At 51.0% G+C, this 536,703-nt stretch overlaps 6 protein-coding genes, 8 long non-coding RNA genes and 1 pseudogene across 30 annotated transcripts; 4 read left to right on the top strand and 11 right to left on the bottom strand.

Annotated features, from left to right (window-relative positions):
- The first annotated feature begins 140,320 nt into the window (after positions 1 to 140,320).
- LOC138107484 (uncharacterized) lies at positions 140,321 to 145,788 on the top strand. The gene is made up of 3 exons (XR_011149544.1): positions 140,321 to 140,892; positions 141,100 to 144,313; positions 144,908 to 145,788. It is a non-coding gene; the product is annotated as an uncharacterized lncRNA (long non-coding RNA).
- Positions 145,789 to 148,561: 2,773 nt separating this feature from the next.
- On the bottom strand, positions 148,562 to 155,614 carry LOC138108846 (uncharacterized). The gene is made up of 4 exons (XM_069012033.1): positions 155,541 to 155,614; positions 153,994 to 154,366; positions 151,468 to 151,590; positions 148,562 to 149,498 (listed from the first exon to the last, which is right to left on the bottom strand). The coding sequence occupies exons 1-4, from the start codon at positions 155,612 to 155,614 to the stop codon at positions 149,040 to 149,042; spliced, it is 1,029 nt and encodes a 342-aa protein (XP_068868134.1). The 3' UTR covers positions 148,562 to 149,039.
- A 453-nt stretch (positions 155,615 to 156,067) lies between these two features.
- Positions 156,068 to 192,699, bottom strand: LOC138107482 (semaphorin-3D-like). Of its 6 annotated transcripts, none has more exons than XR_011149540.1 (7): positions 192,185 to 192,694; positions 187,417 to 187,607; positions 173,060 to 173,220; positions 164,542 to 164,604; positions 162,776 to 162,895; positions 161,204 to 161,312; positions 156,068 to 158,397 (listed from the first exon to the last, which is right to left on the bottom strand). XR_011149540.1 is itself a non-coding variant. In XM_069008719.1 (7 exons), exons 2-7 carry the CDS (start codon positions 187,529 to 187,531, stop codon positions 156,795 to 156,797), a joined length of 558 nt encoding a protein of 185 aa, XP_068864820.1. In that variant the 5' UTR covers positions 187,532 to 187,607; positions 192,185 to 192,693; the 3' UTR covers positions 156,068 to 156,794. The 6 variants fall into 6 exon arrangements, 3 of the variants coding, with proteins under 3 accessions (XP_068864820.1, XP_068864818.1, XP_068864819.1); XM_069008719.1 differs by lacking the exon at positions 161,204 to 161,312 and having other exon boundaries at positions 156,068 to 156,800; positions 158,305 to 158,397; positions 192,185 to 192,693; XR_011149541.1 differs by lacking the exons at positions 187,417 to 187,607; positions 192,185 to 192,694 and adding an exon at positions 173,629 to 175,068.
- LOC138107087 (uncharacterized) lies at positions 177,417 to 180,722 on the bottom strand. Its single transcript, XM_069008415.1, has one exon. It carries the CDS (start codon positions 180,466 to 180,468, stop codon positions 178,123 to 178,125), a length of 2,346 nt encoding a protein of 781 aa, XP_068864516.1. The 5' UTR covers positions 180,469 to 180,722; the 3' UTR covers positions 177,417 to 178,122.
- A 2,485-nt stretch (positions 192,700 to 195,184) lies between the features above and the next one.
- LOC138107483 (uncharacterized) lies at positions 195,185 to 199,064 on the bottom strand. Its single transcript, XR_011149543.1, has 2 exons — positions 198,874 to 199,064; positions 195,185 to 197,950 (listed from the first exon to the last, which is right to left on the bottom strand). It is a non-coding gene; the product is annotated as an uncharacterized lncRNA (long non-coding RNA).
- Positions 199,065 to 199,422: 358 nt separating this feature from the next.
- On the bottom strand, positions 199,423 to 203,488 carry LOC138107086 (zinc finger CCHC domain-containing protein 10-like). Its single transcript, XM_069008413.1, has 2 exons — positions 203,231 to 203,488; positions 199,423 to 201,703 (listed from the first exon to the last, which is right to left on the bottom strand). Exons 1-2 carry the CDS (start codon positions 203,320 to 203,322, stop codon positions 201,478 to 201,480), a joined length of 318 nt encoding a protein of 105 aa, XP_068864514.1. The 5' UTR covers positions 203,323 to 203,488; the 3' UTR covers positions 199,423 to 201,477.
- A 12,515-nt stretch (positions 203,489 to 216,003) lies between these two features.
- Positions 216,004 to 356,762, top strand: LOC138108845 (thyroid hormone receptor alpha-like; annotated as a pseudogene).
- A 1,733-nt stretch (positions 356,763 to 358,495) lies between these two features.
- Positions 358,496 to 365,174, top strand: LOC138107481 (uncharacterized). Its single transcript, XR_011149539.1, has 2 exons — positions 358,496 to 358,913; positions 359,774 to 365,174. It is a non-coding gene; the product is annotated as an uncharacterized lncRNA (long non-coding RNA).
- Positions 365,175 to 375,477: 10,303 nt separating this feature from the next.
- Positions 375,478 to 382,266, bottom strand: LOC138107480 (uncharacterized). Of its 2 annotated transcripts, none has more exons than XR_011149537.1 (4): positions 382,183 to 382,266; positions 380,611 to 380,719; positions 377,717 to 377,809; positions 375,478 to 376,210 (listed from the first exon to the last, which is right to left on the bottom strand). It is a non-coding gene; the product is annotated as an uncharacterized lncRNA (long non-coding RNA). The 2 variants fall into 2 exon arrangements; XR_011149538.1 differs by lacking the exon at positions 382,183 to 382,266 and adding an exon at positions 381,876 to 382,174.
- A 1-nt stretch (position 382,267) lies between these two features.
- On the bottom strand, positions 382,268 to 390,675 carry LOC138107479 (uncharacterized). The gene is made up of 3 exons (XR_011149536.1): positions 390,608 to 390,675; positions 383,949 to 384,011; positions 382,268 to 382,302 (listed from the first exon to the last, which is right to left on the bottom strand). It is a non-coding gene; the product is annotated as an uncharacterized lncRNA (long non-coding RNA).
- Positions 390,676 to 397,374: 6,699 nt separating this feature from the next.
- LOC138108844 (uncharacterized) lies at positions 397,375 to 407,287 on the bottom strand. Its single transcript, XM_069012032.1, has 2 exons — positions 406,798 to 407,287; positions 397,375 to 399,863 (listed from the first exon to the last, which is right to left on the bottom strand). The coding sequence occupies exon 2, from the start codon at positions 399,858 to 399,860 to the stop codon at positions 397,527 to 397,529; it is 2,334 nt and encodes a 777-aa protein (XP_068868133.1). The 5' UTR covers positions 399,861 to 399,863; positions 406,798 to 407,287; the 3' UTR covers positions 397,375 to 397,526.
- Positions 407,288 to 414,557: 7,270 nt separating this feature from the next.
- Positions 414,558 to 422,662, bottom strand: LOC138107478 (uncharacterized). The gene is made up of 2 exons (XR_011149535.1): positions 420,940 to 422,662; positions 414,558 to 417,909 (listed from the first exon to the last, which is right to left on the bottom strand). It is a non-coding gene; the product is annotated as an uncharacterized lncRNA (long non-coding RNA).
- Positions 422,663 to 423,304: 642 nt separating this feature from the next.
- Positions 423,305 to 424,632, bottom strand: LOC138107085 (uncharacterized). Its single transcript, XR_011149217.1, has 3 exons — positions 424,564 to 424,632; positions 423,450 to 424,483; positions 423,305 to 423,349 (listed from the first exon to the last, which is right to left on the bottom strand). It is a non-coding gene; the product is annotated as an uncharacterized lncRNA (long non-coding RNA).
- Positions 424,633 to 424,670: 38 nt separating this feature from the next.
- LOC138107084 (uncharacterized) lies at positions 424,671 to 425,288 on the bottom strand. Its single transcript, XR_011149216.1, has 3 exons — positions 425,171 to 425,288; positions 425,006 to 425,047; positions 424,671 to 424,905 (listed from the first exon to the last, which is right to left on the bottom strand). It is a non-coding gene; the product is annotated as an uncharacterized lncRNA (long non-coding RNA).
- A 3,539-nt stretch (positions 425,289 to 428,827) lies between these two features.
- Positions 428,828 to 443,793, top strand: LOC138107477 (thyroid hormone receptor alpha-like). Of its 11 annotated transcripts, none has more exons than XM_069008710.1 (7): positions 428,828 to 429,371; positions 430,714 to 430,775; positions 432,485 to 432,784; positions 433,165 to 433,341; positions 434,957 to 435,084; positions 436,566 to 436,668; positions 437,548 to 443,793. In XM_069008710.1, the coding sequence occupies exons 1-7, from the start codon at positions 429,319 to 429,321 to the stop codon at positions 437,556 to 437,558; spliced, it is 834 nt and encodes a 277-aa protein (XP_068864811.1). In that variant the 5' UTR covers positions 428,828 to 429,318; the 3' UTR covers positions 437,559 to 443,793. The 11 variants fall into 11 exon arrangements, with proteins under 11 accessions (XP_068864811.1, XP_068864806.1, XP_068864807.1 ...); XM_069008705.1 differs by lacking the exons at positions 436,566 to 436,668; positions 437,548 to 443,793 and adding an exon at positions 435,345 to 436,386 and having other exon boundaries at positions 428,828 to 429,005; positions 429,192 to 429,371; XM_069008706.1 differs by lacking the exons at positions 436,566 to 436,668; positions 437,548 to 443,793 and adding an exon at positions 435,345 to 436,386 and having other exon boundaries at positions 432,485 to 432,585; positions 432,655 to 432,784.
- The last annotated feature ends 92,910 nt before the right edge of the window (positions 443,794 to 536,703 follow it).

The raw sequence follows: 536,703 nt of genomic DNA, 5'->3' as shown, positions 1-536,703 counted from the left end.
GCTATGTCTTTGATCACAGGCAAAATTACCATGCTTTTGTAATCAGTAGACTCCACAAGTAGTTTCAAGATACATGGGAGTATATGGGAGTAAAAAGACATAGACTGACACTTCTCACAGTGTTGAAGTTTACATGGTGTGGTGTGTTCTCTCCCCATGCAGCATTGCCCTCCTGTACAGAGCCCTTTTATTCATGTTTTAAATAATTACCACTGTTGTGGCAATGGCATAGAAGTTGTTTCAGTGCAATTTGTGGCGAGCACCAAATATTGTGCAACAGAATGTCTGTTACCTGTGACAACAGCTACCTTTCATAACTACCTTTGATTTCAGGTTTGCAAGACTGGACTAAGCTGAATGTAGGTGGTGCTGACAGGATGCAAAAAGGCTTTCTGTAAGCAGAGTGGGCTGTGCTTTTCTCGCTAGTCCACCTCTGGCCAAGGACGTACTTTGTAGTGTGTGGGTGCAATGGTAAGGACACTGCAAATACTTTTGCTCCTGTGGTAAGGCTAGGAGCTTGGTGTTGTACGTGGAAAAAAAGCCTTCACAAGTCTGAAGCTTCTGCTGTGAGCATCACTGCTTCATCTTGTTATTCTGGCCCTAAAGGAAACCCTCCTGAAGGAATGCTGTAGCCAGCCCCTCTGTTTCTGTGAACAGGAGGTAGCGGTGGCTTCCCAGGGGGGATAAACCAGTCTTTGGTGCTTGCCTGTCTCACTTCTCTGCCTTGTGGGAAAGCGTTATGAATCCCTCTGTTTGGGTGATTGCTCACGCTTCTGCACCCTCAGACTTCATCTGTAAACTTTTAGCAGAAATTATGCACTGATGCTGGGATGGTTCTTGCCAGCTAGGAACTGTTTTCCAGTGTCACTCACTTGTAGTTGGCATGGGGAACTGCTGTGGCATTTTCTCGATGTTTAATGTGACCTAATTGTGTACTTCCACTGTCTGGGAGGATCAGCTCTTCTGGTGTGACAGCTGCCATAAAATCAGCGGTGCGTCTCCGGCATTTGCAGCTGGTTGCAAGGCACAAGTTCCTTGATTTTGCTGCATCAGCCCGGTGAAACCTTGCGGGGCTGTGTGTGCAGCCAACTGCCTTTTGTTACGCCTGGTAACAGCTTGGCAATATTAAAAAAATGTAACCTCCAGCTGTTTAATTGGCTCTAGGGAAATAAAAAGGCTTCCTAATAATCTTCATATTTACTTGGCACGTTTGGTTTGAAAGCAGATGGGTTGATTTACGAGATAAATGACAAAGCAAGAGGAGAAAAAGTGTGTCAGTGGCTTTACCATTAGAGAGGAAGGCATTTCTGATATGTGGTTAATCACGATTAACCTTTCTAGGTTTTGGTTTTTTTTACAAATCAGCTTCTTGGACCTTCTGCCCGCCAGCTTGCTCAGCCAACTGATTCCCTCAGTGCCCATTGTCACCTCTCCCTATGACCTACAGGTAGGGGAAGGTGCAGAGCTGTAATGAAGGAGAGGGGCTGAGGTGGCCATTCCTTCTCAGTTGTGCCTTCTTTGCCCACTCCAGACTTGTGCAAGAGCCTCCCCCTTGCAGCACTCACCCCCTCCCCGTGGCCAGACCAGTAAATCCCTATGTCCTTTTGGATGGGCTGGGAATGCTCCTTCCTGAGGCACTGCTGCTTGAGGCACTGGCACTGAGCAGAGGAGGTTCTCCAAGCAGGCTGGTGCTGAGGCTGTGCCCTCCCTGCCAGAACCATGCACCCCTCTGCCCTGGCAGGCAGCTGGCAAGTTGTGAAATATGGTTCAGCACTTTTTTTTTAATATTAACTTGTGCAGCTGTCTTGGAAAGGATTAGAAATCAGTTCTGGAAAAGACTATGGTAGATTTTAGTGAAGAATTCTGCTGTGTCTTTAATTATTTATAAGCATCAGGATATAAGGACACCGTGTTAACCCTTCAGCAGTGAGAAAGATTACAAATAATCTAATCAATGACATACGCAAATTTACAGATTGAGTAGGTTTAGTTGCAAGTTCTGAGACTTAGAAGTGAGGAAATACCAGAAATAAGGTTTCTGCTTATTATTTTGTATGTCAGCGTGTTTGGTGAGGCAACTGGATTAGATGAACACTGTATGACCCTTTCGACTGAAAGACACCATTCTACATTTCTGATGGCACAGGCCTCTCCTAAGGGCTCACAGATTTGCTTACCACTCCTGCTGGTTGCTCTCACCACCTTTCACTAGTGGGTTTTGCTCAGGGGATGCATCAAGGGCAGGTTCATGCCCACAAGGCTCCTGCTCTATGGCCCCAGGGCCAGGCAAGGCTGCAGCAGCACTGTGGAGGGGTTACTGGTTTTGGCAGCTGAATGGTGGCAGGAAAAGCAGCTTCCCTCCCTGCCACGTGTTTCTAAAAGGCTGCTGAATAAGTCAGGGAAGCCAAAGTAAGGCTCCTTTTTGGGCTCAGAAACCTCTGTGCTAGAAGAACCTGTCCCTGCCAGCTAGGGCCCCCCTTGTCCTGCCCATGGTGTGGGTAAGTCACAGGCTCCTCTTCTCTGTGTTGGGATGAACTGCCTAGGGAATGCTGTTTCCAGCAGCCTGGTGTGCTGGAAAAAGGGAGAAGGGAAGAGGGAATGTGGTGCCAGAGCTGCGTGCCATGGGGTTGTGTTTCCCTCTGCGGACAGAGAGTCTCTGGGCCGAGGTGAGATTGCTGGGAGTGCTTGGATGAGCTGTGCAGGAGACAGGGAGTTGGGGCTTGCAGCTGCTGCTGGAACCATTGCCTTAGGTCTGTGTCTGTGTGAAGTGGGATTTGCGCTGGAGAGGTGCTGTCGGGAACAAAGAGCGGAGTAAATCCTCTCCGGGGATGCGCAGGGAGGGAGTGAGTTGCAGGGAAGGAGAGTATTTCTAAGCCGTGTCAATATTTCCCTGAAAGCGGGGCTGGAGCAGTGAGGGGGGTGCTTGGGTTTGGCCTGGGCCTGTCAGGAAGAGCCATAAACGAGCCAGCCCAGGCCCTGACGCCTGCATGGATGTTTGACACACTTCTACAGAAAGCCAAGGCAGTCATGAATGCAGAGGACAAATTGTAGGTGACTGCTTACGATCTGTGGGGAATTTCCTTTGGAATTACCAGTCAGAGAGTGCATGCAAGCAGAGCACATCTTTTGGCTTTTTCTGGTTTGTCGTCTCCTGTCTGGCTATAGAGAGTTTTGTGCGCTGCTGTTCAGGAAGCGGCGTGTTTTCAGCTGGAAATTTGGGGTGGGTTTGTTTCCTCAGGGTCTGGGGTCTTTCCTGAGAGAGTCACCCTCCCATAAATCTCCCGGGTTGTTCTACACAGCTGCTTTGGCCCTGGGTCAGAGAGAGAGAAGGGAAATGACTTTTTAGGGCGTTGAAATTTCTCCAGGCAGGAGTGGGACGTGGTCTTGCCCCTCCCCAAAGCCGTGCAGGCGCATGGGAGTAGCTCAGTGCCGGCGCAGCTCTCTGAGCAATAACAACGCTTTGGAGGTTCGAGTGTTGATAACACCTCTCCTGTCTCCTGGGGCCCAAGGTTCGGTCTCACGGCCCCGGACCGGTGAGGGAGAAAAGGAACTTGGGCTATTCCTGGGAAAGCTTCTGTTATTCCTTGTGCAGCCTTTTAATTCCGTGTTCTGATGGACTGTCCGCTGTCTTTCCAACAGGACTTGTCAGAGATTGAGATTTGGGAATTGAATTTGGGTCCGTTCACTACAGAATCTTGCCAAGCCTGAAGGCCTGGGGCGATGACTGCTCTCAGCGAGGGCTCTTTATGAATCCTCTGTCAGATTTCCCTCAGTGCTGGGCAGGGCTTGGAGGTGGGAAAAGAAGATGGGGAGAGGAGTGGGGGCTGCTCCTCGTTGTCGGGGCGCCGCGGGCGCTGCGCAGCCTTCCTTCCCCTTTAACTTCCCAATTGCTCCTTTTGTGCCTCCTTTTCCCCTGGGGATGCGCCCGGGCCGCCGTGTAGCGGCCGCCGTGGGAGCGGTGCCTGCGGGCGGCGGGGTTTCCCGCGTGATTGACGGGGCCAGCGGCCAATAGGAAGGCGGGGCGGGCCGAGGGCTGGCCAATGGGGAGGCGTGGCGCGGCCGCGCGCGGCCAGTTTGAGTGGGCAGGCGCGGTCGGCGGGGGACAGGCGGGCATGGACGGGCCCGGGCGGTGAGCGAGGAGCGGGGGAACGGGATGGGGAGCGGGGGAACGGCATAACGGGACGGGGAGCGGCATCGGGGCGGGCCCCGTCCCCCGGAGCTGTGCGGATGCCGCGGCCGTGGGGGTGGCAGAGCCTCCGCCCACCCCGGGCGCTTCCCACCCTCTGCGATCCCGGCCTGAGCCGGCCTCTTCCCTGCAGGGATTACGAGGCTCAGATCCGGAATTACCGAGGGCCCGAGCCGCTGGAGCCGTGGGACGGGGTGTTGCCCCGTCCCTGGCTCGGAGCTGACTCCGGAATGGTTTGCAGGTCCCTGCCGTGGGCAGGGGAATGCCTCCTGCTCCAAGAGAAGCAGAGCCGCTGGCCCGGGCTCCTGGAGGAGTGGGTGAAGGTGTTCGTGGGTGACAAGAGGTACAATGAATTGCTGCCAGGCAGTCCAGGATTGTTCCCAAACGTCATCCCCTGGCTCTGTAAGTTGGTAAGGTCTTGTTCTCCCCAAGCCCATATCCAGAGCCTCGCTCTGGGAATAAAGTAATTCCTGGCTTTCCAATACTAAAAACGCAGCACCAGAGCAGGGTTCTGTTAACCTGATCATTTGGGGGATAGTTGGCAAAAATTTATGGTGGGCCAGGTTGGACTTAAGCTTTGAACACTCCCTGGATTCACGGGATAGGGGATTCCAGCATGCACCACACAGGTTTTTTTCAGGGAAATCCCTTGATCCCCTAATCCGTATGAGTTCAAAGCAAAAACCCCAGGGAGTTGAAGGCAACAGGATGTTTCTTGGGAATGTTGAAGTCTTCAGTGTGTCCTAATTGTTAGGTTTGAATTAATGCAGATGGTCCAGGATTGTGTGTTCAGACTTGCTGGTTTAGGCATGGCCAGGTCTGGATTTGCATTTGTGGGCACCGAGTGTTCCTTGTGTCAGCTTTAGGTCTGGATTGGTGGGAATTGTCGGAGAAAAGCGAAGGGAATTGAAATGCAGAGCTCTGTTCTTGGTGAAAGGATCAGGATGGGAGAAAAGAGGGTGTGGAACTGCTGGGAGCTCCTGGAGTGAGGGAAAGGATGCAAGAGTTGGAGACAAGAGCTGTGGAACAAAGCCTGATAAGGGGGCAGGGCAGGGTGGTCACTGCGGGGGGGGGGGGGGGGGGGGAAGAGGGAAAGGATCCCTGCTCCAGGAATCCAGCAGGGGCCAGGAGAGGATCATTTTGCATCCACCGTTCTCAGTGGAATTCTAATAAGGAAGGTCCAAGGGAATGATTTGTTTGTACTTAGGTTTGGAATGCAAGGTGCTCTTCCAGAGGGGAATATTCACCTGTTAAAATTCTGTTGGATCCAGGAAAAGAGGGAGGCAGCAGCTGGGGAATGAATGGGTGGATTTTTGGCGGATACAGGCAAAGGCATGGGCAGGGGCACTTAGGTAAAATACACTTGATGGGCAGCACCAGGAAAAGCCTCAACTGCCCTTTTTTTCCAAGCTCTGACATTCCAGAGGAGTAAGCAGCGGTCAGCACATGGCTCTCTAGAATTCCTTGGATGGCCAGTGCTTTGTTGGGAAGAGGTGACATTTGGAAAGGAACAAATCCGGGGATATAATTCCTGATAGTGAGGCCCAGGTTTTGATATCCTTCCAGCACCCGAACGCAACAGAGGGAATCCTGGAGGAGGAGGTGGAAAACGCTGTCGCTCCGTTGGTGGAATTCCTGGGAAATGGAAAGCAGCAGAAGCAGCAAGAACAGAGTTGGAAGCAGGCTCCAGCCGGGTAAGGCAGACACCAAATCCTTTGGAATTAGAACTGGGCAGGGGTGGGAAGAATTAATTCTTCAGTTTGTAGCCCATGGATTCCTGAGCAGGATCCTGGCAGGGAAGACTGCAGGGATCGGCCTGGGGACTGTTCCCAGCTGGGGGCAGCGAGGCTTGGAATTGGCTGGAGGGAAGAAAGAGGGATCCTTTGAGCACAAGGATCAGCTGTGAAATGTGGAGATGGCATCAGACAATTCCTCGGGAGGGTTCAGTTCCTGGGCCAAATGGATCTCCTGCCTTGTGAAGGAGCTCAGAGATCTGGGAAGAGCCCAACCAGCACAGGGAATGCACTGGCAGATAAAACTGCTGGGGAACGGTGGGGAAAAGCATCCGAACAGGGGGCCTCGTTTTGTACAGGAATGGTACAAAAAATTGTCCGAAAGAGCAGGAATCCAATGGGATTTACATATTCCTTGGAGACCACATTCCAGTGGGAAGTCTGAGAGACGGTAACAAAACCTAAAAACGCAATTGAGCCCAATCTGCCCAAAGCCTCCAATGGCCACATTCCCTGGGATTGCTGAGGAATTCAGCCGAGCTCCAAGCAGAAGGTGAGCCCCTATGGAATCCTTTCTGGGAGACCCTATCCAGCTGGGACTCTTCCTGGAGAAGGCCATGGGATATGGGTTATCCCAGGTCCAGAGAATATGTCATTTCCTTGTGAAAAACACTTGGATCACTGCATCACTTATTGTTTTAGGCTCACCAGTCACCCGGGCTATCCAAGTCCGTCCTCCCCAGCAGGGAGAGCGGGAGCGCGTCCGGACATGGAGAATTTCTGGGAGAGCCCGGGAGAAGGAAGAAGGCTCCAGCTTCACAGATCTGTGTCATAACCCATCCTGTCGGCCGCTCCTGTTTAAACCTGGTGGATTGGGCCTCTTGGATTGAGCAGCGCTAATTGCTGGGAATGAAGCAGCCTTTGGTACTTCTTTTCCACGAAACCTCTCCATCCTGCCCTTCAATCCTGTTGCAAACAGGGGAAAAACCTAAAACTCTGTTTTTCCCCCCCTCTCCCCTTCACTTTGCCTCCTCTTTTCTTGCAGGCTTTGGGCTATCCAGGCTTGGATGTGGATTAGGCAGAGCACCCTGTAAGCTCAGCTCCAGGTGGGATTGCAGCGGTGTTGGAAGCACCAGGGATTCTCCCAAGGTTTGGTGTGAGGAGCTGCATCTTGGGAGGGGCTGGGATTTTGTGCACTTTTGGGGTTTTTTTTTCCTGTTTGCCTTTTGGGCCGGCTCCGAGAAAAAGCTGAAAACCGAAGAAGCTGAGGGGGGTTCCCAAATTCCTTTCCAGCCCTTCAGAGGAGGCACAAAGCCACGTGCAGCTGAGGAAAGGGATGTGAGGAGAATGGCAATAATGGAGCCTCGGGACTCTGCACTTCCTTCTTTTCACGTGTTTGGAGGTGCAGGAAATGCCAAACCCCACAGGAATTCTGTGTCTGTAACATTGGGTGCAACCTCTTGAAACCCAAGTGCTCAGAGTGGGGTTTTCCCAAGGGTAAATCCCGATGTGACATGGCAAAGCTTCAGTGAGGATTTCCAGGCTTGACTGCACAGCTTTTGGGAAAGCTCAGGAGCCAAACAATATCAGATTTCTATGGGATTTGGATCAAACGTGGCGTTTAAATGTGGGACAGCTCAGCTCCCCGGGTGAGAAAGTGCTTGGAGTAGCCAGGCGGAGCCATTTTTGAGAATTCCAAGCATTGTGTCCTTACGCTCCTTAATACAGCATTTAAATAATTGATACAGAATGGGGACAGTATCAGGGGGATTTGTTAGCCTGGCAGGGATGGAATGTTCACCTGGCAGTGTGTTGGAATAGTCAAGACTCCTTATGTCAGAATTAATTGGTCTTCCTTCTTTTCCTTTCTTTCCTTTCTAGATTGTGGCTGAGTGGGAAGAATGTTTGGGGTAAAGAAACGAAATGCCCGAGGGAAGCTTCGTGTTCCCGTGGGGCTGCTTTAGGTACGTGCAGGTTCTGAGCTGCACCGCGACTTGAGGCTCCCACAGAAGCCTTCCGAAGCTGGAAGGGCTGGGAAAGAGAATTCCAGGAGAGGTGTGGGAAGCGCTTTCTGCCAGGTCTGGGCAGCGTTTAGCCAGCTTTAGTTAAGTTCCTTTTGCACAGGTTTCGTGTTGCTTTGATGGTGAAGTCACCAAACCCTGAAGTTTGCTAAATTACCCCTGAAAAGCTTTAATGAACCAATGCTGAGGGAACTGGGGATTGGATATCTGGGATCTTATGGCCCTTTGAGGCCATGTTGGGTTTACCCCCTGATTTTGGTGCCAAGGGAAACTCCCAAGTTAAGAATAATCCAAATATGAAGCACTTCTCACAAAACTCAGCTTTGCAAACCTTTATTTGGGCTAAAAAATAAGAGATGGGAATGCCCCTGGCAGAAAAGCAGCTGTGAGGCCCAGCAGGCTTCAAATGCCTGTCAGCAGGAGCTCCAGGAGAAATGGCTGCTGGCTCCGGGCATCCTGGGCTTCCCAGGCAGGTTTTGTACTGGATTGCAAGGCAGTTTTCCTGCCTCTGGGGGGTGGCACCTGCATCCCACTGGAAAGGGAAAAATGTGGAGAGAGCGCCAAGCGGGAAGGCGGTTGCTGATGTGTGTCCTTGGATTGCAGTTCCTCCCGGTGGGTCTGTGCTGCTGGAAGTACAAAGGAGATCAGTCCTGGAGTACGTGTGGGTTCGCCGGTGGGGCTTGGGAGAGACGCTGGACGTGAAATTCCAGGGATGTTCCCCTTGCTGGAGTGAGAAGCAGTGGAAGCAGTTTGCTGTCTGCTTCTTCATCCCCTTCACCTCGGTCCCCTGGGGCTCCAGGTAATCCCCTCTCACCTTTGCTTTTCCAAGGGTCTCTAAATGAGGGCTTGAGCTTTGGTGTTGCTCCCTTTTACAGGGAAGATCTGTTCCAGGAAAGGTCTCCTGGTCTGGACTGATGGCGTTGCAGGAAGAGCAGGAAACCCCACAGCTCCTGTGGCTCCCTCATCTGATTTTGCTGCAGGCCGCAAGGCTCATTCCCAAGTGTCATCCCCTGGCTCCGTGACTCGGTGAGGTTGTGTTCCCCCAAAGGCCAGGGGCCGCTTTGTGTTGCAGTTCACGAAAGTCCAGCTCGGTGGTGCTGGGTTTGGTTTTTGTGTGCCATGAAGGCACTAAAACTTCCCCTCCTTCACTGGCACAGCCCTGGAGTGGGAGCAGATTCCCCTTATCCCGGAGTTATCCCGCTCCTGCCCTGGATCCCTGTGGTGCCGTGTGTTCTCCAAGCTCACAGCACTGCTGGCTCTAAACAAGAAAAACAATCCCTGTTCCTTCTCTTCTCCGTCCTTGATGTTCCCAGACCCTGCATCTCCCTGGCTATTCCCTGTGTGAGTCTTCATCTGCATCCCACCTTATCCTGATCAAATAAGGGCCTGAGATGTGTTTAGCAGCAAATGCATTCTTGTAAAGAAAGCCAAGTGCAAAGAGCATCCAGATGCAGGGAGGTCTTTAGAAAAGCACTCCGGACGTGCAAATGAGGGATGTGTCTTCCTGCATCTCCCGTTGTTTTTCTCTGTCAGGTTTTGGAGGGGTTTCTCTCTGTGATTTCCTGCGATCCAGGTGCGTCCCTTCCTTTGTCCAAATCCAGTGCCAGAGGATTGAACAGCTGACGAGGGGGGTCTGGGATGAAGATGGTTCTGCTAAAATGAGGGAAACAATGCTGGAAGAGAAATGAGCATCTTTTTAATGCTTGGAATAAAAGTGCTGGAGAAGGGCACTTTTTATTTGATATGGTGTCATTCTCCTTTTTTTTCCATGGATAATACTCTGCGGTGAGCAATCAGAGCAGAAATATGAAATGCAGGAGTCTTGCATTCCACAGTGGGATTAACTTCGCTTTTCTGCTCTCTTTCAGGACAGGAGCAACCACTGAACTCGTCCTATCTTTGGCACCAAGAGCTTTGGATGTTGGAGCAGCCAAAGCCAGCTTGGGCCCCCCTTGTCCTGCCCGTGGTGTGGATGAGTGACAGGCTCCTCTTCTCCTCTGTGCTGGGATGAACTGCCTAGGGAATGCTATTTCTGACAGCCCGGTCCTAGCCATGGCTGCTGGAAAAAGGCACAGGTGAAGAGGCAACCTGCCGGAGTTCCTTGGGGATGATGGAGTTGTGGTGTTTGGCTGTGCCCGGAGGGGCAGGTTGGGCATTATTTGTGTGTCTGAGGACTGGTTTGGGTGTTGGGGAGCCCAGGGAGCTGAGCTCTCAGTGCATTCCCAGCTCTCCCAGGGGTGGGAGCTGGTGCAGGGCTGGGTGACAGCCTCTGGTTGGGCTCGGGGCAGGCACTGGCCCCGGCACAGACACGGGGTGGTTTGGGGACGCTTGGGGAGCAACGGGAGGAAAATGAGGGATGGTGCTGGGCAGAGCGATCAGCCTGTGCTCGTGTCAGTGCAGCTGTGCAGGGCACTGGGATCTGGGTAAAACTCCAGCTCTCCTGGTGTTCAGGGATGCAAGGTCTGAGGGACTGGATTTACCTGGGGCTTTCCAGGCCAGCAGGAACAAGAGGAAATGTGGTGCCAGAGCTGCGTCTGTGTGTGTTCTCTGCCTGCGAGAAGAGTGTGTGTGTGGAATGCTTCTAACCTTGTGGGTGTGAGTTTTGCCTTTCAGGCTTTTCAGCTACTTTTTAAACTTAGGGTAAAAACCACCCAGCTCTGCTGTCTGGGGTTTTTTTCCCTCCCAGCTGGGTTTTTTTATCTGGGCCCCGGCCGCTCTGTGAGGTGACGTTCATCGCCAGGGGTTGGGTGCTGACCGTGCCGGGGCTGGGCATTTGTCAGGCGCGATGATTTTGGGGCTCCCGGGAACCGCCTTCCCATGGGGTGCTCTCGAGACGAGAGCGAGGGTGGGTTTGTGTGGAAGCTGAAGGAGGCGGGTGGTGGATGAGTGTTTTGTTCTCTGTCTGCTGCTGTTGTTTTGGGTTTCCTGGACCAATAAGATGTCATACATTTTCCAGAAATAGAACAATTGTTAGGTTGTACTGCGATGGGGTTGGCTTGTGTTGCTCTGGATTCGTGTTTGCCGCTGCACTTGCACGTATTGCTCTGGATGTCACTTGGACTTTGACCAGTGTGCAGATGGATTGGATTTGTACTTGTGCTTGTGCACATTGTTGTTTCCACTTGCTTTGCTGAAGTGTAACTAAAAAACCCTCATTCCATAAAGTTGAAGAAACCCTAATAAAGATACCCCCCCTCCCCCCTTTGGTTGCTCTCTTCCTTTGGTGTGCTTTAGTAAGTTTTTTGCCGTATTTCTTGCTTTGCTGCTCTGCTTTGCTTTACTTTTTAGTCTATTCCTCACTTGACTTTTTCGAACTCTTTCTCTTTTTCTCACTGTTTAACTCTTTCTGGATGTCTCTGTCACTCTAGTTCTCAGTTGCTCTTTTTCTCTTCAACACTACTTCTCTTTTAAACTCCATTTCTTTTTCTCTCAAACCCGATTCTTCTCTTTCTCTATTCCTTTTTCTCTCTATTTTTCTTTCTTTCTTTCTTTCTCTCTGACTTGCTTTCTGCCTTGCTTTCTTTCTGCCTTTCCCTTTCTCTGACTTTCTCGCTTTCTCTGACTTTCTCTCTTTCTCTTTCTCTCTTTCTCTGACTTTGACTTTCGAACTACCTTTCTCACCTTCCCTCCTTTGTTCATTTTTACCTTTCTACCTTAGTTTGTTTCTGTAGCAGCTTGGAAAAAAAACAGAGACCATTCTTTCTTCAGGCACAATCTGCCCCAGGCTTTGTGTTGCTATTTTGGGCAAGTTTGAAGAGAGTTTTGGGAATGGGCACAGGGCAAGACCAAACAGATCCATGCCCACACACTTGTCAGGGCAGCCTTTCTGCCCCTTTTAGGCCACTGACTCAAACATGAAAGCTCCCAGCTTTCTGGGAGCTGAAGGAAAAGCATTCCCACCTGCTGCTTCTACCTGGAGTCATGGCCTGGTCTGCATCTTTCCCAAGAGAGCAGAAGGCCCTTCTCGAAGTGAAGATCAATGGAACAAGTTGCTCTTCTCCACAGGGCTCTCCTTAAGGCTGGAATGGCTGCTGCCAGCCTCTGCACTTTCTGCCTCTCCAACTTTCTACCTTTGTTCGTTTCTACCTTTTTGACTTTCTACCTTTGTTTGTTTCTAACTTGCTAGATTTGTCCCTTTCTGCCTCTGTTTGCTTCTAACTTTGAAACTTTCTACCTTTGTTTTTCTCCCCATTTTTACCTTTCTGCCTTTGTTGGTTTCTAACACTCTACATTTCTAACTTTGTGCCTTTCTAAATGTATTTTTTGCTTTCTAACTTTTACCTTTCTAACCTTGTTTCTAACCTTCTTAGAGTGGAGGCTCCTCTGGCCTCAGGCCCAGAGGGAAGCCAAAGCCTTAGGTTTGAATTGAAACCTTTGGACAAGCTGGCATCCATGAAGCCACAGCAAAGTGCAATAGAAATACAGATTTTTAACTTTTAGTAGAAATAGATGCCAAGTGCCTTAATCATGAAAAAGCTGTAGCAGAGATCTTCAGCACGGCTCTTGCTGCAGCAGTGTTACCTTTTCACAGAATTCTTTACTTTAGACAAAATCTAGATTGAATGGCACTGTTGCCATTTTTTAGATGGAGTGTTCACATAAACACTAAGAGCTGATAGAAACTGTAGATGCAAATCTGTGTAACACAGATGTAACACTTGTGTGAGGCTTACGACTGTTAGAATTAGACCAGGGTGGGTTAAGAAAAAGAAAACTAGAATCGTGTGTGAATCTTACTGGTCAATTAACAAATATAATCCACACTTCTGTAAGCAAAAAATATAGTGTATGGAGCATATAGAAGCAGCTGGTTTTGCCTGCTGCTGCTGCTTGGCTTTATCATGTAACCCCATTCAAACTCTGCCTTCAAGACAGCTGTGAGACTGAAATCAAGAACTTAGCAGAACAGCAGCCTCCTCTGCTCTTTCACCCTGGTCTGAGAAGGAAGGGTACCCTGTCAAAAGCTCAACACTCGCCTTTCTGACTTTGTCTCTAAATGTCTACCTAACTTTGTTTCTAATTTTTTTTTGTTTCTACCTTTGTTTTTAACTTTCAACCTTTCTACCTTTAGAAATTTGTTCGTTTCTTGTATTGTACCTCTTTGTTTGTTTCTAAATTTCTGCCATTGTAACTTTTTTTCTAACTTTTTACTGTTTAAATTTCATTTGTTTTTAACTTTTTACCATTCCTCCCAGGGAGGGATGTGTGCAGAATACCAAAACCTGCTAAGGTCTTCATTTTGACATCTATAGACAAAGGCGATGGATTTAGATGTAGATTCATTTTGAAATAAGCCAGCCCTCTCTCTCTACTCTGTTGCATATAGGAATATAAGAAGCTGGGACTAGAGATGAGCAAGTTTTGAGCATAACGAGGCGGCGTTTTTCTGTAGGAAGGGAAGAAGCGAGTGCCTGGCGCCAGGAGCCGAGAGGCTCGGGCTGCAGGAGCTGCAGAGCGCCCTGAGCCGGCTTTTGCCTCTGCTCTGTCCGTGCCCCGCAGCGCGGCCCGGCCCCGGGCTGAGCTGGGCGGCGCTGCTGCCGCCTGGTGGCGAGAGCGCGGCACTGCCGGCCCCGGCACGGCGCCCCGGCGCTGCTGCCGCCCGGGGCCGGGGGAGCCGAGAGGGCGGCGGCCTCGGTGGCTGCCGAGCGTGGCAAGGGCAAGGAGCGAGCGGGGCCGCGTCTGGCAGCGGAGGGGAGGGGCGAAGGACGGTTCGGAGCGCCAAGGGACACGGGCGTGCATGAGCGGGGCCAGAGCGCTGCAAAGGAGCGGGCGCCGTGCGGGGCGGTGACCGCGACGAATGAGAGCGCGGGGGGCGGCCCGGCGGGGCCGGTTTTGCCGGGCAGCAGAGGCGCGGTCGCAGCGCGAGCCGGGGCGGGGAGCACCGGGCGAGCACGGTCGGAATAGAGCCGGCCGCGTGCCGCTCTCAAGGGGGCGGCTCGGAAAGGAAGGCGCAGTTCGGCGCTTTCGGGACGGCGTAAGTGGCGTTTTTATTCGAACCTGCCAGGACCTTGCAGAGGGTGGATGACACTTCCGCCACACTCAAGATGGCGGACGCAATAGGCCCCTAAGAGAGGTGTCCCTGCCGATGCCTGCCGCCGGTCGCGGGACCGTCGCCCGCCTCCGGCGCCGGTGACCCCACCACCCGTGTCCTCGCACCGGGGACCACCGCGGAAAATCGCGCGGAAAGCGCGGGGCCGGCGTCGGAGTCCGGGCCGGATTCAGGCAGCTGAATAGACAGAAGCCCTTGTGAGGGGCGGGGGGCCTTGTGCGTACCACACTAAAGATGGCGGCTCGACCGGAAGTGGCTTCTGCCAGCACCCAAGATGGCGGCGAAACCGGAAACTAGATCATCGCCACACTAAAGATGGCGGTCGTTTACGCTGTTTTCTGACCTTCTCAAGATGGCGGCAGGGAAGGCCCCCTCTAGCTGCGTCTATTCGGCTGCCTGAACGCGACGCCGACACCGACGCCAGCCCAACGCTTGCACGCAATTTTCTGAGGCGTTTCCCGCTATGCGGACACCGACTGTGGGGTCAGTGGCGCCTGGGGTAGGCGGGAGCATTCAGGCAGCCGAATAGACGGAGCGGGGTCCTCCACCGCCGCCATCTTGAGAAGGTCGCATCGCCACATTGGTGTGGTCCCGGTAATTTCCGCCCTTCTTCGCCCGACGCGGCAATGGCGGGGAGTCCGGGGAGCAGCGCTGCCGGGCCGGGGGCACCGGGGCGGGTGCTGCGGGCTCGGAGGTGAGCGGGGAACGGGGACAGTCCCGAGCGGACGGTGGGGGCCGCGGGGGATCGGTATTCCGGCCCAGGGATGGGTGTCCCGGGACAGGGGTGGGGGTCCCGGGACAGGGGTGGGGGTCCCGGCCCGGGGATGGGTTGCTGGACTATCTAATAAGATTATATAACGATCGTACAAGGAGAACTATGTAAAAAATCCTCCCTTGTTACCCTTCTCCCAGCCCCGCTGTGTTTTCAGGATCCTAGGGGCAGAGTTTGTGTCTGGACAAGGCTCTCGGGCACAGGGTGGGATTCTTGGGGTGCAGGACCAGGATTTGGACTCGATGCTCCCTGCGGGTCCCTTCCAGCCCAGGGAATGCTGCGATCCTGTGCCCATGGAGGTGAAATAAAGGGGATCGGTGGGGTTTTTGCCCGCTGTGTTCACGGCCCCGCCGGCTCCGGGCGGGTTAAAGGCGCAGCTGCCCCGAGACAGCGGGACCGGCCGGGGCTGCTCGCTCCCGGTGCTGCCGCCTTGTGGGGAGAGCCCGGCACTGCAGCCCGGAACGGCGCTGGACACGGGATCGGCGTGGAACAGCAGCCCAGGGAATGCTGAGGCACCCCAGGGAATGCTGAGGTATCCCAGGGAATGATGAAGCGTCCCAGGGAAGGCTGAGGCGTCCCCTGCCCGGGGCACTCGGCAGCAAATCCCTGATGTTGAGCGGAAAAAGGAAAGTTCTGGGTTAGTGGGAGGAGGTTTCTGGAATGGAGTTGGGACAGGTGCTGATCCACACAAGGAATCACGGGGTGGTTTGGCTTGGAAGAGCCACCAAGATCATTTACGCTCTGTTTGTTGTCCGATTCCACAGCAAAGAACATCCAGAACTGCCACATCACCCTCACAGACAGCAGGAATGTCTTCCATAGTTGTTGTTTTGGAATGGAAATGGCTGTTGGGAGCTCTGGCAGGAGCAGGTAAGAACAGAAATGGGATCATTCCGGCTGCTGCTGGAGGTGGTTTTCTGCTTTCAGGCTGTTCTTCTGACTGATCCTTTCACAGCACTGTTCTAGGGCACATTTGAGGGTCATTCCAGGAATTTCAAACCAGATGAAAACTGGTGGGGAAAAAATGTGAACCTGATCCATTTCTGGTAATTCCAAGCTTCTCCCACAACACCGTTCCAGGGGAAAGCTGAGGAAAGGGTGAAGATGCAGAGGAGCAAGTGCTGTAAACCCCCCTGGCACTCTGACAGAGCAAACCTTCCAGAAATGCTAGCAGATCTCTTGGAGAAAGTGTGGGATGGCAAGGTTTTCCAGGAAAGCAAAAGGAGGGCAGAGATGAGGGAATAGGCTTCCAGTTATTCCTTTAGCTGAAAGCCTGGGGGAATTGAGAGGGGCCACAAGAACTGTTTGTGTAGGAAAATGGGAGTTTGGGGGCTGAATCGGAGTTTCTCTCTGGGGCATTTTTGAGGGAAAAGCTGAGGTGCTGTTGAAGGGAGGGAATGCACATTTTTGGGGTGGAAAAGGTTTAATCAATATTGTAGAGGAAGTAAAATGTTGGGGGTAAAAGTGGATGCAATCTGGAGGGGACAGAATGAATATTTTGAAGGCAAAATGGGGAACTCGGTAGTGGACAGAGGGGGAACATTTTGGAGGCAACACTTGACAAACTCTCTGGGGTGGAGAACGAAGACATTGAGGGAAAAATGAGGTGGTGAGCAGTGGGCACGTAGGGAAGGTTGTGGGGGTAAATCTTGAGAAAAGCCCCGTGGTATTCAAGAAATTCTTGGAATCAGGACGGAGGAATTCAGCGGTGGAAAACCAGGGGAATTTTGCGGGGGTAAAACTTTAAAAGATTTTTAAAAAAACTTTAAAAGTTGAGAGTGAGTGTTTTTAGGTGAAAAGGATGTCTTGTTGAAGTTGGGCATCTGGATTGTGGCATTTATGGATCAGAGGGTGTGTTTCCAGAAAGTAGAAGATAAAGAAGACTCCCAAAGCCTCGGTAGCTGTGTTAAGAAATCCCTGCCAGGGAAGAAAGGTACCTAAACCTCCTAGAAGTAGGGACTAATTAGCATGGGAAGGGAAAAACCCAGCCCAGTGGGAGAGAGCCGGCCGGGTAAGGGAAGAGAAGGATGCCCTTAAGAAGAAGCAGGGAAGGGGAATTTCTCGGTTTGCTCAAATGTATCAAAAAGTTTGGAATCTGGGTCTGTGTGGAGGCCGGGATTTTCTCGGCCACATCCAGAGCCCAGCACTAGGAATAAAGTAATTCCAGGCTTTACAACGCCAAAAATGCAGTACCAGAGAGTTCTGTTGTCCCGAGGACTTGGGGGATATTTGGCAAAAATTTCTGGGGGCCCAGGCTGGACCGAGCTTTGCACACTCCCCGGATTCACGGGATCGGGGATTCCAGCGTGCCCTGCACGGGTTTTTCAGGGAAGTCCCAAATCCGTGTGAGCACGAAGCAGAATCCCCTGGGAGCTGAAGGCAACGGGATATTTCTTGGGAATTTTGAAGGATTAGGTGAGTCCTCAGTGATAGGTTGGAATGAACGCAAATTGTCCGGGAGTTGCTGGTTTAGGGATGGCCAGGTCTGGATTTGGATTTGTGGGCACCGAGCGTTCCTTGTGTCAGCTTTAGGTCTGGGTTGGTGGGAATTGTCGGAGAAAAGAGAAGGGAATTGCAATGCAGAGCTCCATTCCTGGAGAAAGGATCAGGATGGGAGAGGAAAGGCTGTGGAGCTGCTGGGAGCTCCTGGAGACCAAAAGGATCTGAGGTCCGGAGGCAAAAGCTGTGGAACAAAGCCTGAAAAGGGTGCGGGGTGGGGCGGGAGGGGGAGGAGGGCACCGCGGGGGGTGGGGGGAAAGAGGGAAAGGATCCCTGCTCCGGGAATCCAGCAGGGGCCAGGAGAGGATCATTTTCCATCCACTGCTCTCAGTGGAATCCTAATAAGGAAGGTCGAAGGAAAGTGATTCATTTGTTTGTTCTTAGGTTTGGAATGAAAGGTGCTCTTCCAGAGGGGAATATTCACCTGTTAAAATTCTGTTGGATCCAGGAAAAGAGGGAGGCAGCAGCTGGGGAATGAACGGGTGGATTTTTGGCAGATACAGGCAAAGGCATGGGCAGGGGCACTTAGGTAAAATACACTTCATGGGCAGCACCAGGAAAAGCCTCAACTGCCCTTTTTTTCCAAGCTCTGACATTCCAGAGGAGTAAGCAGCGGTCAGCACATCGCTCTCTAGAATTCCTTGGATGGCCAGTGCTTTGTTGGGAAGAGGTGACATTTGGAAAGGAACAAATCCGGGGATATAATTCCTGATAGTGAGGCCCTGGTTTTGATATCCTTCCAGCACCCGAACGCAACAGAGGGAATCCTGGAGGAGGAGGTGGAAAACGCTGTCGCTCCGTTGGTGGAATTCCTGGGAAATGGAAAGCAGCAGAAGCAGCAAGAACAGAGTTGGAAGCAGGCTCCAGCCGGGTAAGGCAGACACCAAATCCTTTGGAATTAGAACTGGGCAGGGGTGGGAAGAATTAATTCTTCAATTTGTAGCCCATGGATTCCTGAGCAGGATCCTGGCAGGGAAGACTGCAGGGATCGGCCTGGGGACTGTTCCCGGCTGGGGGCAGCGAGGCTTGGAATTGGCTGGAGGGAAGAAAGGGGGATCCTTTGAGCAGAAGGATCAGCTGTGAAATGTGGAGATGGCATCAGACAATTCCTCGGGAGGGTTCGGTTCCTGGGCCAAATGGATCTCCTGCCTTGTGAAGGAGCTCAGAGATCTGGGAATCTCCCTGGCTATTCCCTGTGTGAGTCTTCATCTCCATCCCGCCTTATCCTGATCAAATAAGGGCCTGAGATGTGTTTAGCAGCAAATGCATTCCTGTAAAGAAAGCCAAGAGCAAAGAGCATCCAGATGCAGAGAAGTCTTTAGAAAAGCATTCCAGACGTGCAAATGAGGGATGTGTCTTCCTGCATCTCCCGTTGTTTTTCTCTGTCAGGTTTTGGAGGGGTTTCTCTCCGTGATTTCCCGCAGTCCAGGTGCGTCCCTTCTTTTGTCCAAATCCAGTGCCAGAGGATTGAACAGCTGACGAGGGGGGTCTGGGATGAAAAGGGTTCTCCTAAAATGAGGGAAACAATGCTGGAAGAGAAATGAGCATCCTTTTAATGCCTGGAATAAAAATGCTGGAATGCTGAGGCGTCCCAGGGAAGGCTGAGGCGTCCCCTGCCCGGGGCACTCGGCAGCAAATCCCTGATGTTGAGCGGAAAAAGGAAAGTTCTGGGTTAGTGGGAGGAGGTTTCTGGAATGGAGTTGGGACAGGTGCTGATCCACGCAAGGAATCACGGGGTGGTTTGGCTTGGAAGAGCCACCAAGATCATGTACGCTCTGTTTGTTGTCTGATTCCGCAGCAAAGAACATCCAGAACTGCCACCTCACCCTCACGGACAGCAGGAATGTCTTGCATAGCTCTTGGAATGGGAAGGGCCGTTGGGAGCTCTGGCAGGAGCAGGTAAGAACAGAAATGGGATCATTCCGGCTGCTGCTGGAGGTGGTTTTCTGCTTTCAGGCTGTTCTTCTGACTGATCCTTTCACAGCACTGTTCTAGGGCACATTTGAGGGTCATTCCAGGAATTTCAAACCAGATGAAAACTGGTGGGGAAAAAATGTGAACCTGATCCATTTCTGGTAATTCCAAGCTTCTCCCACAACACCGTTCCAGGGGAAAGCTGAGGAAAGGGTGAAGATGCAGAGGAGCAAGTGCTGTAAACCCCCCTGGCACTCTGACAGAGCAGACCTTGCCGTACTCCCAGCAGATCTCTTGGAGAAAGTGTGGGATGGCAAGGTTTTCCAGGAAAGCAAAAGGAGGGCAGAGATGAGGGAATAGGCTTCCAGTTATTCCTTTAGCTGAAAGCCTGGGGGAATTGAGAGGGGCCACAAGAACTGTTTGTGTAGGAAAATGGGAGTTTGGGGGCTGAATCGGAGTTTCTCTCTGGGGCATTTTTGAGGGAAAAGCTGAGGTGCTGTTTAAGGGAGGGAATGCACATTTTTGGGGTGGAAAAGGTTTAATCAATATTGTAGAGGAAGTAAAATGTTGGGGGTAAAAGTAGATGCAATCTGGAGGGGACAGAATGAATATTTTGAAGGCAAAATGGGGAACTCGGTAGTGGACAGAGGGGGAACATTTTGGAGGCAACACTTGACAAACTCTCTGGGGTGGAGAACGAAGACATTGAGGGAAAAATGAGGTGGTGAGCAGTGAGCATGTAGGGAAGGTTGTGGGGGTAAATCTTGAGAAAAGCCCCGTGGTATTCAAGAAATTCTTGGAATCAGGACGGAGGAATTCAGCGGTGGAAAAGCAGGGGAATTTTGCGGGGGTAAAACTTTAAAAGATCTAAGAGTTGAGAGTGAGTGTTTTTAGGTGAAAAGGATGTCTTGTTGAAGTTGGGCATCTGGATTGTGGCATTTATGGATCAGAGGGTGTGTTTCCAGAAAGTAGAAGATAAAGAAGACTCCCAAAGCCTCGGTAGCTGTGTTAAGAAATCCCTGCCAGGGAAGAAAGGTACCTAAACCTCCTAGAAGTAGGGACTAATTAGCATGGGAAGGGAAAAACCCAGCCCAGTGGGAGAGAGCAGGCCGGGTAAGGGAAGAGAAGGATGCCCTTAAGAAGAAGCAGGGAAGGGGAATTTCTCGGTTTGCTCAAATGTATCAAAAAGTTTGGAATCTGGGTCTGTGTGGAGGCCGGGATTTTCTCGGCCACATCCAGAGCCCAGCACTAGGAATAAAGTAATTCCAGGCTTTACAACGCCAAAAATGCAGTACCAGAGAGTTCTGTTGTCCCGAGGACTTGGGGGATATTTGGCAAAAATTTCTGGGGGCCCAGGCTGGACCGAGCTTTTCACACTCCCCGGATTCACGGGATCGGGGATTCCAGCGTGCCCTGCACGGGTGTTTCAGGGAAGTCCCAAATCCGTGTGAGCACGAAGCAGAATCCCCTGGGAGCTGAAGGCAACGGGATATTTCTTGGGAATTTTGAAGGATTAGGTGAGTCCTCAGTGTTAGGTTGGAATGAACGCAAATTGTCCGGGAGTTGCTGGTTTAGGGATGGCCAGGTCTGGATTTGGATTTGTGGGCACCGAGCGTTCCTTGTGTCAGCTTTAGGTCTGGGTTGGTGGGAATTGTCGGAGAAAAGAGAAGGGAATTGCAATGCAGAGCTCCATTCCTGGAGAAAGGATCAGGATGGGAGAGGAAAGGCTGTGGAGCTGCTGGGAGCTCCTGGAGACCAAAAGGATCTGAGGTCCGGAGGCAAAAGCTGTGGAACAAAGCCTGAAAAGGGTGCGGGGTGGGGCGGGAGGGGGAGGAGGGCACCACGGGGGGTGGGGGGAAAGAGGGAAAGGATCCCTGCTCCGGGAATCCAGCAGGGGCCAGGAGAGGATCATTTTCCATCCACTGCTCTCAGTGGAATCCTAATAAGGAAGGTCGAAGGAAAGTGATTCATTTGTTTGTTCTTAGGTTTGGAATGAAAGGTGCTCTTCCAGAGGGGAATATTCACCTGTTAAAATTCTGTTGGATCCAGGAAAAGAGGGAGGCAGCAGCTGGGGAATGAACGGGTGGATTTTTGGCGGATACAGGCAAAGGCATGGGCAGGGGCACTTAGGTAAAATACACTTCATGGGCAGCACCAGGAAAAGCCTCAACTGCCCTTTTTTTCCAAGCTCTGACATTCCAGAGGAGTAAGCAGCGGTCAGCACATGGCTCTCTAGAATTCCTTGGATGGCCAGTGCTTTGTTGGGAAGAGGTGACATTTGGAAAGGAACAAATCCGGGGATATAATTCCTGATAGTGAGGCCCTGGTTTTGATATCCTTCCAGCACCCGAACGCAACAGAGGGAATCCTGGAGGAGGAGGTGGAAAACGCTGTCGCTCCGTTGGTGGAATTCCTGGGAAATGGAAAGCAGCAGAAGCAGCAAGAACAGAGTTGGAAGCAGGCTCCAGCCGGGTAAGGCAGACACCAAATCCTTTGGAATTAGAACTGGGCAGGGGTGGGAAGAATTAATTCTTCAATTTGTAGCCCATGGATTCCTGAGCAGGATCCTGGCAGGGAAGACTGCAGGGATCGGCCTGGGGACTGTTCCCGGCTGGGGGCAGCGAGGCTTGGAATTGGCTGGAGGGAAGAAAGGGGGATCCTTTGAGCAGAAGGATCAGCTGTGAAATGTGGAGATGGCATCAGACAATTCCTCGGGAGGGTTCGGTTCCTGGGCCAAATGGATCTCCTGCCTTGTGAAGGAGCTCAGAGATCTGGGAATCTCCCTGGCTATTCCCTGTGTGAGTCTTCATCTCCATCCCGCCTTATCCTGATCAAATAAGGGCCTGAGATGTGTTTAGCAGCAAATGCATTCCTGTAAAGAAAGCCAAGAGCAAAGAGCATCCAGATGCAGAGAAGTCTTTAGAAAAGCATTCCAGACGTGCAAATGAGGGATATGTCTTCCTGCATCTCCCGTTGTTTTTCTCTGTCAGGTTTTGGAGGGGTTTCTCTCCGTGATTTCCCGCAGTCCAGGTGCGTCCCTTCTTTTGTCCAAATCCAGTGCCAGAGGATTGAACAGCTGACGAGGGGGGTCTGGGATGAAAAGGGTTCTCCTAAAATGAGGGAAACAATGCTGGAAGAGAAATGAGCATCCTTTTAATGCCTGGAATAAAAATGCTGGAATGCTGAGGCGTCCCAGGGAAGGCTGAGGCGTCCCCTGCCCGGGGCACTCGGCAGCAAATCCCTGATGTTGAGCGGAAAAAGGAAAGTTCTGGGTTAGTGGGAGGAGGTTTCTGGAATGGAGTTGGGACAGGTGCTGATCCACGCAAGGAATCACGGGGTGGTTTGGCTTGGAAGAGCCACCAAGATCATGTACGCTCTGTTTGTTGTCTGATTCCGCAGCAAAGAACATCCAGAACTGCCACCTCACCCTCACGGACAGCAGGAATGTCTTGCATAGCTCTTGGAATGGGAAGGGCCGTTGGGAGCTCTGGCAGGAGCAGGTAAGAACAGAAATGGGATCATTCCGGCTGCTGCTGGAGGTGGTTTTCTGCTTTCAGGCTGTTCTTCTGACTGATCCTTTCACAGCACTGTTCTAGGGCACATTTGAGGGTCATTCCAGGAATTTCAAACCAGATGAAAACTGGTGGGGAAAAAATGTGAACCTGATCCATTTCTGGTAATTCCAAGCTTCTCCCACAACACCGTTCCAGGGGAAAGCTGAGGAAAGGGTGAAGATGCAGAGGAGCAAGTGCTGTAAACCCCCCTGGCACTCTGACAGAGCAGACCTTGCCGTACTCCCAGCAGATCTCTTGGAGAAAGTGTGGGATGGCAAGGTTTTCCAGGAAAGCAAAAGGAGGGCAGAGATGAGGGAATAGGCTTCCAGTTATTCCTTTAGCTGAAAGCCTGGGGGAATTGAGAGGGGCCACAAGAACTGTTTGTGTAGGAAAATGGGAGTTTGGGGGCTGAATCGGAGTTTCTCTCTGGGGCATTTTTGAGGGAAAAGCTGAGGTGCTGTTTAAGGGAGGGAATGCACATTTTTGGGGTGGAAAAGGTTTAATCAATATTGTAGAGGAAGTAAAATGTTGGGGGTAAAAGTGGATGCAATCTGGAGGGGACAGAATGAATATTTTGAAGGCAAAATGGGGAACTCGGTAGTGGACAGAGGGGGAACATTTTGGAGGCAACACTTGACAAACTCTCTGGGGTGGAGAACGAAGACATTGAGGGAAAAATGAGGTGGTGAGCAGTGAGCACGTAGGGAAGGTTGTGGGGGTAAATCTTGAGAAAAGCCCCGTGGTATTCAAGAAATTCTTGGAATCAGGACGGAGGAATTCAGCGGTGGAAAAGCAGGGGAATTTTGCGGGGGTAAAACTTTAAAAGATCTAAGAGTTGAGAGTGAGTGTTTTTAGGTGAAAAGGATGTCTTGTTGAAGTTGGGCATCTGGATTGTGGCATTTATGGATCAGAGGGTGTGTTTCCAGAAAGTAGAAGATAAAGAAGACTCCCAAAGCCTCGGTAGCTGTGTTAAGAAATCCCTGCCAGGGAAGAAAGGTACCTAAACCTCCTAGAAGTAGGGACTAATTAGCATGGGAAGGGAAAAACCCAGCCCAGTGGGAGAGAGCAGGCCGGGTAAGGGAAGAGAAGGATGCCCTTAAGAAGAAGCAGGGAAGGGGAATTTCTCGGTTTGCTCAAATGTATCAAAAAGTTTGGAATCTGGGTCTGTGTGGAGGCCGGGATTTTCTCGGCCACATCCAGAGCCCAGCACTAGGAATAAAGTAATTCCAGGCTTTACAACGCCAAAAATGCAGTACCAGAGAGTTCTGTTGTCCCGAGGACTTGGGGGATATTTGGCAAAAATTTCTGGGGGCCCAGGCTGGACCGAGCTTTTCACACTCCCCGGATTCACGGGATCGGGGATTCCAGCGTGCCCTGCACGGGTGTTTCAGGGAAGTCCCAAATCCGTGTGAGCACGAAGCAGAATCCCCTGGGAGCTGAAGGCAACGGGATATTTCTTGGGAATTTTGAAGGATTAGGTGAGTCCTCAGTGTTAGGTTGGAATGAACGCAAATTGTCCGGGAGTTGCTGGTTTAGGGATGGCCAGGTCTGGATTTGGATTTGTGGGCACCGAGCGTTCCTTGTGTCAGCTTTAGGTCTGGGTTGGTGGGAATTGTCGGAGAAAAGAGAAGGGAATTGCAATGCAGAGCTCCATTCCTGGAGAAAGGATCAGGATGGGAGAGGAAAGGCTGTGGAGCTGCTGGGAGCTCCTGGAGACCAAAAGGATCTGAGGTCCGGAGGCAAAAGCTGTGGAACAAAGCCTGAAAAGGGTGCGGGGTGGGGCGGGAGGGGGAGGAGGGCACCGCGGGGGGTGGGGGGAAAGAGGGAAAGGATCCCTGCTCCGGGAATCCAGCAGGGGCCAGGAGAGGATCATTTTCCATCCACTGCTCTCAGTGGAATCCTAATAAGGAAGGTCGAAGGAAAGTGATTCATTTGTTTGTTCTTAGGTTTGGAATGAAAGGTGCTCTTCCAGAGGGGAATATTCACCTGTTAAAATTCTGTTGGATCCAGGAAAAGAGGGAGGCAGCAGCTGGGGAATGAACGGGTGGATTTTTGGCGGATACAGGCAAAGGCATGGGCAGGGGCACTTAGGTAAAATACACTTCATGGGCAGCACCAGGAAAAGCCTCAACTGCCCTTTTTTTCCAAGCTCTGACATTCCAGAGGAGTAAGCAGCGGTCAGCACATGGCTCTCTAGAATTCCTTGGATGGCCAGTGCTTTGTTGGGAAGAGGTGACATTTGGAAAGGAACAAATCCGGGGATATAATTCCTGATAGTGAGGCCCTGGTTTTGATATCCTTCCAGCACCCGAACGCAACAGAGGGAATCCTGGAGGAGGAGGTGGAAAACGCTGTCGCTCCGTTGGTGGAATTCCTGGGAAATGGAAAGCAGCAGAAGCAGCAAGAACAGAGTTGGAAGCAGGCTCCAGCCGGGTAAGGCAGACACCAAATCCTTTGGAATTAGAACTGGGCAGGGGTGGGAAGAATTAATTCTTCAATTTGTAGCCCATGGATTCCTGAGCAGGATCCTGGCAGGGAAGACTGCAGGGATCGGCCTGGGGACTGTTCCCGGCTGGGGGCAGCGAGGCTTGGAATTGGCTGGAGGGAAGAAAGGGGGATCCTTTGAGCAGAAGGATCAGCTGTGAAATGTGGAGATGGCATCAGACAATTCCTCGGGAGGGTTCGGTTCCTGGGCCAAATGGATCTCCTGCCTTGTGAAGGAGCTCAGAGATCTGGGAATCTCCCTGGCTATTCCCTGTGTGAGTCTTCATCTCCATCCCGCCTTATCCTGATCAAATAAGGGCCTGAGATGTGTTTAGCAGCAAATGCATTCCTGTAAAGAAAGCCAAGAGCAAAGAGCATCCAGATGCAGAGAAGTCTTTAGAAAAGCATTCCAGACGTGCAAATGAGGGATATGTCTTCCTGCATCTCCCGTTGTTTTTCTCTGTCAGGTTTTGGAGGGGTTTCTCTCCGTGATTTCCCGCAGTCCAGGTGCGTCCCTTCTTTTGTCCAAATCCAGTGCCAGAGGATTGAACAGCTGACGAGGGGGGTCTGGGATGAAAAGGGTTCTCCTAAAATGAGGGAAACAATGCTGGAAGAGAAATGAGCATCCTTTTAATGCCTGGAATAAAAATGCTGGAATGCTGAGGCGTCCCAGGGAAGGCTGAGGCGTCCCCTGCCCGGGGCACTCGGCAGCAAATCCCTGATGTTGAGCGGAAAAAGGAAAGTTCTGGGTTAGTGGGAGGAGGTTTCTGGAATGGAGTTGGGACAGGTGCTGATCCACGCAAGGAATCACGGGGTGGTTTGGCTTGGAAGAGCCACCAAGATCATTTACGCTCTGTTTGTTGTCCGATTCCGCAGCAAAGAACATCCAGAACTGGCACCTCACCCTCACGGACAGCAGGAATGTCTTGCATAGCTCTTGTTTTGGAATGGGAAGGGCCGTTGGGAGCTCTGGCAGGAGCAGGTAAGAACAGAAATGGGATCATTCCGGCTGCTGCTGGAGGTGGTTTTCTGCTTTCAGGCTGTTCTTCTGACTGATCCTTTCACAGCACTGTTCTAGGGCACATTTGAGGGTCATTCCAGGAATTTCAAACCAGATGAAAACTGGTGGGGAAAAAATGTGAACCTGATCCATTTCTGGTAATTCCAAGCTTCTCCCACAACACCGTTCCAGGGGAAAGCTGATGAAAGGGTGAAGATGCAGAGGAGCAAGTGCTGTAAACCCCCCTGGCACTCTGACAGAGCAGACCTTGCCGTACTCCCAGCAGATCTCTTGGAGAAAGTGTGGGATGGCAAGGTTTTCCAGGAAAGCAAAAGGAGGGCAGAGATGAGGGAATAGGCTTCCAGTTATTCCTTTAGCTGAAAGCCTGGGGGAATTGAGAGGGGCCACAAGAACTGTTTGTGTAGGAAAATGGGAGTTTGGGGGCTGAATCGGAGTTTCTCTCTGGGGCATTTTTGAGGGAAAAGCTGAGGTGCTGTTTAAGGGAGGGAATGCACATTTTTGGGGTGGAAAAGGTTTAATCAATATTGTAGAGGAAGTAAAATGTTGGGGGTAAAAGTGGATGCAATCTGGAGGGGACAGAATGAATATTTTGAAGGCAAAATGGGGAACTCGGTAGTGGACAGAGGGGGAACATTTTGGAGGCAACACTTGACAAACTCTCTGGGGTGGAGAACGAAGACATTGAGGGAAAAATGAGGTGGTGAGCAGTGAGCACGTAGGGAAGGTTGTGGGGGTAAATCTTGAGAAAAGCCCCGTGGAATCAGGACGGAGGAATTCAGCGGTGGAAAAGCAGGGGAATTTTGCGGGGGTAAAACTTTAAAAGATCTAAGAGTTGAGAGTGAGTGTTTTTAGGTGAAAAGGATGTCTTGTTGAAGTTGGGCATCTGGATTGTGGCATTTATGGATCAGAGGGTGTGTTTCCAGAAAGTAGAAGATAAAGAAGACTCCCAAAGCCTCGGTAGCTGTGTTAAGAAATCCCTGCCAGGGAAGAAAGGTACCTAAACCTCCTAGAAGTAGGGACTAATTAGCATGGGAAGGGAAAAACCCAGCCCAGTGGGAGAGAGCAGGCCGGGTAAGGGAAGAGAAGGATGCCCTTAAGAAGAAGCAGGGAAGGGGAATTTCTCGGTTTGCTCAAATGTATCAAAAAGTTTGGAATCTGGGTCTGTGTGGAGGCCGGGATTTTCTCGGCCACATCCAGAGCCCAGCACTAGGAATAAAGTAATTCCAGGCTTTACAACGCCAAAAATGCAGTACCAGAGAGTTCTGTTGTCCCGAGGACTTGGGGGATATTTGGCAAAAATTTCTGGGGGCCCAGGCTGGACCGAGCTTTTCACACTCCCCGGATTCACGGGATCGGGGATTCCAGCGTGCCCTGCACGGGTGTTTCAGGGAAGTCCCAAATCCGTGTGAGCACGAAGCAGAATCCCCTGGGAGCTGAAGGCAACGGGATATTTCTTGGGAATTTTGAAGGATTAGGTGAGTCCTCAGTGTTAGGTTGGAATGAACGCAAATTGTCCGGGAGTTGCTGGTTTAGGGATGGCCAGGTCTGGATTTGGATTTGTGGGCACCGAGCGTTCCTTGTGTCAGCTTTAGGTCTGGGTTGGTGGGAATTGTCGGAGAAAAGAGAAGGGAATTGCAATGCAGAGCTCCATTCCTGGAGAAAGGATCAGGATGGGAGAGGAAAGGCTGTGGAGCTGCTGGGAGCTCCTGGAGACCAAAAGGATCTGAGGTCCGGAGGCAAAAGCTGTGGAACAAAGCCTGAAAAGGGTGCGGGGTGGGGCGGGAGGGGGAGGAGGGCACCACGGGGGGTGGGGGGAAAGAGGGAAAGGATCCCTGCTCCGGGAATCCAGCAGGGGCCAGGAGAGGATCATTTTCCATCCACTGCTCTCAGTGGAATCCTAATAAGGAAGGTCGAAGGAAAGTGATTCATTTGTTTGTTCTTAGGTTTGGAATGAAAGGTGCTCTTCCAGAGGGGAATATTCACCTGTTAAAATTCTGTTGGATCCAGGAAAAGAGGGAGGCAGCAGCTGGGGAATGAACGGGTGGATTTTTGGCGGATACAGGCAAAGGCATGGGCAGGGGCACTTAGGTAAAATACACTTCATGGGCAGCACCAGGAAAAGCCTCAACTGCCCTTTTTTTCCAAGCTCTGACATTCCAGAGGAGTAAGCAGCGGTCAGCACATCGCTCTCTAGAATTCCTTGGATGGCCAGTGCTTTGTTGGGAAGAGGTGACATTTGGAAAGGAACAAATCCGGGGATATAATTCCTGATAGTGAGGCCCTGGTTTTGATATCCTTCCAGCACCCGAACGCAACAGAGGGAATCCTGGAGGAGGAGGTGGAAAACGCTGTCGCTCCGTTGGTGGAATTCCTGGGAAATGGAAAGCAGCAGAAGCAGCAAGAACAGAGTTGGAAGCAGGCTCCAGCCGGGTAAGGCAGACACCAAATCCTTTGGAATTAGAACTGGGCAGGGGTGGGAAGAATTAATTCTTCAATTTGTAGCCCATGGATTCCTGAGCAGGATCCTGGCAGGGAAGACTGCAGGGATCGGCCTGGGGACTGTTCCCGGCTGGGGGCAGCGAGGCTTGGAATTGGCTGGAGGGAAGAAAGGGGGATCCTTTGAGCAGAAGGATCAGCTGTGAAATGTGGAGATGGCATCAGACAATTCCTCGGGAGGGTTCGGTTCCTGGGCCAAATGGATCTCCTGCCTTGTGAAGGAGCTCAGAGATCTGGGAATCTCCCTGGCTATTCCCTGTGTGAGTCTTCATCTCCATCCCGCCTTATCCTGATCAAATAAGGGCCTGAGATGTGTTTAGCAGCAAATGCATTCCTGTAAAGAAAGCCAAGAGCAAAGAGCATCCAGATGCAGAGAAGTCTTTAGAAAAGCATTCCAGACGTGCAAATGAGGGATATGTCTTCCTGCATCTCCCGTTGTTTTTCTCTGTCAGGTTTTGGAGGGGTTTCTCTCCGTGATTTCCCGCAGTCCAGGTGCGTCCCTTCTTTTGTCCAAATCCAGTGCCAGAGGATTGAACAGCTGACGAGGGGGGTCTGGGATGAAAAGGGTTCTCCTAAAATGAGGGAAACAATGCTGGAAGAGAAATGAGCATCCTTTTAATGCCTGGAATAAAAATGCTGGAATGCTGAGGCGTCCCAGGGAAGGCTGAGGCGTCCCCTGCCCGGGGCACTCGGCAGCAAATCCCTGATGTTGAGCGGAAAAAGGAAAGTTCTGGGTTAGTGGGAGGAGGTTTCTGGAATGGAGTTGGGACAGGTGCTGATCCACGCAAGGAATCACGGGGTGGTTTGGCTTGGAAGAGCCACCAAGATCATTTATGCTCTGTTTGTTGTCCGATTCCGCAGCAAAGAACATCCAGAACTGGCACCTCACCCTCACGGACAGCAGGAATGTCTTGCATAGCTCTTGTTTTGGAATGGGAAGGGCCGTTGGGAGCTCTGGCAGGAGCAGGTAAGAACAGAAATGGGATCATTCCGGCTGCTGCTGGAGGTGGTTTTCTGCTTTCAGGCTGTTCTTCTGACTGATCCTTTCACAGCACTGTTCTAGGGCACATTTGAGGGTCATTCCAGGAATTTCAAACCAGATGAAAACTGGTGGGGAAAAAATGTGAACCTGATCCATTTCTGGTAATTCCAAGCTTCTCCCACAACACCGTTCCAGGGGAAAGCTGATGAAAGGGTGAAGATGCAGAGGAGCAAGTGCTGTAAACCCCCCTGGCACTCTGACAGAGCAGACCTTGCCGTACTCCCAGCAGATCTCTTGGAGAAAGTGTGGGATGGCAAGGTTTTCCAGGAAAGCAAAAGGAGGGCAGAGATGAGGGAATAGGCTTCCAGTTATTCCTTTAGCTGAAAGCCTGGGGGAATTGAGAGGGGCCACAAGAACTGTTTGTGTAGGAAAATGGGAGTTTGGGGGCTGAATCGGAGTTTCTCTCTGGGGCATTTTTGAGGGAAAAGCTGAGGTGCTGTTGAAGGGAGGGAATGCACATTTTTGGGGTGGAAAAGGTTTAATCAATATTGTAGAGGAAGTAAAATGTTGGGGGTAAAAGTGGATGCAATCTGGAGGGGACAGAATGAATATTTTGAAGGCAAAATGGGGAACTCGGTAGTGGACAGAGGGGGAACATTTTGGAGGCAACACTTGACAAACTCTCTGGGGTGGAGAACGAAGACATTGAGGGAAAAATGAGGTGGTGAGCAGTGAGCACGTAGGGAAGGTTGTGGGGGTAAATCTTGAGAAAAGCCCCGTGGAATCAGGACGGAGGAATTCAGCGGTGGAAAAGCAGGGGAATTTTGCGGGGGTAAAACTTTAAAAGATCTAAGAGTTGAGAGTGAGTGTTTTTAGGTGAAAAGGATGTCTTGTTGAAGTTGGGCATCTGGATTGTGGCATTTATGGATCAGAGGGTGTGTTTCCAGAAAGTAGAAGATAAAGAAGACTCCCAAAGCCTCGGTAGCTGTGTTAAGAAATCCCTGCCAGGGAAGAAAGGTACCTAAACCTCCTAGAAGTAGGGACTAATTAGCATGGGAAGGGAAAAACCCAGCCCAGTGGGAGAGAGCAGGCCGGGTAAGGGAAGAGAAGGATGCCCTTAAGAAGAAGCAGGGAAGGGGAATTTCTCGGTTTGCTCAAATGTATCAAAAAGTTTGGAATCTGGGTCTGTGTGGAGGCCGGGATTTTCTCGGCCACATCCAGAGCCCAGCACTAGGAATAAAGTAATTCCAGGCTTTACAACGCCAAAAATGCAGTACCAGAGAGTTCTGTTGTCCCGAGGACTTGGGGGATATTTGGCAAAAATTTCTGGGGGCCCAGGCTGGACCGAGCTTTTCACACTCCCCGGATTCACGGGATCGGGGATTCCAGCGTGCCCTGCACGGGTGTTTCAGGGAAGTCCCAAATCCGTGTGAGCACGAAGCAGAATCCCCTGGGAGCTGAAGGCAACGGGATATTTCTTGGGAATTTTGAAGGATTAGGTGAGTCCTCAGTGTTAGGTTGGAATGAACGCAAATTGTCCGGGAGTTGCTGGTTTAGGGATGGCCAGGTCTGGATTTGGATTTGTGGGCACCGAGCGTTCCTTGTGTCAGCTTTAGGTCTGGGTTGGTGGGAATTGTCGGAGAAAAGAGAAGGGAATTGCAATGCAGAGCTCCATTCCTGGAGAAAGGATCAGGATGGGAGAGGAAAGGCTGTGGAGCTGCTGGGAGCTCCTGGAGACCAAAAGGATCTGAGGTCCGGAGGCAAAAGCTGTGGAACAAAGCCTGAAAAGGGTGCGGGGTGGGGCGGGAGGGGGAGGAGGGCACCACGGGGGGTGGGGGGAAAGAGGGAAAGGATCCCTGCTCCGGGAATCCAGCAGGGGCCAGGAGAGGATCATTTTCCATCCACTGCTCTCAGTGGAATCCTAATAAGGAAGGTCGAAGGAAAGTGATTCATTTGTTTGTTCTTAGGTTTGGAATGAAAGGTGCTCTTCCAGAGGGGAATATTCACCTGTTAAAATTCTGTTGGATCCAGGAAAAGAGGGAGGCAGCAGCTGGGGAATGAACGGGTGGATTTTTGGCGGATACAGGCAAAGGCATGGGCAGGGGCACTTAGGTAAAATACACTTCATGGGCAGCACCAGGAAAAGCCTCAACTGCCCTTTTTTTCCAAGCTCTGACATTCCAGAGGAGTAAGCAGCGGTCAGCACATCGCTCTCTAGAATTCCTTGGATGGCCAGTGCTTTGTTGGGAAGAGGTGACATTTGGAAAGGAACAAATCCGGGGATATAATTCCTGATAGTGAGGCCCTGGTTTTGATATCCTTCCAGCACCCGAACGCAACAGAGGGAATCCTGGAGGAGGAGGTGGAAAACGCTGTCGCTCCGTTGGTGGAATTCCTGGGAAATGGAAAGCAGCAGAAGCAGCAAGAACAGAGTTGGAAGCAGGCTCCAGCCGGGTAAGGCAGACACCAAATCCTTTGGAATTAGAACTGGGCAGGGGTGGGAAGAATTAATTCTTCAATTTGTAGCCCATGGATTCCTGAGCAGGATCCTGGCAGGGAAGACTGCAGGGATCGGCCTGGGGACTGTTCCCGGCTGGGGGCAGCGAGGCTTGGAATTGGCTGGAGGGAAGAAAGGGGGATCCTTTGAGCAGAAGGATCAGCTGTGAAATGTGGAGATGGCATCAGACAATTCCTCGGGAGGGTTCGGTTCCTGGGCCAAATGGATCTCCTGCCTTGTGAAGGAGCTCAGAGATCTGGGAATCTCCCTGGCTATTCCCTGTGTGAGTCTTCATCTCCATCCCGCCTTATCCTGATCAAATAAGGGCCTGAGATGTGTTTAGCAGCAAATGCATTCCTGTAAAGAAAGCCAAGAGCAAAGAGCATCCAGATGCAGAGAAGTCTTTAGAAAAGCATTCCAGACGTGCAAATGAGGGATATGTCTTCCTGCATCTCCCGTTGTTTTTCTCTGTCAGGTTTTGGAGGGGTTTCTCTCCGTGATTTCCCGCAGTCCAGGTGCGTCCCTTCTTTTGTCCAAATCCAGTGCCAGAGGATTGAACAGCTGACGAGGGGGGTCTGGGATGAAAAGGGTTCTCCTAAAATGAGGGAAACAATGCTGGAAGAGAAATGAGCATCCTTTTAATGCCTGGAATAAAAATGCTGGAATGCTGAGGCGTCCCAGGGAAGGCTGAGGCGTCCCCTGCCCGGGGCACTCGGCAGCAAATCCCTGATGTTGAGCGGAAAAAGGAAAGTTCTGGGTTAGTGGGAGGAGGTTTCTGGAATGGAGTTGGGACAGGTGCTGATCCACGCAAGGAATCACGGGGTGGTTTGGCTTGGAAGAGCCACCAAGATCATTTATGCTCTGTTTGTTGTCCGATTCCGCAGCAAAGAACATCCAGAACTGGCACCTCACCCTCACGGACAGCAGGAATGTCTTGCATAGCTCTTGTTTTGGAATGGGAAGGGCCGTTGGGAGCTCTGGCAGGAGCAGGTAAGAACAGAAATGGGATCATTCCGGCTGCTGCTGGAGGTGGTTTTCTGCTTTCAGGCTGTTCTTCTGACTGATCCTTTCACAGCACTGTTCTAGGGCACATTTGAGGGTCATTCCAGGAATTTCAAACCAGATGAAAACTGGTGGGGAAAAAATGTGAACCTGATCCATTTCTGGTAATTCCAAGCTTCTCCCACAACACCGTTCCAGGGGAAAGCTGATGAAAGGGTGAAGATGCAGAGGAGCAAGTGCTGTAAACCCCCCTGGCACTCTGACAGAGCAGACCTTGCCGTACTCCCAGCAGATCTCTTGGAGAAAGTGTGGGATGGCAAGGTTTTCCAGGAAAGCAAAAGGAGGGCAGAGATGAGGGAATAGGCTTCCAGTTATTCCTTTAGCTGAAAGCCTGGGGGAATTGAGAGGGGCCACAAGAACTGTTTGTGTAGGAAAATGGGAGTTTGGGGGCTGAATCGGAGTTTCTCTCTGGGGCATTTTTGAGGGAAAAGCTGAGGTGCTGTTGAAGGGAGGGAATGCACATTTTTGGGGTGGAAAAGGTTTAATCAATATTGTAGAGGAAGTAAAATGTTGGGGGTAAAAGTGGATGCAATCTGGAGGGGACAGAATGAATATTTTGAAGGCAAAATGGGGAACTCGGTAGTGGACAGAGGGGGAACATTTTGGAGGCAACACTTGACAAACTCTCTGGGGTGGAGAACGAAGACATTGAGGGAAAAATGAGGTGGTGAGCAGTGAGCACGTAGGGAAGGTTGTGGGGGTAAATCTTGAGAAAAGCCCCGTGGAATCAGGACGGAGGAATTCAGCGGTGGAAAAGCAGGGGAATTTTGCGGGGGTAAAACTTTAAAAGATCTAAGAGTTGAGAGTGAGTGTTTTTAGGTGAAAAGGATGTCTTGTTGAAGTTGGGCATCTGGATTGTGGCATTTATGGATCAGAGGGTGTGTTTCCAGAAAGTAGAAGATAAAGAAGACTCCCAAAGCCTCGGTAGCTGTGTTAAGAAATCCCTGCCAGGGAAGAAAGGTACCTAAACCTCCTAGAAGTAGGGACTAATTAGCATGGGAAGGGAAAAACCCAGCCCAGTGGGAGAGAGCAGGCCGGGTAAGGGAAGAGAAGGATGCCCTTAAGAAGAAGCAGGGAAGGGGAATTTCTCGGTTTGCTCAAATGTATCAAAAAGTTTGGAATCTGGGTCTGTGTGGAGGCCGGGATTTTCTCGGCCACATCCAGAGCCCAGCACTAGGAATAAAGTAATTCCAGGCTTTACAACGCCAAAAATGCAGTACCAGAGAGTTCTGTTGTCCCGAGGACTTGGGGGATATTTGGCAAAAATTTCTGGGGGCCCAGGCTGGACCGAGCTTTTCACACTCCCCGGATTCACGGGATCGGGGATTCCAGCGTGCCCTGCACGGGTGTTTCAGGGAAGTCCCAAATCCGTGTGAGCACGAAGCAGAATCCCCTGGGAGCTGAAGGCAACGGGATATTTCTTGGGAATTTTGAAGGATTAGGTGAGTCCTCAGTGTTAGGTTGGAATGAACGCAAATTGTCCGGGAGTTGCTGGTTTAGGGATGGCCAGGTCTGGATTTGGATTTGTGGGCACCGAGCGTTCCTTGTGTCAGCTTTAGGTCTGGGTTGGTGGGAATTGTCGGAGAAAAGAGAAGGGAATTGCAATGCAGAGCTCCATTCCTGGAGAAAGGATCAGGATGGGAGAGGAAAGGCTGTGGAGCTGCTGGGAGCTCCTGGAGACCAAAAGGATCTGAGGTCCGGAGGCAAAAGCTGTGGAACAAAGCCTGAAAAGGGTGCGGGGTGGGGCGGGAGGGGGAGGAGGGCACCACGGGGGGTGGGGGGAAAGAGGGAAAGGATCCCTGCTCCGGGAATCCAGCAGGGGCCAGGAGAGGATCATTTTCCATCCACTGCTCTCAGTGGAATCCTAATAAGGAAGGTCGAAGGAAAGTGATTCATTTGTTTGTTCTTAGGTTTGGAATGAAAGGTGCTCTTCCAGAGGGGAATATTCACCTGTTAAAATTCTGTTGGATCCAGGAAAAGAGGGAGGCAGCAGCTGGGGAATGAACGGGTGGATTTTTGGCGGATACAGGCAAAGGCATGGGCAGGGGCACTTAGGTAAAATACACTTCATGGGCAGCACCAGGAAAAGCCTCAACTGCCCTTTTTTTCCAAGCTCTGACATTCCAGAGGAGTAAGCAGCGGTCAGCACATCGCTCTCTAGAATTCCTTGGATGGCCAGTGCTTTGTTGGGAAGAGGTGACATTTGGAAAGGAACAAATCCGGGGATATAATTCCTGATAGTGAGGCCCTGGTTTTGATATCCTTCCAGCACCCGAACGCAACAGAGGGAATCCTGGAGGAGGAGGTGGAAAACGCTGTCGCTCCGTTGGTGGAATTCCTGGGAAATGGAAAGCAGCAGAAGCAGCAAGAACAGAGTTGGAAGCAGGCTCCAGCCGGGTAAGGCAGACACCAAATCCTTTGGAATTAGAACTGGGCAGGGGTGGGAAGAATTAATTCTTCAATTTGTAGCCCATGGATTCCTGAGCAGGATCCTGGCAGGGAAGACTGCAGGGATCGGCCTGGGGACTGTTCCCGGCTGGGGGCAGCGAGGCTTGGAATTGGCTGGAGGGAAGAAAGGGGGATCCTTTGAGCAGAAGGATCAGCTGTGAAATGTGGAGATGGCATCAGACAATTCCTCGGGAGGGTTCGGTTCCTGGGCCAAATGGATCTCCTGCCTTGTGAAGGAGCTCAGAGATCTGGGAATCTCCCTGGCTATTCCCTGTGTGAGTCTTCATCTCCATCCCGCCTTATCCTGATCAAATAAGGGCCTGAGATGTGTTTAGCAGCAAATGCATTCCTGTAAAGAAAGCCAAGAGCAAAGAGCATCCAGATGCAGAGAAGTCTTTAGAAAAGCATTCCAGACGTGCAAATGAGGGATATGTCTTCCTGCATCTCCCGTTGTTTTTCTCTGTCAGGTTTTGGAGGGGTTTCTCTCCGTGATTTCCCGCAGTCCAGGTGCGTCCCTTCTTTTGTCCAAATCCAGTGCCAGAGGATTGAACAGCTGACGAGGGGGGTCTGGGATGAAAAGGGTTCTCCTAAAATGAGGGAAACAATGCTGGAAGAGAAATGAGCATCCTTTTAATGCCTGGAATAAAAATGCTGGAATGCTGAGGCGTCCCAGGGAAGGCTGAGGCGTCCCCTGCCCGGGGCACTCGGCAGCAAATCCCTGATGTTGAGCGGAAAAAGGAAAGTTCTGGGTTAGTGGGAGGAGGTTTCTGGAATGGAGTTGGGACAGGTGCTGATCCACGCAAGGAATCACGGGGTGGTTTGGCTTGGAAGAGCCACCAAGATCATGTACGCTCTGTTTGTTGTCTGATTCCGCAGCAAAGAACATCCAGAACTGGCACCTCACCCTCACGGACAGCAGGAATGTCTTGCATAGCTCTTGGAATGGGAAGGGCCGTTGGGAGCTCTGGCAGGAGCAGGTAAGAACAGAAATGGGATCATTCCGGCTGCTGCTGGAGGTGGTTTTCTGCTTTCAGGCTGTTCTTCTGACTGATCCTTTCACAGCACTGTTCTAGGGCACATTTGAGGGTCATTCCAGGAATTTCAAACCAGATGAAAACTGGTGGGGAAAAAATGTGAACCTGATCCATTTCTGGTAATTCCAAGCTTCTCCCACAACACCGTTCCAGGGGAAAGCTGAGGAAAGGGTGAAGATGCAGAGGAGCAAGTGCTGTAAACCCCCCTGGCACTCTGACAGAGCAGACCTTGCCGTACTCCCAGCAGATCTCTTGGAGAAAGTGTGGGATGGCAAGGTTTTCCAGGAAAGCAAAAGGAGGGCAGAGATGAGGGAATAGGCTTCCAGTTATTCCTTTAGCTGAAAGCCTGGGGGAATTGAGAGGGGCCACAAGAACTGTTTGTGTAGGAAAATGGGAGTTTGGGGGCTGAATCGGAGTTTCTCTCTGGGGCATTTTTGAGGGAAAAGCTGAGGTGCTGTTTAAGGGAGGGAATGCACATTTTTGGGGTGGAAAAGGTTTAATCAATATTGTAGAGGAAGTAAAATGTTGGGGGTAAAAGTGGATGCAATCTGGAGGGGACAGAATGAATATTTTGAAGGCAAAATGGGGAACTCGGTAGTGGACAGAGGGGGAACATTTTGGAGGCAACACTTGACAAACTCTCTGGGGTGGAGAACGAAGACATTGAGGGAAAAATGAGGTGGTGAGCAGTGAGCACGTAGGGAAGGTTGTGGGGGTAAATCTTGAGAAAAGCCCCGTGGTATTCAAGAAATTCTTGGAATCAGGACGGAGGAATTCAGCGGTGGAAAAGCAGGGGAATTTTGCGGGGGTAAAACTTTAAAAGATCTAAGAGTTGAGAGTGAGTGTTTTTAGGTGAAAAGGATGTCTTGTTGAAGTTGGGCATCTGGATTGTGGCATTTATGGATCAGAGGGTGTGTTTCCAGAAAGTAGAAGATAAAGAAGACTCCCAAAGCCTCGGTAGCTGTGTTAAGAAATCCCTGCCAGGGAAGAAAGGTACCTAAACCTCCTAGAAGTAGGGACTAATTAGCATGGGAAGGGAAAAACCCAGCCCAGTGGGAGAGAGCAGGCCGGGTAAGGGAAGAGAAGGATGCCCTTAAGAAGAAGCAGGGAAGGGGAATTTCTCGGTTTGCTCAAATGTATCAAAAAGTTTGGAATCTGGGTCTGTGTGGAGGCCGGGATTTTCTCGGCCACATCCAGAGCCCAGCACTAGGAATAAAGTAATTCCAGGCTTTACAACGCCAAAAATGCAGTACCAGAGAGTTCTGTTGTCCCGAGGACTTGGGGGATATTTGGCAAAAATTTCTGGGGGCCCAGGCTGGACCGAGCTTTGCACACTCCCCGGATTCACGGGATCGGGGATTCCAGCGTGCCCTGCACGGGTGTTTCAGGGAAGTCCCAAATCCGTGTGAGCACGAAGCAGAATCCCCTGGGAGCTGAAGGCAACGGGATATTTCTTGGGAATTTTGAAGGATTAGGTGAGTCCTCAGTGTTAGGTTGGAATGAACGCAAATTGTCCGGGAGTTGCTGGTTTAGGGATGGCCAGGTCTGGATTTGGATTTGTGGGCACCGAGCGTTCCTTGTGTCAGCTTTAGGTCTGGGTTGGTGGGAATTGTCGGAGAAAAGAGAAGGGAATTGCAATGCAGAGCTCCATTCCTGGAGAAAGGATCAGGATGGGAGAGGAAAGGCTGTGGAGCTGCTGGGAGCTCCTGGAGACCAAAAGGATCTGAGGTCCGGAGGCAAAAGCTGTGGAACAAAGCCTGAAAAGGGTGCGGGGTGGGGCGGGAGGGGGAGGAGGGCACCACGGGGGGTGGGGGGAAAGAGGGAAAGGATCCCTGCTCCGGGAATCCAGCAGGGGCCAGGAGAGGATCATTTTCCATCCACTGCTCTCAGTGGAATCCTAATAAGGAAGGTCGAAGGAAAGTGATTCATTTGTTTGTTCTTAGGTTTGGAATGAAAGGTGCTCTTCCAGAGGGGAATATTCACCTGTTAAAATTCTGTTGGATCCAGGAAAAGAGGGAGGCAGCAGCTGGGGAATGAACGGGTGGATTTTTGGCGGATACAGGCAAAGGCATGGGCAGGGGCACTTAGGTAAAATACACTTCATGGGCAGCACCAGGAAAAGCCTCAACTGCCCTTTTTTTCCAAGCTCTGACATTCCAGAGGAGTAAGCAGCGGTCAGCACATCGCTCTCTAGAATTCCTTGGATGGCCAGTGCTTTGTTGGGAAGAGGTGACATTTGGAAAGGAACAAATCCGGGGATATAATTCCTGATAGTGAGGCCCTGGTTTTGATATCCTTCCAGCACCCGAACGCAACAGAGGGAATCCTGGAGGAGGAGGTGGAAAACGCTGTCGCTCCGTTGGTGGAATTCCTGGGAAATGGAAAGCAGCAGAAGCAGCAAGAACAGAGTTGGAAGCAGGCTCCAGCCGGGTAAGGCAGACACCAAATCCTTTGGAATTAGAACTGGGCAGGGGTGGGAAGAATTAATTCTTCAATTTGTAGCCCATGGATTCCTGAGCAGGATCCTGGCAGGGAAGACTGCAGGGATCGGCCTGGGGACTGTTCCCGGCTGGGGGCAGCGAGGCTTGGAATTGGCTGGAGGGAAGAAAGGGGGATCCTTTGAGCAGAAGGATCAGCTGTGAAATGTGGAGATGGCATCAGACAATTCCTCGGGAGGGTTCGGTTCCTGGGCCAAATGGATCTCCTGCCTTGTGAAGGAGCTCAGAGATCTGGGAATCTCCCTGGCTATTCCCTGTGTGAGTCTTCATCTCCATCCCGCCTTATCCTGATCAAATAAGGGCCTGAGATGTGTTTAGCAGCAAATGCATTCCTGTAAAGAAAGCCAAGAGCAAAGAGCATCCAGATGCAGAGAAGTCTTTAGAAAAGCATTCCAGACGTGCAAATGAGGGATATGTCTTCCTGCATCTCCCGTTGTTTTTCTCTGTCAGGTTTTGGAGGGGTTTCTCTCCGTGATTTCCCGCAGTCCAGGTGCGTCCCTTCTTTTGTCCAAATCCAGTGCCAGAGGATTGAACAGCTGACGAGGGGGGTCTGGGATGAAAAGGGTTCTCCTAAAATGAGGGAAACAATGCTGGAAGAGAAATGAGCATCCTTTTAATGCCTGGAATAAAAATGCTGGAATGCTGAGGCGTCCCAGGGAAGGCTGAGGCGTCCCCTGCCCGGGGCACTCGGCAGCAAATCCCTGATGTTGAGCGGAAAAAGGAAAGTTCTGGGTTAGTGGGAGGAGGTTTCTGGAATGGAGTTGGGACAGGTGCTGATCCACGCAAGGAATCACGGGGTGGTTTGGCTTGGAAGAGCCACCAAGATCATTTACGCTCTGTTTGTTGTCCGATTCCGCAGCAAAGAACATCCAGAACTGGCACCTCACCCTCACGGACAGCAGGAATGTCTTGCATAGCTCTTGTTTTGGAATGGGAAGGGCCGTTGGGAGCTCTGGCAGGAGCAGGTAAGAACAGAAATGGGATCATTCCGGCTGCTGCTGGAGGTGGTTTTCTGCTTTCAGGCTGTTCTTCTGACTGATCCTTTCACAGCACTGTTCTAGGGCACATTTGAGGGTCATTCCAGGAATTTCAAACCAGATGAAAACTGGTGGGGAAAAAATGTGAACCTGATCCATTTCTGGTAATTCCAAGCTTCTCCCACAACACCGTTCCAGGGGAAAGCTGATGAAAGGGTGAAGATGCAGAGGAGCAAGTGCTGTAAACCCCCCTGGCACTCTGACAGAGCAGACCTTGCCGTACTCCCAGCAGATCTCTTGGAGAAAGTGTGGGATGGCAAGGTTTTCCAGGAAAGCAAAAGGAGGGCAGAGATGAGGGAATAGGCTTCCAGTTATTCCTTTAGCTGAAAGCCTGGGGGAATTGAGAGGGGCCACAAGAACTGTTTGTGTAGGAAAATGGGAGTTTGGGGGCTGAATCGGAGTTTCTCTCTGGGGCATTTTTGAGGGAAAAGCTGAGGTGCTGTTTAAGGGAGGGAATGCACATTTTTGGGGTGGAAAAGGTTTAATCAATATTGTAGAGGAAGTAAAATGTTGGGGGTAAAAGTGGATGCAATCTGGAGGGGACAGAATGAATATTTTGAAGGCAAAATGGGGAACTCGGTAGTGGACAGAGGGGGAACATTTTGGAGGCAACACTTGACAAACTCTCTGGGGTGGAGAACGAAGACATTGAGGGAAAAATGAGGTGGTGAGCAGTGAGCACGTAGGGAAGGTTGTGGGGGTAAATCTTGAGAAAAGCCCCGTGGAATCAGGACGGAGGAATTCAGCGGTGGAAAAGCAGGGGAATTTTGCGGGGGTAAAACTTTAAAAGATCTAAGAGTTGAGAGTGAGTGTTTTTAGGTGAAAAGGATGTCTTGTTGAAGTTGGGCATCTGGATTGTGGCATTTATGGATCAGAGGGTGTGTTTCCAGAAAGTAGAAGATAAAGAAGACTCCCAAAGCCTCGGTAGCTGTGTTAAGAAATCCCTGCCAGGGAAGAAAGGTACCTAAACCTCCTAGAAGTAGGGACTAATTAGCATGGGAAGGGAAAAACCCAGCCCAGTGGGAGAGAGCAGGCCGGGTAAGGGAAGAGAAGGATGCCCTTAAGAAGAAGCAGGGAAGGGGAATTTCTCGGTTTGCTCAAATGTATCAAAAAGTTTGGAATCTGGGTCTGTGTGGAGGCCGGGATTTTCTCGGCCACATCCAGAGCCCAGCACTAGGAATAAAGTAATTCCAGGCTTTACAACGCCAAAAATGCAGTACCAGAGAGTTCTGTTGTCCCGAGGACTTGGGGGATATTTGGCAAAAATTTCTGGGGGCCCAGGCTGGACCGAGCTTTGCACACTCCCCGGATTCACGGGATCGGGGATTCCAGCGTGCCCTGCACGGGTGTTTCAGGGAAGTCCCAAATCCGTGTGAGCACGAAGCAGAATCCCCTGGGAGCTGAAGGCAACGGGATATTTCTTGGGAATTTTGAAGGATTAGGTGAGTCCTCAGTGTTAGGTTGGAATGAACGCAAATTGTCCGGGAGTTGCTGGTTTAGGGATGGCCAGGTCTGGATTTGGATTTGTGGGCACCGAGCGTTCCTTGTGTCAGCTTTAGGTCTGGGTTGGTGGGAATTGTCGGAGAAAAGAGAAGGGAATTGCAATGCAGAGCTCCATTCCTGGAGAAAGGATCAGGATGGGAGAGGAAAGGCTGTGGAGCTGCTGGGAGCTCCTGGAGACCAAAAGGATCTGAGGTCCGGAGGCAAAAGCTGTGGAACAAAGCCTGAAAAGGGTGCGGGGTGGGGCGGGAGGGGGAGGAGGGCACCACGGGGGGTGGGGGGAAAGAGGGAAAGGATCCCTGCTCCGGGAATCCAGCAGGGGCCAGGAGAGGATCATTTTCCATCCACTGCTCTCAGTGGAATCCTAATAAGGAAGGTCGAAGGAAAGTGATTCATTTGTTTGTTCTTAGGTTTGGAATGAAAGGTGCTCTTCCAGAGGGGAATATTCACCTGTTAAAATTCTGTTGGATCCAGGAAAAGAGGGAGGCAGCAGCTGGGGAATGAACGGGTGGATTTTTGGCGGATACAGGCAAAGGCATGGGCAGGGGCACTTAGGTAAAATACACTTCATGGGCAGCACCAGGAAAAGCCTCAACTGCCCTTTTTTTCCAAGCTCTGACATTCCAGAGGAGTAAGCAGCGGTCAGCACATCGCTCTCTAGAATTCCTTGGATGGCCAGTGCTTTGTTGGGAAGAGGTGACATTTGGAAAGGAACAAATCCGGGGATATAATTCCTGATAGTGAGGCCCTGGTTTTGATATCCTTCCAGCACCCGAACGCAACAGAGGGAATGCTGGAGGAGGAGGTGGAAAACGCTGTCGCTCCGTTGGTGGAATTCCTGGGAAATGGAAAGCAGCAGAAGCAGCAAGAACAGAGTTGGAAGCAGGCTCCAGCCGGGTAAGGCAGACACCAAATCCTTTGGAATTAGAACTGGGCAGGGGTGGGAAGAATTAATTCTTCAATTTGTAGCCCATGGATTCCTGAGCAGGATCCTGGCAGGGAAGACTGCAGGGATCGGCCTGGGGACTGTTCCCGGCTGGGGGCAGCGAGGCTTGGAATTGGCTGGAGGGAAGAAAGGGGGATCCTTTGAGCACAAGGATCAGCTGTGAAATGTGGAGATGGCATCAGACAATTCCTCGGGAGGGTTCAGTTCCTGGGCCAAATGGATCTCCTGCCTGTGAAGGAGCTCAGAGATCTGGGAAGAGCCCAACCAGCGCAGGGAAAGGACTGGCAGATAAAACTGCTGGGGAACGGTGGGGAAAAGCATCCGAACAGGGGGCCTCATTTTGTACAGGAATGGTACAAAAAATTTTCCGAAAGAGCAGGAATCCCATGGGATTTACATATTCCTTGGAGACCACATTCCAGTGGGAAGTCTGAGAGACGGTAACAAAACCTAAAAACGCAATTGAGCCCAATCTGCCCAAAGCCTCCAATGGCCACATTCCCTGGCATTGCTGAGGAATTCAGCCGAGCTCCAAGCAGAAGGTGAGCCCCTATGGAATCCTTTCTGGGAGACCCTATCCAGCTGGGACTCTTCCTGGAGAAGGCCATGGGATATGGGTTATCCCAGGTCCAGAGAATATGTAATTTCCTGGGGAAAAACACTTGGATCACTGCATCACTTATTGTTTTAGGCTCACCAGTCACCCGGGCTATCCAAGTCCGTCCTCCCCAGCGGGGAGAGCGGGAGTATGTCCGGACATGGAGAATTTCTGGGAGAGCCCGGGAGAAGGAAGAAGGCTCCAGCTTCACAGATCTGTGTCATAACCCATCCTGTCGGCCGCTCCTGTTTAAACCTGGTGGATTGGGCCTCTTGGATTCAACCTGAGCAGCGCTAATTGCTGGGAATGAAGCAGCCTTTGGTACTTCTTTTCCACGAAACCTCTCCATCCTGCCCTTCAATCCTGTTGCAAACAGCGGAAAAACCTAAAACTCCGTTTTTCCCCCCCTCTCCCCTTCACTTTGTCTCCTCTTTTCTTGCAGGCTTTGGGCTATCCAGGCTTGGATGTGGATTAGGCAGAGCACCCTGTAAGCTCAGCTCCAGGTGGGATTGCAGCGGTGTTGGAAGCACCAGGGATTCTCCCAAGGTTTGGTGTGAGGAGCTGCATCTTGGGAGGGGCTGGGATTTTGTGCACTTTTGGGGTTTTTTTTCCTGTTTGCCTTTTGGGCCGGCTCCGAGAAAAAGCTGAAAACCGAAGAAGCTGAGGGGGGTTCCCAAATTCCTTTCCAGCCCTTCAGAGGAGGCACAAAGCCACGTGCAGCTGAGGAAAGGGATGTGAGGAGAATGGCAATAATGGAGCCTCGGGACTCTGCACTTCATTCTTTTCACGTGTTTGGAGGTGCAGGAAATGCCAAACCCCACAGGAATTCTGTGTCTGTAACATTGGGTGCAACCTCTTGAAACCCAAGTGCTGAGAGTGGGGTTTTCCCAAGGGTAAATCCCGATGTGACATGGCAAAGCTTCAGTGAGGATTTCCAGGCTTGACTGCACAGCTTTTGGGAAAGCTCAGGAGCCAAACAATATCAGATTTCTATGGGATTTGGATCAAACGTGGCGTTTAAATGTGGGACAGCTCAGCTCCCCGGGTGAGAAAGTGCTTGGAGTAGCCAAGCTGAGCCATTTTTGAGAATTCCAAGGATTGTGTCCTTACGCTCCTTAATACAGCGTTTAAATAATTGATACAGAATGGAGACAGTATCAGGGGGATTTGTTAGCCTGGCAGGGATGTTTTTTCACCTGGCAGTGTGTTGGAATAGTCAAGACTCCTTATGTCAGAATTAATTGGTCTTCCTTCTTTTCCTTTCTTTCCCTTCTAGATTGTGGCTGAGTGGGAAGAATGTTTGGGGTAAAGAAACGAAATGCCCGAGGGAAGCTTCGTGTTCCCGTGGGGCTGCTTTAGGTACGTGCAGGTTCTGAGCTGCACCGCGACTTGAGGCTCCCACAGAAGCCTTCCGAAGCTGGAAGGGCTGGGAAAGAGAATTCCAGGAGAGGTGTGGGAAGCGCTTTCTGCCAGGTCTGGGCAGCGTTTAGCCAGCTTTAGTTAAGTTCCTTTTGCACAGGTTTCGTGTTGCTTTGATGGTGAAGTCACCAAACCCTGAAGTTTGCTAAATTACCCCTGAAAAGCTTTAATGAACCAATGCTGAGGGAACTGGGGATTGGATATCTGGGATCTTATGGCCCTTTGAGGCCATGTTGGGTTTACCCCCTGATTTTGGTGCCAAGGGAAACTCCCAAGTTAAGAATAATCCAAATATGAAGCACTTCTCACAAAACTCAGCTTTGCAAACCTTTATTTGGGCTAAAAAATAAGAGATGGGAATGCCCCTGGCAGAAAAGCAGCTGTGAGGCCCAGCAGGCTTCAAATGCCTGTCAGCAGGAGCTCCAGGAGAAATGGCTGCTGGCTCCGGGCATCCTGGGCTTCCCAGGCAGATTTTGTACTGGATTGCAAGGCAGTTTTCCTGCCTCTGGGGGGTGGCACCTGCATCCCACTGGAAAGGGAAAAATGTGGAGAGAGCGCCAAGCGGGAAGGCGGTTGCTGATGTGTGTCCTTGGATTGCAGTTCCTCCCGGTGGGTCTGTGCTGCTGGAAGTACAAAGGAGATCAGTCCTGGAGTACATGTGGGTTCGCCGGTGGGGCTTGGGAGAGACGCTGGACGTGAAATTCCAGGGAAGTTCCCCTTGCTGGAGTGAGAAGCAGTGGAAGCAGTTTGCTGTCTGCTTCTTCATCCCCTTCACCTCGGTCCCCTGGGGCTCCAGGTAATCCCCTCTCACCTTTGCTTTTCCAAGGGTCTCTAAATGAGGGCTTGAGCTTTGGTGTTGCTCCCTTTTACAGGGAAGATCTGTTCCAGGAAAGGTCTCCTGGTCTGGACTGATGGCGTTGCAGGAAGAGCAGGAAACCCCACAGCTCCTGTGGCTCCCTCATCTGATTTTGCTGCAGGCCGCAAGGCTCATTCCCAAGTGTCATCCCCTGGCTCCGTGACTCGGTGAGGTTGTGTTCCCCCAAAGGCCAGGGGCCGCTTTGTGTTGCAGTTCACGAAAGTCCAGCTCGGTGGTGCTGGGTTTGGTTTTTGTGTGCCATGAAGGCACTAAAACTTCCCCTCCTTCACTGGCACAGCCCTGGAGTGGGAGCAGATTCCCCTTATCCCGGAGTTATCCCGCTCCTGCCCTGGATCCCTGTGGTGCCGTGTGTTCTCCAAGCTCACAGCACTGCTGGCTCTAAACAAGAAAAACAATCCCTGTTCCTTCTCTTCTCCGTCCTTGATGTTCCCAGACCCTGCATCTCCCTGGCTATTCCCTGTGTGAGTCTTCATCTGCATCCCACCTTATCCTGATCAAATAAGGGCCTGAGATGTGTTTAGCAGCAAATGCATTCTTGTAAAGAAAGCCAAGTGCAAAGAGCATCCAGATGCAGGGAGGTCTTTAGAAAAGCACTCCGGACGTGCAAATGAGGGATGTGTCTTCCTGCATCTCCCGTTGTTTTTCTCTGTCAGGTTTTGGAGGGGTTTCTCTCTGTGATTTCCTGCGATCCAGGTGCGTCCCTTCCTTTGTCCAAATCCAGTGCCAGAGGATTGAACAGCTGACGAGGGGGGTCTGGGATGAAGATGGTTCTGCTAAAATGAGGGAAACAATGCTGGAAGAGAAATGAGCATCTTTTTAATGCTTGGAATAAAAGTGCTGGAGAAGGGCACTTTTTATTTGATATGGTGTCATTCTCCTTTTTTTTCCATGGATAATACTCTGCGGTGAGCAATCAGAGCAGAAATATGAAATGCAGGAGTCTTGCATTCCACAGTGGGATTAACTTCGCTTTTCTGCTCTCTTTCAGGACAGGAGCAACCACTGAACTCGTCCTATCTTTGGCACCAAGAGCTTTGGATGTTGGAGCAGCCAAAGCCAGCTTGGGCCCCCCTTGTCCTGCCCGTGGTGTGGATGAGTGACAGGCTCCTCTTCTCCTCTGTGCTGGGATGAACTGCCTAGGGAATGCTATTTCTGACAGCCCGGTCCTAGCCATGGCTGCTGGAAAAAGGCACAGGTGAAGAGGCAACCTGCCGGAGTTCCTTGGGGATGATGGAGTTGTGGTGTTTGGCTGTGCCCGGAGGGGCAGGTTGGGCATTATTTGTGTGTCTGAGGACTGGTTTGGGTGTTGGGGAGCCCAGGGAGCTGAGCTCTCAGTGCATTCCCAGCTCTCCCAGGGGTGGGAGCTGGTGCAGGGCTGGGTGACAGCCTCTGGTTGGGCTCGGGGCAGGCACTGGCCCCGGCACAGACACGGGGTGGTTTGGGGACGCTTGGGGAGCAACGGGAGGAAAATGAGGGATGGTGCTGGGCAGAGCGATCAGCCTGTGCTCGTGTCAGTGCAGCTGTGCAGGGCACTGGGATCTGGGTAAAACTCCAGCTCTCCTGGTGTTCAGGGATGCAAGGTCTGAGGGACTGGATTTACCTGGGGCTTTCCAGGCCAGCAGGAACAAGAGGAAATGTGGTGCCAGAGCTGCGTCTGTGTGTGTTCTCTGCCTGCGAGAAGAGTGTGTGTGTGGAATGCTTCTAACCTTGTGGGTGTGAGTTTTGCCTTTCAGGCTTTTCAGCTACTTTTTAAACTTAGGGTAAAAACCACCCAGCTCTGCTGTCTGGGGTTTTTTTCCCTCCCAGCTGGGTTTTTTTATCTGGGCCCCGGCCGCTCTGTGAGGTGACGTTCATCGCCAGGGGTTGGGTGCTGACCGTGCCGGGGCTGGGCATTTGTCAGGCGCGATGATTTTGGGGCTCCCGGGAACCGCCTTCCCATGGGGTGCTCTCGAGACGAGAGCGAGGGTGGGTTTGTGTGGAAGCTGAAGGAGGCGGGTGGTGGATGAGTGTTTTGTTCTCTGTCTGCTGCTGTTGTTTTGGGTTTCCTGGACCAATAAGATGTCATACATTTTCCAGAAAGAGAACAATTGTTAGGTTGTACTGCGATGGGGTTGGCTTGTGTTGCTCTGGATTCGTGTTTGCCGCTGCACTTGCACGTATTGCTCTGGATGTCACTTGGACTTTGACCAGTGTGCAGATGGATTGGATTTGTACTTGTGCTTGTGCACATTGTTGTTTCCACTTGCTTTGCTGAAGTGTAACTAAAAAACCCTCATTCCATAAAGTTGAAGAAACCCTAATAAAGATACCCCCCCTCCCCCCTTTGGTTGCTCTCTTCCTTTGGTGTGCTTTAGTAAGTTTTTTGCCGTATTTCTTGCTTTGCTGCTCTGCTTTGCTTTACTTTTTAGTCTATTCCTCACTTGACTTTTTCGAACTCTTTCTCTTTTTCTCACTGTTTAACTCTTTCTGGATGTCTCTGTCACTCTAGTTCTCAGTTGCTCTTTTTCTCTTCAACACTACTTCTCTTTTAAACTCCATTTCTTTTTCTCTCAAACCCGATTCTTCTCTTTCTCTATTCCTTTTTCTCTCTATTTTTCTTTCTTTCTTTCTTTCTCTCTGACTTGCTTTCTGCCTTGCTTTCTTTCTGCCTTTCCCTTTCTCTGACTTTCTCGCTTTCTCTGACTTTCTCTCTTTCTCTTTCTCTCTTTCTCTGACTTTGACTTTCGAACTACCTTTCTCACCTTCCCTCCTTTGTTCATTTTTACCTTTCTACCTTAGTTTGTTTCTGTAGCAGCTTGGAAAAAAAACAGAGACCATTCTTTCTTCAGGCACAATCTGCCCCAGGCTTTGTGTTGCTATTTTGGGCAAGTTTGAAGAGAGTTTTGGGAATGGGCACAGGGCAAGACCAAACAGATCCATGCCCACACACTTGTCAGGGCAGCCTTTCTGCCCCTTTTAGGCCACTGACTCAAACATGAAAGCTCCCAGCTTTCTGGGAGCTGAAGGAAAAGCATTCCCACCTGCTGCTTCTACCTGGAGTCATGGCCTGGTCTGCATCTTTCCCAAGAGAGCAGAAGGCCCTTCTCGAAGTGAAGATCAATGGAACAAGTTGCTCTTCTCCACAGGGCTCTCCTTAAGGCTGGAATGGCTGCTGCCAGCCTCTGCACTTTCTGCCTCTCCAACTTTCTACCTTTGTTCGTTTCTACCTTTTTGACTTTCTACCTTTGTTTGTTTCTAACTTGCTAGATTTGTCCCTTTCTGCCTCTGTTTGCTTCTAACTTTGAAACTTTCTACCTTTGTTTTTCTCCCCATTTTTACCTTTCTGCCTTTGTTGGTTTCTAACACTCTACATTTCTAACTTTGTGCCTTTCTAAATGTATTTTTTGCTTTCTAACTTTTACCTTTCTAACCTTGTTTCTAACCTTCTTAGAGTGGAGGCTCCTCTGGCCTCAGGCCCAGAGGGAAGCCAAAGCCTTAGGTTTGAATTGAAACCTTTGGACAAGCTGGCATCCATGAAGCCACAGCAAAGTGCAATAGAAATACAGATTTTTAACTTTTAGTAGAAATAGATGCCAAGTGCCTTAATCATGAAAAAGCTGTAGCAGAGATCTTCAGCACGGCTCTTGCTGCAGCAGTGTTACCTTTTCACAGAATTCTTTACTTTAGACAAAATCTAGATTGAATGGCACTGTTGCCATTTTTTAGATGGAGTGTTCACATAAACACTAAGAGCTGATAGAAACTGTAGATGCAAATCTGTGTAACACAGATGTAACACTTGTGTGAGGCTTACGACTGTTAGAATTAGACCAGGGTGGGTTAAGAAAAAGAAAACTAGAATCGTGTGTGAATCTTACTGGTCAATTAACAAATATAATCCACACTTCTGTAAGCAAAAAATATAGTGTATGGAGCATATAGAAGCAGCTGGTTTTGCCTGCTGCTGCTGCTTGGCTTTATCATGTAACCCCATTCAAACTCTGCCTTCAAGACAGCTGTGAGACTGAAATCAAGAACTTAGCAGAACAGCAGCCTCCTCTGCTCTTTCACCCTGGTCTGAGAAGGAAGGGTACCCTGTCAAAAGCTCAACACTCGCCTTTCTGACTTTGTCTCTAAATGTCTACCTAACTTTGTTTCTAATTTTTTTTTGTTTCTACCTTTGTTTTTAACTTTCAACCTTTCTACCTTTAGAAATTTGTTCGTTTCTTGTATTGTACCTCTTTGTTTGTTTCTAAATTTCTGCCATTGTAACTTTTTTTCTAACTTTTTACTGTTTAAATTTCATTTGTTTTTAACTTTTTACCATTCCTCCCAGGGAGGGATGTGTGCAGAATACCAAAACCTGCTAAGGTCTTCATTTTGACATCTATAGACAAAGGCGATGGATTTAGATGTAGATTCATTTTGAAATAAGCCAGCCCTCTCTCTCTACTCTGTTGCATATAGGAATATAAGAAGCTGGGACTAGAGATGAGCAAGTTTTGAGAATAACGAGGCGGCGTTTTTCTGTAGGAAGGGAAGAAGCGAGTGCCTGGCGCCAGGAGCCGAGAGGCTCGGGCTGCAGGAGCTGCAGAGCGCCCTGAGCCGGCTTTTGCCTCTGCTCTGTCCGTGCCCCGCAGCGCGGCCCGGCCCCGGGCTGAGCTGGGCGGCGCTGCTGCCGCCTGGTGGCGAGAGCGCGGCACTGCCGGCCCCGGCACGGCGCCCCGGCGCTGCTGCCGCCCGGGGCCGGGGGAGCCGAGAGGGCGGCGGCCTCGGTGGCTGCCGAGCGTGGCAAGGGCAAGGAGCGAGCGGGGCCGCGTCTGGCAGCGGAGGGGAGGGGCGAAGGACGGTTCGGAGCGCCAAGGGACACGGGCGTGCATGAGCGGGGCCAGAGCGCTGCAAAGGAGCGGGCGCCGTGCGGGGCGGTGACCGCGACGAATGAGAGCGCGGGGGGCGGCCCGGCGGGGCCGGTTTTGCCGGGCAGCAGAGGCGCGGTCGCAGCGCGACACGGGGCGAGGGGCACAGGGCGAGCACGGTCGGAATAGAGCCGGCCGCGTGCCGCTCTCAAGGGGGCGGCTCGGAAAGGAAGGCGCAGTTCGGCGCTTTCGGGACGGCGTAAGTGGCGTTTTTATTCGAACCTGCCAGGACCTTGCAGAGGGTGGATGACACTTCCGCCACACTCAAGATGGCGGACGCAATAGGCCCCTAAGAGAGGTGTCCCTGCCGATGCCTGCCGCCGGTCGCGGGACCGTCGCCCGCCTCCGGCGCCGGTGACCCCACCACCCGTGTCCTCGCACCGGGGACCACCGCGGAAAATCGCGCGGAAAGCGCGGGGCCGGCGTCGGAGTCCGGGCCGGATTCAGGCAGCTGAATAGACAGAAGCCCTTGTGAGGGGCGGGGGCCTTGTGCGTACCACACTAAAGATGGCGGCTCGACCGGAAGTGGCTTCTGCCAGCACCCAAGATGGCGGCGAAACCGGAAACTAGATCATCGCCACACTAAAGATGGCGGTCGTTTACGCTGTTTTCTGACCTTCTCAAGATGGCGGCAGGGAAGGCCCCCTCTAGCTGCGTCTATTCGGCTGCCTGAACGCGACGCCGACACCGACGCCAGCCCAACGCTTGCACGCAATTTTCTGAGGCGTTTCCCGCTATGCGGACACCGACTGTGGGGTCAGTGGCGCCTGGGGTAGGCGGGAGCATTCAGGCAGCCGAATAGACGGAGCGGGGTCCTCCACCGCCGCCATCTTGAGAAGGTCGCATCGCCACATTGGTGTGGTCCCGGTAATTTCCGCCCTTCTTCGCCCGACGCGGCAATGGCGGGGAGTCCGGGGAGCAGCGCTGCCGGGCCGGGGGCACCGGGGCGGGTGCTGCGGGCTCGGAGGTGAGCGGGGAACGGGGACAGTCCCGAGCGGACGGTGGGGGCCGCGGGGGATCGGTATTCCGGCCCAGGGATGGGTGTCCCGGGACAGGGGTGGGGGTCCCGGGACAGGGGTGGGGGTCCCGGCCCGGGGATGGGTTGCTGGACTATCTAATAAGATTATATAACGATCGTACAAGGAGAACTATGTAAAAAATCCTCCCTTGTTACCCTTCTCCCAGCCCCGCTGTGTTTTCAGGATCCTAGGGGCAGAGTTTGTGTCTGGACAAGGCTCTCGGGCACAGGGTGGGATTCTTGGGGTGCAGGACCAGGATTTGGACTCGATGCTCCCTGCGGGTCCCTTCCAGCCCAGGGAATGCTGCGATCCTGTGCCTCTGGGGGTGAAATAAAGGGGATCGGTGGGGTTTTTGCCCGCTGTGTTCACGGCCCCGCCGGCTCCGGGCGGGTTAAAGGCGCAGCTGCCCCGAGACAGCGGGACCGGCCGGGGCTGCTCGCTCCCGGTGCTGCCGCCTTGTGGGGAGAGCCCGGCACTGCAGCCCGGAACGGCGCTGGACACGGGATCGGCGTGGAACAGCAGCCCAGGGAATGCTGAGGCACCCCAGGGAATGCTGAGGTATCCCAGGGAATGATGAAGCGTCCCAGGGAAGGCTGAGGCGTCCCCTGCCCGGGGCACTCGGCAGCAAATCCCTGATGTTGAGCGGAAAAAGGAAAGTTCTGGGTTAGTGGGAGGAGGTTTCTGGAATGGAGTTGGGACAGGTGCTGATCCACACAAGGAATCACGGGGTGGTTTGGCTTGGAAGAGCCACCAAGATCATTTACGCTCTGTTTGTTGTCCGATTCCACAGCAAAGAACATCCAGAACTGCCACATCACCCTCACAGACAGCAGGAATGTCTTCCATAGTTGTTGTTTTGGAATGGAAATGGCTGTTGGGAGCTCTGGCAGGAGCAGGTAAGAACAGAAATGGGATCATTCCGGCTGCTGCTGGAGGTGGTTTTCTGCTTTCAGGCTGTTCTTCTGACTGATCCTTTCACAGCACTGTTCTAGGGCACATTTGAGGGTCATTCCAGGAATTTCAAACCAGATGAAAACTGGTGGGGAAAAAATGTGAACCTGATCCATTTCTGGTAATTCCAAGCTTCTCCCACAACACCGTTCCAGGGGAAAGCTGAGGAAAGGGTGAAGATGCAGAGGAGCAAGTGCTGTAAACCCCCCTGGCACTCTGACAGAGCAAACCTTCCAGAAATGCTAGCAGATCTCTTGGAGAAAGTGTGGGATGGCAAGGTTTTCCAGGAAAGCAAAAGGAGGGCAGAGATGAGGGAATAGGCTTCCAGTTATTCCTTTAGCTGAAAGCCTGGGGGAATTGAGAGGGGCCACAAGAACTGTTTGTGTAGGAAAATGGGAGTTTGGGGGCTGAATCGGAGTTTCTCTCTGGGGCATTTTTGAGGGAAAAGCTGAGGTGCTGTTGAAGGGAGGGAATGCACATTTTTGGGGTGGAAAAGGTTTAATCAATATTGTAGAGGAAGTAAAATGTTGGGGGTAAAAGTGGATGCAATCTGGAGGGGACAGAAGGAATATTTTGAAGGCAAAATGGGGAACTCGGTAGTGGACAGAGGGGGAACATTTTGGAGGCAACACTTGACAAACTCTCTGGGGTGGAGAACGAAGACATTGAGGGAAAAATGAGGTGGTGAGCAGTGGGCACGTAGGGAAGGTTGTGGGGGTAAATCTTGAGAAAAGCCCCGTGGTATTCAAGAAATTCTTGGAATCAGGACGGAGGAATTCAGCGGTGGAAAAGCAGGGGAATTTTGCGGGGGTAAAACTTTAAAAGATTTTTAAAAAAACTTTAAAAGTTGAGAGTGAGTGTTTTTAGGTGAAAAGGATGTCTTGTTGAAGTTGGGCATCTGGATTGTGGCATTTATGGATCAGAGGGTGTGTTTCCAGAAAGTAGAAGATAAAGAAGACTCCCAAAGCCTCGGTAGCTGTGTTAAGAAATCCCTGCCAGGGAAGAAAGGTACCTAAACCTCCTAGAAGTAGGGACTAATTAGCATGGGAAGGGAAAAACCCAGCCCAGTGGGAGAGAGCCGGCCGGGTAAGGGAAGAGAAGGATGCCCTTAAGAAGAAGCAGGGAAGGGGAATTTCTCGGTTTGCTCAAATGTATCAAAAAGTTTGGAATCTGGGTCTGTGTGGAGGCCGGGATTTTCTCGGCCACATCCAGAGCCCAGCACTAGGAATAAAGTAATTCCAGGCTTTACAACGCCAAAAATGCAGTACCAGAGAGTTCTGTTGTCCCGAGGACTTGGGGGATATTTGGCAAAAATTTCTGGGGGCCCAGGCTGGACCGAGCTTTTCACACTCCCCGGATTCACGGGATCGGGGATTCCAGCGTGCCCTGCACGGGTGTTTCAGGGAAGTCCCAAATCCGTGTGAGCACGAAGCAGAATCCCCTGGGAGCTGAAGGCAACGGGATATTTCTTGGGAATTTTGAAGGATTAGGTGAGTCCTCAGTGATAGGTTGGAATGAACGCAAATTGTCCGGGAGTTGCTGGTTTAGGGATGGCCAGGTCTGGATTTGGATTTGTGGGCACCGAGCGTTCCTTGTGTCAGCTTTAGGTCTGGGTTGGTGGGAATTGTCGGAGAAAAGAGAAGGGAATTGCAATGCAGAGCTCCATTCCTGGAGAAAGGATCAGGATGGGAGAGGAAAGGCTGTGGAGCTGCTGGGAGCTCCTGGAGACCAAAAGGATCTGAGGTCCGGAGGCAAAAGCTGTGGAACAAAGCCTGAAAAGGGTGCGGGGTGGGGCGGGAGGGGGAGGAGGGCACCACGGGGGGTGGGGGGAAAGAGGGAAAGGATCCCTGCTCCGGGAATCCAGCAGGGGCCAGGAGAGGATCATTTTCCATCCACTGCTCTCAGTGGAATCCTAATAAGGAAGGTCGAAGGAAAGTGATTCATTTGTTTGTTCTTAGGTTTGGAATGAAAGGTGCTCTTCCAGAGGGGAATATTCACCTGTTAAAATTCTGTTGGATCCAGGAAAAGAGGGAGGCAGCAGCTGGGGAATGAACGGGTGGATTTTTGGCGGATACAGGCAAAGGCATGGGCAGGGGCACTTAGGTAAAATACACTTCATGGGCAGCACCAGGAAAAGCCTCAACTGCCCTTTTTTTCCAAGCTCTGACATTCCAGAGGAGTAAGCAGCGGTCAGCACATCGCTCTCTAGAATTCCTTGGATGGCCAGTGCTTTGTTGGGAAGAGGTGACATTTGGAAAGGAACAAATCCGGGGATATAATTCCTGATAGTGAGGCCCTGGTTTTGATATCCTTCCAGCACCCGAACGCAACAGAGGGAATCCTGGAGGAGGAGGTGGAAAACGCTGTCGCTCCGTTGGTGGAATTCCTGGGAAATGGAAAGCAGCAGAAGCAGCAAGAACAGAGTTGGAAGCAGGCTCCAGCCGGGTAAGGCAGACACCAAATCCTTTGGAATTAGAACTGGGCAGGGGTGGGAAGAATTAATTCTTCAATTTGTAGCCCATGGATTCCTGAGCAGGATCCTGGCAGGGAAGACTGCAGGGATCGGCCTGGGGACTGTTCCCGGCTGGGGGCAGCGAGGCTTGGAATTGGCTGGAGGGAAGAAAGGGGAATCCTTTGAGCAGAAGGATCAGCTGTGAAATGTGGAGATGGCATCAGACAATTCCTCGGGAGGGTTCGGTTCCTGGGCCAAATGGATCTCCTGCCTTGTGAAGGAGCTCAGAGATCTGGGAATCTCCCTGGCTATTCCCTGTGTGAGTCTTCATCTCCATCCCGCCTTATCCTGATCAAATAAGGGCCTGAGATGTGTTTAGCAGCAAATGCATTCCTGTAAAGAAAGCCAAGAGCAAAGAGCATCCAGATGCAGAGAAGTCTTTAGAAAAGCATTCCAGACGTGCAAATGAGGGATATGTCTTCCTGCATCTCCCGTTGTTTTTCTCTGTCAGGTTTTGGAGGGGTTTCTCTCCGTGATTTCCCGCAGTCCAGGTGCGTCCCTTCTTTTGTCCAAATCCAGTGCCAGAGGATTGAACAGCTGACGAGGGGGGTCTGGGATGAAAAGGGTTCTCCTAAAATGAGGGAAACAATGCTGGAAGAGAAATGAGCATCCTTTTAATGCCTGGAATAAAAATGCTGGAATGCTGAGGCGTCCCAGGGAAGGCTGAGGCGTCCCCTGCCCGGGGCACTCGGCAGCAAATCCCTGATGTTGAGCGGAAAAAGGAAAGTTCTGGGTTAGTGGGAGGAGGTTTCTGGAATGGAGTTGGGACAGGTGCTGATCCACGCAAGGAATCACGGGGTGGTTTGGCTTGGAAGAGCCACCAAGATCATTTATGCTCTGTTTGTTGTCCGATTCCGCAGCAAAGAACATCCAGAACTGGCACCTCACCCTCACGGACAGCAGGAATGTCTTGCATAGCTCTTGGAATGGGAAGGGCCGTTGGGAGCTCTGGCAGGAGCAGGTAAGAACAGAAATGGGATCATTCCGGCTGCTGCTGGAGGTGGTTTTCTGCTTTCAGGCTGTTCTTCTGACTGATCCTTTCACAGCACTGTTCTAGGGCACATTTGAGGGTCATTCCAGGAATTTCAAACCAGATGAAAACTGGTGGGGAAAAAATGTGAACCTGATCCATTTCTGGTAATTCCAAGCTTCTCCCACAACACCGTTCCAGGGGAAAGCTGAGGAAAGGGTGAAGATGCAGAGGAGCAAGTGCTGTAAACCCCCCTGGCACTCTGACAGAGCAGACCTTGCCGTACTCCCAGCAGATCTCTTGGAGAAAGTGTGGGATGGCAAGGTTTTCCAGGAAAGCAAAAGGAGGGCAGAGATGAGGGAATAGGCTTCCAGTTATTCCTTTAGCTGAAAGCCTGGGGGAATTGAGAGGGGCCACAAGAACTGTTTGTGTAGGAAAATGGGAGTTTGGGGGCTGAATCGGAGTTTCTCTCTGGGGCATTTTTGAGGGAAAAGCTGAGGTGCTGTTTAAGGGAGGGAATGCACATTTTTGGGGTGGAAAAGGTTTAATCAATATTGTAGAGGAAGTAAAATGTTGGGGGTAAAAGTGGATGCAATCTGGAGGGGACAGAATGAATATTTTGAAGGCAAAATGGGGAACTCGGTAGTGGACAGAGGGGGAACATTTTGGAGGCAACACTTGACAAACTCTCTGGGGTGGAGAACGAAGACATTGAGGGAAAAATGAGGTGGTGAGCAGTGGGCACGTAGGGAAGGTTGTGGGGGTAAATCTTGAGAAAAGCCCCGTGGTATTCAAGAAATTCTTGGAATCAGGACGGAGGAATTCAGCGGTGGAAAAGCAGGGGAATTTTGCGGGGGTAAAACTTTAAAAGATCTAAGAGTTGAGAGTGAGTGTTTTTAGGTGAAAAGGATGTCTTGTTGAAGTTGGGCATCTGGATTGTGGCATTTATGGATCAGAGGGTGTGTTTCCAGAAAGTAGAAGATAAAGAAGACTCCCAAAGCCTCGGTAGCTGTGTTAAGAAATCCCTGCCAGGGAAGAAAGGTACCTAAACCTCCTAGAAGTAGGGACTAATTAGCATGGGAAGGGAAAAACCCAGCCCAGTGGGAGAGAGCAGGCCGGGTAAGGGAAGAGAAGGATGCCCTTAAGAAGAAGCAGGGAAGGGGAATTTCTCGGTTTGCTCAAATGTATCAAAAAGTTTGGAATCTGGGTCTGTGTGGAGGCCGGGATTTTCTCGGCCACATCCAGAGCCCAGCACTAGGAATAAAGTAATTCCAGGCTTTACAACGCCAAAAATGCAGTACCAGAGAGTTCTGTTGTCCCGAGGACTTGGGGGATATTTGGCAAAAATTTCTGGGGGCCCAGGCTGGACCGAGCTTTTCACACTCCCCGGATTCACGGGATCGGGGATTCCAGCGTGCCCTGCACGGGTGTTTCAGGGAAGTCCCAAATCCGTGTGAGCACGAAGCAGAATCCCCTGGGAGCTGAAGGCAACGGGATATTTCTTGGGAATTTTGAAGGATTAGGTGAGTCCTCAGTGTTAGGTTGGAATGAACGCAAATTGTCCGGGAGTTGCTGGTTTAGGGATGGCCAGGTCTGGATTTGGATTTGTGGGCACCGAGCGTTCCTTGTGTCAGCTTTAGGTCTGGGTTGGTGGGAATTGTCGGAGAAAAGAGAAGGGAATTGCAATGCAGAGCTCCATTCCTGGAGAAAGGATCAGGATGGGAGAGGAAAGGCTGTGGAGCTGCTGGGAGCTCCTGGAGACCAAAAGGATCTGAGGTCCGGAGGCAAAAGCTGTGGAACAAAGCCTGAAAAGGGTGCGGGGTGGGGCGGGAGGGGGAGGAGGGCACCACGGGGGGTGGGGGGAAAGAGGGAAAGGATCCCTGCTCCGGGAATCCAGCAGGGGCCAGGAGAGGATCATTTTCCATCCACTGCTCTCAGTGGAATCCTAATAAGGAAGGTCGAAGGAAAGTGATTCATTTGTTTGTTCTTAGGTTTGGAATGAAAGGTGCTCTTCCAGAGGGGAATATTCACCTGTTAAAATTCTGTTGGATCCAGGAAAAGAGGGAGGCAGCAGCTGGGGAATGAACGGGTGGATTTTTGGCGGATACAGGCAAAGGCATGGGCAGGGGCACTTAGGTAAAATACACTTCATGGGCAGCACCAGGAAAAGCCTCAACTGCCCTTTTTTTCCAAGCTCTGACATTCCAGAGGAGTAAGCAGCGGTCAGCACATCGCTCTCTAGAATTCCTTGGATGGCCAGTGCTTTGTTGGGAAGAGGTGACATTTGGAAAGGAACAAATCCGGGGATATAATTCCTGATAGTGAGGCCCTGGTTTTGATATCCTTCCAGCACCCGAACGCAACAGAGGGAATCCTGGAGGAGGAGGTGGAAAACGCTGTCGCTCCGTTGGTGGAATTCCTGGGAAATGGAAAGCAGCAGAAGCAGCAAGAACAGAGTTGGAAGCAGGCTCCAGCCGGGTAAGGCAGACACCAAATCCTTTGGAATTAGAACTGGGCAGGGGTGGGAAGAATTAATTCTTCAATTTGTAGCCCATGGATTCCTGAGCAGGATCCTGGCAGGGAAGACTGCAGGGATCGGCCTGGGGACTGTTCCCGGCTGGGGGCAGCGAGGCTTGGAATTGGCTGGAGGGAAGAAAGGGGGATCCTTTGAGCAGAAGGATCAGCTGTGAAATGTGGAGATGGCATCAGACAATTCCTCGGGAGGGTTCGGTTCCTGGGCCAAATGGATCTCCTGCCTTGTGAAGGAGCTCAGAGATCTGGGAATCTCCCTGGCTATTCCCTGTGTGAGTCTTCATCTCCATCCCGCCTTATCCTGATCAAATAAGGGCCTGAGATGTGTTTAGCAGCAAATGCATTCCTGTAAAGAAAGCCAAGAGCAAAGAGCATCCAGATGCAGAGAAGTCTTTAGAAAAGCATTCCAGACGTGCAAATGAGGGATATGTCTTCCTGCATCTCCCGTTGTTTTTCTCTGTCAGGTTTTGGAGGGGTTTCTCTCCGTGATTTCCCGCAGTCCAGGTGCGTCCCTTCTTTTGTCCAAATCCAGTGCCAGAGGATTGAACAGCTGACGAGGGGGGTCTGGGATGAAAAGGGTTCTCCTAAAATGAGGGAAACAATGCTGGAAGAGAAATGAGCATCCTTTTAATGCCTGGAATAAAAATGCTGGAATGCTGAGGCGTCCCAGGGAAGGCTGAGGCGTCCCCTGCCCGGGGCACTCGGCAGCAAATCCCTGATGTTGAGCGGAAAAAGGAAAGTTCTGGGTTAGTGGGAGGAGGTTTCTGGAATGGAGTTGGGACAGGTGCTGATCCACGCAAGGAATCACGGGGTGGTTTGGCTTGGAAGAGCCACCAAGATCATTTATGCTCTGTTTGTTGTCCGATTCCGCAGCAAAGAACATCCAGAACTGGCACCTCACCCTCACGGACAGCAGGAATGTCTTGCATAGCTCTTGTTTTGGAATGGGAAGGGCCGTTGGGAGCTCTGGCAGGAGCAGGTAAGAACAGAAATGGGATCATTCCGGCTGCTGCTGGAGGTGGTTTTCTGCTTTCAGGCTGTTCTTCTGACTGATCCTTTCACAGCACTGTTCTAGGGCACATTTGAGGGTCATTCCAGGAATTTCAAACCAGATGAAAACTGGTGGGGAAAAAATGTGAACCTGATCCATTTCTGGTAATTCCAAGCTTCTCCCACAACACCGTTCCAGGGGAAAGCTGAGGAAAGGGTGAAGATGCAGAGGAGCAAGTGCTGTAAACCCCCCTGGCACTCTGACAGAGCAGACCTTGCCGTACTCCCAGCAGATCTCTTGGAGAAAGTGTGGGATGGCAAGGTTTTCCAGGAAAGCAAAAGGAGGGCAGAGATGAGGGAATAGGCTTCCAGTTATTCCTTTAGCTGAAAGCCTGGGGGAATTGAGAGGGGCCACAAGAACTGTTTGTGTAGGAAAATGGGAGTTTGGGGGCTGAATCGGAGTTTCTCTCTGGGGCATTTTTGAGGGAAAAGCTGAGGTGCTGTTTAAGGGAGGGAATGCACATTTTTGGGGTGGAAAAGGTTTAATCAATATTGTAGAGGAAGTAAAATGTTGGGGGTAAAAGTGGATGCAATCTGGAGGGGACAGAATGAATATTTTGAAGGCAAAATGGGGAACTCGGTAGTGGACAGAGGGGGAACATTTTGGAGGCAACACTTGACAAACTCTCTGGGGTGGAGAACGAAGACATTGAGGGAAAAATGAGGTGGTGAGCAGTGAGCACGTAGGGAAGGTTGTGGGGGTAAATCTTGAGAAAAGCCCCGTGGAATCAGGACGGAGGAATTCAGCGGTGGAAAAGCAGGGGAATTTTGCGGGGGTAAAACTTTAAAAGATCTAAGAGTTGAGAGTGAGTGTTTTTAGGTGAAAAGGATGTCTTGTTGAAGTTGGGCATCTGGATTGTGGCATTTATGGATCAGAGGGTGTGTTTCCAGAAAGTAGAAGATAAAGAAGACTCCCAAAGCCTCGGTAGCTGTGTTAAGAAATCCCTGCCAGGGAAGAAAGGTACCTAAACCTCCTAGAAGTAGGGACTAATTAGCATGGGAAGGGAAAAACCCAGCCCAGTGGGAGAGAGCAGGCCGGGTAAGGGAAGAGAAGGATGCCCTTAAGAAGAAGCAGGGAAGGGGAATTTCTCGGTTTGCTCAAATGTATCAAAAAGTTTGGAATCTGGGTCTGTGTGGAGGCCGGGATTTTCTCGGCCACATCCAGAGCCCAGCACTAGGAATAAAGTAATTCCAGGCTTTACAACGCCAAAAATGCAGTACCAGAGAGTTCTGTTGTCCCGAGGACTTGGGGGATATTTGGCAAAAATTTCTGGGGGCCCAGGCTGGACCGAGCTTTGCACACTCCCCGGATTCACGGGATCGGGGATTCCAGCGTGCCCTGCACGGGTGTTTCAGGGAAGTCCCAAATCCGTGTGAGCACGAAGCAGAATCCCCTGGGAGCTGAAGGCAACGGGATATTTCTTGGGAATTTTGAAGGATTAGGTGAGTCCTCAGTGTTAGGTTGGAATGAACGCAAATTGTCCGGGAGTTGCTGGTTTAGGGATGGCCAGGTCTGGATTTGGATTTGTGGGCACCGAGCGTTCCTTGTGTCAGCTTTAGGTCTGGGTTGGTGGGAATTGTCGGAGAAAAGAGAAGGGAATTGCAATGCAGAGCTCCATTCCTGGAGAAAGGATCAGGATGGGAGAGGAAAGGCTGTGGAGCTGCTGGGAGCTCCTGGAGACCAAAAGGATCTGAGGTCCGGAGGCAAAAGCTGTGGAACAAAGCCTGAAAAGGGTGCGGGGTGGGGCGGGAGGGGGAGGAGGGCACCACGGGGGGTGGGGGGAAAGAGGGAAAGGATCCCTGCTCCGGGAATCCAGCAGGGGCCAGGAGAGGATCATTTTCCATCCACTGCTCTCAGTGGAATCCTAATAAGGAAGGTCGAAGGAAAGTGATTCATTTGTTTGTTCTTAGGTTTGGAATGAAAGGTGCTCTTCCAGAGGGGAATATTCACCTGTTAAAATTCTGTTGGATCCAGGAAAAGAGAGAGGCAGCAGCTGGGGAATGAACGGGTGGATTTTTGGCGGATACAGGCAAAGGCATGGGCAGGGGCACTTAGGTAAAATACACTTCATGGGCAGCACCAGGAAAAGCCTCAACTGCCCTTTTTTTCCAAGCTCTGACATTCCAGAGGAGTAAGCAGCGGTCAGCACATCGCTCTCTAGAATTCCTTGGATGGCCAGTGCTTTGTTGGGAAGAGGTGACATTTGGAAAGGAACAAATCCGGGGATATAATTCCTGATAGTGAGGCCCTGGTTTTGATATCCTTCCAGCACCCGAACGCAACAGAGGGAATCCTGGAGGAGGAGGTGGAAAACGCTGTCGCTCCGTTGGTGGAATTCCTGGGAAATGGAAAGCAGCAGAAGCAGCAAGAACAGAGTTGGAAGCAGGCTCCAGCCGGGTAAGGCAGACACCAAATCCTTTGGAATTAGAACTGGGCAGGGGTGGGAAGAATTAATTCTTCAATTTGTAGCCCATGGATTCCTGAGCAGGATCCTGGCAGGGAAGACTGCAGGGATCGGCCTGGGGACTGTTCCCGGCTGGGGGCAGCGAGGCTTGGAATTGGCTGGAGGGAAGAAAGGGGGATCCTTTGAGCAGAAGGATCAGCTGTGAAATGTGGAGATGGCATCAGACAATTCCTCGGGAGGGTTCGGTTCCTGGGCCAAATGGATCTCCTGCCTTGTGAAGGAGCTCAGAGATCTGGGAATCTCCCTGGCTATTCCCTGTGTGAGTCTTCATCTCCATCCCGCCTTATCCTGATCAAATAAGGGCCTGAGATGTGTTTAGCAGCAAATGCATTCCTGTAAAGAAAGCCAAGAGCAAAGAGCATCCAGATGCAGAGAAGTCTTTAGAAAAGCATTCCAGACGTGCAAATGAGGGATATGTCTTCCTGCATCTCCCGTTGTTTTTCTCTGTCAGGTTTTGGAGGGGTTTCTCTCCGTGATTTCCCGCAGTCCAGGTGCGTCCCTTCTTTTGTCCAAATCCAGTGCCAGAGGATTGAACAGCTGACGAGGGGGGTCTGGGATGAAAAGGGTTCTCCTAAAATGAGGGAAACAATGCTGGAAGAGAAATGAGCATCCTTTTAATGCCTGGAATAAAAATGCTGGAATGCTGAGGCGTCCCAGGGAAGGCTGAGGCGTCCCCTGCCCGGGGCACTCGGCAGCAAATCCCTGATGTTGAGCGGAAAAAGGAAAGTTCTGGGTTAGTGGGAGGAGGTTTCTGGAATGGAGTTGGGACAGGTGCTGATCCACGCAAGGAATCACGGGGTGGTTTGGCTTGGAAGAGCCACCAAGATCATGTACGCTCTGTTTGTTGTCCGATTCCGCAGCAAAGAACATCCAGAACTGGCACCTCACCCTCACGGACAGCAGGAATGTCTTGCATAGCTCTTGTTTTGGAATGGGAAGGGCCGTTGGGAGCTCTGGCAGGAGCAGGTAAGAACAGAAATGGGATCATTCCGGCTGCTGCTGGAGGTGGTTTTCTGCTTTCAGGCTGTTCTTCTGACTGATCCTTTCACAGCACTGTTCTAGGGCACATTTGAGGGTCATTCCAGGAATTTCAAACCAGATGAAAACTGGTGGGGAAAAAATGTGAACCTGATCCATTTCTGGTAATTCCAAGCTTCTCCCACAACACCGTTCCAGGGGAAAGCTGATGAAAGGGTGAAGATGCAGAGGAGCAAGTGCTGTAAACCCCCCTGGCACTCTGACAGAGCAGACCTTGCCGTACTCCCAGCAGATCTCTTGGAGAAAGTGTGGGATGGCAAGGTTTTCCAGGAAAGCAAAAGGAGGGCAGAGATGAGGGAATAGGCTTCCAGTTATTCCTTTAGCTGAAAGCCTGGGGGAATTGAGAGGGGCCACAAGAACTGTTTGTGTAGGAAAATGGGAGTTTGGGGGCTGAATCGGAGTTTCTCTCTGGGGCATTTTTGAGGGAAAAGCTGAGGTGCTGTTTAAGGGAGGGAATGCACATTTTTGGGGTGGAAAAGGTTTAATCAATATTGTAGAGGAAGTAAAATGTTGGGGGTAAAAGTGGATGCAATCTGGAGGGGACAGAATGAATATTTTGAAGGCAAAATGGGGAACTCGGTAGTGGACAGAGGGGGAACATTTTGGAGGCAACACTTGACAAACTCTCTGGGGTGGAGAACGAAGACATTGAGGGAAAAATGAGGTGGTGAGCAGTGAGCACGTAGGGAAGGTTGTGGGGGTAAATCTTGAGAAAAGCCCCGTGGAATCAGGACGGAGGAATTCAGCGGTGGAAAAGCAGGGGAATTTTGCGGGGGTAAAACTTTAAAAGATCTAAGAGTTGAGAGTGAGTGTTTTTAGGTGAAAAGGATGTCTTGTTGAAGTTGGGCATCTGGATTGTGGCATTTATGGATCAGAGGGTGTGTTTCCAGAAAGTAGAAGATAAAGAAGACTCCCAAAGCCTCGGTAGCTGTGTTAAGAAATCCCTGCCAGGGAAGAAAGGTACCTAAACCTCCTAGAAGTAGGGACTAATTAGCATGGGAAGGGAAAAACCCAGCCCAGTGGGAGAGAGCAGGCCGGGTAAGGGAAGAGAAGGATGCCCTTAAGAAGAAGCAGGGAAGGGGAATTTCTTGGTTTGCTCAAATGTATCAAAAAGTTTGGAATCTGGGTCTGTGTGGAGGCCGGGATTTTCTCGGCCACATCCAGAGCCCAGCACTAGGAATAAAGTAATTCCAGGCTTTACAACGCCAAAAATGCAGTACCAGAGAGTTCTGTTGTCCCGAGGACTTGGGGGATATTTGGCAAAAATTTCTGGGGGCCCAGGCTGGACCGAGCTTTTCACACTCCCCGGATTCACGGGATCGGGGATTCCAGCGTGCCCTGCACGGGTGTTTCAGGGAAGTCCCAAATCCGTGTGAGCACGAAGCAGAATCCCCTGGGAGCTGAAGGCAACGGGATATTTCTTGGGAATTTTGAAGGATTAGGTGAGTCCTCAGTGTTAGGTTGGAATGAACGCAAATTGTCCGGGAGTTGCTGGTTTAGGGATGGCCAGGTCTGGATTTGGATTTGTGGGCACCGAGCGTTCCTTGTGTCAGCTTTAGGTCTGGGTTGGTGGGAATTGTCGGAGAAAAGAGAAGGGAATTGCAATGCAGAGCTCCATTCCTGGAGAAAGGATCAGGATGGGAGAGGAAAGGCTGTGGAGCTGCTGGGAGCTCCTGGAGACCAAAAGGATCTGAGGTCCGGAGGCAAAAGCTGTGGAACAAAGCCTGAAAAGGGTGCGGGGTGGGGCGGGAGGGGGAGGAGGGCACCACGGGGGGTGGGGGGAAAGAGGGAAAGGATCCCTGCTCCGGGAATCCAGCAGGGGCCAGGAGAGGATCATTTTCCATCCACTGCTCTCAGTGGAATCCTAATAAGGAAGGTCGAAGGAAAGTGATTCATTTGTTTGTTCTTAGGTTTGGAATGAAAGGTGCTCTTCCAGAGGGGAATATTCACCTGTTAAAATTCTGTTGGATCCAGGAAAAGAGGGAGGCAGCAGCTGGGGAATGAACGGGTGGATTTTTGGCGGATACAGGCAAAGGCATGGGCAGGGGCACTTAGGTAAAATACACTTCATGGGCAGCACCAGGAAAAGCCTCAACTGCCCTTTTTTTCCAAGCTCTGACATTCCAGAGGAGTAAGCAGCGGTCAGCACATCGCTCTCTAGAATTCCTTGGATGGCCAGTGCTTTGTTGGGAAGAGGTGACATTTGGAAAGGAACAAATCCGGGGATATAATTCCTGATAGTGAGGCCCTGGTTTTGATATCCTTCCAGCACCCGAACGCAACAGAGGGAATCCTGGAGGAGGAGGTGGAAAACGCTGTCGCTCCGTTGGTGGAATTCCTGGGAAATGGAAAGCAGCAGAAGCAGCAAGAACAGAGTTGGAAGCAGGCTCCAGCCGGGTAAGGCAGACACCAAATCCTTTGGAATTAGAACTGGGCAGGGGTGGGAAGAATTAATTCTTCAATTTGTAGCCCATGGATTCCTGAGCAGGATCCTGGCAGGGAAGACTGCAGGGATCGGCCTGGGGACTGTTCCCGGCTGGGGGCAGCGAGGCTTGGAATTGGCTGGAGGGAAGAAAGGGGGATCCTTTGAGCACAAGGATCAGCTGTGAAATGTGGAGATGGCATCAGACAATTCCTCGGGAGGGTTCAGTTCCTGGGCCAAATGGATCTCCTGCCTGTGAAGGAGCTCAGAGATCTGGGAAGAGCCCAACCAGCGCAGGGAAAGGACTGGCAGATAAAACTGCTGGGGAACGGTGGGGAAAAGCATCCGAACAGGGGGCCTCATTTTGTACAGGAATGGTACAAAAAATTTTCCGAAAGAGCAGGAATCCCATGGGATTTACATATTCCTTGGAGACCACATTCCAGTGGGAAGTCTGAGAGACGGTAACAAAACCTAAAAACGCAATTGAGCCCAATCTGCCCAAAGCCTCCAATGGCCACATTCCCTGGCATTGCTGAGGAATTCAGCCGAGCTCCAAGCAGAAGGTGAGCCCCTATGGAATCCTTTCTGGGAGACCCTATCCAGCTGGGACTCTTCCTGGAGAAGGCCATGGGATATGGGTTATCCCAGGTCCAGAGAATATGTAATTTCCTGGGGAAAAACACTTGGATCACTGCATCACTTATTGTTTTAGGCTCACCAGTCACCCGGGCTATCCAAGTCCGTCCTCCCCAGCGGGGAGAGCGGGAGTATGTCCGGACATGGAGAATTTCTGGGAGAGCCCGGGAGAAGGAAGAAGGCTCCAGCTTCACAGATCTGTGTCATAACCCATCCTGTCGGCCGCTCCTGTTTAAACCTGGTGGATTGGGCCTCTTGGATTCAACCTGAGCAGCGCTAATTGCTGGGAATGAAGCAGCCTTTGGTACTTCTTTTCCACGAAACCTCTCCATCCTGCCCTTCAATCCTGTTGCAAACAGCGGAAAAACCTAAAACTCCGTTTTTCCCCCCCTCTCCCCTTCACTTTGTCTCCTCTTTTCTTGCAGGCTTTGGGCTATCCAGGCTTGGATGTGGATTAGGCAGAGCACCCTGTAAGCTCAGCTCCAGGTGGGATTGCAGCGGTGTTGGAAGCACCAGGGATTCTCCCAAGGTTTGGTGTGAGGAGCTGCATCTTGGGAGGGGCTGGGATTTTGTGCACTTTTGGGGTTTTTTTTCCTGTTTGCCTTTTGGGCCGGCTCCGAGAAAAAGCTGAAAACCGAAGAAGCTGAGGGGGGTTCCCAAATTCCTTTCCAGCCCTTCAGAGGAGGCACAAAGCCACGTGCAGCTGAGGAAAGGGATGTGAGGAGAATGGCAATAATGGAGCCTCGGGACTCTGCACTTCATTCTTTTCACGTGTTTGGAGGTGCAGGAAATGCCAAACCCCACAGGAATTCTGTGTCTGTAACATTGGGTGCAACCTCTTGAAACCCAAGTGCTCAGAGTGGGGTTTTCCCAAGGGTAAATCCCGATGTGACATGGCAAAGCTTCAGTGAGGATTTCCAGGCTTGACTGCACAGCTTTTGGGAAAGCTCAGGAGCCAAACAATATCAGATTTCTATGGGATTTGGATCAAACGTGGCGTTTAAATGTGGGACAGCTCAGCTCCCCGGGTGAGAAAGTGCTTGGAGTAGCCAAGCTGAGCCATTTTTGAGAATTCCAAGGATTGTGTCCTTACGCTCCTTAATACAGCGTTTAAATAATTGATACAGAATGGAGACAGTATCAGGGGGATTTGTTAGCCTGGCAGGGATGTTTTTTCACCTGGCAGTGTGTTGGAATAGTCAAGACTCCTTATGTCAGAATTAATTGGTCTTCCTTCTTTTCCTTTCTTTCCTTTCTAGATTGTGGCTGAGTGGGAAGAATGTTTGGGGTAAAGAAACGAAATGCCCGAGGGAAGCTTCGTGTTCCCGTGGGGCTGCTTTAGGTACGTGCAGGTTCTGAGCTGCACCGCGACTTGAGGCTCCCACAGAAGCCTTCCGAAGCTGGAAGGGCTGGGAAAGAGAATTCCAGGAGAGGTGTGGGAAGCGCTTTCTGCCAGGTCTGGGCAGCGTTTAGCCAGCTTTAGTTAAGTTCCTTTTGCACAGGTTTCGTGTTGCTTTGATGGTGAAGTCACCAAACCCTGAAGTTTGCTAAATTACCCCTGAAAAGCTTTAATGAACCAATGCTGAGGGAACTGGGGATTGGATATCTGGGATCTTATGGCCCTTTGAGGCCATGTTGGGTTTACCCCCTGATTTTGGTGCCAAGGGAAACTCCCAAGTTAAGAATAATCCAAATATGAAGCACTTCTCACAAAACTCAGCTTTGCAAACCTTTATTTGGGCTAAAAAATAAGAGATGGGAATGCCCTTGGCAGAAAAGCAGCTGTGAGGCCCAGCAGGCTTCAAATGCCTGTCAGCAGGAGCTCCAGGAGAAATGGCTGCTGGCTCCGGGCATCCTGGGCTTCCCAGGCAGATTTTGTACTGGATTGCAAGGCAGTTTTCCTGCCTCTGGGGGGTGGCACCTGCATCCCACTGGAAAGGGAAAAATGTGGAGAGAGCGCCAAGCGGGAAGGCGGTTGCTGATGTGTGTCCTTGGATTGCAGTTCCTCCCGGTGGGTCTGTGCTGCTGGAAGTACAAAGGAGATCAGTCCTGGAGTACGTGTGGGTTCGCCGGTGGGGCTTGGGAGAGACGCTGGACGTGAAATTCCAGGGAAGTTCCCCTTGCTGGAGTGAGAAGCAGTGGAAGCAGTTTGCTGTCTGCTTCTTCATCCCCTTCACCTCGGTCCCCTGGGGCTCCAGGTAATCCCCTCTCACCTTTGCTTTTCCAAGGGTCTCTAAATGAGGGCTTGAGCTTTGGTGTTGCTCCCTTTTACAGGGAAGATCTGTTCCAGGAAAGGTCTCCTGGTCTGGACTGATGGCGTTGCAGGAAGAGCAGGAAACCCCACAGCTCCTGTGGCTCCCTCATCTGATTTTGCTGCAGGCCGCAAGGCTCATTCCCAAGTGTCATCCCCTGGCTCCGTGACTCGGTGAGGTTGTGTTCCCCCAAAGGCCAGGGGCCGCTTTGTGTTGCAGTTCACGAAAGTCCAGCTCGGTGGTGCTGGGTTTGGTTTTTGTGTGCCATGAAGGCACTAAAACTTCCCCTCCTTCACTGGCACAGCCCTGGAGTGGGAGCAGATTCCCCTTATCCCGGAGTTATCCCGCTCCTGCCCTGGATCCCTGTGGTGCCGTGTGTTCTCCAAGCTCACAGCACTGCTGGCTCTAAACAAGAAAAACAATCCCTGTTCCTTCTCTTCTCCGTCCTTGATGTTCCCAGACCCTGCATCTCCCTGGCTATTCCCTGTGTGAGTCTTCATCTGCATCCCACCTTATCCTGATCAAATAAGGGCCTGAGATGTGTTTAGCAGCAAATGCATTCTTGTAAAGAAAGCCAAGTGCAAAGAGCATCCAGATGCAGGGAAGTCTTTAGAAAAGCACTCCGGACGTGCAAATGAGGGATGTGTCTTCCTGCATCTCCCGTTGTTTTTCTCTGTCAGGTTTTGGAGGGGTTTCTCTCCGTGATTTCCTGCGATCCAGGTGCGTCCCTTCCTTTGTCCAAATCCAGTGCCAGAGGATTGAACAGCTGACGAGGGGGGTCTGGGATGAAGACGGTTCTGCTAAAATGAGGGAAACAATGCTGGAAGAGAAATGAGCATCTTTTTAATGCTTGGAATAAAAGTGCTGGAGAAGGGCACTTTTTATTTGATATGGTGTCATTCTCCTTTTTTTTCCATGGATAATACTCTGCGGTGAGCAATCAGAGCAGAAATATGAAATGCAGGAGTCTTGCATTCCACAGTGGGATTAACTTCGCTTTTCTGCTCTCTTTCAGGACAGGAGCAACCACTGAACTCGTCCTATCTTTGGCACCAAGAGCTTTGGATGTTGGAGCAGCCAAAGCCAGCTTGGGCCCCCCTTGTCCTGCCCGTGGTGTGGATGAGTGACAGGCTCCTCTTCTCCTCTGTGCTGGGATGAACTGCCTAGGGAATGCTATTTCTGACAGCCCGGTCCTAGCCATGGCTGCTGGAAAAAGGCACAGGTGAAGAGGCAACCTGCCGGAGTTCCTTGGGGATGATGGAGTTGTGGTGTTTGGCTGTGCCCGGAGGGGCAGGTTGGGCATTATTTGTGTGTCTGAGGACTGGTTTGGGTGTTGGGGAGCCCAGGGAGCTGAGCTCTCAGTGCATTCCCAGCTCTCCCAGGGGTGGGAGCTGGTGCAGGGCTGGGTGACAGCCTCTGGTTGGGCTCGGGGCAGGCACTGGCCCCGGCACAGACACGGGGTGGTTTGGGGACGCTTGGGGAGCAACGGGAGGAAAATGAGGGATGGTGCTGGGCAGAGCAATCAGCCTGTGCTCGTGTCAGTGCAGCTGTGCAGGGCACTGGGATCTGGGTAAAACTCCAGCTCTCCTGGTGTTCAGGGATGCAAGGTCTGAGGGACTGGATTTACCTGGGGCTTTCCAGGCCAGCAGGAACAAGAGGAAATGTGGTGCCAGAGCTGCGTCTGTGTGTGTTCTCTGCCTGCGAGAAGAGTGTGTGTGTGGAATGCTTCTAACCTTGTGGGTGTGAGTTTTGCCTTTCAGGCTTTTCAGCTACTTTTTAAACTTAGGGTAAAAACCACCCAGCTCTGCTGTCTGGGGTTTTTTTCCCTCCCAGCTGGGTTTTTTTATCTGGGCCCCGGCCGCTCTGTGAGGTGACGTTCATCGCCAGGGGTTGGGTGCTGACCGTGCCGGGGCTGGGCATTTGTCAGGCGCGATGATTTTGGGGCTCCCGGGAACCGCCTTCCCATGGGGTGCTCTCGAGACGAGAGCGAGGGTGGGTTTGTGTGGAAGCTGAAGGAGGCGGGTGGTGGATGAGTGTTTTGTTCTCTGTCTGCTGCTGTTGTTTTGGGTTTCCTGGACCAATAAGATGTCATACATTTTCCAGAAATAGAACAATTGTTAGGTTGTACTGCGATGGGGTTGGCTTGTGTTGCTCTGGATTCGTGTTTGCCGCTGCACTTGCACGTATTGCTCTGGATGTCACTTGGACTTTGACCAGTGTGCAGATGGATTGGATTTGTACTTGTGCTTGTGCACATTGTTGTTTCCACTTGCTTTGCTGAAGTGTAACTAAAAAACCCTCATTCCATAAAGTTGAAGAAACCCTAATAAAGATACCCCCCCTCCCCCCTTTGGTTGCTCTCTTCCTTTGGTGTGCTTTAGTAAGTTTTTTGCCGTATTTCTTGCTTTGCTGCTCTGCTTTGCTTTACTTTTTAGTCTATTCCTCACTTGACTTTTTCGAACTCTTTCTCTTTTTCTCACTGTTTAACTCTTTCTGGATGTCTCTGTCACTCTAGTTCTCAGTTGCTCTTTTTCTCTTCAACACTACTTCTCTTTTAAACTCCATTTCTTTTTCTCTCAAACCCGATTCTTCTCTTTCTCTATTCCTTTTTCTCTCTATTTTTCTTTCTTTCTTTCTTTCTCTCTGACTTGCTTTCTGCCTTGCTTTCTTTCTGCCTTTCCCTTTCTCTGACTTTCTCGCTTTCTCTGACTTTCTCTCTTTCTCTTTCTCTCTTTCTCTGACTTTGACTTTCGAACTACCTTTCTCACCTTCCCTCCTTTGTTCATTTTTACCTTTCTACCTTAGTTTGTTTCTGTAGCAGCTTGGAAAAAAAACAGAGACCATTCTTTCTTCAGGCACAATCTGCCCCAGGCTTTGTGTTGCTATTTTGGGCAAGTTTGAAGAGAGTTTTGGGAATGGGCACAGGGCAAGACCAAACAGATCCATGCCCACACACTTGTCAGGGCAGCCTTTCTGCCCCTTTTAGGCCACTGACTCAAACATGAAAGCTCCCAGCTTTCTGGGAGCTGAAGGAAAAGCATTCCCACCTGCTGCTTCTACCTGGAGTCATGGCCTGGTCTGCATCTTTCCCAAGAGAGCAGAAGGCCCTTCTCGAAGTGAAGATCAATGGAACAAGTTGCTCTTCTCCACAGGGCTCTCCTTAAGGCTGGAATGGCTGCTGCCAGCCTCTGCACTTTCTGCCTCTCCAACTTTCTACCTTTGTTCGTTTCTACCTTTTTGACTTTCTACCTTTGTTTGTTTCTAACTTGCTAGATTTGTCCCTTTCTGCCTCTGTTTGCTTCTAACTTTGAAACTTTCTACCTTTGTTTTTCTCCCCATTTTTACCTTTCTGCCTTTGTTGGTTTCTAACACTCTACATTTCTAACTTTGTGCCTTTCTAAATGTATTTTTTGCTTTCTAACTTTTACCTTTCTAACCTTGTTTCTAACCTTCTTAGAGTGGAGGCTCCTCTGGCCTCAGGCCCAGAGGGAAGCCAAAGCCTTAGGTTTGAATTGAAACCTTTGGACAAGCTGGCATCCATGAAGCCACAGCAAAGTGCAATAGAAATACAGATTTTTAACTTTTAGTAGAAATAGATGCCAAGTGCCTTAATCATGAAAAAGCTGTAGCAGAGATCTTCAGCACGGCTCTTGCTGCAGCAGTGTTACCTTTTCACAGAATTCTTTACTTTAGACAAAATCTAGATTGAATGGCACTGTTGCCATTTTTTAGATGGAGTGTTCACATAAACACTAAGAGCTGATAGAAACTGTAGATGCAAATCTGTGTAACACAGATGTAACACTTGTGTGAGGCTTACGACTGTTAGAATTAGACCAGGGTGGGTTAAGAAAAAGAAAACTAGAATCGTGTGTGAATCTTACTGGTCAATTAACAAATATAATCCACACTTCTGTAAGCAAAAAATATAGTGTATGGAGCATATAGAAGCAGCTGGTTTTGCCTGCTGCTGCTGCTTGGCTTTATCATGTAACCCCATTCAAACTCTGCCTTCAAGACAGCTGTGAGACTGAAATCAAGAACTTAGCAGAACAGCAGCCTCCTCTGCTCTTTCACCCTGGTCTGAGAAGGAAGGGTACCCTGTCAAAAGCTCAACACTCGCCTTTCTGACTTTGTCTCTAAATGTCTACCTAACTTTGTTTCTAATTTTTTTTTGTTTCTACCTTTGTTTTTAACTTTCAACCTTTCTACCTTTAGAAATTTGTTCGTTTCTTGTATTGTACCTCTTTGTTTGTTTCTAAATTTCTGCCATTGTAACTTTTTTTCTAACTTTTTACTGTTTAAATTTCATTTGTTTTTAACTTTTTACCATTCCTCCCAGGGAGGGATGTGTGCAGAATACCAAAACCTGCTAAGGTCTTCATTTTGACATCTATAGACAAAGGCGATGGATTTAGATGTAGATTCATTTTGAAATAAGCCAGCCCTCTCTCTCTACTCTGTTGCATATAGGAATATAAGAAGCTGGGACTAGAGATGAGCAAGTTTTGAGAATAACGAGGCGGCGTTTTTCTGTAGGAAGGGAAGAAGCGAGTGCCTGGCGCCAGGAGCCGAGAGGCTCGGGCTGCAGGAGCTGCAGAGCGCCCTGAGCCGGCTTTTGCCTCTGCTCTGTCCGTGCCCCGCAGCGCGGCCCGGCCCCGGGCTGAGCTGGGCGGCGCTGCTGCCGCCTGGTGGCGAGAGCGCGGCACTGCCGGCCCCGGCACGGCGCCCCGGCGCTGCTGCCGCCCGGGGCCGGGGGAGCCGAGAGGGCGGCGGCCTCGGTGGCTGCCGAGCGTGGCAAGGGCAAGGAGCGAGCGGGGCCGCGTCTGGCAGCGGAGGGGAGGGGCGAAGGACGGTTCGGAGCGCCAAGGGACACGGGCGTGCATGAGCGGGGCCAGAGCGCTGCAAAGGAGCGGGCGCCGTGCGGGGCGGTGACCGCGACGAATGAGAGCGCGGGGGGCGGCCCGGCGGGGCCGGTTTTGCCGGGCAGCAGAGGCGCGGTCGCAGCGCGACACGGGGCGAGGGGCACAGGGCGAGCACGGTCGGAATAGAGCCGGCCGCGTGCCGCTCTCAAGGGGGCGGCTCGGAAAGGAAGGCGCAGTTCGGCGCTTTCGGGACGGCGTAAGTGGCGTTTTTATTCGAACCTGCCAGGACCTTGCAGAGGGTGGATGACACTTCCGCCACACTCAAGATGGCGGACGCAATAGGCCCCTAAGAGAGGTGTCCCTGCCGATGCCTGCCGCCGGTCGCGGGACCGTCGCCCGCCTCCGGCGCCGGTGACCCCACCACCCGTGTCCTCGCACCGGGGACCACCGCGGAAAATCGCGCGGAAAGCGCGGGGCCGGCGTCGGAGTCCGGGCCGGATTCAGGCAGCTGAATAGACAGAAGCCCTTGTGAGGGGCGGGGGCCTTGTGCGTACCACACTAAAGATGGCGGCTCGACCGGAAGTGGCTTCTGCCAGCACCCAAGATGGCGGCGAAACCGGAAACTAGATCATCGCCACACTAAAGATGGCGGTCGTTTACGCTGTTTTCTGACCTTCTCAAGATGGCGGCAGGGAAGGCCCCCTCTAGCTGCGTCTATTCGGCTGCCTGAACGCGACGCCGACACCGACGCCAGCCCAACGCTTGCACGCAATTTTCTGAGGCGTTTCCCGCTATGCGGACACCGACTGTGGGGTCAGTGGCGCCTGGGGTAGGCGGGAGCATTCAGGCAGCCGAATAGACGGAGCGGGGTCCTCCACCGCCGCCATCTTGAGAAGGTCGCATCGCCACATTGGTGTGGTCCCGGTAATTTCCGCCCTTCTTCGCCCGACGCGGCAATGGCGGGGAGTCCGGGGAGCAGCGCTGCCGGGCCGGGGGCACCGGAGCGGGTGCTGCGGGCTCGGAGGTGAGCGGGGAACGGGGACAGTCCCGAGCGGACGGTGGGGGCCGCGGGGGATCGGTATTCCGGCCCAGGGATGGGTGTCCCGGGACAGGGGTGGGGGTCCCGGGACAGGGGTGGGGGTCCCGGCCCGGGGATGGGTTGCTGGACTATCTAATAAGATTATATAACGATCGTACAAGGAGAACTATGTAAAAAATCCTCCCTTGTTACCCTTCTCCCAGCCCCGCTGTGTTTTCAGGATCCTAGGGGCAGAGTTTGTGTCTGGACAAGGCTCTCGGGCACAGGGTGGGATTCTTGGGGTGCAGGACCAGGATTTGGACTCGATGCTCCCTGCGGGTCCCTTCCAGCCCAGGGAATGCTGCGATCCTGTGCCTCTGGGGGTGAAATAAAGGGGATCGCTGGGGTTTTTGCCCGCTGTGTTCACGGCCCCGCCGGCTCCGGGCGGGTTAAAGGCGCAGCTGCCCCGAGACAGCGGGACCGGCCGGGGCTGCTCGCTCCCGGTGCTGCCGCCTTGTGGGGAGAGCCCGGCACTGCAGCCCGGAACGGCGCTGGACACGGGATCGGCGTGGAACAGCAGCCCAGGGAATGCTGAGGCACCCCAGGGAATGCTGAGGTATCCCAGGGAATGATGAAGCGTCCCAGGGAAGGCTGAGGCGTCCCCTGCCCGGGGCACTCGGCAGCAAATCCCTGATGTTGAGCGGAAAAAGGAAAGTTCTGGGTTAGTGGGAGGAGGTTTCTGGAATGGAGTTGGGACAGGTGCTGATCCACACAAGGAATCACGGGGTGGTTTGGCTTGGAAGAGCCACCAAGATCATTTACGCTCTGTTTGTTGTCCGATTCCACAGCAAAGAACATCCAGAACTGCCACATCACCCTCACAGACAGCAGGAATGTCTTCCATAGTTGTTGTTTTGGAATGGAAATGGCTGTTGGGAGCTCTGGCAGGAGCAGGTAAGAACAGAAATGGGATCATTCCGGCTGCTGCTGGAGGTGGTTTTCTGCTTTCAGGCTGTTCTTCTGACTGATCCTTTCACAGCACTGTTCTAGGGCACATTTGAGGGTCATTCCAGGAATTTCAAACCAGATGAAAACTGGTGGGGAAAAAATGTGAACCTGATCCATTTCTGGTAATTCCAAGCTTCTCCCACAACACCGTTCCAGGGGAAAGCTGAGGAAAGGGTGAAGATGCAGAGGAGCAAGTGCTGTAAACCCCCCTGGCACTCTGACAGAGCAAACCTTCCAGAAATGCTAGCAGATCTCTTGGAGAAAGTGTGGGATGGCAAGGTTTTCCAGGAAAGCAAAAGGAGGGCAGAGATGAGGGAATAGGCTTCCAGTTATTCCTTTAGCTGAAAGCCTGGGGGAATTGAGAGGGGCCACAAGAACTGTTTGTGTAGGAAAATGGGAGTTTTGGGGCTGAATCGGAGTTTCTCTCTGGGGCATTTTTGAGGGAAAAGCTGAGGTGCTGTTGAAGGGAGGGAATGCACATTTTTGGGGTGGAAAAGGTTTAATCAATATTGTAGAGGAAGTAAAATGTTGGGGGTAAAAGTGGATGCAATCTGGAGGGGACAGAATGAATATTTTGAAGGCAAAATGGGGAACTCGGTAGTGGACAGAGGGGGAACATTTTGGAGGCAACACTTGACAAACTCTCTGGGGTGGAGAACGAAGACATTGAGGGAAAAATGAGGTGGTGAGCAGTGGGCACGTAGGGAAGGTTGTGGGGGTAAATCTTGAGAAAAGCCCCGTGGTATTCAAGAAATTCTTGGAATCAGGACGGAGGAATTCAGCGGTGGAAAAGCAGGGGAATTTTGCGGGGGTAAAACTTTAAAAGATTTTTAAAAAAACTTTAAAAGTTGAGAGTGAGTGTTTTTAGGTGAAAAGGATGTCTTGTTGAAGTTGGGCATCTGGATTGTGGCATTTATGGATCAGAGGGTGTGTTTCCAGAAAGTAGAAGATAAAGAAGACTCCCAAAGCCTCGATAGCTGTGTTAAGAAATCCCTGCCAGGGAAGAAAGGTACCTAAACCTCCTAGAAGTAGGGACTAATTAGCATGGGAAGGGAAAAACCCAGCCCAGTGGGAGAGAGCCGGCCGGGTAAGGGAAGAGAAGGATGCCCTTAAGAAGAAGCAGGGAAGGGGAATTTCTCGGTTTGCTCAAATGTATCAAAAAGTTTGGAATCTGGGTCTGTGTGGAGGCCGGGATTTTCTCGGCCACATCCAGAGCCCAGCACTAGGAATAAAGTAATTCCAGGCTTTACAACGCCAAAAATGCAGTACCAGAGAGTTCTGTTGTCCCGAGGACTTGGGGGATATTTGGCAAAAATTTCTGGGGGCCCAGGCTGGACCGAGCTTTGCACACTCCCCGGATTCACGGGATCGGGGATTCCAGCGTGCCCTGCACGGGTTTTTCAGGGAAGTCCCAAATCCGTGTGAGCACGAAGCAGAATCCCCTGGGAGCTGAAGGCAACGGGATATTTCTTGGGAATTTTGAAGGATTAGGTGAGTCCTCAGTGATAGGTTGGAATGAACGCAAATTGTCCGGGAGTTGCTGGTTTAGGGATGGCCAGGTCTGGATTTGGATTTGTGGGCACCGAGCGTTCCTTGTGTCAGCTTTAGGTCTGGGTTGGTGGGAATTGTCGGAGAAAAGAGAAGGGAATTGCAATGCAGAGCTCCATTCCTGGAGAAAGGATCAGGATGGGAGAGGAAAGGCTGTGGAGCTGCTGGGAGCTCCTGGAGACCAAAAGGATCTGAGGTCCGGAGGCAAAAGCTGTGGAACAAAGGCTGAAAAGGGTGCGGGGTGGGGCGGGAGGGGGAGGAGGGCACCGCGGGGGGTGGGGGGAAAGAGGGAAAGGATCCCTGCTCCGGGAATCCAGCAGGGGCCAGGAGAGGATCATTTTCCATCCACTGCTCTCAGTGGAATCCTAATAAGGAAGGTCGAAGGAAAGTGATTCGTTTGTTTGTTCTTAGGTTTGGAATGAAAGGTGCTCTTCCAGAGGGGAATATTCACCTGTTAAAATTCTGTTGGATCCAGGAAAAGAGGGAGGCAGCAGCTGGGGAATGAACGGGTGGATTTTTGGCGGATACAGGCAAAGGCATGGGCAGGGGCACTTAGGTAAAATACACTTCATGGGCAGCACCAGGAAAAGCCTCAACTGCCCTTTTTTTCCAAGCTCTGACATTCCAGAGGAGTAAGCAGCGGTCAGCACATCGCTCTCTAGAATTCCTTGGATGGCCAGTGCTTTGTTGGGAAGAGGTGACATTTGGAAAGGAACAAATCCGGGGATATAATTCCTGATAGTGAGGCCCAGGTTTTGATATCCTTCCAGCACCCGAACGCAACAGAGGGAATGCTGGAGGAGGAGGTGGAAAACGCTGTCGCTCCGTTGGTGGAATTCCTGGGAAATGGAAAGCAGCAGAAGCAGCAAGAACAGAGTTGGAAGCAGGCTCCAGCCGGGTAAGGCAGACACCAAATCCTTTGGAATTAGAACTGGGCAGGGGTGGGAAGAATTAATTCTTCAATTTGTAGCCCATGGATTCCTGAGCAGGATCCTGGCAGGGAAGACTGCAGGGATCGGCCTGGGGACTGTTCCCGGCTGGGGGCAGCGAGGCTTGGAATTGGCTGGAGGGAAGAAAGGGGGATCCTTTGAGCAGAAGGATCAGCTGTGAAATGTGGAGATGGCATCAGACAATTCCTCGGGAGGGTTCGGTTCCTGGGCCAAATGGATCTCCTGCCTTGTGAAGGAGCTCAGAGATCTGGGAATCTCCCTGGCTATTCCCTGTGTGAGTCTTCATCTCCATCCCGCCTTATCCTGATGAAATAAGGGCCTGAGATGTGTTTAGCAGCAAATGCATTCCTGTAAAGAAAGCCAAGAGCAAAGAGCATCCAGATGCAGAGAAGTCTTTAGAAAAGCATTCCAGACGTGCAAATGAGGGATATGTCTTCCTGCATCTCCCGTTGTTTTTCTCTGTCAGGTTTTGGAGGGGTTTCTCTCCGTGATTTCCTGCAGTCCAGGTGCGTCCCTTCTTTTGTCCAAATCCAGTGCCAGAGGATTGAACAGCTGACGAGGGGGGTCTGGGATGAAAAGGGTTCTCCTAAAATGAGGGAAACAATGCTGGAAGAGAAATGAGCATCCTTTTAATGCCTGGAATAAAAATGCTGGAATGCTGAGGCGTCCCAGGGAAGGCTGAGGCGTCCCCTGCCCGGGGCACTCGGCAGCAAATCCCTGATGTTGAGCGGAAAAAGGAAAGTTCTGGGTTAGTGGGAGGAGGTTTCTGGAATGGAGTTGGGACAGGTGCTGATCCACGCAAGGAATCACGGGGTGGTTTGGCTTGGAAGAGCCACCAAGATCATTTACGCTCTGTTTGTTGTCCGATTCCGCAGCAAAGAACATCCAGAACTGGCACCTCACCCTCACGGACAGCAGGAATGTCTTGCATAGCTCTTGGAATGGGAAGGGCCGTTGGGAGCTCTGGCAGGACCAGGTAAGAACAGAAATGGGATCATTCTGGCTGCTGCTGGAGGTGGTTTTCTGCTTTCAGGCTGTTCTTCTGACTGATCCTTTCACAGCACTGTTCTAGGGCACATTTGAGGGTCATTCCAGGAATTTCAAACCAGATGAAAACTGGTGGGGAAAAAATGTGAACCTGATCCATTTCTGGTAATTCCAAGCTTCTCCCACAACACCGTTCCAGGGGAAAGCTGATGAAAGGGTGAAGATGCAGAGGAGCAAGTGCTGTAAACCCCCCTGGCACTCTGACAGAGCAGACCTTGCCGTACTCCCAGCAGATCTCTTGGAGAAAGTGTGGGATGGCAAGGTTTTCCGGGAAAGCAAAAGGAGGGCAGAGATGAGGGAATAGGCTTCCAGTTATTCCTTTAGCTGAAAGCCTGGGGGAATTGAGAGGGGCCACAAGAACTGTTTGTGTAGGAAAATGGGAGTTTGGGGGCTGAATCGGAGTTTCTCTCTGGGGCATTTTTGAGGGAAAAGCTGAGGTGCTGTTTAAGGGAGGGAATGCACATTTTTGGGGTGGAAAAGGTTTAATCAATATTGTAGAGGAAGTAAAATGTTGGGGGTAAAAGTGGATGCAATCTGGAGGGGACAGAATGAATATTTTGAAGGCAAAATGGGGAACTCAGTAGTGGACAGAGGGGGAACATTTTGGAGGCAACACTTGACAAACTCTCTGGGGTGGAGAACGAAGACATTGAGGGAAAAATGAGGTGGTGAGCAGTGGGCACGTAGGGAAGGTTGTGGGGGTAAATCTTGAGAAAAGCCCCGTGGTCTTCAAGAAGTTCTTGGAATCAGGACGGAGGAATTCAGCGGTGGAAAAGCAGGGGAATTTTGCGGGGGTAAAACTTTAAAAGATCTAAGAGTTGAGAGTGAGTGTTTTTAGGTGAAAAGGATGTCTTGTTGAAGTTGGGCATCTGGATTGTGGCATTTATGGATCAGAGGGTGTGTTTCCAGAAAGTAGAAGATAAAGAAGACTCCCAAAGCCTCGGTAGCTGTGTTAAGAAATCCCTGCCAGGGAAGAAAGGTACCTAAACCTCCTAGAAGTAGGGACTAATTAGCATGGGAAGGGAAAAACCCAGCCCAGTGGGAGAGAGCAGGCCGGGTAAGGGAAGAGAAGGATGCCCTTAAGAAGAAGCAGGGAAGGGGAATTTCTCGGTTTGCTCAAATGTATCAAAAAGTTTGGAATCTGGGTCTGTGTGGAGGCCGGGATTTTCTCGGCCACATCCAGAGCCCAGCACTAGGAATAAAGTAATTCCAGGCTTTACAACGCCAAAAATGCAGTACCAGAGAGTTCTGTTGTCCCGAGGACTTGGGGGATATTTGGCAAAAATTTCTGGGGGCCCAGGCTGGACCGAGCTTTTCACACTCCCCGGATTCACGGGATCGGGGATTCCAGCGTGCCCTGCACGGGTGTTTCAGGGAAGTCCCAAATCCGTGTGAGCACGAAGCAGAATCCCCTGGGAGCTGAAGGCAACGGGATATTTCTTGGGAATTTTGAAGGATTAGGTGAGTCCTCAGTGATAGGTTGGAATGAACGCAAATTGTCCGGGAGTTGCTGGTTTAGGGATGGCCAGGTCTGGATTTGGATTTGTGGGCACCGAGCGTTCCTTGTGTCAGCTTTAGGTCTGGGTTGGTGGGAATTGTCGGAGAAAAGAGAAGGGAATTGCAATGCAGAGCTCCATTCCTGGAGAAAGGATCAGGATGGGAGAGGAAAGGCTGTGGAGCTGCTGGGAGCTCCTGGAGACCAAAAGGATCTGAGGTCCGGAGGCAAAAGCTGTGGAACAAAGGCTGAAAAGGGTGCGGGGTGGGGCGGGAGGGGGAGGAGGGCACCGCGGGGGGTGGGGGGAAAGAGGGAAAGGATCCCTGCTCCGGGAATCCAGCAGGGGCCAGGAGAGGATCATTTTCCATCCACTGCTCTCAGTGGAATCCTAATAAGGAAGGTCGAAGGAAAGTGATTCGTTTGTTTGTTCTTAGGTTTGGAATGAAAGGTGCTCTTCCAGAGGGGAATATTCACCTGTTAAAATTCTGTTGGATCCAGGAAAAGAGGGAGGCAGCAGCTGGGGAATGAACGGGTGGATTTTTGGCGGATACAGGCAAAGGCATGGGCAGGGGCACTTAGGTAAAATACACTTCATGGGCAGCACCAGGAAAAGCCTCAACTGCCCTTTTTTTCCAAGCTCTGACATTCCAGAGGAGTAAGCAGCGGTCAGCACATCGCTCTCTAGAATTCCTTGGATGGCCAGTGCTTTGTTGGGAAGAGGTGACATTTGGAAAGGAACAAATCCGGGGATATAATTCCTGATAGTGAGGCCCAGGTTTTGATATCCTTCCAGCACCCGAACGCAACAGAGGGAATCCTGGAGGAGGAGGTGGAAAACGCTGTCGCTCCGTTGGTGGAATTCCTGGGAAATGGAAAGCAGCAGAAGCAGCAAGAACAGAGTTGGAAGCAGGCTCCAGCCGGGTAAGACAGACACCAAATCCTTTGGAATTAGAACTGGGCAGGGGTGGGAAGGATTAATTCTTCAATTTGTAGCCCATGGATTCCTGAGCAGGATCCTGGCAGGGAAGACTGCAGGGATCGGCCTGGGGACTGTTCCCGGCTGGGGGCAGCGAGGCTTGGAATTGGCTGGAGGGAAGAAAGGGGGATCCTTTGAGCACAAGGATCAGCTGTGAAATGTGGAGATGGCATCAGACAATTCCTCGGGAGGGTTCGGTTCCTGGGCCAAATGGATCTCCTGCCTTGTGAAGGAGCTCAGAGATCTGGGAAGAGCCCAACCAGCACAGGGAATGCACTGGCAGATAAAACTGCTGGGGAACGGTGGGGAAAAGCATCCGAACAGGGGGCCTCGTTTTGTACAGGAATGGTACAAAAAATTGTCCGAAAGAGCAGGAATCCAATGGGATTTACATATTCCTTGGAGACCACATTCCAGTGGGAAGTCTGAGAGATGGTAACAAAACCTAAAAACGCAATTGAGCCCAATCTGCCCAAAGCCTCCAATGGCCACATTCCCTGGCATTGCTGACGAATTCAGCCGAGCTCCGAGCAGAAGGTGAGCCCCTATGGAATCCTTTCTGGGAGACCCTATCCAGCTGGGACTCTTCCTGGAGAAGGCCATGGGATATGGGTTATCCCAGGTCCAGAGAATATGTAATTTCCTGGGGAAAAACACTTGGATCACTGCATCACTTATTGTTTTAGGCTCACCAGTCACCCGGGCTATCCAAGTCCATCCTCCCCAGCAGGGAGAGCGGGAGCGCGTCCGGACATGGAGAATTTCTGGGAGAGCCCGGGAGAAGAAAGAAGGCTCCAGCTTCACAGATCTGTGTCATAACCCATCCTGTCGGCCGCTCCTGTTTAAACCTGGTGGATTGGGCCTCTTGGATTGAGCAGCGCTAATTGCTGGGAATGAAGCAGCCTTTGGTACTTCTTTTCCACGAAACCTCTCCACCCTGCCCTTCAATCCTGTTGCAAACAGGGGAAAAACCTAAAACTCCGTTTTTCCCCCCCTCTCCCCTTCACTTTGCCTCCTCTTTTCTTGCAGGCTTTGGGCTATCCAGGCTTGGATGTGGATTAGGCAGAGCACCCTGTAAGCTCAGCTCCAGGTGGGATTGCAGCAGTGTTGGAAGCACCAGGGATTCTCCCAAGGTTTGGTGTGAGGAGCTGCATCTTGGGAGGGGCTGGGATTTTGTGCACTTTTGGGGTTTTTTTTTCCTGTTTGCCTTTTGGGCCGGCTCCGAGAAAAAGCTGAAAACCGAAGAAGCTGAGGGGGGTTCCCAAATTCCTTTCCAGCCCTTCAGAGGAGGCACAAAGCCACGTGCAGCTGAGGAAAGGGATGTGAGGAGAATGGCAATAATGGAGCCTCGGGACTCTGCACTTCCTTCTTTTCACGTGTTTGGAGGTGCAGGAAATGCCAAACCCCACAGGAATTCTGTGTCTGTAACATTGGGTGCAACCTCTTGAAACCCAAGTGCTCAGAGTGGGGTTTTCCCAAGGGTAAATCCCGATGTGACATGGCAAAGCTTCAGTGAGGATTTCCAGGCTTGACTGCACAGCTTTTGGGAAAGCTCAGGAGCCAAACAATATCAGATTTCTATGGGATTTGGATCAAACGTGGCGTTTAAATGTGGGACAGCTCAGCTCCCCGGGTGAGAAAGTGCTTGGAGTAGCCAGGCGGAGCCATTTTTGAGAATTCCAAGCATTGTGTCCTTACGCTCCTTAATACAGCGTTTAAATAATTGATACAGAATGGAGACAGTATCAGGGGGATTTGTTAGCCTGGCAGGGATGGAATGTTCACCTGGCAGTGTGTTGGAATAGTCAAGACTCCTTATGTCAGAATTAATTGGTCTTCCTTCTTTTCCTTTCTTTTCTTTCTAGATTGTGGCTGAGTGGGAAGAATGTTTGGGGTAAAGAAACGAAATGCCCGAGGGAAGCTTCGTGTTCCTGTGGGGCTGCTTTAGGTACGTGCAGGTTCTGAGCTGCACCGCGACTTGAGGCTCCCACAGAAGCCTTCCGAAGCTGGAAGGGCTGGGAAAGAGAATTCCAGGAGAGGTGTGGGAAGCGGTTTCTGCCAGGTCTGGGCAGCGTTTAGCCAGCTTTAGTTAAGTTCCTTTTGCACAGGTTTCGTGTTGCTTTGATGGTGAAGTCACCAAACCCTGAAGTTTGCTAAATTACCCCTGAAAAGCTTTAATGAACCAATGCTGAGGGAACTGGGGATTGGATATCTGGGATCTTATGGCCCTTTGAGGCCATGTTGGGTTTACCCCCTGATTTTGGTGCCAAGGGAAACTCCCAAGTTAAGAATAATCCAAATATGAAGCACTTCTCACAAAACTCAGCTTTGCAAACCTTTATTTGGGCTAAAAAATAAGAGATGGGAATGCCCCTGGCAGAAAAGCAGCTGTGAGGCCCAGCAGGCTTCAAATGCCTGTCAGCAGGAGCTCCAGGAGAAATGGCTGCTGGCTCCGGGCATCCTGGGCTTCCCAGGCAGGTTTTGTACTGGATTGCAAGGCAGTTTTCCTGCCTCTGGGGGGTGGCACCTGCATCCCACTGGAAAGGGAAAAATGTGGAGAGAGCGCCAAGCGGGAAGGCGGTTGCTGATGTGTGTCCTTGGATTGCAGTTCCTCCCGGTGGGTCTGTGCTGCTGGAAGTACAAAGGAGATCAGTCCTGGAGTACGTGTGGGTTCGCCGGTGGGGCTTGGGAGAGACGCTGGACGTGAAATTCCAGGGATGTTCCCCTTGCTGGAGTGAGAAGCAGTGGAAGCAGTTTGCTGTCTGCTTCTTCATCCCCTTCACCTCGGTCCCCTGGGGCTCCAGGTAATCCCCTCTCACCTTTGCTTTTCCAAGGGTCTCTAAATGAGGGCTTGAGCTTTGGTGTTGCTCCCTTTTACAGGGAAGATCTGTTCCAGGAAAGGTCTCCTGGTCTGGACTGATGGCGTTGCAGGAAGAGCAGGAAACCCCACAGCTCCTGTGGCTCCCTCATCTGATTTGGCTGCAGGCCGCAAGGCTCATTCCCAAGTGTCATCCCCTGGCTCCGTGACTCGGTGAGGTTGTGTTCCCCCAAAGGCCAGGGGCCGCTTTGTGTTGCAGTTCACGAAAGTCCAGCTCGGTGGTGCTGGGTTTGGTTTTTGTGTGCCATGAAGGCACTAAAACTTCCCCTCCTTCACTGGCACAGCCCTGGAGTGGGAGCAGATTCCCCTTATCCCGGAGTTATCCCGCTCCTGCCCTGGATCCCTGTGGTGCCGTGTGTTCTCCAAGCTCACAGCACTGCTGGCTCTAAACAAGAAAAACAATCCCTGTTCCTTCTCTTCTCCGTCCTTGATGTTCCCAGGCCCTGCATCTCCCTGGCTATTCCCTGTGTGAGTCTTCATCTCCATCCGACCTTATCCTGATCAAATAAGGGCCTGAGACGTGTTTAGCAGCAAATGCATTCTTGTAAAGAAAGCCAAGTGCAAAGAGCATCCAGATGCAGAGAAGTCTTTAGAAAAGCATTCCAGACGTGCAAATGAGGGATGTGTCTTCCTGCATCTCCCGTTGTTTTTCTCTGTCAGGTTTTGGAGGGGTTTCTCTCTGTGATTTCCTGCGATCCAGGTGCGTCCCTTCCTTTGTCCAAATCCAGTGCCAGAGGATTGAACAGCTGACGAGGGGGGTCTGGGATGAAGACGGTTCTGCTAAAATGAGGGAAACAATGCTGGAAGAGAAATGAGCATCTTTTTAATGCTTGGAATAAAAGTGCTGGAGAAGGGCACTTTTTATTTGATATGGTGTCATTCTCCTTTTTTTTCCATGGATAATACTCTGCGGTGAGCAATCAGAGCAGAAATATGAAATGCAGGAGTCTTGCATTCCACAGTGGGATTAACTTCGCTTTTCTGCTCTCTTTCAGGACAGGAGCAACCACTGAACTCATCCTATCTTTGGCACCAAGAGCTTTGGATGTTGGAGCAGCCAAAGCCAGCTTGGGCCCCCCTTGTCCTGCCCGTGGTGTGGATGAGTGACAGGCTCCTCCTCTGTGCTGGGATGAACTGCCTAGGGAATGCTATTTCTGACAGCCCGGTCCTAGCCATGGCTGCTGGAAAAAGGCACAGGTGAAGAGGCAACCTGCCGGAGTTCCTTGGGGATGATAGAATTGTGGTGTTTGGCTGTGCCCGGAGGGGCAGGTTGGGCATTATTTGTGTGTCTGAGGACTGGTTTGGGTGTTGGGGAGCCCAGGGAGCTGAGCTCTCAGTGCATTCCCAGCTCTCCCAGGGGTGGGAGCTGGTGCAGGGCTGGGTGACAGCCTCTGGTTGGGCTCGGGGCAGGCACTGGCCCCGGCACAGACACGGGGTGGTTTGGGGACGCTTGGGGAGCAATGGGAGGAAAATGAGGGATGGTGCTGGGCAGAGCGATCAGCCTGTGCTCGTGTCAGTGCAGCTGTGCAGGGCACTGGGATCTGGGTAAAACTCCAGCTCTCCTGGTGTTCAGGGATGCAAGGTCTGAGGGACTGGATTTACCTGGGGCTTTCCAGGCCAGCAGGAACAAGAGGAAATGTGGTGCCAGAGCTGCGTCTGTGTGTGTCTGTCTGCCTGCGAGAAGAGTGTGTGTGTGGAATGCTTCTAACCTTGTGGGTGTGAGTTTTGCCTTTCAGGCTTTTCAGCTACTTTTTAAACTTAGAGTAAAAACCACCCAGCTCTGCTGTCTGGGGTTTTTTTCCCTCCCAGCTGGGTTTTTTTATCTGGGCCCCGGCCGCTCTGTGAGGTGACGTTCATCGCCAGGGGTTGGGTGCTGACCGTGCCGGGGCTGGGCATTTGTCAGGCGCGATGATTTTGGGGCTCCCGGGAACCGCCTTCCCATGGGGTGCTCTCGAGACGAGAGCGAGGGTGGGTTTGTGTGGAAGCTGAAGGAGGCGGGTGGTGGATGAGTGTTTTGTTCTCTGTCTGCTGCTGTTGTTTTGGGTTTCCTGGACCAATAAGATGTCATACATTTTCCAGAAATAGAACAATTGTTAGGTTGTACTGCGATGGGGTTGGCTTGTGTTGCTCTGGATTCGTGTTTGCCGCTGCACTTGCACGTATTGCTCTGGATGTCACTTGGACTTTGACCAGTGTGCAGATGGATTGGATTTGTACTTGTGCTTGTGCACATTGTTGTTTCCACTTGCTTTGCTGAAGTGTAACTAAAAAACCCTCATTCCATAAAGTTGAAGAAACCCTAATAAAGATACCCCCCTTCCCCCCTTTGGTTGCTCTCTTCCTTTGGTGTGCTTTAGTAAGTTTTTTGCCGTATTTCTTGCTTTGCTGCTCTGCTTTGCTTTACTTTTTAGTCTATTCCTCACTTGACTTTTTCGAACTCTTTCTCTTTTTCTCACTGTTTAACTCTTTCTGGATGTCTCTGTCACTCTAGTTCTCAGTTGCTCTTTTTCTCTTCAACACTACTTCTCTTTTAAACTCCATTTCTTTTTCTCTCAAACCCAATTCTTCTCTTCCTCTATTCCTTTTTCTCTCTATTTTTCTTTCTTTCTTTCTGACTTGCTTTCTGCCTTGCTTTCTTTCTGCCTTTCCCTTTCTCTGACTTTCTCTCTTTCTCTGACTTTGACTTTCGAACTACCTTTCTCACCTTCCCTCCTTTGTTCATTTTTACCTTTCTACCTTAGTTTGTTTCTGTAGCAGCTTGGAAAAAAAACAGAGACCATTCTTTCTTCAGGCACAATCTGCCCCAGGCTTTGTGTTGCTATTTTGGGCAAGTTTGAAGAGAGTTTTGGGAATGGGCACAGGGCAAGACCAAACAGATCCATGCCCACACACTTGTCAGGGCAGCCTTTCTGCCCCTTTTAGGCCACTGACTCAAACATGAAAGCTCCCAGCTTTCTGGGAGGTGAAGGAAAAGCATTCCCACCTGCTGCTTCTAGCTGGAGTCATGGCCTGGTCTGCATCTTTCCCAAGAGAGCAGAAGGCCCTTCTCGAAGTGAAGATCAATGGAACAAGTTGCTCTTCTCCACAGGGCTCTCCTTAAGGCTGGAATGGCTGCTGCCAGCCTCTGCACTTTCTGCCTCTCCAACTTTCTACCTTTGTTCATTTCTACCTTTTTGACTTTCTACCTTTGTTTGTTTCTAACTTTCTAGATTTGTCCCTTTCTGCCTCTGTTTGCTTCTAACTTTGAAACTTTCTACCTTTGTTTTTCTCCCCATTTTTACCTTTCTGCCTTTGTTGGTTTCTAACACTCTACATTTCTAACTTTGTGCCTTTCTAAATGTATTTTTTGCTTTCTAACTTTTACCTTTCTAACCTTGTTTCTAACCTTCTTAGAGTGGAGGCTCCTCTGGCCTCAGGCCCAGAGGGAAGCCAAAGCCTTAGGTTTGAATTGAAACCTTTGGACAAGCTGGCATCCATGAAGCCACAGCAAAGTGCAATAGAACTACGGATTTTTAACTTTTAGTAGAAATAGATGCCAAGTGCCTTCGTCATGAAAAAGCTGTAGCAGAGATCTTCAGCACAGCTCTTGCTGCAGCAGTGTTACCTTTTCACAGAATTCTTTACTTTAGACAAAATCTAGATTGAATGGCACTGTTGCCATTTTTTAGATGGAGTGTTCACATAAACACTAAGAGCTGATAGAAACTGTAGATGCAAATCTGTGTAACACAGATGTAACACTTGTGTGAGGCTTACGACTGTTAGAATTAGACCAGGGTGGGTTAAGAAAAAGAAAACTAGAATCGTGTGTGAATCTTACTGGTCAATTAACAAATATAATCCACACTTCTGTAAGCAAAAAATATAGTGTATGGAGCATATAGAAGCAGCTGGTTTTGCCTGCTGCTGCTGCTTGGCTTTATCATGTAACCCCATTCAAAGTCTGCCTTCAAGACAGCTGTGAGACTGTGAAATCAAGAACTTAGCAGAACAGCAGCCTCCTCTGCTCTTTCACCCTGGTCTGAGAAGGAAGGGTACCCTGTCAAAAGCTCAACACTCGCCTTTCTGACTTTGTCTCTAAATGTCTACCTAACTTTGTTTCTAATTTTTTTTGTTTCTACCTTTGTTTTTAACTTTCAACCTTTCTACCTTTAGAAATTTGTTCGTTTCTTGTATGGTACCTCTTTGTTTGTTTCTAAATTTCTGCCGTTGTAACTTTTTTTCTAACTTTTTACTGTTTAAATTTCATTTGTTTTTAACTTTTTACCATTCCTCCCAGGGAGGGATGTGTGCAGAATACCAAAACCTGCTAAGGTCTTCATTTTGACATCTATAGACAAAGGCGATGGATTTAGATGTAGATTCATTTTGAAATAAGCCAGCCCTCTCTGTCTACTCTGTTGCATATAGGAATATAAGAAGCTGGGACTAGAGATGAGCAAGTTTTGAGCATAACGAGCCGGCGTTTTTCTGTAGGAAGGGAAGAAGCGAGTGCCTGGCGCCAGGAGCCGAGAGGCTCGGGCTGCAGGAGCTGCAGAGCGCCCTGAGCCGGCTTTTGCCTCTGCTCTGTCCGTGCCCCGCAGCGCGGCCCGGCCCCGGGCTGAGCTGGGCGGCGCTGCTGCCGCCTGGTGGCGAGAGCGCGGCACTGCCGGCCCCGGCACGGCGCCCCGGCGCTGCTGCCGCCCGGGGCCGGGGGAGCCGAGAGGGCGGCGGCCTCGGTGGCTGCCGAGCGTGGCAAGGGCAAGGAGCGAGCGGGGCCGCGTCTGGCAGCGGAGGGGAGGGGCGAAGGACGGTTCGGAGCGCCAAGGGACACGGGCGTGCATGAGCGGGGCCAGAGCGCTGCAAAGGAGCGGGCGCCGTGCGGGGCGGTGACCGCGACGAATGACAGCGCGGGGGGCGGCCCGGCGGGGCCGGTTTTGCCGGGCAGCAGAGGCGCGGTCGCAGCGCGAGCCGGGGCGGGGAGCACCGGGCGAGCACGGTGGGAATAGAGCCGCCCGCGTGCCGCTCTCAAGGGGGCGGCTCGGAAAGGAAGGCGCAGTTCGGCGCTTTCGGGACGGCGTAAGTGGCGTTTTTATTCGAACCTGCCAGGACCTTGCAGAGGGTGGATGACACTTCCGCCACACTCAAGATGGCGGACGCAATAGGCCCCTAAGAGAGGTGTCCCTGCCGATGCCTGCCGCCGGTCGCGGGACCGTCGCCCGCCTCCGGCGCCGGTGACCCCACCACCCGTGTCCTCGCACCGGGGACCACCGCGGAAAATCGCGCGGAAAGCGCGGGGCCGGCGTCGGAGTCCGGGCTGGATTCAGGCAGCTGAATAGACAGAAGCCCTTGTGAGGGGCGGGGGCCTTGTGAGTACCACACTAAAGATGGCGGCTCGACCGGAAGTGGCCTCTGCCCGCAACCAAGATGGCGGCGAAACCGGAAGTTAGATCATCGCCACACTAAAGATGGCGGTCGATTACGCTGTTTTCTGACCTTCTCAAGATGGCGGCAGGGAAGGCCCCCTCTAGCTGCGTCTATTCGGCTGCCTGAACGCGACGCCGACACCGACGCCAGCCCAGCGCTTGCACACAATTTTCTGAGGCGTTTCCCGCTATGCGGACACCGACTGTGGGGTCAGTGGCGCCTGGGGTAGGCGGGAGCATTCAGGCAGCCGAATAGACGGAGCGGGGTCCTCCACCGCCGCCATCTTGAGAAGGTCGCATCGCCACATTGGTGTGGTCCCGGTAATTTCCGCCCTTCTTCGCCCGACGCGGCAATGGCGGGGAGTCCGGGGAGCAGCGCTGCCGGGCCGGGGGCACCGGGGCGGGTGCTGCGGGCTCGGAGGTGAGCGGGGAACGGGGACAGTCCCGAGCGGACGGTGGGGGCCGCGGGGGATCGGTATTCCGGCCCAGGGATGGGTGTCCCGGGACAGGGGTGGGGGTCCCGGCCCAGGGATGGGTTGCTGGACTATCTAATAAGATTATATAACAATCCTACAAGGAGAACTATGTAAAAAATCCTCCCTTGTTACCCTTCTCCCAGCCCCGCTGTGTTTTCAGGATCCTGGGGGCAGAGTTTGGGTCTGGACAAGGCTCTCGGGCACAGGGTGGGATTCTTGGGGTGCAGGACCAGGATTTGGACTCGATGCTCCCTGCGGGTCCCTTCCAGCCCAGGGAATGCTGCGATCCTGTGCCTCTGGGGGTGAAATAAAGGGGATCGGTGGGGTTTTTGCCCGCTGTGTTCACGGCCCCGCCGGCTCCGGGCGGGTTAAAGGCGCAGCTGCCCCGAGACAGCGGGACCGGCCGGGGCTGCTCGCTCCCGGTGCTGCCGCCTTGTGGGGAGAGCCCGGCACTGCAGCCCGGAACGGCGCTGGACACGGGATCGGCGTGGAACAGCAGCCCAGGGAATGCTGAGGCACCCCAGGGAATGCAGAGGTGTCCCAGGGAAGGCTGAGGCGTCCCCTGCCCGGGGCACTCGGCAGCAAATCCCTGATGTTGAGCGGAAAAAGGAAAGTTCTGGGTTAGTGGGAGGAGGTTTCTGGAATGGAGTTGGGACAGGTGCTGATCCACGCATGGAATCACGGGGTGGTTTGGCTTGGAAGAGCCACCAAGATCATTTACGCTCTGTTTGTTGTCCGATTCCACAGCAAAGTACATCCAGAACTGGCACCTCACCCTCACGGACAGCAGGAATGTCTTGCATAGCTCTTGGAATGGGAAGGGCCGTTGGGAGCTCTGGCAGGAGTAGGTAAGAACAGAAATGGGATCATTCCGGCTGCTGCTGGAGGTGGTTTTCTGCTTTCAGGCTGTTCTTCTGACTGATCCTTTCACAGCACTGTTCTAGGGCACATTTGAGGGTAATTCCAGGAATTTCAAACCAGATAAAAACTGGTGGGGAAAAAATGTGAACCTGATCCATTTCTGGTAATTCCAAGCTTCTCCCACAACACCGTTCCAGGGGAAAGCTGATGAAAGGGTGAAGATGCAGAGGAGCAAGTGCTGTAAACCCCCCTGGCACTCTGACAGAGCAGACCTTGCAGTACTCGCAGCAGATCTCTTGGAGAAAGTGTGGGATGGCAAGGTTTTCCAGGAAAGCAAAAGGAGGGCAGAGATGAGGGAATAGGCTTCCAGTTATTCCTTTAGCTGAAAGCCTGGGGGAATTGAGAGGGGCCACAAGAACTGTTTGTGTAGGAAAATGGGAGTTTGGGGGCTGAATCGGAGTTTCTCTCTGGGGCATTTTTGAGGGAAAAGCTGAGGTGCTGTTTAAGGGAGGGAATGCACATTTTTGGGGTGGAAAAGGTTTAATCAATATTGTAGAGGAAGTAAAATGTTGGGGGTAAAAGTGGATGCAATCTGGAGGGGACAGAAGGAATATTTTGAAGGCAAAATGGGGAACTCAGTAGTGGACAGAGGGGGAACATCTTGGAGGCAACACTTGACAAACTCTCTGGGGTGGAGAACGAAGACATTGAGGGAAAAATGAGGTGGTGAGCAGTGGGCACGTAGGGAAGGTTGTGGGGGTAAATCTTGAGAAAAGCCCCGTGGTATTCAAGAAATTCTTGGAATCAGGACGGAGGAATTCAGCGGTGGAAAAGCAGGGGAATTTTGCGGGGGTAAAACTTTAAAAGATCTAAGAGTTGAGAGTGAGTGTTTTTAGGTGAAAAGGATGTCTTGTTGAAGTTGGGCATCTGGATTGTGGCATTTATGGATCAGAGGGTGTGTTTCCAGAAAGTAGAAGATAAAGAAGACTCCCAAAGCCTCGGTAGCTGTGTTAAGAAATCCCTGCCAGGGAAGAAAGGTACCTAAACCTCCTAGAAGTAGGGACTAATTAGCATGGGAAGGGAAAAACCCAGCCCAGTGGGAGAGAGCAGGCCGGGTAAGGGAAGAGAAGGATGCCCTTAAGAAGAAGCAGGGAAGGGGAATTTCTCGGTTTGCTCAAATGTATCAAAAAGTTTGGAATCTGGGTCTGTGCGGAGGCCGGGATTTTCTCGGCCACATCCAGAGCCCAGCACTAGGGGTAAAGTAATTCCAGGCTTTACAACGCCAAAAATGCAGTAGCAGAGAGTTCTGTTGTCCCGAGGACTTGGGGGATATTTGGCAAAAATTTCTGGGGGCCCAGGCTGGACCGAGCTTTGCACACTCCCCGGATTCACGGGATCGGGGATTCCAGCGTGCCCTGCACGGGTTTTTCAGGGAAGTCCCAAATCCGTGTGAGCACGAAGCAGAATCCCCTGGGAGCTGAAGGCAACGGGATATTTCTTGGGAATTTTGAAGGATTAGGTGAGTCCTCAGTGTTAGGTTGGAATGAACGCAAATTGTCCGGGAGTTGCTGGTTTAGGGATGGCCGGGTCTGGATTTGGATTTGTGGGCACCGAGCGTTCCTTGTGTCAGCTTTAGGTCTGGGTTGGTGGGAATTGTCGGAGAAAAGAGAAGGGAATTGCAATGCAGAGCTCCATTCCTGGAGAAAGGATCAGGATGGGAGAGGAAAGGCTGTGGAGCTGCTGGGAGCTCCTGGAGACCAAAAGGATCTGAGGTCCGGAGGCAAAAGCTGTGGAACAAAGGCTGAAAAGGGTGCGGGGTGGGGCGGGAGGGGGAGGAGGGCACCGCGGGGGGTGGGGGGAAAGAGGGAAAGGATCCCTGCTCCGGGAATCCAGCAGGGACCAGGAGAGGATCATTTTGCATCCACTGCTCTCAGTGGAATCCTAATAAGGAAGGTCGAAGGAAAGTGATTCATTTGTTTGTTCTTAGGTTTGGAATGAAAGGTGCTCTTCCAGAGGGGAATATTCACCTGTTAAAATTCTGTTGGATCCAGGAAAAGAGGGAGGCAGCAGCTGGGGAATGAACGGGTGGATTTTTGGCGGATACAGGCAAAGGCATGGGCAGGGGCACTTAGGTAAAATACACTTCATGGGCAGCACCAGGAAAAGCCTCAACTGCCCTTTTTTTCCAAGCTCTGACATTCCAGAGGAGTAAGCAGCGGTCAGCACATCGCTCTCTAGAATTCCTTGGATGGCCAGTGCTTTGTTGGGAAGAGGTGACATTTGGAAAGGAACAAATCCGGGGATATAATTCCTGATAGTGAGGCCCTGGTTTTGATATCCTTCCAGCACCCGAACGCAACAGAGGGAATCCTGGAGGAGGAGGTGGAAAACGCTGTCGCTCCGTTGGTGGAATTCCTGGGAAATGGAAAGCAGCAGAAGCAGCAAGAACAGAGTTGGAAGCAGGCTCCAGCCGGGTAAGGCAGACACCAAATCCTTTGGAATTAGAACTGGGCAGGGGTGGGAAGAATTAATTCTTCAATTTGTAGCCCATGGATTCCTGAGCAGGATCCTGGCAGGGAAGACTGCAGGGATCGGCCTGGGGACTGTTCCCGGCTGGGGGCAGCGAGGCTTGGAATTGGCTGGAGGGAAGAAAGGGGGATCCTTTGAGCACAAGGATCAGCTGTGAAATGTGGAGATGGCATCAGACAATTCCTCGGGAGGGTTCGGTTCCTGGGCCAAATGGATCTCCTGCCTTGTGAAGGAGCTCAGAGATCTGGGAATCTCCCTGGCTATTCCCTGTGTGAGTCTTCATCTCCATCCCGCCTTATCCTGATCAAATAAGGGCCTGAGATGTGTTTAGCAGCAAATGCATTCCTGTAAAGAAAGCCAAGAGCAAAGAGCATCCAGATGCAGAGAAGTCTTTAGAAAAGCATTCCAGACGTGCAAATGAGGGATATGTCTTCCTGCATCTCCCGTTGTTTTTCTCTGTCAGGTTTTGGAGGGGTTTCTCTCCGTGATTTCCCGCAGTCCAGGTGCGTCCCTTCTTTTGTCCAAATCCAGTGCCAGAGGATTGAACAGCTGACGAGGGGGGTCTGGGATGAAAAGGGTTCTCCTAAAATGAGGGAAACAATGCTGGAAGAGAAATGAGCATCCTTTTAATGCCTGGAATAAAAATGCTGGAATGCTGAGGCGTCCCAGGGAAGGCTGAGGCGTCCCCTGCCCGGGGCACTCGGCAGCAAATCCCTGATGTTGAGCAGAAAAAGGAAAGTTCTGGGTTAGTGGGAGGAGGTTTCTGGAATGGAGTTGGGACAGGTGCTGATCCACGCAAGGAATCACGGGGTGGTTTGGCTTGGAAGAGGCACCAAGATCATTTACGCTCTGTTTGTTGTCCGATTCCGCAGCAAAGAACATCCAGAACTGGCACCTCACCCTCACGGACAGCAGGAATGTCTTGCATAGCTGTTGTTTTGGAATGGGAAGGGCCGTTGGGAGCTCTGGCAGGAGCAGGTAAGAACAGAAATGGGATCATTGCGGCTGCTGCTGGAGGTGGTTTTCTGCTTTCAGGCTGTTCTTCTGACTGATCCTTTCACAGCACTGTTCTAGGGCACATTTGAGGGTAATTCCAGGAATTTCAAACCAGATGAAAACTGGTGGGGAAAAAATGTGAACCTGATCCATTTCTGGTAATTCCAAGCTTCTCCCACAACACCGTTCCAGGGGAAAGCTGATGAAAGGGTGAAGATGCAGAGGAGCAAGTGCTGTAAACCCCCCTGGCACTCTGACAGAGCAGACCTTGCAGTACTGGCAGCAGATCTCTTGGAGAAAGTGTGGGACGGCAAGGTTTTCCAGGAAAGCAAAAGGAGGGCAGAGATGAGGGAATAGGCTTCCAGTTATTCCTTTAGCTGAAAGCGTGGGGGAATTGAGAGGGGCCACAAGAACTGTTTGTGTAGGAAAATGGGAGTTTGGGGGCTGAATCGGAGTTTCTCTCTGGGGCATTTTTGAGGGAAAAGCTGAGGTGCTGTTTAAGGGAGGGAATGCACATTTTTGGGGTGGAAAAGGTTTAATCAATATTGTAGAGGAAGTAAAATGTTGGGGGTAAAAGTGGATGCAATCTGGAGGGGACAGAAGGAATATTTTGAAGGCAAAATGGGGAACTCCGTAGTGGACAGAGGGGGAACATTTTGGAGGCAACACTTGACAAACTCTCTGGGGTGGAGAACGAAGACATTGAGGGAAAAATGAGGTGGTGAGCAGTGGGCACGTAGGGAAGGTTGTGGGGGTAAATCTTGAGAAAAGCCCCGTGGTATTCAAGAAATTCTTGGAATCAGGACGGAGGAATTCAGCGGTGGAAAACCAGGGGAATTTTGCGGGGGTAAAACTTTAAAAGATCTAAGAGTTGAGAGTGAGTGTTTTTAGGTGAAAAGGATGTCTTGTTGAAGTTGGGCATCTGGATTGCGGCATTTATGGATCAGAGGGTGTGTTTCCAGAAAGTAGAAGATAAAGAAGACTCCCAAAGCCTCGGTAGCTGTGTTAAGAAATCCCTGCCAGGGAAGAAAGGTACCTAAACCTCCTAGAAGTAGGGACTAATTAGCATGGGAAGGGAAAAACCCAGCCCAGTGGGAGAGAGCAGGCCGGGTAAGGGAAGAGAAGGATGCCCTTAAGAAGAAGCAGGGAAGGGGAATTTCTCGGTTTGCTCAAATGTATCAAAAAGTTTGGAATCTGGGTCTGTGTGGAGGCCGGGATTTTCTCGGCCACATCCAGAGCCCAGCACTAGGAATAAAGTAATTCCAGGCTTTACAACGCCAAAAATGCAGTACCAGAGAGTTCTGTTGTCCCGAGGACTTGGGGGATATTTGGCAAAAATTTCTGGGGGCCCAGGCTGGACCGAGCTTTTCACACTCCCCGGATTCACGGGATCGGGGATTCCAGCGTGCCCTGCACGGGTTTTTCAGGGAAGTCCCAAATCCGTGTGAGCACGAAGCAGAATCCCCTGGGAGCTGAAGGCAACGGGATATTTCTTGGGAATTTTGAAGGATTAGGTGAGTCCTCAGTGTTAGGTTGGAATGAACGCAAATTGTCCGGGAGTTGCTGGTTTAGGGATGGCCGGGTCTGGATTTGGATTTGTGGGCACCGAGCGTTCCTTGTGTCAGCTTTAGGTCTGGGTTGGTGGGAATTGTCGGAGAAAAGAGAAGGGAATTGCAATGCAGAGCTCCATTCCTGGAGAAAGGATCAGGATGGGAGAGGAAAGGCTGTGGAGCTGCTGGGAGCTCCTGGAGACCAAAAGGATCTGAGGTCCGGAGGCAAAAGCTGTGGAACAAAGCCTGAAAAGGGTGCGGGGTGGGGCGGGAGGGGGAGGAGGGCACCGCGGGGGGTGGGGGGAAAGAGGGAAAGGATCCCTGCTCCGGGAATCCAGCAGGGACCAGGAGAGGATCATTTTGCATCCACTGCTCTCAGTGGAATCCTAATAAGGAAGGTCGAAGGAAAGTGATTCGTTTGTTTGTTCTTAGGTTTGGAATGAAAGGTGCTCTTCCAGAGGGGAATATTCACCTGTTAAAATTCTGTTGGATCCAGGAAAAGAGGGAGGCAGCAGCTGGGGAATGAACGGGTGGATTTTTGGTGGATACAGACAAAGGCATGGGCAGGGGCACTTAGGTAAAATACACTTCATGGGCAGCACCAGGAAAAGCCTCAACTGCCCTTTTTTTCCAAGCTCTGACATTCCAGAGGAGTAAGCAGCGGTCAGCACATCGCTCTCTAGAATTCCTTGGATGGCCAGTGCTTTGTTGGGAAGAGGTGACATTTGGAAAGGAACAAATCCGGGGATATAATTCCTGATAGTGAGGCCCTGGTTTTGATATCCTTCCAGCACCCGAACGCAACAGAGGGAATCCTGGAGGAGGAGGTGGAAAACGCTGTCGCTCCGTTGGTGGAATTCCTGGGAAATGGAAAGCAGCAGAAGCAGCAAGAACAGAGTTGGAAGCAGGCTCCAGCCGGGTAAGGCAGACACCAAATCCTTTGGAATTAGAACTGGGCAGGGGTGGGAAGAATTAATTCTTCAATTTGTAGCCCATGGATTCCTGAGCAGGATCCTGGCAGGGAAGACTGCAGGGATCGGCCTGGGGACTGTTCCCGGCTGGGGGCAGCGAGGCTTGGAATTGGCTGGAGGGAAGAAAGGGGGATCCTTTGAGCACAAGGATCAGCTGTGAAATGTGGAGATGGCATCAGACAATTCCTTGGGAGGGTTCGGTTCCTGGGCCAAATGGATCTCCTGCCTGTGAAAGAGCTCAGAGATCTGGGAAGAGCCCAACCAGCGCAGGGAATGCACTGGCAGATAAAACTGCTGGGGAACGGTGGGGAAAAGCATCCGAACAGGGGGCCTCGTTTTGTACAGGAATGGTACAAAAAATTGTCCGAAAGAGCAGGAATCCCATGGGATTTACATATTCCTTGGAGACCACATTCCAGTGGGAAGTCTGAGAGACGGTAACAAAACCTAAAAACGCAATTGAGCCCAATCTGCCCAAAGCCTCCAATGGCCACATTCCCTGGGATTGCTGAGGAATTCAGCCGAGCTCCAAGCAAAAGGTGAGCCCCTATGGAATCCTTTCTGGGAGACCCTATCCAGCTGGGACTCTTCCTGGAGAAGGCCATGGGATAAGGGTTATCCCAGGTCCAGAGAATATGTCATTTCCTGGGGAAAAACACTTGGATCACTGCATCACTTATTGTTTTAGGCTCACCAGTCACCCGGGCTATCCAAGTCCATCCTCCCCAGCGGGGAGAGCGGGAGCGCGTCCGGACATGGAGAATTTCTGGGAGAGCCCGGGAGAAGGAAGAAGGCTCCAGCTTCACAGATCTGTGTCATAACCCATCCTGTCGGCCGCTCCTGTTTAAACCTGGTGGATTGGGCCTCTTGGATTCAACCTGAGCAGCGCTAATTGCTGGGAATGAAGCAGCCTTTGGTACTTCTTTTCCACGAAACCTCTCCACCCTGCCCTTCAATCCTGTTGCAAACAGGGGAAAAACCTAAAACTCCGTTTTTCCCCCCCTCTCCCCTTCACTTTGCCTCCTCTTTTCTTGCAGGCTTTGGGCTATCCAGGCTTGGATGTGGATTAGGCAGAGCACCCTGTAAGCTCAGCTCCAGGTGGGATTGCAGCGGTGTTGGAAGCACCAGGGATTCTCCCAAGGTTTGGTGTGAGGAGCTGCATCTTGGGAGGGGCTGGGATTTTGTGCACTTTTGGGGTTTTTTTTTCCTGTTTGCCTTTTGGGCCGGCTCCGAGAAAAAGCTGAAAACCGAAGAAGCTGAGGGGGGTTCCCAAATTCCTTTCCAGCCCTTCAGAGGAGGCACAAAGCCACGTGCAGCTGAGGAAAGGGATGTGAGGAGAATGGCAATAATGGAGCCTCGGGACTCTGCACTTCATTCTTTTCACGTGTTTGGAGGTGCAGGAAATGCCAAACCCCACAGGAATTCTGTGTCTGTAACATTGGGTGCAACCTCTTGAAACCCAAGTGCTGAGAGTGGCGTTTTCCCAAGGGTAAATCCCGATGTGACATGGCAAAGCTTCAGTGAGGATTTCCAGGCTTGACTGCACAGCTTTTGGGAAAGCTCAGGAGCCAAACAATATCAGATTTCTATGGGATTTGGATCAAACGTGGCGTTTAAATGTGGGACAGCTCAATTCCCCGGGTGAGAAAGTGCTTGGAGTAGCCAGGCGGAGCCATTTTTGAGAATTCCAAGCATTGTGTCCTTACGCTCCTTAATACAGCGTTTAAATAATTGATACAGAATGGAGACAGTATCAGGGGGATTTGTTAGCCTGGCAGGGATGTTTTTTCACCTGGCAGTGTGTTGGAATAGTCAAGACTCCTTATGTCAGAATTAATTGGTCTTCCTTCTTTTCCTTTCTTTCCTTTCTAGATTGTGGCTGAGTGGGAAGAATGTTTGGGGTAAAGAAACGAAATGCCCGAGGGAAGCTTCGTGTTCCCGTGGGGCTGCTTTAGGTACGTGCAGGTTCTGAGCTGCACCGCGACTTGAGGCTCCCACAGAAGCCTTCCGAAGCTGGAAGGGCTGGGAAAGAGAATTCCAGGAGAGGTGTGGGAAGCGCTTTCTGCCAGGTCTGGGCAGCGTTTAGCCAGCTTTAGTTAAGTTCCTTTTGCACAGGTTTCGTGTTGCTTTGATGGTGAAGTCACCCAACCCTGAAGTTTGCTAAATTACCCCTGAAAAGCTTTAATGAACCAATGCTGAGGGAACTGGGGATTGGATATCTGGGATCTTATGGCCCTTTGAGGCCATGTTGGGTTTACGCCCTGATTTTGGTGCCAAGGGAAACTCCCAAGTTAAGAATAATCCAAATATGAAGCACTTCTCACAAAACTCAGCTTTGCAAACCTTTATTTGGGCTAAAAAATAAGAGATGGGAATGCCCTTGGCAGAAAAGCAGCTGTGAGGCCCAGCAGGCTTCAAATGCCTGTCAGCAGGAGCTCCAGGAGAAATGGCTGCTGGCTCCGGGCATCCTGGGCTTCCCAGGCAGGTTTTGTACTGGATTGCAAGGCAGTTTTCCTGCCTCTGGGGGGTGGCACCTGCATCCCACTGGAAAGGGAAAAATGTGGAGAGAGCGCCAAGCGGGAAGGCGGTTGCTGATGTGTGTCCTTGGATTGCAGTTCCTCCCGGTGGGTCTGTGCTGCTGGAAGTACAAAGGAGATCAGTCCTGGAGTACGTGTGGGTTCGCCGGTGGGGCTTGGGAGAGACGCTGGACGTGAAATTCCAGGGAAGTTCCCCTTGCTGGAGTGAGAAGCAGTGGAAGCAGTTTGCTGTCTGCTTCTTCATCCCCTTCACCTCGGTCCCCTGGGGCTCCAGGTAATCCCCTCTCACCTTTGCTTTTCCAAGGGTCTCTAAATGAGGGCTTGAGCTTTGGTGTAGCTCCCTTTTACAGGGAAGATCTGTTCCAGGAAAGGTCTCCTGGTCTGGACTGATGGCGTTGCAGGAAGAGCAGGAAACCCCACAGCTCCTGTGGCTCCCTCATCTGATTTGGCTGCAGGCCGCAAGGCTCATTCCCAAGTGTCATCCCCTGGCTCCGTGACTCGGTGAGGTTGTGTTCCCCCAAAGGCCAGGGGCCGCTTTGTGTTGCAGTTCACGAAAGTCCAGCTCGGTGGTGCTGGGTTTGGTTTTTGTGTGCCATGAAGGCACTAAAACTTCCCCTCCTTCACTGGCACAGCCCTGGAGTGGGAGCAGATTCCCCTTATCCCGGAGTTATCCCGCTCCTGCCCTGGATCCCTGTGGTGCCGTGTGTTCTCCAAGCTCACAGCACTGCTGGCTCTAAACAAGAAAAACAATCCCTGTTCCTTCTCTTCTCCGTCCTTGATGTTCCCAGGCCCTGCATCTCCCTGGCTATTCCCTGTGTGAGTCTTCATCTGCATCCGACCTTATCCTGATCAAATAAGGGCCTGAGACGTGTTTAGCAGCAAATGCATTCCTGTAAAGAAAGCCAAGAGCAAAGAGCATCCAGATGCAGGGAAGTCTTTAGAAAAGCACTCCGGACGTGCAAATGAGGGATGTGTCTTCCTGCATCTCCCGTTGTTTTTCTCTGTCAGGTTTTGGAGGGGTTTCTCTCTGTGATTTCCTGCGATCCAGGTGCGTCCCTTCCTTTGTCCAAATCCAGTGCCAGAGGATTGAACAGCTGACGAGGGGGGTCTGGGATGAAGACGGTTCTGCTAAAATGAGGGAAACAATGCTGGAAGATAAATGAGCATCTTTTTAATGCTTGGAATAAAAGTGCTGGAGAAGGGCACTTTTTATTTGATATGGTGTCATTCTCCTTTTTTTTCCACGGATAATGCTCTGCGGTGAGCAATCAGAGCAGAAATATGAAATGCAGGAGTCTTGCATTCCACAGTGGGATTAACTTCGCTTTTCTGCTCTCTTTCAGGACAGGAGCAACCACTGAACTCGTCCTATCTTTGGCACCAAGAGCTTTGGATGTTGGAGCAGCCAAAGCCAGCTTGGGCCCCCCTTGTCCTGCCCGTGGTGTGGATGAGTGACAGGCTCCTCTTCTCCTCTGTGCTGGGATGAACTGCCTAGGGAATGCTATTTCTGACAGCCCGGTCCTAGCCATGGCTGCTGGAAAAAGGCACAGGTGAAGAGGCAACCTGCCGGAGTTCCTTGGGGATGATAGAATTGTGGTGTTTGGCTGTGCCCGGAGGGGCAGGTTGGGCATTATTTGTGTGTCTGAGGACTGGTTTGGGTGTTGGGGAGCCCAGGGAGCTGAGCTCTCAGTGCATTCCCAGCTCTCCCAGGGGTGGGAGCTGGTGCAGGGCTGGGTGACAGCCTCTGGTTGGGCTCGGGGCAGGCACTGGCCCCGGCACAGACACGGGGTGGTTTGGGGACGCTTGGGGAGCAACGGGAGGAAAATGAGGGATGGTGCTGGGCAGAGCGATCAGCCTGTGCTCGTGTCAGTGCAGCTGTGCAGGGCACTGGGATCTGGGTAAAACTCCAGCTCTCCTGGTGTTCAGGGATGCAAGGTCTGAGGGACTGGATTTACCTGGGGCTTTCCAGGCCAGCAGGAACAAGAGGAAATGTGGTGCCAGAGCTGCGTCTGTGTGTGTCTGTCTGCCTGCGAGAAGAGTGTGTGTGTGGAATGCTTCTAACCTTGTGGGTGTGAGTTTTGCCTTTCAGGCTTTTCAGCTACTTTTTAAACTTAGAGTAAAAACCACCCAGCTCTGCTGTCTGGGGTTTTTTTCCCTCCCAGCTGGTTTTTTTATCTGGGCCCCGGCCGCTCTGTGAGGTGACGTTCATCGCCAGGGGTTGGGTGCTGACCGTGCCGGGGCTGGGCATTTGTCAGGCGCGATGATTTTGGGGCTCCCGGGAACCGCCTTCCCATGGGGTGCTCTCGAGACGAGAGCAAGGGTGGGTTTGTGTGGAAGCTGAAGGAGGCGGGTGGTGGATGAGTGTTTTGTTCTCTGTCTGCTGCTGTTGTTTTGGGTTTCCTGGACCAATAAGATGTCATACATTTTCCAGAAAGAGAACAATTGTTAGGTTGTACTGCGATGGGGTTGGCTTGTGTTGCTCTGGATTCGTGTTTGCCGCTGCACTTGCACGTATTGCTCTGGATGTCACTTGGACTTTGACCAGTGTGCAGATGGATTGGATTTGTACTTGTGCTTGTGCACATTGTTGTTTCCACTTGCTTTGCTGAAGTGTAACTAAAAAACCCTCATTCGATAAAGTTGAAGAAACCCTAATAAAGATACCCCCCCTCCCCCCTTTGGTTGCTCTCTTCCTTTGGTGTGCTTTAGTAAGTTTTTTGCCGTATTTCTTGCTTTGCTGCTCTGCTTTGCTTTACTTTTTAGTCTATTCCTCACTTGACTTTTTCGAACTCTTTCTCTTTTTCTCACTGTTTAACTCTTTCTGGATGTCTCTGTCACTCTAGTTCTCAGTTGCTCTTTTTCTCTTCAACACTACTTCTCTTTTAAACTCCATTTCTTTTTCTCTCAAACCAGATTCTTCTCTTTCTCTATTCCTTTTTCTCTCTATTTTTCTTTCTTTCTTTCTTTCTCTCTGACTTGCTTTCTGCCTTGCTTTCTTTCTGCCTTTCCCTTTCTCTGACTTTCTCGCTTTCTCTGACTTTCTCTCTTTCTCTTTCTCTCTTTCTCTGACTTTGGCTTTCGAACTACCTTTCTCACCTTCCCTCCTTTGTTCATTTTTACCTTTCTACCTTAGTTTGTTTCTGTAGCAGCTTGGAAAAAAACTGAGACCATTCTTTCTTCAGGCACAATCTGCCCCAGGCTTTGTGTTGCTCTTTTGGGCAAGTTTGAAGAGAGTTTTGGGAATGGGCACAGGGCAAGACCAAACAGATCCATGCCCACACACTTGTCAGGGCAGACTTTCTGCCCCTTTTAGGCCACTGCCTCAAACATGAAAGCTCCCAGCTTTCTGGGAGGTGAAGGAAAAGCATTCCCACCTGCTGCTTCTAGCTGGAGTCATGGCCTGGTCTGCATCTTTCCCAAGAGAGCAGAAGGCCCTTCTCGAAGTGAAGATCAATGGAACAAGTTGCTCTTCTCCACAGGGCTCTCCTTAAGGCTGGAATGGCTGCTGCCAGCCTCTGCACTTTCTGCCTCTCCAACTTTCTACCTTTGTTCATTTCTACCTTTTTGACTTTCTACCTTTGTTTGTTTCTAACTTGCTAGATTTGTCCCTTTCTGCCTCTGTTTGCTTCTAACTTTGAAACTTTCTACCTTTGTTTTTCTCCCCATTTTTACCTTTCTGCCTTTGTTGGTTTCTAACACTCTACATTTCTAACTTTGTGCCTTTCTAAATGTATTTTTTGCTTTCTAACTTTTACCTTTCTAACCTTGTTTCTAACCTTCTTAGAGTGGAGGCTCCTCTGGCCTCAGGCCCAGAGGGAAGCCAAAGCCTTAGGTTTGAATTGAAACCTTTGGACAAGCTGGCATCCATGAAGCCACAGCAAAGTGCAATAGAAATACAGATTTTTAACTTTTAGTAGAAATAGATGCCAAGTGCCTTAATCATGAAAAAGCTGTAGCAGAGATCTTCAGCACGGCTCTTGCTGCAGCAGTGTTACCTTTTCACAGAATTCTTTACTTTAGACAAAATCTAGATTGAGTGGCACTGTTGCCATTTTTTAGATGGAGTGTTCACATAAACACTAAGAGCTGATAGAAACTGTAGATGCAAATCTGTGTAACACAGATGTAACACTTGTGTGAGGCTTACGACTGTTAGAATTAGACCAGGGTGGGTTAAGAAAAAGAAAACTAGAATCGTGTGTGAATCTTACTGGTCAATTAACAAATATAATCCACACTTCTGTAAGCAAAAAATATAGTGTACGGAGCATATAGAAGCAGCTGGTTTTGCCTGCTGCTGCTGCTTGGCTTTATCATGTAACCCCATTCAAACTCTGCCTTCAAGACAGCTGTGAGACTGAAATCAAGAACTTAGCAGAACAGCAGCCTCCTCTGCTCTTTCACCCTGGTCTGAGAAGGAAGGGTACCCTGTCAAAAGCTCAACACTCGCCTTTCTGACTTTGTCTCTAAATGTCTACCTAACTTTGTTTCTAATTTTTTTTTTGTTTCTAACTTTGTTTTTAACTTTCAACCTTTCTACCTTTAGAAATTTGTTCGTTTCTTGTATTGTACCTCTTTGTTTGTTTCTAAATTTCTGCCGTTGTAACTTCTACTGTTTAAATTTCATTTGTTTTTAACTTTTTACCATTCCTCCCAGGGAGGGATGTGTGCAGAATACCAAAACCTGCTAAGGTCTTCATTTTGACATCTATAGACAAAGGCGATGGATTTAGATGTAGATTCATTTTGAAATAAGCCAGCCCTCTCTGTCTACTCTGTTGCATATAGGAATATAAGAAGCTGGGACTAGAGATGAGCAAGTTTTGAGCATAACGAGGCGGCGTTTTTCTGTAGGAAGGGAAGAAGCGAGTGCCTGGCGCCAGGAGCCGAGAGGCTGGGGCTGCAGGAGCTGCAGAGCGCCCTGAGCCGGCTTTTGCCTCTGCTCTGTCCGTGCCCCGCAGCGCGGCCCGGCCCCGGGCTGAGCTGGGCGGCGCTGCTGCCGCCTGGTGGCGAGAGCGCGGCACTGCCGGCCCCGGCACGGCGCCCCGGCGCTGCTGCCGCCCGGGGCCGGGGGAGCCGAGAGGGCGGCGGCCTCGGTGGCTGCCGAGCGTGGCAAGGGCAAGGAGCGAGCGGGGCCGCGTCTGGCAGCGGAGGGGAGGGGCGAAGGACGGTTCGGAGCGCCAAGGGACACGGGCGTGCATGAGCGGGGCCAGAGCGCTGCAAAGGAGCGGGCGCCGTGCGGGGCGGTGACCGCGACGAATGACAGCGCGGGGGGCGGCCCGGCGGGGCCGGTTTTGCCGGGCAGCAGAGGCGCGGTCACAGCGCGACACGGGGCGAGGGGCACAGGGCGAGCACGGTGGGAATAGAGCCGCCCGCGTGCCGCTCTCAAGGGGGCGGCTCGGAAAGGAAGGCGCAGTTCGGCGCTTTCGGGACAGCGTAAGTGGCGTTTTTATTCGAACCTGCCAGGACCTTGCAGAGGGTGGATGACACTTCCGCCACACTCAAGATGGCGGATGCAATAGGCCCCTAAGAGAGGTGTCCCTGCCGATGCCTGCCGCCGGTCGCGGGGCCGTCGCCCGCCTCCGGCGCCGGTGACCCCACCACCCGTGTCCTCGCACCGGGGACCACCGCGGAAAATCGCGCGGAAAGCGCGGGGCCGGCGTCGGAATCCGGGCCGGATTCAGGCAGCTGAATAGACAGAAGCCCTTGTGAGGGGCGGGGGCCTTGTGAGTACCACACTAAAGATGGCGGCTCGACCGGAAGTGGCTTCTGCCAGCACCCAAGATGGCGGCGAAACCGGAAGTTAGATCATTGCCACACTAAAGATGGCGGTCGTTTACGCTGTTTTCTGACCTTCTCAAGATGGCGGCAGGGAAGGCCCCCTCTAGCTGCGTCTATTCGGCTGCCTGAACGCGACGCCGACACCGACGCCAGCCCAGCGCTTGCACACAATTTTCTGAGGCGTTTCCCGCTATGCGGACACCGACTGTGGGGTCAGTGGCGCCTGGGGTAGGCGGGAGCATTCAGGCAGCCGAATAGACGGAGCGGGGTCCTCCACCGCCGCCATCTTGAGAAGGTCGCATCGCCACATTGGTGTGGTCCCGGTAATTTCCGCCCTTCTTCGCCCGACGCGGCAATGGCGGGGAGTCCGGGGAGCAGCGCTGCCGGGCCGGGGGCACCGGGGCGGGTGCTGCGGGCTCGGAGGTGAGCGGGGAACGGGGACAGTCCCGAGCGGACGGTGGGGGCCGCGGGGGATCGGTATTCCGGCCCAGGGATGGGTGTCCCGGGACAGGGGTGGGGGTCCCGGCCCAGGGATGGGTTGCTGGACTATCTAATAAGATTATATAACAATCCTACAAGGAGAACTATGTAAAAAATCCTCCCTTGTTACCCTTCTCCCAGCCCCGCTGTGTTTTCAGGATCCTGGGGGCAGAGTTTGGGTCTGGACAAGGCTCTCGGGCACAGGGTGGGATTCTTGGGGTGCAGGACCAGGATTTGGACTCGATGCTCCCTGCGGGTCCCTTCCAGCCCAGGGAATGCTGCGATCCTGTGCCTCTGGGGGTGAAATAAAGGGGATCGCTGGGGTTTTTGCCCGCTGTGTTCACGGCCCCGCCGGCTCCGGGCGGGTTAAAGGCGCAGCTGCCCCGAGACAGCGGGACCGGCCGGGGCTGCTCGCTCCCGGTGCTGCCGCCTTGTGGGGAGAGCCCGGCACTGCAGCCCGGAACGGCGCTGGACACGGGATCGGCGTGGAACAGCAGCCCAGGGAATGCTGAGGCACCCCAGGGAATGCAGAGGTGTCCCAGGGAAGGCTGAGGCGTCCCCTGCCCGGGGCACTCGGCAGCAAATCCCTGATGTTGAGCGGAAAAAGGAAAGTTCTGGGTTAGTGGGAGGAGGTTTCTGGAATGGAGTTGGGACAGGTGCTGATCCACGCATGGAATCACGGGGTGGTTTGGCTTGGAAGAGGCACCAAGATCATTTACGCTCTGTTTGTTGTCCGATTCCGCAGCAAAGAACATCCAGAACTGGCACCTCACCCTCACGGACAGCAGGAATGTCTTGCATAGCTCTTGGAATGGGAAGGGCCGTTGGGAGCTCTGGCAGGAGCAGGTAAGAACAGAAATGGGATCATTCCGGCTGCTGCTGGAGGTGGTTTTCTGCTTTCAGGCTGTTCTTCTGACTGATCCTTTCACAGCACTGTTCTAGGGCACATTTGAGGGTAATTCCAGGAATTTCAAACCAGATAAAAACTGGTGGGGAAAAAATGTGAACCTGATCCATTTCTGGTAATTCCAAGCTTCTCCCACAACACCGTTCCAGGGGAAAGCTGATGAAAGGGTGAAGATGCAGAGGAGCAAGTGCTGTAAACCCCCCTGGCACTCTGACAGAGCAGACCTTGCAGTACTCGCAGCAGATCTCTTGGAGAAAGTGTGGGATGGCAAGGTTTTCCAGGAAAGCAAAAGGAGGGCAGAGATGAGGGAATAGGCTTCCAGTTATTCCTTTAGCTGAAAGCCTGGGGGAATTGAGAGGGGCCACAAGAACTGTTTGTGTAGGAAAATGGGAGTTTGGGGGCTGAATCGGAGTTTCTCTCTGGGGCATTTTTGAGGGAAAAGCTGAGGTGCTGTTTAAGGGAGGGAATGCACATTTTTGGGGTGGAAAAGGTTTAATCAATATTGTAGAGGAAGTAAAATGTTGGGGGTAAAAGTGGATGCAATCTGGAGGGGACAGAATGAATATTTTGAAGGCAAAATGGGGAACTCAGTAGTGGACAGAGGGGGAACATCTTGGAGGCAACACTTGACAAACTCTCTGGGGTGGAGAACGAAGACATTGAGGGAAAAATGAGGTGGTGAGCAGTGGGCACGTAGGGAAGGTTGTGGGGGTAAATCTTGAGAAAAGCCCCGTGGTATTCAAGAAATTCTTGGAATCAGGACGGAGGAATTCAGCGGTGGAAAAGCAGGGGAATTTTGCGGGGGTAAAACTTTAAAAGATCTAAGAGTTGAGAGTGAGTGTTTTTAGGTGAAAAGGATGTCTTGTTGAAGTTGGGCATCTGGATTGTGGCATTTATGGATCAGAGGGTGTGTTTCCAGAAAGTAGAAGATAAAGAAGACTCCCAAAGCCTCGGTAGCTGTGTTAAGAAATCCCTGCCAGGGAAGAAAGGTACCTAAACCTCCTAGAAGTAGGGACTAATTAGCATGGGAAGCAGGGGAAAACCCAGCCCAGTGGGAGAGAGCAGGCCGGGTAAGGGAAGAGAAGGATGCCCTTAAGAAGAAGCAGGGAAGGGGAATTTCTCGGTTTGCTCAAATGTATCAAAAAGTTTGGAATCTGGGTCTGTGCGGAGGCCGGGATTTTCTCGGCCACATCCAGAGCCCAGCACTAGGAATAAAGTAATTCCAGGCTTTACAACGCCAAAAATGCAGTACCAGAGAGTTCTGTTGTCCCGAGGACTTGGGGGATATTTGGCAAAAATTTCTGGGGGCCCAGGCTGGACCGAGCTTTTCACACTCCCCGGATTCACGGGATCGGGGATTCCAGCGTGCCCTGCACGGGTTTTTCAGGGAAGTCCCAAATCCGTGTGAGCACGAAGCAGAATCCCCGGGGAGCTGAAGGCAACGGGATATTTCTTGGGAATTTTGAAGGATTAGGTGAGTCCTCAGTGTTAGGTTGGAATGAACGCAAATTGTCCGGGAGTTGCTGGTTTAGGGATGGCCAGGTCTGGATTTGGATTTGTGGGCACCGAGCGTTCCTTGTGTCAGCTTTAGGTCTGGGTTGGTGGGAATTGTCGGAGAAAAGAGAAGGGAATTGCAATGCAGAGCTCCATTCCTGGAGAAAGGATCAGGATGGGAGAGGAAAGGCTGTGGAGCTGCTGGGAGCTCCTGGAGACCAAAAGGATCTGAGGTCCGGAGGCAAAAGCTGTGGAAGAAAGGCTGAAAAGGGTGCGGGGTGGGGCGGGAGGGGGAGGAGGGCACCGCGGGGGGTGGGGGGAAAGAGGGAAAGGATCCCTGCTCCGGGAATCCAGCAGGGACCAGGAGAGGATCATTTTGCATCCACTGCTCTCAGTGGAATCCTAATAAGGAAGGTCGAAGGAAAGTGATTCGTTTGTTTGTTCTTAGGTTTGGAATGAAAGGTGCTCTTCCAGAGGGGAATATTCACCTGTTAAAATTCTGTTGGATCCAGGAAAAGAGGGAGGCAGCAGCTGGGGAATGAACGGGTGGATTTTTGGCGGATACAGGCAAAGGCATGGGCAGGGGCACTTAGGTAAAATACACTTCATGGGCAGCACCAGGAAAAGCCTCAACTGCCCTTTTTTTCCAAGCTCTGACATTCCAGAGGAGTAAGCAGCGGTCAGCACATCGCTCTCTAGAATTCCTTGGATGGCCAGTGCTTTGTTGGGAAGAGGTGACATTTGGAAAGGAACAAATCCGGGGATATAATTCCTGATAGTGAGGCCCAGGTTTTGATATCCTTCCAGCACCCGAACGCAACAGAGGGAATCCTGGAGGAGGAGGTGGAAAACGCTGTCGCTCCGTTGGTGGAATTCCTGGGAAATGGAAAGCAGCAGAAGCAGCAAGAACAGAGTTGGAAGCAGGCTCCAGCCAGGTAAGGCAGCCACCAAATCCTTTGGAATTAGAACTGGGCAGGGGTGGGAAGAATTAATTGTTACATTCGTAGCCCATGGATTCCTGAGCAGGATCCTGGCAGGGAAGACTGCAGGGATCGGCCTGGGGACTGTTCCCGGCTGGGGGCAGCGAGGCTTGGAATTGGCTGGAGGGAAGAAAGGGGGATCCTTTGAGCACAAGGATCAGCTGTGAAATGTGGAGATGGCATCAGACAATTCCTCGGGAGGGTTCGGTTCCTGGGCCAAATGGATCTCCTGCCTTGTGAAGGAGCTCAGAGATCTGGGAATCTCCCTGGCTATTCCCTGTGTGAGTCTTCATCTCCATCCCGCCTTATCCTGATCAAACAAGGGCCTGAGATGTGTTTAGCAGCAAATGCATTCCTGTAAAGAAAGCCAAGAGCAAAGAGCATCCAGATGCAGAGAAGTCTTTAGAAAAGCATTCCAGACGTGCAAATGAGGGATATGTCTTCCTGCATCTCCCGTTGTTTTTCTCTGTCAGGTTTTGGAGGGGTTTCTCTCCGTGATTTCCCGCAGTCCAGGTGCGTCCCTTCTTTTGTCCAAATCCAGTGCCAGAGGATTGAACAGCTGACGAGGGGGGTCTGGGATGAAAAGGGTTCTCCTAAAATGAGGGAAACAATGCTGGAAGAGAAATGAGCATCCTTTTAATGCCTGGAATAAAAATGCTGGAATGCTGAGGCGTCCCAGGGAAGGCTGAGGCGTCCCCTGCCCGGGGCACTCGGCAGCAAATCCCTGATGTTGAGCGGAAAAAGGAAAGTTCTGGGTTAGTGGGAGGAGGTTTCTGGAATGGAGTTGGGACAGGTGCTGATCCACGCAAGGAATCACGGGGTGGTTTGGCTTGGAAGAGCCACCAAGATCATTTACGCTCTGTTTGTTGTCCGATTCCGCAGCAAAGAACATCCAGAACTGGCACCTCACCCTCACGGACAGCAGGAATGTCTTGCATAGCTCTTGGAATGGGAAGGGCCGTTGGGAGCTCTGGCAGGAGCAGGTAAGAACAGAAATGGGATCATTCCGGCTGCTGCTGGAGGTGGTTTTCTGCTTTCAGGCTGTTCTTCTGACTGATCCTTTCACAGCACTGTTCTAGGGCACATTTGAGGGTAATTCCAGGAATTTCAAACCAGATGAAAACTGGTGGGGAAAAAATGTGAACCTGATCCATTTCTGGTAATTCCAAGCTTCTCCCACAACACCGTTCCAGGGGAAAGCTGATGAAAGGGTGAAGATGCAGAGGAGCAAGTGCTGTAAACCCCCCTGGCACTCTGACAGAGCAGACCTTGCCGTACTCCCAGCAGATCTCTTGGAGAAAGTGTGGGATGGCAAGGTTTTCCGGGAAAGCAAAAGGAGGGCAGAGATGAGGGAATAGGCTTCCAGTTATTCCTTTAGCTGAAAGCCTGGGGGAATTGAGAGGGGCCACAAGAACTGTTTGTGTAGGAAAATGGGAGTTTGGGGGCTGAATCGGAGTTTCTCTCTGGGGCATTTTTGAGGGAAAAGCTGAGGTGCTGTTTAAGGGAGGGAATGCACATTTTTGGGGTGGAAAAGGTTTAATCAATATTGTAGAGGAAGTAAAATGTTGGGGGTAAAAGTGGATGCAATCTGGAGGGGACAGAAGGAATATTTTGAAGGCAAAATGGGGAACTCAGTAGTGGACAGAGGGGGAACATCTTGGAGGCAACACTTGACAAACTCTCTGGGGTGGAGAACGAAGACATTGAGGGAAAAATGAGGTGGTGAGCAGTGGGCACGTAGGGAAGGTTGTGGGGGTAAATCTTGAGAAAAGCCCCGTGGTATTCAAGAAATTCTTGGAATCAGGACGGAGGAATTCAGCGGTGGAAAAGCAGGGGAATTTTGCGGGGGTAAAACTTTAAAAGATCTAAGAGTTGAGAGTGAGTGTTTTTAGGTGAAAAGGATGTCTTGTTGAAGTTGGGCATCTGGATTGTGGCATTTATGGATCAGAGGGTGTGTTTCCAGAAAGTAGAAGATAAAGAAGACTCCCAAAGCCTCGGTAGCTGTGTTAAGAAATCCCTGCCAGGGAAGAAAGGTACCTAAACCTCCTAGAAGTAGGGACTAATTAGCATGGGAAGCAGGGGAAAACCCAGCCCAGTGGGAGAGAGCAGGCCGGGTAAGGGAAGAGAAGGATGCCCTTAAGAAGAAGCAGGGAAGGGGAATTTCTCGGTTTGCTCAAATGTATCAAAAAGTTTGGAATCTGGGTCTGTGCGGAGGCCGGGATTTTCTCGGCCACATCCAGAGCCCAGCACTAGGAATAAAGTAATTCCAGGCTTTACAACGCCAAAAATGCAGTACCAGAGAGTTCTGTTGTCCCGAGGACTTGGGGGATATTTGGCAAAAATTTCTGGGGGCCCAGGCTGGACCGAGCTTTTCACACTCCCCGGATTCACGGGATCGGGGATTCCAGCGTGCCCTGCACGGGTTTTTCAGGGAAGTCCCAAATCCGTGTGAGCACGAAGCAGAATCCCCGGGGAGCTGAAGGCAACGGGATATTTCTTGGGAATTTTGAAGGATTAGGTGAGTCCTCAGTGTTAGGTTGGAATGAACGCAAATTGTCCGGGAGTTGCTGGTTTAGGGATGGCCAGGTCTGGATTTGGATTTGTGGGCACCGAGCGTTCCTTGTGTCAGCTTTAGGTCTGGGTTGGTGGGAATTGTCGGAGAAAAGAGAAGGGAATTGCAATGCAGAGCTCCATTCCTGGAGAAAGGATCAGGATGGGAGAGGAAAGGCTGTGGAGCTGCTGGGAGCTCCTGGAGACCAAAAGGATCTGAGGTCCGGAGGCAAAAGCTGTGGAAGAAAGGCTGAAAAGGGTGCGGGGTGGGGCGGGAGGGGGAGGAGGGCACCGCGGGGGGTGGGGGGAAAGAGGGAAAGGATCCCTGCTCCGGGAATCCAGCAGGGACCAGGAGAGGATCATTTTGCATCCACTGCTCTCAGTGGAATCCTAATAAGGAAGGTCGAAGGAAAGTGATTCGTTTGTTTGTTCTTAGGTTTGGAATGAAAGGTGCTCTTCCAGAGGGGAATATTCACCTGTTAAAATTCTGTTGGATCCAGGAAAAGAGGGAGGCAGCAGCTGGGGAATGAACGGGTGGATTTTTGGCGGATACAGGCAAAGGCATGGGCAGGGGCACTTAGGTAAAATACACTTCATGGGCAGCACCAGGAAAAGCCTCAACTGCCCTTTTTTTCCAAGCTCTGACATTCCAGAGGAGTAAGCAGCGGTCAGCACATCGCTCTCTAGAATTCCTTGGATGGCCAGTGCTTTGTTGGGAAGAGGTGACATTTGGAAAGGAACAAATCCGGGGATATAATTCCTGATAGTGAGGCCCAGGTTTTGATATCCTTCCAGCACCCGAACGCGACAGAGGGAATCCTGGAGGAGGAGGTGGAAAACGCTGTCGCTCCGTTGGTGGAATTCCTGGGAAATGGAAAGCAGCAGAAGCAGCAAGAACAGAGTTGGAAGCAGGCTCCAGCCAGGTAAGGCAGCCACCAAATCCTTTGGAATTAGAACTGGGCAGGGGTGGGAAGAATTAATTGTTACATTCGTAGCCCATGGATTCCTGAGCAGGATCCTGGCAGGGAAGACTGCAGGGATCGGCCTGGGGACTGTTCCCGGCTGGGGGCAGCGAGGCTTGGAATTGGCTGGAGGGAAGAAAGGGGGATCCTTTGAGCACAAGGATCAGCTGTGAAATGTGGAGATGGCATCAGACAATTCCTCGGGAGGGTTCGGTTCCTGGGCCAAATGGATCTCCTGCCTTGTGAAGGAGCTCAGAGATCTGGGAATCTCCCTGGCTATTCCCTGTGTGAGTCTTCATCTCCATCCCGCCTTATCCTGATCAAACAAGGGCCTGAGATGTGTTTAGCAGCAAATGCATTCCTGTAAAGAAAGCCAAGAGCAAAGAGCATCCAGATGCAGAGAAGTCTTTAGAAAAGCATTCCAGACGTGCAAATGAGGGATATGTCTTCCTGCATCTCCCGTTGTTTTTCTCTGTCAGGTTTTGGAGGGGTTTCTCTCCGTGATTTCCCGCAGTCCAGGTGCGTCCCTTCTTTTGTCCAAATCCAGTGCCAGAGGATTGAACAGCTGACGAGGGGGGTCTGGGATGAAAAGGGTTCTCCTAAAATGAGGGAAACAATGCTGGAAGAGAAATGAGCATCCTTTTAATGCCTGGAATAAAAATGCTGGAATGCTGAGGCGTCCCAGGGAAGGCTGAGGCGTCCCCTGCCCGGGGCACTCGGCAGCAAATCCCTGATGTTGAGCGGAAAAAGGAAAGTTCTGGGTTAGTGGGAGGAGGTTTCTGGAATGGAGTTGGGACAGGTGCTGATCCACGCAAGGAATCACGGGGTGGTTTGGCTTGGAAGAGCCACCAAGATCATTTACGCTCTGTTTGTTGTCCGATTCCGCAGCAAAGAACATCCAGAACTGGCACCTCACCCTCACGGACAGCAGGAATGTCTTGCATAGCTCTTGGAATGGGAAGGGCCGTTGGGAGCTCTGGCAGGAGCAGGTAAGAAGAGAAATGGGATCATTGCGGCTGCTGCTGGAGGTGGTTTTCTGCTTTCAGGCTGTTCTTCTGACTGATCCTTTCACAGCACTGTTCTAGGGCACATTTGAGGGTAATTCCAGGAATTTCAAACCAGATGAAAACTGGTGGGGAAAAAATGTGAACCTGATCCATTTCTGGTAATTCCAAGCTTCTCCCACAACACCGTTCCAGGGGAAAGCTGATGAAAGGGTGAAGATGCAGAGGAGCAAGTGCTGTAAACCCCCCTGGCACTCTGACAGAGCAGACCTTGCCGTACTCCCAGCAGATCTCTTGGAGAAAGTGTGGGATGGCAAGGTTTTCCGGGAAAGCAAAAGGAGGGCAGAGATGAGGGAATAGGCTTCCAGTTATTCCTTTAGCTGAAAGCCTGGGGGAATTGAGAGGGGCCACAAGAACTGTTTGTGTAGGAAAATGGGAGTTTGGGGGCTGAATCGGAGTTTCTCTCTGGGGCATTTTTGAGGGAAAAGCTGAGGTGCTGTTTAAGGGAGGGAATGCACATTTTTGGGGTGGAAAAGGTTTAATCAATATTGTAGAGGAAGTAAAATGTTGGGGGTAAAAGTGGATGCAATCTGGAGGGGACAGAATGAATATTTTGAAGGCAAAATGGGGAACTCAGTAGTGGACAGAGGGGGAACATTTTGGAGGCAACACTTGACAGACTCTCTGGGGTGGAGAACGAAGACATTGAGGGAAAAATGAGGTGGTGAGCAGTGGGCACGTAGGGAAGGTTGTGGGGGTAAATCTTGAGAAAAGCCCCGTGGTATTCAAGAAATTCTTGGAATCAGGACGGAGGAATTCAGCGGTGGAAAAGCAGGGGAATTTTGCGGGGGTAAAACTTTAAAAGATCTAAGAGTTGAGAGTGAGTGTTTTTAGGTGAAAAGGATGTCTTGTTGAAGTTGGGCATCTGGATTGTGGCATTTATGGATCAGAGGGTGTGTTTCCAGAAAGTAGAAGATAAAGAAGACTCCCAAAGCCTCGATAGCTGTGTTAAGAAATCCCTGCCAGGGAAGAAAGGTACCTAAACCTCCTAGAAGTAGGGACTAATTAGCATGGGAAGGGAAAAACCCAGCCCAGTGGGAGAGAGCAGGCCGGGTAAGGGAAGAGAAGGATGCCCTTAAGAAGAAGCAGGGAAGGGGAATTTCTCGGTTTGCTCAAATGTATCAAAAAGTTTGGAATCTGGGTCTGTGTGGAGGCCGGGATTTTCTCGGCCACATCCAGAGCCCAGCACTAGGAATAAAGTAATTCCAGGCTTTACAACGCCAAAAATGCAGTACCAGAGAGTTCTGTTGTCCCGAGGACTTGGGGGATATTTGGCAAAAATTTCTGGGGGCCCAGGCTGGACCGAGCTTTTCACACTCCCCGGATTCACGGGATCGGGGATTCCAGCGTGCCCTGCACGGGTTTTTCAGGGAAGTCCCAAATCCGTGTGAGCACGAAGCAGAATCCCCGGGGAGCTGAAGGCAACGGGATATTTCTTGGGAATTTTGAAGGATTAGGTGAGTCCTCAGTGTTAGGTTGGAATGAACGCAAATTGTCCGGGAGTTGCTGGTTTAGGGATGGCCAGGTCTGGATTTGGATTTGTGGGCACCGAGCGTTCCTTGTGTCAGCTTTAGGTCTGGGTTGGTGGGAATTGTCGGAGAAAAGAGAAGGGAATTGCAATGCAGAGCTCCATTCCTGGAGAAAGGATCAGGATGGGAGAGGAAAGGCTGTGGAGCTGCTGGGAGCTCCTGGAGACCAAAAGGATCTGAGGTCCGGAGGCAAAAGCTGTGGAAGAAAGGCTGAAAAGGGTGCGGGGTGGGGCGGGAGGGGGAGGAGGGCACCGCGGGGGGTGGGGGGAAAGAGGGAAAGGCTCCCTGCTCCGGGAATCCAGCAGGGGCCAGGAGAGGATCATTTTCCATCCACTGCTCTCAGTGGAATCCTAATAAGGAAGGTCGAAGGAAAGTGATTCGTTTGTTTGTTCTTAGGTTTGGAATGAAAGGTGCTCTTCCAGAGGGGAATATTCACCTGTTAAAATTCTGTTGGATCCAGGAAAAGAGGGAGGCAGCAGCTGGGGAATGAACGGGTGGATTTTTGGCGGATACAGGCAAAGGCATGGGCAGGGGCACTTAGGTAAAATACACTTCATGGGCAGCACCAGGAAAAGCCTCAACTGCCCTTTTTTTCCAAGCTCTGACATTCCAGAGGAGTAAGCAGCGGTCAGCACATCGCTCTCTAGAATTCCTTGGATGGCCAGTGCTTTGTTGGGAAGAGGTGACATTTGGAAAGGAACAAATCCGGGGATATAATTCCTGATAGTGAGGCCCTGGTTTTGATATCCTTCCAGCACCCGAACGCAACAGAGGGAATCCTGGAGGAGGAGGAGGTGGAAAACGCTGTCGCTCCGTTGGTGGAATTCCTGGGAAATGGAAAGCAGCAGAAGCAGCAAGAACAGAGTTGGAAGCAGGCTCCAGCCGGGTAAGGCAGACACCAAATCCTTTGGAATTAGAAGTGGGCAGGGGTGGGAAGAATTAATTCTTCAATTTGTAGCCCATGGATTCCTGAGCAGGATCCTGGCAGGGAAGACTGCAGGGATCGGCCTGGGGACTGTTCCCGGCTGGGGGCAGCGAGGCTTGGAATTGGCTGGAGGGAAGAAAGGGGGATCCTTTGAGCACAAGGATCAGCTGTGAAATGTGGAGATGGCATCAGACAATTCCTCGGGAGGGTTCGGTTCCTGGGCCAAATGGATCTCCTGCCTTGTGAAGGAGCTCAGAGATCTGGGAATCTCCCTGGCTATTCCCTGTGTGAGTCTTCATCTCCATCCCGCCTTATCCTGATCAAATAAGGGCCTGAGATGTGTTTAGCAGCAAATGCATTCCTGTAAAGAAAGCCAAGTGCAAAGTGCATCCAGATGCGGAGAAGTCTTTAGAAAAGCATTCCAGACGTGCAAATGAGGGATATGTCTTCCTGCATCTCCCGTTGTTTTTCTCTGTCAGGTTTTGGAGGGGTTTCTCTCCGTGATTTCCCGCAGTCCAGGTGCGTCCCTTCTTTTGTCCAAATGCAGTGCCAGAGGATTGAACAGCTGACGAGGGGGGTCTGGGATGAAAAGGGTTCTCCTAAAATGAGGGAAACAATGCTGGAAGAGAAATGAGCATCCTTTTAATGCCTGGAATAAAAATGCTGGAATGCTGAGGCGTCCCAGGGAAGGCTGAGGCGTCCCCTGCCCGGGGCACTCGGCAGCAAATCCCTGATGTTGAGCGGAAAAAGGAAAGTTCTGGGTTAGTGGGAGGAGGTTTCTGGAATGGAGTTGGGACAGGTGCTGATCCACGCAAGGAATCACGGGGTGGTTTGGCTTGGAAGAGGCACCAAGATCATTTACGCTCTGTTTGTTGTCCGATTCCGCAGCAAAGAACATCCAGAACTGGCACCTCACCCTCACGGACAGCAGGAATGTCTTGCATAGCTCTTGGAATGGGAAGGGCCGTTGGGAGCTCTGGCAGGAGCAGGTAAGAAGAGAAATGGGATCATTGCGGCTGCTGCTGGAGGTGGTTTTCTGCTTTCAGGCTGTTCTTCTGACTGATCCTTTCACAGCACTGTTCTAGGGCACATTTGAGGGTAATTCCAGGAATTTCAAACCAGATGAAAACTGGTGGGGAAAAAATGTGAACCTGATCCATTTCTGGTAATTCCAAGCTTCTCCCACAACACCGTTCCAGGGGAAAGCTGATGAAAGGGTGAAGATGCAGAGGAGCAAGTGCTGTAAACCCCCCTGGCACTCTGACAGAGCAGACCTTGCCGTACTCCCAGCAGATCTCTTGGAGAAAGTGTGGGATGGCAAGGTTTTCCAGGAAAGCAAAAGGAGGGCAGAGATGAGGGAATAGGCTTCCAGTTATTCCTTTAGCTGAAAGCGTGGGGGAATTGAGAGGGGCCACAAGAACTGTTTGTGTAGGAAAATGGGAGTTTGGGGGCTGAATCGGAGTTTCTCTCTGGGGCATTTTTGAGGGAAAAGCTGAGGTGCTGTTTAAGGGAGGGAATGCACATTTTTGGGGTGGAAAAGGTTTAATCAATATTGTAGAGGAAGTAAAATGTTGGGGGTAAAAGTGGATGCAATCTGGAGGGGACAGAAGGAATATTTTGAAGGCAAAATGGGGAACTCCGTAGTGGACAGAGGGGGAACATTTTGGAGGCAACACTTGACAAACTCTCTGGGGTGGAGAACGAAGACATTGAGGGAAAAATGAGGTGGTGAGCAGTGGGCACGTAGGGAAGGTTGTGGGGGTAAATCTTGAGAAAAGCCCCGTGGTATTCAAGAAATTCTTGGAATCAGGACGGAGGAATTCAGCGGTGGAAAAGCAGGGGAATTTTGCGGGGGTAAAACTTTAAAAGATCTAAGAGTTGAGAGTGAGTGTTTTTAGGTGAAAAGGATGTCTTGTTGAAGTTGGGCATCTGGATTGTGGCATTTATGGATCAGAGGGTGTGTTTCCAGAAAGTAGAAGATAAAGAAGACTCCCAAAGCCTCGGTAGCTGTGTTAAGAAATCCCTGCCAGGGAAGAAAGGTACCTAAAGCTCCTAGAAGTAGGGACTAATTAGCATGGGAAGGGAAAAACCCAGCCCAGTGGGAGAGAGCAGGCCGGGTAAGGGAAGAGAAGGATGCCCTTAAGAAGAAGCAGGGAAGGGGAATTTCTCGGTTTGCTCAAATGTATCAAAAAGTTTGGAATCTGGGTCTGTGTGGAGGCCGGGATTTTCTCGGCCACATCCAGAGCCCAGCACTAGGAATAAAGTAATTCCAGGCTTTACAACGCCAAAAATGCAGTACCAGAGAGTTCTGTTGTCCCGAGGACTTGGGGGATATTTGGCAAAAATTTCTGGGGGCCCAGGCTGGACCGAGCTTTTCACACTCCCCGGATTCACGGGATCGGGGATTCCAGCGTGCCCTGCACGGGTTTTTCAGGGAAGTCCCAAATCCGTGTGAGCACGAAGCAGAATCCCCTGGGAGCTGAAGGCAACGGGATATTTCTTGGGAATTTTGAAGGATTAGGTGAGTCCTCAGTGTTAGGTTGGAATGAACGCAAATTGTCCGGGAGTTGCTGGTTTAGGGATGGCCAGGTCTGGATTTGGATTTGTGGGCACCGAGCGTTCCTTGTGTCAGCTTTAGGTCTGGGTTGGTGGGAATTGTCGGAGAAAAGAGAAGGGAATTGCAATGCAGAGCTCCATTCCTGGAGAAAGGATCAGGATGGGAGAGGAAAGGCTGTGGAGCTGCTGGGAGCTCCTGGAGACCAAAAGGATCTGAGGTCCGGAGGCAAAAGCTGTGGAACAAAGCCTGAAAAGGGTGCGGGGTGGGGCGGGAGGGGGAGGAGGGCACCGCGGGGGGTGGGGGGAAAGAGGGAAAGGATCCCTGCTCCGGGAATCCAGCAGGGACCAGGAGAGGATCATTTTCCATCCACTGCTCTCAGTGGAATCCTAATAAGGAAGGTCGAAGGAAAGTGATTCGTTTGTTTGTTCTTAGGTTTGGAATGAAAGGTGCTCTTCCAGAGGGGAATATTCACCTGTTAAAATTCTGTTGGATCCAGGAAAAGAGGGAGGCAGCAGCTGGGGAATGAACGGGTGGATTTTTGGGGGATACAGACAAAGGCATGGGCAGGGGCACTTAGGTAAAATACACTTCATGGGCAGCACCAGGAAAAGCCTCAACTGCCCTTTTTTTCCAAGCTCTGACATTCCAGAGGAGTAAGCAGCGGTCAGCACATCGCTCTCTAGAATTCCTTGGATGGCCAGTGCTTTGTTGGGAAGAGGTGACATTTGGAAAGGAACAAATCCGGGGATATAATTCCTGATAGTGAGGCCCTGGTTTTGATATCCTTCCAGCACCCGAACGCAACAGAGGGAATCCTGGAGGAGGAGGTGGAAAACGCTGTCGCTCCGTTGGTGGAATTCCTGGGAAATGGAAAGCAGCAGAAGCAGCAAGAACAGAGTTGGAAGCAGGCTCCAGCCGGGTAAGGCAGACACCAAATCCTTTGGAATTAGAACTGGGCAGGGGTGGGAAGAATTAATTCTTCAATTTGTAGCCCATGGATTCCTGAGCAGGATCCTGGCAGGGAAGACTGCAGGGATCGGCCTGGGGACTGTTCCCGGCTGGGGGCAGCGAGGCTTGGAATTGGCTGGAGGGAAGAAAGGGGGATCCTTTGAGCACAAGGATCAGCTGTGAAATGTGGAGATGGCATCAGACAATTCCTTGGGAGGGTTCGGTTCCTGGGCCAAATGGATCTCCTGCCTGTGAAAGAGCTCAGAGATCTGGGAAGAGCCCAACCAGCGCAGGGAATGCACTGGCAGATAAAACTGCTGGGGAACGGTGGGGAAAAGCATCCGAACAGGGGGCCTCGTTTTGTACAGGAATGGTACAAAAAATTGTCCGAAAGAGCAGGAATCCCATGGGATTTACATATTCCTTGGAGACCACATTCCAGTGGGAAGTCTGAGAGACGGTAACAAAACCTAAAAACGCAATTGAGCCCAATCTGCCCAAAGCCTCCAATGGCCACATTCCCTGGGATTGCTGAGGAATTCAGCCGAGCTCCAAGCAAAAGGTGAGCCCCTATGGAATCCTTTCTGGGAGACCCTATCCAGCTGGGACTCTTCCTGGAGAAGGCCATGGGATAAGGGTTATCCCAGGTCCAGAGAATATGTAATTTCCTGGGGAAAAACACTTGGATCACTGCATCACTTATTGTTTTAGGCTCACCAGTCACCCGGGCTATCCAAGTCCATCCTCCCCAGCGGGGAGAGCGGGAGCGCGTCCGGACATGGAGAATTTCTGGGAGAGCCCGGGAGAAGGAAGAAGGCTCCAGCTTCACAGATCTGTGTCATAACCCATCCTGTCGGCCGCTCCTGTTTAAACCTGGTGGATTGGGCCTCTTGGATTCAACCTGAGCAGCGCTAATTGCTGGGAATGAAGCAGCCTTTGGTACTTCTTTTCCACGAAACCTCTCCACCCTGCCCTTCAATCCTGTTGCAAACAGGGGAAAAACCTAAAACTCCGTTTTTCCCCCCCTCTCCCCTTCACTTTGCCTCCTCTTTTCTTGCAGGCTTTGGGCTATCCAGGCTTGGATGTGGATTAGGCAGAGCACCCTGTAAGCTCAGCTCCAGGTGGGATTGCAGCGGTGTTGGAAGCACCAGGGATTCTCCCAAGGTTTGGTGTGAGGAGCTGCATCTTGGGAGGGGCTGGGATTTTGTGCACTTTTGGGGTTTTTTTTTCCTGTTTGCCTTTTGGGCCGGCTCCGAGAAAAAGCTGAAAACCGAAGAAGCTGAGGGGGGTTCCCAAATTCCTTTCCAGCCCTTCAGAGGAGGCACAAAGCCACGTGCAGCTGAGGAAAGGGATGTGAGGAGAATGGCAATAATGGAGCCTCGGGACTCTGCACTTCATTCTTTTCACGTGTTTGGAGGTGCAGGAAATGCCAAACCCCACAGGAATTCTGTGTCTGTAACATTGGGTGCAACCTCTTGAAACCCAAGTGCTGAGAGTGGGGTTTTCCCAAGGGTAAATCCCGATGTGACATGGCAAAGCTTCAGTGAGGATTTCCAGGCTTGACTGCACAGCTTTTGGGAAAGCTCAGGAGCCAAACAATATCAGATTTCTATGGGATTTGGATCAAACGTGGCGTTTAAATGTGGGACAGCTCAATTCCCCGGGTGAGAAAGTGCTTGGAGTAGCCAGGCGGAGCCATTTTTGAGAATTCCAAGCATTGTGTCCTTACGCTCCTTAATACAGCGTTTAAATAATTGATACAGAATGGAGACAGTATCAGGGGGATTTGTTAGCCTGGCAGGGATGTTTTTTCACCTGGCAGTGTGTTGGAATAGTCAAGACTCCTTATGTCAGAATTAATTGGTCTTCCTTCTTTTCCTTTCTTTCCTTTCTAGATTGTGGCTGAGTGGGAAGAATGTTTGGGGTAAAGAAACGAAATGCCCGAGGGAAGCTTCGTGTTCCCGTGGGGCTGCTTTAGGTACGTGCAGGTTCTGAGCTGCACCGCGACTTGAGGCTCCCACAGAAGCCTTCCGAAGCTGGAAGGGCTGGGAAAGAGAATTCCAGGAGAGGTGTGGGAAGCGCTTTCTGCCAGGTCTGGGCAGCGTTTAGCCAGCTTTAGTTAAGTTCCTTTTGCACAGGTTTCGTGTTGCTTTGATGGTGAAGTCACCCAACCCTGAAGTTTGCTAAATTACCCCTGAAAAGCTTTAATGAACCAATGCTGAGGGAACTGGGGATTGGATATCTGGGATCTTATGGCCCTTTGAGGCCATGTTGGGTTTACGCCCTGATTTTGGTGCCAAGGGAAACTCCCAAGTTAAGAATAATCCAAATATGAAGCACTTCTCACAAAACTCAGCTTTGCAAACCTTTATTTGGGCTAAAAAATAAGAGATGGGAATGCCCCTGGCAGAAAAGCAGCTGTGAGGCCCAGCAGGCTTCAAATGCCTGTCAGCAGGAGCTCCAGGAGAAATGGCTGCTGGCTCCGGGCATCCTGGGCTTCCCAGGCAGGTTTTGTACTGGATTGCAAGGCAGTTTTCCTGCCTCTGGGGGGTGGCACCTGCATCCCACTGGAAAGGGAAAAATGTGGAGAGAGCGCCAAGCGGGAAGGCGGTTGCTGATGTGTGTCCTTGGATTGCAGTTCCTCCCGGTGGGTCTGTGCTGCTGGAAGTACAAAGGAGATCAGTCCTGGAGTACGTGTGGGTTCGCCGGTGGGGCTTGGGAGAGACGCTGGACGTGAAATTCCAGGGAAGTTCCCCTTGCTGGAGTGAGAAGCAGTGGAAGCAGTTTGCTGTCTGCTTCTTCATCCCCTTCACCTCGGTCCCCTGGGGCTCCAGGTAATCCCCTCTCACCTTTGCTTTTCCAAGGGTCTCTAAATGAGGGCTTGAGCTTTGGTGTAGCTCCCTTTTACAGGGAAGATCTGTTCCAGGAAAGGTCTCCTGGTCTGGACTGATGGCGTTGCAGGAAGAGCAGGAAACCCCACAGCTCCTGTGGCTCCCTCATCTGATTTGGCTGCAGGCCGCAAGGCTCATTCCCAAGTGTCATCCCCTGGCTCCGTGACTCGGTGAGGTTGTGTTCCCCCAAAGGCCAGGGGCCGCTTTGTGTTGCAGTTCACGAAAGTCCAGCTCGGTGGTGCTGGGTTTGGTTTTTGTGTGCCATGAAGGCACTAAAACTTCCCCTCCTTCACTGGCACAGCCCTGGAGTGGGAGCAGATTCCCCTTATCCCGGAGTTATCCCGCTCCTGCCCTGGATCCCTGTGGTGCCGTGTGTTCTCCAAGCTCACAGCACTGCTGGCTCTAAACAAGAAAAACAATCCCTGTTCCTTCTCTTCTCCGTCCTTGATGTTCCCAGGCCCTGCATCTCCCTGGCTATTCCCTGTGTGAGTCTTCATCTGCATCCGACCTTATCCTGATCAAATAAGGGCCTGAGACGTGTTTAGCAGCAAATGCATTCCTGTAAAGAAAGCCAAGAGCAAAGAGCATCCAGATGCAGGGAAGTCTTTAGAAAAGCACTCCGGACGTGCAAATGAGGGATGTGTCTTCCTGCATCTCCCGTTGTTTTTCTCTGTCAGGTTTTGGAGGGGTTTCTCTCTGTGATTTCCTGCGATCCAGGTGCGTCCCTTCCTTTGTCCAAATCCAGTGCCAGAGGATTGAACAGCTGACGAGGGGGGTCTGGGATGAAGACGGTTCTGCTAAAATGAGGGAAACAATGCTGGAAGATAAATGAGCATCTTTTTAATGCTTGGAATAAAAGTGCTGGAGAAGGGCACTTTTTATTTGATATGGTGTCATTCTCCTTTTTTTTCCACGGATAATGCTCTGCGGTGAGCAATCAGAGCAGAAATATGAAATGCAGGAGTCTTGCATTCCACAGTGGGATTAACTTCGCTTTTCTGCTCTCTTTCAGGACAGGAGCAACCACTGAACTCGTCCTATCTTTGGCACCAAGAGCTTTGGATGTTGGAGCAGCCAAAGCCAGCTTGGGCCCCCCTTGTCCTGCCCGTGGTGTGGATGAGTGACAGGCTCCTCTTCTCCTCTGTGCTGGGATGAACTGCCTAGGGAATGCTATTTCTGACAGCCCGGTCCTAGCCATGGCTGCTGGAAAAAGGCACAGGTGAAGAGGCAACCTGCCGGAGTTCCTTGGGGATGATAGAATTGTGGTGTTTGGCTGTGCCCGGAGGGGCAGGTTGGGCATTATTTGTGTGTCTGAGGACTGGTTTGGGTGTTGGGGAGCCCAGGGAGCTGAGCTCTCAGTGCATTCCCAGCTCTCCCAGGGGTGGGAGCTGGTGCAGGGCTGGGTGACAGCCTCTGGTTGGGCTCGGGGCAGGCACTGGCCCCGGCACAGACACGGGGTGGTTTGGGGACGCTTGGGGAGCAACGGGAGGAAAATGAGGGATGGTGCTGGGCAGAGCGATCAGCCTGTGCTCGTGTCAGTGCAGCTGTGCAGGGCACTGGGATCTGGGTAAAACTCCAGCTCTCCTGGTGTTCAGGGATGCAAGGTCTGAGGGACTGGATTTACCTGGGGCTTTCCAGGCCAGCAGGAACAAGAGGAAATGTGGTGCCAGAGCTGCGTCTGTGTGTGTCTGTCTGCCTGCGAGAAGAGTGTGTGTGTGGAATGCTTCTAACCTTGTGGGTGTGAGTTTTGCCTTTCAGGCTTTTCAGCTACTTTTTAAACTTAGAGTAAAAACCACCCAGCTCTGCTGTCTGGGGTTTTTTTCCCTCCCAGCTGGGTTTTTTTATCTGGGCCCCGGCCGCTCTGTGAGGTGACGTTCATCGCCAGGGGTTGGGTGCTGACCGTGCCGGGGCTGGGCATTTGTCAGGCGCGATGATTTTGGGGCTCCCGGGAACCGCCTTCCCATGGGGTGCTCTCGAGACGAGAGCAAGGGTGGGTTTGTGTGGAAGCTGAAGGAGGCGGGTGGTGGATGAGTGTTTTGTTCTCTGTCTGCTGCTGTTGTTTTGGGTTTCCTGGACCAATAAGATGTCATACATTTTCCAGAAAGAGAACAATTGTTAGGTTGTACTGCGATGGGGTTGGCTTGTGTTGCTCTGGATTCGTGTTTGCCGCTGCACTTGCACGTATTGCTCTGGATGTCACTTGGACTTTGACCAGTGTGCAGATGGATTGGATTTGTACTTGTGCTTGTGCACATTGTTGTTTCCACTTGCTTTGCTGAAGTGTAACTAAAAAACCCTCATTCGATAAAGTTGAAGAAACCCTAATAAAGATACCCCCCCTCCCCCCTTTGGTTGCTCTCTTCCTTTGGTGTGCTTTAGTAAGTTTTTTGCCGTATTTCTTGCTTTGCTGCTCTGCTTTGCTTTACTTTTTAGTCTATTCCTCACTTGACTTTTTCGAACTCTTTCTCTTTTTCTCACTGTTTAACTCTTTCTGGATGTCTCTGTCACTCTAGTTCTCAGTTGCTCTTTTTCTCTTCAACACTACTTCTCTTTTAAACTCCATTTCTTTTTCTCTCAAACCAGATTCTTCTCTTTCTCTATTCCTTTTTCTCTCTATTTTTCTTTCTTTCTTTCTTTCTCTCTGACTTGCTTTCTGCCTTGCTTTCTTTCTGCCTTTCCCTTTCTCTGACTTTCTCGCTTTCTCTGACTTTCTCTCTTTCTCTTTCTCTCTTTCTCTGACTTTGGCTTTCGAACTACCTTTCTCACCTTCCCTCCTTTGTTCATTTTTACCTTTCTACCTTAGTTTGTTTCTGTAGCAGCTTGGAAAAAAACTGAGACCATTCTTTCTTCAGGCACAATCTGCCCCAGGCTTTGTGTTGCTCTTTTGGGCAAGTTTGAAGAGAGTTTTGGGAATGGGCACAGGGCAAGACCAAACAGATCCATGCCCACACACTTGTCAGGGCAGACTTTCTGCCCCTTTTAGGCCACTGACTCAAACATGAAAGCTCCCAGCTTTCTGGGAGGTGAAGGAAAAGCATTCCCACCTGCTGCTTCTAGCTGGAGTCATGGCCTGGTCTGCATCTTTCCCAAGAGAGCAGAAGGCCCTTCTCGAAGTGAAGATCAATGGAACAAGTTGCTCTTCTCCACAGGGCTCTCCTTAAGGCTGGAATGGCTGCTGCCAGCCTCTGCACTTTCTGCCTCTCCAACTTTCTACCTTTGTTCATTTCTACCTTTTTGACTTTCTACCTTTGTTTGTTTCTAACTTGCTAGATTTGTCCCTTTCTGCCTCTGTTTGCTTCTAACTTTGAAACTTCCTACCTTTGTTTTTCTCCCCATTTTTACCTTTCTGCCTTTGTTGGTTTCTAACACTCTACATTTCTAACTTTGTGCCTTTCTAAATGTATTTTTTGCTTTCTAACTTTTACCTTTCTAACCTTGTTTCTAACCTTCTTAGAGTGGAGGCTCCTCTGGCCTCAGGCCCAGAGGGAAGCCAAAGCCTTAGGTTTGAATTGAAACCTTTGGACAAGCTGGCATCCATGAAGCCACAGCAAAGTGCAATAGAAATACAGATTTTTAACTTTTAGTAGAAATAGATGCCAAGTGCCTTAATCATGAAAAAGCTGTAGCAGAGATCTTCAGCACGGCTCTTGCTGCAGCAGTGTTACCTTTTCACAGAATTCTTTACTTTAGACAAAATCTAGATTGAGTGGCACTGTTGCCATTTTTTAGATGGAGTGTTCACATAAACACTAAGAGCTGATAGAAACTGTAGATGCAAATCTGTGTAACACAGATGTAACACTTGTGTGAGGCTTACGACTGTTAGAATTAGACCAGGGTGGGTTAAGAAAAAGAAAACTAGAATCGTGTGTGAATCTTACTGGTCAATTAACAAATATAATCCACACTTCTGTAAGCAAAAAATATAGTGTACGGAGCATATAGAAGCAGCTGGTTTTGCCTGCTGCTGCTGCTTGGCTTTATCATGTAACCCCATTCAAACTCTGCCTTCAAGACAGCTGTGAGACTGAAATCAAGAACTTAGCAGAACAGCAGCCTCCTCTGCTCTTTCACCCTGGTCTGAGAAGGAAGGGTACCCTGTCAAAAGCTCAACACTCGCCTTTCTGACTTTGTCTCTAAATGTCTACCTAACTTTGTTTCTAATTTTTTTTTTGTTTCTAACTTTGTTTTTAACTTTTAACCTTTCTACCTTTAGAAATTTGTTCGTTTCTTGTATTGTACCTCTTTGTTTGTTTCTAAATTTCTGCCGTTGTAACTTCTACTGTTTAAATTTCATTTGTTTTTAACTTTTTACCATTCCTCCCAGGGAGGGATGTGTGCAGAATACCAAAACCTGCTAAGGTCTTCATTTTGACATCTATAGACAAAGGCGATGGATTTAGATGTAGATTCATTTTGAAATAAGCCAGCCCTCTCTGTCTACTCTGTTGCATATAGGAATATAAGAAGCTGGGACTAGAGATGAGCAAGTTTTGAGCATAACGAGGCGGCGTTTTTCTGTAGGAAGGGAAGAAGCGAGTGCCTGGCGCCAGGAGCCGAGAGGCTGGGGCTGCAGGAGCTGCAGAGCGCCCTGAGCCGGCTTTTGCCTCTGCTCTGTCCGTGCCCCGCAGCGCGGCCCGGCCCCGGGCTGAGCTGGGCGGCGCTGCTGCCGCCTGGTGGCGAGAGCGCGGCACTGCCGGCCCCGGCACGGCGCCCCGGCGCTGCTGCCGCCCGGGGCCGGGGGAGCCGAGAGGGCGGCGGCCTCGGTGGCTGCCGAGCGTGGCAAGGGCAAGGAGCGAGCGGGGCCGCGTCTGGCAGCGGAGGGGAGGGGCGAAGGACGGTTCGGAGCGCCAAGGGACACGGGCGTGCATGAGCGGGGCCAGAGCGCTGCAAAGGAGCGGGCGCCGTGCGGGGCGGTGACCGCGACGAATGACAGCGCGGGGGGCGGCCCGGCGGGGCCGGTTTTGCCGGGCAGCAGAGGCGCGGTCACAGCGCGACACGGGGCGAGGGGCACAGGGCGAGCACGGTGGGAATAGAGCCGCCCGCGTGCCGCTCTCAAGGGGGCGGCTCGGAAAGGAAGGCGCAGTTCGGCGCTTTCGGGACAGCGTAAGTGGCGTTTTTATTCGAACCTGCCAGGACCTTGCAGAGGGTGGATGACACTTCCGCCACACTCAAGATGGCGGACGCAATAGGCCCCTAAGAGAGGTGTCCCTGCCGATGCCTGCCGCCGGTCGCGGGGCCGTCGCCCGCCTCCGGCGCCGGTGACCCCACCACCCGTGTCCTCGCACCGGGGACCACCGCGGAAAATCGCGCGGAAAGCGCGGGGCCGGCGTCGGAATCCGGGCCGGATTCAGGCAGCTGAATAGACAGAAGCCCTTGTGAGGGGCGGGGGCCTTGTGAGTACAACACTAAAGATGGCGGCTCGACCGGAAGTGGCTTCTGCCAGCACCCAAGATGGCGGCGAAACCGGAAGTTAGATCATTGCCACACTAAAGATGGCGGTCGTTTACGCTGTTTTCTGACCTTCTCAAGATGGCGGCAGGGAAGGCCCCCTCTAGCTGCGTCTATTCGGCTGCCTGAACGCGACGCCGACACCGACGCCAGCCCAGCGCTTGCACACAATTTTCTGAGGCGTTTCCCGCTATGCGGACACCGACTGTGGGGTCAGTGGCGCCTGGGGTAGGCGGGAGCATTCAGGCAGCCGAATAGACGGAGCGGGGTCCTCCACCGCCGCCATCTTGAGAAGGTCGCATCGCCACATTGGTGTGGTCCCGGTAATTTCCGCCCTTCTTCGCCCGACGCGGCAATGGCGGGGAGTCCGGGGAGCAGCGCTGCCGGGCCGGGGGCACCGGGGCGGGTGCTGCGGGCTCGGAGGTGAGCGGGGAACGGGGACAGTCCCGAGCGGACGGTGGGGGCCGCGGGGGATCGGTATGCCGGCCCAGGGATGAGTGTCCCGGGACAGGGATGGGTGTCCCGGGACAGGGGTGGGGGTCCCGGCCCAGGGATGGGTTGCTGGACTATCTAATAAGATTATATAACAATCCTACAAGGAGAACTATGTAAAAAATCCTCCCTTGTTACCCTTCTCCCAGCCCCGCTGTGTTTTCAGGATCCTGGGGGCAGAGTTTGGGTCTGGACTAAGGCTCTCGGGCACAGGGTGGGATTCTTGGGGTGCAGGACCAGGATTTGGACTCGATGCTCCCTGCGGGTCCCTTCCAGCCCAGGGAATGCTGCGATCCTGTGCCTCTGGGGGTGAAATAAAGGGGATCGCTGGGGTTTTTGCCCGCTGTGTTCACGGCCCCGCCGGCTCCGGGCGGGTTAAAGGCGCAGCTGCCCCGAGACAGCGGGACCGGCCGGGGCTGCTCGCTCCCGGTGCTGCCGCCTTGTGGGGAGAGCCCGGCACTGCAGCCCGGAACGGCGCTGGACACGGGATCGGCGTGGAACAGCAGCCCAGGGAATGCTGAGGCAGCCCAGGGAATGCTGAGGCACCCCAGGGAATGCAGAGGTGTCCCAGGGAAGGCTGAGGCGTCCCCTGCCCGGGGCACTCGGCAGCAAATCCCTGATGTTGAGCGGAAAAAGGAAAGTTCTGGGTTAGTGGGAGGAGGTTTCTGGAATGGAGTTGGGACAGGTGCTGATCCACGCATGGAATCACGGGGTGGTTTGGCTTGGAAGAGGCACCAAGATCATTTACGCTCTGTTTGTTGTCCGATTCCACAGCAAAGTACATCCAGAACTGGCACCTCACCCTCACGGACAGCAGGAATGTCTTGCATAGCTCTTGGAATGGGAAGGGCCGTTGGGAGCTCTGGCAGGAGCAGGTAAGAACAGAAATGGGATCATTCCGGCTGCTGCTGGAGGTGGTTTTCTGCTTTCAGGCTGTTCTTCTGACTGATCCTTTCACAGCACTGTTCTAGGGCACATTTGAGGGTAATTCCAGGAATTTCAAACCAGATGAAAACTGGTGGGGAAAAAATGTGAACCTGATCCATTTCTGGTAATTCCAAGCTTCTCCCACAACACCGTTCCAGGGGAAAGCTGATGAAAGGGTGAAGATGCAGAGGAGCAAGTGCTGTAAACCCCCCTGGCACTCTGACAGAGCAGACCTTGCAGTACTCGCAGCAGATCTCTTGGAGAAAGTGTGGGATGGCAAGGTTTTCCAGGAAAGCAAAAGGAGGGCAGAGATGAGGGAATAGGCTTCCAGTTATTCCTTTAGCTGAAAGCCTGGGGGAATTGAGAGGGGCCACAAGAACTGTTTGTGTAGGAAAATGGGAGTTTGGGGGCTGAATCGGAGTTTCTCTCTGGGGCATTTTTGAGGGAAAAGCTGAGGTGCTGTTTAAGGGAGGGAATGCACATTTTTGGGGTGGAAAAGGTTTAATCAATATTGTAGAGGAAGTAAAATGTTGGGGGTAAAAGTGGATGCAATCTGGAGGGGACAGAAGGAATATTTTGAAGGCAAAATGGGGAACTCCGTAGTGGACAGAGGGGGAACATTTTGGAGGCAACACTTGACAAACTCTCTGGGGTGGAGAACGAAGACATTGAGGGAAAAATGAGGTGGTGAGCAGTGGGCACGTAGGGAAGGTTGTGGGGGTAAATCTTGAGAAAAGCCCCGTGGTATTCAAGAAATTCTTGGAATCAGGACGGAGGAATTCAGCGGTGGAAAAGCAGGGGAATTTTGCGGGGGTAAAACTTTAAAAGATCTAAGAGTTGAGAGTGAGTGTTTTTAGGTGAAAAGGATGTCTTGTTGAAGTTGGGCATCTGGATTGTGGCATTTATGGATCAGAGGGTGTGTTTCCAGAAAGTAGAAGATAAAGAAGACTCCCAAAGCCTCGGTAGCTGTGTTAAGAAATCCCTGCCAGGGAAGAAAGGTACCTAAAGCTCCTAGAAGTAGGGACTAATTAGCATGGGAAGGGAAAAACCCAGCCCAGTGGGAGAGAGCAGGCCGGGTAAGGGAAGAGAAGGATGCCCTTAAGAAGAAGCAGGGAAGGGGAATTTCTCGGTTTGCTCAAATGTATCAAAAAGTTTGGAATCTGGGTCTGTGTGGAGGCCGGGATTTTCTCGGCCACATCCAGAGCCCAGCACTAGGAATAAAGTAATTCCAGGCTTTACAACGCCAAAAATGCAGTACCAGAGAGTTCTGTTGTCCCGAGGACTTGGGGGATATTTGGCAAAAATTTCTGGGGGCCCAGGCTGGACCGAGCTTTTCACACTCCCCCGATTCACGGGATCGGGGATTCCAGCGTGCCCTGCACGGGTTTTTCAGGGAAGTCCCAAATCCGTGTGAGCACGAAGCAGAATCCCCTGGGAGCTGAAGGCAACGGGATATTTCTTGGGAATTTTGAAGGATTAGGTGAGTCCTCAGTGATAGGTTGGAATGAACGCAAATTGTCCAGGAGTTGCTGGTTTAGGGATGGCCAGGTCTGGATTTGGATTTGTGGGCACCGAGCGTTCCTTGTGTCAGCTTTAGGTCTGGGTTGGTGGGAATTGTCGGAGAAAAGAGAAGGGAATTGCAATGCAGAGCTCCATTCCTGGAGAAAGGATCAGGATGGGAGAGGAAAGGCTGTGGAGCTGCTGGGAGCTCCTGGAGACCAAAAGGATCTGAGGTCCGGAGGCAAAAGCTGTGGAAGAAAGGCTGAAAAGGGTGCGGGGTGGGGCGGGAGGGGGAGGAGGGCACCGCGGGGGGTGGGGGGAAAGAGGGAAAGGATCCCTGCTCCGGGAATCCAGCAGGGACCAGGAGAGGATCATTTTCCATCCACTGCTCTCAGTGGAATCCTAATAAGGAAGGTCGAAGGAAAGTGATTCGTTTGTTTGTTCTTAGGTTTGGAATGAAAGGTGCTCTTCCAGAGGGGAATATTCACCTGTTAAAATTCTGTTGGATCCAGGAAAAGAGGGAGGACCAGCTGGGGAATGAACAGGTGGATTTTTGGTGGATACAGACAAAGGCATGGGCAGGGGCTCTTAGGTAAAATACACTTCATGGGGCACCCCCAGGAAAAGCTCCAGCTGCCCACTTTTCCAAGCTCTGACATTCCAGAGGAGTAAGCAGTGGTCAGCACATCGCTCTCTATATTCCTTGGATGGCCAGTGCTTTGTTGGGAAGAGGTGACATTTGGAAAGGAACAAATCCGGGGATATAATTCCTGATAGTGAGGCCCTGGTTTTGATATCCTTCCAGCACCCGAACGCAACAGAGGGAATCCTGGAGGAGGAGGTGGAAAACGCTGTCGCTCCGTTGGTGGAATTCCTGGGAAATGGAAAGCAGCAGAAGCAGCAAGAACAGAGTTGGAAGCAGGCTCCAGCTGGGTAAGGCAGACACCAAATCCTTTGGAATTAGAACTGGGCAGGGGTGGGAAGAATTAATTCTTCAATTTGTAGCCCATGGATTCCTGAGCAGGATCCCGTCAGGGAAGACTGCAGGGATCAGCCTGGAGACTGTTCCCAGCTGGGGGCAGCGAGGCTTGGAATTGGCTGGAGGGAAGAAAGGGGGATCCTTTGAGCACAAGGATCAGCTGTGAAATGTGGAGATGGCATCAGACAATTCCTCGGGAGGGTTCGGTTCCTGGGCCAAATGGATCTCCTGCCTTGTGAAGGAGTTCAGAGATCTGGGAAGAGCCCAACCAGCGCAGGGAATGGACTGGCAGATAAAACTGCTGGGGAACGGTGGGGAAAAGCATCCGAACAGGGGGCCTCGTTTTGTACAGGAATGGTACAAAAAATTGTCTGAAAGAGCAGGAATCCAATGGGATTTACATGTTCCTTGGAGACCACATTCCAGTGGGAAGTCTGAGAGACGGTAACAAAACCTAAAAAGGCAAATGAGCCTAATCTGCCCAAAGCCTCCAATGGCCACATTCCCTGGCATTGCTGAGGAATTCAGCTGAGCTCCAAGCAAAAGGTGAGCCCCTATGGAATCCTTTCTGGGAGACCCTATCCAGCTGGGACTCTTCCTGGAGAAGGCCATGGGATAAGGGTTATCCCAGGTCCAGAGAATATGTCATTTCCTTGTGAAAAACACTTGGATCACTGCATCACTTATTGTTTTAGGCTCACCAGTCACCCGGGCTATCCAAGTCCGTCCTCCCCAGCGGGGAGAGCGGGAGCGCGTCCGGACATGGAGAATTTCTGGGAGAGCCCGGGAGAAGGAAGAAGGCTCCAGCTTCACAGATCTGTGTCATAACCCATCCTGTCGGCCGCTCCTGTTTAAACCTGGTGGATTGGGCCTCTTGGATTCAACCTGAGCAGCGCTAATTGCTGGGAATGAAGCAGCCTTTGGTACTTCTTTTCCACAAAACCTCTCCATCCTGCCCTTCAATCCTGTTGCAAACACAGGAAAAACCTAAAACTCTGGTTTTTTCCCCCTCACTCCTTTTCACTTTGCCTCCTCTTTTCTTGCAGGCTTTGGGCTATCCAGGCTTGGATGTGGATTAGGCAGAGCACCCTGTAAGCTCAGCTCCAGGTGGGATTGCAGCGGTGTTGGAAGCACCAGGGATTCTCCCAAGGTTTGGTGTGAGGGGCTGCATCTTGGGAGGGGCTGGGATTTTGTGCACTTCTGGCTGTCCAGGTACAGGGATGGGTTCCTGGGCGATCTAATGATATTATATAACGATCGTACAAGGAGATCTATATAAAAAATCTTCCATTGTCATCCTTCTCCCAGCCCCGCTGTGTTTTCAGGATCCTGGGGGCAGAGTTTGGGTCTGGACTAAGGCTCTCGGGCACAGGGTGGGATTCTTGGGGTGCAGGACCAGGATTTGGACTCGATGCTCCCTGCGGGTCCCTTCCAGCCCAGGGAATGCTGCGATCCTGTGCCTCTGGGGGTGAAAGAAAGGGGATCGGTGGGGTTTTTGCCCGCTGTGTTCACGGCCCCGCCGGCTCCGGGCGGGTTAAAGGCGCAGCTGCCCCGAGACAGCGGGACCGGCCGGGGCTGCTCGCTCCCGGTGCTGCCGCCTTGTGGGGAGAGCCCGGCACTGCAGCCCGGAACGGCGCTGGACACGGGATCGGCGTGGAACAGCAGCCCAGGGAATGCTGAGGCGTCCCAGGGAAGGCTGAGGCGTCCCCTGCGGGGGCACTCGGCAGCAAATCCCTGATGTTGAGCGGAAAAAGGAAAGTTCTGGGTTAGTGGGAGGAGGTTTCTGGAATGGAGTTGGGTCAGGTGCTGATCCACGCATGGAATCACGGGGTGGTTTGGCTTGGAAGAGACCACCAAGATTATTTATGCTGTTTGTTGTCTGATTCCACAGCAAAGAACGTCCAGAACTGCCACCTCACCCTCACAGACAGCAGGAATGTCTTCCATAGCTCTTGTTTTGGAATGGGAAGGGCCGTTGGGAGCTCTGGCAGGAGCAGGTAAGAACAGAAATGGGATCATTCCGGCTGCTGCTGGAGGTGGTTTTCTGCTTTCAGGCTGTTCTTCTGACTGATCCTTTCACAGCACTGTTCCAGGGCACAATTGAGGGTCATTCCAGGAATTTCAAACCAGATGAAAACTGGTGGGGAAAAAATGTGAACCTGATCCATTTCTGGTAATTCCAAGCTTCTCCCACAACACCGTTCCAGGGGAAAGCTGATGAAAGGGTGAAGATGCAGAGGAACAAGTGCTGTAAACCCCCCAGGCTCTCTGACAGAGCAGACCTTGCCGTACTCCCAGCAGATCTCTTGGAGAAACTGTGGGATCACAGGGTTTTCCAGGAAAGCAAAAGGAGGGCAGAGATGAGGGAATAGGCTTCCAGTTAAGAATGGTTTGGTGGGTGTAGGAATGATTCTTGTATGTGTGATGCTTCCCTTTTTATTCCTGAATAATTAAAAAATTCTTGCTTTAATAAACCATTTAAATTTAGGAATTTAAATTTGAGAGGGAACAGTGCAAAAATAATACCGGGGGAGGTCATGGAATGATGGAATGGTTTGGGTTGAAAGCCCCATCTCTGAGCCTGTTCTGGGCAAGCTCGTGCCCATCGGCCACTCGGTGCAGGTGGACATGGAAGTCATGGAGGCGTTCAGGGAACGCTGATTGTTTTTCCCTGCCTCTGGCAGTCAGGTCATTACAAAGACTAATTGACCTCTTCCAGTGGGGAGACATTTGAACAAGAGGTGCCAAAAAGAATTGGAGCTTCTGCACGATGAAATCTGCAAGAATCCAACTTAAAATCCCCCCTGGATGGTCACCGGTGCGATTCCCACGGACTGGTCACCTTGGCCAGGAGTGTCCAATCCTGCTGTCAATGCACTGGACCAGGATGTCATTTTCATTTCATGTAAAGACCCTCTGGGTGCCCCCCAGTCACTGGAAGGACCGGACTGGGCTCCCAGGGCAGTAATTCCAGGTGTTCTCTTCATGGGAATAGCACAGGGGCCTTCCCCTTGCCCAGAGGAGCAGCCAGTGCCTCCCTCAGTCCACAAATCCCCAGGACAGAACACAGAGAAAGTAACAGGAATATGGAAATCCCCCACAGTGGGAGATTCTGGTGCTCTGGATTAAATTTTGGATTTATAATGTTAAAGGGAGGGGGGTGTGGAGGGGTTTTTCTCCCTCTCCTGTTCATTATTGTTACCACTGCTCTTGTTGCTCTCACTGTTATTATGTGTTGTCATTAATCTCAAATGATTGTATTTGTCTTGGTTTCCATTCTTAAACTGTTCTGAGCTGGAATTTTGTCTCTGGTCTCTTCCCCATCCCACGGGGGGTGAGGGAGCAGCTGCTGGTGCCCAGCTGGGGTCCAGCTGTGGCCCCGGGCACTTCTGGGGGCTCCGAACCCGAGGGACAGGAGCGGTTTTGGGCTCACAAAAAGAGACCCAGTGCTGCGTTTCGGGGGCTCAAAAGCAGGCGCAGAGCTTAAAAGCAGAGACTAAATCCTGCATTGTGGAGTCCTATTACCGCAGGCCGAGGCCCTAGGGTATATCACTGTGTCCCGCAGCCGCAGGGAGGAGGAGGAGGAGAGAAGATCCAGCAGGCAGGAATTGTGCAGCAAGATTCATTTCTTTAATTATTTTACAAACTCTATTATAGACTTTTTTCTTCATAGTCTAATTGGACAAACGATCAGCCTCCCCTTGGGGGTGATTGGCTAAAATCCTAAAACATCCACTCTCAAAATATTTTTCTACTGTACCATTATCAAGACTTTTCAAGGTTGCAGGTGGTGGTTTGGTTGTTTACATTCCCTGCCACCTCTTCTGTGAGAGAGAGAAGTCTCTCACAGACTTAGAAAATAGCAAGAGAACCCTTGCTAACAGCATTTCTCTATCTAAAGAGTCCTGAGAGCAGGCTGGTATGGCCAGAGCTGGGACTCCGAAACAGTGACTAAATCCTGTTTTCAGGGCTTGAGGAAGAGAATGAGTCCTGTGTGTTTGGGCTCACAAAGAGAAACTGAAGTGCTGCGTTTTGCTGGACCTGAATTAAAGCCTAAATGCCGTGTTTTGATGCTCAAAGCGGGCTCTTCGGGCTAGGGCGAGTCTGTGTCTCTGAGCTCCGAGTCCTGCCTTAGGCACAGCCCGAAGCCGGGCTCCCCGGCCTCACGCAGAGCTCGGGAGCAGCGACTCAGCGCCGCGTCCGGGGCTGGCGGCAGAGCCCGGGGCCGCGTCGTGGGGCCCAAGGCGGGCTCCGGGAGGGGCTCAGGGCTGAGCGGAGCCCGGCCCGGCGCGTCGGGCCCGGCTCGGGATCCCGGGGCTGCCCGGGCGCTGGCACAGCCCCGGCTCCCCGCGGAGAGCCGGCCGGAGCAGGAGCGGCAGCGCCGGGCTCGGCCCCAGCGCCCGTCCCGGAGCGGCTCCTCCCGGTCCCGATGCCAGCCCCAATCCCGCCGGGGAAGAGGCGGCGCCGCCCGGGACCCGCAGCGGCCGCCGGCAGGACCCGGAGCCCCGGTCCCAGGAGCGGCCCCGGTGCGCGGGGCGGGCCCGGCCCGGGAGAGAGGGGCGGGGCCCCGAGCGATGGAGCCGCCCCCGTGCCGGGCAGGGCGGGCCCCGGGGCCGGGCGGGGCCGGGGCTCTGGGGCGGTCCCGGGCGGGGCCGGGGGCGCGGCTTCAGGGGCGGCCCCTAATCCGGCTCAGGTGCGCGGGGCGGGGTCCGCACAGGTGCGCGGGGCCCCAGCGCGGCTGCGCGGGGCGGGGCCGAGGGGATTTAAGGCCCGGAAATCGCCCCCGCCGCCATTTGCGCGCTCAGAAGTCGGTGAGGCTGCCGCCGGGCCGGGCTCCCCCTCTTTCCTCCCCCTCTTTCTCCTGCCCCTATCCTCCTCCTTCTTCCCCCGCTTATCACCTCTTTCCTACCCCCCCAGTTCTTTCTCTCCCCCACACCCTCCCTTTCCCTCCCAGCCCCCCTCCTGCCCTCTCCCCAGCGCCCCCCCACCCTCTCTCCCTGCTCCCCTGCGCATCCCCGACCCCCCCAGCCCTCCTTTGTCCCCCAGCCCTCCTTTCTCCCCTCTCCGTACCCCGCTCCCCAACCCGACTCCCCTCTCTTCCCCTTCTCCCCCTCCTCTGACCATCATCCCTCGCCCTCACCCGGCCTTTCCCTTCCCCCCTCGTTCTCCCCAACGCACCCCGACTCCTCTCCCTACCCTATCTCATTCCTTCCACCTCCCCGTGTTCCTCTTCCCGCTTTCCCCCTCTGCACCTTGACCCCCCCCCCCCACCTGTGCTCCGTCCTCGTCCTCCCCCCCTCCTTTCCTGTCCCCCCACCCCGCCTCTCCCTGCACACCCCGAACCCCCCACCTGCCCTCCTTCTTTGACCCCCTCTGCTCCCTTATTCCCGTCCTCTGTCCCGTCTTTCTCCCGCAGCCGCGGGGCTCGGGGCGCCGGAGAATAAAGCCCAGAGGGCCGGAGCCCGGCGCCCCTGCCCTCGCTGGAGCCCCACACGGGGCCGGACCCGCTCGGCGGGTCCCCTGTGCAAACAAGAACACCGCCGGGGCTCCGGCTTTCCACACACACACTGGGGATCCCCTCCTCAGGAGGGGGTCCCGGGAGGGGGGGGTGGGTTTCAGGGAGGGTGGTGGGTTGGGGTGGGCCCCCTCCGGAGGAGGGGGTCCCGGGGGGGGGTGGGTGGGTTTCGGGGAGGGTGGTGGGTTGGGGTGGGCCCCCTCCGGAGGAGGGGGTCCCGAGGGGGGGGGTGGGGGGGGTGGGCCCCCTCCGGAGGAGGGGGTCCCGGGAGGGGGTCAGGGTGGGCCCCCTCCGGAGGAGGGGGTCCGGGGGAGGGGGGTGGGGCGGAGGGGGGACTTTCCCCCCCTCCAGTCCCCGCCCCCTCTCCCGGACCCCCTCCTCCGGACGGGGCTCCCCCAGGCCCCCTCCCCGGGGCCCCCTCCTCCGGACGGGGCCCCGGGGGGGGAGGGAGGGGGGCGGGTGGGGTGGGGGGGAAGCAGAGGGGGTCACGTCACTCTGCAGCATGAACAGACATAGCGACCACAGGCCAAACCAACAGCCCCTCCCGTCGAGCCCCCCCACCCCACCCGCCCCCCCCCTCCCTCCCCCCCGGGGCCCCGGTCCGGAGGAGGGGGTCCCGGGGAGGGGGCCGGGGGGGAGCCCCGTCCGGAGGAGGGGGTCCGGGAGAGGGGGCGGGGACTGGAGGGGGGGAAAGTCCCCCCTCCGCCCCACCCCCCCTCCCCCGGACCCCCTCCTCCGGAGGGGGCCCACCCTGACCCCCTCCCGGGACCCCCTCCTCCGGAGGGGGCCCACCCCCCCCCACCCCCCCCCTCGGGACCCCCTCCTCCGGAGGGGGCCCACCCCAACCCACCACCCTCCCCGAAACCCACCCACCCCTCCCGGGACCCCCTCCTCTGGAGGGGGCCCACCCCAACCCACCACCCTCCCTGAAACCCACCCACCCCCCCCCCCCGGGACCCCCCTCCTCCGGTGGAGGGGGCCCACCCTACCCCAACACACCCCCCCTCCCTGAAACCCACCCCCCGCCCCGGGACCCCCTCCTGAAGAGGGGATCCCCAGTGTGTGTGTGGAAAGCCGGAGCCCCGGCGGTGTTCTTGTTTGCACAGGGGACCCGCCGAGCGGGTCCGGCCCCGTGTGGGGCTCCAGCGAGGGCAGGGGCGCCGGGCTCCGGCCCTCTGGGCTTTATTCTCCGGCGCCCCGAGCCCCGCGGCTGCGGGGGAAAGACGGGACAGAGGACGGGAATAAGGGAGCAGAGGGGGTCAAAGAAGGAGGGCAGGTGGGGGGTTCAGGGTGTGCAGGGAGAGGCGGGGTGGGGGGACAGGAAAGGAGGGGGGGGAGGACGAGGACGGAGCACAGGTGGGGGGGGGGGTCAAGGTGCAGAGGGGGAAAGCGGGAAGAGGAACACGGGGAGGTGGAAGGAAAGGTGGGAGACAGAGGGGGAGGATTGAGGGCAGGTGGGGGAAATTGGGAGGGGAAGGGGAGCAGGGTGAGGGGGCAGGGGGGACGCGGGATGGGGGGGGGGAGGAACGGTGGAGGAGGGGGGGGGGATGGAGGGGTAGGGCAGGGTTGAGGCGTGTAGGGGGAAAGGGAGGGGGGATGGGGGGGACCGGGCCGGGGGGGAGGGAGGGGAGGGCTAGGGGGGAGAGGGGGGGGGGGTTGGGGGGGGGGGGGTGTAGGGGGTGGGGGAGGGGAGGCAGAGGGGGAAGAACAGAGAGGGTTAGAAGAAGAGAAGCAAACACAAATATAAAGAAAAAGAAATACAGAGACACAGAGATATATAGAGATACAGAACCCGGTCCGGCCGCAACCTCTCCCACCGAGCACCGAGCGCGCAAATGGCGGCGGGGCCGATTCCCGAGGCTTAAATCCTCTCGGCCCCGCCCCGCGCAGCCGCTCTGGGGCCCCGCGCACCTGTGCGGACCCCGCCCTTCACACCTGTGCCGGCCCCGCCCCGCCCCGCCCGCGCCTGTAAATGCCGGCGGATCCGCGCCCGCTCCGCTTTGTGCGCTGGATGCTCATTCTGCTCGTCCCGGGCTGCGGCGGGACCGTCGTTCGGAGCGCTGTGCGGATCCCGGCCCCGGGGGCTGCTCCCGGCGCTGCGCCGAGCCCGAGGCGCTGAGGTGGGACCGGGAACGGGGTCCGGGGATTCGGGTCCGAGTCCTGTCGGTGTCTGCTGGGGGTCCCGGGCCGAGCCGCTTGTCCCTCGGCGGGCGGGGTGTGGCTCCCGGGCTCGGAGAACTGAGGTGGGATTGGGGATGGCATTAGGGATCGGGATCGCCGCGGCTGGTTAAAAGCCGCTCCGGGATTGGCGCTGGGGCCGAGCCCGGCGCTGCCGCTCCGGCTGCGGCCAGCGCGGGGCTGCGGTCCCGCCGGAGCTCCGGCTACGGTCCCGCCGCGGCCGCGGGGAGCCGGGGCCGTGCCGGGCGGGCGGCGCTTCCCCGGAGCAGGCGCTGGATCGCGCCTGGAAGCGGGCGGGGCACGGGGACCGCCCGTGCTGGCCCCGGCACCCCCAGAGGCCGCCGCTCCCGCAGCGCCGCCCGCCCCGTGGGGCGGAACCGGAGCGGCGGCGCTCCCGGCCCGGGTCCGCCCGCAGCCCCCGCGGGGACGCGCAGCTCCCCCAGCCCCGGCGCTGCCGAGGCCGCCGCACCCCCTGCGCAGAGCAGCGCCCGCCTCCCCCCGCCCCGGGGCCGCTCCCCCGGGGGCCTCCCGCCCGCCGCGCCCCCGCCCAGCGAGCGCGGCTGCAGCGCCGCGGCCGGGAGGAGCCGCTCCCCCGGGCCGGGCGCTGGCGCCGAGTCCGCTGCTGCCGCTCCTGCTCTGACTGCGCCCGCTCTGGGGCCGGGGCTCGGGCCGCTCAGCCGGTACCTGATGCTCTCCTTCCCCCCCCCCCCCACTTTCTCTGCGCCTTGCACTCTCCAGTGCAAAAACCTCTGGCTTTGAAAGTCCAGTGGAAACTGTTTCTTCTTTATTTCCAGAGCACAGCATCTCCTGAGTGGGAATGGATACACAAGGAGCACCAAGTCGAACCCTTATGTGAATGCCTCATCTGGGCCTTGAACCCACACCTGGCCATTCTCAGCACCCTGCTCCAACCAAGCCAATCTCAGCTCCTGCCAATGTCCTGCCTGGCATGGCAATGCCAAGTGCCAGCAAGGTAATTCCTTTGCAAATACAGCTCCTTCTTTTATGCTAATGCTGCTTTACACCCCAGCCCCTGCCATGGCTACAGGGCAGAGCTCCATGGCCAGCACCTGATCATGGAACACCACAGGTGATCGCTTGGGGGACAGCACAAAACTCTTCCCATAGCCCTGATTTCCTGCCCTTTCCAGGATTTCCCCAACAGCTGTCAAGGTGCTCATTCCACGTCCCTTTCCAGGGAGAAAGAAGCAAGGCAAGTCCTGAGGGTTCACTTGCTCCATGGCCAAAGTTCTGGAGAGTGTCAGAGCTGCTCCTGCCTGCAGAGGGGCATTTCCCGCAGGTGAGTGTTCACAGGCCAAAATCACAGTGGCGGCTGAGGCAGCTTTTGTGGCCCAGAGCTGCACAGAGCTCTCAGTGACTCCTGCTCATTGCCAGGAGTGTTCCTTGGTGCTCCTTCTGTGTGTCCCAGCTGGCAGGGAACGGGGGGAGGGAGAAGGCCAGCAGCCCCAGGAAGGGAACCAGCAGCTCTTGTGCTTTGGATTTGCAGAGAGGAGCTGTGCCTGCAGTGTCCTGCCTGTGGCACACAGCATGCCAAACACACATCCCGGGAACGGGCACCGGGCTGCCTGGGCAGCGCTGGGATGGACATGGATAAAGGGCGGCCCCTCGGCCAGGGGCTGCTCTGAACAGGCACCCGGAGATGCTTCGGCCCCGACAGACCCCACTGACGCCCCAAAAATACCCCAAGGAACAGCTGGCACCGGGGAATGTTGGCACGGGCTGTTTGCAGAGGGGCTCAGACAGCAATTCCCGCTGCCGACCTCCCACACACCTGCCAGCTATGTCCCAGCCACCCAAAATGCCTTCCCTTCCAGCCTGAGGACATCATCCCTCAGCAGCGTTAAAGCCAAGGCAAGCTTCCCCCACAGCAATGAAATGCCAAGCAATGCCCTCAGAGATGCCTTCAAATGAAAGGTCAGAGGCAGAGAAATCTCTTTGGATTGAGTTGGCAGTTTTTGGGGAACCAGCTGGAACTGCACAACTGATGGAAAGCTTTCACAGGTGGCTCACACTGCAGGTGCCCTGAAGGCAGGGATGTGCATCCCTTTCCTGAGGGAAAAGAACTTCCAGAGGCTCTGCAATGAAATTGCTCCTGCAGGGAGAGAAGTCCTCCCGGGGGCACAGGGGCTGCCTCAGCACGGGCTGGGAGCGTGTCCGGCCAGCGCCTTCTCCTGCTTCCAAATATCACCCGAGCCCGAGCTCGGGGGGTGCAGGCAGCTGAATTCCAGGGAACTCTGTCAGGTGCCCCAGGGACATGGTGGGGGGGGCTGGGGGATGAGGGTTACAAACAGCAAATTCTATGGAACATGAAGTTGTCCTTGCCCTGACCCTGCTGAGCTTCCCTGGAAGCTCTGCTGCTTCCTGACACCTGCTGTTAAATAGGCAGCTCTGCATGGGAATATCCATGCTCCAGGAGGCACTAGGAGGCTATTCCAGTGGCAATTCAGGGCTTTGGGTAGAATTCATGTGAACTAGCAAAGCCTAACCCCAAATCTGGGCACCACACAGGGAACAATCTTTGTGCTGCCCTGGCAGCCAAAGCCCCTGGGCTGGGAAATGTCAGCAGGCAAATGGATAGAATGATTTAAATCCCAGCATCCCCCAAAGGGACAATCCACTCACCTCCCTTTGCTCCCAAAGTGTCCACTCTGTTCCCCACAGGTGCCCTGGGGATGCCAGGGAGGTCCCTTTGCCCACAGTGCCTTTCTCCTGCCCCTCTCCAGCCTGAGGCCTCTTCTCCCTTCCCTGCCAGCTGCTGCCAAGGAAGGAGGACACAGTGAGTCCTGAGTTCACCTCCAAATAGTCCTTCCCTCACCTTGAGATGACCTGAGACTTTACCCCCAAAATGTCCCCATCTGTCTCCTTCTGAGTTCCTCATTTTTTACAAGGAAGCATTCTTTCTCTGCTCTGGAGATTACCACAAGATTTGCCCCCAAAACTTTCCCCACCTGTCCACTACCTCTTTCCTCATTTCCACCTCAATATTCTCATTCTTTACCCTACAGACACTTTCAATTTTTACCCCTCAGAACTTCCCTACCTGGCCATAAAACCTCAGTTTACCCCATCAAGTGCATTCTCTCTGCTACAGATCACCTCAGATTCTACCCCCGACATTTTCTGTACCTCTCCACCACGGAGTACTTCATTTTTACTTCAAAATACTCCTTTTCTACCATGGAGATTCCCTCAAGTTTTACCCCCCAGATTTACCCACCTGTCCACAGCAATTCCCTCAGTTTACCTCAGGATGCTCCTGCTCTCTCCTAGAGATGACCTCACATTTTACCCCCTCAATTTTCCCTACCTGCCCAATTCTGATCACCTCCTTTTTACCTCAAAATAGGAGTTCTTTCTTCTACAGATTAACTAGGATTTTATGACCAAAATGTCTCTTTTGTCCCCTGTATACTGACCAGATTGTAAAACCAAAACCACGCAAGTTCTGTCTGTCTTATCCCCAAAATGTTCATTCTGTCCCCTACAAATTAGGTCCGATTTTTTCTCAAAAACACTTACTGTTCCTCCATAATTACCTCAGGGTTTGCCCCCCAAATTCTACCTCCTCTTGACTACTGGTCACCTCATTGCTTCCTCAATATGTTCATTCTCTGCCCTACAGATCTTCCCACGTTTTACACCCCAAATTTCCTTGCCTAGCCCCAGTGACTGCCTCAGTTTATGTCAGTGTGTCATACTCTCCCTAGAGATTACCTCAAGTTTGACCCCCAAAATTTTCCTTAACTGTCCACAACTTATTACCTCATTTTTACCTCAAAATATTCATTCTCAACCTCTAGATTATTTCAAGTTTTACCCCCCCAAAATTCCCCTACCTGTCCACTACTGATTCCCTCTTCTTCCTTCAATATTTATTTACTTTCTACCACATAGCTTCTATCAAGATTTACCACCAAAGTTTTCCATCTGTCTACTACTGATGACCTCATTTTTACCTCAACATGTTCTTTCTACAGCTTATTTAATGTTCTTTTTACACAAGTTTCCCTACTTGCCCACAACTGATTCCCTCATGTTACCTCAGTGTGTTCATGCTCTCCCCTAGAGATTAGCTCAGATTTTCCCCACATGCTCAGTACTCATCACCTCATTTTTCCCTCCAAGTGATCATTCTCTGCTCTTGAGATTTTGTCACGCTTTGCCTCCAAAATTTTCCTTATTTGTCTACTCCTCTATGCCTATGCCAAAATATTCATTCTGTCCCCTACAGGTTACATCAAGTTTTACCCCCCAAATTTTCCTTCCTCTACAATATTAACTCTTTTCTGCCCCAAAAATGTGCATTCTCTCTCCTAAACATCACCTCAGCTTTTCCCTCAAAAATGCCACCTCGCTCCCCTCGACATCCCCTCCCATTTTCCTACACAAACAATTCTTGTGTCCCCTCTCAGTCACCCCAGGTTTTCCCAGTGAGGAGCTGCAAGGAATTCAGGCAGGGCCAATGACACCAGGGAACAGCTGTAAATTCAGAGGCAGAGAGAGAAGATCTACCAGGAAAGGGGAAAGGTTCAGAAGACATTTCTGCAATTAATTAATTAATAATTATTTCCAGTTCCCCACTGAGAAGAACACAACCTCACAGCTGTTAAGGCCTGACGGTTCCCTGCAGGGAGAGCTCAGCACACGTGCCCAGAGGCAATCCCAGCATCTGAAAGAAAGAAAGAAAGAAGCAGCAAAAGGTGATTGCTTCTCTTTCCAAGTTATTTCAAGTGCTCACACCCAAACCAACCTTTGCTCTTGATTCTGGCCGGGTGCATGGTGAGCGGTGGGCACAGGTCATGTCATCCATGCTGATGTGAGTGATGCTTTCTGGGGGAAATCAGCTGATTTCCAAAGTTCCCTTCCTGCCCCGTGCCTGATGTGCACAGGAGAAAACCCCTTCCCTGAAGGGACTTGTGCTCCCTCTAATCCCATTTGCCCAGTCTGTTCCATGGGGATATTGCCAGCCTGGGGCAGCAGAGGCACCCGCAGCTCTCAGCACTCTCTGCTCCAAGCACAGCTCTGGGCTCCTTTGCAGACTGCCTCTGCCGTGGGGTTTTCTCCAGGAGAAGCCAAGGAATTGCTCATGGAAGGGTGGAGATTAAGTTAGCCCAAAGGGAAGCAAAGAATAAGTACTCCAGGAAGAGCCCTTGGGAGCTGCTGGGCTGAGGTGGGAAGGGGACATTCCTTGCCTGCAGGGCCAATACACAACAACCTCCAACCCAAAGCACAGACTGGCAGGTGGGGTCTGACAGCACCACTCTGACAAACCTCCTTGTCATTCTTCCCTGCAGTGACTTTTGCAATCAAACTCTGAAGCTGACAAGCCCAGCAGCTCTGTCCATCCACTCTGGAAGGAAAGGATACTCCAGGGATGAGGCCCATTCCCAGCAAACGCTCCCAACACAGCCCGGAGGCACCGCTGGAGCTCGGGTGTGGAGCTGGGAAGGGCTGCCAGGAGCACGCAGCCCCCAGGTGGGGTGGCAGCGGCAGCAGCAAATTCCCACAGGCTGATGGCACAACAGAGAGACAAAGGCCAGCAGTGTCCACGGGAGGTGCAGGGTTAATTCTGCTCCCTGCCCTGCCCCATCCCTGCAGGAAAGCTCCAGGGGGGAGAGAAACTCTCAGGGTGCCCAAAATGCAGCATCTGTCACCCTGATCCCGCTTCAACTCAGCGTGTGGGGCCAAGCTCCCCCCACAGGTAAACACTGAGCTGACCTGCTCAGGCTCAAACACAGCCCCAGTTCTCACCTCCAGCCTGCTCCTGGGGCTGCTGCCACATTCCTGACAAGGTGCCAAAGGCCCCTTTGGACAGGGCTCTCTCTGTCTCAGGTGCTGGGCACTGCAGGGACCAGGGCAGCCCCCTCTGGGGACAACTGGGGATTCATCCCACACCACGGGCAGGACCAGGGGCCCTCCAGTACAGGCTGGTGGGGCCAGAGCTCCTTGGGTTTGGCTGCTCAAACACCAAAGCTTTTGGCAAAGATGGGACAAGTTAAGTGGGTTTTCCTGTCCTGAGAGAGAGAGGAAATTGTTAAAATTAAGCATGGAAATTAAGTTCACTGTGGAAGTCAAAGGCTCCTGGCTTTCCCACTCCTGTTCTGATTGCTCACTAGAGGGTTTTATCCATAAAAAAATGAGAGGTGGCACCAAATAAAAGAACTCTTTTTCAACATTTTTCCCCTACTTTCTTTCACACATAAAAAGGATGTCCATTTTTACTTAGTGCATTCTTTGCCTAATTTTAACAGAACTGTTTTCCTTCCAGGCCCCACTTGTGGGTTCTTCACTCCTTTGCCATCGGACTTTGGACAAAGGAAGAGAAGGATCGGCTCCACACGGGTGTCATCCAACGGGGAACACCCCCTGTACCAGCCCCAGCCTTCTCCAAGCACGCTGCCTCACTTTCCCCATTCTGGATGCTGGCTCCAATCCAGTCTGAGTTCTCCCCTGTTTTCCATGTCTAAGGACAGGAACTTGTCCTGGTCAGGGTGTAAGGCCTTAAACTGCACATTGATCTGGGGGGCTGTGACTGGGATTCCAGCAGGGAATTCACTGTTTTACAAATAAAAATTATTCCAGGGAGCTGCTGCTTCACCACACAGTGTCAGCAAAAGAGAGAAAACACTAAAGGTGTATCCAAAAACAAGGATGAAATGATTCCTCCTGCTTTTAGTGGGATCAGGGCTTATGCTGCCCTGGAATGACAAAGAACTTCTCCCTCAGCCCCCCAGAGAGCCCTTGAAAAGCCAAAGTGCAGCAGGGAAGGAAGGAAGGAAAGGCACCTGCTGGGGCAGCACAGGTCCAGCTGCTCATGGGGACTGGGAATGAGTGTGGAGCCAAAAGCACCTTCCCAGGCTGGAGGGGCTTGCCTAAAGCACCACCTCTGGGAAGCAAAGGGCTATGGAAGAAATGGAGTGGGAATTTACAATAATAATCATCATGTATCGGGAAAGAGCAACAACAGAAGCAACAATCATTCCAAGGGAGCAGGAGGGATGCTGAGCTTGAAACGAGGTTTGAGTGAGGCAGCAGCTCCTGGGAGTTCTAACCCACAGCTCCAGCTCTGCGATTCCAGGAGCACTGCAAGCTCCTACTGCCCCGTCCCCGGCTTTGCCTCCTGCCAGTACTCGGCCCCTCGGGCACGGCTGGGTGCGAGTGCTCCAGTGCTGCTGCCCCGAGGGAGTGGGAAAATGGCCATTAAGCCTCTTCCCACTGGACTGGCTCCGAGCTCTGGCTGGGGAAAACATTTGGCACCCCTGGCATTTCAATGAAATCAGTTTCCATCACTTTGAAGAGGCACTGAATAAACCCAGGGCACATAAGTAAACCTCTCCCCATAAGGACAGCCCCAGGGAATACACAATTATTCCTATGCCTGGCCAAACAAACCAGCAGCCAGGTTTTGGGAAGAGACTCCAGACTCTTATCTCCTTCCCTGGCTGTAAAACACTTGCAGAGGCTTTGGAGTTCATACAAGCTTGTCAGGATTTGGATACTTCATGTAAATTCCATTCAGATACTGGAATGGAAGTGTCCTAAAGGCACCTCCACTCAGACTTTAATTTTAAGCCCTCTACCACCAAAGAATTTAGATGTTCTTTTCTTAGGAACACCCCACCTCTGCTTCTTTAGGTGTCTCCACGTGGGACATAAATTAAATGTGGACAAATTTTAGAATGCAACCTTGGGCTGTTTTAAACACAGCCTGGCCCTTCATGGCTGAGGCTCTGAGCTACACAACTTGTGAGTGGGCAAGTAGCAGCAGCTGAGGTCTCATCCCAGCTGTACACAAAAACAGGGAGTGGGGGCTGCACTTGGATACGTGCAGGCAGGGTTGGGCCCCTTCTGAAAGCTTCAATCCCTGTTTTCCAGAGATTCAATCAGGGATAATGACATTTTCACAAAGCTCTCTTAAGGCACGTGAAAACCCGAGTAAGAAAATGGAATCAAACCCTTTGTTCCACTGGCCTCACGCCCCAAATTCCAACGGGACAGACAAGTCCCTCTCCTCGGAAGGCAACGTCTCCTACCTGGATCTGTGCCTTCCGCAGCCTTTGGTGGCCGCTGTCTCCATCCTCCCACACCTCCTCATCTTCCTCCTCAGCAGGCCTGGCTTCCTCATCCTGCAGAGCAAGCACAGGGACAGTCACCAACCTGCTCATCCCAAACCTGGCCAGCAGGGATGGACTGCTGGGACCCCCTGGACGGTCACCCCTCTGCTGGGCACCATCCCTGCTCTGCAGTCCATTCCCGTTCCTGGCCTGGCATCTCCTTTGAACGGGATGTTAAACCACAACCACTTGCTCGGCTGGGTTTTGGGACATCAGAGACTCCCCCAAGGCAGTGGACAAAGCTCCTGTTCCCACACCCTCTGCCTCCCAAAGCCCTGCTAGGGCCAGGCAGAGCAAAGGAAACCCCTCACTTCCTGCTGGAAATTTCCTCTTGTGCTCGGAAACCCAGGGAAATCGTGGCTGCCCCATCCCTGGAAGTGTTTGAGGCCAGGCTGGCCGGGGCTTGGAGCACCCTGTGGATGGAATGAGGTGATCCTTAAGGTCCCTTCCCACCCAAACTATTCTGCCATTCCAGGATGATTCTGTGATCTCTCCCTGCATTTATTTTGCATCGCTTCCTCTCTAATTTGAATTCCCAAATCAAAATGAGTTTTTAAAGAAATCATTTAAAATTATCCCAGGAATAAAAAGGGGTGCATCAAACATACAAGAATCATTCCTACCTCCATCAAATCATTATTAATTGGAAGCCTCTTTCCTCATCTCTGTCCTTAGTTTTCCTTTCCTAGGAAACCTTGTGATCCCACAGTTTCTCCAAGAGATTTACTGGGATTGCAGAAAGCTTTGCTCTGTCAGGGAGGCAGGGGGGTTGACAACACTTGTTCCTCTGCATCTTTATCCTTTAACCAGCTTTCCCCCAGAATGGTGCTGCAAGAGAAGTTCAGAATTACTAGAAATGGATCAGGTTCACCTTTTGTCCTCACTCTTTTCCAACTACTTCCAAATTCTTGGAATTATCCTCAAATGAGGCCTAGCAAGCTACTGTGAAAACATCGATCAGAGGAACATCCTGAAAAGAGAAAACCACATCCAGCAGCAGCCAAAACAATCCCATTGCTATTCTTACCTGGTCTCCAGGTGCTCCTGCCAGAGCTCCCAACACCCATTGCCATTCCATGAGGGTGAGGAGGCAGTTTTGGACGTGTTCTTTGCCATGGGATGGGAAAACAGAGCCCAGAGGGTCTTTGTGTCCCTTCCAAGCCACCCCATGATTCCATGATACCATCAGCACCTATACCAATTCCATTCTGGAAAGCCCAATTCCATTCCTCCCATCAACTCAGAATTTCTCCCTTCCTCTCTCTGCTCCACATCAGGCATGTGTTGCCACGTGCCACAGGCATGGGATGCCTCAGCATTGCCTGGGAATGCCACTCAAGGCTGCCCTTGTGGCCTCAGCGCTCCAAAATGCCCAGCTGGCTCCCGTTCCAGCTGGGAATGTCCCAAACAGCAGCGTGGGCTGTGCCCTCTGCCATCCCACCATTGGGGCAGCTCCCATAGAATGTGACTGACTTACTGGGTTTGCAATTCCTGGCTTAAAAGTCAGGTGGTTGAATATCCTCTCCTGGGAATATCCAGAAGACCAGAAGGCTCCCTGGAAGCCACAGGTCAAGGACAGAGTCAGATGAACGATCCTGAACTGGTTTTCAGGGGATGCATCCCCAGCCTGTGGCTGCAAAAACTCCAGAGCTGTTCCTTCCCCTTGGGACAGCCAGGGAAAACATCCCCAGCATGGATTTCTGACAGGAAAAACCTCACTGCTCCAGGCTACTTGGCTCCTCCCAAATCCAGGCCAGCACTCCAACAGGCTCTAAGGACAAAACAACAGGAAAGACCATCTCAGGGCACACGCCACAAGCTGGGCATCACATTCCTCACTGGAACTGGGCTGTTCCCACATCCCTGTGACAGTTGGGAGCATCTCCCGTTCCTCGCTCTTCCATTCAGGACAAAGAGACAACAGAGCTGTCAAACAGCCAGTGTGTAACCCCAACAATCCAGGGAAAACCACCTTGCTCTGGGGAGAAACATCATGCCCAGTTATGGAAAAAACCAAAGAGCGGTACTGGGAACACTCCCAGGCATGGAGGCTCCCAGCTCCAGAAATGCAGCTCACAGGCTTCTTCCCATGGGAACCCCAGTATTGCCCGGGATTGGGCTCAGGGAAAAAGTCCTGCCCATTCCACCACTCTGGCACAGACACCCCAGGAAGGTGTCCCTGACCATGGCAAGGGGCTGAACAGGATGGTCTGTAAGGTTCTTCCCAGCACAGACCACTCCAGGAGTTTAAGGTGGATTCGAGCAGCTCCTGAGGACATGAACACCACCCACACCTCCCACCTGGCTCAGCCCAGAGTCCATCCAGCACTCACAGAGAGCTGCTGGGAGCTGAAATTCTCCCTGCTCCCCCTGCCTGGGAAACCCTGCCTCCAGCTCCTGGGAAAGAGGAGCTGCATCCTGCTGGGTGCTCCCGGCTCTGGGCAGCTGCCGCCTTCAGGCGGGGGGATGGCTCGGGCAGCTCCGGTGACTGTTCCACCTCGATGATTTTGTGTTTTCCTGCATTTCCCTGGGCTGGAGGGGAGCAGGGAGTGCGGGAAGGCAGCGGCAGGGAGGGCAAGGAGTGCGGCCGGGCACCGCACGGCGCAGGGGGGCTTCTGCTGGGAGTGGAGGGGCGCGACCCGGACGGAGACGTCCCCGCCGCTGCCGGCCACTGCCCATGGGGCTCCTGCCCGCCCCCGGCGCCACTGACCCCACACCCCGTGTCCCCACACTGGGAGCCACCATGGAAAATCATGCTGAAACCTCTAATCCTGAGCCTGAGCCTTGACCTTTTACCCCCCCTGACCTTTGACCCCTCGACCCATTCCTTGACAACCTGACCTTTGATCCCTGACCCCTGACCATCCACCTTTACACCTTGAGCCCTGCCCTTTGACCCCCCCCAACCTGAGCCCTTTGACCCTTGCCTTTTGACCCATGACACCTGACCCCAGGACCTTTGACCCCCCTGAGCCCTGTGACCTTTGCCCCAACCTTCTACATGTGACCTCTGTGCTTTGACATTGACCACCTTGACCTTCGACCCCTGGACTTTCACCTTTGATTCCCTGACCCCCCAACCTATGCCCTGACTTTTGTCCCTTTATCCCTTAACCTTTAACCCCCTCTACTTTATACCCCTCACTGCTATTGCTGCCTGGAACCCCTCACTCCTGCTCTACACGCCCCAGCCCTCAACCCGTACCTGTCACTCTCCAGCCTGCAGCTGTCATCCCTAACTTTTTGGTGTGGGGCTTGTCCTCCTCTGAGGGTTCCAGGGTTATCCCAGCACCAGGGTTACTGAGCTCTGCTGCAGTGAGGGTTCCAGGGTTGCTGCACTGTGCTGCTGGTGGGGGGAAAATGGTGCTGTCAGGGGTGGTATGAGGGCTGGTGCACCTTTTCCCTGTATTCCTAACCTCCACTGGGTACTCTCCACCCTGTTAGGGAGGCTGTTTGTTTGGCTGCACCCAAACCTTGGCGATGAACATCACCTCGCAGACAGGACGGGACCAAGGAAAAACAAAACCCAGATGGGGGAAAAAAAACCTCACAGCTGGCTGTTTTCTTATTATAAAGTTAAAAATCAGTTGAAAAAACTGGAAGGCAAAAATCCCACACACAAGGTTAGAACCAGTCACACACGCTCTCACAGACTGACACACGCAGACACAGACAGACACACACTCTCACAGACAGACACCCTTCTTCAGCTTACACACTGACTTGCAGCCCTTACTCACAACACTCCACCGATGAAGACGCTTCAACACATCTTCCAACTGCTGCTCCCTGACGTGGAAGGGTAGATTCTGGGAAAAGCGGTAGCATCGGTGACTGCAGGGATCAGAATCGGCCTCGGGGACCTGCAAGACAACATGAGACAGTCTACAAGTAGCTGACAGCTCGGAGTTATCCCCATACACCAGGCCCATAAGTTTTCTACACAAAACCCCACAGCCAAGAGATGAACCACAAAGTTTTACAACTGTTCGACCCAGCCATGACTCTAAGTGCCAGGGCAGGGCAGCTCCAAGTGTAAGCACACCAAATAGAAGCAAAGATGACACGAGGACTTGAGATAACTCTCCAGAAGATAAATTCTAGACCCGATATGCTTTGAGGCAATGGAACCTATGGAACTACCACAGTGAGGAGGGTCTAATACACTTCATAGAGAAGTCCATGGCCCATGAAAGAAAAGATACTACCAAAAGTGAGAAGGAAGATGGAGGAGAACATCTTGTGTACTTCTCCTGGTCTCCAAAAGCAAAACTGTAAAGATGCCGGAATGAGCCCGATCTGGGAAAGCACGCGAGCAGAGACCCCCGCTGCCGCTACGGCCCAGAGCGAGGCCCATAAAGCACCGAGATGTAACAAAGGCCTGTGACACAGGAGAGGATGGACACAAACTACAGAACACAGACACCCATGACATAGCACAGACACGAGCTGAAACTGCCCAGCAACGGGCACAAGATTGCTAGTGATGCCATGAGGATTTTTGCCTTTTCTTTTATACCCCTGTTGTACCTTTTTACAAATTCTGTATTCCTAGTGCTTTTTGCCTACATTCTTGGACTTGTTTGTCAAGCTGAGAGACTCAACATTTTAGAAGCTTCGTAGCTAGGGATCAGTGTGCCCCAGACCCCACGGTCCTCTCCAGAACACATTCTGTAAACCAAGATAGAACCATCCAGGGGAAGGTTCCTTGGGGAGGGGGGCTCACTTGAGCCTCTCATTGGGGAATCTTTGATAGATATGCTAATTAGTAACACCTATAATGTTACACCTAATGTTGGGGGAGAGGGGGGGACACAGAGACTCGGCGGGGTGCATCTCGATGCATATGACCTGGACGTGTGCACCTAAGGATCCTTAAAATAAATACCAAGGTAAAATCCCTTTTCCCCTTCGAACCGTGTATGACTCTTGATTTTAAGGCCAGGAAAAGGCATCATTTAATCACGTTTCCCTCATTAGAGGAGACAATTAAATGACCACTCAGGTGCACAACCACTCCTGCAGAGCACTTCACTAGACCCCGTTTTGCAATAACTCCCCCAGGCTGCAAAGCCCCGTTTGCCAGGGACCTGAGAGAAGAATTCGGTAGTTTTAAAGGAATGTCAGCAACTAGGAATACACCTGAGAGGAGTTCAGTAGCTGGGAGGGAGCCCAGGTGACAAATAAACACACAGGCCCCAGCAGAACCAGCTCATTCCAAAGAGTGGCACTGAGGAAGGGCCTGGGCAGTCCCACAGGGGCAGGTGGGTGCCTGGCTGCCAGCACTGGGAACGTGGGAATGCTTCAAAGCACCGGCACTCCTGAGAAAATGACCAAACAAGGCCGTCATAAGGCAAGAGATGAGCCGGGGGGACAGTGGGTCCCACACCTGCCCCTTTTCCCTTTCCACTGTACAGCATCTGCCCAGGCTGTGAGCGAGCTTTGGGCAGAAGCACTCAGTTCTCCCCCAGAATCCAGTGAACCACTTGCTCATCTCCAGAAGAGAATCACAGGCACAGCACTGAATGCACCGATACCCGGCTTACACCTCTCAACACTTTCTCGCTTTGGTTTGTTCATTGAAAAATGGCAAAAAAGGAAAAAAGTCAGCCCAGAGCCCAGGAACGTTAAGCGACTGCTCTTTTACAAAGTCCAACACAACCCCCCCCAAGGATGAGGCTTTACGTAAGAGCCACCTACTCCGTCCGGACGGGATTGTGTCCGGACCCGCGACTCTTCCCTCGCTGACCTTCGGCAGCAGCCGGCGGAAGCCAATTCCCCGAGCACGGCAGCCCCGCGGAGCCGCCCAGAGCCGCCGGCCGCCCCCAGAGCCCCGCAGCCCGTGCCGGTGCTGGCCCGCTCCATCCCGGAGCGGCTCCGGCCGCAAACCGGGAGAGCAAAGGGGAAGGAACAAAGCCCTGACAAAGCCAATGAGCGGAACACCATTCAACCCATCAGCGGGGAGGGCAGCGCAGCGGCCCCGCCGGCCCCGAGCCCGCCCCGAGTCCCCGTTCCAGGGAATGCCCCGGGTTGCGCTGCCCGGGGAGGGACCCCCGCCCTCCCGGGGTGTCCCCCACAGCGGGGCGCGAGCGCGGGGAAAGCCGCGGGTCCCGGCGGGAGCTGCGCCTGGAGCGGCCGATGCCGCCCTCGGGCCCGCCGGTGCCGCCCAGGGGGTGCCGGGATGTGCCGGGAGTGCCCGGGGCGGGGACGGCGCGGCCCCGGCGCTGCCCCGGTGCCGGCGGGAGGCCAGGCCCGGCCGCGCTCACCTGCGCTGGTCGCTCCGCTGGGCCCGCACCATCTCTTGGCTGCCGCCACCGGCGAACGACGGAGGAGCCGCGGAGCCGCCGGCGAGTCACGGAGCGCCGGGGGGGGCGCGGGGCGGGCCCGGCGGAGGGAGGGGGGGGCGGCTGCCAAGCGGGCGGCCGATCCGGAAAGGTCCCGGCGGTCCATGGCGGGCTGGCGGCTCGCAGGGCTCGGGCAGGGCCGCGGCTGCGCTGGGCCCGATCCCGGCCCGGTCCCGCCTGGCGCTTCCCGGCGGCTCCCGCGCCGCCGCCGCCGCCCCGATCACGTGACGCGCGGGGAACCACGTGACCCCGGCGGAGCGCGCGCGCAGGGGGCGTGGCGCGGGTCAGGCCCCCCCTCCCCGCGGGGCGGTGGGAGAGTCACGTGGCGCAGCGCGCGCGGAGCGACACGGGGAACAGCGGGACAGACCGGGAAACACCGGGACAGACCGGGAAACACCGGGACACCCCGGGACAGACCGGGACGCACCGGGACACACAGGGACACACCGGACACCCCGGGACAGGCCGGCAGAGGAGCAGCTTCGGGGTGACCCAGCGGGGGCCGCCCAGTGCCTGAAGGGGCCGCAGGAAAAGATAGAGAAAGGATTTCCAAGGGACGGAGGGACAGGACACAGGGAATGGCTTCCCAGTGCCAGAGGGCAGCGATGGATGGGAGATTGGGAATTGGGAATTCCTGGCTGGGAGGTGGGGGAGACCCCGGCAGAGTTCGCCCAGAGCAGCTGTGGCTGCCCCTGGATCCCTGGCAGTGCTCAGGGCCAGGCTGGACATTGGGGCTGGAGCAGCCTGGGACAGTGGGAAGTGTCCCTGCCCGTGGCAGCGGTGGCACTGGATGAGCTTTAAGGTCCTTCCAAGCCCAAATCGTTCTGTGAGTCTTAGAGCCCTGAAATTCTCATGACAGAGGTGGAACTGCAAGAGCTTAAGGTCGCTTCCCAAAAAACCCCCATTGCACGAGTCTGCAGCTTCTGGAGCCCTCGGTCCATTGAAATGCAGTTTCAGAGGAGCTCCGAGGAAATGGTGCTTTGGGGAGAGCAGAGCGGCTGGAACAGAGGAACAGGAACAGTCTCCTGGAGCGAGCCCTTGTGTCTCAGAGAGCGGGATCGGCTCGTTCCTAACGCACCTGGTGACTCCCAGAGCGGAGGATGGAAACGCAGCCCTGGTCCGAAAGAAACCCTGCCCGGGAGCGCGGGCTGGGATTGGGAGCCGGCAGAGGGAGCTCGGTGTTAAAGAGGCTCTTTTGGCTGTAAAGGTGCGCCTTTGTCTCTCTGCGAAGCACCCGGCCGTAGCGGCGTTTTTGCTGCTGTCTCCTGATTTTATTAAACTTTCATTAAACTGTCCCTTTTCTTCAACTTTCCTTCAAATTCTACAAAGAGTGAAGCTCGTTTTTCACGGCCGCGCGGTTGGAGCGGCACCAGCGCTGATCCCTCCGCGGGCAGGATCGCATCACAAATAGTCCCTCCTGGCGGATCACTCCGCGTGGGGGCGGATCACTCCGCGTGGGGCCGCATCACCGGTGATCCCTCCGCGGGCAGGACCGCATCACAAATAGTCCCTCCTGGCGGATCACTCCGCGGGCGGGCGCCATCACCGCTAATACGAGTATTTATAAATTCAAAAGAACTCGTTAACGCAGAAGAAAGCAAGTACGCTTCATGCTGGGTGGGAAACATAGGGTCTAAGGGATAAGAATTTTAAAGCTGTCAGAGACCCAAGGAAAGGCGCAAAGGGGAAACAAGAAAGAGAAGGGCTGGGACCCCTGGAAGCATCGCCCCCTCCATTGCCGCCTGCCCCCCCCAAGCCCAGGCTCCTGTGGCGCCGCTCGCAGCTGCAGCGCCGCTCCTGAGCCCGAGGTCCCGCCTGTCCCGGCCCTCAGGCACCGCCCGCGGCTCCACCGCTTGTCCCAGCGGGGCGGCTCCGCCGGTAGCCCCGGTGTTCCCGCCGCCCCCTCCAGCCCCTGCGGGCCCAGCGGTAGCCCAGCCCCCCCTTACGTTGTCCCTGTGCCCGTCCCTAGCCCAGGGTTTTAAAAATCCTCAGGATATTAACTGTGAATTTACGTTTTGTATTAAGAAGACTAAACATCATGGAAACAGCTGAATTTAGGACAAACAATAGGCCAATAAATACAATACTAGTGCTTTAAAATAATTAAATAACCATTTGTTCTTGCATCTATGTTGCTTCCAAATACTGGCAGAATTCCTTCAAATAAACAAACTGCTAGTTTTTTTGTTTTGTTTTGAATTTTTAAAGATTGCATTTTGGCAGTCATTCGGGCAAATCTGGACATTTGTTCCATTCGTCTGAAGTGAAAAAAAGCGATACATCTATCACATGGCACTTTCTCTCTTAGGAAGCCAAAACTAGGGCCCTCCAGGGAACAAGAAGTTTAATTACAAACTATCACTGTACAACAAGACAGATTATTGGGCAACAGTGCGTTCTGAAAGGTATTTGTCATAATGAGGAATGGGCAGGGTAATTGGTGTTTGCCAACTGACAGGCACTCGGTGATCGATGCATCTGAAGGGCCAACAGAAATTCTCCATCCTTGCTTAGGCTCTGCTGACAAGGCACTTTCAGCACTTCTCTCAGTGTTTGGTATCTCTCATTCCAAGTTCCTGCTACGTCCTGAACAGTTTTGGTGAGTGGTAATTTGTAATAGAGGATGGATGATCAGCAGGTGATTCTTCAGTCAAAAGGACTAGTTTTTCCAATTTATCTGTGGGATTTACTTGAAGTGATATGTCATGTAGTACTCAGATGACCTATTTCTACAAAGAATGAAAATTACTCAGCTGCATTAACTTACATATATGAGTGAAAATACAGTTAGATATTACTTAGCTCATAAATGTATAACTGAATAAAAAGTGTTCTCTGAAGGATACAAGTAATCTTTACTGCCATTTGGCGGTAGACAGAGAGAAGTGACACACCAAGGTTACTCTGCTCATCAGTGGCAGAGATGGGAAATGATCTCACCTGAGCTCCAGGGCAGCATCTTATGCATGAACTGTACTGCTCTCCTCGTTCATTTGGGAATAAGGTTAGCATCCAAAGATAGAGCAGAAACACATTCTCTGGTCAGGCCTGTAACTCTTTACAGTGCTCCTTGTACATTATTGTGAAGCACTTGACACCAGGCACAATCAAAAAAGGGATACTAGAATACCCTGACCCTTAATTTTATCTAGAGCAAAAAATTGTTACGTAGCAAAGTTCATGTCTTAGGTAGCTAAAGGAGAGCAGCTTCTTCATTTCACAAGATTTAATAGAACAGTCAAAGCACTAGAATGCTACTGAAATTAGGAAATGCTGCAATAAATCACAGAGTTCTACTGCTTGCATTAAAAAAAAAAAAAAGTTAAAGTTTCTGGATTCCCATTTTAAAAATAGACTTCACAGTCATTAAAGAGTACTAGGGGTCTCTGAGAAGAATAAGCACAGGCTTTAATCTATTGTTTTTAATAAAGGAAGTCCTGCCCCATCTGTAGGGTCAGAATCACAAATCATCTATCTTATTATCTGAGAATAAAGACTGAACATTAGTCATATTCTTTTTATAACACAGAGTGACCGATACTTCAAAGCATTGTCATCACTGCTCTCTGGCTGTAAATGAAAACGTCATGGTGCTTCACTCTCATCTTGTATTCATATGCTTGACAGACAAGTTAAATGAGAATTGTCCAAAGCTATGAACCAAACCATGACAAAAGTAGCTCTTAGAGTGGTTTTAAATCACTCAAGCTGACATTCCTCGGCCCCAAATGTCAGACCACACAGTGCTGCGATGCACGCAGCAGGCAGAGCGCACTGTCCTGTTCCTCGGCTCCCAGCTTCAGAAGTGGCTACTCGAGTAAATAGAAACCTCAGAAACGTAGTTATGGAAATAGTGCATGTCAGCAGACTTCAAAGGGCAGAACATATTGATAATTGCAGAAAGAGGCCCAAAAGGGCTTCAATCACTCCCTGTCCCTGCAGGTTTTTTTGTTGTCCTCTTAAAGGAGCAATGACTGGGTGAGGATGAAACTGCCTTCCTGTCCAGCTGACAGAGGCTTTACAGGCATTCTAATGCTTCTGTTTGCACGGCTGCCCTTCCAGCTCTGTGCTGTCTGCAGCCTGAAGGCTTCCCCAGCTCTGAGAGCACAGACCAGCACTGGAAACACGACCAGCGCCAGAGGAGCTCCAGCGGTGACATCTGCTGAGCCCCCGGGCTCGCATCCTGAGCCATCGCAGGTCCGAGGGAAGCACCCGGCTCTGGTGGCTCCTTACCTGCCAGCACTGAAGCAAACGGCTGCTGGGGATCGAACGGCATTTCAACCTGCCAGACTCCAGGTTCTGGGTATCCAAACGGAATACCATTTCCTGAGAATAAACACAAATTCATTATCCTGGTGTGGCTACAGAGAAAAACTCACTTAGACAGCCTGTTCTGCTAATGTACAAAGTAAAGATGTGTTAGATCGTGCAGCTGTCATCGCAGCATTGATGTTTACAGTCTGTGTCTGTTTTACATCTGTATATTTTCATTCAGTGTTTTACTGTATCCTGGTCACTCTATAGGGAAACACAAATCTTAAAAAAATACAATTATTTTCAAAAAAAAGGAGATGCATTGTTCATTTCTACTCCAGTGAAAAGCTGGATTGTACTTAAAAGGCATTGGCTTCTATTTGGGAAAGTGCTGATAGACTGTGTTGCAACAGGAGACCCTGAAGGGATTCTGGCTGACTCAGAAATTTCTCCAGGGACTGCTGAATAATGTTCACAGCAGACACAGTTCAGACTCTTTTAAAATGAAAGAGCATATGCTCTCTCTTATTATTTTTAACAAGGCTAACGATACAAGAGATATCAGAATAGATTTTTCCTTGTCGTTTCCAAATACCGTGTGATTAATTCCTGGGCCACAGAACAAGGGCATAGAGGAAGATAAAGAAAATAAATTATTTAAAAATTATTCCCTATGTTTTCAGTGGGTAATCAACAAGTCGATTCCTGTAAGCATCCATTTGAAGCTTTCTTATAGTTCAGAATTGCCAACAAGGGCTCTTTTACTTGCCCCTTTCAGTGGTTTCCTGAAAGCACACTTAAGCTGAAATCCACTGTGAGTCCTGCTGAAGGCAAATTGATAGCTCAGAGGAGTAAAGTGAACTCTCTGCAGGTATAGAGACTTGATCTTCAGAATTGTCCTGCCATTAAGAGAAGGGAGATTGCCTAGAGAATGGCTTTTAACATATTTTCATTCACCATGCTTTCCTATCTACTGTGATACTTAAAATCCCTCTAGTACTCAAAAACCCATTCAATGTGGATTTAATGTCTATTGTAGAGAAAAAACTTTAGAAGCTAGTTTAAAAAAAAAATCAAAACACCTCCATGGTTTAAACGATTAAAAATAGGTGAAGTGATTTTAATTATTTGTTTCCATACCTCTGACTTGCAAGACGCCTGGAGAGTACAAATGACAAGCAAGTATGTCCAAAGATGGCCACATAGGATTAGACTTCACAACACATTAATTCAATTCATCCTTAATGGACATCAGATTATAAATGACCAAACCTTTCTATGTTATTGAGGTGCCTCCTAAACTCTCTAGGCTCAGAAGACAAAAGCCCAGGATATTGAATAATTAAGCTCCTTAAGAGAAAAGAAAAATCAATTCCAATCCGTGAACATAAATTCAATTTCCTCCAGCCGTCCTAGCTCATACAAAGCAGAATTCAACCAGCAAAAAACTCGTTACCTTCCCAAACCTGTGGAATATCCAGCAAACCAAATTCTCAGGCTCCTACAGTGAGCAGAGCAAGGACAGAACTAAACTGATTTTTTTTTTTTTTTCTTACAATGCTACGCTGGTGTCCAATTGTCCTTAGTTCTAGGATGTGCAACCCTGAGCTGCTCAGGGAACCCTTGCCTTATCACATGCGAAGAGGCTGTCTGCAAGTCCAGCAATACTCAGGGGACCAAGGGAGTTACAGATCAACATCAAGTATTTCAGGCTTCACCCCGACAAACTAATGGACACTACCAAGCATTCACACAGAATTAACCTCCTGCTTTCACTTCGGGCAAAGCTTTCAAAGAAAAGAGCATCCCTTGGAGAGCTGTGGCTAACAGCACCAACCGGGCCAAGCCTCTTCTTCACCAGCCAAGAGAAGTTTTGGCAGCGACTCGAGCAATAACAAGACAAGGACTTTAATCCCCTTTAATTGTGTGATTCTGTTGGGGATTTGTGCTGCTTCAAAAGCAGTGTCTGCTGTGGTTTTGAGTCACCTGATCCACACTGTTTTCCTCTCTGTTTTCACAGCTCTGGCATTGGCCAGGAGAGCACTGTGCAGATCCACGAGCAGCTTTCAAAGGTCAGCAGAGCACTGCCTGGTTTCACAGCCTCCGTGAGGCTATCTCAGGGCCTGGCTCTCCCAAGCATCCCACAGCTTCCTGGAGAGGTTGCTAATTACCAGACATTCATTATCTGTTCTTATAACCCAGAGATTTAAATTGAAAAAAAAAAACCAAATTAAAAAGGGGAGGGACGGAAGAATGAAAAAATACTAAGAGAATGGATCTGCACTAAAAGTGCTTTGACTTATCCTGTAGGACTCCTGGCTTCAGTTCCTACAAGGAGACATTTTCAACTGCCTGTCAAATTCACATCACTGGGCCTATCCTCAGCACCCTCCAGCCTTGTCACATTTATATGGAGAGGTGGTGGAAGGATGGTGGCTGAAGGGTGTTTGGGGCTCCAAGAAGGAAAGGGAAAATATGCCTGATGCCATTCAAGGCTGATAACTCAGTAGGAGGCTGTAGAAGAGCTTCTCTGTCAGAAGAGGCAGGAGCAGTGCTGAACACTGCCCAACCTACCACTGCAGCTGAGCAAGCAGGAGGAATGTGGGAGAGGCAGGACTGGGAGACAGTGAGGGGATTAGGAAACACGATGCCAGGATTCTTCTTCCATTTCCTTTCTAAGGTAATTGGTCCTGTCTAACTGAGACAGACCCCTTGTCTAGACTGGCTGCCGGACTGAACAGTCAGACCAAATCCATAATTTCATAAGGTCTGGTGAAAACAACCTTCACAAATGAAGTAGTTGAAATGAAGTAGGGCAATGGTAGAGTGAATAAGGAATCTTGCTAATGAGCCAGAGGTAAACCAGAGCCTTACTTACACTCTTGCTGAGAGCTGTTCTGTTCCATTCAGCTGTGTATTTGATCATTCAGCTAAGAAACCAGCATGATACAAGGGATCTAAAATTTCAGTTGCTTCAACCGGAATATCTAAAGTAGAAAAGCAAAGAAGCCAACAAATTATTTCATTGTAAGCCAAATTATACAGGATATACCAGACAATACCAGGAGCATTAATGGTTTATTAGGGAAAGAACACCACCAAGTAGATCTCTCATAGCTTCAGTTTTCTGTTGCATAGGCAGCCCCTCTGGGTTGGTCATCCAACACACAGATTGGGGGGTACATAATTATGGGTCTCAGTCTGGGCAAGCTTAATCACTTTTTTTTCCATGAGGACCTTCCCTCGATTCCATGTGTCAGTGATAGAACAAGGGGGACTGGCTTTTAATGAACTATGGTAGGTTTAGATAAGATAGCAGGAAGAAAATTGTTTCCTTTGAAGGTGGTGAGGCCCCGGCACAGATTGCCCAAAGAAGCTGTGGATGCCCCATCCCTGGAAGTGTTCAAGGCCAGGCTAGATGGGGCTTTGAGTAACCTGGTCTAGTGGAAGGCATCCCTGTCCATGGTAGGGAGGTTGAAACGAGATAATTTTTAAGGGCCCTTTCAACCCAAACCATTCTATAATTCTATTATTCTGTTTCAGGTTATTGCATTTATTAACTTTAAACCTCATTTCCTATATTCCTATAGAATTTCACCAAGCCCTGAAGAAAAGAGAAAGCTATTTCTATAGCAGCATAGGAAGCCTGCACCACAGGCAAGCAGAGGGACAGGTCACACACATCTCAACACTGTCTGAGAACAGTATCAGTGGGATAAATACAGCCAAAGTGTGATACATATAGGAGTTCAAAAGAGACTTGTGTACTAAGTGGCTGCTTGACACAACACTAAAATTCTTCTGTTGTGGGGGTTAGGTCTCAAACATTTACCACTTAGGATAGTGATTTCTTTGTCACCAGTAAATGAAGACCAGTCAGCTGCTAACTTCAGCTCAGGAATATGCCACTAGTGATGGAGGACATCCAAGACCTGCTTGGTGACCAGACTGCAACACACTGCAAAGTCCTGAGATGCTGTCTCTGGACTCAGGCTTAGAGAACCTTTTCAAAGTGTTTATTACTCTCACGCACAAGGCACAGGAAACCCTCTGCGGTATATGTACATTAAAGACAGAACCACAAGTTTCATCTTGAACTCTGAATGTGTGTGCGCAAGGAAAGTATGTGCAGAAATGACTTACTAGAAAGGAAGACATCTGGGTCAGATGTTCTCTTCACTTAGTTAATCACATGGAAGTGTCATTCTGAAGAACTTTGTGTATTAAGCCTGAGGAAAAGTGCTTTGTTCAAAAGCGATATGCACATAGCAAATGTGAGAACAAGAGTTCCCGTCTGACCCACAGAATCCACCACTTACCCTGTTATTTATGCAAGCTGCTGTCAGGTCATTTTTTACACACTCACATAGTATTTTCCAATCTATGATGAATGCTACACAAGATGAGGGCTATTCCTTGACATGTCAGACTAGTGAGAAAGTTAAATTACCTCTTTGTGAGTTCCAAGCTCAATGTATCCACAGAGAGGGTGAAACGCTCCTGTGCCACAGACATAAACATGGGTCCAGTTGTACGGCTGAAGAACTCGGATAAAATTGGCACACTCTGTCTGTTGGGAAAAGAAAGATAAAGGTTACTTTTCATGTTTATTCTTCTCTTTCACATTATACATAGAATATAAGTTACAGCCATATAAGCTTATATAAGTTACAGCCATAGCATTGGTGTATTTAAACTCAGAACTACTGTAGCAGAAACTGTTTACAAGTAGTTCAAACCTGTTAGGACTATAACTTGACAGTGGCTATCTACCAGGCAGTTCATCAATCAGACTTGCAAACCTAATTCTGCTGTATGCTTACAGCCACGAGAAACTGTCTGCTCACACCACGGTTTGGAGGGAATCTGTTCAGCCAGTGTTGTAGCAAACACCACCCGTCAACAATTGGGCAGAGGTCGCAGAGCCACTGGGTTTGTCTGGCTACCAGTCTTCCTGCCTTTGCTCCCAGCTCAGGGTACTGCACATGCTTTAATACCAAAGATCACATGATTAAAGCGACTGCGGTGGGCTGAAAGGCTTCAACACACTTCCAAGGGCATGCTTTGTCTCTGCACCAACCACATCTTACTGGTGACTTTTATTTGGTCATTTCTGAGTCCAGTGGGACATCCTGGCTCTAGCTGGGCTTGCTCCATGTTGTTGTTGTTGGTAAGTAGCACAGGCATGCTTGCAAGGATGATACATGGGGCTGGGGGAAAAGCCTTGATTTAGCCTTGCCCAGAACGAAATGAACACAAAAACACATAACAGATACTTCAGAGGGAACACACAGGATTTGTTCATATGTTCAAGCCATCACCCTGCATCTAAGTGAGAGTCCGAAACAACTATTTCCCTCTCAGGACCTTCTCCTTTTTCTCTTAGTGTAGAAATAGACCAGCACAAATCTTCCACATGCACCAGTATCAGAATATTTCCAATGCTCAGCATTGTTTAGGTTCTGACTGCTGTAAAGGTAAGGGTAGTAACAAGTTAGAATAAAAAGCTAAACTCTTCAGGCAGAGAGCTGAGAGCATTTTGAGCTGGAAGATACCTTGGTAACCGACATGCTGGAGATTTTTTTTGGAGAGAAAAGGAAGAAATTTTATTTTACAGCCAGGAAATGTTTACATTTAGAGTGGGCTCTAGACACATGACGTAATCTGTGCTGCACAAAACATATAAAAGTTGTATTGTGTACACGTATGTACCTTAAATATACTTCCTAAAGAAGATTTGTGGTTTCTGGCAAAAGCCATTGAGTCTGAGATTTTTTTTTAAACCCCAACTGCAGCTGTCTGCAAATTAAGTTGATTTGTACACTGCTCTACTACTGTTTCTTTAATGAATTATAATGAAGTTACATTCAGGATACACCCAAGAAAAAAAGAAGCATTTTAATGTGAGAAAAGAGGATTCCAGGGAAATACTGCCTGGTATACATTTTTGAGGAAACGCCATTCATCTCTCAGCTGCATTTATTACACAAAAGAACAACATATCATGATTGATGCCTGCAAGATTGAATTTTTTTAAGTATTAATATCTAAAAACCAACAGAAATGTAACTTTGTTTTTCAATTAAGAAAAAACACTTAGGACATTAGTTCAGAAGAAGTGTAACAAGAGCTTACTAAAGCATTTTTTGCATTTAATAAAAAATACATAGATATGCATAATCCTCAGCCATAATAAAAAACATACATCATACTTACATGGGCATCTTTCCCAGCTAATTTGCATAATTCTACCTTTTCTTTTGCTGCAGGCCAGTAAATCTGTAATAGAGTTAAAACAAGACAAAGATGATGAAGATTATACACTGTCCTGTGACTGTAGATTATTCCAGGAATAAACAGTTAAAACAGATTTATGCATGTTGAAGGACCTTGCATGTAAATTGAAATGAACATGACTTCAAGTACAAGATCCCATTACAAAAAGTTAAGAGGCTTTAAATCAACCCCCCTGATTCTTGTTTATTTCTTCATTGGCTACATGTACTTTTAAAAAGCATTCAGTTAATCTGGCCGGGGCACCTTGTCACCATTATGTGTTTCTCTCAAAGTTATGATGAGCCAAATCATCTGGAAACTAAACTGATTGCAAAGCCAGGCAAATTACATTTGTAAGAATTTGGTCCAGTGGACTTGGCAGAACTGTTATAAAAAAAACACTTAGCTCTTTCTGCCAATTTTCAAATGAAAATAATTAGGTTCAAAAAACTAAGGACAGCTGAAGGGAAATTTGTAGAACAAAAAGTACATTTGGCAGGAATCAACAGTGCATGGTTTAAAAACATCAACATTAACTGAGTTTACTGAGAAAATGATACAGAAGTTTAGAGAAGAACTGTGGACCTTAGATAATTGCCAGTATATATTGATACTGTTTCTCTTTCTTTTTTAATCTGCCCTGCAGAATTCTACAAAATAGGTTTTGATGTAGATAAATCCAGATGACAACATACTATCAGTTACTGTAATCCAAATTGTGTTGGTGAAGAAATGTCAGTGAACAACAGTGCAGGTTCTGCCTCACTGATTTCAATTAAGCAGTCAAAACTGGATATGATTGAGTACATCTGATTCTATTAAATTTAAAATAGAAGCTAAATACAGATTCTTCTCGAATCACTGTGTTAAATATGGATATTTTGTACTTCTAATTTTGACAAGAAAAAGCAATTGTTATTTCTCATGACTAGTAATAAAAACACCACAAATCACACTACTTTTTAAGCAAATATTGATTAGTAAATTGCCTGAAGTCCCAGGCACCAGTCAGCAGGTCATTAGTAGTCACAAATGCTTTATAGTAGTCTCCAGTCATGCTTTACAAAATCTTAAATAGCAAATGTATAGGAATGAAGAATTATTATAATATGCACTAGAAATAAAAACAACATCAAGGAAGGACGCACAACTCAGTGGCATGCAAGAGGAGTTGACTGCTGTCATATTCCCCTTCACCCAGCTGTTGGCACCTTACTGGAAGTGGCTTGACATACCCAGGCTCAGTCCCACATAGGTAAGGAAAGCAAAAAGCAAGTGGCCTCCCTCAAGTACCTTTATCACTTTCCAAAACCTACAGTCACTGTTTCTCTCAATCTGGAAACAGTCTGGATTTTACTTCTTTCTCTTTCCTTCCCAGTGAAAATGGATGTATTGGATTTCTGCAAGGAAATTAATTTCCTCTCAAGTGAACTCCGTTACCTTCCTGATAAAAAAACCTCTTAGCAGAGACAATGTAGTTTAAGTTACTTAAACCTTAACCCTCTGCAACAATATTTACATGGAGTCAGAGATAAGACAGTGTAACAGCATTGCAGCACTGGAGCACAAATTTGCTTTCCCAGAGCATTTTCTCGGAAAGATCTGGTCAAAGCACCCAGGTATGGAAATGCAATCAGCCATCCCAGGGATGTGTGGATGGCACAGAGCACAGTGCCAGGAAGCACAGAGGAAAGTACTGGAAACATCATGAAGGGCTGAAGGTAGGTCCAGTCTGGTCTCCACTGCAACACAGAGAAGTTTAAGAAGAAAAGCTGATGAAAAGCGACCCGTGAAGAAAAGCTGATGAAAAGGAACAGATAGAGGAATGTAAGATCATGGATCTCCAAATACATTTGGCCACGGAGATTTGTCTGAGATCTGATCCTCAGTTTTCTTGTACATAAACTTTATGCCCAAGATCCCTGAATCACTTACAGGAAAGCCTCGAGGTCTTCAAGGGGTTTGGGAGATTTTTGGCCAAAGTTTAGTTATCCAATGAGGTAGACAAGATGTCCCTTTGTAGGCTTTTGAAAATGCCCACCTGTCCTTGCCAACTACACAGAAGAACTGGAGGAGTTAAAAACAGAGACATCTGCTTCAAGGCTTCAGAAGTGTTAATGGACTTGAGTTACCCTCAAATCTTCTACAGATTCGTTCATGGGAATCAGTGTTTGTCCTACAAGGCTGAAATACACACATCCCCCCTTCTATGATAATTGACCACAGACAATTATTATTTAAAAAATCAATTGTTTTACTCTCTAGTTACTCAACAGCCTCAGTATTTAGCATTATATAAGGCCACATTAGACAATGAAAAGTGAAGCTAAGTGATTTAACTTGAAAATCAATTTGCAATTATATATGGGGGAGTAAAAGTGATATTTATTAGCTTACCATATGAGAAATGAGAGATTCCCAGAAACTGTCAGTTCTAAATCGTAATAGATCAAGAAAATTGCATCATTTGATGAGTTGCATCATAAAAATTGCATAAAATAATGAGCTGATGTGCTGAGCAAAAAAGCATGAACTTCATTTTTTATTACAGGACATGCTGTGTAACAGTGCCACAAGCCTGGTTCCCTCAAACACTGGCACAAGCAACATTATACATGTGTACTGACTTTTCTGTAGGGGGTGAAATTAAATTGTACCATTATATTTTATTCCAATGTGTTACTTAGTTTCGCAATATGCCAAAAAAGTAAGACTGGAGGCTCCTGTAGTTTCTTTCAGATTTAAAATCATTTAGCTTGTAAATGGTTTGAAGCTTTGAAGTTGGTCTTTTTTTTTTTTTTTTTTTTTTCTATTTATATGCTTTATTCACAATGGTAACATCTTATTAACAAATTCTCTTTTATTCCCAAATTTCTCAATAAGTAAAAACCTCAAGGAATGGAAAAAAACCCCCAGATAGCCAGGCCTTATATATTAAAGGTGACAACAACATTGACTTGTAAAGTTACAATAATTTTGTGTTACAATCAGTACAAATTATATACTTAATATACTTTATAGTTGTATGTATCTGAAATGTCTGGAGAAATCTTAGAATAGCTAAGTGGAGTTACTGAATTTAAGGCAAGAATGCAACTAGTTGGAATATGTGAACTGTATACTTAAACAGGATTCTTTTCTTTTCTTAATCTTCGGTTTATTTTCCTTTTAAAATAACCATATCAAAATTCCAAAGGTCAGCTACTGTCATGATTTCTAGATTTTCTCTTCTATTGCCCAATTAAAAGAAAAAAAACAACCTCACCATTAATTTTAAATCATTCTTCAAATATTTTCTTAAATTTAGGAATGGGAAAGAAATTAAATTCTCCTAATAAATGGAAGTTAATAAACTCTTTTCTATCAGAGAGAAAGAAAACCTCCCAGGAGTACAAAATTAAGCAGTACATAAGTGTAGGACAGATAAGGTATCACTTTAAAGGGTAGCTGGAAATTGATTTCTGATTAAAACAAAACATTTAAAACCACAGAGGTCTTTTCCAGATCAGGAGCAGTGAATTTCTAAAAGTAACATTTTCCCTTCCTCCAAATATGCATTTTACTATAAGAAAGGAATGAAAAAGGAAGTAATTTTTTTTAATACATTATTTATATATAAATAAATTGGTATGTGAATGCTATATATATATATATATATATATATATATATATATATGTATGTATGTATGTATATATAAAAATAATATCTGGATCCACCACTAAGAGCCAAATTTCAGCTGCCATCTGTCATGAATTAATAATACTGGTATTTTACTCATTTTCATGTATGCATCTTTCTCTATCAGATTTTGTTCCTAGCCTAACACTTAAGATTATAAATCTTCAGGAGAAGGGGTGCTCAAAGATAAAACAGTGAAATCTGATTACAAAAAAATGTGTGAAAGTACAGCTTTTTCAAGAATCACTTCTAATTAGGCTACTAAATCTAGGATGGTGCAGAACTTTACAAAATGAGTGGAAAATGCTATCTATTGTCACAATACAAAAGAGGAAGATCACAAGCTATCTAAACAATTTAGAAGCCCACTGGGTCTTTTTTCATCTGTTTTTAAGGTTTCAGAACAAGTTTTTAGTTAGGGAAGAAATAATACAAGTTTCCAATGAAAACGGAGTGTGGCAGAGAAGACAACAGAACTTGGTAAACAGCCACTATCCCACTCTAATATTGTACTTTTCTTAAATAACCTAGCTGAATTACATTAAGGTGGTAGAGCTGCTCTTCATCAGGGCTCCATTTAAGTATTCACTACATTGTCACACGGAAACTGATTAGCTCAGCTGCCAAAAACAGGCATTAGTACAAGAAAAAAAAATGGTCTGATAAGTAAAGAACTTGAGGTACAAAGTTACTCGTGCAGTTCCCCAAGAAACAGTGTCAGAGCTCATCCTATTTCATGCACCCTTCAGTAGCTTTGGTAAAAACCCAGAACTCTCCAACAACCCCTGCAGATGACACAAGGTTGGGAAGCATCACTAAAACAAAAGAAGTTAAATTATGCAGGAATAATCAAAGGGCTCTGAAGACCAGAATTATCAACAGCCAGAGGAAATGGGTATAAACTGCTAATAAATAAATATAAATAATAGATTGTAGATTTGAACAAAAATCAAATCTGAAACATCGGCGTAACAAGGATCTGTTCCACAGCAACAACATTCCTAAAGAAGTTGCATGAAGTATCCCAAAGGGCCGCTTACAACAGATGATGATTTGGGACCCTGAGCCAGTGCACGCTGGGACAGATGAAAACAACTTGTTCCAAAGCTGCTGCTGGGGATCTGACATGTTTATCTATTTGGCCCACATGGGGCTGTGTCTTCTAGCACCCACAGCTCCTGCAGGTTGGCAGCTTTTCAAAAGCTTGTCAGGCCTTGACAGCATTCCTATTCCTGCGGAGCTGGGCGGGTCGCGCTGCAGATCACACCGTGATGATCGCGCTGACGTGTAACCCCGCGGGCACTGTTAGCACAGCCACAGAAAGGGGCACCATTGCTTTGCAGCTATTTACCCACTGTTTACCCAGCTGACAACATTTTGTATTTCGTATTTATTTAGCGCAAGGAGTAAAATAGAAAAGGCTTTTGCAAACTCACAAGAAACTTCGATGTACTGACGTCATGTTTCCAGCAGGATCCCAGAGGTTGGTGCTCCTATAGAATTTCTTTGCCAGCTTTCCAGCCTCTCATGCTATTAAGCATCTCTCCGTTTTACACTGCACTTCTGGTGGTAATGGCACAGAGGCCTTCAGTAGGACTACTTTCCTTTGCTGACCATCTTTATTTTACTCACAGGAAGAAATCACAATTTTTCCAGTTTGCAAATAGCTTGCAGAATTTGTCAGGGACACTTCATAATGCCATTCCTGCAACAGGAGCTAATGGCTTCTGTACAGGAAAACTTCAGAGAAAATACATCCCTGTTACAGAAAGAAGATTATCCATTGCTATATTTTATATATTTATTGACTATAATCACTTTCGCTTTCTGCATTCATCTGTCATTCTGGAGGACTTGCTCATTACACTGTGGTACTTGCTGTTGTTTTATAATGAGGTTTACAAGCACTGGAAACCAGACAGATTTTTTTTCAAGCTGCCAGCTAAGGAAATTTTCAACCTATTACACAATACATTTCATAAAAACTACAATGATTTAAGAAATTCTGACTCCAGCAGAACTACTGATTTATTTCATCAGGAAAAATACACCAGGAAATAAAGCTATAACTTAATATATGGAAGTCAAATTAACTAATTTAGGTAAATTAATAGGTTTTAAAAAGGAAGTTATTAAATTATATATATGTATACATTAGAGAAGGGAGCAGGATACAATGCTTTGGATCCTTCTTTGCCAGAAATGTCTTAATAGAGAGCATTAGACTCTAAAATATAATCTTGCCAAGTAATTATATCTACACATGAGAATAAATTGTTGGGGATCCTGACTTAGCTTTTGGAGGTATCAGTAGCTCCTAACAAAACAAATATCTGAAATTGAGAGCTTTATCAAAGTAAGAAGTTCATGTTCAGCTTTGTTTTAAAGAACGGAAACCCCAAACTATGCACAATCTTGCACTGCAGTCTCAAAGCTGTTATGCCTCTCTCGCCCCATCAGCGTGCTTTTAACACTCCTTCCACAAAGTCCACAAATGAACACATCATTTATCGGCAGAAACTTAATATTCTAATCAATTTCTACTCGTTTTAGTAGCTGTATGTAAGCAGATCATTTTTTCCAGATGACTCGTACTCCAGAGGAGTACAAAGGACACACTTCAGACCCTTGTAGTCCCAACATGTGTGGTTTCCCCACACTGGGAAGGCCTGGAAGTGAGCCGCCTGGCCCAGTGCCAACCCAGACCACGCTCAGTCTAAACACAGCACCGGCAAGTGCTACTTTCTGACACTTCACTGCTACTGTAGAGTATCCTTTAGCTTCCTCCTCAGGGGCTGAGATTTTATACACAGCTCCTCACGCAACTTCCTTCATCTCATCCCTTCCCTCCACTGCAAGATTCAACCAGCCAAGCACAGTGGAATTAAAGAGAAACACTCATGTGACATTGCCTTGTGTTACCTGGGCATTTAAGCAAGAAGATATATTTATAAAGTTGTTGAATGCCCATGGAGACCTGGGAAATCAGCACACCAGGACGTTCTGCAAGGCTTCTCAGTCAGTTCTACCCATTTAAATATATTTTGCCTCAGTGCTTTTTTGTGAAAAGTTAAATATTATCTGAATAGTTAAACTATTATTTTACTACTAAAAGAAGTATTTGAACCTGCACACATATTTAGTCCAGATACGCAAGTGGTTAGGAATTTTATTCCCTCCTTTCTGGTTACCACAGATACGTAAGCATGCATTCTCTATTCATCTTAGGAAATCCAAATTTTCTTTCCAATACAAAGTGAGTCTTTTCTCTACCACATCTATACCAAATGGCACTGTCTGACTGCACATTAGTGCTCCTGGCTCCATCTGTGTTCTGCTCTTCTTGGAAAGCACAAGGTCCGTAATGAACAGCGCTGGTTTGGCCAAAGGGAAAATGTCACCAGCTTGGACTGAGGGGTGGCTCACACAGAGTGCTGCCACCTCCAGAAAGGTCTGGGCTCAGAAAGCCCCACTGAACATAATGGGAGGTGACAGCACTCAGCATCTCTCAGGAGGCAAGCAGAAGCCCACAGAAACAGAAGTCTGCTTTTCACACAAACAAAATCTGTCTTCTACAGAAAGCCTACACCAAAAATCAATTTGTGGTCTGAAAATTTGCAGTTGTGAGTAGTGCTGTTATTAATGCAATATCCTGGGAGGGGTAGTGGATTTTGAATCAATTACTGAGATGACAGAAGCAAGGTAAGTGCTTGATAAAGCATGCCAGGAAGAAATTTCCTGAAATACCCAGAATCTGAGTTTTACAGAAACTGCCATGTGCAGCATTGCTGAAGTCCAGATAAGGAACAAGATATTCAGACTGGTACTGTATCTCTTCTATACAATGACAGCAAGCGTTGCTCTCAAACGTGAGGGCAAAATAGTCTCTTCTTCCACCTGTTCAGCTCCTGCCTGCAATCACATTAATTCAGGGTCAGTTACCTCTTCAGAGCTGGCAGCAGTACGTAGTAATTTAAAACCACCCTCTGGTGCCTAAAGAAAATACCAAACACAGCTGAGAATTCAGATTTTCTTCCTATCTGGGACAAGCAGGAAACCAGCTTTCATGTGTTCCTGTTGCAAGCATCTGGTTTCCACTCATAGCAGTCAACTGTGCTTACAAAAGCTCCAGTTCACCATGTCTGCTAGAAATATCGAAGGCTAAATTGTCATCTTATTATCTCAAGTTAACACACTGTCACCGGGCACAGGCAAGGGACTACAGGAGATCCCAGTGGAAGCTTTTCCTAAAACTAGTCATTCTAGATATTAACCAAAATGTTAAAATTGCCACTTTTATTTTACTATGATTTAAACCATCCAAATTGCCTCTGCTCTGTTCAGTATTAGAGTAAAGTAATCCCAGGGATGCCAGGAAGCAATGAAAGAGCTGTCTTCAGTTATTTCCTTCCAAATGCTTTGAAATGAGGAGGGTAACCATGACCAGAGGAATTGAGAAGTGAACACTCTGAGCTGCATTTTTCCTGTCTGCTGATATTTTGATGCTATTTTCATGCACTGCAGGGCTCTTCCACACAGCTGATCTCTTGCAGGTCATCAGTCACAAAGGACATCAATCAGCACAAGAAACTCAATTGATTAAAGATAATCTGTATAACTACGGCAGGTGAGATGATCAAATCTTGGTAAATTTCATTGCACAACGAATCTGCAGTTACCCAGAGAAGAAAGAAAGAAAGAAAAACACAAAACCAACCAAACAAAAAGAATTTAACAAAATTTAACTTAGGAGATAAACTCCGTGGAAAAGGCACTGACCTTTTTTACATTTTTGTTTACATCAACCAAGTTGAGCAGGAAGATGTGGTCCTTTGCCCCGACTAGTAGCCGGCCCCTCTCCTCATCCGGCAGCAAGGTTCGAAAATCAAGCCCCTCTGTTGAGCCCAGGAATGGGATGCAGCTGTTTGAAAGCAGCAAGTCTGTGGGAAAACGAAGAAAATCTTTATAATCAAAATGTTTATATATGACTCATCAGTGTCTTTTATAAATACATGCAACCAGCATGGAGTGTACCAGGGAAATGAGTGCAGTCTTGGAGCATGTCTTTCCAGAGTCATAATACAATTCCTGTTAACTTCGGGTTCTCTGGGGTTTTTCTTACTTCCAAATTGGGCAATATTTACTTGCACAAAATATTTTTCTACATAAAATTTTCTTAACAAATTATCTGTAAGGCATAAAGGAATGAGAAATTCAACAGAAATTAGAAACCAAGAAAGACATATCTTTGCAAGATGTGTGCTATATCTTTCCTTCATCCCAAGAAAACGAATTCTGTTTATATCACCATACTCATGGATACACATGATCAAGGATCAATACCTCACCGTATTTGGTGCTCCAGATATAAAGCAGCGAAGAAGGTCAATGCCAGCCAAGAATAATTAGGAGCAGGAAACAGTGGGTAGGAACATTTGAAGATCATCCAGTTCAACTCCCTCACTATGAGGAGGAACATCTTTCACTGGACCAGCTCGCTCAAAGTCCCACCTAACACAGCCTTGAACGCTTCCAGGGATGGGGCATCTGCAACTTCTCCGGGCAACCTGTACCAGTTTCTCACCATTCTCATCATAAAAAATGTCTTTCTTCTATCCAGTTTCTATCCACTCTCTTTTAGTTCAAAACTATTGCCCCTTGTCCTGTCCCTAAAGGCTTTGGTTAAAAAGTCCTTTTTTCCTTTTTTACATCTTTTTCACAAGCCCCTTTTATATATTGAAAAGTTGCAATAAGGTCTCCTCAGAGCTTTCTTTTCTCCAGGCTGAACAACCCCAAACCTCTCAGCCTGTCTTCATACGGAAGGTGTTACAGCCCTCTGATCATTTTCAGGGCTCTTCCTTCCAAGGTCCATGTCTTTCTTGAACTGGGTGCCCCAGAACTGCATGTAGGACTGTAGGTAATTAAGAAAAAAAAAAAAAAGCTCTATGAAACTAATGAAAGAACCTATACTGTTGCAAAAAAGCTAAAAAAGCTGTAAAATAAAAATTCTGTAGCATTTTGCCTAATGAATACTCTGTGGACGTAATTCTGGACGAGGACACAAACAACATATAGAAAAGAGCACAAGAATATTTAAGTCTTGTTGGGTAGTCATTACTTTGGGGAAAAGAAAATAAACATGTGAATCAGTTCTTCCACAAGCCAACTCTCCAAGCTAAACTATTTGGAAATCTTCAGACAGAAAGGCAAATCCTGTATTTAATGGGAAGATAAAATTAAGGGTATTTCCACCTTCCTGGCACTGGATGGACAATGTAGCATTCCTGCTAGAAAACCCAGACTTACCGCACAAGTTATTGGCATATCCTGATCATGATGAAAATTCGGGCCAGTGTTTTGGAGAAAAAAGTCCTGAATTAAATAAAGGGAAAAAAACCCCACCCAAACATTTTTCTCCAAGGTCTTACACAAACCAAGTGACAGGCAAGAAAAGATTAAGTTCTAGTCCTGGCTAATGAACAGAACCATGGGAGAAAAATATTTTATCATTATTAATCTGACTACCTGGTATATAATTATGACAATTATTTTTTGGCTCAGTCACTTCTACTTAAGTTTGTGTACTTTTGTCTGGCTCAGTGCAGGATGTTGTTATGGTACAATCTGAAAACAAATTGTCATGCATTGCAGCTCCTATTCCCCTAGGTGAGATTTATTTGGCAGTACTTTGGGAAAAAATCTTGCTTCACACTGAAAAATTTTATCTGATGCTGAGCATTACATTACTATACACCAGCACTGTCCTTTCCCACATACCTTTCGTGAAGGCAAAGATGTCAGGATTTGTTTTCTAAACCAGTAACACTTTAAAAGATGTTTATTAATTGCCAGCAAGACCACTTTGGAAGCAGCTTATGGTTAACATGGTACTATAAAAACCTCAGTCCTCACCTGCAGAACACAAGTAACTAGCATACAGAATATGAGGAAAAATTCCTTCTCCTCTGCAGTCACAGGAATTTGATCTAAGGATAAATTACATGCTTGTGCAAATGCTCTAAAGCACTTTCAGCACTTAAAGCCATGCAAAGCATGGGCCTCTGCAAGAGTGTCAATTGCAAAAATATGTGGATTTGATTCTTCTCCACATACATGAAGGACGATGACTGAGACTGCTGTCTACTTCCAGTTTCCTTATTTGAAAGGAATGATCTCTGAAGAGACCATCCCAAATGGACATTTGTCATCTGTTGTTTAACAGTTCTAGAATTTCTCAGTAAAAAAAAACCCACCTAGAACAGCTACAACAGTGAGGGAAAATGCTGCCTCATGACTGAAATGCCCAAGTGGGAATGAACCCTGCCTGATGCCTTGTACAATCATTTATTTCACTGCATCGTAAGGAAAACATCTGTAGAATATTCCAGATTGAAATGACAACACTGCACACTCCTTTCTTACTGGTGCAAATGACAACACAAGCTGCAAAGTGGTGAAGAATCATGTTTGGTACCTACTATTGAAAACAGCTTGGAAATAAGACTCTGAGCATGGCCACTGATAAGATTATAACTGTAATATGATCTAATAAAACTTTACCAGTAAATATTAACAGAGGGTTGATTAAATTTCAGCTAGATTAATAATTGTTCTCAGTCTATAAAACAACGCATTTTATTCTTACGCATTGAAATTTCCCTTCACAGCGAGACATATTTACTATCACCAAGGATATTGCACTGGAAAAATTTACTGTGAAAAGCACATTTCCCAATGATTCTCAAGCTTAGAGCAAGCTGTTGATTTGAATCACTGCATCTCTGCAGCCTGGCTAACACAGAACCAGCATTCTCACAAGGTACAGTAACAAAGTTACAGGGATGGTCTTTCATGAGTACGCGTTCAGCACTCAGTTTATGGTCTCTAGTTGCTGTTTTCCTCAAAATTAAATACTTTTTTCCAGCCCAGTGATTAACTAAGTATCCAGCTAACTCCCCTTCTGGGTTAATATTTCACTGCTGACTGATAGAAGCTGGAATAGTGACTGGGTTTTATTCATTTCACACAGTATCTCGGTGGACTTGGCTCAAAACAGCATGATCATTGCTTACTTATAAAATCTCCAGCAGCAGAGCCACAGCAAAGAGACTTCAAAAGTAAAAATCTCATTCTGTTCTGATCATATGTATTTGCATTTATAAAACATATTTACACTTGTTAGCATCAAGTCACATGTGTGGTGACCATGTTGCCATTCCTCAACTCCAGCATGCTGTCACAATGCAGCAATGTAGAACCACTTGGTTCAGAATCAGAATGCCCTTTGTGACTAGGTACAGATTTTTTTTAGTGACAAGCCATGCCTAAATTAGCAGAAAGGGAACATCTCAGCCACTTTCAAAACAGTTACAGACAACTTTGAAGGACTCTGAAACTAAAGGCTGTATAACTTTCATATACAGGAAAGAACAAAGGTTGCATCACTTGCCTTTAGGGAGGAGCAAGTCCTTTCTCATGTTGGAGAATACACGTGAAGGTTTACATGGGCATTGTAGAAACTCAAGCAAATTTCTGGGATAAAGAAAAGTATTTCTAGCATGACTGCAGCAATTTATCCAATTCCTAAGGTATGCTGAGTTTAAAGTTGACCAGTTGACCCCAGATGTATTGGTATGAAGGCAAAGAGAATAAATACTTCCGGACTACTACCAATCTCTACAATGTAGTGCAAGAAGTAAATTACATTTTGTTTAGCTGCATGTCACCATGGACAAAGCCGTGCATGTGAAGTGGCTCTCATTGATATACAATACTATTAGGCCTGGTGAAAAACGTAATATTCATAGAACAGCAGGGCCTCTCCAAAAGGATACAGACAACTGGGAATAGAGAAAACATGACTTTCTGTGTTCACAGTTTTGTGTTAAAACCTTGGTTATGAGAAGCCCAGAAAAGAGCTGTGTACTAAACCACATGTTTTGCAGTTAGGGACTTCTCTGTTCATCTTTCAGGACGGAATTGTTCCCCAGGAGGGTATTACAGTTATAAAAGTGACTGTGAAAAGAACACTTTTCCAAAGATTCCTAAAAAATTCAGGAGTACTCTGCTGTAGAATTTCAGGCATTTCAGGGCATTTTCACATCAACCTTCAAGCATCTCTATGGGTTTGCTCAAGAGAGAGCACACGCAACATATCCAACATCTCTGTTTGCAAAATGGCATTATTTCAGGCAGGTATATAGGAACGACGTTCTCTAAGATACAGAGGCTTAAATATAAAGAATGTCACGTTTCAGGCAATTTGAGACACTTCTCTCCTTTTATTAATTTTCCAAACATAGCTATCCAGATATTACTGAAAAGGAGACAATCTACTATAGTAGGGTAGCTCAATTTCCTAAACTAAGACCAACTTTGCAAAATAGTTGTACACTGATAATAATAAAGGACCTCTGGAAGCAATGCTAATAAAGAATTCCTATTAGAAAAATTTGGACTACCTATTCTCCTATGGTAAAGTGAGCTACAGGTCACTGAACAACTACATCAAGTCCCTAACAGGCCAGTTTCATGTCTTTGAGGTGTGCCAAGCAACCTCTCTCAGTTCGTAGTCTTCTGTAAGGATGTGCAGGTGGAGCCAGTTTCTGCCTCGTAGACGTAGGAACATCACAACAGCACCGTGGTAAACTGGAAGGTGAAGGGCAGGGCAATGCAGAGATGTGTGTCTGCACAGTGAATCCGTGTGCCGCAGCATCTTCCATCCACGGGAGCAGGAAAGCAGCTTCAGGATTGCCAGTGAAAAAAGGAAGAATTATGCAGTGCTCACGTGGCTGCCATCGGGTGTGAGCCCCCCCAGCACAGCTCTGTGCAGGGAATTCCTCTCAGTGGCCGGAGAGCAGCATCCAGAGGCGAAATCGCAGCTGACCGTAAGCTCGCATCGCCTCTGCGTGGGCGGCCGGATCTTGGGCCAGGTGCTCAAAGAGGTTGAGCGGCTCGACCGCTCGCATTGCCGGCGGCAAGCTGATCTCTGCAGGAAGCCTCTGGTTGCCTAGGACAAAGTGCTCCAGGCGTTTCAACTGCAGGCAGCGGCGCAGGTATGCCATGATGTCCCACAGCCGCCGTGCAAATTCCCTCCTGCGCCACTGGGACAGCGGTACGGTGGTCAGCACGTGCATGACCACAGTCTTCCAGGTCGAGCTGGAAAAACCTGTGCCCCTCAGGATGCAGGTGAAGAGCTGCAGGCATTTCAGGTGCAAGCTCTCACATGGCACCTGCCTGGCGACGTGCTGGAAGAATTTTGCCTCTGCCACAGCGTATGTCTCAGGCCACGCTGTGCTTGCGATGGAGTCGGCCTCGGCGGGATGGCTGCTCACAAAGATGCTGGAGCTGCCTGTCTGGGCCTCTGTGGGCTGGCTGACCGCAAAGATGTCGGAGTCCCCGTGGCGCACCCCAAACAACATCTTCACCACCAGGCTCTTCTTGCCTTTGCTCAGCCGGAATTGGCAGGACCGGCTGCAGGGCTGAAACACCAAGTGCCATGAGTACGACTGAGGCAAATGCAGCCACGAGCATCTCACCAGCTGGTAGAACCAGTGGGAGGTTTTCTCCACGTCCAGGTAGGAGCCGGTGCAGAGTGTCTCTAGGAGGCTGGGCTTCTGCTTCCGCCGCAGCTCCTCCTGCGAGTGGTGCAGGAAGCACAACAGCTTCTCGCCCAGCTGCTCCCTCTCGCACGTGCACACCAGCTCCACACGGACGCAGAAGGTCCTTGCTGCCATCTGCCCTGCACTGTTCAGCTCCAGGTGGAAGGCGTGTCCCGGTGGGGGATTCAGTGGGACCAGCACGCAGTACACCCCATCCTGCTCACGGGGACTCCAACCCTCAAAGGCACTGCCCACCCCGATGGCTTCTTGAGGCACCGGGTAGAAACTATTGCTCACGCTGTCAATAAAGACACGCGTGAAGCTCTCCATCAGCTCAGCTGCCACTGAGCGACCTTTCTCCACGTCCTCGACGGGACACTGTATGCGATCCACTAAAAGGATCCCTCGCTTATTCCCAGTGTCACAGGCGTCTTCTTCCTCTTCAATTCCACCACGGCTGCCTTTGCCCTTGCCAGCACTGCCTTCTTTTTCACTGGCAGCCACATTACCTTGTTCTCCTTCTTTTGCATCTTCATTCTTCTCTCCATTCGCATTTGCATCACCCTGCTTCTCATCTCTGTTTGCAGCACTGGTCTCTTCATTTCCAAGGTGAGTGGTTTTTTCTTCAGTTGCAGCAAACCCACTGTGGTCTATTGCCTTCCCACCATCACTGTTGTCTTCCTGCCCAATCCAATCACTGCTTTGTTGTTCACTGGCATCACTGCTTCCCTGCACCTTCATATCTGCTTTTTCTTCCTTTCCATCTACCTCGTATACTCCTTTATTTACATCATCACTGTTGCCTGCCTTCATATACGCATCATCGGTTTTTTCTTCATTTCCATCTCCGTCTTCCTTTCCAGCATCCTTGTCTGGCTCCACCTTCACATCCTTGTTTTCTCCTTCATTTACTTCATCTAGGTCTTCCACACCTCCAGTAACATTGCCAGGTTCTTCTTCATTTCCTTCGGCAGTATTGTCTCCTGGCATATTCCCATCACTCCAGCCTTCATCTTTCTTTGCATCATGGCCATCATCACTTTTAACATCACTGTCTTTCTTCAACTTCACATCTTCATCTCGTTCATTGGCATCATCATCGTCTCCTTCGTTTGCAGCCACAGGACTGCCTTCTCCTTCATTTCCGCTGCCGCTGTCATCTGCCTCCACAGTCACATCTATGGTTTCTCCATCTCCCTTGGAATCCAAACTGTCTTCTTCCTTTTCTTTTTCCTTCTCCTCTCCCAAGATCTTGCAGGAGCTCTGGTCCTTGCCGCTGCTGTTGGTTTCGCTGGCTTCAGGACTCCTCCTGCAGCTAAACCACAGGCCCAAGAGGAGCAGGAGTCCAGCAAGAGCCCAGAATGGCCACTGCTGCAGGGCACCAAAGAGCAGGGCTCCCCAGCCCTCGTCCTGCTGCTCCAGGGGCCCTTGCTCCAGCTCCTGCAGCAGCCGAGCCATCTCGCGGTCAAGCAGCTCCTCACGCTCCTGCATTCGCCGGTGCGTGGCCTCATCCAGCCCATCCCCAGCTGGCTGGGGGTACTGGATCAGGCTTTGCACGAGCACGAAGAGCAATGACAACAAAGCCATGGTCTGCAAGAGGACACACAGAAGGGGTTCAGTAGGGCCAGCATGGAGGCAGCCAGTGGGGGGCAGGAGCCACAGGGACGTGGCAGCAGGAAGGAGAGGGCCCCTGGCAGCTGGCAGGAGGCAAGGCCTGCACCGCTGCCCCAGCAAGCACCGAGCCTGAGCAAGGCACTCCCACCAGGGGCTGGGCCCTGGATGCAGGGACAGAACACACGCCCCCGGTGCCGGCGCTTCTGCCCCAGCCCTCCCCCAGCCCTGCCTCCCCACCGCCTGTGTGCACTCACCGCTTGCCCAGGCTCTACTGGGGCAGCGGCAACCCATGGGGCCTTTAATAGCTGCCCCCATTGTGACACGGCCCCTGTGCTGTCACAGGCCCCAGAGCGCATCACAGGCCAGCCCCACCCACCATCCCCAGCCCGGGAACTCATCATGGCCCTGGGCACCCAAAGCCTCAAGAGACACAAAGTGCAGACCCATCAGTCGTGAACCTGGGAACCCCAGAGCTTCCCTGTACAAAGCAGGCACAAGCGCCCTCCCACACAAACCCTTGTCAAATATAAATATGGGTGACATGATCCATGGATGCTCTTGGTATACGGGTGCAAGCTTTATTTAATCTTGGAGGGGGACATTTTTTATTAATAATATTTATATTGATTACTTTTGGGGCAGTATGTCATATAAGCTAATGTTTTGTTACAGATTTAGTGAGAAATCTTTCTGAAAGAAATCCAGGTTGCTTGAATGATGCACAGGAAGATCTAACACCCTCCTTTAAGAGGCCCAGTAAGTTAATTACAAAATTTTGGTGTCTTCAGCAACCTCTCAGCTCTTAAAACTCTATGGTTCAACACAGTGCAAAATTCTGGGATAGCCAGGATTTTGTTCAGAAAGTAGAATGTCTCCTTTTTCAAATTTGTAGCAAAGATGTACATCTGTCACTCCCACCATCTTCAAAATTGTCTGCCTTAAACAGAGTTAACCAATCTCTCTGACTTGTTTGATGTTGCGCTGGTTAAATAAAGGAAATTCTGACTCTTTCTGCTATCTCTGTGTATTTATCTCCAAAGGACTGTGAGTACGGAAGAGTCATCCCCTATATTCCTCAGCTCTTCTTTGGGGAACTCACCTAGAAATGGAACTGCAGAAATGGGGAGGGAGGAAAAAGAAACAGGATGTGAATCAAGCACCTGCATAGTGACCACAGATGTCCACTGCTAGACAGACACTGACGTCAGGCAGATCGTGCCCTCCAAATAGTGCTCAGAAAGAGAACAAGTTTGGGATTTCTGAAACTGCTCTGAATTGGATTTGCTTAAACACATGTCATTAGTAAAAGTAATCAAAGAAAGAGTTTTGATCCCTCTTCCAAGCTGATGCCACTTATCATGTCTCTTCCCCCTGCATTCTTCTAGGGAAGCTGTTTTTGATGTTGTCCCGTCCTTCTTTTTATAAGAGAGCAAAAATCCTTTGTTAAGTATTACTCTTTCAGTTTTGTTTCCTCTCATCTTCTGAGATATAGTAAAGTGAACATTCAGCAGAATAGTTTTGTATTTTTTGAATACAATTCTTCTTTTATCCAATTGAGGCCCTTCTGTGATCACGAAAAAACAGCCTCCAGTCAGTGACATCAACAGTTTACACTCATAAGAGCTTGACATGGGTCAGTTCTCCAAGGTTATTCTTAGTTCAACTGCTATGTAAGCTGTTGATGTCACTGACTGGAGGCTGCTCTTCAGGACATGATATATATGATAATTATATGACAGAAAATGCAACATAGAGTTGAATCTGACCTTCAAGTTCACTAGCTTAAAAAAGGAAAAAAAATGTCTGCAAGAAATTTGCTGCTTTTCCCATTACTAAGATGTAATAAATGCCTTCAAGTTTATACTCAGTCGACGGCATATACACATGGACAGCAGCACCCATCCATCTTCAAGCTAGGGTACATTTTAAGTCTCAATGATCACTGCCTCCAGAAAGCATTTTTGAGACAAAACAGGCAAAGTCTTTTGCATATCTAGACAATCATCCAATACTAGGATCTTCACTCTCACATAAACACTTCATGTTTTTCCATAGAGGAATCTGAGATAGATTTTTCTGACAAATAACAGACCACCAAAAATTAATTAAACGACAAACAAGGGAAAAGCACCACTTCCTCACTCAGCACATTTTCCTTGATTTTCATTAAGCATTCAGATTTACAGACGCTGATATTGCCACAAGAGCAGTTTTTTTCTGGTTTTACTTCCTCTTCTAGTAGAGCAAGCACAGCTGCAAAATGCAAGCTCATTTCTAGGCTCTCTTACACATCACCAGTTTACCACATTCCAACCAGTCATAGCTGTGCAACACCCCGTCAGGGTACTGGGATTACTGCAGTGTCACAGACAGCTTAAGTGAGGCTCATGGAGCTGTACAGTTTTAACTACGTTTTAGATGTATAATTAAATGATGCATGACATGGAAATAAGCCAGCTGTACTGAAACTGAACAAACTAACTGCTGTGATGCAACAGTTAAGCATCTCATCAGTTATAAAATGAAACAGGTTTAAAGCAAAAGCAATATAGAGAACAGAATGCTTGACACTGTTAAATAGCATGTTCAAAGGATAATTTTTGAACATTAAGGAAATGTACTCACCCAGTCAAATTTTCAAAAGAATTCATGGCACCAAAATGTTCTCTGTTTGCTTTTTCACCATGTTTTAAGAATGGATCACTCTTAGGGGGAAGAAAATCCGGTGTGCAAAACACTGCGGGAAACTAAACAATCCTTAAACATGGCTAATTGCCACGTGGAGCTGATGGTTTAGCACGGTCATCCTTCAGCAGAGGAGAAAGAACTGCCTGTCTTTAGTTTACTTAGGTAAGATGAAAAAAGTGAGGAGTGTGAATTTGATCTCGCTTCAATTTACTTCAGTGGAAAAACTCTTGCCATGACTTCAGTGAGAGTGAGACTGCACCTTAATTCATTCTATATGGAGAAAAACAAACCAGCTGAGAATAATGCTTTTGTTTATTAGATTTAAATTACTACCATAGTCGTTTTGAACAGTGCTAAGTAAATCCTGCTTTAAAAGCCAAACCTTGCCTTCAGTCGTGCTTATTCCTCTGTACTGTGTCACAGTGCAGGATTCCTGGTCCTCTGACCAAGTCACGGCTGTCACAGTAAGCATGGTTTGCTCTGGGGAATGGCCACATTCCCACACGGGAATGATACATGTTTGTGGATATCACTGGTGACAATGCCCAAATCTGGCCTGGTGCATGCCCCCCAGCCAAGAAACTAGGGTGCACACTTTGGTAATATAAATGCATTCACTGAGAACACAGACTACACTTACTGAAATGTCCATGAAAAGCAGCCAAGTAAATCAAATCAATAGGGTTAAATTTGCAATTTCTCTCTTTCTGCAGGAAAATTTTAGGATAGCCACAAATTGAGAAAAATTTGATTTTTTTTCTTCTTTTTCTCAGAAGGCAATCAACCTTCTGGGTCTGGCTATTCTTTACTTCTCCCTATGAAGTAAAATCTAAAAAGACACACACGATATTTATGGAAGGACCTCCCAATGAATTAGGAAAAATTATTACTCAGAAGATAAAACAGAAACAAGACTGTCTACACCGTATGAATTAAACATACAAGAATTAGGACACAGAGCCTTCCATCCTTTAGTAACAGAACTGATGCTGTCCTGAAAATGACATGAATGAATTAGACTGGTGTATGAAAACCTTCTGCATCTGCTCTAGAGGTTGGAATAAGGATGTCAAATGAGGCAGCAGACAACAAGGATGTGCTGCTTAGGGAAGCTGTGGTTGTGGAGTTCTGCAGTTTGGATGAAGGTCACAGGTTATCTCCATCTACATGAAAATGAGTGATAAATATACACTGTCGGTCTTAAGACTGAAAGAGTACTAGGCAAAGAGGGTTAAAATATGGAATATTACTCAAAATCATCCCCTGGTTTTCTAAAGATCCTAATCTTCTATTAGAAGACAGTTTGTTACCTTCTCCTAATATTAAAACTACAGTAATAAAAGCACCTCAATCTTGTAGAAGTATCTAAGATACACAGATTAAGTAAGGTATATGCACTGAGAGCACCCTAAAAACATCACAAGAGGAGTGACAATTTCTGGGATAGTAATGACATGAACAAGTATCTAACTTAAGTCTGAGTGAATAAGAGAATTTTTCAACTAATGGATATGGGAAAATGTGAAAAGATGAGATACATGATTAAAGATCATAGTGGATTTGATTAACACAGGTGGAGAATATATGACTTTGATTCTGTACTACAACGTATTTTAATTGATTTGTGTGTAGTTTTAGTTTTATACATGCACAATTTTTTTAGAACACATCTTTAGACTGGGACAAACAATAAAGGAAATCCATTGTACGACTTTACATTGATCCCGACATCATTCACTGGAATATCTTAACATTTCCTGCACAGATTCCCATTCGTTAAGATGACGACCTTGAGAAGAAGGAAACCTATAGCTGCCATTCAGAGAAGGTCTAAAATTTTAATTGCTGTTTGAACACAAAGGAGCTTTGACATGCTGTGGTTTATTGAAGCACTCCTGCAGTTATAGACACATCTTTAACCACCCTACCCTCTCCCTCTTCCTCCATCCACCACTGATTGATGCAACTGGAAAACTCAGTAACTGCAAAGTCCTGCTTACTTCCAGCTCTCCTGCCCCAGCAAATGCTCAGCTCTTCTGGGAAGATGGAGCTATGCCATAAACACATTGCACATGAAAGGAGACGAAACCTTCCCTTCAAAGACACGTGTGACCAGGTTTTTGGAACTGCCTGATGTGGCCAGTTCTCATCTGTTTTCCATAAAGAAGGAGAAGAGCCCTGTATTCTCCTCTTCATGATAGTTCAAGTATTAATTCCAAAGAACAGAGATGCCAGGACTTGTCAGTGACATGACTAACAATTTTATGACAACTGGCAAAACAGTTCATTTCTCCTACATCTTATTCTCAGAAACCTTGGAATTGTTTTGTCTGAAAGATTTGGGGGGAGGAAGGTAGACTTAATTCTCACAACTATATTAAATACTCAGTATATGTGATATCCTGTTGTCAACACACAAAATATAGTTTGATTATGATAAGCCATACTGGAATCATTTACAGTACATAAGTGTGAAAAAACAGCATTAAATTGTTTCTTGTTCCATGTGGAAAAATATACACCTTCCAACCCCCCAAGAAAGTAAGACAAAGCACAATAAATTCTGGTAATTCTCTTTCTTCCGACTTTTCAGTTCCATCACAGCTCTCAAAATTAAGATTTATGTGCTATTTTGCATCTGCATCTGTTGTTGATTTTCCCCCCCTACGGGGATATAGGTGAATAAGTTTGGACAGGAAACGGTATCCCTCAAGCCAAACTGAAAGGTTTATAAAGTTGCTAATAAAAGTTTGGATCAGGGCCTAAATATCAATCATCTGCTCATTGTCTTTTTAAACGAGCTCAGGCATTTCCCCAACTGTTCCCAGCAGGTCTCTGCCACTATTTTAAACTAAGATTTCAGCCTTTTTTTTTTCCCTGTGTTGACCTCAATAATTTTTCTTTCTCCCCCTCTTTACCTGCCAAAGGCATCCATCAGGATTTTGCCAAAGGCTATCTGCTTTTGAAGTTGAGAGGAATTCACTAATCGTGAGTGTCAAATCCACAATAAATGCCGTCGCCATGTGGTACATGCTGCTTTTGGGAATTATCTCAAAAGGCCTGGCTGTGAGAAGGCCGGCTGTATGTTAGGAGGGTTTTACTGCTAACTTTCGTAACTCACGTCAGGTCTTTCAGTTTCTCTATTCATTGGCTTCAGTGAGTGCAACTGTTTCCCAAAGTAATAAAAATGTTGTCAAGATCCCTTGATCTTGCTTCCTCTGTCTCTCTCACACAAACACATCCAAACACATTTATATACACAGTGGAATAGCATGCGCAGTGGCACGCAAATCTAGCAAAAGAGAAGCTTGTAAATAAATAGCAAGTCATTCTGCTTACTCAATAAATTTCTCTGGGTGTTAAACTCATGATAAAACATATCATAAGCCCCAATGAAGGCTTTACAGCCTGTCCCATCACACCATCCTGAGTGTAACTCTGCAATGCATAGGAAGACATAAGTTTGAAAAACAGAGCAGAAATAGCTCCCATAAGGGCAAGGTGCTGACACAGCTGAAACATAACTAATGGGAGAGCACTTGTTTTCACTAAAGAAGAAAGTATCAGTGACACACCTCTGTGCCTGTGCAGGTGTGCTGTACATTCAAAGCAAAAAGAAATCTACCTTCTTTAAAAACTTGTCCATTAATACATAAATATGTCTGTGTTGAAATCCCTCGGTACCATTCTTAACAAGAACTACACACAAGACTAAGAAATTCTGCAGAGAAACACGCTTTTGTGATCCAAAGAGGCAAGGAGAAAGAAAACCACCTATGAAGAGTTTAACATACCCACTTAGTGATAGAAAAAGAATTATTACAAAAATAAATGTCAGTCCCCTTGAAACACTTGAGTCAGCTCTCTCAACTTCCTCTGATGCTGTAGGAAGGTGTGAACGTCCTCCATGTCTCACATCATCCCTACCAGCCACATAGGAATGTCTCCAATGCACCTCAGAGTGTTTCAAGTACCACTCCCCTCTAATTTATGTAGAGTCTGTTAACATCCTCTTGGAGCAAACAGAAATAATACTTTTAAAAGACAGTTATACTTCAGAAACATGTGCCCCGACACAACAAAAAGCCCAGATTTTAATACTGCCCCGAGGCAGAATTCATCCATCTTTAAGGCTTCTATTGTGTATTTCCTGGTTAGTAATACAAAAGAACTGCTGGCACTATCACATCAAAACGGAAGTGGCAGAATCAGAAAAACTTCTGAAAAGTTTACCTTTATAGGAAAGCTTCAGTCTTGGGATATTTTGTTTTGACATTCCAGTGACTGGAAGGAACAGCATCACTAAAGACAGCGGGCTGCAGGCACGTGGCACTTGCAAAGCTCTCATTCTGCTCTCCTCTTCTGTATCTTCTTTTGTACTATGGTGAAGTATCTCCCCACTTTTCAAACAATCCAAGTTTTATCTGGAAGAAAAAAAGAAAACATCTGCAGATCTGCTTTACTGCATAAGTAACAATTCTGTAAGCAAGCCAGACCTATCTTTAAGGAGCACCTCAGTTAATTTCTTTGCTACAAAAGTATTTTTCCTCTAGTACAAGTAAATATGTTTTGTTTCCTTAATACTAAATTTACACATTTTGACATTGGAAAAATATGTAAACTTTTCAGACACCAGTGTCTAGCCTAGCTAAAGTTTAAGCACAAATTAAATTAATGCAGTATCCATAAAAAGAACATATGACATTCAAAAGTGACCATGCAACTTGATAGTTAATACTAGTCCATTGGATATCTTATATGTTTTATAGCTCTTTTTGTCTCAGTACAACAGCTATTGTGTGTTTATGCTATGACTAGAATGAACTGTAATGTCTCAGATGCCATGGGGGTACAAGCTGAGTTAACAGTGAGTACATATCCATATCCATCAAAAACTTTTCATAAATAAACTAAGAAAACTGGACAGAGCAAGCAGTTGTGTTTCGTTTTAATAGAGAAAAAAGTCAAAGCGGATGATGGATTTAAAAGTGTTTTCAGTATGATATTTCCAGCAGAATAACTGCCTCAACTCATCCACCAAAATGTCCTATAAACTTTAATGAGTGTTTCAGGCTGGAGTCAATAGGCTGATATGGGATTTTGTTAGCACAGTGTGTAACTAAGCCAGCTTTGCAACACTTTTCACTTAGTAAGAATCATTCGTAGTCCATAAATCTTAAAGTGTTTTACAAACGAAAGCAATTATCACTGCCCTTATTTTCCCTATGCAAAAACGGAACCATAAAGCTGCAATGAACCTATTTCCTCAAGGTCACACAGCCAGCACAGGAGTTGAAAAGAAAACAGCAACAGCAGTCCTGCTGTCCTTTGTACCCAGCTATCAAGGATCCCTTTTGCCCAATAACTCGACTTTTGCACGTGAAATTATTTGAAACGGCATCTTGAGTTCTGAAGGCAAAACTTCACGGTTAATAAATCACAGAGATCAGAGTATGAAAATATTTGTGAGACCAGATCCTTCCCCCTGCAAGTGCCTGATGCTAGAGGTCAAGGGAGATGGCTGGTGAAATGACAAATGTCAGTGTTTGAGTAATGCTGGAAAACCAAGGAGTAAGGAAATGTTATGGTTAGTCGAGAGATTAATGGCTCATGATGTGCCATGAAAATTCTTTTCTGAAAGGAACTGGAGCTGCCTGATTAAAAGAGCAATCCTAGTGCCCACATCAGCCAGCACTTGCACAGACACCAAAGGATAGGTTCCTCACAAGTCCATGAGAGATGCAGCACAGCTTGTGGCCCCTGAGCCTTTCCACTGGTCTGTTATTTGAACTCCTGCAGCACTAGGTCTTGCAATTCTGTGAGCTACAGCAGCACCCAGAACCAATTCAGCACGTCCTGATACAGGCAGTTCATCCTTCCTGGCATGAAAGGATGGAAACAGAATCCCTTCAGTTCTCTCTGACACAGGAAATCTTGCTCAGATGAAACTTGGGCTTTCTGAGCCTCCAGACTTTCGCTCAGTAGCAAAAGACAAGGAAGTGTGCAAGAAAAGCATGATGGTGAAAAAGAGGGAAACAATCCGTAAAATCCCCAAAGCATAATTCCTATTGCAGAACACTAAGCTTCTTTCTTCTCAGTCCCCTCTTCAACACTCATATTCAGTGTCTGAATGCACTACTCTTGGCCAAGCGTGAGTACACGTTCATGAAATGACATGGAGAGAAAACAGACAAACATGAAATGCCTGTTTCATCTTTCTCTTCCCTTTATTACAGTATCAGATCCTAAGAGAACACCCTTAATTTCTTCTGTGCCAACACATCTATTTGAGGGTGGACCACGAAGGACTGAAGTGGATTAGACCATCCCAGGGTTAAATCGCCTTTAAGAAATTTATTTAGAGGTGAAAAAGGGGAAAAGAAGGAGAGGGGAGGAGGGGGAAGAATATGTGAAAATGAGACACCAGCCCTGTTCATCTTCAGCAGGATGATAGTGACAAACCATACTTCAAAAAGAAGCAATTAAGAGGGAGCCAGTCTCACTGCAAGTATGTTGAGAAGTCATGGCCTGAAGGTCTGGGCCTCAGCCAACAGGGAACTCACCAAAGGATATGGGGCTCATTTTCTTGAGGCAAATTACTGTGAAGAATCAGGACTAAATTTGACTAAAAAACCAGTTGTGTCAATGCACTGTCATTTGCTGAATTGATTGAGAATCAGCACCAAACTCGGGCCTTCGGCCATAGCTCACAACCTCACTTTTTCATGTAGGCTTTTTTTGCTAATGGGAACCTTCCTTTGTTTTGGTTGGTTTTTTTTTTCCTTTTCCCCTTTTATTTGAATAAAGTCTGTGAAAAACCATTTGCTTTCACAAGGCAGTTAGTTTACACTCGAGGCAGCTGCTCTGTGAGCTCGAGCCAACCCTGTCCTGTCTTTAGATTCATTGCAATCTGGCCAGATTGTCACATATATTTTTAGTTTATGATGATCCTCTAATACAATTCCACACAGAGTCCTTCCAACAGTCTAGCTCAGGTTAATGAACTTCAGGCCAACTAACTTGCCATTAATCATCAGGAAATGCCCTTCCTCTCTGTAACACATGCAATGTCAATCAGTGTCCTGTGCTGAAAAGACCCACGGTCACGCAGCTCAGTAGCAAACAGTTCCACGGGCAGAAATAAAACATAAAACCTAAACGCAAATTTGACTCCCCCATTCCTTCCTCCCCTCAAAAGTAAGAAGAATTTGGTCAGAGAAGGAAAAATTACTGGTTTGTTCAGTTCTTCGATACTTCAGCTAAGGACCAACACATTGTAAAACCTCCTCACCATGAACAGATCCAAAATAACTGAGGAAAAAGAGTCTGAAATGAAAAATGCTGAGGCTAAAGCTGGTTTCCCACCTTGGCTTCAGCTAGGAAATAGCACCGCACTGTGTTCATTATCACCTGCAAGACCGACCAGGGAAGGAAGCCAGGCATACACCTCGCTGAAACAGGGGCATTTCCAATGGAATAAAGAAGCTTTTATTTGCCCCATGTAGGGGTGGGAGGCACAAGGCTGAGGAGGGGCTGAGCAGCCTGGCTCCATCCTGCTAGGACCTCCCTGCGGGGCCCATAAATTGGGAACAGGCCGTAGGTTAAATGCCAAAAGACAGAAAGCTGAACTGCTGGTGCCCGGCCATCCTGACAGAGAGAGGGGCTGGACCTGACTGGCACATGTGGGATGCCACGTCTCTGAAATGAGGTGTCACCTCCCTGCAATTGGTCAGATTTAGTGGAGCCTATAAAACAGATTGCTCTGAAGCTACTGTCTGAAACAAGAAAACCTGGGGCCAATTTACTAAACATAATTTATTCCAGGCCCTTTGTGGCAATAAACAGAGCTCTTCAGCCTTCTCAAACACACAGACAGTAAGGAGTTCTGTGCTTATGGGAGCTTTTTCAGATCGTTCAGCTCAAACCTATCTAAATGCAAAGTCTTGCATTCACAAATACTGTGTAGTTTCCGACTTCTCCTGGCATCATGAAGTCCAGAGCTGAAAGGACTGTGACCCATCTGCAAACACACGCTTTATAAACTGTATTCGTGTAACTCTTGGTTAGTTCTGTAAAATAAAAACCTTTATGGAATTGGAGGATAATTTAAAACCTGTTTCCAACACTAGGTTTCCGAGGTCATTTTGAAATTCAGAATTTTACATTCAAATAAAGAGTTACGGCTCAGTTTTAGTGAACCTAACAGCAATGCTGCAAATTGTGACAGCTGAAAATCTAGAGCAACCCAGTCATCATAAGCTTATAAATTCATTATAAACTTAATGAGTAAGTTGCCTAGGCCACGTAGCCTCAATATCTAATTTACTATCACTGATGCTAGAGTTTTTCTTTCTTTTCCTCATCTATCCTTGTTTGAGATGATCTCGAGGTTTTATTTTGTCTATGGAGTCAGAAGCCAGCAAAAGATGTCCCTTCTAGACATCAATAAAATAGCATGAGTGGCCTGTCAGACAAACATACTGCTTTAAAAGATTTAAAACTAATCACCTACAAGAAGAAACAAAAATTACCCCGCCTACAATTCAAATTGATTGAAAGGTACCTTATCTCTTTATGATCTCTTCCTTAAGTATATGTACTTTATATACATGCACACAAATTTAAAGCATGTTACTTTAACTGCAAATATACAAATACGTGTCCAATGCATTATGTAGATGTCTCACCTTGAAATTATCACACATATTCCAAAAGAAAAATTACTATTGAGTGGTTCAAAACTATACTATAATCATGAACTGGATATTGAATTGTCTTTGTTAATAAGAGAGAAAACGATAAGCATACATGACTCAGATTAGTAACTTATAAAATCAAATAGACTAAAAATAAAATTGCATCATTAGACTTAATATTCTTAACTTAGTTCTGCAATAACAAAGATGACATTCATCCAGAGCACAATGAAACTATGTTCTTGTGCCACTTAGATAGATGGTCTGTTGATATATTATTTGGCAGAAGATGCTTTTCACTTTACCGTGTTCTATTTTATTTCATTGGCACCTCGCGCGTTGCGCCGGGCGGCTCATTCGGGGACATGCGCCGGCTCCCACAGCGCCCCGCCCGCCGCCGCTCCCCGCTGCTCTCGGGAGATCGCACACCGCAGGCGGCCCAAGCCCCGTCTCGCCGACGGCCCTCGCCACCCGCCGCCCGCCGCCGCGTTCTCCCGCTCCCTACCGGCACGAAGCGGCGCCGGAATCCCTCCTGTCCTGGAAAAGGTGCGCTAAAGAAAAAAAAAATGAACTCCGAACTTTCCACAAACGTCCCAAAAAACGAAGCCGCTGTGAGGGGCTTCGAGCTGGGCCTGGTCCCTCAGGGAACGGCGCTTTCCATTGGCTGCCGGAGTAGCCAGGGCTCCTATTGGCTGCCGCACGCTGCGGCGCTTCCGATTGGCTGCTGCCCGACCCGCCGCCCCCGGGCCGCTGCTGCTGGGGGTCTCGCCAGGCGGGCTGCAGCCAGAGCAGGACACAGCGCAGCGCCAGCAGGCGTCCGGCGGTGCTCCGTGTCTGTCGGCGTCTGCACTTCAGACAGCCAAATTGCATCCAAATTGCCGGCGATTTCCACCACCTGCTATTTCTCCTCTCTTTTCCTGGATGGATTTGACAGCGCTTTCTTTCCCCCCACAGAGTGGGAAAGCAAAATGCTCAGCTGCCCCTTGGCCATCTCCGCTTCCTTCCACAGCTCCAGCCTTGTCCCTCTTTCTCTCCCCTTTCCTTTGCACTAGGTTCTCCCTCCTCCTTTCCCAGGCAGCTCGCAGCAGAGACATTTCACCCACCGGCAGCACCTGCTTCCTCTCACTCCGTCCCAATTTGCCCACTTTGAACTACTGGAGCCGCCTGCCCGCGGAGCCGGACCCGCCGCGCGCCTGGGTAATGGTGGCGTGAATGATCGCAGGGATTATTGGGGTGGGCTGGGCCTGGCCAGGTGCCTGGTGCCAGCAAAACCGCTCTGTCCCTCTCCTCCTCACCCTGGGCAGGGAACAGAACACATCAGGAAAGGCCCGAGGATCGGGAGAAGGGCACAGAGAGATCACTCACCGGTCACTGGAATAAGAGACACGACTGGGGGGAATAAATTGAATTTATTGTCAAACAAATCAGAGCAAGAGAATGAGAGGTAAACCTGCAGGGCTTTAAGCCTAGGAACGAGGACTTTTTCCTCGGCAGCTCGCAGCTGTACGAGGGGGATAAAGGATCCCCCGAGCAGCGGCTCTGCCCCCCCTCAATGGGGATGTGTCCAGACCCGCCGGTCCATGCCGGGCTTCTTTTTCAATTTCTTAATGAATTAAGGGAAAACTCCCTTTAGTCACCATTTCAAAGCCTTGAAACAAGGGGAAAACGGAGCTTCCCTCTCAATTTAGACCCGTAATTGATGCATAAGGAGGGTCTCCCCTAAATATAAACCCAAAGAAAAAGTGAATCAAGGGGGACTTTTGCTCAAATTAGCCTCCTAAAATGAGGGAAAATGCAGCGTCCTCTTCACTTTCCCTCAAGAAACACCATTTTGGGGGCTTTTGGACACGTTTTTCCTCTATGAAGGTCCCTTCAAATGAGGGTCCCCCTCGATGGAACTCTCATAATGGCACATAAAGGGCTTCCCTTTAAAACCAGGGACGGTGGTGTTTTGCCCTCAGTTTTAACCTTAAGATTATGAAAATGGGGCGGTTTCCCTCAATTCAAATCCATCAAACAGCACCATAAAGGCTTTCTTCTTCCAATTAGACAGGAAAATAATGCAAAACAGTGATTCCCAGCCAACTGAGATACAAAATCATGAAAACGTTGTGTCAATTGAGACCCTCCAAACAGTAGATGAAGTGGGATCCTCCTAAGTTCAAGCACAATTAAAGAAATGGAGTGTTTTCCCCTCAATTAAAATCCTTTTTCTTCTTGTAACTCCCCCCGCCCCCCTTTTTCTGGGGGGGGGGGGGGGGCGAGGCACTGGGAGCACTTCCTCCTCCTCACTGGTCGCACTTGGGGCTGCTGCACGTTGGAGAGTGGTGGGAAGTTTCCTCCCAGTTCCCTCCCAGCGTTCCCAGTATCTCTTCCAGTGCTCCCACTGGCAAAACACTGGGGGACACTGCATGGTCTGATGATGGAGGGGTGCATTGTCGAGGATCACAGAGGGGCCCGGGGGGTCCCAGGCGTCCCTGGGGGGGTTCCAGATTCAGCAGTAGGATTTTTCAGACTATGAGTGAGCTATGTGGCCTTTGGAGGTGTCCCTTCCTCTCCTGCTCACAAGAGAGCAGCTCAGAGGTGATTTGGCTCCTGAGCGTTTCAATTTAGGCCCCCAAAGAGAGGAGGAGCTGCTGCCCACATTACACCTTACAGCTCTGCCAAGAGGCCTTTAACCCCATGTGTGCTCAGAAGGTGGGGATGCAAACCCCAAATCCCATCTCCGCCTCCCTCTGCAGTCCTTTAAGGGGTTCCTCTAGTCTGGAAAACCAGTTCCATAGCTATAGTAAACCCAGAGTCTCCTGAGTGAGAAACCACGTACTTGTAATTCCTCTGCAATAGCCTCATCCCACCTCCAGCAGCCCCTGGGAAGTTGCAGGCAAGAACACCTAACCTGGTAAGCAACTCCAATTCTTGGCAGATTTCCAGGACAATGCAAAAACATTTCAAAGTATTTTTTCAAAACATCTGCTTATTGTCCTTTAATGCAAAATAGTGATTCCATACCAGTCCTAAGAAGAGCAGGCCCAGAGAAGACCTTGCTCTCTACAACTCCCTGACAGGAGGGTGTAGCCAGGTGAGGACTGGCTGCTTCTCCCAGGCAACCAGTAACAGGACAAGAGGAAAGGGCCTCAAGCCGCACCAGGGTTGGGCATCAAGAGGACTTTCTTCCTGGAAAGGGTGGTCAGGCCTTGGCAGGGGCTGCCCAGGGAGGTTTGGAGTCCCCCCGTTCCTGGAGGTGTCCGAGGAACACCTGGACATGGCACTCAGTGCTCTGGGCTGGGTGACAAGGTAGGGATTGGGCACACGTTGGACTCGATGACCTTAGAGGGCTTTTCCAACCTCAGTGGTTCTGTGATTCTCATGATTCCAAATTCATTTGCAAAAGTTCTCACACCTCTAGTCACACCTTAGCAGGTGTGTAGGCCCAAGCTCATACATTTGAGAGATTTACTGCCTCCAGTGGGATCTACACCGCAATTTCAGGAAGAGGCAGGACTTGAGCCGTTACGAGAGAAAACTTTGCAAAAGCATTCCCTGGAGAGACATCCTGAAGGAAGGTGTCTCCCCCTCTTCTGACCATAGAGGGAGCTGAGTCTCCAGCGTTAATTCTAAAACTTTCGAGCTCCAAGTCTGACTCCCAGAAATTTTATTGGCCCCGCTTCCCAGCACAATACTCAGGCCTCACATGTCGAGGAAAAAAGCAGTGCAGATTAAATAATTAATGCTTCTGGGTACTGTTCTCCCTCTAAACTACACACAATCCCAAAGGAACAAAACCCTTAAAGAAGATGGATTGCTCTCACTAGCACAAGAAGGAGAAATCTGACAGGGATCTACTTCATCATTCTGCCAAGGCTTTGTCAAACACCTCAGCTCCTGCACTTCAGGGAATAAGAAGTGGCTTATAAGAAGTGACTTTTATGTCAGTGAGCATGTTATTATGGATTAATCTCGCACTGGAGAACAGTCTTCATACCCTACTGCATCACCCAAAGAGTCTGGAGGCTGCTGCCTAGTGAGCTCCTGAGTTGTATCTTCCTTGTCAATCTTATCAGCCCCTTGTTTGATTGTAAAAACGTAAACAAAATGCAGCAAGCATTGGCCCAACGGCTCAGGACTTGCATATCTCTTCCAAAGAGAGGGAGAAAAAAGAGTGTTTCTCCCAAATCACAGAGTTTAAAAGTTCATGTTATCTACATATATTTTTAAAAGAAAAAGAGGAACAGTAAAATATCAGGTAATATGCCAGTGGTGCTCCACTCTATTTCTGTTCTCTTCTTCCACTTGTAGCATCTCTAAGAATACTTTAAAACCAGCCAACCAACCAAAACAACAAAAAAACGACGTTGAAATGAAGCTGAACAAGAAGCAACCGGGCTGCTGGCTTGTGGGCACTCCACTGCCTGAGTTCCAGTAAGGGAGTTTATCCTCTCCGCAGTTTTGAGCCAGATCCCAAAGTACTGAGCATCAGCTTCTAGCTTTTTTAAGAATTTAACTGTAAGAAAAGCTGCTGGGGAGGGCCATGCTCCAGGCATATTCATGGGATTTCACCCGTGCAGCTCTCTAAGCTGAACTTGTGTCTGTCTTTTCCTCTACCTTGCTGGGCTTGGCTCATGCGTTTCTTGAGGGGAAGGCCCTGCACTGATCAAAGCATGGACTGACCTCAGATAAACAGCTTCTGTCAGTGTAGATCTATCCTAAATGGACCATTTCCCAAAGTAATTCAAGTACCTGAATTTCACTTACTCAAAACTGCTTTTAAAGAAACCTGGTTTAACACATTCCGTTTCTAAGCAACTACTGGGCAGCGCTCCTTCACTCCCTGTCAGTGTTATTCTCTGACCCTTGGAGAAAGGCTTTAAAGCAACAAAGGGCTTCTTAAGCACCAATAACTTGCTCAGTCAAGAATTCAAATCAATAGCAAGGGCAGAGCCTGACTTCAAAACCTATTTTAAAACAGAAGTTAAAAGCAGTTGCATTGCCAATTGACAAGATTAGAAAGGTTTCCTTAGCAGTTGTGATTACAAAGGAATGAACTGTGCAGGGAGAGGACCGAGCATGGAGCAAGTGGGGAGCAGGGGGGAAGAAGGGGGAAACCTTCATTTGCACTGTGGGTTTTTAACCATCATGATCATATCTCAACCAGTCTAATCTCAAAAAAGGAAAAGCTTCCTGGACATTTTTCATTTCAGCAAGAGCCTAAGGAAGCCCTCAGCAGCAGGAGATTGGAATAACTGCAATCCCTTGAGCAAAGGGAGCAGGGCGTGCTCCTCAAAGCCAGACCTTCATCCACAGCACCCAGAAGGTAGCAAAACAAGGCTACAACAAAGCCTTAAGTGGGGAATGGGTTATCAAGGGTTTTATAAGGAAAAGTCTGAAAAACAGGACCTGGAGGGTGAGAGAGGAAAGAAATAGTGAGATAGCTGAGGCCTCTTGGAAAAAAAAAAAGGGGGAAAAGGTCGGGATTAAATTCTAACTCAGCTGGAGCTGATCTTAAATGTAATAGGGGGAAATTGCAGCAAGAGGAGACTTCTTTATAGCAGCCAAGTACTGGGATAAATTCACTATAGAAACAGAGAAATCTACATCAGCAGCAGCTCTCTGCAAAGAGGTCAGGCATCCATTCCTCATGGCAAAGCAGGGCACAGGGAACTGTGCCAGACAACCTCCTCCCCAGGTTGATCCCAGCCCTAATTTCAAAAAATTGCACAAAAATGTAATTATGCATTAACACAGCAAAGTCTTCTTTCCAGCTTATCAGGCTTTGAGATGCCTTAGATTGAGATGCAAACCCAGCTCCTACCACTGTGCTGTGCTCGGACTCTTCCCCCCTTTCCCCGACCCCATCTCCTGAGCAACCAACAGCTCGCAAGGAGCCGGCACTCCTGGAATTTCACACTCGGCATCTCTTCCAAGCTCAACAGGTGAACAAACAGGTACTCCAACACCTCCTTCCTTTGTACTTCGGGCAGCACAGACCCACTGGGAGAAACTGGAATCCAAGGGCAGATGTAAACATGGGACTCCTGCTTGCCACTGTCTCCACCCGTTCTCCGGCTCCTGGGCTAGGAAACAAAAGACAACAAACATTTAAAAACCATCCTTGAGGTGTCTTGAGGATGCCCGGGCCTGGAAGAAAGACCTTCCCATCGCTCTCTTGGCCTTTTCCCACTCTGAGGAACTGTGCAAATGCACAGCCACACCCAAGCTGGACAGCCTGGGATGTTTTCTGCACACCAAACACCACAGTCCCAAGCACCAGGAGCCTGAAGATGCCCTGGATTGCAATTCACAGCATCAGTGAACCCTGCACAGGACAGCCAAGTCCTCTGTGTGCAGAAGAAATAAAAGTTGCTATTTTTAGTGGTTAAAATACTCGTGGGAGTTATTGGCTGCTTACACCCGTGGGCTTGGTAGGGCCTCCCATACTTACGGATTTATCAGAAGAAGCAGTTTCAAGTTCCTTCCTTTTGGAGCCCAACTCCAAATGGGAAACTTCTCACGAGTGCTCGTGAGAGAGGCAAGTGGAACTTCAGGAGCTCAGGAAAGCGACTCCCTCCCCTGAGTCCTGTCTCACCTGCCCGAGCACCCAGTGCTTTTATACCACCTCTCTCCCTGCTTTCCACGTTCATTTAAGTGTAAGAAACCTGCAAGTTCTCGCTCCAGCACCAGCCGCCTCTTCCCTGCGCCCCTAAACTGCCGCACTGCTCAGGCGCTGCTCCCCTCGGTTGCGCTGCCCCTTTGCCACGGGGCCGAGCTGGGACAAACTCCCGCTTTTGTTTCCCAGGAAAGGCTCTGCAGGGAGGTCCCGCCGTGCCGCCCGCAAGTCCCGGCCCCAGCCCCGCAGCTCCTCCCCGGCTCCGTGCCCGCGCCGGGACCGCCTTCACCCCGCGCAGCCCCCGCCGCCCGCTCCCGCCCGGCTCTGCTCCGGGGCCGCCCCCCGTCGGGTCTTTTCCCGGCACACGCCGCGTCGCCGTTCTCCGCTCACTTTCCACCTCGCTGCAGCCACAGCAACAGCCGCCCTCCTCCATTATCACCACAACCCTCGCCCGCCGCTGCCGCAGCCGGGAACCGAACCTGGCGCTTCCAAGCCGCTCCCGGGCACCGCCGGACGGTACCCACGGAGCAGCAGGAGCGGGAGGGTAAAGCCAGTGCGCATGCGCAGCGCTGCCCGGCTCCGCCCCGCCCTTCAACACCACATGACGTAACCAGGTACAGCGCTGCTCGTGCGCTTCCCTTCCCACAACACCGCGCATGCTCAGCACTGTTTCCATGGCTCCCTTAATGACCACACGACAAAGGGCTTCCCCGCTGATCAGTGCGCATGCGCACCGCGGAGGGATCCGCCGGAGGGACTACTTGTGATGCGGTCCTGCCCGCGGAGGAAGCACCGGTGATGCGTCCCCCAACCGCGGAGTGATCCGCCCGAGGGACTATTTGTGATGCGGCCCCAACCGCGGAGTGATCCGCCCGAGGGACTATTTGTGATGCGGCCCCAACCGCGGAGGGATCACCGCTGACGCCGCCCCGCCCGCCCCGCTGCTCTCGCTCCCTTTGCCCGCTCTCCCCTCTGCTCCCAGCGCTTCTCCTGCAAAGGGCGCAGCTTCTCCTCGGCTCTTTTCCTCCCGGGCTGCAGCGAGCGCTCCCCTCAAGGAGCAGGGGCAGCTTTGCTCGCAGCGGCAGCGATTAAACAGAGCAGGCCCGCAACAATTCCTGCTGAGCCGGGCTTTGATCACATTCCTGAGCCAGCACGGGAGCAGCGCCTGAGGCAGCAGCACGTGAAGGCGGCTGCGGCTCTGGCCGGGCTGGGGAGGGGATCCTCTGTAAAATAAGAACATGGAGAGACAAAGGAACCAGAAAGGGCAGGAAAAAAAAAGAAAAAGCCAAGACAAACTAAACTTTTTAAAAAAAATAATCCGGAGACCCAGGGACTTCCGCCTGGAGAACTTCCTGGGGCGCAATCCTGCCCCGCTGGGAGGCAATGCCAGGGCAACTCCAGCTGCAACCTGCACACACCACCACAAAGATTTCGGATATTTGCAGGAAGCATCCACTTAGCAACTGCTGGTTAATAATTTATTCACTTTCCCATTAAATGCTACATTCAGTCCACAAGACTTAAACACCTTTCTGGTAGTTTTATTTACACTCTGCAGTGTGTTCTGTAAAACACAGGAGTGCTCACAGACACACACACACACAGAACATAGGGATTTCCAAACATTTAAGTAAGTTTAAGTTTATTCCAAAGGAAGTCTACGCACTACTTTTTCCATAAAAATTATAAAAAAAATACTTTACTTGCTGTATTTTACCTAAACTAAGATACTTGAGAATTCTTCCACAAGTGATGCCTCCTCCCCACAAAGGGCACTCCGACAAGAAGAAATTCAGGAGACTGCATCACCAAATAAAATCCTAATGGCAACTGCTTCAATGCACCAGAAGAACAAAGAATTCCCACTCTGCATCCAGCAATCCCTGCGCTGGAGCCTGTCTGCATCTGCGTTTGTAGGGCTTGTGGGGCTTTTGCACTCACTTCCTTCTCCAGGGCAGTTCCCACAAAGAAAGAATGACTGAATTTCTGCAGACTGCCACTCGGAAATCCTGCATTTCACACAGCCAAAGGGAAACACTTTGCTTTGAGCCCTTTATTTCAAGGAGTCTCTTTTTTACTGAGCATCCAGTGAGAGCAGTGCCCAGTTGTGGCTGTTATTATTTCTCTGCTTTTGCTGCGTGGCAATATTGTGCTGGAGCTCTGCAGAACACCCACGGCAGCCCTTGGCTCACTGGGGCACACCGAACTGACAAAAAAAAAGGCACAAAGATGAAACTCCTAAAGCAGCAGCAGCCCCAAGTCACTGAGCTGCTGCTTCCCAACACCAACACTCTGTGTCTCAGCAGACACTTGCAATACACGAGCCAAGGCCACAGGGCAGTGAAAAGCCCAGAGCCTGCGGGCAGGACAAGCACTCCGTTGATCAGGAACAAACCAACACAGCTCAACTGCATGGTGCACTTAGGACTGGACCTGGAAGCATCAGGAAAAGCCATTGGAACACAAGCTCAGCAGCACAGAATCCATTTGCCACCAGCTAATGAGATGGGAGGCTCTGTGTGGGACACGTTGTGCATTCAGCTTCAACAATGCCACAGCTCCACAGCAGCGCTGAAAAACTTCTGCTTTTACCAGTTGGAGAGGATTTTCTCAATGGAGGTGAAGGTGTCATTAACAGAGGAACAGCACACGATGCGCAGCATAACCGGCAATAAAAAGCTTTTGCTTTCCAGCATGCAAACATCCAGGTTACTGGACTTCAGCTCATAGAAACGAATCTGATGATAGATTTTTTTAGAATTTTTCTTGGAACTAAAAAAGTAAAATCTTCCATAAAAGGATACAGCACAAAAATACTCTCTCAGTAAGTCTCAGGAAGCCATTTAATACCTTCCATGTCCTAGGAACAACTAGGCAAAACACTTGGAAAGTGTGAGCAGTAGAAATGTTGACCATTGAATGTTTGGCAGCCGTGTGCTCCAGCCCCTGGGAGGGGCTTCTCCCCCACTCCACACCAGTCCTGCAGCTCCCCAGCTATTTCTTCTTCTTTGGGGGCTCATCCTCAGAGCTGCTGTCGCTGCTGCTGCTGCTGGAGGAGCTCGGATGCGAGTCGAAGTCGGAGGAAGAGCTGCTGGAGGAGGGGGAGGAGCTGTCCTCACTGTCACTGTCCTCGGAGGAGGTAGAGGAGTCCTGGCTGCCAGAGGAGGAGTCGCTGGCTGAGCTGTCGCTGCTGCTGCTGGAACTGGTCACACTTTTGGACCTGGGAGAGAACAAAGAGCTGAGCACAGCCCTGCCAGAGCCCATGGCACCGTGTTCTCTGCTCTGCTGGAATAATCCAAAGATCAATTAGTTGCCTTGAAACTTTCCAGGCCTCACCACCTAAGCTGAATTCCTGTGCCCTCCCTCCCTTTTCCCCTCCTGGATGAGTGGATTTTGGCCATTTGAGCAATGGCAGAGTGGCCCCAGGGCATGACATAGCCCAGCAGGACTGCAGAGAGGGGAAAGCTGGCCAGGATCTCGTTCCCAGCCCTGAGCAGGGGCTTTACTGGCCTGACTGTCCTAAACTACCCGAGCTCTGGGGACAATGAACCAGGCTCAGTCCCTGCCTCACCTCTGCCACCATGAAATTCTGGCACTGCAAGAGTCAGGGGAGGTTTCAGAAGTGATTTCAGCAAGGTCAGAGCTGTTCCCAGCAAAAGCTGTTCTTGGACTACTCCTGGCAGAAGAACCCAGAGTACCTGCCACTGCAGGATGCTTGTGACTTCCAGGTGGAGGAGAAGGGTGGAAACAATCCAAGATTAAGACAGAATGATGAACACAGCAAAGAGGTTTTTTCACGTTCGGCCCTTCCTGGGCTGTTCTCTGCTTGTTGTTCTCAAGATCAACATCTCCGAGTAAGGGGGGGTGATGTGAATTCCAAGGAAGTACAATTCAATTCTCCCCTAGATCTTTCCCTAAAGTACACGATACTGATTCACCTCCCTTCCCACCAGAGTCAATCAAAGAGTATCCCAAAACGTAAATTATGATCATGCGGAATCTGGTCTCCATTAGAAAAATTAATGTAGTATTTTTTATCAGAGCTTTGGTTAAATGTAACAACTCAGGAAGTGCCTGTGCTCAGGTTATTGAAGAGTACGAGGTTTTCTCATCGTATCAGCCCTGCCAGCTGACAAATGTGGGTGTGCACTAAGGCACAAAGCACCAACGTTTGCACACTACGGCTGTGATCTGCTATCTCTGTGTGCAGACACAACCACTGCTCATTACAGATAAACCCACAAGGCTGCTCCAACACTGACTTACCTGGGGAAAAACCAGCACTAAGAGGAGAAAATAAAAAGCATGGGAGTAGTAGTTTCACCCTGACCAGCTCCATGAGATGGGCAGGAATCAGAGGATCCGCTGAGTAACTCTGAACTTGCTTTTCCTGATCACCTTTCACAGAATCCATAGCAGCAACCCATGCACAGCCCGTGTGTAGGTTTATTCCAAAACCCACTCCCAGAAACATCAGGATATTGCACCTAAAGCTGCCTCTGCCAGAGGGAAGCAAGAGCTGGAGCTGCACTTGGATACGTGCAGGCAGGGTTGGGCCCCTTCTGAAAGCTTCAATCCCTGTTTTTCAGAGATTCAATCAGGGATAATGACATTTTCACAAAGCTCTCTTAAGGCACGTGAAAACCCAAGTAAGAAAATGGAATCAAACCCTTTGTTCCACTGGCCTCATGCCCCAAATTCCAATGGGACAGACAAGTCCCTCTCCTCGGGAGGCAACGTCTCCTACCTGGATCTGTGCCTTCCGCAGCCTTTGGTGGCCGCTGTCTCCATCCTCCCACACCTCCTCATCTTCCTCCTCAGCAGGCCTGGCTTCCTCATCCTGCAGAGCAAGCACAGGGACAGTCACCAACCTGCTCATCCCAAACCTGGCCAGCAGGGATGGACTGCTGGGACCCCCTGGACGGTCACCCCTCTGCTGGGCACCATCCCTGCTCTGCAGTCCATTCCCGTTCCTGGCCTGGCATCTCCTTTGAACGGGATGTTAAACCACAACCACGTGCTCGGCTGGGTTTTGGGACATCAGAGACTCCCCCAAGGCAGTGGACAAAGCTCCTGTTCCCACACCCTCTGCCTCCCAAAGCCCTGCTAGGGCCAGGCAGAGCAAAGGAAACCCCTCACTTCCTGCTGGAAATTTCCTCTTGTGCTCGGAAACCCAGGGAAATCGTGGCTGCCCCATCCCTGGAAGTGTTTGAGGCCAGGCTGGCTGGGGCTTGGAGCACCCTGTGGATGGAATGAGGTGATCCTTAAGGTCCCTTCCCACCCAAACTATTCTGCCATTCCAGGATGATTCTGTGATCTCTCCCTGCATTTATTTTGCATCGCTTCCTCTCTAATTTGAATTCCCAAATCAAAATGAGTTTTTAAAGAAATCATTTAAAATTATCCCAGGAATAAAAAGGGGTGCATCAAACATACAAGAATCATTCCTACCTCCATCAAATCATTATTAATTGGAAGCCTCTTTCCTCATCTCTGTCCTTAGTTTTCCTTTCCTAGGAAACCTTGTGATCCCACAGTTTCTCCAAGAGATTTACTGGGATTGCAGAAAGCTTTGCTCTGTCAGGGAGGCAGGGGGGTTGACAACACTTGTTCCTCTGCATCTTTATCCTTTAACCAGCTTTCCCCCAGAATGGTGCTGCAAGAGAAGTTCAGAATTACTAGAAATGGATCAGGTTCACCTTTTGTCCTCACTCTTTTCCAACTACTTCCAAATTCTTGGAATTATCCTCAAATGAGGCCTAGCAAGCTACTGTGAAAACATCGATCAGAGGAACATCCTGAAAAGAGAAAACCACATCCAGCAGCAGCCAAAACAATCCCACTGCTATTCTTACCTGGTCTCCAGGTGCTCCTGCCAGAGCTCCCAACACCCATTGCCATTCCATGAGGGTGAGGAGGCAGTTTTGGATGTGTTCTTTGCCATGGGATGGGAAAACAGAGCCCAGAGGGTCTTTGTGTCCCTTCCAAGCCACCCCATGATTCCATGATACCATCAGCACCTATACCAATTCCATTCTGGAAAGCCCAATTCCATTCCTCCCATCAACTCAGAATTTCTCCCTTCCTCTCTCTGCTCCACATCAGGCATGTGTTGCCACGTGCCACAGGCATGGGATGCCTCAGCATTGCCTGGGAATGCCACTCAAGGCTGCCCTTGTGGCCTCAGCGCTCCAAAATGCCCAGCTGGCTCCCGTTCCAGCTGGGAATGTCCCAAACAGCAGCGTGGGCTGTGCCCTCTGCCATCCCACCATTGGGGCAGCTCCCATAGAATGTGACTGACTTACTGGGTTTGCAATTCCTGGCTTAAAAGTCAGGTGGTGGAATATCCTCTCCTGGGAATATCCAGAAGACCAGAAGGCTCCCTGGAAGCCACAGGTCAGGGACAGAGTCAGATGAACGATCCTGAACTGGTTTTCAGGGGATGCATCCCCAGCCTGTGGCTGCAAAAACTCCAGAGCTGTTCCTTCCCCTTGGGACAGCCAGGGAAAACATCCCCAGCATGGATTTCTGACAGGAAAAACCTCACTGCTCCAGGCTACTTGGCTCCTCCCAAATCCAGGCCAGCACTCCAACAGGCTCTAAGAACAAAACAAGAAAGAAGGGAAATGATGCTTTTTACTGGTTTCAGTTGAGCTGCACATTTATCTTTTCCCATTTTGCATTTCAACGATGCAAAAAGTGAGAAGGAACTTGAGGAGATGTGCTCGGTCCGAGAGAAATAATTTTGGAAAAACTCACCTCACTGGATACTGCAGAGACAGTAAAATTCCAAATGGATTTCATGATCCTGACAATGCCAAGTGCACTTCAGGGATAAGCCACAAGATCTTACAGAAAAACAGACCCAGCAGTACACATCCAGGAAAACATCTTGGAATTAAGGGGATAAAATCATGGTTTATTTTCCTGCATCTGTTTGATTTTAGGATCCCTAAAAATGTTACATTCCTAGAATCAGGTGTGGGGGGGTAAATTAGAGGTAGTTTGTGATAAAAAAATTGTGGTTATAGATAGGGCAGATATTTATGACTTACATAACTCCGTAATGTAAATATGTCATATATTAGGGCACATAGATATCTATTTATATATAACATTTTTTATGTGTGCACAGATATAGTTTATATCAGACACTGTGCCTGTCTGAGGGCCTTGCTGCTTAGCTCCCAACTCATTCCTGATGAAAACATCAGGCAAAAGTTGTTTGGTTTAACTGTTTCCTCTTTTCCTTAATAATTATTTTACTCACTTGGAATAACCGAGAACAGCTGTTATAGATGTGCAGCTCCCAGTGGGACCAAGGCGCTTTTCTGCACAATGCAGAGTGGCTTTTAAGAGATTCATTAGTCAAAGAAGTGAGGATTAGGATTTCAAATGCTCTTGGGCAATCAGGCTGGCCAGAGCTCCCTCCTAACTGTGGGACAGCAAAACCCCACAGCCAAGGGTAACCAGGGATTGTGGGGATGGAGAATTTAATGGCATCAGGTGGCAGCTGTGCCAGTTCAACTGATAAAAAAGTAAATCCAAGATTCCTCTAGAGGAGTATTGTTCCTGGATGTGTGTAAATACAGGGACACCTCTTTACTCTCAAGTGAGGGAGGGTTGTGGTTGTGCTGCCAGTTTACCCTTGAGATTTCCAGGCTTTATTTCAGCTCCCCTGGCCGGGCCTGATGGGCAGGGCCGGAGCCGTCGGGTGGCTTTGGGTGCGCCGATGCCGTCACGGCCCAGTGGGGGTGGGAGCTTAGGCTGTGGTGGCAGCCTAGGAAAGGGATCAGATGTCTCCTAGAACGGCCCAGAGTCTAGGAATGGAGGGGGAACTGAACTGCCCCCCCAGAATGCTGCCGGGCTACAGTTCTGGGCCAGGCCCGTCAGAAAAGTGGCATCGTCAGTGGCACCTCAGTGGTTATTGTCCTTGGAATGATCAGGATCAGGATGAAATCATGTTCATGCACTACTGGGAAAGCAAGGAGCAGGATCAGTGCTGTAACTCTCTACACTCTCTCCAGGAGTGCCTCAGGTCATGGCAATTTAATGTGTGGAATAGTTTCCTGTGCCTACCTGGGCAGCTGCAGTTATTGCACAGGCATTCAGGGCTGACAGTTCCCTGCGGGGAGAGCTCAGCACATGTCCACAGAGGCAATCCCAGCATCTGAAAGAAAGAAAGAAAGAAGCAGCAAAAGGTGATTGCTTCTCTTTCCAAGTTATTTCAAGTGCTCACACCCAAACCAACCTTTGCTCTTGATGCGAGTGATGCTTTCTGGGGGAAAGCAGCCGATTTCCAAAGTTCCCTTCCTGCCCCGTGCCTGATGTGCACAGGAGAAAACCCCTTCCCTGAAGGGACTGTGCTCCCTCTAATCCTATTTGCCCAGTCTGTTCCATGGGGATATTGCCAGCCTGGGGCAGCAGAGGCACCCGCAGCTCTCAGCACTCTCTGCTCCAAGCACAGCTCTGGGCTCCTTTGCAGACTGCCTCTGCCATGGGGTTTTCTCCAGGAGAAGCCAAGGAATTGCTCATGGAAGGGTGGAGATTAAGTTAGCCCAAAGGAAGTAAAGAATAAATATCTCATTTTTCCATCAAAATGCTCATGCTCTGCCCTACAGATTATTTCAAGTTTTTCCCACAAGCTTTGCCCTACCCATCACCTCATTTTTACCCCAAAAAGTAATTTTCTATATCCTCAAGAATGTCTCAGTGTCTATCCCCAGAATTTTCACTGTGTCTCTGCAAATGACTGCCTCAGTTTACCTCATGATGTTCATTCTCTTCCCTGGGGATTGCTTCAGATTTTCCTTCCGAGCTGTCCCTGTCTGTCCACTTCTGATTTCTTCTTTTTTACAAGAAAGTATTCATTCACTACCTCTGGAGATTATCTCCAGTTTTACCCCCCAAACTTTCCCTAACATTCACTCTTCATTGCCTGATTTTTACCTCAGTATGTTCATTCTCTCCCCTAGAGATAACCTCCGATTTTACCCCCAGTATTTTCCCTACCTGCCCGCTAACTATTTACTCTTTTTGACCTATAAATATTCTCTTTCTGCCCTGGAGATTTCATCAAGTTTTACTATGAAATATTTCACTATCTTTCCAGTACTGTCTCACTTTACCTCACGATGGACGCTCTCCCTGCCACACATCCCCCCAGATTTCACCTCCAAAATTATTGCTACTTGTCCACTACTTATTACCTGATTTTCACCTCCGTATGTCCATTCTCTGCCCAACAGGTCATTTTAATTTCTACGCCCAAAACTTTTCCAACCTGTCACCTAGTGACTGCCTCAGTTTAGCTCAAAAATGTTGTCTCCCCTAGACATTACCTCAGACTTTACCCCCAAATTTTTTCCCTGTCTACAAGTTACTACCTCCCTTTAACTTCAGTATGTTCATTCTCTGCACTACAGACTCAAATTTACTCTCAAAATCTCCCTGCCTCTCCAACATTGATGACTTCCTTTTTACCTCAAAACATTTATTTATTTTCTACCATGGAGGTTACATCAAGTTTCAGCCCCAGAATTTACTAATACTTCCACAACTGATTCACTCAGTTTACCTCAAAAAGTGTTCATTCCCTCACCTAGAGATGACCTTGTATTTTACCCCCAGAAGTTTCCCTACCTGTGCACAACTGATTGCTATAGTTTACTTCAAAATCTTCATGCTCTCCACTACAGGTCACCTCAAGTTTACTTCAAACATTTTCCATACCTATCCATTACTGATTATCTCAATTTTTACCTCAAATAAGTCATTCTCTACCTACAGACACTGGATAGTAAATCATACAAAGATCTAAAAGTCTGCACAAGAAACAGCAGAAGGTTTTCCATGAATAACACAAGTTCCTTTTTTCCTCTCCTCCACCTAGGACTGCTACCAAGAGACAAGAGAGTTGTTATCAACACTCGAACCTCCCAAGCGTTGTTATTGCTCAGAGAGCTGCGCCGGCACTGAGCTACTCCCATGCGCCTGCAGGGCTTTGGGGAGGGGCAAGACCGTCCCACTCCTGCCGGGAGAAATTTCAACGCCCTAAAAAGTCATTTCCCTTCTCTCTCTCTGACCCAGGGCCAAAGCAGCTGTGTAGAACAACATGGACTATTCATGGAAAGGATGAGTCAGTTGTGGGAAAAACACTAGAGAAAGACTATCACCCCAAATTTCAGGGTGAAAACACACTGCTTGTTAACAGGAGCACACAAACTCATTTAAACCAGAGAGGAAACTGCACACCAGGAAAAGAGCTGAAAGATATGCTCTGCCTTGGTTGATAATTCCAAAGGAAATTCCCCACCGATCATAGGCAATTATCTATAATTTTACCTCCATTATCACTGGATTTCTGACTTGGGTTTCTGTGGAAGTGTTTCACAGATGCCTTGAGGGGTCAGGGGCTTGGTTGGATTCTTTGTGGTTAGTCCTGACAGGCCCAAGCCAAACCCACCCACCTACATCAACGCTCCACCCCAAATTTGCATGAAATACTGATAACAATTTATAAATACTCCCCTTCCCTGTCCTTCCTTACACATCCATAGAGCAAATGTACTCTATCCATTGTTCCCAAGAGCACCTCTCCAGCCCAAATCCCAGTTTTCACAAACACAAACCAAAGAGACCTAAGACAATTATTCCATCAGTGCCTGCAATTCTGAGCTCCCTGTTCCCTGCCACTCACACAGCAATCTCACCTCAGCCCAGAGACTCCCTGTCCCCAAAGGGAAACACAACCTGATGGGGCACAGCTCTGGCACCACATTTCCCCTTGTTCCTGGAAAGCCCCAGGTAAATCCAGTCCCTCAGACCTTGCATCCCTGAACACCAGGAGAGCTGGAGTTTTACCCAGATCCCAGTGCCCTGCACAGCTGCACTGACACGAGCACAGGCTGATCGCTCTGCCCAGCACCATCCCTCATTTTCCTCCCATTGCTCCCCAAGCGTCCCCAAACCACCCCGTGTCTGTGCCGGGGCCAGTGCCTGCCCCGAGCCCAACCAGAGGCTGTCACCCAGCCCTGCACCAGCTCCCACCCCTGGGAGAGCTGGGAATGCACTGAGAGCTCAGCTCCCTGGGCTCCCCAACACCCAAACCAGTCCTCAGACACACAAATAATGCCCAACCTGCCCCTCCGGGCACAGCCAAACACCACAACTCCATCATCCCCAAGGAACTCTGGCAGTTGCCTCTTCACCTCTGCCCTTTTCCAAAAGACACAAGTAGGACTGGGCTGTCAGAAATGGTATTCCCTAGGCAGTTCATCCCAGCAGAGAGGAGAAGAGGAACCCTGTGTCCCTCTGACTAACCCCACAGCATGGGCAGGACCAGCTGGGCTTTTTGTATTCAAAATTTTAAAATGAACTGAAGAACCTGAAAGGCAAAAAACACCACACACATAAGGTTAGAGCCAGTCAACACACACAGACAGACACACTCTCAGACACCCCTTCTTCAGCTTACACTCTGACTGCAGCCCTTACTAGAAACACCCCCCCCTAAAGAAGATGTTAAAGCATCTTCCATCTGCTGCTCCTTGATGTGGAACAGTAGATCCTGGGAAAATTGGTAGCATCAGTGACCATAGGGATCAAAATCTGCCTCGGGGACCTGCAAGACAGCATGAGGCAGTCTACAAGTAGCTGACAGCTAGGAGTTATCCCCACACCAGGCCCATAAGCTTTCTACCCAAAAGCCCACAGACAAGAGAGGGAGAGTTTTAAAACTGTTCAAACGAGCCATGACTGAATGTGCCAGGGCAGGGCAGCTCCAAGCATAAGTGGCACATGGACACACAGTGCATCAAATATAAGCAAAGATGACACGAAGACTTGAGAGAACGCTTCAGAAGATAAATTCTTGAGACCAGGATGCTTTGAGGTGACGGAAGCTATGGAACTACTGCAGTGAGGAGGGTCTAGTACACTGCATATAGAAGTCCAAGGGAATGGCACATGAAAAAAGATACTACCAAAACTGAGAAGGAAGATGGATAGGAACATCTTGTGTACTTCTGGTCTCAAAAAGCAAAACCATAAAGATGCCAGAATAAGCCCAATCCAGGAAAGTATGCAAGTACTCCCGCTGCCGATATGGCCCAGAACGATGCCTGTAAAGAACTGAGACATCACAAAGCCCTGTGACACTGAAGACAACGGACACAAACCACATCACAGACACAAATTGAAACTGCCCAGCAGTTTCACCTGATGGACCCAAGATTCCTAGTGCAAGATGAGCCAGAGGCCCACGATGCCGAAGGAAAGAAGGCTCTACGGCAGTAGTATGTGACAGTGAAATGTAAACTCCCTATGAGAAGTTAGTGCCAAAGCTGGTAAGAGGATGCTCAAGAAGTGCAGCAGGCCTAGAGAAGGAGGCAACGACTGCCAGGTGATACAAAGGGTTCCCTAGAGAAGGATTCTGCCGCCAAAGGCTGAAGTGACATCACAAAGCATGACCGACCGACAAATGGCCAAGATGCAAGATGCCCGCGTGTTATGCTCAAGAGTGTGGCTACACTGAAGAGTAGGCAAAATTTAGACCATGGCAATCATGCCAGACCCGAAGGCAGGCTCCTCGGGTGAAAAGACGGACAATGACATCAAGACTCAAAATCCAGTGATGCGAAGCTCACGAGAACATGGAGATGGGTTGGAACTGCCCGGCCCGGCAAAGGCTCGAGTGATGCTGAAGAAAAACTCCCTTAACCTCCAAGGGGCCCGGCCCAATACAGCCCTCTCCTCTCAGCTAACTTCAAATTGCCTCCTGTGATTCCAAAGGTGTTTGCCTTCTCCCAACCAACAGTCCCCACACTTAGCTCTCTGAAGACCAGCAGACGAAATCCATCCTCGACAGAAAACAATGCTTCAGCACCGTGGACGTCAATACATGGCCCACAGTCCACTTCGGCGGCTGCAAAAGACAGAACAATGACAAAATTCAGACTGTGATGACACGTCCCAGAAGTGACCCCTTGCACAACGCCCCTCTCCCTCATAACTGCCGAGGCTCATCGCTTACCGGCCGTTTCCAAACTTAGGCTCTGCACCTACTTGTGGTACCTAAGACAACAAAACAAACTGTGACTATCGCCCTCCAGAAGAATAACACGCGGGCTCCCTCTGCACCGCTGGCCCAGGCTCACCTCAAATCTCAATCCGACTCCGGAGGTGGCCCGGACGATGCCTGCAAAGCAAAAAAGGGACACGCTTCGCATGCTGCCACATACCTCTCACCTATCAGTCGCCCCACCTAAATACCAACTCACCTGCTCGCCTCTGTCCCTTGGCATGCCTAGGGCAGCAGCAGCACCTGCAGAGAAGCAAAGCAGAAAAACATGCTGAGAGACTGAAACCACAGCCTCCCTGCTCCAACTGAAGTACACCACACCCATACCTTAAGCTTACACGCACCTGGCCTCCAGCATCCCCAGGGCCAGGACACCTTCCCAGTGGACCACCTAAAATGCACAAACAAAAACGGATGCTTAGAGCTGCACCAGAAACTGATACCCAAGCAGTAACAACTCATTCTGTCCACCAGTCACCGCTCACCTCGCTCCATCGACCTTGACCACTGCTATTCAGCATTACTTCCTACAAATAAAGATGAAGAACAAAGCTGTAACACGGTCACCATTTACACTTGCCCTGCAAAGACAAACGGTGACTGACCTTCCTGTGGGAACCACCTCACCTGGTATGGGGCACTCTGTCACAGGTTCAATCCATCTGCAGCTGAAAGAAAGTTATGACAAAAGTCAAAGTACTGCATGAGAACTTACCAGCTCCAGACATCTTGTGTCAATCTAGAAATACTATCTTGAGTCCAACTAATCCCTACATTACAAATGTCAAGTCCCTAGGACTTATCCTATTACACCTACACCCAGACCATGTAGCAGGGCAAAGCAGCCCCGGCCCAAACACACAGACACCTGTGACACAGGAGATGACAAACAAGGGGATGCAACAAGGAGAGGAAACTCTCATCAAGAAGAATTACCAATGAGATGACCTAGATGAGGCCGATGAGGCTCAAAGAACTCCGGCAGAAAAAGACCCTAACAGAAGGACTTATGCCAAGAACCGCAAAGATGGATGCCCGAGAACCATACGGTTGGAATCCTCCACCTATCCTCGCATTCTCACAAGTCCTAATCTGTTATAATGGATCGTTGTGGTGCACAGCTGTCAATACAGCTCAGAACAAGACTGTAAAAGGTGTCTGACTCGATATTGCTAAAGAGAGATGCGATTCCGATGCATGTCCAAGCTTGCAAGTCAAAGGTTCAAGGGTACCAGCGTCAGGCCAAGGAACGCAAAGGAGACGCTAAGGATGATGCCCAGCATTTCTGATAAGCCCCTCAAAGGGGTAAGGCAGAAGACATGTGACACAAGATGCCCAAAAGACACAGAACACACAATAGACAAGTGACACAACACATACCGGGACTGCTCTGCCCTGTACACCTCAGCATTGTGATCAAAAGTGAGACTTTCCCTTTACACGGCCTAAGGGGCCCTCTCGTGGACATCCCCCTCTCCAAAGCTAATTCAAAAATCCCTCCCACCAAGTCCTGACCCAGCACACCACTCTCATCCCCCTCCCTGAGGCGTAGCCCTCGACTTAGCTCTCGGATATCCAGGGATGCAAATCCTCATCAGGTGCAAAAGAAGGCCGCCTCGTCCTCTGGGGAGTTCCTGCCCTCAGTGAGCTGTTCTCTCAGTCTACTACAAGAAAGAAAACCAAATATCAGTGCCTGAACTCAGCAGCACATCAGCCAAAACCCAACAATCCCACTACTCACCGTCTCCTGAGAACGCCCCGGTCCTCGGCTCATACACCGTGGCCGCACTCCAAGGCTGCCGGCGCAGGGTATACCTGGGTTAAAAGGAGACAAGGTGATGGGGCATTGCTGAAACTTGAGTGGACCCTTGCTCCTCCCTCCCTCCCCGAGTCGCTGCAACTCCTCAACCATTGCCAAAGGCTGCCCAGATGGCACCTTCAAACAGAAAAGGTACAGGCTTCATCGCAGAGTCCTGTAATAGTTCTGGAAGGCTCACAGGGGCAGCTCAAGGGTGATAAACTGGCTCCATCAGCTGGTCCATGAGGGGGTTCAGCCCCTGTAGGCATAATACGAGTGGGCCACCTAAAACACACAAATGGATGCTTAGACAATGCATGCTTTGAGCTGCCCCAGAATTTGGCACCCAAGCAATAACTGGTTGTGTCCACTGGTCACTGCTTACCTCACTCATTTGACCTTGACTGCTGATATCCAGGTTTACTTCCTAAAAATAAGGACAAAGAACAGCCCTGCAACATAACCACCATGAAACACCACCCCTGAAAAGCTGAATGATGACCAACCTTCCCAAGGGAGAAGGGGCAAAACAAAATGGAAAGGCACATACCGATGTAGTGTCCAAAAGTGCTGCATTGCCGAGGCAGGTTCCACCTGAAAGTGCTCGACTGTGACCTCTGTCTGGAAGGGTGTCTCTCATGTTGGAGTAGCAATTTGAATGCTGCAGACCACCTGTAAAACACAAAAAATCAAAGGCTACTTATAGTTTCATCACTAATACAACAACTCCAGTAACATCCAGTTCTGTGCTGGAATCAATACTCATCCAGCTCATGGTCCCCCCAGTGCCAATACCCTGCTGCTTCAAGCACTTCACATCTTCAAAATGAAAGTCCCAACAGTGAGGTAAACGTAGAGCCCAAAGTCAGGCCATAGCTTGGACTTCAGGCACCGACCCACCTCGTTGCTGTGCTCCTCTGGCCTCCTCTGTTCATACCAGGTTTACATCCTAGCCATCTGCAAAAGAATTATTTGTCAAAGTTACCCAGACAGGGAAAGCTTAGCCTTTCCCAAGTTCTCATTCCTCAAAGCAAACTGCCTAGGATCCCACAACAGTGGGCCTTAGGACAAACTACTATAAAACTGCAAGACACCACTGCACCACTCCCACATCTGCACTGAACACCACACAGACTAGCCACAGTCACTCTGTGCGAGGCGTGGCTCGAGTGGCTAAGCAAAGCAAAAGGTTCCCTCTAAAGTCTCCTTTCTTCTCCACCTACCCCTCCTCAGGACTACTCTACAGGGCAGAGCAATTCCAGGTGAGACACAAACTCAACACATTATACTACAAACAGTAGGACACAAGGATGATAAAAAAAGCTCTCGGCAAGAAGAACGATGGCAAGAAGAAGAGACGACGCCAAAAGAGACAACCGAGGGTGTGGCAATGGTGGATGAAGGAGGCTCTAAGGAGCAGAAGAAAAGACTGTAACAGTGACCTGTTCTAAGAACTGTCAGTCACAATGATCAAGATGGCTGTGAGAGACAATGCCACATTTAGAATGCTCCCATCTCCTGACAATCTTGCAAGCCCCAGGACATTACAGCTCACGGCTGGAAAGGATGGATGGCAGTACAGCCAGGAACAAGGCCTCAAAAGACATCTGACTCAATGCTTCCAAGATGCGATTCCAAGATGCGGCCAAGCCCACTGGTAAAAGAACAAGTGACATTGGCATCCTACCAAGAAGTACGAAAGTTCAAGAAGCTAGAGATGATGGCCAATGCTTATGATAAGCCCCTTAAGGATAAAAGGCACAGAGATCTGATCCGAGGGATGCCAGAGACACAAAACACACACGGGACGAGACAACACACACTGGAACTGCTCTGCGCTGCACACCCTACAGTTGCAATCAAAAGTAGGGCTACTCCCTTTAGCTTACCTAACAAGCCCCTTGGAGAGCATCCCTTTCCCCTACACTAATTTTTACATCTCTCCCAGGAATTTCCAACCCACTACCCTGCTATCATCCCATCTCTAGGTCCTGGCCCCCAACTTAGCTTTTAGGTGACCAACAATGTGAATCCACACTGGATGCAAAAGGAGTCCACCTCAGCCCTCTCCAAAGGCACTGTGATCACCAGGTTGGCATCTTAGTCAGCTATGACAAAGAAAACCAAAATCAATGCACCCGTGGAGTGGCATACAAGCCAAATCCCAACAAGTCGGCTACTAACTGGGACCCTGCTCCCACTCCCACTCATACTTACAGTCCTTAGCTTACCTATCAGAAGCCTCCATCTCCAATGTCATCTTGGACCCAGGGTAGCTTCCTCTTGCAGCAAAATGAATCTGCTGAAAAAACTGAAGTATCGTACCTGACACAATCTGGAATTTCAGGAAGTTGCCATGAACCATGCACTTAATGCTATCTTCTTCACAGAGTCTTCAAAGCCTCTATTACTTCAGATACCAAAAGTACCTGCTGAAAAAAAGCTGAGAAAACCCAAAAGACCCCCTTCACAGAAATAAGAAGACACCCTTACCCCAACTAACCCCACAGAGGAAATGGGCCTCTTTTACCCAGGACTGGGGTTAATATACCCCTGGCCAGGCCCGCCTCTCGTTCCCACAATGCCCGGGAAAAGGGAGGAGGCAATTTTACCATCAGGGATAAAAGCACTGGGAGGAGTTGTAGCTGTTTGGCTGCTCTGACTTAAATTCCAGGGGAGTAAGGGGCTCTGTAGGTGCCTTCTTTTTTTACTACAGCCACACCTGCCAAAAGAGTAGATAACAGGTAAGAGAAGAAGCTTCTTGTCTCAGCAGCATAGGCAGGTGAGTTGGGTAATTCCTTGTTAACATGTGTAATTGTTCATTAGTCATTCCTGGGTAGTATGCTGTAGGCAACTAAGTAGGCAAGAGAAGAATAGTAGTAGTATAAATGGTGTAGCTCCCGCTGGGGCTTCTAGTTAGGGCCATAAGTGTCATGAATAAGAACAAGAAAAGTAATGGACTCTTGGGCAGCATTAGGTTATATATGTACTGGGCTCGCTCCCTTGTGAGAGATTTGATGCCAGGGCATGGGTAGAAGTGTGGATTTAAACCCTTAAAATGCTGAAAAAGGGGAGTTTGCTTCAACTGAACCCCTTAAAATGAGGGAATAGGAGATGTTTGCCTTTACTAATGCTATTGTAACTAATGGGTTCTCCCTTTGGAATCACCTGAAATACTGCAGCCTTTGGTACTTCTTTACCTCTCTATCCTGCCCTTCAATCCTGTTGCAAACGCGGGGAAAACCCAAAACTCTGGGTTTTTTCCCCCCCTTTCCTTTTCATTTTGCCTCCTCTTTTCCTGCAGGTTTTGGACTATCCAGGCTTGCATGTGGATTAGACACCTTGGAAGCTCAGCTCCAGGTGGGGTTGCAGCGGTGTTGGAAGCACCAGGGATTCCCCCGAGGTTTGGTGTGAGGAGCTGCAGCTTGGGAGGGGCTGGGATTTTGTGCAGTCTCTCACAGACTTAGAAAATAGCAAGAAAATCCTTCCTAGCAGCATTTCTCTATCTACAGAGTCCTGAGAGCAGGTTGGTACGGCCAGTGCTGGGACTCCGAAACAGTGACTAAATCCTGTTTTCAGGGCTTGAGGAAGAGAGCCAGTCCTGTGTGTTTGGGCTCACAAAGAGAAACTGAAGTGCTGCGTTTTGCTGGACCTGAATTAAAGCCTAAATGCCGTGTTTTGATGCTCAAAGCGGGCTCTTCGGGCCAGGGCGAGTCTGTGTCTCTGAGCTCCGAGTCCTGCCTTAGGCACAGCCCGAAGCCGGGCTCCCCGGCCTCACGCAGAGCTCGGGAGCAGCGACTCAGCGCCGCGTCCGGGGCTGGCGGCAGAGCCCGGGGCCGCGTCGTGGGGCCCAAGGCGGGCTCCGGGAGGGGCTCAGGGCTGAGCGGAGCCCGGCCCGGCGCGTCGGGCCCGGCTCGGGATCCCGGGGCTGCCCGGGCGCTGGCACAGCCCCGGCTCCCCGCGGAGAGCCGGCCGGAGCAGGAGCGGCAGCGCCGGGCTCGGCCCCAGCGCCCGTCCCGGAGCGGCTCCTCCCGGTCCCGATGCCAGCCCCAATCCCGCCGGGGAAGAGGCGGCGCCGCCCGGGACCCGCAGCGGCCGCCGGCAGGACCCGGAGCCCCGGTCCCGGGAGCGGCCCCGGTGCGCGGGGCGGGTCCGGCCCGGGAGAGAGGGGCGGGGCCCCGAGCGATGGAGCCGCCCCCGTGCCGGGCAGGGCGGGCCCCGGGGCCGGGCGGGGCCGGGGCTCTGGGGCGGTCCCGGGCCCGGCTCAGGTGCGTGGGGCCGAGGTGTTTGAAGCCCCGGAATTCGCCCCCTGCCGCCATTTGCTCCCTTAGAGCCTGGGGAGGTTGCGGCCGGGCTGGCCTCCCCGGGCGTGGCCCAGGTGAGGCCCCCGCTCCCCCTCTTTCTCCTGCCCTTATACTCCTCCTTCCCTCCCTTCTTGCATGCTCACACCCAGTCCTCCCCGGTGGCCACAGCTCCTGGGGGTCCCTTATGGCTTCACACCCTTCCCTGGGTGTCCCCTCTGTGTCCCCCACGGCTGGTCTGGGCTGACCCCCCTGTCCCGCAGGATCCAGCCCGGGATGCTGCGCGGTGCTGAGCACTGAGGGGCACCATGGGGTGCGCGGCGTGGCCCCCCAGCTGTGGCCCCCCGCGTGGCGCCGGAGCCCCCTCGGTCGGTGCTGAGCGCTCCTTGATGGAATTGCAGTGAATGGAACAGAAGCCCAGCACCCTGGACCCGCTGTTGGAGCCAGAGGACACCCGGTGAGCTCCCACCCCAGCACGGGGACATGCGGCGGACACGTGTGGCACCACGCCTGGCGTGTCCCAGCACATCCCTGTGTGGCCCATACCTGGCTGTGCCCTCTGTGTCCGAATGCCGTGTGTGTCCCCAAGTGTCTCCATGTCCCAGTGCCCACTGTGTCTCTTGCGTCGTCGTGCCCAGTGTGCCTTCATGCATCCCTGCGTGGTCACGTATGTGTCCGTGCCCTGGGTACCCCCTGTGTCCCCATGTGTCCCTGTGTGGTTGTGTATATGTCCATGCCTCGTGTGTCCCTGTGTCCTGGGTGCCCTTTTTGTCCCTGTGCCCATATCCCCGTCCACCCCATGTGTCCCCACTCCTGTTCCGAACCTGGGTGTCCCCATGTCCTGTACATCCCCGTACCCCAGGTGTCCCCCAGCCCCGCTGTACCCCACATGTCCGCAAGTGTCCCTATGTCACGTTCTGGGTATCCCCACACGTGCCCATGTCCTGCGTGTCCCCCTGCCCCCCACATGTCACCGGCTAGGTCCATCCCCTGGTGTCCCTGTGTCCCCACGCCCACATGCCCCCACTCGTGCCCCGCCATGGTGTCCCCCCACTCGTGCCTCTCCCAGCCGCCCCCTCCCCTCACCCTCCACCCCCCCCGGGACTATTTCGGGCCCCCGGTGGGGGGTGGCGGCCCGGGGTCCCCTTGGGCTGGAGCGGCCCCGGGGGATGCGGGGTCCCCGGGGCTCCCCCCCCGCAGGTGCCGATCCCCGCGGCCCCGGGCCCCCCCCGCGGGGACGGGCGCGCGCGGACCCCCGCCGCCCGCCATTGGCTGAGCCCCGATGACGTCACTTCTCCGCTCAGCCAAAAGGACATTTTGTCTTTGACTGGGAAGGAGCCCCTCCCCCACCCTTTTCCTTCCCCTCCCCCACCCTTTTCCTTCCCTTCCCTTCCCTTCCCTTCCCTTCCCCCGCTCGGTCCCAGCCCCCCCAGGGCGGTGTCGTGTCCCGGAGGGGGGGGTCCCGACAGGGGTGTTCTGGGTGGGGGGGGTCCCCAGGGCCCTCTCCTACCCCCCCCATCCCGCACCCCCGGGCTGGACCCCACCTGTGACATCGCTGCACTGGGACCCCTGGGTGGGGGCTGCCCATTTCCCAGCAGAGAAGGGGGTTCGAGGGGGGTTTTGGGGGGCTGTTGGAAGTTTGGGGGGGTGCAGCGGGAATCCGTGGGCACCCTCTCAGCCTGTCACCCCCCTCCCGTAGGTGGCTGGATGGGAAGCGCAAAAGAAAGAGCAGCCAATGTTTGGTGAAGAGCAGCATGTCAGGTACGGGGACCCACGGCACCCCCCGAACCCCCCCGGGCACCCCATGGCCCTGCTGGGCACCCCCGGGTCCCCCGAGTACCTCATGTGCTCGCCGGGTTCTGCAGGCACTCCGTGTGAGCACTGCAGGGGCCTCGAGTCCTTACCAGGGACCCCTGGATACCCTTCGTGTTCCTTGTGGACATCTTGGGGTCCCCAAGTCTCTTCAGGCAAGTCAGGGTGCCACGGACACCCCATGTCCCTGGCAGGCACCCTGGGGGCCCCAAGTCCTTGCCAGGGTCCCCTGGCCACCCCATGTATGACCTGGGTCCCCCAAAGTCAATGGACATCCCTTGTCCCCCATGGTCACCCCAAGATTCCTGTGTCCATGCAGGTACCCCAGGGTCCCACGGATGCCTCATGTCTCGACCGGGTCCCCTGGAGTTCCACGGACACCCCTTATCCCCTGTGAGCACCCCAGGAACGCCAGGGTCCCATGGACACCCCATGTCCCTGGCAGACACCCCAAGGTCCCCATGTCCCCCAGGCACCCCAGAGTCCCATGGATACCCCACTCCCATGTCCCCCCCTGCACCCCACATCCCTGCAGGGTCTGCTGGGGTCCCAGTCCCCCACATCCCCCTCGGCGCCTCGTGGGTCGGGGTGCCGCCATTGGGGCGGCAGCGCCCTGGGGTGGGCGATAAGGGGGGCCCTGTGGGCACTGCCCCCCGCCCTGCCCCATTCCCGGCGGGGAGCAGCCGGCGCCGGCGGGACCCGATGGGGGGCCAGGGGGGAACCCAAGCGTCCGGCTCCCGCCCATCCCCTGCACCCGCCCCGCTCCCGGAGGGAGGGAGCACCCAGGGACCCCCGCATCCGGCACCTGCAGAGCGCCAGAGTGGGCTCGAGGGGTGCCCACGCCTGGGTTTGTGGGATCCCGGGTGGGTGCGGCAGTCCTGGGGTGCTGGGGACACTCCCCTGAGTTACAGGTGCTCCATGCAGGGGGGACCCAGGCATCCGGTCCCTTTCCCATCCCTCTCACCCTTCGGGGATCCCCAATTCCAGCCCCCCCAAAACACAAGGGTGGGCTCCCGGGAGGGACATGAGGGGCCCAGGGTGCTGGGGACCGCCCCATGCATCATGGGCAATCTGTGCCTCAGTTTCCCTGAGCAGTCGGTGGTGGGGAGGCTGGGGGGACTCTGGTGGGGGGCTGGTTCCTGGCCTGCCAGGCGGGGGGACCACGGACAATGACAGGGACAGTGGGTCTCTGTGTGCCAGGGGGACAGGGACCCCCCCCGCTGCCGGTTCCCGGCCAGATAATGGGGGCTTTATTGGCGCGGGGGGCTCAGGCACCCCCCCACACACCCCCAGTGTTAACCCTTCCCGTGCCAGGGCAGGGGTAGTGGTGGGGCAGACAGTGGGTGCAGACAGAGGGGAAACTGAGGCACAGGGAGGGGAGGGCTTACTGGGGGTCCCTGGCATGGGGTGTGTGGGGTGTCCCTGATGCTGCATGTGCCAAGGGTCCCTGATGTGAGGCATGCAAGGGGGTCCCTGACTCAGGATTCCTGGAGGATCCCTGATGTGGGGTGTGTGGGAAGGTCCCTGCTACAGGGTGTTCCAGGGGTCCTTGACTTGGGGTGCCCTGAGGGTCCCTGTCATGGGAATCCCTGTCATGGAGCACCCCATGAGTCCCCGCTGCGGGGGTCCCTGCTCTGGGGTGCCCTGGGGGTCCCTGACCTGGGGGTCCCCGCAGGGTACATCCCTAGTTACCTGGACAAAGATGAACAGTGCGTGGTGTGCGGGGACAAGGCCGCCAGCTACCACTACCGCTGCATCGCCTGTGAGGGCTGCAAGGTGACTTGGGGCAGGGGGCTAGGGGGGCTCAGCAGTGCTCACTGGGTCACTCCCCCATGCCCTCCCCAGGGATTTTTCCGTCGGACCATCCAGAAGAACCTGCACCCCACCTACTCCTGTGTCATCGACAAGATCACCCGCAACTAGTGCCAGCTCTGCTGCTTCAAGAAGTGCATCTCCGTGGGCATGGCCATGGACCGTGAGTTGGGGGGCGTGGGGGGGCTCGGCTGGGGGGCAGGTTGGGGTCCCGACACCCTGGGGCACATTGGGGTACCCGGAGCAGCTGCAGGACCGGGCTGGTATGTGATGCAGCAGTGGGGTAGAATGCATGAATGGGGGGTCCTAGCTGACTGGGGGGCATCCCAGATGATAGTGGGGGGCTTTTGGGAGGTGGGTTGGGGTCCTGGTGCTATGGGGCAATTTGGGATGCCCAGAGCAGCCACAGGAGGAGGCTGGGGGGGGTCACCATGGGGTGCTATGCTGCAGCTGTGGGATGCATGGATGGGGGGTCCTGGCTGATGCTGGGGGTCCGGCAGTGGTGCTGGATGACTCGAAGCGGGTAGCCAAGCGGAAGCTGATCGAGGAGAACCGGGAGTGGCAGCAGAAGGAGGAGATGATCAAGTCCCTGCAGCATCGCCCCAGCGCCGAGGAGTGGGAGCTGATCCACCTTGTGACAGAAGCCCACCGCAGCACCAATGCCCAGGGCAGCCACTGGAAGCAGAAGCGGAAATTCCTGGTGAGGGGATGCAGTGGAGGGACTCTGTCACCATCTCGGTCCCCCACCCTGGCCCCCAGCCCTAGCCAGGATCTGCTGAGCACTCACACACTCAGCACACACATGGTGGCAGTGCCAGGGTTTGGGATGTCACCGGTGTCCTTGGGCAGTCGAGGGGGGTTGGGACATTGCCCAGCGTCCTTGAGCTGGTCACCCCTAAAGGGTTCAGGGGTGAGCAGTGACCGAAGGGGACAGCTGTGCCCGCGGGTGGCCCCGGCCCTGCCATTGGCCCTGTCACTGGCCCTGTCACGCAGCTTCCTCTTCTGGCTGCTGCACTGGCCCTGCCACGAGTGTTCCCCGGTGACATGGAGGCCCCAGAGGGGGGGCAGGGTCACATCACACCCCCCGGGGTGTCTCAGGGAGGGGGGACAGGGTCACACTGCACCCCCTGCCACTGTCCACCGTGGGGGTCCCAGAGTGGGACGCGGTCACACTGCACCCCCAAACCCCACTGTCCATTACGGGGGACACAGTCACACCACACCCCCCCAATGACCCATCTGCTGTGGGGGTCCCAGGGGTGACACGGCCACACCACGTTCCCCAATGCCACCATGGCAAGTCCCTCTCTGCCTTCAACCTGGATGACACCGAGGTGGCCCTGCTCCAGGCTGTGCTGCTCATGTCCTCAGGTGTGCGTGCACACCAGTAGTGGGGGAATGGGGTGGGTAGCCCATGCCAGAGGAATCAGGGTTGGGTGTTGGGTGGGCACCCCAATGCCCAGAGTTCTCACTGTCCTGGGGAGGTGTTGGGTGGGCGCCCTGATGCCAGAGATCCCCAGCAGCTTCAGGGGGAATTGGGAGGGCACCCCATGCCCAGAGGCTGTGCACGGGGATTGTTGTGTTGGCACCCCCTTGCCCACAACCCCCAGCACGTGGAAGTGCACTGGGTGTGCACCCTAATGCCCAGAGTCCTGACTGTCTTGGGGGTGTGTTGGGTGGGCACCCTGATGCCAGAGCCTCACAACATCTTCAGGGTGTGTTGGGTGGGAAACCGTGCCCCCCCTGGATTTTGGGGGGGTTTGGAGTGGGCACCCCAATTCCCAGAGCTTCAGGCAGCTGTGCCAGGCTGGGAGGGGTCCCAGGAGCATGAGGTGGGCACCCCAATCCCTGGTACCCAGGAGCACAGGTCCCCTTGGTGCCCTGGGGCCCCCTGCCAGGCTGACGTGGGTCTGTGGGGTGGGCACCCCAACACCCAGGGGGTGCATGGGACACTCAGCCCTGTGGGAGGGAGAATCCCTGCAGGTATGGGATTGGGAGAGGGACTCTTCCATGGGCAATGAGTGCCAGGACAAGGAGAGGTTTAAACTGAAAAGGGGAGATTGTGATGGGGTATTGGGAAGAAATTCCTCCCTGTGGGGGTGCTGAGGCCCTGGCACAGGCTGCCCAGAGAAGCTGTGGCTGCTCCATCCCTGGAAGTGTCCAAGGCCAGGTTGGACAGGGCTTGGAGCACCCTGGAATAGTGGAAGGTGTCCCCGCCATGGCAGGGGGGTGGAACTGAGTGAGCTTTAAGGTCCCTTCCCACCCAAACCATTCCATGATTCCACAATCCCCTGATGATTCCCTGATTCCCGCAGACCTGACGGGGCTGATCTGTGTCGAGAAGATTGAGAAGTGCCAGGAGATGTATCTGCTGGCCTTTGAGCACTATATCAACTACCGCAAACACAACATTCCCCGCTTCTGGCCCAAGCTGCTGATGAAGGTGATGGATCTGCGGGGGGGTAGGAAAGCAGAGACCCCCCCAGTTTCTTTCTCTCTCCCCCACACTCTCCCTTTCTCTCCCAGCCTCCCTCCTACCCTCTCCCCAGTGCCTCCCACCCTCTCTCCCAGCTCCCCTGTGCATCCCCGATCCCCCCAGCCCTCCTTTCTCCCTGCTCCCCAACCCGACTCCCCTCTCTTCCCCCTCTCCCCCTCATCTGTCCATCATCCTTTCCCCCCCTCGTTCTCCCCTGTTATCCATAGGAAGGAAAGCCCGGTGCCCCAGTGTGTCAGGTGCAGAGGATGAGCTGTCCAGGTGCCGGGGGCGGGCGGGGCTCTCCCGGCGCGGGGCCGCCCCCGGGCACCGAGTGCCGCCGGTGCCGTGGGTCGCGTGGCTTCTCCGGTCCCCTCGCACCGTGGAACGGCGCCAGCCCGGAGCGAGTCCCGGTAATGGGCGCTGGGGAACACGTGTGGCTTGAATGGAAAAAAACCCAACCCCGACCTCCCAGGCTTTTTGCCTCGGGGCTTTGTTGCTATTGCCTGAGCCACGCCTTTAAATACCGACGAGGGCGCCTGCTGGAAGCGGTGTTCCGTGGTTTTTGTACTCTCTATTTGTGGTGTTCATTTTTATCTGGATGCACAGTTGGGCTTTTTGGGCAGAAGGTGCCCCTCAAACCACAAGGCTCGTTTCAACCTTGTATTCTATTGTTTGGACGATCCAGGGTGGGTGAGGACTTTGTCTTGTTACCGTACTAGGGAATGGAATGCAGGAGGTTCTTACAATTTTGGTATTGAAGTTGGAGTGTTGAAGGATATCGGTCTGATGGTAGTCTTAACCTATGAGCTACAGGCATTTGTAAAAAAACTTCAGCCTTTCCTTCCAGCAGCCCTATACATCTAAAAGCACGTGCATTTCTTAACAAGTCTCTGTGTCATAGTGACTTTAAAAATTAAAACACGTGTGTTCTGCCTTACCTAGGACTGGGGCTTTTTTCTACAAGTTCAGTTTGAGCAGATGTTCTTGTCTGTGCTTTTAACGTGAATGGCCTTGATTTTGCAGCAAAGTCAGTGAGATGGCACCTGAATGCAAGGGTTTGGGTTTGTGAAGCTTTGCAGAATGATGGCCTATATTTATATTTCTTTCAGAAACTCTCCGTATGCTGCACACAAACCTAATTTAGAGAGTTTTACTGAGACAGCAGATTCAAGCCCTCATTGTTAGGGGACGTCTGTAATGCCATTGTCTGCTTGACATTAATTCTTCCAGCTGTGCATCTATGTATTGTAATTGCCCTGACTTTTTTGGTCACAGTTTGTTTTCTGCAGTGCCCTCGTGCCTGCGCAGCACTCGCGATGCTGCCGTTGAACCTGGGCTGTGTGACAGATGGGGCTGTCCTGTATCAGAAAGTTACGGGAATGTATGTAGACGTCAGATGGAATGCTGGTCTCTCTGCTCACCCTTGGCTCTGTAATTTCGTCATCCAGCCATGGAGGACCTGTGCAGCCATAACTGGCCAAGGTAGTGGGGGAGCACAAGCTGCAGCTCTGCAGGAGATAAGGGACCTCTTGCCCACAGCAGAAACAGCAAGTAAGTGCAATTCTCAGAACTCTTTACTGCGCCCTTAACTGCAGTATTTCCCTGCTCTATAATCTGGCCAAAGTTAGGTAGGTTTTAATAGGGATAGACACATTTCTACCACAAAGGTCACCTCTCTGCCAGATTTCAAAATTTCCCTTCTGAAGCTAGAGATCCTCATGTAAAAGGTTGCCTGAATTTATGTAACATGTGCCAAGCAGTCTATTTTTCCTTTAATAATATTCCTGGAAATAGTGGAACTGTTTTGGCTAAAGCAGATGCTGAACTGTTCAGAATGAAATTCTCAGAGCTAAAATCTGGCCAAGTAGAGTAACGTGCCATTTTGTTAACACTGGGGAAGGCTGAGCTCCATGGCAGCAGGGAGGGGAGGTGGCACTGCTGGTCGGCAAACCAAGGAAAGCAACAAGCACTGCTTTTAGGAAACTGCCAGCTTGAAGCCAGTGAGGAACATCCTTGGGCTCCTGCACTCTGTGTTTTTATGTTCACCTTAAATAACGAACAGAGAAACCCAGAGGCACCAGCGCTACTTCCAGTTACCTTGAACTGCTTAAACACGTAGTTTAAATCACCCAGGCTCCGTTCTCCCCACCTGTATTGCTTCTGGGCTTAAGGCTGGATGTATCTATGGAATCTATAGTTATGTATTGGAGTTTGGCCTGAAGTAATTTGTGTTGCCGACTTGGTACTCTTTCCCCGCCCTGGAAGTCCATCTGCAGAACCCCTCTGTGCCAGACAAGAGAGTCCCCCATAGATGTTTCACTATACAGTTATATCTTTTGGTCAAAGCCTTACAGGGCTATGATGTGAATGAGGACAAAGCTCTGTTTTTCTTCTTTGCTCTCTGCCCTGTCTTCTTTCTCTGTATTTTAGGACCCAAGTAACAGGGCCATAAAGCTCCTGTTCTGCTTCCTGGTTGTGTCACCGAAACTGCAGGAAAAACAAAAAAGCCTCCAGCAACATTTTTAATGTTAGAGAGTCAAGGCACTACTTTATTCTCTGGCCAGGATGTAGCACAGAAATCATCTCATCCACACATAGCCCGGGTGTGCCGAGAGAATCATTCCATGACACATGACCTTTACTAGAATTTTCAGATCTTTTTTACAGTCAAAACTCATAGAAACGAATTGGATCAGTGTTCATTGGTCTCAAGTTGTGTAGTTCCTAGTATCTGGTCTCCTATTAGATCTGTGTTTCTTCGCTTCTGATGTTAATTAGATCTTCAGGGGTAGATGTTCTTAGATGGCCGCTGACATCTGTTCTGGTGATGTTCCCTCAATGGCTTTATCTTATTGGGGCTACTCCTAGTCTTTTGAAATGCTAAACCCATCAGGCCTCACCTAGAGAAACAATGCCCTGGAAAGAAGCTTCAGTTCCCTTTCCCTGAGGCAAAGATGAGCAAACCTGGCCAAAGTCATATATAAAAAATTTTTAAACTGGTATGTTTTCCAACAGTTGTATATAATGCTTTATTACATAAATGGGCTGGGAAAAGCTCTGGTACCCCTTACCAAGTTGGCTTTGTCTCAGACAATGCTGTTATTTTGGGGCTAGACATGAAGCTCCTGTCTCTGGAATTGAAAATGAATATAGGAATGACTGAACAAACAAACCTGGTACACTCTTAAAAAATTGTGTGCCCATTGACCTCAGCACCCCAAGCTGGATTCCCATGCTCTTTCCAAATTCTTGCCGTTCAAGTCCTTTCCATGCGCTCACTTGCTACTCAAACTTTTTTTTTGTTTTGTTTTAAATGATACTGGTACCAGAGCACGGGCACAGCACTTCTATGAGCTGCACAGCACTTCTATGAGCACTTCTATGAGCTGTGAATATCTCTTTTTATGGATACAGTGTGTGCATGCTGTGGCTTTGGGCACAGGGTATGTCAGTGCTAGTGCAAGGCTAATAACAGCCTCTAAAGATAATTTGAGAAGTTGCTTACCTTTCCCCAGGGAACAGGACATGTCTTTGTATTTCCACCTTCAGATACACAACTCACTTGTGGGCTTGACTGCATAGCAAATAGAGTGTGAGAGTCATCCTTGTTTATATGGATTTTTTTTTCCCCCTCTCTCCTTTATGTTTTGCTTTGCCCTCTCGTTTGCTTTCTGCCTGTTTTCTCTGAGGCTAGTGATTTCTTGGCAAGTTATTGTTCATAATCAAAGAAAGGTAGTGGGCAAGCAGCAACTGCTGTCTTAGGTAGCCCAAGCTGATCCTGCCGCTGCTTCGGCAGGAGAAAGCAGCTGTTTGAGAAGAGCACAGCTGTCCTGGGCTTTGTGCACACACGGGCTGCTCAGAGCAGCCCCTTGACCCCATGCTGGCTCTGTGACCTCTGCCACTCTGACTGGTAACAGTGATGGCAGTTTGTGTTGAGGCTTTGTTCTCTGCTCCACAGAGAGAAACATTAAAGTGCAGAGTAACTAAGTGGCTTTTCAAAGGCTACAGAATGAATCAGTGAATGAATAACAACCCCCAGCGGCTCCAGGCCCCCTTCTCTCTGCAGAACAATGCCTTTCTCCCTGTGTGAAGATGTGCACGTAGGATAGGTTGCATACAGAATTATGTATTTCAAAAGAAATTTGAATATTAATATTTATATTGTAGTGATGCCACTGTCCTCTAGGCTCTGTAAATAGCAGCACCACAACAATGTGAATTATTCCTTTTATGCAAAACCCTGGCCAGTGAAATAGCTTGCCAATACAAAATAAAATTGCTGCACAAAAGTTTGACAGCTACATTCATTATATATGTCAATCAAAGGATCCTAAAAGCTTTATTGTCCCTGTACAGAGTCTGAACAATCTGCTAGCCCAATATGCCGCAAAGCTATTTTCTCTCTACTCCTTTCATTTAAAAAATAGCCACCAATAACTTTTGACAAACAGTCTGAGAAAACTGCATGAGCAGCAAGGAAATCTTAGATTTTCTTGGCTATCTGTGGGCTGGAGCCTTCCACTCACTGGGCTCTTTCAGATGTCACAGTAGATGAGATCTGGTCAGAAACACGGAGCCCTAAAATTACTCTACAAAACCCAGGCTGGCTGGGGTCGTGGGGAGGGCATGGGGAGGTAGGGAGGAGAACTTAATGCTGAATATAAATGAATTAAATAATTTTTGGTTAAGGCTTTTTGTTGCTTTCCCAGGTATGGGACATTCAAGCTCCTCTGTCCCAGGTCTCCCCCAGGTTAGGCTGGACCTGTCTTGATGAGCTCTTGCTCTCATCAGACCACCCTACAGCTTGGGAGTGTGAGGCCATGTGTATTTCAGCTGGATTCCCTTTTTCCATCGCGCTCGGTCCTGCGAAGCCCAGCTGTCACTTATGGCTCTAGGTGTTGTAAGCGGGGCAGGGGTCGGGCGGGAGCGGGGCTGTGTCCCGGGAGGCGGGTCTGGCGGCCGGTGCTCCCGCACGGGCGGTGGGGCCCAGGCCGGGCCCTGCCGGGAGCGAGGGCCCGGCAGCCGCAGCGCTGCGAGCCCAGCGCGGCCCCGCGAGGGAGCAGCCGGCGCGCCCCGCTCCTGCCCGGCCCTCACGCAGGCCGCCAGAGCCTCCCCGGGAGGGACGGACCCCACACCTTCGCTCGGCCCTGGGGAGGCCACATCTGGAGTGCTGTGTGCAGTTCTGGGCTCCTCAGGACAGGCGAGACATGGAGCCTCTGGAGAGGGTCCAGCTTAGAGTAACAAAGATGATTAAGGTGAATCTCATGTATGAGGAAAGGCTGAGGGTGCTGTCCCTGGTCAGCCTCAAGAAGAGACGCCAGAGAGGGGAACCTCATCAAAGTCTATCAGTATCTGAAGGGAGAGTGCCAAGAGGATGGAGCCAGGCTCTGGTTGGGTTTTGCCCAACAATAGTACAAAAGGCAGCGGGCAGAAACTGATGTACATGAGCAAGAACTTTACTGTGTGGATGACCAAGCACTGGAACAGATTGCCTAGAGAAGTTGTGGAGTCTCCCTCTTTGGAGGTTTTCAGAAGGTATCTGGACACAATCCTCAACAACCTGCTTTGGGGGACCCTTGCATGTCTGGGAGCTAGGTGACCTCCAGTGGTCCCTTTCCAATCTTTAACCATTCTGTGAAAGTGTGACATTGTAATCTTGTGCCATGACAGACCAGACTAAATCTGATTTAGGAGGGTGTCATAACTTTGATGTCTTTGTTCTGGGCTGTAGCTTAAATTGTTTCACAATTCAAAATATCTTGGAGGTTGGTTGTTTCCTGTAAGCCCTCAGCTTGCTTCTTAGCATGTGCTGGTGCATGGCTTTGCTCTCAGACCCTGGTCATGGGCAGTGCAGCAGCAGTACCTCAGGAGGTTACTTCCTGCATGCATATCTGCCTCTGCCTTTCTGACAGCTGCTTTTGGGAGGAGATGCTGCTCCTGGCCGGTGCTAAAGGGCTGACCTAAAAGTGTAAAGAATAGCCTTGCTCTTGTGTTTGGGAGCGAAGCATGGGGGTGCTCTGTGAGGATGCGTGCAGAGGAGATACTGCAGCAGGACTGCTGATCGTGACAACTAGTGCTTCTACTGAAAAAGCCTGGTGAAGAAACTGGTAAAATGGAAACTTTTAAAGAATTGAGGTGTTAATTCATGTGCTGAGAAAGCTGTGCTGCCCACTTACCATCCCAAAAACTGTGTAACATTTCCCTGAGGTGCACTGCTTGCTGCTGCATCATTGCTATGTCTTTGATCACAGGCAAAATTACCATGCTTTTGTAATCAGTAGACTCCACAAGTAGTTTCAAGATACATGGGAGTATATGGGAGTAAAAAGACATAGACTGACACTTCTCACAGTGTTGAAGTTTACATGGTGTGGTGTGTTCTCTCCCCATGCAGCATTGCCCTCCTGTACAGAGCCCTTTTATTCATGTTTTAAATAATTACCACTGTTGTGGCAATGGCATAGAAGTTGTTTCAGTGCAATTTGTGGCGAGCACCAAATATTGTGCAACAGAATGTCTGTTACCTGTGACAACAGCTACCTTTCATAACTACCTTTGATTTCAGGTTTGCAAGACTGGACTAAGCTGAATGTAGGTGGTGCTGACAGGATGCAAAAAGGCTTTCTGTAAGCAGAGTGGGCTGTGCTTTTCTCGCTAGTCCACCTCTGGCCAAGGACGTACTTTGTAGTGTGTGGGTGCAATGGTAAGGACACTGCAAATACTTTTGCTCCTGTGGTAAGGCTAGGAGCTTGGTGTTGTACGTGGAAAAAAAGCCTTCACAAGTCTGAAGCTTCTGCTGTGAGCATCACTGCTTCATCTTGTTATTCTGGCCCTAAAGGAAACCCTCCTGAAGGAATGCTGTAGCCAGCCCCTCTGTTTCTGTGAACAGGAGGTAGCGGTGGCTTCCCAGGGGGGATAAACCAGTCTTTGGTGCTTGCCTGTCTCACTTCTCTGCCTTGTGGGAAAGCGTTATGAATCCCTCTGTTTGGGTGATTGCTCACGCTTCTGCACCCTCAGACTTCATCTGTAAACTTTTAGCAGAAATTATGCACTGATGCTGGGATGGTTCTTGCCAGCTAGGAACTGTTTTCCAGTGTCACTCACTTGTAGTTGGCATGGGGAACTGCTGTGGCATTTTCTCGATGTTTAATGTGACCTAATTGTGTACTTCCACTGTCTGGGAGGATCAGCTCTTCTGGTGTGACAGCTGCCATAAAATCAGCGGTGCGTCTCCGGCATTTGCAGCTGGTTGCAAGGCACAAGTTCCTTGATTTTGCTGCATCAGCCCGGTGAAACCTTGCGGGGCTGTGTGTGCAGCCAACTGCCTTTTGTTACGCCTGGTAACAGCTTGGCAATATTAAAAAAATGTAACCTCCAGCTGTTTAATTGGCTCTAGGGAAATAAAAAGGCTTCCTAATAATCTTCATATTTACTTGGCACGTTTGGTTTGAAAGCAGATGGGTTGATTTACGAGATAAATGACAAAGCAAGAGGAGAAAAAGTGTGTCAGTGGCTTTACCATTAGAGAGGAAGGCATTTCTGATATGTGGTTAATCACGATTAACCTTTCTAGGTTTTGGTTTTTTTTACAAGTCAGCTTCTTGGACCTTCTGCCCGCCAGCTTGCTCAGCCAACTGATTCCCTCAGTGCCCATTGTCACCTCTCCCTATGACCTACAGGTAGGGGAAGGTGCAGAGCTGTAATGAAGGAGAGGGGCTGAGGTGGCCATTCCTTCTCAGTTGTGCCTTCTTTGCCCACTCCAGACTTGTGCAAGAGCCTCCCCCTTGCAGCACTCACCCCCTCCCCGTGGCCAGACCAGTAAATCCCTATGTCCTTTTGGATGGGCTGGGAATGCTCCTTCCTGAGGCACTGCTGCTTGAGGCACTGGCACTGAGCAGAGGAGGTTCTCCAAGCAGGCTGGTGCTGAGGCTGTGCCCTCCCTGCCAGAACCATGCACCCCTCTGCCCTGGCAGGCAGCTGGCAAGTTGTGAAATATGGTTCAGCACTTTTTTTTTAATATTAACTTGTGCAGCTGTCTTGGAAAGGATTAGAAATCAGTTCTGGAAAAGACTATGGTAGATTTTAGTGAAGAATTCTGCTGTGTCTTTAATTATTTATAAGCATCAGGATATAAGGACACCGTGTTAACCCTTCAGCAGTGAGAAAGATTACAAATAATCTAATCAATGGCATACGCAAATTTACAGATTGAGTAGGTTTAGTTGCAAGTTCTGAGACTTAGAAGTGAGGAAATACCAGAAATAAGGTTTCTGCTTATTATTTTGTATGTCAGCGTGTTTGGTGAGGCAACTGGATTAGATGAACACTGTATGACCCTTTCGACTGAAAGACACCATTCTACATTTCTGATGGCACAGGCCTCTCCTAAGGGCTCACAGATTTGCTTACCACCCCTGCTGGTTGCTCTCACCACCTTTCACTAGTGGGTTTTGCTCAGGGGATGCATCAAGGGCAGGTTCATGCCCACAAGGCTCCTGCTCTATGGCCCCAGGGCCAGGCAAGGCTGCAGCAGCACTGTGGAGGGGTTACTGGTTTTGGCAGCTGAATGGTGGCAGGAAAAGCAGCTTCCCTCCCTGCCACGTGTTTCTAAAAGGCTGCTGAATAAGTCAGGGAAGCCAAAGTAAGGCTCCTTTTTGGGCTCAGAAACCTCTGTGCTAGAAGAACCTGTCCCTGCCAGCTAGGGCCCCCCTTGTCCTGCCCATGGTGTGGGTAAGTCACAGGCTCCTCTTCTCTGTGTTGGGATGAACTGCCTAGGGAATGCTGTTTCCAGCAGCCTGGTGTGCTGGAAAAAGGGAGAAGGGAAGAGGGAATGTGGTGCCAGAGCTGCGTGCCATCGGGTTGTGTTTCCCTCTGCGGACAGAGAGTCTCTGGGCCGAGGTGAGATTGCTGGGAGTGCTTGGATGAGCTGTGCAGGAGACAGGGAGTTGGGGCTTGCAGCTGCTGCTGGAACCATTGCCTTAGGTCTGTGTCTGTGTGAAGTGGGATTTGCGCTGGAGAGGTGCTGTCGGGAACAAAGAGCAGAGTAAATCCTCTCCGGGGATGCGCAGGGAGGGAGTGAGTTGCAGGGAAGGAGAGTATTTCTAAGCCGTGTCAATATTTCCCTGAAAGCGGGGCTGGAGCAGTGAGGGGGGTGCTTGGGTTTGGCCTGGGCCTGTCAGGAAGAGCCATAAACGAGCCAGCCCAGGCCCTGACGCCTGCATGGATGTTTGACACACTTCTACAGAAAGCCAAGGCAGTCATGAATGCAGAGGACAAATTGTAGGTGACTGCTTACGATCTGTGGGGAATTTCCTTTGGAATTACCAGTCAGAGAGTGCATGCAAGCAGAGCACATCTTTTGGCTTTTTCTGGTTTGTCGTCTCCTGTCTGGCTATAGAGAGTTTTGTGCGCTGCTGTTCAGGAAGCAGCGTGTTTTCAGCTGGAAATTTGGGGTGGGTTTGTTTCCTCAGGGTCTGGGGTCTTTCCTGAGAGAGTCACCCTCCCATAAATCCCCCGGGTTGTTCTACACAGCTGCTTTGGCCCTGGGTCAGAGAGAGAGAAGGGAAATGACTTTTTAGGGCGTTGAAATTTCTCCAGGCAGGAGTGGGACGTGGTCTTGCCCCTCCCCAAAGCCGTGCAGGCGCATGGGAGTAGCTCAGTGCCGGCGCAGCTCTCTGAGCAATAACAACGCTTTGGAGGTTCGAGTGTTGATAACACCTCTCCTGTCTCCTGGGGCCCAAGGTTCGGTCTCACGGCCCCGGACCGGTGAGGGAGAAAAGGAACTTGGGCTATTCCTGGGAAAGCTTCTGTTATTCCTTGTGCAGCCTTTTAATTCCGTGTTCTGATGGACTGTCCGCTGTCTTTCCAACAGGACTTGTCAGAGATTGAGATTTGGGAATTGAATTTGGGTCCGTTCACTACAGAATCTTGCCAAGCCTGAAGGCCTGGGGCGATGACTGCTCTCAGCGAGGGCTCTTTATGAATCCTCTGTCAGATTTCCCTCAGTGCTGGGCAGGGCTTGGAGGTGGGAAAAGAAGATGGGGAGAGGAGTGGGGGCTGCTCCTCGTTGTCGGGGCGCCGCGGGCGCTGCGCAGCCTTCCTTCCCCTTTAACTTCCCAATTGCTCCTTTTGTGCCTCCTTTTCCCCTGGGGATGCGCCCGGGCCGCCGTGTAGCGGCCGCCGTGGGAGCGGTGCCTGCGGGCGGCGGGGTTTCCCGCGTGATTGACGGGGCCAGCGGCCAATAGGAAGGCGGGGCGGGCCGAGGGCTGGCCAATGGGGAGGCGTGGCGCGGCCGCGCGCGGCCAGTTTGAGTGGGCAGGCGCGGTCGGCGGGGGACAGGCGGGCATGGACGGGCCCGGGCGGTGAGCGAGGAGCGGGGGAACGGGATGGGGAGCGGGGGAACGGCATAACGGGACGGGGAGCGGCATCGGGGCGGGCCCCGTCCCCCGGAGCTGTGCGGATGCCGCGGCCGTGGGGGTGGCAGAGCCTCCGCCCACCCCGGGCGCTTCCCACCCTCTGCGATCCCGGCCTGAGCCGGCCTCTTCCCTGCAGGGATTACGAGGCTCAGATCCGGAATTACCGAGGGCCCGAGCCGCTGGAGCCGTGGGACGGGGTGTTGCCCCGTCCCTGGCTCGGAGCTGACTCCGGAATGGTTTGCAGGTCCCTGCCGTGGGCAGGGGAATGCCTCCTGCTCCAAGAGAAGCAGAGCCGCTGGCCCGGGCTCCTGGAGGAGTGGGTGAAGGTGTTCGTGGGTGACAAGAGGTACAATGAATTGCTGCCAGGCAGTCCAGGATTGTTCCCAAACGTCATCCCCTGGCTCTGTAAGTTGGTAAGGTCTTGTTCTCCCCAAGCCCATATCCAGAGCCTCGCTCTGGGAATAAAGTAATTCCTGGCTTTCCAATACTAAAAACGCAGCACCAGAGCAGGGTTCTGTTAACCTGATCATTTGGGGGATAGTTGGCAAAAATTTATGGTGGGCCAGGTTGGACTTAAGCTTTGAACACTCCCTGGATTCACGGGATAGGGGATTCCAGCATGCACCACACAGGTTTTTTTCAGGGAAATCCCTTGATCCCCTAATCCGTATGAGTTCAAAGCAAAAACCCCAGGGAGTTGAAGGCAACAGGATGTTTCTTGGGAATGTTGAAGTCTTCAGTGTGTCCTAATTGTTAGGTTTGAATTAATGCAGATGGTCCAGGATTGTGTGTTCAGACTTGCTGGTTTAGGCATGGCCAGGTCTGGATTTGCATTTGTGGGCACCGAGTGTTCCTTGTGTCAGCTTTAGGTCTGGATTGGTGGGAATTGTCGGAGAAAAGCGAAGGGAATTGAAATGCAGAGCTCTGTTCTTGGTGAAAGGATCAGGATGGGAGAAAAGAGGGTGTGGAACTGCTGGGAGCTCCTGGAGTGAGGGAAAGGATGCAAGAGTTGGAGACAAGAGCTGTGGAACAAAGCCTGATAAGGGGGCAGGGCAGGGTGGTCACTGCGGGGGGGGGGGGGGGGGGGGGGGAAGAGGGAAAGGATCCCTGCTCCAGGAATCCAGCAGGGGCCAGGAGAGGATCATTTTGCATCCACCGTTCTCAGTGGAATTCTAATAAGGAAGGTCCAAGGGAATGATTTGTTTGTACTTAGGTTTGGAATGCAAGGTGCTCTTCCAGAGGGGAATATTCACCTGTTAAAATTCTGTTGGATCCAGGAAAAGAGGGAGGCAGCAGCTGGGGAATGAATGGGTGGATTTTTGGCGGATACAGGCAAAGGCATGGGCAGGGGCACTTAGGTAAAATACACTTCATGGGCAGCACCAGGAAAAGCCTCAACTGCCCTTTTTTTCCAAGCTCTGACATTCCAGAGGAGTAAGCAGCGGTCAGCACATCGCTCTCTAGAATTCCTTGGATGGCCAGTGCTTTGTTGGGAAGAGGTGACATTTGGAAAGGAACAAATCCGGGGATATAATTCCTGATAGTGAGGCCCAGGTTTTGATATCCTTCCAGCACCCGAACGCAACAGAGGGAATCCTGGAGGAGGAGGTGGAAAACGCTGTCGCTCCGTTGGTGGAATTCCTGGGAAATGGAAAGCAGCAGAAGCAGCAAGAACAGAGTTGGAAGCAGGCTCCAGCCGGGTAAGGCAGACACCAAATCCTTTGGAATTAGAACTGGGCAGGGGTGGGAAGAATTAATTCTTCAGTTTGTAGCCCATGGATTCCTGAGCAGGATCCTGGCAGGGAAGACTGCAGGGATCGGCCTGGGGACTGTTCCCAGCTGGGGGCAGCGAGGCTTGGAATTGGCTGGAGGGAAGAAAGAGGGATCCTTTGAGCACAAGGATCAGCTGTGAAATGTGGAGATGGCATCAGACAATTCCTCGGGAGGGTTCAGTTCCTGGGCCAAATGGATCTCCTGCCTTGTGAAGGAGCTCAGAGATCTGGGAAGAGCCCAACCAGCACAGGGAATGCACTGGCAGATAAAACTGCTGGGGAACGGTGGGGAAAAGCATCCGAACAGGGGGCCTCGTTTTGTACAGGAATGGTACAAAAAATTGTCCGAAAGAGCAGGAATCCAATGGGATTTACATATTCCTTGGAGACCACATTCCAGTGGGAAGTCTGAGAGACGGTAACAAAACCTAAAAACGCAATTGAGCCCAATCTGCCCAAAGCCTCCAATGGCCACATTCCCTGGGATTGCTGAGGAATTCAGCCGAGCTCCAAGCAGAAGGTGAGCCCCTATGGAATCCTTTCTGGGAGACCCTATCCAGCTGGGACTCTTCCTGGAGAAGGCCATGGGATATGGGTTATCCCAGGTCCAGAGAATATGTCATTTCCTTGTGAAAAACACTTGGATCACTGCATCACTTATTGTTTTAGGCTCACCAGTCACCCGGGCTATCCAAGTCCGTCCTCCCCAGCAGGGAGAGCGGGAGCGCGTCCGGACATGGAGAATTTCTGGGAGAGCCCGGGAGAAGGAAGAAGGCTCCAGCTTCACAGCTCTGTGTCATAACCCATCCTGTCGGCCGCTCCTGTTTAAACCTGGTGGATTGGGCCTCTTGGATTGAGCAGCGCTAATTGCTGGGAATGAAGCAGCCTTTGGTACTTCTTTTCCACGAAACCTCTCCATCCTGCCCTTCAATCCTGTTGGAAACAGGGGAAAAACCTAAAACTCCGTTTTTCCCCCTCACTCCTTTTCACTTTGCCTCCTCTTTTCTTGCAGGCTTTGGGCTATCCAGGCTTGGATGTGGATTAGGCAGAGCACCCTGTAAGCTCAGCTCCAGGTGGGATTGCAGCGGTGTTGGAAGCACCAGGGATTCTCCCAAGGTTTGGTGTGAGGAGCTGCATCTTGGGAGGGGCTGGGATTTTGTGCACTTTTGGGGTTTTTTTTTCCTGTTTGCCTTTTGGGCCGGCTCAGAGAAAAAGCTGAAAACCGAAGAAGCTGAGGGGGGTTCCCAAATTCCTTTCCAGCCCTTCAGAGGAGGCACAAAGCCACGTGCAGCTGAGGAAAGGGATGTGAGGAGAATGGCAATAATGGAGCCTCGGGACTCTGCACTTCCTTCTTTTCACGTGTTTGGAGGTGCAGGAAATGCCAAACCCCGCAGGAATTCTGTGTCTGTAACATTGGGTGCAACCTCTTGAAACCCAAGTGCTCAGAGTGGGGTTTTCCCAAGGGTAAATCCCGATGTGACATGGCAAAGCTTCAGTGAGGATTTCCAGGCTTGACTGCACAGCTTTTGGGAAAGCTCAGGAGCCAAACAATATCAGATTTCTATGGGATTTGGATCAAACGTGGCGTTTAAATGTGGGACAGCTCAGCTCCCCGGGTGAGAAAGTGCTTGGAGTAGCCAGGCGGAGCCATTTTTGAGAATTCCAAGCATTGTGTCCTTACGCTCCTTAATACAGCATTTAAATAATTGATACAGAATGGGGACAGTATCAGGGGGATTTGTTAGCCTGGCAGGGATGTTTTTTCACCTGGCAGTGTGTTGGAATAGTCAAGACTCCTTATGTCAGAATTAATTGGTCTTCCTTCTTTTCCTTTCTTTCCTTTCTAGATTGTGGCTGAGTGGGAAGAATGTTTGGGGTAAAGAAACGAAATGCCCGAGGGAAGCTTCGTGTTGCCGTGGGGCTGCTTTAGGTACGTGCAGGTTCTGAGCTGCACCGCGACTTGAGGCTCCCACAGAAGCCTTCCGAAGCTGGAAGGGCTGGGAAAGAGAATTCCAGGAGAGGTGTGGGAAGCGCTTTCTGCCAGGTCTGGGCAGCGTTTAGCCAGCTTTAGTTAAGTTCCTTTTGCACAGGTTTCGTGTTGCTTTGATGGTGAAGTCACCAAACCCTGAAGTTTGCTAAATTACCCCTGAAAAGCTTTAATGAACCAATGCTGAGGGAACTGGGGATTGGATATCTGGGATCTTATGGCCCTTTGAGGCCATGTTGGGTTTACCCCCTGATTTTGGTGCCAAGGGAAACTCCCAAGTTAAGAATAATCCAAATATGAAGCACTTCTCACAAAACTCAGCTTTGCAAACCTTTATTTGGGCTAAAAAATAAGAGATGGGAATGCCCCTGGCAGAAAAGCAGCTGTGAGGCCCAGCAGGCTTCAAATGCCTGTCAGCAGGAGCTCCAGGAGAAATGGCTGCTGGCTCCGGGCATCCTGGGCTTCCCAGGCAGGTTTTGTACTGGATTGCAAGGCAGTTTTCCTGCCTCTGGGGGGTGGCACCTGCATCCCACTGGAAAGGGAAAAATGTGGAGAGAGCGCCAAGCGGGAAGGCGGTTGCTGATGTGTGTCCTTGGATTGCAGTTCCTCCCGGTGGGTCTGTGCTGCTGGAAGTACAAAGGAGATCAGTCCTGGAGTACGTGTGGGTTCGCCGGTGGGGCTTGGGAGAGACGCTGGACGTGAAATTCCAGGGATGTTCCCCTTGCTGGAGTGAGAAGCAGTGGAAGCAGTTTGCTGTCTGCTTCTTCATCCCCTTCACCTCGGTCCCCTGGGGCTCCAGGTAATCCCCTCTCACCTTTGCTTTTCCAAGGGTCTCTAAATGAGGGCTTGAGCTTTGGTGTTGCTCCCTTTTACAGGGAAGATCTGTTCCAGGAAAGGTCTCCTGGTCTGGACTGATGGCGTTGCAGGAAGAGCAGGAAACCCCACAGCTCCTGTGGCTCCCTCATCTGATTTGGCTGCAGGCCGCAAGGCTCATTCCCAAGTGTCATCCCCTGGCTCCGTGACTCGGTGAGGTTGTGTTCCCCCAAAGGCCAGGGGCCGCTTTGTGTTGCAGTTCACGAAAGTCCAGCTCGGTGGTGCTGGGTTTGGTTTTTGTGTGCCATGAAGGCACTAAAACTTCCCCTCCTTCACTGGCACAGCCCTGGAGTGGGAGCAGATTCCCCTTATCCCGGAGTTATCCCGCTCCTGCCCTGGATCCCTGTGGTGCCGTGTGTTCTCCAAGCTCACAGCACTGCTGGCTCTAAACAAGAAAAACAATCCCTGTTCCTTCTCTTCTCCATCCTTGATGTTCCCAGGCCCTGCTATTAGCTATATAGCTTCTCCCTGGCTATTCCCTGTGTGAGTCTTCATCTGCATCCGACCTTATCCTGATCAAATAAGGGCCTGAGACGTGTTTAGCAGCAAATGCATTCTTGTAAAGAAAGCCAAGTGCAAAGAGCATCCAGATGCAGGGAGGTCTTTAGAAAAGCACTCCGGACGTGCAAATGAGGGATGTGTCTTCCTGCATCTCCTGTTGTTTTTCTCTGTCAGGTTTTGGAGGGGTTTCTCTCTGTGATTTCCTGCGATCCAGGTGCGTCCCTTCCTTTGTCCAAATCCAGTGCCAGAGGATTGAACAGCTGACGAGGGGGGTCTGGGATGAAGACGGTTCTGCTAAAATGAGGGAAACAATGCTGGAAGAGAAATGAGCATCCTTTTAATGCTTGGAATAAAAGTGCTGGAGAAGGGCACTTTTTATTTGATATGGTGTCATTCTCCTTTTTTTTCCATGGATAATACTCTGCGGTGAGCAATCAGAGCAGAAATATGAAATGCAGGAGTCTTGCATTCCACAGTGGGATTAACTTTGCTTTTCTGCTCTCTTTCAGGACAGGAGCAACCACTGAACTCGTCCTATCTTTGGCACCAAGAGCTTTGGATGTTGGAGCAGCCAAAGCCAGCTTGGGCCCCCCTTGTCCTGCCCGTGGTGTGGATGAGTGACAGGCTCCTCTTCTCCTCTGTGCTGGGATGAACTGCCTAGGGAATGCTATTTCTGACAGCCCGGTCCTAGCCATGGCTGCTGGAAAAAGGCACAGGTGAAGAGGCAACCTGCCGGAGTTCCTTGGGGATGATGGAGTTGTGGTGTTTGGCTGTGCCCGGAGGGGCAGGTTGGGCATTATTTGTGTGTCTGAGGACTGGTTTGGGTGTTGGGGAGCCCAGGGAGCTGAGCTCTCAGTGCATTCCCAGCTCTCCCAGGGGTGGGAGCTGGTGCAGGGCTGGGTGACAGCCTCTGGTTGGGCTCGGGGCAGGCACTGGCCCCGGCACAGACACGGGGTGGTTTGGGGACGCTTGGGGAGCAACGGGAGGAAAATGAGGGATGGTGCTGGGCAGAGCGATCAGCCTGTGCTCGTGTCAGTGCAGCTGTGCAGGGCACTGGGATCTGGGTAAAACTCCAGCTCTCCTGGTGTTCAGGGATGCAAGGTCTGAGGGACTGGATTTACCTGGGGCTTTCCAGGCCAGCAGGAACAAGAGGAAATGTGGTGCCAGAGCTGCGTCTGTGTGTGTCTGTCTGCCTGCGAGAAGAGTGTGTGTGTGGAATGCTTCTAACCTTGTGGGTGTGAGTTTTGCCTTTCAGGCTTTTCAGCTACTTTTTAAACTTAGGGTAAAAACCACCCAGCTCTGCTGTCTGGGGTTTTTTTCCCTCCCAGCTGGGTTTTTTTATCTGGGCCCCGGCCGCTCTGTGAGGTGACGTTCATCGCCAGGGGTTGGGTGCTGACCGTGCCGGGGCTGGGCATTTGTCAGGCGCGATGATTTTGGGGCTCCCGGGAACCGCCTTCCCATGGGGTGCTCTCGAGACGAGAGCGAGGGTGGGTTTGTGTGGAAGCTGAAGGAGGCGGGTGGTGGATGAGTGTTTTGTTCTCTGTCTGCTGCTGTTGTTTTGGGTTTCCTGGACCAATAAGATGTCATACATTTTCCAGAAATAGAACAATTGTTAGGTTGTACTGCGATGGGGTTGGCTTGTGTTGCTCTGGATTCGTGTTTGCCGCTGCACTTGCACGTATTGCTCTGGATGTCACTTGGACTTTGACCAGTGTGCAGATGGATTGGATTTGTACTTGTGCTTGTGCACATTGTTGTTTCCACTTGCTTTGCTGAAGTGTAACTAAAAAACCCTCATTCCATAAAGTTGAAGAAACCCTAATAAAGATACCCCCCCCCCCCCCTTTAGTTGCTCTCTTCCTTTGGTGTGCTTTAGTAAGTTTTTTGCCGTATTTCTTGCTTTGCTGCTCTGCTTTGCTTTACTTTTTAGTCTATTCCTCACTTGACTTTTTCGAACTCTTTCTCTTTTTCTCACTGTTTAACTCTTTCTGGATGTCTCTGTCACTCTAGTTCTCAGTTGCTCTTTTTCTCTTCAACACTACTTCTCTTTTAAACTCCATTTCTTTTTCTCTCAAACCCGATTCTTCTCTTTCTCTATTCCTTTTTCTCTCTATTTTTCTTTCTTTCTTTCTTTCTCTCTGACTTGCTTTCTGCCTTGCTTTCTTTCTGCCTTTCCCTTTCTCTGACTTTCTCGCTTTCTCTGACTTTCTCTCTTTCTCTTTCTCTCTTTCTCTGACTTTGACTTTCGAACTACCTTTCTCACCTTCCCTCCTTTGTTCATTTTTACCTTTCTACCTTAGTTTGTTTCTGTAGCAGCTTGGAAAAAAAACAGAGACCATTCTTTCTTCAGGCACAATCTGCCCCAGGCTTTGTGTTGCTATTTTGGGCAAGTTTGAAGAGAGTTTTGGGAATGGGCACAGGGCCAGACCAAACAGATCCATGCCCACACACTTGTCAGGGCAGCCTTTCTGCCCCTTTTAGGCCACTGACTCAAACATGAAAGCTCCCAGCTTTCTGGGAGGTGAAGGAAAAGCATTCCCACCTGCTGCTTCTAGCTGGAGTCATGGCCTGGTCTGCATCTTTCCCAAGAGAGCAGAAGGCCCTTCTCGAAGTGAAGATCAATGGAACAAGTTGCTCTTCTCCACAGGGCTCTCCTTAAGGCTGGAATGGCTGCTGCCAGCCTCTGCACTTTCTGCCTCTCCAACTTTCTACCTTTGTTCGTTTCTACCTTTTTGACTTTCTACCTTTGTTTCTAACTTGCTAGATTTGTCCCTTTCTGCCTCTGTTTGCTTCTAACTTTGAAACTTTCTACCTTTGTTTTTCTCCCCATTTTTACCTTTCTGCCTTTGTTGGTTTCTAACACTCTACATTTCTAACTTTGTGCCTTTCTAAATGTATTTTTTGCTTTCTAACTTTTACCTTTCTAACCTTGTTTCTAACCTTCTTAGAGTGGAGGCTCCTCTGGCCTCAGGCCCAGAGGGAAGCCAAAGCCTTAGGTTTGAATTGAAACCTTTGGACAAGCTGGCATCCATGAAGCCACAGCAAAGTGCAATAGAAATACAGATTTTTAACTTTTAGTAGAAATAGATGCCAAGTGCCTTAATCATGAAAAAGCTGTAGCAGAGATCTTCAGCACGGCTCTTGCTGCAGCAGTGTTACCTTTTCACAGAATTCTTTACTTTAGACAAAATCTAGATTGAATGGCACTGTTGCCATTTTTTAGATGGAGTGTTCACATAAACACTAAGAGCTGATAGAAACTGTAGATGCAAATCTGTGTAACACAGATGTAACACTTGTGTGAGGCTTACGACTGTTAGAATTAGACCAGGGTGGGTTAAGAAAAAGAAAACTAGAATCGTGTGTGAATCTTACTGGTCAATTAACAAATATAATCCACACTTCTGTAAGCAAAAAATATAGTGTATGGAGCATATAGAAGCAGCTGGTTTTGCCTGCTGCTGCTGCTTGGCTTTATCATGTAACCCCATTCAAACTCTGCCTTCAAGACAGCTGTGAGACTGAAATCAAGAACTTAGCAGAACAGCAGCCTCCTCTGCTCTTTCACCCTGGTCTGAGAAGGAAGGGTACCCTGTCAAAAGCTCAACACTCGCCTTTCTGACTTTGTCTCTAAATGTCTACCTAACTTTGTTTCTAATTTTTTTTTGTTTCTACCTTTGTTTTTAACTTTCAACCTTTCTACCTTTAGAAATTTGTTCGTTTCTTGTATTGTACCTCTTTGTTTGTTTCTAAATTTCTGCCATTGTAACTTTTTTTCTAACTTTTTACTGTTTAAATTTCATTTGTTTTTAACTTTTTACCATTCCTCCCAGGGAGGGATGTGTGCAGAATACCAAAACCTGCTAAGGTCTTCATTTTGACATCTATAGACAAAGGCGATGGATTTAGATGTAGATTCATTTTGAAATAAGCCAGCCCTCTCTCTCTACTCTGTTGCATATAGGAATATAAGAAGCTGGGACTAGAGATGAGCAAGTTTTGAGAATAACGAGGCGGCGTTTTTCTGTAGGAAGGGAAGAAGCGAGTGCCTGGCGCCAGGAGCCGAGAGGCTCGGGCTGCAGGAGCTGCAGAGCGCCCTGAGCCGGCTTTTGCCTCTGCTCTGTCCGTGCCCCGCAGCGCGGCCCGGCCCCGGGCTGAGCTGGGCGGCGCTGCTGCCGCCTGGTGGCGAGAGCGCGGCACTGCCGGCCCCGGCACGGCGCCCCGGCGCTGCTGCCGCCCGGGGCCGGGGGAGCCGAGAGGGCGGCGGCCTCGGTGGCTGCCGAGCGTGGCAAGGGCAAGGAGCGAGCGGGGTCGCGTCTGGCAGCGGAGGGGAGGGGCGAAGGACGGTTCGGAGCGCCAAGGGACACGGGCGTGCATGAGCGGGGCCAGAGCGCTGCAAGGGAGCGGGCGCCGTGCGGGGCGGTGACCGCGACGAATGAGAGCGCGGGGGGCGGCCCGGCGGGGCCGGTTTTGCCGGGCAGCAGAGGCGCGGTCGCAGCGCGAGCCGGGGCGGGGAGCACCGGGCGAGCACGGTCGGAATAGAGCCGGCCGCGTGCCGCTCTCAAGGGGGCGGCTCGGAAAGGAAGGCGCAGTTCGGCGCTTTCGGGACGGCGTAAGTGGCGTTTTTATTCGAACCTGCCAGGACCTTGCAGAGGGTGGATGACACTTCCGCCACACTCAAGATGGCGGACGCAATAGGCCCCTAAGAGAGGTGTCCCTGCCGATGCCTGCCGCCGGTCGCGGGACCGTCGCCCGCCTCCGGCGCCGGTGACCCCACCACCCGTGTCCTCGCACCGGGGACCACCGCGGAAAATCGCGCGGAAAGCGCGGGGCCGGCGTCGGAGTCCGGGCTGGATTCAGGCAGCTGAATAGACAGAAGCCCTTGTGAGGGGCGGGGGCCTTGTGAGTACCACACTAAAGATGGCGGCTCGACCGGAAGTGGCTTCTGCCAGCACCCAAGATGGCGGCGAAACCGGAAGTTAGATCATCGCCACACTAAAGATGGCGGTCGTTTACGCTGTTTTCTGACCTTCTCAAGATGGTGGCAGGGAAGGCCCCCTCTAGCTGCGTCTATTCGGCTGCCTGAACGCGACGCCGACACCAACGCCAGCCCAGCGCTTGCACGCAATTTTCTGAGGCTTTTCCCGCTATGCGGACACCGACTGTGGGGTCAGCGGCGCCTGGGGTAGGCGGGAGCATTCAGGCAGCCGAATAGACGGAGCGGGGTCCTCCACCGCCGCCATCTTGAGAAGGTCGCATCGCCACATTGGTGTGGTCCCGGTAATTTCCGCCCTTCTTCGCCCGACGCGGCAATGGCGGGGAGTCCGGGGAGCAGCGCTGCCGGGCCGGGGGCACCGGGGCGGGTGCTGCGGGCTCGGAGGTGAGCGGGGAACGGGGACAGTCCCGAGCGGACGGTGGGGGCCGCGGGGGATCGGTATTCCGGCCCAGGGATGGGTGTCCCGGGACAGGGGTGGGGGTCCCGGCCCAGGGATGGGTTGCTGGACTATCTAATAAGATTATATAACGATCATACAAGGAGAACTATGTAAAAAATCCTCCCTTGTTACCCTTCTCCCAGCCCCGCTGTGTTTTCAGGATCCTGGGGGCAGAGTTTGTGTCTGGACAAGGCTCTCGGGCACAGGGTGGGATTCTTGGGGTGCAGGACCAGGATGTGGACTCGATGCTCCCTGCGGGTCCCTTCCAGCCCAGGGAATGCTGCGATCCTGTGCCTCTGGGGGTGAAATAAAGGGGATCGGTGGGGTTTTTGCCCGCTGTGTTCACGGCCCCGCCGGCTCCGGGCGGGTTAAAGGCGCAGCTGCCCCGAGACAGCGGGACCGGCCGGGGCTGCTCGCTCCCGGTGCTGCCGCCTTGTGGGGAGAGCCCGGCACTGCAGCCCGGAACGGCGCTGGACACGGGATCGGCGTGGAACAGCAGCCCAGGGAATGCTGAGGTATCCCAGGGAATGCTGAGGCACCCCAGGGAATGCTGGGGCGTCCCAGGGAATGCTGAGGTGTCCCAGAGAGGGCTGAGGCGTCCCCTGCCCGGGGCACTCGGCAGCAAATCCCTGATGTTGAGCGGAAAAAGGAAGGTTCTGGGTTAGTGGGAGGAGGTTTCTGGAATGGAGTTGGGACAGGTGCTGATCCACGCAAGGAATCACGGGGTGGTTTGGCTTGGAAGAGCCACCAAGATCATTTATGCTCTGTTTGTTGTCCGATTCCACAGCAAAGAACATCCAGAACTGGCACCTCACCCTCACGGACAGCAGGAATGTCTTCGATAGTTCTTGTTTTGGAATGGGAAGGGCCATTGGGAGCTCTGGCAGGACCAGGTAAGAACAGAAATGGGATCATTCTGGCTGCTGCTGGAGGTGGTTTTCTGCTTTCAGGCTGTTCTTCTGATTGATCCTTTCACAGCACTGTTCTAGGGCACGTTTGAGGGTAATTCCAGGAATTTCAAACCAGATGAAAACTGGTGGGGAAAAAGTGTGAACCCGATCCATTTCTGGTAATTCCAAGCTTCTCCCACAACACCGTTCCAGGGGAAAGCTGATGAAAGGGTGAAGATGCAGAGGAGCAAGTGCTGTAAACCCCCCTGGCACTCTGACAGAGCAGACCTTGCAGTACTCGCAGCAGATCTCTTGGAGAAAGTGTGGGATGGCAAGGTTTTCCAGGAAAGCAAAAGGAGGGCAGAGATGAGGGAATAGGCTTCCAGTTATTCCTTTAGCTGAAAGCCTGGGGGAATTGAGAGGGGCCACAAGAACTGTTTGTGTAGGAAAATGGGAGTTTGGGGGCTGAATCGGAGTTTCTCTCTGGGGCATTTTTGAGGGAAAAGCTGAGGTGCTGTTTAAGGGAGGGAATGCACATTTTTGGGGTGGAAAAGGTTTAATCAATATTGTAGAGGAAGTAAAATGTTGGGGGTAAAAGTGGATGCAGTCTGGAGGGGACAGAAGGAATATTTTGAAGGCAAAATGGGGAACTCAGTAGTGGAGAGAGGGGGAACATTTTGGAGGCAACACTTGACAAACTCTCTGGGGTGGAGAACGAAGACATTGAGGGAAAAATGAGGTGGTGAGCAGTGGGCACGTAGGGAAGGTTGTGGGGGTAAATCTTGAGAAAAGCCCCGTGGTATTCAAGAAATTCTTGGAATCAGGACGGAGGAATTCAGCGGTGGAAAAGCAGGGGAATTTTGCGGGGGTAAAACTTTAAAAGATCTAAGAGTTGAGAGTGAGTGTTTTTAGGTGAAAAGGATGTCTTGTTGAAGTTGGGCATCTGGATTGTGGCATTTATGGATCAGAGGGTGTGTTTCCAGAAAGTAGAAGATAAAGAAGACTCCCAAAGCCTCGGTAGCTGTGTTAAGAAATCCCTGCCAGGGAAGAAAGGTACCTAAACCTCCTAGGAGTAGGGACTAATTAGCATGGGAAGGGAAAAACCCAGCCCAGTGGGAGAGAGCAGGCCGGGTAAGGGAAGAGAAGGATGCCCTTAGGAAGAAGCAGGGAAGGGGAATTTCTCGGTTTGCTCAAATGTATCAAAAAGTTTGGAATCTGGGTCTGTGCGGAGGCCGGGATTTTCTCGGCCACATCCAGAGCCCAGCACTAGGAGTAAAGTAATTCCAGGCTTTACAACGCCAAAAATGCAGTACCAGAGAGTTCTGTTGTCCCGAGGACTTGGGGGATATTTGGCAAAAATTTCTGGGGGCCCAGGCTGGACCGAGCTTTGCACACTCCCCGGATTCACGGGATCGGGGATTCCAGCGTGCCCTGCACGGGTTTTTCAGGGAAGTCCCAAATCCGTGTGAGCACGAAGCAGAATCCCCTGGGAGCTGAAGGCAACGGGATATTTCTTGGGAATTTTGAAGGATTAGGTGAGTCCTCAGTGTTAGGTTGGAATGAACGCAAATTGTCCGGGAGTTGCTGGTTTAGGGATGGCCAGGTCTGGATTTGGATTTGTGGGCACCGAGCGTTCCTTGTGTCAGCTTTAGGTTTGGGTTGGTGGGAATTGTCGGAGAAAAGAGAAGGGAATTGCAATGCACAGCTCCATTCCTGGAGAAAGGATCAGGATGGGAGAGGAAAGGCTGTGGAGCTGCTGGGAGCTCCTGGAGACCAAAAGGATCTGAGGTCCAGAGGCAAAAGCTGTGGAACAAAGGCTGAAAAGGGTGCGGGGTGGGGCGGGAGGGGGAGGAGGGCACCGCGGGGGGTGGGGGGAAAGAGGGAAAGGATCCCTGCTCCGGGAATCCAGCAGGAACCAGGAGAGGATCATTTTCCATCCACTGCTCTCAGTGGAATCCTAATAAGGAAGGTCGAAGGAAAGTGATTCATTTGTTTGTTCTTAGGTTTGGAATGAAAGGTGCTCTTCCAGAGGGGAATATTTACCTGTTAAAATTCTGTTGGATCCCGGAAAAGAGGGAGGCAGCAGCTGGGGAATGAACGGGTGGATTTTTGGTGGATACAGGCAAAGGCATGGGCAGGGGCACTTAGGTAAAATACACTTGATGGGCAGCACCAGGAAAAGCCTCAACTGCCCTTTTTTTCCAAGCTCTGACATTCCAGAGGAGTAAGCAGCGGTCAGCACATGGCTCTCTAGAATTCCTTGGATGGCCAGTGCTTTGTTGGGAAGAGGTGACATTTGGAAAGGAACAAATCCGGGGATATAATTCCTGATAGTGAGGCCCTGGTTTTGATATCCTTCCAGCACCCGAACGCAACAGAGGGAATCCTGGAGGAGGAGGTGGAAAACGCTGTCGCTCCGTTGGTGGAATTCCTGGGAAATGGAAAGCAGCAGAAGCAGCAAGAGCAGAGTTGGAAGCAGGCTCCAGCCGGGTAAGGCAGACACCAAATCCTTTGGAATTAGAACTGGGCAGGGGTGGGAAGAATTAATTCTTACATTCCCATGGATTCCTGAGCAGGATCCTGGCAGGGAAGACTGCAGGGATCGGCCTGGGGACTGTTCCCAGCTGGGGGCAGCGAGGCTTGGAATTGGCTGAAGGGAAGAAAGGGGGATCCTTTGAGCACAAGGATCAGCTGTGAAATGTGGAGATGGCATCAGACAATTCCTCGGGAGGGTTCGGTTCCTGGGTCAAATGGATCTCCTGCCTTGTGAAGGAGCTCAGAGATCTGGGAAGAGCCCAACCAACACAGGGAATGCACTGGCAGATAAAACTGCTGGGGAACGGTGGGGAAAAGCATCCGAACAGGGGGCCTCGTTTTGTACAGGAATGGTACAAAAATATCCAAAGAGCAGGAATCCAATGGGATTTACATGTTCCTTGGAGACCACAATCCAGTGGGAAGTCTGAGAGATGGTAACAAAACCTAAAAAGGCAAATGAGCCTAATCTGCCCAAAGCCTCCAATGGCCACATTCCCTGGCATTGCTGAGGAATTCAGCCGAGCTCCAAGCAAAAGGTGAGCCCCTATGGAATCCTTTCTGGGAGACCATATCCAGCTGGGACTCTTCCTGGAGAAGGCCATGGGATATGGGTTATCCCAGGTCCAGAGAATATGTCATTTCCTGGGGAAAAACACTTGGATCGCTTATTGTTTTAGGCTCACCAGTCACCCGGGCTATCCAAGTCCATCCTCCCCAGCAGGGAGAGCGGGAGCGCGTCCGGACATGGAGAATTTCTGGGAGAGCCCGGGAGAAGGAAGAAGGCTCCAGCTTCACAGATCTGTGTCATAACCCATCCTGTCGGCCGCTCCTGTTTAAACCTGGTGGATTGGGCCTCTTGGATTGAGCAGCGCTAATTGCTGGGAATGAAGCAGCCTTTGGTACTTCTTTTCCACGAAACCTCTCCATCCTGCCCTTCAATCCTGTTGCAAACAGGGGAAAAACCTAAAACTCTGTTTTTCCCCCCCTCTCCCCTTCACTTTGCCTCCTCTTTTCTTGCAGGCTTTGGGCTATCCAGGCTTGGATGTGGATTAGGCAGAGCACCCTGTAAGCTCAGCTCCAGGTGGGATTGCAGCGGTGTTGGAAGCACCAGGGATTCTCCCAAGGTTTGGTGTGAGGAGCTGCATCTTGGGAGGGGCTGGGATTTTGTGCACTTTTGGGGTTTTTTTTTCCTGTTTGCCTTTTGGGCCGGCTCAGAGAAAAAGCTGAAAACCGAAGAAGCTGAGGGGGGTTCCCAAATTCCTTTCCAGCCCTTCAGAGGAGGCACAAAGCCACGTGCAGCTGAGGAAAGGGATGTGAGGAGAATGGCAATAATGGAGCCTCGGGACTCTGCACTTCCTTCTTTTCACGTGTTTGGAGGTGCAGGAAATGCCAAACCCCACAGGAATTCTGTGTCTGTAACATTGGGTGCAACCTCTTGAAACCCAAGTGCTCAGAGTGGGGTTTTCCCAAGGGTAAATCCCGATGTGACATGGCAAAGCTTCAGTGAGGATTTCCAGGCTTGACTGCACAGCTTTTGGGAAAGCTCAGGAGCCAAACAATATCAGATTTCTATGGGATTTGGATCAAACGTGGCGTTTAAATGTGGGACAGCTCAGCTCCCCGGGTGAGAAAGTGCTTGGAGTAGCCAGGCGGAGCCATTTTTGAGAATTCCAAGCATTGTGTCCTTACGCTCCTTAATACAGCGTTTAAATAATTGATACAGAATGGGGACAGTATCAGGGGGATTTGTTAGCCTGGCAGGGATGTTTTTTCACCTGGCAGTGTGTTGGAATAGTCAAGACTCCTTATGTCAGAATTAATTGGTCTTCCTTCTTTTCCTTTCTTTCCTTTCTAGATTGTGGCTGAGTGGGAAGAATGTTTGGGGTAAAGAAACGAAATGCCCGAGGGAAGCTTCGTGTTCCCGTGGGGCTGCTTTAGGTACGTGCAGGTTCTGAGCTGCACCGCGACTTGAGGCTCCCACAGAAGCCTTCCGAAGCTGGAAGGGCTGGGAAAGAGAATTCCAGGAGAGGTGTGGGAAGCGCTTTCTGCCAGGTCTGGGCAGCGTTTAGCCAGCTTTAGTTAAGTTCCTTTTGCACAGGTTTCGTGTTGCTTTGATGGTGAAGTCACCAAACCCTGAAGTTTGCTAAATTACCCCTGAAAAGCTTTAATGAACCAATGCTGAGGGAACTGGGGATTGGATATCTGGGATCTTATGGCCCTTTGAGGCCATGTTGGGTTTACCCCCTGATTTTGGTGCCAAGGGAAACTCCCAAGTTAAGAATAATCCAAATATGAAGCACTTCTCACAAAACTCAGCTTTGCAAACCTTTATTTGGGCTAAAAAATAAGAGATGGGAATGCCCCTGGCAGAAAAGCAGCTGTGAGGCCCAGCAGGCTTCAAATGCCTGTCAGCAGGAGCTCCAGGAGAAATGGCTGCTGGCTCCGGGCATCCTGGGCTTCCCAGGCAGGTTTTGTACTGGATTGCAAGGCAGTTTTCCTGCCTCTGGGGGGTGGCACCTGCATCCCACTGGAAAGGGAAAAATGTGGAGAGAGCGCCAAGCGGGAAGGCGGTTGCTGATGTGTGTCCTTGGATTGCAGTTCCTCCCGGTGGGTCTGTGCTGCTGGAAGTACAAAGGAGATCAGTCCTGGAGTACGTGTGGGTTCGCCGGTGGGGCTTGGGAGAGACGCTGGACGTGAAATTCCAGGGATGTTCCCCTTGCTGGAGTGAGAAGCAGTGGAAGCAGTTTGCTGTCTGCTTCTTCATCCCCTTCACCTCGGTCCCCTGGGGCTCCAGGTAATCCCCTCTCACCTTTGCTTTTCCAAGGGTCTCTAAATGAGGGCTTGAGCTTTGGTGTTGCTCCCTTTTACAGGGAAGATCTGTTCCAGGAAAGGTCTCCTGGTCTGGACTGATGGCGTTGCAGGAAGAGCAGGAAACCCCACAGCTCCTGTGGCTCCCTCATCTGATTTGGCTGCAGGCCGCAAGGCTCATTCCCAAGTGTCATCCCCTGGCTCCGTGACTCGGTGAGGTTGTGTTCCCCCAAAGGCCAGGGGCCGCTTTGTGTTGCAGTTCACGAAAGTCCAGCTCGGTGGTGCTGGGTTTGGTTTTTGTGTGCCATGAAGGCACTAAAACTTCCCCTCCTTCACTGGCACAGCCCTGGAGTGGGAGCAGATTCCCCTTATCCCGGAGTTATCCCGCTCCTGCCCTGGATCCCTGTGGTGCCGTGTGTTCTCCAAGCTCACAGCACTGCTGGCTCTAAACAAGAAAAACAATCCCTGTTCCTTCTCTTCTCCATCCTTGATGTTCCCAGGCCCTGCTATTAGCTATATAGCTTCTCCCTGGCTATTCCCTGTGTGAGTCTTCATCTGCATCCGACCTTATCCTGATCAAATAAGGGCCTGAGACGTGTTTAGCAGCAAATGCATTCTTGTAAAGAAAGCCAAGTGCAAAGAGCATCCAGATGCAGGGAGGTCTTTAGAAAAGCACTCCGGACGTGCAAATGAGGGATGTGTCTTCCTGCATCTCCTGTTGTTTTTCTCTGTCAGGTTTTGGAGGGGTTTCTCTCTGTGATTTCCTGCGATCCAGGTGCGTCCCTTCCTTTGTCCAAATCCAGTGCCAGAGGATTGAACAGCTGACGAGGGGGGTCTGGGATGAAGACGGTTCTGCTAAAATGAGGGAAACAATGCTGGAAGAGAAATGAGCATCCTTTTAATGCTTGGAATAAAAGTGCTGGAGAAGGGCACTTTTTATTTGATATGGTGTCATTCTCCTTTTTTTTCCATGGATAATACTCTGCGGTGAGCAATCAGAGCAGAAATATGAAATGCAGGAGTCTTGCATTCCACAGTGGGATTAACTTCGCTTTTCTGCTCTCTTTCAGGACAGGAGCAACCACTGAACTCGTCCTATCTTTGGCACCAAGAGCTTTGGATGTTGGAGCAGCCAAAGCCAGCTTGGGCCCCCCTTGTCCTGCCCGTGGTGTGGATGAGTGACAGGCTCCTCTTCTCCTCTGTGCTGGGATGAACTGCCTAGGGAATGCTATTTCTGACAGCCCGGTCCTAGCCATGGCTGCTGGAAAAAGGCACAGGTGAAGAGGCAACCTGCCGGAGTTCCTTGGGGATGATGGAGTTGTGGTGTTTGGCTGTGCCCGGAGGGGCAGGTTGGGCATTATTTGTGTGTCTGAGGACTGGTTTGGGTGTTGGGGAGCCCAGGGAGCTGAGCTCTCAGTGCATTCCCAGCTCTCCCAGGGGTGGGAGCTGGTGCAGGGCTGGGTGACAGCCTCTGGTTGGGCTCGGGGCAGGCACTGGCCCCGGCACAGACACGGGGTGGTTTGGGGACGCTTGGGGAGCAACGGGAGGAAAATGAGGGATGGTGCTGGGCAGAGCGATCAGCCTGTGCTCGTGTCAGTGCAGCTGTGCAGGGCACTGGGATCTGGGTAAAACTCCAGCTCTCCTGGTGTTCAGGGATGCAAGGTCTGAGGGACTGGATTTACCTGGGGCTTTCCAGGCCAGCAGGAACAAGAGGAAATGTGGTGCCAGAGCTGCGTCTGTGTGTGTTCTCTGCCTGCGAGAAGAGTGCGTGTGTGGAATGCTTCTAACCTTGTGGGTGTGAGTTTTGCCTTTCAGGCTTTTCAGCTACTTTTTAAACTTAGAGTAAAAACCACCCAGCTCTGCTGTCTGGGGTTTTTTTCCCTCCCAGCTGGGTTTTTTTATCTGGGCCCCGGCCGCTCTGTGAGGTGACGTTCATCGCCAGGGGTTGGGTGCTGACCGTGCCGGGGCTGGGCATTTGTCAGGCGCGATGATTTTGGGGCTCCCGGGAACCGCCTTCCCATGGGGTGCTCTCGAGACGAGAGCGAGGGTGGGTTTGTGTGGAAGCTGAAGGAGGCGGGTGGTGGATGAGTGTTTTGTTCTCTGTCTGCTGCTGTTGTTTTGGGTTTCCTGGACCAATAAGATGTCATACATTTTCCAGAAATAGAACAATTGTTAGGTTGTACTGCGATGGGGTTGGCTTGTGTTGCTCTGGATTCGTGTTTGCCGCTGCACTTGCACGTATTGCTCTGGATGTCACTTGGACTTTGACCAGTGTGCAGATGGATTGGATTTGTACTTGTGCTTGTGCACATTGTTGTTTCCACTTGCTTTGCTGAAGTGTAACTAAAAAACCCTCATTCCATAAAGTTGAAGAAACCCTAATAAAGATACCCCCCCTCCCCCCTTTGGTTGCTCTCTTCCTTTGGTGTGCTTTAGTAAGTTTTTTGCCGTATTTCTTGCTTTGCTGCTCTGCTTTGCTTTACTTTTTAGTCTATTCCTCACTTGACTTTTTCGAACTCTTTCTCTTTTTCTCACTGTTTAACTCTTTCTGGATGTCTCTGTCACTCTAGTTCTCAGTTGCTCTTTTTCTCTTCAACACTACTTCTCTTTTAAACTCCATTTCTTTTTCTCTCAAACCCGATTCTTCTCTTTCTCTATTCCTTTTTCTCTCTATTTTTCTTTCTTTCTTTCTTTCTCTCTGACTTGCTTTCTGCCTTGCTTTCTTTCTGCCTTTCCCTTTCTCTGACTTTCTCGCTTTCTCTGACTTTCTCTCTTTCTCTTTCTCTCTTTCTCTGACTTTGACTTTCGAACTACCTTTCTCACCTTCCCTCCTTTGTTCATTTTTACCTTTCTACCTTAGTTTGTTTCTGTAGCAGCTTGGAAAAAAAACAGAGACCATTCTTTCTTCAGGCACAATCTGCCCCAGGCTTTGTGTTGCTATTTTGGGCAAGTTTGAAGAGAGTTTTGGGAATGGGCACAGGGCCAGACCAAACAGATCCATGCCCACACACTTGTCAGGGCAGCCTTTCTGCCCCTTTTAGGCCACTGACTCAAACATGAAAGCTCCCAGCTTTCTGGGAGGTGAAGGAAAAGCATTCCCACCTGCTGCTTCTACCTGGAGTCATGGCCTGGTCTGCATCTTTCCCAAGAGAGCAGAAGGCCCTTCTCGAAGTGAAGATCAATGGAACAAGTTGCTCTTCTCCACAGGGCTCTCCTTAAGGCTGGAATGGCTGCTGCCAGCCTCTGCACTTTCTGCCTCTCCAACTTTCTACCTTTGTTCGTTTCTACCTTTTTGACTTTCTACCTTTGTTTCTAACTTGCTAGATTTGTCCCTTTCTGCCTCTGTTTGCTTCTAACTTTGAAACTTTCTACCTTTGTTTTTCTCCCCATTTTTACCTTTCTGCCTTTGTTGGTTTCTAACACTCTACATTTCTAACTTTGTGCCTTTCTAAATGTATTTTTTGCTTTCTAACTTTTACCTTTCTAACCTTGTTTCTAACCTTCTTAGAGTGGAGGCTCCTCTGGCCTCAGGCCCAGAGGGAAGCCAAAGCCTTAGGTTTGAATTGAAACCTTTGGACAAGCTGGCATCCATGAAGCCACAGCAAAGTGCAATAGAAATACAGATTTTTAACTTTTAGTAGAAATAGATGCCAAGTGCCTTAATCATGAAAAAGCTGTAGCAGAGATCTTCAGCACGGCTCTTGCTGCAGCAGTGTTACCTTTTCACAGAATTCTTTACTTTAGACAAAATCTAGATTGAATGGCACTGTTGCCATTTTTTAGATGGAGTGTTCACATAAACACTAAGAGCTGATAGAAACTGTAGATGCAAATCTGTGTAACACAGATGTAACACTTGTGTGAGGCTTACGACTGTTAGAATTAGACCAGGGTGGGTTAAGAAAAAGAAAACTAGAATCGTGTGTGAATCTTACTGGTCAATTAACAAATATAATCCACACTTCTGTAAGCAAAAAATATAGTGTATGGAGCATATAGAAGCAGCTGGTTTTGCCTGCTGCTGCTGCTTGGCTTTATCATGTAACCCCATTCAAACTCTGCCTTCAAGACAGCTGTGAGACTGAAATCAAGAACTTAGCAGAACAGCAGCCTCCTCTGCTCTTTCACCCTGGTCTGAGAAGGAAGGGTACCCTGTCAAAAGCTCAACACTCGCCTTTCTGACTTTGTCTCTAAATGTCTACCTAACTTTGTTTCTAATTTTTTTTTGTTTCTACCTTTGTTTTTAACTTTCAACCTTTCTACCTTTAGAAATTTGTTCGTTTCTTGTATTGTACCTCTTTGTTTGTTTCTAAATTTCTGCCATTGTAACTTTTTTTCTAACTTTTTACTGTTTAAATTTCATTTGTTTTTAACTTTTTACCATTCCTCCCAGGGAGGGATGTGTGCAGAATACCAAAACCTGCTAAGGTCTTCATTTTGACATCTATAGACAAAGGCGATGGATTTAGATGTAGATTCATTTTGAAATAAGCCAGCCCTCTCTCTCTACTCTGTTGCATATAGGAATATAAGAAGCTGGGACTAGAGATGAGCAAGTTTTGAGCATAACGAGGCGGCGTTTTTCTGTAGGAAGGGAAGAAGCGAGTGCCTGGCGCCAGGAGCCGAGAGGCTCGGGCTGCAGGAGCTGCAGAGCGCCCTGAGCCGGCTTTTGCCTCTGCTCTGTCCGTGCCCCGCAGCGCGGCCCGGCCCCGGGCTGAGCTGGGCGGCGCTGCTGCCGCCTGGTGGCGAGAGCGCGGCACTGCCGGCCCCGGCACGGCGCCCCGGCGCTGCTGCCGCCCGGGGCCGGGGGAGCCGAGAGGGCGGCGGCCTCGGTGGCTGCCGAGCGTGGCAAGGGCAAGGAGCGAGCGGGGCCGCGTCTGGCAGCGGAGGGGAGGGGCGAAGGACGGTTCGGAGCGCCAAGGGACACGGGCGTGCATGAGCAGGGCCAGAACGCTGCAAAGGAGCGGGCGCCGTGCGGGGCGGTGACCGCGACGAATGAGAGCGCGGGGGGCGGCCCGGCGGGGCCGGTTTTGCCGGGCAGCAGAGGCGCGGTCGCAGCGCGACACGGGGCGAGGGGCACAGGGCGAGCACGGTCGGAATAGAGCCGGCCGCGTGCCGCTCTCAAGGGGGCGGCTCGGAAAGGAAGGCGCAGTTCGGCGCTTTCGGGACGGCGTAAGTGGCGTTTTTATTCGAACCTGCCAGGACCTTGCAGAGGGTGGATGACACTTCCGCCACACTCAAGATGGCGGACGCAATAGGCCCCTAAGAGAGGTGTCCCTGCCGATGCCTGCCGCCGGTCGCGGGACCGTCGCCCGCCTCCGGCGCCGGTGACCCCACCACCCGTGTCCTCGCACCGGGGACCACCGCGGAAAATCGCGCGGAAAGCGCGGGGCCGGCGTCGGAGTCCGGGCTGGATTCAGGCAGCTGAATAGACAGAAGCCCTTGTGAGGGGCGGGGGCCTTGTGAGTACCACACTAAAGATGGCGGCTCGACCGGAAGTGGCTTCTGCCAGCACCCAAGATGGCGGCGAAACCGGAAGTTAGATCATCGCCACACTAAAGATGGCGGTCGTTTACGCTGTTTTCTGACCTTCTCAAGATGGTGGCAGGGAAGGCCCCCTCTAGCTGCGTCTATTCGGCTGCCTGAACGCGACGCCGACACCAACGCCAGCCCAGCGCTTGCACGCAATTTTCTGAGGCTTTTCCCGCTATGCGGACACCGACTGTGGGGTCAGCGGCGCCTGGGGTAGGCGGGAGCATTCAGGCAGCCGAATAGACGGAGCGGGGTCCTCCACCGCCGCCATCTTGAGAAGGTCGCATCGCCACATTGGTGTGGTCCCGGTAATTTCCGCCCTTCTTCGCCCGACGCGGCAATGGCGGGGAGTCCGGGGAGCAGCGCTGCCGGGCCGGGGGCACCGGGGCGGGTGCTGCGGGCTCGGAGGTGAGCGGGGAACGGGGACAGTCCCGAGCGGACGGTGGGGGCCGCGGGGGATCGGTATTCCGGCCCAGGGATGGGTGTCCCGGGACAGGGGTGGGGGTCCCGGCCCAGGGATGGGTTGCTGGACTATCTAATAAGATTATATAACGATCATACAAGGAGAACTATGTAAAAAATCCTCCCTTGTTACCCTTCTCCCAGCCCCGCTGTGTTTTCAGGATCCTGGGGGCAGAGTTTGTGTCTGGACAAGGCTCTCGGGCACAGGGTGGGATTCTTGGGGTGCAGGACCAGGATGTGGACTCGATGCTCCCTGCGGGTCCCTTCCAGCCCAGGGAATGCTGCGATCCTGTGCCTCTGGGGGTGAAATAAAGGGGATCGGTGGGGTTTTTGCCCGCTGTGTTCACGGCCCCGCCGGCTCCGGGCGGGTTAAAGGCGCAGCTGCCCCGAGACAGCGGGACCGGCCGGGGCTGCTCGCTCCCGGTGCTGCCGCCTTGTGGGGAGAGCCCGGCACTGCAGCCCGGAACGGCGCTGGACACGGGATCGGCGTGGAACAGCAGCCCAGGGAATGCTGAGGTATCCCAGGGAATGCTGAGGCACCCCAGGGAATGCTGGGGCGTCCCAGGGAATGCTGAGGTGTCCCAGAGAGGGCTGAGGCGTCCCCTGCCCGGGGCACTTGGCAGCAAATCCCTGATGTTGAGCGGAAAAAGGAAGGTTCTGGGTTAGTGGGAGGAGGTTTCTGGAATGGAGTTGGGACAGGTGCTGATCCACGCAAGGAATCACGGGGTGGTTTGGCTTGGAAGAGCCACCAAGATCATTTATGCTCTGTTTGTTGTCCGATTCCACAGCAAAGAACATCCAGAACTGGCACCTCACCCTCACGGACAGCAGGAATGTCTTCGATAGTTCTTGTTTTGGAATGGGAAGGGCCATTGGGAGCTCTGGCAGGACCAGGTAAGAACAGAAATGGGATCATTCTGGCTGCTGCTGGAGGTGGTTTTCTGCTTTCAGGCTGTTCTTCTGATTGATCCTTTCACAGCACTGTTCTAGGGCACGTTTGAGGGTAATTCCAGGAATTTCAAACCAGATGAAAACTGGTGGGGAAAAAGTGTGAACCCGATCCATTTCTGGTAATTCCAAGCTTCTCCCACAACACCGTTCCAGGGGAAAGCTGATGAAAGGGTGAAGATGCAGAGGAGCAAGTGCTGTAAACCCCCCTGGCACTCTGACAGAGCAGACCTTGCAGTACTCGCAGCAGATCTCTTGGAGAAAGTGTGGGATGGCAAGGTTTTCCAGGAAAGCAAAAGGAGGGCAGAGATGAGGGAATAGGCTTCCAGTTATTCCTTTAGCTGAAAGCCTGGGGGAATTGAGAGGGGCCACAAGAACTGTTTGTGTAGGAAAATGGGAGTTTGGGGGCTGAATCGGAGTTTCTCTCTGGGGCATTTTTGAGGGAAAAGCTGAGGTGCTGTTTAAGGGAGGGAATGCACATTTTTGGGGTGGAAAAGGTTTAATCAATATTGTAGAGGAAGTAAAATGTTGGGGGTAAAAGTGGATGCAGTCTGGAGGGGACAGAAGGAATATTTTGAAGGCAAAATGGGGAACTCAGTAGTGGAGAGAGGGGGAACATTTTGGAGGCAACACTTGACAAACTCTCTGGGGTGGAGAACGAAGACATTGAGGGAAAAATGAGGTGGTGAGCAGTGGGCACGTAGGGAAGGTTGTGGGGGTAAATCTTGAGAAAAGCCCCGTGGTATTCAAGAAATTCTTGGAATCAGGACGGAGGAATTCAGCGGTGGAAAAGCAGGGGAATTTTGCGGGGGTAAAACTTTAAAAGATCTAAGAGTTGAGAGTGAGTGTTTTTAGGTGAAAAGGATGTCTTGTTGAAGTTGGGCATCTGGATTGTGGCATTTATGGATCAGAGGGTGTGTTTCCAGAAAGTAGAAGATAAAGAAGACTCCCAAAGCCTCGGTAGCTGTGTTAAGAAATCCCTGCCAGGGAAGAAAGGTACCTAAACCTCCTAGGAGTAGGGACTAATTAGCATGGGAAGGGAAAAACCCAGCCCAGTGGGAGAGAGCAGGCCGGGTAAGGGAAGAGAAGGATGCCCTTAGGAAGAAGCAGGGAAGGGGAATTTCTCGGTTTGCTCAAATGTATCAAAAAGTTTGGAATCTGGGTCTGTGTGGAGGCCGGGATTTTCTCGGCCACATCCAGAGCCCAGCACTAGGAGTAAAGTAATTCCAGGCTTTACAACGCCAAAAATGCAGTACCAGAGAGTTCTGTTGTCCCGAGGACTTGGGGGATATTTGGCAAAAATTTCTGGGGGCCCAGGCTGGACCGAGCTTTGCACACTCCCCGGATTCACGGGATCGGGGATTCCAGCGTGCCCTGCACGGGTTTTTCAGGGAAGTCCCAAATCCGTGTGAGCACGAAGCAGAATCCCCTGGGAGCTGAAGGCAACGGGATATTTCTTGGGAATTTTGAAGGATTAGGTGAGTCCTCAGTGTTAGGTTGGAATGAACGCAAATTGTCCGGGAGTTGCTGGTTTAGGGATGGCCAGGTCTGGATTTGGATTTGTGGGCACCGAGCGTTCCTTGTGTCAGCTTTAGGTTTGGGTTGGTGGGAATTGTCGGAGAAAAGAGAAGGGAATTGCAATGCACAGCTCCATTCCTGGAGAAAGGATCAGGATGGGAGAGGAAAGGCTGTGGAGCTGCTGGGAGCTCCTGGAGACCAAAAGGATCTGAGGTCCAGAGGCAAAAGCTGTGGAACAAAGGCTGAAAAGGGTGCGGGGTGGGGCGGGAGGGGGAGGAGGGCACCGCGGGGGGTGGGGGGAAAGAGGGAAAGGATCCCTGCTCCGGGAATCCAGCAGGGGCCAGGAGAGGATCATTTTCCATCCACTGCTCTCAGTGGAATCCTAATAAGGAAGGTCGAAGGAAAGTGATTCATTTGTTTGTTCTTAGGTTTGGAATGAAAGGTGCTCTTCCAGAGGGGAATATTTACCTGTTAAAATTCTGTTGGATCCCGGAAAAGAGGGAGGCAGCAGCTGGGGAATGAACGGGTGGATTTTTGGTGGATACAGGCAAAGGCATGGGCAGGGGCACTTAGGTAAAATACACTTGATGGGCAGCACCAGGAAAAGCCTCAACTGCCCTTTTTTTCCAAGCTCTGACATTCCAGAGGAGTAAGCAGCGGTCAGCACATGGCTCTCTAGAATTCCTTGGATGGCCAGTGCTTTGTTGGGAAGAGGTGACATTTGGAAAGGAACAAATCCGGGGATATAATTCCTGATAGTGAGGCCCTGGTTTTGATATCCTTCCAGCACCCGAACGCAACAGAGGGAATCCTGGAGGAGGAGGTGGAAAACGCTGTCGCTCCGTTGGTGGAATTCCTGGGAAATGGAAAGCAGCAGAAGCAGCAAGAGCAGAGTTGGAAGCAGGCTCCAGCCGGGTAAGGCAGACACCAAATCCTTTGGAATTAGAACTGGGCAGGGGTGGGAAGAATTAATTCTTACATTCCCATGGATTCCTGAGCAGGATCCTGGCAGGGAAGACTGCAGGGATCGGCCTGGGGACTGTTCCCAGCTGGGGGCAGCGAGGCTTGGAATTGGCTGAAGGGAAGAAAGGGGGATCCTTTGAGCACAAGGATCAGCTGTGAAATGTGGAGATGGCATCAGACAATTCCTCGGGAGGGTTCGGTTCCTGGGTCAAATGGATCTCCTGCCTTGTGAAGGAGCTCAGAGATCTGGGAAGAGCCCAACCAACACAGGGAATGCACTGGCAGATAAAACTGCTGGGGAACGGTGGGGAAAAGCATCCGAACAGGGGGCCTCGTTTTGTACAGGAATGGTACAAAAATATCCAAAGAGCAGGAATCCAATGGGATTTACATGTTCCTTGGAGACCACAATCCAGTGGGAAGTCTGAGAGATGGTAACAAAACCTAAAAAGGCAAATGAGCCTAATCTGCCCAAAGCCTCCAATGGCCACATTCCCTGGCATTGCTGAGGAATTCAGCCGAGCTCCAAGCAAAAGGTGAGCCCCTATGGAATCCTTTCTGGGAGACCATATCCAGCTGGGACTCTTCCTGGAGAAGGCCATGGGATATGGGTTATCCCAGGTCCAGAGAATATGTCATTTCCTGGGGAAAAACACTTGGATCGCTTATTGTTTTAGGCTCACCAGTCACCCGGGCTATCCAAGTCCATCCTCCCCAGCAGGGAGAGCGGGAGCGCGTCCGGACATGGAGAATTTCTGGGAGAGCCCGGGAGAAGGAAGAAGGCTCCAGCTTCACAGATCTGTGTCATAACCCATCCTGTCGGCCGCTCCTGTTTAAACCTGGTGGATTGGGCCTCTTGGATTGAGCAGCGCTAATTGCTGGGAATGAAGCAGCCTTTGGTACTTCTTTTCCACGAAACCTCTCCATCCTGCCCTTCAATCCTGTTGCAAACAGGGGAAAAACCTAAAACTCTGTTTTTCCCCCCCTCTCCCCTTCACTTTGCCTCCTCTTTTCTTGCAGGCTTTGGGCTATCCAGGCTTGGATGTGGATTAGGCAGAGCACCCTGTAAGCTCAGCTCCAGGTGGGATTGCAGCGGTGTTGGAAGCACCAGGGATTCTCCCAAGGTTTGGTGTGAGGAGCTGCATCTTGGGAGGGGCTGGGATTTTGTGCACTTTTGGGGTTTTTTTTTCCTGTTTGCCTTTTGGGCCGGCTCAGAGAAAAAGCTGAAAACCGAAGAAGCTGAGGGGGGTTCCCAAATTCCTTTCCAGCCCTTCAGAGGAGGCACAAAGCCACGTGCAGCTGAGGAAAGGGATGTGAGGAGAATGGCAATAATGGAGCCTCGGGACTCTGCACTTCCTTCTTTTCACGTGTTTGGAGGTGCAGGAAATGCCAAACCCCGCAGGAATTCTGTGTCTGTAACATTGGGTGCAACCTCTTGAAACCCAAGTGCTCAGAGTGGGGTTTTCCCAAGGGTAAATCCCGATGTGACATGGCAAAGCTTCAGTGAGGATTTCCAGGCTTGACTGCACAGCTTTTGGGAAAGCTCAGGAGCCAAACAATATCAGATTTCTATGGGATTTGGATCAAACGTGGCGTTTAAATGTGGGACAGCTCAGCTCCCCGGGTGAGAAAGTGCTTGGAGTAGCCAGGCGGAGCCATTTTTGAGAATTCCAAGCATTGTGTCCTTACGCTCCTTAATACAGCGTTTAAATAATTGATACAGAATGGGGACAGTATCAGGGGGATTTGTTAGCCTGGCAGGGATGTTTTTTCACCTGGCAGTGTGTTGGAATAGTCAAGACTCCTTATGTCAGAATTAATTGGTCTTCCTTCTTTTCCTTTCTTTCCTTTCTAGATTGTGGCTGAGTGGGAAGAATGTTTGGGGTAAAGAAACGAAATGCCCGAGGGAAGCTTCGTGTTGCCGTGGGGCTGCTTTAGGTACGTGCAGGTTCTGAGCTGCACCGCGACTTGAGGCTCCCACAGAAGCCTTCCGAAGCTGGAAGGGCTGGGAAAGAGAATTCCAGGAGAGGTGTGGGAAGCGCTTTCTGCCAGGTCTGGGCAGCGTTTAGCCAGCTTTAGTTAAGTTCCTTTTGCACAGGTTTCGTGTTGCTTTGATGGTGAAGTCACCAAACCCTGAAGTTTGCTAAATTACCCCTGAAAAGCTTTAATGAACCAATGCTGAGGGAACTGGGGATTGGATATCTGGGATCTTATGGCCCTTTGAGGCCATGTTGGGTTTACCCCCTGATTTTGGTGCCAAGGGAAACTCCCAAGTTAAGAATAATCCAAATATGAAGCACTTCTCACAAAACTCAGCTTTGCAAACCTTTATTTGGGCTAAAAAATAAGAGATGGGAATGCCCCTGGCAGAAAAGCAGCTGTGAGGCCCAGCAGGCTTCAAATGCCTGTCAGCAGGAGCTCCAGGAGAAATGGCTGCTGGCTCCGGGCATCCTGGGCTTCCCAGGCAGGTTTTGTACTGGATTGCAAGGCAGTTTTCCTGCCTCTGGGGGGTGGCACCTGCATCCCACTGGAAAGGGAAAAATGTGGAGAGAGCGCCAAGCGGGAAGGCGGTTGCTGATGTGTGTCCTTGGATTGCAGTTCCTCCCGGTGGGTCTGTGCTGCTGGAAGTACAAAGGAGATCAGTCCTGGAGTACGTGTGGGTTCGCCGGTGGGGCTTGGGAGAGACGCTGGACGTGAAATTCCAGGGATGTTCCCCTTGCTGGAGTGAGAAGCAGTGGAAGCAGTTTGCTGTCTGCTTCTTCATCCCCTTCACCTCGGTCCCCTGGGGCTCCAGGTAATCCCCTCTCACCTTTGCTTTTCCAAGGGTCTCTAAATGAGGGCTTGAGCTTTGGTGTTGCTCCCTTTTACAGGGAAGATCTGTTCCAGGAAAGGTCTCCTGGTCTGGACTGATGGCGTTGCAGGAAGAGCAGGAAACCCCACAGCTCCTGTGGCTCCCTCATCTGATTTGGCTGCAGGCCGCAAGGCTCATTCCCAAGTGTCATCCCCTGGCTCCGTGACTCGGTGAGGTTGTGTTCCCCCAAAGGCCAGGGGCCGCTTTGTGTTGCAGTTCACGAAAGTCCAGCTCGGTGGTGCTGGGTTTGGTTTTTGTGTGCCATGAAGGCACTAAAACTTCCCCTCCTTCACTGGCACAGCCCTGGAGTGGGAGCAGATTCCCCTTATCCCGGAGTTATCCCGCTCCTGCCCTGGATCCCTGTGGTGCCGTGTGTTCTCCAAGCTCACAGCACTGCTGGCTCTAAACAAGAAAAACAATCCCTGTTCCTTCTCTTCTCCATCCTTGATGTTCCCAGGCCCTGCTATTAGCTATATAGCTTCTCCCTGGCTATTCCCTGTGTGAGTCTTCATCTGCATCCGACCTTATCCTGATCAAATAAGGGCCTGAGACGTGTTTAGCAGCAAATGCATTCTTGTAAAGAAAGCCAAGTGCAAAGAGCATCCAGATGCAGGGAGGTCTTTAGAAAAGCACTCCGGACGTGCAAATGAGGGATGTGTCTTCCTGCATCTCCTGTTGTTTTTCTCTGTCAGGTTTTGGAGGGGTTTCTCTCTGTGATTTCCTGCGATCCAGGTGCGTCCCTTCCTTTGTCCAAATCCAGTGCCAGAGGATTGAACAGCTGACGAGGGGGGTCTGGGATGAAGACGGTTCTGCTAAAATGAGGGAAACAATGCTGGAAGAGAAATGAGCATCCTTTTAATGCTTGGAATAAAAGTGCTGGAGAAGGGCACTTTTTATTTGATATGGTGTCATTCTCCTTTTTTTTCCATGGATAATACTCTGCGGTGAGCAATCAGAGCAGAAATATGAAATGCAGGAGTCTTGCATTCCACAGTGGGATTAACTTTGCTTTTCTGCTCTCTTTCAGGACAGGAGCAACCACTGAACTCGTCCTATCTTTGGCACCAAGAGCTTTGGATGTTGGAGCAGCCAAAGCCAGCTTGGGCCCCCCTTGTCCTGCCCGTGGTGTGGATGAGTGACAGGCTCCTCTTCTCCTCTGTGCTGGGATGAACTGCCTAGGGAATGCTATTTCTGACAGCCCGGTCCTAGCCATGGCTGCTGGAAAAAGGCACAGGTGAAGAGGCAACCTGCCGGAGTTCCTTGGGGATGATGGAGTTGTGGTGTTTGGCTGTGCCCGGAGGGGCAGGTTGGGCATTATTTGTGTGTCTGAGGACTGGTTTGGGTGTTGGGGAGCCCAGGGAGCTGAGCTCTCAGTGCATTCCCAGCTCTCCCAGGGGTGGGAGCTGGTGCAGGGCTGGGTGACAGCCTCTGGTTGGGCTCGGGGCAGGCACTGGCCCCGGCACAGACACGGGGTGGTTTGGGGACGCTTGGGGAGCAACGGGAGGAAAATGAGGGATGGTGCTGGGCAGAGCGATCAGCCTGTGCTCGTGTCAGTGCAGCTGTGCAGGGCACTGGGATCTGGGTAAAACTCCAGCTCTCCTGGTGTTCAGGGATGCAAGGTCTGAGGGACTGGATTTACCTGGGGCTTTCCAGGCCAGCAGGAACAAGAGGAAATGTGGTGCCAGAGCTGCGTCTGTGTGTGTCTGTCTGCCTGCGAGAAGAGTGTGTGTGTGGAATGCTTCTAACCTTGTGGGTGTGAGTTTTGCCTTTCAGGCTTTTCAGCTACTTTTTAAACTTAGGGTAAAAACCACCCAGCTCTGCTGTCTGGGGTTTTTTTCCCTCCCAGCTGGGTTTTTTTATCTGGGCCCCGGCCGCTCTGTGAGGTGACGTTCATCGCCAGGGGTTGGGTGCTGACCGTGCCGGGGCTGGGCATTTGTCAGGCGCGATGATTTTGGGGCTCCCGGGAACCGCCTTCCCATGGGGTGCTCTCGAGACGAGAGCGAGGGTGGGTTTGTGTGGAAGCTGAAGGAGGCGGGTGGTGGATGAGTGTTTTGTTCTCTGTCTGCTGCTGTTGTTTTGGGTTTCCTGGACCAATAAGATGTCATACATTTTCCAGAAATAGAACAATTGTTAGGTTGTACTGCGATGGGGTTGGCTTGTGTTGCTCTGGATTCGTGTTTGCCGCTGCACTTGCACGTATTGCTCTGGATGTCACTTGGACTTTGACCAGTGTGCAGATGGATTGGATTTGTACTTGTGCTTGTGCACATTGTTGTTTCCACTTGCTTTGCTGAAGTGTAACTAAAAAACCCTCATTCCATAAAGTTGAAGAAACCCTAATAAAGATACCCCCCCCCCCCCCTTTAGTTGCTCTCTTCCTTTGGTGTGCTTTAGTAAGTTTTTTGCCGTATTTCTTGCTTTGCTGCTCTGCTTTGCTTTACTTTTTAGTCTATTCCTCACTTGACTTTTTCGAACTCTTTCTCTTTTTCTCACTGTTTAACTCTTTCTGGATGTCTCTGTCACTCTAGTTCTCAGTTGCTCTTTTTCTCTTCAACACTACTTCTCTTTTAAACTCCATTTCTTTTTCTCTCAAACCCGATTCTTCTCTTTCTCTATTCCTTTTTCTCTCTATTTTTCTTTCTTTCTTTCTTTCTCTCTGACTTGCTTTCTGCCTTGCTTTCTTTCTGCCTTTCCCTTTCTCTGACTTTCTCGCTTTCTCTGACTTTCTCTCTTTCTCTTTCTCTCTTTCTCTGACTTTGACTTTCGAACTACCTTTCTCACCTTCCCTCCTTTGTTCATTTTTACCTTTCTACCTTAGTTTGTTTCTGTAGCAGCTTGGAAAAAAAACAGAGACCATTCTTTCTTCAGGCACAATCTGCCCCAGGCTTTGTGTTGCTATTTTGGGCAAGTTTGAAGAGAGTTTTGGGAATGGGCACAGGGCCAGACCAAACAGATCCATGCCCACACACTTGTCAGGGCAGCCTTTCTGCCCCTTTTAGGCCACTGACTCAAACATGAAAGCTCCCAGCTTTCTGGGAGGTGAAGGAAAAGCATTCCCACCTGCTGCTTCTAGCTGGAGTCATGGCCTGGTCTGCATCTTTCCCAAGAGAGCAGAAGGCCCTTCTCGAAGTGAAGATCAATGGAACAAGTTGCTCTTCTCCACAGGGCTCTCCTTAAGGCTGGAATGGCTGCTGCCAGCCTCTGCACTTTCTGCCTCTCCAACTTTCTACCTTTGTTCGTTTCTACCTTTTTGACTTTCTACCTTTGTTTCTAACTTGCTAGATTTGTCCCTTTCTGCCTCTGTTTGCTTCTAACTTTGAAACTTTCTACCTTTGTTTTTCTCCCCATTTTTACCTTTCTGCCTTTGTTGGTTTCTAACACTCTACATTTCTAACTTTGTGCCTTTCTAAATGTATTTTTTGCTTTCTAACTTTTACCTTTCTAACCTTGTTTCTAACCTTCTTAGAGTGGAGGCTCCTCTGGCCTCAGGCCCAGAGGGAAGCCAAAGCCTTAGGTTTGAATTGAAACCTTTGGACAAGCTGGCATCCATGAAGCCACAGCAAAGTGCAATAGAAATACAGATTTTTAACTTTTAGTAGAAATAGATGCCAAGTGCCTTAATCATGAAAAAGCTGTAGCAGAGATCTTCAGCACGGCTCTTGCTGCAGCAGTGTTACCTTTTCACAGAATTCTTTACTTTAGACAAAATCTAGATTGAATGGCACTGTTGCCATTTTTTAGATGGAGTGTTCACATAAACACTAAGAGCTGATAGAAACTGTAGATGCAAATCTGTGTAACACAGATGTAACACTTGTGTGAGGCTTACGACTGTTAGAATTAGACCAGGGTGGGTTAAGAAAAAGAAAACTAGAATCGTGTGTGAATCTTACTGGTCAATTAACAAATATAATCCACACTTCTGTAAGCAAAAAATATAGTGTATGGAGCATATAGAAGCAGCTGGTTTTGCCTGCTGCTGCTGCTTGGCTTTATCATGTAACCCCATTCAAACTCTGCCTTCAAGACAGCTGTGAGACTGAAATCAAGAACTTAGCAGAACAGCAGCCTCCTCTGCTCTTTCACCCTGGTCTGAGAAGGAAGGGTACCCTGTCAAAAGCTCAACACTCGCCTTTCTGACTTTGTCTCTAAATGTCTACCTAACTTTGTTTCTAATTTTTTTTTGTTTCTACCTTTGTTTTTAACTTTCAACCTTTCTACCTTTAGAAATTTGTTCGTTTCTTGTATTGTACCTCTTTGTTTGTTTCTAAATTTCTGCCATTGTAACTTTTTTTCTAACTTTTTACTGTTTAAATTTCATTTGTTTTTAACTTTTTACCATTCCTCCCAGGGAGGGATGTGTGCAGAATACCAAAACCTGCTAAGGTCTTCATTTTGACATCTATAGACAAAGGCGATGGATTTAGATGTAGATTCATTTTGAAATAAGCCAGCCCTCTCTCTCTACTCTGTTGCATATAGGAATATAAGAAGCTGGGACTAGAGATGAGCAAGTTTTGAGAATAACGAGGCGGCGTTTTTCTGTAGGAAGGGAAGAAGCGAGTGCCTGGCGCCAGGAGCCGAGAGGCTCGGGCTGCAGGAGCTGCAGAGCGCCCTGAGCCGGCTTTTGCCTCTGCTCTGTCCGTGCCCCGCAGCGCGGCCCGGCCCCGGGCTGAGCTGGGCGGCGCTGCTGCCGCCTGGTGGCGAGAGCGCGGCACTGCCGGCCCCGGCACGGCGCCCCGGCGCTGCTGCCGCCCGGGGCCGGGGGAGCCGAGAGGGCGGCGGCCTCGGTGGCTGCCGAGCGTGGCAAGGGCAAGGAGCGAGCGGGGTCGCGTCTGGCAGCGGAGGGGAGGGGCGAAGGACGGTTCGGAGCGCCAAGGGACACGGGCGTGCATGAGCGGGGCCAGAGCGCTGCAAGGGAGCGGGCGCCGTGCGGGGCGGTGACCGCGACGAATGAGAGCGCGGGGGGCGGCCCGGCGGGGCCGGTTTTGCCGGGCAGCAGAGGCGCGGTCGCAGCGCGAGCCGGGGCGGGGAGCACCGGGCGAGCACGGTCGGAATAGAGCCGGCCGCGTGCCGCTCTCAAGGGGGCGGCTCGGAAAGGAAGGCGCAGTTCGGCGCTTTCGGGACGGCGTAAGTGGCGTTTTTATTCGAACCTGCCAGGACCTTGCAGAGGGTGGATGACACTTCCGCCACACTCAAGATGGCGGACGCAATAGGCCCCTAAGAGAGGTGTCCCTGCCGATGCCTGCCGCCGGTCGCGGGACCGTCGCCCGCCTCCGGCGCCGGTGACCCCACCACCCGTGTCCTCGCACCGGGGACCACCGCGGAAAATCGCGCGGAAAGCGCGGGGCCGGCGTCGGAGTCCGGGCTGGATTCAGGCAGCTGAATAGACAGAAGCCCTTGTGAGGGGCGGGGGCCTTGTGAGTACCACACTAAAGATGGCGGCTCGACCGGAAGTGGCTTCTGCCAGCACCCAAGATGGCGGCGAAACCGGAAGTTAGATCATCGCCACACTAAAGATGGCGGTCGTTTACGCTGTTTTCTGACCTTCTCAAGATGGTGGCAGGGAAGGCCCCCTCTAGCTGCGTCTATTCGGCTGCCTGAACGCGACGCCGACACCAACGCCAGCCCAGCGCTTGCACGCAATTTTCTGAGGCTTTTCCCGCTATGCGGACACCGACTGTGGGGTCAGCGGCGCCTGGGGTAGGCGGGAGCATTCAGGCAGCCGAATAGACGGAGCGGGGTCCTCCACCGCCGCCATCTTGAGAAGGTCGCATCGCCACATTGGTGTGGTCCCGGTAATTTCCGCCCTTCTTCGCCCGACGCGGCAATGGCGGGGAGTCCGGGGAGCAGCGCTGCCGGGCCGGGGGCACCGGGGCGGGTGCTGCGGGCTCGGAGGTGAGCGGGGAACGGGGACAGTCCCGAGCGGACGGTGGGGGCCGCGGGGGATCGGTATTCCGGCCCAGGGATGGGTGTCCCGGGACAGGGGTGGGGGTCCCGGCCCAGGGATGGGTTGCTGGACTATCTAATAAGATTATATAACGATCATACAAGGAGAACTATGTAAAAAATCCTCCCTTGTTACCCTTCTCCCAGCCCCGCTGTGTTTTCAGGATCCTGGGGGCAGAGTTTGTGTCTGGACAAGGCTCTCGGGCACAGGGTGGGATTCTTGGGGTGCAGGACCAGGATGTGGACTCGATGCTCCCTGCGGGTCCCTTCCAGCCCAGGGAATGCTGCGATCCTGTGCCTCTGGGGGTGAAATAAAGGGGATCGGTGGGGTTTTTGCCCGCTGTGTTCACGGCCCCGCCGGCTCCGGGCGGGTTAAAGGCGCAGCTGCCCCGAGACAGCGGGACCGGCCGGGGCTGCTCGCTCCCGGTGCTGCCGCCTTGTGGGGAGAGCCCGGCACTGCAGCCCGGAACGGCGCTGGACACGGGATCGGCGTGGAACAGCAGCCCAGGGAATGCTGAGGTATCCCAGGGAATGCTGAGGCACCCCAGGGAATGCTGGGGCGTCCCAGGGAATGCTGAGGTGTCCCAGAGAGGGCTGAGGCGTCCCCTGCCCGGGGCACTCGGCAGCAAATCCCTGATGTTGAGCGGAAAAAGGAAGGTTCTGGGTTAGTGGGAGGAGGTTTCTGGAATGGAGTTGGGACAGGTGCTGATCCACGCAAGGAATCACGGGGTGGTTTGGCTTGGAAGAGCCACCAAGATCATTTATGCTCTGTTTGTTGTCCGATTCCACAGCAAAGAACATCCAGAACTGGCACCTCACCCTCACGGACAGCAGGAATGTCTTCGATAGTTCTTGTTTTGGAATGGGAAGGGCCATTGGGAGCTCTGGCAGGACCAGGTAAGAACAGAAATGGGATCATTCTGGCTGCTGCTGGAGGTGGTTTTCTGCTTTCAGGCTGTTCTTCTGATTGATCCTTTCACAGCACTGTTCTAGGGCACGTTTGAGGGTAATTCCAGGAATTTCAAACCAGATGAAAACTGGTGGGGAAAAAGTGTGAACCCGATCCATTTCTGGTAATTCCAAGCTTCTCCCACAACACCGTTCCAGGGGAAAGCTGATGAAAGGGTGAAGATGCAGAGGAGCAAGTGCTGTAAACCCCCCTGGCACTCTGACAGAGCAGACCTTGCAGTACTCGCAGCAGATCTCTTGGAGAAAGTGTGGGATGGCAAGGTTTTCCAGGAAAGCAAAAGGAGGGCAGAGATGAGGGAATAGGCTTCCAGTTATTCCTTTAGCTGAAAGCCTGGGGGAATTGAGAGGGGCCACAAGAACTGTTTGTGTAGGAAAATGGGAGTTTGGGGGCTGAATCGGAGTTTCTCTCTGGGGCATTTTTGAGGGAAAAGCTGAGGTGCTGTTTAAGGGAGGGAATGCACATTTTTGGGGTGGAAAAGGTTTAATCAATATTGTAGAGGAAGTAAAATGTTGGGGGTAAAAGTGGATGCAGTCTGGAGGGGACAGAAGGAATATTTTGAAGGCAAAATGGGGAACTCAGTAGTGGAGAGAGGGGGAACATTTTGGAGGCAACACTTGACAAACTCTCTGGGGTGGAGAACGAAGACATTGAGGGAAAAATGAGGTGGTGAGCAGTGGGCACGTAGGGAAGGTTGTGGGGGTAAATCTTGAGAAAAGCCCCGTGGTATTCAAGAAATTCTTGGAATCAGGACGGAGGAATTCAGCGGTGGAAAAGCAGGGGAATTTTGCGGGGGTAAAACTTTAAAAGATCTAAGAGTTGAGAGTGAGTGTTTTTAGGTGAAAAGGATGTCTTGTTGAAGTTGGGCATCTGGATTGTGGCATTTATGGATCAGAGGGTGTGTTTCCAGAAAGTAGAAGATAAAGAAGACTCCCAAAGCCTCGGTAGCTGTGTTAAGAAATCCCTGCCAGGGAAGAAAGGTACCTAAACCTCCTAGGAGTAGGGACTAATTAGCATGGGAAGGGAAAAACCCAGCCCAGTGGGAGAGAGCAGGCCGGGTAAGGGAAGAGAAGGATGCCCTTAGGAAGAAGCAGGGAAGGGGAATTTCTCGGTTTGCTCAAATGTATCAAAAAGTTTGGAATCTGGGTCTGTGCGGAGGCCGGGATTTTCTCGGCCACATCCAGAGCCCAGCACTAGGAGTAAAGTAATTCCAGGCTTTACAACGCCAAAAATGCAGTACCAGAGAGTTCTGTTGTCCCGAGGACTTGGGGGATATTTGGCAAAAATTTCTGGGGGCCCAGGCTGGACCGAGCTTTGCACACTCCCCGGATTCACGGGATCGGGGATTCCAGCGTGCCCTGCACGGGTTTTTCAGGGAAGTCCCAAATCCGTGTGAGCACGAAGCAGAATCCCCTGGGAGCTGAAGGCAACGGGATATTTCTTGGGAATTTTGAAGGATTAGGTGAGTCCTCAGTGTTAGGTTGGAATGAACGCAAATTGTCCGGGAGTTGCTGGTTTAGGGATGGCCAGGTCTGGATTTGGATTTGTGGGCACCGAGCGTTCCTTGTGTCAGCTTTAGGTTTGGGTTGGTGGGAATTGTCGGAGAAAAGAGAAGGGAATTGCAATGCACAGCTCCATTCCTGGAGAAAGGATCAGGATGGGAGAGGAAAGGCTGTGGAGCTGCTGGGAGCTCCTGGAGACCAAAAGGATCTGAGGTCCAGAGGCAAAAGCTGTGGAACAAAGGCTGAAAAGGGTGCGGGGTGGGGCGGGAGGGGGAGGAGGGCACCGCGGGGGGTGGGGGGAAAGAGGGAAAGGATCCCTGCTCCGGGAATCCAGCAGGAACCAGGAGAGGATCATTTTCCATCCACTGCTCTCAGTGGAATCCTAATAAGGAAGGTCGAAGGAAAGTGATTCATTTGTTTGTTCTTAGGTTTGGAATGAAAGGTGCTCTTCCAGAGGGGAATATTTACCTGTTAAAATTCTGTTGGATCCCGGAAAAGAGGGAGGCAGCAGCTGGGGAATGAACGGGTGGATTTTTGGTGGATACAGGCAAAGGCATGGGCAGGGGCACTTAGGTAAAATACACTTGATGGGCAGCACCAGGAAAAGCCTCAACTGCCCTTTTTTTCCAAGCTCTGACATTCCAGAGGAGTAAGCAGCGGTCAGCACATGGCTCTCTAGAATTCCTTGGATGGCCAGTGCTTTGTTGGGAAGAGGTGACATTTGGAAAGGAACAAATCCGGGGATATAATTCCTGATAGTGAGGCCCTGGTTTTGATATCCTTCCAGCACCCGAACGCAACAGAGGGAATCCTGGAGGAGGAGGTGGAAAACGCTGTCGCTCCGTTGGTGGAATTCCTGGGAAATGGAAAGCAGCAGAAGCAGCAAGAGCAGAGTTGGAAGCAGGCTCCAGCCGGGTAAGGCAGACACCAAATCCTTTGGAATTAGAACTGGGCAGGGGTGGGAAGAATTAATTCTTACATTCCCATGGATTCCTGAGCAGGATCCTGGCAGGGAAGACTGCAGGGATCGGCCTGGGGACTGTTCCCAGCTGGGGGCAGCGAGGCTTGGAATTGGCTGAAGGGAAGAAAGGGGGATCCTTTGAGCACAAGGATCAGCTGTGAAATGTGGAGATGGCATCAGACAATTCCTCGGGAGGGTTCGGTTCCTGGGTCAAATGGATCTCCTGCCTTGTGAAGGAGCTCAGAGATCTGGGAAGAGCCCAACCAACACAGGGAATGCACTGGCAGATAAAACTGCTGGGGAACGGTGGGGAAAAGCATCCGAACAGGGGGCCTCGTTTTGTACAGGAATGGTACAAAAATATCCAAAGAGCAGGAATCCAATGGGATTTACATGTTCCTTGGAGACCACAATCCAGTGGGAAGTCTGAGAGATGGTAACAAAACCTAAAAAGGCAAATGAGCCTAATCTGCCCAAAGCCTCCAATGGCCACATTCCCTGGCATTGCTGAGGAATTCAGCCGAGCTCCAAGCAAAAGGTGAGCCCCTATGGAATCCTTTCTGGGAGACCATATCCAGCTGGGACTCTTCCTGGAGAAGGCCATGGGATATGGGTTATCCCAGGTCCAGAGAATATGTCATTTCCTGGGGAAAAACACTTGGATCGCTTATTGTTTTAGGCTCACCAGTCACCCGGGCTATCCAAGTCCATCCTCCCCAGCAGGGAGAGCGGGAGCGCGTCCGGACATGGAGAATTTCTGGGAGAGCCCGGGAGAAGGAAGAAGGCTCCAGCTTCACAGATCTGTGTCATAACCCATCCTGTCGGCCGCTCCTGTTTAAACCTGGTGGATTGGGCCTCTTGGATTGAGCAGCGCTAATTGCTGGGAATGAAGCAGCCTTTGGTACTTCTTTTCCACGAAACCTCTCCATCCTGCCCTTCAATCCTGTTGCAAACAGGGGAAAAACCTAAAACTCTGTTTTTCCCCCCCTCTCCCCTTCACTTTGCCTCCTCTTTTCTTGCAGGCTTTGGGCTATCCAGGCTTGGATGTGGATTAGGCAGAGCACCCTGTAAGCTCAGCTCCAGGTGGGATTGCAGCGGTGTTGGAAGCACCAGGGATTCTCCCAAGGTTTGGTGTGAGGAGCTGCATCTTGGGAGGGGCTGGGATTTTGTGCACTTTTGGGGTTTTTTTTTCCTGTTTGCCTTTTGGGCCGGCTCAGAGAAAAAGCTGAAAACCGAAGAAGCTGAGGGGGGTTCCCAAATTCCTTTCCAGCCCTTCAGAGGAGGCACAAAGCCACGTGCAGCTGAGGAAAGGGATGTGAGGAGAATGGCAATAATGGAGCCTCGGGACTCTGCACTTCCTTCTTTTCACGTGTTTGGAGGTGCAGGAAATGCCAAACCCCACAGGAATTCTGTGTCTGTAACATTGGGTGCAACCTCTTGAAACCCAAGTGCTCAGAGTGGGGTTTTCCCAAGGGTAAATCCCGATGTGACATGGCAAAGCTTCAGTGAGGATTTCCAGGCTTGACTGCACAGCTTTTGGGAAAGCTCAGGAGCCAAACAATATCAGATTTCTATGGGATTTGGATCAAACGTGGCGTTTAAATGTGGGACAGCTCAGCTCCCCGGGTGAGAAAGTGCTTGGAGTAGCCAGGCGGAGCCATTTTTGAGAATTCCAAGCATTGTGTCCTTACGCTCCTTAATACAGCGTTTAAATAATTGATACAGAATGGGGACAGTATCAGGGGGATTTGTTAGCCTGGCAGGGATGTTTTTTCACCTGGCAGTGTGTTGGAATAGTCAAGACTCCTTATGTCAGAATTAATTGGTCTTCCTTCTTTTCCTTTCTTTCCTTTCTAGATTGTGGCTGAGTGGGAAGAATGTTTGGGGTAAAGAAACGAAATGCCCGAGGGAAGCTTCGTGTTCCCGTGGGGCTGCTTTAGGTACGTGCAGGTTCTGAGCTGCACCGCGACTTGAGGCTCCCACAGAAGCCTTCCGAAGCTGGAAGGGCTGGGAAAGAGAATTCCAGGAGAGGTGTGGGAAGCGCTTTCTGCCAGGTCTGGGCAGCGTTTAGCCAGCTTTAGTTAAGTTCCTTTTGCACAGGTTTCGTGTTGCTTTGATGGTGAAGTCACCAAACCCTGAAGTTTGCTAAATTACCCCTGAAAAGCTTTAATGAACCAATGCTGAGGGAACTGGGGATTGGATATCTGGGATCTTATGGCCCTTTGAGGCCATGTTGGGTTTACCCCCTGATTTTGGTGCCAAGGGAAACTCCCAAGTTAAGAATAATCCAAATATGAAGCACTTCTCACAAAACTCAGCTTTGCAAACCTTTATTTGGGCTAAAAAATAAGAGATGGGAATGCCCCTGGCAGAAAAGCAGCTGTGAGGCCCAGCAGGCTTCAAATGCCTGTCAGCAGGAGCTCCAGGAGAAATGGCTGCTGGCTCCGGGCATCCTGGGCTTCCCAGGCAGGTTTTGTACTGGATTGCAAGGCAGTTTTCCTGCCTCTGGGGGGTGGCACCTGCATCCCACTGGAAAGGGAAAAATGTGGAGAGAGCGCCAAGCGGGAAGGCGGTTGCTGATGTGTGTCCTTGGATTGCAGTTCCTCCCGGTGGGTCTGTGCTGCTGGAAGTACAAAGGAGATCAGTCCTGGAGTACGTGTGGGTTCGCCGGTGGGGCTTGGGAGAGACGCTGGACGTGAAATTCCAGGGATGTTCCCCTTGCTGGAGTGAGAAGCAGTGGAAGCAGTTTGCTGTCTGCTTCTTCATCCCCTTCACCTCGGTCCCCTGGGGCTCCAGGTAATCCCCTCTCACCTTTGCTTTTCCAAGGGTCTCTAAATGAGGGCTTGAGCTTTGGTGTTGCTCCCTTTTACAGGGAAGATCTGTTCCAGGAAAGGTCTCCTGGTCTGGACTGATGGCGTTGCAGGAAGAGCAGGAAACCCCACAGCTCCTGTGGCTCCCTCATCTGATTTGGCTGCAGGCCGCAAGGCTCATTCCCAAGTGTCATCCCCTGGCTCCGTGACTCGGTGAGGTTGTGTTCCCCCAAAGGCCAGGGGCCGCTTTGTGTTGCAGTTCACGAAAGTCCAGCTCGGTGGTGCTGGGTTTGGTTTTTGTGTGCCATGAAGGCACTAAAACTTCCCCTCCTTCACTGGCACAGCCCTGGAGTGGGAGCAGATTCCCCTTATCCCGGAGTTATCCCGCTCCTGCCCTGGATCCCTGTGGTGCCGTGTGTTCTCCAAGCTCACAGCACTGCTGGCTCTAAACAAGAAAAACAATCCCTGTTCCTTCTCTTCTCCATCCTTGATGTTCCCAGGCCCTGCTATTAGCTATATAGCTTCTCCCTGGCTATTCCCTGTGTGAGTCTTCATCTGCATCCGACCTTATCCTGATCAAATAAGGGCCTGAGACGTGTTTAGCAGCAAATGCATTCTTGTAAAGAAAGCCAAGTGCAAAGAGCATCCAGATGCAGGGAGGTCTTTAGAAAAGCACTCCGGACGTGCAAATGAGGGATGTGTCTTCCTGCATCTCCTGTTGTTTTTCTCTGTCAGGTTTTGGAGGGGTTTCTCTCTGTGATTTCCTGCGATCCAGGTGCGTCCCTTCCTTTGTCCAAATCCAGTGCCAGAGGATTGAACAGCTGACGAGGGGGGTCTGGGATGAAGACGGTTCTGCTAAAATGAGGGAAACAATGCTGGAAGAGAAATGAGCATCCTTTTAATGCTTGGAATAAAAGTGCTGGAGAAGGGCACTTTTTATTTGATATGGTGTCATTCTCCTTTTTTTTCCATGGATAATACTCTGCGGTGAGCAATCAGAGCAGAAATATGAAATGCAGGAGTCTTGCATTCCACAGTGGGATTAACTTCGCTTTTCTGCTCTCTTTCAGGACAGGAGCAACCACTGAACTCGTCCTATCTTTGGCACCAAGAGCTTTGGATGTTGGAGCAGCCAAAGCCAGCTTGGGCCCCCCTTGTCCTGCCCGTGGTGTGGATGAGTGACAGGCTCCTCTTCTCCTCTGTGCTGGGATGAACTGCCTAGGGAATGCTATTTCTGACAGCCCGGTCCTAGCCATGGCTGCTGGAAAAAGGCACAGGTGAAGAGGCAACCTGCCGGAGTTCCTTGGGGATGATGGAGTTGTGGTGTTTGGCTGTGCCCGGAGGGGCAGGTTGGGCATTATTTGTGTGTCTGAGGACTGGTTTGGGTGTTGGGGAGCCCAGGGAGCTGAGCTCTCAGTGCATTCCCAGCTCTCCCAGGGGTGGGAGCTGGTGCAGGGCTGGGTGACAGCCTCTGGTTGGGCTCGGGGCAGGCACTGGCCCCGGCACAGACACGGGGTGGTTTGGGGACGCTTGGGGAGCAACGGGAGGAAAATGAGGGATGGTGCTGGGCAGAGCGATCAGCCTGTGCTCGTGTCAGTGCAGCTGTGCAGGGCACTGGGATCTGGGTAAAACTCCAGCTCTCCTGGTGTTCAGGGATGCAAGGTCTGAGGGACTGGATTTACCTGGGGCTTTCCAGGCCAGCAGGAACAAGAGGAAATGTGGTGCCAGAGCTGCGTCTGTGTGTGTTCTCTGCCTGCGAGAAGAGTGCGTGTGTGGAATGCTTCTAACCTTGTGGGTGTGAGTTTTGCCTTTCAGGCTTTTCAGCTACTTTTTAAACTTAGAGTAAAAACCACCCAGCTCTGCTGTCTGGGGTTTTTTTCCCTCCCAGCTGGGTTTTTTTATCTGGGCCCCGGCCGCTCTGTGAGGTGACGTTCATCGCCAGGGGTTGGGTGCTGACCGTGCCGGGGCTGGGCATTTGTCAGGCGCGATGATTTTGGGGCTCCCGGGAACCGCCTTCCCATGGGGTGCTCTCGAGACGAGAGCGAGGGTGGGTTTGTGTGGAAGCTGAAGGAGGCGGGTGGTGGATGAGTGTTTTGTTCTCTGTCTGCTGCTGTTGTTTTGGGTTTCCTGGACCAATAAGATGTCATACATTTTCCAGAAATAGAACAATTGTTAGGTTGTACTGCGATGGGGTTGGCTTGTGTTGCTCTGGATTCGTGTTTGCCGCTGCACTTGCACGTATTGCTCTGGATGTCACTTGGACTTTGACCAGTGTGCAGATGGATTGGATTTGTACTTGTGCTTGTGCACATTGTTGTTTCCACTTGCTTTGCTGAAGTGTAACTAAAAAACCCTCATTCCATAAAGTTGAAGAAACCCTAATAAAGATACCCCCCCTCCCCCCTTTGGTTGCTCTCTTCCTTTGGTGTGCTTTAGTAAGTTTTTTGCCGTATTTCTTGCTTTGCTGCTCTGCTTTGCTTTACTTTTTAGTCTATTCCTCACTTGACTTTTTCGAACTCTTTCTCTTTTTCTCACTGTTTAACTCTTTCTGGATGTCTCTGTCACTCTAGTTCTCAGTTGCTCTTTTTCTCTTCAACACTACTTCTCTTTTAAACTCCATTTCTTTTTCTCTCAAACCCGATTCTTCTCTTTCTCTATTCCTTTTTCTCTCTATTTTTCTTTCTTTCTTTCTTTCTCTCTGACTTGCTTTCTGCCTTGCTTTCTTTCTGCCTTTCCCTTTCTCTGACTTTCTCGCTTTCTCTGACTTTCTCTCTTTCTCTTTCTCTCTTTCTCTGACTTTGACTTTCGAACTACCTTTCTCACCTTCCCTCCTTTGTTCATTTTTACCTTTCTACCTTAGTTTGTTTCTGTAGCAGCTTGGAAAAAAAACAGAGACCATTCTTTCTTCAGGCACAATCTGCCCCAGGCTTTGTGTTGCTATTTTGGGCAAGTTTGAAGAGAGTTTTGGGAATGGGCACAGGGCCAGACCAAACAGATCCATGCCCACACACTTGTCAGGGCAGCCTTTCTGCCCCTTTTAGGCCACTGACTCAAACATGAAAGCTCCCAGCTTTCTGGGAGGTGAAGGAAAAGCATTCCCACCTGCTGCTTCTACCTGGAGTCATGGCCTGGTCTGCATCTTTCCCAAGAGAGCAGAAGGCCCTTCTCGAAGTGAAGATCAATGGAACAAGTTGCTCTTCTCCACAGGGCTCTCCTTAAGGCTGGAATGGCTGCTGCCAGCCTCTGCACTTTCTGCCTCTCCAACTTTCTACCTTTGTTCGTTTCTACCTTTTTGACTTTCTACCTTTGTTTCTAACTTGCTAGATTTGTCCCTTTCTGCCTCTGTTTGCTTCTAACTTTGAAACTTTCTACCTTTGTTTTTCTCCCCATTTTTACCTTTCTGCCTTTGTTGGTTTCTAACACTCTACATTTCTAACTTTGTGCCTTTCTAAATGTATTTTTTGCTTTCTAACTTTTACCTTTCTAACCTTGTTTCTAACCTTCTTAGAGTGGAGGCTCCTCTGGCCTCAGGCCCAGAGGGAAGCCAAAGCCTTAGGTTTGAATTGAAACCTTTGGACAAGCTGGCATCCATGAAGCCACAGCAAAGTGCAATAGAAATACAGATTTTTAACTTTTAGTAGAAATAGATGCCAAGTGCCTTAATCATGAAAAAGCTGTAGCAGAGATCTTCAGCACGGCTCTTGCTGCAGCAGTGTTACCTTTTCACAGAATTCTTTACTTTAGACAAAATCTAGATTGAATGGCACTGTTGCCATTTTTTAGATGGAGTGTTCACATAAACACTAAGAGCTGATAGAAACTGTAGATGCAAATCTGTGTAACACAGATGTAACACTTGTGTGAGGCTTACGACTGTTAGAATTAGACCAGGGTGGGTTAAGAAAAAGAAAACTAGAATCGTGTGTGAATCTTACTGGTCAATTAACAAATATAATCCACACTTCTGTAAGCAAAAAATATAGTGTATGGAGCATATAGAAGCAGCTGGTTTTGCCTGCTGCTGCTGCTTGGCTTTATCATGTAACCCCATTCAAACTCTGCCTTCAAGACAGCTGTGAGACTGAAATCAAGAACTTAGCAGAACAGCAGCCTCCTCTGCTCTTTCACCCTGGTCTGAGAAGGAAGGGTACCCTGTCAAAAGCTCAACACTCGCCTTTCTGACTTTGTCTCTAAATGTCTACCTAACTTTGTTTCTAATTTTTTTTTGTTTCTACCTTTGTTTTTAACTTTCAACCTTTCTACCTTTAGAAATTTGTTCGTTTCTTGTATTGTACCTCTTTGTTTGTTTCTAAATTTCTGCCATTGTAACTTTTTTTCTAACTTTTTACTGTTTAAATTTCATTTGTTTTTAACTTTTTACCATTCCTCCCAGGGAGGGATGTGTGCAGAATACCAAAACCTGCTAAGGTCTTCATTTTGACATCTATAGACAAAGGCGATGGATTTAGATGTAGATTCATTTTGAAATAAGCCAGCCCTCTCTCTCTACTCTGTTGCATATAGGAATATAAGAAGCTGGGACTAGAGATGAGCAAGTTTTGAGCATAACGAGGCGGCGTTTTTCTGTAGGAAGGGAAGAAGCGAGTGCCTGGCGCCAGGAGCCGAGAGGCTCGGGCTGCAGGAGCTGCAGAGCGCCCTGAGCCGGCTTTTGCCTCTGCTCTGTCCGTGCCCCGCAGCGCGGCCCGGCCCCGGGCTGAGCTGGGCGGCGCTGCTGCCGCCTGGTGGCGAGAGCGCGGCACTGCCGGCCCCGGCACGGCGCCCCGGCGCTGCTGCCGCCCGGGGCCGGGGGAGCCGAGAGGGCGGCGGCCTCGGTGGCTGCCGAGCGTGGCAAGGGCAAGGAGCGAGCGGGGCCGCGTCTGGCAGCGGAGGGGAGGGGCGAAGGACGGTTCGGAGCGCCAAGGGACACGGGCGTGCATGAGCAGGGCCAGAACGCTGCAAAGGAGCGGGCGCCGTGCGGGGCGGTGACCGCGACGAATGAGAGCGCGGGGGGCGGCCCGGCGGGGCCGGTTTTGCCGGGCAGCAGAGGCGCGGTCGCAGCGCGACACGGGGCGAGGGGCACAGGGCGAGCACGGTCGGAATAGAGCCGGCCGCGTGCCGCTCTCAAGGGGGCGGCTCGGAAAGGAAGGCGCAGTTCGGCGCTTTCGGGACGGCGTAAGTGGCGTTTTTATTCGAACCTGCCAGGACCTTGCAGAGGGTGGATGACACTTCCGCCACACTCAAGATGGCGGACGCAATAGGCCCCTAAGAGAGGTGTCCCTGCCGATGCCTGCCGCCGGTCGCGGGACCGTCGCCCGCCTCCGGCGCCGGTGACCCCACCACCCGTGTCCTCGCACCGGGGACCACCGCGGAAAATCGCGCGGAAAGCGCGGGGCCGGCGTCGGAGTCCGGGCTGGATTCAGGCAGCTGAATAGACAGAAGCCCTTGTGAGGGGCGGGGGCCTTGTGAGTACCACACTAAAGATGGCGGCTCGACCGGAAGTGGCTTCTGCCAGCACCCAAGATGGCGGCGAAACCGGAAGTTAGATCATCGCCACACTAAAGATGGCGGTCGTTTACGCTGTTTTCTGACCTTCTCAAGATGGTGGCAGGGAAGGCCCCCTCTAGCTGCGTCTATTCGGCTGCCTGAACGCGACGCCGACACCAACGCCAGCCCAGCGCTTGCACGCAATTTTCTGAGGCTTTTCCCGCTATGCGGACACCGACTGTGGGGTCAGCGGCGCCTGGGGTAGGCGGGAGCATTCAGGCAGCCGAATAGACGGAGCGGGGTCCTCCACCGCCGCCATCTTGAGAAGGTCGCATCGCCACATTGGTGTGGTCCCGGTAATTTCCGCCCTTCTTCGCCCGACGCGGCAATGGCGGGGAGTCCGGGGAGCAGCGCTGCCGGGCCGGGGGCACCGGGGCGGGTGCTGCGGGCTCGGAGGTGAGCGGGGAACGGGGACAGTCCCGAGCGGACGGTGGGGGCCGCGGGGGATCGGTATTCCGGCCCAGGGATGGGTGTCCCGGGACAGGGGTGGGGGTCCCGGCCCAGGGATGGGTTGCTGGACTATCTAATAAGATTATATAACGATCATACAAGGAGAACTATGTAAAAAATCCTCCCTTGTTACCCTTCTCCCAGCCCCGCTGTGTTTTCAGGATCCTGGGGGCAGAGTTTGTGTCTGGACAAGGCTCTCGGGCACAGGGTGGGATTCTTGGGGTGCAGGACCAGGATGTGGACTCGATGCTCCCTGCGGGTCCCTTCCAGCCCAGGGAATGCTGCGATCCTGTGCCTCTGGGGGTGAAATAAAGGGGATCGGTGGGGTTTTTGCCCGCTGTGTTCACGGCCCCGCCGGCTCCGGGCGGGTTAAAGGCGCAGCTGCCCCGAGACAGCGGGACCGGCCGGGGCTGCTCGCTCCCGGTGCTGCCGCCTTGTGGGGAGAGCCCGGCACTGCAGCCCGGAACGGCGCTGGACACGGGATCGGCGTGGAACAGCAGCCCAGGGAATGCTGAGGTATCCCAGGGAATGCTGAGGCACCCCAGGGAATGCTGGGGCGTCCCAGGGAATGCTGAGGTGTCCCAGAGAGGGCTGAGGCGTCCCCTGCCCGGGGCACTTGGCAGCAAATCCCTGATGTTGAGCGGAAAAAGGAAGGTTCTGGGTTAGTGGGAGGAGGTTTCTGGAATGGAGTTGGGACAGGTGCTGATCCACGCAAGGAATCACGGGGTGGTTTGGCTTGGAAGAGCCACCAAGATCATTTATGCTCTGTTTGTTGTCCGATTCCACAGCAAAGAACATCCAGAACTGGCACCTCACCCTCACGGACAGCAGGAATGTCTTCGATAGTTCTTGTTTTGGAATGGGAAGGGCCATTGGGAGCTCTGGCAGGACCAGGTAAGAACAGAAATGGGATCATTCTGGCTGCTGCTGGAGGTGGTTTTCTGCTTTCAGGCTGTTCTTCTGATTGATCCTTTCACAGCACTGTTCTAGGGCACGTTTGAGGGTAATTCCAGGAATTTCAAACCAGATGAAAACTGGTGGGGAAAAAGTGTGAACCCGATCCATTTCTGGTAATTCCAAGCTTCTCCCACAACACCGTTCCAGGGGAAAGCTGATGAAAGGGTGAAGATGCAGAGGAGCAAGTGCTGTAAACCCCCCTGGCACTCTGACAGAGCAGACCTTGCAGTACTCGCAGCAGATCTCTTGGAGAAAGTGTGGGATGGCAAGGTTTTCCAGGAAAGCAAAAGGAGGGCAGAGATGAGGGAATAGGCTTCCAGTTATTCCTTTAGCTGAAAGCCTGGGGGAATTGAGAGGGGCCACAAGAACTGTTTGTGTAGGAAAATGGGAGTTTGGGGGCTGAATCGGAGTTTCTCTCTGGGGCATTTTTGAGGGAAAAGCTGAGGTGCTGTTTAAGGGAGGGAATGCACATTTTTGGGGTGGAAAAGGTTTAATCAATATTGTAGAGGAAGTAAAATGTTGGGGGTAAAAGTGGATGCAGTCTGGAGGGGACAGAAGGAATATTTTGAAGGCAAAATGGGGAACTCAGTAGTGGAGAGAGGGGGAACATTTTGGAGGCAACACTTGACAAACTCTCTGGGGTGGAGAACGAAGACATTGAGGGAAAAATGAGGTGGTGAGCAGTGGGCACGTAGGGAAGGTTGTGGGGGTAAATCTTGAGAAAAGCCCCGTGGTATTCAAGAAATTCTTGGAATCAGGACGGAGGAATTCAGCGGTGGAAAAGCAGGGGAATTTTGCGGGGGTAAAACTTTAAAAGATCTAAGAGTTGAGAGTGAGTGTTTTTAGGTGAAAAGGATGTCTTGTTGAAGTTGGGCATCTGGATTGTGGCATTTATGGATCAGAGGGTGTGTTTCCAGAAAGTAGAAGATAAAGAAGACTCCCAAAGCCTCGGTAGCTGTGTTAAGAAATCCCTGCCAGGGAAGAAAGGTACCTAAACCTCCTAGGAGTAGGGACTAATTAGCATGGGAAGGGAAAAACCCAGCCCAGTGGGAGAGAGCAGGCCGGGTAAGGGAAGAGAAGGATGCCCTTAGGAAGAAGCAGGGAAGGGGAATTTCTCGGTTTGCTCAAATGTATCAAAAAGTTTGGAATCTGGGTCTGTGTGGAGGCCGGGATTTTCTCGGCCACATCCAGAGCCCAGCACTAGGAGTAAAGTAATTCCAGGCTTTACAACGCCAAAAATGCAGTACCAGAGAGTTCTGTTGTCCCGAGGACTTGGGGGATATTTGGCAAAAATTTCTGGGGGCCCAGGCTGGACCGAGCTTTGCACACTCCCCGGATTCACGGGATCGGGGATTCCAGCGTGCCCTGCACGGGTTTTTCAGGGAAGTCCCAAATCCGTGTGAGCACGAAGCAGAATCCCCTGGGAGCTGAAGGCAACGGGATATTTCTTGGGAATTTTGAAGGATTAGGTGAGTCCTCAGTGTTAGGTTGGAATGAACGCAAATTGTCCGGGAGTTGCTGGTTTAGGGATGGCCAGGTCTGGATTTGGATTTGTGGGCACCGAGCGTTCCTTGTGTCAGCTTTAGGTTTGGGTTGGTGGGAATTGTCGGAGAAAAGAGAAGGGAATTGCAATGCACAGCTCCATTCCTGGAGAAAGGATCAGGATGGGAGAGGAAAGGCTGTGGAGCTGCTGGGAGCTCCTGGAGACCAAAAGGATCTGAGGTCCAGAGGCAAAAGCTGTGGAACAAAGGCTGAAAAGGGTGCGGGGTGGGGCGGGAGGGGGAGGAGGGCACCGCGGGGGGTGGGGGGAAAGAGGGAAAGGATCCCTGCTCCGGGAATCCAGCAGGGGCCAGGAGAGGATCATTTTCCATCCACTGCTCTCAGTGGAATCCTAATAAGGAAGGTCGAAGGAAAGTGATTCATTTGTTTGTTCTTAGGTTTGGAATGAAAGGTGCTCTTCCAGAGGGGAATATTTACCTGTTAAAATTCTGTTGGATCCCGGAAAAGAGGGAGGCAGCAGCTGGGGAATGAACGGGTGGATTTTTGGTGGATACAGGCAAAGGCATGGGCAGGGGCACTTAGGTAAAATACACTTGATGGGCAGCACCAGGAAAAGCCTCAACTGCCCTTTTTTTCCAAGCTCTGACATTCCAGAGGAGTAAGCAGCGGTCAGCACATGGCTCTCTAGAATTCCTTGGATGGCCAGTGCTTTGTTGGGAAGAGGTGACATTTGGAAAGGAACAAATCCGGGGATATAATTCCTGATAGTGAGGCCCTGGTTTTGATATCCTTCCAGCACCCGAACGCAACAGAGGGAATCCTGGAGGAGGAGGTGGAAAACGCTGTCGCTCCGTTGGTGGAATTCCTGGGAAATGGAAAGCAGCAGAAGCAGCAAGAGCAGAGTTGGAAGCAGGCTCCAGCCGGGTAAGGCAGACACCAAATCCTTTGGAATTAGAACTGGGCAGGGGTGGGAAGAATTAATTCTTACATTCCCATGGATTCCTGAGCAGGATCCTGGCAGGGAAGACTGCAGGGATCGGCCTGGGGACTGTTCCCAGCTGGGGGCAGCGAGGCTTGGAATTGGCTGAAGGGAAGAAAGGGGGATCCTTTGAGCACAAGGATCAGCTGTGAAATGTGGAGATGGCATCAGACAATTCCTCGGGAGGGTTCGGTTCCTGGGTCAAATGGATCTCCTGCCTTGTGAAGGAGCTCAGAGATCTGGGAAGAGCCCAACCAACACAGGGAATGCACTGGCAGATAAAACTGCTGGGGAACGGTGGGGAAAAGCATCCGAACAGGGGGCCTCGTTTTGTACAGGAATGGTACAAAAATATCCAAAGAGCAGGAATCCAATGGGATTTACATGTTCCTTGGAGACCACAATCCAGTGGGAAGTCTGAGAGATGGTAACAAAACCTAAAAAGGCAAATGAGCCTAATCTGCCCAAAGCCTCCAATGGCCACATTCCCTGGCATTGCTGAGGAATTCAGCCGAGCTCCAAGCAAAAGGTGAGCCCCTATGGAATCCTTTCTGGGAGACCATATCCAGCTGGGACTCTTCCTGGAGAAGGCCATGGGATATGGGTTATCCCAGGTCCAGAGAATATGTCATTTCCTGGGGAAAAACACTTGGATCGCTTATTGTTTTAGGCTCACCAGTCACCCGGGCTATCCAAGTCCATCCTCCCCAGCAGGGAGAGCGGGAGCGCGTCCGGACATGGAGAATTTCTGGGAGAGCCCGGGAGAAGGAAGAAGGCTCCAGCTTCACAGATCTGTGTCATAACCCATCCTGTCGGCCGCTCCTGTTTAAACCTGGTGGATTGGGCCTCTTGGATTGAGCAGCGCTAATTGCTGGGAATGAAGCAGCCTTTGGTACTTCTTTTCCACGAAACCTCTCCATCCTGCCCTTCAATCCTGTTGCAAACAGGGGAAAAACCTAAAACTCTGTTTTTCCCCCCCTCTCCCCTTCACTTTGCCTCCTCTTTTCTTGCAGGCTTTGGGCTATCCAGGCTTGGATGTGGATTAGGCAGAGCACCCTGTAAGCTCAGCTCCAGGTGGGATTGCAGCGGTGTTGGAAGCACCAGGGATTCTCCCAAGGTTTGGTGTGAGGAGCTGCATCTTGGGAGGGGCTGGGATTTTGTGCACTTTTGGGGTTTTTTTTTCCTGTTTGCCTTTTGGGCCGGCTCAGAGAAAAAGCTGAAAACCGAAGAAGCTGAGGGGGGTTCCCAAATTCCTTTCCAGCCCTTCAGAGGAGGCACAAAGCCACGTGCAGCTGAGGAAAGGGATGTGAGGAGAATGGCAATAATGGAGCCTCGGGACTCTGCACTTCCTTCTTTTCACGTGTTTGGAGGTGCAGGAAATGCCAAACCCCACAGGAATTCTGTGTCTGTAACATTGGGTGCAACCTCTTGAAACCCAAGTGCTCAGAGTGGGGTTTTCCCAAGGGTAAATCCCGATGTGACATGGCAAAGCTTCAGTGAGGATTTCCAGGCTTGACTGCACAGCTTTTGGGAAAGCTCAGGAGCCAAACAATATCAGATTTCTATGGGATTTGGATCAAACGTGGCGTTTAAATGTGGGACAGCTCAGCTCCCCGGGTGAGAAAGTGCTTGGAGTAGCCAGGCGGAGCCATTTTTGAGAATTCCAAGCATTGTGTCCTTACGCTCCTTAATACAGCGTTTAAATAATTGATACAGAATGGGGACAGTATCAGGGGGATTTGTTAGCCTGGCAGGGATGTTTTTTCACCTGGCAGTGTGTTGGAATAGTCAAGACTCCTTATGTCAGAATTAATTGGTCTTCCTTCTTTTCCTTTCTTTCCTTTCTAGATTGTGGCTGAGTGGGAAGAATGTTTGGGGTAAAGAAACGAAATGCCCGAGGGAAGCTTCGTGTTCCCGTGGGGCTGCTTTAGGTACGTGCAGGTTCTGAGCTGCACCGCGACTTGAGGCTCCCACAGAAGCCTTCCGAAGCTGGAAGGGCTGGGAAAGAGAATTCCAGGAGAGGTGTGGGAAGCGCTTTCTGCCAGGTCTGGGCAGCGTTTAGCCAGCTTTAGTTAAGTTCCTTTTGCACAGGTTTCGTGTTGCTTTGATGGTGAAGTCACCAAACCCTGAAGTTTGCTAAATTACCCCTGAAAAGCTTTAATGAACCAATGCTGAGGGAACTGGGGATTGGATATCTGGGATCTTATGGCCCTTTGAGGCCATGTTGGGTTTACCCCCTGATTTTGGTGCCAAGGGAAACTCCCAAGTTAAGAATAATCCAAATATGAAGCACTTCTCACAAAACTCAGCTTTGCAAACCTTTATTTGGGCTAAAAAATAAGAGATGGGAATGCCCCTGGCAGAAAAGCAGCTGTGAGGCCCAGCAGGCTTCAAATGCCTGTCAGCAGGAGCTCCAGGAGAAATGGCTGCTGGCTCCGGGCATCCTGGGCTTCCCAGGCAGGTTTTGTACTGGATTGCAAGGCAGTTTTCCTGCCTCTGGGGGGTGGCACCTGCATCCCACTGGAAAGGGAAAAATGTGGAGAGAGCGCCAAGCGGGAAGGCGGTTGCTGATGTGTGTCCTTGGATTGCAGTTCCTCCCGGTGGGTCTGTGCTGCTGGAAGTACAAAGGAGATCAGTCCTGGAGTACGTGTGGGTTCGCCGGTGGGGCTTGGGAGAGACGCTGGACGTGAAATTCCAGGGATGTTCCCCTTGCTGGAGTGAGAAGCAGTGGAAGCAGTTTGCTGTCTGCTTCTTCATCCCCTTCACCTCGGTCCCCTGGGGCTCCAGGTAATCCCCTCTCACCTTTGCTTTTCCAAGGGTCTCTAAATGAGGGCTTGAGCTTTGGTGTTGCTCCCTTTTACAGGGAAGATCTGTTCCAGGAAAGGTCTCCTGGTCTGGACTGATGGCGTTGCAGGAAGAGCAGGAAACCCCACAGCTCCTGTGGCTCCCTCATCTGATTTGGCTGCAGGCCGCAAGGCTCATTCCCAAGTGTCATCCCCTGGCTCCGTGACTCGGTGAGGTTGTGTTCCCCCAAAGGCCAGGGGCCGCTTTGTGTTGCAGTTCACGAAAGTCCAGCTCGGTGGTGCTGGGTTTGGTTTTTGTGTGCCATGAAGGCACTAAAACTTCCCCTCCTTCACTGGCACAGCCCTGGAGTGGGAGCAGATTCCCCTTATCCCGGAGTTATCCCGCTCCTGCCCTGGATCCCTGTGGTGCCGTGTGTTCTCCAAGCTCACAGCACTGCTGGCTCTAAACAAGAAAAACAATCCCTGTTCCTTCTCTTCTCCATCCTTGATGTTCCCAGGCCCTGCTATTAGCTATATAGCTTCTCCCTGGCTATTCCCTGTGTGAGTCTTCATCTGCATCCGACCTTATCCTGATCAAATAAGGGCCTGAGACGTGTTTAGCAGCAAATGCATTCTTGTAAAGAAAGCCAAGTGCAAAGAGCATCCAGATGCAGGGAGGTCTTTAGAAAAGCACTCCGGACGTGCAAATGAGGGATGTGTCTTCCTGCATCTCCTGTTGTTTTTCTCTGTCAGGTTTTGGAGGGGTTTCTCTCTGTGATTTCCTGCGATCCAGGTGCGTCCCTTCCTTTGTCCAAATCCAGTGCCAGAGGATTGAACAGCTGACGAGGGGGGTCTGGGATGAAGACGGTTCTGCTAAAATGAGGGAAACAATGCTGGAAGAGAAATGAGCATCCTTTTAATGCTTGGAATAAAAGTGCTGGAGAAGGGCACTTTTTATTTGATATGGTGTCATTCTCCTTTTTTTTCCATGGATAATACTCTGCGGTGAGCAATCAGAGCAGAAATATGAAATGCAGGAGTCTTGCATTCCACAGTGGGATTAACTTCGCTTTTCTGCTCTCTTTCAGGACAGGAGCAACCACTGAACTCGTCCTATCTTTGGCACCAAGAGCTTTGGATGTTGGAGCAGCCAAAGCCAGCTTGGGCCCCCCTTGTCCTGCCCGTGGTGTGGATGAGTGACAGGCTCCCCTTCTCCTCTGTGCTGGGATGAACTGCCTAGGGAATGCTATTTCTGACAGCCCGGTCCTAGCCATGGCTGCTGGAAAAAGGCACAGGTGAAGAGGCAACCTGCCGGAGTTCCTTGGGGATGATGGAGTTGTGGTGTTTGGCTGTGCCCGGAGGGGCAGGTTGGGCATTATTTGTGTGTCTGAGGACTGGTTTGGGTGTTGGGGAGCCCAGGGAGCTGAGCTCTCAGTGCATTCCCAGCTCTCCCAGGGGTGGGAGCTGGTGCAGGGCTGGGTGACAGCCTCTGGTTGGGCTCGGGGCAGGCACTGGCCCCGGCACAGACACGGGGTGGTTTGGGGACGCTTGGGGAGCAACGGGAGGAAAATGAGGGATGGTGCTGGGCAGAGCGATCAGCCTGTGCTCGTGTCAGTGCAGCTGTGCAGGGCACTGGGATCTGGGTAAAACTCCAGCTCTCCTGGTGTTCAGGGATGCAAGGTCTGAGGGACTGGATTTACCTGGGGCTTTCCAGGCCAGCAGGAACAAGAGGAAATGTGGTGCCAGAGCTGCGTCTGTGTGTGTTCTCTGCCTGCGAGAAGAGTGTGTGTGTGGAATGCTTCTAACCTTGTGGGTGTGAGTTTTGCCTTTCAGGCTTTTCAGCTACTTTTTAAACTTAGGGTAAAAACCACCCAGCTCTGCTGTCTGGGGTTTTTTTCCCTCCCAGCTGGGTTTTTTTATCTGGGCCCCGGCCGCTCTGTGAGGTGACGTTCATCGCCAGGGGTTGGGTGCTGACCGTGCCGGGGCTGGGCATTTGTCAGGCGCGATGATTTTGGGGCTCCCGGGAACCGCCTTCCCATGGGGTGCTCTCGAGACGAGAGCGAGGGTGGGTTTGTGTGGAAGCTGAAGGAGGCGGGTGGTGGATGAGTGTTTTGTTCTCTGTCTGCTGCTGTTGTTTTGGGTTTCCTGGACCAATAAGATGTCATACATTTTCCAGAAATAGAACAATTGTTAGGTTGTACTGCGATGGGGTTGGCTTGTGTTGCTCTGGATTCGTGTTTGCCGCTGCACTTGCACGTATTGCTCTGGATGTCACTTGGACTTTGACCAGTGTGCAGATGGATTGGATTTGTACTTGTGCTTGTGCACATTGTTGTTTCCACTTGCTTTGCTGAAGTGTAACTAAAAAACCCTCATTCCATAAAGTTGAAGAAACCCTAATAAAGATACCCCCCCTCCCCCCTTTGGTTGCTCTCTTCCTTTGGTGTGCTTTAGTAAGTTTTTTGCCGTATTTCTTGCTTTGCTGCTCTGCTTTGCTTTACTTTTTAGTCTATTCCTCACTTGACTTTTTCGAACTCTTTCTCTTTTTCTCACTGTTTAACTCTTTCTGGATGTCTCTGTCACTCTAGTTCTCAGTTGCTCTTTTTCTCTTCAACACTACTTCTCTTTTAAACTCCATTTCTTTTTCTCTCAAACCCGATTCTTCTCTTTCTCTATTCCTTTTTCTCTCTATTTTTCTTTCTTTCTTTCTTTCTCTCTGACTTGCTTTCTGCCTTGCTTTCTTTCTGCCTTTCCCTTTCTCTGACTTTCTCGCTTTCTCTGACTTTCTCTCTTTCTCTTTCTCTCTTTCTCTGACTTTGACTTTCGAACTACCTTTCTCACCTTCCCTCCTTTGTTCATTTTTACCTTTCTACCTTAGTTTGTTTCTGTAGCAGCTTGGAAAAAAAACAGAGACCATTCTTTCTTCAGGCACAATCTGCCCCAGGCTTTGTGTTGCTATTTTGGGCAAGTTTGAAGAGAGTTTTGGGAATGGGCACAGGGCAAGACCAAACAGATCCATGCCCACACACTTGTCAGGGCAGCCTTTCTGCCCCTTTTAGGCCACTGACTCAAACATGAAAGCTCCCAGCTTTCTGGGAGCTGAAGGAAAAGCATTCCCACCTGCTGCTTCTAGCTGGAGTCATGGCCTGGTCTGCATCTTTCCCAAGAGAGCAGAAGGCCCTTCTCGAAGTGAAGATCAATGGAACAAGTTGCTCTTCTCCACAGGGCTCTCCTTAAGGCTGGAATGGCTGCTGCCAGCCTCTGCACTTTCTGCCTCTCCAACTTTCTACCTTTGTTCGTTTCTACCTTTTTGACTTTCTACCTTTGTTTCTAACTTGCTAGATTTGTCCCTTTCTGCCTCTGTTTGCTTCTAACTTTGAAACTTTCTACCTTTGTTTTTCTCCCCATTTTTACCTTTCTGCCTTTGTTGGTTTCTAACACTCTACATTTCTAACTTTGTGCCTTTCTAAATGTATTTTTTGCTTTCTAACTTTTACCTTTCTAACCTTGTTTCTAACCTTCTTAGAGTGGAGGCTCCTCTGGCCTCAGGCCCAGAGGGAAGCCAAAGCCTTAGGTTTGAATTGAAACCTTTGGACAAGCTGGCATCCATGAAGCCACAGCAAAGTGCAATAGAAATACAGATTTTTAACTTTTAGTAGAAATAGATGCCAAGTGCCTTAATCATGAAAAAGCTGTAGCAGAGATCTTCAGCACGGCTCTTGCTGCAGCAGTGTTACCTTTTCACAGAATTCTTTACTTTAGACAAAATCTAGATTGAATGGCACTGTTGCCATTTTTTAGATGGAGTGTTCACATAAACACTAAGAGCTGATAGAAACTGTAGATGCAAATCTGTGTAACACAGATGTAACACTTGTGTGAGGCTTACGACTGTTAGAATTAGACCAGGGTGGGTTAAGAAAAAGAAAACTAGAATCGTGTGTGAATCTTACTGGTCAATTAACAAATATAATCCACACTTCTGTAAGCAAAAAATATAGTGTATGGAGCATATAGAAGCAGCTGGTTTTGCCTGCTGCTGCTGCTTGGCTTTATCATGTAACCCCATTCAAACTCTGCCTTCAAGACAGCTGTGAGACTGAAATCAAGAACTTAGCAGAACAGCAGCCTCCTCTGCTCTTTCACCCTGGTCTGAGAAGGAAGGGTACCCTGTCAAAAGCTCAACACTCGCCTTTCTGACTTTGTCTCTAAATGTCTACCTAACTTTGTTTCTAATTTTTTTTTGTTTCTACCTTTGTTTTTAACTTTCAACCTTTCTACCTTTAGAAATTTGTTCGTTTCTTGTATTGTACCTCTTTGTTTGTTTCTAAATTTCTGCCATTGTAACTTTTTTTCTAACTTTTTACTGTTTAAATTTCATTTGTTTTTAACTTTTTACCATTCCTCCCAGGGAGGGATGTGTGCAGAATACCAAAACCTGCTAAGGTCTTCATTTTGACATCTATAGACAAAGGCGATGGATTTAGATGTAGATTCATTTTGAAATAAGCCAGCCCTCTCTCTCTACTCTGTTGCATATAGGAATATAAGAAGCTGGGACTAGAGATGAGCAAGTTTTGAGCATAACGAGGCGGCGTTTTTCTGTAGGAAGGGAAGAAGCGAGTGCCTGGCGCCAGGAGCCGAGAGGCTCGGGCTGCAGGAGCTGCAGAGCGCCCTGAGCCGGCTTTTGCCTCTGCTCTGTCCGTGCCCCGCAGCGCGGCCCGGCCCCGGGCTGAGCTGGGCGGCGCTGCTGCCGCCTGGTGGCGAGAGCGCGGCACTGCCGGCCCCGGCACGGCGCCCCGGCGCTGCTGCCGCCCGGGGCCGGGGGAGCCGAGAGGGCGGCGGCCTCGGTGGCTGCCGAGCGTGGCAAGGGCAAGGAGCGAGCGGGGCCGCGTCTGGCAGCGGAGGGGAGGGGCGAAGGACGGTTCGGAGCGCCAAGGGACACGGGCGTGCATGAGCGGGGCCAGAGCGCTGCAAAGGAGCGGGCGCCGTGCGGGGCGGTGACCGCGACGAATGAGAGCGCGGGGGGCGGCCCGGCGGGGCCGGTTTTGCCGGGCAGCAGAGGCGCGGTCGCAGCGCGACACGGGGCGAGGGGCACAGGGCGAGCACGGTCGGAATAGAGCCGGCCGCGTGCCGCTCTCAAGGGGGCGGCTCGGAAAGGAAGGCGCAGTTCGGCGCTTTCGGGACGGCGTAAGTGGCGTTTTTATTCGAACCTGCCAGGACCTTGCAGAGGGTGGATGACACTTCCGCCACACTCAAGATGGCGGACGCAATAGGCCCCTAAGAGAGGTGTCCCTGCCGATGCCTGCCGCCGGTCGCGGGACCGTCGCCCGCCTCCGGCGCCGGTGACCCCACCACCCGTGTCCTCGCACCGGGGACCACCGCGGAAAATCGCGCGGAAAGCGCGGGGCCGGCGTCGGAGTCCGGGCTGGATTCAGGCAGCTGAATAGACAGAAGCCCTTGTGAGGGGCGGGGGCCTTGTGAGTACCACACTAAAGATGGCGGCTCGACCGGAAGTGGCTTCTGCCAGCACCCAAGATGGCGGCGAAACCGGAAGTTAGATCATCGCCACACTAAAGATGGCGGTCGTTTACACTGTTTTCTGACCTTCTCAAGATGGTGGCAGGGAAGGCCCCCTCTAGCTGCGTCTATTCGGCTGCCTGAACGCGACGCCGACACCAACGCCAGCCCAGCGCTTGCACGCAATTTTCTGAGGCTTTTCCCGCTATGCGGACACCGACTGTGGGGTCAGCGGCGCCTGGGGTAGGCGGGAGCATTCAGGCAGCCGAATAGACGGAGCGGGGTCCTCCACCGCCGCCATCTTGAGAAGGTCGCATCGCCACATTGGTGTGGTCCCGGTAATTTCCGCCCTTCTTCGCCCGACGCGGCAATGGCGGGGAGTCCGGGGAGCAGCGCTGCCGGGCCTGGGGCACCGGGGCGGGTGCTGCGGGCTCGGAGGTGAGCGGGGAACGGGGACAGTCCCGAGCGGACGGTGGGGGCCGCGGGGGATCGGTATTCCGGCCCAGGGATGGGTGTCCCGGGACAGGGGTGGGGGTCCCGGCCCAGGGATGGGTTGCTGGACTATCTAATAAGATTATATAACGATCATACAAGGAGAACTATGTAAAAAATCCTCCCTTGTTACCCTTCTCCCAGCCCCGCTGTGTTTTCAGGATCCTGGGGGCAGAGTTTGTGTCTGGACAAGGCTCTCGGGCACAGGGTGGGATTCTTGGGGTGCAGGGCCAGGATGTGGACTCGATGCTCCCTGCGGGTCCCTTCCAGCCCAGGGAATGCTGCGATCCTGTGCCCGTGGAGGTGAAATAAAGGGGATCGGTGGGGTTTTTGCCCGCTGTGTTCACGGCCCCGCCGGCTCCGGGCGGGTTAAAGGCGCAGCTGCCCCGAGACAGCGGGACCGGCCGGGGCTGCTCGCTCCCGGTGCTGCCGCCTTGTGGGGAGAGCCCGGCACTGCAGCCCGGAACGGCGCTGGACACGGGATCGGCGTGGAACAGCAGCCCAGGGAATGCTGAGGTATCCCAGGGAATGCTGAGGCACCCCAGGGAATGCTGGGGCGTCCCAGGGAATGCTGAGGTGTCCCAGAGAGGGCTGAGGCGTCCCCTGCCCGGGGCACTTGGCAGCAAATCCCTGATGTTGAGCGGAAAAAGGAAGGTTCTGGGTTAGTGGGAGGAGGTTTCTGGAATGGAGTTGGGACAGGTGCTGATCCACGCAAGGAATCACGGGGTGGTTTGGCTTGGAAGAGCCACCAAGATCATTTATGCTCTGTTTGTTGTCCGATTCCACAGCAAAGAACATCCAGAACTGCCACCTCACCCTCACAGACAGCAGGAATGTCTTCGATAGTTCTTGTTTTGGAATGGGAAGGGCCATTGGGAGCTCTGGCAGGACCAGGTAAGAACAGAAATGGGATCATTCTGGCTGCTGCTGGAGGTGGTTTTCTGCTTTCAGGCTGTTCTTCTGATTGATCCTTTCACAGCACTGTTCTAGGGCACGTTTGAGGGTAATTCCAGGAATTTCAAACCAGATGAAAACTGGTGGGGAAAAAGTGTGAACCCGATCCATTTCTGGTAATTCCAAGCTTCTCCCACAACACCGTTCCAGGGGAAAGCTGATGAAAGGGTGAAGATGCAGAGGAGCAAGTGCTGTAAACCCCCCTGGCACTCTGACAGAGCAGACCTTGCAGTACTCGCAGCAGATCTCTTGGAGAAAGTGTGGGATGGCAAGGTTTTCCAGGAAAGCAAAAGGAGGGCAGAGATGAGGGAATAGGCTTCCAGTTATTCCTTTAGCTGAAAGCCTGGGGGAATTGAGAGGGGCCACAAGAACTGTTTGTGTAGGAAAATGGGAGTTTGGGGGCTGAATCGGAGTTTCTCTCTGGGGCATTTTTGAGGGAAAAGCTGAGGTGCTGTTTAAGGGAGGGAATGCACATTTTTGGGGTGGAAAAGGTTTAATCAATATTGTAGAGGAAGTAAAATGTTGGGGGTAAAAGTGGATGCAGTCTGGAGGGGACAGAAGGAATATTTTGAAGGCAAAATGGGGAACTCAGTAGTGGAGAGAGGGGGAACATTTTGGAGGCAACACTTGACAAACTCTCTGGGGTGGAGAACGAAGACATTGAGGGAAAAATGAGGTGGTGAGCAGTGGGCACGTAGGGAAGGTTGTGGGGGTAAATCTTGAGAAAAGCCCCGTGGTATTCAAGAAATTCTTGGAATCAGGACGGAGGAATTCAGCGGTGGAAAAGCAGGGGAATTTTGCGGGGGTAAAACTTTAAAAGATCTAAGAGTTGAGAGTGAGTGTTTTTAGGTGAAAAGGATGTCTTGTTGAAGTTGGGCATCTGGATTGTGGCATTTATGGATCAGAGGGTGTGTTTCCAGAAAGTAGAAGATAAAGAAGACTCCCAAAGCCTCGGTAGCTGTGTTAAGAAATCCCTGCCAGGGAAGAAAGGTACCTAAACCTCCTAGGAGTAGGGACTAATTAGCATGGGAAGGGAAAAACCCAGCCCAGTGGGAGAGAGCAGGCCGGGTAAGGGAAGAGAAGGATGCCCTTAGGAAGAAGCAGGGAAGGGGAATTTCTCGGTTTGCTCAAATGTATCAAAAAGTTTGGAATCTGGGTCTGTGCGGAGGCCGGGATTTTCTCGGCCACATCCAGAGCCCAGCACTAGGAGTAAAGTAATTCCAGGCTTTACAACGCCAAAAATGCAGTACCAGAGAGTTCTGTTGTCCCGAGGACTTGGGGGATATTTGGCAAAAATTTCTGGGGGCCCAGGCTGGACCGAGCTTTGCACACTCCCCGGATTCACGGGATCGGGGATTCCAGCGTGCCCTGCACGGGTTTTTCAGGGAAGTCCCAAATCCGTGTGAGCACGAAGCAGAATCCCCTGGGAGCTGAAGGCAACGGGATATTTCTTGGGAATTTTGAAGGATTAGGTGAGTCCTCAGTGTTAGGTTGGAATGAACGCAAATTGTCCGGGAGTTGCTGGTTTAGGGATGGCCAGGTCTGGATTTGGATTTGTGGGCACCGAGCGTTCCTTGTGTCAGCTTTAGGTTTGGGTTGGTGGGAATTGTCGGAGAAAAGAGAAGGGAATTGCAATGCACAGCTCCATTCCTGGAGAAAGGATCAGGATGGGAGAGGAAAGGCTGTGGAGCTGCTGGGAGCTCCTGGAGACCAAAAGGATCTGAGGTCCAGAGGCAAAAGCTGTGGAACAAAGGCTGAAAAGGGTGCGGGGTGGGGCGGGAGGGGGAGGAGGGCACCGCGGGGGGTGGGGGGAAAGAGGGAAAGGATCCCTGCTCCGGGAATCCAGCAGGGGCCAGGAGAGGATCATTTTCCATCCACTGCTCTCAGTGGAATCCTAATAAGGAAGGTCGAAGGAAAGTGATTCATTTGTTTGTTCTTAGGTTTGGAATGAAAGGTGCTCTTCCAGAGGGGAATATTTACCTGTTAAAATTCTGTTGGATCCCGGAAAAGAGGGAGGCAGCAGCTGGGGAATGAACGGGTGGATTTTTGGTGGATACAGGCAAAGGCATGGGCAGGGGCACTTAGGTAAAATACACTTGATGGGCAGCACCAGGAAAAGCCTCAACTGCCCTTTTTTTCCAAGCTCTGACATTCCAGAGGAGTAAGCAGCGGTCAGCACATGGCTCTCTAGAATTCCTTGGATGGCCAGTGCTTTGTTGGGAAGAGGTGACATTTGGAAAGGAACAAATCCGGGGATATAATTCCTGATAGTGAGGCCCTGGTTTTGATATCCTTCCAGCACCCGAACGCAACAGAGGGAATCCTGGAGGAGGAGGTGGAAAACGCTGTCGCTCCGTTGGTGGAATTCCTGGGAAATGGAAAGCAGCAGAAGCAGCAAGAGCAGAGTTGGAAGCAGGCTCCAGCCGGGTAAGGCAGACACCAAATCCTTTGGAATTAGAACTGGGCAGGGGTGGGAAGAATTAATTCTTACATTCCCATGGATTCCTGAGCAGGATCCTGGCAGGGAAGACTGCAGGGATCGGCCTGGGGACTGTTCCCAGCTGGGGGCAGCGAGGCTTGGAATTGGCTGAAGGGAAGAAAGGGGGATCCTTTGAGCACAAGGATCAGCTGTGAAATGTGGAGATGGCATCAGACAATTCCTCGGGAGGGTTCGGTTCCTGGGTCAAATGGATCTCCTGCCTTGTGAAGGAGCTCAGAGATCTGGGAAGAGCCCAACCAACACAGGGAATGCACTGGCAGATAAAACTGCTGGGGAACGGTGGGGAAAAGCATCCGAACAGGGGGCCTCGTTTTGTACAGGAATGGTACAAAAATATCCAAAGAGCAGGAATCCAATGGGATTTACATGTTCCTTGGAGACCACAATCCAGTGGGAAGTCTGAGAGATGGTAACAAAACCTAAAAAGGCAAATGAGCCTAATCTGCCCAAAGCCTCCAATGGCCACATTCCCTGGCATTGCTGAGGAATTCAGCCGAGCTCCAAGCAAAAGGTGAGCCCCTATGGAATCCTTTCTGGGAGACCATATCCAGCTGGGACTCTTCCTGGAGAAGGCCATGGGATATGGGTTATCCCAGGTCCAGAGAATATGTCATTTCCTGGGGAAAAACACTTGGATCGCTTATTGTTTTAGGCTCACCAGTCACCCGGGCTATCCAAGTCCATCCTCCCCAGCAGGGAGAGCGGGAGCGCGTCCGGACATGGAGAATTTCTGGGAGAGCCCGGGAGAAGGAAGAAGGCTCCAGCTTCACAGATCTGTGTCATAACCCATCCTGTCGGCCGCTCCTGTTTAAACCTGGTGGATTGGGCCTCTTGGATTGAGCAGCGCTAATTGCTGGGAATGAAGCAGCCTTTGGTACTTCTTTTCCACGAAACCTCTCCATCCTGCCCTTCAATCCTGTTGCAAACAGGGGAAAAACCTAAAACTCTGTTTTTCCCCCCCTCTCCCCTTCACTTTGCCTCCTCTTTTCTTGCAGGCTTTGGGCTATCCAGGCTTGGATGTGGATTAGGCAGAGCACCCTGTAAGCTCAGCTCCAGGTGGGATTGCAGCGGTGTTGGAAGCACCAGGGATTCTCCCAAGGTTTGGTGTGAGGAGCTGCATCTTGGGAGGGGCTGGGATTTTGTGCACTTTTGGGGTTTTTTTTTCCTGTTTGCCTTTTGGGCCGGCTCAGAGAAAAAGCTGAAAACCGAAGAAGCTGAGGGGGGTTCCCAAATTCCTTTCCAGCCCTTCAGAGGAGGCACAAAGCCACGTGCAGCTGAGGAAAGGGATGTGAGGAGAATGGCAATAATGGAGCCTCGGGACTCTGCACTTCCTTCTTTTCACGTGTTTGGAGGTGCAGGAAATGCCAAACCCCACAGGAATTCTGTGTCTGTAACATTGGGTGCAACCTCTTGAAACCCAAGTGCTCAGAGTGGGGTTTTCCCAAGGGTAAATCCCGATGTGACATGGCAAAGCTTCAGTGAGGATTTCCAGGCTTGACTGCACAGCTTTTGGGAAAGCTCAGGAGCCAAACAATATCAGATTTCTATGGGATTTGGATCAAACGTGGCGTTTAAATGTGGGACAGCTCAGCTCCCCGGGTGAGAAAGTGCTTGGAGTAGCCAGGCGGAGCCATTTTTGAGAATTCCAAGCATTGTGTCCTTACGCTCCTTAATACAGCGTTTAAATAATTGATACAGAATGGGGACAGTATCAGGGGGATTTGTTAGCCTGGCAGGGATGTTTTTTCACCTGGCAGTGTGTTGGAATAGTCAAGACTCCTTATGTCAGAATTAATTGGTCTTCCTTCTTTTCCTTTCTTTCCTTTCTAGATTGTGGCTGAGTGGGAAGAATGTTTGGGGTAAAGAAACGAAATGCCCGAGGGAAGCTTCGTGTTCCCGTGGGGCTGCTTTAGGTACGTGCAGGTTCTGAGCTGCACCGCGACTTGAGGCTCCCACAGAAGCCTTCCGAAGCTGGAAGGGCTGGGAAAGAGAATTCCAGGAGAGGTGTGGGAAGCGCTTTCTGCCAGGTCTGGGCAGCGTTTAGCCAGCTTTAGTTAAGTTCCTTTTGCACAGGTTTCGTGTTGCTTTGATGGTGAAGTCACCAAACCCTGAAGTTTGCTAAATTACCCCTGAAAAGCTTTAATGAACCAATGCTGAGGGAACTGGGGATTGGATATCTGGGATCTTATGGCCCTTTGAGGCCATGTTGGGTTTACCCCCTGATTTTGGTGCCAAGGGAAACTCCCAAGTTAAGAATAATCCAAATATGAAGCACTTCTCACAAAACTCAGCTTTGCAAACCTTTATTTGGGCTAAAAAATAAGAGATGGGAATGCCCCTGGCAGAAAAGCAGCTGTGAGGCCCAGCAGGCTTCAAATGCCTGTCAGCAGGAGCTCCAGGAGAAATGGCTGCTGGCTCCGGGCATCCTGGGCTTCCCAGGCAGGTTTTGTACTGGATTGCAAGGCAGTTTTCCTGCCTCTGGGGGGTGGCACCTGCATCCCACTGGAAAGGGAAAAATGTGGAGAGAGCGCCAAGCGGGAAGGCGGTTGCTGATGTGTGTCCTTGGATTGCAGTTCCTCCCGGTGGGTCTGTGCTGCTGGAAGTACAAAGGAGATCAGTCCTGGAGTACGTGTGGGTTCGCCGGTGGGGCTTGGGAGAGACGCTGGACGTGAAATTCCAGGGATGTTCCCCTTGCTGGAGTGAGAAGCAGTGGAAGCAGTTTGCTGTCTGCTTCTTCATCCCCTTCACCTCGGTCCCCTGGGGCTCCAGGTAATCCCCTCTCACCTTTGCTTTTCCAAGGGTCTCTAAATGAGGGCTTGAGCTTTGGTGTTGCTCCCTTTTACAGGGAAGATCTGTTCCAGGAAAGGTCTCCTGGTCTGGACTGATGGCGTTGCAGGAAGAGCAGGAAACCCCACAGCTCCTGTGGCTCCCTCATCTGATTTGGCTGCAGGCCGCAAGGCTCATTCCCAAGTGTCATCCCCTGGCTCCGTGACTCGGTGAGGTTGTGTTCCCCCAAAGGCCAGGGGCCGCTTTGTGTTGCAGTTCACGAAAGTCCAGCTCGGTGGTGCTGGGTTTGGTTTTTGTGTGCCATGAAGGCACTAAAACTTCCCCTCCTTCACTGGCACAGCCCTGGAGTGGGAGCAGATTCCCCTTATCCCGGAGTTATCCCGCTCCTGCCCTGGATCCCTGTGGTGCCGTGTGTTCTCCAAGCTCACAGCACTGCTGGCTCTAAACAAGAAAAACAATCCCTGTTCCTTCTCTTCTCCATCCTTGATGTTCCCAGGCCCTGCTATTAGCTATATAGCTTCTCCCTGGCTATTCCCTGTGTGAGTCTTCATCTGCATCCGACCTTATCCTGATCAAATAAGGGCCTGAGACGTGTTTAGCAGCAAATGCATTCTTGTAAAGAAAGCCAAGTGCAAAGAGCATCCAGATGCAGGGAGGTCTTTAGAAAAGCACTCCGGACGTGCAAATGAGGGATGTGTCTTCCTGCATCTCCTGTTGTTTTTCTCTGTCAGGTTTTGGAGGGGTTTCTCTCTGTGATTTCCTGCGATCCAGGTGCGTCCCTTCCTTTGTCCAAATCCAGTGCCAGAGGATTGAACAGCTGACGAGGGGGGTCTGGGATGAAGACGGTTCTGCTAAAATGAGGGAAACAATGCTGGAAGAGAAATGAGCATCCTTTTAATGCTTGGAATAAAAGTGCTGGAGAAGGGCACTTTTTATTTGATATGGTGTCATTCTCCTTTTTTTTCCATGGATAATACTCTGCGGTGAGCAATCAGAGCAGAAATATGAAATGCAGGAGTCTTGCATTCCACAGTGGGATTAACTTCGCTTTTCTGCTCTCTTTCAGGACAGGAGCAACCACTGAACTCGTCCTATCTTTGGCACCAAGAGCTTTGGATGTTGGAGCAGCCAAAGCCAGCTTGGGCCCCCCTTGTCCTGCCCGTGGTGTGGATGAGTGACAGGCTCCCCTTCTCCTCTGTGCTGGGATGAACTGCCTAGGGAATGCTATTTCTGACAGCCCGGTCCTAGCCATGGCTGCTGGAAAAAGGCACAGGTGAAGAGGCAACCTGCCGGAGTTCCTTGGGGATGATGGAGTTGTGGTGTTTGGCTGTGCCCGGAGGGGCAGGTTGGGCATTATTTGTGTGTCTGAGGACTGGTTTGGGTGTTGGGGAGCCCAGGGAGCTGAGCTCTCAGTGCATTCCCAGCTCTCCCAGGGGTGGGAGCTGGTGCAGGGCTGGGTGACAGCCTCTGGTTGGGCTCGGGGCAGGCACTGGCCCCGGCACAGACACGGGGTGGTTTGGGGACGCTTGGGGAGCAACGGGAGGAAAATGAGGGATGGTGCTGGGCAGAGCGATCAGCCTGTGCTCGTGTCAGTGCAGCTGTGCAGGGCACTGGGATCTGGGTAAAACTCCAGCTCTCCTGGTGTTCAGGGATGCAAGGTCTGAGGGACTGGATTTACCTGGGGCTTTCCAGGCCAGCAGGAACAAGAGGAAATGTGGTGCCAGAGCTGCGTCTGTGTGTGTTCTCTGCCTGCGAGAAGAGTGCGTGTGTGGAATGCTTCTAACCTTGTGGGTGTGAGTTTTGCCTTTCAGGCTTTTCAGCTACTTTTTAAACTTAGAGTAAAAACCACCCAGCTCTGCTGTCTGGGGTTTTTTTCCCTCCCAGCTGGGTTTTTTTATCTGGGCCCCGGCCGCTCTGTGAGGTGACGTTCATCGCCAGGGGTTGGGTGCTGACCGTGCCGGGGCTGGGCATTTGTCAGGCGCGATGATTTTGGGGCTCCCGGGAACCGCCTTCCCATGGGGTGCTCTCGAGACGAGAGCGAGGGTGGGTTTGTGTGGAAGCTGAAGGAGGCGGGTGGTGGATGAGTGTTTTGTTCTCTGTCTGCTGCTGTTGTTTTGGGTTTCCTGGACCAATAAGATGTCATACATTTTCCAGAAATAGAACAATTGTTAGGTTGTACTGCGATGGGGTTGGCTTGTGTTGCTCTGGATTCGTGTTTGCCGCTGCACTTGCACGTATTGCTCTGGATGTCACTTGGACTTTGACCAGTGTGCAGATGGATTGGATTTGTACTTGTGCTTGTGCACATTGTTGTTTCCACTTGCTTTGCTGAAGTGTAACTAAAAAACCCTCATTCCATAAAGTTGAAGAAACCCTAATAAAGATACCCCCCCTCCCCCCTTTGGTTGCTCTCTTCCTTTGGTGTGCTTTAGTAAGTTTTTTGCCGTATTTCTTGCTTTGCTGCTCTGCTTTGCTTTACTTTTTAGTCTATTCCTCACTTGACTTTTTCGAACTCTTTCTCTTTTTCTCACTGTTTAACTCTTTCTGGATGTCTCTGTCACTCTAGTTCTCAGTTGCTCTTTTTCTCTTCAACACTACTTCTCTTTTAAACTCCATTTCTTTTTCTCTCAAACCCGATTCTTCTCTTTCTCTATTCCTTTTTCTCTCTATTTTTCTTTCTTTCTTTCTTTCTCTCTGACTTGCTTTCTGCCTTGCTTTCTTTCTGCCTTTCCCTTTCTCTGACTTTCTCGCTTTCTCTGACTTTCTCTCTTTCTCTTTCTCTCTTTCTCTGACTTTGACTTTCGAACTACCTTTCTCACCTTCCCTCCTTTGTTCATTTTTACCTTTCTACCTTAGTTTGTTTCTGTAGCAGCTTGGAAAAAAAACAGAGACCATTCTTTCTTCAGGCACAATCTGCCCCAGGCTTTGTGTTGCTATTTTGGGCAAGTTTGAAGAGAGTTTTGGGAATGGGCACAGGGCCAGACCAAACAGATCCATGCCCACACACTTGTCAGGGCAGCCTTTCTGCCCCTTTTAGGCCACTGACTCAAACATGAAAGCTCCCAGCTTTCTGGGAGGTGAAGGAAAAGCATTCCCACCTGCTGCTTCTAGCTGGAGTCATGGCCTGGTCTGCATCTTTCCCAAGAGAGCAGAAGGCCCTTCTCGAAGTGAAGATCAATGGAACAAGTTGCTCTTCTCCACAGGGCTCTCCTTAAGGCTGGAATGGCTGCTGCCAGCCTCTGCACTTTCTGCCTCTCCAACTTTCTACCTTTGTTCGTTTCTACCTTTTTGACTTTCTACCTTTGTTTCTAACTTGCTAGATTTGTCCCTTTCTGCCTCTGTTTGCTTCTAACTTTGAAACTTTCTACCTTTGTTTTTCTCCCCATTTTTACCTTTCTGCCTTTGTTGGTTTCTAACACTCTACATTTCTAACTTTGTGCCTTTCTAAATGTATTTTTTGCTTTCTAACTTTTACCTTTCTAACCTTGTTTCTAACCTTCTTAGAGTGGAGGCTCCTCTGGCCTCAGGCCCAGAGGGAAGCCAAAGCCTTAGGTTTGAATTGAAACCTTTGGACAAGCTGGCATCCATGAAGCCACAGCAAAGTGCAATAGAAATACAGATTTTTAACTTTTAGTAGAAATAGATGCCAAGTGCCTTAATCATGAAAAAGCTGTAGCAGAGATCTTCAGCACGGCTCTTGCTGCAGCAGTGTTACCTTTTCACAGAATTCTTTACTTTAGACAAAATCTAGATTGAATGGCACTGTTGCCATTTTTTAGATGGAGTGTTCACATAAACACTAAGAGCTGATAGAAACTGTAGATGCAAATCTGTGTAACACAGATGTAACACTTGTGTGAGGCTTACGACTGTTAGAATTAGACCAGGGTGGGTTAAGAAAAAGAAAACTAGAATCGTGTGTGAATCTTACTGGTCAATTAACAAATATAATCCACACTTCTGTAAGCAAAAAATATAGTGTATGGAGCATATAGAAGCAGCTGGTTTTGCCTGCTGCTGCTGCTTGGCTTTATCATGTAACCCCATTCAAACTCTGCCTTCAAGACAGCTGTGAGACTGAAATCAAGAACTTAGCAGAACAGCAGCCTCCTCTGCTCTTTCACCCTGGTCTGAGAAGGAAGGGTACCCTGTCAAAAGCTCAACACTCGCCTTTCTGACTTTGTCTCTAAATGTCTACCTAACTTTGTTTCTAATTTTTTTTTGTTTCTACCTTTGTTTTTAACTTTCAACCTTTCTACCTTTAGAAATTTGTTCGTTTCTTGTATTGTACCTCTTTGTTTGTTTCTAAATTTCTGCCATTGTAACTTTTTTTCTAACTTTTTACTGTTTAAATTTCATTTGTTTTTAACTTTTTACCATTCCTCCCAGGGAGGGATGTGTGCAGAATACCAAAACCTGCTAAGGTCTTCATTTTGACATCTATAGACAAAGGCGATGGATTTAGATGTAGATTCATTTTGAAATAAGCCAGCCCTCTCTCTCTACTCTGTTGCATATAGGAATATAAGAAGCTGGGACTAGAGATGAGCAAGTTTTGAGCATAACGAGGCGGCGTTTTTCTGTAGGAAGGGAAGAAGCGAGTGCCTGGCGCCAGGAGCCGAGAGGCTCGGGCTGCAGGAGCTGCAGAGCGCCCTGAGCCGGCTTTTGCCTCTGCTCTGTCCGTGCCCCGCAGCGCGGCCCGGCCCCGGGCTGAGCTGGGCGGCGCTGCTGCCGCCTGGTGGCGAGAGCGCGGCACTGCCGGCCCCGGCACGGCGCCCCGGCGCTGCTGCCGCCCGGGGCCGGGGGAGCCGAGAGGGCGGCGGCCTCGGTGGCTGCCGAGCGTGGCAAGGGCAAGGAGCGAGCGGGGCCGCGTCTGGCAGCGGAGGGGAGGGGCGAAGGACGGTTCGGAGCGCCAAGGGACACGGGCGTGCATGAGCGGGGCCAGAGCGCTGCAAAGGAGCGGGCGCCGTGCGGGGCGGTGACCGCGACGAATGAGAGCGCGGGGGGCGGCCCGGCGGGGCCGGTTTTGCCGGGCAGCAGAGGCGCGGTCGCAGCGCGACACGGGGCGAGGGGCACAGGGCGAGCACGGTCGGAATAGAGCCGGCCGCGTGCCGCTCTCAAGGGGGCGGCTCGGAAAGGAAGGCGCAGTTCGGCGCTTTCGGGACGGCGTAAGTGGCGTTTTTATTCGAACCTGCCAGGACCTTGCAGAGGGTGGATGACACTTCCGCCACACTCAAGATGGCGGACGCAATAGGCCCCTAAGAGAGGTGTCCCTGCCGATGCCTGCCGCCGGTCGCGGGACCGTCGCCCGCCTCCGGCGCCGGTGACCCCACCACCCGTGTCCTCGCACCGGGGACCACCGCGGAAAATCGCGCGGAAAGCGCGGGGCCGGCGTCGGAGTCCGGGCTGGATTCAGGCAGCTGAATAGACAGAAGCCCTTGTGAGGGGCGGGGGCCTTGTGAGTACCACACTAAAGATGGCGGCTCGACCGGAAGTGGCTTCTGCCAGCACCCAAGATGGCGGCGAAACCGGAAGTTAGATCATCGCCACACTAAAGATGGCGGTCGTTTACGCTGTTTTCTGACCTTCTCAAGATGGTGGCAGGGAAGGCCCCCTCTAGCTGCGTCTATTCGGCTGCCTGAACGCGACGCCGACACCAACGCCAGCCCAGCGCTTGCACGCAATTTTCTGAGGCTTTTCCCGCTATGCGGACACCGACTGTGGGGTCAGCGGCGCCTGGGGTAGGCGGGAGCATTCAGGCAGCCGAATAGACGGAGCGGGGTCCTCCACCGCCGCCATCTTGAGAAGGTCGCATCGCCACATTGGTGTGGTCCCGGTAATTTCCGCCCTTCTTCGCCCGACGCGGCAATGGCGGGGAGTCCGGGGAGCAGCGCTGCCGGGCCGGGGGCACCGGGGCGGGTGCTGCGGGCTCGGAGGTGAGCGGGGAACGGGGACAGTCCCGAGCGGACGGTGGGGGCCGCGGGGGATCGGTATTCCGGCCCAGGGATGGGTGTCCCGGGACAGGGGTGGGGGTCCCGGCCCAGGGATGGGTTGCTGGACTATCTAATAAGATTATATAACGATCATACAAGGAGAACTATGTAAAAAATCCTCCCTTGTTACCCTTCTCCCAGCCCCGCTGTGTTTTCAGGATCCTGGGGGCAGAGTTTGTGTCTGGACAAGGCTCTCGGGCACAGGGTGGGATTCTTGGGGTGCAGGACCAGGATGTGGACTCGATGCTCCCTGCGGGTCCCTTCCAGCCCAGGGAATGCTGCGATCCTGTGCCTCTGGGGGTGAAATAAAGGGGATCGGTGGGGTTTTTGCCCGCTGTGTTCACGGCCCCGCCGGCTCCGGGCGGGTTAAAGGCGCAGCTGCCCCGAGACAGCGGGACCGGCCGGGGCTGCTCGCTCCCGGTGCTGCCGCCTTGTGGGGAGAGCCCGGCACTGCAGCCCGGAACGGCGCTGGACACGGGATCGGCGTGGAACAGCAGCCCAGGGAATGCTGAGGTATCCCAGGGAATGCTGAGGCACCCCAGGGAATGCTGGGGCGTCCCAGGGAATGCTGAGGTGTCCCAGAGAGGGCTGAGGCGTCCCCTGCCCGGGGCACTCGGCAGCAAATCCCTGATGTTGAGCGGAAAAAGGAAGGTTCTGGGTTAGTGGGAGGAGGTTTCTGGAATGGAGTTGGGACAGGTGCTGATCCACGCAAGGAATCACGGGGTGGTTTGGCTTGGAAGAGCCACCAAGATCATTTATGCTCTGTTTGTTGTCCGATTCCACAGCAAAGAACATCCAGAACTGGCACCTCACCCTCACGGACAGCAGGAATGTCTTCGATAGTTCTTGTTTTGGAATGGGAAGGGCCATTGGGAGCTCTGGCAGGACCAGGTAAGAACAGAAATGGGATCATTCTGGCTGCTGCTGGAGGTGGTTTTCTGCTTTCAGGCTGTTCTTCTGATTGATCCTTTCACAGCACTGTTCTAGGGCACGTTTGAGGGTAATTCCAGGAATTTCAAACCAGATGAAAACTGGTGGGGAAAAAGTGTGAACCCGATCCATTTCTGGTAATTCCAAGCTTCTCCCACAACACCGTTCCAGGGGAAAGCTGATGAAAGGGTGAAGATGCAGAGGAGCAAGTGCTGTAAACCCCCCTGGCACTCTGACAGAGCAGACCTTGCCGTACTCGCAGCAGATCTCTTGGAGAAAGTGTGGGATGGCAAGGTTTTCCAGGAAAGCAAAAGGAGGGCAGAGATGAGGGAATAGGCTTCCAGTTATTCCTTTAGCTGAAAGCCTGGGGGAATTGAGAGGGGCCACAAGAACTGTTTGTGTAGGAAAATGGGAGTTTGGGGGCTGAATCGGAGTTTCTCTCTGGGGCATTTTTGAGGGAAAAGCTGAGGTGCTGTTTAAGGGAGGGAATGCACATTTTTGGGGTGGAAAAGGTTTAATCAATATTGTAGAGGAAGTAAAATGTTGGGGGTAAAAGTGGATGCAGTCTGGAGGGGACAGAAGGAATATTTTGAAGGCAAAATGGGGAACTCAGTAGTGGAGAGAGGGGGAACATTTTGGAGGCAACACTTGACAAACTCTCTGGGGTGGAGAACGAAGACATTGAGGGAAAAATGAGGTGGTGAGCAGTGGGCACGTAGGGAAGGTTGTGGGGGTAAATCTTGAGAAAAGCCCCGTGGTATTCAAGAAATTCTTGGAATCAGGACGGAGGAATTCAGCGGTGGAAAAGCAGGGGAATTTTGCGGGGGTAAAACTTTAAAAGATCTAAGAGTTGAGAGTGAGTGTTTTTAGGTGAAAAGGATGTCTTGTTGAAGTTGGGCATCTGGATTGTGGCATTTATGGATCAGAGGGTGTGTTTCCAGAAAGTAGAAGATAAAGAAGACTCCCAAAGCCTCGGTAGCTGTGTTAAGAAATCCCTGCCAGGGAAGAAAGGTACCTAAACCTCCTAGGAGTAGGGACTAATTAGCATGGGAAGGGAAAAACCCAGCCCAGTGGGAGAGAGCAGGCCGGGTAAGGGAAGAGAAGGATGCCCTTAGGAAGAAGCAGGGAAGGGGAATTTCTCGGTTTGCTCAAATGTATCAAAAAGTTTGGAATCTGGGTCTGTGTGGAGGCCGGGATTTTCTCGGCCACATCCAGAGCCCAGCACTAGGAGTAAAGTAATTCCAGGCTTTACAACGCCAAAAATGCAGTACCAGAGAGTTCTGTTGTCCCGAGGACTTGGGGGATATTTGGCAAAAATTTCTGGGGGCCCAGGCTGGACCGAGCTTTGCACACTCCCCGGATTCACGGGATCGGGGATTCCAGCGTGCCCTGCACGGGTTTTTCAGGGAAGTCCCAAATCCGTGTGAGCACGAAGCAGAATCCCCTGGGAGCTGAAGGCAACGGGATATTTCTTGGGAATTTTGAAGGATTAGGTGAGTCCTCAGTGTTAGGTTGGAATGAACGCAAATTGTCCGGGAGTTGCTGGTTTAGGGATGGCCAGGTCTGGATTTGGATTTGTGGGCACCGAGCGTTCCTTGTGTCAGCTTTAGGTTTGGGTTGGTGGGAATTGTCGGAGAAAAGAGAAGGGAATTGCAATGCACAGCTCCATTCCTGGAGAAAGGATCAGGATGGGAGAGGAAAGGCTGTGGAGCTGCTGGGAGCTCCTGGAGACCAAAAGGATCTGAGGTCCAGAGGCAAAAGCTGTGGAACAAAGGCTGAAAAGGGTGCGGGGTGGGGCGGGAGGGGGAGGAGGGCACCGCGGGGGGTGGGGGGAAAGAGGGAAAGGATCCCTGCTCCGGGAATCCAGCAGGGGCCAGGAGAGGATCATTTTCCATCCACTGCTCTCAGTGGAATCCTAATAAGGAAGGTCGAAGGAAAGTGATTCATTTGTTTGTTCTTAGGTTTGGAATGAAAGGTGCTCTTCCAGAGGGGAATATTTACCTGTTAAAATTCTGTTGGATCCCGGAAAAGAGGGAGGCAGCAGCTGGGGAATGAACGGGTGGATTTTTGGTGGATACAGGCAAAGGCATGGGCAGGGGCACTTAGGTAAAATACACTTGATGGGCAGCACCAGGAAAAGCCTCAACTGCCCTTTTTTTCCAAGCTCTGACATTCCAGAGGAGTAAGCAGCGGTCAGCACATGGCTCTCTAGAATTCCTTGGATGGCCAGTGCTTTGTTGGGAAGAGGTGACATTTGGAAAGGAACAAATCCGGGGATATAATTCCTGATAGTGAGGCCCTGGTTTTGATATCCTTCCAGCACCCGAACGCAACAGAGGGAATCCTGGAGGAGGAGGTGGAAAACGCTGTCGCTCCGTTGGTGGAATTCCTGGGAAATGGAAAGCAGCAGAAGCAGCAAGAGCAGAGTTGGAAGCAGGCTCCAGCCGGGTAAGGCAGACACCAAATCCTTTGGAATTAGAACTGGGCAGGGGTGGGAAGAATTAATTCTTACATTCCCATGGATTCCTGAGCAGGATCCTGGCAGGGAAGACTGCAGGGATCGGCCTGGGGACTGTTCCCAGCTGGGGGCAGCGAGGCTTGGAATTGGCTGAAGGGAAGAAAGGGGGATCCTTTGAGCACAAGGATCAGCTGTGAAATGTGGAGATGGCATCAGACAATTCCTCGGGAGGGTTCGGTTCCTGGGTCAAATGGATCTCCTGCCTTGTGAAGGAGCTCAGAGATCTGGGAAGAGCCCAACCAACACAGGGAATGCACTGGCAGATAAAACTGCTGGGGAACGGTGGGGAAAAGCATCCGAACAGGGGGCCTCGTTTTGTACAGGAATGGTACAAAAATATCCAAAGAGCAGGAATCCAATGGGATTTACATGTTCCTTGGAGACCACAATCCAGTGGGAAGTCTGAGAGATGGTAACAAAACCTAAAAAGGCAAATGAGCCTAATCTGCCCAAAGCCTCCAATGGCCACATTCCCTGGCATTGCTGAGGAATTCAGCCGAGCTCCAAGCAAAAGGTGAGCCCCTATGGAATCCTTTCTGGGAGACCATATCCAGCTGGGACTCTTCCTGGAGAAGGCCATGGGATATGGGTTATCCCAGGTCCAGAGAATATGTCATTTCCTGGGGAAAAACACTTGGATCGCTTATTGTTTTAGGCTCACCAGTCACCCGGGCTATCCAAGTCCATCCTCCCCAGCAGGGAGAGCGGGAGCGCGTCCGGACATGGAGAATTTCTGGGAGAGCCCGGGAGAAGGAAGAAGGCTCCAGCTTCACAGATCTGTGTCATAACCCATCCTGTCGGCCGCTCCTGTTTAAACCTGGTGGATTGGGCCTCTTGGATTGAGCAGCGCTAATTGCTGGGAATGAAGCAGCCTTTGGTACTTCTTTTCCACGAAACCTCTCCATCCTGCCCTTCAATCCTGTTGCAAACAGGGGAAAAACCTAAAACTCTGTTTTTCCCCCCCTCTCCCCTTCACTTTGCCTCCTCTTTTCTTGCAGGCTTTGGGCTATCCAGGCTTGGATGTGGATTAGGCAGAGCACCCTGTAAGCTCAGCTCCAGGTGGGATTGCAGCGGTGTTGGAAGCACCAGGGATTCTCCCAAGGTTTGGTGTGAGGAGCTGCATCTTGGGAGGGGCTGGGATTTTGTGCACTTTTGGGGTTTTTTTTTCCTGTTTGCCTTTTGGGCCGGCTCCGAGAAAAAGCTGAAAACCGAAGAAGCTGAGGGGGGTTCCCAAATTCCTTTCCAGCCCTTCAGAGGAGGCACAAAGCCACGTGCAGCTGAGGAAAGGGATGTGAGGAGAATGGCAATAATGGAGCCTCGGGACTCTGCACTTCCTTCTTTTCACGTGTTTGGAGGTGCAGGAAATGCCAAACCCCACAGGAATTCTGTGTCTGTAACATTGGGTGCAACCTCTTGAAACCCAAGTGCTCAGAGTGGGGTTTTCCCAAGGGTAAATCCCGATGTGACATGGCAAAGCTTCAGTGAGGATTTCCAGGCTTGACTGCACAGCTTTTGGGAAAGCTCAGGAGCCAAACAATATCAGATTTCTATGGGATTTGGATCAAACGTGGCGTTTAAATGTGGGACAGCTCAGCTCCCCGGGTGAGAAAGTGCTTGGAGTAGCCAGGCGGAGCCATTTTTGAGAATTCCAAGCATTGTGTCCTTACGCTCCTTAATACAGCGTTTAAATAATTGATACAGAATGGGGACAGTATCAGGGGGATTTGTTAGCCTGGCAGGGATGTTTTTTCACCTGGCAGTGTGTTGGAATAGTCAAGACTCCTTATGTCAGAATTAATTGGTCTTCCTTCTTTTCCTTTCTTTCCTTTCTAGATTGTGGCTGAGTGGGAAGAATGTTTGGGGTAAAGAAACGAAATGCCCGAGGGAAGCTTCGTGTTGCCGTGGGGCTGCTTTAGGTACGTGCAGGTTCTGAGCTGCACCGCGACTTGAGGCTCCCACAGAAGCCTTCCGAAGCTGGAAGGGCTGGGAAAGAGAATTCCAGGAGAGGTGTGGGAAGCGCTTTCTGCCAGGTCTGGGCAGCGTTTAGCCAGCTTTAGTTAAGTTCCTTTTGCACAGGTTTCGTGTTGCTTTGATGGTGAAGTCACCAAACCCTGAAGTTTGCTAAATTACCCCTGAAAAGCTTTAATGAACCAATGCTGAGGGAACTGGGGATTGGATATCTGGGATCTTATGGCCCTTTGAGGCCATGTTGGGTTTACCCCCTGATTTTGGTGCCAAGGGAAACTCCCAAGTTAAGAATAATCCAAATATGAAGCACTTCTCACAAAACTCAGCTTTGCAAACCTTTATTTGGGCTAAAAAATAAGAGATGGGAATGCCCCTGGCAGAAAAGCAGCTGTGAGGCCCAGCAGGCTTCAAATGCCTGTCAGCAGGAGCTCCAGGAGAAATGGCTGCTGGCTCCGGGCATCCTGGGCTTCCCAGGCAGGTTTTGTACTGGATTGCAAGGCAGTTTTCCTGCCTCTGGGGGGTGGCACCTGCATCCCACTGGAAAGGGAAAAATGTGGAGAGAGCGCCAAGCGGGAAGGCGGTTGCTGATGTGTGTCCTTGGATTGCAGTTCCTCCCGGTGGGTCTGTGCTGCTGGAAGTACAAAGGAGATCAGTCCTGGAGTACGTGTGGGTTCGCCGGTGGGGCTTGGGAGAGACGCTGGACGTGAAATTCCAGGGATGTTCCCCTTGCTGGAGTGAGAAGCAGTGGAAGCAGTTTGCTGTCTGCTTCTTCATCCCCTTCACCTCGGTCCCCTGGGGCTCCAGGTAATCCCCTCTCACCTTTGCTTTTCCAAGGGTCTCTAAATGAGGGCTTGAGCTTTGGTGTTGCTCCCTTTTACAGGGAAGATCTGTTCCAGGAAAGGTCTCCTGGTCTGGACTGATGGCGTTGCAGGAAGAGCAGGAAACCCCACAGCTCCTGTGGCTCCCTCATCTGATTTGGCTGCAGGCCGCAAGGCTCATTCCCAAGTGTCATCCCCTGGCTCCGTGACTCGGTGAGGTTGTGTTCCCCCAAAGGCCAGGGGCCGCTTTGTGTTGCAGTTCACGAAAGTCCAGCTCGGTGGTGCTGGGTTTGGTTTTTGTGTGCCATGAAGGCACTAAAACTTCCCCTCCTTCACTGGCACAGCCCTGGAGTGGGAGCAGATTCCCCTTATCCCGGAGTTATCCCGCTCCTGCCCTGGATCCCTGTGGTGCCGTGTGTTCTCCAAGCTCACAGCACTGCTGGCTCTAAACAAGAAAAACAATCCCTGTTCCTTCTCTTCTCCATCCTTGATGTTCCCAGGCCCTGCTATTAGCTATATAGCTTCTCCCTGGCTATTCCCTGTGTGAGTCTTCATCTGCATCCGACCTTATCCTGATCAAATAAGGGCCTGAGACGTGTTTAGCAGCAAATGCATTCTTGTAAAGAAAGCCAAGTGCAAAGAGCATCCAGATGCAGGGAGGTCTTTAGAAAAGCACTCCGGACGTGCAAATGAGGGATGTGTCTTCCTGCATCTCCTGTTGTTTTTCTCTGTCAGGTTTTGGAGGGGTTTCTCTCTGTGATTTCCTGCGATCCAGGTGCGTCCCTTCCTTTGTCCAAATCCAGTGCCAGAGGATTGAACAGCTGACGAGGGGGGTCTGGGATGAAGACGGTTCTGCTAAAATGAGGGAAACAATGCTGGAAGAGAAATGAGCATCCTTTTAATGCTTGGAATAAAAGTGCTGGAGAAGGGCACTTTTTATTTGATATGGTGTCATTCTCCTTTTTTTTCCATGGATAATACTCTGCGGTGAGCAATCAGAGCAGAAATATGAAATGCAGGAGTCTTGCATTCCACAGTGGGATTAACTTCGCTTTTCTGCTCTCTTTCAGGACAGGAGCAACCACTGAACTCGTCCTATCTTTGGCACCAAGAGCTTTGGATGTTGGAGCAGCCAAAGCCAGCTTGGGCCCCCCTTGTCCTGCCCGTGGTGTGGATGAGTGACAGGCTCCCCTTCTCCTCTGTGCTGGGATGAACTGCCTAGGGAATGCTATTTCTGACAGCCCGGTCCTAGCCATGGCTGCTGGAAAAAGGCACAGGTGAAGAGGCAACCTGCCGGAGTTCCTTGGGGATGATGGAGTTGTGGTGTTTGGCTGTGCCCGGAGGGGCAGGTTGGGCATTATTTGTGTGTCTGAGGACTGGTTTGGGTGTTGGGGAGCCCAGGGAGCTGAGCTCTCAGTGCATTCCCAGCTCTCCCAGGGGTGGGAGCTGGTGCAGGGCTGGGTGACAGCCTCTGGTTGGGCTCGGGGCAGGCACTGGCCCCGGCACAGACACGGGGTGGTTTGGGGACGCTTGGGGAGCAACGGGAGGAAAATGAGGGATGGTGCTGGGCAGAGCGATCAGCCTGTGCTCGTGTCAGTGCAGCTGTGCAGGGCACTGGGATCTGGGTAAAACTCCAGCTCTCCTGGTGTTCAGGGATGCAAGGTCTGAGGGACTGGATTTACCTGGGGCTTTCCAGGCCAGCAGGAACAAGAGGAAATGTGGTGCCAGAGCTGCGTCTGTGTGTGTTCTCTGCCTGCGAGAAGAGTGTGTGTGTGGAATGCTTCTAACCTTGTGGGTGTGAGTTTTGCCTTTCAGGCTTTTCAGCTACTTTTTAAACTTAGGGTAAAAACCACCCAGCTCTGCTGTCTGGGGTTTTTTTCCCTCCCAGCTGGGTTTTTTTATCTGGGCCCCGGCCGCTCTGTGAGGTGACGTTCATCGCCAGGGGTTGGGTGCTGACCGTGCCGGGGCTGGGCATTTGTCAGGCGCGATGATTTTGGGGCTCCCGGGAACCGCCTTCCCATGGGGTGCTCTCGAGACGAGAGCGAGGGTGGGTTTGTGTGGAAGCTGAAGGAGGCGGGTGGTGGATGAGTGTTTTGTTCTCTGTCTGCTGCTGTTGTTTTGGGTTTCCTGGACCAATAAGATGTCATACATTTTCCAGAAATAGAACAATTGTTAGGTTGTACTGCGATGGGGTTGGCTTGTGTTGCTCTGGATTCGTGTTTGCCGCTGCACTTGCACGTATTGCTCTGGATGTCACTTGGACTTTGACCAGTGTGCAGATGGATTGGATTTGTACTTGTGCTTGTGCACATTGTTGTTTCCACTTGCTTTGCTGAAGTGTAACTAAAAAACCCTCATTCCATAAAGTTGAAGAAACCCTAATAAAGATACCCCCCCTCCCCCCTTTGGTTGCTCTCTTCCTTTGGTGTGCTTTAGTAAGTTTTTTGCCGTATTTCTTGCTTTGCTGCTCTGCTTTGCTTTACTTTTTAGTCTATTCCTCACTTGACTTTTTCGAACTCTTTCTCTTTTTCTCACTGTTTAACTCTTTCTGGATGTCTCTGTCACTCTAGTTCTCAGTTGCTCTTTTTCTCTTCAACACTACTTCTCTTTTAAACTCCATTTCTTTTTCTCTCAAACCCGATTCTTCTCTTTCTCTATTCCTTTTTCTCTCTATTTTTCTTTCTTTCTTTCTTTCTCTCTGACTTGCTTTCTGCCTTGCTTTCTTTCTGCCTTTCCCTTTCTCTGACTTTCTCGCTTTCTCTGACTTTCTCTCTTTCTCTTTCTCTCTTTCTCTGACTTTGACTTTCGAACTACCTTTCTCACCTTCCCTCCTTTGTTCATTTTTACCTTTCTACCTTAGTTTGTTTCTGTAGCAGCTTGGAAAAAAAACAGAGACCATTCTTTCTTCAGGCACAATCTGCCCCAGGCTTTGTGTTGCTATTTTGGGCAAGTTTGAAGAGAGTTTTGGGAATGGGCACAGGGCAAGACCAAACAGATCCATGCCCACACACTTGTCAGGGCAGCCTTTCTGCCCCTTTTAGGCCACTGACTCAAACATGAAAGCTCCCAGCTTTCTGGGAGCTGAAGGAAAAGCATTCCCACCTGCTGCTTCTACCTGGAGTCATGGCCTGGTCTGCATCTTTCCCAAGAGAGCAGAAGGCCCTTCTCGAAGTGAAGATCAATGGAACAAGTTGCTCTTCTCCACAGGGCTCTCCTTAAGGCTGGAATGGCTGCTGCCAGCCTCTGCACTTTCTGCCTCTCCAACTTTCTACCTTTGTTCGTTTCTACCTTTTTGACTTTCTACCTTTGTTTGTTTCTAACTTGCTAGATTTGTCCCTTTCTGCCTCTGTTTGCTTCTAACTTTGAAACTTTCTACCTTTGTTTTTCTCCCCATTTTTACCTTTCTGCCTTTGTTGGTTTCTAACACTCTACATTTCTAACTTTGTGCCTTTCTAAATGTATTTTTTGCTTTCTAACTTTTACCTTTCTAACCTTGTTTCTAACCTTCTTAGAGTGGAGGCTCCTCTGGCCTCAGGCCCAGAGGGAAGCCAAAGCCTTAGGTTTGAATTGAAACCTTTGGACAAGCTGGCATCCATGAAGCCACAGCAAAGTGCAATAGAAATACAGATTTTTAACTTTTAGTAGAAATAGATGCCAAGTGCCTTAATCATGAAAAAGCTGTAGCAGAGATCTTCAGCACGGCTCTTGCTGCAGCAGTGTTACCTTTTCACAGAATTCTTTACTTTAGACAAAATCTAGATTGAATGGCACTGTTGCCATTTTTTAGATGGAGTGTTCACATAAACACTAAGAGCTGATAGAAACTGTAGATGCAAATCTGTGTAACACAGATGTAACACTTGTGTGAGGCTTACGACTGTTAGAATTAGACCAGGGTGGGTTAAGAAAAAGAAAACTAGAATCGTGTGTGAATCTTACTGGTCAATTAACAAATATAATCCACACTTCTGTAAGCAAAAAATATAGTGTATGGAGCATATAGAAGCAGCTGGTTTTGCCTGCTGCTGCTGCTTGGCTTTATCATGTAACCCCATTCAAACTCTGCCTTCAAGACAGCTGTGAGACTGAAATCAAGAACTTAGCAGAACAGCAGCCTCCTCTGCTCTTTCACCCTGGTCTGAGAAGGAAGGGTACCCTGTCAAAAGCTCAACACTCGCCTTTCTGACTTTGTCTCTAAATGTCTACCTAACTTTGTTTCTAATTTTTTTTTGTTTCTACCTTTGTTTTTAACTTTCAACCTTTCTACCTTTAGAAATTTGTTCGTTTCTTGTATTGTACCTCTTTGTTTGTTTCTAAATTTCTGCCATTGTAACTTTTTTTCTAACTTTTTACTGTTTAAATTTCATTTGTTTTTAACTTTTTACCATTCCTCCCAGGGAGGGATGTGTGCAGAATACCAAAACCTGCTAAGGTCTTCATTTTGACATCTATAGACAAAGGCGATGGATTTAGATGTAGATTCATTTTGAAATAAGCCAGCCCTCTCTCTCTACTCTGTTGCATATAGGAATATAAGAAGCTGGGACTAGAGATGAGCAAGTTTTGAGCATAACGAGGCGGCGTTTTTCTGTAGGAAGGGAAGAAGCGAGTGCCTGGCGCCAGGAGCCGAGAGGCTCGGGCTGCAGGAGCTGCAGAGCGCCCTGAGCCGGCTTTTGCCTCTGCTCTGTCCGTGCCCCGCAGCGCGGCCCGGCCCCGGGCTGAGCTGGGCGGCGCTGCTGCCGCCTGGTGGCGAGAGCGCGGCACTGCCGGCCCCGGCACGGCGCCCCGGCGCTGCTGCCGCCCGGGGCCGGGGGAGCCGAGAGGGCGGCGGCCTCGGTGGCTGCCGAGCGTGGCAAGGGCAAGGAGCGAGCGGGGCCGCGTCTGGCAGCGGAGGGGAGGGGCGAAGGACGGTTCGGAGCGCCAAGGGACACGGGCGTGCATGAGCGGGGCCAGAGCGCTGCAAAGGAGCGGGCGCCGTGCGGGGCGGTGACCGCGACGAATGAGAGCGCGGGGGGCGGCCCGGCGGGGCCGGTTTTGCCGGGCAGCAGAGGCGCGGTCGCAGCGCGACACGGGGCGAGGGGCACAGGGCGAGCACGGTCGGAATAGAGCCGGCCGCGTGCCGCTCTCAAGGGGGCGGCTCGGAAAGGAAGGCGCAGTTCGGCGCTTTCGGGACGGCGTAAGTGGCGTTTTTATTCGAACCTGCCAGGACCTTGCAGAGGGTGGATGACACTTCCGCCACACTCAAGATGGCGGACGCAATAGGCCCCTAAGAGAGGTGTCCCTGCCGATGCCTGCCGCCGGTCGCGGGACCGTCGCCCGCCTCCGGCGCCGGTGACCCCACCACCCGTGTCCTCGCACCGGGGACCACCGCGGAAAATCGCGCGGAAAGCGCGGGGCCGGCGTCGGAGTCCGGGCCGGATTCAGGCAGCTGAATAGACAGAAGCCCTTGTGAGGGGCGGGGGCCTTGTGCGTACCACACTAAAGATGGCGGCTCGACCGGAAGTGGCTTCTGCCAGCACCCAAGATGGCGGCGAAACCGGAAACTAGATCATCGCCACACTAAAGATGGCGGTCGTTTACGCTGTTTTCTGACCTTCTCAAGATGGCGGCAGGGAAGGCCCCCTCTAGCTGCGTCTATTCGGCTGCCTGAACGCGACGCCGACACCGACGCCAGCCCAACGCTTGCACGCAATTTTCTGAGGCGTTTCCCGCTATGCGGACACCGACTGTGGGGTCAGTGGCGCCTGGGGTAGGCGGGAGCATTCAGGCAGCCGAATAGACGGAGCGGGGTCCTCCACCGCCGCCATCTTGAGAAGGTCGCATCGCCACATTGGTGTGGTCCCGGTAATTTCCGCCCTTCTTCGCCCGACGCGGCAATGGCGGGGAGTCCGGGGAGCAGCGCTGCCGGGCCGGGGGCACCGGAGCGGGTGCTGCGGGCTCGGAGGTGAGCGGGGAACGGGGACAGTCCCGAGCGGACGGTGGGGGCCGCGGGGGATCGGTATTCCGGCCCAGGGATGGGTGTCCCGGGACAGGGGTGGGGGTCCCGGGACAGGGGTGGGGGTCCCGGCCCGGGGATGGGTTGCTGGACTATCTAATAAGATTATATAACGATCGTACAAGGAGAACTATGTAAAAAATCCTCCCTTGTTACCCTTCTCCCAGCCCCGCTGTGTTTTCAGGATCCTAGGGGCAGAGTTTGTGTCTGGACAAGGCTCTCGGGCACAGGGTGGGATTCTTGGGGTGCAGGACCAGGATTTGGACTCGATGCTCCCTGCGGGTCCCTTCCAGCCCAGGGAATGCTGCGATCCTGTGCCTCTGGGGGTGAAATAAAGGGGATCGGTGGGGTTTTTGCCCGCTGTGTTCACGGCCCCGCCGGCTCCGGGCGGGTTAAAGGCGCAGCTGCCCCGAGACAGCGGGACCGGCCGGGGCTGCTCGCTCCCGGTGCTGCCGCCTTGTGGGGAGAGCCCGGCACTGCAGCCCGGAACGGCGCTGGACACGGGATCGGCGTGGAACAGCAGCCCAGGGAATGCTGAGGCACCCCAGGGAATGCTGAGGTATCCCAGGGAATGATGAAGCGTCCCAGGGAAGGCTGAGGCGTCCCCTGCCCGGGGCACTCGGCAGCAAATCCCTGATGTTGAGCGGAAAAAGGAAAGTTCTGGGTTAGTGGGAGGAGGTTTCTGGAATGGAGTTGGGACAGGTGCTGATCCACACAAGGAATCACGGGGTGGTTTGGCTTGGAAGAGCCACCAAGATCATTTACGCTCTGTTTGTTGTCCGATTCCACAGCAAAGAACATCCAGAACTGCCACATCACCCTCACAGACAGCAGGAATGTCTTCCATAGTTGTTGTTTTGGAATGGAAATGGCTGTTGGGAGCTCTGGCAGGAGCAGGTAAGAACAGAAATGGGATCATTCCGGCTGCTGCTGGAGGTGGTTTTCTGCTTTCAGGCTGTTCTTCTGACTGATCCTTTCACAGCACTGTTCTAGGGCACATTTGAGGGTCATTCCAGGAATTTCAAACCAGATGAAAACTGGTGGGGAAAAAATGTGAACCTGATCCATTTCTGGTAATTCCAAGCTTCTCCCACAACACCGTTCCAGGGGAAAGCTGAGGAAAGGGTGAAGATGCAGAGGAGCAAGTGCTGTAAACCCCCCTGGCACTCTGACAGAGCAAACCTTCCAGAAATGCTAGCAGATCTCTTGGAGAAAGTGTGGGATGGCAAGGTTTTCCAGGAAAGCAAAAGGAGGGCAGAGATGAGGGAATAGGCTTCCAGTTATTCCTTTAGCTGAAAGCCTGGGGGAATTGAGAGGGGCCACAAGAACTGTTTGTGTAGGAAAATGGGAGTTTGGGGGCTGAATCGGAGTTTCTCTCTGGGGCATTTTTGAGGGAAAAGCTGAGGTGCTGTTGAAGGGAGGGAATGCACATTTTTGGGGTGGAAAAGGTTTAATCAATATTGTAGAGGAAGTAAAATGTTGGGGGTAAAAGTGGATGCAATCTGGAGGGGACAGAATGAATATTTTGAAGGCAAAATGGGGAACTCAGTAGTGGAGAGAGGGGGAACATTTTGGAGGCAACACTTGACAAACTCTCTGGGGTGGAGAACGAAGACATTGAGGGAAAAATGAGGTGGTGAGCAGTGGGCACGTAGGGAAGGTTGTGGGGGTAAATCTTGAGAAAAGCCCCGTGGTATTCAAGAAATTCTTGGAATCAGGACGGAGGAATTCAGCGGTGGAAAAGCAGGGGAATTTTGCGGGGGTAAAACTTTAAAAGATTTTTAAAAAAACTTTAAAAGTTGAGAGTGAGTGTTTTTAGGTGAAAAGGATGTCTTGTTGAAGTTGGGCATCTGGATTGTGGCATTTATGGATCAGAGGGTGTGTTTCCAGAAAGTAGAAGATAAAGAAGACTCCCAAAGCCTCGGTAGCTGTGTTAAGAAATCCCTGCCAGGGAAGAAAGGTACCTAAACCTCCTAGAAGTAGGGACTAATTAGCATGGGAAGGGAAAAACCCAGCCCAGTGGGAGAGAGCAGGCCGGGTAAGGGAAGAGAAGGATGCCCTTAAGAAGAAGCAGGGAAGGGGAATTTCTCGGTTTGCTCAAATGTATCAAAAAGTTTGGAATCTGGGTCTGTGTGGAGGCCGGGATTTTCTCGGCCACATCCAGAGCCCAGCACTAGGAATAAAGTAATTCCAGGCTTTACAACGCCAAAAATGCAGTACCAGAGAGTTCTGTTGTCCCGAGGACTTGGGGGATATTTGGCAAAAATTTCTGGGGGCCCAGGCTGGACCGAGCTTTTCACACTCCCCGGATTCACGGGATCGGGGATTCCAGCGTGCCCTGCACGGGTGTTTCAGGGAAGTCCCAAATCCGTGTGAGCACGAAGCAGAATCCCCTGGGAGCTGAAGGCAACGGGATATTTCTTGGGAATTTTGAAGGATTAGGTGAGTCCTCAGTGATAGGTTGGAATGAACGCAAATTGTCCGGGAGTTGCTGGTTTAGGGATGGCCAGGTCTGGATTTGGATTTGTGGGCACCGAGCGTTCCTTGTGTCAGCTTTAGGTCTGGGTTGGTGGGAATTGTCGGAGAAAAGAGAAGGGAATTGCAATGCAGAGCTCCATTCCTGGAGAAAGGATCAGGATGGGAGAGGAAAGGCTGTGGAGCTGCTGGGAGCTCCTGGAGACCAAAAGGATCTGAGGTCCGGAGGCAAAAGCTGTGGAACAAAGCCTGAAAAGGGTGCGGGGTGGGGCGGGAGGGGGAGGAGGGCACCACGGGGGGTGGGGGGAAAGAGGGAAAGGATCCCTGCTCCGGGAATCCAGCAGGGGCCAGGAGAGGATCATTTTCCATCCACTGCTCTCAGTGGAATCCTAATAAGGAAGGTCGAAGGAAAGTGATTCATTTGTTTGTTCTTAGGTTTGGAATGAAAGGTGCTCTTCCAGAGGGGAATATTCACCTGTTAAAATTCTGTTGGATCCAGGAAAAGAGGGAGGCAGCAGCTGGGGAATGAACGGGTGGATTTTTGGCGGATACAGGCAAAGGCATGGGCAGGGGCACTTAGGTAAAATACACTTCATGGGCAGCACCAGGAAAAGCCTCAACTGCCCTTTTTTTCCAAGCTCTGACATTCCAGAGGAGTAAGCAGCGGTCAGCACATCGCTCTCTAGAATTCCTTGGATGGCCAGTGCTTTGTTGGGAAGAGGTGACATTTGGAAAGGAACAAATCCGGGGATATAATTCCTGATAGTGAGGCCCTGGTTTTGATATCCTTCCAGCACCCGAACGCAACAGAGGGAATCCTGGAGGAGGAGGTGGAAAACGCTGTCGCTCCGTTGGTGGAATTCCTGGGAAATGGAAAGCAGCAGAAGCAGCAAGAACAGAGTTGGAAGCAGGCTCCAGCCGGGTAAGGCAGACACCAAATCCTTTGGAATTAGAACTGGGCAGGGGTGGGAAGAATTAATTCTTCAATTTGTAGCCCATGGATTCCTGAGCAGGATCCTGGCAGGGAAGACTGCAGGGATCGGCCTGGGGACTGTTCCCGGCTGGGGGCAGCGAGGCTTGGAATTGGCTGGAGGGAAGAAAGGGGGATCCTTTGAGCAGAAGGATCAGCTGTGAAATGTGGAGATGGCATCAGACAATTCCTCGGGAGGGTTCGGTTCCTGGGCCAAATGGATCTCCTGCCTTGTGAAGGAGCTCAGAGATCTGGGAATCTCCCTGGCTATTCCCTGTGTGAGTCTTCATCTCCATCCCGCCTTATCCTGATCAAATAAGGGCCTGAGATGTGTTTAGCAGCAAATGCATTCCTGTAAAGAAAGCCAAGAGCAAAGAGCATCCAGATGCAGAGAAGTCTTTAGAAAAGCATTCCAGACGTGCAAATGAGGGATATGTCTTCCTGCATCTCCCGTTGTTTTTCTCTGTCAGGTTTTGGAGGGGTTTCTCTCCGTGATTTCCCGCAGTCCAGGTGCGTCCCTTCTTTTGTCCAAATCCAGTGCCAGAGGATTGAACAGCTGACGAGGGGGGTCTGGGATGAAAAGGGTTCTCCTAAAATGAGGGAAACAATGCTGGAAGAGAAATGAGCATCCTTTTAATGCCTGGAATAAAAATGCTGGAATGCTGAGGCGTCCCAGGGAAGGCTGAGGCGTCCCCGGCCCGGGGCACTCGGCAGCAAATCCCTGATGTTGAGCGGAAAAAGGAAAGTTCTGGGTTAGTGGGAGGAGGTTTCTGGAATGGAGTTGGGACAGGTGCTGATCCACGCAAGGAATCACGGGGTGGTTTGGCTTGGAAGAGCCACCAAGATCATGTACGCTCTGTTTGTTGTCTGATTCCGCAGCAAAGAACATCCAGAACTGGCACCTCACCCTCACGGACAGCAGGAATGTCTTGCATAGCTCTTGGAATGGGAAGGGCCGTTGGGAGCTCTGGCAGGAGCAGGTAAGAACAGAAATGGGATCATTCCGGCTGCTGCTGGAGGTGGTTTTCTGCTTTCAGGCTGTTCTTCTGACTGATCCTTTCACAGCACTGTTCTAGGGCACATTTGAGGGTCATTCCAGGAATTTCAAACCAGATGAAAACTGGTGGGGAAAAAATGTGAACCTGATCCATTTCTGGTAATTCCAAGCTTCTCCCACAACACCGTTCCAGGGGAAAGCTGAGGAAAGGGTGAAGATGCAGAGGAGCAAGTGCTGTAAACCCCCCTGGCACTCTGACAGAGCAGACCTTGCCGTACTCCCAGCAGATCTCTTGGAGAAAGTGTGGGATGGCAAGGTTTTCCAGGAAAGCAAAAGGAGGGCAGAGATGAGGGAATAGGCTTCCAGTTATTCCTTTAGCTGAAAGCCTGGGGGAATTGAGAGGGGCCACAAGAACTGTTTGTGTAGGAAAATGGGAGTTTGGGGGCTGAATCGGAGTTTCTCTCTGGGGCATTTTTGAGGGAAAAGCTGAGGTGCTGTTTAAGGGAGGGAATGCACATTTTTGGGGTGGAAAAGGTTTAATCAATATTGTAGAGGAAGTAAAATGTTGGGGGTAAAAGTGGATGCAATCTGGAGGGGACAGAATGAATATTTTGAAGGCAAAATGGGGAACTCGGTAGTGGACAGAGGGGGAACATTTTGGAGGCAACACTTGACAAACTCTCTGGGGTGGAGAACGAAGACATTGAGGGAAAAATGAGGTGGTGAGCAGTGAGCACGTAGGGAAGGTTGTGGGGGTAAATCTTGAGAAAAGCCCCGTGGTATTCAAGAAATTCTTGGAATCAGGACGGAGGAATTCAGCGGTGGAAAAGCAGGGGAATTTTGCGGGGGTAAAACTTTAAAAGATCTAAGAGTTGAGAGTGAGTGTTTTTAGGTGAAAAGGATGTCTTGTTGAAGTTGGGCATCTGGATTGTGGCATTTATGGATCAGAGGGTGTGTTTCCAGAAAGTAGAAGATAAAGAAGACTCCCAAAGCCTCGGTAGCTGTGTTAAGAAATCCCTGCCAGGGAAGAAAGGTACCTAAACCTCCTAGAAGTAGGGACTAATTAGCATGGGAAGGGAAAAACCCAGCCCAGTGGGAGAGAGCCGGCCGGGTAAGGGAAGAGAAGGATGCCCTTAAGAAGAAGCAGGGAAGGGGAATTTCTCGGTTTGCTCAAATGTATCAAAAAGTTTGGAATCTGGGTCTGTGTGGAGGCCGGGATTTTCTCGGCCACATCCAGAGCCCAGCACTAGGAATAAAGTAATTCCAGGCTTTACAACGCCAAAAATGCAGTACCAGAGAGTTCTGTTGTCCCGAGGACTTGGGGGATATTTGGCAAAAATTTCTGGGGGCCCAGGCTGGACCGAGCTTTTCACACTCCCCAGATTCACGGGATCGGGGATTCCAGCGTGCCCTGCACGGGTGTTTCAGGGAAGTCCCAAATCCGTGTGAGCACGAAGCAGAATCCCCTGGGAGCTGAAGGCAACGGGATATTTCTTGGGAATTTTGAAGGATTAGGTGAGTCCTCAGTGTTAGGTTGGAATGAACGCAAATTGTCCGGGAGTTGCTGGTTTAGGGATGGCCAGGTCTGGATTTGGATTTGTGGGCACCGAGCGTTCCTTGTGTCAGCTTTAGGTCTGGGTTGGTGGGAATTGTCGGAGAAAAGAGAAGGGAATTGCAATGCAGAGCTCCATTCCTGGAGAAAGGATCAGGATGGGAGAGGAAAGGCTGTGGAGCTGCTGGGAGCTCCTGGAGACCAAAAGGATCTGAGGTCCGGAGGCAAAAGCTGTGGAACAAAGCCTGAAAAGGGTGCGGGGTGGGGCGGGAGGGGGAGGAGGGCACCACGGGGGGTGGGGGGAAAGAGGGAAAGGATCCCTGCTCCGGGAATCCAGCAGGGGCCAGGAGAGGATCATTTTCCATCCACTGCTCTCAGTGGAATCCTAATAAGGAAGGTCGAAGGAAAGTGATTCATTTGTTTGTTCTTAGGTTTGGAATGAAAGGTGCTCTTCCAGAGGGGAATATTCACCTGTTAAAATTCTGTTGGATCCAGGAAAAGAGGGAGGCAGCAGCTGGGGAATGAACGGGTGGATTTTTGGCGGATACAGGCAAAGGCATGGGCAGGGGCACTTAGGTAAAATACACTTCATGGGCAGCACCAGGAAAAGCCTCAACTGCCCTTTTTTTCCAAGCTCTGACATTCCAGAGGAGTAAGCAGCGGTCAGCACATCGCTCTCTAGAATTCCTTGGATGGCCAGTGCTTTGTTGGGAAGAGGTGACATTTGGAAAGGAACAAATCCGGGGATATAATTCCTGATAGTGAGGCCCTGGTTTTGATATCCTTCCAGCACCCGAACGCAACAGAGGGAATCCTGGAGGAGGAGGTGGAAAACGCTGTCGCTCCGTTGGTGGAATTCCTGGGAAATGGAAAGCAGCAGAAGCAGCAAGAACAGAGTTGGAAGCAGGCTCCAGCCGGGTAAGGCAGACACCAAATCCTTTGGAATTAGAACTGGGCAGGGGTGGGAAGAATTAATTCTTCAATTTGTAGCCCATGGATTCCTGAGCAGGATCCTGGCAGGGAAGACTGCAGGGATCGGCCTGGGGACTGTTCCCGGCTGGGGGCAGCGAGGCTTGGAATTGGCTGGAGGGAAGAAAGGGGGATCCTTTGAGCAGAAGGATCAGCTGTGAAATGTGGAGATGGCATCAGACAATTCCTCGGGAGGGTTCGGTTCCTGGGCCAAATGGATCTCCTGCCTTGTGAAGGAGCTCAGAGATCTGGGAATCTCCCTGGCTATTCCCTGTGTGAGTCTTCATCTCCATCCCGCCTTATCCTGATCAAATAAGGGCCTGAGATGTGTTTAGCAGCAAATGCATTCCTGTAAAGAAAGCCAAGAGCAAAGAGCATCCAGATGCAGAGAAGTCTTTAGAAAAGCATTCCAGACGTGCAAATGAGGGATATGTCTTCCTGCATCTCCCGTTGTTTTTCTCTGTCAGGTTTTGGAGGGGTTTCTCTCCGTGATTTCCCGCAGTCCAGGTGCGTCCCTTCTTTTGTCCAAATCCAGTGCCAGAGGATTGAACAGCTGACGAGGGGGGTCTGGGATGAAAAGGGTTCTCCTAAAATGAGGGAAACAATGCTGGAAGAGAAATGAGCATCCTTTTAATGCCTGGAATAAAAATGCTGGAATGCTGAGGCGTCCCAGGGAAGGCTGAGGCGTCCCCTGCCCGGGGCACTCGGCAGCAAATCCCTGATGTTGAGCGGAAAAAGGAAAGTTCTGGGTTAGTGGGAGGAGGTTTCTGGAATGGAGTTGGGACAGGTGCTGATCCACGCAAGGAATCACGGGGTGGTTTGGCTTGGAAGAGCCACCAAGATCATTTATGCTCTGTTTGTTGTCCGATTCCGCAGCAAAGAACATCCAGAACTGGCACCTCACCCTCACGGACAGCAGGAATGTCTTGCATAGCTCTTGTTTTGGAATGGGAAGGGCCGTTGGGAGCTCTGGCAGGAGCAGGTAAGAACAGAAATGGGATCATTCCGGCTGCTGCTGGAGGTGGTTTTCTGCTTTCAGGCTGTTCTTCTGACTGATCCTTTCACAGCACTGTTCTAGGGCACATTTGAGGGTCATTCCAGGAATTTCAAACCAGATGAAAACTGGTGGGGAAAAAATGTGAACCTGATCCATTTCTGGTAATTCCAAGCTTCTCCCACAACACCGTTCCAGGGGAAAGCTGAGGAAAGGGTGAAGATGCAGAGGAGCAAGTGCTGTAAACCCCCCTGGCACTCTGACAGAGCAGACCTTGCCGTACTCCCAGCAGATCTCTTGGAGAAAGTGTGGGATGGCAAGGTTTTCCAGGAAAGCAAAAGGAGGGCAGAGATGAGGGAATAGGCTTCCAGTTATTCCTTTAGCTGAAAGCCTGGGGGAATTGAGAGGGGCCACAAGAACTGTTTGTGTAGGAAAATGGGAGTTTGGGGGCTGAATCGGAGTTTCTCTCTGGGGCATTTTTGAGGGAAAAGCTGAGGTGCTGTTTAAGGGAGGGAATGCACATTTTTGGGGTGGAAAAGGTTTAATCAATATTGTAGAGGAAGTAAAATGTTGGGGGTAAAAGTGGATGCAATCTGGAGGGGACAGAATGAATATTTTGAAGGCAAAATGGGGAACTCGGTAGTGGACAGAGGGGGAACATTTTGGAGGCAACACTTGACAAACTCTCTGGGGTGGAGAACGAAGACATTGAGGGAAAAATGAGGTGGTGAGCAGTGAGCACGTAGGGAAGGTTGTGGGGGTAAATCTTGAGAAAAGCCCCGTGGTATTCAAGAAATTCTTGGAATCAGGACGGAGGAATTCAGCGGTGGAAAAGCAGGGGAATTTTGCGGGGGTAAAACTTTAAAAGATCTAAGAGTTGAGAGTGAGTGTTTTTAGGTGAAAAGGATGTCTTGTTGAAGTTGGGCATCTGGATTGTGGCATTTATGGATCAGAGGGTGTGTTTCCAGAAAGTAGAAGATAAAGAAGACTCCCAAAGCCTCGGTAGCTGTGTTAAGAAATCCCTGCCAGGGAAGAAAGGTACCTAAACCTCCTAGAAGTAGGGACTAATTAGCATGGGAAGGGAAAAACCCAGCCCAGTGGGAGAGAGCCGGCCGGGTAAGGGAAGAGAAGGATGCCCTTAAGAAGAAGCAGGGAAGGGGAATTTCTCGGTTTGCTCAAATGTATCAAAAAGTTTGGAATCTGGGTCTGTGTGGAGGCCGGGATTTTCTCGGCCACATCCAGAGCCCAGCACTAGGAATAAAGTAATTCCAGGCTTTACAACGCCAAAAATGCAGTACCAGAGAGTTCTGTTGTCCCGAGGACTTGGGGGATATTTGGCAAAAATTTCTGGGGGCCCAGGCTGGACCGAGCTTTTCACACTCCCCAGATTCACGGGATCGGGGATTCCAGCGTGCCCTGCACGGGTGTTTCAGGGAAGTCCCAAATCCGTGTGAGCACGAAGCAGAATCCCCTGGGAGCTGAAGGCAACGGGATATTTCTTGGGAATTTTGAAGGATTAGGTGAGTCCTCAGTGTTAGGTTGGAATGAACGCAAATTGTCCGGGAGTTGCTGGTTTAGGGATGGCCAGGTCTGGATTTGGATTTGTGGGCACCGAGCGTTCCTTGTGTCAGCTTTAGGTCTGGGTTGGTGGGAATTGTCGGAGAAAAGAGAAGGGAATTGCAATGCAGAGCTCCATTCCTGGAGAAAGGATCAGGATGGGAGAGGAAAGGCTGTGGAGCTGCTGGGAGCTCCTGGAGACCAAAAGGATCTGAGGTCCGGAGGCAAAAGCTGTGGAACAAAGCCTGAAAAGGGTGCGGGGTGGGGCGGGAGGGGGAGGAGGGCACCACGGGGGGTGGGGGGAAAGAGGGAAAGGATCCCTGCTCCGGGAATCCAGCAGGGGCCAGGAGAGGATCATTTTCCATCCACTGCTCTCAGTGGAATCCTAATAAGGAAGGTCGAAGGAAAGTGATTCATTTGTTTGTTCTTAGGTTTGGAATGAAAGGTGCTCTTCCAGAGGGGAATATTCACCTGTTAAAATTCTGTTGGATCCAGGAAAAGAGGGAGGCAGCAGCTGGGGAATGAACGGGTGGATTTTTGGCGGATACAGGCAAAGGCATGGGCAGGGGCACTTAGGTAAAATACACTTCATGGGCAGCACCAGGAAAAGCCTCAACTGCCCTTTTTTTCCAAGCTCTGACATTCCAGAGGAGTAAGCAGCGGTCAGCACATCGCTCTCTAGAATTCCTTGGATGGCCAGTGCTTTGTTGGGAAGAGGTGACATTTGGAAAGGAACAAATCCGGGGATATAATTCCTGATAGTGAGGCCCAGGTTTTGATATCCTTCCAGCACCCGAACGCAACAGAGGGAATCCTGGAGGAGGAGGTGGAAAACGCTGTCGCTCCGTTGGTGGAATTCCTGGGAAATGGAAAGCAGCAGAAGCAGCAAGAACAGAGTTGGAAGCAGGCTCCAGCCGGGTAAGGCAGACACCAAATCCTTTGGAATTAGAACTGGGCAGGGGTGGGAAGAATTAATTCTTCAATTTGTAGCCCATGGATTCCTGAGCAGGATCCTGGCAGGGAAGACTGCAGGGATCGGCCTGGGGACTGTTCCCGGCTGGGGGCAGCGAGGCTTGGAATTGGCTGGAGGGAAGAAAGGGGGATCCTTTGAGCAGAAGGATCAGCTGTGAAATGTGGAGATGGCATCAGACAATTCCTCGGGAGGGTTCGGTTCCTGGGCCAAATGGATCTCCTGCCTTGTGAAGGAGCTCAGAGATCTGGGAATCTCCCTGGCTATTCCCTGTGTGAGTCTTCATCTCCATCCCGCCTTATCCTGATCAAATAAGGGCCTGAGATGTGTTTAGCAGCAAATGCATTCCTGTAAAGAAAGCCAAGAGCAAAGAGCATCCAGATGCAGAGAAGTCTTTAGAAAAGCATTCCAGACGTGCAAATGAGGGATATGTCTTCCTGCATCTCCCGTTGTTTTTCTCTGTCAGGTTTTGGAGGGGTTTCTCTCCGTGATTTCCCGCAGTCCAGGTGCGTCCCTTCTTTTGTCCAAATCCAGTGCCAGAGGATTGAACAGCTGACGAGGGGGGTCTGGGATGAAAAGGGTTCTCCTAAAATGAGGGAAACAATGCTGGAAGAGAAATGAGCATCCTTTTAATGCCTGGAATAAAAATGCTGGAATGCTGAGGCGTCCCAGGGAAGGCTGAGGCGTCCCCGGCCCGGGGCACTCGGCAGCAAATCCCTGATGTTGAGCGGAAAAAGGAAAGTTCTGGGTTAGTGGGAGGAGGTTTCTGGAATGGAGTTGGGACAGGTGCTGATCCACGCAAGGAATCACGGGGTGGTTTGGCTTGGAAGAGCCACCAAGATCATTTATGCTCTGTTTGTTGTCCGATTCCGCAGCAAAGAACATCCAGAACTGGCACCTCACCCTCACGGACAGCAGGAATGTCTTGCATAGCTCTTGTTTTGGAATGGGAAGGGCCGTTGGGAGCTCTGGCAGGAGCAGGTAAGAACAGAAATGGGATCATTCCGGCTGCTGCTGGAGGTGGTTTTCTGCTTTCAGGCTGTTCTTTTGACTGATCCTTTCACAGCACTGTTCTAGGGCACATTTGAGGGTCATTCCAGGAATTTCAAACCAGATGAAAACTGGTGGGGAAAAAATGTGAACCTGATCCATTTCTGGTAATTCCAAGCTTCTCCCACAACACCGTTCCAGGGGAAAGCTGATGAAAGGGTGAAGATGCAGAGGAGCAAGTGCTGTAAACCCCCCTGGCACTCTGACAGAGCAGACCTTGCCGTACTCCCAGCAGATCTCTTGGAGAAAGTGTGGGATGGCAAGGTTTTCCAGGAAAGCAAAAGGAGGGCAGAGATGAGGGAATAGGCTTCCAGTTATTCCTTTAGCTGAAAGCCTGGGGGAATTGAGAGGGGCCACAAGAACTGTTTGTGTAGGAAAATGGGAGTTTGGGGGCTGAATCGGAGTTTCTCTCTGGGGCATTTTTGAGGGAAAAGCTGAGGTGCTGTTTAAGGGAGGGAATGCACATTTTTGGGGTGGAAAAGGTTTAATCAATATTGTAGAGGAAGTAAAATGTTGGGGGTAAAAGTGGATGCAATCTGGAGGGGACAGAATGAATATTTTGAAGGCAAAATGGGGAACTCGGTAGTGGACAGAGGGGGAACATTTTGGAGGCAACACTTGACAAACTCTCTGGGGTGGAGAACGAAGACATTGAGGGAAAAATGAGGTGGTGAGCAGTGAGCACGTAGGGAAGGTTGTGGGGGTAAATCTTGAGAAAAGCCCCGTGGAATCAGGACGGAGGAATTCAGCGGTGGAAAAGCAGGGGAATTTTGCGGGGGTAAAACTTTAAAAGATCTAAGAGTTGAGAGTGAGTGTTTTTAGGTGAAAAGGATGTCTTGTTGAAGTTGGGCATCTGGATTGTGGCATTTATGGATCAGAGGGTGTGTTTCCAGAAAGTAGAAGATAAAGAAGACTCCCAAAGCCTCGGTAGCTGTGTTAAGAAATCCCTGCCAGGGAAGAAAGGTACCTAAACCTCCTAGAAGTAGGGACTAATTAGCATGGGAAGGGAAAAACCCAGCCCAGTGGGAGAGAGCAGGCCGGGTAAGGGAAGAGAAGGATGCCCTTAAGAAGAAGCAGGGAAGGGGAATTTCTCGGTTTGCTCAAATGTATCAAAAAGTTTGGAATCTGGGTCTGTGTGGAGGCCGGGATTTTCTCGGCCACATCCAGAGCCCAGCACTAGGAATAAAGTAATTCCAGGCTTTACAACGCCAAAAATGCAGTACCAGAGAGTTCTGTTGTCCCGAGGACTTGGGGGATATTTGGCAAAAATTTCTGGGGGCCCAGGCTGGACCGAGCTTTGCACACTCCCCGGATTCACGGGATCGGGGATTCCAGCGTGCCCTGCACGGGTGTTTCAGGGAAGTCCCAAATCCGTGTGAGCACGAAGCAGAATCCCCTGGGAGCTGAAGGCAACGGGATATTTCTTGGGAATTTTGAAGGATTAGGTGAGTCCTCAGTGTTAGGTTGGAATGAACGCAAATTGTCCGGGAGTTGCTGGTTTAGGGATGGCCAGGTCTGGATTTGGATTTGTGGGCACCGAGCGTTCCTTGTGTCAGCTTTAGGTCTGGGTTGGTGGGAATTGTCGGAGAAAAGAGAAGGGAATTGCAATGCAGAGCTCCATTCCTGGAGAAAGGATCAGGATGGGAGAGGAAAGGCTGTGGAGCTGCTGGGAGCTCCTGGAGACCAAAAGGATCTGAGGTCCGGAGGCAAAAGCTGTGGAACAAAGCCTGAAAAGGGTGCGGGGTGGGGCGGGAGGGGGAGGAGGGCACCACGGGGGGTGGGGGGAAAGAGGGAAAGGATCCCTGCTCCGGGAATCCAGCAGGGGCCAGGAGAGGATCATTTTCCATCCACTGCTCTCAGTGGAATCCTAATAAGGAAGGTCGAAGGAAAGTGATTCATTTGTTTGTTCTTAGGTTTGGAATGAAAGGTGCTCTTCCAGAGGGGAATATTCACCTGTTAAAATTCTGTTGGATCCAGGAAAAGAGGGAGGCAGCAGCTGGGGAATGAACGGGTGGATTTTTGGCAGATACAGGCAAAGGCATGGGCAGGGGCACTTAGGTAAAATACACTTCATGGGCAGCACCAGGAAAAGCCTCAACTGCCCTTTTTTTCCAAGCTCTGACATTCCAGAGGAGTAAGCAGCGGTCAGCACATCGCTCTCTAGAATTCCTTGGATGGCCAGTGCTTTGTTGGGAAGAGGTGACATTTGGAAAGGAACAAATCCGGGGATATAATTCCTGATAGTGAGGCCCTGGTTTTGATATCCTTCCAGCACCCGAACGCAACAGAGGGAATCCTGGAGGAGGAGGTGGAAAACGCTGTCGCTCCGTTGGTGGAATTCCTGGGAAATGGAAAGCAGCAGAAGCAGCAAGAACAGAGTTGGAAGCAGGCTCCAGCCGGGTAAGGCAGACACCAAATCCTTTGGAATTAGAACTGGGCAGGGGTGGGAAGAATTAATTCTTCAATTTGTAGCCCATGGATTCCTGAGCAGGATCCTGGCAGGGAAGACTGCAGGGATCGGCCTGGGGACTGTTCCCGGCTGGGGGCAGCGAGGCTTGGAATTGGCTGGAGGGAAGAAAGGGGGATCCTTTGAGCAGAAGGATCAGCTGTGAAATGTGGAGATGGCATCAGACAATTCCTCGGGAGGGTTCGGTTCCTGGGCCAAATGGATCTCCTGCCTTGTGAAGGAGCTCAGAGATCTGGGAATCTCCCTGGCTATTCCCTGTGTGAGTCTTCATCTCCATCCCGCCTTATCCTGATCAAATAAGGGCCTGAGATGTGTTTAGCAGCAAATGCATTCCTGTAAAGAAAGCCAAGAGCAAAGAGCATCCAGATGCAGAGAAGTCTTTAGAAAAGCATTCCAGACGTGCAAATGAGGGATATGTCTTCCTGCATCTCCCGTTGTTTTTCTCTGTCAGGTTTTGGAGGGGTTTCTCTCCGTGATTTCCCGCAGTCCAGGTGCGTCCCTTCTTTTGTCCAAATCCAGTGCCAGAGGATTGAACAGCTGACGAGGGGGGTCTGGGATGAAAAGGGTTCTCCTAAAATGAGGGAAACAATGCTGGAAGAGAAATGAGCATCCTTTTAATGCCTGGAATAAAAATGCTGGAATGCTGAGGCGTCCCAGGGAAGGCTGAGGCGTCCCCGGCCCGGGGCACTCGGCAGCAAATCCCTGATGTTGAGCGGAAAAAGGAAAGTTCTGGGTTAGTGGGAGGAGGTTTCTGGAATGGAGTTGGGACAGGTGCTGATCCACGCAAGGAATCACGGGGTGGTTTGGCTTGGAAGAGCCACCAAGATCATTTATGCTCTGTTTGTTGTCCGATTCCGCAGCAAAGAACATCCAGAACTGGCACCTCACCCTCACGGACAGCAGGAATGTCTTGCATAGCTCTTGTTTTGGAATGGGAAGGGCCGTTGGGAGCTCTGGCAGGAGCAGGTAAGAACAGAAATGGGATCATTCCGGCTGCTGCTGGAGGTGGTTTTCTGCTTTCAGGCTGTTCTTTTGACTGATCCTTTCACAGCACTGTTCTAGGGCACATTTGAGGGTCATTCCAGGAATTTCAAACCAGATGAAAACTGGTGGGGAAAAAATGTGAACCTGATCCATTTCTGGTAATTCCAAGCTTCTCCCACAACACCGTTCCAGGGGAAAGCTGATGAAAGGGTGAAGATGCAGAGGAGCAAGTGCTGTAAACCCCCCTGGCACTCTGACAGAGCAGACCTTGCCGTACTCCCAGCAGATCTCTTGGAGAAAGTGTGGGATGGCAAGGTTTTCCAGGAAAGCAAAAGGAGGGCAGAGATGAGGGAATAGGCTTCCAGTTATTCCTTTAGCTGAAAGCCTGGGGGAATTGAGAGGGGCCACAAGAACTGTTTGTGTAGGAAAATGGGAGTTTGGGGGCTGAATCGGAGTTTCTCTCTGGGGCATTTTTGAGGGAAAAGCTGAGGTGCTGTTTAAGGGAGGGAATGCACATTTTTGGGGTGGAAAAGGTTTAATCAATATTGTAGAGGAAGTAAAATGTTGGGGGTAAAAGTGGATGCAATCTGGAGGGGACAGAATGAATATTTTGAAGGCAAAATGGGGAACTCGGTAGTGGACAGAGGGGGAACATTTTGGAGGCAACACTTGACAAACTCTCTGGGGTGGAGAACGAAGACATTGAGGGAAAAATGAGGTGGTGAGCAGTGAGCACGTAGGGAAGGTTGTGGGGGTAAATCTTGAGAAAAGCCCCGTGGAATCAGGACGGAGGAATTCAGCGGTGGAAAAGCAGGGGAATTTTGCGGGGGTAAAACTTTAAAAGATCTAAGAGTTGAGAGTGAGTGTTTTTAGGTGAAAAGGATGTCTTGTTGAAGTTGGGCATCTGGATTGTGGCATTTATGGATCAGAGGGTGTGTTTCCAGAAAGTAGAAGATAAAGAAGACTCCCAAAGCCTCGGTAGCTGTGTTAAGAAATCCCTGCCAGGGAAGAAAGGTACCTAAACCTCCTAGAAGTAGGGACTAATTAGCATGGGAAGGGAAAAACCCAGCCCAGTGGGAGAGAGCAGGCCGGGTAAGGGAAGAGAAGGATGCCCTTAAGAAGAAGCAGGGAAGGGGAATTTCTCGGTTTGCTCAAATGTATCAAAAAGTTTGGAATCTGGGTCTGTGTGGAGGCCGGGATTTTCTCGGCCACATCCAGAGCCCAGCACTAGGAATAAAGTAATTCCAGGCTTTACAACGCCAAAAATGCAGTACCAGAGAGTTCTGTTGTCCCGAGGACTTGGGGGATATTTGGCAAAAATTTCTGGGGGCCCAGGCTGGACCGAGCTTTGCACACTCCCCGGATTCACGGGATCGGGGATTCCAGCGTGCCCTGCACGGGTGTTTCAGGGAAGTCCCAAATCCGTGTGAGCACGAAGCAGAATCCCCTGGGAGCTGAAGGCAACGGGATATTTCTTGGGAATTTTGAAGGATTAGGTGAGTCCTCAGTGTTAGGTTGGAATGAACGCAAATTGTCCGGGAGTTGCTGGTTTAGGGATGGCCAGGTCTGGATTTGGATTTGTGGGCACCGAGCGTTCCTTGTGTCAGCTTTAGGTCTGGGTTGGTGGGAATTGTCGGAGAAAAGAGAAGGGAATTGCAATGCAGAGCTCCATTCCTGGAGAAAGGATCAGGATGGGAGAGGAAAGGCTGTGGAGCTGCTGGGAGCTCCTGGAGACCAAAAGGATCTGAGGTCCGGAGGCAAAAGCTGTGGAACAAAGCCTGAAAAGGGTGCGGGGTGGGGCGGGAGGGGGAGGAGGGCACCACGGGGGGTGGGGGGAAAGAGGGAAAGGATCCCTGCTCCGGGAATCCAGCAGGGGCCAGGAGAGGATCATTTTCCATCCACTGCTCTCAGTGGAATCCTAATAAGGAAGGTCGAAGGAAAGTGATTCATTTGTTTGTTCTTAGGTTTGGAATGAAAGGTGCTCTTCCAGAGGGGAATATTCACCTGTTAAAATTCTGTTGGATCCAGGAAAAGAGGGAGGCAGCAGCTGGGGAATGAACGGGTGGATTTTTGGCAGATACAGGCAAAGGCATGGGCAGGGGCACTTAGGTAAAATACACTTCATGGGCAGCACCAGGAAAAGCCTCAACTGCCCTTTTTTTCCAAGCTCTGACATTCCAGAGGAGTAAGCAGCGGTCAGCACATCGCTCTCTAGAATTCCTTGGATGGCCAGTGCTTTGTTGGGAAGAGGTGACATTTGGAAAGGAACAAATCCGGGGATATAATTCCTGATAGTGAGGCCCTGGTTTTGATATCCTTCCAGCACCCGAACGCAACAGAGGGAATCCTGGAGGAGGAGGTGGAAAACGCTGTCGCTCCGTTGGTGGAATTCCTGGGAAATGGAAAGCAGCAGAAGCAGCAAGAACAGAGTTGGAAGCAGGCTCCAGCCGGGTAAGGCAGACACCAAATCCTTTGGAATTAGAACTGGGCAGGGGTGGGAAGAATTAATTCTTCAATTTGTAGCCCATGGATTCCTGAGCAGGATCCTGGCAGGGAAGACTGCAGGGATCGGCCTGGGGACTGTTCCCGGCTGGGGGCAGCGAGGCTTGGAATTGGCTGGAGGGAAGAAAGGGGGATCCTTTGAGCAGAAGGATCAGCTGTGAAATGTGGAGATGGCATCAGACAATTCCTCGGGAGGGTTCGGTTCCTGGGCCAAATGGATCTCCTGCCTTGTGAAGGAGCTCAGAGATCTGGGAATCTCCCTGGCTATTCCCTGTGTGAGTCTTCATCTCCATCCCGCCTTATCCTGATCAAATAAGGGCCTGAGATGTGTTTAGCAGCAAATGCATTCCTGTAAAGAAAGCCAAGAGCAAAGAGCATCCAGATGCAGAGAAGTCTTTAGAAAAGCATTCCAGACGTGCAAATGAGGGATATGTCCTCCTGCATCTCCCGTTGTTTTTCTCTGTCAGGTTTTGGAGGGGTTTCTCTCCGTGATTTCCCGCAGTCCAGGTGCGTCCCTTCTTTTGTCCAAATCCAGTGCCAGAGGATTGAACAGCTGACGAGGGGGGTCTGGGATGAAAAGGGTTCTCCTAAAATGAGGGAAACAATGCTGGAAGAGAAATGAGCATCCTTTTAATGCCTGGAATAAAAATGCTGGAATGCTGAGGCGTCCCAGGGAAGGCTGAGGCGTCCCCTGCCCGGGGCACTCGGCAGCAAATCCCTGATGTTGAGCGGAAAAAGGAAAGTTCTGGGTTAGTGGGAGGAGGTTTCTGGAATGGAGTTGGGACAGGTGCTGATCCACGCAAGGAATCACGGGGTGGTTTGGCTTGGAAGAGCCACCAAGATCATTTATGCTCTGTTTGTTGTCCGATTCCGCAGCAAAGAACATCCAGAACTGGCACCTCACCCTCACGGACAGCAGGAATGTCTTGCATAGCTCTTGTTTTGGAATGGGAAGGGCCGTTGGGAGCTCTGGCAGGAGCAGGTAAGAACAGAAATGGGATCATTCCGGCTGCTGCTGGAGGTGGTTTTCTGCTTTCAGGCTGTTCTTTTGACTGATCCTTTCACAGCACTGTTCTAGGGCACATTTGAGGGTCATTCCAGGAATTTCAAACCAGATGAAAACTGGTGGGGAAAAAATGTGAACCTGATCCATTTCTGGTAATTCCAAGCTTCTCCCACAACACCGTTCCAGGGGAAAGCTGATGAAAGGGTGAAGATGCAGAGGAGCAAGTGCTGTAAACCCCCCTGGCACTCTGACAGAGCAGACCTTGCCGTACTCCCAGCAGATCTCTTGGAGAAAGTGTGGGATGGCAAGGTTTTCCAGGAAAGCAAAAGGAGGGCAGAGATGAGGGAATAGGCTTCCAGTTATTCCTTTAGCTGAAAGCCTGGGGGAATTGAGAGGGGCCACAAGAACTGTTTGTGTAGGAAAATGGGAGTTTGGGGGCTGAATCGGAGTTTCTCTCTGGGGCATTTTTGAGGGAAAAGCTGAGGTGCTGTTGAAGGGAGGGAATGCACATTTTTGGGGTGGAAAAGGTTTAATCAATATTGTAGAGGAAGTAAAATGTTGGGGGTAAAAGTGGATGCAATCTGGAGGGGACAGAATGAATATTTTGAAGGCAAAATGGGGAACTCGGTAGTGGACAGAGGGGGAACATTTTGGAGGCAACACTTGACAAACTCTCTGGGGTGGAGAACGAAGACATTGAGGGAAAAATGAGGTGGTGAGCAGTGAGCACGTAGGGAAGGTTGTGGGGGTAAATCTTGAGAAAAGCCCCGTGGAATCAGGACGGAGGAATTCAGCGGTGGAAAAGCAGGGGAATTTTGCGGGGGTAAAACTTTAAAAGATCTAAGAGTTGAGAGTGAGTGTTTTTAGGTGAAAAGGATGTCTTGTTGAAGTTGGGCATCTGGATTGTGGCATTTATGGATCAGAGGGTGTGTTTCCAGAAAGTAGAAGATAAAGAAGACTCCCAAAGCCTCGGTAGCTGTGTTAAGAAATCCCTGCCAGGGAAGAAAGGTACCTAAACCTCCTAGAAGTAGGGACTAATTAGCATGGGAAGGGAAAAACCCAGCCCAGTGGGAGAGAGCAGGCCGGGTAAGGGAAGAGAAGGATGCCCTTAAGAAGAAGCAGGGAAGGGGAATTTCTCGGTTTGCTCAAATGTATCAAAAAGTTTGGAATCTGGGTCTGTGTGGAGGCCGGGATTTTCTCGGCCACATCCAGAGCCCAGCACTAGGAATAAAGTAATTCCAGGCTTTACAACGCCAAAAATGCAGTACCAGAGAGTTCTGTTGTCCCGAGGACTTGGGGGATATTTGGCAAAAATTTCTGGGGGCCCAGGCTGGACCGAGCTTTGCACACTCCCCGGATTCACGGGATCGGGGATTCCAGCGTGCCCTGCACGGGTGTTTCAGGGAAGTCCCAAATCCGTGTGAGCACGAAGCAGAATCCCCTGGGAGCTGAAGGCAACGGGATATTTCTTGGGAATTTTGAAGGATTAGGTGAGTCCTCAGTGTTAGGTTGGAATGAACGCAAATTGTCCGGGAGTTGCTGGTTTAGGGATGGCCAGGTCTGGATTTGGATTTGTGGGCACCGAGCGTTCCTTGTGTCAGCTTTAGGTCTGGGTTGGTGGGAATTGTCGGAGAAAAGAGAAGGGAATTGCAATGCAGAGCTCCATTCCTGGAGAAAGGATCAGGATGGGAGAGGAAAGGCTGTGGAGCTGCTGGGAGCTCCTGGAGACCAAAAGGATCTGAGGTCCGGAGGCAAAAGCTGTGGAACAAAGCCTGAAAAGGGTGCGGGGTGGGGCGGGAGGGGGAGGAGGGCACCACGGGGGGTGGGGGGAAAGAGGGAAAGGATCCCTGCTCCGGGAATCCAGCAGGGGCCAGGAGAGGATCATTTTCCATCCACTGCTCTCAGTGGAATCCTAATAAGGAAGGTCGAAGGAAAGTGATTCATTTGTTTGTTCTTAGGTTTGGAATGAAAGGTGCTCTTCCAGAGGGGAATATTCACCTGTTAAAATTCTGTTGGATCCAGGAAAAGAGGGAGGCAGCAGCTGGGGAATGAACGGGTGGATTTTTGGCGGATACAGGCAAAGGCATGGGCAGGGGCACTTAGGTAAAATACACTTCATGGGCAGCACCAGGAAAAGCCTCAACTGCCCTTTTTTTCCAAGCTCTGACATTCCAGAGGAGTAAGCAGCGGTCAGCACATCGCTCTCTAGAATTCCTTGGATGGCCAGTGCTTTGTTGGGAAGAGGTGACATTTGGAAAGGAACAAATCCGGGGATATAATTCCTGATAGTGAGGCCCTGGTTTTGATATCCTTCCAGCACCCGAACGCAACAGAGGGAATCCTGGAGGAGGAGGTGGAAAACGCTGTCGCTCCGTTGGTGGAATTCCTGGGAAATGGAAAGCAGCAGAAGCAGCAAGAACAGAGTTGGAAGCAGGCTCCAGCCGGGTAAGGCAGACACCAAATCCTTTGGAATTAGAACTGGGCAGGGGTGGGAAGAATTAATTCTTCAATTTGTAGCCCATGGATTCCTGAGCAGGATCCTGGCAGGGAAGACTGCAGGGATCGGCCTGGGGACTGTTCCCGGCTGGGGGCAGCGAGGCTTGGAATTGGCTGGAGGGAAGAAAGGGGGATCCTTTGAGCAGAAGGATCAGCTGTGAAATGTGGAGATGGCATCAGACAATTCCTCGGGAGGGTTCAGTTCCTGGGCCAAATGGATCTCCTGCCTGTGAAGGAGCTCAGAGATCTGGGAAGAGCCCAACCAGCGCAGGGAAAGGACTGGCAGATAAAACTGCTGGGGAACGGTGGGGAAAAGCATCCGAACAGGGGGCCTCATTTTGTACAGGAATGGTACAAAAAATTTTCCGAAAGAGCAGGAATCCCATGGGATTTACATATTCCTTGGAGACCACATTCCAGTGGGAAGTCTGAGAGACGGTAACAAAACCTAAAAACGCAATTGAGCCCAATCTGCCCAAAGCCTCCAATGGCCACATTCCCTGGCATTGCTGAGGAATTCAGCCGAGCTCCAAGCAGAAGGTGAGCCCCTATGGAATCCTTTCTGGGAGACCCTATCCAGCTGGGACTCTTCCTGGAGAAGGCCATGGGATATGGGTTATCCCAGGTCCAGAGAATATGTAATTTCCTGGGGAAAAACACTTGGATCACTGCATCACTTATTGTTTTAGGCTCACCAGTCACCCGGGCTATCCAAGTCCGTCCTCCCCAGCGGGGAGAGCGGGAGCATGTCCGGACATGGAGAATTTCTGGGAGAGCCCGGGAGAAGGAAGAAGGCTCCAGCTTCACAGATCTGTGTCATAACCCATCCTGTCGGCCGCTCCTGTTTAAACCTGGTGGATTGGGCCTCTTGGATTCAACCTGAGCAGCGCTAATTGCTGGGAATGAAGCAGCCTTTGGTACTTCTTTTCCACGAAACCTCTCCATCCTGCCCTTCAATCCTGTTGCAAACAGCGGAAAAACCTAAAACTCCGTTTTTCCCCCCCTCTCCCCTTCACTTTGTCTCCTCTTTTCTTGCAGGCTTTGGGCTATCCAGGCTTGGATGTGGATTAGGCAGAGCACCCTGTAAGCTCAGCTCCAGGTGGGATTGCAGCGGTGTTGGAAGCACCAGGGATTCTCCCAAGGTTTGGTGTGAGGAGCTGCATCTTGGGAGGGGCTGGGATTTTGTGCACTTTTGGGGTTTTTTTTCCTGTTTGCCTTTTGGGCCGGCTCCGAGAAAAAGCTGAAAACCGAAGAAGCTGAGGGGGGTTCCCAAATTCCTTTCCAGCCCTTCAGAGGAGGCACAAAGCCACGTGCAGCTGAGGAAAGGGATGTGAGGAGAATGGCAATAATGGAGCCTCGGGACTCTGCACTTCATTCTTTTCACGTGTTTGGAGGTGCAGGAAATGCCAAACCCCACAGGAATTCTGTGTCTGTAACATTGGGTGCAACCTCTTGAAACCCAAGTGCTGAGAGTGGGGTTTTCCCAAGGGTAAATCCCGATGTGACATGGCAAAGCTTCAGTGAGGATTTCCAGGCTTGACTGCACAGCTTTTGGGAAAGCTCAGGAGCCAAACAATATCAGATTTCTATGGGATTTGGATCAAACGTGGCGTTTAAATGTGGGACAGCTCAGCTCCCCGGGTGAGAAAGTGCTTGGAGTAGCCAAGCTGAGCCATTTTTGAGAATTCCAAGGATTGTGTCCTTACGCTCCTTAATACAGCGTTTAAATAATTGATACAGAATGGAGACAGTATCAGGGGGATTTGTTAGCCTGGCAGGGATGTTTTTTCACCTGGCAGTGTGTTGGAATAGTCAAGACTCCTTATGTCAGAATTAATTGGTCTTCCTTCTTTTCCTTTCTTTCCTTTCTAGATTGTGGCTGAGTGGGAAGAATGTTTGGGGTAAAGAAACGAAATGCCCGAGGGAAGCTTCGTGTTCCCGTGGGGCTGCTTTAGGTACGTGCAGGTTCTGAGCTGCACCGCGACTTGAGGCTCCCACAGAAGCCTTCCGAAGCTGGAAGGGCTGGGAAAGAGAATTCCAGGAGAGGTGTGGGAAGCGCTTTCTGCCAGGTCTGGGCAGCGTTTAGCCAGCTTTAGTTAAGTTCCTTTTGCACAGGTTTTGTGTTGCTTTGATGGTGAAGTCACCAAACCCTGAAGTTTGCTAAATTACCCCTGAAAAGCTTTAATGAACCAATGCTGAGGGAACTGGGGATTGGATATCTGGGATCTTACGGCCCTTTGAGGCCATGTTGGGTTTACCCCCTGATTTTGGTGCCAAGGGAAACTCCCAAGTTAAGAATAATCCAAATATGAAGCACTTCTCACAAAACTCAGCTTTGCAAACCTTTATTTGGGCTAAAAAATAAGAGATGGGAATGCCCTTGGCAGAAAAGCAGCTGTGAGGCCCAGCAGGCTTCAAATGCCTGTCAGCAGGAGCTCCAGGAGAAATGGCTGCTGGCTCCGGGCATCCTGGGCTTCCCAGGCAGATTTTGTACTGGATTGCAAGGCAGTTTTCCTGCCTCTGGGGGGTGGCACCTGCATCCCACTGGAAAGGGAAAAATGTGGAGAGAGCGCCAAGCGGGAAGGCGGTTGCTGATGTGTGTCCTTGGATTGCAGTTCCTCCCGGTGGGTCTGTGCTGCTGGAAGTACAAAGGAGATCAGTCCTGGAGTACATGTGGGTTCGCCGGTGGGGCTTGGGAGAGACGCTGGACGTGAAATTCCAGGGAAGTTCCCCTTGCTGGAGTGAGAAGCAGTGGAAGCAGTTTGCTGTCTGCTTCTTCATCCCCTTCACCTCGGTCCCCTGGGGCTCCAGGTAATCCCCTCTCACCTTTGCTTTTCCAAGGGTCTCTAAATGAGGGCTTGAGCTTTGGTGTTGCTCCCTTTTACAGGGAAGATCTGTTCCAGGAAAGGTCTCCTGGTCTGGACTGATGGCGTTGCAGGAAGAGCAGGAAACCCCACAGCTCCTGTGGCTCCCTCATCTGATTTGGCTGCAGGCCGCAAGGCTCATTCCCAAGTGTCATCCCCTGGCTCCGTGACTCGGTGAGGTTGTGTTCCCCCAAAGGCCAGGGGCCGCTTTGTGTTGCAGTTCACGAAAGTCCAGCTCGGTGGTGCTGGGTTTGGTTTTTGTGTGCCATGAAGGCACTAAAACTTCCCCTCCTTCACTGGCACAGCCCTGGAGTGGGAGCAGATTCCCCTTATCCCGGAGTTATCCCGCTCCTGCCCTGGATCCCTGTGGTGCCGTGTGTTCTCCAAGCTCACAGCACTGCTGGCTCTAAACAAGAAAAACAATCCCTGTTCCTTCTCTTCTCCGTCCTTGATGTTCCCAGACCCTGCATCTCCCTGGCTATTCCCTGTGTGAGTCTTCATCTGCATCCCACCTTATCCTGATCAAATAAGGGCCTGAGATGTGTTTAGCAGCAAATGCATTCTTGTAAAGAAAGCCAAGTGCAAAGAGCATCCAGATGCAGGGAAGTCTTTAGAAAAGCACTCCGGACGTGCAAATGAGGGATGTGTCTTCCTGCATCTCCCGTTGTTTTTCTCTGTCAGGTTTTGGAGGGGTTTCTCTCCGTGATTTCCTGCGATCCAGGTGCGTCCCTTCCTTTGTCCAAATCCAGTGCCAGAGGATTGAACAGCTGACGAGGGGGGTCTGGGATGAAGACGGTTCTGCTAAAATGAGGGAAACAATGCTGGAAGATAAATGAGCATCTTTTTAATGCTTGGAATAAAAGCGCTGGAGAAGGGCACTTTTTATTTGATATGGTGTCATTCTCCTTTTTTTTCCATGGATAATACTCTGCGGTGAGCAATCAGAGCAGAAATATGAAATGCAGGAGTCTTGCATTCCACAGTGGGATTAACTTTGCTTTTCTGCTCTCTTTCAGGACAGGAGCAACCACTGAACTCGTCCTATCTTTGGCACCAAGAGCTTTGGATGTTGGAGCAGCCAAAGCCAGCTTGGGCCCCCCTTGTCCTGCCCGTGGTGTGGATGAGTGACAGGCTCCTCTTCTCCTCTGTGCTGGGATGAACTGCCTAGGGAATGCTATTTCTGACAGCCCGGTCCTAGCCATGGCTGCTGGAAAAAGGCACAGGTGAAGAGGCAACCTGCCGGAGTTCCTTGGGGATGATGGAGTTGTGGTGTTTGGCTGTGCCCGGAGGGGCAGGTTGGGCATTATTTGTGTGTCTGAGGACTGGTTTGGGTGTCGGGGAGCCCAGGGAGCTGAGCTCTCAGTGCATTCCCAGCTCTCCCAGGGGTGGGAGCTGGTGCAGGGCTGGGTGACAGCCTCTGGTTGGGCTCGGGGCAGGCACTGGCCCCGGCACAGACACGGGGTGGTTTGGGGACGCTTGGGGAGCAATGGGAGGAAAATGAGGGATGGTGCTGGGCAGAGCGATCAGCCTGTGCTCGTGTCAGTGCAGCTGTGCAGGGCACTGGGATCTGGGTAAAACTCCAGCTCTCCTGGTGTTCAGGGATGCAAGGTCTGAGGGACTGGATTTACCTGGGGCTTTCCAGGCCAGCAGGAACAAGAGGAAATGTGGTGCCAGAGCTGCGTCTGTGTGTGTCTGTCTGCCTGCGAGAAGAGTGCGTGTGTGGAATGCTTCTAACCTTGTGGGTGTGAGTTTTGCCTTTCAGGCTTTTCAGCTACTTTTTAAACTTAGAGTAAAACCACCCAGCTCTGCTGTCTGGGGTTTTTTTCCCTCCCAGCTGGGTTTTTTTATCTGGGCCCCGGCCGCTCTGTGAGGTGACGTTCATCACCAGGGGTTGGGTGCTGACCGTGCCGGGGCTGGGCATTTGTCAGGCGCGATGATTTTGGGGCTCCCGGGAACCGCCTTCCCATGGGGTGCTCTCGAGACGAGAGCGAGGGTGGGTTTGTGTGGAAGCTGAAGGAGGTGGGTGGTGGATGAGTGTTTTGTTCTCTGTCTGCTGCTGTTGTTTTGGGTTTCCTGGACCAATAAGATGTCATACATTTTCCAGAAAGAGAACAATTGTTAGGTTGTACTGCGATGGGGTTGGCTTGTGTTGCTCTGGATTCGTGTTTGCCGCTGCACTTGCACGTATTGCTCTGGATGTCACTTGGACTTTGACCAGTGTGCAGATGGATTGGATTTGTACTTGTGCTTGTGTACATTGTTGTTTCCACTTGCTTTGCTGAAGTGTAACTAAAAAACCCTCATTCAATAAAGTTGAAGAAACCCTAATAAACCCCCCTCCCCCCTTTGGTTGCTCTCTTCCTTTGGTGTGCTTTAGTAAGTTTTTTGCCATATTTCTTGCTTTGCTGCTCTGCTTTGCTTTACTTTTTAGTCTATTCCTCACTTGACTTTTTCCAACTCTTTCTCTTTTTCTCACTGTTTAACTCTTTCTGGATGTCTCTGTCACTCTAGTTCTCAGTTGCTCTTTTTCTCTTCAACACTACTTCTCTTAAACTCCATTTCTTTTTCTCTCAAACCCGATTCTTCTCTTTCTCTATTCCTTTTTCTCTCTATTTTTCTTTCTTTCTTTCTTTCTCTCTGACTTGCTTTCTGCCTTGCTTTCTTTCTGCCTTTCCCTTTCTCTGACTTTCTCTCTTTCTCTCTCTGACTTTCTCTCTTTCTCTGACTTTGACTTTCGAACTACCTTTCTCACCTTCCCTCCTTTGTTCATTTTTACCTTTCTACCTTAGTTTGTTTCTGTAGCAGCTTGGAAAAAAACAGAGACCATTCTTTCTTCAGGCACAATCTGCCCCAGGCTTTGTGTTGCTCTTTTGGGCAAGTTTGAAGAGAGTTTTGGGAATGGGCACAGGGCAAGACCAAACAGATCCATGCCCACACACTTGTCAGGGCAGCCTTTCTGCCCCTTTTAGGCCACTGACTCAAACATGAAAGCTCCCAGCTTTCTGGGAGCTGAAGGAAAAGCATTCCCACCTGCTGCTTCTAGCTGGAGTCATGGCCTGGTCTGCATCTTTCCCAAGAGAGCAGAAGGCCCTTCTCGAAGTGAAGATCAATGGAACAAGTTGCTCTTCTCCACAGGGCTCTCCTTAAGGCTGGAATGGCTGCTGCCAGCCTCTGCACTTTCTGCCTCTCCAACTTTCTACCTTTGTTCATTTCTACCTTTTTGACTTTCTACCTTTGTTTGTTTCTAACTTTCTAGATTTGTCCCTTTCTGCCTCTGTTTGCTTCTAACTTTGAAACTTTCTGCCTTTGTTTTTCTCCCCATTTTTACCTTTCTGCCTTTGTTGGTTTCTAACACTCTACATTTCTAACTTTGTGCCTTTCTAAATGTATTTTTTGCTTTCTAACTTTTACCTTTCTAACCTTGTTTCTAACCTTCTTAGAGTGGAGGCTCCTCTGGCCTCAGGCCCAGAGGGAAGCCAAAGCCTTAGGTTTGAATTGAAACCTTTGGACAAGCTGGCATCCATGAAGCCACAGCAAAGTGCAATAGAACTACGGATTTTTAACTTTTAGTAGAAATAGATGCCAAGTGCCTTAGTCATGAAAAAGCTGTAGCAGAGATCTTCAGCACAGCTCTTGCTGCAGCAGTGTTACCTTTTCACAGAATTCTTTACTTTAGACAAAATCTAGATTGAGTGGCACTGTTGCCATTTTTTAGATGGAGTGTTCACATAAACACTAAGAGCTGATAGAAACTGTAGATGCAAATCTGTGTAACACAGATGTAACACTTGTGTGAGGCTTACGACTGTTAGAATTAGACCAGGGTGGGTTAAGAAAAAGAAAACTAGAATCGTGTGTGAATCTTACTGGTCAATTAACAAATATAATCCACACTTCTGTAAGCAAAAAATATAGTGTATGGAGCATATAGAAGCAGCTGGTTTTGCCTGCTGCTGCTGCTTGGCTTTATCATGTAACCCCATTCAAACTCTGCCTTCAAGACAGCTGTGAGACTGTGAAATCAAGAACTTAGCAGAACAGCAGCCTCCTCTGCTCTTTCACCCTGGTCTGAGAAGGAAGGGTACCCTGTCAAAAGCTCAACACTCGCCTTTCTGACTTTGTCTCTAAATGTCTACCTAACTTTGTTTCTAATTTTTTTTTGTTTCTACCTTTGTTTTTAACTTTCAACCTTTCTACCTTTAGAAATTTGTTCGTTTCTTGTATTGTACCTCTTTGTTTGTTTCTAAATTTCTGCCGTTGTAACTTTTTTTCTAACTTTTTACTGTTTAAATTTCATTTGTTTTTAACTTTTTACCATTCCTCCCAGGGAGGGATGTGTGCAGAATACCAAAACCTGCTAAGGTCTTCATTTTGACATCTATAGACAAAGGCGATGGATTTAGATGTAGATTCATTTTGAAATAAGCCAGCCCTCTCTCTCTACTCTGTTGCATATAGGAATATAAGAAGCTGGGACTAGAGATGAGCAAGTTTTGAGCATAACGAGGCGGCGTTTTTCTGTAGGAAGGGAAGAAGCGAGTGCCTGGCGCCAGGAGCCGAGAGGCTCGGGCTGCAGGAGCTGCAGAGCGCCCTGAGCCGGCTTTTGCCTCTGCTCTGTCCGTGCCCCGCAGCGCGGCCCGGCCCCGGGCTGAGCTGGGCGGCGCTGCTGCCGCCTGGTGGCGAGAGCGCGGCACTGCCGGCCCCGGCACGGCGCCCCGGCGCTGCTGCCGCCCGGGGCCGGGGGAGCCGAGAGGGCGGCGGCCTCGGTGGCTGCCGAGCGTGGCAAGGGCAAGGAGCGAGCGGGGCCGCGTCTGGCAGCGGAGGGGAGGGGCGAAGGACGGTTCGGAGCGCCAAGGGACACGGGCGTGCATGAGCGGGGCCAGAGCGCTGCAAAGGAGCGGGCGCCGTGCGGGGCGGTGACCGCGACGAATGAGAGCGCGGGGGGCGGCCCGGCGGGGCCGGTTTTGCCGGGCAGCAGAGGCGCGGTCGCAGCGCGAGCCGGGGCGGGGAGCACCGGGCGAGCACGGTGGGAATAGAGCCGCCCGCGTGCCGCTCTCAAGGGGGCGGCTCGGAAAGGAAGGCGCAGTTCGGCGCTTTCGGGACGGCGTAAGTGGCGTTTTTATTCGAACCTGCCAGGACCTTGCAGAGGGTGGATGACACTTCCGCCACACTCAAGATGGCGGACGCAATAGGCCCCTAAGAGAGGTGTCCCTGCCGATGCCTGCCGCCGGTCGCGGGACCGTCGCCCGCCTCCGGCGCCGGTGACCCCACCACCCGTGTCCTCGCACCGGGGACCACGGCGGAAAATCGCGCGGAAAGCGCGGGGCCGGCGTCGGAGTCCGGGCTGGATTCAGGCAGCTGAATAGACAGAAGCCCTTGTGAGGGGCGGGGGCCTTGTGAGTACCACACTAAAGATGGCGGCTCGACCGGAAGTGGCTTCTGCCAGCACCCAAGATGGCGGCGAAACCGGAAGTTAGATCATCGCCACACTAAAGATGGCGGTCGTTTACGCTGTTTTCTGACCTTCTCAAGATGGCGGCAGGGAAGGCCCCCTCTAGCTGCGTCTATTCGGCTGCCTGAACGCGACGCCGACACCGACGCCAGCCCAGCGCTTGCACGCAATTTTCTGAGGCGTTTCCCGCTATGCGGACACCGACTGTGGGGTCAGTGGCGCCTGGGGTAGGCGGGAGCATTCAGGCAGCCGAATAGACGGAGCGGGGTCCTCCACCGCCGCCATCTTGAGAAGGTCGCATCGCCACATTGGTGTGGTACCGGTAATTTCCGCCCTTCTTCGCCCGACGCGGCAATGGCGGGGAGTCCGGGGAGCAGCGCGGCCGGGCCGGGGGCACCGGGGCGGGTGCTGCGGGCTCGGAGGTGAGCGGGGAACGGGGACAGTCCCGAGCGGACGGTGGGGGCCGCGGGGGATCGGTATTCCGGCCCAGGGATGGGTGTCCCGGGACAGGGGTGGGGGTCCCGGCCCAGGGATGGGTTGCTGGACTATCTAATAAGATTATATAACGATCGTACAAGGAGAACTATGTAAAAAATCCTCCCTTGTTACCCTTCTCCCAGCCCCGCTGTGTTTTCAGGATCCTAGGGGCAGAGTTTGGGTCTGGACAAGGCTCTCGGGCACAGGGTGGGATTCTTGGGGTGCAGGACCAGGATTTGGACTCGATGCTCCCTGCGGGTCCCTTCCAGCCCAGGGAATGCTGCGATCCTGTGCCTCTGGGGGTGAAATAAAGGGGATCGGTGGGGTTTTTGCCCGCTGTGTTCACGGCCCCGCCGGCTCCGGGCGGGTTAAAGGCGCAGCTGCCCCGAGACAGCGGGACCGGCCGGGGCTGCTCGCTCCCGGTGCTGCCGCCTTGTGGGGAGAGCCCGGCACTGCAGCCCGGAACGGCGCTGGACACGGGATCGGCGTGGAACAGCAGCCCAGGAAATGCTGAGGCGTCCCAGGGAATGATGAGGTGTCCCAGGGAAGGCTGAGGCGTCCCAGGGAATGCTGAGGCGTCCCCTGCCCGGGGCAATCGGCAGCAAATCCCTGATGTTGAGCGGAAAAAGGAAAGTTCTGGGTTAGTGGGAGGAGGTTTCTGGAATGGAGTTGGGACAGGTGCTGATCCACGCAAGGAATCACGGGGTGGTTTGGCTTGGAAGAGCCACCAAGATCATTTACGCTCTGTTTAATGTCCGATTCCGCAGCAAAGAACATCCGGAACTGGCACCTCACCCTCACGGACAGCAGGAATGTCTTGCATAGCTCTTGGAATGGGAAGGGCCGTTGGGAGCTCTGGCAGGAGCAGGTAAGAACAGAAATGGGATCATTCTGGCTGCTGCTGGAGGTGGTTTTCTGCTTTCAGGCTGTTCTTCTGACTGATCCTTTCACAGCACTGTTCTAGGGCACATTTGAGGGTCATTCCAGGAATTTCAAACCAGATGAAAACTGGTGGGGAAAAAATGTGAACCTGATCCATTTCTGGTAATTCCAAGCTTCTCCCACAACACCGTTCCAGGGGAAAGCTGAGGAAAGGGTGAAGATGCAGAGGAGCAAGTGCTGTAAACCCCCCTGGCACTCTGACAGAGCAGACCTTGCCGTACTCCCAGCAGATCTCTTGGAGAAAGTGTGGGATGGCAAGGTTTTCCAGGAAAGCAAAAGGAGGGCAGAGATGAGGGAATAGGCTTCCAGTTATTCCTTTAGCTGAAAGCCTGGGGGAATTGAGAGGGGCCACAAGAACTGTTTGTGTAGGAAAATGGGAGTTTGGGGGCTGAATCGGAGTTTCTCTCTGGGGCATTTTTGAGGGAAAAGCTGAGGTGCTGTTGAAGGGAGGGAATGCACATTTTTGGGGTGGAAAAGGTTTAATCAATATTGTAGAGGAAGTAAAATGTTGGGGGTAAAAGTGGATGCAATCTGGAGGGGACAGAATGAATATTTTGAAGGCAAAATGGGGAACTCAGTAGTGGACAGAGGGGGAACATTTTGGAGGCAACACTTGACAAACTCTCTGGGGTGGAGAACGAAGACATTGAGGGAAAAATGAGGTGGTGAGCAGTGAGCACGTAGGGAAGGTTGTGGGGGTAAATCTTGAGAAAAGCCCCGTGGTATTCAAGAAATTCTTGGAATCAGGACGGAGGAATTCAGCGGTGGAAAAGCAGGGGAATTTTGCGGGGGTAAAACTTTAAAAGATCTAAGAGTTGAGAGTGAGTGTTTTTAGGTGAAAAGGATGTCTTGTTGAAGTTGGGCATCTGGATTGTGGCATTTATGGATCAGAGGGTGTGTTTCCAGAAAGTAGAAGATAAAGAAGACTCCCAAAGCCTCGGTAGCTGTGTTAAGAAATCCCTGCCAGGGAAGAAAGGTACCTAAACCTCCTAGAAGTAGGGACTAATTAGCATGGGAAGGGAAAAACCCAGCCCAGTGGGAGAGAGCAGGCCGGGTAAGGGAAGAGAAGGATGCCCTTAAGAAGAAGCAGGGAAGGGGAATTTCTCGGTTTGCTCAAATGTATCAAAAAGTTTGGAATCTGGGTCTGTGTGGAGGCCGGGATTTTCTCGGCCACATCCAGAGCCCAGCACTAGGAATAAAGTAATTCCAGGCTTTACAACGCCAAAAATGCAGTACCAGAGAGTTCTGTTGTCCCGAGGACTTGGGGGATATTTGGCAAAAATTTCTGGGGGCCCAGGCTGGACCGAGCTTTTCACACTCCCCAGATTCACGGGATCGGGGATTCCAGCGTGCCCTGCACGGGTTTTTCAGGGAAGTCCCAAATCCGTGTGAGCACGAAGCAGAATCCCCTGGGAGCTGAAGGCAACGGGATATTTCTTGGGAATTTTGAAGGATTAGGTGAGTCCTCAGTGATAGGTTGGAATGAACGCAAATTGTCCGGGAGTTGCTGGTTTAGGGATGGCCAGGTCTGGATTTGGATTTGTGGGCACCGAGCGTTCCTTGTGTCAGCTTTAGGTCTGGGTTGGTGGGAATTGTCGGAGAAAAGAGAAGGGAATTGCAATGCAGAGCTCCATTCCTGGAGAAAGGATCAGGATGGGAGAGGAAAGGCTGTGGAGCTGCTGGGAGCTCCTGGAGACCAAAAGGATCTGAGGTCCGGAGGCAAAAGCTGTGGAACAAAGCCTGAAAAGGGTGCGGGGTGGGGCGGGAGGGGGAGGAGGGCACCGCGGGGGGTGGGGGGAAAGAGGGAAAGGATCCCTGCTCCGGGAATCCAGCAGGGGCCAGGAGAGGATCATTTTCCATCCACTGCTCTCAGTGGAATCCTAATAAGGAAGGTCGAAGGAAAGTGATTCATTTGTTTGTTCTTAGGTTTGGAATGAAAGGTGCTCTTCCAGAGGGGAATATTCACCTGTTAAAATTCTGTTGGATCCAGGAAAAGAGGGAGGCAGCAGCTGGGGAATGAACGGGTGGATTTTTGGCGGATACAGGCAAAGGCATGGGCAGGGGCTCTTAGGTAAAATACACTTCATGGGCAGCACCAGGAAAAGCCTCAACTGCCCTTTTTTTCCAAGCTCTGACATTCCAGAGGAGTAAGCAGCGGTCAGCACATCGCTCTCTAGAATTCCTTGGATGGCCAGTGCTTTGTTGGGAAGAGGTGACATTTGGAAAGGAACAAATCCGGGGATATAATTCCTGATAGTGAGGCCCAGGTTTTGATATCCTTCCAGCACCCGAACGCAACAGAGGGAATCCTGGAGGAGGAGGTGGAAAACGCTGTCGCTCCGTTGGTGGAATTCCTGGGAAATGGAAAGCAGCAGAAGCAGCAAGAACAGAGTTGGAAGCAGGCTCCAGCCGGGTAAGGCAGACACCAAATCCTTTGGAATTAGAACTGGGCAGGGGTGGGAAGAATTAATTCTTCCATTCGTAGCCCATGGATTCCTGAGCAGGATCCCGTCAGGGAAGACTGCAGGGATCAGCCTGGAGACTGTTCCCAGCTGGGGGCAGCGAGGCTTGGAATTGGCTGGAGGGAAGAAAGGGGGATCCTTTGAGCAGAAGGATCAGCTGTGAAATGTGGAGATGGCATCAGACAATTCCTCGGGAGGGTTCGGTTCCTGGGCCAAATGGATCTCCTGCCTTGTGAAGGAGCTCAGAGATCTGGGAAGAGCCCAACCAGCGCAGGGAAAGGACTGGCAGATAAAACTGCTGGGGAACGGTGGGGAAAAGCATCCGAACAGGGGGCCTCGTTTTGTACAGGAATGGTACAAAAAATTGTCTGAAAGAGCAGGAATCCCATGGGATTTACATGTTCCTTGGAGACCACATTCCAGTGGGAAGTCTGAGAGATGGTAACAAAACCTAAAAAGGCAAATGAGCCTAATCTGCCCAAAGCCTCCAATGGCCACATTCCCTGGCATTGCTGAGGAATTCAGCCGAGCTCCAAGCAAAAGGTGAGCCCCTATGGAATCCTCAGCTGGGACTCTTCCTGGAGAAGGCCATGGGATATGGGTTATCCCAGGTCCAGAGAATATGTAATTTCCTGGGGAAAAACACTTGGATCACTGCATCACTTATTGTTTTAGGCTCACCAGTCACCCGGGCTATCCAAGTCCGTCCTCCCCAGCGGGGAGAGCGGGAGCATGTCCGGACATGGAGAATTTCTGGGAGAGCCCGGGAGAAGGAAGAAGGCTCCAGCTTCACAGATCTGTGTCATAACCCATCCTGTCGGCCGCTCCTGTTTAAACCTGGTGGATTGGGCCTCTTGGATTCAACCTGAGCAGCGCTAATTGCTGGGAATGAAGCAGCCTTTGGTACTTCTTTTCCACGAAATCTCTCCATCCTGCCCTTCAATCCTGTTGCAAACACAGGAAAAACCTAAAACTCTGGTTTTTTCCCCCTCGCTCCTTTTCACTTTGCCTCCTCTTTTCTTGCAGGCTTTGGGCTATCCAGGCTTGGATGTGGATTAGGCAGAGCACCCTGTAAGCTCAGCTCCAGGTGGAATTGCAGCGGTGTTGGAAGCACCAGGGATTCTCCCAAGGTTTGGTGTGAGTAGCTGCATCTTGGGAGGGGCTGGGATTTTGTGCACTTCTGGCTGTCCAGGTACAGGGATGGGTTCCTGGGCGATCTAATGATATTATATAACGATCGTACAAGGAGATCTATATAAAAAATCTTCCACTGTCATCCTTCTCCCAGCCCCGCTGTGTTTTCAGGATCCTGGGGGCAGAGTTTGGGTCTGGACAAGGCTCTCGGGCACAGGGTGGGATTCTTGGGGTGCAGGACCAGGATTTGGACTCGATGCTCCCTGCGGGTCCCTTCCAGCCCAGGGAATGCTGCGATCCTGTGCCTCTGGGGGTGAAATAAAGGGGATCGGTGGGGTTTTTGCCCGCTGTGTTCACGGCCCCGCCGGCTCCGGGCGGGTTAAAGGCGCAGCTGCCCCGAGACAGCGGGACCGGCCGGGGCTGCTCGCTCCCGGTGCTGCCGCCTTGTGGGGAGAGCCCGGCACTGCAGCCCGGAACGGCGCTGGACACGGGATCGGCGTGGAACAGCAGCCCAGGGAATGCTGAGGCACCCCAGGGAATGCTGAGGCGTCCCATGGAAGGCTGAGGCGTCCCCTGCCCGGGGCACTTGGCAGCAAATCCCTGATGTTGAGCGGAAAAAGGAAAGTTCTGGGTTAGTGGGAGGAGGTTTCTGGAATGGAGTTGGGTCAGGTGCTGATCCACGCATGGAATCACGGGGTGGTTTGGCTTGGAAGAGACCACCAAGATTATTTATGCTGTTTGTTGTCTGATTCCACAGCAAAGAACGTCCAAAACTGCCACCTCACCCTCACAGACAGCAGGAATGTCTTCCATAGCTCTTGTTTTGGAATGGAAATGGCTGTTGGGAGCTCTGGCAGGAGCAGGTAAGAACAGAAATGGGATCATTCCGGCTGCTGCTGGAGGTGGTTTTCTCCTTTCAGGCTGTTCTTCTGATTGATCCTTTCACAGCACTGTTCCAGGGCACAATTGAGGGTCATTCCAGGAATTTCAAACCAGATGAAAACTGGTGGGGAAAAAATGTGAACCTGATCCATTTCTGGTAATTCCAAGCTTCTCCCACAACACCGTTCCAGGGGAAAGCTGATGAAAGGGTGAAGATGCAGAGGAGCAAGTGCTGTAAACCCCCCTGGCACTCTGACAGAGCAGACCTTGCAGTACTCCCAGCAGATCTCTTGGAGAAACTGTGGGATCACAGGGTTTTCCAGGAAAGCAAAACGAGGGCAGAGATGAGGGAATAGGCTTCCAGTTAAGAATGGTTTGGTGGGTGTAGGAATGATTCTTGTATGTGTGATGCTTCCCTTTTTATTCCTGAATAATTAAAAAATTCTTGCTTTAATAAACCATTTAAATTTAGGAATTTAAATTTGAGAGGGAACAGTGCAAAAATAATACCGGGGGAGGTCATGGAATGATGGAATGGTTTGGGTTGAAAGCCCCATCTCTGAGCCTGTTCTGGGCAGGCTCCTGCCCATCGGCCACTCGGTGCAGGTGGACATGGAAGTCATGGAGGCGTTCAGGGAACGCTGATTGTTTTTCCCTGCCTGTGGCAGTCAGGTCATTACAAAGACTAATTGACCTCTTCCAGTGGGGAGACATTTGAACAAGAGGTGCCAAAAAGAATTGGAGCTTCTGCACGATGAAATCTGCAAGAATCCAACTTAAAATCCCCCCTGGATGGTCACCGGTGCGATTCCCACGGACTGGTCACCTTGGCCAGGAGTGTCCAATCCTGCTGTCAATGCACTGGACCAGGATGTCATTTTCATTTCATGTAAAGACCCTCTGGGTGCCCCCCAGTCACTGGAAGGACCAGACTGGGCTCCCAGGGCAGTAATTCCAGGTGTTCTCTTCATGGGAATAGCACAGGGGCCTTCCCCTTGCCCAGAGGAGCAGCCAGTGCCTCCCTCAGTCCACAAATCCCCAGGACAGAACACAGAGAAAGTAACAGGAATATGGAAATCCCCCACAGTGGGAGATTCTGGTGCTCTGGATTAAATTTTGGATTTATAATGTTAAAGGGAGGGGGGTGTGGAGGGGTTTTTCTCCCTCTCCTGTTCATTATTGTTACCACTGCTCTTGTTGCTCTCACTGTTATTATGTGTTGTCATTAATCTCAAATGATTGTATTTGTCTTGGTTTCCATTCTTAAACTGTTCTGAGCTGGAATTTTGTCTCTGGTCTCTTCCCCATCCCACGGGGGGTGAGGGAGCAGCTGCTGGTGCCCAGCTGGGGTCCAGCTGTGGCCCCGGGCACTTCTGGGGGCTCCGAACCCGAGGGACAGGAGCGGTTTTGGGCTCACAAAAAGAGACCCAGTGCTGCGTTTCGGGGGCTCAAAAGCAGGCGCAGAGCTTAAAAGCAGAGACTAAATCCTGCATTGTGGAGTCCTATTACCGCAGGCCGAGGCCCTAGGGTATATCACTGTGTCCCGCAGCCGCAGGGAGGAGGAGGAGGAGAGAAGATCCAGCAGGCAGGAATTGTGCAGCAAGATTCATTTATTTAATTATTTTACAAACTCTATTATAGACTTTTTTCTTCATAGTCTAATTGGACAAACGATCAGCCTCCCCTTGGGGGTGATTGGCTAAAATCCTAAAACATCCACTCTCAAAATATTTTTCTACTGTACCATTATCAAGACTTTTCAAGGTTGCAGGTGGTGGTTTGGTTGTTTACATTCCCTGCCACCTCTTCTGTGAGAGAGAGAAGTCTCTCACAGACTTAGAAAATAGCAAGAGAACCCTTGCTAACAGCATTTCTCTATCTAAAGAGTCCTGAGAGCAGGCTGGTATGGCCAGAGCTGGGACTCAGAAACAGTGACTAAATCCTGTTTTCAGGGCTTGAGGAAGAGAATGAGTCCTGTGTGTTTGGGCTCACAAAGAGAAACTGAAGTGCTGCGTTTTGCTGGACCTGAATTAAAGCCTAAATGCCGTGTTTTGATGCTCAAAGCGGGCTCTTCGGGCCAGGGCGAGTCTGTGTCTCTGAGCTCCGAGTCCTGCCTTAGGCACAGCCCGAAGCCGGGCTCCCCGGCCTCACGCAGAGCTCGGGAGCAGCGACTCAGCGCCGCGTCCGGGGCTGGCGGCAGAGCCCGGGGCCGCGTCGTGGGGCCCAAGGCGGGCTCCGGGAGGGGCTCAGGGCTGAGCGGAGCCCGGCCCGGCGCGTCGGGCCCGGCTCGGGATCCCGGGGCTGCCCGGGCGCTGGCACAGCCCCGGCTCCCCGCGGAGAGCCGGCCGGAGCAGGAGCGGCAGCGCCGGGCTCGGCCCCAGCGCCCGTCCCGGAGCGGCTCCTCCCGGTCCCGATGCCAGCCCCAATCCCGCCGGGGAAGAGGCGGCGCCGCCCGGGACCCGCAGCGGCCGCCGGCAGGACCCGGAGCCCCGGTCCCGGGAGCGGCCCCGGTGCGCGGGGCGGGCCCGGCCCGGGAGAGAGGGGCGGGGCCCCGAGCGATGGAGCCGCCCCCGTGCCGGGCAGGGCGGGCCCCGGGGCCGGGCGGGGCCGGGGCTCTGGGGCGGTCCCGGGCGGGGCCGGGGGCGCGGCTTCAGGGGCGGCCCCTAATCCGGCTCAGGTGCGCGGGGCGGGGTCCGCACAGGTGCGCGGGGCCCCAGCGCGGCTGCGCGGGGCGGGGCCGAGGGGATTTAAGGCCCGGAAATCGCCCCCGCCGCCATTTGCGCGCTCAGAAGTCGGTGAGGCTGCCGCCGGGCCGGGCTCCCCCTCTTTCCTCCCCCTCTTTCTCCTGCCCCTATCCTCCTCCTTCTTCCCCCGCTTATCACCTCTTTCCTACCCCCCCAGTTCTTTCTCTCCCCCACACCCTCCCTTTCCCTCCCAGCCCCCCTCCTGCCCTCTCCCCAGCGCCCCCCACCCTCTCTCCCTGCTCCCCTGCGCATCCCCGACCCCCCCAGCCCTCCTTTGTCCCCCAGCCCTCCTTTCTCCCCTCTCCGTACCCCGCTCCCCAACCCGACTCCCCTCTCTTCCCCTTCTCCCCCTCCTCTGACCATCATCCCTCGCCCTCACCCGGCCTTTCCCTTCCCCCCTCGTTCTCCCCAACGCACCCCGACTCCTCTCCCTACCCTATCTCATTCCTTCCACCTCCCCGTGTTCCTGTTCCCGCTTTCCCCCTCTGCACCTTGACCCCCCCCCCCACCTGTGCTCCGTCCTCGTCCTCCCCCCCCTCCTTTCCTGTCCCCCCACCCCGCCTCTCCCTGCACACCCCGAACCCCCCACCTGCCCTCCTTCTTTGACCCCCTCTGCTCCCTTATTCCCGTCCTCTGTCCCGTCTTTCTCCCGCAGCCGCGGGGCTCGGGGCGCCGGAGAATAAAGCCCAGAGGGCCGGAGCCCGGCGCCCCTGCCCTCGCTGGAGCCCCACACGGGGCCGGACCCGCTCGGCGGGTCCCCTGTGCAAACAAGAACACCGCCGGGGCTCCGGCTTTCCACACACACACTGGGGATCCCCTCCTCAGGAGGGGGTCCCGGGAGGGGGGGGTGGGTTTCAGGGAGGGTGGTGGGTTGGGGTGGGCCCCCTCCGGAGGAGGGGGTCCCGGGGGGGGTGGGTGGGTTTCGGGGAGGGTGGTGGGTTGGGGTGGGCCCCCTCCGGAGGAGGGGGTCCCGAGGGGGGGGGTGGGGGGGGTGGGCCCCCTCCGGAGGAGGGGGTCCCGGGAGGGGGGTCAGGGTGGGCCCCCTCCGGAGGAGGGGGTCCGGGGGAGGGGGGTGGGGCGGAGGGGGGGACTTTCCCCCCCTCCAGTCCCCGCCCCCTCTCCCGGACCCCCTCCTCCGGACGGGGCTCCCCCAGGCCCCCTCCCCGGGGCCCCCTCCTCCGGACGGGGCCCTGGGGGGGGAGGGAGGGGGGGCGGGTGGGGTGGGGGGGAAGCAGAGGGGGTCACGTCACTCTGCAGCATGAACAGACATAGAGACCACAGGCCAAACCAACAGCCCCTCCCGTCGAGCCCCCCCACCCCACCCGCCCCCCCCCTCCCTCCCCCCCGGGGCCCCGGTCCGGAGGAGGGGGTCCCGGGGAGGGGGCCGGGGGGAGCCCCGTCCGGAGGAGGGGGTCCGGGAGAGGGGGCGGGGACTGGAGGGGGGGAAAGTCCCCCCCTCCGCCCCACCCCCCTCCCCCGGACCCCCTCCTCCGGAGGGGGCCCACCCCCCCCACCCCCCCCCTCGGGACCCCCTCCTCCGGAGGGGGCCCACCCCAACCCACCACCCTCCCCGAAACCCACCCACCCCTCCCGGGACCCCCCTCCTCTGGAGGGGGCCCACCCCAACCCACCACCCTCCCTGAAACCCACCCACCCCCCCCCCCCCGGGACCCCCTCCTCCGGTGGAGGGGGCCCACCCTACCCCAACACACCCCCCTCCCTGAAACCCACCCCCCGCCCCGGGACCCCCTCCTGAAGAGGGGATCCCCAGTGTGTGTGTGGAAAGCCGGAGCCCCGGCGGTGTTCTTGTTTGCACAGGGGACCCGCCGAGCGGGTCCGGCCCCGTGTGGGGCTCCAGCGAGGGCAGGGGCGCCGGGCTCCGGCCCTCTGGGCTTTATTCTCCGGCGCCCCGAGCCCCGCGGCTGCGGGAGAAAGACGGGACAGAGGACGGGAATAAGGGAGCAGAGGGGGTCAAAGAAGGAGGGCAGGTGGGGGGTTCAGGGTGTGCAGGGAGAGGCGGGGTGGGGGGACAGGAAAGGAGGGGGGGGAGGACGAGGACGGAGCACAGGTGGGGGGGGGGTCAAGGTGCAGAGGGGGAAAGCGGGAACAGGAACACGGGGAGGTGGAAGGAAAGGTGGGAGACAGAGGGGGAGGATTGAGGGCAGGTGGGGGAAATTGGGAGGGGAAGGGGAGCAGGGTGAGGGGGCAGGGGGGACGCGGGATGGGGGGGGGGGAGGAACGGTGGAGGAGGGGGGGGGGATGGAGGGGTAGGGCAGGGTTGAGGCGTGTAGGGGGAAAGGGAGGGGGGATGGGGGGGACCGGGCCGGGGGGGAGGGAGGGGAGGGCTAGGGGGGAGAGGGGGGGGGGGGGTTGGGGGGGGGGGGGTGTAGGGGGTGGGGGAGGGGAGGCAGAGGGGGAAGAACAGAGAGGGTTAGAAGAAGAGAAGCAAACACAAATATAAAGAAAAAGAAATACAGAGACACAGAGATATATAGAGATACAGAACCCGGTCCGGCCGCAACCTCTCCCACCGAGCACCGAGCGCGCAAATGGCGGCGGGGCCGATTCCCGAGGCTTAAATCCTCTCGGCCCCGCCCCGCGCAGCCGCTCTGGGGCCCCGCGCACCTGTGCGGACCCCGCCCTTCACACCTGTGCCGGCCCCGCCCCGCCCCGCCCGCGCCTGTAAATGCCGGCGGATCCGCGCCCGCTCCGCTTTGTGCGCTGGATGCTCATTCTGCTCGTCCCGGGCTGCGGCGGGACCGTCGTTCGGAGCGCTGTGCGGATCCCGGCCCCGGGGGCTGCTCCCGGCGCTGCGCCGAGCCCGAGGTGCTGAGGTGGGACCGGGAACGGGGTCCGGGGATTCGGGTCCGAGTCCTGTCGGTGTCTGCTGGGGGTCCCGGGCCGAGCCGCTTGTCCCTCGGCGGGCGGGGTGTGGCTCCCGGGCTCGGAGAACTGAGGTGGGATTGGGGATGGCATTAGGGATCGGGATCGCCGCGGCTGGTTAAAAGCCGCTCCGGGATTGGCGCTGGGGCCGAGCCCGGCGCTGCCGCTCCGGCTGCGGCCAGCGCGGGGCTGCGGTCCCGCCGGAGCTCCGGCTACGGTCCCGCCGCGGCCGCGGGGAGCCGGGGCCGTGCCGGGCGGGCGGCGCTTCCCCGGAGCAGGCGCTGGATCGCGCCTGGAAGCGGGCGGGGCACGGGGACCGCCCGTGCTGGCCCCGGCACCCCCAGAGGCCGCCGCTCCCGCAGCGCCGCCCGCCCCGTGGGGCGGAACCGGAGCGGTGGCCCTCCCGGCCCGGGCCCGCCCGCAGCCCCCGCGGGGACGCGCAGCTCCCCCAGCCCCGGCGCTGCCGAGGCCGCCGCACCCCCTGCGCAGAGCAGCGCCCGCCTCCCCCCGCCCCGGGGCCGCTCCCCCGGGGGCCTCCCGCCCGCCGCGCCCCCGCCCAGCGAGCGCGGCTGCAGCGCCGCGGCCGGGAGGAGCCGCTCCCCCGGGCCGGGCGCTGGCGCCGAGTCCGCTGCTGCCGCTCCTGCTCTGACTGCGCCCGCTCTGGGGCCGGGGCTCGGGCCGCTCAGCTGGTACCTGATGCTCTCCTTCCCCCCCCCCCCCCCCCCCCCACTTTCTCTGCGCCTTGCACTCTCCAGTGCAAAAACCTCTGGCTTTGAAAGTCCAGTGGAAACTGTTTCTTCTTTATTTCCAGAGCACAGCATCTCCTGAGTGGGAATGGATACACAAGGAGCATCAAGTCGAACCCTTATGTGAATGCCTCATCTGGGCCTTGAACCCACACCTGGCCATTCTCAGCACCCTGCTCCAACCAAGCCAATCTCAGCTCCTGCCAATGTCCTGCCTGGCATGGCAATGCCAAGTGCCAGCAAGGTAATTCCTTTGCAAATACAGCTCCTTCTTTTATGCTAATGCTGCTTTACACCCCAGCCCCTGCCATGGCCACAGGGCAGAGCTCCATGGCCAGCACCTGATCATGGAACACCACAGGTGATCGCTTGGGGGACAGCACAAAACTCTTCCCATAGCCCTGATTTCCTGCCCTTTCCAGGATTTCCCCAACAGCTGTCAAGGTGCTCATTCCATGTCCCTTTCCAGGGAGAAAGAAGCAAGGCAAGTCCTGAGGGTTCACTTGCTCCATGGCCAAAGTTCTGGAGAGTGTCAGAGCTGCTCCTGCCTGCAGAGGGGCATTTCCCGCAGGTGAGTGTTCACAGGCCAAAATCACAGTGGCGGCTGAGGCAGCTTTTGTGGCCCAGAGCTGCACAGAGCTCTCAGTGACTCCTGCTCATTGCCAGGAGTGTTCCTTGGTGCTCCTTCTGTGTGTCCCAGCTGGCAGGGAACGGGGGGGAGGGAGAAGGCCAGCAGCCCCAGGAAGGGAACCAGCAGCTCTTGTGCTTTGGATTTGCAGAGAGGAGCTGTGCCTGCAGTGTCCTGCCTGTGGCACACAGCATGCCAAACACACATCCCGGGAACGGGCACTGGGCTGCCTGGGCAGCGCTGGGATGGACATGGATAAAGGGCGGCCCCTCGGCCAGGGGCTGCTCTGAACAGGCACCCGGAGATGCTTCGGCCCCGACAGACCCCACTGACGCCCCAAAAATACCCCAAGGAACAGCTGGCACCGGGGAATGTCGGCACGGGCTGTTTGCAGAGGGGCTCAGACAGCAATTCCCGCTGCCGACCTCCCACACACCTGCCAGCTATGTCCCAGCCACCCAAAATGCCTTCCCTTCCAGCCTGAGGACATCATCCCTCAGCAGCGTTAAAGCCAAGGCAAGCTTCCCCCACAGCAATGAAATGCCAAGCAATGCCCTCAGAGATGCCTTCAAATGAAAGGTCAGAGGCAGAGAAATCTCTTTGGATTGAGTTGGCAGTTTTTGGGGAACCAGCTGGAACTGCACAACTGATGGAAAGCTTTCACAGGTGGCTCACACTGCAGGTGCCCTGAAGGCAGGGATGTGCATCCCTTTCCTGAGGGAAAAGAACTTCCAGAGGCTCTGCAATGAAATTGCTCCTGCAGGGAGAGAAGTCCTCCCGGGGGCACAGGGGCTGCCTCAGCACGGGCTGGGAGCGCGTCCGGCCAGCGCCTTCTCCTGCTTCCAAATATCACCTGGAGCCCGAGCTCGGGGGGTGCAGGCAGCTGAATTCCAGGGAACTCTGTCAGGTGCCCCAGGGACATGGTGGGGGGGGCTGGGGGATGAGGGTTACAAACAGCAAATTCTATGGAACATGAAGCTGTCCTTGCCCTGACCCTGCTGAGCTTCCCTGGAAGCTCTGCTACTTCCTGACACCTGCTGTTAAATAGGCAGCTCTGCATGGGAATATCCATGCTCCAGGAGGCACTAGGAGGCTATTCCAGTGGCAATTCAGGGCTTTGGGTAGAATTCATGTGAACTAGCAAAGCCTAACCCCAAATCTGGGCACCACACAGGGAACAACCTTTGTGCTGCCCTGGCAGCCAAAGCCCCTGGGCTGGGAAATGTCAGCAGGCAAATGGATAGAATGATTTAAATCCCAGCATCCCCCAAAGGGACAATCCACTCACCTCCCTTTGCTCCCAAAGTGTCCACTCTGTTCCCCACAGGTGCCCTGGGGATGCCAGGGAGGTCCCTTTGCCCACAGTGCCTTTCTCCTGCCCCTCTCCAGCCCGAGGCCTCTTCTCCCTTCCCTGCCAGCTGCTGCCAAGGAAGGAGGACACAGTGAGTCCTGAGTTCACCTCCAAATAGTCCTTCCCTCACCTTGAGATGATCTGAGACTTTACCCCCAAAATGTCCCCATCTGTCTCCTTCTGAGTTCCTCATTTTTTACAAGGAAGCATTCTTTCTCTGCTCTGGAGATTACCACAAGATTTGCCCCCAAAACTTTCCCCACCTGTCCACTACCTCTTTCCTCATTTCCACCTCAATATTCTCATTCTTTACCCTACAGACACTTTCAATTTTTACCCCTCAGAACTTCCCTACCTGGCCATAAAACCTCAGTTTACCCCATCAAGTGCATTCTCTCTGCTACAGATCACCTCAGATTCTACCCCCGACATTTTCTGTACCTCTCCACCACGGAGTACTTCATTTTTACTTCAAAATACTCCTTTTCTACCATGGAGATTCCCTCAAGTTTTACCCCCCAGATTTACCCACCTGTCCACAGCAATTCCCTCAGTTTACCTCAGGATGCTCCTGCTCTCTCCTAGAGATGACCTCACATTTTACCCCCTCAATTTTCCCTACCTGCCCAATTCTGATCACCTCCTTTTTACCTCAAAATAGGAGTTCTTTCTTCTACAGATTAACTAGGATTTTATGACCAAAATGTCTATTTTGTCCCCTGTATACTGACCAGATTGTAAAACCAAAACCACGCAAGTTCTGTCTGTCTTATCCCCAAAATGTTCATTCTGTCCCCTACAAATTAGGTCCGATTTTTTTCTCAAAAACACTTACTGTTCCTCCATAATTACCTCAGGGTTTGCCCCCCAAATTCTACCTCCTCTTGACTACTGGTCACCTCATTGCTTCCTCAATATGTTCATTCTCTGCCCTACAGATCTTCCCACGTTTTACACCCCAAATTTCCTTGCCTAGCCCCAGTGACTGCCTCAGTTTATGTCAGTGTGTCATACTCTCCCTAGAGATTACCTCAAGTTTGACCCCCAAAATTTTCCTTAACTGTCCACAACTTATTACCTCATTTTTACCTCAAAATATTCATTCTCAACCTCTAGATTATTTCAAGTTTTACCCCCCCAAAATTCCCCTACCTGTCCACTACTGATTCCCTCTTCTTCCTTCAATATTTATTTACTTTCTACCACATAGCTTCTATCAAGATTTACCACCAAAGTTTTCCATCTGTCTACTACTGATGACCTCATTTTTACCTCAACATGTTCTTTCTACAGCTTATTTAATGTTCTTTTTACACAAGTTTCCCTACCTGCCCACAACTGATTCCCTCATGTTACCTCAGTGTGTTCATGCTCTCCCCTAGAGATTAGCTCAGATTTTCCCCACATGCTCAGTACTCATCACCTCATTTTTCCCTCCAAGTGATCATTCTCTGCTCTTGAGATTTTGTCACGCTTTGCCTCCAAAATTTTCTTTATTTGTCTACTCCTCTATGCCTATGCCAAAATATTCATTCTGTCCCCTACAGGTTACATCAAGTTTTACCCCCCAAATTTTCCTTCCTCTACAATATTAACTCTTTTCTGCCCCAAAAATGTGCATTCTCTCTCCTAAACATCACCTCAGCTTTTCCCTCAAAAATGCCACCTCGCTCCCCTCGACATCCCCTCCCATTTTCCTACACAAACAATTCTTGTGTCCCCTCTCAGTCACCCCAGGTTTTCCCAGTGAGGAGCTGCAAGGAATTCAGGCAGGGCCAATGACACCAGGGAACAGCTGTAAATTCAGAGGCAGAGAGAGAAGATCTACCAGGAAAGGGGAAAGGTTCAGAAGACATTTCTGCAATTAATTAATTAATAATTATTTCCAGTTCCCCACTGAGAAGAACACAACCTCACAGCTGTTAAGGCCTGACGGTTCCCTGCAGGGAGAGCTCAGCACACGTGCCCAGAGGCAATCCCAGCATCTGAAAGAAAGAAAGAAGCAGCAAAAGGTGATTGCTTCTCTTTCCAAGTTATTTCAAGTGCTCACACCCAAACCAACCTTTGCTCTTGATTCTGGCCGGGTGCATGGTGAGCGGTGGGCACAGGTCATGTCATCCATGCTGATGTGAGTGATGCTTTCTGGGGGAAATCAGCTGATTTCCAAAGTTCCCTTCCTGCCCTGTGCCTGATGTGCACAGGAGAAAACCCCTTCCCTGAAGGGACTTGTGCTCCCTCTAATCCCATTTGCCCAGTCTGTTCCATGGGGATATTGCCAGCCTGGGGCAGCAGAGGCACCCGCAGCTCTCAGCACTCTCTGCTCCAAGCACAGCTCTGGGCTCCTTTGCAGACTGCCTCTGCCGTGGGGTTTTCTCCAGGAGAAGCCAAGGAATTGCTCATGGAAGGGTGGAGATTAAGTTAGCCCAAAGGGAAGCAAAGAATAAGTACTCCAGGAAGAGCCCTTGGGAGCTGCTGGGCTGAGGTGGGAAGGGGACATTCCTTGCCTGCAGGGCCAATACACAACAACCTCCAACCCAAAGCACAGACTGGCAGGTGGGGTCTGACAGCACCACTCTGACAAACCTCCTTGTCATTCTTCCCTGCAGTGACTTTTGCAATCAAACTCTGAAGCTGACAAGCCCAGCAGCTCTGTCCATCCACTCTGGAAGGAAAGGATACTCCAGGGATGAGGCCCATTCCCAGCAAACGCTCCCAACACAGCCCGGAGGCACCGCTGGAGCTCGGGTGTGGGGCTGGGAAGGGCTGCCAGGAGCACGCAGCCCCCAGGTGGGGTGGCAGTGGCAGCAGCAAATTCCCCCAGGCTGATGGCACAACAGAGAGACAAAGGCCAGCAGTGTCCACGGGAGGTGCAGGGTTAATTCTGCTCCCTGCCCTGCCCCATCCCTGCAGGAAAGCTCCAGGGGGGAGAGAAACTCTCAGGGTGCCCAAAATGCAGCATCTGTCACCCTGATCCCGCTTCAACTCAGAGTGTGGGGCCAAGCTCCCCCCACAGGTAAACACTGAGCTGACCTGCTCAGGCTCAAACACAGCCCCAGTTCTCACCTCCAGCCTGCTCCTGGGGCTGCTGCCACATTCCTGACAAGGTGCCAAAGGCCCCTTTGGACAGGGCTCTCTCTGTCTCAGGTGCTGGGCACTGCAGGGACCAGGGCAGCCCCCTCTGGGGACAACTGGGGATTCATCCCACACCACGGGCAGGACCAGGGGCCCTCCAGTACAGGCTGGTGGGGCCAGAGCTCCTTGGGTTTGGCTGCTCAAACACCAAAGCTTTTGGCAAAGATGGGACAAGTTAAGTGGGTTTTCCTGCCCTGAGAGAGAGAGGAAATTGTTAAAATTAAGCATGGAAATTAAGTTCACTGTGGAAGTCAAAGGCTCCTGGCTTTCCCACTCCTGTTCTGATTGCTCACTAGAGGGTTTTATCCATAAAAAAATGAGAGGTGGCACCAAATAAAAGAACTCTTTTTCAACATTTTTCCCCTACTTTCTTTCACACATAAAAAGGATGTCCATTTTTACTTAGTGCATTCTTTGCCTAATTTTAACAGAACTGTTTTCCTTCCAGGCCCCACTTGTGGGTTCTTCACTCCTTTGCCATCGGACTTTGGACAAAGGAAGAGAAGGATCGGCTCCACACGGGTGTCATCCAACGGGGAACACCCCCTGTACCAGCCCCAGCCTTCTCCAAGCACGCTGCCTCACTTTCCCCGTTCTGGATGCTGGCTCCAATCCAGTCTGAGTTCTCCCCTGTTTTCCATGTCTAAGGACAGGAACTTGTCCTGGTCAGGGTGTAAGGCCTTAAACTGCACATTGATCTGGGGGGCTGTGACTGGGATTCCAGCAGGGAATTCACTGTTTTACAAATAAAAATTATTCCAGGGAGCTGCTGCTTCACCACACAGTGTCAGCAAAAGAGAGAAAACACTAAAGGTGTATCCAAAAACAAGGATGAAATGATTCCTCCTGCTTTTAGTGGGATCAGGGCTTATGCTGCCCTGGAATGACAAAGAACTTCTCCCTCAGCCCCCCAGAGAGCCCTTGAAAAGCCAAAGTGCAGCAGGGAAGGAAGGAAGGAAGGAAAGGCACCTGCTGGGGCAGCACAGGTCCAGCTGCTCATGGGGACTGGGAATGAGTGCGGAGCCAAAAGCACCTTCCCAGGCTGGAGGGGCTTGCCTAAAGCACCACCTCTGGGAAGCAAAGGGCTATGGAAGAAATGGAGTGGGAATTTACAATAATAATCATCATGTATCGGGAAAGAGCAACAACAGAAGCAACAATCATTCCAAGAGAGCAGGAGGGATGCGGAGCTTGAAACGAGGTTTGAGTGAGGCAGCAGCTCCTGGGAGTTCTAACCCACAGCTCCAGCTCTGCAATTCCAGGAGCACTGCAAGCTCCTACTGCCCCGTCCCCGGCTTTGCCTCCTGCCAGTACTCGGCACCTCGGGCACGGTTGGGTGCGAGTGCTCCAGTGCTGCTGCCCCGAGGGAGTGGGAAAATGGCCATTAAACCACTTCCCACTGGGCTGGCTCCGAGCTCGGGCTGGGGAAAACATTTGGCACCCCTGGCATTTCAATGAAATCAGTTTCCATCACTTTGAAGAGGCACTGAATAAACCCAGGGCACATAAGTAAACCTCTCCCCATAAGGACAGCCCCAGGGAATACACAATTATTCCTATGCCTGGCCAAACAAACCAGCAGCCAGGTTTTGGGAAGAGACTCCAGACTCTTATCTCCTTCCCTGGCTGTAAAACACTTGCAGAGGCTTTGGAGTTCATACAAGCTTGTCAGGATTTGGATACTTCATGTAAATTCCATTCAGATACTGGAATGAAAGTGTCCTAAAGGCACCTCCACTCAGACTTTAATTTTAAGCCCTCTACCACCAAAGAATTTAGATGTTCTTTTCTTAGGAACACCCCACCTCTGCTTCTTTAGGTGTCTCCACGTGGGACATAAATTAAATGTGGACAAATTTTAGAATGCAGCTTCCAAGTCAAGTTACCTGCTAGGAAATTACTTCAGCTCTCTGGTACCTTGGGCTGTTTTAAACACAGCCTGGCCCTTCATGGCTGAGGCTCTGAGCTACACAACTTGTGAGTGGGCAAGTAGCAGCAGCTGAGGTCTCATCCCAGCTGTACACAAAAACAGGGAGTGGGGGCTGCACTTGGATACGTGCAGGCAGGGTTGGGCCCCTTCTGAAAGCTTCAATCCCTGTTTTCCAGAGATTCAATCAGGGATAATGACATTTTCACAAAGCTCTCTTAAGGCACGTGAAAACCCGAGTAAGAAAATGGAATCAAACCCTTTGTTCCACTGGCCTCACGCCCCAAATTCCAACGGGACAGACAAGTCCCTCTCCTCGGAAGGCAACGTCTCCTACCTGGATCTGTGCCTTCTGCAGCCTTTGGTGGCCGCTGTCTCCATCCTCCCACACCTCCTCATCTTCCTCCTCAGCAGGCCTGGCTTCCTCATCCTGCAGAGCAAGCACAGGGACAGTCACCAACCTGCTCATCCCAAACCTGGCCAGCAGGGATGGACTGCTGGGACCCCCTGGACGGTCACCCCTCTGCTGGGCACCATCCCTGCTCTGCAGTCCATTCCCGTTCCTGGCCTGGCATCTCCTTTGAACGGGATGTTAAACCACAACCACTTGCTCGGCTGGGTTTTGGGACAGCAGAGACTCCCCCAAGGCAGTGGACAAAGCTCCTGTTCCCACACCCTCTGCCTCCCAAAGCCCTGCTAGGGCCAGGCAGAGCAAAGGAAATCCCTCACTTCCTGCTGGAAATTTCCTCTTGTGCCCATAAACCCAGGGAAATCGTGGCTGCCCCATCCCTGGAAGTGTTTGAGGCCAGGCTGGCCGGGGCTTGGAGCACCCTGTGGATGGAATGAGGTGATCCTTAAGGTCCCTTCCCACCCAAACTATTCTGCCATTCCAGGATGATTCTGTGATCTCTCCCTGCATTTATTTTGCATCGCTTCCTCTCTAATTTGAATTCCCAAATCAAAATGAGTTTTTAAAGAAATCATTTAAAATTATCCCAGGAATAAAAAGGGGTGCATCAAACATACAAGAATCATTCCTACCTCCATCAAATCATTATTAATTGGAAGCCTCTTTCCTCATCTCTGTCCTTAGTTTTCCTTTCCTAGGAAACCTTGTGATCCCATAGTTTCTCCAAGAGATTTACTGGGATTGCAGAAAGCTTTGCTCTGTCAGGGAGGCAGGGGGGTTGACAACACTTGTTCCTCTGCATCTTTATCCTTTAACCAGCTTTCCTTCAGAATGGTGCTGCAAGAGAAGTTCAGAATTACTAGAAACGGATCAGGTTCACCTTTTTTCCTCACTCTTTTCCAACTACTTCCAAATTCTTGGAATTATCCTCAAATGAGGCCTAGCAAGCTACTGTGAAAACATCGGTCAGAGGAACATCCTGCAAAGAGAAAACCACATCCAGCAGCAGCCAAAACAATCCCATTGCTATTCTTACCTGGTCTCCAGGTGCTCCTGCCAGAGCTCCCAACACCCATTGCCATTCCATGAGGGTGAGGAGGCAGTTTTGGACGTGTTCTTTGCCATGGGATGGGAAAACAGAGCCTAGAGGGTCTTTGTGTCCCTTCCAAGCCACCCCATGATTCCATCAGCACCTATACCAATTCCATTCTGGAAAGCCCAATTCCATTCCTCCCATCAACTCAGAATTTCTCCCTTCCTCTCTCTGCTCCACATCAGGCATGTGTTGCCACGTGCCACAGGCATGGGATGCCTCAGCATTGCCTGGGAATGCCACTCAAGGCTGCCCTTGTGGCCTCAGCACTCCAAAATGCCCAGCTGGCTCCCGTTCCAGCTGGGAATGTCCCAAACAGCAGCGTGGGGTGTGCCATCTGCCATCCCACCATTGGGGCAGCTCCCATAGAATGTGACTGACTTACTGGGTTTGCAATTCCTGGCTTAAAAGTCAGGTGGTGGAATATCCTCTCCTGGGAATATCCAGAAGACCAGAAGGCTCCCTGGAAGCCACAGGTCAGGGACAGAGTCAGATGAACGATCCTGAACTGGTTTTCAGGGGATGCATCCCCAGCCTGTGGCTGCAAAAACTCCAGAGCTGTTCCTTCCCCTTGGGACAGCCAGGGAAAACATCCCCAGCATGGATTTCTGACAGGAAAAACCTCACTGCTCCAGGCTACTTGGCTCCTCCCAAATCCAGGCCAGCACTCCAACAGGCTCTAAGGACAAAACAACAGGAAAGACCATCTCAGGGCACACGCCACAAGCTGGGCGTCACATTCCTCACTGGAACTGGGCTGTTCCCACATCCCTGTGACAGTTGGGAGCATCTCCCGTTCCTCGCTCTTCCATTCAGGACAAAGAGACAACAGAGCTGTCAAACAGCCAGTGTGTAACCCCAACAATCCAGGGAAAACCACCTTGCTCTGGGGAGAAACATCATGCCCAGTTATGGAAAAAACCAAAGAGCGGTACTGGGAACACTCCCAGGCATGGAGGCTCCCAGCTCCAGAAATGCAGCTCACAGGCTTCTTCCCATGGGAACCCCAGTATTGCCCGGGATTGGGCTCAGGGAAAAAGTCCTGCCCATTCCACCACTCTGGCACAGACACCCCAGGAAGGTGTCCCTGACCATGGCAAGGGGCTGAACAGGATGGTCTGTAAGGTTCTTCCCAGCACAGACCACTCCAGGAGTTTAAGGTGGATTCGAGCAGCTCCTGAGGACATGAACACCACCCACACCTCCCACCTGGCTCAGCCCAGAGTCCATCCAGCACTCACAGAGAGCTGCTGGGAGCTGAAATTCTCCCTGCTCCCCCTGCCTGGGAAACCCTGCCTCCAGCTCCTGGGAAAGAGGAGCTGCATCCTGCTGGGTGCTCCCGGCTCTGGGCAGCTGCCGCCTTCAGGCGGGGGGATGGCTCGGGCAGCTCCGGTGACTGTTCCACCTCGATGATTTTGTGTTTTCCTGCATTTCCCTGGGCTGGAGGGGAGCAGGGGGTGCGGTGGGAGTGCGGGAAGGCAGCGGCAGGGAGGGCAAGGAGTGCGGCCGGGCACCGCACAGCGCAGGGGGGCTTCTGCTGGGAGTGGAGGGGCGCGACCCGGACGGAGACGTCCCCGCCGCTGCCGGCCACTGCCCATGGGGCTCCTGCCCGCCCCCGGCGCCACTGACTCCACACCCCGTGTCCCCACACTGGGAACCACCATGGAAAATCATGCTGAAACCTCTAATCCTGAGCCTGAGCCTTGACCTTTTACCCCCCTGACCTTTGACCCCTCGACCCATTCCTTGACAACCTGACCTTTGATCCCTGACCCCTGACCATCCACCTTTACACCTTGAGCCCTGCCCTTTGACCCCCCCCAAACCTGAGCCCTTTGACCCTTGCCTTTTGACCCATGACACCTGACCCCAGGACCTTTGACCCCCCTGAGCCCTGTGACCTTTGCCCCAACTTTCTACATGTGACCTCTGTGCTTTGACATTGACCACCTTGACCTTCGACCCCTGGACTTTCACCTTTGATTCCCTGACCCCCCAACCTATGCCCTGACTTTTGTCCCTTTATCCCCTAACCTTTAACCCCCTCTACTTTATACCCCTCACTGCTATTGCTGCCTGGAACCCCTCACTCCTGCTCTACACGCCCCAGCCCTCAACCCGTACCTGTCACTCTCCAGCCTGCAGCTGTCATCCCTAACTTTTTGGTGTGGGGCTTGTCCTCCTCTGAGGGTTCCAGGGTTATCCCAGCACCAGGGTTACTGAGCTCTGCTGCAGTGAGGGTTCCAGGGTTGCTGCACTGTGCTGCTGGTGGGGGGAAAATGGTGCTGTCAGGGGTGGTATGAGGGCTGGTGCACCTTTTCCCTGTATTCCTAACCTCCACTGGGTACTCTCCACCCTGTTAGGGAGGCTGTTTGTTTGGCTGCACCCAAACCTTGGCGATGAACATCACCTCGCAGACAGGACGGGACCAAGGAAAAACAAAACCCAGATGGGGGAAAAAAAACCTCACAGCTGGCTGTTTTCTTATTATAAAGTTAAAAATCAGTTGAAAAAACTGGAAGGCAAAAATCCCACACACAAGGTTAGAACCAGTCACACACGCTCTCACAGACTGACACACGCAGACACAGACAGACACACACTCTCACAGACAGACACCCTTCTTCAGCTTACACACTGACTGCAGCCCTTACTCACAACACTCCACCGATGAAGACGCTTCAACACATCTTCCAACTGCTGCTCCCTGACGTGGAAGGGTAGATTCTGGGAAAAGCGGTAGCATCGGTGACTGCAGGGATCAGAATCGGCCTCGGGGACCTGCAAGACAACATGAGACAGTCTACAAGTAGCTGACAGCTCGGAGTTATCCCCATACACCAGGCCCATAAGTTTTCTACACAAAACCCCACAGCCAAGAGATGAACCACAAAGTTTTACAACTGTTCAACCCAGCCACGACTCTACGTGCCAGGGCAGGGCAGCTCCAAGTGTAAGCACACCAAATAGAAGCAAAGATGACACGAGGACTTGAGATAACTCTCCAGAAGATAAATTCTAGACCCGATATGCTTTGAGGCAATGGAACCTATGGAACTACCACAGTGAGGAGGGTCTAATACACTTCATAGAGAAGTCCATGGCCCATGAAAGAAAAGATACTACCAAAAGTGAGAAGGAAGATGGAGGAGAACATCTTGTGTACTTCTCCTGGTCTCCAAAAGCAAAACTGTAAAGATGCCGGAATGAGCCCGATCTGGGAAAGCACGCGAGCAGAGACCCCCGCTGCCGCTACGGCCCAGAGCGAGGCCCATAAAGCACCGAGATGTAACAAAGGCCTGTGACACGGGAGAGGATGGACACAAACTACAGAACACAGACACCCATGACATAGCACAGACACGAGCTGAAACTGCCCAGCAACGGGCACAAGATTGCTAGTGGTGCCATGAGGATTTTTGCCTTTTCTTTTATACCCCTGTTGTACCTTTTTACAAATTCTGTATTCCTAGTGCTTTTTGCCTACCTTCTTGGACTTGTTTGTCAAGCTGAGAGACTCAACATTTTAGAAGCTTCGTAGCTAGGGATCAGTGTGCCCCAGACCCCACGGTCCTCTCCAGAACACATTCTGTAAACCAAGATAGAACCATCCAGGGGAAGGTTCCTTGGGGAGGGGGGCTCACTTGAGCCTCTCATTGGGGAATCTTTGATAGATATGCTAATTAGTAACACCTATAATGTTACACCTAATGTTGGGGGAGAGGGGGGGACACAGAGACTCGGCGGGGTGCATCTCGATGCATATGACCTGGACGTGTGCACCTAAGGATCCTTAAAATAAATACCAAGGTAAAATCCCTTTTCCCCTTCGAACCGTGTATGACTCTTGATTTTAAGGCCAGGAAAAGGCATCATTTAATCACGTTTCCCTCATTAGAGGAGACAATTAAATGACCACTCAGGTGCACAACCACTCCTGCAGAGCACTTCACTAGACCCCGTTTTGCAATAACTCCCCCAGGCTGCAAAGCCCCGTTTGCCAGGGACCTGAGAGAAGAATTCGGTAGTTTTAAAGGAATGTCAGCAACTAGGAATACACCTGAGAGGAGTTCAGTAGCTGGGAGGGAGCCCAGGTGACAAATAAACACACAGGCCCCAGCAGAACCAGCTCATTCCAAAGAGTGGCACTGAGGAAGGGCCTGGGCAGTCCCACAGGGGCAGGTGGGTGCCTGGCTGCCAGCACTGGGAACGTGGGAATGCTTCAAAGCACCGGCACTCCTGAGAAAATGACCAAACAAGGCCGTCATAAGGCAAGAGATGAGCCGGGGGGACAGTGGGTCCCACACCTGCCCCTTTTCCCTTTCCACTGTACAGCATCTGCCCAGGCTGTGAGCGAGCTTTGGGCAGAAGCACTCAGTTCTCCCCCAGAATCCAGTGAACCACTTGCTCATCTCCAGAAGAGAATCACAGGCACAGCACTGAATGCACCGATACCCGGCTTACACCTCTCAACACTTTCTCGCTTTGGTTTGTTCATTGAAAAATGGCAAAAAAGGAAAAAAGTCAGCCCAGAGCCCAGGAACGTTAAGCGACTGCTCTTTTACAAAGTCCAACACAACCCCCCCCCAAGGATGAGGCTTTACGTAAGAGCCACCTACTCCGTCCGGACGGGATTGTGTCCGGACCCGCGACTCTTCCCTCGCTGACCTTCGGCAGCAGCCGGCGGAAGCCAATTCCCCGAGCACGGCAGCCCCGCGGAGCCGCCCAGAGCCGCCGGCCGCCCCCAGAGCCCCGCAGCCCGTGCCGGTGCTGGCCCGCTCCATCCCGGAGCGGCTCCGGCCGCAAACCGGGAGAGCAAAGGGGAAGGAACAAAGCCCTGACAAAGCCAATGAGCGGAACACCATTCAACCCATCAGCGGGGAGGGCAGCGCAGCGGCCCCGCCGGCCCCGAGCCCGCCCCGAGTCCCCGTTCCAGGGAATGCCCCGGGTTGCGCTGCCCGGGGAGGGACCCCCGCCCTCCCGGGGTGTCCCCCACAGCGGGGCGCGAGCGCGGGGAAAGCCGCGGGTCCCGGCGGGAGCTGCGCCTGGAGCGGCCGATGCCGCCCTCGGGCCCGCCGGTGCCGCCCAGGGGGTGCCGGGATGTGCCGGGAGTGCCCGGGGCGGGGACGGCGCGGCCCCGGCGCTGCCCCGGTGCCGGCGGGAGGCCAGGCCCGGCCGCGCTCACCTGCGCTGGTCGCTCCGCTAGGCCCGCACCATCTCTTGGCTGCCGCCACCGGCGAACGACGGAGGAGCCGCGGAGCCGCCGGCGAGTCACGGAGCGCCGGGGGGGGCGCGGGGCGGGCCCGGCGGAGGGAGGGGGGGGCGGCTGCCAAGCGGGCGGCCGATCCGGAAAGGTCCCGGCGGTCCATGGCGGGCTGGCGGCTCGCAGGGCTCGGGCAGGGCCGCGGCTGCGCTGGGCCCGATCCCGGCCCGGTCCCGCCTGGCGCTTCCCGGCGGCTCCCGCGCCGCCGCCGCCGCCCCGATCACGTGACGCGCGGGGAACCACGTGACCCCGGCGGAGCGCGCGCGCAGGGGGCGTGGCGCGGGTCAGGCCCCCCCTCCCCGCGGGGCGGTGGGAGAGTCACGTGGCGCAGCGCGCGCGGAGCGACACGGGGAACAGCGGGACAGACCGGGAAACACCGGGACACCCCGGGACAGACCGGGACGCACCGGGACACACAGGGACACACAGGGACACACCGGACACCCCGGGACAGGCCGGCAGAGGAGCAGCTTCGGGGTGACCCAGCGGGGGCCGCCCAGTGCCTGAAGGGGCCGCAGGAAAAGATAGAGAAAGGATTTCCAAGGGACGGAGGGACAGGACACAGGGAATGGCTTCCCAGTGCCAGAGGGCAGCGATGGATGGGAGATTGGGAATTGGGAATTCCTGGCTGGGAGGTGGGGGAGACCCCGGCAGAGTTCGCCCAGAGCAGCTGTGGCTGCCCCTGGATCCCTGGCAGTGCTCAGGGCCAGGCTGGACATTGGGGCTGGAGCAGCCTGGGACAGTGGGAAGTGTCCCTGCCCGTGGCAGCGGTGGCACTGGATGAGCTTTAAGGTCCTTCCAAGCCCAAATCGTTCTGTGAGTCTTAGAGCCCTGAAATTCTCATGACAGAGGTGGAACTGCAAGAGCTTAAGGTCGCTTCCCAAAAAACCCCCATTGCACGAGTCTGCAGCTTCTGGAGCCCTCGGTCCATTGAAATGCAGTTTCAGAGGAGCTCCGAGGAAATGGTGCTTTGGGGAGAGCAGAGCGGCTGGAACAGAGGAACAGGAACAGTCTCCTGGAGCGAGCCCTTGTGTCTCAGAGAGCGGGATCGGCTCGTTCCTAACGCACCTGGTGACTCCCAGAGCGGAGGATGGAAACGCAGCCCTGGTCCGAAAGAAACCCTGCCCGGGAGCGCGGGCTGGGATTGGGAGCCGGCAGAGGGAGCTCGGTGTTAAAGAGGCTCTTTTGGCTGTAAAGGTGCGCCTTTGTCTCTCTGCGAAGCACCCGGCCGTAGCGGCGTTTTTGCTGCTGTCTCCTGATTTTATTAAACTTTCATTAAACTGTCCCTTTTCTTCAACTTTCCTTCAAATTCTACAAAGAGTGAAGCTCGTTTTTCACGGCCGCGCGGTTGGAGCGGCACCAGCGCTGATCCCTCCGCGGGCAGGATCGCATCACAAATAGTCCCTCCTGGCGGATCACTCCGCGTGGGGCCGCATCACCGGTGATCCCTCCGCGGGCAGGACCGCATCACAAATAGTCCCTCCTGGCGGATCACTCCGCGGGCGGGCGCCATCACCGCTAATACGAGTATTTATAAATTCAAAAGAACTCGTTAACGCAGAAGAAAGCAAGTACGCTTCATGCTGGGTGGGAAACATAGGGTCTAAGGGATAAGAATTTTAAAGCTGTCAGAGACCCAAGGAAAGGAGCAAAGGGGAAACAAGAAAGAGAAGGGCTGGGACCCCTGGAAGCATCGCCCCCTCCATTGCCGCCTGCCCCCCCCAAGCCCAGGCTCCTGTGGCGCCGCTCGCAGCTGCAGCGCCGCTCCTGAGCCCGAGGTCCCGCCTGTCCCGGCCCTCGGGCACCGCCCGCGGCTCCACCGCTTGTCCCAGCGGGGCGGCTCCGCCGGTAGCCCCGGTGTTCCCGCCGCCCCCTCCAGCCCCTGCGGGCCCAGCGGTAGCCCAGCCCCCCCTTACGTTGTCCCTGTGCCCGTCCCTAGCCCAGGGTTTTAAAAATCCTCAGGATATTAACTGTGAATTTACGTTTTGTATTAAGAAGACTAAACATCATGGAAACAGCTGAATTTAGGACAAACAATAGGCCAATAAATACAATACTAGTGCTTTAAAATAATTAAATAACCATTTGTTCTTGCATCTATGTTGCTTCCAAATACTGGCAGAATTCCTTCAAATAAACAAACTGCTAGTTTTTTTGTTTTGTTTTGAATTTTTAAAGATTGCATTTTGGCAGTCATTCGGGCAAATCTGGACATTTGTTCCATTCGTCTGAAGTGAAAAAAAGCGATACATCTATCACATTGCACTTTCTCTCTTAGGAAGCCAAAACTAGGGCCCTCCAGGGAACAAGAAGTTTAATTACAAACTATCACTGTACAACAAGACAGATTATTGGGCAACAGTGCGTTCTGAAAGGTATTTGTCATAATGAGGAATGGGCAGGGTAATTGGTGTTTGCCAACTGACAGGCACTCGGTGATCGATGCATCTGAAGGGCCAACAGAAATTCTCCATCCTTGCTTAGGCTCTGCTGACAAGGCACTTTCAGCACTTCTCTCAGTGTTTGGTATCTCTCATTCCAAGTTCCTGCTACGTCCTGAACAGTTTTGGTGAGTGGTAATTTGTAATAGAGGATGGATGATCAGCAGGTGATTCTTCAGTCAAAAGGACTAGTTTTTCCAATTTATCTGTGGGATTTACTTGAAGTGATATGTCATGTAGTACTCAGATGACCTATTTCTACAAAGAATGAAAATTACTCAGCTGCATTAACTTACATATATGAGTGAAAATACAGTTAGATATTACTTAGCTCATAAATGTATAACTGAATAAAAAGTGTTCTCTGAAGGATACAAGTAATCTTTACTGCCATTTGGCGGTAGACAGAGAGAAGTGACACACCAAGGTTACTCTGCTCATCAGTGGCAGAGATGGGAAATGATCTCACCTGAGCTCCAGGGCAGCATCTTATGCATGAACTGTACTGCTCTCCTCGTTCATTTGGGAATAAGGTTAGCATCCAAAGATAGAGCAGAAACACATTCTCTGGTCAGGCCTGTAACTCTTTACAGTGCTCCTTGTACATTATTGTGAAGCACTTGACACCAGGCACAATCAAAAAAGGGATACTAGAATACCCTGACCCTTAATTTTATCTAGAGCAAAAAATTGTTACGTAGCAAAGTTCATGTCTTAGGTAGCTAAAGGAGAGCAGCTTCTTCATTTCACAAGATTTAATAGAACAGTCAAAGCACTAGAATGCTACTGAAATTAGGAAATGCTGCAATAAATCACAGAGTTCTACTGCTTGCATTAAAAAAAAAAAAAAAAGTTAAAGTTTCTGGATTCCCATTTTAAAAATAGACTTCACAGTCATTAAAGAGTACTAGGGGTCTCTGAGAAGAATAAGCACAGGCTTTAATCTATTGTTTTTAATAAAGGAAGTCCTGCCCCATCTGTAGGGTCAGAATCACAAATCATCTATCTTATTATCTGAGAATAAAGACTGAACATTAGTCATATTCTTTTTATAACACAGAGTGACCGATACTTCAAAGCATTGTCATCACTGCTCTCTGGCTGTAAATGAAAACGTCATGGTGCTTCACTCTCATCTTGTATTCATATGCTTGACAGACAAGTTAAATGAGAATTGTCCAAAGCTATGAACCAAACCATGACAAAAGTAGCTCTTAGAGTGGTTTTAAATCACTCAAGCTGACATTCCTCGGCCCCAAATGTCAGACCACACAGTGCTGCGATGCACGCAGCAGGCAGAGCGCACTGTCCTGTTCCTCGGCTCCCAGCTTCAGAAGTGGCTACTCGAGTAAATAGAAACCTCAGAAACGTAGTTATGGAAATAGTGCATGTCAGCAGACTTCAAAGGGCAGAACATATTGATAATTGCAGAAAAAGGCCCAAAAGGGCTTCAATCACTCCCTGTCCCTGCAGGTTTTTTTGTTGTCCTCTTAAAGGAGCAATGACTGGGTGAGGATGAAACTGCCTTCCTGTCCAGCTGACAGAGGCTTTACAGGCATTCTAATGCTTCTGTTTGCACGGCTGCCCTTCCAGCTCTGTGCTGTCTGCAGCCTGAAGGCTTCCCCAGCTCTGAGAGCACAGACCAGCACTGGAAACACGACCAGCGCCAGAGGAGCTCCAGCGGTGACATCTGCTGAGCCCCCGGGCTCGCATCCTGAGCCATCGCAGGTCCGAGGGAAGCACCCGGCTCTGGTGGCTCCTTACCTGCCAGCACTGAAGCAAACGGCTGCTGGGGATCGAACGGCATTTCAACCTGCCAGACTCCAGGTTCTGGGTATCCAAACGGAATACCATTTCCTGAGAATAAACACAAATTCATTATCCTGGTGTGGCTACAGAGAAAAACTCACTTAGACAGCCTGTTCTGCTAATGTACAAAGATGTGTTAGATCGTGCAGCTGTCATCGCAGCATTGATGTTTACAGTCTGTGTCTGTTTTACATCTGTATATTTTCATTCAGTGTTTTACTGTATCCTGGTCACTCTATAGGGAAACACAAATCTTAAAAAAATACAATTATTTTCAAAAAAAAGGAGATGCATTGTTCATTTCTACTCCAGTGAAAAGCTGGATTGTACTTAAAAGGCATTGGCTTCTATTTGGGAAAGTGCTGATAGACTGTGTTGCAACAGGAGACCCTGAAGGGATTCTGGCTGACTCAGAAATTTCTCCAGGGACTGCTGAATAATGTTCACAGCAGACACAGTTCAGACTCTTTTAAAATGAAAGAGCATATGCTCTCTCTTATTATTTTTAACAAGGCTAACGATACAAGAGATATCAGAATAGATTTTTCCTTGTCGTTTCCAAATACCGTGTGATTAATTCCTGGGCCACAGAACAAGGGCATAGAGGAAGATAAAGAAAATAAATTATTTAAAAATTATTCCCTATGTTTTCAGTGGGTAATCAACAAGTCGATTCCTGTAAGCATCCATTTGAAGCTTTATTATAGTTCAGAATTGCCAACAAGGGCTCTTTTACTTGCCCCTTTCAGTGGTTTCCTGAAAGCACACTTAAGCTGAAATCCACTGTGAGTCCTGCTGAAGGCAAATTGATAGCTCAGAGGAGTAAAGTGAACTCTCTGCAGGTATAGAGACTTGATCTTCAGAATTGTCCTGCCATTAAGAGAAGGGAGATTGCCTAGAGAATGGCTTTTAACATATTTTCATTCACCATGCTTTCCTATCTACTGTGATACTTAAAATCCCTCTAGTACTCAAAAACCCATTCAATGTGGATTTAATGTCTATTGTAGAGAAAAAACTTTAGAAGCTAGTTTAAAAAAAAAATCAAAACACCTCCATGGTTTAAACGATTAAAAATAGGTGAAGTGATTTTAATTATTTGTTTCCATACCTCTGACTTGCAAGACGCCTGGAGAGTACAAATGACAAGCAAGTATGTCCAAAGATGGCCACATAGGATTAGACTTCACAACACATTAATTCAATTCATCCTTAATGGACATCAGATTATAAATGACCAAACCTTTCTATGTTATTGAGGTGCCTCCTAAACTCTCTAGGCTCAGAAGACAAAAGCCCAGGATATTGAATAATTAAGCTCCTTAAGAGAAAAGAAAAATCAATTCCAATCCGTGAACATAAATTCAGTTTCCTCCAGCCGTCCTAGCTCATACAAAGCAGAATTCAACCAGCAAAAAACTCGTTACCTTCCCAAACCTGTGGAATATCCAGCAAACCAAATTCTCAGGCTCCTACAGTGAGCAGAGCAAGGACAGAACTAAACTGATTTTTTTTTTTTTTTCTTACAATGCTACGCTGGTGTCCAATTGTCCTTAGTTCTAGGATGTGCAACCCTGAGCTGCTCAGGGAACCCTTGCCTTATCACATGCGAAGAGGCTGTCTGCAAGTCCAGCAATACTCAGGGGACCAAGGGAGTTACAGATCAACATCAAGTATTTCAGGCTTCACCCCGACAAACTAATGGACACTACCAAGCATTCACACAGAATTAACCTCCTGCTTTCACTTCGGGCAAAGCTTTCAAAGAAAAGAGCATCCCTTGGAGAGCTGTGGCTAACAGCACCAACCGGGCCAAGCCTCTTCTTCACCAGCCAAGAGAAGTTTTGGCAGCGACTCGAGCAATAACAAGACAAGGACTTTAATCCCCTTTAATTGTGTGATTCTGTTGGGGATTTGTGCTGCTTCAAAAGCAGTGTCTGCTGTGGTTTTGAGTCACCTGATCCACACTGTTTTCCTCTCTGTTTTCACAGCTCTGGCATTGGCCAGGAGAGCACTGTGCAGATCCACGAGCAGCTTTCAAAGGTCAGCAGAGCACTGCCTGGTTTCACAGCCTCCGTGAGGCTGTCTCAGGGCCTGGCTCTCCCAAGCATCCCACAGCTTCCTGGAGAGGTTGCTAATTACCAGACATTCATTATCTGTTCTTATAACCCAGAGATTTAAATTGAAAAAAAAAAACCAAATTAAAAAGGGGAGGGACGGAAGAATGAAAAAATACTAAGAGAATGGATCTGCACTAAAAGTGCTTTGACTTATCCTGTAGGACTCCTGGCTTCAGTTCCTACAAGGAGACATTTTCAACTGCCTGTCAAATTCACATCACTGGGCCTATCCTCAGCACCCTCCAGCCTTGTCACATTTATATGGAGAGGTGGTGGAAGGATGGTGGCTGAAGGGTGTTTGGGGCTCCAAGAAGGAAAGGGAAAATATGCCTGATGCCATTCAAGGCTGATAACTCAGTAGGAGGCTGTAGAAGAGCTTCTCTGTCAGAAGAGGCAGGAGCAGTGCTGAACACTGCCCAACCTACCACTGCAGCTGAGCAAGCAGGAGGAATGTGGGAGAGGCAGGACTGGGAGACAGTGAGGGGATTAGGAAACACGATGCCAGGATTCTTCTTCCATTTCCTTTCTAAGGTAATTGGTCCTGTCTAACTGAGACAGACCCCTTGTCTAGACTGGCTGCCGGACTGAACAGTCAGACCAAATCCATAATTTCATAAGGTCTGGTGAAAACAACCTTCACAAATGAAGTAGTTGAAATGAAGTAGGGCAATGGTAGAGTGAATAAGGAATCTTGCTAATGAGCCAGAGGTAAACCAGAGCCTTACTTACACTCTTGCTGAGAGCTGTTCTGTTCCATTCAGCTGTGTATTTGATCATTCAGCTAAGAAACCAGCATGATACAAGGGATCTAAAATTTCAGTTGCTTCAACCGGAATATCTAAAGTAGCAAAGCAAAGAAGCCAACAAATTATTTCATTGTAAGCCAAATTATACAGGATATACCAGACAATACCAGGAGCATTAATGGTTTATTAGGGAAAGAACACCACCAAGTAGATCTCTCATAGCTTCAGTTTTCTGTTGCATAGGCAGCCCCTCTGGGTTGGTCATCCAACACACAGATTGGGGGGTACATAATTATGGGTCTCAGTCTGGGCAAGCTTAATCACTTTTTTTTCCATGAGGACCTTCCCTCGATTCCATGTGTCAGTGATAGAACAAGGGGGACTGGCTTTTAATGAAATATGGTAGGTTTAGATAAGATAGCAGGAAGAAAATTGTTTCCTTTGAAGGTGGTGAGGCCCCGGCACAGATTGCCCAAAGAAGCTGTGGATGCCCCATCCCTGGAAGTGTTCAAGGCCAGGCTAGATGGGGCTTTGAGTAACCTGGTCTAGTGGAAGGCATCCCTGTCCATGGTAGGGAGGTTGAAACGAGATAATTTTTAAGGGCCCTTTCAACCCAAACCATTCTATAATTCTATTATTCTGTTTCAGGTTATTGCATTTATTAACTTTAAACCTCATTTCCTATATTCCTATAGAATTTCACCAAGCCCTGAAGAAAAGAGAAAGCTATTTCTATAGCAGCATAGGAAGCCTGCACCACAGGCAAGCAGAGGGACAGGTCACACACATCTCAACACTGTCTGAGAACAGTATCAGTGGGATAAATACAGCCAAGGTGTGATACATATAGGAGTTAAAAAGAGACTTGTGTACTAAGTGGCTGCTTGACACAACACTAAAATTCTTCTGTTGTGGGGGTTAGGTCTCAAACATTTACCACTTAGGATAGTGATTTCTTTGTCACCAGTAAATGAAGACCAGTCAGCTGCTAACTTCAGCTCAGGAATATGCCACTAGTGATGGAGGACATCCAAGACCTGCTTGGTGACCAGACTGCAACACACTGCAAAGTCCTGAGATGCTGTCTCTGGACTCAGGCTTAGAGAACCTTTTCAAAGTGTTTATTACTCTCACGCACAAGGCACAGGAAACCCTCTGCGGTATATGTACATTAAAGACAGAACCACAAGTTTCATCTTGAACTCTGAATGTGTGTGCGCAAGGAAAGTATGTGCAGAAATGACTTACTAGAAAGGAAGACATCTGGGTCAGATGTTCTCTTCACTTAGTTAATCACATGGAAGTGTCATTCTGAAGAACTTTGTGTATTAAGCCTGAGGAAAAGTGCTTTGTTCAAAAGCGATATGCACATAGCAAATGTGAGAACAAGAGTTCCCGTCTGACCCACAGAATCCACCACTTACCCTGTTATTTATGCAAGCTGCTGTCAGGTCATTTTTTACACACTCACATAGTATTTTCCAATCTATGATGAATGCTACACAAGATGAGGGCTATTCCTTGACATGTCAGACTAGTGAGAAAGTTAAATTACCTCTTTGTGAGTTCCAAGCTCAATGTATCCACAGAGAGGGTGAAACGCTCCTGTGCCACAGACATAAACATGGGTCCAGTTGTATGGCTGAAGAACTCGGATAAAATTGGCACACTCTGTCTGTTGGGAAAAGAAAGATAAAGGTTACTTTTCATGTTTATTCTTCTCTTTCACATTATACATAGAATATAAGTTACAGCCATATAAGCTTATATAAGTTACAGCCATAGCATTGGTGTATTTAAACTCAGAACTACTGTAGCAGAAACTGTTTACAAGTAGTTCAAACCTGTTAGGACTATAACTTGACAGTGGCTATCTACCAGGCAGTTCATCAATCAGACTTGCAAACCTAATTCTGCTGTATGCTTACAGCCACGAGAAACTGTCTGCTCACACCACGGTTTGGAGGGAATCTGTTCAGCCAGTGTTGTAGCAAACACCACCCGTCAACAATTGGGCAGAGGTCGCAGAGCCACTGGGTTTGTCTGGCTACCAGTCTTCCTGCCTTTGCTCCCAGCTCAGGGTACTGCACATGCTTTAATACCAAAGATCACATGATTAAAGCGACTGCGGTGGGCTGAAAGGCTTCAACACACTTCCAAGGGCATGCTTTGTCTCTGCACCAACCACATCTTACTGGTGACTTTTATTTGGTCATTTCTGAGTCCAGTGGGACATCCTGGCTCTAGCTGGGCTTGCTCCATGTTGTTGTTGTTGGTAAGTAGCACAGGCATGCTTGCAAGGATGATACATGGGGCTGGGGGAAAAGCCTTGATTTAGCCTTGCCCAGAACGAAATGAACACAAAAACACATAACAGATACTTCAGAGGGAACACACAGGATTTGTTCATATGTTCAAGCCATCACCCTGCATCTAAGTGAGAGTCCGAAACAACTATTTCCCTCTCAGGACCTTCTCCTTTTTCTCTTAGTGTAGAAATAGACCAGCACAAATCTTCCACATGCACCAGTATCAGAATATTTCCAATGCTCAGCATTGTTTAGGTTCTGACTGCTGTAAAGGTAAGGGTAGTAACAAGTTAGAATAAAAAGCTAAACTCTTCAGGCAGAGAGCTGAGAGCATTTTGAGCTGGAAGATACCTTGGTAACCGACATGCTGGAGATTTTTTTTGGAGAGGAAAGGAAGAAATTTTATTTTACAGCCAGGAAATGTTTACATTTAGAGTGGGCTCTAGACACATGACGTAATCTGTGCTGCACAAAACATATAAAAGTTGTATTGTGTACACGTATGTACCTTAAATATACTTCCTAAAGAAGATTTGTGGTTTCTGGCAAAAGCCATTGAGTCTGAGATTTTTTTTTAAACCCCAACTGCAGCTGTCTGCAAATTAAGTTGATTTGTACACTGCTCTACTACTGTTTCTTTAATGAATTATAATGAAGTTACATTCAGGATACACCCAAGAAAAAAAGAAGCATTTTAATGTGAGAAAAGAGGATTCCAGGGAAATACTGCCTGGTATACATTTTTGAGGAAACGCCATTCATCTCTCAGCTGCATTTATTACACAAAAGAACAACATATCATGATTGATGCCTGCAAGATTGAATTTTTTTAAGTATTAATATTTAAAAACCAACAGAAATGTAACTTTGTTTTTCAATTAAGAAAAAACACTTAGGACATTAGTTCAGAAGAAGTGTAACAAGAGCTTACTAAAGCATTTTTTGCATTTAATAAAAAATACATAGATATGCATAATCCTCAGCCATAATAAAAAACATACATCATACTTACATGGGCATCTTTCCCAGCTAATTTGCATAATTCTACCTTTTCTTTTGCTGCAGGCCAGTAAATCTGTAATAGAGTTAAAACAAGACAAAGATGATGAAGATTATACACTGTCCTGTGACTGTAGATTATTCCAGGAATAAACAGTTAAAACAGATTTATGCATGTTGAAGGACCTTGCATGTAAATTGAAATGAACATGACTTCAAGTACAAGATCCCATTACAAAAAGTTAAGAGGCTTTAAATCAACCCCCCTGATTCTTGTTTATTTCTTCATTGGCTACATGTACTTTTAAAAAGCATTCAGTTAATCTGGCCGGGGCACCTTGTCACCATTATGTGTTTCTCTCAAAGTTATGATGAGCCAAATCATCTGGAAACTAAACTGATTGCAAAGCCAGGCAAATTACATTTGTAAGAATTTGGTCCAGTGGACTTGGCAGAACTGTTATAAAAAAAACACTTAGCTCTTTCTGCCAATTTTCAAATGAAAATAATTAGGTTCAAAAAACTAAGGACAGCTGGAGGGAAATTTGTAGAACAAAAAGTACATTTGGCAGGAATCAACAGTGCATGGTTTAAAAACATCAACATTAACTGAGTTTACTGAGAAAATGACACAGAAGTTTAGAGAAGAACTGTGGACCTTAGATAATTGCCAGTATATATTGATACTGTTTCTCTTTCTTTTTTAATCTGCCCTGCAGAATTCTACAAAATAGGTTTTGATGTAGATAAATCCAGATGACAACATACTATCAGTTACTGTAATCCAAATTGTGATGGTGAAGAAATGTCAGTGAACAACAGTGCAGGTTCTGCCTCACTGATTTCAATTAAGCAGTCAAAACTGGATATGATTGAGTACATCTGATTCTATTAAATTTAAAATAGAAGCTAAATACAGATTCTTCTCGAATCACTGTGTTAAATATGGATATTTTGTACTTCTAATTTTGACAAGAAAAAGCAATTGTTATTTCTCATGACTAGTAATAAAAACACCACAAATCACACTACTTTTTAAGCAAATATTGATTAGTAAATTGCCTGAAGTCCCAGGCACCAGTCAGCAGGTCATTAGTAGTCACAAATGCTTTATAGTAGTCTCCAGTCATGCTTTACAAAATCTTAAATAGCAAATGTATAGGAATGAAGAATTATTATAATATGCACTAGAAATAAAAACAACATCAAGGAAGGACGCACAACTCAGTGGCATGCAAGAGGAGTTGACTGCTGTCATATTCCCCTTCACCCAGCTGTTGGCACCTTACTGGAAGTGGCTTGACATACCCAGGCTCAGTCCCACACAGGTAAGGAAAGCAAAAAGCAAGTGGCCTCCCTCAAGTACCTTTATCACTTTCCAAAACCTACAGTCACTGTTTCTCTCAATCTGGAAACAGTCTGGATTTTACTTCTTTCTCTTTCCTTCCCAGTGAAAATGGATGTATTGGATTTCTGCAAGGAAATTAATTTCCTCTCAAGTGAACTCCGTTACCTTCCTGATAAAAAACCTCTTAGCAGAGACAATGTAGTTTAAGTTACTTAAACCTTAACCCTCTGCAACAATATTTACATGGAGTCAGAGATAAGACAGTGTAACAGCATTGCAGCACTGGAGCACAAATTTGCTTTCCCAGAGCATTTTCTCGGAAAGATCTGGTCAAAGCACCCAGGTATGGAAATGCAATCAGCCATCCCAGGGATGTGTGGATGGCACAGAGCACAGTGCCAGGAAGCACAGAGGAAAGTACTGGAAACATCATGAAGGGCTGAAGGTAGGTCCAGTCTGGTCTCCACTGCAACACAGAGAAGTTTAAGAAGAAAAGCTGATGAAAAGCGACCCGTGAAGAAAAGCTGATGAAAAGGAACAGATAGAGGAACGTAAGATCATGGATCTCCAAATACATTTGGCCACGGAGATTTGTCTGAGATCTGATCCTCAGTTTTCTTGTACATAAACTTTATGCCCAAGATCCCTGAATCACTTACAGGAAAGCCTTGAGGTCTTCAAGGGGTTTGGGAGATTTTTGGCCAAAGTTTAGTTATCCAATGAGGTAGACAAGATGCCCCTTTGTAGGCTTTTGAAAATGCCTACCTGTCCTTGCCAACTACACAGAAGAACTGCAGGAGTTAAAAACAAGAGACATCTGCTTCAAGGCTTCAGAAGTGTTAATGGACTTGAGTTACCCTCAAATCTTCTACAGATTCGTTCATGGGAATCAGTGTTTGTCCTACAAGGCTGAAATACACACATCCCCCCTTCTATGATAATTGACCACAGACAATTATTATTTAAAAAATCAATTGTTTTACTCTCTAGTTACTCAACAGCCTCAGTATTTAGCATTATATAAGGCCACATTAGACAATGAAAAGTGAAGCTAAGTGATCTAACTTGAAAATCAATTTGCAATTATATATGCGGGAGTAAAAGTGATATTTATTAGCTTACCATATGAGAAATGAGAGATTCCCAGAAACTGTCAGTTCTAAATCGTAATAGATCAAGAAAATTGCATCATTTGATGAGTTGCATCATAAAAATTGCATAAAATAATGAGCTGATGTGCTGAGCAAAAAAGCATGAACTTCATTTTTTATTACAGGACATGCTGTGTAACAGTGCCACAAGCCTGGTTCCCTCAAACACTGGCACAAGCAACATTATACATGTGTACTGACTTTTCTGTAGGGGGTGAAATTAAATTGTACCATTATATTTTATTCCAATGTGTTACTTAGTTTCACAATATGCCAAAAAAGTAAGACTGGAGGCTCCTGTAGTTTCTTTCAGATTTAAAATCATTTAGCTTGTAAATGGTTTGAAGCTTTGAAGTTGGTCTTTTTTTTTTTTTTTTTTTTCTATTTATATGCTTTATTCACAATGGTAACATCTTATTAACAAATTCTCTTTTATTCCCAAATTTCTCAATAAGTAAAAACCTCAAGGAATGGAAAAAAACCCCCAGATAGCCAGGCCTTATATATTAAAGGTGACAACAACATTGACTTGTAAAGTTACAATAATTTTGTGTTACAATCAGTACAAATTATATACTTAATATACTTTATAGTTGTATGTATCTGAAATGTCTGGAGAAATCTTAGAATAGCTAAGTGGAGTTACTGAATTTAAGGCAAGAATGCAACTAGTTGGAATATGTGAACTGTATACTTAAACAGGATTCTTTTCTTTTCTTAATCTTCGGTTTATTTTCCTTTTAAAATAACCATATCAAAATTCCAAAGGTCAGCTACTGTCATGATTTCTAGATTTTATCTTCTATTGCCCAATTAAAAGAAAAAAAACAACCTCACCATTACTTTTAAATCATTCTTCAAATATTTTCTTAAATTTAGGAATGGGAAAGAAATTAAATTCTCCTAATAAATGGAAGTTAATAAACTCTTTTCTATCAGAGAGAAAGAAAACCTCCCAGGAGTACAAAATTAAGCAGTACATAAGTGTAGGACAGATAAGGTATCACTTTAAAGGGTAGCTGGAAATTGATTTCTGATTAAAACAAAACATTTAAAACCACAGAGGTCTTTTCCAGATCAGGAGCAGTGAATTTCTAAAAGTAACATTTTCCCTTCCTCCAAATATGCATTTTACTATAAGAAAGGAATGAAAAAGGAAGTAATTTTTTTTAATACATTATTTATATATAAATAAATTGGTATGTGAATGCTATATATATATATATATATATATATATATATATATATGTATGTATGTATGTATATATAAAAATAATATCTGGATCCACCACTAAGAGCCAAATTTCAGCTGCCATCTGTCATGAATTAATAATACTGGTATTTTACTCATTTTCATGTATGCATCTTTCTCTATCAGATTTTGTTCCTAGCCTAACACTTAAGATTATAAATCTTCAGGAGAAGGGGTGCTCAAAGATAAAACAGTGAAATCTGATTACAAAAAAATGTGTGAAAGTACAGCTTTTTCAAGAATCACTTCTAATTAGGCTACTAAATCTAGGATGGTGCAGAACTTTACAAAATGAGTGGAAAATGCTATCTATTGTCACAATACAAAAGAGGAAGATCACAAGCTATCTAAACAATTTAGAAGCCCACTGGGTCTTTTTTCATCTGTTTTTAAGGTTTCAGAACAAGTTTTTAGTTAGGGAAGAAATAATACAAGTTTCCAATGAAAACGGAGTGTGGCAGAGAAGACAACAGAACTTGGTAAACAGCCACTATCCCACTCTAATATTGTACTTTTCTTAAATAACCTAGCTGAATTACATTAAGGTGGTAGAGCTGCTCTTCATCAGGGCTCCATTTAAGTATTCACTACATTGTCACACGGAAACTGATTAGCTCAGCTGCCAAAAACAGGCATTAGTACAAGAAAAAAAAATGGTCTGATAAGTAAAGAACTTGAGGTACAAAGTTACTCATGCAGTTCCCCAAGAAACAGTGTCAGAACTCATCCTATTTCATGCACCCTTCAGTAGCTTTGGTAAAAACCCAGAACTCTCCAACAACCCCTGCAGATGACACAAGGTTGGGAAGCATCACTAAAACAAAAGAAGTTAAATTATGCAGGAATAATCAAAGGGCTCTGAAGACCAGAATTATCAACAGCCAGAGGAAATGGGTATAAACTGCTAATAAATAAATATAAATAATAGATTGTAGATTTGAACAAAAATCAAATCTGAAACATCGGCGTAACAAGGATCTGTTCCACAGCAACAACATTCCTAAAGAAGTTGCATGAAGTATCCCAAAGGGCCGCTTACAACAGATGATGATTTGGGACCCTGAGCCAGTGCACGCTGGGACAGATGAAAACAACTTGTTCCAAAGCTGCTGCTGGGGATCTGACATGTTTATCTATTTGGCCCACATGGGGCTGTGTCTTCTAGCACCCACAGCTCCTGCAGGTTGGCAGCTTTTCAAAAGCTTGTCAGGCCTTGACAGCATTCCTATTCCTGCGGAGCTGGGCGGGTCGCGCTGCAGATCACACCGTGATGATCGCGCTGACGTGTAACCCCGCGGGCACTGTTAGCACAGCCACAGAAAGGGGCACCATTGCTTTGCAGCTATTTACCCACTGTTTACCCAGCTGACAACATTTTGTATTTCGTATTTATTTAGCGCAAGGAGTAAAATAGAAAAGGCTTTTGCAAACTCACAAGAAACTTCGATGTACTGACGTCATGTTTCCAGCAGGATCCCAGAGGTTGGTGCTCCTATAGAATTTCTTTGCCAGCTTTCCAGCCTCTCATGCTATTAAACATCTCTCCGTTTTACACTGCACTTCTGGTGGTAATGGCACAGAGGCCTTCAGTAGAACTACTTTCCTTTGCTGACCATCTTTATTTTACTCACAGGAAGAAATCACAATTTTTCCAGTTTGCAAATAGCTTGCAGAATTTGTCAGGGACACTTCATAATGCCATTCCTGCAACAGGAGCTAATGGCTTCTGTACAGGAAAACTTCAGAGAAAATACATCCCTGTTACAGAAAGAAGATTATCCATTGCTATATTTTATATATTTATTGACTATAATCACTTTCGCTTTCTGCATTCATCTGTCATTCTGGAGGACTTGCTCATTACACTGTGGTACTTGCTGTTGTTTTATAATGAGGTTTACAAGCACTGGAAACCAGACAGATTTTTTTTCAAGCTGCCAGCTAAGGAAATTTTCAACCTATTACACAATACATTTCATAAAAACTACAATGATTTAAGAAATTCTGACTCCAGCAGAACTACTGATTTATTTCATCAGGAAAAATACACCAGGAAATAAAGCTATAACTTAATATATGGAAGTCAAATTAACTAATTTAGGTAAATTAATAGGTTTTAAAAAGGAAGTTATTAAATTATATATATGTATACATTAGAGAAGGGAGCAGGATACAATGCTTTGGATCCTTCTTTGCCAGAAATGTCTTAATATAGAGCATTAGACTCTAAAATATAATCTTGCCAAGTAATTATATCTACACATGAGAATAAATTGTTGGGGATCCTGACTTAGCTTTTGGAGGTATCAGTAGCTCCTAACAAAACAAATATCTGAAATTGAGAGCTTTATCAAAGTAAGAAGTTCATGTTCAGCTTTGTTTTAAAGAACGGAAACCCCAAACTACGCACAATCTTGCACTGCAGTCTCAAAGCTGTTATGCCTCTCTCGCCCCATCAGCGTGCTTTTAACACTCCTTCCACAAAGTCCACAAATGAACACATCATTTATCGGCAGAAACTTAATATTCTAATCAATTTCTACTCGTTTTAGTAGCTGTATGTAAGCAGATCATTTTTTCCAGATGACTCGTACTCCAGAGGAGTACAAAGGACACACTTCAGACCCTTGTAGTCCCAACATGTGTGGTTTCCCCACACTGGGAAGGCCTGGAAGTGAGCCGCCTGGCCCAGTGCCAACCCAGACCACGCTCAGTCTAAACACAGCACCGGCAAGTGCTACTTTCTGACACTTCACTGCTACTGTAGAGTATCCTTTAGCTTCCTCCTCAGGGGCTGAGATTTTATACACAGCTCCTCACGCAACTTCCTTCATCTCATCCCTTCCCTCCACTGCAAGATTCAACCAGCCAAGCACAGTGGAATTAAAGAGAAACACTCATGTGACATTGCCTTGTGTTACCTGGGCATTTAAGCAAGAAGATACATTTATAAAGTTGTTGAATGCCCATGGAGACCTGGGAAATCAGCACACCAGGACGTTCTGCAAGGCTTCTCAGTCAGTTCTACCCATTTAAATGTATTTTGCCTCAGTGCTTTTTTGTGAAAAGTTAAATATTATCTGAATAGTTAAACTATTATTTTACTACTAAAAGAAGTATTTGAACCTGCACACATATTTAGTCCAGATACGCAAGTGGTTAGGAATTTTATTCCCTCCTTTCTGGTTACCACAGATACGTAAGCATGCATTCTCTATTCATCTTAGGAAATCCAAATTTTCTTTCCAATACAAAGTAAGTCTTTTCTCTACCACATCTATACCAAATGGCACTGTCTGACTGCACATTAGTGCTCCTGGCTCCATCTGTGTTCTGCTCTTCTTGGAAAGCACAAGGTCCGTAATGAACAGCGCTGGTTTGGCCAAAGGGAAAATGTCACCAGCTTGGACTGAGGGGTGGCTCACACAGAGTGCTGCCACCTCCAGAAAGGTCTGGGCTCAGAAAGCCCCACTGAACATAATGGGAGGTGACAGCACTCAGCATCTCTCAGGAGGCAAGCAGAAGCCCACAGAAACAGAAGTCTGCTTTTCACACAAACAAAATCTGTCTTCTACAGAAAGCCTACACCAAAAATCAATTTGTGGTCTGAAAATTTGCAGTTGTGAGTAGTGCTGTTATTAATGCAATATCCTGGGAGGGGTAGTGGATTTTGAATCAATTACTGAGATGACAGAAGCAAGGTAAGTGCTTGATAAAGCATGCCAGGAAGAAATTTCCTGAAATACCCAGAATCTGAGTTTTACAGAAACTGCCATGTGCAGCATTGCTGAAGTCCAGATAAGGAACAAGATATTCAGACTGGTACTGTATCTCTTCTATACAATGACAGCAAGCGTTGCTCTCAAACGTGAGGGCAAAATAGTCTCTTGTTCCACCTGTTCAGCTCCTGCCTGCAATCACATTAATTCAGGGTCAGTTACCTCTTCAGAGCTGGCAGCAGTACGTAGTAATTTAAAACCACCCTCTGGTGCCTAAAGAAAATACCAAACACAGCTGAGAATTCAGATTTTCTTCCTATCTGGGACAAGCAGGAAACCAGTTTTCATGTGTTCCTGTTGCAAGCATCTGGTTTCCACTCATAGCAGTCAACTGTGCTTACAAAAGCTCCAGTTCACCATGTCTGCTAGAAATATTGAAGGCTAAATTGTCATCTTATTATCTCAAGTTAACACACTGTCACCGGGCACAGGCAAGGGACTACAGCAGATCCCAGTGGAAGCTTTTCCTAAAACTAGTCATTCTAGATATTAACCAAAATGTTAAAATTGCCACTTATATTTTACTATGATTTAAACCATCCAAATTGCCTCTGCTCTGTTCAGTATTAGAGTAAAGTAATCCCAGGGATGCCAGGAAGCAATGAAAGAGCTGTCTTCAGTTATTTCCTTCCAAATGCTTTGAAATGAGGAGGGTAACCATGACCAGAGGAATTGAGAAGTGAACACTCTGAGCTGCATTTTTCCTGTCTGCTGATATTTTGATGCTATTTTCATGCACTGCAGGGCTCTTCCACACAGCTGATCTCTTGCAGGTCATCAGTCACAAAGGACATCAATCAGCACAAGAAACTCAATTGATTAAAGATAATCTGTATAACTACGGCAGGTGAGATGATCAAATCTTGGTAAATTTCATTGCACAACGAATCTGCAGTTACCCAGAGAAGAAAGAAAGAAAGAAAAACACAAAACCAACCAAACAAAAAGAATTTAACAAAATTTAACTTAGGAGATAAACTCCGTGGAAAAGGCACTGACCTTTTTTACATTTTTGTTTACATCAACCAAGTTGAGCAGGAAGATGTGGTCCTTTGCCCCGACTAGTAGCCGGCCCCTCTCCTCATCCGGCAGCAAGGTTCGAAAATCAAGCCCCTCTGCTGAGCCCAGGAATGGGATGCAGCTGTTTGAAAGCAGCAAGTCTGTGGGAAAACGAAGAAAATCTTTATAATCAAAATGTTTATATATGACTCATCAGTGTCTTTTATAAATACATGCAACCAGCATGGAGTGTACCAGGGAAATGAGTGCAGTCTTGGAGCATGTCTTTCCAGAGTCATAATACAATTCCTGTTAACTTCGGGTTCTCTGGGGTTTTTCTTACTTCCAAATTGGGCAATATTTACTTGCACAAAATATTTTTCTACATAAAATTTTCTTAACAAATTATCTGTAAGGCATAAAGGAATGAGAAATTCAACAGAAATTAGAAACCAAGAAAGACATATCTTTGCAAGATGTGTGCTATATCTTTCCTTCATCCCAAGAAAACGAATTCTGTTTATATCACCATACTCATGGATACACATGATCAAGGATCAATACCTCACCGTATTTGGTGCTCCAGATATAAAGCAGCGAAGAAGGTCAATGCCAGCCAAGAATAATTAGGAGCAGGAAACAGTGGGTAGGAACATTTGAAGATCATCCAGTTCAACTCCCTCACTATGAGGAGGAACATCTTTCACTGGACCAGCTCGCTCAAAGTCCCACCTAACACAGCCTTGAACGCTTCCAGGGATGGGGCATCTGCAACTTCTCCGGGCAACCTGTACCAGTTTCTCACCATTCTCATCATAAAAAATGTCTTTCTTCTATCCAGTTTCTATCCACTCTCTTTTAGTTCAAAACTATTGCCCCTTGTCCTGTCCCTAAAGGCTTTGGTTAAAAAGTCCTTTTTTCCTTTTTTACATCTTTTTCACAAGCCCCTTTTATATATTGAAAAGTTGCAATAAGGTCTCCTCAGAGCTTTCTTTTCTCCAGGCTGAACAACCCCAAACCTCTCAGCCTGTCTTCATACGGAAGGTGTTACAGCCCTCTGATCATTTTCAGGGCTCTTCCTTCCAAGGTCCATGTCTTTCTTGAACTGGGTGCCCCAGAACTGCATGTAGGACTGTAGGTAATTAAGAAAAAAAAAAAAAGCTCTATGAAACTAATGAAAGAACCTATACTGTTGCAAAAAAGCTAAAAAAGCTGTAAAATAAAAATTCTGTAGCATTTTGCCTAATGAATACTCTGTGGACGTAATTCTGGACGAGGACACAAACAACATATAGAAAAGAGCACAAGAATATTTAAGTCTTGTTGGGTAGTCATTACTTTGGGGAAAAGAAAATAAACATGTGAATCAGTTCTTCCACAAGCAAACTCTCCAAGCTAAACTATTTGGAAATCTTCAGACAGAAAGGCAAATCCTGTATTTAACGGGAAGATAAAATTAAGGGTATTTCCACCTTCCTGGCACTGGATGGACAATGTAACATTCCTGCTAGAAAACCCAGACTTACCGCACAAGTTATTGGCATATCCTGATCATGATGAAAATTTGGGCCAGTGTTTTGGAGAAAAAAGTCCTGAATTAAATAAAGGGAAAAAAACCCCACCCAAACATTTTTCTCCAAGGTCTTACACAAACCAAGTGACAGGCAAGAAAAGATTAAGTTCTAGTCCTGGCTAATGAACAGAACCATGGGAGAAAAATATTTTATCATTATTAATCTGACTACCTGGTATATAATTATGACAATTATTTTTTGGCTCAGTCACTTCTACTTAAGTTTGTGTACTTTTGTCTGGCTCAGTGCAGGATGTTGTTATGGTACAATCTGAAAACAAATTGTCATGCATTGCAGCTCCTATTCCCCTAGGTGAGATTTATTTGGCAGTACTTTGGGAAAAAATCTTGCTTCACACTGAAAAATTTTATCTGATGCTGAGCATTACATTACTATACACCAGCACTGTCCTTTCCCACATACCTTTCGTGAAGGCAAAGATGTCAGGATTTGTTTTCTAAACCAGTAACACTTTAAAAGATGTTTATTAATTGCCAGCAAGACCACTTTGGAAGCAGCTTATGGTTAACATGGTACTATAAAAACCTCAGTCCTCACCTGCAGAACACAAGTAACTAGCATACAGAATATGAGGAAAAATTCCTTCTCCTCTGCAGTCACAGGAATTTGATCTAAGGATAAATTACATGCTTGTGCAAATGCTCTAAAGCACTTTCAGCACTTAAAGCCATGCAAAGCATGGGCCTCTGCAAGAGTGTCAATTGCAAAAATATGTGGATTTGATTCTTCTCCACATACATGAAGGACGATGACTGAGACTGCTGTCTACTTCCAGTTTCCTTATTTGAAAGGAATGATCTCTGAAGAGACCATCCCAAATGGACATTTGTCATCTGTTGTTTAACAGTTCTAGAATTTCTCAGTAAAAAAAAACCCACCTAGAACAGCTACAACAGTGAGGGAAAATGCTGCCTCATGACTGAAATGCCCAAGTGGGAATGAACCCTGCCTGATGCCTTGTACAATCATTTCTTTCACTGCTTCGTAAGGAAAACATCTGTAGAATATTCCAGATTGAAATGACAACACTGCACACTCCTTTCTTACTGGTGCAAATGACAACACAAGCTGCAAAGTGGTGAAGAATCACGTTTGGTACCTACTATTGAAAACAGCTTGGAAATAAGACTCTGAGCATGGCCACTGATAAGATTATAACTGTAATATGATCTAATAAAACTTTACCAGTAAATATTAACAGAGGGTTGATTAAATTTCAGCTAGATTAATAATTGTTCTCAGTCTATAAAACAACGCATTTTATTCTTACGCATTGAAATTTCCCTTCACAGCGAGACATATTTACTATCACCAAGGATATTGCACTGGAAAAATTTACTGTGAAAAGCACATTTCCCAATGATTCTCAAGCTTAGAGCAAGCTGTTGATTTGAATCACTGCATCTCTGCAGCCTGGCTAACACAGAACCAGCATTCTCACAAGGTACAGTAACAAAGTTACAGGGATGGTCTTTCATGAGTACGCGTTCAGCACTCAGTTTATGGTCTCTATTTGCTGTTTTCCTCAAAATTAAATACTTTTTTCCAGCCCGGTGATTAACTAAGTATCCAGCTAACTCCCCTTCTGGGTTAATATTTCACTGCTGACTGATAGAAGCTGGAATAGTGACTGGGTTTTATTCATTTCACACAGTATCTCGGTGGACTTGGCTCAAAACAGCATGATCATTGCTTACTTATAAAATCTCCAGCAGCAGAGCCACAGCAAAGAGACTTCAAAAGTAAAAATCTCATTCTGTTCTGATCATATGTATTTGCATTTATAAAACATATTTACACTTGTTAGCATCAAGTCACATGTGTGGTGACCATGTTGCCATTCCTCAACTCCAGCATGCTGTCACAATGCAGCAATGTAGAACCACTTGGTTCAGAATCAGAATGCCCTTTGTGACTAGGTACAGATTTTTTTTAGTGACAAGCCATGCCTAAATTAGCAGAAAGGGAACATCTCAGCCACTTTCAAAACAGTTACAGACAACTTTGAAGGACTCTGAAACTAAAGGCTGTATAACTTTCATATACAGGAAGGAACAAAGGTTGCATCACTTGCCTTTAGGGAGGAGCAAGTCCTTTCTCATGTTGGAGAATACACGTGAAGGTTTACATGGGCATTGTAGAAACTCAAGCAAATTTCTGGGATAAAGAAAAGTATTTCTCGCATGACTGCAGCAATTTATCCAATTCCTAAGGTATGCTGAGTTTAAAGTTGACCAGTTGACCCCAGATGTATTGGTAGGAAGGCAAAGAGAATAAATACTTCCGGACTACTACCAATCTCTACAATGTAGTGCAAGAAGTAAATTACATTTTGTTTAGCTGCATGTCACCATGGACAAAGCTGTGCATGTGAAGTGGCTCTCATTGATATACAATACTATTAGGCCTGGTGAAAAACGTAATATTCATAGAACAGTAGGGCCTCTCCAAAAGGATACAGACAACTGGGAATAGAGAAAACATGACTTTCTGTGTTCACAGTTTTGTGTTAAAACCTTGGTTATGAGAAGCCCAAAAAAGAGCTGTGTACTAAACCACATGTTTTGCAGTTAGGGACTTCTCTGTTCATCTTTCAGGACGGAATTGTTCCCCAGGAGGGTATTACAGTCATAAAAGTGACTGTGAAAAGAACACTTTTCCAAAGATTCCTAAAAAATTCAGGAGTACTCTGCTGTAGAATTTCAGGCATTTCAGGGCATTTTCACATCAACCTTCAAGCATCTCTATGGGTTTGCTCAAGAGAGAGCACACGCAACATATCCAACATCTCTGTTTGCAAAATGGCATTATTTCAGGCAGGTATATAGGAACGACGTTCTCTAAGATACAGAGGCTTAAATATAAAGAATGTCACGTTTCAGGCAATTTGAGACACTTCTCTCCTTTTATTAATTTTCCAAACATAGCTATCCAGATATTACTGAAAAGGAGACAATCTACTATAGTAGGGTAGCTCAATTTCCTAAACTAAGACCAACTTTGCAAAATAGTTGTACACTGATAATAATAAAGGACCTCTGGAAGCAATGCTAATAAAGAATTCCTATTATAAAAATTTGGACTACCTATTCTCCTATGGTAAAGTGAGCTACAGGTCACTGAACAACTACATCAAGTCCCTAACAGGCCAGTTTCATGTCTTTGAGGTGTGCCAAGCAACCTCTCTCAGTCCGTAGTCTTCTGTAAGGATGTGCAGGTGGAGCCAGTTTCTGCCTCGTAGACGTAGGAACATCACAACAGCACCGTGGTAAACTGGAAGGTGAAGGGCAGGGCAGTGCAGAGATGTGTGTCTGCACAGTGAATCCGTGTGCCGCAGCATCTTCCATCCACGGGAGCAGGAAAGCAGCTTCAGGATTGCCAGTGAAAAAAGGAAGAATTATGCAGTGCTCACGTGGCTGCCATCGGGTGTGAGCCCCCCCAGCACAGCTCTGTGCAGGGAATTCCTCTCAGTGGCCGGAGAGCAGCATCCAGAGGCGAAATCGCAGCTGACCGTAAGCTCGCATCGCCTCTGCGTGGGCGGCCGGATCTTGGGCCAGGTGCTCAAAGAGGTTGAGCGGCTCGACCGCTCGCATTGCCGGCGGCAAGCTGATCTCTGCAGGAAGCCTCTGGTTGCCTAGGACAAAGTGCTCCAGGCGTTTCAACTGCAGGCAGCGGCGCAGGTATGCCATGATGTCCCACAGCCGCCGTGCAAATTCCCTCCTGCGCCACTGGGACAGCGGTACGGTGGTCAGCACGTGCATGACCACAGTCTTCCAGGTCGAGCTGGAAAAACCTGTGCCCCTCAGGATGCAGGTGAAGAGCTGCAGGCATTTCAGGTGCAAGCTCTCACACGGCACCTGCCTGGCGACGTGCTGGAAGAATTTTGCCTCTGCCACAGCGTACGTCTCAGGCCACGCTGTGCTTGCGATGGAGTCGGCGGGCTGGCTGCTCACAAAGATGCTGGAGCCGCCTGTCTGGGCCTCTGTGGGCTGGCTGACCGCAAAGATGTCGGAGTCCCCGTGGCGCACCCCAAACAACATCTCCACCACCAGGCTCTTCTTGCCTTTGCTCAGCCAGAATTGGCAGGACCGGCTGCGGGGCTGAAACACCAAGTGCCATGAGTACGACTGAGGCAAATGCAGCCATGAGCATCTCACCAGCTGGTAGAACCAGTGGGAGGTTTTCTCCACGTCCAGGTAGGAGCCGGTGCAGAGTGTCTCTAGGAGGCTGGGCTTCTGCTTCCGCCGCAGCTCCTCCTGCGAGTGGTGCAGGAAGCACAACAGCTTCTCGCCCAGCTGCTCCCTCTCGCACGTGCACACCAGCTCCACACGGACGCAGAAGGTCCTTGCTGCCATCTGCCCTGCACTGTTCAGCTCCAGGTGGAAGGCGTGTCCCGGTGGGGGATTCAGTGGGACCAGCACGCGGTACACCCCATCCTGCTCACGGGGACTCCAACCCTCAAAGGCACTGCCCACCCCGATGGCTTCTTGAGGCACCGGATAGAAACTATTGCTCACGCTGTCAATAAAGACACGCGTGAAGCTCTCCATCAGCTCAGCTGCCACTGAGCGACCTTTCTCCACGTCCTCGACGGGACACTGTATGCGATCCACTAATAGGATCCCTCGCTTATTCCCAGCGTCACGGGCGTCTTCTTCAATTCCACCACGGCTGCCTTTGCCCTTGCCAGCATAGCCTTCTTTTTCACTGGTAGCCACATGACCTTGTTCTCCTTCTTTTGCATCTTCATTCTTCTCTCCATTCGCATTTGCATCACCCTGTTTCTCATCTCTGTTTGCAACACTGGTCTCTTCATTTCCAAGGTGAGTGGTTTTTTCCTCAGTTGCAGCAAACCCACTGTGGTCTATTGCCTTCCCACCATCACTGGTGTCTTCCTGCCCAATCCAATCACTGCTTTGTTGTTCACTGGCATCACTGCTTTCCTGCACCTTCACATCTGCTTTTTCTTCCTTTCCATCTACCTCGTATACTCCTTTATTTACATCATCACTGTTGCCTGCCTTCATATACGCATCATCGGTTTTTTCTTCATTTCCATCTCCGTCTTCCTTTCCAGCATCCTTGTCTGGCTCCACCTTCACATCCTTGTTTTCTCCTTCATTTACTTCATCTAGGTCTTCCACACCTCCAGTAACATTGCCAGGTTCTTGTTCATTTCCTTCGGCAGTATTGTATCCTGGCATATTCCCATCACTCCAGCCTTCATCTTTCTTTGCATCATGGCCATCGTCACTTTTAACATCACTGTCTTTCTTCAACTTCACATCTTCATCTCGTTCATTGGCATCATCATCGTCTCCTTCATTTGCAGCCACAGGACTGCCTTCTCCTTCATTTCCACTGCCGCTGTCATCTGCCTCCACAGTCACATCTATGGTTTCTCCATCTCCCTTGGAATCCAAACTGTCTTCTTCCTTTTCTTTTTCCTTCTCCTCTCCCAAGGTCTTGCAGGAGCTCTGGTCCTTGCCGCTGCTGTTGGTTTCGCTGGCTTCAGGACTCCTCCTGCAGCTAAACCACAGGCCCAAGAGGAGCAGGAGTCCAGCAAGAGCCCAGAATGGCCACTGCTGCAGGGCACCAAAGAGCAGGGCTCCCCAGCCCTCGTCCTGCTGCTCCAGGGGCCCTTGCTCCAGCTCCTGCAGCAGCCGAGCCATCTCGCGGTCAAGCAGCTCCTCACGCTCCTGCATTCGCCGGTGCGTGGCCTCATCCAGCCCATCCCCAGCTGGCTGGGGGTACTGGATCAGGCTTTGCACGAGCACGAAGAGCAATGACAATAAAGCCATGGTCTGCAAGAGGACACACAGAAGGGGTTCAGTAGGGCCAGCATGGAGGCAGCCAGTGGGGGGCAGGAGCCACAGGGACGTGGCAGCAGGAAGGAGAGGGCCCCCGGCAGCTGGCAGGAGGCAAGGCCTGCACCGCTGCCCCAGCAAGCACCGAGCCTGAGCAAGGCACTCCCAACCAGGGGCTGGGCCCTGGATGCAGGGACAGAACACACGCCCCGGGTGCCGGCGCTTCTGCCCCAGCCCTCCCCCAGCCCTGCCTCCCCACCGCCTGTGTGCACTCACCGCTTGCCCAGGCTCTACTGGGGCAGCGGCAACCCATGGGGCCTTTAATAGCTGCCCCCATTGTGACACGGCCCCTGTGCTGTCACAGGCCCCAGAGCGCATCACAGGCCAGCCCCACCCACCATCCCCAGCCCGGGAACTCATCATGGCCCTGGGCACCCAAAGCCTCAAGAGACACAAAGTGCAGACCCATCAGTCGTGAACCTGGGAACCCCAGAGCTTCCCTGTACAAAGCAGGCACAAGTGCCCTCCCACACAAACCCTTGTCAAATATAAATATGGGTGACATGATCCATGGATGCTCTTGGTATATAGGTGTAAGCTTTTATTTAATCTTGGAGGGGGACATTTTTTATTAATAATATTTATATTGATTACTTTTGGGGCAGTATGTCATATAGGCTAATGTTTTGTTACAGATTTAGTGAGAAATCTTTCTGAAAGAAATCCAGGCTGCTTGAATGATGCACAGGAAGATCTAACACCCTCCTTTAAGAGGCTCAGTAAGTTAATTACAAAATTTTGGTGTCTTCAGCAACCTCTCAGCTCTTAAAACTCTATGGTTCAACACAGTGCAAAATTCTGGGATAGCCAGGATTTTGTTCAGAAAGTAGAATGTCTCCTTTTTCAAATTTGTAGCAAAGATGTACATCTGTCACTCCCACCATCTTCAAAATTGTCTGCCTTAAACAGAGTTAACCAATCTCTCTGACTTGTTTGATGTTGCGCTGGTTAAATAAAGGAAATTCTGACTCTTTCTGCTATCTCTGTGTATTTATCTCCAAAGGACTGTGAGTACGGAAGAGTCATCCCCTATATTCCTCAGCTCTTCTTTGGGGAACTCACCTAGAAATGGAACTGCAGAAATGGGGAGGGAGGAAAAAGAAACAGGATGTGAATCGAGCACCTGCATAGTGACCACAGATGTCCACTGCTAGACAGACACTGACGTCAGGCAGATCGTGCCCTCCAAATAGTGCTCAGAAAGAGAACAAGTTTGGGATTTCTGAAACTGCTCTGAATTGGATTTGCTTAAACAGATGTCATTAGTAAAAGTAATCAAAGAAAGAGTTTTGATCCCTCTTCCAAGCTGATGCCACTTATCATGTCTCTTCCCTGCATTCTTCTAGGGAAGCTGTTTTTGATGTTGTCCCGTCCTTCTTTTTATAAGAGAGCAAAAATCCTTTGTTAAGTATTACTCTTTCAGTTTTGTTTCCTCTCATCTTCTGAGATACAGTAAAGTGAACATTCAGCAGAATAGTTTTGTATTTTTTGAATACAATTCTTCTTTTATCCAATTGAGGCCCTTCTGTGATCATGAAAAAACAGCCTCCAGTCAGTGACATCAACAGTTTACACTCATAAGAGCTTGACATGGGTCAGTTCTCCAAGGTTATTCTTAGTTCAACTGCTATGTAAGCTGTTGATGTCACTGACTGGAGGCTGCTCTTCAGGACATGATATATATGATAATTATATGACAGAAAATGCAACATAGAGTTGAATCTGACCTTCAAGTTCACTAGCTTAAAAAAGGAAAAAAAATGTCTGCAAGAAATTTGCTGCTTTTCCCATTACTAAGATGTAATAAATGCCTTCAAGTTTATACTCGGTCGACGGCATATACACATGGACAGCAGCGCCCATCCATCTTCAAGCTAGGGTACATTTTAAGTCTCAATGATCACTGCCTCCAGAAAGCATTTTTGAGACAAAACAGGCAAAGTCTTTTGCATATCTAGACAATCATCCAATACTAGGATCTTCACTCTCACATAAACACTTCATGTTTTTCCATAGAGGAATCTGAGATAGATTTTTCTGACAAATAACAGACCACCAAAAATTAATTAAACGACAAACAAGGGAAAAGCACCACTTCCTCACTCAGCACATTTTCCTTGATTTTCATTAAGCATTCAGATTTACAGACGCTGATATTGCCACAAGAGCAGTTTTTTTCTGGTTTTACTTCCTCTTCTAGTAGAGCAAGCACAGCTGCAAAATGCAAGCTCATTTCTAGGCTCTCTTACACATCACCAGTTTACCACATTCCAACCAGTCATAGCTGTGCAACACCCCGTCAGGGTACTGGGATTACTGCAGTGTCACAGACAGCTTAAGTGAGCTGTACAGTTTTAACTACGTTTTATATGTATAATTAAATGATGCATGACATGGAAATAAGCCAGCTGTACTGAAACTGAACAAACTAACTGCTGTGATGCAACAGTTAAGCATCTCATCAGTTATAAAATGAAACAGGTTTAAAGCAAAAGCAATATAGAGAACAGAATGCTTGACACTGTTAAATAGCATGTTCAAAGGATAATTTTTGAACATTAAGGAAATGTACTCACCCAGTCAAATTTTCAAAAGAATTCCTGGCACCAAAATGTTCTCTGTTTGCTTTTTCACCATGTTTTAAGAATGGATCACTCTTAGGGGGAAGAAAATCCTGTGTGCAAAACACTGCGGGAAACTAAACAATCCTTAAACATGGCTAATTGCCACGTGGAGCTGATGGTTTAGCACGGTCATCCTTCAGCAGAGGAGAAAGAACTGCCTGTCTTTAGTTTACTTAGGTAAGATGAAAAAAGTGAGGAGTGTGAATTTGATCTCGCTTCAATTTACTTCAGTGGAAAAACTCTTGCCATGACTTCAGTGAGAGTGAGACTCCACCTTAATTCATTCTATATGGAGAAAAACAAACCAGCTGAGAATAATGCTTTTGTTTATTAGATTTAAATTACTACCATAGTCGTTTTGAACAGTGCTAAGTAAATCCTGCTTTAAAAGCCAAACCTTGCCTTCAGTCGTGCTTATTCCTCTGTACTGTGTCACAGTGCAGGATTCCTGGTCCTCTGACCAAGTCACGGCTGTCAAAGTAAGCATGGTTTGCTCTGGGGAATGGCCACATTCCCACACGGGAATGATACATGTTTGTGGATATCACTGGTGACAATGCCCAAATCTGGCCTGGTGCATGCCCCCCAGCCAAGAAACTAGGGTGCACGCTTTGGTAATATAAATGCATTCACTGAGAACACAGACTACACTTACTGAAATGTCCATGAAAAGCAGCCAAGTAAATCAAATCAATAGGGTTAAATTTGCAATTTCTCTCTTTCTGCAGGAAAATTTTAGGATAGCCACAAATTGAGAAAAATTTGATTTTTTTTCTTCTTTTTCTCAGAAGGCAATCAACATTCTGGGTCTGGCTATTCTTTACTTCTCCCTATGAAGTAAAATCTAAAAAGACACACACGATATTTATGGAAGGACCTCCCAATGAATTAGGAAAAATTATTACTCAGAAGATAAAACAGAAACAAGACTGTCTACACTGTATGAATTAAACATACGAGAATTAGGACACAGAGCCTTCCATTCTTTAGTAACAGAACTGATGCTGTCCTGAAAATGACATGAATGAATTAGACTGGTGTATGAAAACCTTCTGCATCTGCTCTAGAGGTTGGAATGAGGATGTTAAATGAGGCAGCAGACAACAAGGATGTGCTGCTTAGGGAAGCTGTGGTTGTGGAGTTCTGCAGTTTGGATGAAGGTCACAGGTTATCTCCATCTACATGAAAATGAGTGATAAATACACACTGTCGGTCTTAAGACTGAAAGAGTACTAGGCAAAGAGGGTTAAAATATGGAATATTACTCAAAATCATCCCCTGGTTTTCTAAAGATCCTAATCTTCTATTAGAAGACAGTTTGTTACCTTCTCCTAATATTAAAACTACAGTAATAAAAGCACCTCAATCTTGTAGAAGTATCTAAGATACACAGATTAAGTAAGGTATATGCACTGAGAGCACCCTAAAAACATCACAAGAGGAGTGACAATTTCTGGGATAGTAATGACATGAACAAGTATCTAACTTAAGTCTGAGTGAATAAGAGTATTTTTCAACTAATGGATATGGGAAAATGTGAAAAGATGAGATACGTGATTAAAGATCATAGTGGATTTGATTAACACAGGTGGAGAATATATGACTTTGATTCTGTACTACAACGTATTTTAATTGATTTGTGTGTAGTTTTAGTTTTATACATGCACAGTTTTTTAGAACACATCTTTAGACTGGGACAAACAATAAAGGAAATCCATTGTACGACTTTACATTGATCCCGACATCACTCACTGGAATATCTTAACATTTCCTGCACAGATTCCCATTCGTTAAGATGACGACCTTGAGAAGAAGGAAACCTATAGCTGCCATTCAGAGAAGGTCTAAAATTTTAATTGCTGTTTGAACACAAAGGAGCTTTGACATGCTGTGGTTTATTGAAGCACTCCTGCAGTTATAGACACATCTTTAACCACCCTACCCTCTCCCTCTTCCTCCATCCACCACTGATTGATGCAACTGGAAAATTCAGTAACTGCAAAGTCCTGCTTACTTCCAGCTCTCCTGCCCCAGCAAATGCTCAGCTCTTCTGGGAAGATGGAGCTATGCCATAAACTCATTGCACATGAAAGGAGACGAAACCTTCCCTTCAAAGACACGTGTGACCAGGTTTTTGGAACTGCCTGACGTGGCCAGTTCTCATCTGTTTTCCATAAAGAAGGAGAAGAGCCCTGTATTCTCCTCTTCATGATAGTTCAAGTATTAATTCCAAAGAACAGAGATGCCAGGACTTGTCAGTGACATGACTAACAATTTTATGACAACTGGCAAAACAGTTCATTTCTCCTACATCTTATTCTCAGAAACCTTGGAATTGTTTTGTCTGAAAGATTTGGGGGGAGGAAGGTAGACTTAATTCTCACAACTATATTAAATACTCAGTATATGTGATATCCTGTTGTCAACACACAAATATATAGTTTGATTATGATAAGCCATACTGGAATCATTTACAGTACATAAGTGTGAAAAAACAGCATTAAATTTTTTCTTGTTCCATGTGGAAAAATATACACCTTCCAACCCCCCAAGAAAGTAAGACAAAGCACAATAAATTCTGGTAATTCTCTTTCTTCCGACTTTTCAGTTCCATCACAGCTCTCAAAATTAAGATTTATGTGCTATTTTGCATCTGCATCTGTTGTTGATTTTCCCCCCCTACGGGGATATAGGTGAATAAGTTTGGACAGGAAACGGTATCCCTCAAGCCAAACTGAAAGGTTTATAAAGTTGCTAATAAAAGTTTGGGTCAGGGCCTAAATATCAATCATCTGCTCATCATCTTTTTAAACGAGCTCAGGCATTTCCCCAACTGTTCCCAGCAGGTCTCTGCCACTATTTTAAACTAAGATTTCAGCCATTTTTTTTCCCCTGTGTTGACCTCAATAATTTTTCTTTCTCCCCCTCTTTACCTGCCAAAGGCATCCATCAGGATTTTGCCAAAGGCTATCTGCTTTTGAAGTTGAGAGGAATTCACTAATCGTGAGTGTCAAATCCACAATAAATGCCGTCGCCATGTGGTACATGCTGCTTTTGGGAATTATCTCAAAAGGCCTGGCTGTGAGAAGGCCGGCTGTATGTTAGGAGGGTTTTACTGCTAACTTTCGTAACTCACGTCAGGTCTTTCAGTTTCTCTATTCATTGGCTTCAGTGAGTGCAACTGTTTCCCAAAGTAATAAAAATGTTGTCAAGATCCCTTGATCTTGCTTCCTCTGTCTCTCTCACACAAACACATCCAAACACATTTATATACACAGTGGAATAGCATGCCCAGTGGCACGCAAATCTAGCAAAAGAGAAGCTTGTAAATAAATAGCAAGTCATTCTGCTTACTCAATAAATTTCTCTGGGTGTTAAACTCATGATAAACATATCATAAGCCCCAATGAAGGCTTTACAGCCTGTCCCATCACACCATCCTGAGTGTAACTCTGCAATGCATAGGAAGACATAAGTTTGAAAAACAGAGCAGAAATAGCTCCCATAAGGGCAAGGTGCTGACACAGCTGAAACATAACTAATGGGAGAGCATTTGTTTTCACTAAAGAAGAAAGTATCAGTGACACACCTCTGTGCCTGTGCAGGTGTGCTGTACATTCAAAGCAAAAAGAAATCTACCTTCTTTAAAAACTTGTCCATTAATACATAAATATGTCTGTGTTGAAATCCCTCGGTACCATTCTTAACAAGAACTACACACAAGACTAAGAAATTCTGCAGAGAAACACGCTTTTGTGATCCAAAGAGGCAAGGAGAAAGAAAACCACCTATGAAGAGTTTAACATACCCACTTAGTGATAGAAAAAGAATTATTACAAAAATAAATGTCAGTCCCCTTGAAACACTTGAGTCAGCTCTCTCAACTTCCTCTGATGCTGTAGGAAGGTGTGAACGTCCTCCATGTCTCACATCATCCCCACCAGCCACATAGGAATGTCTCCAATGCACCTCAGAGTGTTTCAAGTACCACTCCCCTCTAATTTATGTAGAGTCTGTTAACATCCTCTTGGAGCAAACAGAAATAATACTTTTAAAAGACAGTTATACTTCAGAAACATGTGCCCCGACACAACAAAAAGCCCAGATTTTAATACTGCCCCGAGGCAGAATTCATCCATCTTTAAGGCTTCTATTATGTATTTCCTGGTTAGTAATACAAAAGAACTGCTGGCAGTATCACATCAAAACGAAAGTGGCAGAATCAGAAAAACTTCTGAAAAGTTTACCTTTATAGGAAAGCTTCAGTCTTGGGATATTTTGTTTTGACATTCCAGTGACTGGAAGGAACAGCATCACTAAAGACAGCAGGCTGCAGGCACGTGGCACTTGCAAAGCTCTCATTCTGCTCTCCTCTTCTGTATCTTCTTTTGTACTATGGTGAAGTATCTCCCCACTTTTCAAACAATCCAAGTTTTATCTGGAAGAAAAAAAGAAAACATCTGCAGATCTGCTTTACTGCATAAGTAACAATTCTGTAAGCAAGCCAGACCTATCTTTAAGGAGCACCTCAGTTAATTTCTTTGCTACAAAAGTATTTTTCCTCTAGTACAAGTAAATATGTTTTGTTTCCTTAATACTAAACTTACACATTTTGACATTGGAAAAATATGTAAACTTTTCAGACACCAGTGTCTAGCCTAGCTAAAGTTTAAGCACAAATTAAATTAATGCAGTATCCATAAAAAGAACATCTGACATTCAAAAGTGACCATGCAACTTGATAGTTAATACCAGTCCATTGGATATCTTATATGTTTTATAGCTCTTTTTGTCTCAGTACAACAGCTATTGTGTGTTTATGCTATGACTAGAATGAACTGTAATGTCTCAGATGCCATGGGGGTACAAGCTGAGTTAACAGTGAGTACATATCCATATCCATCAAAAACTTTTCATAAATAAACTAAGAAAACTGGACAGAGCAAGCAGTTGTGTTTAGTTTTAATAGAGAAAAAAGTCAAAGCGGATGATGGATTTAAAAGTGCTTTCAGTATGATATTTCCAGCAGAATAACTGCCTCAACTCATCCACCAAAATGTCCTATAAACTTTAATGAGTGTTTCAGGCTGGGGTCAATAGGCTGATATGGGATTTTGTTAGCACAGTGTGCAACTAAGCCAGCTTTGCAACACTTTTCACTTAGTAAGAATCATTCGTAGTCCATAAATCTTAAAGTGTTTTACAAACGAAAGCAATTATCACTGCCCTTATTTTCCCTATGCAAAAACGGAACCATAAAGCTGCAATGAACCTATTTCCTCAAGGTCACACAGCCAGCACAGGAGTTGAAAAGAAAACAGCAACAGCAGTCCTGCTGTCCTTTGTACCCAGCTATCAAGGATCCCTTTTGCCCAATAACTCGACTTTTGCACGTGAAATTATTTGAAACGGCATCTTGAGTTCTGAAGGCAAAACTTCACGGTTAATAAATCACAGAGATCAGAGTATGAAAATATTTGTGAGACCAGATCCTTCCCCCTGCAAGTGCCTGATGCTAGAGGTCAAGGGAGATGGCTGGTGAAATGACAAATGTCAGTGTTTGAGTAATGCTGGAAAACCAAGGAGTAAGGAAATGTTATGGTTAGTCGAGAGATTAATGGCTCATGATGTGCCATGAAAATTCTTTTCTGAAAGGTACTGGAGCTGCCTGATTAAAAGAGCAATCCTAGTGCCCACAGCAGCCAGCACTTGCACAGACACCAAAGGAGAGGTTCCTCGCAAGTCCATGAGAGATGCAGCACAGCTTGTGGCCCCTGAGCCTTTCCACTGGTCTGTTATTTGAACTCCTGCAGCACTAGGTCTTGCAATTCTGTGAGCTACAGCAGCACCCAGAACCAATTCAGCACCTCCTGATACAGGCAGTTCATCCTTCCTGGCATGAAAGGATGGAAACAGAATCCCTTCAGTTCTCTCTGACACAGGAAATCTTGCTCAGATGGGCTTTCTGAGCCTCCAGACTTTCGCTCAGTAGCAAAAGACAAGGAAGTGTGCAAGAAAAGCATGATGGTGAAAAAGAGGGAAACAATCCGTAAAATCCCCAAAGCATAATTCCTATTGCAGAACACTAAGCTTCTTTCTTCTCAGTCCCCTCTTCAACACTCATATTCAGTGTCTGAATGCACTACTCTTGGCCAAGCGTGAGTACACGTTCATGAAATGACATGGAGAGAAAACAGACAAACATGAAATGCCTGTTTCATCTTTCTCTTCCCTTTATTACAGTATCAGATCCTAAGAGAACACCCTTAACTTCTTCTGTGCCAACACATCTATTTGAGGGTGGACCACGAAGGACGGAAGTGGATTAGACCATCCCAGGGTTAAATCGCCTTTAAGAAATTTATTTAGAGGTGAAAAAGGGGAAAAGAAGGAGAGGGGAGGAGGGGGAAGAATATGTGAAAATGAGACACCAGCCCTGTTCATCTTCAGCAGGATGATAGTGACAAACCATACTTCAAAAAGAAGCAATTAAGAGGGAGCCAGTCTCACTGCAAGTATGTTGAGAAGTCATGGCCTGAAGGTCTGGGCCTCAGCCAACAGGGAACTCACCAAAGGATATGGGGCTCATTTTCTTGAGGCAAATTACTGTGAAGAATCAGGACTAAATTTGACTAAAAAACCAGTTGTGTCAATGCACTGTCATTTGCTGAATTGATTGAGAATCAGCACCAAACTCGGGCCTTCGGCCATAGCTCACAACCTCACTTTTTCATGTAGGCTTTTTTTGCTAATGGGAACCTTCCTTTGTTTTGGTTGGGTTTTTTTTTCCTTTTCCCCTTTTATTTGAATAAAGTCTGTGAAAAACCATTTGCTTTCACAAGGCAGTTAGTTTACACTCGAGGCAGCTGCTCTGTGAGCTCGAGCCAACCCTGTCCTGTCTTTAGATTCATTGCAATCTGGCCAGATTGTCACATATATTTTTAGTTTATGATGATCCTCTAATACAATTCCACACAGAGTCCTTCCAACAGTCTAGCTCAGGTTAATGAACTTCAGGCCAACTAACTTGCCATTAATCGTCAGGAAATGCCCTTCCTCTCTGTAACACATGCAATGTCAATCAGTGTCCTGTGCTGAAAAGACCCACGGTCACGCAGCTCAGTAGCAAACAGTTCCATGGGCAGAAATAAAACATAAAACCTAAACGCAAATTTGACTCCCCCATTCCTTCCTCCCCTCAAAAGTAAGAAGAATTTGGTCAGAGAAGGAAAAATTACTGGTTTGTTCAGTTCTTCGATACTTCAGCTAAGGACCAACACATTGTAAAACCTCCTCACCATGAACAGATCCAAAATAACTGAGGAAAAAGAGTCTGAAATGAAAAATGCTGAGGCTAAAGCTGGTTTCCCACCTTGGCTTCAGCTAGGAAATAGCACCGCACTGTGTTCATTATCACCTGCAAGACCGACCAGGGAAGGAAGCCAGGCATACACCTCGCTGAAACAGGGGCATTTCCAATGGAATAAAGAAGCTTTTATTTGCCCCATGTAGGGGTGGGAGGCACAAGGCTGAGGAGGGGCTGAGCAGCCTGGCTCCATCCTGCTAGGACCTCCCTGCGGGGCCCATAAATTGGGAACAGGCCGTAGGTTAAATGCCAAAAGACAGAAAGCTGAACTGCTGGTGCCCGGCCATCCTGACAGAGAGAGGGGCTGGACCTGACTGGCACATGTGGGATGCCACGTCTCTGAAATGAGGTGTCACCTCCCTGCAATTGGTCAGATTTAGTGGAGCCTATAAAACAGATTGCTCTGAAGCTACTGTCTGAAACAAGAAAACCTGGGGCCAATTTACTAAACATAATTTATTCCAGGCCCTTTGTGGCAATAAACAGAGCTCTTCAGCCTTCTCAAACACACAGACAGTAAGGAGTTCTGTGCTTATGGGAGCTTTTTCAGATCGTTCAGCTCAAACCTATCTAAATGCAAAGTCTTGCATTCACAAATACTGTGTAGTTTCCGACTTCTCCTGGCATCATGAAGTCCAGAGCTGAAAGGACTGTGACCCATCTGCAAACACACGCTTTATAAACTGTATTCGTGTAACTCTTGGTTAGTTCTGTAAAATAAAAACCTTTATGGAATTGGAGGATAATTTAAAACCTGTTTCCAACACTAGGTTTCCGAGGTCATTTTGAAATTCAGAATTTTACATTCAAATAAAGAGTTACGGCTCAGTTTTAGTGAACCTAACAGCAATGCTGCAAATTGTGACAGCTGAAAATCTAGAGCAACCCAGTCATCATAAGCTTATAAATTCATTATAAACTTAATGAGTAAGTTGCCTAGGCCACGTAGCCTCAATATCTAATTTACTATCACTGATGCTAGAGTTTTTCTTTCTTTTCCTCATCTATTCTTGTTTGAGATGATCTCGAGGTTTTATTTTGTCTATGGAGTCAGAAGCCAGCAAAAGATGTCCCTTCTAGACATCAATAAAATAGCATGAGTGGCCTGTCAGACAAACATACTGCTTTAAAAGATTTAAAACTAATCACCTACAAGAAGAAACAAAAATTACCCCGCCTACAATTCAAATTGATTGAAAGGTACCTTATCTCTTTATGATCTCTTCCTTAAGTATATGTACTTTATATACATGCACACAAATTTAAAGCATGTTACTTTAACTGCAAATATACAAATACGTGTCCAATGCATTATGTAGATGTCTCACCTTGAAATTATCACACATATTCCAAAAGAAAAATTACTATTGAGTGGTTCAAAACTATACTATAATCATGAACTGGATATTGAATTGTCTTTGTTAATAAGAGAGAAAACTATAAGCATACATGACTCAGATTAGTAACTTATAAAATCAAATAGACTAAAAATAAAATTGCATCATTAGACTTAATATTCTTAACTTAGTTCTGCAATAACAAAGATGACATTCATCCAGAGCACAATGAAACTATGTTCTTGTACCACTTAGATAGATGGTCTGTTGATATATTATTTGGCAGAAGATGCTTTTCACTTTACCGTGTTCTATTTTATTTCATTGGCACCTCGCGCGTTGCGCCGGGCGGCTCATTCGGGGACATGCGCCGGCTCCCACAGCGCCCCGCCCGCCGCCGCTCCCCGCTGCTCTCGGGAGATCGCACACCGCAGGCGGCCCAAGCCCCGTCTCGCCGACGGCCCTCGCCACCCGCCGCCCGCCGCCGCGTTCTCCCGCTCCCTACCGGCACGAAGCGGCGCCGGAATCCCTCCTGTCCTGGAAAAGGTGCGCTAAAGAAAAAAGAAATGAACTCCGAACTTTCCACGAACGTCCCAACAAACGAAGCCGCTGTGAGGGGCTTCGAGCTGGGCCTGGTCCCTCAGGGAACGGCGCTTTCCATTGGCTGCCGGAGTAGCCAGGGCTCCTATTGGCTGCCGCACGCTGCGACGCTTCCGATTGGCTGCTGCCCGACCCGCCGCCCCCGGGCCGCTGCTGCTGGGGGTCTCGCCAGGCGGGCTGCAGCCAGAGCAGGACACAGCGCAGCGCCAGCAGGCGTCCGGCGGTGCTCCGTGTCTGTCGGCGTCTGCACTTCAGACAGACAAATTGCATCCAAATTGCCGGCGATTTCCACCACCTGCTATTTCTCCTCTCTTTTCCTGGATGGATTTGACAGCGCTTTCTTTCCCCCCACAGAGTGGGAAAGCAAAATGCTCAGCTGCCCCTTGGCCATCTCCGCTTCCTTCCCAGCTCCAGCCTTGTCCCTCTTTCTCTCCCCTTTCCTTTGCACTAGGTTCTCCCTCCTCCTTTCCCAGGCAGCTCGCAGCAGAGACATTTCACCCACCGGCAGCACCTGCTTCCTCTCACTCCGTCCCAATTTGCCCACTTTGAACTACTGGAGCCGCCTGCCCGCGGAGCCGGACCCGCCGTGCGCCTGGGTAATGGTGGCGTGAATGATCGCAGGGATTATTGGGGTGGGCTGGGCCTGGCCAGGTGCCTGGTGCCAGCAAAACCACTCTGTCCCTCTCCTCCTCACCCTGGGCAGGGAACAGAACACATCAGGAAAGGCCCGAGGATCGGGAGAAGGGCACAGAGAGATCACTCACCGGTCACTGGAATAAGAGACACGACTGGGGGGAATAAATTGAATTTATTGTCAAACAAATCAGAGCAAGAGAATGAGAGGTAAACCTGCAGGGCTTTAAGCCTAGGAACGAGGACTTTTTCCTCGGCAGCTCGCAGCTGTACGAGGGGGATAAAGGATCCCCCGAGCAGCGGCTCTGCCCCCCCTCAATGGGGATGTGTCCAGACCCGCCGGTCCATGCCGGGCTTCTTTTTCAATTTCTTAATGAATTAAGGGAAAACTCCCTTTAGTCACCATTTCAAAGCCTTGAATCAAGAGGAAAACGGAGCTTCCCTCTCAATTTAGACCCGTAATTGATGCATAAGGAGGGTCTCCCCTAAATATAAACCCAAAGAAAAAGTGAATCAAGGGGGACTTTTGCTCAAATTAGCCTCCTAAAATGAGGGAAAATGCAGCGTCCTCTTCACTTTCCCTCAAGAAACACCATTTTGGGGGCTTTTGGACACGTTTTTCCTCTATGAAGGTCCCTTCAAATGAGGGTCCCCCTCGATGGAACTCTTATAATGGCACATAAAGGGCTTCCCTTTAAAACCAGGGACGGTGGTGTTTTGCCCTCAGTTTTAACCTTAAGATTATGAAAATGGGGCGGTTTCCCTCAATTCAAATCCATCAAACAGCACCATAAAGGCTTTCTTCTTCCAATTAGACAGGAAAATTAATGCAAAACAGTGATTCCCAGCCAACTGAGATACAAAATCATGAAAACATTGTGTCAATTGAGACCCTCCAAACAGTAGATGAAGTGGGATCCTCCTAAGTTCAAGCACAATTAAAGAAATGGAGTGTTTTCCCCTCAATTAAAATCCTTTTTCTTCTCGTAACCCCCCCCGCCCCCCTTTTTTTTGGGGGGGGGGGGGGCGAGGCACTGGGAGCACTTCCTCCTCCTCACTGGTCGCACTTGGGGCTGCTGCACGTTGGAGAGTGGTGGGAAGTTTCCTCCCAGTTCCCTCCCAGCGTTCCCAGTATCTCTTCCAGTGCTCCCACTGGCAAAACACTGGGGGGCACTGCATGGTCTGATGATGGAGGGGTGCATTGTCGAGGATCACAGAGGGGCCCGGGGGGTCCCAGGCATCCCTGGGGGGGTTCCAGATTCAGCAGTAGGATTTTTCAGACTATGAGTGAGCTATGTGGCCTTTGGAGGTGTCCCTTCCTCTCCTGCTCACAAGAGAGCAGCTCAGAGGTGATTTGGCTCCTGAGCGTTTCAATTTAGGCCCCCAAAGAGAGGAGGAGCTGCTGCCCACATTACACCTTACAGCTCTGCCAAGGGGCATCTAACCCCATGTGTGCTCAGGAGGTGGGGATGCAAACCCCAAATCCCATCTCTGCCTCGCGCTGCAGTCCTTCAAGGGGTTCCTCTAGTCTGGAAAACCAGTTCCATAGCTATAGTAAACCCAGAGTCTCCTGAGTGAGAAACCACGTACTTGTAATTCCTCTGCAATAGCCTCATCCCACCTCCAGCAGCCCCTGGGAAGTTGCAGGCAAGAACACCTAACCTGGTAAGCAACTCCAATTCTTGGCAGATTTCCAGGACAATGCAAAAACATTTCAAAGTATTTTTTCAAAACATCTGCTTATTGTCCTTTAATGCAAAATAGTGATTCCATACCAGTCCTAAGAAGAGCAGGCCCAGAGAAGACCTTGCTCTCTACAACTCCCTGACAGGAGGGTGTAGCCAGGTGAGGACTGGCTGCTTCTCCCAGGCAACCAGTAACAGGACAAGAGGAAAGGGCCTCAAGCCGCACCAGGGTTGGGCATCAAGAGGACTTTCTTCCTGGAAAGGGTGGTCAGGCCTTGGCAGGGGCTGCCTAGGGAGGTTTGGAGTCCCCCCGTTCCTGGAGGTGTCCGAGGAACACCTGGACATGGCACTCAGTGCTCTGGGCTGGGTGACAAGGTAGGGATTGGGCACACGTTGGACTCGATGACCTTAGAGGGCTTTTCCAACCTCAGTGGTTCTGTGATTCTCATGATTCCAAATTCATTTGCAAAAGTTCTCACACCTCTAGTCACACCTTAGCAGGTGTGTAGGCCCAAGCTCATACATTTGAGAGATTTACTGCCTCCAGTGGGATCTACACCGCAATTTCAGGAAGAGGCAGGACTTGAGCCGTTACGAGAGAAAACTTTGCAAAAGCATTCCCTGGAGAGACATCCTGAAGGAAGGTGTCTCCCCCTCTTCTGACCATAGAGGGAGCTGAGTCTCCAGCGTTAATTCTAAAACTTTCGAGCTCCAAGTCTGACTCCCAGAAATTTTATTGGCCCCGCTTCCCAGCACAATACTCAGGCCTCACATGTCGAGGAAAAAAGCAGTGCAGATTAAATAATTAATGCTTCTGGGTACTGTTCTCCCTCTAAACTACACACAATCCCAAAGGAACAAAACCCTTAAAGAAGATGGATTGCTCTCACTAGCACAAGAAGGAGAAATCTGACAGGGATCTACTTCATCATTCTGCCAAGGCTTTGTCAAACACCTCAGCTCCTGCACTTCAGGGAATAAGAAGTGGCTTATAAGAAGTGACTTTTATGTCAGTGAGCATGTTATTATGGATTAATCTCGCACTGGAGAACAGTCTTCATACCCTACTGCATCACCCAAAGAGTCTGGAGGCTGCTGCCTAGTGAGCTCCTGAGTTGTATCTTCCTTGTCAATCTTATCAGCCCCTTGTTTGATTGTAAAAACGTAAACAAAATGCAGCAAGCATTGGCCCAACGGCTCAGGACTTGCATATCTCTTCCAAAGAGAGGGAGAAAAAAGAGTGTTTCTCCCAAATCACAGAGTTTAAAAGTTCATGTTATCTACATATATTTTTAAAAGAAAAAGAGGAACAGTAAAATATCAGGTAATATGCCAGTGGTGCTCCACTCTATTTCTGTTCTCTTCTTCCACTTGTAGCATCTCTAAGAATACTTTAAAACCAGCCAACCAACCAAAACAACAAAAAAACGACGTTGAAATGAAGCTGAACAAGAAGCAACCGGGCTGCTGGCTTGTGGGCACTCCACTGCCTGAGTTCCAGTAAGGGAGTTTATCCTCTCCGCAGTTTTGAGCCAGATCCCAAAGTACTGAGCATCAGCTTCTAGCTTTTTTAAGAATTTAACTGTAAGAAAAGCTGCTGGGGAGGGCCATGCTCCAGGCATATTCATGGGATTTCACCCGTGCAGCTCTCTAAGCTGAACTTGTGTCTGTCTTTTCCTCTACCTTGCTGGGCTTGGCTCATGCGTTTCTTGAGGGGAAGGCCCTGCACTGATCAAAGCATGTACTGACCTCAGATAAACAGCTTCTGTCAGTGTAGATCTATCCTAAATGGACCATTTCCCAAAGTAATTCAAGTACCTGAATTTCACTTACTCAAAACTGCTTTTAAAGAAACCTGGTTTAACACATTCCGTTTCTAAGCAACTACTGGGCAGCGCTCCTTCACTCCCTGTCAGTGTTATTCTCTGACCCTTGGAGAAAGGCTTTAAAGCAACAAAGGGCTTCTTAAGCACCAATAACTTACTCAGTCAAGAATTCAAATCAATAGCAAGGGCAGAGCCTGACTTCAAAACCTATTTTAAAACAGAATTTAAAAGCAGTTGCATTGCCAATTGACAAGATTAGAAAGGTTTCCTTAGCAGTTGTGATTACAAAGCAATGAACTGTGAAGGGAGAGGACCGAGCATGGAGCAGGTGGGGGGTAGGGGGGAAGAAGGGGGAAACCTTCCTTTGCACTGTGGGTTTTTAACCATCATGGTCATATCTCAACCAGTCTAATCTCAAAAAAGGAAAAGCTTCCTGGACATTTTTCATTTCAGCAAGAGCCTAAGGAAGCCCTCAGCAGCAGGAGATTGGAATAACTGCAATCCCTTGAACAAAGGGAGCAGGGCGTGCTCCTCAAAGCCAGACCTTCATCCACAGCACCCAGAAGGTAGCAAAACAAGGCTACAACAAAGCCTTAAGTGGGGAATGGGTTATCAAGGGTTTTATAAGGAAAGGTCTGAAAAACAGGACCTGGACGGTGAGAGAGGAAAGAAATAGCAAGATAGCTGAGGCCTCTTGGAAAAAAAAAAGGGGGGAAAGGTCGGGATTAAATTCTAACTCAGCTGGAGCTGATCTTAAATGTAATAGGGGGAAATTGCAGCAAGAGGAGACTTCTTTATAGCAGCCAAGTACTGGGATAAATTCACTATAGAAACAGAGAAATCTACATCAGCAGCAGCTCTCTGCAAAGAGGTCAGGCATCCATTCCTCATGGCAAAGCAGGGCATAGGGAATTGTGCCAGACAACCTCCTCCCCAGGTTGATCCCAGCCCTAATTTCAAAAAATTGCACAAAAATGCAATTGTGCATTAACACAGCAAAGTCTTCTTTCCAGCTTATCAGGCTTTGAGATGCCTTAGATTGAGATGCAAACCCAGCTCCTACCACTGTGCTGTGCTCGGACTCTCCCCCCCTTTCCCCAACCCCATCTCCTGAGCAACCAACAGCTCGCAAGGAGCCGGCACTCCTGGAATTTCACACTCGGCATCTCTTCCAAGCTCAACAGGTGAACAAACAGGTACTCCAACACCTCCTTCCTTTGTACTTCGGGCAGCACAGACCCACTGGGAGAAACTGGAATCCAAGGGCAGATGTAAACATGGGACTCCTGCTTGCCACTGTCTCCACCCGTTCTCCAGCTCAGCCCTGGGCTGGGAAACAAAAGACAAGAAACATTTAAAAAACATCCTTGAGGTGTCTTGAGAATGCCCAGGCCTGGAAGAAAGACCTTCCCATCGCTCTCTTGGCCTTTTCCCACTCTGAGGAACTGTGCAAATGCACAGCCACACCCAAGCTGAACAGCCTGGGATGTTTTCTGCACACCAAACGCCACGTCCCAAGCACCAGGAGCCTGAAGATGCCCTGGATTGCAATTCACAGCATCAGTGAACCCTGCACAGGACAGCCAAGTCTGACAGGAAAAACCTCACTGCTCCAGGCTACTTGGCTCCTCCCAAATCCAGGCCAGCACTCCAACAGGCTCTAAGAACAAAACAAGAAAGAAGGGAAATGATGCTTTTTGTTTCAGTTGAGCTGCACATTTATCTTTTCCCTTTTTGCATTTCCAGGATGCAGGAAGTGAGAAGGAACTTGAGGAGATGTGCTCGGTCCGAGAAAAATAATTTTGAAAAAACTGTGCCTGCCTGGGCAGCTGCAGTTATTGCACAGGCATTCAGGGCTGACAGTTCCCTGCGGGGAGAGCTCAGCACATGTCCACAGAGGCAATCCCAGCATCTGAAAGAAAGAAAGAAGCAGCAAAAGGTGATTGCTTCTCTTTCCAAGTTATTTCAAGTGCTCACACCCAAACCAACCTTTGCTCTTGATGTGAATTATGCTTTCTGGGGGAAATCAGCTGATTTCCAAAGTTCCCTTCCTGCCCCGTGCCTGATGTGCACAGGAGAAAACCCCTTCCCTGAAGGGACTGTGCTCCCTCTAATCCCATTTGCCCAGTCTGTTCCATGGGGATATTGCCAGCCTGGGGCAGCAGAGGCACCCGCAGCTCTCAGCACTCTCTGCTCCAAGCACAGCTCTGGGCTCCTTTGCAGACTGCCTCTGCCATGGGGTTTTCTCCAGGAGAAGCCAAGGAATTGCTCATGGAAGGGTGGAGATTAAGTTAGCCCAAAGGGAAGTAGAGAATAAATATCTCATTTTTCCATCAAAATGCTCATGCTCTGCCCTACAGATTATTTCAAGTTTTTCCCACAAGCTTTGCCCTACCCATCACCTCATTTTTACCCCAAAAAGTAATTTTCTATATCCTCAAGAATGTCTCAGTGTCTATCCCCAAAATTTTCACTGTGTCTCTGCAAATGACTGCCTCAGTTTACCTCATTATGTTCATTCTCTTCCCTGGGGATTGCTTCAGATTTTCCTTCCGAGCTGTCCCTGTCTGTCCACTTCTGATTTCTTCTTTTTTACAAGAAAGTATTCATTCACTACCTCTGGAGATTATCTCCAGTTTTACCCCCCAAACTTTCCCTAACATTCACTCTTCATTGCCTGATTTTTACCTCAGTATGTTCATTCTCTCCCCTAGAGATAACCTCCGATTTTACCCCCAGTATTTTCCCTACCTGCCCGCTAACTATTTACTCTTTTTGACCTATAAATATTCTCTTTCTGCCCTGGAGATTTCATCAAGTTTTACTATGAAATATTTCACTATCTTTCCAGTACTGTCTCACTTTACCTCACGATGGACACTCTCCCTGCCACACATCCCCCCAGATTTCACCTCCAAAATTATTGCTACTTGTCCACTACTTATTACCTGATTTTCACCTCCGTATGTCTATTCTCTGCCCAACAGGTCATTTTAATTTCTACGCCCAAAACTTTTCCAACCTGTCACCTAGTGACTGCCTCAGTTTAGCTCAAAAATGTTGTCTCCCCTAGACATTAACCTCAGACTTTACCCCCAAATTTTTTCCCTGTCTACAAGTTACTACCTCCCTTTAACTTCAGTATGTTCATTCTCTGCACTACAGACTCAAATTTACTCTCAAAATCTCCCTGCCTCTCCAACACTGATGACTTCCTTTTTACCTCAAAACACTTATTTATTTTCTACCATGGAGGTTACATCAAGTTTCACCCCCAGAATTTACTAATACTCCCACAACTGATTCACTCAGTTTACCTCAAAAAGTGTTCATTCCCTCACCTAGAGATGACCTTGTATTTTACCCCCAGAAGTTTCCCTACCTGTGCACAACTGATTGCTATAGTTTACTTCAAAATCTTCATGCTCTCCACTACAGGTCACCTCAAGTTTACTTCAAACATTTTCCATACCTATCCATTACTGATTATCTCAATTTTTACCTCAAATAAGTCATTCTCTACCTACAGACACTGGATAGTAAATCATACAAAGATCTAAAAGTCTGCACAAGAAACAGCAGAAGGTTTTCCATGAATAACACAAGTTCCTTTTTTCCTCTCCTCCACCTAGGACTGCTACCAAGAGACAAGAGAGTTGTTATCAACACTCGAACCTCCCAAGCGTTGTTATTGCTCAGAGAGCTGCGCCGGCACTGAGCTACTCCCATGCGCCTGCAGGGCTTTGGGGAGGGGCAAGACCGTCCCACTCCTGCCTGGAGAAATTTCAACGCCCTAAAAAGTCATTTCCCTTCTCTCTCTCTGACCCAGGGCCAAAGCAGCTGTGTAGAACAACATGGACTATTCATGGAAAGGATGAGTCAGTTGTGGGAAAAACACTAGAGAAAGACTATCACCCCAAATTTCAGGGTGAAAACACACTGCTTGTTAACAGGAGCACACAAACTCAGTTAAACCAGAGAGGAAACTGCACACCAGGAAAAGAGCTGAAAGATATGCTCTGCCTTGGTTGATAATTCCAAAGGAAATTCCCCACCGATCATAGGCAATTACCTATAATTTTACCTCCATTATCACTGGATTTCTGACTTGGGTTTCTGTGGAAGTGTTTCACAGATGCCTTGAGGGGTCAGGGGCTTGGTTGGATTCTTTGTGGTTAGTCCTGACAGGTCCAAGCCAAACCCACCCACCTACATCAACGCTCCACCCCAAATTTGCATGAAATACTGATAACAATTTATAAATACTCCCCTTCCCTGTCCTTCCTTACACATCCATAGAGCAAATGTACTCTATCCATTGTTCCCAAGAGCACCTCTCCAGCCCAAATCCCAGTTTTCACAAACACAAACCAAAGAGACCTAAGACAATTATTCCATCAGTGCCTGCAATTCTGAGCTCCCTGTTCCCTGCCACTCACACAGCAATCTCACCTCAGCCCAGAGACTCCCTGTCCCCAAAGGGAAACACAACCTGATGGGGCACAGCTCTGGCACCACATTTCCCCTTGTTCCTGGAAAGCCCCAGGTAAATCCAGTCCCTCAGACCTTGCATCCCTGAACACCAGGAGAGCTGGAGTTCTACCCAGATCCCAGTGCCCTGCACAGCTGCACTGACACGAGCACAGGCTGATCGCTCTGCCCAGCACCATCCCTCATTTTCCTCCCATTGCTCCCCAAGCGTCCCCAAACCACCCCGTGTCTGTGCCGGGGCCAGTGCCTGCCCCGAGCCCAACCAGAGGCTGTCACCCAGCCCTGCACCAGCTCCCACCCCTGGGAGAGCTGGGAATGCACTGAGAGCTCAGCTCCCTGGGCTCCCCAACACCCAAACCAGTCCTCAGACACACAAATAATGCCCAACCTGCCCCTCCGGGCACAGCCAAACACCACAACTCCATCATCCCCAAGGAACTCTGGCAGTTACCTCTTCACCTCTGCCCTTTTCCAAAAGACACAAGTAGGACTGGGCTGTCAGAAATGGTATTCCCTAGGCAGTTCATCCCAGCAGAGAGGAGAAGAGGAACCCTGTGTCCCTCTGACTAACCCCACAGCATGGGCAGGACCGGCTGGGCTTTTTGTATTCAAAATTTTAAAATGAACTGAAGAACCTGAAAGGCAAAAAACACCACACACATAAGGTTAGAGCCAGTCAACACACACACAGACAGACACACTCTCAGACACCCCTTCTTCAGCTTACACTCTGACTGCAGCCCTTACTAGAAACACCCCTCCCAAAGAAGATGTTAAAGCATCTTCCGTCTGCTTCTCCTTGATGTGGAACAGTAGACCCTGGGAAAATTGGTAACATCAGTGACCATAGGGATCAAAATCTGCCTCGGGGACCTGCAAGACAGCATGAGGCAGTCTACAAGTAGCTGACAGCTAGGAGTTATCCCCACACCAGGCCCATAAGCTTTCTACCCAAAAGCCCACAGACAAGTGAGGAGAGTTTTAAAACTGTTCAAATGAGCCACGACTGAATGTGCCAGGGCAGGGCAGCTCCAAGCATAAGTGGCACATGGACACACAGTGCATCAAATATAAGCAAAGATGACACGAAGACTTGAGAGAACGCTTCAGAAGATAAATTCTTGAGACCAGGATGCTTTGAGACGACGGAAGCTATGGAACTACTGCAGTGAGGAGGGTCTAGTACACTGCATATAGAAGTCCAAGGGAATGGCACATGAAAAAAGATACTACCAAAACTGAGAAGGAAGACGGATAGGAACATCTTGTGTACTTCTGGTCTCAAAAAGCAAAACCATAAAGATGCCAGAATAAGCCCAATCCAGAAAAGTATGCAAGTACTCCCGCTGCCGATATGGCCCAGAACGATGCCTGTAAAGAACTGAGACATCACAAAGCCCTGTGACACTGAAGACAACGGACACAAACCACATCACATAGACACAAATTGAAACTGCCCAGCAGTTTCACCTGATGGGCCCAAGATTCCTAGTGCAAGATGAGCCAGAGGCCCACGATGCCGAAGGAAAGAAGGCTCTACGGCAGTAGTATGTGACAGTGAAATGTAAACTCCCTATGAGAAGTTAGTGCCAAAGCTGGTAAGAGGATGCTCAAGAAGTGCAGCAGGCCTAGAGAAGGAGGCAACGACTGCCAGGTGATACAAAGGGTTCCCTAGAGAAGGATTCTGCCGCCAAAGGCTGAAGTGACATCACAAAACATGACCGACCGACAAATGGCCAAGATGCAAGATGCCCACGTGTTATGCTCAAGAGTGTGGCTACACTGAAGAGTAGGCAAAATTTAGACCATGGCAATCATGCCAGACCCGAAGGCAGGCTCCTCGGGTGAAAAGACGGACAATGACATCAAGACTCAAAATCCAGTGATGCGAAGCTCACGAGAACATGGAGATGGGTTGGAACTGCCCGGCCCGGCAAAGGCTCGAGTGATGCTGAAGAAAAACTCCCTTAACCTCCAAGGGGCCCGGCCCAATACAGCCCTCTCCTCTCAGCTAACTTCAAATTGCCTCCTGTGATTCCAAAGGTGTTTGCCTTCTCCCAACCAACAGTCCCCACACTTAGCTCTCTGAAGACCAGCAGACGAAATCCATCCTCGACAGAAAACATTGCTTCAGCACCGTGGACGTCAATACATGGCCCACAGTCCACTTCGGCGGCTGCAAAAGACAGAACAATGACAAAATTCAGACTGTGATGACACGTCCCAGAAGTGACCCCTTGCACAATGCCCCTCTCCCTCATAACTGCCGAGGCTCATCGCTTACCGGCCGTTTCCAAACTTAGGCTCTGCCCCTACTTGTGGTACCTAAGACAACAAAACAAACTGTGACTATCGCCCTCCAGAAGAATAATGCGCGGGCTCCCTCTGCACCGCTGGCCCAGGCTCACCTCAAATCTCAATCCGACTCCGGAGGTGGCCCGGACGATGCCTGCAAAGCAAAAAGGGACACGCTTCGCATGCTGCCACATACCTCTCACCTATCAGTCGCCCCACCTAAATGCCAACTCACCTGCTCGCCTCTGTCCCTTGGCATGCCTAGGGCAGCAGCAGCAGCACCTGCAGAGAAGCAAAGCAGAAAAACATGCTGAGAGACTGAAACCACAGCCTCCCCGCTCCAACTGAAGTACACCACACCCATACCTTAAGCTTGCACGCACCTGGCCTCCAGCATCCCCAGGGCCAGGACACCTTCCCAGTGGACCACCTAAAATGCACAAACAAAAACGGATGCTTAGAGCTGCACCAGAAACTGATACCCAAGCAGTAACAACTCATTCTGTCCACCAGTCACCGCTCACCTCGCTCCATCAACCTTGACCACTGCTATTCAGCATTACTTCCTACAAATAAAGATGAAGAACAAAGCTGTAACACGGTCACCATTTACACTTGCCCTGCAAAGACAAACGGTGACTGACCTTCCTGTGGGAACCACCTCACCTGGTATGGGGCACTCTGTCACAGGTTCAATCCCTCTGCAGCTGAAAGAAAGTTACGACAAAAGTCAAAGTACTGCATGAGAACTTACCAGCTCCAGACATCTTGTGTCAATCTAGAAATACCATCTTGAGTCCAACTAATCCCTACATTACAAATGTCAAGTCCCTAGGACTTATCCTATTACACCTACACCCAGACCATGTAGCAGGGCAAAGCAGCCCCGGCCCAAACACACAGACACCTGTGACACAGGAGATGACAAACAAGGGGATGCAACAAGGAGAGGAAACTCTCAGCAAGAAGAATTACCAATGAGATGACCTAGATGAGGCCGATGAGGCTCAAAGAACTCCGGCAGAAAAAGACCCTAACAGAAGGACTTATGCCAAGAACCGCAAAGATGGATGCCCGAGAACCATACGGTTGGAATCCTCCACCTATCCTCGCATTCTCACAAGTCCTAATCTGTTATAATGGATCGTTGTGGTGCACAGCTGTCAATACAGCTCAGAACAAGACTGTAAAAGGTGTCTGACTCAATATTGCTAAAGAGAGATGCGATTCCGATGCATGTCCAAGCTTGCAAGTCAAAGGTTCAAGAGTACCAGCGTCGGGCCAAGGAATGCAAAGGAGACGCTAAGGATGATGCCCAGCATTTCTGATAAGCCCCTCAAAGGGGTAAGGCAGAAGACATGTGACACGATGCCCAAAAGACACAGAACACACAATAGACAAGTGACACAACACGCACCGGGACTGCTCTGCCCTGTACACCTCAGCATTGTGATCAAAAGTGAGACTTTCCCTTTACACGGCCTAAGGGGCCCTCTCGTGGACATCCCCATCTCCAAAGCTAATTCAAAAATCCCTCCCACCAAGTCCTGACCCAGCACACCACTCTCATCCCCCTCCCTGAGGTGTAGCCCTCGACTTAGCTCTCGGATATCCAGGGATGCAAATCCTCATCAGGTGCAAAAGAAGGCCGCCTCGTCCTCTGGGGAGTTCCTGCCCTCAGTGAGCTGTTCTCTCTTAGTCTACTACAAGAAAGAAAACCAAACATCAGTGCCTGAACTCAGCAGCACATCAGCCAAAACCCAACAATTCCACTACTCACCGTCTCCTGAGAACGCCCCGGTCCTCGGCTCATACACCGTGGCCGCACTCCAAGGCTGCCGGCACAGGGTATACCTGGGTTAAAAGGAGACAAGGTGATGGGGCATTGCTGAAACTTGAGTGGACCCTCGCTCCTCCCTCCCTCCCCGAGTCGCTGCAACTCCTCAACCATTGCCAAAGGCTGCCCAGATGGCACCTTCAAACAGAAAAGGTACAGGCTTCATCGCAGAGTCCTGTAATAGTTCTGGAAGGCTCACAGGGGCAGCTCAAGGGTGATAAACTGGCTCCATCAGCTGGTCCATGAGGGGGTTCAGCCCCTGTAGGCATAATACGAGTGGGCCACCTAAAACACACAAATGGATGCTTAGACAATGCATGCTTTGAGCTGCCCCAGAATTTGGCACCCAAGCAATAACTGGTTGTGTCCACTGGTCACTGCTTACCTCACTCACTTGACCTTGACTGCTGATATCCAGGTTTACTTCCTAAAAATAAGGACAAAGAACAGCCCTGCAACATAACCACCATGAAACACCACCCCTGAAAAGCTGAATGATGACCAACCTTCCCAAGGGAGAAGGGGCAAAACAAAATGGAAAGGCACATACCGATGTAGTGTCCAAAAGTGCTGCATTGCCGAGGCAGGTTCCACCTGAAAGTGCTCGACTGTGACCTCTGTCTGGAAGGGTGTCTCTCATGTTGGAGTAGCAATTTGAATGCTGCAGACCACCTGTAAAACACAAAAAATCAAAGGCTACTTATAGTTTCATCACTAATACAACAACTCCAGTAACATCCAGTTCTGTGCTGGAATCAATACTCATCCAGCTCATGGTCCCCCCGGTGCCAATACCCTGCTGCTTCAAGCACTTCACATCTTCAAAATGAAAGTCCCAACAGTGAGGTAAACGTAGAGCCCAAAGTCAGGCCATAGCTTGGACTTCAGGCACCGACCCACCTCGTTGCTGTGCTCCTCTGGCCTCCTCTGTTCATATCAGGTTTACATCCTATCCATCTGCAAAAGAATTATTTGTCAAAGTTACCCAGACAGACAGGGAAAGCTTAGCCTTTCCCAAGTTCTCATTCCTCAAAGCAAACTGCCTAGGATCCCACAACAGTGGGCCTTAGGACAAACTACTATAAAACTGCAAGACACCACTGCACCACTCCCACATCTCCACTGAACACCACACAGACTGGCCACAGTCACTCTGTCCGAGGCATGGCTCAGGTGGCTAAGCAAAGCAAAAGGTTCCCTCTAAAGTCTCCTTTCTTCTCCACCTACCCCCCCTCAGGACTACTCTACAGGGCAGAGCAATTCCAGGCGAGACACAAACTCAACACATTATACTACAAACAGTAGGACACAAGGATGATAAAAAAAGCTCTCGGCAAGAAGAACGATGGCAAGAAGAAGAGACGACGCCAAAAGAGACAACCGAGGGTGTGGCAATGGTGGATGAAGGAGGCTCTAAGGAGCAGAAGAAAAGACTGTAACAGTGACCTCTTCTAAGAACTGTCAGTCACAGTGATCAAGATGGCTGTGAGAGACAATGCCACATTTAGAATGCTCCCATCTCCTGACAATCTTACAAGCCCCAGGACATTACAGCTCACGGCTGGAAAGGATGGATGGCAGTACAGCCGGGAACAAGGCCTCAAAAGACATCTGACTCAATGCTTCCAAGATGTGATTCCAAGATGCGGCCAAGCCCACTGGTAAAAGAACAAGTGACATTGGCATCCTACCAAGAAGTATGAAAGTTCAAGAACCTAGAGATGATGGCCAATGCTTATGATAAGCCCCTTAAGGATAAAAGGCACAGAGATCTGATCCGAGGGATGCCAGAAACACAAAACACACACGGGACGAGACAACACACACTGGAACTGCTCTGCGCTGCACACCCTACAGTTGCAATCAAAAGTAGGGCTACTCCCTTTAGCTTACCTAACAAGCCCCTTGGAGAGCATCCCTTTCCCCTACACTAATTTTTACATCTCTCCCAGGAATTTCCAACCCACTACCCTGCTATCATCCCATCTCTAGGTCCTGGCCCCCAACTTAGCTTTTAGGTGACCAACAATGTGAATCCACACTGGATGCAAAAGGAGTCCACCTCAGCCCTCTCCAAAGGCACTGTGATCACCAGGTTGGCATCTTAGTCAGCTATGACAAAGAAAACCAAAATCAATGCACCCGTGGAGTGGCATACAAGCCAAATCCCAACAAGTCAGCTACTAACTGGGACCCTGCTCCCACTCCCACTCATACTTACAGTCCTTAGCTTACCTATCAGAAGCCTCCATCTCCAATGTCATCTTGGACCCAGGGTAGCTTCCTCTTGCAGCAAAATGAATCTGCTGAAAAAACTGAAGTATCATACCTGACACAATCTGGAATTTCAGGAAGTTGCCATGAACCATGCACTTAATGCTATCTTCTTCACAGAGTCTTCAAAGCCTCTATTACTTCAGATACCAAAAGTACCTGCTGAAAAAAAGCTGAGAAAACCCAAAAGACCCCCTTCACAGAAAGAAGAAGACACCCTTACCCCAACTAACCCCACAGAGGAAATAGGCCTCTTTTACCCAGGACTGGGGTTAATATACCCCTGGCCAGGCCCGCCTCTCGTTCCCACAATGCCCGGGAAAAGGGAGGAGGCAATTTTACCATCAGGGATAAAAGCACTGGGAGGAGTTGTAGCTGTTTGGCTGCTCTGACTTAAATTCCAGGGGAGTAAGGGGCTCTGTAGGTGCCTTCTTTTTTTACTACAGCCACATCTGCCAAAAGAGTAGATAACAGGTAAGAGAAGAAGCTTCTTGTCTCAGCAGCATAGGCAGGTGAGTTGGGTAATTCCTTGTTAACATGTGTAATTGTTCATTAGTCATTCCTGGGTAGTATGCTGTAGGCAACTAAGTAGGCAAGAGAAGAATAGTAGTAGTAGTATAAATGGTGTAGCTCCTGCTGGGGCTTCTAGTTAGGGCCATAAGTGTCATGAATAAGAACAAGAAAAGTAATGGACTCTTGGGCAGCATTAGGTTATATATGTACTGGGCTCGCTCCCTTGTGAGAGATTTGATGCCAGGGCATGGGTAGAAGTGTGGATTTAAACCCTTAAAATGCTGAAAAAGGGGAGTTTGCTTCAACTGAACCCCTTAAAATGAGGGAATAGGAGATGTTTGCCTTTACTAATGCTATTGTAACTAATGGGTTCTCCCTTCTGAATCACCTGAAATACTGCAGCCTTTGGTACTTCTTTACCTCTCTATCCTGCCCTTCAATCCTGTTGCAAACGCGGGGAAAACCCAAAACTCTGGGTTTTTTCCCCCCCTTTCCTTTTCATTTTGCCTCCTCTTTTCCTGCAGGTTTTGGACTATCCAGGCTTGCATGTGGATTAGACACCTTGGAAGCTCAGCTCCAGGTGGGGTTGCAGCAGTGTTGGAAGCACCAGGGATTCCCCCGAGGTTTGGTGTGAGGAGCTGCAGCTTGGGAGGGGCTGGGATTTTGTGCAGTCTCTCACAGACTTAGAAAATAGCAAGAAAATCCTTCCTAGCAGCATTTCTCTATCTACAGAGTCCTGAGAGCAGGTTGGTACGGCCAGTGCTGGGACTCCGAAACAGTGACTAAATCCTGTTTTCAGGGCTTGAGGAAGAGAGCCAGTCCTGTGTGTTTGGGCTCACAAAGAGAAACTGAAGTGCTGCATTTTGCTGGACCTGAATTAAAGCACAAGGGCTGTGTTTTGATGCTCAAAGCGGGCTTTTCGGGCTAGGGCGAGTCTGTGTCTCTGAGCTCCGAGTCCTGCCTTAGGCACAGCCCGAAGCCGGGCTCCCCGGCCTCACGCAGAGCTCGGGAGCAGCGACTCAGCGCCGCGTCCGGGGCTGGCGGCAGAGCCCGGGGCCGCGTCGTGGGGCCCAAGGCGGGCTCCGGGAGGGGCTCAGGGCTGAGCGGAGCCCGGCCCGGCGCGTCGGGCCCGGCTCGGGATCCCGGGGCTGCCCGGGCGCTGGCACAGCCCCGGCTCCCCGCGGAGAGCCGGCCGGAGCAGGAGCGGCAGCGCCGGGCTCGGCCCCAGCGCCCGTCCCGGAGCGGCTCCTCCCGGTCCCGATGCCAGCCCCAATCCCGCCGGGGAAGAGGCGGCGCCGCCCGGGACCCGCAGCGGCCGCCAGCAGGACCCGGAGCCCCGGTCCCGGGAGCGGCCCCGGTGCGCGGGGCGGGCCCGGCCCGGGAGAGAGGGGCGGGGCCCCGAGCGATGGAGCCGCCCCCGTGCCGGGCAGGGCGGGCCCCGGGGCCGGGCGGGGCCGGGGCTCTGGGGCGGTCCCGGGCCCGGCTCAGGTGCGTGGGGCCGAGGTGTTTGAAGCCCCGGAATTCGCCCCCTGCCGCCATTTGCTCCCTTAGAGCCTGGGGAGGTTGCGGCCGGGCCGGCCTCCCCGGGCGTGGCCCAGGTGAGGCCCCCGCTCCCCCTCTTTCTCCTGCCCTTATACTCCTCCTTCCCTCCCTTCTTGCATGCTCACACCCAGTCCTCCCCGGTGGCCACAGCTCCTGGGGGTCCCTTATGGCTTCACACCCCTCCCTGGGTGTCCCCTCTGTGTCCCCCACGGCTGGTCTGGGCTGACCCCCCTGTCCCGCAGGATCCAGCCCGGGATGCTGCGCGGTGCTGAGCACTGAGGGGCACCATGGGGTGCGCGGCGTGGCCCCCCGCGTGGCGCCGGAGCCCCCTCGGTCGGTGCTGAGCGCTCCTTGATGGAATTGCAGTGAATGGAACAGAAGCCCAGCACCCTGGACCCGCTGTTGGAGCCAGAGGACACCCGGTGAGCTCCCACCCCAGCACGGGGACATGCGGCGGACACGTGTGGCACCACGCCTGGCGTGTCCCAGCACATCCCTGTGTGGCCCATACCTGGCTGTGCCCTCTGTGTCCGAATGCCGTGTGTGTCCCCAAGTGTCTCCATGTCCCAGTGCCCACTGTGTCTCTTGCGTCGTCGTGCCCAGTGTGTCTTCATGCATCCCTGCGTGGTCACGTATGTGTCCGTGCCCTGGGTACCCCCTGTGTCCCCATGTGTCCCTGTGTGGTTGTGTATATGTCCATGCCTCGTGTGTCCCTGTGTCCTGGGTGCCCTTTTTGTTCCTGTGCCCATGTCCCCGTCCACCCCATGTGTCCCCACTCATGTTCCGAACCTGGGTGTCCCCATGTCCTGTACATCCCCGTACCCCAGGTGTCCCCCAGCCCCGCTGTACCCCACATGTCCGCAAGTGTCCCTATGTCACGTTCTGGGTATCCCCACACGTGCCCATGTCCTGCGTGTCCCCCTGCCCCCCACATGTCACCGGCTAGGTCCATCCCCTGGTGTCCCTGTGTCCCCACGCCCACATGCCCCCACTCGTGCCCCGCCATGGTGTCCCCCCACTCGTGCCTCTCCCAGCCGCCCCCTCCCCTCACCCTCCACCCCCCCCCGGGACTATTTCGGGCCCCCGGTGGGGGGTGGCGGCCCGGGGTCCCCTTGGGCTGGAGCGGCCCCGGGGGATGCGGGGTCCCCGGGGCTCCCCCCCCGCAGGTGCCGATCCCCGCGGCCCCGGGCCCCCCCCGCGGGGACGGGCGCGCGCGGACCCCCGCCGCCCGCCATTGGCTGAGCCCCGATGACGTCACTTCTCCGCTCAGCCAAAAGGACATTTTGTCTTTGACTGGGAAGGAGCCCCTCCCCCACCCTTTTCCTTCCCCTCCCCCACCCGCCTTCCCTTCCCTTCCCTTCCCTTCCCTTCCCTTCCCTTCCCTTCCCTTCCCTTCCCTTCCCTTCCCTTCCCTTCCCTTCCCTTCCCTTCCCTTCCCTTCCCTTCCCTTCCCTTCCCTTCCCTTCCCTTCCCCCGCTCGGTCCCAGCCCCCCCAGGGCGGTGTCGTGTCCCGGAGGGGGGGGGTCCCGACAGGGGTGTTCTGGGTGGGGGGGGTCCCCAGGGCCCTCTCCTACCCCCCCCATCCCGCACTCCCGGGCTGGACCCCACCTGTGACATCGCTGCACTGGGACCCCCGGGTGGGGGCTGCCCATTTCCCAGCAGAGAAGGGGGTTCGAGGGGGGTTTTGGGGGAGCTGTTGGAAGTTTGGGGGGGTGCAGCGGGAATCCGTGGGCACCCTCTCAGCCTGTCACCCCCCTCCCGTAGGTGGCTGGATGGGAAGCGCAAAAGAAAGAGCAGCCAATGTTTGGTGAAGAGCAGCATGTCAGGTACGGGGACCCACGGCACCCCCCGAACCCCCCCGGGCACCCCATGGCCCTGCTGGGCACCCCCGGGTCCCCCGAGTACCTCATGTGCTCGCCGGGTTCTGCAGGCACTCCGTGTGAGCATTGTAGGGGCCTCGAGTCCTTACCAGGGACCCCTGGATACCCTTCGTGTTCCTTGTGGACATCTTGGGGTCCCCAAGTCTCTTCAGGCAAGTCAGGGTGCCACGGACACCCCATGTCCCTGGCAGGCACCCTGGGGGCCCCAAGTCCTTGCCAGGGTCCCCTGGCCACCCCATGTATGACCTGGGTCCCCCAAAGTCAATGGACATCCCTTGTCCCCCATGGTCACCCCAAGATTCCTGTGTCCATGCAGGTACCCCAGGGTCCCACGGACGCCTCATGTCTCGACCGGGTCCCCTGGAGTCCCACGGACACCCCTTATCCCCTGTGAGCACCCCAGGAACACCAGGGTCCCGTGGACACCCCATGTCCCTGGCAGACACCCCAAGGTCCCCATGTCCCCCAGGCACCCCAGAGTCCCATGGATACCCCACTCCCATGTCCCCCCCTGCACCCCACATCCCTGCAGGGTCTGCTGGGGTCCCAGTCCCCCACATCCCCCTCGGCGCCTCGTGGGTCGGGGTGCCGCCATTGGGGCGGCAGCGCCCTGGGGTGGGCGATAAGGGGGGCCCTGCGGGCACTGCCCCCCGCCCTGCCCCATTCCCGGCGGGGAGCAGCCGGTGCCGGCGGGACCCGATGGGGGGCCAGGGGGGAACCCAAGCGTCCGGCTCCCGCCCATCCCCTGCACCCGCCCCGCTCCCGGAGGGAGGGAGCACCCAGGGACCCCCGCATCCGGCACCTGCAGAGCGCCAGAGTGGGCTCGAGGGGTGCCCACGCCTGGGTTTGTGGGATCCCGGGTGGGTGCGGCGGTCCTGGGGTGCTGGGGACACTCCCCTGAGTTACAGGTGCTCCATGCAGGGGGGACCCAGGCATCCGGTCCCTTTCCCATCCCTCTCACCCTTCGGGGATCCCCAATTCCAGCCCCCCCAAAACACAAGGGTGGGCTCCCGGGAGGGACATGAGGGGCCCAGGGTGCTGGGGACCGCCCCATGCATCATGGGCAATCTGTGCCTCAGTTTCCCTGAGCAGTCGGTGGTGGGGAGGCTGGGGGGACTCTGGTGGGGGGCTGGTTCCTGGCCTGCCAGGCGGGGGGACCACGGACAATGACAGGGACAGTGGGTCTCTGTGTGCCAGGGGGACAGGGACCCCCCCCGCTGCCGGTTCCCGGCCAGATAATGGGATAATGGGGGCTTTATTGGCGTGGGGGGCTCAGGCACCCCCCCCCACACCCCCAGTGTTAACCCTTCCCGTGCCAGGGCAGGGGTAGTGGTGGGGCAGACAGTGGGTGCAGACAGAGGGGAAACTGAGGCACAGGGAGGGGAGGGCTTACTGGGGGTCCCTGGCATGGGGTGTGTGGGGTGTCCCTGATGTGAGGCATGCAAGGGGGTCCCTGACTCAGGATTCCTGGAGGATCCCTGATGTGGGGTGTGTGGGAAGGTCCCTGCTACAGGGTGTTCCAGGGGTCCTTGACTTGGGGTGCCCTGAGGGTCCCTGTCATGGGAATCCCTGTCATGGAGCACCCCATGAGTCCCCGCTGCGGGGGTCCCTGCTCTGGGGTGCCCTGGGGGTCCCTGACCTGGGGGTCCCCGCAGGGTACATCCCTAGTTACCTGGACAAAGATGAACAGTGCGTGGTGTGCGGGGACAAGGCCGCCAGCTACCACTACCGCTGCATCGCCTGTGAGGGCTGCAAGGTGACTTGGGGCAGGGGGCTAGGGGGGCTCAGCAGTGCTCACTGGGTCACTCCCCCATGCCCTCCCCAGGGATTTTTCCGTCGGACCATCCAGAAGAACCTGCACCCCACCTACTCCTGTGTCATCGACAAGATCACCCGCAACCAGTGCCAGCTCTGCTGCTTCAAGAAGTGCATCTCCGTGGGCATGGCCATGGACTGTGAGTTGGGGGGCGTGGGGGGGCTCGGCTGGGGGGCAGGTTGGGGTCCCGACACCCTGGGGCACATTGGGGTACCCGGAGTAGCTGCAGGACTGGGCTGGTATGTGATGCAGCAGTGGGGTAGAATGCATGAATGGGGGGTCCTAGCTGACTGGGGGGCATCCCAGATGATAGTGGGGGGCTTTTGGGAGGTGGGTTGGGGTCCTGGTGCTATGGGGCAATTTGGGATGCCCAGAGCAGCCACAGGAGGAGGCTGGGGGGGGTCACCATGGGGTGCTATGCTGCAGCTGTGGGATGCATGGATGGGGGGTCCTGGCTGATGTGGGGGGATCCTGGCTGATGCTGGGGGTCCGGCAGTGGTGCTGGATGACTCGAAGCAGGTAGCCAAGCGGAAGCTGATCGAGGAGAACCGGGAGTGGCAGCAGAAGGAGGAGATGATCAAGTCCCTGCAGCATCGCCCCAGCGCCGAGGAGTGGGAGCTGATCCGCCTTGTGACAGAAGCCCACCGCAGCACCAATGCCCAGGGCAGCCACTGGAAGCAGAAGCGGAAATTCCTGGTGAGGGGATGCAGTGGAGGGACTCTGTCACCATCTCGGTCCCCCACCCTGGCCCCCAGCCCTAGCCAGGATCTGCTGAGCACTCACACACTCAGCACACACATGGTGGCAGTGCCAGGGTTTGGGATGTCACCGGTGTCCTTGGGCAGTCGAGGGGGGTTGGGACATTGCCCAGTGTCCTTGAGCTGGTCACCCCTAAAGGGTTCAGGGGTGAGCAGTGACCAAAGGGGACAGCTGTGCCCGCGGGTGGCCCTGGCCCTGCCATTGGCCCTGTCACTGGCCCTGTCACGCAGCTTCCTCTTCTGGCTGCTGCACTGGCCCTGCCACGAGTGTTCCCCGGTGACATGGAGGCCCCAGAGGGGGGGCAGGGTCACATCACACCCCCCGGGGTGTCTCAGGGAGGGGGGACAGGGTCACACTGCACCCCCTGCCACTGTCCACCGTGGGGGTCCCAGAGTGGGACACGGTCACACTGCACCCCCAAACCCCACTGTCCATTACGGGGGACACAGTCACACCACACCCCCCCAATGACCCATCTGCTGTGGGGGTCCCAGGGGTGACACGGCCACACCACGTTCCCCAATGCCACCGTGGCAAGTCCCTCTCTGCCTTCAACCTGGATGACACCGAGGTGGCCCTGCTCCAGGCTGTGCTGCTCATGTCCTCAGGTGTGCGTGCACACCAGTAGTGGGGGAATGGGGTGGGTACCCCATGCCAGAGGAATCAGGGTTGGGTGTTGGGTGGGCACCCCAATGCCCAGAGTTCTCACTGTCCTGGGGAGGTGTTGGGTGGGCGCCCTGATGCCAGAGATCCCCAGCAGCTTCAGGGGGAATTGGGAGGGCACCCCATGCCCAGAGGCTGTGCACGGGGATTGTTGTGTTGGCACCCCCTTGCCCACAACCCCCAGCACGTGGAAGTGCACTGGGTGTGCACCCTAATGCCCAGAGTCCTGACTGTCTTGGGGGTGTGTTGGGTGGGCACCCTGATGCCAGAGCCTCACAACATCTTCAGGGTGTGTTGGGTGGGAAACCGTGCCCCCCCTGGATTTTGGGGGGGTTTGGAGTGGGCACCCCAATTCCCAGAGCTTCAGGCAGCTGTGCCAGGCTGGGAGGGGTCCCAGGAGCATGAGGTGGGCACCCCAATCCCTGGTACCCAGGAGCACAGGTCCCCTTGGTGCCCTGGGGCCCCCTGCCAGGCTGACGTGGGTCTGTGGGGTGGGCACCCCAACACCCAGGGGGTGCATGGGACACTCAGCCCTGTGGGAGGGAGAATCCCTGCAGGTATGGGATTGGGAGAGGGACTCTTCCATGGGCAATGAGTGCCAGGACAAGGAGAGGTTTAAACTGAAAAGGGGAGATTGTGATGGGGTATTGGGAAGAAATTCCTCCCTGTGAGGGTGCTGAGGCCCTGGCACAGGCTGCCCAGAGAAGCTGTGGCTGCTCCATCCCTGGAAGTGTCCAAGGCCAGGTTGGACAGGGCTTGGAGCACCCTGGAATAGTGGAAGGTGTCCCCGCCATGGCAGGGGGGTGGAACTGAGTGAGCTTTAAGGTCCCTTCCCACCCAAACCATTCCATGATTCCACAATCCCCTGATGATTCCCTGATTCCCGCAGACCTGACGGGGCTGATCTGTGTCGAGAAGATTGAGAAGTGCCAGGAGATGTATCTGCTGGCCTTTGAGCACTATATCAACTACCGCAAACACAACATTCCCCGCTTCTGGCCCAAGCTGCTGATGAAGGTGATGGATCTGCGGGGGGGTAGGAAAGCAGAGACCCCCCCAGTTTCTTTCTCTCTCCCCCACACTCTCCCTTTCTCTCCCAGCCTCCCTCCTACCCTCTCCCCAGTGCCTCCCACCCTCTCTCCCAGCTCCCCTGTGCATCCCCGATCCCCCCAGCCCTCCTTTCTCCCTGCTCCCCAACCCGACTCCCCTCTCTTCCCCTTCTCCCCCTCATCTGTCCATCATCCTTTCCCCCCCTCGTTCTCCCCTGTTATCCATAGGAAGGAAAGCCCGGTGCCCCAGTGTGTCAGGTGCAGAGGATGAGCTGTCCAGGTGCCGGGGGCGGGCGGGGCTCTCCCGGCGCGGGGCCGCCCCCGGGCACCGAGTGCCGCCGGTGCCGTGGGTCGCGTGGCTTCTCCGGTCCCCTCGCACCGTGGAACGGCGCCAGCCCGGAGCGAGTCCCGGTAATGGGCGCTGGGGAACACGTGTGGCTTGAATGGAAAAAAACCCAACCCCGACCTCCCAGGCTTTTTGCCTCGGGGCTTTGTTGCTATTGCCTGAGCCACGCCTTTAAATACCGACGAGGGCGCCTGCTGGAAGCGGTGTTCCGTGGTTTTTGTACTCTCTATTTGTGGTGTTCATTTTTATCTGGATGCACAGTTGGGCTTTTTGGGCAGAAGGTGCCCCTCAAACCACAAGGCTCGTTTCAACCTTGTATTCTATTGTTTGGACGATCCAGGGTGGGTGAGGACTTTGTCTTGTTACCGTACTAGGGAATGGAATGCAGGAGGTTCTTACAATTTTGGTATTGAAGTTGGAGTGTTGAAGGATATCGGTCTGATGGTAGTCTTAACCTATGAGCTACAGGCATTTGTAAAAAAACTTCAGCCTTTCCTGCCAGCAGCCCTATACATCTAAAAGCACGTGCATTTCTTAACAAGTCTCTGTGTCATAGTGACTTTAAAAATTAAAACACGTGTGTTCTGCCTTACCTAGGACTGGGGCTTTTTTCTACAAGTTCAGTTTGAGCAGATGTTCTTGTCTGTGCTTTTAACGTGAATGGCCTTGATTTTGCAGCAAAGTCAGTGAGATGGCACCTGAATGCAAGGGTTTGGGTTTGTGAAGCTTTGCAGAATGATGGCCTATATTTATATTTCTTTCAGAAACTCTCCGTATGCTGCACACAAACCTAATTTAGAGAGTTTTACTGAGACAGCAGATTCAAGCCCTCATTGTTAGGGGACGTCTGTAATGCCATTGTCTGCTTGACATTAATTCTTCCAGCTGTGCATCTATGTATTGTAATTGCCCTGACTTTTTTGGTCACAGTTTGTTTTCTGCAGTGCCCTCGTGCCTGCGCAGCACTCGCGATGCTGCCGTTGAACCTGGGCTGTGTGACAGATGGGGCTGTCCTGTATCAGAAAGTTACGGGAATGTATGTAGACGTCAGATGGAATGCTGGTCTCTCTGCTCACCCTTGGCTCTGTAATTTCGTCATCCAGCCATGGAGGACCTGTGCAGCCATAACTGGCCAAGGTAGTGGGGGAGCACAAGCTGCAGCTCTGCAGGAGATAAGGGACCTCTTGCCCACAGCAGAAACAGCAAGTAAGTGCAATTCTCAGAACTCTTTACTGCGCCCTTAACTGCAGTATTTCCCTGCTCTATAATCTGGCCAAAGTTAGGTAGGTTTTAATAGGGATAGACACATTTCTACCACAAAGGTCACCTCTCTGCCAGATTTCAAAATTTCCCTTCTGAAGCTAGAGATCCTCATGTAAAAGGTTGCCTGAATTTATGTAACATGTGCCAAGCAGTCTATTTTTCCTTTAATAATATTCCTGGAAATAGTGGAACTGTTTTGGCTAAAGCAGATGCTGAACTGTTCAGAATGAAATTCTCAGAGCTAAAATCTGGCCAAGTAGAGTAACGTGCCATTTTGTTAACACTGGGGAAGGCTGAGCTCCATGGCAGCAGGGAGGGGAGGTGGCACTGCTGGTCGGCAAACCAAGGAAAGCAACAAGCACTGCTTTTAGGAAACTGCCAGCTTGAAGCCAGTGAGGAACATCCTTGGGCTCCTGCACTCTGTGTTTTTATGTTCACCTTAAATAACGAACAGAGAAACCCAGAGGCACCAGCGCTACTTCCAGTTACCTTGAACTGCTTAAACACGTAGTTTAAATCACCCAGGCTCCGTTCTCCCCACCTGTATTGCTTCTGGGCTTAAGGCTGGATGTATCTATGGAATCTATAGTTATGTATTGGAGTTTGGCCTGAAGTAATTTGTGTTGCCGACTTGGTACTCTTTCCCCGCCCTGGAAGTCCATCTGCAGAACCCCTCTGTGCCAGACAAGAGAGTCCCCCATAGATGTTTCACTATACAGTTATATCTTTTGGTCAAAGCCTTACAGGGCTATGATGTGAATGAGGACAAAGCTCTGTTTTTCTTCTTTGCTCTCTGCCCTGTCTTCTTTCTCTGTATTTTAGGACCCAAGTAACAGGGCCATAAAGCTCCTGTTCTGCTTCCTGGTTGTGTCACCGAAACTGCAGGAAAAACAAAAAAGCCTCCAGCAACATTTTTAATGTTAGAGAGTCAAGGCACTACTTTATTCTCTGGCCAGGATGTAGCACAGAAATCATCTCATCCACACATAGCCCGGGTGTGCCGAGAGAATCATTCCATGACACATGACCTTTACTAGAATTTTCAGATCTTTTTTACAGTCAAAACTCATAGAAACGAATTGGATCAGTGTTCATTGGTCTCAAGTTGTGTAGTTCCTAGTATCTGGTCTCCTATTAGATCTGTGTTTCTTCGCTTCTGATGTTAATTAGATCTTCAGGGGTAGATGTTCTTAGATGGCCGCTGACATCTGTTCTGGTGATGTTCCCTCAATGGCTTTATCTTATTGGGGCTACTCCTAGTCTTTTGAAATGCTAAACCCATCAGGCCTCACCTAGAGAAACAATGCCCTGGAAAGAAGCTTCAGTTCCCTTTCCCTGAGGCAAAGATGAGCAAACCTGGCCAAAGTCATATATAAAAAATTTTTAAACTGGTATGTTTTCCAACAGTTGTATATAATGCTTTATTACATAAATGGGCTGGGAAAAGCTCTGGTACCCCTTACCAAGTTGGCTTTGTCTCAGACAATGCTGTTATTTTGGGGCTAGACATGAAGCTCCTGTCTCTGGAATTGAAAATGAATATAGGAATGACTGAACAAACAAACCTGGTACACTCTTAAAAAATTGTGTGCCCATTGACCTCAGCACCCCAAGCTGGATTCCCATGCTCTTTCCAAATTCTTGCCGTTCAAGTCCTTTCCATGCGCTCACTTGCTACTCAAACTTTTTTTTTGTTTTGTTTTAAATGATACTGGTACCAGAGCACGGGCACAGCACTTCTATGAGCTGCACAGCACTTCTATGAGCACTTCTATGAGCTGTGAATATCTCTTTTTATGGATACAGTGTGTGCATGCTGTGGCTTTGGGCACAGGGTATGTCAGTGCTAGTGCAAGGCTAATAACAGCCTCTAAAGATAATTTGAGAAGTTGCTTACCTTTCCCCAGGGAACAGGACATGTCTTTGTATTTCCACCTTCAGATACACAACTCACTTGTGGGCTTGACTGCATAGCAAATAGAGTGTGAGAGTCATCCTTGTTTATATGGATTTTTTTTTCCCCCTCTCTCCTTTATGTTTTGCTTTGCCCTCTCGTTTGCTTTCTGCCTGTTTTCTCTGAGGCTAGTGATTTCTTGGCAAGTTATTGTTCATAATCAAAGAAAGGTAGTGGGCAAGCAGCAACTGCTGTCTTAGGTAGCCCAAGCTGATCCTGCCGCTGCTTCGGCAGGAGAAAGCAGCTGTTTGAGAAGAGCACAGCTGTCCTGGGCTTTGTGCACACACGGGCTGCTCAGAGCAGCCCCTTGACCCCATGCTGGCTCTGTGACCTCTGCCACTCTGACTGGTAACAGTGATGGCAGTTTGTGTTGAGGCTTTGTTCTCTGCTCCACAGAGAGAAACATTAAAGTGCAGAGTAACTAAGTGGCTTTTCAAAGGCTACAGAATGAATCAGTGAATGAATAACAACCCCCAGCGGCTCCAGGCCCCCTTCTCTCTGCAGAACAATGCCTTTCTCCCTGTGTGAAGATGTGCACGTAGGATAGGTTGCATACAGAATTATGTATTTCAAAAGAAATTTGAATATTAATATTTATATTGTAGTGATGCCACTGTCCTCTAGGCTCTGTAAATAGCAGCACCACAACAATGTGAATTATTCCTTTTATGCAAAACCCTGGCCAGTGAAATAGCTTGCCAATACAAAATAAAATTGCTGCACAAAAGTTTGACAGCTACATTCATTATATATGTCAATCAAAGGATCCTAAAAGCTTTATTGTCCCTGTACAGAGTCTGAACAATCTGCTAGCCCAATATGCCGCAAAGCTATTTTCTCTCTACTCCTTTCATTTAAAAAATAGCCACCAATAACTTTTGACAAACAGTCTGAGAAAACTGCATGAGCAGCAAGGAAATCTTAGATTTTCTTGGCTATCTGTGGGCTGGAGCCTTCCACTCACTGGGCTCTTTCAGATGTCACAGTAGATGAGATCTGGTCAGAAACACGGAGCCCTAAAATTACTCTACAAAACCCAGGCTGGCTGGGGTCGTGGGGAGGGCATGGGGAGGTAGGGAGGAGAACTTAATGCTGAATATAAATGAATTAAATAATTTTTGGTTAAGGCTTTTTGTTGCTTTCCCAGGTATGGGACATTCAAGCTCCTCTGTCCCAGGTCTCCCCCAGGTTAGGCTGGACCTGTCTTGATGAGCTCTTGCTCTCATCAGACCACCCTACAGCTTGGGAGTGTGAGGCCATGTGTATTTCAGCTGGATTCCCTTTTTCCATCGCGCTCGGTCCTGCGAAGCCCAGCTGTCACTTATGGCTCTAGGTGTTGTAAGCGGGGCAGGGGTCGGGCGGGAGCGGGGCTGTGTCCCGGGAGGCGGGTCTGGCGGCCGGTGCTCCCGCACGGGCGGTGGGGCCCAGGCCGGGCCCTGCCGGGAGCGAGGGCCCGGCAGCCGCAGCGCTGCGAGCCCAGCGCGGCCCCGCGAGGGAGCAGCCGGCGCGCCCCGCTCCTGCCCGGCCCTCACGCAGGCCGCCAGAGCCTCCCCGGGAGGGACGGACCCCACACCTTCGCTCGGCCCTGGGGAGGCCACATCTGGAGTGCTGTGTGCAGTTCTGGGCTCCTCAGGACAGGCGAGACATGGAGCCTCTGGAGAGGGTCCAGCTTAGAGTAACAAAGATGATTAAGGTGAATCTCATGTATGAGGAAAGGCTGAGGGTGCTGTCCCTGGTCAGCCTCAAGAAGAGACGCCAGAGAGGGGAACCTCATCAAAGTCTATCAGTATCTGAAGGGAGAGTGCCAAGAGGATGGAGCCAGGCTCTGGTTGGGTTTTGCCCAACAATAGTACAAAAGGCAGCGGGCAGAAACTGATGTACATGAGCAAGAACTTTACTGTGTGGATGACCAAGCACTGGAACAGATTGCCTAGAGAAGTTGTGGAGTCTCCCTCTTTGGAGGTTTTCAGAAGGTATCTGGACACAATCCTCAACAACCTGCTTTGGGGGACCCTTGCATGTCTGGGAGCTAGGTGACCTCCAGTGGTCCCTTTCCAATCTTTAACCATTCTGTGAAAGTGTGACATTGTAATCTTGTGCCATGACAGACCAGACTAAATCTGATTTAGGAGGGTGTCATAACTTTGATGTCTTTGTTCTGGGCTGTAGCTTAAATTGTTTCACAATTCAAAATATCTTGGAGGTTGGTTGTTTCCTGTAAGCCCTCAGCTTGCTTCTTAGCATGTGCTGGTGCATGGCTTTGCTCTCAGACCCTGGTCATGGGCAGTGCAGCAGCAGTACCTCAGGAGGTTACTTCCTGCATGCATATCTGCCTCTGCCTTTCTGACAGCTGCTTTTGGGAGGAGATGCTGCTCCTGGCCGGTGCTAAAGGGCTGACCTAAAAGTGTAAAGAATAGCCTTGCTCTTGTGTTTGGGAGCGAAGCATGGGGGTGCTCTGTGAGGATGCGTGCAGAGGAGATACTGCAGCAGGACTGCTGATCGTGACAACTAGTGCTTCTACTGAAAAAGCCTGGTGAAGAAACTGGTAAAATGGAAACTTTTAAAGAATTGAGGTGTTAATTCATGTGCTGAGAAAGCTGTGCTGCCCACTTACCATCCCAAAAACTGTGTAACATTTCCCTGAGGTGCACTGCTTGCTGCTGCATCATTGCTATGTCTTTGATCACAGGCAAAATTACCATGCTTTTGTAATCAGTAGACTCCACAAGTAGTTTCAAGATACATGGGAGTATATGGGAGTAAAAAGACATAGACTGACACTTCTCACAGTGTTGAAGTTTACATGGTGTGGTGTGTTCTCTCCCCATGCAGCATTGCCCTCCTGTACAGAGCCCTTTTATTCATGTTTTAAATAATTACCACTGTTGTGGCAATGGCATAGAAGTTGTTTCAGTGCAATTTGTGGCGAGCACCAAATATTGTGCAACAGAATGTCTGTTACCTGTGACAACAGCTACCTTTCATAACTACCTTTGATTTCAGGTTTGCAAGACTGGACTAAGCTGAATGTAGGTGGTGCTGACAGGATGCAAAAAGGCTTTCTGTAAGCAGAGTGGGCTGTGCTTTTCTCGCTAGTCCACCTCTGGCCAAGGACGTACTTTGTAGTGTGTGGGTGCAATGGTAAGGACACTGCAAATACTTTTGCTCCTGTGGTAAGGCTAGGAGCTTGGTGTTGTACGTGGAAAAAAAGCCTTCACAAGTCTGAAGCTTCTGCTGTGAGCATCACTGCTTCATCTTGTTATTCTGGCCCTAAAGGAAACCCTCCTGAAGGAATGCTGTAGCCAGCCCCTCTGTTTCTGTGAACAGGAGGTAGCGGTGGCTTCCCAGGGGGGATAAACCAGTCTTTGGTGCTTGCCTGTCTCACTTCTCTGCCTTGTGGGAAAGCGTTATGAATCCCTCTGTTTGGGTGATTGCTCACGCTTCTGCACCCTCAGACTTCATCTGTAAACTTTTAGCAGAAATTATGCACTGATGCTGGGATGGTTCTTGCCAGCTAGGAACTGTTTTCCAGTGTCACTCACTTGTAGTTGGCATGGGGAACTGCTGTGGCATTTTCTCGATGTTTAATGTGACCTAATTGTGTACTTCCACTGTCTGGGAGGATCAGCTCTTCTGGTGTGACAGCTGCCATAAAATCAGCGGTGCGTCTCCGGCATTTGCAGCTGGTTGCAAGGCACAAGTTCCTTGATTTTGCTGCATCAGCCCGGTGAAACCTTGCGGGGCTGTGTGTGCAGCCAACTGCCTTTTGTTACGCCTGGTAACAGCTTGGCAATATTAAAAAAATGTAACCTCCAGCTGTTTAATTGGCTCTAGGGAAATAAAAAGGCTTCCTAATAATCTTCATATTTACTTGGCACGTTTGGTTTGAAAGCAGATGGGTTGATTTACGAGATAAATGACAAAGCAAGAGGAGAAAAAGTGTGTCAGTGGCTTTACCATTAGAGAGGAAGGCATTTCTGATATGTGGTTAATCACGATTAACCTTTCTAGGTTTTGGTTTTTTTTACAAGTCAGCTTCTTGGACCTTCTGCCCGCCAGCTTGCTCAGCCAACTGATTCCCTCAGTGCCCATTGTCACCTCTCCCTATGACCTACAGGTAGGGGAAGGTGCAGAGCTGTAATGAAGGAGAGGGGCTGAGGTGGCCATTCCTTCTCAGTTGTGCCTTCTTTGCCCACTCCAGACTTGTGCAAGAGCCTCCCCCTTGCAGCACTCACCCCCTCCCCGTGGCCAGACCAGTAAATCCCTATGTCCTTTTGGATGGGCTGGGAATGCTCCTTCCTGAGGCACTGCTGCTTGAGGCACTGGCACTGAGCAGAGGAGGTTCTCCAAGCAGGCTGGTGCTGAGGCTGTGCCCTCCCTGCCAGAACCATGCACCCCTCTGCCCTGGCAGGCAGCTGGCAAGTTGTGAAATATGGTTCAGCACTTTTTTTTTAATATTAACTTGTGCAGCTGTCTTGGAAAGGATTAGAAATCAGTTCTGGAAAAGACTATGGTAGATTTTAGTGAAGAATTCTGCTGTGTCTTTAATTATTTATAAGCATCAGGATATAAGGACACCGTGTTAACCCTTCAGCAGTGAGAAAGATTACAAATAATCTAATCAATGGCATACGCAAATTTACAGATTGAGTAGGTTTAGTTGCAAGTTCTGAGACTTAGAAGTGAGGAAATACCAGAAATAAGGTTTCTGCTTATTATTTTGTATGTCAGCGTGTTTGGTGAGGCAACTGGATTAGATGAACACTGTATGACCCTTTCGACTGAAAGACACCATTCTACATTTCTGATGGCACAGGCCTCTCCTAAGGGCTCACAGATTTGCTTACCACCCCTGCTGGTTGCTCTCACCACCTTTCACTAGTGGGTTTTGCTCAGGGGATGCATCAAGGGCAGGTTCATGCCCACAAGGCTCCTGCTCTATGGCCCCAGGGCCAGGCAAGGCTGCAGCAGCACTGTGGAGGGGTTACTGGTTTTGGCAGCTGAATGGTGGCAGGAAAAGCAGCTTCCCTCCCTGCCACGTGTTTCTAAAAGGCTGCTGAATAAGTCAGGGAAGCCAAAGTAAGGCTCCTTTTTGGGCTCAGAAACCTCTGTGCTAGAAGAACCTGTCCCTGCCAGCTAGGGCCCCCCTTGTCCTGCCCATGGTGTGGGTAAGTCACAGGCTCCTCTTCTCTGTGTTGGGATGAACTGCCTAGGGAATGCTGTTTCCAGCAGCCTGGTGTGCTGGAAAAAGGGAGAAGGGAAGAGGGAATGTGGTGCCAGAGCTGCGTGCCATCGGGTTGTGTTTCCCTCTGCGGACAGAGAGTCTCTGGGCCGAGGTGAGATTGCTGGGAGTGCTTGGATGAGCTGTGCAGGAGACAGGGAGTTGGGGCTTGCAGCTGCTGCTGGAACCATTGCCTTAGGTCTGTGTCTGTGTGAAGTGGGATTTGCGCTGGAGAGGTGCTGTCGGGAACAAAGAGCAGAGTAAATCCTCTCCGGGGATGCGCAGGGAGGGAGTGAGTTGCAGGGAAGGAGAGTATTTCTAAGCCGTGTCAATATTTCCCTGAAAGCGGGGCTGGAGCAGTGAGGGGGGTGCTTGGGTTTGGCCTGGGCCTGTCAGGAAGAGCCATAAACGAGCCAGCCCAGGCCCTGACGCCTGCATGGATGTTTGACACACTTCTACAGAAAGCCAAGGCAGTCATGAATGCAGAGGACAAATTGTAGGTGACTGCTTACGATCTGTGGGGAATTTCCTTTGGAATTACCAGTCAGAGAGTGCATGCAAGCAGAGCACATCTTTTGGCTTTTTCTGGTTTGTCGTCTCCTGTCTGGCTATAGAGAGTTTTGTGCGCTGCTGTTCAGGAAGCAGCGTGTTTTCAGCTGGAAATTTGGGGTGGGTTTGTTTCCTCAGGGTCTGGGGTCTTTCCTGAGAGAGTCACCCTCCCATAAATCCCCCGGGTTGTTCTACACAGCTGCTTTGGCCCTGGGTCAGAGAGAGAGAAGGGAAATGACTTTTTAGGGCGTTGAAATTTCTCCAGGCAGGAGTGGGACGTGGTCTTGCCCCTCCCCAAAGCCGTGCAGGCGCATGGGAGTAGCTCAGTGCCGGCGCAGCTCTCTGAGCAATAACAACGCTTTGGAGGTTCGAGTGTTGATAACACCTCTCCTGTCTCCTGGGGCCCAAGGTTCGGTCTCACGGCCCCGGACCGGTGAGGGAGAAAAGGAACTTGGGCTATTCCTGGGAAAGCTTCTGTTATTCCTTGTGCAGCCTTTTAATTCCGTGTTCTGATGGACTGTCCGCTGTCTTTCCAACAGGACTTGTCAGAGATTGAGATTTGGGAATTGAATTTGGGTCCGTTCACTACAGAATCTTGCCAAGCCTGAAGGCCTGGGGCGATGACTGCTCTCAGCGAGGGCTCTTTATGAATCCTCTGTCAGATTTCCCTCAGTGCTGGGCAGGGCTTGGAGGTGGGAAAAGAAGATGGGGAGAGGAGTGGGGGCTGCTCCTCGTTGTCGGGGCGCCGCGGGCGCTGCGCAGCCTTCCTTCCCCTTTAACTTCCCAATTGCTCCTTTTGTGCCTCCTTTTCCCCTGGGGATGCGCCCGGGCCGCCGTGTAGCGGCCGCCGTGGGAGCGGTGCCTGCGGGCGGCGGGGTTTCCCGCGTGATTGACGGGGCCAGCGGCCAATAGGAAGGCGGGGCGGGCCGAGGGCTGGCCAATGGGGAGGCGTGGCGCGGCCGCGCGCGGCCAGTTTGAGTGGGCAGGCGCGGTCGGCGGGGGACAGGCGGGCATGGACGGGCCCGGGCGGTGAGCGAGGAGCGGGGGAACGGGATGGGGAGCGGGGGAACGGCATAACGGGACGGGGAGCGGCATCGGGGCGGGCCCCGTCCCCCGGAGCTGTGCGGATGCCGCGGCCGTGGGGGTGGCAGAGCCTCCGCCCACCCCGGGCGCTTCCCACCCTCTGCGATCCCGGCCTGAGCCGGCCTCTTCCCTGCAGGGATTACGAGGCTCAGATCCGGAATTACCGAGGGCCCGAGCCGCTGGAGCCGTGGGACGGGGTGTTGCCCCGTCCCTGGCTCGGAGCTGACTCCGGAATGGTTTGCAGGTCCCTGCCGTGGGCAGGGGAATGCCTCCTGCTCCAAGAGAAGCAGAGCCGCTGGCCCGGGCTCCTGGAGGAGTGGGTGAAGGTGTTCGTGGGTGACAAGAGGTACAATGAATTGCTGCCAGGCAGTCCAGGATTGTTCCCAAACGTCATCCCCTGGCTCTGTAAGTTGGTAAGGTCTTGTTCTCCCCAAGCCCATATCCAGAGCCTCGCTCTGGGAATAAAGTAATTCCTGGCTTTCCAATACTAAAAACGCAGCACCAGAGCAGGGTTCTGTTAACCTGATCATTTGGGGGATAGTTGGCAAAAATTTATGGTGGGCCAGGTTGGACTTAAGCTTTGAACACTCCCTGGATTCACGGGATAGGGGATTCCAGCATGCACCACACAGGTTTTTTTCAGGGAAATCCCTTGATCCCCTAATCCGTATGAGTTCAAAGCAAAAACCCCAGGGAGTTGAAGGCAACAGGATGTTTCTTGGGAATGTTGAAGTCTTCAGTGTGTCCTAATTGTTAGGTTTGAATTAATGCAGATGGTCCAGGATTGTGTGTTCAGACTTGCTGGTTTAGGCATGGCCAGGTCTGGATTTGCATTTGTGGGCACCGAGTGTTCCTTGTGTCAGCTTTAGGTCTGGATTGGTGGGAATTGTCGGAGAAAAGCGAAGGGAATTGAAATGCAGAGCTCTGTTCTTGGTGAAAGGATCAGGATGGGAGAAAAGAGGGTGTGGAACTGCTGGGAGCTCCTGGAGTGAGGGAAAGGATGCAAGAGTTGGAGACAAGAGCTGTGGAACAAAGCCTGATAAGGGGGCAGGGCAGGGTGGTCACTGCGGGGGGGGGGGGGGGGGGGGGGAAGAGGGAAAGGATCCCTGCTCCAGGAATCCAGCAGGGGCCAGGAGAGGATCATTTTGCATCCACCGTTCTCAGTGGAATTCTAATAAGGAAGGTCCAAGGGAATGATTTGTTTGTACTTAGGTTTGGAATGCAAGGTGCTCTTCCAGAGGGGAATATTCACCTGTTAAAATTCTGTTGGATCCAGGAAAAGAGGGAGGCAGCAGCTGGGGAATGAATGGGTGGATTTTTGGCGGATACAGGCAAAGGCATGGGCAGGGGCACTTAGGTAAAATACACTTCATGGGCAGCACCAGGAAAAGCCTCAACTGCCCTTTTTTTCCAAGCTCTGACATTCCAGAGGAGTAAGCAGCGGTCAGCACATCGCTCTCTAGAATTCCTTGGATGGCCAGTGCTTTGTTGGGAAGAGGTGACATTTGGAAAGGAACAAATCCGGGGATATAATTCCTGATAGTGAGGCCCAGGTTTTGATATCCTTCCAGCACCCGAACGCAACAGAGGGAATCCTGGAGGAGGAGGTGGAAAACGCTGTCGCTCCGTTGGTGGAATTCCTGGGAAATGGAAAGCAGCAGAAGCAGCAAGAACAGAGTTGGAAGCAGGCTCCAGCCGGGTAAGGCAGACACCAAATCCTTTGGAATTAGAACTGGGCAGGGGTGGGAAGAATTAATTCTTCAGTTTGTAGCCCATGGATTCCTGAGCAGGATCCTGGCAGGGAAGACTGCAGGGATCGGCCTGGGGACTGTTCCCAGCTGGGGGCAGCGAGGCTTGGAATTGGCTGGAGGGAAGAAAGAGGGATCCTTTGAGCACAAGGATCAGCTGTGAAATGTGGAGATGGCATCAGACAATTCCTCGGGAGGGTTCAGTTCCTGGGCCAAATGGATCTCCTGCCTTGTGAAGGAGCTCAGAGATCTGGGAAGAGCCCAACCAGCACAGGGAATGCACTGGCAGATAAAACTGCTGGGGAACGGTGGGGAAAAGCATCCGAACAGGGGGCCTCGTTTTGTACAGGAATGGTACAAAAAATTGTCCGAAAGAGCAGGAATCCAATGGGATTTACATATTCCTTGGAGACCACATTCCAGTGGGAAGTCTGAGAGACGGTAACAAAACCTAAAAACGCAATTGAGCCCAATCTGCCCAAAGCCTCCAATGGCCACATTCCCTGGGATTGCTGAGGAATTCAGCCGAGCTCCAAGCAGAAGGTGAGCCCCTATGGAATCCTTTCTGGGAGACCCTATCCAGCTGGGACTCTTCCTGGAGAAGGCCATGGGATATGGGTTATCCCAGGTCCAGAGAATATGTCATTTCCTTGTGAAAAACACTTGGATCACTGCATCACTTATTGTTTTAGGCTCACCAGTCACCCGGGCTATCCAAGTCCGTCCTCCCCAGCAGGGAGAGCGGGAGCGCGTCCGGACATGGAGAATTTCTGGGAGAGCCCGGGAGAAGGAAGAAGGCTCCAGCTTCACAGCTCTGTGTCATAACCCATCCTGTCGGCCGCTCCTGTTTAAACCTGGTGGATTGGGCCTCTTGGATTGAGCAGCGCTAATTGCTGGGAATGAAGCAGCCTTTGGTACTTCTTTTCCACGAAACCTCTCCATCCTGCCCTTCAATCCTGTTGGAAACAGGGGAAAAACCTAAAACTCCGTTTTTCCCCCTTACTCCTTTTCACTTTGCCTCCTCTTTTCTTGCAGGCTTTGGGCTATCCAGGCTTGGATGTGGATTAGGCAGAGCACCCTGTAAGCTCAGCTCCAGGTGGGATTGCAGCGGTGTTGGAAGCACCAGGGATTCTCCCAAGGTTTGGTGTGAGGAGCTGCATCTTGGGAGGGGCTGGGATTTTGTGCACTTTTGGGGTTTTTTTTTCCTGTTTGCCTTTTGGGCCGGCTCAGAGAAAAAGCTGAAAACCGAAGAAGCTGAGGGGGGTTCCCAAATTCCTTTCCAGCCCTTCAGAGGAGGCACAAAGCCACGTGCAGCTGAGGAAAGGGATGTGAGGAGAATGGCAATAATGGAGCCTCGGGACTCTGCACTTCCTTCTTTTCACGTGTTTGGAGGTGCAGGAAATGCCAAACCCCGCAGGAATTCTGTGTCTGTAACATTGGGTGCAACCTCTTGAAACCCAAGTGCTCAGAGTGGGGTTTTCCCAAGGGTAAATCCCGATGTGACATGGCAAAGCTTCAGTGAGGATTTCCAGGCTTGACTGCACAGCTTTTGGGAAAGCTCAGGAGCCAAACAATATCAGATTTCTATGGGATTTGGATCAAACGTGGCGTTTAAATGTGGGACAGCTCAGCTCCCCGGGTGAGAAAGTGCTTGGAGTAGCCAGGCGGAGCCATTTTTGAGAATTCCAAGCATTGTGTCCTTACGCTCCTTAATACAGCATTTAAATAATTGATACAGAATGGGGACAGTATCAGGGGGATTTGTTAGCCTGGCAGGGATGTTTTTTCACCTGGCAGTGTGTTGGAATAGTCAAGACTCCTTATGTCAGAATTAATTGGTCTTCCTTCTTTTCCTTTCTTTCCTTTCTAGATTGTGGCTGAGTGGGAAGAATGTTTGGGGTAAAGAAACGAAATGCCCGAGGGAAGCTTCGTGTTCCCGTGGGGCTGCTTTAGGTACGTGCAGGTTCTGAGCTGCACCGCGACTTGAGGCTCCCACAGAAGCCTTCCGAAGCTGGAAGGGCTGGGAAAGAGAATTCCAGGAGAGGTGTGGGAAGCGCTTTCTGCCAGGTCTGGGCAGCGTTTAGCCAGCTTTAGTTAAGTTCCTTTTGCACAGGTTTCGTGTTGCTTTGATGGTGAAGTCACCAAACCCTGAAGTTTGCTAAATTACCCCTGAAAAGCTTTAATGAACCAATGCTGAGGGAACTGGGGATTGGATATCTGGGATCTTATGGCCCTTTGAGGCCATGTTGGGTTTACCCCCTGATTTTGGTGCCAAGGGAAACTCCCAAGTTAAGAATAATCCAAATATGAAGCACTTCTCACAAAACTCAGCTTTGCAAACCTTTATTTGGGCTAAAAAATAAGAGATGGGAATGCCCTTGGCAGAAAAGCAGCTGTGAGGCCCAGCAGGCTTCAAATGCCTGTCAGCAGGAGCTCCAGGAGAAATGGCTGCTGGCTCCGGGCATCCTGGGCTTCCCAGGCAGGTTTTGTACTGGATTGCAAGGCAGTTTTCCTGCCTCTGGGGGGTGGCACCTGCATCCCACTGGAAAGGGAAAAATGTGGAGAGAGCGCCAAGCGGGAAGGCGGTTGCTGATGTGTGTCCTTGGATTGCAGTTCCTCCCGGTGGGTCTGTGCTGCTGGAAGTACAAAGGAGATCAGTCCTGGAGTACGTGTGGGTTCGCCGGTGGGGCTTGGGAGAGACGCTGGACGTGAAATTCCAGGGATGTTCCCCTTGCTGGAGTGAGAAGCAGTGGAAGCAGTTTGCTGTCTGCTTCTTCATCCCCTTCACCTCGGTCCCCTGGGGCTCCAGGTAATCCCCTCTCACCTTTGCTTTTCCAAGGGTCTCTAAATGAGGGCTTGAGCTTTGGTGTTGCTCCCTTTTACAGGGAAGATCTGTTCCAGGAAAGGTCTCCTGGTCTGGACTGATGGCGTTGCAGGAAGAGCAGGAAACCCCACAGCTCCTGTGGCTCCCTCATCTGATTTGGCTGCAGGCCGCAAGGCTCATTCCCAAGTGTCATCCCCTGGCTCCGTGACTCGGTGAGGTTGTGTTCCCCCAAAGGCCAGGGGCCGCTTTGTGTTGCAGTTCACGAAAGTCCAGCTCGGTGGTGCTGGGTTTGGTTTTTGTGTGCCATGAAGGCACTAAAACTTCCCCTCCTTCACTGGCACAGCCCTGGAGTGGGAGCAGATTCCCCTTATCCCGGAGTTATCCCGCTCCTGCCCTGGATCCCTGTGGTGCCGTGTGTTCTCCAAGCTCACAGCACTGCTGGCTCTAAACAAGAAAAACAATCCCTGTTCCTTCTCTTCTCCATCCTTGATGTTCCCAGGCCCTGCTATTAGCTATATAGCTTCTCCCTGGCTATTCCCTGTGTGAGTCTTCATCTGCATCCGACCTTATCCTGATCAAATAAGGGCCTGAGACGTGTTTAGCAGCAAATGCATTCTTGTAAAGAAAGCCAAGTGCAAAGAGCATCCAGATGCAGGGAGGTCTTTAGAAAAGCACTCCGGACGTGCAAATGAGGGATGTGTCTTCCTGCATCTCCTGTTGTTTTTCTCTGTCAGGTTTTGGAGGGGTTTCTCTCTGTGATTTCCTGCGATCCAGGTGCGTCCCTTCCTTTGTCCAAATCCAGTGCCAGAGGATTGAACAGCTGACGAGGGGGGTCTGGGATGAAGACGGTTCTGCTAAAATGAGGGAAACAATGCTGGAAGAGAAATGAGCATCTTTTTAATGCTTGGAATAAAAGTGCTGGAGAAGGGCACTTTTTATTTGATATGGTGTCATTCTCCTTTTTTTTCCATGGATAATACTCTGCGGTGAGCAATCAGAGCAGAAATATGAAATGCAGGAGTCTTGCATTCCACAGTGGGATTAACTTTGCTTTTCTGCTCTCTTTCAGGACAGGAGCAACCACTGAACTCGTCCTATCTTTGGCACCAAGAGCTTTGGATGTTGGAGCAGCCAAAGCCAGCTTGGGCCCCCCTTGTCCTGCCCGTGGTGTGGATGAGTGACAGGCTCCTCTTCTCCTCTGTGCTGGGATGAACTGCCTAGGGAATGCTATTTCTGACAGCCCGGTCCTAGCCATGGCTGCTGGAAAAAGGCACAGGTGAAGAGGCAACCTGCCGGAGTTCCTTGGGGATGATGGAGTTGTGGTGTTTGGCTGTGCCCGGAGGGGCAGGTTGGGCATTATTTGTGTGTCTGAGGACTGGTTTGGGTGTTGGGGAGCCCAGGGAGCTGAGCTCTCAGTGCATTCCCAGCTCTCCCAGGGGTGGGAGCTGGTGCAGGGCTGGGTGACAGCCTCTGGTTGGGCTCGGGGCAGGCACTGGCCCCGGCACAGACACGGGGTGGTTTGGGGACGCTTGGGGAGCAACGGGAGGAAAATGAGGGATGGTGCTGGGCAGAGCGATCAGCCTGTGCTCGTGTCAGTGCAGCTGTGCAGGGCACTGGGATCTGGGTAAAACTCCAGCTCTCCTGGTGTTCAGGGATGCAAGGTCTGAGGGACTGGATTTACCTGGGGCTTTCCAGGCCAGCAGGAACAAGAGGAAATGTGGTGCCAGAGCTGCGTCTGTGTGTGTCTGTCTGCCTGCGAGAAGAGTGTGTGTGTGGAATGCTTCTAACCTTGTGGGTGTGAGTTTTGCCTTTCAGGCTTTTCAGCTACTTTTTAAACTTAGGGTAAAAACCACCCAGCTCTGCTGTCTGGGGTTTTTTTCCCTCCCAGCTGGGTTTTTTTATCTGGGCCCCGGCCGCTCTGTGAGGTGACGTTCATCGCCAGGGGTTGGGTGCTGACCGTGCCGGGGCTGGGCATTTGTCAGGCGCGATGATTTTGGGGCTCCCGGGAACCGCCTTCCCATGGGGTGCTCTCGAGACGAGAGCGAGGGTGGGTTTGTGTGGAAGCTGAAGGAGGCGGGTGGTGGATGAGTGTTTTGTTCTCTGTCTGCTGCTGTTGTTTTGGGTTTCCTGGACCAATAAGATGTCATACATTTTCCAGAAATAGAACAATTGTTAGGTTGTACTGCGATGGGGTTGGCTTGTGTTGCTCTGGATTCGTGTTTGCCGCTGCACTTGCACGTATTGCTCTGGATGTCACTTGGACTTTGACCAGTGTGCAGATGGATTGGATTTGTACTTGTGCTTGTGCACATTGTTGTTTCCACTTGCTTTGCTGAAGTGTAACTAAAAAACCCTCATTCCATAAAGTTGAAGAAACCCTAATAAAGATACCCCCCCTCCCCCCTTTGGTTGCTCTCTTCCTTTGGTGTGCTTTAGTAAGTTTTTTGCCGTATTTCTTGCTTTGCTGCTCTGCTTTGCTTTACTTTTTAGTCTATTCCTCACTTGACTTTTTCGAACTCTTTCTCTTTTTCTCACTGTTTAACTCTTTCTGGATGTCTCTGTCACTCTAGTTCTCAGTTGCTCTTTTTCTCTTCAACACTACTTCTCTTTTAAACTCCATTTCTTTTTCTCTCAAACCCGATTCTTCTCTTTCTCTATTCCTTTTTCTCTCTATTTTTCTTTCTTTCTTTCTTTCTCTCTGACTTGCTTTCTGCCTTGCTTTCTTTCTGCCTTTCCCTTTCTCTGACTTTCTCGCTTTCTCTGACTTTCTCTCTTTCTCTTTCTCTCTTTCTCTGACTTTGACTTTCGAACTACCTTTCTCACCTTCCCTCCTTTGTTCATTTTTACCTTTCTACCTTAGTTTGTTTCTGTAGCAGCTTGGAAAAAAAACAGAGACCATTCTTTCTTCAGGCACAATCTGCCCCAGGCTTTGTGTTGCTATTTTGGGCAAGTTTGAAGAGAGTTTTGGGAATGGGCACAGGGCAAGACCAAACAGATCCATGCCCACACACTTGTCAGGGCAGCCTTTCTGCCCCTTTTAGGCCACTGACTCAAACATGAAAGCTCCCAGCTTTCTGGGAGCTGAAGGAAAAGCATTCCCACCTGCTGCTTCTACCTGGAGTCATGGCCTGGTCTGCATCTTTCCCAAGAGAGCAGAAGGCCCTTCTCGAAGTGAAGATCAATGGAACAAGTTGCTCTTCTCCACAGGGCTCTCCTTAAGGCTGGAATGGCTGCTGCCAGCCTCTGCACTTTCTGCCTCTCCAACTTTCTACCTTTGTTCGTTTCTACCTTTTTGACTTTCTACCTTTGTTTGTTTCTAACTTGCTAGATTTGTCCCTTTCTGCCTCTGTTTGCTTCTAACTTTGAAACTTTCTACCTTTGTTTTTCTCCCCATTTTTACCTTTCTGCCTTTGTTGGTTTCTAACACTCTACATTTCTAACTTTGTGCCTTTCTAAATGTATTTTTTGCTTTCTAACTTTTACCTTTCTAACCTTGTTTCTAACCTTCTTAGAGTGGAGGCTCCTCTGGCCTCAGGCCCAGAGGGAAGCCAAAGCCTTAGGTTTGAATTGAAACCTTTGGACAAGCTGGCATCCATGAAGCCACAGCAAAGTGCAATAGAAATACAGATTTTTAACTTTTAGTAGAAATAGATGCCAAGTGCCTTAATCATGAAAAAGCTGTAGCAGAGATCTTCAGCACGGCTCTTGCTGCAGCAGTGTTACCTTTTCACAGAATTCTTTACTTTAGACAAAATCTAGATTGAATGGCACTGTTGCCATTTTTTAGATGGAGTGTTCACATAAACACTAAGAGCTGATAGAAACTGTAGATGCAAATCTGTGTAACACAGATGTAACACTTGTGTGAGGCTTACGACTGTTAGAATTAGACCAGGGTGGGTTAAGAAAAAGAAAACTAGAATCGTGTGTGAATCTTACTGGTCAATTAACAAATATAATCCACACTTCTGTAAGCAAAAAATATAGTGTATGGAGCATATAGAAGCAGCTGGTTTTGCCTGCTGCTGCTGCTTGGCTTTATCATGTAACCCCATTCAAACTCTGCCTTCAAGACAGCTGTGAGACTGAAATCAAGAACTTAGCAGAACAGCAGCCTCCTCTGCTCTTTCACCCTGGTCTGAGAAGGAAGGGTACCCTGTCAAAAGCTCAACACTCGCCTTTCTGACTTTGTCTCTAAATGTCTACCTAACTTTGTTTCTAATTTTTTTTTGTTTCTACCTTTGTTTTTAACTTTCAACCTTTCTACCTTTAGAAATTTGTTCGTTTCTTGTATTGTACCTCTTTGTTTGTTTCTAAATTTCTGCCATTGTAACTTTTTTTCTAACTTTTTACTGTTTAAATTTCATTTGTTTTTAACTTTTTACCATTCCTCCCAGGGAGGGATGTGTGCAGAATACCAAAACCTGCTAAGGTCTTCATTTTGACATCTATAGACAAAGGCGATGGATTTAGATGTAGATTCATTTTGAAATAAGCCAGCCCTCTCTCTCTACTCTGTTGCATATAGGAATATAAGAAGCTGGGACTAGAGATGAGCAAGTTTTGAGAATAACGAGGCGGCGTTTTTCTGTAGGAAGGGAAGAAGCGAGTGCCTGGCGCCAGGAGCCGAGAGGCTCGGGCTGCAGGAGCTGCAGAGCGCCCTGAGCCGGCTTTTGCCTCTGCTCTGTCCGTGCCCCGCAGCGCGGCCCGGCCCCGGGCTGAGCTGGGCGGCGCTGCTGCCGCCTGGTGGCGAGAGCGCGGCACTGCCGGCCCCGGCACGGCGCCCCGGCGCTGCTGCCGCCCGGGGCCGGGGGAGCCGAGAGGGCGGCGGCCTCGGTGGCTGCCGAGCGTGGCAAGGGCAAGGAGCGAGCGGGGTCGCGTCTGGCAGCGGAGGGGAGGGGCGAAGGACGGTTCGGAGCGCCAAGGGACACGGGCGTGCATGAGCGGGGCCAGAGCGCTGCAAGGGAGCGGGCGCCGTGCGGGGCGGTGACCGCGACGAATGAGAGCGCGGGGGGCGGCCCGGCGGGGCCGGTTTTGCCGGGCAGCAGAGGCGCGGTCGCAGCGCGAGCCGGGGCGGGGAGCACCGGGCGAGCACGGTCGGAATAGAGCCGGCCGCGTGCCGCTCTCAAGGGGGCGGCTCGGAAAGGAAGGCGCAGTTCGGCGCTTTCGGGACGGCGTAAGTGGCGTTTTTATTCGAACCTGCCAGGACCTTGCAGAGGGTGGATGACACTTCCGCCACACTCAAGATGGCGGACGCAATAGGCCCCTAAGAGAGGTGTCCCTGCCGATGCCTGCCGCCGGTCGCGGGACCGTCGCCCGCCTCCGGCGCCGGTGACCCCACCACCCGTGTCCTCGCACCGGGGACCACCGCGGAAAATCGCGCGGAAAGCGCGGGGCCGGCGTCGGAGTCCGGGCTGGATTCAGGCAGCTGAATAGACAGAAGCCCTTGTGAGGGGCGGGGGCCTTGTGAGTACCACACTAAAGATGGCGGCTCGACCGGAAGTGGCTTCTGCCAGCACCCAAGATGGCGGCGAAACCGGAAGTTAGATCATCGCCACACTAAAGATGGCGGTCGTTTACGCTGTTTTCTGACCTTCTCAAGATGGTGGCAGGGAAGGCCCCCTCTAGCTGCGTCTATTCGGCTGCCTGAACGCGACGCCGACACCAACGCCAGCCCAGCGCTTGCACGCAATTTTCTGAGGCTTTTCCCGCTATGCGGACACCGACTGTGGGGTCAGCGGCGCCTGGGGTAGGCGGGAGCATTCAGGCAGCCGAATAGACGGAGCGGGGTCCTCCACCGCCGCCATCTTGAGAAGGTCGCATCGCCACATTGGTGTGGTCCCGGTAATTTCCGCCCTTCTTCGCCCGACGCGGCAATGGCGGGGAGTCCGGGGAGCAGCGCTGCCGGGCCGGGGGCACCGGGGCGGGTGCTGCGGGCTCGGAGGTGAGCGGGGAACGGGGACAGTCCCGAGCGGACGGTGGGGGCCGCGGGGGATCGGTATTCCGGCCCAGGGATGGGTGTCCCGGGACAGGGGTGGGGGTCCCGGCCCAGGGATGGGTTGCTGGACTATCTAATAAGATTATATAACGATCATACAAGGAGAACTATGTAAAAAATCCTCCCTTGTTACCCTTCTCCCAGCCCCGCTGTGTTTTCAGGATCCTGGGGGCAGAGTTTGTGTCTGGACAAGGCTCTCGGGCACAGGGTGGGATTCTTGGGGTGCAGGACCAGGATGTGGACTCGATGCTCCCTGCGGGTCCCTTCCAGCCCAGGGAATGCTGCGATCCTGTGCCTCTGGGGGTGAAATAAAGGGGATCGGTGGGGTTTTTGCCCGCTGTGTTCACGGCCCCGCCGGCTCCGGGCGGGTTAAAGGCGCAGCTGCCCCGAGACAGCGGGACCGGCCGGGGCTGCTCGCTCCCGGTGCTGCCGCCTTGTGGGGAGAGCCCGGCACTGCAGCCCGGAACGGCGCTGGACACGGGATCGGCGTGGAACAGCAGCCCAGGGAATGCTGAGGTATCCCAGGGAATGCTGAGGCACCCCAGGGAATGCTGGGGCGTCCCAGGGAATGCTGAGGTGTCCCAGAGAGGGCTGAGGCGTCCCCTGCCCGGGGCACTCGGCAGCAAATCCCTGATGTTGAGCGGAAAAAGGAAGGTTCTGGGTTAGTGGGAGGAGGTTTCTGGAATGGAGTTGGGACAGGTGCTGATCCACGCAAGGAATCACGGGGTGGTTTGGCTTGGAAGAGCCACCAAGATCATTTATGCTCTGTTTGTTGTCCGATTCCACAGCAAAGAACATCCAGAACTGGCACCTCACCCTCACGGACAGCAGGAATGTCTTCGATAGTTCTTGTTTTGGAATGGGAAGGGCCATTGGGAGCTCTGGCAGGACCAGGTAAGAACAGAAATGGGATCATTCTGGCTGCTGCTGGAGGTGGTTTTCTGCTTTCAGGCTGTTCTTCTGATTGATCCTTTCACAGCACTGTTCTAGGGCACGTTTGAGGGTAATTCCAGGAATTTCAAACCAGATGAAAACTGGTGGGGAAAAAGTGTGAACCCGATCCATTTCTGGTAATTCCAAGCTTCTCCCACAACACCGTTCCAGGGGAAAGCTGATGAAAGGGTGAAGATGCAGAGGAGCAAGTGCTGTAAACCCCCCTGGCACTCTGACAGAGCAGACCTTGCAGTACTCGCAGCAGATCTCTTGGAGAAAGTGTGGGATGGCAAGGTTTTCCAGGAAAGCAAAAGGAGGGCAGAGATGAGGGAATAGGCTTCCAGTTATTCCTTTAGCTGAAAGCCTGGGGGAATTGAGAGGGGCCACAAGAACTGTTTGTGTAGGAAAATGGGAGTTTGGGGGCTGAATCGGAGTTTCTCTCTGGGGCATTTTTGAGGGAAAAGCTGAGGTGCTGTTTAAGGGAGGGAATGCACATTTTTGGGGTGGAAAAGGTTTAATCAATATTGTAGAGGAAGTAAAATGTTGGGGGTAAAAGTGGATGCAGTCTGGAGGGGACAGAAGGAATATTTTGAAGGCAAAATGGGGAACTCAGTAGTGGAGAGAGGGGGAACATTTTGGAGGCAACACTTGACAAACTCTCTGGGGTGGAGAACGAAGACATTGAGGGAAAAATGAGGTGGTGAGCAGTGGGCACGTAGGGAAGGTTGTGGGGGTAAATCTTGAGAAAAGCCCCGTGGTATTCAAGAAATTCTTGGAATCAGGACGGAGGAATTCAGCGGTGGAAAAGCAGGGGAATTTTGCGGGGGTAAAACTTTAAAAGATCTAAGAGTTGAGAGTGAGTGTTTTTAGGTGAAAAGGATGTCTTGTTGAAGTTGGGCATCTGGATTGTGGCATTTATGGATCAGAGGGTGTGTTTCCAGAAAGTAGAAGATAAAGAAGACTCCCAAAGCCTCGGTAGCTGTGTTAAGAAATCCCTGCCAGGGAAGAAAGGTACCTAAACCTCCTAGGAGTAGGGACTAATTAGCATGGGAAGGGAAAAACCCAGCCCAGTGGGAGAGAGCAGGCCGGGTAAGGGAAGAGAAGGATGCCCTTAGGAAGAAGCAGGGAAGGGGAATTTCTCGGTTTGCTCAAATGTATCAAAAAGTTTGGAATCTGGGTCTGTGCGGAGGCCGGGATTTTCTCGGCCACATCCAGAGCCCAGCACTAGGAGTAAAGTAATTCCAGGCTTTACAACGCCAAAAATGCAGTACCAGAGAGTTCTGTTGTCCCGAGGACTTGGGGGATATTTGGCAAAAATTTCTGGGGGCCCAGGCTGGACCGAGCTTTGCACACTCCCCGGATTCACGGGATCGGGGATTCCAGCGTGCCCTGCACGGGTTTTTCAGGGAAGTCCCAAATCCGTGTGAGCACGAAGCAGAATCCCCTGGGAGCTGAAGGCAACGGGATATTTCTTGGGAATTTTGAAGGATTAGGTGAGTCCTCAGTGTTAGGTTGGAATGAACGCAAATTGTCCGGGAGTTGCTGGTTTAGGGATGGCCAGGTCTGGATTTGGATTTGTGGGCACCGAGCGTTCCTTGTGTCAGCTTTAGGTTTGGGTTGGTGGGAATTGTCGGAGAAAAGAGAAGGGAATTGCAATGCACAGCTCCATTCCTGGAGAAAGGATCAGGATGGGAGAGGAAAGGCTGTGGAGCTGCTGGGAGCTCCTGGAGACCAAAAGGATCTGAGGTCCAGAGGCAAAAGCTGTGGAACAAAGGCTGAAAAGGGTGCGGGGTGGGGCGGGAGGGGGAGGAGGGCACCGCGGGGGGTGGGGGGAAAGAGGGAAAGGATCCCTGCTCCGGGAATCCAGCAGGAACCAGGAGAGGATCATTTTCCATCCACTGCTCTCAGTGGAATCCTAATAAGGAAGGTCGAAGGAAAGTGATTCATTTGTTTGTTCTTAGGTTTGGAATGAAAGGTGCTCTTCCAGAGGGGAATATTTACCTGTTAAAATTCTGTTGGATCCCGGAAAAGAGGGAGGCAGCAGCTGGGGAATGAACGGGTGGATTTTTGGTGGATACAGGCAAAGGCATGGGCAGGGGCACTTAGGTAAAATACACTTGATGGGCAGCACCAGGAAAAGCCTCAACTGCCCTTTTTTTCCAAGCTCTGACATTCCAGAGGAGTAAGCAGCGGTCAGCACATGGCTCTCTAGAATTCCTTGGATGGCCAGTGCTTTGTTGGGAAGAGGTGACATTTGGAAAGGAACAAATCCGGGGATATAATTCCTGATAGTGAGGCCCTGGTTTTGATATCCTTCCAGCACCCGAACGCAACAGAGGGAATCCTGGAGGAGGAGGTGGAAAACGCTGTCGCTCCGTTGGTGGAATTCCTGGGAAATGGAAAGCAGCAGAAGCAGCAAGAGCAGAGTTGGAAGCAGGCTCCAGCCGGGTAAGGCAGACACCAAATCCTTTGGAATTAGAACTGGGCAGGGGTGGGAAGAATTAATTCTTACATTCCCATGGATTCCTGAGCAGGATCCTGGCAGGGAAGACTGCAGGGATCGGCCTGGGGACTGTTCCCAGCTGGGGGCAGCGAGGCTTGGAATTGGCTGAAGGGAAGAAAGGGGGATCCTTTGAGCACAAGGATCAGCTGTGAAATGTGGAGATGGCATCAGACAATTCCTCGGGAGGGTTCGGTTCCTGGGTCAAATGGATCTCCTGCCTTGTGAAGGAGCTCAGAGATCTGGGAAGAGCCCAACCAACACAGGGAATGCACTGGCAGATAAAACTGCTGGGGAACGGTGGGGAAAAGCATCCGAACAGGGGGCCTCGTTTTGTACAGGAATGGTACAAAAATATCCAAAGAGCAGGAATCCAATGGGATTTACATGTTCCTTGGAGACCACAATCCAGTGGGAAGTCTGAGAGATGGTAACAAAACCTAAAAAGGCAAATGAGCCTAATCTGCCCAAAGCCTCCAATGGCCACATTCCCTGGCATTGCTGAGGAATTCAGCTGAGCTCCAAGCAAAAGGTGAGCCCCTATGGAATCCTTTCTGGGAGACCATATCCAGCTGGGACTCTTCCTGGAGAAGGCCATGGGATATGGGTTATCCCAGGTCCAGAGAATATGTCATTTCCTGGGGAAAAACACTTGGATCGCTTATTGTTTTAGGCTCACCAGTCACCCGGGCTATCCAAGTCCATCCTCCCCAGCAGGGAGAGCGGGAGCGCGTCCGGACATGGAGAATTTCTGGGAGAGCCCGGGAGAAGGAAGAAGGCTCCAGCTTCACAGATCTGTGTCATAACCCATCCTGTCGGCCGCTCCTGTTTAAACCTGGTGGATTGGGCCTCTTGGATTGAGCAGCGCTAATTGCTGGGAATGAAGCAGCCTTTGGTACTTCTTTTCCACGAAACCTCTCCATCCTGCCCTTCAATCCTGTTGCAAACAGGGGAAAAACCTAAAACTCTGTTTTTCCCCCCCTCTCCCCTTCACTTTGCCTCCTCTTTTCTTGCAGGCTTTGGGCTATCCAGGCTTGGATGTGGATTAGGCAGAGCACCCTGTAAGCTCAGCTCCAGGTGGGATTGCAGCGGTGTTGGAAGCACCAGGGATTCTCCCAAGGTTTGGTGTGAGGAGCTGCATCTTGGGAGGGGCTGGGATTTTGTGCACTTTTGGGGTTTTTTTTTCCTGTTTGCCTTTTGGGCCGGCTCAGAGAAAAAGCTGAAAACCGAAGAAGCTGAGGGGGGTTCCCAAATTCCTTTCCAGCCCTTCAGAGGAGGCACAAAGCCACGTGCAGCTGAGGAAAGGGATGTGAGGAGAATGGCAATAATGGAGCCTCGGGACTCTGCACTTCCTTCTTTTCACGTGTTTGGAGGTGCAGGAAATGCCAAACCCCACAGGAATTCTGTGTCTGTAACATTGGGTGCAACCTCTTGAAACCCAAGTGCTCAGAGTGGGGTTTTCCCAAGGGTAAATCCCGATGTGACATGGCAAAGCTTCAGTGAGGATTTCCAGGCTTGACTGCACAGCTTTTGGGAAAGCTCAGGAGCCAAACAATATCAGATTTCTATGGGATTTGGATCAAACGTGGCGTTTAAATGTGGGACAGCTCAGCTCCCCGGGTGAGAAAGTGCTTGGAGTAGCCAGGCGGAGCCATTTTTGAGAATTCCAAGCATTGTGTCCTTACGCTCCTTAATACAGCGTTTAAATAATTGATACAGAATGGGGACAGTATCAGGGGGATTTGTTAGCCTGGCAGGGATGTTTTTTCACCTGGCAGTGTGTTGGAATAGTCAAGACTCCTTATGTCAGAATTAATTGGTCTTCCTTCTTTTCCTTTCTTTCCTTTCTAGATTGTGGCTGAGTGGGAAGAATGTTTGGGGTAAAGAAACGAAATGCCCGAGGGAAGCTTCGTGTTCCCGTGGGGCTGCTTTAGGTACGTGCAGGTTCTGAGCTGCACCGCGACTTGAGGCTCCCACAGAAGCCTTCCGAAGCTGGAAGGGCTGGGAAAGAGAATTCCAGGAGAGGTGTGGGAAGCGCTTTCTGCCAGGTCTGGGCAGCGTTTAGCCAGCTTTAGTTAAGTTCCTTTTGCACAGGTTTCGTGTTGCTTTGATGGTGAAGTCACCAAACCCTGAAGTTTGCTAAATTACCCCTGAAAAGCTTTAATGAACCAATGCTGAGGGAACTGGGGATTGGATATCTGGGATCTTATGGCCCTTTGAGGCCATGTTGGGTTTACCCCCTGATTTTGGTGCCAAGGGAAACTCCCAAGTTAAGAATAATCCAAATATGAAGCACTTCTCACAAAACTCAGCTTTGCAAACCTTTATTTGGGCTAAAAAATAAGAGATGGGAATGCCCCTGGCAGAAAAGCAGCTGTGAGGCCCAGCAGGCTTCAAATGCCTGTCAGCAGGAGCTCCAGGAGAAATGGCTGCTGGCTCCGGGCATCCTGGGCTTCCCAGGCAGGTTTTGTACTGGATTGCAAGGCAGTTTTCCTGCCTCTGGGGGGTGGCACCTGCATCCCACTGGAAAGGGAAAAATGTGGAGAGAGCGCCAAGCGGGAAGGCGGTTGCTGATGTGTGTCCTTGGATTGCAGTTCCTCCCGGTGGGTCTGTGCTGCTGGAAGTACAAAGGAGATCAGTCCTGGAGTACGTGTGGGTTCGCCGGTGGGGCTTGGGAGAGACGCTGGACGTGAAATTCCAGGGATGTTCCCCTTGCTGGAGTGAGAAGCAGTGGAAGCAGTTTGCTGTCTGCTTCTTCATCCCCTTCACCTCGGTCCCCTGGGGCTCCAGGTAATCCCCTCTCACCTTTGCTTTTCCAAGGGTCTCTAAATGAGGGCTTGAGCTTTGGTGTTGCTCCCTTTTACAGGGAAGATCTGTTCCAGGAAAGGTCTCCTGGTCTGGACTGATGGCGTTGCAGGAAGAGCAGGAAACCCCACAGCTCCTGTGGCTCCCTCATCTGATTTGGCTGCAGGCCGCAAGGCTCATTCCCAAGTGTCATCCCCTGGCTCCGTGACTCGGTGAGGTTGTGTTCCCCCAAAGGCCAGGGGCCGCTTTGTGTTGCAGTTCACGAAAGTCCAGCTCGGTGGTGCTGGGTTTGGTTTTTGTGTGCCATGAAGGCACTAAAACTTCCCCTCCTTCACTGGCACAGCCCTGGAGTGGGAGCAGATTCCCCTTATCCCGGAGTTATCCCGCTCCTGCCCTGGATCCCTGTGGTGCCGTGTGTTCTCCAAGCTCACAGCACTGCTGGCTCTAAACAAGAAAAACAATCCCTGTTCCTTCTCTTCTCCATCCTTGATGTTCCCAGGCCCTGCTATTAGCTATATAGCTTCTCCCTGGCTATTCCCTGTGTGAGTCTTCATCTGCATCCGACCTTATCCTGATCAAATAAGGGCCTGAGACGTGTTTAGCAGCAAATGCATTCTTGTAAAGAAAGCCAAGTGCAAAGAGCATCCAGATGCAGGGAGGTCTTTAGAAAAGCACTCCGGACGTGCAAATGAGGGATGTGTCTTCCTGCATCTCCTGTTGTTTTTCTCTGTCAGGTTTTGGAGGGGTTTCTCTCTGTGATTTCCTGCGATCCAGGTGCGTCCCTTCCTTTGTCCAAATCCAGTGCCAGAGGATTGAACAGCTGACGAGGGGGGTCTGGGATGAAGACGGTTCTGCTAAAATGAGGGAAACAATGCTGGAAGAGAAATGAGCATCCTTTTAATGCTTGGAATAAAAGTGCTGGAGAAGGGCACTTTTTATTTGATATGGTGTCATTCTCCTTTTTTTTCCATGGATAATACTCTGCGGTGAGCAATCAGAGCAGAAATATGAAATGCAGGAGTCTTGCATTCCACAGTGGGATTAACTTCGCTTTTCTGCTCTCTTTCAGGACAGGAGCAACCACTGAACTCGTCCTATCTTTGGCACCAAGAGCTTTGGATGTTGGAGCAGCCAAAGCCAGCTTGGGCCCCCCTTGTCCTGCCCGTGGTGTGGATGAGTGACAGGCTCCTCTTCTCCTCTGTGCTGGGATGAACTGCCTAGGGAATGCTATTTCTGACAGCCCGGTCCTAGCCATGGCTGCTGGAAAAAGGCACAGGTGAAGAGGCAACCTGCCGGAGTTCCTTGGGGATGATGGAGTTGTGGTGTTTGGCTGTGCCCGGAGGGGCAGGTTGGGCATTATTTGTGTGTCTGAGGACTGGTTTGGGTGTTGGGGAGCCCAGGGAGCTGAGCTCTCAGTGCATTCCCAGCTCTCCCAGGGGTGGGAGCTGGTGCAGGGCTGGGTGACAGCCTCTGGTTGGGCTCGGGGCAGGCACTGGCCCCGGCACAGACACGGGGTGGTTTGGGGACGCTTGGGGAGCAACGGGAGGAAAATGAGGGATGGTGCTGGGCAGAGCGATCAGCCTGTGCTCGTGTCAGTGCAGCTGTGCAGGGCACTGGGATCTGGGTAAAACTCCAGCTCTCCTGGTGTTCAGGGATGCAAGGTCTGAGGGACTGGATTTACCTGGGGCTTTCCAGGCCAGCAGGAACAAGAGGAAATGTGGTGCCAGAGCTGCGTCTGTGTGTGTCTGTCTGCCTGCGAGAAGAGTGTGTGTGTGGAATGCTTCTAACCTTGTGGGTGTGAGTTTTGCCTTTCAGGCTTTTCAGCTACTTTTTAAACTTAGGGTAAAAACCACCCAGCTCTGCTGTCTGGGGTTTTTTTCCCTCCCAGCTGGGTTTTTTTATCTGGGCCCCGGCCGCTCTGTGAGGTGACGTTCATCGCCAGGGGTTGGGTGCTGACCGTGCCGGGGCTGGGCATTTGTCAGGCGCGATGATTTTGGGGCTCCCGGGAACCGCCTTCCCATGGGGTGCTCTCGAGACGAGAGCGAGGGTGGGTTTGTGTGGAAGCTGAAGGAGGCGGGTGGTGGATGAGTGTTTTGTTCTCTGTCTGCTGCTGTTGTTTTGGGTTTCCTGGACCAATAAGATGTCATACATTTTCCAGAAATAGAACAATTGTTAGGTTGTACTGCGATGGGGTTGGCTTGTGTTGCTCTGGATTCGTGTTTGCCGCTGCACTTGCACGTATTGCTCTGGATGTCACTTGGACTTTGACCAGTGTGCAGATGGATTGGATTTGTACTTGTGCTTGTGCACATTGTTGTTTCCACTTGCTTTGCTGAAGTGTAACTAAAAAACCCTCATTCCATAAAGTTGAAGAAACCCTAATAAAGATACCCCCCCTCCCCCCTTTGGTTGCTCTCTTCCTTTGGTGTGCTTTAGTAAGTTTTTTGCCGTATTTCTTGCTTTGCTGCTCTGCTTTGCTTTACTTTTTAGTCTATTCCTCACTTGACTTTTTCGAACTCTTTCTCTTTTTCTCACTGTTTAACTCTTTCTGGATGTCTCTGTCACTCTAGTTCTCAGTTGCTCTTTTTCTCTTCAACACTACTTCTCTTTTAAACTCCATTTCTTTTTCTCTCAAACCCGATTCTTCTCTTTCTCTATTCCTTTTTCTCTCTATTTTTCTTTCTTTCTTTCTTTCTCTCTGACTTGCTTTCTGCCTTGCTTTCTTTCTGCCTTTCCCTTTCTCTGACTTTCTCGCTTTCTCTGACTTTCTCTCTTTCTCTTTCTCTCTTTCTCTGACTTTGACTTTCGAACTACCTTTCTCACCTTCCCTCCTTTGTTCATTTTTACCTTTCTACCTTAGTTTGTTTCTGTAGCAGCTTGGAAAAAAAACAGAGACCATTCTTTCTTCAGGCACAATCTGCCCCAGGCTTTGTGTTGCTATTTTGGGCAAGTTTGAAGAGAGTTTTGGGAATGGGCACAGGGCAAGACCAAACAGATCCATGCCCACACACTTGTCAGGGCAGCCTTTCTGCCCCTTTTAGGCCACTGACTCAAACATGAAAGCTCCCAGCTTTCTGGGAGCTGAAGGAAAAGCATTCCCACCTGCTGCTTCTACCTGGAGTCATGGCCTGGTCTGCATCTTTCCCAAGAGAGCAGAAGGCCCTTCTCGAAGTGAAGATCAATGGAACAAGTTGCTCTTCTCCACAGGGCTCTCCTTAAGGCTGGAATGGCTGCTGCCAGCCTCTGCACTTTCTGCCTCTCCAACTTTCTACCTTTGTTCGTTTCTACCTTTTTGACTTTCTACCTTTGTTTGTTTCTAACTTGCTAGATTTGTCCCTTTCTGCCTCTGTTTGCTTCTAACTTTGAAACTTTCTACCTTTGTTTTTCTCCCCATTTTTACCTTTCTGCCTTTGTTGGTTTCTAACACTCTACATTTCTAACTTTGTGCCTTTCTAAATGTATTTTTTGCTTTCTAACTTTTACCTTTCTAACCTTGTTTCTAACCTTCTTAGAGTGGAGGCTCCTCTGGCCTCAGGCCCAGAGGGAAGCCAAAGCCTTAGGTTTGAATTGAAACCTTTGGACAAGCTGGCATCCATGAAGCCACAGCAAAGTGCAATAGAAATACAGATTTTTAACTTTTAGTAGAAATAGATGCCAAGTGCCTTAATCATGAAAAAGCTGTAGCAGAGATCTTCAGCACGGCTCTTGCTGCAGCAGTGTTACCTTTTCACAGAATTCTTTACTTTAGACAAAATCTAGATTGAATGGCACTGTTGCCATTTTTTAGATGGAGTGTTCACATAAACACTAAGAGCTGATAGAAACTGTAGATGCAAATCTGTGTAACACAGATGTAACACTTGTGTGAGGCTTACGACTGTTAGAATTAGACCAGGGTGGGTTAAGAAAAAGAAAACTAGAATCGTGTGTGAATCTTACTGGTCAATTAACAAATATAATCCACACTTCTGTAAGCAAAAAATATAGTGTATGGAGCATATAGAAGCAGCTGGTTTTGCCTGCTGCTGCTGCTTGGCTTTATCATGTAACCCCATTCAAACTCTGCCTTCAAGACAGCTGTGAGACTGAAATCAAGAACTTAGCAGAACAGCAGCCTCCTCTGCTCTTTCACCCTGGTCTGAGAAGGAAGGGTACCCTGTCAAAAGCTCAACACTCGCCTTTCTGACTTTGTCTCTAAATGTCTACCTAACTTTGTTTCTAATTTTTTTTTGTTTCTACCTTTGTTTTTAACTTTCAACCTTTCTACCTTTAGAAATTTGTTCGTTTCTTGTATTGTACCTCTTTGTTTGTTTCTAAATTTCTGCCATTGTAACTTTTTTTCTAACTTTTTACTGTTTAAATTTCATTTGTTTTTAACTTTTTACCATTCCTCCCAGGGAGGGATGTGTGCAGAATACCAAAACCTGCTAAGGTCTTCATTTTGACATCTATAGACAAAGGCGATGGATTTAGATGTAGATTCATTTTGAAATAAGCCAGCCCTCTCTCTCTACTCTGTTGCATATAGGAATATAAGAAGCTGGGACTAGAGATGAGCAAGTTTTGAGAATAACGAGGCGGCGTTTTTCTGTAGGAAGGGAAGAAGCGAGTGCCTGGCGCCAGGAGCCGAGAGGCTCGGGCTGCAGGAGCTGCAGAGCGCCCTGAGCCGGCTTTTGCCTCTGCTCTGTCCGTGCCCCGCAGCGCGGCCCGGCCCCGGGCTGAGCTGGGCGGCGCTGCTGCCGCCTGGTGGCGAGAGCGCGGCACTGCCGGCCCCGGCACGGCGCCCCGGCGCTGCTGCCGCCCGGGGCCGGGGGAGCCGAGAGGGCGGCGGCCTCGGTGGCTGCCGAGCGTGGCAAGGGCAAGGAGCGAGCGGGGTCGCGTCTGGCAGCGGAGGGGAGGGGCGAAGGACGGTTCGGAGCGCCAAGGGACACGGGCGTGCATGAGCGGGGCCAGAGCGCTGCAAGGGAGCGGGCGCCGTGCGGGGCGGTGACCGCGACGAATGAGAGCGCGGGGGGCGGCCCGGCGGGGCCGGTTTTGCCGGGCAGCAGAGGCGCGGTCGCAGCGCGAGCCGGGGCGGGGAGCACCGGGCGAGCACGGTCGGAATAGAGCCGGCCGCGTGCCGCTCTCAAGGGGGCGGCTCGGAAAGGAAGGCGCAGTTCGGCGCTTTCGGGACGGCGTAAGTGGCGTTTTTATTCGAACCTGCCAGGACCTTGCAGAGGGTGGATGACACTTCCGCCACACTCAAGATGGCGGACGCAATAGGCCCCTAAGAGAGGTGTCCCTGCCGATGCCTGCCGCCGGTCGCGGGACCGTCGCCCGCCTCCGGCGCCGGTGACCCCACCACCCGTGTCCTCGCACCGGGGACCACCGCGGAAAATCGCGCGGAAAGCGCGGGGCCGGCGTCGGAGTCCGGGCTGGATTCAGGCAGCTGAATAGACAGAAGCCCTTGTGAGGGGCGGGGGCCTTGTGAGTACCACACTAAAGATGGCGGCTCGACCGGAAGTGGCTTCTGCCAGCACCCAAGATGGCGGCGAAACCGGAAGTTAGATCATCGCCACACTAAAGATGGCGGTCGTTTACGCTGTTTTCTGACCTTCTCAAGATGGTGGCAGGGAAGGCCCCCTCTAGCTGCGTCTATTCGGCTGCCTGAACGCGACGCCGACACCAACGCCAGCCCAGCGCTTGCACGCAATTTTCTGAGGCTTTTCCCGCTATGCGGACACCGACTGTGGGGTCAGCGGCGCCTGGGGTAGGCGGGAGCATTCAGGCAGCCGAATAGACGGAGCGGGGTCCTCCACCGCCGCCATCTTGAGAAGGTCGCATCGCCACATTGGTGTGGTCCCGGTAATTTCCGCCCTTCTTCGCCCGACGCGGCAATGGCGGGGAGTCCGGGGAGCAGCGCTGCCGGGCCGGGGGCACCGGGGCGGGTGCTGCGGGCTCGGAGGTGAGCGGGGAACGGGGACAGTCCCGAGCGGACGGTGGGGGCCGCGGGGGATCGGTATTCCGGCCCAGGGATGGGTGTCCCGGGACAGGGGTGGGGGTCCCGGCCCAGGGATGGGTTGCTGGACTATCTAATAAGATTATATAACGATCATACAAGGAGAACTATGTAAAAAATCCTCCCTTGTTACCCTTCTCCCAGCCCCGCTGTGTTTTCAGGATCCTGGGGGCAGAGTTTGTGTCTGGACAAGGCTCTCGGGCACAGGGTGGGATTCTTGGGGTGCAGGACCAGGATGTGGACTCGATGCTCCCTGCGGGTCCCTTCCAGCCCAGGGAATGCTGCGATCCTGTGCCTCTGGGGGTGAAATAAAGGGGATCGGTGGGGTTTTTGCCCGCTGTGTTCACGGCCCCGCCGGCTCCGGGCGGGTTAAAGGCGCAGCTGCCCCGAGACAGCGGGACCGGCCGGGGCTGCTCGCTCCCGGTGCTGCCGCCTTGTGGGGAGAGCCCGGCACTGCAGCCCGGAACGGCGCTGGACACGGGATCGGCGTGGAACAGCAGCCCAGGGAATGCTGAGGTATCCCAGGGAATGCTGAGGCACCCCAGGGAATGCTGGGGCGTCCCAGGGAATGCTGAGGTGTCCCAGAGAGGGCTGAGGCGTCCCCTGCCCGGGGCACTCGGCAGCAAATCCCTGATGTTGAGCGGAAAAAGGAAGGTTCTGGGTTAGTGGGAGGAGGTTTCTGGAATGGAGTTGGGACAGGTGCTGATCCACGCAAGGAATCACGGGGTGGTTTGGCTTGGAAGAGCCACCAAGATCATTTATGCTCTGTTTGTTGTCCGATTCCACAGCAAAGAACATCCAGAACTGGCACCTCACCCTCACGGACAGCAGGAATGTCTTCGATAGTTCTTGTTTTGGAATGGGAAGGGCCATTGGGAGCTCTGGCAGGACCAGGTAAGAACAGAAATGGGATCATTCTGGCTGCTGCTGGAGGTGGTTTTCTGCTTTCAGGCTGTTCTTCTGATTGATCCTTTCACAGCACTGTTCTAGGGCACGTTTGAGGGTAATTCCAGGAATTTCAAACCAGATGAAAACTGGTGGGGAAAAAGTGTGAACCCGATCCATTTCTGGTAATTCCAAGCTTCTCCCACAACACCGTTCCAGGGGAAAGCTGATGAAAGGGTGAAGATGCAGAGGAGCAAGTGCTGTAAACCCCCCTGGCACTCTGACAGAGCAGACCTTGCAGTACTCGCAGCAGATCTCTTGGAGAAAGTGTGGGATGGCAAGGTTTTCCAGGAAAGCAAAAGGAGGGCAGAGATGAGGGAATAGGCTTCCAGTTATTCCTTTAGCTGAAAGCCTGGGGGAATTGAGAGGGGCCACAAGAACTGTTTGTGTAGGAAAATGGGAGTTTGGGGGCTGAATCGGAGTTTCTCTCTGGGGCATTTTTGAGGGAAAAGCTGAGGTGCTGTTTAAGGGAGGGAATGCACATTTTTGGGGTGGAAAAGGTTTAATCAATATTGTAGAGGAAGTAAAATGTTGGGGGTAAAAGTGGATGCAGTCTGGAGGGGACAGAAGGAATATTTTGAAGGCAAAATGGGGAACTCAGTAGTGGAGAGAGGGGGAACATTTTGGAGGCAACACTTGACAAACTCTCTGGGGTGGAGAACGAAGACATTGAGGGAAAAATGAGGTGGTGAGCAGTGGGCACGTAGGGAAGGTTGTGGGGGTAAATCTTGAGAAAAGCCCCGTGGTATTCAAGAAATTCTTGGAATCAGGACGGAGGAATTCAGCGGTGGAAAAGCAGGGGAATTTTGCGGGGGTAAAACTTTAAAAGATCTAAGAGTTGAGAGTGAGTGTTTTTAGGTGAAAAGGATGTCTTGTTGAAGTTGGGCATCTGGATTGTGGCATTTATGGATCAGAGGGTGTGTTTCCAGAAAGTAGAAGATAAAGAAGACTCCCAAAGCCTCGGTAGCTGTGTTAAGAAATCCCTGCCAGGGAAGAAAGGTACCTAAACCTCCTAGGAGTAGGGACTAATTAGCATGGGAAGGGAAAAACCCAGCCCAGTGGGAGAGAGCAGGCCGGGTAAGGGAAGAGAAGGATGCCCTTAGGAAGAAGCAGGGAAGGGGAATTTCTCGGTTTGCTCAAATGTATCAAAAAGTTTGGAATCTGGGTCTGTGCGGAGGCCGGGATTTTCTCGGCCACATCCAGAGCCCAGCACTAGGAGTAAAGTAATTCCAGGCTTTACAACGCCAAAAATGCAGTACCAGAGAGTTCTGTTGTCCCGAGGACTTGGGGGATATTTGGCAAAAATTTCTGGGGGCCCAGGCTGGACCGAGCTTTGCACACTCCCCGGATTCACGGGATCGGGGATTCCAGCGTGCCCTGCACGGGTTTTTCAGGGAAGTCCCAAATCCGTGTGAGCACGAAGCAGAATCCCCTGGGAGCTGAAGGCAACGGGATATTTCTTGGGAATTTTGAAGGATTAGGTGAGTCCTCAGTGTTAGGTTGGAATGAACGCAAATTGTCCGGGAGTTGCTGGTTTAGGGATGGCCAGGTCTGGATTTGGATTTGTGGGCACCGAGCGTTCCTTGTGTCAGCTTTAGGTTTGGGTTGGTGGGAATTGTCGGAGAAAAGAGAAGGGAATTGCAATGCACAGCTCCATTCCTGGAGAAAGGATCAGGATGGGAGAGGAAAGGCTGTGGAGCTGCTGGGAGCTCCTGGAGACCAAAAGGATCTGAGGTCCAGAGGCAAAAGCTGTGGAACAAAGGCTGAAAAGGGTGCGGGGTGGGGCGGGAGGGGGAGGAGGGCACCGCGGGGGGTGGGGGGAAAGAGGGAAAGGATCCCTGCTCCGGGAATCCAGCAGGAACCAGGAGAGGATCATTTTCCATCCACTGCTCTCAGTGGAATCCTAATAAGGAAGGTCGAAGGAAAGTGATTCATTTGTTTGTTCTTAGGTTTGGAATGAAAGGTGCTCTTCCAGAGGGGAATATTTACCTGTTAAAATTCTGTTGGATCCCGGAAAAGAGGGAGGCAGCAGCTGGGGAATGAACGGGTGGATTTTTGGTGGATACAGGCAAAGGCATGGGCAGGGGCACTTAGGTAAAATACACTTGATGGGCAGCACCAGGAAAAGCCTCAACTGCCCTTTTTTTCCAAGCTCTGACATTCCAGAGGAGTAAGCAGCGGTCAGCACATGGCTCTCTAGAATTCCTTGGATGGCCAGTGCTTTGTTGGGAAGAGGTGACATTTGGAAAGGAACAAATCCGGGGATATAATTCCTGATAGTGAGGCCCTGGTTTTGATATCCTTCCAGCACCCGAACGCAACAGAGGGAATCCTGGAGGAGGAGGTGGAAAACGCTGTCGCTCCGTTGGTGGAATTCCTGGGAAATGGAAAGCAGCAGAAGCAGCAAGAGCAGAGTTGGAAGCAGGCTCCAGCCGGGTAAGGCAGACACCAAATCCTTTGGAATTAGAACTGGGCAGGGGTGGGAAGAATTAATTCTTACATTCCCATGGATTCCTGAGCAGGATCCTGGCAGGGAAGACTGCAGGGATCGGCCTGGGGACTGTTCCCAGCTGGGGGCAGCGAGGCTTGGAATTGGCTGAAGGGAAGAAAGGGGGATCCTTTGAGCACAAGGATCAGCTGTGAAATGTGGAGATGGCATCAGACAATTCCTCGGGAGGGTTCGGTTCCTGGGTCAAATGGATCTCCTGCCTTGTGAAGGAGCTCAGAGATCTGGGAAGAGCCCAACCAACACAGGGAATGCACTGGCAGATAAAACTGCTGGGGAACGGTGGGGAAAAGCATCCGAACAGGGGGCCTCGTTTTGTACAGGAATGGTACAAAAATATCCAAAGAGCAGGAATCCAATGGGATTTACATGTTCCTTGGAGACCACAATCCAGTGGGAAGTCTGAGAGATGGTAACAAAACCTAAAAAGGCAAATGAGCCTAATCTGCCCAAAGCCTCCAATGGCCACATTCCCTGGCATTGCTGAGGAATTCAGCCGAGCTCCAAGCAAAAGGTGAGCCCCTATGGAATCCTTTCTGGGAGACCATATCCAGCTGGGACTCTTCCTGGAGAAGGCCATGGGATATGGGTTATCCCAGGTCCAGAGAATATGTCATTTCCTGGGGAAAAACACTTGGATCGCTTATTGTTTTAGGCTCACCAGTCACCCGGGCTATCCAAGTCCATCCTCCCCAGCAGGGAGAGCGGGAGCGCGTCCGGACATGGAGAATTTCTGGGAGAGCCCGGGAGAAGGAAGAAGGCTCCAGCTTCACAGATCTGTGTCATAACCCATCCTGTCGGCCGCTCCTGTTTAAACCTGGTGGATTGGGCCTCTTGGATTGAGCAGCGCTAATTGCTGGGAATGAAGCAGCCTTTGGTACTTCTTTTCCACGAAACCTCTCCATCCTGCCCTTCAATCCTGTTGCAAACAGGGGAAAAACCTAAAACTCTGTTTTTCCCCCCCTCTCCCCTTCACTTTGCCTCCTCTTTTCTTGCAGGCTTTGGGCTATCCAGGCTTGGATGTGGATTAGGCAGAGCACCCTGTAAGCTCAGCTCCAGGTGGGATTGCAGCGGTGTTGGAAGCACCAGGGATTCTCCCAAGGTTTGGTGTGAGGAGCTGCATCTTGGGAGGGGCTGGGATTTTGTGCACTTTTGGGGTTTTTTTTTCCTGTTTGCCTTTTGGGCCGGCTCAGAGAAAAAGCTGAAAACCGAAGAAGCTGAGGGGGGTTCCCAAATTCCTTTCCAGCCCTTCAGAGGAGGCACAAAGCCACGTGCAGCTGAGGAAAGGGATGTGAGGAGAATGGCAATAATGGAGCCTCGGGACTCTGCACTTCCTTCTTTTCACGTGTTTGGAGGTGCAGGAAATGCCAAACCCCACAGGAATTCTGTGTCTGTAACATTGGGTGCAACCTCTTGAAACCCAAGTGCTCAGAGTGGGGTTTTCCCAAGGGTAAATCCCGATGTGACATGGCAAAGCTTCAGTGAGGATTTCCAGGCTTGACTGCACAGCTTTTGGGAAAGCTCAGGAGCCAAACAATATCAGATTTCTATGGGATTTGGATCAAACGTGGCGTTTAAATGTGGGACAGCTCAGCTCCCCGGGTGAGAAAGTGCTTGGAGTAGCCAGGCGGAGCCATTTTTGAGAATTCCAAGCATTGTGTCCTTACGCTCCTTAATACAGCGTTTAAATAATTGATACAGAATGGGGACAGTATCAGGGGGATTTGTTAGCCTGGCAGGGATGTTTTTTCACCTGGCAGTGTGTTGGAATAGTCAAGACTCCTTATGTCAGAATTAATTGGTCTTCCTTCTTTTCCTTTCTTTCCTTTCTAGATTGTGGCTGAGTGGGAAGAATGTTTGGGGTAAAGAAACGAAATGCCCGAGGGAAGCTTCGTGTTCCCGTGGGGCTGCTTTAGGTACGTGCAGGTTCTGAGCTGCACCGCGACTTGAGGCTCCCACAGAAGCCTTCCGAAGCTGGAAGGGCTGGGAAAGAGAATTCCAGGAGAGGTGTGGGAAGCGCTTTCTGCCAGGTCTGGGCAGCGTTTAGCCAGCTTTAGTTAAGTTCCTTTTGCACAGGTTTCGTGTTGCTTTGATGGTGAAGTCACCAAACCCTGAAGTTTGCTAAATTACCCCTGAAAAGCTTTAATGAACCAATGCTGAGGGAACTGGGGATTGGATATCTGGGATCTTATGGCCCTTTGAGGCCATGTTGGGTTTACCCCCTGATTTTGGTGCCAAGGGAAACTCCCAAGTTAAGAATAATCCAAATATGAAGCACTTCTCACAAAACTCAGCTTTGCAAACCTTTATTTGGGCTAAAAAATAAGAGATGGGAATGCCCCTGGCAGAAAAGCAGCTGTGAGGCCCAGCAGGCTTCAAATGCCTGTCAGCAGGAGCTCCAGGAGAAATGGCTGCTGGCTCCGGGCATCCTGGGCTTCCCAGGCAGGTTTTGTACTGGATTGCAAGGCAGTTTTCCTGCCTCTGGGGGGTGGCACCTGCATCCCACTGGAAAGGGAAAAATGTGGAGAGAGCGCCAAGCGGGAAGGCGGTTGCTGATGTGTGTCCTTGGATTGCAGTTCCTCCCGGTGGGTCTGTGCTGCTGGAAGTACAAAGGAGATCAGTCCTGGAGTACGTGTGGGTTCGCCGGTGGGGCTTGGGAGAGACGCTGGACGTGAAATTCCAGGGATGTTCCCCTTGCTGGAGTGAGAAGCAGTGGAAGCAGTTTGCTGTCTGCTTCTTCATCCCCTTCACCTCGGTCCCCTGGGGCTCCAGGTAATCCCCTCTCACCTTTGCTTTTCCAAGGGTCTCTAAATGAGGGCTTGAGCTTTGGTGTTGCTCCCTTTTACAGGGAAGATCTGTTCCAGGAAAGGTCTCCTGGTCTGGACTGATGGCGTTGCAGGAAGAGCAGGAAACCCCACAGCTCCTGTGGCTCCCTCATCTGATTTGGCTGCAGGCCGCAAGGCTCATTCCCAAGTGTCATCCCCTGGCTCCGTGACTCGGTGAGGTTGTGTTCCCCCAAAGGCCAGGGGCCGCTTTGTGTTGCAGTTCACGAAAGTCCAGCTCGGTGGTGCTGGGTTTGGTTTTTGTGTGCCATGAAGGCACTAAAACTTCCCCTCCTTCACTGGCACAGCCCTGGAGTGGGAGCAGATTCCCCTTATCCCGGAGTTATCCCGCTCCTGCCCTGGATCCCTGTGGTGCCGTGTGTTCTCCAAGCTCACAGCACTGCTGGCTCTAAACAAGAAAAACAATCCCTGTTCCTTCTCTTCTCCATCCTTGATGTTCCCAGGCCCTGCTATTAGCTATATAGCTTCTCCCTGGCTATTCCCTGTGTGAGTCTTCATCTGCATCCGACCTTATCCTGATCAAATAAGGGCCTGAGACGTGTTTAGCAGCAAATGCATTCTTGTAAAGAAAGCCAAGTGCAAAGAGCATCCAGATGCAGGGAGGTCTTTAGAAAAGCACTCCGGACGTGCAAATGAGGGATGTGTCTTCCTGCATCTCCTGTTGTTTTTCTCTGTCAGGTTTTGGAGGGGTTTCTCTCTGTGATTTCCTGCGATCCAGGTGCGTCCCTTCCTTTGTCCAAATCCAGTGCCAGAGGATTGAACAGCTGACGAGGGGGGTCTGGGATGAAGACGGTTCTGCTAAAATGAGGGAAACAATGCTGGAAGAGAAATGAGCATCCTTTTAATGCTTGGAATAAAAGTGCTGGAGAAGGGCACTTTTTATTTGATATGGTGTCATTCTCCTTTTTTTTCCATGGATAATACTCTGCGGTGAGCAATCAGAGCAGAAATATGAAATGCAGGAGTCTTGCATTCCACAGTGGGATTAACTTCGCTTTTCTGCTCTCTTTCAGGACAGGAGCAACCACTGAACTCGTCCTATCTTTGGCACCAAGAGCTTTGGATGTTGGAGCAGCCAAAGCCAGCTTGGGCCCCCCTTGTCCTGCCCGTGGTGTGGATGAGTGACAGGCTCCTCTTCTCCTCTGTGCTGGGATGAACTGCCTAGGGAATGCTATTTCTGACAGCCCGGTCCTAGCCATGGCTGCTGGAAAAAGGCACAGGTGAAGAGGCAACCTGCCGGAGTTCCTTGGGGATGATGGAGTTGTGGTGTTTGGCTGTGCCCGGAGGGGCAGGTTGGGCATTATTTGTGTGTCTGAGGACTGGTTTGGGTGTTGGGGAGCCCAGGGAGCTGAGCTCTCAGTGCATTCCCAGCTCTCCCAGGGGTGGGAGCTGGTGCAGGGCTGGGTGACAGCCTCTGGTTGGGCTCGGGGCAGGCACTGGCCCCGGCACAGACACGGGGTGGTTTGGGGACGCTTGGGGAGCAACGGGAGGAAAATGAGGGATGGTGCTGGGCAGAGCGATCAGCCTGTGCTCGTGTCAGTGCAGCTGTGCAGGGCACTGGGATCTGGGTAAAACTCCAGCTCTCCTGGTGTTCAGGGATGCAAGGTCTGAGGGACTGGATTTACCTGGGGCTTTCCAGGCCAGCAGGAACAAGAGGAAATGTGGTGCCAGAGCTGCGTCTGTGTGTGTCTGTCTGCCTGCGAGAAGAGTGTGTGTGTGGAATGCTTCTAACCTTGTGGGTGTGAGTTTTGCCTTTCAGGCTTTTCAGCTACTTTTTAAACTTAGGGTAAAAACCACCCAGCTCTGCTGTCTGGGGTTTTTTTCCCTCCCAGCTGGGTTTTTTTATCTGGGCCCCGGCCGCTCTGTGAGGTGACGTTCATCGCCAGGGGTTGGGTGCTGACCGTGCCGGGGCTGGGCATTTGTCAGGCGCGATGATTTTGGGGCTCCCGGGAACCGCCTTCCCATGGGGTGCTCTCGAGACGAGAGCGAGGGTGGGTTTGTGTGGAAGCTGAAGGAGGCGGGTGGTGGATGAGTGTTTTGTTCTCTGTCTGCTGCTGTTGTTTTGGGTTTCCTGGACCAATAAGATGTCATACATTTTCCAGAAATAGAACAATTGTTAGGTTGTACTGCGATGGGGTTGGCTTGTGTTGCTCTGGATTCGTGTTTGCCGCTGCACTTGCACGTATTGCTCTGGATGTCACTTGGACTTTGACCAGTGTGCAGATGGATTGGATTTGTACTTGTGCTTGTGCACATTGTTGTTTCCACTTGCTTTGCTGAAGTGTAACTAAAAAACCCTCATTCCATAAAGTTGAAGAAACCCTAATAAAGATACCCCCCCTCCCCCCTTTGGTTGCTCTCTTCCTTTGGTGTGCTTTAGTAAGTTTTTTGCCGTATTTCTTGCTTTGCTGCTCTGCTTTGCTTTACTTTTTAGTCTATTCCTCACTTGACTTTTTCGAACTCTTTCTCTTTTTCTCACTGTTTAACTCTTTCTGGATGTCTCTGTCACTCTAGTTCTCAGTTGCTCTTTTTCTCTTCAACACTACTTCTCTTTTAAACTCCATTTCTTTTTCTCTCAAACCCGATTCTTCTCTTTCTCTATTCCTTTTTCTCTCTATTTTTCTTTCTTTCTTTCTTTCTCTCTGACTTGCTTTCTGCCTTGCTTTCTTTCTGCCTTTCCCTTTCTCTGACTTTCTCGCTTTCTCTGACTTTCTCTCTTTCTCTTTCTCTCTTTCTCTGACTTTGACTTTCGAACTACCTTTCTCACCTTCCCTCCTTTGTTCATTTTTACCTTTCTACCTTAGTTTGTTTCTGTAGCAGCTTGGAAAAAAAACAGAGACCATTCTTTCTTCAGGCACAATCTGCCCCAGGCTTTGTGTTGCTATTTTGGGCAAGTTTGAAGAGAGTTTTGGGAATGGGCACAGGGCAAGACCAAACAGATCCATGCCCACACACTTGTCAGGGCAGCCTTTCTGCCCCTTTTAGGCCACTGACTCAAACATGAAAGCTCCCAGCTTTCTGGGAGCTGAAGGAAAAGCATTCCCACCTGCTGCTTCTACCTGGAGTCATGGCCTGGTCTGCATCTTTCCCAAGAGAGCAGAAGGCCCTTCTCGAAGTGAAGATCAATGGAACAAGTTGCTCTTCTCCACAGGGCTCTCCTTAAGGCTGGAATGGCTGCTGCCAGCCTCTGCACTTTCTGCCTCTCCAACTTTCTACCTTTGTTCGTTTCTACCTTTTTGACTTTCTACCTTTGTTTGTTTCTAACTTGCTAGATTTGTCCCTTTCTGCCTCTGTTTGCTTCTAACTTTGAAACTTTCTACCTTTGTTTTTCTCCCCATTTTTACCTTTCTGCCTTTGTTGGTTTCTAACACTCTACATTTCTAACTTTGTGCCTTTCTAAATGTATTTTTTGCTTTCTAACTTTTACCTTTCTAACCTTGTTTCTAACCTTCTTAGAGTGGAGGCTCCTCTGGCCTCAGGCCCAGAGGGAAGCCAAAGCCTTAGGTTTGAATTGAAACCTTTGGACAAGCTGGCATCCATGAAGCCACAGCAAAGTGCAATAGAAATACAGATTTTTAACTTTTAGTAGAAATAGATGCCAAGTGCCTTAATCATGAAAAAGCTGTAGCAGAGATCTTCAGCACGGCTCTTGCTGCAGCAGTGTTACCTTTTCACAGAATTCTTTACTTTAGACAAAATCTAGATTGAATGGCACTGTTGCCATTTTTTAGATGGAGTGTTCACATAAACACTAAGAGCTGATAGAAACTGTAGATGCAAATCTGTGTAACACAGATGTAACACTTGTGTGAGGCTTACGACTGTTAGAATTAGACCAGGGTGGGTTAAGAAAAAGAAAACTAGAATCGTGTGTGAATCTTACTGGTCAATTAACAAATATAATCCACACTTCTGTAAGCAAAAAATATAGTGTATGGAGCATATAGAAGCAGCTGGTTTTGCCTGCTGCTGCTGCTTGGCTTTATCATGTAACCCCATTCAAACTCTGCCTTCAAGACAGCTGTGAGACTGAAATCAAGAACTTAGCAGAACAGCAGCCTCCTCTGCTCTTTCACCCTGGTCTGAGAAGGAAGGGTACCCTGTCAAAAGCTCAACACTCGCCTTTCTGACTTTGTCTCTAAATGTCTACCTAACTTTGTTTCTAATTTTTTTTTGTTTCTACCTTTGTTTTTAACTTTCAACCTTTCTACCTTTAGAAATTTGTTCGTTTCTTGTATTGTACCTCTTTGTTTGTTTCTAAATTTCTGCCATTGTAACTTTTTTTCTAACTTTTTACTGTTTAAATTTCATTTGTTTTTAACTTTTTACCATTCCTCCCAGGGAGGGATGTGTGCAGAATACCAAAACCTGCTAAGGTCTTCATTTTGACATCTATAGACAAAGGCGATGGATTTAGATGTAGATTCATTTTGAAATAAGCCAGCCCTCTCTCTCTACTCTGTTGCATATAGGAATATAAGAAGCTGGGACTAGAGATGAGCAAGTTTTGAGAATAACGAGGCGGCGTTTTTCTGTAGGAAGGGAAGAAGCGAGTGCCTGGCGCCAGGAGCCGAGAGGCTCGGGCTGCAGGAGCTGCAGAGCGCCCTGAGCCGGCTTTTGCCTCTGCTCTGTCCGTGCCCCGCAGCGCGGCCCGGCCCCGGGCTGAGCTGGGCGGCGCTGCTGCCGCCTGGTGGCGAGAGCGCGGCACTGCCGGCCCCGGCACGGCGCCCCGGCGCTGCTGCCGCCCGGGGCCGGGGGAGCCGAGAGGGCGGCGGCCTCGGTGGCTGCCGAGCGTGGCAAGGGCAAGGAGCGAGCGGGGTCGCGTCTGGCAGCGGAGGGGAGGGGCGAAGGACGGTTCGGAGCGCCAAGGGACACGGGCGTGCATGAGCGGGGCCAGAGCGCTGCAAGGGAGCGGGCGCCGTGCGGGGCGGTGACCGCGACGAATGAGAGCGCGGGGGGCGGCCCGGCGGGGCCGGTTTTGCCGGGCAGCAGAGGCGCGGTCGCAGCGCGAGCCGGGGCGGGGAGCACCGGGCGAGCACGGTCGGAATAGAGCCGGCCGCGTGCCGCTCTCAAGGGGGCGGCTCGGAAAGGAAGGCGCAGTTCGGCGCTTTCGGGACGGCGTAAGTGGCGTTTTTATTCGAACCTGCCAGGACCTTGCAGAGGGTGGATGACACTTCCGCCACACTCAAGATGGCGGACGCAATAGGCCCCTAAGAGAGGTGTCCCTGCCGATGCCTGCCGCCGGTCGCGGGACCGTCGCCCGCCTCCGGCGCCGGTGACCCCACCACCCGTGTCCTCGCACCGGGGACCACCGCGGAAAATCGCGCGGAAAGCGCGGGGCCGGCGTCGGAGTCCGGGCTGGATTCAGGCAGCTGAATAGACAGAAGCCCTTGTGAGGGGCGGGGGCCTTGTGAGTACCACACTAAAGATGGCGGCTCGACCGGAAGTGGCTTCTGCCAGCACCCAAGATGGCGGCGAAACCGGAAGTTAGATCATCGCCACACTAAAGATGGCGGTCGTTTACGCTGTTTTCTGACCTTCTCAAGATGGTGGCAGGGAAGGCCCCCTCTAGCTGCGTCTATTCGGCTGCCTGAACGCGACGCCGACACCAACGCCAGCCCAGCGCTTGCACGCAATTTTCTGAGGCTTTTCCCGCTATGCGGACACCGACTGTGGGGTCAGCGGCGCCTGGGGTAGGCGGGAGCATTCAGGCAGCCGAATAGACGGAGCGGGGTCCTCCACCGCCGCCATCTTGAGAAGGTCGCATCGCCACATTGGTGTGGTCCCGGTAATTTCCGCCCTTCTTCGCCCGACGCGGCAATGGCGGGGAGTCCGGGGAGCAGCGCTGCCGGGCCGGGGGCACCGGGGCGGGTGCTGCGGGCTCGGAGGTGAGCGGGGAACGGGGACAGTCCCGAGCGGACGGTGGGGGCCGCGGGGGATCGGTATTCCGGCCCAGGGATGGGTGTCCCGGGACAGGGGTGGGGGTCCCGGCCCAGGGATGGGTTGCTGGACTATCTAATAAGATTATATAACGATCATACAAGGAGAACTATGTAAAAAATCCTCCCTTGTTACCCTTCTCCCAGCCCCGCTGTGTTTTCAGGATCCTGGGGGCAGAGTTTGTGTCTGGACAAGGCTCTCGGGCACAGGGTGGGATTCTTGGGGTGCAGGACCAGGATGTGGACTCGATGCTCCCTGCGGGTCCCTTCCAGCCCAGGGAATGCTGCGATCCTGTGCCTCTGGGGGTGAAATAAAGGGGATCGGTGGGGTTTTTGCCCGCTGTGTTCACGGCCCCGCCGGCTCCGGGCGGGTTAAAGGCGCAGCTGCCCCGAGACAGCGGGACCGGCCGGGGCTGCTCGCTCCCGGTGCTGCCGCCTTGTGGGGAGAGCCCGGCACTGCAGCCCGGAACGGCGCTGGACACGGGATCGGCGTGGAACAGCAGCCCAGGGAATGCTGAGGTATCCCAGGGAATGCTGAGGCACCCCAGGGAATGCTGGGGCGTCCCAGGGAATGCTGAGGTGTCCCAGAGAGGGCTGAGGCGTCCCCTGCCCGGGGCACTCGGCAGCAAATCCCTGATGTTGAGCGGAAAAAGGAAGGTTCTGGGTTAGTGGGAGGAGGTTTCTGGAATGGAGTTGGGACAGGTGCTGATCCACGCAAGGAATCACGGGGTGGTTTGGCTTGGAAGAGCCACCAAGATCATTTATGCTCTGTTTGTTGTCCGATTCCACAGCAAAGAACATCCAGAACTGGCACCTCACCCTCACGGACAGCAGGAATGTCTTCGATAGTTCTTGTTTTGGAATGGGAAGGGCCATTGGGAGCTCTGGCAGGACCAGGTAAGAACAGAAATGGGATCATTCTGGCTGCTGCTGGAGGTGGTTTTCTGCTTTCAGGCTGTTCTTCTGATTGATCCTTTCACAGCACTGTTCTAGGGCACGTTTGAGGGTAATTCCAGGAATTTCAAACCAGATGAAAACTGGTGGGGAAAAAGTGTGAACCCGATCCATTTCTGGTAATTCCAAGCTTCTCCCACAACACCGTTCCAGGGGAAAGCTGATGAAAGGGTGAAGATGCAGAGGAGCAAGTGCTGTAAACCCCCCTGGCACTCTGACAGAGCAGACCTTGCAGTACTCGCAGCAGATCTCTTGGAGAAAGTGTGGGATGGCAAGGTTTTCCAGGAAAGCAAAAGGAGGGCAGAGATGAGGGAATAGGCTTCCAGTTATTCCTTTAGCTGAAAGCCTGGGGGAATTGAGAGGGGCCACAAGAACTGTTTGTGTAGGAAAATGGGAGTTTGGGGGCTGAATCGGAGTTTCTCTCTGGGGCATTTTTGAGGGAAAAGCTGAGGTGCTGTTTAAGGGAGGGAATGCACATTTTTGGGGTGGAAAAGGTTTAATCAATATTGTAGAGGAAGTAAAATGTTGGGGGTAAAAGTGGATGCAGTCTGGAGGGGACAGAAGGAATATTTTGAAGGCAAAATGGGGAACTCAGTAGTGGAGAGAGGGGGAACATTTTGGAGGCAACACTTGACAAACTCTCTGGGGTGGAGAACGAAGACATTGAGGGAAAAATGAGGTGGTGAGCAGTGGGCACGTAGGGAAGGTTGTGGGGGTAAATCTTGAGAAAAGCCCCGTGGTATTCAAGAAATTCTTGGAATCAGGACGGAGGAATTCAGCGGTGGAAAAGCAGGGGAATTTTGCGGGGGTAAAACTTTAAAAGATCTAAGAGTTGAGAGTGAGTGTTTTTAGGTGAAAAGGATGTCTTGTTGAAGTTGGGCATCTGGATTGTGGCATTTATGGATCAGAGGGTGTGTTTCCAGAAAGTAGAAGATAAAGAAGACTCCCAAAGCCTCGGTAGCTGTGTTAAGAAATCCCTGCCAGGGAAGAAAGGTACCTAAACCTCCTAGGAGTAGGGACTAATTAGCATGGGAAGGGAAAAACCCAGCCCAGTGGGAGAGAGCAGGCCGGGTAAGGGAAGAGAAGGATGCCCTTAGGAAGAAGCAGGGAAGGGGAATTTCTCGGTTTGCTCAAATGTATCAAAAAGTTTGGAATCTGGGTCTGTGCGGAGGCCGGGATTTTCTCGGCCACATCCAGAGCCCAGCACTAGGAGTAAAGTAATTCCAGGCTTTACAACGCCAAAAATGCAGTACCAGAGAGTTCTGTTGTCCCGAGGACTTGGGGGATATTTGGCAAAAATTTCTGGGGGCCCAGGCTGGACCGAGCTTTGCACACTCCCCGGATTCACGGGATCGGGGATTCCAGCGTGCCCTGCACGGGTTTTTCAGGGAAGTCCCAAATCCGTGTGAGCACGAAGCAGAATCCCCTGGGAGCTGAAGGCAACGGGATATTTCTTGGGAATTTTGAAGGATTAGGTGAGTCCTCAGTGTTAGGTTGGAATGAACGCAAATTGTCCGGGAGTTGCTGGTTTAGGGATGGCCAGGTCTGGATTTGGATTTGTGGGCACCGAGCGTTCCTTGTGTCAGCTTTAGGTTTGGGTTGGTGGGAATTGTCGGAGAAAAGAGAAGGGAATTGCAATGCACAGCTCCATTCCTGGAGAAAGGATCAGGATGGGAGAGGAAAGGCTGTGGAGCTGCTGGGAGCTCCTGGAGACCAAAAGGATCTGAGGTCCAGAGGCAAAAGCTGTGGAACAAAGGCTGAAAAGGGTGCGGGGTGGGGCGGGAGGGGGAGGAGGGCACCGCGGGGGGTGGGGGGAAAGAGGGAAAGGATCCCTGCTCCGGGAATCCAGCAGGAACCAGGAGAGGATCATTTTCCATCCACTGCTCTCAGTGGAATCCTAATAAGGAAGGTCGAAGGAAAGTGATTCATTTGTTTGTTCTTAGGTTTGGAATGAAAGGTGCTCTTCCAGAGGGGAATATTTACCTGTTAAAATTCTGTTGGATCCCGGAAAAGAGGGAGGCAGCAGCTGGGGAATGAACGGGTGGATTTTTGGTGGATACAGGCAAAGGCATGGGCAGGGGCACTTAGGTAAAATACACTTGATGGGCAGCACCAGGAAAAGCCTCAACTGCCCTTTTTTTCCAAGCTCTGACATTCCAGAGGAGTAAGCAGCGGTCAGCACATGGCTCTCTAGAATTCCTTGGATGGCCAGTGCTTTGTTGGGAAGAGGTGACATTTGGAAAGGAACAAATCCGGGGATATAATTCCTGATAGTGAGGCCCTGGTTTTGATATCCTTCCAGCACCCGAACGCAACAGAGGGAATCCTGGAGGAGGAGGTGGAAAACGCTGTCGCTCCGTTGGTGGAATTCCTGGGAAATGGAAAGCAGCAGAAGCAGCAAGAGCAGAGTTGGAAGCAGGCTCCAGCCGGGTAAGGCAGACACCAAATCCTTTGGAATTAGAACTGGGCAGGGGTGGGAAGAATTAATTCTTACATTCCCATGGATTCCTGAGCAGGATCCTGGCAGGGAAGACTGCAGGGATCGGCCTGGGGACTGTTCCCAGCTGGGGGCAGCGAGGCTTGGAATTGGCTGAAGGGAAGAAAGGGGGATCCTTTGAGCACAAGGATCAGCTGTGAAATGTGGAGATGGCATCAGACAATTCCTCGGGAGGGTTCGGTTCCTGGGTCAAATGGATCTCCTGCCTTGTGAAGGAGCTCAGAGATCTGGGAAGAGCCCAACCAACACAGGGAATGCACTGGCAGATAAAACTGCTGGGGAACGGTGGGGAAAAGCATCCGAACAGGGGGCCTCGTTTTGTACAGGAATGGTACAAAAATATCCAAAGAGCAGGAATCCAATGGGATTTACATGTTCCTTGGAGACCACAATCCAGTGGGAAGTCTGAGAGATGGTAACAAAACCTAAAAAGGCAAATGAGCCTAATCTGCCCAAAGCCTCCAATGGCCACATTCCCTGGCATTGCTGAGGAATTCAGCCGAGCTCCAAGCAAAAGGTGAGCCCCTATGGAATCCTTTCTGGGAGACCATATCCAGCTGGGACTCTTCCTGGAGAAGGCCATGGGATATGGGTTATCCCAGGTCCAGAGAATATGTCATTTCCTGGGGAAAAACACTTGGATCGCTTATTGTTTTAGGCTCACCAGTCACCCGGGCTATCCAAGTCCATCCTCCCCAGCAGGGAGAGCGGGAGCGCGTCCGGACATGGAGAATTTCTGGGAGAGCCCGGGAGAAGGAAGAAGGCTCCAGCTTCACAGATCTGTGTCATAACCCATCCTGTCGGCCGCTCCTGTTTAAACCTGGTGGATTGGGCCTCTTGGATTGAGCAGCGCTAATTGCTGGGAATGAAGCAGCCTTTGGTACTTCTTTTCCACGAAACCTCTCCATCCTGCCCTTCAATCCTGTTGCAAACAGGGGAAAAACCTAAAACTCTGTTTTTCCCCCCCTCTCCCCTTCACTTTGCCTCCTCTTTTCTTGCAGGCTTTGGGCTATCCAGGCTTGGATGTGGATTAGGCAGAGCACCCTGTAAGCTCAGCTCCAGGTGGGATTGCAGCGGTGTTGGAAGCACCAGGGATTCTCCCAAGGTTTGGTGTGAGGAGCTGCATCTTGGGAGGGGCTGGGATTTTGTGCACTTTTGGGGTTTTTTTTTCCTGTTTGCCTTTTGGGCCGGCTCAGAGAAAAAGCTGAAAACCGAAGAAGCTGAGGGGGGTTCCCAAATTCCTTTCCAGCCCTTCAGAGGAGGCACAAAGCCACGTGCAGCTGAGGAAAGGGATGTGAGGAGAATGGCAATAATGGAGCCTCGGGACTCTGCACTTCCTTCTTTTCACGTGTTTGGAGGTGCAGGAAATGCCAAACCCCACAGGAATTCTGTGTCTGTAACATTGGGTGCAACCTCTTGAAACCCAAGTGCTCAGAGTGGGGTTTTCCCAAGGGTAAATCCCGATGTGACATGGCAAAGCTTCAGTGAGGATTTCCAGGCTTGACTGCACAGCTTTTGGGAAAGCTCAGGAGCCAAACAATATCAGATTTCTATGGGATTTGGATCAAACGTGGCGTTTAAATGTGGGACAGCTCAGCTCCCCGGGTGAGAAAGTGCTTGGAGTAGCCAGGCGGAGCCATTTTTGAGAATTCCAAGCATTGTGTCCTTACGCTCCTTAATACAGCGTTTAAATAATTGATACAGAATGGGGACAGTATCAGGGGGATTTGTTAGCCTGGCAGGGATGTTTTTTCACCTGGCAGTGTGTTGGAATAGTCAAGACTCCTTATGTCAGAATTAATTGGTCTTCCTTCTTTTCCTTTCTTTCCTTTCTAGATTGTGGCTGAGTGGGAAGAATGTTTGGGGTAAAGAAACGAAATGCCCGAGGGAAGCTTCGTGTTCCCGTGGGGCTGCTTTAGGTACGTGCAGGTTCTGAGCTGCACCGCGACTTGAGGCTCCCACAGAAGCCTTCCGAAGCTGGAAGGGCTGGGAAAGAGAATTCCAGGAGAGGTGTGGGAAGCGCTTTCTGCCAGGTCTGGGCAGCGTTTAGCCAGCTTTAGTTAAGTTCCTTTTGCACAGGTTTCGTGTTGCTTTGATGGTGAAGTCACCAAACCCTGAAGTTTGCTAAATTACCCCTGAAAAGCTTTAATGAACCAATGCTGAGGGAACTGGGGATTGGATATCTGGGATCTTATGGCCCTTTGAGGCCATGTTGGGTTTACCCCCTGATTTTGGTGCCAAGGGAAACTCCCAAGTTAAGAATAATCCAAATATGAAGCACTTCTCACAAAACTCAGCTTTGCAAACCTTTATTTGGGCTAAAAAATAAGAGATGGGAATGCCCCTGGCAGAAAAGCAGCTGTGAGGCCCAGCAGGCTTCAAATGCCTGTCAGCAGGAGCTCCAGGAGAAATGGCTGCTGGCTCCGGGCATCCTGGGCTTCCCAGGCAGGTTTTGTACTGGATTGCAAGGCAGTTTTCCTGCCTCTGGGGGGTGGCACCTGCATCCCACTGGAAAGGGAAAAATGTGGAGAGAGCGCCAAGCGGGAAGGCGGTTGCTGATGTGTGTCCTTGGATTGCAGTTCCTCCCGGTGGGTCTGTGCTGCTGGAAGTACAAAGGAGATCAGTCCTGGAGTACGTGTGGGTTCGCCGGTGGGGCTTGGGAGAGACGCTGGACGTGAAATTCCAGGGATGTTCCCCTTGCTGGAGTGAGAAGCAGTGGAAGCAGTTTGCTGTCTGCTTCTTCATCCCCTTCACCTCGGTCCCCTGGGGCTCCAGGTAATCCCCTCTCACCTTTGCTTTTCCAAGGGTCTCTAAATGAGGGCTTGAGCTTTGGTGTTGCTCCCTTTTACAGGGAAGATCTGTTCCAGGAAAGGTCTCCTGGTCTGGACTGATGGCGTTGCAGGAAGAGCAGGAAACCCCACAGCTCCTGTGGCTCCCTCATCTGATTTGGCTGCAGGCCGCAAGGCTCATTCCCAAGTGTCATCCCCTGGCTCCGTGACTCGGTGAGGTTGTGTTCCCCCAAAGGCCAGGGGCCGCTTTGTGTTGCAGTTCACGAAAGTCCAGCTCGGTGGTGCTGGGTTTGGTTTTTGTGTGCCATGAAGGCACTAAAACTTCCCCTCCTTCACTGGCACAGCCCTGGAGTGGGAGCAGATTCCCCTTATCCCGGAGTTATCCCGCTCCTGCCCTGGATCCCTGTGGTGCCGTGTGTTCTCCAAGCTCACAGCACTGCTGGCTCTAAACAAGAAAAACAATCCCTGTTCCTTCTCTTCTCCATCCTTGATGTTCCCAGGCCCTGCTATTAGCTATATAGCTTCTCCCTGGCTATTCCCTGTGTGAGTCTTCATCTGCATCCGACCTTATCCTGATCAAATAAGGGCCTGAGACGTGTTTAGCAGCAAATGCATTCTTGTAAAGAAAGCCAAGTGCAAAGAGCATCCAGATGCAGGGAGGTCTTTAGAAAAGCACTCCGGACGTGCAAATGAGGGATGTGTCTTCCTGCATCTCCTGTTGTTTTTCTCTGTCAGGTTTTGGAGGGGTTTCTCTCTGTGATTTCCTGCGATCCAGGTGCGTCCCTTCCTTTGTCCAAATCCAGTGCCAGAGGATTGAACAGCTGACGAGGGGGGTCTGGGATGAAGACGGTTCTGCTAAAATGAGGGAAACAATGCTGGAAGAGAAATGAGCATCTTTTTAATGCTTGGAATAAAAGTGCTGGAGAAGGGCACTTTTTATTTGATATGGTGTCATTCTCCTTTTTTTTCCATGGATAATACTCTGCGGTGAGCAATCAGAGCAGAAATATGAAATGCAGGAGTCTTGCATTCCACAGTGGGATTAACTTCGCTTTTCTGCTCTCTTTCAGGACAGGAGCAACCACTGAACTCGTCCTATCTTTGGCACCAAGAGCTTTGGATGTTGGAGCAGCCAAAGCCAGCTTGGGCCCCCCTTGTCCTGCCCGTGGTGTGGATGAGTGACAGGCTCCTCTTCTCCTCTGTGCTGGGATGAACTGCCTAGGGAATGCTATTTCTGACAGCCCGGTCCTAGCCATGGCTGCTGGAAAAAGGCACAGGTGAAGAGGCAACCTGCCGGAGTTCCTTGGGGATGATGGAGTTGTGGTGTTTGGCTGTGCCCGGAGGGGCAGGTTGGGCATTATTTGTGTGTCTGAGGACTGGTTTGGGTGTTGGGGAGCCCAGGGAGCTGAGCTCTCAGTGCATTCCCAGCTCTCCCAGGGGTGGGAGCTGGTGCAGGGCTGGGTGACAGCCTCTGGTTGGGCTCGGGGCAGGCACTGGCCCCGGCACAGACACGGGGTGGTTTGGGGACGCTTGGGGAGCAACGGGAGGAAAATGAGGGATGGTGCTGGGCAGAGCGATCAGCCTGTGCTCGTGTCAGTGCAGCTGTGCAGGGCACTGGGATCTGGGTAAAACTCCAGCTCTCCTGGTGTTCAGGGATGCAAGGTCTGAGGGACTGGATTTACCTGGGGCTTTCCAGGCCAGCAGGAACAAGAGGAAATGTGGTGCCAGAGCTGCGTCTGTGTGTGTTCTCTGCCTGCGAGAAGAGTGCGTGTGTGGAATGCTTCTAACCTTGTGGGTGTGAGTTTTGCCTTTCAGGCTTTTCAGCTACTTTTTAAACTTAGAGTAAAAACCACCCAGCTCTGCTGTCTGGGGTTTTTTTCCCTCCCAGCTGGGTTTTTTTATCTGGGCCCCGGCCGCTCTGTGAGGTGACGTTCATCGCCAGGGGTTGGGTGCTGACCGTGCCGGGGCTGGGCATTTGTCAGGCGCGATGATTTTGGGGCTCCCGGGAACCGCCTTCCCATGGGGTGCTCTCGAGACGAGAGCGAGGGTGGGTTTGTGTGGAAGCTGAAGGAGGCGGGTGGTGGATGAGTGTTTTGTTCTCTGTCTGCTGCTGTTGTTTTGGGTTTCCTGGACCAATAAGATGTCATACATTTTCCAGAAATAGAACAATTGTTAGGTTGTACTGCGATGGGGTTGGCTTGTGTTGCTCTGGATTCGTGTTTGCCGCTGCACTTGCACGTATTGCTCTGGATGTCACTTGGACTTTGACCAGTGTGCAGATGGATTGGATTTGTACTTGTGCTTGTGCACATTGTTGTTTCCACTTGCTTTGCTGAAGTGTAACTAAAAAACCCTCATTCCATAAAGTTGAAGAAACCCTAATAAAGATACCCCCCCTCCCCCCTTTGGTTGCTCTCTTCCTTTGGTGTGCTTTAGTAAGTTTTTTGCCGTATTTCTTGCTTTGCTGCTCTGCTTTGCTTTACTTTTTAGTCTATTCCTCACTTGACTTTTTCGAACTCTTTCTCTTTTTCTCACTGTTTAACTCTTTCTGGATGTCTCTGTCACTCTAGTTCTCAGTTGCTCTTTTTCTCTTCAACACTACTTCTCTTTTAAACTCCATTTCTTTTTCTCTCAAACCCGATTCTTCTCTTTCTCTATTCCTTTTTCTCTCTATTTTTCTTTCTTTCTTTCTTTCTCTCTGACTTGCTTTCTGCCTTGCTTTCTTTCTGCCTTTCCCTTTCTCTGACTTTCTCGCTTTCTCTGACTTTCTCTCTTTCTCTTTCTCTCTTTCTCTGACTTTGACTTTCGAACTACCTTTCTCACCTTCCCTCCTTTGTTCATTTTTACCTTTCTACCTTAGTTTGTTTCTGTAGCAGCTTGGAAAAAAAACAGAGACCATTCTTTCTTCAGGCACAATCTGCCCCAGGCTTTGTGTTGCTATTTTGGGCAAGTTTGAAGAGAGTTTTGGGAATGGGCACAGGGCCAGACCAAACAGATCCATGCCCACACACTTGTCAGGGCAGCCTTTCTGCCCCTTTTAGGCCACTGACTCAAACATGAAAGCTCCCAGCTTTCTGGGAGGTGAAGGAAAAGCATTCCCACCTGCTGCTTCTACCTGGAGTCATGGCCTGGTCTGCATCTTTCCCAAGAGAGCAGAAGGCCCTTCTCGAAGTGAAGATCAATGGAACAAGTTGCTCTTCTCCACAGGGCTCTCCTTAAGGCTGGAATGGCTGCTGCCAGCCTCTGCACTTTCTGCCTCTCCAACTTTCTACCTTTGTTCGTTTCTACCTTTTTGACTTTCTACCTTTGTTTCTAACTTGCTAGATTTGTCCCTTTCTGCCTCTGTTTGCTTCTAACTTTGAAACTTTCTACCTTTGTTTTTCTCCCCATTTTTACCTTTCTGCCTTTGTTGGTTTCTAACACTCTACATTTCTAACTTTGTGCCTTTCTAAATGTATTTTTTGCTTTCTAACTTTTACCTTTCTAACCTTGTTTCTAACCTTCTTAGAGTGGAGGCTCCTCTGGCCTCAGGCCCAGAGGGAAGCCAAAGCCTTAGGTTTGAATTGAAACCTTTGGACAAGCTGGCATCCATGAAGCCACAGCAAAGTGCAATAGAAATACAGATTTTTAACTTTTAGTAGAAATAGATGCCAAGTGCCTTAATCATGAAAAAGCTGTAGCAGAGATCTTCAGCACGGCTCTTGCTGCAGCAGTGTTACCTTTTCACAGAATTCTTTACTTTAGACAAAATCTAGATTGAATGGCACTGTTGCCATTTTTTAGATGGAGTGTTCACATAAACACTAAGAGCTGATAGAAACTGTAGATGCAAATCTGTGTAACACAGATGTAACACTTGTGTGAGGCTTACGACTGTTAGAATTAGACCAGGGTGGGTTAAGAAAAAGAAAACTAGAATCGTGTGTGAATCTTACTGGTCAATTAACAAATATAATCCACACTTCTGTAAGCAAAAAATATAGTGTATGGAGCATATAGAAGCAGCTGGTTTTGCCTGCTGCTGCTGCTTGGCTTTATCATGTAACCCCATTCAAACTCTGCCTTCAAGACAGCTGTGAGACTGAAATCAAGAACTTAGCAGAACAGCAGCCTCCTCTGCTCTTTCACCCTGGTCTGAGAAGGAAGGGTACCCTGTCAAAAGCTCAACACTCGCCTTTCTGACTTTGTCTCTAAATGTCTACCTAACTTTGTTTCTAATTTTTTTTTGTTTCTACCTTTGTTTTTAACTTTCAACCTTTCTACCTTTAGAAATTTGTTCGTTTCTTGTATTGTACCTCTTTGTTTGTTTCTAAATTTCTGCCATTGTAACTTTTTTTCTAACTTTTTACTGTTTAAATTTCATTTGTTTTTAACTTTTTACCATTCCTCCCAGGGAGGGATGTGTGCAGAATACCAAAACCTGCTAAGGTCTTCATTTTGACATCTATAGACAAAGGCGATGGATTTAGATGTAGATTCATTTTGAAATAAGCCAGCCCTCTCTCTCTACTCTGTTGCATATAGGAATATAAGAAGCTGGGACTAGAGATGAGCAAGTTTTGAGCATAACGAGGCGGCGTTTTTCTGTAGGAAGGGAAGAAGCGAGTGCCTGGCGCCAGGAGCCGAGAGGCTCGGGCTGCAGGAGCTGCAGAGCGCCCTGAGCCGGCTTTTGCCTCTGCTCTGTCCGTGCCCCGCAGCGCGGCCCGGCCCCGGGCTGAGCTGGGCGGCGCTGCTGCCGCCTGGTGGCGAGAGCGCGGCACTGCCGGCCCCGGCACGGCGCCCCGGCGCTGCTGCCGCCCGGGGCCGGGGGAGCCGAGAGGGCGGCGGCCTCGGTGGCTGCCGAGCGTGGCAAGGGCAAGGAGCGAGCGGGGCCGCGTCTGGCAGCGGAGGGGAGGGGCGAAGGACGGTTCGGAGCGCCAAGGGACACGGGCGTGCATGAGCAGGGCCAGAGCGCTGCAAAGGAGCGGGCGCCGTGCGGGGCGGTGACCGCGACGAATGAGAGCGCGGGGGGCGGCCCGGCGGGGCCGGTTTTGCCGGGCAGCAGAGGCGCGGTCGCAGCGCGACACGGGGCGAGGGGCACAGGGCGAGCACGGTCGGAATAGAGCCGGCCGCGTGCCGCTCTCAAGGGGGCGGCTCGGAAAGGAAGGCGCAGTTCGGCGCTTTCGGGACGGCGTAAGTGGCGTTTTTATTCGAACCTGCCAGGACCTTGCAGAGGGTGGATGACACTTCCGCCACACTCAAGATGGCGGACGCAATAGGCCCCTAAGAGAGGTGTCCCTGCCGATGCCTGCCGCCGGTCGCGGGACCGTCGCCCGCCTCCGGCGCCGGTGACCCCACCACCCGTGTCCTCGCACCGGGGACCACCGCGGAAAATCGCGCGGAAAGCGCGGGGCCGGCGTCGGAGTCCGGGCTGGATTCAGGCAGCTGAATAGACAGAAGCCCTTGTGAGGGGCGGGGGCCTTGTGAGTACCACACTAAAGATGGCGGCTCGACCGGAAGTGGCTTCTGCCAGCACCCAAGATGGCGGCGAAACCGGAAGTTAGATCATCGCCACACTAAAGATGGCGGTCGTTTACGCTGTTTTCTGACCTTCTCAAGATGGTGGCAGGGAAGGCCCCCTCTAGCTGCGTCTATTCGGCTGCCTGAACGCGACGCCGACACCAACGCCAGCCCAGCGCTTGCACGCAATTTTCTGAGGCTTTTCCCGCTATGCGGACACCGACTGTGGGGTCAGCGGCGCCTGGGGTAGGCGGGAGCATTCAGGCAGCCGAATAGACGGAGCGGGGTCCTCCACCGCCGCCATCTTGAGAAGGTCGCATCGCCACATTGGTGTGGTCCCGGTAATTTCCGCCCTTCTTCGCCCGACGCGGCAATGGCGGGGAGTCCGGGGAGCAGCGCTGCCGGGCCGGGGGCACCGGGGCGGGTGCTGCGGGCTCGGAGGTGAGCGGGGAACGGGGACAGTCCCGAGCGGACGGTGGGGGCCGCGGGGGATCGGTATTCCGGCCCAGGGATGGGTGTCCCGGGACAGGGGTGGGGGTCCCGGCCCAGGGATGGGTTGCTGGACTATCTAATAAGATTATATAACGATCATACAAGGAGAACTATGTAAAAAATCCTCCCTTGTTACCCTTCTCCCAGCCCCGCTGTGTTTTCAGGATCCTGGGGGCAGAGTTTGTGTCTGGACAAGGCTCTCGGGCACAGGGTGGGATTCTTGGGGTGCAGGACCAGGATGTGGACTCGATGCTCCCTGCGGGTCCCTTCCAGCCCAGGGAATGCTGCGATCCTGTGCCTCTGGGGGTGAAATAAAGGGGATCGGTGGGGTTTTTGCCCGCTGTGTTCACGGCCCCGCCGGCTCCGGGCGGGTTAAAGGCGCAGCTGCCCCGAGACAGCGGGACCGGCCGGGGCTGCTCGCTCCCGGTGCTGCCGCCTTGTGGGGAGAGCCCGGCACTGCAGCCCGGAACGGCGCTGGACACGGGATCGGCGTGGAACAGCAGCCCAGGGAATGCTGAGGTATCCCAGGGAATGCTGAGGCACCCCAGGGAATGCTGGGGCGTCCCAGGGAATGCTGAGGTGTCCCAGAGAGGGCTGAGGCGTCCCCTGCCCGGGGCACTTGGCAGCAAATCCCTGATGTTGAGCGGAAAAAGGAAGGTTCTGGGTTAGTGGGAGGAGGTTTCTGGAATGGAGTTGGGACAGGTGCTGATCCACGCAAGGAATCACGGGGTGGTTTGGCTTGGAAGAGCCACCAAGATCATTTATGCTCTGTTTGTTGTCCGATTCCACAGCAAAGAACATCCAGAACTGGCACCTCACCCTCACGGACAGCAGGAATGTCTTCGATAGTTCTTGTTTTGGAATGGGAAGGGCCATTGGGAGCTCTGGCAGGACCAGGTAAGAACAGAAATGGGATCATTCTGGCTGCTGCTGGAGGTGGTTTTCTGCTTTCAGGCTGTTCTTCTGATTGATCCTTTCACAGCACTGTTCTAGGGCACGTTTGAGGGTAATTCCAGGAATTTCAAACCAGATGAAAACTGGTGGGGAAAAAGTGTGAACCCGATCCATTTCTGGTAATTCCAAGCTTCTCCCACAACACCGTTCCAGGGGAAAGCTGATGAAAGGGTGAAGATGCAGAGGAGCAAGTGCTGTAAACCCCCCTGGCACTCTGACAGAGCAGACCTTGCAGTACTCGCAGCAGATCTCTTGGAGAAAGTGTGGGATGGCAAGGTTTTCCAGGAAAGCAAAAGGAGGGCAGAGATGAGGGAATAGGCTTCCAGTTATTCCTTTAGCTGAAAGCCTGGGGGAATTGAGAGGGGCCACAAGAACTGTTTGTGTAGGAAAATGGGAGTTTGGGGGCTGAATCGGAGTTTCTCTCTGGGGCATTTTTGAGGGAAAAGCTGAGGTGCTGTTTAAGGGAGGGAATGCACATTTTTGGGGTGGAAAAGGTTTAATCAATATTGTAGAGGAAGTAAAATGTTGGGGGTAAAAGTGGATGCAGTCTGGAGGGGACAGAAGGAATATTTTGAAGGCAAAATGGGGAACTCAGTAGTGGAGAGAGGGGGAACATTTTGGAGGCAACACTTGACAAACTCTCTGGGGTGGAGAACGAAGACATTGAGGGAAAAATGAGGTGGTGAGCAGTGGGCACGTAGGGAAGGTTGTGGGGGTAAATCTTGAGAAAAGCCCCGTGGTATTCAAGAAATTCTTGGAATCAGGACGGAGGAATTCAGCGGTGGAAAAGCAGGGGAATTTTGCGGGGGTAAAACTTTAAAAGATCTAAGAGTTGAGAGTGAGTGTTTTTAGGTGAAAAGGATGTCTTGTTGAAGTTGGGCATCTGGATTGTGGCATTTATGGATCAGAGGGTGTGTTTCCAGAAAGTAGAAGATAAAGAAGACTCCCAAAGCCTCGGTAGCTGTGTTAAGAAATCCCTGCCAGGGAAGAAAGGTACCTAAACCTCCTAGGAGTAGGGACTAATTAGCATGGGAAGGGAAAAACCCAGCCCAGTGGGAGAGAGCAGGCCGGGTAAGGGAAGAGAAGGATGCCCTTAGGAAGAAGCAGGGAAGGGGAATTTCTCGGTTTGCTCAAATGTATCAAAAAGTTTGGAATCTGGGTCTGTGTGGAGGCCGGGATTTTCTCGGCCACATCCAGAGCCCAGCACTAGGAGTAAAGTAATTCCAGGCTTTACAACGCCAAAAATGCAGTACCAGAGAGTTCTGTTGTCCCGAGGACTTGGGGGATATTTGGCAAAAATTTCTGGGGGCCCAGGCTGGACCGAGCTTTGCACACTCCCCGGATTCACGGGATCGGGGATTCCAGCGTGCCCTGCACGGGTTTTTCAGGGAAGTCCCAAATCCGTGTGAGCACGAAGCAGAATCCCCTGGGAGCTGAAGGCAACGGGATATTTCTTGGGAATTTTGAAGGATTAGGTGAGTCCTCAGTGTTAGGTTGGAATGAACGCAAATTGTCCGGGAGTTGCTGGTTTAGGGATGGCCAGGTCTGGATTTGGATTTGTGGGCACCGAGCGTTCCTTGTGTCAGCTTTAGGTTTGGGTTGGTGGGAATTGTCGGAGAAAAGAGAAGGGAATTGCAATGCACAGCTCCATTCCTGGAGAAAGGATCAGGATGGGAGAGGAAAGGCTGTGGAGCTGCTGGGAGCTCCTGGAGACCAAAAGGATCTGAGGTCCAGAGGCAAAAGCTGTGGAACAAAGGCTGAAAAGGGTGCGGGGTGGGGCGGGAGGGGGAGGAGGGCACCGCGGGGGGTGGGGGGAAAGAGGGAAAGGATCCCTGCTCCGGGAATCCAGCAGGGGCCAGGAGAGGATCATTTTCCATCCACTGCTCTCAGTGGAATCCTAATAAGGAAGGTCGAAGGAAAGTGATTCATTTGTTTGTTCTTAGGTTTGGAATGAAAGGTGCTCTTCCAGAGGGGAATATTTACCTGTTAAAATTCTGTTGGATCCCGGAAAAGAGGGAGGCAGCAGCTGGGGAATGAACGGGTGGATTTTTGGTGGATACAGGCAAAGGCATGGGCAGGGGCACTTAGGTAAAATACACTTGATGGGCAGCACCAGGAAAAGCCTCAACTGCCCTTTTTTTCCAAGCTCTGACATTCCAGAGGAGTAAGCAGCGGTCAGCACATGGCTCTCTAGAATTCCTTGGATGGCCAGTGCTTTGTTGGGAAGAGGTGACATTTGGAAAGGAACAAATCCGGGGATATAATTCCTGATAGTGAGGCCCTGGTTTTGATATCCTTCCAGCACCCGAACGCAACAGAGGGAATCCTGGAGGAGGAGGTGGAAAACGCTGTCGCTCCGTTGGTGGAATTCCTGGGAAATGGAAAGCAGCAGAAGCAGCAAGAGCAGAGTTGGAAGCAGGCTCCAGCCGGGTAAGGCAGACACCAAATCCTTTGGAATTAGAACTGGGCAGGGGTGGGAAGAATTAATTCTTACATTCCCATGGATTCCTGAGCAGGATCCTGGCAGGGAAGACTGCAGGGATCGGCCTGGGGACTGTTCCCAGCTGGGGGCAGCGAGGCTTGGAATTGGCTGAAGGGAAGAAAGGGGGATCCTTTGAGCACAAGGATCAGCTGTGAAATGTGGAGATGGCATCAGACAATTCCTCGGGAGGGTTCGGTTCCTGGGTCAAATGGATCTCCTGCCTTGTGAAGGAGCTCAGAGATCTGGGAAGAGCCCAACCAACACAGGGAATGCACTGGCAGATAAAACTGCTGGGGAACGGTGGGGAAAAGCATCCGAACAGGGGGCCTCGTTTTGTACAGGAATGGTACAAAAATATCCAAAGAGCAGGAATCCAATGGGATTTACATGTTCCTTGGAGACCACAATCCAGTGGGAAGTCTGAGAGATGGTAACAAAACCTAAAAAGGCAAATGAGCCTAATCTGCCCAAAGCCTCCAATGGCCACATTCCCTGGCATTGCTGAGGAATTCAGCCGAGCTCCAAGCAAAAGGTGAGCCCCTATGGAATCCTTTCTGGGAGACCATATCCAGCTGGGACTCTTCCTGGAGAAGGCCATGGGATATGGGTTATCCCAGGTCCAGAGAATATGTCATTTCCTGGGGAAAAACACTTGGATCGCTTATTGTTTTAGGCTCACCAGTCACCCGGGCTATCCAAGTCCATCCTCCCCAGCAGGGAGAGCGGGAGCGCGTCCGGACATGGAGAATTTCTGGGAGAGCCCGGGAGAAGGAAGAAGGCTCCAGCTTCACAGATCTGTGTCATAACCCATCCTGTCGGCCGCTCCTGTTTAAACCTGGTGGATTGGGCCTCTTGGATTGAGCAGCGCTAATTGCTGGGAATGAAGCAGCCTTTGGTACTTCTTTTCCACGAAACCTCTCCATCCTGCCCTTCAATCCTGTTGCAAACAGGGGAAAAACCTAAAACTCTGTTTTTCCCCCCCTCTCCCCTTCACTTTGCCTCCTCTTTTCTTGCAGGCTTTGGGCTATCCAGGCTTGGATGTGGATTAGGCAGAGCACCCTGTAAGCTCAGCTCCAGGTGGGATTGCAGCGGTGTTGGAAGCACCAGGGATTCTCCCAAGGTTTGGTGTGAGGAGCTGCATCTTGGGAGGGGCTGGGATTTTGTGCACTTTTGGGGTTTTTTTTTCCTGTTTGCCTTTTGGGCCGGCTCAGAGAAAAAGCTGAAAACCGAAGAAGCTGAGGGGGGTTCCCAAATTCCTTTCCAGCCCTTCAGAGGAGGCACAAAGCCACGTGCAGCTGAGGAAAGGGATGTGAGGAGAATGGCAATAATGGAGCCTCGGGACTCTGCACTTCCTTCTTTTCACGTGTTTGGAGGTGCAGGAAATGCCAAACCCCACAGGAATTCTGTGTCTGTAACATTGGGTGCAACCTCTTGAAACCCAAGTGCTCAGAGTGGGGTTTTCCCAAGGGTAAATCCCGATGTGACATGGCAAAGCTTCAGTGAGGATTTCCAGGCTTGACTGCACAGCTTTTGGGAAAGCTCAGGAGCCAAACAATATCAGATTTCTATGGGATTTGGATCAAACGTGGCGTTTAAATGTGGGACAGCTCAGCTCCCCGGGTGAGAAAGTGCTTGGAGTAGCCAGGCGGAGCCATTTTTGAGAATTCCAAGCATTGTGTCCTTACGCTCCTTAATACAGCGTTTAAATAATTGATACAGAATGGGGACAGTATCAGGGGGATTTGTTAGCCTGGCAGGGATGTTTTTTCACCTGGCAGTGTGTTGGAATAGTCAAGACTCCTTATGTCAGAATTAATTGGTCTTCCTTCTTTTCCTTTCTTTCCTTTCTAGATTGTGGCTGAGTGGGAAGAATGTTTGGGGTAAAGAAACGAAATGCCCGAGGGAAGCTTCGTGTTCCCGTGGGGCTGCTTTAGGTACGTGCAGGTTCTGAGCTGCACCGCGACTTGAGGCTCCCACAGAAGCCTTCCGAAGCTGGAAGGGCTGGGAAAGAGAATTCCAGGAGAGGTGTGGGAAGCGCTTTCTGCCAGGTCTGGGCAGCGTTTAGCCAGCTTTAGTTAAGTTCCTTTTGCACAGGTTTCGTGTTGCTTTGATGGTGAAGTCACCAAACCCTGAAGTTTGCTAAATTACCCCTGAAAAGCTTTAATGAACCAATGCTGAGGGAACTGGGGATTGGATATCTGGGATCTTATGGCCCTTTGAGGCCATGTTGGGTTTACCCCCTGATTTTGGTGCCAAGGGAAACTCCCAAGTTAAGAATAATCCAAATATGAAGCACTTCTCACAAAACTCAGCTTTGCAAACCTTTATTTGGGCTAAAAAATAAGAGATGGGAATGCCCCTGGCAGAAAAGCAGCTGTGAGGCCCAGCAGGCTTCAAATGCCTGTCAGCAGGAGCTCCAGGAGAAATGGCTGCTGGCTCCGGGCATCCTGGGCTTCCCAGGCAGGTTTTGTACTGGATTGCAAGGCAGTTTTCCTGCCTCTGGGGGGTGGCACCTGCATCCCACTGGAAAGGGAAAAATGTGGAGAGAGCGCCAAGCGGGAAGGCGGTTGCTGATGTGTGTCCTTGGATTGCAGTTCCTCCCGGTGGGTCTGTGCTGCTGGAAGTACAAAGGAGATCAGTCCTGGAGTACGTGTGGGTTCGCCGGTGGGGCTTGGGAGAGACGCTGGACGTGAAATTCCAGGGATGTTCCCCTTGCTGGAGTGAGAAGCAGTGGAAGCAGTTTGCTGTCTGCTTCTTCATCCCCTTCACCTCGGTCCCCTGGGGCTCCAGGTAATCCCCTCTCACCTTTGCTTTTCCAAGGGTCTCTAAATGAGGGCTTGAGCTTTGGTGTTGCTCCCTTTTACAGGGAAGATCTGTTCCAGGAAAGGTCTCCTGGTCTGGACTGATGGCGTTGCAGGAAGAGCAGGAAACCCCACAGCTCCTGTGGCTCCCTCATCTGATTTGGCTGCAGGCCGCAAGGCTCATTCCCAAGTGTCATCCCCTGGCTCCGTGACTCGGTGAGGTTGTGTTCCCCCAAAGGCCAGGGGCCGCTTTGTGTTGCAGTTCACGAAAGTCCAGCTCGGTGGTGCTGGGTTTGGTTTTTGTGTGCCATGAAGGCACTAAAACTTCCCCTCCTTCACTGGCACAGCCCTGGAGTGGGAGCAGATTCCCCTTATCCCGGAGTTATCCCGCTCCTGCCCTGGATCCCTGTGGTGCCGTGTGTTCTCCAAGCTCACAGCACTGCTGGCTCTAAACAAGAAAAACAATCCCTGTTCCTTCTCTTCTCCATCCTTGATGTTCCCAGGCCCTGCTATTAGCTATATAGCTTCTCCCTGGCTATTCCCTGTGTGAGTCTTCATCTGCATCCGACCTTATCCTGATCAAATAAGGGCCTGAGACGTGTTTAGCAGCAAATGCATTCTTGTAAAGAAAGCCAAGTGCAAAGAGCATCCAGATGCAGGGAGGTCTTTAGAAAAGCACTCCGGACGTGCAAATGAGGGATGTGTCTTCCTGCATCTCCTGTTGTTTTTCTCTGTCAGGTTTTGGAGGGGTTTCTCTCTGTGATTTCCTGCGATCCAGGTGCGTCCCTTCCTTTGTCCAAATCCAGTGCCAGAGGATTGAACAGCTGACGAGGGGGGTCTGGGATGAAGACGGTTCTGCTAAAATGAGGGAAACAATGCTGGAAGAGAAATGAGCATCCTTTTAATGCTTGGAATAAAAGTGCTGGAGAAGGGCACTTTTTATTTGATATGGTGTCATTCTCCTTTTTTTTCCATGGATAATACTCTGCGGTGAGCAATCAGAGCAGAAATATGAAATGCAGGAGTCTTGCATTCCACAGTGGGATTAACTTCGCTTTTCTGCTCTCTTTCAGGACAGGAGCAACCACTGAACTCGTCCTATCTTTGGCACCAAGAGCTTTGGATGTTGGAGCAGCCAAAGCCAGCTTGGGCCCCCCTTGTCCTGCCCGTGGTGTGGATGAGTGACAGGCTCCCCTTCTCCTCTGTGCTGGGATGAACTGCCTAGGGAATGCTATTTCTGACAGCCCGGTCCTAGCCATGGCTGCTGGAAAAAGGCACAGGTGAAGAGGCAACCTGCCGGAGTTCCTTGGGGATGATGGAGTTGTGGTGTTTGGCTGTGCCCGGAGGGGCAGGTTGGGCATTATTTGTGTGTCTGAGGACTGGTTTGGGTGTTGGGGAGCCCAGGGAGCTGAGCTCTCAGTGCATTCCCAGCTCTCCCAGGGGTGGGAGCTGGTGCAGGGCTGGGTGACAGCCTCTGGTTGGGCTCGGGGCAGGCACTGGCCCCGGCACAGACACGGGGTGGTTTGGGGACGCTTGGGGAGCAACGGGAGGAAAATGAGGGATGGTGCTGGGCAGAGCGATCAGCCTGTGCTCGTGTCAGTGCAGCTGTGCAGGGCACTGGGATCTGGGTAAAACTCCAGCTCTCCTGGTGTTCAGGGATGCAAGGTCTGAGGGACTGGATTTACCTGGGGCTTTCCAGGCCAGCAGGAACAAGAGGAAATGTGGTGCCAGAGCTGCGTCTGTGTGTGTTCTCTGCCTGCGAGAAGAGTGTGTGTGTGGAATGCTTCTAACCTTGTGGGTGTGAGTTTTGCCTTTCAGGCTTTTCAGCTACTTTTTAAACTTAGGGTAAAAACCACCCAGCTCTGCTGTCTGGGGTTTTTTTCCCTCCCAGCTGGGTTTTTTTATCTGGGCCCCGGCCGCTCTGTGAGGTGACGTTCATCGCCAGGGGTTGGGTGCTGACCGTGCCGGGGCTGGGCATTTGTCAGGCGCGATGATTTTGGGGCTCCCGGGAACCGCCTTCCCATGGGGTGCTCTCGAGACGAGAGCGAGGGTGGGTTTGTGTGGAAGCTGAAGGAGGCGGGTGGTGGATGAGTGTTTTGTTCTCTGTCTGCTGCTGTTGTTTTGGGTTTCCTGGACCAATAAGATGTCATACATTTTCCAGAAATAGAACAATTGTTAGGTTGTACTGCGATGGGGTTGGCTTGTGTTGCTCTGGATTCGTGTTTGCCGCTGCACTTGCACGTATTGCTCTGGATGTCACTTGGACTTTGACCAGTGTGCAGATGGATTGGATTTGTACTTGTGCTTGTGCACATTGTTGTTTCCACTTGCTTTGCTGAAGTGTAACTAAAAAACCCTCATTCCATAAAGTTGAAGAAACCCTAATAAAGATACCCCCCCTCCCCCCTTTGGTTGCTCTCTTCCTTTGGTGTGCTTTAGTAAGTTTTTTGCCGTATTTCTTGCTTTGCTGCTCTGCTTTGCTTTACTTTTTAGTCTATTCCTCACTTGACTTTTTCGAACTCTTTCTCTTTTTCTCACTGTTTAACTCTTTCTGGATGTCTCTGTCACTCTAGTTCTCAGTTGCTCTTTTTCTCTTCAACACTACTTCTCTTTTAAACTCCATTTCTTTTTCTCTCAAACCCGATTCTTCTCTTTCTCTATTCCTTTTTCTCTCTATTTTTCTTTCTTTCTTTCTTTCTCTCTGACTTGCTTTCTGCCTTGCTTTCTTTCTGCCTTTCCCTTTCTCTGACTTTCTCGCTTTCTCTGACTTTCTCTCTTTCTCTTTCTCTCTTTCTCTGACTTTGACTTTCGAACTACCTTTCTCACCTTCCCTCCTTTGTTCATTTTTACCTTTCTACCTTAGTTTGTTTCTGTAGCAGCTTGGAAAAAAAACAGAGACCATTCTTTCTTCAGGCACAATCTGCCCCAGGCTTTGTGTTGCTATTTTGGGCAAGTTTGAAGAGAGTTTTGGGAATGGGCACAGGGCAAGACCAAACAGATCCATGCCCACACACTTGTCAGGGCAGCCTTTCTGCCCCTTTTAGGCCACTGACTCAAACATGAAAGCTCCCAGCTTTCTGGGAGGTGAAGGAAAAGCATTCCCACCTGCTGCTTCTACCTGGAGTCATGGCCTGGTCTGCATCTTTCCCAAGAGAGCAGAAGGCCCTTCTCGAAGTGAAGATCAATGGAACAAGTTGCTCTTCTCCACAGGGCTCTCCTTAAGGCTGGAATGGCTGCTGCCAGCCTCTGCACTTTCTGCCTCTCCAACTTTCTACCTTTGTTCGTTTCTACCTTTTTGACTTTCTACCTTTGTTTCTAACTTGCTAGATTTGTCCCTTTCTGCCTCTGTTTGCTTCTAACTTTGAAACTTTCTACCTTTGTTTTTCTCCCCATTTTTACCTTTCTGCCTTTGTTGGTTTCTAACACTCTACATTTCTAACTTTGTGCCTTTCTAAATGTATTTTTTGCTTTCTAACTTTTACCTTTCTAACCTTGTTTCTAACCTTCTTAGAGTGGAGGCTCCTCTGGCCTCAGGCCCAGAGGGAAGCCAAAGCCTTAGGTTTGAATTGAAACCTTTGGACAAGCTGGCATCCATGAAGCCACAGCAAAGTGCAATAGAAATACAGATTTTTAACTTTTAGTAGAAATAGATGCCAAGTGCCTTAATCATGAAAAAGCTGTAGCAGAGATCTTCAGCACGGCTCTTGCTGCAGCAGTGTTACCTTTTCACAGAATTCTTTACTTTAGACAAAATCTAGATTGAATGGCACTGTTGCCATTTTTTAGATGGAGTGTTCACATAAACACTAAGAGCTGATAGAAACTGTAGATGCAAATCTGTGTAACACAGATGTAACACTTGTGTGAGGCTTACGACTGTTAGAATTAGACCAGGGTGGGTTAAGAAAAAGAAAACTAGAATCGTGTGTGAATCTTACTGGTCAATTAACAAATATAATCCACACTTCTGTAAGCAAAAAATATAGTGTATGGAGCATATAGAAGCAGCTGGTTTTGCCTGCTGCTGCTGCTTGGCTTTATCATGTAACCCCATTCAAACTCTGCCTTCAAGACAGCTGTGAGACTGAAATCAAGAACTTAGCAGAACAGCAGCCTCCTCTGCTCTTTCACCCTGGTCTGAGAAGGAAGGGTACCCTGTCAAAAGCTCAACACTCGCCTTTCTGACTTTGTCTCTAAATGTCTACCTAACTTTGTTTCTAATTTTTTTTTGTTTCTACCTTTGTTTTTAACTTTCAACCTTTCTACCTTTAGAAATTTGTTCGTTTCTTGTATTGTACCTCTTTGTTTGTTTCTAAATTTCTGCCATTGTAACTTTTTTTCTAACTTTTTACTGTTTAAATTTCATTTGTTTTTAACTTTTTACCATTCCTCCCAGGGAGGGATGTGTGCAGAATACCAAAACCTGCTAAGGTCTTCATTTTGACATCTATAGACAAAGGCGATGGATTTAGATGTAGATTCATTTTGAAATAAGCCAGCCCTCTCTCTCTACTCTGTTGCATATAGGAATATAAGAAGCTGGGACTAGAGATGAGCAAGTTTTGAGCATAACGAGGCGGCGTTTTTCTGTAGGAAGGGAAGAAGCGAGTGCCTGGCGCCAGGAGCCGAGAGGCTCGGGCTGCAGGAGCTGCAGAGCGCCCTGAGCCGGCTTTTGCCTCTGCTCTGTCCGTGCCCCGCAGCGCGGCCCGGCCCCGGGCTGAGCTGGGCGGCGCTGCTGCCGCCTGGTGGCGAGAGCGCGGCACTGCCGGCCCCGGCACGGCGCCCCGGCGCTGCTGCCGCCCGGGGCCGGGGGAGCCGAGAGGGCGGCGGCCTCGGTGGCTGCCGAGCGTGGCAAGGGCAAGGAGCGAGCGGGGCCGCGTCTGGCAGCGGAGGGGAGGGGCGAAGGACGGTTCGGAGCGCCAAGGGACACGGGCGTGCATGAGCGGGGCCAGAGCGCTGCAAAGGAGCGGGCGCCGTGCGGGGCGGTGACCGCGACGAATGAGAGCGCGGGGGGCGGCCCGGCGGGGCCGGTTTTGCCGGGCAGCAGAGGCGCGGTCGCAGCGCGACACGGGGCGAGGGGCACAGGGCGAGCACGGTCGGAATAGAGCCGGCCGCGTGCCGCTCTCAAGGGGGCGGCTCGGAAAGGAAGGCGCAGTTCGGCGCTTTCGGGACGGCGTAAGTGGCGTTTTTATTCGAACCTGCCAGGACCTTGCAGAGGGTGGATGACACTTCCGCCACACTCAAGATGGCGGACGCAATAGGCCCCTAAGAGAGGTGTCCCTGCCGATGCCTGCCGCCGGTCGCGGGACCGTCGCCCGCCTCCGGCGCCGGTGACCCCACCACCCGTGTCCTCGCACCGGGGACCACCGCGGAAAATCGCGCGGAAAGCGCGGGGCCGGCGTCGGAGTCCGGGCTGGATTCAGGCAGCTGAATAGACAGAAGCCCTTGTGAGGGGCGGGGGCCTTGTGAGTACCACACTAAAGATGGCGGCTCGACCGGAAGTGGCTTCTGCCAGCACCCAAGATGGCGGCGAAACCGGAAGTTAGATCATCGCCACACTAAAGATGGCGGTCGTTTACGCTGTTTTCTGACCTTCTCAAGATGGTGGCAGGGAAGGCCCCCTCTAGCTGCGTCTATTCGGCTGCCTGAACGCGACGCCGACACCAACGCCAGCCCAGCGCTTGCACGCAATTTTCTGAGGCTTTTCCCGCTATGCGGACACCGACTGTGGGGTCAGCGGCGCCTGGGGTAGGCGGGAGCATTCAGGCAGCCGAATAGACGGAGCGGGGTCCTCCACCGCCGCCATCTTGAGAAGGTCGCATCGCCACATTGGTGTGGTCCCGGTAATTTCCGCCCTTCTTCGCCCGACGCGGCAATGGCGGGGAGTCCGGGGAGCAGCGCTGCCGGGCCGGGGGCACCGGGGCGGGTGCTGCGGGCTCGGAGGTGAGCGGGGAACGGGGACAGTCCCGAGCGGACGGTGGGGGCCGCGGGGGATCGGTATTCCGGCCCAGGGATGGGTGTCCCGGGACAGGGGTGGGGGTCCCGGCCCAGGGATGGGTTGCTGGACTATCTAATAAGATTATATAACGATCATACAAGGAGAACTATGTAAAAAATCCTCCCTTGTTACCCTTCTCCCAGCCCCGCTGTGTTTTCAGGATCCTGGGGGCAGAGTTTGTGTCTGGACAAGGCTCTCGGGCACAGGGTGGGATTCTTGGGGTGCAGGACCAGGATGTGGACTCGATGCTCCCTGCGGGTCCCTTCCAGCCCAGGGAATGCTGCGATCCTGTGCCTCTGGGGGTGAAATAAAGGGGATCGGTGGGGTTTTTGCCCGCTGTGTTCACGGCCCCGCCGGCTCCGGGCGGGTTAAAGGCGCAGCTGCCCCGAGACAGCGGGACCGGCCGGGGCTGCTCGCTCCCGGTGCTGCCGCCTTGTGGGGAGAGCCCGGCACTGCAGCCCGGAACGGCGCTGGACACGGGATCGGCGTGGAACAGCAGCCCAGGGAATGCTGAGGTATCCCAGGGAATGCTGAGGCACCCCAGGGAATGCTGGGGCGTCCCAGGGAATGCTGAGGTGTCCCAGAGAGGGCTGAGGCGTCCCCTGCCCGGGGCACTCGGCAGCAAATCCCTGATGTTGAGCGGAAAAAGGAAGGTTCTGGGTTAGTGGGAGGAGGTTTCTGGAATGGAGTTGGGACAGGTGCTGATCCACGCAAGGAATCACGGGGTGGTTTGGCTTGGAAGAGCCACCAAGATCATTTATGCTCTGTTTGTTGTCCGATTCCACAGCAAAGAACATCCAGAACTGGCACCTCACCCTCACGGACAGCAGGAATGTCTTCGATAGTTCTTGTTTTGGAATGGGAAGGGCCATTGGGAGCTCTGGCAGGACCAGGTAAGAACAGAAATGGGATCATTCTGGCTGCTGCTGGAGGTGGTTTTCTGCTTTCAGGCTGTTCTTCTGATTGATCCTTTCACAGCACTGTTCTAGGGCACGTTTGAGGGTAATTCCAGGAATTTCAAACCAGATGAAAACTGGTGGGGAAAAAGTGTGAACCCGATCCATTTCTGGTAATTCCAAGCTTCTCCCACAACACCGTTCCAGGGGAAAGCTGATGAAAGGGTGAAGATGCAGAGGAGCAAGTGCTGTAAACCCCCCTGGCACTCTGACAGAGCAGACCTTGCAGTACTCGCAGCAGATCTCTTGGAGAAAGTGTGGGATGGCAAGGTTTTCCAGGAAAGCAAAAGGAGGGCAGAGATGAGGGAATAGGCTTCCAGTTATTCCTTTAGCTGAAAGCCTGGGGGAATTGAGAGGGGCCACAAGAACTGTTTGTGTAGGAAAATGGGAGTTTGGGGGCTGAATCGGAGTTTCTCTCTGGGGCATTTTTGAGGGAAAAGCTGAGGTGCTGTTTAAGGGAGGGAATGCACATTTTTGGGGTGGAAAAGGTTTAATCAATATTGTAGAGGAAGTAAAATGTTGGGGGTAAAAGTGGATGCAGTCTGGAGGGGACAGAAGGAATATTTTGAAGGCAAAATGGGGAACTCAGTAGTGGACAGAGGGGGAACATTTTGGAGGCAACACTTGACAAACTCTCTGGGGTGGAGAACGAAGACATTGAGGGAAAAATGAGGTGGTGAGCAGTGGGCACGTAGGGAAGGTTGTGGGGGTAAATCTTGAGAAAAGCCCCGTGGTATTCAAGAAATTCTTGGAATCAGGACGGAGGAATTCAGCGGTGGAAAAGCAGGGGAATTTTGCGGGGGTAAAACTTTAAAAGATCTAAGAGTTGAGAGTGAGTGTTTTTAGGTGAAAAGGATGTCTTGTTGAAGTTGGGCATCTGGATTGTGGCATTTATGGATCAGAGGGTGTGTTTCCAGAAAGTAGAAGATAAAGAAGACTCCCAAAGCCTCGGTAGCTGTGTTAAGAAATCCCTGCCAGGGAAGAAAGGTACCTAAACCTCCTAGGAGTAGGGACTAATTAGCATGGGAAGGGAAAAACCCAGCCCAGTGGGAGAGAGCAGGCCGGGTAAGGGAAGAGAAGGATGCCCTTAGGAAGAAGCAGGGAAGGGGAATTTCTCGGTTTGCTCAAATGTATCAAAAAGTTTGGAATCTGGGTCTGTGCGGAGGCCGGGATTTTCTCGGCCACATCCAGAGCCCAGCACTAGGAGTAAAGTAATTCCAGGCTTTACAACGCCAAAAATGCAGTACCAGAGAGTTCTGTTGTCCCGAGGACTTGGGGGATATTTGGCAAAAATTTCTGGGGGCCCAGGCTGGACCGAGCTTTGCACACTCCCCGGATTCACGGGATCGGGGATTCCAGCGTGCCCTGCACGGGTTTTTCAGGGAAGTCCCAAATCCGTGTGAGCACGAAGCAGAATCCCCTGGGAGCTGAAGGCAACGGGATATTTCTTGGGAATTTTGAAGGATTAGGTGAGTCCTCAGTGTTAGGTTGGAATGAACGCAAATTGTCCGGGAGTTGCTGGTTTAGGGATGGCCAGGTCTGGATTTGGATTTGTGGGCACCGAGCGTTCCTTGTGTCAGCTTTAGGTTTGGGTTGGTGGGAATTGTCGGAGAAAAGAGAAGGGAATTGCAATGCACAGCTCCATTCCTGGAGAAAGGATCAGGATGGGAGAGGAAAGGCTGTGGAGCTGCTGGGAGCTCCTGGAGACCAAAAGGATCTGAGGTCCAGAGGCAAAAGCTGTGGAACAAAGGCTGAAAAGGGTGCGGGGTGGGGCGGGAGGGGGAGGAGGGCACCGCGGGGGGTGGGGGGAAAGAGGGAAAGGATCCCTGCTCCGGGAATCCAGCAGGAACCAGGAGAGGATCATTTTCCATCCACTGCTCTCAGTGGAATCCTAATAAGGAAGGTCGAAGGAAAGTGATTCATTTGTTTGTTCTTAGGTTTGGAATGAAAGGTGCTCTTCCAGAGGGGAATATTTACCTGTTAAAATTCTGTTGGATCCCGGAAAAGAGGGAGGCAGCAGCTGGGGAATGAACGGGTGGATTTTTGGTGGATACAGGCAAAGGCATGGGCAGGGGCACTTAGGTAAAATACACTTGATGGGCAGCACCAGGAAAAGCCTCAACTGCCCTTTTTTTCCAAGCTCTGACATTCCAGAGGAGTAAGCAGCGGTCAGCACATGGCTCTCTAGAATTCCTTGGATGGCCAGTGCTTTGTTGGGAAGAGGTGACATTTGGAAAGGAACAAATCCGGGGATATAATTCCTGATAGTGAGGCCCTGGTTTTGATATCCTTCCAGCACCCGAACGCAACAGAGGGAATCCTGGAGGAGGAGGTGGAAAACGCTGTCGCTCCGTTGGTGGAATTCCTGGGAAATGGAAAGCAGCAGAAGCAGCAAGAGCAGAGTTGGAAGCAGGCTCCAGCCGGGTAAGGCAGACACCAAATCCTTTGGAATTAGAACTGGGCAGGGGTGGGAAGAATTAATTCTTACATTCCCATGGATTCCTGAGCAGGATCCCGGCAGGGAAGACTGCAGGGATCGGCCTGGGGACTGTTCCCAGCTGGGGGCAGCGAGGCTTGGAATTGGCTGAAGGGAAGAAAGGGGGATCCTTTGAGCACAAGGATCAGCTGTGAAATGTGGAGATGGCATCAGACAATTCCTCGGGAGGGTTCGGTTCCTGGGTCAAATGGATCTCCTGCCTTGTGAAGGAGCTCAGAGATCTGGGAAGAGCCCAACCAACACAGGGAATGCACTGGCAGATAAAACTGCTGGGGAACGGTGGGGAAAAGCATCCGAACAGGGGGCCTCGTTTTGTACAGGAATGGTACAAAAATATCCAAAGAGCAGGAATCCAATGGGATTTACATGTTCCTTGGAGACCACAATCCAGTGGGAAGTCTGAGAGATGGTAACAAAACCTAAAAAGGCAAATGAGCCTAATCTGCCCAAAGCCTCCAATGGCCACATTCCCTGGCATTGCTGAGGAATTCAGCCGAGCTCCAAGCAAAAGGTGAGCCCCTATGGAATCCTTTCTGGGAGACCATATCCAGCTGGGACTCTTCCTGGAGAAGGCCATGGGATATGGGTTATCCCAGGTCCAGAGAATATGTCATTTCCTGGGGAAAAACACTTGGATCGCTTATTGTTTTAGGCTCACCAGTCACCCGGGCTATCCAAGTCCATCCTCCCCAGCAGGGAGAGCGGGAGCGCGTCCGGACATGGAGAATTTCTGGGAGAGCCCGGGAGAAGGAAGAAGGCTCCAGCTTCACAGATCTGTGTCATAACCCATCCTGTCGGCCGCTCCTGTTTAAACCTGGTGGATTGGGCCTCTTGGATTGAGCAGCGCTAATTGCTGGGAATGAAGCAGCCTTTGGTACTTCTTTTCCACGAAACCTCTCCATCCTGCCCTTCAATCCTGTTGCAAACAGGGGAAAAACCTAAAACTCTGTTTTTCCCCCCCTCTCCCCTTCACTTTGCCTCCTCTTTTCTTGCAGGCTTTGGGCTATCCAGGCTTGGATGTGGATTAGGCAGAGCACCCTGTAAGCTCAGCTCCAGGTGGGATTGCAGCGGTGTTGGAAGCACCAGGGATTCTCCCAAGGTTTGGTGTGAGGAGCTGCATCTTGGGAGGGGCTGGGATTTTGTGCACTTTTGGGGTTTTTTTTTCCTGTTTGCCTTTTGGGCCGGCTCAGAGAAAAAGCTGAAAACCGAAGAAGCTGAGGGGGGTTCCCAAATTCCTTTCCAGCCCTTCAGAGGAGGCACAAAGCCACGTGCAGCTGAGGAAAGGGATGTGAGGAGAATGGCAATAATGGAGCCTCGGGACTCTGCACTTCCTTCTTTTCACGTGTTTGGAGGTGCAGGAAATGCCAAACCCCACAGGAATTCTGTGTCTGTAACATTGGGTGCAACCTCTTGAAACCCAAGTGCTCAGAGTGGGGTTTTCCCAAGGGTAAATCCCGATGTGACATGGCAAAGCTTCAGTGAGGATTTCCAGGCTTGACTGCACAGCTTTTGGGAAAGCTCAGGAGCCAAACAATATCAGATTTCTATGGGATTTGGATCAAACGTGGCGTTTAAATGTGGGACAGCTCAGCTCCCCGGGTGAGAAAGTGCTTGGAGTAGCCAGGCGGAGCCATTTTTGAGAATTCCAAGCATTGTGTCCTTACGCTCCTTAATACAGCGTTTAAATAATTGATACAGAATGGGGACAGTATCAGGGGGATTTGTTAGCCTGGCAGGGATGTTTTTTCACCTGGCAGTGTGTTGGAATAGTCAAGACTCCTTATGTCAGAATTAATTGGTCTTCCTTCTTTTCCTTTCTTTCCTTTCTAGATTGTGGCTGAGTGGGAAGAATGTTTGGGGTAAAGAAACGAAATGCCCGAGGGAAGCTTCGTGTTGCCGTGGGGCTGCTTTAGGTACGTGCAGGTTCTGAGCTGCACCGCGACTTGAGGCTCCCACAGAAGCCTTCCGAAGCTGGAAGGGCTGGGAAAGAGAATTCCAGGAGAGGTGTGGGAAGCGCTTTCTGCCAGGTCTGGGCAGCGTTTAGCCAGCTTTAGTTAAGTTCCTTTTGCACAGGTTTCGTGTTGCTTTGATGGTGAAGTCACCAAACCCTGAAGTTTGCTAAATTACCCCTGAAAAGCTTTAATGAACCAATGCTGAGGGAACTGGGGATTGGATATCTGGGATCTTATGGCCCTTTGAGGCCATGTTGGGTTTACCCCCTGATTTTGGTGCCAAGGGAAACTCCCAAGTTAAGAATAATCCAAATATGAAGCACTTCTCACAAAACTCAGCTTTGCAAACCTTTATTTGGGCTAAAAAATAAGAGATGGGAATGCCCCTGGCAGAAAAGCAGCTGTGAGGCCCAGCAGGCTTCAAATGCCTGTCAGCAGGAGCTCCAGGAGAAATGGCTGCTGGCTCCGGGCATCCTGGGCTTCCCAGGCAGGTTTTGTACTGGATTGCAAGGCAGTTTTCCTGCCTCTGGGGGGTGGCACCTGCATCCCACTGGAAAGGGAAAAATGTGGAGAGAGCGCCAAGCGGGAAGGCGGTTGCTGATGTGTGTCCTTGGATTGCAGTTCCTCCCGGTGGGTCTGTGCTGCTGGAAGTACAAAGGAGATCAGTCCTGGAGTACGTGTGGGTTCGCCGGTGGGGCTTGGGAGAGACGCTGGACGTGAAATTCCAGGGATGTTCCCCTTGCTGGAGTGAGAAGCAGTGGAAGCAGTTTGCTGTCTGCTTCTTCATCCCCTTCACCTCGGTCCCCTGGGGCTCCAGGTAATCCCCTCTCACCTTTGCTTTTCCAAGGGTCTCTAAATGAGGGCTTGAGCTTTGGTGTTGCTCCCTTTTACAGGGAAGATCTGTTCCAGGAAAGGTCTCCTGGTCTGGACTGATGGCGTTGCAGGAAGAGCAGGAAACCCCACAGCTCCTGTGGCTCCCTCATCTGATTTGGCTGCAGGCCGCAAGGCTCATTCCCAAGTGTCATCCCCTGGCTCCGTGACTCGGTGAGGTTGTGTTCCCCCAAAGGCCAGGGGCCGCTTTGTGTTGCAGTTCACGAAAGTCCAGCTCGGTGGTGCTGGGTTTGGTTTTTGTGTGCCATGAAGGCACTAAAACTTCCCCTCCTTCACTGGCACAGCCCTGGAGTGGGAGCAGATTCCCCTTATCCCGGAGTTATCCCGCTCCTGCCCTGGATCCCTGTGGTGCCGTGTGTTCTCCAAGCTCACAGCACTGCTGGCTCTAAACAAGAAAAACAATCCCTGTTCCTTCTCTTCTCCATCCTTGATGTTCCCAGGCCCTGCTATTAGCTATATAGCTTCTCCCTGGCTATTCCCTGTGTGAGTCTTCATCTGCATCCGACCTTATCCTGATCAAATAAGGGCCTGAGACGTGTTTAGCAGCAAATGCATTCTTGTAAAGAAAGCCAAGTGCAAAGAGCATCCAGATGCAGGGAGGTCTTTAGAAAAGCACTCCGGACGTGCAAATGAGGGATGTGTCTTCCTGCATCTCCTGTTGTTTTTCTCTGTCAGGTTTTGGAGGGGTTTCTCTCTGTGATTTCCTGCGATCCAGGTGCGTCCCTTCCTTTGTCCAAATCCAGTGCCAGAGGATTGAACAGCTGACGAGGGGGGTCTGGGATGAAGACGGTTCTGCTAAAATGAGGGAAACAATGCTGGAAGAGAAATGAGCATCTTTTTAATGCTTGGAATAAAAGTGCTGGAGAAGGGCACTTTTTATTTGATATGGTGTCATTCTCCTTTTTTTTCCATGGATAATACTCTGCGGTGAGCAATCAGAGCAGAAATATGAAATGCAGGAGTCTTGCATTCCACAGTGGGATTAACTTCGCTTTTCTGCTCTCTTTCAGGACAGGAGCAACCACTGAACTCGTCCTATCTTTGGCACCAAGAGCTTTGGATGTTGGAGCAGCCAAAGCCAGCTTGGGCCCCCCTTGTCCTGCCCGTGGTGTGGATGAGTGACAGGCTCCTCTTCTCCTCTGTGCTGGGATGAACTGCCTAGGGAATGCTATTTCTGACAGCCCGGTCCTAGCCATGGCTGCTGGAAAAAGGCACAGGTGAAGAGGCAACCTGCCGGAGTTCCTTGGGGATGATGGAGTTGTGGTGTTTGGCTGTGCCCGGAGGGGCAGGTTGGGCATTATTTGTGTGTCTGAGGACTGGTTTGGGTGTTGGGGAGCCCAGGGAGCTGAGCTCTCAGTGCATTCCCAGCTCTCCCAGGGGTGGGAGCTGGTGCAGGGCTGGGTGACAGCCTCTGGTTGGGCTCGGGGCAGGCACTGGCCCCGGCACAGACACGGGGTGGTTTGGGGACGCTTGGGGAGCAACGGGAGGAAAATGAGGGATGGTGCTGGGCAGAGCGATCAGCCTGTGCTCGTGTCAGTGCAGCTGTGCAGGGCACTGGGATCTGGGTAAAACTCCAGCTCTCCTGGTGTTCAGGGATGCAAGGTCTGAGGGACTGGATTTACCTGGGGCTTTCCAGGCCAGCAGGAACAAGAGGAAATGTGGTGCCAGAGCTGCGTCTGTGTGTGTTCTCTGCCTGCGAGAAGAGTGCGTGTGTGGAATGCTTCTAACCTTGTGGGTGTGAGTTTTGCCTTTCAGGCTTTTCAGCTACTTTTTAAACTTAGAGTAAAAACCACCCAGCTCTGCTGTCTGGGGTTTTTTTCCCTCCCAGCTGGGTTTTTTTATCTGGGCCCCGGCCGCTCTGTGAGGTGACGTTCATCGCCAGGGGTTGGGTGCTGACCGTGCCGGGGCTGGGCATTTGTCAGGCGCGATGATTTTGGGGCTCCCGGGAACCGCCTTCCCATGGGGTGCTCTCGAGACGAGAGCGAGGGTGGGTTTGTGTGGAAGCTGAAGGAGGCGGGTGGTGGATGAGTGTTTTGTTCTCTGTCTGCTGCTGTTGTTTTGGGTTTCCTGGACCAATAAGATGTCATACATTTTCCAGAAATAGAACAATTGTTAGGTTGTACTGCGATGGGGTTGGCTTGTGTTGCTCTGGATTCGTGTTTGCCGCTGCACTTGCACGTATTGCTCTGGATGTCACTTGGACTTTGACCAGTGTGCAGATGGATTGGATTTGTACTTGTGCTTGTGCACATTGTTGTTTCCACTTGCTTTGCTGAAGTGTAACTAAAAAACCCTCATTCCATAAAGTTGAAGAAACCCTAATAAAGATACCCCCCCTCCCCCCTTTGGTTGCTCTCTTCCTTTGGTGTGCTTTAGTAAGTTTTTTGCCGTATTTCTTGCTTTGCTGCTCTGCTTTGCTTTACTTTTTAGTCTATTCCTCACTTGACTTTTTCGAACTCTTTCTCTTTTTCTCACTGTTTAACTCTTTCTGGATGTCTCTGTCACTCTAGTTCTCAGTTGCTCTTTTTCTCTTCAACACTACTTCTCTTTTAAACTCCATTTCTTTTTCTCTCAAACCCGATTCTTCTCTTTCTCTATTCCTTTTTCTCTCTATTTTTCTTTCTTTCTTTCTTTCTCTCTGACTTGCTTTCTGCCTTGCTTTCTTTCTGCCTTTCCCTTTCTCTGACTTTCTCGCTTTCTCTGACTTTCTCTCTTTCTCTTTCTCTCTTTCTCTGACTTTGACTTTCGAACTACCTTTCTCACCTTCCCTCCTTTGTTCATTTTTACCTTTCTATCTTAGTTTGTTTCTGTAGCAGCTTGGAAAAAAAACAGAGACCATTCTTTCTTCAGGCACAATCTGCCCCAGGCTTTGTGTTGCTATTTTGGGCAAGTTTGAAGAGAGTTTTGGGAATGGGCACAGGGCCAGACCAAACAGATCCATGCCCACACACTTGTCAGGGCAGCCTTTCTGCCCCTTTTAGGCCACTGACTCAAACATGAAAGCTCCCAGCTTTCTGGGAGGTGAAGGAAAAGCATTCCCACCTGCTGCTTCTAGCTGGAGTCATGGCCTGGTCTGCATCTTTCCCAAGAGAGCAGAAGGCCCTTCTCGAAGTGAAGATCAATGGAACAAGTTGCTCTTCTCCACAGGGCTCTCCTTAAGGCTGGAATGGCTGCTGCCAGCCTCTGCACTTTCTGCCTCTCCAACTTTCTACCTTTGTTCGTTTCTACCTTTTTGACTTTCTACCTTTGTTTCTAACTTGCTAGATTTGTCCCTTTCTGCCTCTGTTTGCTTCTAACTTTGAAACTTTCTACCTTTGTTTTTCTCCCCATTTTTACCTTTCTGCCTTTGTTGGTTTCTAACACTCTACATTTCTAACTTTGTGCCTTTCTAAATGTATTTTTTGCTTTCTAACTTTTACCTTTCTAACCTTGTTTCTAACCTTCTTAGAGTGGAGGCTCCTCTGGCCTCAGGCCCAGAGGGAAGCCAAAGCCTTAGGTTTGAATTGAAACCTTTGGACAAGCTGGCATCCATGAAGCCACAGCAAAGTGCAATAGAAATACAGATTTTTAACTTTTAGTAGAAATAGATGCCAAGTGCCTTAATCATGAAAAAGCTGTAGCAGAGATCTTCAGCACGGCTCTTGCTGCAGCAGTGTTACCTTTTCACAGAATTCTTTACTTTAGACAAAATCTAGATTGAATGGCACTGTTGCCATTTTTTAGATGGAGTGTTCACATAAACACTAAGAGCTGATAGAAACTGTAGATGCAAATCTGTGTAACACAGATGTAACACTTGTGTGAGGCTTACGACTGTTAGAATTAGACCAGGGTGGGTTAAGAAAAAGAAAACTAGAATCGTGTGTGAATCTTACTGGTCAATTAACAAATATAATCCACACTTCTGTAAGCAAAAAATATAGTGTATGGAGCATATAGAAGCAGCTGGTTTTGCCTGCTGCTGCTGCTTGGCTTTATCATGTAACCCCATTCAAACTCTGCCTTCAAGACAGCTGTGAGACTGAAATCAAGAACTTAGCAGAACAGCAGCCTCCTCTGCTCTTTCACCCTGGTCTGAGAAGGAAGGGTACCCTGTCAAAAGCTCAACACTCGCCTTTCTGACTTTGTCTCTAAATGTCTACCTAACTTTGTTTCTAATTTTTTTTTGTTTCTACCTTTGTTTTTAACTTTCAACCTTTCTACCTTTAGAAATTTGTTCGTTTCTTGTATTGTACCTCTTTGTTTGTTTCTAAATTTCTGCCATTGTAACTTTTTTTCTAACTTTTTACTGTTTAAATTTCATTTGTTTTTAACTTTTTACCATTCCTCCCAGGGAGGGATGTGTGCAGAATACCAAAACCTGCTAAGGTCTTCATTTTGACATCTATAGACAAAGGCGATGGATTTAGATGTAGATTCATTTTGAAATAAGCCAGCCCTCTCTCTCTACTCTGTTGCATATAGGAATATAAGAAGCTGGGACTAGAGATGAGCAAGTTTTGAGCATAACGAGGCGGCGTTTTTCTGTAGGAAGGGAAGAAGCGAGTGCCTGGCGCCAGGAGCCGAGAGGCTCGGGCTGCAGGAGCTGCAGAGCGCCCTGAGCCGGCTTTTGCCTCTGCTCTGTCCGTGCCCCGCAGCGCGGCCCGGCCCCGGGCTGAGCTGGGCGGCGCTGCTGCCGCCTGGTGGCGAGAGCGCGGCACTGCCGGCCCCGGCACGGCGCCCCGGCGCTGCTGCCGCCCGGGGCCGGGGGAGCCGAGAGGGCGGCGGCCTCGGTGGCTGCCGAGCGTGGCAAGGGCAAGGAGCGAGCGGGGTCGCGTCTGGCAGCGGAGGGGAGGGGCGAAGGACGGTTCGGAGCGCCAAGGGACACGGGCGTGCATGAGCGGGGCCAGAGCGCTGCAAGGGAGCGGGCGCCGTGCGGGGCGGTGACCGCGACGAATGAGAGCGCGGGGGGCGGCCCGGCGGGGCCGGTTTTGCCGGGCAGCAGAGGCGCGGTCGCAGCGCGACACGGGGCGAGGGGCACAGGGCGAGCACGGTCGGAATAGAGCCGGCCGCGTGCCGCTCTCAAGGGGGCGGCTCGGAAAGGAAGGCGCAGTTCGGCGCTTTCGGGACGGCGTAAGTGGCGTTTTTATTCGAACCTGCCAGGACCTTGCAGAGGGTGGATGACACTTCCGCCACACTCAAGATGGCGGACGCAATAGGCCCCTAAGAGAGGTGTCCCTGCCGATGCCTGCCGCCGGTCGCGGGACCGTCGCCCGCCTCCGGCGCCGGTGACCCCACCACCCGTGTCCTCGCACCGGGGACCACCGCGGAAAATCGCGCGGAAAGCGCGGGGCCGGCGTCGGAGTCCGGGCTGGATTCAGGCAGCTGAATAGACAGAAGCCCTTGTGAGGGGCGGGGGCCTTGTGAGTACCACACTAAAGATGGCGGCTCGACCGGAAGTGGCTTCTGCCAGCACCCAAGATGGCGGCGAAACCGGAAGTTAGATCATCGCCACACTAAAGATGGCGGTCGTTTACGCTGTTTTCTGACCTTCTCAAGATGGTGGCAGGGAAGGCCCCCTCTAGCTGCGTCTATTCGGCTGCCTGAACGCGACGCCGACACCAACGCCAGCCCAGCGCTTGCACGCAATTTTCTGAGGCTTTTCCCGCTATGCGGACACCGACTGTGGGGTCAGCGGCGCCTGGGGTAGGCGGGAGCATTCAGGCAGCCGAATAGACGGAGCGGGGTCCTCCACCGCCGCCATCTTGAGAAGGTCGCATCGCCACATTGGTGTGGTCCCGGTAATTTCCGCCCTTCTTCGCCCGACGCGGCAATGGCGGGGAGTCCGGGGAGCAGCGCTGCCGGGCCGGGGGCACCGGGGCGGGTGCTGCGGGCTCGGAGGTGAGCGGGGAACGGGGACAGTCCCGAGCGGACGGTGGGGGCCGCGGGGGATCGGTATTCCGGCCCAGGGATGGGTGTCCCGGGACAGGGGTGGGGGTCCCGGCCCAGGGATGGGTTGCTGGACTATCTAATAAGATTATATAACGATCATACAAGGAGAACTATGTAAAAAATCCTCCCTTGTTACCCTTCTCCCAGCCCCGCTGTGTTTTCAGGATCCTGGGGGCAGAGTTTGTGTCTGGACAAGGCTCTCGGGCACAGGGTGGGATTCTTGGGGTGCAGGACCAGGATGTGGACTCGATGCTCCCTGCGGGTCCCTTCCAGCCCAGGGAATGCTGCGATCCTGTGCCTCTGGGGGTGAAATAAAGGGGATCGGTGGGGTTTTTGCCCGCTGTGTTCACGGCCCCGCCGGCTCCGGGCGGGTTAAAGGCGCAGCTGCCCCGAGACAGCGGGACCGGCCGGGGCTGCTCGCTCCCGGTGCTGCCGCCTTGTGGGGAGAGCCCGGCACTGCAGCCCGGAACGGCGCTGGACACGGGATCGGCGTGGAACAGCAGCCCAGGGAATGCTGAGGTATCCCAGGGAATGCTGAGGCACCCCAGGGAATGCTGGGGCGTCCCAGGGAATGCTGAGGTGTCCCAGAGAGGGCTGAGGCGTCCCCTGCCCGGGGCACTCGGCAGCAAATCCCTGATGTTGAGCGGAAAAAGGAAGGTTCTGGGTTAGTGGGAGGAGGTTTCTGGAATGGAGTTGGGACAGGTGCTGATCCACGCAAGGAATCACGGGGTGGTTTGGCTTGGAAGAGCCACCAAGATCATTTATGCTCTGTTTGTTGTCCGATTCCACAGCAAAGAACATCCAGAACTGGCACCTCACCCTCACGGACAGCAGGAATGTCTTGCATAGCTGTTGTTTTGGAATGGGAAGGGCCGTTGGGAGCTCTGGCAGGACCAGGTAAGAACAGAAATGGGATCATTCCGGCTGCTGCTGGAGGTGGTTTTCTGCTTTCAGGCTGTTCTTCTGACTGATCCTTTCACAGCACTGTTCTAGGGCACATTTGAGGGTCATTCCAGGAATTTCAAACCAGATAAAAACTAGTGGGGAAAAAATGTGAACCTGATCCATTTCTGGTAATTCCAAGCTTCTCCCACAACACCGTTCCAGGGGAAAGCTGATGAAAGGGTGAAGATGCAGAGGAGCAAGTGCTGTAAACCCCCCAGGCTCTCTGACAGAGCAGACCTTGCAGTACTCGCAGCAGATCTCTTGGAGAAAGTGTGGGATGGCAAGGTTTTCCAGGAAAGCAAAAGGAGGGCAGAGATGAGGGAATAGGCTTCCAGTTATTCCTTTAGCTGAAAGCCTGGGGGAATTGAGAGGGGCCACAAGAACTGTTTGTGTAGGAAAATGGGAGTTTGGGGGCTGAATCGGAGTTTCTCTCTGGGGCATTTTTGAGGGAAAAGCTGAGGTGCTGTTTAAGGGAGGGAATGCACATTTTTGGGGTGGAAAAGGTTTAATCAATATTGTAGAGGAAGTAAAATGTTGGGGGTAAAAGTGGATGCAATCTGGAGGGGACAGAAGGAATATTTTGAAGGCAAAATGAGGAACTCCGTAGTGGACAGAGGGGGAACATTTTGGAGGCAACACTTGACAAACTCTCTGGGGTGGAGAACGAAGACATTGAGGGAAAAATGAGGTGGTGAGCAGTGGGCACGTAGGGAAGGTTGTGGGGGTAAATCTTGAGAAAAGCCCCGTGGTCTTCAAGAAGTTCTTGGAATCAGGACGGAGGAATTCAGCGGTGGAAAAGCAGGGGAATTTTGCGGGGGTAAAACTTTAAAAGAGTTGGGAATGAGTGTTTTTAGGTGAAAAGGATGTCTTGTTGAAGTTGGGCATCTGGATTGTGGCATTTATGGATCAGAGGGTGTGTTTCCAGAAAGTAGAAGATAAAGAAGACTCCCAAAGCCTCGGTAGCTGTGTTTAAGAAATCCCTGCCAGGGAAGAAAGGTACCTAAACCTCCTAGAAGTAGGGACTAATTAGCATGGGAAGGGAAAAACCCAGCCCAGTGGGAGAGAGCAGGCCGGGTAAGGGAAGAGAAGGATGCCCTTAAGAAGAAGCAGGGAAGGGGAATTTCTCGGTTTGCTAAAACGTATCAAAAAGTTTGGAATCTGGGTCTGTGTGGAGGCCGGGATTTTCTCGGCCATATCCAGAGCCCAGCGCTAGGAATAAAGTAATTCCAGGTTTTACAACGCCAAAAATGCCATACCAGAGAGTTCTGTTGTCCCGAGGACTTGGGGGATATTTGGCAAAAATTTCTGGGGGCCCAGGCTGGACCGAGCTTTTCACACTCCCCGGATTCACGGGATTGGGGATTCCAGCGTGCCCTGCACGGGTTTTTCAGGGAAGTCCCAAATCCGTGTGAGCACGAAGCAGAATCCCCTGGGAGCTGAAGGCAACGGGATATTTCTTGGGAATTTTGAAGGATTAGGTGAGTCCTCAGTGTTAGGTTGGAATGAACGCAAATTGTCCGGGAGTTGCTGGTTTAGGGATGGCCAGGTCTGGATTTGGATTTGTGGGCACCGAGCGTTCCTTGTGTCAGCTCTAGGTCTGGGTTGGTGGGAATTGTCGGAGAAAAGAGAAGGGAATTGCAATGCAGAGCTCCATTCCTGGAGAAAGGATCAGGATGGGAGAGGAAAGGCTGTGGGGCTGCTGGGAGCTCCTGGAGACCAAAAGGATCTGAGGTCCGGAGGCAAAAGCTGTGGAACAAAGGCTGAAAAGGGTGCGGGGTGGGGCAGGAGGGGGAGGAGGGCACCGCGGGGGGTGGGGGGAAAGAGGGAAAGGATCCCTGCTCCGGGAATCCAGCAGGGGCCAGGAGAGGATCATTTTGCATCCACCGTTCTCAGTGGAATTCTAATAAGTAAGGTCCAAGGGAATGATTTGTTTGTTCTTAGGTTTGGGATGAAAGGTGCTCTTCCAGAGGGGAATATTCACCTGTTAAAATTCTGTTGGATCCAGGAAAAGAGGGAGGCAGCAGCTGGGGAATGAACGGGTGGATTTTTGGTGGATACAGGCAAAGGCATGGGCAGGGGCACTTAGGTAAAATACACTTGATGGGCAGCACCAGGAAAAGCCTCAACTGCCCTTTTTTTCCAAGCTCTGACATTCCAGAGGAGTAAGCAGTGGTCAGCACATGGCTCTCTATAATTCCTTGGATGGCCAGTGCTTTGTTGGGAAGAGGTGACATTTGGAAAGGAACAAATCCGGGGATATAATTCCTGATAGTGAGGCCCAGGTTTTGATATCCTTCCAGCACCCGAACGCAACAGAGGGAATCCTGGAGGAGGAGGTGGAAAACGCTGTCGCTCCGTTGGTGGAATTCCTGGGAAATGGAAAGCAGCAGAAGCAGCAAGAACAGAGTTGGAAGCAGGCTCCAGCCGGGTAAGGCAGACACCAAATCCTTTGGAATTAGAACTGAGCAGGGGTGGGAAGAATTAATTCTTACATTCCCATGGATTCCTGAGCAGGATCCTGGCAGGGAAGACTGCAGGGATCGGCCTGGGGACTGTTCCCGGCTTGGGGCAGCGAGGCTTGGAATTGGCTGGAGGGAAGAAAGGGGGATCCTTTGAGCACAAGGATCAGCTGTGAAATGTGGAGATGGCATCAGACAATTCCTCGGGAGGGTTCAGTTCCTGGGCCAAATGGACCTCCTGCCTTGTGAAGGAGCTCAGAGATCTGGGAAGAGCCCAACCAACACAGGGAATGGACTGGCAGATAAAACTGCTGGGGAACGGTGGGGAAAAGCATCCGAACAGGGGGCCTCGTTTTGTACAGGAATGGTACAAAAAATATCCAAAGAGCAGGAATCCAATGGGATTTACATGTTCCTTGGAGACCACAATCCAGTGGGAAGTCTGAGAGATGGTAACAAAACCTAAAAAGGCAAATGAGCCTAATCTGCTCAAAGCCTCCAATGGCCACATTCCCTGGCATTGCTGAGGAATTCAGCCGAGCTCCAAGCAAAAGGTGAGCCCCTATGGAATCCTTTCTGGGAGACCATATCCAGCTGGGACTCTTCCTGGAGAAGGCCATGGGATATGGGTTATCCCAGGTCCAGAGAATATGTCATTTCCTGGGGAAAAACACTTGGATCACTGCATCACTTATTGTTTTAGGCTCACCAGTCACCCGGGCTATCCAAGTCCGTCCTCCCCAGCGGGGAGAGCGGGAGCATGTCCGGACATGGAGAATTTCTGGGAGAGCCCGGGAGAAGGAAGAAGGCTCCAGCTTCACAGATCTGTGTCATAACCCATCCTGTCGGCCGCTCCTGTTTAAACCTGGTGGATTGAGCAGCGCTAATTGCTGGGAATGAAGCAGCCTTTGGTACTTCTTTTCCACAAAACCTCTCCATCCTGCCCTTCAATCCTGTTGCAAACAGGGGAAAAACCTAAAACTCCGTTTTTCCCCCCCTCTCCCCTTCACTTTGCCTCCTCTTTTCTTGCAGGCTTTGGGCTATCCAGGCTTGGATGTGGATTAGGCAGAGCACCCTGTAAGCTCAGCTCCAGGTGGGATTGCAGCGGTGTTGGAAGCACCAGGGATTCTCCCAAGGTTTGGTGTGAGGAGCTGCATCTTGGGAGGGGCTGGGATTTTGTGCACTTTTGGGGTTTTTTTTTCCTGTTTGCCTTTTGGGCCGGCTCCGAGAAAAAGCTGAAAACCGAAGAAGCTGAGGGGGGTTCCCAAATTCCTTTCCAGCCCTTCAGAGGAGGCACAAAGCCACGTGCAGCTGAGGAAAGGGATGTGAGGGGAATGGCAATAATGGAGCCTCGGGACTCTGCACTTCATTCTTTTCACATGTTTGGAGGTGCAGGAAATGCCAAACCCCACAGGAATTCTGTGTCCGTAACACTGGGTGCAACTTCTTGAAACCCAAGTGCTCAGAGTGGGGTTTTCCCAAGGGTAAATCCCGATGTGACATGGCAAAGCTTCAGTGAGGATTTCCAGGCTTGACTGCACAGCTTTTGGGAAAGCTCAGGAGCCAAACAATATCAGATTTCTATGGGATTTGGATCAAACGTGGCGTTTAAATGTGGGACAGCTCAGCTCCCCGGGTGAGAAAGTGCTTGGAGTAGCCAGGCGGAGCCGTTTTTGAGAATTCCAAGCATTGTGTCCTTACGCTCCTTAATACAACGTTTAAATAATTGATACAGAATGGAGACAGTATCAGGGGGATTTGTTAGAGTGGCAGGGATGCTTTTTCACCTGGCAGTGTGTCGGGATAGTCAAGACTCCTTATGTCAGAATTAATTGGTCTTCCTTCTTTTCCCTTTTGTTCTTTCTAGATTGTGGCTGAGTGGGGAGAATGTTTGGGATAAAGAAACGAAATGCCCGAGGGAAGCTTCGTGTTGCCGTGGGGCTGCTTTAGGCAGAGACACTGGACATGAAATTCCAGGGATGTTCCCCTTGCTGGAGTGGGAAGCAGTGGAAGCAGTTTGCTGCCAAGTGCAAAGAGCATCCAGATGCAGAGAAGTCTTTAGAAAAGCACTCCGGATGTGCAAATGAGGGATGTGTCTTCCTGCATCTCCTGTTGTTTTTCTCTGTCAGGTTTTGGAGGGGTTTCTCTCTGTGATTTCCTGTGATCCAGGTGCGTCCCTTCTTTTGTCCAAATCCAGTGCCAGAGGATTGAACAGCTGATGAGTGGGGTCTGGGATGAAAACGGTTCTGCTAAAATGAGGGAAGCAATGCTGGAAGAGAAATGGGCATCTTTTTAATGCCTGGTATAAAAATGCTGGAAAAGGGCACTTTTTATTTGATATGGTGTTATTCTTCATGCTTTTTTTCCATGGATAAAATTTCATGGTGAGCAATCATAGGAGAAATAGGAAATGCAGGAGTCTTGGAGTCCACAGTGGGATTAACTTTGCTTTTCTGCACTCTTTCAAGACAGGAAAAACCACTGAAGTCGTCCCAAGAGCTTTGGTATTAGAGCAGCCAAAGCCAGCTAGGGCCCCCCTTGTCCTGCCCATGGTTTGGATAAGTGACAGGCTCCTCTTCTCTGTGTTGGGATGAACTGCCTAGGGAATGCCGTTTCCAGCAGCCTGGTGTGCTGGAAAAAGGGAGAAGGGAAGAGGGAATGTGGTGCCAGAGCTGCGTGCCATCGGGTTGTGTTTCCCTCTGCGGACAGAGAGTGTCTGGGCTGAGGTGAGATTGCTGGGAGTGCTTGGACGAGCTGTGCAGGAGACAGGGAGTTGGGGATTGCAGCTGGGGATTGGAACCACTGCCTTAGGTCTGCTTAGTCAGTGTCTGTGTGAAGTGGGATTTGCGCTGGAGAGGTGCTGTCGGGAACAAAGGACGGAGTAAATCCTCTCCGGGGATGCGCAGGGAGGGAGTGAGTTGCAGGGAAGGAGAGTATTTCTAAGCCGTGTCAATATTTCCCTGAAAGTGGGGCTGGAGCAGTGAGGGGGGTGCTTGGGTTTGGCCTGGGCCTGTCAGGAAGAGCCATAAACGAGCCAGCCCAGGCCCTGACGCCTGCATGGATGTTTGACACACTTCTACAGAAAGCCAAGGCAGTCATGAATGCAGAGGACAAATTGTAGGCGACTGCTTACGATCTGTGGGGAATTTCCTTTGGAATTACCAGTCAGAGAGTGCATGCAAGCAGAGCACATCTTTTGGCTTTTTCCGGTCTGTCATCTCCTGTCTGGCTATAGAGAGTTTTGTGCGCTGCCGTTCAGGAAGCAGCGTGTTTTCAGCTGGAAATTTGGGGTGGGTTTGTTTCCTCAGGGTCTGGGGTCTTTCCTGAGAGAATCACCCTCCCATAAATCCCCCGGGTTGTTCTGCACAGCTGCTTTGGCCCTGGGTCAGAGAGAGAGAAGGGAAATGACTTTTTAGGGCGTTGAAATTTCTCCAGGCAGGAGTGGGACGTGGTCTTGCCCCTCCCCAAAGCCGTGCAGGCGCATGGGAGTAGCTCAGTGCCGGCGCAGCTCTCTGAGCAATAACAACGCTTGGGAGGTTCGAGTGTTGATAACAACTCTCCTTTTCCCCTGGGAATGCGCCCGGGCCGCCGTGTAGCGGCCGCCGTGGGAGCGGTGCCTGCGGGCGGCGGGGTTTCCCGCGTGATTGACGGGGCCAGCGGCCAATAGGAAGGCGTGGCGGGCCGAGGGCTGGCCAATGGGGAGGCGTGGCGCGGCTGCCGTGGCCAGTTTGAGTGGGCAGGCGCGGTCGGCGGGGGACAGGCGGGCATGGACGGGCCCGGGCGGTGAGCGAGGAGCGGGAGAACGGGATGGGGAGCGGGGGAACGGCATAACGGGACGGGGAGCGGCATCGGGGCGGGCCCCGTCCCCCGGAGCTGTGCGGATGCCGCGGCCGTGGGGGTGGCAGAGCCTCCGCCCACCCCGGGCGCTTCCCACCCTCTGCGATCCCGGCCTGAGCCGGCCTCTTCCCTGCAGGGATTACGAGGCTCAGATCCGGAATTACCGAGGGCCCGAGCCGCTGGAGCCGTGGGACGGGGTGTTGCCCCGTCCCTGGCTCGGAGCTGACTCCGGAATGGTTTGCAGGTCCCTGCCGTGGGCAGGGGAATGCCTCCTGCTCCAAGAGAAGCAGAGCCGCTGGCCCGGGCTCCTGGAGGAGTGGGTGAAGGTGTTCGTGGGTGACAAGAGGTACAATGAACTGCTGCCAGGCAGCCCAGGATTGTTCCCAAACGTCATCCCCTGGCTCTGTAAGTTGGTAAGGTCTTGTTCTCCCCAAGCCCATATCCAGAGCCTCGCTCTGGGAATAAAGTAATTCCTGGCTTTCCAATACTAAAAACGCAGCACCAGAGCAGGGTTCTGTTAACCTGATCATTTGGGGGATAGTTGGCAAAAATTTATGGTGGGCCAGGTTGGACTTAAGCTTTTAACACTCCCTGGATTCACGGGATCGGGGATTCCAGCATGCACCACACAGGTTTTTTTCAGGGAAATCCCTTGATCCCCTAATCCGTATGAGTTCAAAGCAAAAACCCCAGGGAGTTGAAGGCAACAGGGTGTTTCTTGGGAATGTTGAAGTCTTCAGTGTGTCCTAATTGTTAGGTTTGAATTAATGCAGATGGTGCAGGATTGTGTGTTCAGACTTGCTGGTTTAGGCATGGCCAGGTCTGGATTTGCATTTGTGGGCACCGAGTGTTCCTTGTGTCAGCTTTAGGTCTGGATTGGTGGGAATTGTCGGAGAAAAGCGAAGGGAATTGAAATGCAGAGCTCTGTTCTTGGAGAAAGGATCAGGATGGGAGAAAAGAGGGTGTGGAACTGCTGGGAGCTCCTGGAGTGAGGGAAAGGATGCAAGAGTTGGAGATGAGCTGTGGAACAAAGCCTGAAAAGGGGGCAGGGCAGGGTGGTCACCGCGGGGGGGCGGGGGGGGGGGGGGGGGAAGAGGGAAAGAATCCCTGCTCCAGGAATCCAGCAGGGGCCAGGAGAGGATCATTTTGCATCCACCGTTCTCAGTGGAATTCAAATAAGGAAGGTCCAAGGGAATGATTTGTTTGTTCTTAGGTTTGGAATGAAAGGTGCTCTTCCAGAGGGGAATATTCACCTGTTAAAATTCTGTTGGATCCAGGAAAAGAGGGAGGACCAGCTGGGGAATGAACGGGTGGATTTTTGGTGGATACAGGCAAAGGCATGGGCAGGGGCTCTTAGGTAAAATACACTGCATGGGCAGCACCCCCAGGAAAAGCTCCAGCTGCCCACTTTTCCAAGCTCTGACATTCCAGAGGAGTAAGCAGTGGTCAGCACATCGCTCTCTATATTCCTTGGATGGCCAGTGCTTTGTTGGGAAGAGGTGACATTTGGAAAGGAACAAATCCGGGGATATAATTCCTGATAGTGAGGCCCAGGTTTTGATATCCTTCCAGCACCCGAACGCAACAGAGGGAATCCTGGAGGAGGAGGTGGAAAACGCTGTTGCTCCGTTGGTGGAATTCCTGGGAAATGGAAAGCAGCAGAAGCAGCAAGAACAGAGTTGGAAGCAGGCTCCAGCCGGGTAAGGCAGCCACCAAATCCTTTGGAATTAGAACTGAGCAGGGGTGGGAAGAATTAATTCTTACATTCGTAGCCCATGGATTCCTGAGCAGGATCCCGGCAGGGAAGACTGCAGGGATCAGCCTGGGGACTGTTCCCAGCTGGGGGCAGTGAGGCTTGGAATTGGCTGGAGGGAAGAAAGGGGGATCCTTTGAGCACAAGGATCAGCTATGAAATGTGGAGATGGCATCAGACAATTCCTCGGGAGGGTTCGGTTCCTGGGCCAAATGGATCTCCTGCCTTGTGAAGGAGCTCAGAGATCTGGGAAGAGCCCAACCAGCGCAGGGAATGGACTGGCAGATAAAACTGCTGGGGAACGGTGGGGAAAAGCATCCGAACAGGGGGCCTCGTTTTGTACAGGAATGGTACAAAAAATTGTCCGAAAGAGCAGGAATCCAATGGGATTTACATATTCCTTGGAGACCACATTCCAGTGGGAAGTCTGAGAGACAGTAACAAAACCTAAAAAGGCAAATGAGCCCAATCTGCCCAAAGCCTCCAATGGCAACATTCCCTGGCATTGCTGAGGAATTCAGCCGAGCTCCAAGCAAAAGGTGAGCCCCTATGGAATCCTTTCTGGGAGACCATATCCAGCTGGGACTCTTCCTGGAGAAGGCCATGGGATATGGGTTATCCCAGGTCCAGAGAATATGTCATTTCCTTGTGAAAAACACTTGGATCACTGCATCACTTATTGTTTTAGGCTCACCAGTCACCCGGGCTATCCAAGTCCGTCCTCCCCAGCAGGGAGAGCGGGAGCGCGTCCGGACATGGAGAATTTCTGGGAGAGCCCGGGAGAAGAAAGAAGGCTCCAGCTTCACAGATCTGTGTCATAACCCATCCTGTCGGCCGCTCCTGTTTAAACCTGGTGGATTGGTCCTCTTGGATTCAACCTGAGCAGCGCTAATTGCTGGGAATGAAGCAGCCTTTGGTACTTCTTTTCCACGAAACCTCTCCATCCTGCCCTTCAATCCTGTTGCAAACACGGGAAAAACCTAAAACTCTGTTTTTTTCCCCCTCTCTCCTTTTCACTTTGCCTCCTCTTTTCTTGCAGGCTTTGGGCTATCCAGGCTTGGATGTGGATTAGGCAGAGCACCCTGTAAGCTCAGCTCCAGGTGGGATTGCAGCAGTGTTGGAAGCACCAGGGATTCTCCCAAGGTTTGGTGTGAGGAGCTGCATCTTGGGAGGGGCTGGGATTTTGTGCACTTCTGGCTGTCCAGGTACAGGGATGGGTTCCTGGGCGATCTAATGATATTATATAACGATCGTACAAGGAGATCTATATAAAAAATCTTCCACTGTCATCCTTCTCCCAGCCTCACTGTGTTTTCAGGATCCTAGGGGCAGAGTTTGGGTCTGGACAAGGCTCTCGGGCACAGGGTGGGATTCTTGGGGTGCAGGACCAGGATTTGGACTCGATGCTCCCTGCGGGTCCCTTCCAGCCCAGGGAATGCTGCGATCCTGTGCCCATGGAGGTGAAATAAAGGGGATCGGTGGGGTTTTTGCCCGCTGTGTTCACGGCCCCGCCGGCTCCGGGCGGGTTAAAGGCGCAGCTGCCCCGAGACAGCGGGACCGGCCGGGGCTGCTCGCTCCCGGTGCTGCCGCCTTGTGGGGAGAGCCCGGCACTGCAGCCCGGAACGGCGCTGGACACGGGATCGGCGTGGAACAGCAGCCCAGGGAATGCTGAGGCGTCCCAGGGAATGCTGAGGCGTCCCCTGCGGGGGCACTCGGCAGCAAATCCCTGATGTTGAGCGGAAAAAGGAAAGTTCTGGGTTAGTGGGAGGAGGTTTCTGGAATGGGGTTGGGACAGGTGCTGATCCACGCAAGGAATCACGGGGTGGTTTGGCTTGGAAGAGCCACCAAGATCATTTACACTCTGTTTGTTGTCCGATTCCACAGCAAAGAACATCCAGAACTGCCACCTCACCCTCACAGACAGCAGGAATGTCTTCCATAGTTGTTGTTTTGGAATGGGAATGGCTGTTGGGAGCTCTGGCAGGAGCAGGTAAGAACAGAAATGGGATCATTCTGGCTGCTGCTGGAGGTGGTTTTCTGCTTTCAGGCTGTTCTTCTGACTGATCCTTTCACAGCACTGTTCTAGGGCACATTTGAGGGTCATTCCAGGAATTTCAAACCAGATGAAAACTGGTGGGGAAAAAATGTGAACCCGATCCATTTCTGGTAATTCCAAGCTTCTCGCACAACACCGTTCCAGGGGAAAGCTGATGAAAGGGTGAAGATGCAGAGGAGCAAGTGCTGTAAACCCCCCTGGCACTCTGACAGAGCAGACCTTGCAGTACTCGCAGCAGATCTCTTGGAGAAAGTGTGGGATGGCAAGGTTTTCCAGGAAAGCAAAAGGAGGGCAGAGATGAGGGAATAGGCTTCCAGTTATTCCTTTAGCTGAAAGCCTGGGGGAATTGAGAGGGGCCACAAGAACTGTTTGTGTAGGAAAATGGGAGTTTGGGGGCTGAATCGGAGTTTCTCTCTGGGGCATTTTTGAGGGAAAAGCTGAGGTGCTGTTTAAGGGAGGGAATGCACATTTTTGGGGTGGAAAAGGTTTAATCAATATTGTAGAGGAAGTAAAATGTTGGGGGTAAAAGTGGATGCAAGCTGGAGGGGACAGAAGGAATATTTTGAAGGCAAAATGGGGAACTCAGTAGTGGAGAGAGGGGGAACATTTTGGAGGCAACACTTGACAAACTCTCTGGGGTGGAGAACGAAGACATTGAGGGAAAAATGAGGTGGTGAGCAGTGGGCACGTAGGGAAGGTTGTGGGGGTAAATCTTGAGAAAAGCCCCGTGGTATTCAAGAAATTCTTGGAATCAGGACGGAGGAATTCAGCGGTGGAAAAGCAGGGGAATTTTGCGGGGGTAAAACTTTAAAAGATCTAAGAGTTGAGAGTGAGTGTTTTTAGGTGAAAAGGATGTCTTGTTGAAGTTGGGCATCTGGATTGTGGCATTTATGGATCAGAGGGTGTGTTTCCAGAAAGTAGAAGATAAAGAAGACTCCCAAAGCCTCGGTAGCTGTGTTAAGAAATCCCTGCCAGGGAAGAAAGGTACCTAAACCTCCTAGAAGTAGGGACTAATTAGCATGGGAAGGGAAAAACCCAGCCCAGTGGGAGAGAGCAGGCCGGGTAAGGGAAGAGAAGGATGCCCTTAAGAAGAAGCAGGGAAGGGGAATTTCTCGGTTTGCTCAAATGTATCAAAAAGTTTGGAATCTGGGTCTGTGTGGAGGCCGGGATTTTCTCGGCCACATCCAGAGCCCAGCACTAGGAATAAAGTAATTCCAGGCTTTACAATGCCAAAAATGCAGTACCAGAGAGTTCTGTTGTCCCGAGGACTTGGGGGATATTTGGCAAAAATTTCTGGGGGCCCAGGCTGGACCGAGCTTTGCACACTCCCCGGATTCACGGGATCGGGGATTCCAGCGTGCCCTGCACGGGTTTTTCAGGGAAGTCCCAAATCCGTGTGAGCACGAAGCAGAATCCCCTGGGAGCTGAAGGCAACGGGATATTTCTTGGGAATTTTGAAGGATTAGGTGAGTCCTCAGTGTTAGGTTGGAATGAACGCAAATTGTCCGGGAGTTGCTGGTTTAGGGATGGCCAGGTCTGGATTTGGATTTGTGGGCACCAAGCGTTCCTTGTGTCAGCTTTAGGTCTGGGTTGGTGGGAATTGTCGGAGAAAAGAGAAGGGAATTGCAATGCAGAGCTCCATTCCTGGAGAAAGGATCAGGATGGGAGAGGAAAGGCTGTGGGGCTGCTGGGAGCTCCTGGAGACCAAAAGGATCTGAGGTCCGGAGGCAAAAGCTGTGGAACAAAGGCTGAAAAGGGTGCGGGGTGGGGCAGGAGGGGGAGGAGGGCACCGCGGGGGGTGGGGGGAAAGAGGGAAAGGATCCCTGCTCCGGGAATCCAGCAGGGGCCAGGAGAGGATCATTTTGCATCCACCGTTCTCAGTGGAATTCTAATAAGTAAGGTCCAAGGGAATGATTTGTTTGTTCTTAGGTTTGGGATGAAAGGTGCTCTTCCAGAGGGGAATATTCACCTGTTAAAATTCTGTTGGATCCAGGAAAAGAGGGAGGCAGCAGCTGGGGAATGAACGGGTGGATTTTTGGTGGATACAGGCAAAGGCATGGGCAGGGGCACTTAGGTAAAATACACTTGATGGGCAGCACCAGGAAAAGCCTCAACTGCCCTTTTTTTCCAAGCTCTGACATTCCAGAGGAGTAAGCAGTGGTCAGCACATGGCTCTCTATAATTCCTTGGATGGCCAGTGCTTTGTTGGGAAGAGGTGACATTTGGAAAGGAACAAATCCGGGGATATAATTCCTGATAGTGAGGCCCAGGTTTTGATATCCTTCCAGCACCCGAACGCAACAGAGGGAATCCTGGAGGAGGAGGTGGAAAACGCTGTCGCTCCGTTGGTGGAATTCCTGGGAAATGGAAAGCAGCAGAAGCAGCAAGAACAGAGTTGGAAGCAGGCTCCAGCCGGGTAAGGCAGACACCAAATCCTTTGGAATTAGAACTGAGCAGGGGTGGGAAGAATTAATTCTTACATTCCCATGGATTCCTGAGCAGGATCCTGGCAGGGAAGACTGCAGGGATCGGCCTGGGGACTGTTCCCGGCTTGGGGCAGCGAGGCTTGGAATTGGCTGGAGGGAAGAAAGGGGGATCCTTTGAGCACAAGGATCAGCTGTGAAATGTGGAGATGGCATCAGACAATTCCTCGGGAGGGTTCAGTTCCTGGGCCAAATGGACCTCCTGCCTTGTGAAGGAGCTCAGAGATCTGGGAAGAGCCCAACCAACACAGGGAATGGACTGGCAGATAAAACTGCTGGGGAACGGTGGGGAAAAGCATCCGAACAGGGGGCCTCGTTTTGTACAGGAATGGTACAAAAAATATCCAAAGAGCAGGAATCCAATGGGATTTACATGTTCCTTGGAGACCACAATCCAGTGGGAAGTCTGAGAGATGGTAACAAAACCTAAAAAGGCAAATGAGCCTAATCTGCTCAAAGCCTCCAATGGCCACATTCCCTGGCATTGCTGAGGAATTCAGCCGAGCTCCAAGCAAAAGGTGAGCCCCTATGGAATCCTTTCTGGGAGACCATATCCAGCTGGGACTCTTCCTGGAGAAGGCCATGGGATATGGGTTATCCCAGGTCCAGAGAATATGTCATTTCCTGGGGAAAAACACTTGGATCACTGCATCACTTATTGTTTTAGGCTCACCAGTCACCCGGGCTATCCAAGTCCGTCCTCCCCAGCGGGGAGAGCGGGAGCATGTCCGGACATGGAGAATTTCTGGGAGAGCCCGGGAGAAGGAAGAAGGCTCCAGCTTCACAGATCTGTGTCATAACCCATCCTGTCGGCCGCTCCTGTTTAAACCTGGTGGATTGAGCAGCGCTAATTGCTGGGAATGAAGCAGCCTTTGGTACTTCTTTTCCACAAAACCTCTCCATCCTGCCCTTCAATCCTGTTGCAAACAGGGGAAAAACCTAAAACTCCGTTTTTCCCCCCCTCTCCCCTTCACTTTGCCTCCTCTTTTCTTGCAGGCTTTGGGCTATCCAGGCTTGGATGTGGATTAGGCAGAGCACCCTGTAAGCTCAGCTCCAGGTGGGATTGCAGCGGTGTTGGAAGCACCAGGGATTCTCCCAAGGTTTGGTGTGAGGAGCTGCATCTTGGGAGGGGCTGGGATTTTGTGCACTTTTGGGGTTTTTTTTTCCTGTTTGCCTTTTGGGCCGGCTCCGAGAAAAAGCTGAAAACCGAAGAAGCTGAGGGGGGTTCCCAAATTCCTTTCCAGCCCTTCAGAGGAGGCACAAAGCCACGTGCAGCTGAGGAAAGGGATGTGAGGGGAATGGCAATAATGGAGCCTCGGGACTCTGCACTTCATTCTTTTCACATGTTTGGAGGTGCAGGAAATGCCAAACCCCACAGGAATTCTGTGTCCGTAACACTGGGTGCAACTTCTTGAAACCCAAGTGCTCAGAGTGGGGTTTTCCCAAGGGTAAATCCCGATGTGACATGGCAAAGCTTCAGTGAGGATTTCCAGGCTTGACTGCACAGCTTTTGGGAAAGCTCAGGAGCCAAACAATATCAGATTTCTATGGGATTTGGATCAAACGTGGCGTTTAAATGTGGGACAGCTCAGCTCCCCGGGTGAGAAAGTGCTTGGAGTAGCCAGGCGGAGCCGTTTTTGAGAATTCCAAGCATTGTGTCCTTACGCTCCTTAATACAACGTTTAAATAATTGATACAGAATGGAGACAGTATCAGGGGGATTTGTTAGAGTGGCAGGGATGCTTTTTCACCTGGCAGTGTGTCGGGATAGTCAAGACTCCTTATGTCAGAATTAATTGGTCTTCCTTCTTTTCCCTTTTGTTCTTTCTAGATTGTGGCTGAGTGGGGAGAATGTTTGGGATAAAGAAACGAAATGCCCGAGGGAAGCTTCGTGTTGCCGTGGGGCTGCTTTAGGCAGAGACACTGGACATGAAATTCCAGGGATGTTCCCCTTGCTGGAGTGGGAAGCAGTGGAAGCAGTTTGCTGCCAAGTGCAAAGAGCATCCAGATGCAGAGAAGTCTTTAGAAAAGCACTCCGGATGTGCAAATGAGGGATGTGTCTTCCTGCATCTCCTGTTGTTTTTCTCTGTCAGGTTTTGGAGGGGTTTCTCTCTGTGATTTCCTGTGATCCAGGTGCGTCCCTTCTTTTGTCCAAATCCAGTGCCAGAGGATTGAACAGCTGATGAGTGGGGTCTGGGATGAAAACGGTTCTGCTAAAATGAGGGAAGCAATGCTGGAAGAGAAATGGGCATCTTTTTAATGCCTGGTATAAAAATGCTGGAAAAGGGCACTTTTTATTTGATATGGTGTTATTCTTCATGCTTTTTTTCCATGGATAAAATTTCATGGTGAGCAATCATAGGAGAAATAGGAAATGCAGGAGTCTTGGAGTCCACAGTGGGATTAACTTTGCTTTTCTGCACTCTTTCAAGACAGGAAAAACCACTGAAGTCGTCCCAAGAGCTTTGGTATTAGAGCAGCCAAAGCCAGCTAGGGCCCCCCTTGTCCTGCCCATGGTTTGGATAAGTGACAGGCTCCTCTTCTCTGTGTTGGGATGAACTGCCTAGGGAATGCCGTTTCCAGCAGCCTGGTGTGCTGGAAAAAGGGAGAAGGGAAGAGGGAATGTGGTGCCAGAGCTGCGTGCCATCGGGTTGTGTTTCCCTCTGCGGACAGAGAGTGTCTGGGCTGAGGTGAGATTGCTGGGAGTGCTTGGACGAGCTGTGCAGGAGACAGGGAGTTGGGGATTGCAGCTGGGGATTGGAACCACTGCCTTAGGTCTGCTTAGTCAGTGTCTGTGTGAAGTGGGATTTGCGCTGGAGAGGTGCTGTCGGGAACAAAGGACGGAGTAAATCCTCTCCGGGGATGCGCAGGGAGGGAGTGAGTTGCAGGGAAGGAGAGTATTTCTAAGCCGTGTCAATATTTCCCTGAAAGTGGGGCTGGAGCAGTGAGGGGGGTGCTTGGGTTTGGCCTGGGCCTGTCAGGAAGAGCCATAAACGAGCCAGCCCAGGCCCTGACGCCTGCATGGATGTTTGACACACTTCTACAGAAAGCCAAGGCAGTCATGAATGCAGAGGACAAATTGTAGGCGACTGCTTACGATCTGTGGGGAATTTCCTTTGGAATTACCAGTCAGAGAGTGCATGCAAGCAGAGCACATCTTTTGGCTTTTTCCGGTCTGTCATCTCCTGTCTGGCTATAGAGAGTTTTGTGCGCTGCCGTTCAGGAAGCAGCGTGTTTTCAGCTGGAAATTTGGGGTGGGTTTGTTTCCTCAGGGTCTGGGGTCTTTCCTGAGAGAATCACCCTCCCATAAATCCCCCGGGTTGTTCTGCACAGCTGCTTTGGCCCTGGGTCAGAGAGAGAGAAGGGAAATGACTTTTTAGGGCGTTGAAATTTCTCCAGGCAGGAGTGGGACGTGGTCTTGCCCCTCCCCAAAGCCGTGCAGGCGCATGGGAGTAGCTCAGTGCCGGCGCAGCTCTCTGAGCAATAACAACGCTTGGGAGGTTCGAGTGTTGATAACAACTCTCCTTTTCCCCTGGGAATGCGCCCGGGCCGCCGTGTAGCGGCCGCCGTGGGAGCGGTGCCTGCGGGCGGCGGGGTTTCCCGCGTGATTGACGGGGCCAGCGGCCAATAGGAAGGCGTGGCGGGCCGAGGGCTGGCCAATGGGGAGGCGTGGCGCGGCTGCCGCGGCCAGTTTGAGTGGGCAGGCGCGGTCGGCGGGGGACAGGCGGGCATGGACGGGCCCGGGCGGTGAGCGAGGAGCGGGAGAACGGGATGGGGAGCGGGGGAACGGCATAACGGGACGGGGAGCGGCATCGGGGCGGGCCCCGTCCCCCGGAGCTGTGCGGATGCCGCGGCCGTGGGGGTGGCAGAGCCTCCGCCCACCCCGGGCGCTTCCCACCCTCTGCGATCCCGGCCTGAGCCGGCCTCTTCCCTGCAGGGATTACGAGGCTCAGATCCGGAATTACCGAGGGCCCGAGCCGCTGGAGCCGTGGGACGGGGTGTTGCCCCGTCCCTGGCTCGGAGCTGACTCCGGAATGGTTTGCAGGTCCCTGCCGTGGGCAGGGGAATGCCTCCTGCTCCAAGAGAAGCAGAGCCGCTGGCCCGGGCTCCTGGAGGAGTGGGTGAAGGTGTTCGTGGGTGACAAGAGGTACAATGAACTGCTGCCAGGCAGCCCAGGATTGTTCCCAAACGTCATCCCCTGGCTCTGTAAGTTGGTAAGGTCTTGTTCTCCCCAAGCCCATATCCAGAGCCTCGCTCTGGGAATAAAGTAATTCCTGGCTTTCCAATACTAAAAACGCAGCACCAGAGCAGGGTTCTGTTAACCTGATCATTTGGGGGATAGTTGGCAAAAATTTATGGTGGGCCAGGTTGGACTTAAGCTTTTAACACTCCCTGGATTCACGGGATCGGGGATTCCAGCATGCACCACACAGGTTTTTTTCAGGGAAATCCCTTGATCCCCTAATCCGTATGAGTTCAAAGCAAAAACCCCAGGGAGTTGAAGGCAACAGGGTGTTTCTTGGGAATGTTGAAGTCTTCAGTGTGTCCTAATTGTTAGGTTTGAATTAATGCAGATGGTGCAGGATTGTGTGTTCAGACTTGCTGGTTTAGGCATGGCCAGGTCTGGATTTGCATTTGTGGGCACCGAGTGTTCCTTGTGTCAGCTTTAGGTCTGGATTGGTGGGAATTGTCGGAGAAAAGCGAAGGGAATTGAAATGCAGAGCTCTGTTCTTGGAGAAAGGATCAGGATGGGAGAAAAGAGGGTGTGGAACTGCTGGGAGCTCCTGGAGTGAGGGAAAGGATGCAAGAGTTGGAGATGAGCTGTGGAACAAAGCCTGAAAAGGGGGCAGGGCAGGGTGGTCACCGCGGGGGGGCGGGGGGGGGGGGGGGGGGAAGAGGGAAAGAATCCCTGCTCCAGGAATCCAGCAGGGGCCAGGAGAGGATCATTTTGCATCCACCGTTCTCAGTGGAATTCAAATAAGGAAGGTCCAAGGGAATGATTTGTTTGTTCTTAGGTTTGGAATGAAAGGTGCTCTTCCAGAGGGGAATATTCACCTGTTAAAATTCTGTTGGATCCAGGAAAAGAGGGAGGACCAGCTGGGGAATGAACGGGTGGATTTTTGGTGGATACAGGCAAAGGCATGGGCAGGGGCTCTTAGGTAAAATACACTGCATGGGCAGCACCCCCAGGAAAAGCTCCAGCTGCCCACTTTTCCAAGCTCTGACATTCCAGAGGAGTAAGCAGTGGTCAGCACATCGCTCTCTATATTCCTTGGATGGCCAGTGCTTTGTTGGGAAGAGGTGACATTTGGAAAGGAACAAATCCGGGGATATAATTCCTGATAGTGAGGCCCAGGTTTTGATATCCTTCCAGCACCCGAACGCAACAGAGGGAATCCTGGAGGAGGAGGTGGAAAACGCTGTTGCTCCGTTGGTGGAATTCCTGGGAAATGGAAAGCAGCAGAAGCAGCAAGAACAGAGTTGGAAGCAGGCTCCAGCCGGGTAAGGCAGCCACCAAATCCTTTGGAATTAGAACTGAGCAGGGGTGGGAAGAATTAATTCTTACATTCGTAGCCCATGGATTCCTGAGCAGGATCCCGGCAGGGAAGACTGCAGGGATCAGCCTGGGGACTGTTCCCAGCTGGGGGCAGTGAGGCTTGGAATTGGCTGGAGGGAAGAAAGGGGGATCCTTTGAGCACAAGGATCAGCTATGAAATGTGGAGATGGCATCAGACAATTCCTCGGGAGGGTTCGGTTCCTGGGCCAAATGGATCTCCTGCCTTGTGAAGGAGCTCAGAGATCTGGGAAGAGCCCAACCAGCGCAGGGAATGGACTGGCAGATAAAACTGCTGGGGAACGGTGGGGAAAAGCATCCGAACAGGGGGCCTCGTTTTGTACAGGAATGG

Source organism: Aphelocoma coerulescens, chromosome 3 (genome assembly GCF_041296385.1).
Source record: "Aphelocoma coerulescens isolate FSJ_1873_10779 chromosome 3, UR_Acoe_1.0, whole genome shotgun sequence".
Classification (NCBI taxonomy): domain Eukaryota; kingdom Metazoa; phylum Chordata; class Aves; order Passeriformes; family Corvidae; genus Aphelocoma; species Aphelocoma coerulescens.
The sequence above is the reverse complement of the archived record's forward strand: the minus strand, read 5'-3'. Positions and strand labels throughout refer to the sequence as shown.

Coding starts and splice junctions, on each gene's coding strand:
- LOC138107482 (XM_069008717.1), bottom strand. CDS start 187,531: ATGAGAGCTTTGCAAGTGCCACGTGCCTGCAGCCCGCTGTCTTTAGTG. Junction 164,605..173,059: donor TAAACAAAAATGTAAAAAAG/GTCAGTGCCTTT, acceptor ACTCTATTACAG/ATTTACTGGCCTGCAGCAAA. Junction 162,896..164,541: donor TAGCTGGGAAAGATGCCCAT/GTAAGTATGATG, acceptor TTTTCCCAACAG/ACAGAGTGTGCCAATTTTAT.
- LOC138107477 (XM_069008705.1), top strand. CDS start 429,319: ATGGAACAGAAGCCCAGCACCCTGGACCCGCTGTTGGAGCCAGAGGAC. Junction 432,785..433,164: donor CGTGGGCATGGCCATGGACT/GTGAGTTGGGGG, acceptor GACTCGAAGCAG/GTAGCCAAGCGGAAGCTGAT. Junction 435,085..435,344: donor GGCCCAAGCTGCTGATGAAG/GTGATGGATCTG, acceptor TGTTATCCATAG/GAAGGAAAGCCCGGTGCCCC.
- LOC138108846 (XM_069012033.1), bottom strand. CDS start 155,614: ATGGCGCCCGCCCGCGGAGTGATCCGCCAGGAGGGACTATTTGTGATG. Junction 154,367..155,540: donor TGCCCGCGGAGGGATCACCG/GTGATGCGGCCC, acceptor CCCCGCGGGGAG/GGGGGGCCTGACCCGCGCCA. Junction 151,591..153,993: donor CAGCGGAGCGACCAGCGCAG/GTGAGCGCGGCC, acceptor GTTGTCTTGCAG/GTCCCCGAGGCCGATTCTGA.
- LOC138107086 (XM_069008413.1), bottom strand. CDS start 203,322: ATGAGGAAGCCAGGCCTGCTGAGGAGGAAGATGAGGAGGTGTGGGAGG. Junction 201,704..203,230: donor TGCGGAAGGCACAGATCCAG/GTAGGAGACGTT, acceptor GTTCTCTCCCAG/GTCCAAAAGTGTGACCAGTT.
- LOC138107087 (XM_069008415.1), bottom strand. CDS start 180,468: ATGGCTTTGTTGTCATTGCTCTTCGTGCTCGTGCAAAGCCTGATCCAG.
- LOC138108844 (XM_069012032.1), bottom strand. CDS start 399,860: ATGGCTTTATTGTCATTGCTCTTCGTGCTCGTGCAAAGCCTGATCCAG.